The following is a 528799-nucleotide window of genomic DNA, read 5'->3' as shown; positions in this document are numbered from 1 at the left end:
CTAGCTTAGAGTCTGGCTGATGGGCCCTACTTCCTCGAGAAACTCAGATCAGGACAAGTTGCTTCAAGGTGACCCGTGCTGTTCCCAACATCACAGCCTGTTCAAGCTTCTTCACTTGTATGTAAGCTGAAAGCCATGCTCCATACAGTCACGTTAGAGATGAAATCACAGAGACTAAATAAATCCCAGGAAAACCACTTGGTCATGTGACAGATGACAGGGTCCCTGTGGACTAACAGCAGGGGAGAAGGCAGGGTCACCCGATGAACTAGGAAGTTCCCCAGGGAAACTCTGGCTGAAGGATCTGGCTGAAGCCAGGCCAGGGGACAATGGGGCCACCTGGGGCTGGGCAAGCACAGTCAGACCTCTAGGTCACTGCTTCTTGCTGAGCTATTGTGGTGGGCATTCATTGCTAACACTGAAGCTTGCACGGCTACACAAGGCCTAGGAGAGCTTGAGATAGATTTGAGTATGACCATCAGCCCCTCTTTCTAGACTCTGCCCCGGAGGTAGGATAACTGGGCTGTTGTTCCCTCAGATCTCAGAACAGGCTGGCACTTTAGAAGGCCTGGCCTGGATCTCGGAGTCTCTACGTGATATTCCCCATCAGACCTGTTGAGCAAATATGCTGACCTGGGTCACCTGACGCTCTGAGGTAGCAAGGTGATTGTCTTTTGGCCAGTCGCTACATCAGAACCACCACTCGGAAAGTCAGGTGGCTTCCTGTCACTATATCAGAACCGGCATCGGGAGAGGCAGGTGGCTTTGGCTAAAGGGTGGGAACTTAGGAGATGTCTTGTCTGATGGCCCAGTTTCTAGAAGCGGAGGTGACTTGACTCTGTAACCAAGACAGGACCTCAGAGCCCAGCCCTAGTCAGACCATCTCCTAACTAAAGGAAGGCCTCCTCACTAGACCCCAGGAAACAGGCATTTTGTTCATCCCATGCCAGTTGTTAGGATCTTCCTCCTCCTCCTTCCTCCTCTTCTTCCTCTTCTTCCTCCTGGTGCCTCTTCAGTCTCCCTGCTTTGGTCCCTTAGACTCTTCAACGATACTATAACCGAGCCCCCCAACCCACCTAATGACTCCAAACTCTTAAATCAATTAAAAATTCTTATCCTGTGGGAGAAAATATACACCTGAATTCTCATTACTCCCAGGTCAGCTGGGGATCTAGGAGGGGCTGGGGCCGTGGGCAGGCTGCCAACTGTCACTGCACCATAAAAGTAGTGGGTAGGATTTTTGCTTTTTACCTCGCCTGGGCAGCATGGGGATGCTCTAGGATCTTGGGACTCCACAGCTGTCCTCTGGACTTCCCAGACCCCAGCCGGCACCTCAGTATGTTTGGTTTTGCCTAAACCACCTTTGGACACCTTCCTCCTCTCTTCTTGTCAGGCACAGCCTGAGATATTCTTCGAGCAGAGCCAGGGCCACATTCCTCCAGCTGAAACCAACTCATGCCCTCTCTCTGCTTCAGGTACATGGCTCTTGCCGTAAAAGCTGTGTGTGCCTCTGTCCGGTCCCTGGTCCCTGTCTGAGTCTAAATGAAGTCTGTCTTTCTATCACCACACTTCCCAGGCTCCCACCCCACCCCAGCTCATTCACTGAGTCCTCCTGACGCCAGTTAGCCACCCTATGAGCCAACTACAGAACCCACATCAACAGGACTCCTCACATCGGGTGGCAGACTCACATGGTGGGCCCGCTGAATGCTGGGAGTCGAAGCTCCCCATGACCCCTTCCTCATAGCCAAGAGTTTTCTAGAATGCTGTCTCAGAATGCAGAAACATGTCACTCTGGCTACTGGTGTGTTTATAAAGGAGACTGGAGATTACAGACACACAGCCACAGATTACAGACAAACAGCCACAGGGACAAGGACACGGGGAGCCATCAGAAAGGCTCCAGAGGGCAGAGAGTTTCTGCCCTGTGCAGTTTGGGACACGCATCCCTCCCAGCACCAGTGTGTGCCCTCAGGCCTGGAGCCTCTGAACCCTCTGGGTTCATCGTGTGGGGACGGTTGACTCAGTTGTGGTCCCTAGTGTCTGTACTAACTCACCCTGGAGGCCAGGATGCCGCAGGGGTTCCAGCCCTCCACCAGTAACCACAGCCCCGTCCCAAAGTTACCTGGGCTGCTGAGCCCCCTCACTTGTATAGGCTCAGGCAAAGTCCAAGGGTCCTCATGGAAAACAAAACAGCCTCTTCCCATCTCTTCCATGAGGACACTCTGAAGGCCTTGAGAGGCTGTGCTGGGTAGCAGGAAGGCTTAAATGTACCAGTCCTGCCGGTAGACAGATCGAGCCCTCCCTCAAGACCCAAGCTCTGCCCAGGGCAGTCCTGGTAGAGTTTATTCCGAGCAGGTTGGAGGATACGCACACAGACAAATGGACACAGGCCCATGTGATACCAAGCAAAATAAGGACACAGAGCTTCCTCTGTGGTCAACTGGCTCAGCTCTACTCTGGTGCCCTCCAGTGGCTTTCTTCCAGACCAGCAGCTGACACAACAAACCTGGAGAACTCAGAGGTCTGGGAGGTCATTGCTGGGCCGCTCCATCTAGGAGAGTAGTGAGTAAGCCACAGCTGGGGGCACGGTGGTGTGAAGAGCAGGGAGGTGCAGGGGGCTTTAGAACAGATCCATCTTATTCCATGCGTAGGTATGTATGGCCGTGTGAGTTTATGCGCACCACACGTGTTCCGAAACCTTTGGAGGTCAGAGGCAGCTAATCCCCTGGAGCTGGAGTTACAGAGGGTTGGGAGCCACCATGTGGGTGCTGGGGTTTGAACCAGAGTTCTCTGCAAGAGTAATATGCACTCTTGACCTCTGAACCTTCTCTTCAGTCCTGGCCTAGGTGACTTTGGAGAGAGATTTCATGGCAAGATGTGCAAGTGACTGCTTTTCTTAAGGAGGTTCCCTAAGAGAGCCTGTTCTCTAGGGGAGTCGTCACAGCCCCAGCCCAGACTGCCATGTGGCAAAGAAAAGGGATTCTCCTCCCTGCATTGCGCTGCCCAGAGGGGGAAAGGTGTCCTGGGAGGGGACTGAGGTCATGGGGAAGGAGGCAGAGTAGGAAGCAGACCTGCAGATCACCTGGACAGGAGGGCTCCAAGGCTACTTGCTTCCATTTTTTTTCTTTTAAGGTTTGATTAAGGATTTTTTTAAAAAAAAATCAATTTGAACAGGTGGCTATACAAATCATAGATAGATCATAGCTCGATCATAGATCATAGATATGTCATATATAGATCACGAGCCCTGGGAGAGAACCTGCTATTACTGTTCTGCCAAATGGCAATAGTATTTTTTTTTAAAGACAGGCTTTCTATAGGCTGTCCTGGAACTCACTAAGAAGACCAGGTTGGACTTGAACTCACAGAGAACCCCTTACCTCTGCCTCCTGAGTTCTGGGATTAGAAGTGTGTACTTAGTTTTATACCCATAGATTAGTGCCTCTCTCAACCCTCCCGGAGGAGTTTCTTCTGCAGTAGATGGTGTTTAACACAGACACCCATGAATGCTCATGTGTAGAATAATGGCACCGTGGCAACTTACAGAAGAATTTACTTGGGGTTTACAGTTTCAGAGGGCAGGGCAGGCAGGCATGGACCTGGAGTGATGGCTGAGACACAAAGAAAAGGCAGAGAGAGAGAGAGAGAGAGAGAGAGAGAGAGAGAGAGAGAGAGAGAGAGCTAACTGAGAATAGCATGAGCTTTTGGAACCTCAAAGTCTGCTCCCAGGACCATACCTCCCCAGCAAGGCACATGCTCAGTCCTAAATGGGACATCTACATCACACCTCATCCAGGAAGAGAAAGCAGAGTGTGAGTCGTGGATGTGAGGTTCTGGATGACTCCAAGGGAACACGGCAGGGCGCTTGCAAACACAGACGAAGTCACAGCAGTTGCGGTGACATGCACAAGACCTAAGTAAGCCCAAGCCCAAGACACAATCCCAGCACGAAGAGGAGCTATCGGCATTTGATAACCGCTGGCACAGGGAGCCCGTTTTCTTTAACAATAGGTCTACCACAGTCCAGGACAGGCTCCACACTCAAGAGTATTGGAGAAACACAAAGTTGTGTGTGTAGAGAGAGATAGGAGAGCATCTGGGAGGGGATGGGCAGGGAATGAATGTGATCAAATATATGAAATTCCCAAATAATTAAACAAAAATATTTTATAAATTACATTTGAGTCAGTCAGTGGTGCCAAAAACCTTTAATCCCAGCACTCAGGAGGCAGAGGCAGGTGGAGCTCTGAGTTCAAGGTCAGCCTGGTCTACAGAGTGAGTTCCAGGACAGCCAGTGCTATGTAGAGAAATCTTGCCTCAAAAAACCAAACCAAACCAAACCAAAATCAAACAAAGAAGAAATTGCATTTGCTTTTATCGTGTGCATGCATGCATGCTTTCTTGCCCTTCATCATTTGGGGCCTGCGGAGGGGATTGAACTCAGGTCATCAGGCTAGGCTGCAAACCCCTTTACCCACTGAGCCATCTTTCAAGTCTTGTTTGTTTTCTTTTACCTTTTATTTGTTTTTATACTCTATCATTGTCCTAGTTAGAGTTTCTGTTGCTGTGATGAAGCACCACGACCAAAGAAAGGACTGATTTGGTTCATGCTTCCAAATTGTAGTCCATCACTGAGTATAGTCAGGGCAGAAGCTCAAACAGGGCAGGAACCTGGAGGCAGAAACTGCTACCGAAGCAATGGAGGGGAGCTGCTAACTGGCTTGCTCCCCGTGGCTTGCTTAAGTTGTTTTCTTGTAGAACTTGGAATTGTTGGGGGATGTTTGTTTACACTGCATGATGATGTGTTGTTGTAATTGGTTTAATAAAGAGCTGAAGCCAGCCAGTAGCTAGGCAGGAAAGACTAGGCAGGACTTTAGGGGGACGGGGGAGAAGAGGAATCTAGGAGCACAAGGGAGATACCAGCAAGACACAGAGAGAATCGGACATACAGAATGGAAGAAAGGTAAAAGGTCACATGGTTGTCGTGGTCCAGTGGCAGCCTGGACCCTAAATTATTTCTCTGGACCAACATAAACTATGTCTCTGAACCAGTGTGGAGGTGCAGGAATAAAGACACAACTGACATGGCTTTATGGGGAGGGAGATTCTCAGTGATCCCTCATGAAATCCTGAGTTCACATCCTGAAAAAAATTCCTCTCATTTATTCTCCAACCAGCTTTTATACCGAAATGTAAGCTGAGGGGTAAATTCATTAGCATTCTGTTTCCTAGGTAACCAGGTGAATGGCTTTTAGGCACGTCCACATCTACCTATGTCTCCTCTGTCACGTCTTCCTGGTCTGTATGCTAGCTCAGTCACGTAGGCTTGAATTAGCACCTCTTTTCAGGCATTCTCCAAATTACAAAGAAAGGAGCAAAACAATATTCTGACCTTTTGTGAGGATAGCGACAGCCTGTCTGGAAGCTACGTGATCCCTTCAGGTACTAACTGTGGCCTGAGAACCTGGCTGTCATACCATGTAGAAATACGGGCCTACACATGGTAGAATGTAGATTAATAGAAACAGGCTAATTTGAGTTATAAGATTTAGTTGGGAACAAGCCTAATCTAAAGGTCAGTCTTTCAGAATTAATAATAAGTCTCCACGTCATTACTGTGGATTTGGCGATCCATGGAAAGTCAGAGGAGAAAGCTTACTACTTTCTACCCAGAACTCTCTGCCCAGGTGTGGCCCCACCCACATCAACCAATCACTAAGAAAACACTCTACTGGCTTGCCTACAGCCTGATCTTTAGGAGGCACTGTCTTGAGATTCCCTCCAGCCAGAACAGCCACGGACACGTTCACTCATTCAATCATCTGTTTCCTGACTTACTTATTTGTTCAAACAAGCTCTAAAAATCACTGGTTGGTCTGGTAATGTCACTAAATGTCCTGGGTGGGCCTAAAAAACGTGTGATCCTCCTGCCTCAGCCATCGGAGTGCTGAGATGCCAGGCAAGCCCCAGCAGGCCTAGCTTGAACACAGGACAACAAGACCTTTCTCGGTGGCTGAATACCACGCCATTCTGCAGTTGTGCGATGTATTCAACCTTTCCTGTGAGCCGCTCTTCCTGCAGTGCAAGCTTGCCCAGAGCCTGTGAGCTGAGAGGGCTGTCTGCGGCACCCCAGGCCGTGCACCCGTGTGCAGCAGTGAGTCAGCAGGCTCAACTCTAACGTGACCATCTGGAATCCAAAGGGCTCGGCTTCCGGGGTCAAAGGAACACATTCCAACAATGTGCTTTAAGCATCTTAATTGGCTTTAGTTTGGAATTCTAGAACGAGAAATATTTCGTTGTATAAAGCAGATGGGGTATTCCCACGGGTTGAGTAAGGTGGGTTTGTAGGTAGAGAAGGATGAGGAAGGCAGTTGAGGGAGTTTCACTTCAAGTTACTGTTAATAGCTTGAACTAATTACTGTTAATAACCTGAACTTAAGACTGGCCCCTGAAGCCCCTGTGTTTAAGGCCTGCTCTCTAGTTGTCGGGTTATGAGCAGACTGCATCCTGAGGGTGTCAATCCAAGGACCATGAGGAGGCTAAGGGATCACGTGAAGGCGGACTGAAGCCTCTGAGTGCGTGAGCGAGATCAGCCTTCCTTCCCCTAAGCTGACTTGCTCAAGGCACTCTGTCACCGTGGCAAAGGGATGGAGGATATGGACACACCCACCAGAATGGCTGAAGTGTGGGCAGCAGGAAGTGCCGGTGAGGACCCGAGTGACGGGACTCACGTCCTGGGAGGGGGACAAAAATCAGATAATGCCGCCGGGGTGCTCAGTGAGCTCTGCACAGTTCTGTTTCTGTTGCTTTGACAAAAAGGATAGCTCGGAGGAGAAAGGGCTCATTTTAGCCCACAGTTCACATCACGTTTCATTCTGAGGACATCCGGCAGGAACACGCAGCTGGTCACCTCAGAGAGAAATGAGCGCATGCATGCTCGCTTGCTGACTTGCTCAATTTCTTCATCCCTATATACTGGTAAGGACCCCTTTACTTAGGGAATGGTGCTGCCCACAGTGGGCTGGGTCTTCCCACAATCATTAACTCACAGACATGCACACAAGTCAACCCAATGCAGGCAATCCATCACTGAGACTCTTTCCTTATGTTTCTAGGTTGTGTAAAGTTGGGTAACCTTTGCTTTCACAAGTGGGATACACATGTGCACATGCACACACACATGCACACACACATTCTTGCTGGTCATAAAAGAGTTAGGGGAGACATCCACTGTCCAGAACCCAAAGATGACACTCTCCCAGGATGCCCCTACAGCATCTAAGGATGACCCAGGGTCCCATGGGCCACACAGCACACAGTATCCCCCTCCTGCCTGGCCCTGATTCTGGCTGTCTTCTGTTCAGTGATTAGGCACCTGCTGATGCTTGAAGAGTCTACCCCTGGTCCATCCTTACAGCCTTTGTCCCTCTTCCCTGGCACGGGTTCAAGGGCTTCTGGAGGCACTGTTGGTCCCCATGCCTCTTCCTTCTTCCTGCCCGGGCCCTCCTCTGTCTCCCGCTATTGTTCTTTAGCCTGAGTCCCAGCCTGGCAGTCTCTTCCCACAGATGCCCCTGTTCTCAGTCAGGTCAGCACAGCTCACCAGCTTGATACCCATGGCTGCATTCCACGCTGTGGCGATCCCAGGCCAGGGCTCGGCTGTTTGCTTGTTATTGTCAACCTCCCGGACTGGCTCACAATCTCATCCCCCATCCCCCAGAACCCAGCACCCCCGCCCTCCAAACGCCGGAGGAAGCCTACTGCATGAATGAACCAGCATCATGAGAAGCACCTGTGACTTTAATGATTTCTGATTAGTGACAGTGACATAGGGAGCTGCTGCAGTGGGCATCAGAAATTCCGCAGGACCTCACAGAACCTGCTTGTACCTGCAATGGGAGCCCTGGGGGCTCAGCTCTGGAGCGAGGGCTGCCTGAAATCTAGTAAACATTTAAAGCTCATAGAGTGGAAACTGGGGAAGATCTGGTGGCGGGCTGCTGGAAGTGGCTACCAAGAAGAAGGAGGTTAAGGAGGGGACACATGGGTGTCTGAGTCCCCACTACGGAGATGGACCATCTAGTCCAACTCAGTGGTATTAGTCAGGTAGAAGGGGCGGATGACCACACGGAAGCTGCTGAAGGCCCCTGAGGTGCAGGGAAAGAGGGAGGAGATCTTGGAACTATTGGTGTCTAGGGCAGTGGGGATAGGGGCCTTGGAGCCTTCAAAGTTGGTGACATCCACCACACTGTACCCTCCACAAAGCATCAGCACCTTGTTTTCGTAGTCAATGCTAGAATCGGAGTAGCCAGACTTGGTGAGGCCCAGCACAGGGAGCTCGTCAGAGGTGCAAGAGAAGCCATAGTTCCAGCAGCTCTGGACAGTGGGGAGGTAGCTGGCTGACCAGGAGATCAGCCTGTCCCTGAAGAGAAAGCTGGGGTGCTGTGGGGTCTGGAAAGACTGGTAGGGGTTGTACCGACCTCTTGAGCCATAGCCGTATGAGTAGTACTGACCGTAGTCATACACTTGGACGCCCCGTGACCTTGAGGACTGGGCTGTCAGGAAGGCACTCCAGGTTGAGGAGGTATAAAGCCGGGGCTTGTAGATGTCCTCGGTGAGGTTGTGGCCTCTGTACCTGGTGAGTACTGAGAAAGGCACGGTGTGGAACTCCAGGGCCTGCAGGATCTTCCTCTGGAACAGCGCCTGGTGAGCCTGGTACAAGGACAGATTGAACTGCAGCTCAAACAGCTCCTGGGGCAGAATCATCGGGAAACGGACCTTCTCCACCAGGCGCTCGACTTCCGCGTGGGAGACGCCACTCTCTGTGCTCCACAGATCCACCGCCTTCAGCAAGTCCAGCTCGCTAGACACGGCCAGCTCACTGTTGGAGAGGAGAGCCTGGAGCAAGGCGGTGGGAACGGTCAGCCAGGCCTCAGCCTGCGTCAGAGGCTCAAAGTTCCAGGCCAGGAACTGGACGCACAGTTCTTCCAGCACAGAGTCCCGGGTGGCCTGGGCATAGGCATAGAGGTCCAGGGGCGTGTGGAAAGTGGGGTCCTGGGGGAGGAGGGTGGCGAAGAGCCGTCCGCAGTAGTCTCGAAGCTGTGTGGCCTCATAGGCTGAGGCTAGCTTGTGCAAGCACTTGACAGAGGACATAGTGACCTCGATTCTTCGGGTGTAAAAGTACCTGGGAGAGGGAGGTAAGTTAGGAGTCTGAAGCCTGCCCTGATGGACGGCAGGTGTGTTTGGCCTGCTCTCCCACACAGCTACCTGTTACAGCTTCCCTGCTGGCCTTACTCCAGGGTGCTCCCACTGGGGGGCTCTGTCCTCCGCAACCTCACACTGACAGCAACTTTAGGGTGTCAGGCCATGGGGTGGATGACTGTTGGCAAGAACACTCACAGCCACTTTCTTCCTCATCTGTGAACGCCCTCCCCTGAGGGGTTCCCACCTGCATCTCCTGCTCTCTCTGATGTCACCATGAGCCTTGGTCAGTAGAGGTCTGGGCATGGGTCCCTGCTGGGTTCCTGTGGGTACCTCTGTTCCCCCAAGCATCTGCTCCCTGTCAGGTGACAATGGCTCTTTGGTCACCTTTTTTTCTGCTTCCCCGGGACTCTGAGTCATGCAAGGGTCTGAGTCTACCATGCCCAGAGTGACATCCTCCCTTTTTGTGCACAAGTGTTGAAATAGATCTGAGAGTCCCTGCATTGACTTCATGGCACCCCAGAGGCTGGGAGGGCAATTTTTTCCTCCGGACTGACCCTTCACACACAGCCTGAGATAGACCCCTCACACACAGCCTGAGATAGACCCCCACACACAGCCTGAGATAGACCCCCCCAGCCTGAGATAGACCCTTCACGAAATCATCTCCTAAGAAGGACCTGGGACAGAGGATGCTGTCACCACTCTCCCCCTGCTGCTGAAGGAGGGAGGGCCAGGAACAAGGATTCACACCAGTTTCCAATTCTCATCCCACACCAGAGTGGGCCCTCGTGCTGCCGGCAGCTCTAAGTGCTATGGGAGGCTGAGATGGGCCCGGGTTCTTGTGTCTGTCTTCATGCCCCCCCCCCAATGCCTCCCCGATGCACACATGGCCCAGTCTTAGGTTCTGGAAATCAGAGTGGGTCTCCCAGCCCTGTCCATGCTTTACAAGAAAAAAAAAATAACATATTCAGAGAGGGAAAAGGCCCAATGCTAGCAGCAAGAAATTGCTTGAGGGACCGTAGAAGGAACCTAGGTAACTCCTGTGTCTCCAGTGACTGAGCCCAGGTGTGTGTGTGTGTGTGTGTGTGTGTGTGTGTGTGTGTGTGTGTGACTTCAGAGGGAAGCCGGGGGGGGGGGGGGGGGGAGAGGAAGAGAAGAAGAGAGGAAGAGAGAGAGAGAGAGAGAGAACAAGAGCCCAGACTCCAGGCCATAGCTGGGGTGGGGGTGGGGGCAGGAAGGCAGAGATGACATCTGCTTCACCTTCCACTGTGTCTTAGACACAGAATTCACCAGGAAGACACAGGATCCCTGCCAGGTTTGCATACTAGGCTGGGAGCCAACGGTTCTAATCTGGGTTTAATCGGCAGTATTGTTCTCATAAATGTCACGTTCTGTTATATAAAGGCTCGTGTCATAAGGACAAGAGAGAATCCTTTTTTAATAAATGCTCTGTTTTAAAGTCCTAGGTGGGGACCCTGTGTGATCTTGACAATCCAGCAGGGAGGTGTGCATAGAAGGGCTGTGACCGAGGCCGGGGACGGATGTGGACCCCACTAATTGTCTCTCCTCTCATCCTGAGAATCCTGCACCTGACCCGACAGGAGCCAGGGGTAGTCTGTGAGGGCTCCTCAGAGGAATGCACTTTTCCTCCTCCCTTCACAGACAGTTCTGAAGTCACGGCTTCCTGCCGTGGGAAGGGAAAAGTCTTACGCTGAAGCTGGCAAGATGGCTCAGCAGCCAGTCGATTGCTATCAAGTCTGATGACCTGAGCTGATCCCCAGAACCCACATGGTGGAGGGAGAGAAGCTACTCTGACCTCCACATATACCCTGTGGGGCCCACACAAACAAACACACAAGAACCTAGGTGTGTGTGCGTGTGTGTGTGTGTGTGTGTGTAGGTGTAGGGGTGTGGGTAGGTGTGAGTAGGTAAGTGTGTGTGTGTAGTTGTGTGTATGTGTGTATGCATAGGGCTATGTGTGTGTATGTGTTTGTACATGTGTGTGTAGGTGTTTGCATGCAGGTGTGTGTATGTGCATGTGCATAGGGGTATGTGTATGTATGTGTGCATGTGTATGTGTGTGACTTCTAACGCACCTAAGACGCATGCCAGAGAGAGGAGAGGGCTTACGTGTGCATCTTACTTGCACCGTGCCTTCCTAACGGCCCAGGTGGGAAGCCTTTCTAGCCTTGCTGTAGGAGATCCAAGCTGCCCAGTGCCCACCTGGACTCCATTTCCATGTGCCCTCCCAGGTGGCTCACAGACAAGCTCCAGGTCTGGTACTCCATGCTAGGTCATAACCTCAGAATATCGAAAAAGTTCTTACACAAGCACACGATGGTTTGGAGAGAGTATTTAGAGCTGCATGGTGAAAATGCACCTATCTGTGTGCACTGGATGTGAGTGAGAGCACATGTGTGCACACTAGTTCAGTGTGCATGGCTGTTTGCACAGAAGAGTGCATTGGTGATCTGAATAAGAATGGCCCCCATAGGCCATGCTTAGTCACCAGGGAGCTACACTGTCTGAAAGGATGAGAAGGGCTGTGAGGTGTGGCCTTGCTGGAGGAGCTGTGTTACTGGGGGTGGGCGGAGAGCTTGCAAAGCCCATGACAGGCCCAGTCTTTCTCCGCCTGTGGATCAGGATGCAAAGTTCTCGGCTATTCTTCCAGCAACGGCCTGCACGTGTCCATGCTCCACACCCACCGCCATGATGACAACGGACTAAAGCTCTGAAGCTGCAAGCAAGCCCTCGGTTAATGCTTTTAGCTGCAAGCAAGCCCTCGGTTACATGCTTCTATCTGAAGAGTCGCCTTGGTCATGGTGTCTCTTCACAGCAAAAGAACAGTAACTAAGACAAGCAGACAAACAGGCACATGGAAAAGCGAGGTTCGGATGCACTAGCATGTGTTTCTACAATGCGGGATGCATAAGTGTGTGTGTGAGTGTGTGTGAGTGTGTGTGTGTGTGCGCGCATGTGCAAAGGCAGTTGAGGATTCAGATGTGCAAGCGTTCAATGCTTCCATGCAAGTGCAGGGAGCATCTGGGTGTGACTGTGTTCACACAAATGCATTCAGATGTGTCTCCGTGCGACTGCAGATAGATGGGAAAGTTTGCTACTATTTGTTGCTGCCCCTTTTAATGGTTGATAGCTATGGCTATTCTAGCCAGCAACTGCAACTCCACCGCTACCAGCAGCTTAGCGGTTAGCCTGCAAGAGCCACAGCCGGAGGGAATTCTGTTCCCTCAGCACCAACTCCTTCAACTTATCTAAATCTCTGTCCCCCCTAAAGAACTAAAGAACTCAAGATCCAAGGGTTGGGGTAGACTCCTGCTTCCCAGAGAGGCGGAATAGCAAGCGGCTCACCTAGCCCATCTGCTTGCTTCTTGTACTTCCTGATCCTCCTTATAAACCCTTCTCCACCTGGTTCCTCCTATTAACTTCCTGTCAGCTAGCTACTGACGCAGCCTCCTGACCGCAGGCGTATTTTATTAACCAAACACATCTTTGCATCATTAAACAAATGTTCCGGAGCATAAACAAAAGCAACACACCTTAAAATGATATTCTACAACGGTTTGCCTGCGAGTACAGCCGCGTGCAGTGTGAAGAAGCATGCACACGGTTGCATGGCTGTGTGATGTGCAGGCACACGTGTATGGGTGTTGCACGAGCACGTGATCAGGGTTGCAGGGCCCATCTACTTACCTTGCTGCCCCACCCTAGCGACTAGGAGGAGCGTGCAGCCCAAGCGTGACCGGAGCTGAAGGCTTGGCTTACCTGAGGAAGTCTCTGACCACAGGCATGCACTCTGCATCCACTCTCATGATGACACTTCTGCCCACCGCCTGCTGCAGGGCCTGGGCCTCTGGGTTGGTGTTCAGGATCAGCTTGTGAACACAGAAGGTCAGATCTCTATGCCCCTGCCCTGTCACCTGGATGAACAGGTCGCAGTCCTGCTGACTGTCAAAGATCCGGCCCAGTGCATCTGGGAGATCTCCAGAGAGGTCCAGGATGTGGACATCACTGGTTTCTGGGCGAGACAGAGGGAGTTGCTGTGTGAGGGTTTGGGCTCTATAAACCATTTTCTCTGACTCAAAGCTGCATTTGACTTTGGGAGTCAGGTTCTTCATCTGTACCAGACATCCTGGTACCTGGCTTGGCTCAGAGGGCTTATGGGAAGATGCAGGATGAAATAGGCCGTGAGGAAGGGTGCAGCTGCCCTTTGAACCTCATGAAACAGGAGCAGGCCCTCCTGGCCTCTCTGGCCACGTGTGGCCCTGTGCTCTTATACCCCAGAGGCTGCTCCCTGTACCCCACTCAGGCATTGTGTTTGGTTTATGGCAAGCGCTCTGGAGTCTGAATGAGAACAGCTCTCATAGGCTCGTATATTTGAATGCTTAGTCACCATGAAGTGGCATTGTTTGAAAGGATGAGAAGGGCTGTGAGGTGTGGTCTTGCTGGAGGAGCTGTGTTACTGGGGGTGGACTTTGAGGTTTCAGAGCGAGAGGGATGGAGACACTGGCATTGACTCTGTGTCCTTCCTTTGTAGCTGCAGAGGCCACTTGCCTACACCCAGTGAACAGCCTGAGAAGTCAGGGTTCCTTGGTAATTCCACACTAGAACTTGGGCCTCCCCATTCCCAAGGAAACTAGTCCTTGAGGGGCTATGGCATGCCTCTGGGCACCCCCACTTTCCCCTGCCTCCCAAAGCCTAATCCAGAACCACATGGACCATCACTCGTTGCCTGAGAGGGTTGGCTTGATTTTTACATTTAGACTGGGTGGGCTGGCTCCTTGGTGTCTCCTCTCACTGTGGATCCTAGCGTTCACCTCCATCTTCCTGGCCACATTGGTCCCCTGCCAGAGGGGCCTCCTGCCCTCCCAGAAGCCTGCACAGCTTAGTCACACTCATGAGGCCCCTCCAGTCTGAGCCCTCCGCCCCCGATCAACTTGTCCCATGCTTGCTTGACCTTGTTGGAGTCAATACCCTCGTGCCCCAGTGCCCAAACTCAGGACAGAGGGAGAATCTCCAGGAACCCCATGGGCTGGCCCAGGAGGAAGCCACAGATGGCAGCCAGGAAGAAAAGCTCCCACTGAGCCTCAGACGCAGGAGGTGAAGAGCTGGGATGGGGTCAGAGTTCAGCAGGTAGGGCTTTGGGCACCTTTGCCCTTGACCACAGCCATTCAGAACTGCTACAACCTGTGCCCAGGCAATGCAACAGAGCACGTAATAACCCTAAGATCCTGTGCCTTAGAGAGCCAACACCCTCACACAGGTGTCATCCGTAAATGGGATACAGTCCCTGACCCATAACCCACTGCCCTGCTGCAGAAGCTTCCCTAACACAGGAAACACCGGAGGCTCTCCCAGAGGAAGTGAACTGGTCCGACATCCCAGCCACACCCAGGGTGCCACTCTCAACGTCTGCGTACACAGGGGGAGGGGCACGGGCATAACCGTTGCTTCATCCAGGTGCTGGATCGGCAAGGGCAGCTCACCGTTAGAGCAGACAACGCCTGCATCCTTCTCATGCCCGCAGCGGCTGTTCAGCCAACCCAGGGAGCTGCAGTTGGCCAGCGAGGGCTCTGTCCCTGTGCACTCCACCTCGTCCAGCATGACGGGTCCCCTTCCTGTGGGCACAAGAGGAAGTCAGGGGCCACACTGGAGGAGGAGCTGGACCCTTGGTGCTGCTCACTGGCACAGCAGGGATGTTTGAGGGGCATTACTAGCAACCTCAGCTTTCCGGGGAGGGGGTATAGCAGCCCACACCTGGCCCAAAGGCAGCTCTGCCCAGCGCCCGAGTGGCGTTCTCATAGCCCAGGGCCCGGCAGACGACGTTGGCATCTAGAATGTTCCAGAGGTTGTCGCACACTGTCCCCCATTGGCCTCTGTAGAAGATCTCCACGCGGCCCTCGTTGGCTGAGGCCCCGTTAACCAGACGCATGTCCCCATCTTCTGTACCTGTTGGGAAAGTGGGGGTCACCTGGGAGCAGGGTTGGCCTGTTTTGGTGCCCACCCCCATGACCTCGATGCTCTGGGCTGTGAAAGTCACCCCAACTGGGGTGCAGTGGGGTTCTCTTGAGCCACTTCAGAGCCCCCTGTCCGTGTGTGAAAGCTATCCACTGAGGAGCAGAGAACGCTCTCTGAGGACCCCATGGAGGCCACGGCCTTTCGGTTTCTCAGCTTTGGGCCTTTTGTGCTAAGAGAGCACCTTGGTTCTCCAGCCTGCAGAGTAGATGGAGGTGGTGGTCGCTGGAAGGTCTGGGAGAGGAAGAGGCCTCTTGCTGGCTCTCTGGAATGCTGGCCTGAGGGGACAGGTGGCCCCTGGGCCCCTAGACACAGGCAGAGAGCAGATGCCCCTCGTCTCTGCAGTGTTGGTCTAAAGCAGACAACCTGAGCCAGAGCCAGTCTGCAACCAGGCAAGGCAGTCAAGGGGCCCCCATCTCTGCCAGTGCTCAGAGGGTCAGCAAGTAGCTGGGTCTTGAATTTGGGGCTCATTCATGCCAAAGAGGGCATTCAGCTGAGGGTGCAGGATGACCACCCTCCGGGGGCTCTCTGAATTCTAACCTATGTCCCAAGGCCACCCACTCCAGGACAGCACAGGCTCGGCACCTCCTCCTCGGCCCACAGTTAAGATGGGAAGGTTCCTGGCATTTTCTCCATCACCTGAGTGACACCTGGGCCCAGGGGAACCCCAGACACACACCACCACTATTTGGGATTGACTGGGGATCCACATGGAGAGACTTCTGAGACATGGCGCCTCACAGGATGACACCTGAGTTTTCTGTGAGGAGGTGACCCACTGAGCAAGGTGTAGTAGCCTTGAAGAGTTCTGTTTTGGGCATTTGCCAGCGGGCATGACTCACCTTGAGTCCCTGGAACCAGCAACCACACGGAGAGGAGCCATAGGAGAGCCATGGCCTGGTCTAGAAGCCCAACCCTGCAGCAGAAGGGACAGCACAATGAGTCTGGCGACAGTTCTCCACTGCAGGCTGATGTGGGATCCCCTCTGTGTGCTGTGAATATCATTGGTTAATAAAGGAACTGCTGTGGGCCTAAAGCAGAGCTATAGGGGAACAGAGCTGGGGGGGGACTAAACTGAATGCTGGGAGAGAGGAGGCAGAGTCAGAGAGAAGCCTTGTAGCCCCGCGGTAGACAAACGCTGGAACTTTACCCAGTAAGCCACTGCCACGTGGCAATACACAGATTAATGGAGATGGGTTAAATTAAGAGAGTTAGCCAATAAGAAGCTAGAGCTAAGGGGCAAGCAGTGATTTAATTAATACAGTTTCTGTGTGGTTATTTCAGGTCTGAGCAGCCAGGAACCAACAAGTAGCCTGCTTCAACAGCAGACCAGCAGTTCCATGGTCTCGTCAGCCCTGCTGGTGGAGGACAGGGCAGTTTTGTGGGTGTTCCCTCTTCTGCAGGGCTCAGATGGTCATGTGATGGCTCTCATGCAGGCTTCTCATGTGCTCTGGGGAACAATCTTCAGGTCAATAAGAAGGTGGAACAGGTGGGTGAGGGCTCCGGGCAATGAGGGCCCAGGAAAAGCAAGGGCTGTGCCTTGGGGATAGACAGGGTTTAAGCCCGCTAACAGTTGGCCTTAAGAGACAGAGACCATGCAGAAGGGTCTGGGCCTCCATGGTGTGAAGTGAGAGGTGGGTGGGAGGTTTGAAGTAAGGATGAATGGGAGGTGTGAAGTGGGGGTGGGTAAAATGTGTGAAATGGGGATGGGAGGGAGGTGTGAGGTGGGGATGAGTGTGAGGTGTGAGGCGGGAGATGGGGACGAATGGGAGGAGGGAGGTAGGGATGAGTGTGAGGTGGGAGGTGGGGGTGGGGAGGGTGTGTGAAACGGGAATGGGTGAGAAGTATGAAGTGGGGATGGGTGTGAAGTGAGGATGAGTGGGAGGGAGGAGGTGGGGATAAGTGGAAGGTGTGAAGTGGGGATGAGTAGAAGGTGTGAAGTGGGGATGAGTGGGAGGTGTGAAGTGGGGATGAGTGGGAGGTGTGAAGTGGGGATGAGTGGGAGGTGGGGATGAGTGGGAGGTGGGGATGAGTGGGAGGTGTGAAGTGGGGATGAGCAGGAGGTGGGGAAGTGTCAACTCCCAATAAGCTGCCAGCTCTAAGAAGGGGGGCAGAGGACTCAATATTAGGCTATGGCCTAACCTCTTGCCTATCTGTGCTCTATCCAGGCACTGTCCCTCAGCCCCTGCAAGGACAGGGATGACCCACAGAGCAGGCAACACCCACTCTACTCCCAGGCTTGGTTCTGGCTAGTGGGTGGTACTGTTGGGAGCACCATCTACTGGGCAAGAGCTGGTAACCTCAAGTAGTTTCTTTGTTACTTAGGCCAGAGGCCCAGGGACAGGCAAGAGAGATATCCCAGGACCAGTAGAAACGCCAGGATTGCCCCTCACCCCCACCCTAGTGCCCCTCCCACCACCCCACCCAACCCTGTCTCAGACACTTCTGCACTAGACCAGCATGAAGGACCTCTGGATCCCAGCCCACTTACAGCTGTCCTGGCAGGGGTGAAGATGTTCTCAAGAGACTTGTGCCCCGCCCACTTTGGCTATCAAATTACTGAAACAAGGTCCCCCAAAGGAGCTGGAATTTCCTGAGGCATCTCATGCTGAGAGAAGGCTGAAGTGCCATGACAGCTTCACAGGAGGGGGGGGGGGCACTTGTCTCCAGGATAGAGATTTACAGCTCATGCAACGACAAGGCCAGCCCAGTTATACACACCTGTAGCCCCCCATTTAAATCTAAACCTCATGTCAATACCTCAAGGGGCTCGAGGGAGAGGCCGATCTGTTCATCTTCTCAGCGTAGCCCCATGAGATAAAGCTCCTTTTATGGTTTTCACTATATTGTGTCTTTTACTGGACCACGGTAGATGGGTGGCTGAGCCTGGTTATCAGGGGAGCTGTCTGGGCATAGGCTCTGACCATTGATTGCATCCTGTAACATATCACTGGGTGGGAAACTTGGCCCTTGCTGCTGTGCACCCTCCCTGCCCCACTCAGCAGGTTCTGGCCGGCGTTCTGAAGCCAGCCATACAATAAACAAGACTCCAGAGCAGAAAGCCAGTTCACAGCCCAAGTGAACACGCTGAAGTGAGAGTCAACAGACTCCAGATCGCACAGCTAGTGAGCCCCAGGTCGGGGTCTGCCCAGGGGTGCCCTGGGTTCGGGGAAACCTGAGTCCCACGGCAGACTACGTCGGGGGCCCATTCTCTCCATTTACCATAAGCTGTGGCCACTAGGTTTGTGCGTGCTGAGTCAGGAACTCGATGCCTCGGGAACACTGCGGGTATGTGGATGAGGCTGTCCTCTGCCTGACTCCTTCATGTGGGAAGTTGGGACAAGTCTGCCTATGCTGGCTCATTCAGTAGCTCTGTGCAAGTAGGCACAGCCCTAGGTGAGAGTCCACAGACCCAGGAGAGGGCCCAGGGCTCAATTCCAAGCCACTTCTCCCTTCAGTTGATGCTTTTTCAGCAAACATCCCGCCCAACTGTCTAGCAGCCCTGCAGGTGGAGGTGGACCACAATGGCCAGCCAGGGATCATGCTGCGTGGACTGGGGACTCACCTGGAAGCGAGAGACAGTAGCTACCTGTCTGTAGGGGCAGCTGCTGAAGGTAGTCTGGAGCCTCCCTGCTGGCTGCAATCAGAAGATTGCTGTAGACTGTTCGCCGGAGAGAGGCACCACCATGCGGTTTTCTCAGCCTCGTCTCAGGAAATGCTTTATAAACCTAGTCTGCTTTCGATTTCCAGAAAACACATGACAGAGGCCGCTCCTGGGGTTGGCTGCAGACAAGGCTAGCAGCCCTCTGCTTGTTCACTGCTCTGCGGGGGGGGGGGGGGGGGAGGGGGATGGCAGGCACCCAAGTGCCCTGTGGCTGAGCAGATAAAAAAAAAAAAAAAAAAAAAAAAAAAAAAAAAAAACAGTAATGCTCAGGCGCCTAGGCTACACTGTGTTTGAACAGCCAGATGCACCTCCAGGCAGGTACCCGGGGAAGGGGTGGGGGTAGGGACAGGATGGAGGTGCTGGGAAGGTGAGGCATGTGGGCCTGGAAGCAGAGGCTCAGGGGAACAGACTGTGTCTATCTATGAGCATGGACGTGGGCTACACAATCCTTGCCTGGACCTGGGGAGGCGGGCTGTGCTCAGGCACAAAGCTACTGTGCTGATATGTGGTATGTGGACCAGAGTGCGTCACGCCTGAGGGTCAGGTATAGAGACAAAAAGCCAAAGGTAGAAAGCAAGGCTGGGATCTTGAGGTGGACTAGTGGTTAAGAGTATGGCCTGCCCTTACATGGGACCTGAATTCAATTCCCAGCACCTGTGTTGGTTGGCTTAGAACAGCCCATACCTCAACTCCAGGGAGATCTGACACTTCTGGTCTCTGTGGGCACCCACACGCAAGTGTGTGTATGCATGTACACACACAATTCACACAATTTTAAAAATTAAATTTTAAAAGGCTCCTATAATACCTAGTTTAAAGGGGGAAAACCAGGGCTAATCAGGCATGGCGGCACCCACTTTTAATGGGGGGGGGCAGAGTTTGCATAGCGAGTGGGTAAGGGCACTTGCAGCCAGACTGGTGATATGAGTTTGATCCCTGGAACTCACTGCAGGGGAAAACTGACTCCTGTGAGTCGTCTTAGGATCTCTGTATGTGTACCATGGCATGTATGTCCTCACATGTGGGCACAGATGGTAAATAAGTGTAAAAAGTTAAATAAAAATTAGAGAGGACTGGGGAGATGGCTCAGTGGCTAAGAACACTTGTTGCTCTTGCAAAGGATCTAGATTCAGTTCACAGCACCCATACGGTGGCTCACGACCACCCATAACTCCAGTTCTAAAGGATATAATGCCCTCTCCTGACCTCCATGGAGCACCAGGCACACATGTGGGGCACATATATACACGCGGACAGAAATAACTGTATGCATAAAATACATTAAAATAAAAAATTAAAAAGGCTAACTTCCCCAGACTTAGGATAATGCTATGCAGTGGGGGCCTAATTCCTAACCGCTCCTGTGCCTCACCCTTGCCTCTAGAGTTATGACCCCGAGATACTGAGCCGTCCTGGTGAACTCTACCCTAAGGATCCGTCACTGACGGCCCAGGAGGCAAGACCAGGTGACTGCTAGCTGGTATACAATCACCCCCTCCTTTTCGGCTGTATGACTCTTCTACAATTCGCTTGCTGTTTCTGTCCTCAGCGTCCACTCTTTTCTAAGGTTCACTGATTTCATGTGTGTGCGCACTGTGTCTGTATTTAGCACACCACATGCGTGGTGTGCGTATGGGAGCCACCAGAGGGCATCAGATGCCCTGGAACTGGAGCTACAGATGATTGAGCTGTGGGTGCTGGGAATGGAACTGGGGTTCCGTAAGGACGCAACAGCTGAGCGTTTTCTCCAGTGCCATCCCCAAGTGTTATTCTTTACTAAAGGGTTTACACCAGTTCTAAATCCTTTCATCCCTGTGCCCTGGGCTCTGTGACCCAGGCATGCCAACAGGGAGACCCCGAGACCTGGGAGCATCAAGCCCAGACAGGAAGTGTCGAGCAGACATGCTGAGTTCCCAAACATGCCTGACAGTACTGTAGTCTCCCGAGGCCCCGTGCGGCTGGGTATAGAACACCAACGGGGGCTGGCCAGATTACCTGTGACAGACACCAATGTCGACATCAATCTGTGGGAGAGAGGCACTGTTTTGGAAACCCCAGGAAATCCTGGAAAGCACTTTGGATTTATCTCAAAGCTTTGAGCCCCAGAGTCCAGAGGTCGGAACTCAATGACTGGCTGAGATGCTGTTTCCAGGATATGGGGTAGCAGTCCTGAGAGCTATAGGCAGAGACAGACCTGACCCTACAGAGATGGCCAAGCTGGATGAACTGGGGGCTAACTTGTGGCTTCTGTCACCTCGGATGAGACTGTGAAAAGGATGTGGGTGCTGGCCTGCCTGATGCCTCCATCCCTGGTCAGCCCCATCAGCCAGCGGGGGCCCAGAGCCCTATGCTTCCCATGGAGGGAAGGATGCTAGGTCACAGGGGCAGGGCGATCACAAGATGTGTGGTCTGCAGCAGGTCCAGCTGCTCTGTGGCCACTCCAAAGTCAAAGGATGGGTGTCGCATGGGCCCAGACATTGCAACACAGGGGGATTTCCAAGAGGCCAGGCCCCAGGAACTTGAGCTCCCTCCAGCCACTCCAGTAAAAGCAGGGAAGAACAAGCTGAGGGGCCAAGTGGCCCTGCTTCCAGTTCAGCTGCCCAGTGTTGGGAGCTATTGGGGGCTGTGGAGCCCTGGACCCTGAATTCCCTGTGAGCAGCTTGTTTTTCCTGTGTTCGCAGCTGCTCTGAGCAGCACAGAGAGAGCGGGGGCGTGGCCAGAGCCCTATGTAAGCTTCCTCTGAGCACAATAAACTTGGCATTCTTGTATCAAGGATGACCCATGTTCTTCTATCTGTGCCTGTGTTTTTAAGTCTCCAGCTTAGTTCCCGGCTGCGTGCCGACCTGTAGCAGCTACAGGCGTAGTACCATATAGCACGTAGTACAGACACTGAGTTTTACGTTGAGTTGGTCCCCACCCCCAACTGTGCTCATCTTTAACAGGGACCTGGAGGTTACAATGGCCTCTTAGGGATAATGCCCTGAAGAGATTGGGGCACAGTGAATTCTAGCAGATCCCAAGTCCCCTCCCAATACTGTGTGCACAGTAAGAGACAGCCTCAGTGCCAAGACAGCTGTCAATCACTGAGACCCTGGCAGAAGAGAAGCCTCCAAGAGAAATGTCCAATTCCCGGAAGACATGGGGCCTCCTGGCTTCTTGTTTCTTTTGCTTTGCATTTGTGGCCTCCCACACCCAGACTTGGAAGCCAGGCCCCACTTCTCCATTCTCTGGCTACAGAATAAACCCGTGATTTTCTTTGCTTTTTAACACTAAATGGAAAACGGTCTCTTAAAGTAACAGGGTAAAGTATGGCCAAACAGTCTTTGTTTAAGGGAGTCTCTCGTGAAAAGGGGTGGTACACTGGTAACTTCCTCACTTCTTTGGGGTGCTCTTGGCCTCAGCCTGGGGACTCGTGTGCATCCTCGGAGGGACATGTCTCCACAAGTTCCGGTGTCATCTGTCACAAACTCTCAGGCCAGGTGCCCTCACTCAAATGACCGGCATGTGAAAATCATTTGTGCGCACGCTGGTCCCTGCAGCCCAGGGCAGTGGTTCCAGGATGACCTGCCTTCTGCATAGAAGCTGGACCACAGGGAGGACAGAGACAGACACCCACATCCCTCCCTCTGCCAACCAGAAAACTGAGGTAGTGGATTACAAGAGACTGGAACTTTCCCAGGGGCCTCACCTGAGGAAGGAAAAGCTGAGGCCTGGTGCCAGGCAGAGGAGACCTTTGTCTCCTGGAAGGAGTCCACATGGTCTGACTTGTCTGACAGATGACCTGGCCGGACAGCCCAGGAGCCAGGGCCAGAAACAATGATGGGTCAGTGATGGGCAGGACCACACCATGAGCGGGCGTAACTCTTGCCTCTATTTAAACCTAACTGTATGCTAGGAACCCGAAGATGGACTTGGGAGAGCCACTGTACCTCCCTCCCTCCCTCTCTCTCTCTCTCTCTCTCTCTCTCTCTCTCTCTCTCTGTGTGTGTGTGTGTGTGTGTGTGTGTGTGTATGGGAGCACAGGTGCCACAGGGAGGCATAGGAACATTAGAGAACAGGTTTTGGCAATTAGTTCCAAGTCAATCTGTCAGGTTCATACGGCAGGCACTGTCCACGCTGAGTGGCTTTATTGGCCCACACCGGGTCTTTTCCTTGTCCCTCTGCCCAGGGTGACCACACTGCGCAAACCCTTCTCTGCGATTCTCTGTGGAGGTTGGGACACTAAGCTTGGCTTGTGACCGCTGTGGTCCAGTCTCCAGCACTTCAGGATCTGTCCTGACTCCAGTAACAGGCAGAGTGGGGAGATGTTGGGAGCTATGGATCCCTGGACCCTGAATTCACTGTGAGTGGCTTGTTTTTCTTATACTTGCAGCTGCTCTGAGCAAAACAACTTGTTTTCCTCTCCTCTGAGCAGCACGCAGCTGCTCTGAGCACGGGACCATGATGGCAGGCTGGTGGGTCTGCATTTGAAAGATCCGGAGAGCTGGGGCGTGGCCAGAGCCCTATATAAGCTTCCCCTGAGCACAATAAACTTGGCATTCTTGTATCAAGAGTGACCCATGTCTCCAGTCTCTGTCTCTCTGTGTATGTGATTTTTTAAGTCTCTCAGTCAGGTTCCCTGGCTTGCATACTATAGAATGGTCAGGAGCTACAGGCGTAGTACCGTATAGCACACAGTACGGACGCCAGGGTTTAACAGGGAGAGGTGGGGTGGGACAGAGCCTGAAGTGCTGGAGACAGCCTTACACACTGCTCTTGCCATGAGATCCAAGCCTGGAGCCGTGAAAAGCTTATCAAGACCCCAAAGCTTGCAACCTCACCTGTTTAGACACATCAGGACAGAGCCCTTGGCAACAGCCAACACAGACAAGAGGAGCACAGTCCCCTGACACTTTATTGTTTACAAAACAAATGGAGGGAGAGAAGGACACAATCACTATGCTTCTGTCAGGGAAAGGAAGGTATGAAGGCTGTGCTGTGTTGCCTCAAGGCCACACTGACTCCATTTTCTCCCTTTCAGTTTAGAAGCACACTCTAACACAGTTGACGCACATCGAAGAGGTATGGCTTAGCTCTCAGCAACACACAGACAGAACACAAAGATGTCACCGTCACCAGTCAACAAGATGCCATGTGGGTAGTGAGAGCCCCAGTGGCAGTGGTCCGCCTGCTTCCCAGTGGAAGGGGCTTATGAGGGCTATCAGAGCCCTGTGCCCACGGCGGCAATACCTGTGTCCTATCCTAAGGGCGTTGCAGGATGACTCAGGTGGCTGCTACCTACAGAGTGACCTCTGACCCTGACTCTGCAGCCTTTGCTCTTGAGCATGAATAGGAAGTGGCAGAAAACAGGAGAAGGCTGCTAAATGCTCACTGGGAGCCATCAAAAAATGCAGGGGACAACAGGGACAGGTCTCTAGAGCCCTCCCTCAACCATGGTTGGGAAGGGAAGACATGGCAGCTTCTGAAGTTGCTAGAAGGCAGAGGCCAAGGATCCAGAGACCCTGTCTGTAAAAGATAATTTCACCATTGCGGCTGTGGCGATGATTCTGTTACTACAGGGAGTAGATGTGGGAACTCCACCTTCGCTGTGTGATAAGATTTGGTGACTGTTCTGTAGAAAAGGAAATTATCTTAATAAAAATAAGTTAATAATTCAAAGGCCTGCACAGCCCCAGATGCTCCTGAGGGCCATGGGAAGCAGTAATCCTGCGCTAGAATGGTTTCGGCAGTGTGGGCAGGTGTGTCCCAAGGGGTGGGGCCCTCGCCCTGCCGTGTAAACATTTACTTTCCAAGGGTCTGCAGAGTGTGGACCGCCAGGGTCACACAGGAGGAAGAGGGGTGCCATGGAGTGCCTATCTGGCAGCCCCACCCTCAGACTGCCTTATGTTCCCAGGGTGAGGCCGAGACTCAGCACACCTGCTGCCTCAGATACTTACTGGCCAGAGAAAGGCAAGAGACCTAGGCAAGAGGTGGAGGAAAGGAGAGGCGTGGCTGGATTTTGAAGGCCAGTGCTCAAATGGTACCTGCAGCAGTGATCAATCCCTACCACAAGGTGGCAGTGCAGAGTGACGCACGGGTAGGCAGAGCCCCTTCCTTTCCGTACAGGACTCCTGCCTGCCCTTGCTCCCAGCTTCAGAACATCTCCTGAAGCTGTGTCACATGGCCTGGGACTCAGTTTCCTATTCTGGAAACCTCTATTCAGGCATACAGCTCAGTTAAAAAAGAAAACAACAAACAAGTCAAAGTGTGTTCCTCTGGTTTTTATGAAATTGAGTCCTGGCAGTGCCTCAGGCGATCTGCCCATGCCTTGCCGGGCATGGGAACTTACTCATCTAGATGAACTCTATCCCTTCATACTTGACGCTGCCAATCTTAGTCTCTGGGAGCAGGAAGCGGCCATCTAGCGTGAAGGCCATGATGTAGGTGGCAATCCTGCCGCTGTCCTCTTCTGACTTGAGAGCTACGATGATCTGGTCATCAGTGTTAGGGATGAACTTGAAAGACGAGAAGCCGTGCGTGGGGACCAGCTCCCCCACACGCCTCACGGAGATGTCCTTGAAGTCTGGAGCTGCACTCAGCAGGAGGTTGCTGCCCTTGCGTTCATCAGCCCTCTCGCTGTAGCGTTCGTGGCTGGCCCGGCGTGGCAGGAAGAACCAGCGCTGCAGCGTGTCACTCCAGCAGGCGGATTCGTGGATGAGGTAGCCTGGGGTCACAGCACAGACCCAATCACCACACATCACACAGGTCTTGCCATCCCAGAGGTGACATTTGATGGTCTCACTCCACCCTTTGCTATAATCCCCAGCCCTTTGGAGGACAGCCTACAGCTGATCTGGGTTATCTAGGGCAGCCATGCGCACACACAGCATGGCCAGAGCCTAACGCTGAGTGGGCAGGGCTTCATGTCCCCACTAGCTGCCCTCAGGTCCCCATAGGGGCTGCAGCCTTCACCAGTTCTTTCTTTTTTTCCCTTGGTGCTGATCACAGGGCACACAGGAGGTCAGAGAGTCAAAGGGGAAACCCAGCAAGCAGAGCAGCAGCCGTGAAGCTGAGGGGAAGCACCCATGGAAGAGTTCTCTGGGTCTTGGCTCCCTGCTGCACTTTGCCCCACACCTGATTCAGCCTCCTTCAGACAAAGGTCACACTCAGAGCCCAGGGGAAAGCACCTCAGGCCCTACCCATCTCCTCCTCTGTTTATGAGGGCCGTGACCCCCAAATGAAGAATGCTTTATGTGGATGAGGGGACTTTAGTGGGCAGGGGGCAGAGGCCATCTGTTGAACTAGAGAGGAGCAGAAACAGAAATGGCTTCTGTCTCAGAATCCACCCCCACGAGGAGTGACCTTTGGATACAGCGAATGACTGTCACCAACACATCTGAGCGAGCTGTGAAGTCTTTATACTTGGGATCTCTTAGGGAGAAGCCTTACCTGGCGGCTGGATCCCAGCGGCGGCTCTCAGAGCATTGTAGCTGGACACCCAGTTCTCATGGTCCACGCTGCCCCTGTGGCCTACCACCTTCACCCACTCGGGGTTCTCGTTCATCACCTCCCCTGTGGTGGTGGTCCATTCCTTGCCCAGGCCACCCACATACAGGTGCTCATCCTTCACAGCAAGCCACTCAGCTTTGAATCCTGGGGCAACAAGAGGGGCAAGCCTGAGACCCTGGTCCCCAATTCGCATGCCCAGCCTGGCTCTTGCCTGTGCTACTGTCAACTGCATTCAGAGTGGTGCCAAGCCTCTTGGATGTCACAAGTTACCACCCTTGAGGTTCACTGCAGGCTGGGATAAGAGGCCCAGAAGGGAGCCTGGCAGAGCCAGAGTGGGTAGAGTCCACATCCTCTTCTTTATTACCCCTTTTCTTCCAAGGAGCCTGTCTCCTGGGCGACAACTCAAGAACTGCATTAGACCATTCCCAGACCTCCTGTGCTCCAGCAATCGAGCTTCCAAGTGCTCTGTGGAGCCAGTTACCTGCCACTGAGGACCACAACTGACAGCTCAGCACAGGGCCACCCACTGCCAGCCTTCACCTGCCATCATTGTGTGGGTCTGTTCTTCCCACAGCCGGGGAAGGAAGAAGGACAGGGTCTTTAGGACCTTTAGGTCTTTAGGCAGCAACCCTCACCATCCTCGCCTTCACTTCAGAGCATTTATTCCAGAGCTGCTTTCCCTTTCAATCAAGCAGGTGGTGAAGCCTGCGCTGTGCCAGTGCTCTCCTTCCTGACGTTCCCACAGGCTAGCTCTCTAACTCCCGCATGCTCGCTAGCCCTGGGAGGCCAGCGCTGCACCTGCCTCCCCACTGTAGAAGGACGGAGGCCCCTGACACCTCCAGAGTGACTCTGGAGGGACTGGCATGATTCCTGTAGCCCTAGTAACCTCATGAGTCTTCTGAGCTGCCTCCATGAGAAGGTGCACCATTTGCCAGACTTTGGACCCTTCTGGATGAACAACCATAGAACAGCCCCCAACACCCCATTATCCAGCACTCTTCCCACTCAGGGGAAACCACCCCACACCCCGAAGGTTACAGGCAGGAAATGGGTGAGCAACACCATCACTGTGCCCAGGTGGAGATGGCCTCTCCCGAGAGCCCAGCCTTGGACAAACACTAGTGATTTCCTCACCCAGGCCAGGCCTGGCAGGCAGTGAGAGGGCCAATGAAGGCAGCCCTCCTTCCACCCAAGGAGTCTGCTGTCCCCTACCCTGTGGGGCAGCAACTCCTCTCTGCTACACATGGGGCTAACATCAGAGTCTATCCCCAGGTGTCACTGCTGCTCCATACAGAGACCCCTGGACTGGGCTCACAGCAGCCTGGGTAGCAGCACTGACCTGTGGCCCCAATAAATTGATCAGAGCCTGAGATCACGGTGAACCACTGAGTATCGAGTTCGAAGGTGAGCACCTGCCGAGAGTAATACTGTCTATGACACACGGTGTCTTAGGAGCACACGGATCCTCTGAAGACACGATGAGGACCAGAAGGAATAGGGGGGGCAATGGGCATAGCCTTGGCTCTACTTACCCTTCTCCACGGTTCCGTCACCATCAGAAAGGATCACCCAGGGCACTGCTTTGGTGCCTTCGATCTGGTAGATGACCCCTGTACGGTCGTCCACGGTGTACAGTTTCCCATTGAAGACAATCAGGTCAGAGAGCTCCATGCCCCGCCCCTTTTCTGCCAGGTGGGACTCTAGGACTCCATGGTCTTTATCCCACTCCACAGTCACCTGGTCCCCACTGTCTGACAGGGTCAGGTGGCCTTTCTTAAGGTAACTAAACCAAGTGTTCGCCTCCTGGGCTCTGGACCCTGTGTCCAAGTCAGCAATGACTGCGATCCGGTAGCGAGTCCCACCTGGAGTCCTCTGTGGTGGGGAGAGGGGGTAGGTGTCATTGTAGTGAGACACATGATCCGGGCTGAACCTCCGGTTGTGGGCGGGGGATCTGCCCGGTACTGGGGCCTGATGATGGGAGTACAGCAGCCAGAGGAGGGCAGCACCCACAAAGGAAGTCAGGATCACCCTCCAGCGGGGGCGGAAGCGAGGGTCTGTGGCCTTGGTCATGGATGCCAGCACAGGAAGGCCCCCTACAGTGATCCGGAGGGAGTGCATAGGTTCATTCCATTCCCGGTGGTCAAAGGGCTGGATGGGCATCAGACTGCGTGCTAGGTGGGACCTAGACCAGGGAGAGGAGAGCAGCCAGTGAGCTCCGGAGGACACTTCTCCAGTCCTGAGTCAGCCTCATTCAACAGAGACAGCACTTCATGGCCGTAGTGTACTGGCCAAACCCTGACCCCAGCACGGAGGTCAGCTGTTCTTATTCAACAGGATGGCAAGTGTTTCCAAAGTAATAAAGCAGAGGGGACGGGAGGTGAGGACTTGTGCCCGCAGGCTGGCAGACGCTCTAACAGACATGCAGATATGAACCTGACTTGTATTTTAAAATCTTCTCCAACCACCCTGCTCCCCAGGCTAGTGCCCTGGCAGGGCCTCCCTCGTATCAGACTGGGGTCACAGAGCCTTTACTTCCTGTTCAACACAAAGGAGACGTGAGGCAGTGCAAATGCTCTGCTGCTGTTTTTGGTTCTGCCTCTCGGCACTGCCTACCGTACGACTTGGGGCATGCTTTTGGCTCCAGGACCAAGCTGGACTCTATACTATGGCACAGCTCCAGGCCCAGAGTACTGGAGGAAGCTGGGAATTCTACCTCGTCGCATCTGCCTGCCCTGCCTGCTCCTAGCAGACCACAACAGTTCAGTGCCACAAAGCCTCCACGCCAGTGCTGACTGTGGTGGAGAGGTGTCTCCTGCCCAGAAGGTGTGGCCGCCATTGCTCTTAGTCCTTCAGTCCTTCATCTGCCGTTTGTGGGTGCCACTGTACTCCAATCACAAGATTCTCCTGTCCGGGGGTTGCAGAGATGCTCTCCCCATGCTGTAGGCTGCTCAGCAAGGGCAGGAGAAGGCTTTCTGGCCTTTGGGGCTGCTGGACCATGGGTCACCAGTGTCCCAACCCCACGCTGGCAGTGCCTCCTCGGGACTCAGGCTCTTCTCACACACTCTCTACTGCCATGGCTTCAGTGGCTAGACCCAGCCTATCAGTGTTATATCCTTATCCCGGATGTGGTACTGAGCTCTGCCAAGTGACAAATACTGCTACATTCCAATCCCCACTTGCACCTTAGACACTATTTCAAAATGTAAGCCTGAGTTCCCCCGACTCAAGCCAATTAACCCACAAACACGACCACCAAGCCAAAATTCCCATAAAGCCCACAGAAAAGGTGCAGCTTTTATGTAGATGTCATGCTTCAAACTGCCACAGTGACAAGAAGTGGCCTCAGCACCTTCCTCTGCCTTCCCTGATGGCTCCCCAATGGTGGCGGTTCTCCATTCAAAGCCTGACTCACGAGTCATCCCGCCATGCCAACAGTCTCCCTGGCCCTCTGCAGCCGCTCTCCTCCTCAGAGCCCTCTGCCGCCCAGCAGCCAATCCTACTTGCTATGCAACCTCTGAGGGCACCCTCTTGGTCCCAACCACTAAGCACGAGGGTCCCCATTCCCAGGGCAAACCTCACCACCCCCTTGTCCAGGACACCTGTTCTGTTCTGCATAGCTGATTCACTCACACCCCCAGGGTTCCTGGGAGGCTCCCCACATCTGCTCTCTTTCTGTTGAGAACTCCATAGGGTCAGGGCTTCCTGCTCCATCCCTGGCACCCAGCTCAGAGCTTGCAGCCAAGAGAAAATTGGCACACATCTTCCGAAGGGGTCAAAGATCAACACCATGGTGAGGTTCCCTCCAGTCGTTCTGAAAGTGCACTGTTCCAGATCAAGGCCCTGATAAACAAGCCACTCAGCTGCCCAGCGTGAGCCACAGGCCCAACAGATATGACTGCGATACAGAGTGCTACACACTATGAACCGTCATCATCCTTAGTCTCTGCAACCCTCAAACTTGCCTGTGTTCAAAACACTCTGCATTCCTGTGAGTCACCACACCTTCACTGTTCTGCTCAAGTCACCAGCCCACCTGCTCCAAGAGGCCCCTGTAGCAGCTGAGACAGGACACAGCCCATAGCCTCACAACTCTGTTCAGGGAAAGGGACCCTTTGGGCTACTCCAGTGGGCTGACATGGGTTCCTTGGACCCTACTTTGGTAAGCAGACATCCTGTCCACCTGGCTGGCTCATGTGTGCTCCTGGACTGTCCTCTTGGGACATGAACAGAGAGAGAAATGCAAGTCCATGTTGGAGCAGGTCTCCCCGGCCGCTCCAGTGCCCTGCTCAGCATCTCAAGAGCACCATACTCAATGTGCTCTCCTCCATTGTGCTGCCCTGGGCCCGGGTCTGCACTCCTGAGCTACACTGTCCCTCCTGCAGCCAGAGAGACTTCTCTGCTGGCACTGGGGCTGGCAGGTGCCACATTCTTCATTCTAGGGGTCTTTATAGCCTAGACACCTCCCCTAACTGCAGGCCTCTTGGCAGAACTCAGGCCACGCAGGAGCCCCGGAAGTACCTAACAGCCATGCTGTCGCTGTGTGGCTCTCTCTGGCCGTGAGTTCCTGCCCAGAAGTCACCTCTCCCGCGGGAGGCTGCTACTAACACTATCCCCTACTCAGGAGCCTTCCTCGCCAGCTCAGACTTTGAGGGAGCAATTAAGGACCTCAATGAGAAGGCTATCCAGGAGGACAAAAATGTAGTCATAGGTGTTTCTTTTCTCTTTGTAGAGACAGGGTCTGGCCTTGAACTCAAGACAATTCTTTTGCCTCAGCCTCCTATGGGATGAGCTTTCGTGCGTGCGTGTATAAAAGGCAGGGAGGAATGGGTAGAGAGAAGGTCCCATTACCACAGAGGCAGAGGCTGGGGTGCTGATATGGCCCCAAACCCAGAAAGGCACGAGAAGCTGGAGGACAAAGAATGAGTCCCCCCAGAACCTTAGGAAAGAGCTCTAAGACACCCTCATTTCTGCCCTGTGGCAATGACAATGACACCGAAAATTCTGGGTCACTGGCTCTCCAGACTCGCATGTGAGCATGCGGGTCACCTCAGACTACTGTATACGTCATTCTCTATAGGACACTAGGAACACAGACCCCTCCGGACAGTGGCCCAAGGACCACCTGCACCCCAGCCAACCCCATACCTCAAGGGAAGGGACTGTCCGAGAGCGAGAGGCAGGAAACCAATGGGGCTTAGCCACCTTTGATTAAAGGGGCGGGGCTGCTCTCCACAAATCAGGCTTCTAGAAACAGCTCCTGCCTTCCAGAAGCCTCTGTGAATATCCCCATCAGATGGTCTTCCCCTGGTCTTCCTTTCCTTCTCTAGGAAGACAGTTTCAAGTCAGTTCCCTTTTCACCAGTGTCCTTGGACCCCGGCTGCTTAGTGCTCAAGACTGACTGTGTCTTGGGGCTGTAGAAGCTGACAAGGCCACAAGACAGGAGCCAGTAGATGCAAGGGACCAGATGGACACAGTCCCAGGAAAGGACAGGTTTGGGGTTGTCTCCTGCTGCCCCCCACAGGAACCCTGAGGTCATTATGGAGTCTGCATAGTCGTGACAAGAAAGTTTGTCCATCTGACCTGAGCGCTATAAAGTCACAGTTCCTTCAGGACAGTCAGGGGCACTGGACTGTGGCCTGCAGACGGGGTCTCCCCAGGCTCTGAGCCAGAGCCAACCCTACTCCAGCAGACATGACCAGAAAGAGCCATCAGAAGTGCCTAGCATCCAAAGGTCCCCTTCTTCCCCACCCCTCTTAAGCAGTGGGTGTTGAAGAGCTAACTTCAACATAAAACACAAGGCCATACCTCGCATCCCCATTAGACACATGTACCTGTCTGTCCACTCCAAAGGACGTTTCTAGATGACCAAAGGAAAAGACACAGCCACAGAGGGCACCTACCTCCATGGGCAACCTTGGGTCTGTACAGCACTCTGCGGACTATGGCCAAGGTGGCCTGTTCCTCCCTCTTGCTTCCTTCACAAGAGGCCAGTGTGTGTAAGAGGTGGCAGCTCAAACAGGTTTAAGGCGGCTGCCAGAGCTGACTCCTCCCCTCCAGGATCAAGGAAGGACTGTTCTTAGTGTGATTTTCTTGCCTCTCTCCTCACTCCTGCAGAAAGGGATTCCTACTCCTTCCACACCAGAGAGGGGACAGGCCTCATGTGCCTATTCAATCTGAGGCTCACTTCTTTACCACACGGTACCACACAAAGCCTCTAACCAGCAGACTGCTGGGGAAGGAGGCAGCAGACACCCAGGGCTTCCCAGCAGTCTCTCTGATGGTGGGTCCCTAGGAAACACACCTGTGTACAGCCACCGCTTAGACACTTGGACGTGGAGGCTGGTTCCATGTTTTGGGCTTTGTCAAGCTCAGCATTGTACCTAAGAATTCCATTCCCAATTTAGGGCAGGTAGACAGTCCAGGGAAGCAAGAAGAAAGGAAATGTGTTTTCCAGGGAAAATGGAGGCCACCCAGCTCCTTCTCAAAAGCCATGTGTGGGATCTCTGACATCTTCACCCCACCCCACAGCATCAGTGGGAATTCTCTCCTGAGTCAACTTCTGTGCTACTGGTGTAGGACTTTTTCCAGCCTGTTTTTAGGGCAGCTCCGCAGGAGGAGTGTTGGTTTCCTGGGCTGTAACTAGTTACTGGGGGCATAGTAGCAGAAACATTGCACACCATCACTTTCCAGCCCTGCAGCAGTCTGGATTGGCCTCACCGGGCTTCACCCAAAGGCTGGTTCCTTTCCCAGACTTCAGGGGAAGATCCACTTCTTGGTCTCTGCCAGCACCCAAAGGCTGACCTCACTCCAGCCTGTGGCTCCTTCCTCCCCATTTAGGGCCAGCAATACTGACACCCACCAGTGGCTTTTTGCAGCCTTTCCCTCTTGCTCTCCTGCCTCCCTTACAGTCTGAGGGGCCCTGAGGTCACATTTGCCCTTGAGAAAACCTCCCGGGTTCAGGTGAAGCACTTTTGGCCTTGATTCCCTTTTATACTCAAGGTAGCATTCCCAGGCTAGGGGGTGGGGCAACATGGCTGACTTGAGGCTCGCTACAGTCCACACCAGGCCTTTCCTAGGGTGCGGGGAGAAGCTTCAGGACCCTCCCTGGTTTGCATCTGCGGCGTCACAACACTGTCCCAACCGCTTCATCTGTATCTCCAGTGCCCTGGAAGGAATTCTAACAGAGCTGCCTTCTGGGTCAAAGTGACACCCAAACACTGGATGCCAGGGTGCCTGAAACCAGGGCTATGACAGTCCCAAACTGACTGAGCCCAGCACTCGATTCCAGAATGCACATTTGCACACTGGGGCACAAACTGCACTGTTCTGGAGCTTCTCTCGGTGCCGGCTCCGGGGACTGGATCCGCTGATGGGTCATGCTCACCTGTTCCTCACTGCGCACAGCTGCTCACTCTCGATGCGCTGGCACTGACCTGAGCTTCTACCTCATTTCCTGTCCCTGCCCATACCGGACACTCAATGGCTGTGCCCACTGGAAAAAAACAGGGATTCAAGAGAAATGTCCACCAAGAGGAACCCGAACGCTGCTCCATGTAGACTTATTAATAAGCATCTGTGCCGGGTTATTATTTCTTTCCTAGCCAACTATCTTGTGATGGTAAAAAGGAAAATAAGTTATGTGAAATCAGTATATAGGGCTTTAATTCCTTCGATGCTGGCATTTAAGACAAGCTTTCCAGGAATTCTCCACGTGCACTGGCTTCCACTCTGCAGAGAAAGGAAGGCGTGTAGACAACAGCCCCGCATCCTCCAAGAGCACATGCTAACGCGCTGGACCACATACCTGCACAGCCACCTTGAGGACAGCCACACTGCTGTGAAGGACGGTCCAAGACTCAGATGACAGGGTCACACGTGTCTGTGGGAGCTTCACAGGCACACATGCCACATTCAGGCAGAGGGTGGGAAGGGGACACCCGCCTCCTGCACACTCTAGACCTTTCTTCCCGCACCCTCTGCTCCGCGTGCACAGCCGATAAAGTGTGCTGTTGGGCAGCTGGGTGAAAATGCTCTCAAGTACTCCGTAGAGCGGCTACAGGCTGTGAAAGCAAGGTCACAACTGTAAAGGCTAGGAGACTTAGTTTGCTCTCTATGACACAAATCCCTTGTCGTATCTGGAAAGAACTAGGCTGGCTCCTCCAATGTACCTTCCACCAGGCCTCGGGACATACAGAAGACAGCGGTCAGCAGCAAGGGCCTGTGGACTCACAGGTCCCAGCAGGACTGCCACGCTGAAATCTGGAGAGCAGCTAAAAACGGTCTGTGGCCCAGTCCAGAAAGATGGTCCTCAGTCAAGCTCTACAGAGGGGCAGGGAGGAGGAGCTAACACAGCTCTGCACAGTATGCGCCCTTGTTAAGTCTTAGTGGCTTTGCCAGTTCTGGCCAGCCAGATACCACCGACACCATGAGACCAGGTTTCCAGGTCTCTTCTTCCTCGTATATATAGTCCTCAGACGGGAATGGGAAATGAAGCTGATTACTGAGGTCCTCCTGAGCGACTGCAGGAAGGATGCTTGCAGGTGGAGGAGTGTCATGGGTGCCTGGGGCAGGAAGGACGGTCAGGACACCAAGCAACAAGGATGGACCAGGGGTTGCCAGTCTTGGAGGCTGGGAGAACCCAGCTGAAAATGGGGTTGTACGTGCAGGCGAGGACTAGCGGGTGTGTGCAGAAGGGGCAGGGAGGGTGGAAAGCTGAGGAGTAAGAGGAGACAGCGCGTAGTGCTGCCCAGGGGAAGGTGCAATCTTCATTGAAAACGAAAGCCAGGACGGGGGCAGTTACAGGTGGGGACGGGGTGGGCGGATACGTGGCTCTGTTACAGTTGCGAGCGAGTGTCAGACTGGGGAGGCCCAGACCGGGCAGGGCGGGAAGAAGGGGCTGTCGCTAGGGGCTTGAAGCGTGCTGGTCCGGAGAGGAAGAGGTCTCCCACTCCTCCTCGGGAGCACAACACTACACACTCATCAGAGGGGAGCTCTCCCGTCTGTGGCACCGGTCCCAGGCTAGCTGCGGAGGGAACCTGAGGTGCCCGGGAGCAGGCTGGACGGGTGCGGGCGGCGACAGGCTCCAGAACCGGGCGGGGGAGGGCACCCGGCAGCAGGCGCGCCGTCACTCACCCACTGAGAACCTGGCTCCGGGGACCTCGGGCTGCCGCCTACCTGCGTAGGGCTGGACGGGGCGGACGGCCACTTCCGCCCCGCCGCGCGCTCCCGGCAGCCTCTGCTCTGCGCCTGCGCCCCACTCCGGCCGCGCGCTCCCGGCAGCCTCTGCTCTGCACCCGCGTCCCATTTCGCTCCGCGCGGCCTAGAGCCACGTCTTCCCGACAGCCTTTGCTCTGTGTGTGTTTCCCCCGCCCCAAGAGTTCCGCTCTGCGCCTGCGCACTGAGTGTGGGGCTGCTGTGAGTTGTAGTTTTTCGCTTGGACTTGGGCCCAACGTTGAAGTGGACATCGCAGCTGGAGGTGGCTGTCATTCCCCAGCTCCAAGGTTCTTTGCCTGGTTCTCCCCATCTTCGTCTCAGGAAGTTGCGAAGTTCAGACCCGCTCCGCCGCCCTAGTTCTCTTTCAAGCCGGCTACAATGTAGTGTCTAGTTTCCACAGCCAGCACCAGCCAGGACCAGATTCCTGCACTGGATGGGGATGGCAGTGTGTCCTCATACCCGACTGCAGTCCACCTTAGCAACGGTGGCACCCGATTCCTCCTTTCCCGGTCTCCTGTCTAGCCCTGAGTTCTTGTGCTGTGTGAACAGGCGTCCCATACCCGTGCAGTCCCAGACAGTGGTAGCAACGCAGGACTCTTGGAAAAGGCCCTCATCAGCCAGGGAGCATCAGCCTCATCTCCGGGTCTCCCGAAAGCCTTCTGGAAAGTAACCGGTGCACAAGGGGGTCGAATTCAAAATATGCAAACCGCACACAGTGGAAAAAACAAAAACAAAAACGAAAAACCCCAGCCCTTTCTTCCACTCTTCCTGTTCAGAAGCCGTGATTACTGCTAGATTCTTGTGATCCCTGTGAAAGATGTCCTACAGGACGCACGCTAACGGCAGAACATAGACTAAATTACACAAAAAATTGGAAATGTGCTGGGTCCCCTCCTCTGCTTGAGGTGGGAGACAGAACTTTCTTGAACCTACTGTTCCCTGTCAGACCAAACCGAGCTCCAAGCATATGTGGTTCTTCCTATAATTATTCTGAACTATGCACTCTTTATTTGTTAAAACTTGTCCACTTAGGGAATAGCAGATTGTTCTCAGTATTTTTAAAGCACCGTGGGTATTCCTTCCCATCCCACGCTCCTCTCCTTACACCCTCAAAGGTCGACACAGCCCAGAAGATTGTGTTCATCATTCTCTTCTGCATTCTTACCACATAGCTGTGTGGCTTTAAAGAATACATTGCTTAATTCTGCCTGTTTTAACTTTTATAAAATAAAACTTTGAGGTAGATGTCAGTTCCAGTGTTCTTCAGGCAGTTTAATTTTGCCAATTTGGTGGCACCAAATGTCCTCTCCTTGCCATATTGCAGAGTTATGTGCACAAGTGTGTGTGTGTGTGTGTGTGTGTGTGTGTGCATGCACACACATCATACATAAACACATTAATATTTGATTTGTTTTTATTAAGACAGGGGTCTTCCTGTGTAGCTCATGCTGGTTGCAAATCTGCAATAATCCTTCTTCCTCAGCCTCCTAAGTGAGATCACAGATGTGTTCCACCAGGTCTGGTACTACACACATACACACACACACACACACACACACACACACGGACACACAGACACACACAATGTCTTTGTGTGGGTTTGTGCTCACAGGTGCACACATGTGTGCATTCCCCTAGAGGCCAGAAGACAACCTTGGTGTAGCACCCAGTCACCACAAGCTCAATAGAAGCCTGAGTCTCAGTAGTTTACTCTGATTCCAAGAAAGACTACAAACTGAGACTACCCAGGCACCACCCAGGCACCACCCAGGCACCACCCAGGAACAGACCGTCCAAAGGAAATTCCTTCATTCCAACCATTGTAGATAGGATCACCTGCCGGCACATATCCATTGCTTTTCACCAGACACCCCTAGACAAATGTCAGTCAATCAGGGGTCCTGAACTTTAGAAATTCCTCATCCCACCTTTGCTACTACAAAACCCAACCCCCACAGAGCTTGGGGCTCTCTGACCCCTCCAGTACGTTGAACACATGGAGAGACCGAGCTTGCAAACTGTGTAAGAAGAAAGGCTCTTTGCTTTTACATACAGGACTCGGTCTCCAAGTTTTTGGGGGACTCCGTGATCTGGGCATAACACTAAGCTGTTGTTCCTCAGGTATCACCCCTCTTGTTTCCAAATGGCCTGTGAACTGATGGAGAAGGTGATCCAGGGAGCCCCAGGCTTCACATGCTTCTGCCTCCCTTGCACTGGGATTGCAAGCATGCATCACTATTGCTAAGCACGCATCACTACACCCATCTCTTTCATAACATGAGTTCTGGGAGTCAAATTCACATCTCTGTGCTTACAAGGCTAGCATTTTGCCGACTGGTTTATCCTCTCGGCCTTGTCATATCTTTGAACTACAATAACATCTCTTTAAGAAGAAATCCATCCTTCCCTATTGCTATTGCATAATACTAACCTGATCAGAATGATGTCTCCATGGACACATAGTTCTCTTCAGAGGCTACTAGGTTGCTCTGGTAGACCTTTTTTTTTTTTTTTAAGTTTGCTTCAACAGTTCTTATCATCATCTCTTTGTAAGCCTTCATAAGCTGTTTGACACAATCTTTAGGGATGTTGAATAGATTGCTTTGAACCTGTAGAATTAGGAGACTACAGAGGTTTTTATGATATACAGTCTTCTACCCAATATTATAAGGAAGTTATTTTATTCCACCCTAAAATATCCTTTTGGTGTATCTGTAATCTCATATTTCAACAACCCTTTGGGGGTAGCCTTGTGTTATCAGAGCACAGCTATAAAATGGATCTAGGTTAAATTCGCAGAGGAAAAATGACTGGCACAAAGGATGTCTTCCCGCAGGAGTGAGCACGTGTCCCCCAGAGCAGTTGGCACACAGAACAACCTTCCTCAGGGTCAGCAGCGGCTCCATGCTTGAGCACAAACAGGTGTGGTTTGATTTTCATTCTTCTTTGCATCATGGGAGACTTCATCATGGCCTCCATAGGATCAGAAAAGGCATGCGGACTTTCCTCACCCCACCCAGGGCTAGCCTGCACTCCTGTAGCTTGGCAAAGTCATTGAATCTTGGTTTAAGACACGAGAACCTTCAGAGATGAAGATCTAAAACCCAGGGAATCCAGGAAAGATTGTCTTTTTTTTTTTTTTTAACATGTAGCCCAGGCTGTCCTCAAGCTGACTGTATATATACGAGGGTGACTCTGAATGTCTGATACCCCAGCCTCTACCTCCTAAGTCTCTGGGATTACAGGCGTGCACCAACACACCTGGTCTGGGCATGGGTGTGGTGCTGGGCATGGAACCCTGGGCTTTGGGCATGTTCAGCGAGTTCCCTGCCAGTTGAGCTCCAGCTCCAGCCTGGGAATGTTATTTTAGCGTTTGGATCTGATGGAGAAGGAACTTCGTATCTAAAGTGACTGGACCAAAGGGATCTATCTGATCTAATGGGGCGAGGCGTAGCGGGAGGACCTGGCCTGAATGTGCGTTCAGTGTCTCCTCGGCCTCTCACTGTAGCAATACTTCCTGTGAGGTGTGAAACAAGACTCCTTCTGGATGAAGTCATGTGACTTATCACCAAACAAGATACCTTTAAAAAAAAAAACATATAAGCTTTCTCTCTCTCTCTTTCTCTCTTTTAAAAAGATGTATTTATTTTGTTTTGTGTCTAATTGTTTTACCGATATGCACATGCACCATGTGCTTGCCTGGTGCTCTTGGGGGCTGGAAGAGGGCGTTGGATCACATGGAACTGAGTTACAGATGGTTGTGATCTGTATGCGGGACTCAAACCACAATCTCCTGCAAGATTAGCAAGTGCTCTTAACCCCTGAGTCGTCTCTCCAGTCCTAGAGAAAAACTTTTTTAAAAAGTATTCTTTATGTAGCCAGGTAGTGATGGTGTAGGCTTTTAATTCCAGCACTCAGGAGGCAGAGGCAGGCGAATCTCTGTGAGTTCCGGGCAAGCCTGGTCTACAAGAGCTAGTTCCAGGACAGCCTCCAAAGCTACAGAGAAACCCCCATCTTGAAAAAAAAATATTGTGTAACAATTTCATACATGTGTACAATGTATCTTGCTCAAACCCACTTCAGTTCCCTCCCATACTTAGTGCTGTTTGCAGGGCAGCTGATCTTGTTAGCTCCATCCTGTGGGAAACCATAACTGTGGTGAGCTCATAGGGCAACAGCTGTGGCATGTCCAGAAGACAGTATTTCACAGCAATCCTCCCTCCTTCACACACTCCTCCCTCCCCCTTCACACACTCCTCCCTCTCCCTTCACACACTCCTCCCTCCCCTTCACACACTCCTCCCCCTTCACACACTCCTCCCTCCCCTTCACACACTCCTCCCTCCCCCTTCACACACTCCTCCCTCCTCCTTCACACACTCCTCCCTCTCCCTTCACACACTCCTCCCTCCTTCACACACTCCTCCCTCTCCCTTCACACACTCCTCCCTCCCCTTCACACACTCCTCCCTCCCACCTTTACACACTCCTCCCTCCCCCTTCACACACTCCTCCCTCCTCCTTCACACACTCCTCCCTCCCCTTCACACTCCTCCCTCCCCCTTCACACACTCCTCCCTCCTCCTTCATACACTCCTCCCTCCTCCTCACACACTCCTCCCTCCTCCTTCTCACACTCCTCCCTCCTCCTTCACACACTCCTCCCCTCCTTCACACTTCTCCTTCCTCCTTCACACACTCTTCCCTCCTTCACACACTCCTCCCTTCTCTCGCCCTCTTGCTGGTAAGCGTCCACACAGGGGTGGGGAAGCTCATGCGCTGTTTCTCAAGTGAGTTCATGGCTGGATTTCTGTGAGGAAAGAGGAGTAGAGACAGGACAGCTGAAGACGGTGGAGAGAGGTGTTGCTTCCCAGGGCTTGCCTGCCTGACCTCACCCGTGTCTTGGGTGTCCTGTTCTGACTACCGCTCTCCACATTCTGAACAGCTTGGACCTGGACTGGGTGTAGTAAGGAAATGAAGAAAGGACAGACACGACACGAGACACACGTACAGAAAAGCTGACCTCACCTGGGCTGTGCACTCTCTGAAGGGGAATCAGCTTCTGCAACAGCCCCAGGCTGGCATGTGCAGCCCAGGGGCAGGAGTTAGCTGGTCTCCTAGGAGGGGTCTGCTAGCAGTCCAGGCTTCAAACACCCGGTAGGAGGATGCAACCGTTGCTAGTTTCTGTGCACGCTGGTCAATTGCTTGTGCTTTGACCCCAAGGAAGTCGCTGCACTCCCTCTGAGTTACACTCCTGGGCCGGAGGCGTTAGGGTTCTAGACGTGGTCATGCCCATGTGAGCAAGGCATGTCCGTTCCCTCAGGCCGTCACTCACTCAGGGCTTTTCCTGCACCTGCACACCTCCTTCCAGAGAGTGCTTTGGTCCCTGTGGCTCCGCATAAAAGGCGACTCATCCTTCTCTCCCAGTCTTTAATTCTCTCACGGCTCCTTTTAGTTAAGTGCTTGGATTGTGTCTTCCACCAGGGGGCGCTCTCACTTTATTTATCTGGTAAACTATTGCCTCAGGTTCACACTTTGCCTCTGCGTTAATTGAAAACGTGTATTACCAAAACAGAGGAAGCTTGTAAGAGAGGGAGAAACTGAGGCATGGAGAGGTTAAACGTCTGAACGAAAGTCGAGAAGCACGTGAATGGCCCCAGGAGGAGTGTGCTGACCTTGGAGAGGGACAACCCTTATATTTGATTTCTTCCAGCTGTGAGTCCTGTACAAGCCACGTGTCCGGCCTGTCCATGCAGCTGCTAATCTTGAGTTCCACCTGCCCAAGCCTCCCAGAATACAGTCGGCGCTAGGCGGGAGCCACGAGCTCGGGCCAGTGTCCAGGAGTGGGCCCGGGTGCCAGGTTTCCTTTCCCATCTCAGCAACTTCTGCGGATCTCTGAGAGGCTCCCCCACCCGCCTCTTGGCAGTGGGACACCACCAATGGGAGCCTGCCTGTCGCACTACCCTTTGGAATGGAATTCGAAAGTCTGCAAAACCAGCCTTTGCCTGTGGGATAGCCGGGCAGACAGGCCCAGAATAGCTGGGTTGGCAGGATGTTAGGGCCCCAGTGGGAGACGCCATGGAGCTGCTAATGACATGCTGTGCTTATATCGGGAACCCAGTGCTGCCTCTACTGTAACCCAGGCCTCACAGCCCTTTCCAGCAACCAGAAAACAGCGACAGGGATGGCATGGCCAGGGAGGAGAAAAGAATAGTCAAACAGCCAACCGGGCTGGGGAATGCTGGCGAATGGCTCAAAGCATGGGGTGGGGGGAGGACCACAGCACCTGCTGGACAAGCATGGGGACTGAGTTTTTAAAGGAAATCAGGTGGAAAGTGACCAACATCCCCCTCCAGCCTCTGCCCATCTGGATACACACACACACACACACACACACACACACACACACACACACACACACACACAGAGGTACACACACTCATAGACACAAACCAAAAAAACACCAGATGTACCACATATACACTCGCATATATATGTCACTTGTGTATACACACACACACACACACACACACACATATATACTTAGCACTACAATATGTCAGGGCTCAGAGTGTGCCCTCCACGGTGGGCTGCAGGAGACCCTCCAGTGACCCTCAAGTCCTTCTCACAAGAGCTGCCCTGATCTAAGAAAGATAGCCACTTGAGAATATGGAGGAAGCCTTTGAAGGTTTATCCCAGACACCCTTGGGTAGGTGCAGCCCCCATGGAATTCAGGGCAGAAGCAGCATACAGCTCATTTGGGAACTTGACAGGGAGATCCTGGAGGAGTGCTTGGTCTGATGTCTGTCCCATCTACTCAGGGCTGATGACCTCTGACCCAGGAGCTGCTGACCACAGCCCTGCTGCTGACTTGGGCTTCATTTATTAGGTTGTTAGTGTGGTTCACCATGACCCTTGCCTTAACTCTGGAGGGACGGCTTTGGCTATGTGGAAAACATTCAGGTTCTGGTTGCTTGGAGTGTTTGTGGCAGGGATGGAGGGAGACCAGGAAATCTGCAAAGCGTTCCCTGTCTTGCCAAACTTCCTGTCTTTCTTACAGCTTCAAAGCAGAAATGAAGTTGATGACAAGGGGCTTTAGGAGCCTAGCAAGCTGTCCAGCTCAGTGACACATTTTGTTTCTTCTAGTACAGTGGCGTGCGTTGGCCCTTGGGCCTGGCCTTGTGAGTCCCCTTTGTCTGTTGGCCTATTGGGTTGGGTTGCCAGTTGTGACAGCCTTCAGACACAACTCCATCTCTGTTCCCATCCCTTGGAATTCCCCTGAGCCTTCTGGCTTTTAGGCCTCATGGGAAGCCACAGGTTCCCTTTGTGGTGTTTGGTACAATGCTCCTCCTCTCCCAGCTTCCACCTCAAAGAAAATGAATAAGCCGCTTCTAGATGTTTTGGAAGACGTGGGGCTCAACCTAAGAGTCTGGAAGGCGAGAGGTTATGCAATACTAGTAGCTCTCCTGGGTATTCTAGCACTTTCCATCCACGTCACCAACCTTTCTGTTAAACGTGTGAGATCCTTCAGGTGTAGGGATGCTTATCCAAACGTCCCCAAATACAGCAGGCATAGTGGTGCACATATGTAATTCCAGCAACTGGGAGGCTGAGGCAGAGGGATGGCTATTAGTTGGAAGCCATCCTGGTTTACTGAGTGAGGTTCTGTCACCAAAAGAAAACCAGAAAGAAGAAGGGGGACTTAGCTGCTAAGTGCTTCTTTGCAAGCATCAAGACCCAAGTTCCAGTCCAGAATCCATGTTAGAAAAACAAAACCAAACAAACAAACAAAACAAACAAACAAACAAACAAAAAACATGTGGCAAAGGGTTTATAATCCCGGTGCTGGGGAGGCGGAGACAGGCAGAGTTAGGACTTGCTGGTCATTCAGGTTTGCCTACTTGATGGGTTCCAAAAATAGTGAGACTGCAGACCAAGATTCAAGGTCTTCCTGTGACCTCCACACCCATGCTCACACACATGAACACTCACGTGCACACACACAAACTTAGAGAGAAAGAGTAAATACATTAGTTACATGTCAGCGTAGACTACATAGCAAAACAAACACACAGAAGAACAAAACACGGGACAGCTGAGCTGGCTCAGTGGGAATACAGGCACTTGCTACCAAGCCTGATGACTTGAATATGGTCCCTGGGACCCACATGGTGTAAAGAGGGAAATAATTCCTGCAAGAAGACACTCTGACCTCCACGTGTACACTGTGGTATGTATATGCATGCACATACACACACACACACACACACACACACACACTCACAAGTAATTCTGCTTGTTTGTTTACTTATTTATTGAGATGGTGTCTCACGATGTATCTCTGGCTGACATGAAACCAGAAAAAGATCTGAAACCATGGTCTCCCCTGAGTTTGACCGAAACTTAGTAATGCCTGTCTTCTGGTGTGTTTCTAGAACTTTCTACTGTTTTTGGCTATCTCAGAAGTTCATTAGAGTGTTGCCATCTTGGATGTGTGCGGTGAGGGCAACTCCTCTGCCTCCACATCTTCCCCTCCCGAGCCACATGCCCCGCTTTAGGAGCCCTGCTGTGACCTTCCTTGAATTGAGCCTTCTGGGTAGGACCTTGCGAGCTGCATTGGGACACCCAACCTCACAAGACACTCAAGGCTCTCTGTTGTCCCTGCAGCAGCCTAGCAAGGGTTAAGTGCTCTTTCTGCTTCTGCTGACTGCTCACCCTGCAGCTCTATGGCAAAGGATGTAGGGAACAGAGTGACAGAGGACAGTGATGTTCTGGGTGGGAGAGCTTCACACCACTCCCAGGAATGAGAGTCTTATTCCTGTGCTTTCCCTCAGCTAAGATACATGCAGAGCAACAGGAACCATCTTGCTAGGTCAGGGCAGGTCACATCTCTGATGGGAACACATCTACTTATTCTCAACGAGCCAGCGCCCTTAAGTGCCCCTCCCCCACCCCCGTGGGTACCAGAGGAGCTCAGCGACATCTCTCCTTCTCATGGGGTTGGCATTTGGGTTTGGAATTTCTGGAGAAGCCTGTGGGAATTCACAGGCTGCTCCCTACCATTAGAATCCGCCCTCTTGTCCTTCCATCCGTCCCTGCCCATTCTGGGATCTGCCCTCTACTGATCTATATCCTGCCTTGGGGTGAGATGATGGGGGGGTGCGGTACTGGGTTCGCACTCTCCTCCCTCCCGCCTTGGATTCTGTCGGCCCTGCTTCATGCTGGCACAGCAAAGAATAGGAAAGTGTAGTCTGTTTATTTTGCCTGGGATATCCCAAACTAGCATCTCTAATTTTACATCTTCTGTTCATAGAGAGGAGGGAGGAAGGGAGGGATGGGGGAAGGAGAGAGAGCGCGCGATGTCATCAGGGCAGTTTCTCCATCCAGACCCTCTCTCTTATGGGTTGTGATAAGACTGCAGAGCAAGTCTTCTGACTCAGGGTTTGGGCAGGGAAAAAAGGGAAAATAGGAGGGACTTCTCTGAAGAAGCCTGGGGCAGGATCCCCACGGGAGGAGACTCACGAGGGCATGTGTGTAAGATTAAGAAATGTCCAGAGCAGAGCTGCCTAGCAGAGGCTGAGCAAGCAACTGGCCCAGAACTCAGTCTGGGGCTTCACTGGAGGATCTGAACCTTCTGAAGGCTGCTCGCTCACTTTTGCCTCCCAGAGTTCTCTAGATCCTGCACTTAACGATGGAGCCATCCCCTCTCAATTCATACTTGCATGAACACAAAACCTGCCATTCTTTTACAAAGGGGACTATGGATGTTCTCAGACCTACCCATTGGTCCCCAGATCGCAAGTAGACATCCTGCTGGGAAGTTTGCCGCAGACAGGCCACTGTTTGACTCAGGCTTGCCCACATGCTTAAGTCAGCTCCCTAACCACCAGTTAACTTAAGGCTCTTAGCTTTCCTGCAGTTCTCTATCCTGAGTAGAGCACCCTTGTCCTGGGCTCCCAGCCACCTCCACATCTGGAAAGACCTCTGGATAAACAGCAGTGTCCATCTCCAACCCCTCCAAGCCTGCGCTAGCTCCCAGGGTGTCCAGAAGGAGGGAGCGCCAGCCAGCCAGCCGGGCACACACACAGTTAATCCTCTACGGCTGCTGGCTGCTGTTTGGATAAAAAGCGCTAGGAGCGTTCTAGGCTCCTCGGCAGCTCACATCTGGCCGGGGTTTGCTCTTTGTATTTCTCCCGCTTTCTTCCTCTCTTCCTTTGCTTTTGAGAGAAACCACGTTTCCGCTTCTGGCCAAAGAGACCTTGGAAGCTGCTGAGGAGATAAAGGTGTTGGGACTGCTGTGACTTGCACCGCCCTCTCTTCCTCACCCTTAAGCCCCCCCCTCGACTTTTTTCTCCCTCGGGCTCTCTCTCTCTCTCTCTCTCTCTCTCTCTCTCTCTCCTTTGACGTGTCTGCGCTTCCCCTCTGACCTGGCCTAGAAAAGACTCAGCCCCTGAGAGATGCTCTAAAAGTCAGCGCCCCAGAGCCCTGAGAGGCGGGAGGATTCGGTTGGCACAGCCGGCTCAGCTGGACGGAGGTAGGTGGCTTGGCCATCTGACAGACCAGGAAGGACTCGGTGCCTCTGAGCGCCTCTGAGCTCCGTCTTCGTGGCTTCATCCGGGCGCCAGAGCAGGGCTGAACAGACACCTTCCCTGCGGTGAGGTGTGAGGTGGTGCTTATGGCAAAGGGGCGGACAGAGCAGAAGTTTGGGGGGGACAACATTGTGCTGTTCTTGCTAACTCCCCCTGCACAGATTGACTCTTCCGAGGCAGCCGCTGGGACTCCCTGGAGCGTGCGGGAGGCGGGCTCCTTGGCGATAGGATGCTGACAGGACCAACTGCACCTTCTCTCATTGTTGTGTGGGGTGTCTCTCTTTTTTTCTCCGGGTGGTTTTTAGAGGGCGTGGAAGGAGAAAGTGTATTTCTGTTGCACCTGGAGTCACTCTGTCCCTGCCGTATCACCTGGGCTATCTGAGGTCCAGGTCTAGCCCATCTGTCAGTGGTCAGCTGGAGCCCCGACACTGACAGGAAGTGTGGACTTTGGCCCCCTCTTCTAACAAGCTTGCTGTTCCTGGATGGCATCCAGCCTGGGCAGGAAAAAACAAATATCCCTTCTCCTCAAACCTTCCTGCGAAGTAAAGCTATGGTGCTGACAGTGGCCAGAGCGAGGGCTACAGTCTCTAAGATGCCCCGGGACCTTTGCACAGCCCTTGCCTACCTACTGCTCAGATGCCTGGGCATCCCTACAGGTGTAAATGGCATCCTTGCTGGTTAACCTGAGCCCTACCCTGTCTATCTCTGGGCCCACCCCGGCTGCTCTCTGCCCTGGAGAGCTGGACTTCTTTAGGGAACCTCCTCCCTTCCTATTTTTGTTACTTTCTGGCCTGGCCTTGTCTAGCAGAATTTGGGGGCACCTCTCTGATTTCTATCTGTCCTGGTTGCCCTGTTCTTTGGAACAGAGACCACGGACATGCTTCTCCAGCTTTGGATTTGGGATGTATCTCAGTAGCGTGGTGTAGTGCTGTGTATGTATCTCAGTAGCGTGGTGTAGTGCCGTGGAAGGCTCGGGTTGCATCTCTGGTAATGGAAACAATAACAACCAAATACCAAATTTGATTTTCACTGAGCATGTTGGCTCAAGACCGTGAGGCGGGAACACTGCCGTGAGTCTGAGGCCGTCCTGAGCCAGATAACCAGCTGACGAGTTCTCCGCCAGCCCAGGCTATAGTGTGAGGTCTTACCTCAAAGTAAAAAAAGAAAAACAACAGAGAAAGAAAACTGAGAAACGTCACTGGGTCCCCCCTGGGAGTGAGTGACGCCGGGCTCTGTTTCTCATAGTGTGACCCCCGTAGTGTGGCAGAAGATGTACAGTCTCTACCAGGCCTGCACCGGTGCTCACTAGCGAGAAGGGAAACCTGCAGAGGGAAGCAGAGGGCTGAGAACAAGGGACCCACCGCTCCTGTGTGTGCCTGGCAGCCCTCTCCGAGGCCCTGCAGCCAACGCAGGAAGCATCCTAGCTAAATGGTGTCTTCACTCCCCAAGACTCAACTTGATATTCTCTGCCCAGGCAGGAGATGCTGAGCCTCCTAAAAATGCGCACATATATAATACCCCCTCCATCTCTCATCCTCTGTTCTGCTGTCCATGGAGAGCAGGCTAGCCCAGCAGGCCTGGGGTAGGCCCCTCCAGCAAGTCTGTCCTGGAGCATGAAGGGGTTCACTGCTCGTCGGGGCTGTAACCTCTGTATTCAGAACAACCAGCATAGCATTACTTTTTCCTGAACACACTCCTTTCTGTTGTTCTTCCTGGTGCCTGCCTCCCCCGCCCCCCCCCGTAATTAGCATGACTCATAAACCAAATATTCTGGCATTGAACGGCACCCATCAAAACAAAGATGAAAAGAATTTCGTAGAAACTACAGGTCCTGCCTCAGGGCACCCTTGCCCATTTGTTTCTTATCCCCAGGGGTCAGGTCCTTTTGCGGCCATAGTTCCTAGGTCTGGGAGTGGCTGAGGCTCTCGGGTTAAGGAGAGGGTGAAGTGACAGTGTGAGGCTGGAAGGGCAGGCAAATGTCCCCTGCAGGCTGCTGCTTCTGACAGGCCACCACCCTCCCTGGAGGGAAAGACTGGGAACAGCCTGGGCTCTGGCCTTGAAGGACCCAGAGTCTGGAGTATGGTGAGAGGGGTGGTAGGCTCCAGAGAACTGCTGTTTTCTCTGGTTCTCGTCCTTGGAAATCCGCCTTCCACTACTGCCAAGTGGCCCTCGGTGGCTGTTTGGACAGGACTCTGTCACCTCCCTGACTCATTCATGAGGTGCAAGAGACATTCTGGCTTCTCCAGAGAGCAGTTTCCTGAAAGCCGGAGAACTCCACACGTGTCTGCTCTGGCTCTGCCTCTCAGGGCCCTGCCCTAGGTCCTTGCCCTGGCAGGACCTCTGTTGGGAGGCTGCAATCCTGGAGGCCTTCAGAAATGGATCCTCTTTCCCTCCTCCCCAAGCAGGAAGGGACATGCCGAGTCCCTGCGGGCCTGTTTGGCTTGGGGAGGAACAGGCCTGTGTGTAGGGTGAGGCCTCAGAGCCTGGAAGGGTGCTGTGTCTCAGAGCCCTGGTAAGACATAGTGGGTTATGCTGGTGCTGGTAGCTCTTCATGTGCCAGCCGGTACCCATCGCAAGTCACCCTTCCTGACCTCACTGGGTGCAAGTAGGGGTTTTGGTATCCCATCACCATGGTTCACTGGGCATTCACAGCTTGCTTCTAAGGCCTTTGCAGACTTAGAGTCCTCTCCTTGGGCATCTTCCCAAATATACTCCTGGGACCTCATGCACTGGCTAGGTTCTCTGTCCTACCATCTTCCTGGCCCCTGTAGGAATTTCCCTTGAAATGAGACAGTTGAGCAGGAGGCAGAGAAGCAGGCAGGGAGCTGAAGCCCAGGCAGCAAGGATGGGAGCAGAGCCAGGCAAAGAGGACAATGCAAAGAAGCCAAGTTCCTGGTGCCCAGGACTGGGTCAGACATACTCCTGGCTGCTGTGGCCACATGTGGCGGGGGAGCCTCACACCCTGGGGGCTGCAGCTCCTCCGCACCCCGGGGCATCTGGTTTCCAGCTGCCTGCTGCCCTGAGTACCAGGGAAGGAGAAGACCTCCCTGGGGGAGCTGCCAGCCATGGGTGGGCTTAGGGAAGACGCAGGCTAGAAGCTAGGCTGGGTCTGCAGCTCTCTCCCTTACATCTCTGGGGTTGGCTCTTCATAGATAGGGTTGTTGCTGAAGTTGTCAGGGTCAGAACCTGGGCCCCTGGAAGCCGTAACAAGCTAGGTTCAGCCTCTGTCCTCAAAAGGCCAATTAAGGAAACAAATAGTAAAAATGACAGTCTTATTCATTAGGAAGAACAAATCAAGGGATCCAGTGACCTCTAAGTTTGTTTTTGGGGGTCCTGATGTGAGGTTTAGATTTAAATAGAGGGCAAGAGGTGTGCAGAGCCAAGCTGCCCTGGTCAGAGCTCGACAACCCAGGTGTGGCCCTGCTCACCACTGTCCCCGTATTGTCTTGGCCCCGTAAGATGGTCTGGTAAATCCTCAGATGGTCTGAAACCTCTTTCTAGGGGACAAGATCCCCTTCTGGTTGGCACCAGGATTTCAGCCTTTCCTTCTCCGAGCAACTGGGGAAGCCCCAATATTTTGGGGTCCACTGTCTCACAAGTAGTCAAAGGAAGGGGCACGAGTATCTCTTTAGAATGCCTTCACTTTTGCCGGGATGCTGAGCTGGATTCTGATTGCTCTAGTGTGAGATGGGAAGAAGGTTTGGGGTGCCATGGGGGCTCCTGAGTCTTGTGGCATACAGAACCCCACCCTCCCTGGGCCTGGAGCCCCAGGAAGACCCATCTATGAGAAGGAGATGTGTGGTCTATAATTCCTACATGGTACTTGACCAGCCGCAGCTGCTGGGGAGGTGGAGCCTGTGGAGAGGGGACGAGGCTAGAGCCCTGGGGTCTGGGGGGGGGCTGACTAGGTTAGAGCCCAAGCCACCCCTACCCCTGTGGTCCCATCATTCAGTCTTCATGCCTCCACCTAGCGGATCCTCTGGTGCTGTCCATTCCTAACTGACTCCTGACACCCCAAGGGAAGGGAAGAGAGCATCGGTCCCTCCCTCAGTATCATGATTCTTCACACAGTTTCTTCTGGCTGACCACTGGGATGTGGCCTCAGGGTCCTCCTCATCCAGAGTGCACATTTACTTTTGTTGGTGTTGACAGAATCTCTCAGTGTTTGTGGGGCTGGAATTCAGTATGTACCCTCATGCCGGCCTTAAACACCGCACAATCCTCCTGGCCTTAGTCATGCCTGACGACTCAGGTTGGCTCCTCTGCGGGGCATTGACAGGCAGAGAAACCCCATATCCCTGCCCACAGGCCTCTCCTTCTGAGCTAACTAATGTACTGTTCTCTCTCCACTCTGTTAAAAGCAAGATCCCAAAAAACGAATGAGATTCCTCCCCTTTGAATGGGTGAGGGGGCCATTCTTGGTCACTTGTGTCCACAGGAGTTGAACTCTAACGTCAGGTGTCTGGTGTCAGCCTGCTGGCACCACAGAGATTTCTGACCATCGAACCAAAGACGCTAGTGATGGGTCCTGGTGCCTGTACTATGCCTGGTATGTTGCAGGTGTAAGAAAATGATGGGCATTTCTGTCACCCAAGAGTGGCTGCTGCTGTTCCAGCTGTCTCTAAGCAAGCTAATCAGGTGGGCACCCCAAACCCAAGTCCAGTGTATGGGAACAGCCGTTGCCCAAGGAAAGGTCAGCATCTTCTTGCTCCTGATGTTTCTAACGTCAGCCCACTGCCCGGCATGTTGCTGGCATTCATAAACACTCACTAAAGGAATAAAAGGATGTGAAGCCCAGCCCTGGGCTCTTGTGGAGCCCAGCAGCTCCACGTGAGCCATCCATGCATCACAGCCCCCGCCCCCATGCACTTTTCTATGCAGAGTCAGCTTCCCTGGAATAAACAAAACACTCTCTTGGTCCCCAGGGTGGGGCTTATTTTGTCGTTTTCTAAGTGGAAAATAATGTGTACTTACTGTGAAGAAAATGATGGGATTGTTATGGGGGGAAAGGAAAACCTAGAGAAGCCCGGATAAGAAAGTGTCAGCAGTGCTGTTTCGAGTCCCCATGGTGGCTGTGGGGAGCTGGGTGGGTGGGCTTCAGGGTTGCTAGGTGCATGAGTTTGGGGACACCATACTGTTAACCTGCATTTTCCTGGCTCATGGTTCTAGAAACATCTGTGTCAATAGATGTTACACTGATTACCGCTGGGGTTGGATTTGCCGTCCCCTCCTCTCCTGTCCTCCCCTGTCTCTCCTTCCTCCTCCTTTAGACAGAATCAGGGGTTTCTGGTTAATACAACCCCCATTTTTCCCTGTGGTTGAGTTTACCTCTAACCAACAGCCTTGGTCTGGGTTTCCCACCTAACTGGTTACTGTCATCTAAAGGCTATGTCTTCCTGGTGGCTTTGGGGGTTTGTAACCTTGGCTAAGGAGGTGCAGAGTTGGGGTGTCTTAGAAGCAGGCAGCTTTTTGAGTGCAGAGAAGGGAGACATTTGGGAAAGGCTAGCTCCGGGCTACAGCTAGCTTAAGAACTCAGGTCACACTTAATAGTGTGTGGCCCTCTCTCTCTCTCTCTCTCTCTCTCTCTCTCTCTCTCTCTCTCGGACCTTGCCTCATCTGAACACTTGAAGATGGTGGTTTTGAACTTGGGACTGACCGCAGAAAAAAATCACACAAAGTGGATGTGGAGGGATGGCTCAGTGCTTAAAGTGGTTGCTGGTTTTGTGGAGGATCCAAGTCATAATCACCTGTCACTCTAACCCCAGGGGTCCAGTGCCCTCTTCAGGCTTCCCTGAGCATCCCTACACACGCAGTAAACACACACACACACACACACACACACACACACTAAAAATAAATACTTTTAAAATGACACCAGATGCCATGGGGTGTAGGAACGAAACATTCGCATCTTCCAAGAGTTCCTAATTCCTGGGGACTCAATCAGGACACCAGTGATCACAGGGCAGCTCTGTACTAGATGCTGAGGAAGGGTCAGCAATAGCAGAGCAGTCCAGGAAGGCTGCTGAGGGAGGCCAGTTCTGAAGACATGGCTGGGGAGGGGGGGTAGCGGCTGGGGAGGGGGGTAGCGGCTGGGGAGGGGGTAGTGGGGCATCCATCTAAAGACCTCATAGGTAGATGAGTGATGGGGGAGGAAGAGGTCAATGTTGATGCTCAGGATTTACACATTTCCTTTCTTGTCACTGGACACCCTTGAGGTCAAGAACGATGCTCCAATTTGCATCTTAAAGCTGCCTCTGGGAGACAGGGAGACCCTGGATCATCTGGGGAAGACTTGGTGTAGGCAGGACACCAGGGGCAGAGACCTTTGGGAGCTTGGCGATGGCTTAGGTATGGAAGGTGCATGAAAAGTGTGGGTCTTAGCAGCTCCCACGCTTTCAGGCCCAGGGAACAGTGCCATCTCTCACCCAGCTGCTAGCCCAAGCAGGGGGAAGCCAGGTTTGTGGGAACAGGGAGACAGTGTGAGCTAATTGGAGTTAATCCCATGGTAGGGCAGACTAGGGCCACCAAGCAGACATTTGGGAACACAGATACAGAGCCTCACTGGTCAAAAGCATAGTCAGGAGAAGTCCAACCAGCCGGGCTGCCCAGTCTAGTGGCCACTAGTCTGGTGGGAAGCTTGAATGCATCTGCCACGGGACCTGGAGCTTTATGGTGTTTAGTCTCAACTAATTAAAACAGCCCTGTGGGCTGGTGTGTTGGAAATCACAGATGTGGGAGGCTCGGCACTACTGGGAGAGGGTGGGTTGGGCTGGTGTCCGTTAAAGGCATGACAGGCAGGAAGGATTTGGAGCAAGAGGAGCTAAGAGCTAAGGAAGCAGCCTTGGAAAGCAATTGTCTTGTGGGGAGACCAAGAAGGGAGATCTGTGGGTGCTCAGCACCAGGGAGGCTGAGGCAGGGTGGTGGTGAGCTCAAGGCCAGCCTGGGCCAATAAGTTCAAGGCTTCTTTTCTCTCTTTCTTTCTTTCTTTCTTTCTTTCTTTCTTTCTTTCTTTCTTTCTTTCTTTCTTTTTCTCTCATTCCTTCCTTCCTTCTCCTTCCTTCCTTCTCCTTCCTTCCTTCCTTCCTTCCTTCCTTCCTTCCTTCCTTCCTTCCCTAAGGAAAGATAAATTCAATAGACAGGGTAGGTCAGAACCTGGTGCGAATGAAGGGGGTGCCCAAACTGGAGGTGTTTTAAAGATTTTTAAAATTTTTAAAGGTTTATTATTTATTCTGCCTGCATGTGTGCCTGTGCACCACACTAGAAAAGGGCGCCAGATCTCATTACAGATGGTTGTGAGCCACCATGTAGCTGCTGGGAACTGAACTCAGGACCTCTGGATGAACACTCAGTGCTCTTAACCTCTGAGCCATATCTCCAGCCCTTCTTTTTTGTCCGTATGTATGTGCGTGTACATGTTTCTGTGTGAGTGCATTCTACACATGTGTGGGTGCCCCTGGAGGCCAGAAGACAGGTCCTGTGGAACAGAAGTTACAGGGGTTTTGCTGGGAGCAGGGGGTCCTCTTAATCTCTCCAGGCCCAGCTGGTAGATATTTCAAAGCATTTACATTGGGCATGGTCTCTTAGGCCTGTAATCCCAGCACTCAGGAGGCTGAGACGGAGGCTTGCCATGAGAATAGAATCTACATGGTAAGTGGGTCACAGAGCAGAAGCCCTTTCTCATGATCGTAACAACAACAAAATATGTAACTTAAGCACTCAGGCACTGCAGAGAACTTGGTACCACAAGGTGGCGAGTGTGCGGTGAGCAGTCTGGGCTGGAATCGGTAGTAGCAAGATTGACAGATGCTGGCCAGGTGGCCCCGGCACAAGTCTTTAATCCCAGAACTTGGGAGGCAGAGGCAGGTGGATCTCTGTGAGTTCGAGGCCAGCCTGGTTTACAGAGCGAGTTCCAGGATAACCAGGGCTACACAGAGAAACCCTGTGCTTACCCAGGAGTCACTAGGTAGCGGGCAGCCTTCCCTGTAGGAGAGCATCCTCGGGCGGTTCCTGTGAAGTGCTGGGGGATGTCCAGGCTTGGGATACCCAGACAAAGGCCAGTCTGTGCTGCTTGCAGAGGGCTGGGCATGCTAGAGCCAGGGCACAGAATCCCCAGGTTCTTTTTTCCCTGGGTCTTGGGAGTGGTCAGCCCCCAGGGCAGCATCATTGCTGGTGTCAAAGAAATGGGCCGTGGGCCAGGCCACCTGCAGAGTGGGGCCCTGGCACAAGCTCCTGGGGCCTCTTTTCTCAGACGGTTCTCAAAGAAGGGTGAGCTCCCAGCAGGAGGGGGCCCAGCTGGGAGGTGACCTAAGGACAGCTGTGCTCCTCAAGGAGACCTTTGTTTTCTTGAGGAAGCATGGAGCCCTGCAGGCTGGGCTGGTCAGGTGTCACTAGGGCTGGAGGCCCGACAGCCACATGGCAGGGCCTGGGCAGGCTGCTCCAGGTGAGTCTTCTTGGACAGGGTGTAGAGGAGGGAACTGCTTTGGGACAGAGAAATCCTGATCTTTTCTTTCTCGGTTTTGCCCCAGACAAGACCTCACTCGCATCCAGGGACAGAGTTCTGAGCTCAGAAGCTGGCTGTCCTGGAGGATTTCCCCTTCTCCCTCCCTGGGCTTGGGCTTTGGAGGAAACCCCCAAACCTTAAAAAAGTAAGCCCCCCTTCTCCAAGACAAGAACAGAAAAAGATGCAAAAGGGAAGGACAGAGATTCCGGGAGGAGATACACCCTGAAACACGGGAGGCCATCTGCCATCAGGAGTCCAGGCTCCTTAGCTGTCTCCATTAAGCAGCTGGGGGAAGAGGCAGGACCTTCGGCCAGCCAACGTGGGCTGCTGAGCCCAAGCAGCAAAATCACATATTGAAGGGGTTTCTACAACAAAGCACGTTCAGGGCTCACCACGGACTGGAGGCACTCTACCACGCTCTAGCTCTTCCCTTCTTCCCATTTGGGTATTTGAGGGATAAATGATCTCATGATAAAGGAGATGCCCAAGCACTGATGTCATGTTAGGAAACCTGAATGCCACCTCAGTGGCATTTCTCTTCCTTGGCTGAATGCGGTCCTCACATGGGCGCTTTATACCCGTCGTGGTTGAAGTCAGTTCTACCCAGGGCCAAGGCAGAGATGGGAAGGCCCTGTGTCTGAGAAGATGTTGTATGCAGGAGAAAAGGGGCTGTGGTGGAGGGGTGGCAGTGCCCTGCTCATACAAGGAGCAGCTTGAAGCCATTAGGGGCGCGTGGGAGGGGGGATCCAGTCCTATCTTTGCCAGGCTTCCTGGGAAGTGAGTGTGAAATGCTAGGGTGCTGTCCAGACCCCGGCAGAGCTGGACAGAGATGCTTGCCTGGGAGGCAGCCAGGGCCCCTGAAAATCATCTGGTAGGGTCAGTGACAGGAAGGACACACGACCTTCGAGGCTGTGAAGGAAGGCTGGTGGTGGATTAGATGTGCCGGATACAAGGGAGGAAGAAGTCTAAATGATTCCCAGATTTCAGTTCATAGCTCCTGCCTCCTCCCCCGCTGGCCTCATTTTAATCTAGAACAGAGTCCCCCTTGGACCTGACAGCCATGCCCAATATGTTCTTCACTGCGCTTTCCAATATGGCAGCAATACCGCCATGCACGCAATTGCCCAGAGCTTGGGACGTGACTGGCCTGCTTAGGGAGCAGAACTTTGAATTTCATTTTATTATTATTCTATGGATAGGATCCAGTACCTTGTCCATGTTAGTCAAGCGTCCCACAACTGACCTAAGCCCCCAACCCCTTCGAGATAGTCTCATTAAGTAGCCCAGACTAGTTTCAGACTTGAGATCTTCGGGCAGGTGCGACAGTCCAGTTGGCAAAGTGTTTGCATTAAAAGCACACAAACAAGAGTTTGATGCTCAGAATCTGTGTAAAAAAAAATGCCAGTGCGGTGGCCTGCAGGAGTAATCCGGTGATGGGGAGGCAGAGACCGTCCTGAGCTCTTTCTGCCTCTTCCTGGTGCATCCTGGGATGACAGGTATGTACCCCATGCTTAGTGTTTAACTGGAGTTTTATTTTAATTGATTTTGATACCACAATGGCCGTTGTTCTGAGAGCAAGGTTCTAGAATGTTTCCTGCTCATCCCTTGTCATCCAGTCTTGAGCGTTTGTTTGTTTCTCTCCCTGGACTGTTAGACAGTTGAGATCGGGAATACACTTAATTTATGGCTGAATCACCTCCTCCGCCCTTGCCCCAACTCTTGCACAATGACATGCCGTAAGCCATGCCTGTGTTAAATTGCCAGCTGAGAGGGCGGCTCTGACTCCTTCCCAGGCTCCTGGCCTTGGAGGAGATTACAGGCTTCTCGCCTCTCTGAACTGCGCCGACTGCTTACCCGATGAGGATTAAGGAAGAAAACAGTGTTTACAAAATGCTTTTGTCAATGGGACTGAGCTGAGGTGTGTGTGTGTGTATGTGTGTATGTGGAGGATACTAGGGCCAAACTCACACAGGCAGCTTCACACTCCAGGAGGCCACCATCCACACACACAGGCACGGAGGGGCCAGAAACAATAGGACATGAGGAAACCGAGCTTGTAGATGAACACTGGTTTCTGTAAAGGACCTACCACATGAGGTCTGGGAAGGAATAAAACTTCCCAGCAAGGATTTTTTTCCCATGCCCTCACATGCCCCTCCCCCCCCGCCCTCCTGGAAGTAGCTGTACTTCTTCTGCAAAGGGAGATTCCCCTTGCTGGGGTGAAGGTTGGGTGGACTGAGGAAGGGTGCTGGGCTCTGCTCTGCAGATTCTGTGGGACTTGGAGGGAGAAATCAGATAACGGGGTTTCCTGAGGAACTCAAGGACGGGAGAGGCTGCGAAAGACCTGGAGGGTCATGCTGGGGTTTCCTTGAGGGACTCTTACTTCAACACAACCTAGAGACAGGCTGTATGAGTCTCGGTTGGGGGCATCACGCCCATGGTCAGGGTGTCCTGGCCTTCTGTGAGCCTACCTCTCAGTGTGGAGCGCATCCTGTAATGGCCTCACTGCAGGGAAGCATCACCCTTTGTGGGAAGATGGCTCTGTGCTGCCAACGGAGACTGGATCTGTGGGCAAATTTGGTTAGGTGCTGGGCAATATTGTTTTTGCTCAAAAGTGAATAAAATGATCCTAATCTGACCAGGCCGACTTTGCTGTAGGATTTGGCTAAATGATTGTTAAGAGGGTGTTGAGGAGGAGAATGTTTCAGCCTTGGGTTGATTTGAACTTGCAAAGGAGGTTCAGTGTGCGTGCGTGCACGTATGTATGTGTGTGCATGCGCACACGTGTGTGTATGTGTGTACATGTGTGCATGCGTGTACATGCGTGTGTGTGTGTGTGTGTGTGTGCGTGCATGTTGGGGGACCACTCTGCCCACCTCACTACCATCAGTAGGAGCCTCTGAATACCATGAGGGCTGTTACCTGACACTCCCTCCACCCATGTCTCATTTCTAACCCAGCTCTGCGCACCTCTTTTCTGACAAATATGTTTAAAATTCCCTTTCTTGACTGAAAGGAGACACACCAGCATTGCATGGGGCCACAGCACTGGTTCCTGGGTGGGAGTAATTTTGCCCTGAGGGGACAGACAGAGGGCAGTGTCTGGAGTACTTGGTTGTTACAACCTGACAAGGGTGCTAACAGCATGTTGGGGTAGATGCTGGGATCCCACAAAGCACCCTTAAATATACAGGACAGGGTCCAATATAAGGGGGACTGTCCAGCTTCAAATGTCAGCAAGAACCCTTGGGTTAGGACAGCCAAAGGTAGCTTTATGTCTGCTTCCATTCATATTCATATGTCTCCAAACATACATGGATTTTGTTACATATATATGTATATATATGTATGTGTTTATATATGTGATTTTGTTACACACACACACACACACACACATATATATATATATTTAGATTTATAGAAAATCAAATTTAAACGTAGTGTGGTGGTACATAACTACACTGCCAGCACTTAGGAACCCAAGACAGGAGAATTGAGAACTTGAAGCCAACCCCGGCTACACAGTGAGGAAAAAAAGAAAGAAAGAAAAAACCAACAAAAACCCAAACAGACCCAAGCTTAAAGAAAGAAAAACTTCCTCTTGCCAGATGCAAGCTTGACACTTCCAGGGGCGGGGAACATAATTAGGAAGATACCAGGGGGAAACAGGAAATACAGAAATAGAGAAATAAACAGATCAAGAGAACTTAGCTCGATAAATATTTGTTGAGTACTAGCGGAGTCCAGGATGCTGCAGGACACTTGGCTGGGCCAGGGACATCCATGTGTGACAGAGAGTCGCAGGGCCAAGCAAAAGTCTCCATGGCTGGAGACAGCCTATCTAGAAAACTACGGAACAGGGAGGTTTTCCCAGGTCAGGGCTGGGGAGGCATGAACAAGAGGCAGCATTTAGTATGAAGTGGGCCTTCCCTTCACAGGGCCAGCTGGGCTGGTGTCACCTGAATTTAGCTTGTCTGTGCTCCAGGGTAGCCAGGCGCCTAGGGGTAGGCCCTAGGCCAGCAGTTCTGTCCCTCTGTCTTCTTCCTGTGTGTCCTGGATGTGTGCACACAGGTGCTGTGAATGTCCAGGTATGTGGAGGAACAGGTCTCTGTGTGTGTGTGTGAACATGTATGGAGGCTAAAGGACACACTCAGCTGTTCTTCCTCAGATACTATTTCCACCCCCCCTTTCTTGAAGACAGGGTTTCTTTGTGTGACCCTGGCTGTCCTAAAACTCACTCTGTAGACCAGGCTGGCCTCAAACTCACAGAGATCCACCTGCCTCTGCCTCCTGAGTGCTGGGATTAAAGACGTGCGCGCCTTTTGAGACAGGGTCTCCCGTTGGCTTGGGACTCATCAAGTAGGTGAGGCTGGCCGGCCGGTGAGCTCTAGGCATCTGCCTGTCGCTGACTTGATGATCTGGGGCTGTAAGTACCGGCTACGATACTTTTATTTTGTATGTGGATTCTAGGGATGGGACTCAGTTCCTTGCGTTGCGGACCGAAAGATTATCCCAGCCCCCTCTCCTCATTATGCACGGCACACTAATGAATGAATATCGTCTCCTGGAAAGACTAGCCACGGGATCCCACGAGGCCTGGGTGGGATAGAAGTGACTGATGAGGACATGTTCTCAGATCTACCCTTACCTCATGGGCCCGAAGAATTAATTGCAAGGATGCAAGACTCTCGCCCGGGTGCCTGGTGACACTGCCGGGCCCCTTCACTGCTTATCAGTCCAAGCAGGACAAAGGTGCTCCAGGCAAAGGTGCCAGGGTTGCTGAGAGGTGCCAGAGCTGGCAGGGTTGACTAGAAGGTGGCATGCAAAGTGCTATCTGTTGACACACCCTTGCCAGTACCAGGATATTCTGAAAACACAGAGACCCTGAGGCCTTGCCCTGATCAGCTCAACCAGAAGCTGCAGTTTAAAAGGAGTCCTAGATTTGAGAAACCAAGGGCTGGACCACATTCTGTGGTGTCCCCAGGCCATGCCCTGAGATGACAGGAAGATGGAATAAAGAATTTAAACATCTACTCAGTGCACACACCCCCTCACTTCCTTTAGCCAGTGGTGGGATTGAGGAACGGCTTGACCGATGGTCCTCCCCAAGCCTTTGCTTGGCAGGTGGGGGGACTGTAAGACAGGAGAGAGTTGGCTGGGTGATGGTCTCTGTATCACTTGCAAATGAACACTCGCCCTGCGCCCCCTGCTGGCAAAAAACAGCGCCAGCCAGTTTTTGCCCAAAAACCCCTCTGGGGAGGGACTAACAGTGGCCCTGGACTAACTTGGGATTGTTCTGCTTATTGTCAGGGGCTGCAGGTGATGAGTCACCTTCCTGAGAGACTGGTGCAGGTGAAACTGTGCTTAGAGAGTCTGCAGTTCCTGTGGAGCAGTGTGTGTGTGTGTGTGTGTGTGTGTGTGTGTGTGTGTGTGTGTGTATGCGTGTGCATGTGTATGCGCTCCGTGCACAGGCAAACAGTTCTCACTGTCGGTTGTTTCTCTGTAGAGTTCCTTCCTAACCGACACCCTCTCCTTGTATTTTAGCAGAAAGATGGGCTCCTATGGACGGGGATTCACGCTGGGATGCTGCTTGCTGCTGGCCGTTGCCTGGGGCCCAGCCCTGAGTCTTGTGCCCCGTGGTCAGCAGGAACAGCTGGAGTGGGAAGAGAAAGAGGAGCTGCCACCTCCTCTGGACCATGAGAAGAGGTGAGGGGCTGTGACACCACGCTAGCAGAGGTTCTTGAGCTGACCAGGTCAAGCGTGTGAGGTTTGGGGGCACCAGGGCTGGTTGCCTAGAGCTGCCAAGGGGCAAAGCGGAAGCTGAGCCTTGGTCTTTAGGGAGGTTGGTCCTGGAGGTCAGAGAGGCAGTGAAAGAGTTAGCCAATAAGAAGCTGGAGCTAATGGGCCAAGTAGTGATTTAATTAATACAGTTTCTGTGTAATTATTTTGGGGCTGAGCAGCCGAGAACCAACAAGTGGCTTTCTCCAACAGTTTCTCCTTCTGGTGACTTGGGCATCTTGTCTGACTCTGAGGATGGTGGTACGGCTTCACTCTAACCCCAGGGTAGCCAAGTCTGCACGAACTTTACACCTCTATAATGAAAAGGCACCTGATCCGCCCTTCCAGTTGCCTTTGCCTTCTAGCTCAGTCTCCGGGGAAAATGTAGCAGGGCTCTGGGTACACGGGCAAGCAGGAGGCAGGGACAAGTGACCTCAACGACTTATTCCCTTATAAGGTGGCAATATCATCTAGGGGTCTTAATCAGGATTGTTTTCTCTGCTAGTTAAAGACTTAAAACAACAGACAAAGCCCAGGAAAAATCTCAAGCACAACAGGTGGCGGCAGAGAAATCTCAGACCCCGCAGACAGCAGCAGCAGCAGTTGAAGGATGGCATTTACTGGGGGCGAGGAGACACACACAGGAAGCAGGCACACACACACAGAGGTGCAAAACACCTTTGTTTTGCAGAGGGAGATCTCGGAAAGCCGAAACATCCTGTCTCTTCTCCGGGGCTGGGGTTTAAAAGTCTCTCGGGAGTTTTCCTCCTCAGTTCAGGGTTGGTCAGTTTGAAGAAAGGATGGTTGATTGGCCCACTGCTGTTGTGACCACGTCCTGAGCTGGCCTTGAACCTGTTGATCCAGTCCGTCAGCAGGGGACCTGCTGGTGGGGGACCAAAGCCTACAATGATTTTTCTGAAGCTGTCAGGCTTTGGTCTCAGGTCAAGAGGATGAGGAAGAAGCCAGCCATGGAAATTCTCCACCTTTAGTACTTAGCCATGGCCTCTCTCCCTGTCTGCTACCCACCAGAGATTCTCTCTGCCTCCCAGGTCAGAATGTGCTGGTGAGGGTGAACCAGGCAGGCCAGGTGTCAGCTTTCTCCCAAAGGTTATAAAGGACGTCAGGGCATCACTTGCCTTCATGTCTGTGACCCTCAGTGATATACAGACCCAAGGCTACGGGAGATACTTTGTAGGGACATCAAATATGATATTCTAGAGGTCTGTGTTGTGATACAGCCAGAGTTGGGACCTTAGCGGCCGGTGAGAGAATACGCCATGCAGACAGAGCTTGAGTGTGGAGTTTGTTGAGCTACAGGGGATGGGAAGAGACAAGAGAATGGGAGAGGGGGGGGGGCAAAGACCTGCCTGCCTCTTCAGAAGAGAGAACTTGAATAGGCAGAGCTTCTCTTCTTAAAGGGACAGGCTACTGTCTGCCATGCACACAAGCGTGATTCAGGGCACCCTGTCAGGTTCCCAGGGGGCAGGGCCAAGCTGTGCCTGGATACTAACAGTCTGCACAAGGCTCCATGCTGGTTTTGGATTTCTTCATTACCCTGAACATTGGGTCAATTTAATATTCAAGGTTCCAGGCAGGTTTTGGGGCCGAGAAACCCCATTCCTTTGTTTCTTCTTCCTCTCGCTTGTTTTCATTCAGCCAACACTGATTAATTAGCAGCAGTCAGCTGTCAATCACACCATCTCCTAAGTCCTGGAGACGCACTTGGAGGGCAGAGTCTGGCTTCTAGAAACCCCAAGGCCACAGGGAGACAGACAAACACGCCACAATCCAGGCTCTGGAGCAGAGCTGCACCCGCAGAGCTGGTACCAGAGCCCTCCTGTGTGCGGGAAGAAAAGGCAGAGGGGGTGGGTAGTGCAGGAGGGGAGGGTGGTTTGGGGTGGTGGGAGCTGGAGTCTGGGAAGGGAGGATGTGAAGTGTGAAGCTGAGGTGGCTGAGCGGAGTGTGTGCCAGGGAGACTCTCACCCAGGCTCCTCCTGGAGGGACCAGGGAGTCTGCAGAAGAGGTTTGTTTCAGAGAGTGTTCTAGAAGGAACACTAGAAGCATCAGAGAGTGCCTTACTACTGGGAAGACAATTCCAGGACTGCTGTCCAGTCCACATGGTGCCTTAGACATGATCAGGGCCTGGGGATGTCTGGGGGTGCCTGGGGTAGAAGTTGACTCCCCAGGACGTGCTGGGTTTGAATGGAAGTTCGGGGATGCAGAAAGCTCCATTATGGGCCACTAGAATATGTTAGAAAAAGCATTTGGAAACAGCAGGTGTCACAGGCAAAGCGTCATTATGAGGTCTACTTTAATTCTGGACATGTGATGTCGTCTGTGGGGCCTGCTGAACTGGGTGGAATGGAGGCTTCCCGCAAGAGTTCTGAAGCTTAGAAGAGATGTGTGGGTGAATCTTTCTCCAGGAACTGGGTTTTCATGTGTCTGAACTCAGGATGTGTCTGGATGCATGCCTCAGAAGGTCCGGGGAGGAAGCGTGTATCAGGGTAGGAGAGGGAGGGGTCAGCTGACTTAGACACCTCTCAGGTGCAATGTCTCACATGGCCATGAGATGGCAGCATACAGCCATTGCTCTCCACCGGCCGCTGTTGCCCAGGGGCACCAGAAGATGAAGTGAAATTGTTTACAAATGAAGTTGCTGGTAGGTTGTGCTCTAGCTTCACAGCCCATCACAGCCCAGCTCGTGACCATGGAAAGACCTGGTCCTGCAGGCAAGATCTCTCCACCGAAGCCCTGAGGTCATTGTCCTTTGCTTTGTCTTTGCTTTGGATATATTGCTACGATAATGGTGTGTGTATGTGCGTGTGCGTGTGTGCATGTATGTGCGTGTGCATGTATGTGCGTGTGCATGTATGTGCGTGTGCATGTGTTTTGTGTGTGTGTTTGTGCATGTGTGCATGTGTGCGCATGCGCATGTGTGTGTGTGTGTGTCTGCACATGTGTGTGTGCATGTGTGTGTGCTATCTGCAGTTAGGATCTCAGGATTCTCTCCCATGCCTATGCTAATTAGAGCATTGTATATCCAGGGGAAGGTGAGCCAAAGGGAGCCAAGCCCTGGTCCACAGCAACAGAAGAGAGCTCCTAACTCAAAGAGTTTATCATTTTGTGGGGTTTGTTCCCTCAGGGAAGAAGAAACACATGAGAAGCATACCCCCAGCCAGGGCAAAGACCTCCCCACGTCCAGGTGCTACCGATGCTGTGACCCCGGCATGCCTGTCTACCAGACAATCCCACCACCCCAAATCAACATCACCATCCTGAAAGGTGAGAAGGCAGCAGAGATGACTGGGGACACTTCTTGGGGGGCTGCTTTATATCCACGGAGAGAGAGGTCCTGCTGAGTGGGGCTGGGCAGGACCAGGGGTCTCAGATAGAGTGGAGGTGGGCTGTCATCTAGAGGGCTGTCGTCTGACCGTTTTCAATGAGCAGAAGAGGACCTCAGAGGATGACTCAGAGATGACTCAGTGGGTAAGAGCACTTTTTGAGAAAGCAAGAAGACCTGAGTTCAAATCCCTAGCACTCACCTAAAAGCCAGGCATAGCTACATGTGCCTGTAACCAGCATGGGCAGGGGCAGAGCTAGACAGAGTCAGGCAGATTCTAGAATCCAGGCTTTCTGAAGCAGTGGGATTTAACGAGGAACCTGATATCAAAAACTAAAGTGGACTGGGGTAAGGTGGACGGCTCAGTGGTTAAGAGCACTGATCGCTTTTTCAGAGGACCCAGGTTCAATTCCCAGCGCCCTCATGGCAGCTTACAACTGCCTGCAACTCCAGTTCCAGGGAATCCAACGTCCGTGGAGAAACACCAATGCACATCAAATAAAAAATAAAAATTAATTAAGGGGAAAAAAGGTGAGATGGAAAGAGAACAGAGAACACCCAACATCTTCTGAACTCTCCATGTCCTATAGGGTGTGTACATATACACATACATGTCACACGTGTACACAACACCACACATGCACATACATAAGGAGGGGCCGGGGGATTCCGCCTCCACGCTGAGTGCATGGGGCTTGCCGACCTCGAAGCTCTTTGTTCTGACACAGTGCCCAAGTCCGTGCTCTGTGACGCTGTGCGCTCCCTCTAGATAACGTCACACAACCCCAGGGGACGCTTGCAGCCTGGACCCTGCTCTGACTTCGGACATCTGCAGTCCATTTCCTCAGAGTGAGCCTGGGCCTGGCAGCAGAGCCTGTTGCTGGTGGACAAACCCATATGTTCCTTTATCTTTGCCAGGACTTTACAGAAAGAAAATGAAAAGGCTTGCCTCCTGGATGAAAATAGAGCAACCCTGACAGTGGAAACGTTAGCTCTAATGATAGGAGAACCAAAATGTAGCCTCCTGCTGAGGGGCATCAGGCAGGATACCCAGGTCAGGGCTGGGATGTGGAGTCAGATGACTGACCTCTTTTGGGGCTTCATCTCTTCTTGTTCTCCCTTAGGTGAGAAAGGTGACCGAGGGGATCGAGGCCTCCAGGGGAAATATGGTAAAACAGGCTCTACGGGTGCCAGGGGCCATATTGGCCCCAAAGGGCAGAAGGGGTCCATGGGGGCTCCTGGAGACCGCTGCAAGAGCCATTACGCAGCCTTCTCCGTGGGCCGGAAGAAGCCCCTGCACAGTAACGACTACTTCCAGCCCGTGGTCTTTGACACGCAGTTTGTGAACCTCTATGAACACTTCAATATGTTCACGGGCAAGTTCTACTGCTACGTGCCAGGCATCTACTTCTTCAGCCTTAACGTGCACACTTGGAACCAGAAGGAGACATACCTGCACATCATGAAGAACGAGGAGGAGGTGGTGATCCTGTATGCGCAGGTGAGCGACCGGAGCATCATGCAAAGCCAGAGCCTGATGCTGGATCTGCGGGAGCAGGATGAGGTGTGGGTGCGGCTCTTCAAGGGTGAGCGTGAGAACGCCATCTTCAGCGATGAGTTCGACACCTACATCACCTTCAGTGGCTACCTGGTCAAGCCGGCCTTCGAGCCCTAGCCGCCACCCTCTGCCACGGGACTGTCCCAGACTGATGACCTCCTCGCCTGTCACCCCTGCCCATCCCTGCATTCCGTGGACACTGGAGTCCTGCCCCAGGCTGACCCCATCGCTTCTCCTCTCAGTCCTGGCCTCTTTGGCCTCGGTTTTCTCAGTTTTGTTTTTTTTGACAAGATGCCCATGGCCGCTGGGAAGCCCAAAGGGCCGTGTGATCCCAGGTCTGGCTGCTGCTCTCCGTAGAGAGCTGCCGGCAGATGAAATCATTGGGCGGGGTGCCTGTGAGGACGTTGGGGGACCTCCAGCTCCTTCTGTGTACAAAGCCTTAGACGACCCTGTGGTGTGCTGCCTTGTGGCCACAGGGTGTTCCAGAGCACAGCCCCTGTGTGTTCCCATCCCTGGACGTAATTAAGCAAATGCCACGGGTTTCAAAGCAACAAAGTAAAACAGAGAAGAGACAGGAAAACGGTGTTAGTTTTGGCCTTTCAGCCAGCTGGCAGAGAGAGAGAGAGAGAGAGAGAGAGAGAGAGAGAGAGAGAGAGAGGGAGGGAGGATCTAAAGGATGGATCCATGGATGACAATGGAGGAGCCCAGATTGTGGGTTTGGAAACCATAGCTGACTTCACTCTATTAGACCATGTGTGAGCTTTCTTGGGGACAGCAGGTCTGACCTCCAAACTCTGTGGACTTGCTGCAGCCTTGCCCAGGGGCCTGTCAGTCTTTCTGAGCCACAATAGTGAAAGGGTGAGGGGAAGCAACAAATGTCAGCTCCCAAGAGGGGCAGCAGACCCACCATGCTTGACTCCGGGCTGGGTCAGTATCCGGCTCGCTACAACTCACAGGCTCCTGGCCAGCGGCTGGGGACCTCAGGGATTCTTGTACCTGCAAATTTCTCTATAAGAAAGAAAGCTCCTAGCCTACCCCAGCACCTCTCGGCTTTCCTCCACTTCCCTGGGCTGCTCTGGATCCTCAGAGGGTTCGCCCCCTGCCTATTGTGGGACCAGTTCCCTGTTTCTTCTTTTGGATGGATAGCCATGGAAGGCATCAGGCCTTTGATTTGGGGTCCATCAAGTTGCCCCTCATCAGCCTGTGCCCCGTCTTGCTGGTTCGATGTCCTGTCTGGGTGCTTGATACGTTAGCCTGCAGAAGCTGATTAGTCTGATGGGACACTTAGCCTGGCACAGCTCTAGCCAACCTATGGCAACGTGGTGCTGGAGCTGGGGAGAGCCAATTAAAGCAGGAGAGTACATCCTACCTATGTCTGGGTCACTTCTGACGTGGTAGGAGAGAAAACATGAAATTCATATCCTGCCACCAGACTCAGGGAGAGCTTCAGGGCTGATTCTCAGATCTCAGAGAAACCGTGTCCTTTGCCCATCTCGGCCCGTGTTGATGACCAGGGCCTGGGTACTGGCTGTATTGTGCCAATCAAGCCTTGTTTGCTGCTGTCTGCTGGCCCTGGGCGTCTGACTGTTGGGGCTCAGTGTCTGCAGAGACCACCCCTGAAGGGGCTTCTGCAAGCTGGTTCCCCTGGGTGTGCCTGCAGTGGAGGCTTTGCCCTGCTCTGTCCAGAAAACATTAAACTTGCCGTGGCGACCTACAGCAAGCTGGCCTCCTTGTCTGCTCACTGGATAGAGTCTTCCTCCTTCCCTCATCCCATCTAGCAGTCACCTTCTGCCTTTTAAAGGCCAATTGCGTCCTTGGCTTTGTCCTCAGGGCCCAAATCGCCAGTTCCTACCAGGGAGATGTGGATTCCCTGAGTATGGTTCAGTAGAACTGAACACTGGAGCTGTTTGGTCTGTGGACAGGGTCTGGAGACTCATGGGTAGTGACGGGACATAGTTTATTCTTCTGTGTTGGGGTGTGGGGCCCTGGGGCTAGCAGAGCGGGTAGCCCCGGGCCTGCACTGTTGCCCGGACATCTGTATGACTGTCCTGGGGCTGTGGCACAAAACTCTAGAAACCAACCAGGTGCCTTCAAACAGACAAACCTCTGGAGGTCAGAGTTCAAAATCCAGGTGCAAGCGAGTGAGTGAGTGAGCGACGTAGTGCTCCTAGCAAGGGTGGGGGAGGGCACTTCCGGCCACCTGTGTCTGCAGGCTTTCCTCGCCTGGAGGGAGGGACCATATCAGTCTTCCTGCCCTGACTCCCAGTGACCTGCTTCCCACAGCTTGTCTGCCTTTCAGGAACACTTAGGGCTGCATTTAGGGTCTCCCCTAAATCCAGGACTCACTGAAGATTTAACTTAAACACACCTGCTAAAGGGATTTGTGAATGGACACACTGAGAGGTCAGGGTGTGTGTGTGTGTGTCTTTTGGGGATCACAGTGAAGCTTGTGATGGCCCATGGGTTTGGACACTGTTAACAGCCCCTCTCTGGCCCCGCAGTGGAGGGTAGGCACTTCTCTATGCTGGCCAACGAGGTTGGCAGGCAGCCCTCCTTTCCACCTTCCAGCAGCTGGCTTGGAAGCTAGGATCAGCAGCTTGGCAAACAGCTGGTCTTCTGACTTTGCCTGGTGCCCGGAGCCCATGTGGCCACGCTGGTGCTGGGAGCCCATGTGGCCGTACCCAGTCTTGGGATGGGGCCAAAACGGAGCAGGTGGACAAGAGCCCTGATCAAAAGCGAGATCCCTTCTCCACAGTGTGGAGGCTGCTGGACAGAGACAGGCCCTGCAGGTGCCTGGAAGTGGGGGCTGGTGCTTTTCCCAAAGAGGCGTGGAAGGAACGTGTTGGCCCCATTCAAGGGCTACTGGCTGCCTGCTCCCCCGTCCTGTGGCCTGGGTACACATGATCCACAGTTGTCCTGGCCACCTTGGGGAAGAAGGCAGCATTTGCTCTGGGGCCCATTTGATGCTTCTCCCTATTCTCCTCCCCCCTTCTTTTTTCCTTTTCTAAGAAGGGTCTCATGTGGGCCAGGCTGATCTTGAACTCACTATGTATGAATAAGCCTGACGTTGAATTCCTCATCCTCCTGACTCCACTTCCTGAATGCCAGGATTACAGGTATGCCCCAACACTCCTGACCTTTCAAAGTGTTAGCATATGTTAATTATATATATTAAAGTTTCCTTATGACAATTGCATACATGTGTTGTGTATTTCATCATATCCAGTCCCCAGAGTCCTCTCCTGCTCCCCTTTACTTGAACTAATTCCATCTTCTTCCTATCTAGTCTTCCTACTCTGTGCATGTATATGTGCATATATGTGTGCATGTATGTGTATATATGTGTGTCTCTGTGTGTGCATGTATGTGTGTATATCTGTGCACGTATATGTGTGTATTTATGTGTGTATATGCATGTATGTGTGTATATATGTGCGTGTGCATGTGTATATGTGTGTATATGTATATATGTGTGAATGTGTTTGTGCATTTATGTGTGTATATGTGTGCATGTATGTGTGTATATGTGTGTATGTGTGTATATGTGTGTATGTGTGTATATGTGTGTGTATGTGTGTATGTATGTGTGTGTGTGTGCACGCACACGTATATGTGTGTGTGTGTATGTCTCCAAATGAGTCTCAGTAGGGTTGTTTACAGGAGCATAGACATCCTACCAGTGAAGAACATATCCTAGGTGTAAATCCTCAGAGAGGGGTGTGACCAGGAGACCACTTCCCAGTCCCATGACTGAGTCATGTGCAAGAAATCACAACTGTTGTCTCCAAGAGTGCAACAGCCACACCGTGCCCAGAAGTCAATGTTTCTGCTTTTGCCATTTATTTATTTATAGACTATATTTTATAGTGTAACCCAGGCTGGTCTCAAGCCTCAAATTCGGGGCAGTCAGTCCTCTGACTTCAGCCTCCAAGTGCCAAGATTGCAGGCATGTGCCCTGGTGCCCTGATGCCCTTCTTAAGACTGATTTTTATCTGTATGAGTGTTTTGTCTATTTGCATATATACCCACCACATGTGTGAGTATCTTCAAAGGCCAGGAGAGGGCGTCAGAGGCCCTGGAACTGGAGTTACAGATGGTTGTGAGCTGTGGGCTCTGAGAACTGAACCTAGGTCCTCTGCAAGAGGGCAAAAATCTTATAAAGTTGATCCAGCATCTCTGGGGCTGGGCAGGGAGAATGAGAACAACAGCTAATGTGTGCTGTCCTGGAACTTACTTTATAGACCAGACTGGCCTCGAACGCACAGAGATCCACCCTCCTCTGCCTCCCGAGTGTTGGGATTAAAGGCTTGCCACCACCCGGTCTGCGTTGGTTTTGTTTATTGGTTGGTTAGTTTGTTGTTTGATGAAAACATTCTAAGATTGCCCATCATGGTTATACAACACTATGACTAATAGGGACCTTTGAATGGCAGCCGCACTTTGCATTGCTGAGTTGTATAACAGAATGGTCACATACCCATGAGCGTATAGACACATTCATATTCACACATGCACCCACATACTCATACACATTAACGTACTGCCATACATACCATACACACACTTTCACACACACGATCGGGTTCTCTGCGCCTCTCCTTCTGAGTTATGATCCTCAGCATCCACCCATCATGACTTGGCAGAGGTGGAGGCAGAGTCAGCAGCCAGTAAGGTAGGACAGGAGAATAAGAGCTAGGACCCCCCCCCCCCCCGAGAACACTGCCGATCAAACAGTTTTCAACATCTAGTGTGTGAGATCACTCACGCTTGAGAGGCTGACGCAGGGGCCAGGGGAACATTCCAGAGGGACAAGTAATGGAGACCGGGCCTTTCTCTCTCAAATCCCTGCCTTGCTGGGCAGGGATCAGAAAGGCGGGATCACCTCAAGGGCCCTAACGTCCAGCCCCTCCCAGCACAGGATGGAGTCCGGCCCATTCCTCCTGGAACAGATGGCCTGTGCAGACAAAGAGGCCACACTTCAGAGAATCCTACACATGGGACTCGAAACCTGTGTGTTGTAGGGAGTCTGGAATGTTTCCTGCCTTGCCAGAGAAAATGCCCTTCTGACTGCTCCACGGAGCTGTGCTAAGTTAACGTCCACGCGGCTGGAAGGCCTGCTTGCTAAGGACAGGCGCACGAATGCATGCAGGCTCACCAGGCAGGGGAGGACACAGAGCTGTCACAACATTTAAGATAATACACTTGCTGCAGCCGGAGAGATCGAGGAAGACAAGACTGGGGATTGTAGCAGAGAATGGAACGATGACCTGGAACCATACGGAAAACACTAGAAGTGGAAAACTAAACGAATGAAACCAAGAACTCTATGGACGAATTTAATCACACACAGAATACAATAAATACACAAAGGTGAAGAAAAAGCCAGCAAACAAGGAGGTGAGCCAGAAGAAAATGCCCAGGAGCTAGTTTGGAAAGGGTGAAGGCGGAGGAGAGGGCAGGAGACCTCAGGAAAACCAAGCCGGATGAACAAGGACCGGGTGTCAGCAGGAAAAAGTGTCGTCAACTTAGAGACAGAGTCAGGACCACAAAGCAGGTATTAACAGAAGTATGTCTTGTGTGGCAGCAAGACAGGTGGACACTAGCTCTGTGAAGCCAGAGGTGGGACCTCGCATCCTGCCTGGTTGATTTTGACCGTCAGCTTGATTGAATGAAAATATTCTCAGGAGATGACCAAGGCACCCTTGGGTGTGTTTGGGGGGACTGTCGCTCATCAGGGCTCTGGCAATCAGTGCAATTCGTTGGTGGGTTCATAATTCAGACGGACTGCTGGCAGGTGTCGGATGGAAGTGGGTCACAGGACTTGTGTCCTTTGAGTTTTATCTTGTCATGGCTCCTCTCTGTTGCTGCTTATCTGTATGTATCTTATCCTCAGGATGGGGACGGTCCTTCTTTGAACCCAGGAACCCAGATAAATCTTCCTTCATTCACGTCTTCCAGCCAGGCTGTCACGGCAACTGTCCAACACGGGTGTTAAGCTAGACAGAGGTGAGGTGTGACCAGAATACACTGGCCTTCCTTGAAACTGTTAACCTGTTCAGCGACAGCCAAACGACAGACTGGGCACCACCGGCTGGCACACTAACTACCCTCAGCTGCTGTCTCAGGATTTAGTGTGTCCTGCAGGGTAGAGGTGGCTCCAGGGTACCCGGATAACAAAGCAGCAGTCCTGACGGAGCCAGCTGGAGTCGTGCCAAGCTGTGCAGATACTGTGGTCCGGGCTAAACTAAATGGGTCACAAAGCAACACCAAGAGTCATAGAATCTGGGAGAGGGACGTGCATGCATGCATGCACGTGTGCGTGTGTTGGGTTGGGGTTTGATGGCGGTGGAAGTTGGATAAGAGAGGGTGAATGGAGAGAGTAACCAGAATGCTTTTTACCATCTATGAAATTGTCAAATAACAATTAAAAAAAAAAAGCGGAAAGCAACTTAAAAAGATCCTTGGACTGGAGAGATGGCTCAGAGGTTAAGAGCATTGACTGCTCTTTCAGAGGTCCTGAGTTCAATTCCCAGCAACCACATGGTGGCTCACAGTCATCTATAATGAGATCTGGTGTCCTCTTCTGGCATGCAAACATACATGGAAGGAATGTTGTATACATAATAAATAAATCTAAAAAAAAAATCCTCTGCTCCCCACAAGCACGAGCACCCACGCACAAGTGTGCCTGAGCGCGCGCACACACACACACACACACACACACACACACGCACGCGCACACACACACACTTGTGGGAGCCCAGACAAGAATGGGAGGGGGAGGGAGGGAAGAAAAGAGAGAGAGGAAGAGAGGACCTTGGCAAATATGCAGAACTTGCAAGTATTCTGGAGTGGGCATGGTGACGGAGGAAGGACCAGCTGGAAATGCAGGAGCCAGTGAGTGGGGGCATGCCAGAGCAGTTATGCTTGCTGCTGATTCTAAGTGAATAGCACTTGCCAATAATAATAATAATAATAACAACAACCTTGGAAAACAGCTTGGAAGTTCCTCAAAATGTCAAGTATAGAGTTGCTGTGATTCAGAAATGCCACTGGTAAGCACATGCTGAAGAGAAACAAAAACAGGCTCCCACGTCATGCATCCGGGCTCAGGGCGACAGCACACTGGAGTCAAACAGAAGCCGCACACTCACACGCCGGCCGGCGAGGTAACCATGCAAGAGGCCAATTGCTTAGCGGTAGAGGGGGTGAGCTGCTACCGTGTGTCACAGCAAGCGGTGGGCCTCAAATAGGCTGAGCGGATGAACCATGGAGGAGGGTCACAACAGGGCACCGCTTCACATGTGGGGAGTGTCCAGAAGAGGGAGTGCACGGAGGAAGACCATGGCTTACCCGGACTGTGTATGTTGGAGAACATTCAGAGAATGGTCACTGACGGGACTTTCGTCTGGAGTGATTAACTATTCTAAAATTGAATCGTGGCCTAGTTGCACACTCTGTCAATATACTAAATGCCACAGAATTGAGTACATTTTTGGTTTATTTGAGACAGTCTCACGTAAGATAAACTGACCTTGAACTTGCAGTGTAGATGTGGCTGACCTTGAATTACTGATCCTCCTCTTTCTGCCTCTCAGGGGCTGGTATTTCAGGTGTGTGCCACCATGCCCAGCTGGACTGTGCATCTTAAATGGACATATTATGGACATTCTATGTCTTGATGATGTCAAAATGAGGCCTTGGGGCTGGATAGACAGATGAGTCTGTAACGTGCCCTCTGAGCAAGCATGAGGACCCAAGTTCAGTCCCCAGAATCCACATACAGAAGCCGGGCGCCATGGTATGTCTCTGTGATCCCAGTGCCAGGGGGCCAACAGGAGGCGCCCTGGGACTTGCTGGTCAGCTGTGAAACCTCCTTATAAGGACGACAGCAGAGAGAGACAAGCAGGCCATAGGAGATACAGAGAGAATCAGCAGGTGAACAAACACCCGACAAGGTGGTCTAAGAAACAAGAGGGAAGATGTGGCTTACTGAAGCCAGCGGTGGGAGAGGTTGTCACCTCCCAGTGTGAGGCAGTGCAGCTGAGTGGAGGTGGCTCAGGGGATGAGCATGCTTGCTGACTGTGAATGACCATGAGAGGCCTGAGCTATGTATACAGCTGGGTGGCGCCAGGTATTTCTGCAACCCCAGCCTGGGAGGTAGAGTAGGTGAGACAGAGGATCCATGGGGGATCAGCAAGATGGCTCACTGGGTACAGACATCTGCAGCCAAGCCCAGCAGAATGAGTGCAGTCCCTGGGGTCTGAGGGAAGGAGAGACCTGACTCGTGCAGACTGCCTTCTGACCTCTGCATGCGCTGTGACACTCACTTCCAAACATCACGCCTTCTGACCTTTGCATGCACTGTGACACTCACTTCCAAACATCACAGACACTGTGTGTCTGCCTGTCTGTCTGCCTGTCTATCTATCTATCTATCTATCTATCTATCTATCTATCTATCTATCTATCTATTTTTAAAGAAAGGAAGCCGTCTCTGGGGCTCACTGGTCATCAGCCTGGTTGAGCGACAGAGAACTTCAGTTTCCATGAGAGACCTGTCAGAGTAATGCAGAAGCTCCATAAAAGAGGATTCCCACTGTCCTTCCCTCCCTCTAGATGACAGATGCTTTTGCAGACTTGAATGTTTTACACACACACACACACACACGCACACACACACACACACACTTATTTTTTTTTTCTTTTTAAAGGATATTAGGACTGGCAAGATGGCTCAGAGCTTGCTGAGGCCAAGCCTGACCATTTGAGTTAGATTCCAGAAGCCAGGAGAATCGACTCCTGTAGGTTGTCCTCTGACGTCCACCTGAGCACCGTCCCCCCACAAACATATGTATACTCCATACACATTCACCCACCACACACTCATACATGAAAAGGGAAATCATAAAGACGCAGGATAGAACGGTCATGCAGAGGAAGGTACTGTTCAGTGTGTGGGGTTTGGGTCACACAGAGGGCAAGGGTGGTGAGGGCTGCCACCGTCCGGATGTGTGTCGTGCAGAGGTCGGCCTCCACAGCCATCTGGGGTTCAGACCTAAGCTATTTGCAGCCCAGTCACACCCCGTCACCTCTGGCCTAGTTGAGACTTCCCTTCCTGAGTGGTTGATTGTGATGAGGTCTGTTCTTTCGTATCTTCCTCAATGTGAGCTCTGTAGCTGCTGACCACTGGAAACCTCAGGGCGGCATCGGGGGCATCACCAAGTTCTCTGGCTATGTGTTTGCTCTGAGCCTGCACCTCACGGCTCCAGGGAAGGCGTGAGGACACCATAGGGACCTAGTGACAGAAGTCTGCCAGCTCTTTCCTCCTTTCCCATCTAATCGCTCCCTTCCACCCTAACTTTGTCTCCGCCTACACTGTCATCCTGTTTCCTCTTGCTCCCTTCCTTCCCTTCTCCCCCCCCCCCGCCCCTGCCCCCACCCTCTCTCATCTACTAGTGGAGTGGCAGCATCAGTGGTCTCTGTCCAGACTTGTCTGCATCTTTCTCTCAGGGACCCAAAAGTGACGCATGGGCATGTTAGTTCATGCTTATTGTATGGTCTCTGGATCTCACCTGACCACACAGCTGAGTCACTGTCTACCCGGTCAGGGCTGCCTGCAAGAGCAGCCATCTTGGTGGGAATGAATCAGATACGGAATTTAACATTCCGTAATCTATAAAACAACAATTATTTTATTGAACGTGCAGATTTTGTGGGTTTGGAGCATGGAAGGGACACAGAGATGGAGAGAATCATGGACTCATAAAATAATGAAACAGGAAAATCATTTCAAAAAATATAATAGCTGGGCAGTGGTGTCACACGCCTTTAATCCCAGCACTCAGGAGGCAGAGACAGGCAGATCTCAGTGAGTTCCAGGCCAGCCTGTCTAAAAAGCGAGTTCCAGGACAGCCAAGATTGTTACACAGAGAAACCCTGTCTCGGAAAAACAATCAAAAAAAAAAAGTAAAAAAAAAAGCAGAGTCTATCAATATGGAATATAAATGAATAACAGCATTTCTTTATGCCAGTGAGCTTGTGAAACAGATAGACACCCCTGAGAAATCCACAACTCCTGAGATTAGTGTAGCACAGAAACAGCTGGATAGTTTTAGAAATATCTGGTATAAGCTATAATTTAAAAGCTTCTAGTAAAGAAACTCCTCAGCACAGACTATGATTTGAAAACATATTTATCTTGGGTGTGTGTGTTTTGCCTGAAATATGTGCACCATGTGCATGCAGTACCTTGTGGAGGCCAGAAGAGGGTGCCAGAACCCCTGGAACCAGAGCGACGGTAGCTGTGAGCAGCCACGTGGGTGTTAGGAACTGAACCTAGCTCTCGTCAAGAGCAGCAAGCGCTTTTAACCACCAAGCCACCTCTCTGGACCCAGTTGTTATATGAATTAATTAAGTTACAGAACCATGATGATAATCTTGAACAAACTATTCCAGAAAAGCGAAAAGGAGATCTTTCCCATTTTAATGAAGTGTTCCTAAGATAGCCTGATTCTAAAGCTCAATGAGAAAATTTGAAGAAAGGAGAACTGCTGGGCAATCTCTGAGTGGAAGCAGAACACTCCTGAGCAGCACAGTCTCACAGAGGAAAAGCACACATCTTGAGGAAACTGGGTTTATTCCATGAAGGCAGGCTCCTGGAAAGACACACACCTCCTAACAACACTGACTAGAACTTCAGCGACTGCATTAGTGTTGGGATGTTGCAGGCCCGGGGCCTAATGGCTATTTATCTTACCTGCATTCCTTGCCTCTCTCTGCATCTGTCCTAACTGCCTGTGACTGACAGCTACAGATGGCTCCACCACTGAGTTCCATCTTAGCCACACCCTTACATTTAAGGTTGGTTTGGAGGGTGGACACAGATCACTAAGGCAAGAAAAGTCAATGATGAGGCCAGGATTGGAGAGGGAAAGATGAAGTTGCCATTTATAGGTTGCTACCAACAGGGAGACATGCAATTGATAGGTGAAGTATCAGAACTGGTAAGTAATGAATGCCAGGAATGAAAGTCACTGGGCCAGGGTTGGTGGAGTTGGAGTCTTCCTTCTGCACCAGCAGCTTCCAAATAAATACACAGAGGCTTAATACTAATTATAAATGCTCATCCAATAGCTCAGGCTTGCTTCTAGCTAACTCTTACATTTAAATTAATCCATATTTCTTCTCTACGCTTTGCCATGTGGCTTGGTACCTTTTCTCAGTATGGCATGTTCATCTCATTTCTCTTTGTGTCTACTGGCAACTTCTTGAGACTCCTCAGATTCTGCCTTTCTTCCCAGCATTCTCTCTGCCCAGAAAATCCTGTCTAACCATCAGTCAGTCAGCTTGTTATTAATCAATGAGAGTAATATGTACTCACAGTGAACAAAAGAATTATTCCACAGCATTTCCACCTTTTTGTCTAATTAAAAAGGAAGGTTTTAATTTTAAGATAGTAAAATTGTGGTTGACTGCCCAGCAGTCAAATGTAGAATATTCCTTTACATTGTGTGAATATACGTTACTGTGATTGGTTTGATAAAGAAGCTGGCTGGCCAATAGTTGAACAGGATAAGGTTAGGTGGGAGAACCAAACTGAGAATGATGGGAGAAAGAAGGGGGGGTCATTAAGAGCACTGGCTGCTCTTCCAGAGGTCCTGTGTTCAATTCCTAGCAACTACATGATGGCTCTGGCTCATAACCATCTAGAATGAAATCTGATGCCCTCTTCTGCTGCAAGCGGCCATGCAGGCAGAACACCGAATATATAATAAATAAATGTAAAAAGAGAGAGAGAGAGACTTGAATCAAATGAATCGCCAAAATTCACATAGTGCCGGGCTGGAGAGATGGCTCAGAGGTTAAGAGCATTGCCTGCTCTTCCAAAGGTCCTGAGTTCAATTCCCAGCAACCATATGGTGGTTCACAACCATCTGTAATGGGGTCTGGTGCCCTCTTCTGGCCTGCAGGCATACACAGACAGAATATTGTATACATAATAAATAAATAAATAAATATTTTTTAAAAATTCACATAGTGCAAGGAGAGAACTGAGTTCTGCAAGTTGTTCTTTGATCTACACACATGCACACCTTGGCATGCGTAATTGAATACATGTGTGTGCATGCACACATACACAAACACACACACACACAAACAAATAAATGTAGTAATAAACCTCAGGAGCTCATGAGAGGGGTTGAATCCTCTGAAACAGTCAATGAAATTCAGAAGAGATATGGGATCTCTTAGAGTTAAAGATGGCTGTGAGCCACCGTGTAGATGCTGGGAACAGAACCAGTGTCCTCTGGAAGAGTAGTTAGTGCTCCTACCTGCTGAGCCATCTCTTCAGCCCCACCGGTCAATACCTCTGTGACAGGTCATCTAGGAACTAAGAGTAGGACTTTTAACACAGTGTTTAGAATTTCCTGAGCGCCTGTGGCTAGTGGGGTCAGGGCTGGTGGCCTGCAATGCTAGCTATGAAGATTCTGAGATAGGAGGGTTTGCTCCCAGTTCACGGCCAGCTTGTGCTACAATTTGAGTTCCAGGTCGGTCCGGGCTACAGAGGATCTCTGTCTCTAAATAACAAAACAAACAAAATAAATCAAAAGCATAAGAACTCAACAAGAAAACAAACCAAACCAAACTAAGCCATTCTCTTCAACGTTCACCTCGAAACCAGAGCCATTTACTACGCAGGTCAGGCAAGCAAACTTCCCACTTTTGAAATAAGAGGAAGAAAACAAGAAAACAGATCCAAAGAAAATGGTAGGCGAGACCATAAAGGCAGAAATTAGAGAAACAGAAAACAAACAAAAGGAGGAGGATATGCCAACAAAAAGAATCAGGAAAGAAAGGGGAAAAAAAAGAGAGAGAGAGACAGACACGGACTCAGGTCTGTGCGCAGAGAGTGCACACAGGGACTAGGGTGCTTTTTTTTTTTCTTTTAAATCAAAGGATTCAACAGTATGAGCAAGAGTAATTTAAAACCCTGCATTGAAAACCTTGATGAAATGGACATTTGTCAAAGAAAACATGTAGTTTAAAAAAAAAAAGGCTCAGCAAGAAAGAGTGAGATCCAAAGTCCTTAACCAAAGGGAAAATGGACCCACCTCCCCAGGGGGCGTCTGAGGAGGTGGAGCTTGGAGGGGGGGAGGATGACAAACTCACCCTCCAGGGGCATCTGAAGGGATGGAGCCTGCCAGGGATGACCAGCCCACTTTCTCAGGGGCATTTGAAGGGGCAGAGCCTGGCAGGGGTGACCCTGAGGTAGGGACAGCTATACTGAGCAGGAGACAACCTGGCCACACGTGTCTGTCCACGTGAAATTATCAAACCCTGCTCGTGAGCCACTTGAAGGGCTAGGTGAGCTGTACATACATGTGCTCCCTTCACGTATGCAGGAGGAAAATCCACGTTGTGCAGCAGGCGCCTCCCACCAGAGGGGAGAGAACTTCCTGGAATTGCCACGGAGGAGCTGCTGTGTCCAGGCACCTGGGCAATTCTAAAGATTATGCCATGTGACATCAAACCAACAATTGTACCTGGTGTCCACCTATCAGGGAAGCGGGAAGCAAGTCCAGTACCAATGTCTAAAAGATTGTGGGGGAATTGAATTTATACCGATCCTAAGCTGAGGGGGCAATCCGTGGCCGAGCCCCTTTGGATGACACTTCAGTAGTGACTATTAAAACAAAAATGTGGGCTGGGTGTAATGATGCATATTCTTGATGCCTGCACGCAGTGGCAGAGGCAGACAGAGCTCTGTGAGCTTGACTGTAGTCTGGTTGACCAAGAAAGTTCTGGGACAGCTAGATCTATGTGAGACACTGTCTCAAAGGATAAATAAATAAATATGAAAAAATTAAACCACAACAAAATGAAAACGTGGGGCTAGGAAGATGGCTCAGTGGGAAAAAACGTTTGCTGAGTGTCCTGGTTTCATTCCTGCTGCTAGGACAAACCACCCTGACAAAAAGCTACTTGAGGAGAAAGGGCCTACAGGTCCAGGCTACTATCCGTTGTGTGGGGAAGTTGAGGCAGGGTCTTGTCACATTGTGAAAAGCAGAGAAGAAGAAACTCACACGGTCACTGTGATGAGTGTGCTCATTTCCATTCCTCTACTCTACACAGTTCAGGACCCGCTGCCTGGAGGATGGGGCTGCCCACAGTGGGCTGGGTCTTCCCCTGCCAATTAACTTAGGTCCCTCCCCTGCAGACAAGCCCACCCACGGACCCAGTGTAGACAATCCCTCAATAACACTGTCTTCCCAGGTGACACTACATTGTATCTAGTGGCAATTGAAGCAGATCATTGCCCCACACAAGCTTGACAGCCTTAGGTTGGATCCCTAGAGCCCACTTAAAAGCCAGGTGCTGGGTCACCTGTCGACAATTCCAGGACTCCGACAGTGAGGATGGGAGGTGGAGACAGAATAGACTGGAAGCTTGTGGGTCAGCTAGCTAAGAGCACACAGGGCAGCGGCGGACAACAACACTATCTCAACAAGGAGGCAGGAAAGAACTGGGGCCAAAAAACTGTTCTCTGCATCTCTACAGTGTGCTATGGCATGTACGTGTGTGTGTGTGTGTGTGCGCGTGCGCGTGTGTGTGTGTGCACGTACGTGTGTGTGTGTTTGTGTGTGTTTTCAAACATCTGAAAGCATACATGTTCTATCATCAGCAACTCTTCTATGTTTTCACCATAGAAGGAAAAGCATGTGTGCCCAGGAAGCTGTTTATGATGGTCTTCACCTTAACATTTTAAAAGTGACAAAACCAGGTGGTGGTAGCCCACACCTTCAATCCCAGCACTTGAGAGGCTGAGGCAGGTGGATCTCTGAGAGTTCCAGAACAGACCAGGTCTACATAGAGAGATCCTGTCTCAAAAAACAAAAAACAAAATCATCAGAGAAAAGGGACAAATTAGAGCTGCATAAATCAATGGACTCCATTTAGCTTTATCTTATTTGATGTGTGCGATTGTTTTGCCTGTAAGTAAGTGCACTGTGTGCATGCCTGGTGCCCCTGGAGGACAGAAGTGGAGTTACAGATGGTTGTGGGCCATTATGTAGGTGTTGGAAAACGAACCCAAGACCTCTACAAAAGCAGCAAATGCTCTTAAGCGCTGAGCCATCTCTCCAGTTCCCACAAAGCTCAATTTAAAAAAAATGTACTGCTGATTAAAAAAAAAAACCCTCAAAACATTGGATAATTTTACAACATGGCACCATTTTTATAAAACACAGTATCATAAAGTACATACACATGTTTTAAATATGTATGATTGTCTGGAAGTGTATTGTAAAATGTCTGCAGGATGCAGGCTAGTCTGGTGATATGGAGTGTCAAGGGATCTCTCGAGAAGAGGGGTGAGTGAGACCCAACCGGGTGGGGGTGGGAACTTTGATCTTGTTGCAGGCACACCAGGATATAGGAGCAGAGTCCAACAAAATGGATCCGCCAAGGTGACACGGCCCTTTTGTGACGCTGGGGATAATCCCAAGATCATGCTCCTGGGTTGACTTTCCTTTGGAATCACGGACGAACGTCCTCTATTCTATGCCATGGATGAGAGCTCTGTTGGACGCTGGCAGACAGCGGCCTGTAAGGTGGAGACTAGGTGACTGATGTGTGTGGGACAAGCCAATGCAAACGCCAGGAGGCGGGTGCATTTTCTGGGAGGGTTAAGACAGAGGGACTTCCTTGTTCCATTGGCATGGCAGACTGTCGTCAGAAGTGTGGAACTCTGCCTCTTTGCGACATCGCTGTTTCTTTAAAGCTGCGGGGTGATGACGTGGCTCTATTCTGCCATGGGCAGGCCTGCCAGGATGCTCATCTCACCACTGTGTGATCACAATAGAATAAGGGGCTGGGGATGCAAAGACAGACATCCCAGGTGGTGTCCTTTCACGGTGGAAGCCGGAGCAGGTGGCTTCCGTGAAGGCATGTTGGCTGGAGTGTGCCAGGAGCCATCAACCCCTGACTGGGCAAGCTGCTGAGCAGGTGCCTAGACACAGCCTCCAGTGGGCAGGACGCTGGGCCAGGCTGCAGGAGCCCGAGGTCAGAGCCTGGGGAAACTGCAGGCAGAAGCAGCAGCTGGAAAGGTTTGGCTTGTGCCTCAGCTGCTCTGGCGGCAGACCCCTGAATGGAGGGACAATGGGATCTATTGCGGAAGGGATACAATGAGAAAGAACAAGATAATAACATTTTACAAAACAAAAACACCCCCACAGCCCGGTTCAAACCAGGGAAAACGCAGCCTTGCAAGGCAGGCTGACAATCCAGTTTCTCACGTCTCCATATAGAAGCCCCTTTCTAATCGGCCGAGTGGCTTTCTGATCTTAGGACGGTGCACACATGGCCTTCTCACTTTCCACTCTCGTTTGCCGGTCCACAAGCTTCAGGATCTTTATGATCAAGTAGGCTTTGTGCTAAATCCTGCAGCCTCGATGTGGGGACAGAGCAGGTAGGTCTGTGGGCTGTGTTGTGGGGCTTGGCTGAACAGCAGCAGAGGCAGTTTTGAAAGAAGGGTGCGTATGAGAGGGGTGAGTGTGTGTATGTGAGGGGGGAATGAAGAGAGAGGGGGAGCGGGTGAATGTGTGTGCATGAGGGGGGAGTGGTGTGTGGGTGTGCACACACATGCGTGGTGTGGAGGCTAGAAGTTGATATTAGATGTCTTCTATCTTGCTGCACTTTCTTTTGTCTTTTCATCCAGCATCCAAAGCTGTTTAAAATAACAGTAGTAAGATCTAGGGTTGGTTTGCGGCCATGACCAGCCCTTTGGTCTCTAGCACACTGGAGCTTAGAGTGGACACAGGACTTGGTGTGGCTGTGTGAGGTTCCTGGGGCCTTGCCAAATATCCTTACCCCTCCCAGCCCTTCTGAGGACCAGACAGGAGCATGGTGGCACAGCCCTTCTGAGGACCAGACAGGAGCATGGTGGCACAGCCCTTCTGAGGACCAGACAGGGGCATGGTGGCACAGCCCTTCTGAGGACCAGACAGGAGCATGGTGCCACAGCCCTTCTGAGGACCAGACAGGAGCATGGTGCCACAGCCCTTGGGGGACTCTTGGGCCAGCTGGAAGGTGAGGATCTTATCCTTAGCCTCGAGGGCAGGGCTTTAGGCCCAGCTGCCTATCACAGAGCATATCCCCTCAGCGTGGGCACTTCCAGAAATTGCATGTTATCTGTGACCATCCCCACAACCACTGCTGTTTCCTTCTCTTGGTCAGGATGCGTCATCTTTTGGATCATCCAGGACAGGGACAAAGGTAGCGCAGCTCACGAACTGGCTGGTTAGTGCAACTCATAAATTACGTTTTCAGCATAGCCTGATTGAAAGTAGGTCTAGATGTCCTGGCTCTTGGGCTCCTGTGCTAAACCTTTTGGTTTTTACTGTGGTGAATTTCACCACTGATGATGGCGCCTCTGTTGTAGGAGGAGTGGGGCTCCTTGTTCCGTCCAGCCTTGCTAGCGTACACCCGAAATAACCACACGGAAATTGTATTAATTGAATTACAGCCTGGCCATTAGCTCTAGCCTCTTATTGGCTAACTCTCACATCTTGATTCATCCCATTTCTAACAATCTGTTTGTCACCACGATGTCATGGCTTACCGGGAAAGATTCAGCATGTCTAACCTGGAGGCTGGCTCCATGGCGGCTATCTCTGCCTTCTTTCTTCCAGCATTCTGTTCTGTCTACTCTGCCCACCTAAGGGCTGCCTGATCAAATGGCCAAGGCAGTTTTCTTTATTCAACCAATGAAAGCAGCACATAGAAAGAAAGACCTCCTATACCACGCCTCCTGCTTGGCCTGGTCCAGAAAGTATAGGTATTTTAATGTGTGCCACATGTGTGCAGATGCCCCTGGAGACCGGAAGAGGGCGTTGAATCCCCTGGGGCTAGAATGAAAGGCAATTTTGGGCTGTCCTAACATGGGTGCTGGGAAACAAACTCAGGTCCTCTAAAGGAAGAACAAACACTCTTAAACTGCTGAGTCATCCCTCCAGCCCCTCCACTTCTATTCTGAGACAAGGTTTCCACTGAACGTGGCTGTCTAGACCAGTTGGCTAGTAAGCCCCAGGAATCCTCCTGCCTTTGCCTCCTGCACTGTGATTACAGTGACACCCACCCTTCACATGGGTGCTGGGGACCCAAACTCAGACTTTTCTGCTTTCCCAGCAAGCATTTTACCCACCGAACCCTCCTCAGTCCCCGGAACGTATGCCCAACTTAGAATATTTTCAATTGTCTGTGTGTTGATAGGGATGAGTCAGGGAACAGCGGCTACAGTCAGCCCCTGACATGAGCAATAGCCCCACCTCAATGCGGAGGGCAGGGGGCGTGAGAGAGTTTATTTCTGGAGTCTAATATGAGTGATCACGGACTGAGAACAAATTCAGGTCACCCCAAATTCCCTGTCTCAGTAGCAGTTTCATGGAGTTTTTGTAGTCACAGAACAAAGAAAGTCATAGTGCAAGAGACTTTTCAAACATATTGTTGGAAACATCAGGTGGCTGGTTACAGAACAGCAGGGGCCTCTGCTGTGGCTCAGGTGCTATTCCAGGGGCAGAGATAGCCCAGGTAATTTGTGATTAGACCCTGGACCTGCAACATTGTAACTTTCAATAATCAAGGAAGTCTTTCTTTCTTTCTTTCTTTCTTTCTTTCTTTCTTTCTTTCTTTCTTTCTTTCTTCCTTCCTTCCTTCCTTCCTTCCTTTCTTTCTCTTCCTTCCTTCCTTCCTTCCTTCCTTCCTTCCTTTCTTTCTTTCTTTCTTTCTTTCTTTCTTTCTTTCTTTCTCTCTTTTTCTCCCTCCCTCCCTCCCTTTATTTTTTTATTTTATTTTATTTTATCAAGACAGTGTTTCTTTGTGTAGCTTTGGAGCCTGTCCTGGAACTCCCTCTTAGACCAGGCTGTCCTCAAACTCACAGAGACCCGTCCGCCTCTGCCTCTGCCTCCCAAGTACTGGGATTAAAGGTGTGAGCCACCAACGCCTGGTCAACCAAGGAAGTTTCAATCAGCAGGTCAGCTTATAAAACACAATTTCTCCCAAGAACTGTTGCTCACACATCACCTTTGAGTCAGCTATTATCGTAGGCACAGAGGATGCGCTGGCTTTCAGAAAACAGGTCTCCTGGGAGACCCTGCATGCTGTGGTCCAGGTTGATACTGTACCTATCCTATCAAAGATCCAGGCTGCTTCTGTCTCACTGTTCTGTACCCTCTCATAGACCCTGGTGGCTGCCAGTTCCAACCATCAGATCCTGCTGTTGGCAGATACTCACCCTGCAGCCAGCAAGAAGCAGGGGAAGAGAAGTGGAGGACCCAACCAGAGCAGCAGACCCCTGGCCTCCCACACCAGCCCTCATTCTCACTCCTCTTTCCTCTTGCTTCTGATCTCTGGAGCGTTATGGGGGGGGAACTGAGAGGGAGGGGACAAGAAAGAGCTAGGCCATGTTATGGAATACTGTCCTCTGACTGTGACATGACCATTGTCATCTAAGTCCAAGCAGCTGATCCCCCTCACTCATATGATCTTCACAGGACCGGCCTATTATCGTGCCCTTGTTGGTGGGGGTGGGGGCTGTCATTAGACCCTAACCTCAGAGTCCAACCACGTCTATTCTCCCACTTGTAACTCTATTCCAGATGCACAGGTCGCAGGAGGGGCTGGAGTAGAGGTGGGAAGTTGGTTGAGTGTGTGTGGGGGACCAGTCTCATCTATTCAGCTTTCAAGACAGCTGTTTTTCTTCCTCAAGGCTTCATGTTTGATGACTGTGTTTGGGGTTGGAGACAGTGGCCCAGGTTTGGGTGAGCTGCTACCTTCTTTGTCTCAGTCCCACACAGAGCTCTGCTCCCCACCCGGGGTCCGTGGGAAGAGGTGTCCTGCCAACTCTGTCTCGTAGATCACTATAATCCTGCTCCCCGGTGCCTCTTCCCTGTCTGACTGGCTAGCCAGCAATAGAGCCGGGGCCCATATCCAACCACCTTAGTCACTGTCCCTACCCTTGGCGTTTATGGGTGCTTGGGGCCTCATAAAGCTCAAAGGTTGCAAACAGTAGTAAAGAGGCCCAGTTAGCTTGGCTTGGGCAAGCTGCAGAGGGATGTTGGGCTTCATCTCCTGGCGCCTCTCACCGCTCAGAACATGAAACATCAAATTCACTGTGAACCTCCCCTCTGACAGATGCCGCTTCCTGGGTCCTGCGTACATGACTGGGTATATTTCTGCAGAACACAGGCTTGGGAGTGGGGAAATGTGTTCAGGAGAGAACTCTCCCTGCTCATCAATATATGAAATCCATTCCAGCTATTTCCAAGTCGTACAGGATGGATAGATGCAAACAGTCCCTCCAGGAGAGCCTCCCTGTCCTCCATACCCCATGCCCCTCCACCTGCCTTTTCCATCCTGATCTCACATTGTAGCTGAGACCTTCTAAGACCCACCTTTAGCTCACCTCTCTTTTGTTGATTAACAAGAAAAGACAGTCGTCAGCCCTTGTCGATACACGAATGGGGACCACAGTTTTTTTCTTTTATGCTGTTCTGAATATTACTTTTCAGTGAGGAAAGCAGAATTCAAACCTCATCAATGAAGCTAGAGTTGGCTCAGTAGGCTTGCCTGTGAGCTTTGCAAGCCCGAGGACCAGAATTTGAACGCCCAGGTCCTGGGTTAAAAGCCAGCATTGTGCTGCCTTAGTGACATGTCAGTTGTCTGTTCTTCTCCGTGGTCTGTGATGCTGCTAGCTCACACGGTTGGCTAGGTTTTTCAGTACCAGACATGATTCCCCTTTTGGTGAACAGACCTCAAGTCTAGTTGTGTCTCCTAGAAATGGCAGAGAAGCTACATCCACGAGGCTGCATCAACACAACAATTTATTGCTTAAATAAGACCTGAACAATGACGGCACCCATAGACTAATATGGTCCCAATCTTAGACAAGTAACTACAGGCAGCTACAGAATGCTGAGAATGGGGAAAATAGTCTTCCCCAGGAAAAATCCCTCCCTGGTTAGTTATTCAATACCAAATGGCCAGTACTGAAAACATACACACAAGTAACATTTGGAGGGACTGAACAGGCTGTGTTTATATAGTTAGGAATATATACATGCATATGGAACAACAATTAAAGAAATAAAAATCATGAATTTGAGAGAGATCAAGCGAGGGTGGGAGGGAGGAAAGGAAGGGGAAAATAATGTAATTATATTTTAATTAAAAAAAAAAAGAGTTGAGTATGGTTCATATGCCTGTAAACCCAGCATTTGGAAATGCTAGTTGGAGACTGCGGATCCAGGTACGCTCCAGGGCCCACTTCCCTGGACTGTGTGGCCAAGTTCCAGGGCTCATCGCTAGCGTCTACTGACTGGGTGGTGCTTCATCTGTCCGGGCTGCACCTCAGTTTACTGAGAAGAGAGCTTTGCGGGGAACTCTAGATCACACAGATACGAGTTTTGGGGCTCTCCAAAAACCGTGGGCTCAGAAGCCTTTCTTCCAGACTCCGCCCACAAAGGCCCGCCCCTCCGGTTATTTAACTCTGGTTCCACGCACCCGGTTTGCAGAGCGCGGTCTTATCCTGGCCGGAAGGAGCCACCCACAGCGTTTCTCACTCTCCATTGGCTGAGAGCGGCGGCGGGGGCAGGCCCAGGCCTACGATTGGCTGTTGGAACAAGGTTGTCCCGAGGCCCCGGCGGCCGGCGGGCGCTAAACGCCATGGAAGTCCCGTCTGTGCTGACCCGGGGGGCTGTGCAGCGGAGGGGCCCCAAGTCCCCGGAGAAGCAGGAGCAGGACCAGCCGGGACGGAGACCGGGGAGGCGAAGGCCGGGGCGGAGGTGCGCACGGCTGGGCTGAGCTCCGGGTCTGGGCCCGGGGTGGCCATGCTGCTTGTCCCTGTGTCCCTGCACAGTGCGACACTGTCACTTCTCGCGGTGGGCTCCCTCCATCCCTGCGTCCCTCTGTCCTTCCATCTATGGCCGCCTACGGGCCACCCGAGCAAGCTAGCAACGTCCCTGGGCCATGACAGACCCTGTCCCAGCCCACCGGGTGCCGTCCCGGTAGCCTGGCGCCATGACTACCGTACCTTTCTTTGGCCCTGTAAATCAGGCATTGCCATACATGGATGGCTTTCTGTTAGGCTGATATTTGAACTGAGACTTTCGGGAAGAGGAGGACCGCGGTTAGTGGCTATCCACGTGGGAGGATCACAATGAGCAAAGGCACAAAGTCAGGAGTGGACAGACAGACATGTCCCTTAGGTCTGGGGATTTGTTCCTTTGGGGTTAGTAACATCCTGGTAAGTGGGATACTGGGAAGGGTATCAGCGCAGACTTGACCTGTCTCGTTCTGTTTTTAGACCCACAGTTGTGAGACAGCTGGGCCATTCAGACGATAGTGTGGTTGCTGGGTAGAAGGTCTCCCAATCCGGTCCTTTCCTTCTTTCTGGAGGAATTCTAAGGTGACAAAGATGAACAGGGGTAGGCAGGATTGCTCTGAGTTCCTTTGGGTGCAGCTGAAGGGTAAAGAAATCAGCCAGGGAAGGGCATCTGGAAGAGAAGAGTCTGGAAATGAGATTTGAAAGGGGATGATTTACATGGCCCGATGACACAGGCCTGTGTTATCCGACTACTTGAGAGGGTGAGGTAGGAGGCTCACAAGTTTGAGGCCAACCTGGTTTAGCCAGGCTGTGTCTTCAAATAAGAAAAGAAGGTCTTGAGATGGAATTATGGTAGAGCACTTGCCGAGGATGTGGGAAGTCCTGAGTTTGAGTCCTGGCACCACAGGAAAAAGAGGGTATCTCCATTTTATCTCCAGACACCTGCTGCTGTCTGGCCGTCTCTGTAGTTCCAAGGGCTCCTCAGTTTAATTGCAGAGGTCCTGGGTCAGTGATTGGTGACTGATCCTGTGGAGGGAACTTAAGTCACTGCTGAGGCTTGGGCCCTGGGAGGTTTAGATGCCTGGGGGGGGTCCCTAAAAGGTTACTATGTATCTTCTCACTATTAAGATGATACTTTTAAAAACATAATAACAAACAAATGAACGCTTCCTCAGACATCGCTTCTTCATGAAGCCAAGGTACTCTTCCTTGTCATTATCTCCATTGGTGGACAGCGGGAGCGCTGTGAGTGGTCCATGCCCCTGGGTGTGGACAGAAGACAAAGCCTGCTTCTGGCCTCTCAAGGCCTTCAATTTTGCAAGTACTTGAAGACCCTATGTATTCCTTGGCCGCAGAAGGCCTGTGGCCCTAAGAAGTACCTACCTTGGGGTTCTCAGTGTGTGATTTGCCTGTTGGGTAGGGAAGGTGTTTACTCAGGTGTGGACTGCTATTGGCGCCTGTCCAAGCAGAAGCAGGCCCTGGTAGCTAATAAATAAGATGAGCCCTAGCTGCCCAGTCTCTGGTTCCATGCATGCCTCTGGTGTAGGTTTTATAAACCATGTCCCGAGATAGCTAACCATTTGCTTCTAACTGTTAGTTACCCTTTAGGGGGGCTGAGAATACAGCTCAGGTGATAGCTCACTTAATGTGCTTAAAACTTAGTTCAGTCACCAACACAACATAATGGAGCACCCCTGAGGCCCCAATGCTTGAGAGGTGGAAGGAGAAAGAGTAGAAATTCTGTGTTGCCCTTGACTATGCAGTCAGTTCCAGACTGGCCTGGATGACACAAGACTTTGTATCAAAAACAAAAACAAGTTAATCTTTTAAAAACCCACCCTTTGCCTAGGATCAAAGAGGACCAAGAAGAGGAAGCGATTTTTAGAGATGTGGTCAGTTTCAACCCGGACCCTTTACCAGGTGAGGTGACCAAGGCCCCCACTGTGGTCATTGCACCTTCCCTCCCCCTGGTCTGGTAAAAGCATCCGCATGAATTCCCTGATTGCCACCATTCCTTACTGTCTCCCTCTGTGGACCAGCTAGATATTATGACAAGGACACCACCAGACCTACCAGCTTCTACCTCTCATCCCTGGAGGACCTCCTGGCCTGGACCCCCATCATGGAGGATGGCTTCAACGTCGCCCTGGAGCCCCTAGAGCGTCGTCAGCCCCCACTGAGCAGCCCCAGGCCCCGGACCCTGCTGTGCCACGACATGATGGGCGGGTACCTGGAGGACAGGTGAGGTTCCTGACATAGCACTGGTCTCATTGCTGGCCGTCCTAGCATGGGAAGATGGCGGCAGCTGGAGTTGGGAAAGGAGGTTCTAGACGGGCCCTCTGCACCTCAGGGAGAGAAACTCAGTCCTATAGGTTAACTTCACATGGCAGAAGCAAGTTGGAGTTGGGTGAGTGTGTGTCTGTCTTAGCTACATAGATGGTTAGCTCCTCAGGCTGCCCCTGAAGAGGATCACCACCCGTGTCTCCAGGCCTCCGGGCCCATCAGCCATGTCCTCATTTGGTGTGTGTGTCCGTAGCCCTTCCCCTAAGCTCTGTCCTCATTCAGATCTCTTGCCTCTGGCTTCCTGGGCTTCCTCTCTCTCAGCTATGCACAGGTTAACTAGAGTGATACTTTAAACGTCTAGAGGACAGTCTTAGACAGAGTGATAGGAAGCTGAGTCAGAGCCAACGGCCCACTCTGGGGCCTGGCCGGCCTGCAGACACAGGGAGACGCAGGCACTGCTGACCCTGCGCCTGGGACGGAAGCCAGAGACAGGGCCTGTGCCCAGCCTTTCTGCTTCCTTCTCTTTCATCTGCTCACAGAGGCCAAAGTGCTGTCTGTGCAGATCCAGCGGCCCGTGCCAGCTCCCTGCCCAGTGAGTGAGCCCTCCCCAGACACACGAGGATGTTTGAGATTGGGTCTTACTCTGTAGTTTAGTCTGGTAGAGAACTCACTACGCTGCCCAGCCGGCTTCCACCTCCAGTCCCTCTGCCTCAGGTGCCTCCATGCCTAGCCCCCTCCTCAGGATTCTTTGTGGGTCTGTGTGTGTATGTGGAGGCCGGGGTACAACCTCGGCTATTTTTCCTCAGACACTGTCCACCTTCTTTTTGAGATACACTTCCTCAGTGGCCTGGAACTCATTAAGTAGACAAGGCTGGCCCATCTGTCACTCTCCTCCTTCCCATCCCTGAGAGTACATGCACACTCTACCCTACCTGAATTTTTAATTTTTTTTTTTTTTTTTACTAAGTCGGTTCTGGGGATGGAACTCCCTGCAAGGCAGGCCCTTTGCTGGCTGCCACCCCAGCTCCTGCTCCTGGCTGCTCTCGACAGAAGAGCCTCAGGTAGTTCCTGCTCTCGCTCCTCCCACACAGGGTCTCACCCAGCAGGCTTTCAGAACTGGGGTGTGACACCTCACCCAAGGCTGCTCTCTCCCACCCACCATCAGTGTCCTGATTCTGTCTCCTGGGACCTGACTCTGTCCCATGTCTTCCAGGTTCATTCAGGGCTCGAAGGCGCAGAACCCCTACTCCTTCTACCACTGGCAGTACATCGACATCTTTGTGTACTTCAGCCATCACACGGTCACCATCCCCCCTGTGTGCTGGACCAATGCTGCCCACCGGCACGGGGTCTGCGTGCTGGGTAAGAGCCAAGCGGCTGGTGTGCCTGTTGGGTGATCCTGTGACATAGCTGTGCCCGTGGGTCAGGACGGGTGTCTGGACATTTTCCCAGGGAGGACCAGATGGCATCTATTTTTAGCTATGGCCCATCGGTCATTGTGGTGGTGAGCAGAGGGGCCATACTGTGTTCCAGAAAAGCCCTGCTTACATACATGAGTAGTGGTTGCATCTGGCCCGAGGCCACAGTTTGCCATCCACTGGTTCAGACCAGTGCCTCTCCAGCTTCATCCTGCATCCCCTGTGACCACATCTCAGAGGACCACTGGTAGAATGTCTACATCCTCCTATAGTCCTGATGTCTAGCAAGCACACTTGGGCAAGCCCCAGGTCAGAGGAGAGCCGTCCCTGCAGCCGTTTCTATCTCTTGTCTCACAGGGACCTTTATCACAGAGTGGAAGGAGGGTGGCAAGCTCTGTGAATCCTTCCTGGCTGGGGATGAGCGCTCCTACCAGGCGGTGGCCGATCAGCTGGTCCAGATCGCTCAGTTTTTTCGTTTCGATGGTTGGCTCATCAATATCGAGAACTCCCTGAGTGTAAGTGCTGCAGCCGTATCTGGCGCTGCAGCCGTGTTCTGGCGCCTGCCCCTCCACCCGTTGCTTTGCAGACCCTTCTTGCTTGCTTCCCCTGTCTTGATTCCTTGCTCTACCCTCACCCCTTTGCATGACCCCTCTTGCTCCGCACCCAGGCCCTAGCCCCTGGTAGCAAGACCCACTTCTCGTGTCCCAGCTGGGGCCACCAGTGCCATCTCTGGCTGCTAGTCCTGAGCTCCGTTGGCTTTGCTCTGCTTGCCTCCCTCCTCAGTGTGGTCACACGCTTTCTCTCCATCCCTGCTTTGGGCTTGTGTGGCTTTTCTGTGGTCCTGGCCCCTTCCCTTGCTTTTTATCTTTTCCTGAGTTCCAGGCTATTTTCTTTCCTGTCCTTCCTATCCTGTGGCTGTAGGACAAGGGGCATTTCTGACAGGGCTGGCTCTTATGGCCTCCCTTCTCCACCATACTGCGTTATTTCTCACGACAGACATGCCCAGCCTTGCCAGAGTCTGATCTCCCTTCCCCCCTTGCAGCCGGCTGCTGTGGGGAACACACCCCCATTTCTCCGGTACCTGACTACGCAGCTCCATCAGCTGGTTCCTGGAGGTCTGGTGCTCTGGTATGACAGCGTGGTACAGAGCGGGCAGCTCAAGTGGCAGGATGAACTCAATGAACAGAACAGGTGAGCGCCAGGGGCGGCCGTGCAGGAAGAGGAGCTGGACAGGTTACAGGGCATCCTGTGTGGGCAGCTTTGGGTCAGAGGGAGCAGGTGTGATCAGTACCCACGGGGCTGGACGCGGCAGAGTCTGGTCTTGGGCAGCCCCAGTCTGTGGGTTCTGTGTGGCCCTGAGCATCAGGGAGGCTGACAGCTGATGAGTGTCCCGTCCAGCTGTGCATGGCCTCAGCTGGTCCTTGCCACCTCCCAGGGTTTTCTTTGACTCCTGCGATGGCTTCTTCACCAACTATAATTGGCGGGAGGACCACCTGCAGAGGATGGTGGCGCAGGCGGGGAATCGCCTGGCTGACGTGTATGTGGGTGTGGATGTGTTTGCTCGGAGCAATGTGGTCGGAGGCCGTTTCGATACTGACAAGGTAGGTGGTGGCCTTTTCACCGCACAGGGCTACTGGTCTGCACACCCTTGGTGGCCTCTTCTTTGGGGACCTTCTGTTCTTATTAGTACCACAGAGGAAAGAAAGAGCAACTGTTCCCTGAGAAGGGTTTCTCTGTCTAGCTATGGCTATCCTGGAACTTGCTCTGTAGACCAGGCTGGCCTCGAACTCACAGAGATCTGCCTGCTTCTGCCTCCCGAATGCTAGGATTAAAGGCGTGCGCCACCACTGCCCGACTCCGTTTGCTTCCACTCTTGAATCATCCCCCAGACGCCGATTTCCCTCCCCTCCTGGGCTACGTGCTTTGGAGCGCGTTGAGTGACTTCTCACGTCACTTAGACAGAGGGAATGTGTAGGAGTTGTAGTGACAGAGGTGAAGCATCCGTGTTTGGGAACAGTGAGATTTTTCTGGCCAAGTCAGCTCAGCAGGGAGGAGAGGTGACCCAGTTCCTGTCTGTAGGTCCAGAGGGAAGCTCTAGATGAATCATTTGACCCAGGGCCCTGGTTTTACTTCCGTTGTGATCAAATGCTCTGATTAAATGCAACAGGTTACAGTTCCAGGCTCCAGCCCATCAGTGTAGGGAAGTCTGGGCGGCTGACACAGCACCGTCCAGATCAGAGGGAAATGAAGTCAATGCTGGCTTATTCTCAGCTGGCTCTCTTCTCCCCCACCTCTCATTATTTTTGGGACAGGGTCTTTCTGTGTAGCCCTGGCTGTCCTGGAACTTGCTGTGTAGAACACACTTTCCTTGCCTTCCCCGTCTCTGCCTCCTGGGATTAAAGGTCACCCCGCCCAGCTTTCTCCTCTTTTATATTGTTCAGGACTTCCTTTCCTAGGGAATGGCACTGCCTCCAATGGGCTAGGTCTTCCTACATCGATCAACAAGATGGCACTCTCTCAGACACGCCCACAGACTAACCCAGATTCCCAAGTTATTCTAGTTGTGCAAGGTGACAGTTAATACAAAGGAGCACACAGTCGCCCAGCCCAGTGACTCTACCTGCTGTGATTCTCAGGGGAGAAGAGGGAGGGGGAGGTGGAGAGTCCCAGTGAGTTCACTGCTCTGCCCTCCACGACAGCACCATGACTGAGTCTGCCATGTTTTCAGTTGTTTCTTCTTTAGCTGGCTTGTGGGACAACAGGGATGAAGCCCAAGACCCTCTGCTTGGAGTTGTGAGAGAGAGCTTTCCCTAGCTGGCCCTAAGAGATCCTTCCCTGGGAGCTGGCCTCCAATCCTGCCTGGACTCTGGTCCCAGTGTGCGACATCTCCCTCGTTTCTGTCTCCCCAGTCACTGGAGCTGATCCGTAAGCACGGCTTCTCGGCGGCGCTCTTTGCTCCTGGCTGGGTGTATGAGTGTCTGGAGAAGAGTGAATTCCTTCAGAACCAGGACAAGTGAGTCCCCAAGGGCTTTGCCTGGACCGGCAGGAGAGGGGGCATTTCTGCTGCTGTGGGTACCTGGCATGGCTCAGGTCTAACTGTATAATAATCCTCTCCAATGGGGTGGGACTGGAGGGCAAGAACAACATGGATGCCCTGGCAGCCCCGACAGGATGCTAGAGACCACCTGGGCAGGAGGGAACGGAGGATGAGAACCACTTCCTGCCCATGTCATCTGGCCTGTCCCTAGCAGGGTGCCGCAGACTCCCCAGCTCCACAGGGCTGCAGGGAGGTGGAGCACCCCCTCACCCCAACTCCCTGTGTCCCTGTCAGATTCTGGAGACTGCTGGAGCGCTTCCTGCCCACACACAGTATCTGCTCCCTGCCCTTTGTCACCTCTTTCTGTCTGGGGCTAGGACCTCGAAGAGTATGCTACGGCAAGGTGCGGTCGGGTGCTGAGGACAGGGTGGGAAAGTGGGCTTCTCTGTGTCTGGCTCTGGCTGGGATGGGCAGGAGAGAGCCAACGGGTGTGAGCCGGAGTGTTATGTATGGCCTTTCTGTCCCTACCTCCATGTTCTCTTTGCCTCTGCAGAGGAGGCTCCTGCCCCTGTTCCATTTCTCACTCACTCTGTCGACCAGGTTGACCTTGAACTCACAGAGATCTGCCCGTCTCTGCCTCCCAAGTGCTGGGATTAAAGGCATGCGCCACGACCGCCCAATCTTTTTGTCACTTTTCCTCTTTCTTCAGGAGCAGGCAGTGGGGTCCTGGTACCATCCTAGTGCCCAGGAGACCCAGCCCCTCTTTGGCGAACATAAACTGGCTGGAGACAGTGGGGGCTGGGTGAAGACACACTGCTGCCTGGCTGACGCCTGGCACGGGGGCAGCTCTCTGTTGCTCCGGGGCCTGATCCCGCCTGAGCTTGACAACGTAGCCGTGAGGTGGGTGAGTGATGGCTGAGGTGTGTGGGTCTCCGCCTTCTGTCCTCTGGGTCTGCGGCTAAATTAGGCAGAGGGTCTGCCAGAGCCAAGTAAGGAGCAGTCAGACCTCAGATCTTTTGTACAGTGTTCAAACGCATTTCACAACGCCTCTGCAGCCTGCTTCAGTGTTGCATGACTGTGTTGTTTGGGTACAGTGTCATGCAGGAGTTTGAAACAGCCCACCGAGTGGCACTTCCCAGCACGTGGCTGCCTTAGATGGTGCATGGGAGGAAATTAGAACCAGGGCCTTGCAGTCTGCAGCAGAGTCTGGCTATAGGAAAGGCCAGGCCCTAGCCACGGTAGGGAGGGAGGGGCAGGTGGAGGGTCTGCGGCCTCTCTTCCACCTCTCATGAGCTTTCTCTCCTCCAGGTTGTTCTCCTTGCAGGTTCCACTGCCACCCAAACTCTTCCTGTCAATGGTGTACAAGTTTGAAGGCTCAACTGATGTTCAGGTGGCTTTGGAGCTTACAACAGGGGATGCCAGCAGCTGCCATGTGGGTGGCATATCGGTGCTGAATGGTGAGAGGCTGGGTGACTTCCTGGGAAGGAGATGGCGAGGGCCCTGGCTTGGGGTGGAACTGGTGTGGGTGGGGCTGCTGTGGGCGGGGATGGGTGGTTACCACCTAGGGTGGAATCTGTGGTTTGTGGTCACAGAGATGTTAGACAGGGGTCTCCTAACCCCTCTCTACTGCCCTCCCCAGGGGTCTCCTAGACCCCCTTCCCTCCACTGCCCTACCAGGGGTCTCCTAGACCTCCCTTCCCCGCACTGTCCTGCCAAGTAGACATTCTGCCCCTCTTGGGTTTTCCTGTGGGATTCTCCTTTCTGAAGCCCATGTCTTCTAGCAGATTCTGGCTCAAGGCACAGTCCCCGACCCCTCCGGGTGCCCCCCACCAAGCTGGCCAGGTGGGGTGGCCGTTGTGGCCAGCAGCTCAGTGGGGGCTGGATTCAATGGTGAGTCCCTTTCCTGTCAGGTCCCCTTAAGGCAATGGGCACACGTGGAGGAATGTAAGGAGCAGGAGTCCCCCACTGAGAACACTGGAACAAGAGGGAAGGAGAGACCTTGGTTTGACCCTCGAGTTTTTGCAGCAGTGAGACAGACCAGAACATTCCTTGCAGGAACCTGCTGTAGTCTGGGGCCCCATGACCTGGGGTACCCCTGGGATGCTCCCTGCTTCCTGCTGTGGCTGAGGCCCTCCCCATAGCTGGCTTGTGAGTGGCTTGTGTATTTTTTCAGCTGCTATGAGGTGAGCCTGCATGGATGCCTGCTTCAGGACCTCTTGGTGAGCTTCTCACGGCCACCTGGCAGCAGGGAGGAGAAGGGCTTCATTTGTCGCCTTGGAGAGATCCAGGTGTGTATGTGGGAACTGTGGGGAGAAGGAAGGGGTATATGGGGGCATGTCTGGGTCCCGGGTGAGGAAGGGGTGGATGGAGGCTGAGGAGTGCCTCCCTGGGCATTTAGCCAGCCAAACCTCTCTCCTATCAGGTGGTTGATGCCAAAAGCCTGCTGGCCCCTCTGCCTCGGGTGCAGAAGGTCACCATCTCCCAGCTCCGCTGGCTCCCGCTGATCTCTGGATCCGAGGGCCGACCTGCCCAGCTCCTTCTCAGCTGCACTCTCCAGTGGTCCTTCCACCTGCTCCAAGCCAGGTGCTTCCAGATTCACTGCCGGGAACAGACAGGAAGCAGCTCTGCAACAGACGGGACTGAGAAGCTAACGTTCCTGGGCCTGGCTTTTGCCAACCAGTACCGTGTGGTGGACTTGGTAGTGGGGGCTGCTAGATTTGGGCAGGATGGTCGTGTGGAGTTCCTGGTGGAGCCTGTCCCCAGGGAGGGCTTCCAGGTGCCTCAGGCTGAGTGGGGCAGGGCGGCCCTAATCTACTCAGCCCCTCAGTGAGCCCATCCCAGAGCATGGTACCCTTCTTGCCTCAAGACTCGAGGTTTCCTCTTGGTCAACCACCCAGGGCTGAGTGGACCACTGAGTATAGCTGGGTCCCCAGGTCTCTAGGCTCTGGCTGTGCTCCCAGGGAGCTCTGCCCTGTGGGTGCTCCAGGTGAGTTACCTAGCACCCACATCCTTCTGTGTAATGCCCTCCATGGGATATAGGACTCAGGGGAGAAGGAGAGCGCTTGAAGTTTCTTTCAGAAGGTTCAGTAAAGACTACCACTCACAGTCTGAAAAGATGCTTCTGTTGGTAATGGTGGCCATTTATCCCCGCAGCTTTGACAATCAGAGACAAACCTCACTGGTGGCAGTAAGGACCCTGAGAGGCCAGGATTTGTGATGCTCCCTGAAGACTGAGGCAACACCCCTCAGGGTTGGAGTGGGAGTCGGGTACTCACAGGGTAGCTGGGATGGTGCCCCCTAGGACTAGGAGCTCCATCTGGTAGGCATTGGCACCCCCCCCACCTGTACAAGGTGGGCCAGTCACACATCAGACTACCCGTGTGGATGGCGGCTTTGGCAGCTAAATGTCCCCTGCCTGTGCACAGGCTGTCTGCCATGGTGAAGGTGCAGAGGCATTAGGTACCACTAGGCTTCTTCCCCTGCGTCTCCTAGAGATTGGTGAGCCTTACCTCCCTCCAGGTGCGGCTACATCTTTAGCTGTACAGAGCCCTGTTGACATTGGGCTGCATGGAAACCACCCATGGTGTATCCGGGTCTTGTGCTTCATGCTCAGGCCACGATCTCTCTCATCCCTTCTTGGTTCATACATGGGACCCTCTTTGACACAGCTCTGGGGTCTGACCTGTGGATGCCAGAGCAGTCTGTCGCCATCCCCCAGAGGTGAAGGGGCTGGATGGGTGGGGCTTCCTCAGAGTCCTGCCTGAGTACCAGGCAAGGACAAGGGTGGCTCCTGCCTGTACGAGTTGATGCTTCTGCCCATCTTCCCTGATTCTGTGGGCACTCTGTCTCTCATGAGTGACACCTATAAGGGTGAGGACCTAGAACCATTTCTGCCCTGTTTCTCCTGTGATTCTATCAGCTCTCATAGGGACAGAGGCAGGACAGGGCCTCTGGTAAAGTCCAGGCTACTCCTGTACCCTGGCATGTGGCCACCAGCCTTGCAAGGTGGGAGAGGAGCACCCAGGACTGAGATGGCCGTGCTTTCTCTGGTCTGTTGCGGGAATCTGCCCCCAGAGCCCTGGCTTCCCTAGTCCCAGTCTGGAGTGGAAAGTCCATGGGCGACAGGCAGGGCAGGTGGTGGGTTCCGGGGCAGTGCAGCATTCCCGAATACCCTGCTTCCCTTATGGTACCGAGGTCACTTTTTAAAAGTGCTGGTTCCTTCAAATATTTTATGCAGAGAAGGAGGGAAAATTTATAGTGGCAATTATTTTCTTACAGTCTGGTGAGCAAGCAATTAGAAGTAAGGGGGCTTAGCAGAGCGTGGCGTGAGGCAAAGCCGCGCAACCCCTCTTCCCAGGAGCACGGTCCCCAGTCCCGGCAACACTGACTCCTGCGCAGGAAAATTAATCTGCCGGCATTTAAGCCCGGGCCCCTCTGGTGGATAAAATCACTTGGAAATAAATTATCCAATGTGAAAAACGAGAAGGCAAGTCTTGGTGTGATCCGGCTCTCGACCCCAGCCCTGAAGTTCTTGGTTTGGATTCTGCGTCTCTCGTGGCAGATCTCAGCCCCTGCCTTAACTGCCCCCCACTACTGTTCTTCTGCCACCTCTTTCGGGCTCAAGGCTGGGCCGCACATTCACCTTGGAATGAATGAAGGGCCACCGTTGAGGGCGTCCACACCATAATGGCTTCACTCCCTATCCTGGCTCTGTAACCTTACATTCAGTCAACACCACGGCTGGGGAATACCTACCATGCCCCTGCTTCCTTAGGGGCAACTGGTAGAAGCCTTTGGGGCTGCTCTGCTCCACGAGTCTGTCTTGGGGCAGGCGCAGAGGCCAGCCTGAAGAAGGGGGCTGGAACTTCTCAGGTATTTGCCCAGAGGGTCCCCAGCCTCCCCACTATCACCTGCTTATCCTAGGGCTGGGCCCCAAACCCCAGACCTTGAGTGCTTCCCCCAGCCCCCTGTGCAGGGAACTGCTAAATCAGAAAAAGCCATCCTGGTTTGAAGAAAGAAATCTTTATTAATCTTAATAGTAATACTGTTACTTTGAATGATCACACCGTGGAAGCATACAGAATGGTAAGAAAGGAAGCCTGGGGCTCGGCTGCAGTCCTGGGAGAGGGGCTGGGATGAGGGTTCCGAGCTGCTGTGGGAAAAGGGTCCGAAACAGCAGAAGGCGAGGGGCTCTGTACAGAGGACAGAGCCGGAGGCAGGCGCAGGGCTATGTACAACAGGAATAGAAAAGGAGGGTCCCGTTTCCATAGCTTCGGTGGCTGATGCTGGATAGAAAGTGAGGTGATTTATTTTGAGGTGTCATGAGACAGTGGTGCCGCGTCGGGAGCCATGGTTTCTGTTATTTTTATTTTTATTTTTTGCTGTTAATCCTACTCCACCTATCCCGGCCTTGCCAGGGGCTTCTTTGCTACCTGTCCCTTGTGCCATCCACTGGGCCTGCTGCTTTCCTATGACACCACTATTCCTGCCCAGGGAGTGAAGGGGCTGCAGCCCCGTTGGCCTTCCCTGCGGCGGGGCCAGCCCAGACCGTCCCCGTTCTTTGCCTTCCCCATGGGTCCTGCTCTGACCGTGGCCCTCCAGACCCTAGCACCTTGACTCCCGGCCTCGAGGTGCAGCCCAGGGCTGGCCCATCCGCCATCGCCTGCTCCCTAGCAGAACTGAGCCCACAGGAGGGAGCAGGAAGGAGGCTGGGTCCTTCTTCAGGAAGGCTGTGCTCCAGGGCCCACCTGTCCACGCTTAACAGCAGGAGGACTGGGTCCCTGCTGGCTGGGCCTCCTTCGTTCTCTGTAGCTGGAAGCTTTCTCACATAGGGGAGCGGGAGCATGGGGTGCTCCAGAGTCCTGGAGCCATGTCAGCCCTTTGCATTGGGAGTTGGACCCCAGGGCGGCTGGTTGGACAGCTGACGCACTGGCAGCACATTCAGTGAGGCCAGGCTGGAGACCTGGGATGAGTGACAAGCCGCCATTGGCCCCTAACTGCCTCCAGCCCCTCCAGGGCTCAGCAGGCAATAGCCCAAGTCAGCTGGCTGCTCCTTCTCAGGGGCCTGCTCCACCCTAGGAACCCCCTGCCTGGGGAGCAGGGTGGGAAAGGAAGACTGGGTAAGATACCGGAGCCCCCCGCCCCACACCCACGGGCCACATTTCCCCTCCAGGTCTTCCCCAGCGCCTGGCCGCATCCCTACTGCACCGCCAGCCAGGCAAGGCCACTCTCCGGCGCCCCCTGGGGGACGAGCTCCCTCGGTGCGGGCGTACGCCAGACGTGGACTTGGACTTGGACTTGGACTTGGTTGGATGCCTCTTGGTTTGGTTGGAATTTTTTGTTGTTGTTGTTGCTGCTTGGATCTTAACATCTTTTTTTGTTTTGTTTTTTGTTTTGTGATTTTTTTTGTTTTTTTGTTTTTGCCCTTCATGGTCCGAGAAGGAGACGGTGGAAGGTTTCACTACAACAGAAACAGAAAGGGAAGGGCTTGCAGTTTCTGAGGGGTAGCTGCAGCACATGGGGCCACTGTACCTGTGGGCTTGGGTCTGACCTGAAGCCACAGTGCCCCTAAACCTTTCCCCCACAGCTGGAGCCCCACCACAGGCTAGACATAAAGCAGACCATCTTGTAGGGATGAGCGGACCAGGTAGGATATGGTAGAGATCATGGAAGGAGAGGGAGCAGGGCTCTGTCTACAATGGGGCTAACAACTTTGGTTGCCTTGTGGTGCTAAACCCCCAGAGTGGAGGGACCAGCACCGGCTAGTTCTCCAGAGCTCTCGGCCTGACCTCAGGTGCCAACCTGCATACTCTCTGGGACTCTAGACAGTGGAGTTAGGTGGGTCCTCACTGGCCACAGAGGCACAGACATGCTAACGGAGGCCTGAGGAAGGAAGCGGACACATGTCCCTGGCCTGCTGACTGGAGCCCTTTCCTCTCCTGGGATGAACCTCGACAATAGGTATGTCGAGTCTCGTGATGGTTGTGAGGGGGCTCTGTAGGTCGAGGACAAACACCCGGCGCCATCAGCTTCAGGTGCCTGAGGAGGCAGTGAGGCTCAGGGAGGGTCTCCAGGGCCACCAATGCAGTGTGACCCTGGAGCAGGGACATTTCTGTAAGGAATCCCAGAGCTGGGGTGACCACAGCCGCACACACACAGAACAGTGTGCTTATGACTACCTGGACAGGAGGATAATTAGTAAACTTTAATAGAAACATTAACTTCAGCTGAGAGGAAGTCCAGAGGGGCAGCTACTCCTGACATTCCCGGTGAAAGGTGGATGGAGGCCCCTCCCACCGGGAAACTCACTGACGAGGCCTCTATCAGTCACCAAGCATGGGGGTGGCCAGGCCTGCAGGGGTTGACCGAGGTGACTCTGAGGGAGGTTTGGTGGCACTTCTGGAGCTCCGAGGGCCCGCGTTGCCCTGCGGCACAGGCATGGCCCTGGTAGGGCGACCTGCCATCCCCCCGGCCTGGCTCCCGCTGTACGCATACTGTACCTGAAGTGGCTTGTACAACACCAACAACGTCAAGATAGGAAACCAAGGTTCAGACATACAGGAAAACCAGGGTCAGAGACACACACACCGGCATGGGTGGGGTGGGGAGACCAGCTGGCTGGAGGTAAAAATCTATGGACTTTAGAGTCGCAGAGGGGTCAGCGGCGCGTGTTGCTGACCGGGAGGGGCGCACTGTCCTCCTGGTGGCTGTGTCTGGTGTTGGGAATGGAGGGTTTGGTTTGGAATAAGCAGTGGCATGAATGCTGTGAGGGGGGTCTCTTGCTAGTAGGGGGTGAAGCGGCTGTACCCTCCTCGGCAGAGGCTAGCCTGCAACATCAAAGATGAAAAACAGCCAATCAGTACCATCTTTCGGTATCGGGAGGAAAAAAATCAAAAAGAAAAAAAAATTAAGGAAAACCGAAAAAGAAAAAGAAAGAAATAGCTAACCCTACTTTCTTTCCCCCGATAGTATTTCCTTGGGAAGAATGGGTTTCCGGTTACCATGGCAATGGGGGGTGGGCTGGTTCCTGGATGGTGGTCTTGGGGCTGGGAGGGCTGATTCCCCCCCTTGCAGACTTCTATACTACACTGTCTTTGGGCTCACTTCTTGGGGCTTCAGCTGGGCCCACTGTGCACTCTGGTGGAGATACCGAGATACCTCCTCGTGCCTACGGGGCTAGTGAGGACGCTCCGACAGGCCTCCGGAGTCACTGAAGCCTGAGCGGCCCACCTGCGGGGCCCAGTTCCTGACCTGCTTCTGGGTCTCCTAGGGCCTGCTAACCTCGGCTCTGTGTCTTGCCAGAGAGGTTTCTGTGGAATTTAGTTCTCACCGCCCCCCCCCCCAAAGTTTGGCAGGAAATGGGAAGAAAGTAGCAAACGCAGGAGGAAAAAGCCAGAAAAAATAAGCCATAACCAAAAGGGGCCCGTGAGTCCGCCACAGCTCTCAGCCAGCTGCCTTGAGGCAGCCAGGGCCTTCAGGTTGCCGTCCTGGGTCTGGGTCTCTTCCTGTATGGCTGCGGCACCCTCTTAGCTAGAGCCCCACAGCCCTGCTCAGGATGTCTGGGGCTTGTTAAAAATCAATGAAGACAAAAATCCCCAAGGGAATAATCAAAACCAAGGGAGGTAGAAAAAAAATTCATATTGCCCCTTAGCTTTCTCTCTCTTTACTGCCCCCCAAATGTTTTCATCTTTGATGCTGGATGCCAAGCTAGAAACATACATCAACATCCCTGGGGTGGGGGTTCTAAGGCTCAGGAAGCAGGTGTGCACTGGACACAGACTGGGGTACAGAGGGTCTGGGCGCACACACACACAGACACACATACACATGCACACAGACACACCAGCCCACCCACTCTCCCACCCTGCTAGAGTTCTCTCCACCCTGAACACCATGGATGAGGCTGCTGGAGACCGTATCCCTGGAGCCCCGGGGCAGTCTGGGAAGAGAGTGTGGTGCGAAAGGGTTGCTGTCCTTTAGTTCCTCTGCCAAGTGAAAATGGGAAGGCGGCGGGGAGGTTAACTTCAGACACTTCCCAGGGAAGAATCGGTTACATCTGCCCAAACTGCCAGGCCCCTAGAGCCACTTCTGGGAGGAAAGGCCATGGTACTGGAAATGGAGGGATCTTGGCAGGACTGTGGTCACCGGGCTCGGGAACACTAAGATGCTACCCAGAGGTCAGGTCATCGTGGAGGGTTGGACCTGCCTCTGGGGCAAGTTCCTCCCTCTCAATAGTTTTCCTGAACTCTCCAGAACTAGGCATTGGCTGCAGGTCTCAGCCTCGTCCTGCAGCCTGGTCCCACCCATCCCAGTACAGGATGGATCTCTTCGTCACTAAGGGCAGTTGTTCTTACCATGGTTCCGATGCTGTAGGTTGCTGTGGGGCCGATGGTGTGATGGTAGGGATCGGTGGCTGCATAGACTCTGCCATAACTAGGGAAGAGCAGGGACAGGGAGGGTGCCGGAGAGGGACAGCTGAAGCGGGCGGCAGCTGGCCAGGCTTCCCCCGAGGCCCCTCCCTCCCCCATGAGACCCTCTCAGCTGCCCGTCCTTGCTTTCTGTTTGGAGGAAAGTTTCTGGAACTTAGCAGTATACCCCCTTCGTTAGGTGGCCAATGTGTTCTGCTTGGTGACACAGGGAGGGGATGGTGTCGTTCGTGTGAGTCTGCCTCAAGCAAGAACTAGGGCACAGAGTTTGAGAGAAGAGAGAGATGGGGGATGGGGACCAGGGACATCACGGCCCAAAAGGTGGCACTCTGTCCCAGATGACCTTCTGCTCACCTAGTTTGTGAGGTGACAAATTCTTAGGAGACAAGGCTGGGTCACCCTGCATGCTTCGCACATTTGGTAAGGCAGGGCAATAGACTGTAAGGAGAGCAAGGATTGGAGGGCCCTGCCCGTTATGGTGGGAGGGGATGGTGGTGGGCAGTAGGCAGCCTCCAGGCCACAGGGGGCATATGGACAAGCGTGCCAGCTTTCTATAGGCAGATCCACTCTATGACCCAGACAGGAGCTCTGAAGCTACCGGGGCCAAGAGTCCGAGGGAAAACGCATTAGACTCAATGAGAACCTTGCCCTGAGCAATCACAGGTGGGCAGAGGGAGGGCTGGCTGCTCCCAGACACAAACTGGACCAGGGCTGTTTCCAGAGGTCCCCAGTCGGCCTCCTTGTAGAGGTCTTGAGAGCTGTGAGACCCCTAGGTTGAGATCTGGGTGTTATGTCTGCTCCATGAGACAGAATGAGGTAACCAGTCAGGGATTCCCTGGCTCAAGGATCTCTGAGCTCAGTCTGGATCCTTCCAGCCCTGCATTCACCAGACACAGGCACGGACAGGTCCTGAGTGATGGATGGGGCTTCCTGTCTGTCTGCACCCATCCTCCTAAGAGCCCCCCAGCACCCGTGCGGCCCGCTGCTCCCAGTCTTACCTGTCGCTGTAGGCTGCGGCAGTGGCGGCTGCGGGCTGAGCATATCTGTAAGCTGCATAGCCTCCCTGCAGGGGAGGGAGGGAGGAGAGATGGCAGGTGGACTCAGTGGGGCTCACTCAGGTTGAGGCAGAGCCAGAGAAACTGAGGTAGGCACAGAGCCAGCAGAGCCAGGCCCTCAGGAGGGACTGCAGACCTTCTCAGGCCTCCTGTGCCTGATTTACCATTCCCACCTTGGTCTGGTGTGGCTTAGGTGGTCCTGGCCTAAGCCAGGTGGTCTGTGGACTGATGGAGGGCTGAGGACTACGCTGTTCAAGATGAAGCAGGGTTGCCTGCTCCTTTGTTCGTCCTTCCTTCCTTCCTTCCTTCCTTCCTTCCTTCCTTCCTCCCTCCCTCCCTCCCTCCCTCCCTCCCTCCCCCCTCCTTCCCTCCATCCCCCCCTCCATCCCTCCCTCCAACTTCCTCCCTGTCTTCCTTATCTGTTCTCACACTCATTTGTAATTTCAGAGCACACTATTTTGCACCAATTGTATCTCTGGCTGCAAGCTGGTCCTGGCACACAGTAAGAGCCCACAGACCCACCAACACTCCAGCCTGAACGCTGACAGTTACAGGAAGCCCACTGGTGACTCTGGACACAGTCCTGGACACCAGGAAGAATGAAGGGGGCCTTGAAGGGATGGGCTCAGATACACCTTAGACAAGTGGGTAGTTAATTATGGGTAGCTGCTCAGGGGCAAGGCACAGCCAGGTTTATTGTGGGGAATGCTCACTGAGGGTCTCAGCCACAGAACGTGATGAGCACAGTCTTAGAGGGAAAGCGAGGCACAGGACCTTACCCTGAGAGAATGGACACTCAGGGTCTACCTCTGGTATCTTTCAGGACCTCCACACCAGGAAAGGGTGTGGCTGCCGCCCTTAGCCTGGTTAGGAACGGGAAAGGGCCACTCAGTGCCCTTCATATAACCCCCTGCCACATGAGGCAGGGTGCCTTAGGTTTATATTGCTACTGGGACAGCCATTAGACATGGCCGTGGTCTCTGTGCACTGAGGCTCAAGCACTGAGTCTAAGTGAGGCCATGAGGGCAGACGGACTTCTCACGGGCACACACGGAACGTTGGGCTTGCACCCTTCCCTCCCCAGGGCTACACTTACATAAATCTCAGCACCATAAAATCCATCCTGATACACGACCCTGGAAGCAAACGGACAAGAGAGTGGTGGGAACGCTGGAGAGGCGGGGTAGGCCGGCTCCGGTGTCTGCTGAGGAGGGAGGGGGCACGGTGCCAGCCCCGCCCATGGGACTGGCATTTTAACAAGCGTTTGCTCCAGTGCCCTGTTTGGTATAACAATAGAGTAACACCCTTGCTGGTCAGCTCCTTTCTCCCAAAACCCAGGGGCCCATCAGCCCTCTCCTGCTATCCTCCCCTCTCTCCCCCTTCAGCAGTGGAGGGCAGGACCCCATGGAAGGGTCCAGAGAGGGCTCTCAGAAGGCCCTTGCTGGACCCAAGGGCTGACACATGCTCTTATTTAGCATTCAGATGACACGTGGTGTTAAATGATCCTCCAGAGGCCAGGGAGCCCTGGAGATGTCCCTTGTGGTGGGGATGCTGATGGTGCAGGCAGTTCCAGTGCTGGGCTCTGGGGTCCCCACCATTTTGTCCAGCCCCACGGTTCTGGAAGGGCAGCTGAGCCCCCTTAGCTGCTCAGGGCTACCTCCCACGCCCCCTGGCTTCCCTTCAGCTCCCCCCTTTCAGGTACTCACGCTCCATAAGTCGGAATGGGGGGCGGAGGTGGTGCAGCTCGAAATGTATTATACACAGCGCGGCCCCGGCCCCGCAGGTGTGCGCCCCGGTAGGCGACGGCGGTGCCCGTGGTGGGGTAGGGGAAACTGGTCACTGCGGGGAAGGAATAGGAGAGAGGAGGACAGTGAGCAGAGGCCAAGCTTGCAGCCCCACTTGCCCGGCCTCAGCCCATCCCACTTGTCCCCCGTCCCCACCTTTACCTGCATAGAATTCAGGCCCATAGACTGCCCCTACTACAGGGTTTAGCTTCCAGCCTAGAACAGAAAGAACATAGTCACTGACTTCCCAAACCTACTGCCACCTCTCCTTATGCCTGGGACCTCCAAAGGCCATAAACAGCCAAGCCTACGGGAATTAATTAACATTGGGCCTCTGTGAGGGGCAGGACCCTGTCCAGGAATGGGCAGAGGACGTGGATCATCAACCCGGTCCCTCTCCCCACACCACAGCCACCTGCTACTGGAAGAATAGCAGGCACCCCCACTTTAGCCCATCACCTGGGTTCTTGGGGTTCCCCTACAGTGTGACCCCCCCAGCTTGCTCCTGGGCATGCTTGCCCCGGGGCATCAGAAGTTTGAGGTACAAGGGAAGGGGAGACACAATTTGAAAATATCTGTATCTGATTCACTGTTGGGGCTCTTTCTTCCCATGCTGCCTGGAAGTCTCCCAGCTGCTCTGAGGTTCCTGGGGCTCCCTTCCCTGAGTGACGGGCCCCCCACCCTCTGTCCTCTTGTCTCAGGTCCTTCTGTAGAGTTACTGGGAAAGACGGGGAGGAAGGCCATTAGATCCAAGAGAATAGTGACAGGGTCAGCAAAATGGCTCAGTGGGTAAAGGTGCTTGCCGCTAAACCTGGTGACCAGAGTTCAAGTCCCTGGACCTACATGATGGAAGGAGAGAACCAAGTCTTGAAAGTTGTTATCTGATTTCTGTAGGTGCTACAACATGCTGTGTACACACACACACACACACACACACACACACTAAAATGTTAAAAAAAATAATAATGATGGTTCATAGGTCCTGTGTACTTGGAGTGTGCCAAAAACACTGTTGTTAGCTCCTGAGGTTCTCATCATACACGGGGCAGGTGTCACAAGCTCCCCATTTTACACTCAGACACAGATTGGTAATGTGTGTGTGTTTGTGTGTGTGTGTGTGTGTGTGTGTAAGAGCAGGTTTCAAACCCATACTATCAAGCCAGATGGGTTTTCTGGCTTCTCCCTGGGACTACAGCTGGACTCTGTACCCCACCTCTCCCTTCTTCCAGGTGAACAGTCCTCTTTTCCCACTGGGACTCAGGAGCAAAGCCCTGTTTCCCTGCGGTCCCCAGAGGCAGGGCCCGGCTGGATTCCAGTGCGCTATGGGTCAGATGGTAGGTGAAGAAGAATTAGCTCATCTCCTCGTCTACTCAGGTCCTGGTAAGGAGGCACAGAGAGGACCTGAGCTACTGGTCAGATGGCGGTGATGGACCATAGCAGACCACACATGAAAGTTCCTAATCCTGATTCTCACAGCCCCACAGGAGCGCAGAGGGACAAGTGGCACCTGAGTGGAGCGTGCAGGCACGCAATCCGCCTGAGAGACTAAGTGTATCCCACCTTGTGTCTAGACAGTCCAGGATTCTGGAATCTTCCAAACAGCTAAGGTTAACAGGGAAGAAACCTGGGGAAATGTACCCCCAAGATTTCATCTTCCAGGATGGATCGTAATGAAGCAGAACCCTGGAGCCGCTCTGGGTCCTACCCTCCTCAGGCATCCTTCCCGGCTTCTCTGGGTCCATCCTGGAAGAGGGGAGTCAGGGGCTGTATCCTGTCTCAGGGACCCCAGGCACCCTGAGCTGAGAACGTCTACCTGCCTGCTGGCTCTGAACCCCACAGGTTCACAGAAAGCCTGAGGAGCCACCCGGACAACTGTCCGTGTCCACTGTAAGTAGGGCACCTGGTACCACATGGTGGGCTTGTTTCCTGCGGCAGGGACCTCAACACTCCCAATGATGAACTTCAGAGTGCTCCGCGTTAAAGCTCTCATGAGCCAATGCCCCTCCGGGCTATGCTGCAGAGATCCCAGGGCTGTCTCTCTGAAGCCCTGGAATGCTAGCCTGGCATGCGGAGGCACCGAAGCGCAGCTCTCCGACAGCAAGAAGAGCAGGGTTTTCTGCCTCTCTTACTTCCTGACACCAGCCAGCATCAGTACCCCGAGGAGCTAGCAAGGAACAGAGCCGGCTGGGGTTGGATTTATTCTGCATAACACACTCCTCAACTCTCCTGCTCTACCCAGACCGTGTTGGGACTCAAGGGTCTTGAGCAAAGAGTGGGAAGGGGCTCAACCGTGGCACAGCTGCTGTGGACCGCCCAAGCCCTGTGGAGCCACAGAAGCCAGCAGGTCCCTTCCCTGCCAGGGCTTGTGTGCAGTGGCTGCAGACAGAGCAGCTGCTCAGTGTGGGTGGCTGCTGATTTTGGAGACAGACTTTCTAGTGCATGTCATGACTCTGCTCTTATAGACCAGTCCAGGGTCCAGAGAGTCATTAGAGGTGCCCGTGGCTCACACAGTGGCAGGTGTTCATGATGGCTGGACCATTGCACCCATTTACCCCAAACTGCAGAATCAGGAGATTATGACCGAGGCCCTGTGTAGGATCAAGCTCATGTTCTTGAGCCATTAAAATAGCCAAATATTAAAGAAAGCTTTATCAATTTAATTGATGAAGATACGGTGGGATGCTATAGGGTCAGTGTCTGAGTTGCAACTTCAGGATAAGCTCCCCACCACCACCAAGGAGGGCTCTTTCCCCATGATGACCACTGCTTAAACCACAGCACCCACAAACCCCACAGCTTGTTCGCTTGAAAAAAGCCCACCATTTTACCAGCTGTGCTAAGCACCAGCCAGCACAAATTGGCCAGGCTTCACGAGGGACTCAGGCCAATCCAGGACACCTTCAAGTTCTCAGAATCTTGAGAACCAAATCCTTGCAAAAGCGGGAAGAAGTCTTGGATACCCAGTCGTAAGCTGGAACTGGCCAGAGTCCCTGTCTGTGCTGGTTAGGGCTTTTTTCCCCCTCCCCAGTTTGACACAAGCTGGAGTCATCTGGGAAGAGGGAGCCTTAATTAGAAAATAACCCCATCACATTAGCCTGTAGGCAAGCCGGTGGGGCATTTTCTTGAGTAATGATTGACAGAAAGGCCCAGCACACCATGAGAAGTGCCACCCCAGGCAGGTGTATGAGAAAGCCGGGGTGAGCAAGCCAAAAAGCAGTGTTCCTCCATGGTCACTGCCTCAGTTCCTGCCTCCAGGTTCTTTCAGCAATGGCAAATAAATTCTTCCTGAAGCTGCTTTCGGTCCTGGTGTTCATCCTAACTAGGACACCTTCTCACCCAAGCTCTGACCCCTGAACGCTGTCTGACCACATGCCCAGGCAGGCTTTCTGCACCAGTGGCCCCCCAGCTCTGCATACAGTCCATCGCTGAAGACACGGGCAGATGAGGTGTGATCCATCCTACCTCCGTGCAGAGGCCGGTCACACTGCATTGTCTGAGTGAGGACCCCAACTCCAGCTACAGATACTGCTCCCCAGCAGGCCTCCAGAGCTAGAAAAGGCCCTCAGGGCCGAGCTCTCGCTGGCAAGCTCCTAAAAGTCTCAGCGGAGCCAGCTGCCAGCACAGGCAGACTCGAGGAAAGGGTGCACACACACAAGTTAGCAGGTGTGTGTACACACAACCATATCGTTCACTTCCAGTGCAGCTGGGAGCTGGAGTGGACGCTGAAGTCCAAGGGACAGGCTGCTTTCATGGTCAGCCTCTCACTCAACACTGACACTAATCCCAGCCCTGTGTGTTCCTTAGAGACGCCATGGCCACTCCCCAGCTCTAGGTAGTGGATGTTGGGTCTCATGTGGCCCAAGCAGGCCTTGAACTTCTGATCCTTCTGCCTCTACTTTGCAAGTGCTGGGATTACAGATGTGTAGCACCCTCACTGGTTCATGTGTTGCAGAGGGATGCAGCTCAGGGCTCTGTGCACGCCACACAAATACTCTGCAATGGGGACACATCTCCAGTCCCCCACATTCCCGTTTCTCAGATGAAAAGATTGGGGTCCAGCGATGTCTAGAAACTTGACTAAAGTCCCTGATCCCTTCTTCCCTGCCCTGTGAATGAGGACAGTGCGCTAGACGCCGGAGCCTTCTGGACTCGACTCTAGCCTTCCAGGAGGTTACCACAGTTTGTCTGCCCTCACTGCCTTTCTATACGGCCTCTGGGAGTTGTGGACACTGGACAGTGTGGACACTCAGCAGCTCGGACTGGAGACACCAGCTACGTGGGTGGGGAGGGTGACGACCACTCCTCTCTGACAGGACAGAAGCCGGAAAGCTGGGACACCAGGTGGGGGCCTTTGGCTGCCTCAGTTTCCCCAGGCTTCTGCTCCGGTCCTTGAAGCATGCTGGGTTCTCACCGTTGGCATATGGGTTCCCAGGCTTCTTATTGGTCATGACCCGGGCTGTGGCATTATTAACCTGTCCGGAGATAGAGAGAGTGAGTGAGTGTGTCAGCTTTGCTGCAGGCCCTCAGCCACCCTGGTTTTACCCTTGGGGTGCAGCCTCTGGGGAGGAAGGCCACTGAGGTGCCTACGCTGCTATCTAGCTGGGTCCAGGACCCTTGACCCACAATGGTGGTCCATGAAGCAGTTCCAGTGAACAGAGCCCAACACTGCCGGTAGTGGGGGCCCTTGGAGATGGTCCTAGGCCTACTAGTGGCCCAGGCTCCATGCTGTTCTCTTCCAGGTCATTGCCAAAGCCCTCAAAGGTGTGTGTGCAGGATGGCTACTCCTACCACCATGGGCAAGCAACTCTTTTCCTGGGATCAGGGTCTTTGACCTCTCTCTGCAGCACGGAACTTTTTGATGGGGGGGTAAGGTGGGTCAGGGAAGCATTAGAAAGACAGAACCCAGGGGTCGGGTCTTGTTTTCCAGACATGTAAGGCCTAAGCCAGATTGTCTGGGGGAGGGGCCATGACACAGAAGACAAAGGTGGCTCAAATGGAAGTAAGGGAGGCAGAAATAATTCAGGCAGCGCCCGAGGAAGAGGTCTGGGTCACACGCATCCTCTGTGCTTCTGTGCATGAGCCCAGAGGCCTGGGCAGAGGTCTCAGAGGCACTGGGCACTGGGCTGGGTCAGGTGTGTCAGGATTCCTTCAGCGTCTACAGTTCTAGGCCCCTCTTTAATCATTGTCCCTTCTGCTTCAGGCCTGCTGGGGGAGCCCAGCTCTGGACCCCGAAGCCACACTGAAGAGCCAACAAGGAGGAAAGGGGCAGAAATGGGGTGTCTGTTCACTGCTAGCCTTTGGCCAGCTGCTGCCACTTCTGCTTCTACTCAACGAGGGTGGCAGCTGAGGCTGCCTGATGGGAGGACCCTCTTTGTCAGGGACAGGCAGGGCTGCTCACAGCCCTTGAGATCCCTTGGCCTCATGTTTTTGCCCCTGTATGTGGATGGGGATAGGGCTCTTCCAGGAGGAAAATCAAAAGGAAGTCAGGAGGTGGAGACCTCAGAGGGGGCCTCAAGCCTCCAGTGGCCAGAGTGACGGGTGCTAGGCTCAGCCAGAAAGCTGATGATTGGGAGGTCAGGCTCAGGGCAGCTCCTCTCCCAGTCAGAGGCCCCTGTTGGGCTCTTTGTAGGATGGGCAGCAGCCACCAGGCTGGTGGGGGGCCCAGGGGTGGGGCATGCTGCCCGGGACCTCCCTGCCCTGCCCTGCTGCCCCCGCACACTTATCTGAGCACCTCAATTTTCCGTCCCTCTACGATCGTCCCATTCAGCTTCTCCCGGGCTCGGTCAGCATCTGAGCTAGTTTCAAAAGTTACAAACCCAAAACCCTGTGAGCAGAGGAGGGACAGACAGGAGAAGACAGGATGAGAAAAGGGAAGGAGAGGAGGGGGGAAGGGGAGAGGGAGGGAGAGAGAGGGGGCAAGTCAGGTGAGTGAAGGAGAGCCCCCAGTGTCGGAAGTCTGTCTGGTGCCAGCGCTAGGAGATCGCCCCAGGCAAGGGCAGGGCCTGAGCCCAGCCTGAGCCCACCCTGTCTGACATCTCCCAGGACAGGCCAAAGAGATGCTAACCTGGCCAGGGGCCATGCCTGTCACTGTAACCCCACCTTGGGGTGAGGGGCTGAGACTGGGCTCCATGGGGAACAGCACCCCCACTTTAGCTCTGGGAGCCCAGGGTTTGTGTCCAGGGTCTTCCCGGAGAGAGGAGCAGAGCTTTTCCTTGCTGGGTGCCCTCCCAATCTACAGACTCTTCAGCCTCTCCCACAAGCCTCCAGGGTTGTGAGTGGTTGGGTGGGCTTGGGGACCCAGGCCCAGGGCTGGGGGTCAGTGGGGCTCTGGGGTGCAAGCAGGAGGTCCTGGCAGCCCGAAAGAGGAGAAGCAGCCTGGCAGCAACAACAGACAGCTGGGGGCGGGGGCAGAAGAGCAGGGAGTACAAGCACCCGTGTGGCTCAGGGGTCCTCGGGCGGGCGAGCGAGCGAGCGAGCAAGCGGGCGCGAAGCTCTCCAGGAAGGAAACGCACATTTCACACGTTAGCCTGGCGGGACCTACAGCCGGCGCGCTGTAATGGTGGCGGCCTCTGTGCGGCACCCACCTTGGAGCCCCGCTCGTTAAAAATGATCTCCACGTCTAAAATTTTCCCGAATTGCTGCAGAGACAGAGAGAGGAGGGGTGGAAGACAGGAGAAAGGGGTTATGACAGCAGCAGCCTTAACCATTCCACTTCCAAGATGCTCTGGGAAAGAGGACCCCAGAGACGACCTCCCATTCTTCCTCTGGAGCGCGCGAGTCCCAGAACCAGGGTCCCCTTGGGCCGTGGCCACAGCAGGGATGGAATGCCCAAGGTATTAGTGCCATCCTTAATCCGCTGAGAGGCCTTTGGCTGAATGGGCTTGTGGAGGAGGGGAGGGTCGTGTGTTAGGGCCAGAAAATGGCAGTGGAGTTGATCGATCAGGACCCTTGGTTGGGATAAGGAAGCTTCAAGCCCCACCGAGGTGGGGAAGAGGGTGGGAGCTGGCAAGGCGAAGATGTTAGATGTTAGGGAGAGAACTGGGTGTGGGGGGCTCAGATCCTTATACCGGTGACTCCTGGGACTCAGTACTGTTTCCCCTCTCCTCTCCCCGCTGTGGAAAAGGCTTGTGTGTTAGAACCCAGGCCTCCTGCTGGTACAGAATTGCCCTGCCATTCAGGATAGTTGCTCTGGCTCCGGCTGGTTCCTTCCAGCCCCTCAGCAAGCCTGGAGTCTAGACCGGCAGCCTTATCTCCCTCAGTGGTATACGAGACCACGAACTCAAGACCCACATCTCCACACAACACCAGCGAGGGTCAGCAACTGACAGGCACTTCTCTCATCTACCACATTCCTTACACGGGGCAAGAGGGCCTGGGGGCCGGGGGACAAGGTAGCTATAGGGCCCTGTCTGCAGGTTCTGAATGGAGGGGAACCCTTTACCTCATTCTCTGAGTCCAGAAACGTGACACTTGGTTTCTACTTGTCTGTTAGCTTCCCTGTGAGTAGGTGCAGGGTGAGGGCCCCGGTCAGTGATTGTTTATAGTGATAGCTGATTAATGTCAGAGTCCCCCCAAAACCCCGAATCAAGAGGCCTCGGTAACATCATCATCCGATGCTTCTGAATCATGCCTGCCACACGGATCCCGCGAGACCCACCTCAAGATTGGGAGTGCAAATCTAGGGTCACACTAGGGCTGCTCAGAGGTACCCTGCACTGCCCTGCATATCCCAGGCTGAGCAGGGGTTGAGGCTCAGGGCCCGAGTTGCTAGTTGTGTGGTAGAAAGGGAGCAAGTGCTGGACAGAGAGAGGGGAGTTGAGGCAAGGGTGGAGACACAGAGAAGGAACAGAGGCACGCTACATGGTCCTTGGCAGCCAGGGCAGGCCCAGGAGTTCAGGAAACTGTCTCATTCCCCAGCCTTCTGCTTCATGGCGGCCACACCACCCAGAGACACCAGCACTTGGCTTGGAGTCCAGATCCAAGGCAAGCCTCCGGGGCAGCCTGGTATGGGGTTGCAAGGGTACTGCCCTCTCTGGAGCCCAGCAGGGCACAATCTACGACCACACCCAGAGGACCTGGGAAGGACACTGCTGCCTGCTTGGCTCCAATCAATGGTATTTGTGAGCTGCCCCTCCCTTGGGGAGTCAGGACACAGCCTGGAAGAGGGGAACCATGTAAGCCCCGGGACACACAGGAGAGGCTGCGGCTGTATAAGGCCAGGGGGCCAGGCTCTACCTCCAGGCTTCTTCTGGGAAGCAGAATCTGCCTTTAGGCAGGCTGCTGGGGCCCAGGGGACTCTATGGTCCCCGGAAACAGGTGACATGGGAGTGAGAACCAGGCGATCAATCGTATGATGCTTCAGAGACAGCCCTCACCAAACGCCTACCCTAAGCTTGTGTACCCCCCTTCCCCGCCCAGGGGAGAGCTGGTTGGACTCGGATGAGAGGAATTCAAGGACTCTATATCTCCTTGCACAGACTCTATGCAGTGATGGGGTGGGGACAGAGAAGCAGGGGTGCGCACACTCACCCCGAACATTTGCCGCAGGTCGGGGTCCCTGAACCGGAAGGGGATGTTGGAGACATGTAGTCGTTTGGGCTGCTGCTTCTCCGTGGGGTCAGAAGGGTGGAGTTGCTGGCTGTCCGTCTGGGCTGCCTCATCCGCCTGCTGCGGAGAGAAGGTGAGGTTGTAAGGTGACCCTGGAGACTGTGTGGGCCCACCCATCCGTCTCTCTCTCCATCCCAACCTTTCCCACCCCTGGGCCAGTCATCCTCAAGAGAACTCCAACAGACGTTCAGATGGCAACCCGAGGCCCGGCCTTTACTGTCCTTGGGAGCCTGTGAGACCACATCTCTCCTGCCAGAGCAGGCTCGGGATTCTTGACCAGGTCTTCTGTGAGCTCCCTTAGCACGGCCCTCTCTACTGAGTTCAACCCTCAGTGGCCTCTTAGCCCCACACTTCGGTTGCTCTCAAAGAAGTTCTGGGAGTGGGGACCCTTCTGGTGTCGGAATCGGATTGGTTTTAGGAGCAGCTTCCAGGGTACAGATATCTGCCAGGCGCTCTATGCCATGCCCTGACTCCCAAGGCATGACTCCTTCTGACCCAGCCATGCCGCTTCACTCACCCCCCTCCCCCCAACCCGGGGCTGCTCGAGTTGTTAGGGTCAGTCGCGCATAGTCTGTCCTCATTTAGACTAAACACTGCCTGGCAGGAAACTTGAAAGGGCTCAGGTTTCAAGCCCACCACGCTATGGCTCATGCAGGAGGACTGGGAGCCCAGGGGCAGCATGCCTGAGGCCGAGCCTGTGCAGACATCTTCAGTGAGGCTGGCCTTCAGCCTGATGCACCCTCAGCTTCCTCTGCATCAGTGAAGACAGACTGGCCAGCGCTTCCTCAGCACTGGTTGGAGAGTGGGTGTCTGGACAAAGACGGTGGAGCGCATCTCCTGGATGCCTGAGGGCTGATGTCACAGTCAGGTCACACACTCATCAGTCTACCTAGTTAGTCAGTCCACCCATCCTCCAAGTCTTAGTGTGCAGGACAGGAGCTCTGAGGTCGCACACACAGGGGGTGGGCGCCCCAGTTCCCATCCTGGGCTTCTTTTTTGCTGTTGCCCAGTGGGCCTAAGCTCAGCTATGTGGCAACACTAGGCTAAGAACACACCTTCTGATGGCCTTCTTCCAATCCTGTGCCCTCTGGCCCCTATGGTTTTGAGGGATGACCTCCCAGATATATCCATTGAACTCTGAGTATTTCTGGGGCATAGGTGAAGATACTGAATGGTACAGAGGTAAGTGTTGGTCGCTGTGGTTCCCATTGTGGCTTAAGGAGCAGAGGCAGCCGCTGGGCGGTTGATGGGAGAGACACAGCGTTCCTTTCCCACGGCTTCCAGGAAGTGCTGGTGTTCTCAGGCTGTTTCAGGGTAGACTCGACTCTAGGAATGCTGATGGTATGGGTCTCCTGGAAGCAAGATAGTCAGGAACACTGTGCCCAAGGCAACTGTGCCTGCGTCTGTGCCGTAGCTGAAAAAGTTGGAGCCCAAATGGGCAGGGTCCTCTAGACATGCCATATCTCAGTGGCAAGGGGTGGGCCTGTGGGCTCCAGTGTGAGCGGCTCCCTGGCCTTCCCGTCCGCTTTATGAGGAGGCAGACCATTCCCTCATGGTCCCGTGTCCAGTCAAGAGGCTCTCAGTAGGCTCTAGGCAGCCAGTGACGGCTCCCAGAGGCCAGGTACCAGCTGGGGTGGCACTGAGAGGCTGTGGGGCTGCAAAGTTCACATCCAGATGTCCTGCAGATGCACCTCTGCCTTGAAACACTGGGCGGTCAGGACACGGCACAGCTATGGGCATGCGAGTCCCCCTTCCCTCTCTCCTTCTCATGTGGACAGCCCCATGTATAGCTCAGCAAACCAGTCGCCTGCGTCTGAACTATTAATGTGTAAACGTGTGTCTTCTGAGCCCCATATTGGAGCTGTAGGCATGGTACCCACCCCCCAGTACCTCTGAGAGGCACCGGGTGGCAAGCAGAGAGGCTATTGTTTGGGGCTTGCTAACTACCCAGAAGCCCGATGAAGGGAGCTGGGTTTGGGCAGGAAGACACAGGTAATGGGAACAGCCACAGTGGGCAGGAGGGTGCATGTTTGGTCTGTTAGGCACCAGGTCTACCTCTGTGGGGCAACACAGGGCAGTAGGCTGTCCCTCCAGGAGCTGATGGGCTCTCCAGGGCTACGCTGCAATATTTTGAGGTATGAAATCCACACTCTGTTCATGGCAGGTGTGGCTTCCCTTTTCCCCGTGGAAGCCACGAAGCAGGCAGCTGCAGGTGTCCCTACTAATTAAGTCATCATCTTGGGTTGGAGGATTCCAGCCTTGTTAGGGTGTCTGCAATGCTGGCTTCTGAACAGCAGAGGGCAGCAATGAACGCTGCCAGGTGGCCACTATAGCTCAGGAATCCCTGCCTAAGCAAGCTGGCCAGAGAGGGGGAACCACAAAACTGCACTACTGAAGCTGGGGTGTCTGGGCTTCTTTGTTTTTCCCATCCTATTCAGCAGTGTACAGAGGCAAGTACATGGGCTTGGAGCCTATAAAATTGTTAGGTGCGTTGAGAAATCCGTTATTGTGATTGCAAGGGGCAAGGCCTTCCTACCATTTACCACAGTGGTGAGGGTAGCCTGGCTGACCCTTCCTTCTGAGTAATGAGTCTGCCTGCCCTCCTTCCCTTCCCTCCCAGCCTTTGCTTGCAGTCTTCAGATGCAGAGAAGAAACAGTCACCGCAGGCCCCCGACCTCTCCCAGGATGCTGGTGGCTTTGCTTTCGTGACTTTCCCCTGGTGTATCGTGGTCCGGGCATCACAGATCCTCTGCTTTCTCTTCTCTACCCATTCAAGGCTGGGTGCCAGTTCCCGGGGCTAAGGCAAAATCGGGAAGGCTGACTCCCATTGCTTGGGTCTGCCAGCCTCTGCTCAGAGCAGTGAGAATTCGCCTGAGAAGTATGAGCGGAGGGGACCTAGGAGGGCCTTGGGCAGCCGAAGGACCTGGCTACCCCATTACTGGCCCGGAGCCAAGCTTGCTGACGGGGCATAAACTAAACTAGCTGTTGGAATTCCACTCCGTAGCCTCCCTCCGTCCCTCCTGCTCCCTCAGAGGATCCGAATGATGACCCAGCCACTGCAGTGGACAGTCAACCAGTGGACAGTCAACGGGCTTGGGAGGAGGGGTTCTCTGCATGTGGCCCGGAGGTGTCTTTCCTCTCTGAGTGTTCTTCACAACTCCAGACTCTGTGCTTGGGCTTGGATGTTGTGTGACACGCCACGCCTCTGCTGGCCGGCTGCACATCTGCATGCGGCATCCGCAGCTGACTGACCGCAGTGACTGGTCCCCCGTTAGGCTGCTGAGCTGTCCCACTGGCAGCCTGGTTCAGGGGCTCGCACCTCTCAACCTTCCTTCTTTCCTCCTCATCCCAAGTGCCTACTTTGCTCTGCCATTGGGCAGCCAAGGAGCCAGGGACCCAAGGCTTCACCTCCTGATGGAAGAAGTCTCATTATGCTCCCACATCCCCCACCTACTGCCGTCCCTGTTCCAGTATTTTCCAGGTGTCCACCAGTCTTTCCAAGAGCTTCCGTTGAGTGTAAGGACTGGGTGTGAGCCCTATCAGCTCTGGCACTCACGTGACCTCGAGTGAATGAATGAGGGCTTGAGGAGGGGTTTCCTCTTCCTGTGAGCTGAACCTTTTGTATGCTGTAGAGCTCACAGAACACTTGGTGTTGCCTTCAGCAGGTGGCTCTGGATGGTAAGAGATGTGGGACTCTGATCCGCGTATAGGAGCTTCGGGCTCTCTAGCCTTCTTGCTGGGATCACTGGTGGAGATGACCCTTTCGGAAGGGATCTCCAGATGATGGGACCACAGCAGAGGTCTCCTGTGTGGCAAGGAGTAGCTGTCTCAGGAATGAGCGTGGATAAATGTCACTGAGGTTAAAGAGAAAACTGCTGAAATGGACCTAAGGATTTCTGAGGACCCTGGTGGTCAAGGCTGTTGGGAGCCACAGACAGTTGATGGGCTGGGTCCTTCAGGGTCAGCTATCCCTTCACTACTCAGGGTCTTTGGGCATCTTGTCTGGGCAGTAGGTTGTCAGGAAGAGTCCTGAGCTGGTAGGAACAGGAGTCCCCAATTCTGAGCTGGGAATGCTCCTAAGACTGCTGGGTATATGATGTTCAGGTCACACAGCTGTACCAGCGGCTGGACCACCTGCTCCCTCCTGGTTCACCTCTGGCTTGGGACAGGATCAGTCTTTTAGATCTGACTTAGTGGTCACTATCAGTGAGGCGAGAATGTGAACAACTCCTCATCAGCAGGAGGAAATCTCTTGGGGCAGGGAGAGGAGCCCCTGTGGTGTGTGTGTGTCTATGAGGTACATAGGATGATGGTGTATGCACATCCTGAGAGCGGGGGTGGGTGGGGGAGGCACCAGGGCGCTTGGTGGTCATGTCCTGGGAACTCAAGGGAGGTCCTGAGCTGGGTGGGAGAAGCTTCTAGACTCAAGCTCTGAGGGGCAACTTGTCTGCCATCCTGAGAACCCTCGGCCCCAGTCTCAGGCTGCTGAGGGAAAGGCTGGAGTGGGTGGACAGAGTTCCCCGAATGTCCACGTGATAGGTTGGTGATACCGGACCTAGCCAGCAGACGCTGGCTTTCGCACTGAAGAGGCAGCTCCTTTGAGGGAGGGGCTGAGCAGCTTCTGGATTCTTAGAGCACACCTGTCCTCCATTGAACTCCCTCGCAAGGTGGGTAGGTGCTCTTTGGTCAGAAAGCAAGGCCTCCAGGCACCTGCGGCTCTTTTTGGAGGGGAGGTCTCCCTTAGTGTCCTCAATGTCCTCTTGCGAGTCTAGTACCTTCTACCTTCCCAGGTCAGATCGACAGATCTGCCCTCATGGTGAAACAGGCATATTTAGAAGATCTGATATCTTGACTCTGAGGCAGAGATCAGGACGGTCCAGGCGGCATGTTCCATGGGGCTCTGATATTCTCCGGTACAGGCATGTCCCTTGAGTGCTAAGCCTCAAAAATCAGCTTGCTCCCGATGCTCCCTGGCAGCCAGTCCTTGCCCCAGCTCCCAGCGTCCTGACATCTCTGCCTTTGACTAGAGGAACCCAAAGGACAGGGCTGGTCACACCCTCTCTGCACCACAGAACTGCCTCGAAGCCTGGCACTCAGCCTGTGTTATGCAGGGCAGAGAAGTTGACTCAGATCCTGGTAGTTGTGTCTGTCTGGTAGCAGTAAGGTGTCCAGAGGCCCCAGTGCTGGTTTCTGCTGTTGCATTATAAAGTTATCTGTGCCCTCCTTATGGCATCTGCGACACTGAAAGTCCACGGCTCACGGGAGACCCCACCCCCATTTGTTTATAAGTGGTTTGTCAGAGGGGATTGTCTGCTAAAGTCTAGCAGAGAAGGCCTGAACCACATGGCTGTGACTTATCTATGGTGAACCGCTTTAACTTTGGGGGGGGGGGTCACCTGTCTAATCTGAGCATGGAGCGGGTATATGTGGGCTTGGCGACTTGGAGCCAGACCTCCAATTCTGTAATCCAGGGGTTTGGCTTTTTCAGCCTGTGGCCCACAGCTGGAAGAATCTGGTGGCTGGGGGAGGGGGGATCAGATGCAGTGGAGTGGAGCTTCTGCCGGATTCAGAGCAGACTCAGGCAGGCAGTGCTGGCGTAGGAAGAAGACCATCGGCTGGGCATGGAATAGGGTCAGGTGTAGGCCAGCTACAGTGGGCAGACTCTCTGCAGAGGGTTGGGGGTGGCGGGAGCGATGGTGGAGGAGGCCCCTGCCCATGCACAGGGGGCAGTGTTTGGGTCTGTACCACATCTGTGGAGGCAGGCTGGATGTGGGGGTAAGGTTAAGGGAGCACAGCTGGAGGACCCCTGGGGAGACGCCAGGGTGGTGCCACTCTGCCTGGGGAGAGCAGAGCGAGCTGGCCTCCTGCCCAGGCCCTGCCAGCCAGCAGTCAGCTGCTGGGATGGAGCCAGCAGGGATGGGTGGATGAACCCAAAGCCCCAGAACAAGGAGGGGAAGGCCCACAGGGGACGCAACGGGAAGAGCCAGAGAGGCCTGAGCAGTTGTAGCAGCAGCCAGGGCCTGGAGGGGGCTCCAGGACAGAGCCTTGGAGGGGGCGGTGGGACACAGCCCACCCAGGCGGCTCTATTTTCCCACTCCTTTCTCCATGAGGAAATCTGAGAAGTGCCGCGCTCAGCACTTTCGCCTCCGAGCTGCATTACAACCACGTAATTGAAGCTATCTGATTGGAGGGCAGCCAAGCAGGTAGATTACAAGTGATTAGAAAAGACAGGGGGGCCTGCAACCGGAGACAGCTCCACAGCCGCCCACCGTTCACTGCCCACCCTGACTTTCTCCCGAGACCCTAGGCAGCCCAAGCCTCTGGCTCTAACTTCCCCTTAACAGGACATCTGTAGCCTCCACTACCCTTCCCACCTCCCAAATGAGGTGAGAGTTTGCCTGAAGCCCGAGACAGCTTCGGGTGAGTGAGGTCACTACTACCCCATTCTATGGCCCCTTGGTGGCACTTGCTCACTGCAGGGAACCCTGGTGTTGGATATGAAGTACCTGAAGTCTGGGACTGGAAGCAGGCTCTCTGGCGTGAAGATCTCTGGGGCAGATGCCCAACAATGAAGTCTGGCCTTCCTTATGTACCTAGAGGCCCTTTCTAGAAAGTTCTGCCCAGCCAGCATGTCCTGGGACACTCTGCCCCACAGTCCTGGGCTGACCACTGTGGGAAGGGTCTCTTACCGGCACTGTCTGGGTTCCAGCAATGGGCTGTGTACTGGCCTCGGTGCCCGGCTGCTCAGGGTGTGTCTGTGCTGGTGTGTAGAGGGTCATGCCGTGCTCTGGGGGGACTGGGGTCTGGCCGGAGTAGTCCTGTGTGGGGTGTGGTGGAGGCGGGGCGTATTCAGCTGGGATTCCATTCTGAGGCGGAGGGGGGTACTGGGCAGGGGGGTAGGGCTGGGCCATCGCTTCAGGCGGAGCCGTGGCGTCCTGATTGCCCTGTAGGTAGAGAAGAGCAAAGCCGTGGTTAGGACCTTTGGAAGCCAGTAATCCGAGTGGGGGTGTTGCCTTTCAATTCAGGCTCTGAGATTTCCACCCTGCTACTTCCCATGCCGTCTCCCAGGTCCTCAGGATGGGGCTCCCCTAGCAGAGCTGCAGGAGGTGCCAGGATAGAGGTACCGGCAGAAGCCACTCCTGGCTTATACTTGTTGCATGTGACCACGCAACTTCAGAATTCTGTTCTGCCACCTAGATTTCAAAACCAATCATCTTCTATCAAGACCACTGCAGACTCACGTGTCGCTACAGGAGCCAACAAGGATTGATCTTCACGCCCTCCACCTGGCGTCCCCTAATAACAGTGGCCAATGAAAACCAGCATTCCCTGCATACGGGTATCCAGGCATTCAAGTAGCAACCCGCTCTCTTGCTACCAAGCCTCTTCCCCCTTGGGGCTCCACGCCGTGGTTTCCCACTAGAAGGGGGTGGCTGCATAGTTCGCCTTGATTGAACAGGAGAAGTTACATTGCGACAGGGTGACCGCGATAGTCAGGTCTCCGAGATCTTGTCAAGATTCTTTCCTGCCCCCTTAAAAGTCTGTAGCCCAGAGAAGTGATGAGCACCCCCTCAATGCTGATCCCCAACCCCCAGCAGGGCCTCTGCAGTGACTCTCAAAGCTGGTGCCTGGGTCCCCAGTGTCAGCATCACCAGGGAGCCTGGTGGCTGAGGATGCAGGTCTGGGCTCCACCCCATGTCTCTTAGGCACTGGTGAGGAAAAGTCATCATAGGCAGACAAGCAGCTCAGCGAGGGGCCCTTCCTTCAGCCGAGGCTTCTGTCCTGCAGAGCCAGGTGCAAGAGAGGCCGGAGAGGGAGGAGACTGGCTCACTGCTGCAAGACATAGTCCCTGCATCATCCTCTCTGGGCAGGCAATGTCTCCCATAGGAGCAGACCCGCAAGGGGACATCAGCAAGAATTCATGTCTCTGATAAGCTGAGAAAGGGGGACAGACAGGGGCGTCTCCTTCCACATATGCCCACCCAACATGGACTTCCCGATGGCCCAAAGTACAAGATACTTCATTTAGTGAGAACCTACTTAAGTGTGGGCACGAGGTGGCAGGGGGGGTCTCTTTCCCATTTTCTTTTGTGTCTGCCCAACCCCTTTGCCAGCTGCATGACTGGCCTCTCATTTTGGCTGTGTCCACCTCAGACTTGGGGTAGCAGGCAAGTGTCAGCCTGCAGGACTCTCTTCAGTACCCTCCGTTCCCCACAGCTGATCCCATGTGTTTTAATGCCCCATGCTCACTGACGAGAGCCTCTCCCATCAGAGTATACACTCGGCCTTGGCCTTGTCCATATACATCTCCAGGCTTCCGTTTACTCTCCCAGTAGCTGCTTTCTTTGCATCTTGGGGTGCGCCCGGCCCAAGCCTGGCCTGGGTTACCCTGGGAAGCAAGAACAGGCCTGCTTCACCAGGTTTGCTGAAGGCCACAGCTGTCTAGAGGCTGGATTCATTGCCATGGTGCTCAAGGGTCCTGGCCGCCATAAGGGCACAGCAAGTGTGAAGGGTCTGCCTGGCCTGGCACCAACCCTGTCTGTCTGGTCACTAACCATGAGTGTTAGCCTTGCCCTGCTCCCTAAAGCACCCAGAGCCAGCCACCCTGGACCAGATTCACTGAGTCGATAGTTTCCGGTACCCAAGTTCTCTTTCTTCCCCCCTTCTCTACTCTGTCCTCCCCCCCCCTCAGCGAAGCTTCTTGGTCTCTTCCTTGTCTATGCAGAAGATCAAAACTGGGACAGTGTGTAAGCTCTGAAGAGAGGGGTATGCCTCGCATTGCCTCTCCCCTCATTTTCCTTCTCACACCTAGGCACAGCAAACCCTCTTGCCCGAGATTCCCAACTCCCTGCTCCATAGAGCTAGGTCTAGAAGTTATGATTCCCACTGTTACCAGACATGCTGGCGTTCAAAATGGGTAAAATGGTTTGTGGTCGGGGGTGTTGGAGGGCTGGGCAGAGATGGGAATGCCATGCAGGGGTGGAGAGCATCTAGCACCCGGGATGGCCAACGGGGGATGGCAGGATAGGATAGGAGGCCTACGGGTGTGGAAGGTGAGGGGGAGGAAGGGAGGGGCCTGTCAGCGGCCTGGCAGACGCCAGGGAAATCAATTCCCCTGTAAATATTTGATGAGAACCTTCACTAACTGATATGGCTTCACCACTCCTCCTGGGTGGCTTTCACTTCAGTTGCCTGGGGTGGTGCCCTGGCATCGTCTTAAAGCCCTTGAGTGATGAGTCTGTAGCCGGGTCTGAGGGTCACTTGGGACCACAGCCATCCTCAGCACGAGGAGGGAGAAATATACAACAGGGAGATATCACCCAGTTACACCCATTTATTCTGCATCCCCTGGTCCAGGGTACCACAGGGACCACCTGCAGATGGTGAGACTTTATGCTCAGAGGTGACCTGAGACACCTGGTGGCTTAGGAGTTCAAGCAGTCATCACTGTATGGAGTGATATTTTGTTTGTAATCTAACAAATAAAACTCGCCTGAAGATCAGAGTGCAGAGCTAAGCCACTAGGTAGCCACAGAGGCCAGGCAGTGGTGGCGCACACCTTTAATCCCAGCACTCGGGAGACAGAGGCAGATGATCTCTGTGAGTTCAAGGCCACCCTGGGCTACACAAGATTGAATCTGTCTAAAAGAGAAACAGAACTCACACAAAGGTGATCCCAGCATTTGGGGTCACATGGCTTTAATCCCAGCACTAGGGAGGTGGAGACAGGAGCCATATCGCTGGGTAGAGAGAGGAATACAAGGCGGGAGGAGACAAGAGCTCAGATGCAGTCTGAGGATTCGTAGAGACAGCAATGGTCTGAGGATTTGTAGAGACAGGACAGCTCCCTTGGTCTGAGCACTGGGAGAGGTAAGAATTCTCTAGTGGCTGCTCTGCTCCTCTGATCTCTTGGCTTTCACCCCCTAATATCTGACTCCGGGTTTTTATTATTAGAATTTGTGCTACATTCGAGCCATATCTCCTAGGATCTGAACTCTGTCATTGCTTTCTCCTCAAGGGTCCTCCTGGGACAGAGGGCAGTTCTCCATGGAGGGCAGTGGCCTGTCGTCTCTACCTCCATTTGCTCAGCTGTGAAGTGTGGAAGCAAGTGTCTACGAAGTATGTGGATTAGACGAGGTCATGTGCAAACATCCACGGTCTTACCAGAATCTCAGCGCCTCACACGGCTTACAATTTGGTTTCCTTGCGATGCCACATTGAACCTGCTGCTCCAAAAGTCTTTCCATTCTGGGACACACATCCCTCTCCCTTGGCTTGAGAGCTCAGCATTCAGGATTCAGGTCACAGTGGCGGCTCTATTACAATCCACAGTCCCTCAGCAACTCTAACTCTGCCTTCATGAACTCAGAATCCAACCACTTAGACCAAGTCAGAGCTTCCACTCTGCCCTGCCCCTCCAGACTTCTGGCTTCTGTTCCAGTCCCTACAGTCTGTTCCCTGTGGAGTGAAACCCTAAGTCCTCACAGCACACCGAATTCCTGCTCATGTGGTTTGTTTTGTGCAGACACAAATGTCCCTGCTGCTCCATGCCTATCTAGCTCCTGGCTCAGGTCACTCCCCCTGGCTCTTCCTCCTGTGGGGATGTTCTTCCATCAGATCCTTGGGGTATTCTTGTTCTCCATGATGCGTTCTCAGGGAGGCTTTGTAAATCAGGGTTCCCGGATCAGCACTCACCATCCCTTGACCCATATTCTCCTCAGTCTGGGAGCCTGAATCCAGAAGTTTATCATCTCAGGCCACTGGCTATCTCCTACCCTGCAGGAGAGGACACGGACTCAGGGGAACAGGTGCTGTGTCTGCCTTGCTTTACTGACTCTCTAGGGTCAGAGTTCCATGTGTCATTCGGGGAAATGGTGACAAAGAGGTGCCCAAGAGGAAAGAACAGATTTAGGTGTATGAAAAGGGATGTCTGTGTAGACACAGTCGCTCATTGGCTTAGCTCTGTGAAACGCTCAGAGTTCTCACCCAGAAGGTGGCCTCAGGGGTCACCTGCCTCTAACAGGCTCTAGTTTAGGACCATGAAGCTTGCCCAGCACCTTTGGGTCTCAGGTTTTTGGGAGGCTTCATTAGAAGCCCCACTCACACTCTGGAGCACCAGCCCAGGATATTTCTCTGTCTCTCCAGGACAGCTGTTGTTTTTCCCGAGGATTTAAGGGCATGTTGAGGGACAGAGTTGGTGAGGCACAGAGTGGGGAGGTGTCAGAGATCTGTCACCCACGTGGCTTCTGAAGACTAGGTGGGAGGCTGGGAGCAGCCTATGGAGGGAAGTCGGAGCTGGATGGACCCAACTCATTCCAGCAAGCCAGGAGCATCTCAAATGGCTCCAGGTGAGTAAGCACCTCGCTGGCTGGAAATCGGCCACGTCACAGGACTCCCCAGGGCTGGGGCCATCCCAGGAGAGAGGGGGTCCCAGGTCAGGCATTCATCAGCACGTCTGGAACGGCTCCCTCAGTTCACATCATAGGCGCACCCCAGTGCTGACCTGGGGCTTGATGTTGGGGCAGATAAATGGTACCAACTATGGTGTCCACAACATCTGGACTCGATGCTGCAATTTTCAGTTTTAAAAATTTATTATTGTGTGTGTGTGTGCATGAAGTGTATGGGGACATGCATGTCACAGCATGTGTGTGGAGGGCACCAGTTCTCTCTTCCCACCTTTATGTGGATTCCAGGATGGCACTCAGGTCCTCAGGCTTTGGTGACGAGGGCCTTTACTCTCTGAGCCTTGTCCACCCCCAATGTTTTGAAATGGTGTGATTTCAGCAGTATTTATGGGAATCCTTGAAGCCCCTATTACAGGGTCTGTGATTTTGAGGGGGTCTCTGGTCCATGGACCAGACAGCTAGACGGTGGGGGTCTCCAGGGAGCCTGGATCCATCCCTGAAGGACTCAGGGTGATATACAGACGCTGGGACTGGCGTGGGTGTGGGAAGAAGGCAGAGGGTTGCGGCTACAAGGCACTGCTCCTTGTATCTGCCTCGTTAGATGCTGCCCATCATTTCAGCCTTAAGCTCTGAGAGCTGGGACACCTTGTCCTCTGGCTTCCAGGCGGCTGGGGTGGGGAGGCAGTCAGTCTGGGTGGGACGCTTTCTCCCCTGGCTTCCATGAGTCTCCCTCCTTCACGGCTCCTTCCTCTTGCTGTCCCTGGTGGTCATGCTACTTGTCCCCTATACTCAACAGGAGTGGGTGGGCTACCTGCACCTCTTGGGTCCGGGTGACACAATGGAATGAAAGGGTTCCCTTCGCTCTGGGATGGGAAGGCCTTGTGGCTCCTGCCAAACCCAGCAGAGTGACCTGAGCACTGGCATTTGGATGCCTACGCCTTTGAATCTGGACCCCAGGCACTGGCCCATTACCTCCATAGCTGGATGGGGCTGGATGTGGCCTTAATCTTTTTTGGTCCCTAGCTATGGAATGAGACAATGATTGTCCCCCATAAGGCCCCTTCTTCTGCAGGGTTTGTGGCTAAGGAGGCCTGTGATCTCTGTTTGCGTCACTGGCCCGGCTTCCCCAGTCTGTGTCCTGTAGTCTGCACGTAGGGTGCCAGGCAAGGGAAGGTGTGCAGGGTGTGTACTGATGGGGAAGACAGAAAGTTGGAGGCCTGACAGCAGCTGGAGCCGCTCCCTGGACAGCTGGCCACTTGCCCTCTGCAGTCTTGCTGGCTCTGTCTGCTCTCAGGCCCTCCAGGACAATTAAGATAATTGCTCTCGGACTCCTCACCCCTGGAGAGAGGGTGCTGCCTGCCCAAGGTCCACTGGCCATGCTGTTGGGTGGGGGAAATGGGCACTGGGCCATTTCTTCCCACTCCTGGGCAAAGCCCGCTCTAGGCAATAGTGAGGAAGGCAGAACCGGGGAGCCTCAGCCTCATCACCACAATGCTACGAGGGTCACCGTCCTGTGTCACCCACGTCCCCTGAGATGGACCCTCATTGCATTTCTCTATCTGCATAAGCACGGACCCTCATGGTCACCTACTACTCATTTAATCCTCACGGTGGCTTGAAGGAACGGATGCTGGGGCCAGAGGCTATGTGGTCAGGGAGCGAGAGAGCCCCCATTCCCAGTTTCCCCACCCCGCCACATTGGCTCTGGGAATGGGGTCATGCATATCTGGACGGGCGATGGGAAGAGGGGCCTGGGGCTGAGTTCTGGGTCCCACAGGAGGAACTAACACAGGGCAGTCAGCTTTCCAAACCCCAGAAAGAGGCTGGGGCAGAGAGACCCGCCCAGGGCAGGGGCCGCCACTGCACGATGACAGGAGTCAAAGGGCAGAAGTAGAGGTACCTGCTCTGAACTTCCCCGGCCTACCCAAACCTTTGAGGGATTCAGGTTCTGTGAGGCAGACTGGCTGCCCTTGGGGCTACCCTCCAGCCAGCAGGTGGTGGGGGTCTAGTCCCCAGCTCCTGTGACACATTGGGGTGTTATGATGGTCACTTGTCACCGTCAGCGCGGCTGGTTTGGAATGACCTAGGGCACACACTCCTGAGCGTGTCTAAGGGTGTTTCCAGGGATATTTCACTGAGGGAGGAAGACCCATGCTGAGTGTGGGCAACACCGTACCGTAGGCTGGCGTCCTGAACTGAATACAAAGGAGAAAGCAGGCTGAGCACCCATGTTCTCCACTTTCTGATGATGGGTGCAGTGTCACCAACTGCCTGACGCTCCTGCTGCCATGCCTTCTTGTGATGAACTATGCCCCCAAACTGTCTCCAGAATAAACCTTTCCGCCCTAAGGCTGATTTCTTTTGCCAGGTATTTTGTCATAAGAACAGGAAAATTAACCAACACTAGCGATCTCCCCAGCATGGAAGCAAGGATGATCCTGTCTCCAGTCCCACCTAAAGGAGGCATTCATGTGGAGCTGGACCCATCTTTCTGGACACCAGGCATGCCCACACCATTGCCTCTGGCTGTCGTTGATCAAATGAAATACTCCTTCAGTTTCCAGGCCTTCAGATAGAAGGTGACAACAAGAGACCCAGCCCAGCCTGTCACTACCAGTGAGAAGTTTCCTTTTGCCATGCCATTCATAGAGATGGCATCTTCTCCGTAGAAACTTCTGCCAGACATCTGGGTCAACGCAGAGGTTATGAATTCGCCCCCTGTAGGCTGCTTCTCATATGAGCAGAATCATCTAGCACAGCATCACCCAGTTTAGCTCTTCCTTGCACAGACCCAGGAGTTGAATACCGCCCCCTACCTGCCAGGTGTAGAATTGCAGGTAAATGGAATCTGATACAGGTTGAGAGTTGCATCTCTTCTTAATGCCCACCTGTAGAAGGGGAAGCTCAGAGGTACAGTCAATGTGTGCTCAGTGGTCCTGATTAAGAGCAGATGTGGCCCTCTGGGGGTGGCTAGAGGTAATGTGACAAGGGACAAGAAGAAAACAGATGCCTAGAGAGGCCAGGGAGTAGAACGAGGTGGTCAATCGGGGGCCAGAAAATCTCAGGGGTGATATTCCTATTTTCTTTTCTTTTTCAAAAGTGCACCTTACAGGACAATATAATTTTAAGGACAAAGAAAAGGTTATCTAAGAGGAATGGACATGTTGATGTCCAGGGAAGACACCTGGCAGCCACTGAGCATCATCCCCAGTGAGCCCATGTCAGAGATCTGCCTGTGTTCCTGCTGCCACACTGCTGGGTTGCCATGGCTCTGGAGAAGGCATCCTATTGTGATCAAAGTGCTCCAGGCAGTTTCTGCAAGATGGGTCTGAATACACCCATGGAGGGTAGAGTGAGCCTGCTGCCAGGGCCTTGTGTCCCCAGATCCCAGGATCTTTGAGAGAAAAAGGGGGCTGAGTTCATCTGCCTACGTTTCCTCGTGAGGGTTGTGGGACTGGTCTCCTCCTGGGTCTGGACCACTCAGCCAGCGAGTGGTGCTGTGGCACTGCTCACCAAATGTGTTCCACGCTTGGTGCCAGGTCCCTGGGGCCTGACGGACAGGAGTAAGCTGAGCTTTGTCCTCAGGCGACAGCCAGCCAGGCGTATGCTTGACAGACATGAAGTAACTGGAGCTGTACCATCCCATCTGGGCTGACCAATCACCTATCTTTTGGGGCAGAAGGTGGAGGTGGTGGCGGCTCCCCTTAACACCAGGACTTCCTGTGTGGCCCCATGACAGCTGGATGCTCCTGCATCAGCACCAAGCATCCCTTTGGTGATTCATACAAAGGTTTCCCATGGAACAGACGAAGTGGTGCTGTTTTCCTATGGGTGTGGAAATGAACCTCAAGAGAATGCTGGAAGAACGGAAGAGGGGCCTACGGTGGGTGCCAGGGGCCCTGTGGACCCAGGCCTCAGCCTGCTCTCTCTCCCGGGTTCTTGCCTTCTGCCTCAGTTGCTTCCTTAGCTCTGAAGCGGGCTACCTCCACAGTTCACTGTCTGTGATGGTTGGTTTCCATCAACTTGACCCTAACTAGAGTCACCTGAGAAGAGGGAATCTCAACAGAGGGATTGTCTCCATCAGACCAATAAAAAAAATGGAGTACAGACCTAAACAGAGGACTCTTCAACAGAGGAATCTAAAATGGCCGAAAGACACCTAAGGAAATGTTCAACATCCTTGGTCAACAGAGAAATGCAAATCAAAACAACTCTGAGATTCCATCTTACACCTGTAAGAATGGCCAAGATCAAAAACACTGATGACAACTTTTGCTGGAGAGGATGTGGCGTAAAAGGAAACACTTCTGCATTGCTGGTGGGAATGCAAGCTGGTACAACCCCTTTGGATGTCAGTGTGGCAATTTCTCAGAAAATTAGGAAGCAACCTTCCTCAAGACCCAGTAATACCACTTTTGGGTATATATCCAAAGGATGTTCAATCGTACCACAAAGACGTGTTCAACTATATTCATAGCAGCTTTGTTTGTCATAGCCAGAACCTGGAAACAACCTAAATGCCCTTCGATTGGAGAATGGATAAGGAAAATGTGGTACGTTTACACAATGGAGTACTACACAGCAGAAAAAAATGACATCTTGAATTTTGCAGGCAAATGGATGGAGCTAAAAACATCATTTTGAGTGAGGTAGCCCAGACCCAGAAAGACAGTTATCACATGTACTCACTCATAAGTGATTTTTAAACATAAAGCAAAGAAAACCAGCCTACAAACCACAATCCCAGAGAACCTAGACAACAATGAGGACCCTAAGAGAGACATACATAGATCTAATCTACATGGGTAATAGAAAAAAACAAGATCTCCTGAGTAAATTGGGAGCAAGGGAACCTTGGGAGAGGGTTGAAGGGGAGGGGAGAGGCAGGGAGGGGAGCAGAGGAAAATGTAGAGCTCAACAAAAATCAATAAAATAAAATAAAATAAAGGATGGAGCTCTGGACCCGGAGACCCAGAGCTCAAGGTCTGGTGCCTCCACCCACTCAGACACATAGCAGGGGCGCAGGAAGGTGACAGCCGGCTGTGGTGGCAGCCACTGGTGGTGTGAGAACTCAGGGGGCCTCAGCACTGAGTCAGGCTATAGCCACATGATCCTTTGGTCACAGAATAGTCCCTTGAACTGGCATTTTCCATATTAGTGAAGAAACTCAGAGTAGTCAGGTGACACAGCCAACCCATGGTCAACCTAGGATTTTAAACAGGCCTGCTTGATTCTGCCACCTGGCTCTACTTGGTAGGTCTGAACCACTGACCACTGTTCAGACGAGAAGAAGGGGTGTACCCTCAGCTTCTGCGTCCTCAGGGTTTCTGTGGTGTGGATGTCCTGACCCAGAATCCCTAGGGTTGTACCAGGAAGGCAGTGTTGTCCTGGGGAATATTTAATATGAGCTCGGGGGACATAGCTGTGCCGTAGTGTCTGCCATTCCCCTGGTGTGAATGCTTTGGTATGACTACTTCATGCTGCCAGTCTGAAGTCACTCCAGATGTAGCTGGGGACAGAAGCCCAAGAGGAGCTCGTGCTGGGACCCCAGCACCCTAGGAGGTAAGGAGGGCCAACCTTGGGCTTTGGTGCGTCTCTTTGCTCAGCAGGAGTGCCAAGAAGCTGAGGATTGAGGGGTAACATGATAGGAGGCCTGGGTGCAGGCGTGCGAAGGGCAGGGAAGGCTCCAAGGCTGGGGCAGGGGTCTTCCCAAGGCACTTGCCCTGCCTCCATCTCCAGCCTACCCTGTCTCAACAGCCCACCTAGGGTCACTAGTTAGGGGTGCTGAACTCACTGCCACACCACATATTACTCCATCAAGGGCCCACGAGGCCTTCTTGTTCATGTCTCATCTTCTCCACGAAGACTTCAGAGTCCACACTGACCTGATTCCCAGAGTACCTCTTTCTCCCTGGAGCCTAGAGGGACTTCGGGGCTGACCTAGGCAGGGTCTCAAGCAGTGGCCAGGCACCCAAGCCTAGGGTCACTCAGCAGATTAACTTGCCACTTGCTGTCAGCAAGGAGAATTGGGAGTCCCTACTGCCTTCGCTCTGTTAGACCCTAATTCTGACTCTTGTCCTCTCTTTCTGCTTCACAACTTGTGGTTTTGTAGGAGGCCTCAGGGCTCTCACAGTGTTGTGGAGGCCACTGGGTGGACGATGGGCTAAGTTCTTCCCTGGGTGGACGATGGCTGAGTTCCCCACTGCGTGGGCCATGGGCTGAGTTCCTCCCTGGGTGGGCGATGGGCTGAGTTCCTCCCTGGGTGGACGATGGTTCTTCTACAAACCCAAGGCTGCGTGTGGAGCCTGCTCCGCAGGTCCCAGGATGTCCGGCTTCCCACAGGGCCTGCTCACACTTGTCTCCTGACACAGCCCCCTGCAGCATGCTGAGCACCCTGCCTCAGCCTATGGCATGGGTTGGGTGGCCCCTCTAGCTCTGGTCCACCTTGCTGCGGTGGGACCTGTTGTGCACAATTATGCCTTGGCTAGTTTCCTTATCTGCATTGTGACACAGACGTGAGGTCCTATCGGGGTAGGATGTATCCGAATGAGCGGAGCACTGCCACCTGATTCATGGTCCTGTGTGCACAGTGTGTCCCATGTGCATGCTCCATGGGCCTAGGTGTACTGCATGGTGTGTGGGCTCCACGTGGCTATGAGTCCCATGGGCTGTGTGTGTGCACCGCATGTTCTGTGGCGAGGTGTTCTGCAGACTTACTATGTTCCACAGGCTCAGGGTGTACTGGTTTTGGGTGTACCTCATTTTCTCTGGGATGAATGTGTCCTGTGTGCTCCCTGGGCTAAGTATATACTGCCTGTCTCATGGGCTGCATGTACCCTGCATGTTCCATGGGCACTGTGTACTCTCAGGCACAGAACTCAGGAGGCCTGCACTCTGGGAAATGCCCTGTTTCCATTGTCACCGGCTGCATTTCCACTCACATGTATGACCGCAGGCACTGGGGACGCGTGTAACCTGAGACTCATCTTTAGCAGGGACCTCGGGGCCTCCCCACCGTGCCACCGGCACCTACTGGCCTTCACAGTCACCATTCACTGGGCTATAAATCCAGAGTGCTCCTGACCAGCCTGGCATCTCTCAGCCTCGTCCCAGCAACCACAGTCCGGCTTCCTCTCTTCTACCGTATCTCGGTCTAATTGTTTCTCTTCATAATCTCCCGGATTTTAGTCTGTGATTTAAGGCTGCTTTCAGAGAGGGTTGGTGTGCCTCATCAGGTGCCAAGGGAGTTCCAGGAACAAGACACAGGAGGAACTCCTGGATCTGTCAGAGCCCTCTGCCCATCTACTGACAGATGCCCAGGGTGGAGGCTAGCCCCAGGAGAATCCTACCCCAGTACCAACAGCCTCTCAGCCCAGCCCCTTTCTGCTTAGGGCTGGCAGAGACCTCGGCTGAAAAGTCCCAGGCCAAGGGAAGGATTTTCGCACAATTAGGCGGTAATTCCTTCCAAGCCCACGGCATACCAATCACATGGAACGAAGCACCATAAATCTCACCCCCCTCCCAGCCTCACTGTCTTGCCTGGGGAAATGAGCCAGGAGCCAGAGCCATCTCGCTGATGACTCTGGGAAGGCAGCGGCTAGGGCACGTAAAGACAGGCTTTACCCTTGACTGCCAACCAAGTCGATGGGGAGGGGCTGTGCCCCTCCTCTAGGGCCCTGGAGAGCGTGAGGATGCTGGGCTGGGTTGAGCATTGAGCCTGTGTGGGATCTCAGTGAGGCAGATGGTGGGTGAATGAGTGTCATGCTTGGAGTCAGCAAGGGAACCCAGCACACTGGGCCAGTCCCTACCCTGCAAGGTAGATTCCCATACCTCTTTCCTGCGAGTCTCAGCATCACTATAGTTCTCTCTGTGCGCATGCCTAAGGTACTGCTGTAAGGACTGGGTGCCACACACCGGGCAGCTTCTCCCTGGGCACAGGAGAGGCCACGGTCAGCAGGTAATGGTGTCTGTGGTTGGTCTGATGGACAAAACTACAAGCAATGCCAGGGTGGTGGACACAGAATTGAGAGTGGGGGTCAGGTCTAAGGCCTCTCTTCCTGTCCCCCAAGACAACACTGGGAGCCGGTGGCTGCCCGGTCATCTCCAGGAGGTACCAGATTTCATCACAGCCCACAGACTTGCCCTCTGGTAGTTAAAAAATTCTCAAGAGGGGTGGCAGAGGAAGTACAAGGCATACAAGGAAGGTTATAGCGTTGGTCACAGAGCGCTTCTGACTCCAAGAGGTAAGGGAGGTCCTGGAGAGGAGACCCCTTTTCCAGACAAGGGCCCTCTTCACCATGGTGTGCCAGGGTGCCGGTCCCACAGAGGCTCTGTGCCCTGGACCCACCAATTCTCCAACACTGCTCAAGATGGGGCTTTGCCCCATTCAAAAAGAGGTTCAGTGCTGGGGGGCGGTTCCCACACCTGGCCTGATTCACACGGCCACATGGTGAAGTGGCCATAGCTAGTGCCAGGGACTCAAAGGCTGTGCCATACCCACAGGGAGGGTGGCTGACCTACACACGGGTTAGGGCATGACAGAAGCCAAGGGAAGCCTAGTCCCTGCACACGCCCAGAGCGGAGGAGGGTCAAGGTTCGGAGATGCCTGTGGATTGTCACGGCCTGGGGCTGGTGAAGGGAGCCAGAGGAATGAGCAGACATGTTGAAGGTGGAAAGATGAAAAATCAGCAAGGAGTATCCTCGAGGAGACCCCAGCCTGGGCCAGCAGTTCCCTGTACGCGTCGCGGCAGTACCCACAGTTTATCCTGTCCCCCAGCTGCAGCTCACTCAACCAAGAATGGTTTGCTGAAGCCCACCCCACAGCAGCAAAGAGTGCCTTCCCTTCCAGTCTCATGTTCACCCTGTTCACAGAGAAGAGCACTGCCCCAGGGTCCTGTCCTAGACACCCTGCACAGGGAGTCTCTGCTGAAACCCCAGGACTCCTCCGATCCCCCTCAACATTCCAGAGGCCGCCCAGCACCTCCTCCAGAAAGTTCTCTAAGCTCTCCCCACCCCGCCCTGTCCCCTCCACTCTGCTTGTTTCCCTCAGAAGGTGCAGACAAGCGAGATCGCTGGCAGACTGACCAGGGAAGGCCAAGTTTAACTCAGGTTGCAGGTGACAAGAGACAATGCCCCCTTCCTGGACAGGCAAATTAGAGGACAGAGTGGGGAAGTGGGGGGGCACAGAGAACCACCCAGTCCCTGGATGATGTTCTCCCAAGGTCCCCTGGCAGCGTGCGCTACACCCCCGGTCGAGCTCTCTTCCGAGCACAGAGGCAGCTTACAGTTGCTGCCTGCACATCCATTAGGGAATATTAGCATTATTAATTACCCATGGTCTTCATTTAGCAAATGGAACAGGATATTAAGCATGGAGCCCAGGACGTGACGTGGGCCAGTGGGGGTGGAGGCAGTGTGTGTGTGTGTGTGTGTGTGTGTGTGTGTGTGTGTGTGTGTATGGGGTAACGGCAGGAGGCTGGGCAAGCAGGACCTACCTAGAAAGTAGCCCACAGTCCGTACAGAAACCCCAGGTCCCTCCCACAACGCCCCTGGACTCCAGCATCTCCCTGCTAGCGACAGTGAGCCCTGCCTGGAAGGACACCGAAACAACAATTTGCGAAATGTAATTAGGAAGAGAAATTTCCTAGCAACGAAAATTATGTAACGCATCCCACAGCCAAACACCCACCCGCTGCATTTTGGTTTGAGAAGTTAGGGTCTATCTGATAATGTCCCTGGTGGGCTCTTTTTTTCCTGGGATGTGCAGGAGTTGGGGATTGGGGTAGTGTCTCTGGGAGGGGGAGAGGGTACTTATGCACTTAGATATGTCTATGCCTTTTAACCATGCAACCGGGACACGGCCGGGATAGAGAAAGTTCTCCCTTATGCAACCAGTTCAGATCCTGCTCCCTAAAATATAGCCTGAAGATCAGTGACTGCCCCTTGACAAGGGCTCCCAGAAATGCGGATGTGCTGAGCCTAACCTACCTACTTGGACTGACCCATACTGCAGACCCGCTGCTGGGCTCACAAGCCACACGTGCCCGAAGTAGGGACAGGACTCAGGGTCCCTGACCCAGCTGAGGTCACCCTGGTGCTGAGATGACAGCTGTGTGGCAGGGAGGAACTTCCATGAGGGGCTGAAGTGAGCAAGGGAGGCTCTGGCCTCAGCCTGAGGGAGCACTTCTGCACAGACCAGAGTGGCCATTTGCAGAGCAGGGGATGGCCTCCACCGAGGCTCAGAGAAATGCAGGGCCTGTTTTGGAGTCCACTGGGAAGTTCCAGGCACCCCCACAATCAGGCAGAGCTTGTGGGTGCCTGACAGGAAGTTGAGTCTGACTAATCCTGTGGACAATGAGGGTTTGGATGGGAAAATGAGTCACAGGTGAGTGGCCTTGGCCAGCTCTTGGATCCCTGGAGCAGAACTGACTCCTCCCCCCAGTCTGTACCACACACAGCTCACGGTCAGCTTACATCCGGGGAGACTGAGGTAGCATGTGGTCACAGCAATGTTCAGCTTGGGGCAGGGTGAGCTAAGGGTGGGGGTGTGGCCTGGAGAGAAGAAGCCAGGGCATTCTAGGTGCTCCCCAGCCGCAGCTGCCTGTCTTGAGTGGGGATGTCCTTTTTTGAGCTGGCTCCCGAGGCCCAGGGTTCACTTTTGGAGTCAGGGGACCTAGTGGGCTTGAGCCCCTAGGGAGAGGTGGAGATTCCAGTAGGTGTCTGGGCAAAGGCTTTCTCTAGGTACTCTCCAAGGCAGTAAGGACTGGAGGGAACGCCAGGGTCATAGCCCCTTCCCAACTCCTTGTTATGTGCCCTGCAGGGCTCATTCCTGCCAATTTCCTTAGCATTTGGGAAGTTACCCTCCCACACCTACCTCTGCCCTTCCTCTCTTGTACCCAGCAGCCCTGCTCCCCTCCCATGACCGTGGCAGAAGCCCAGGATATATGGTTGAAGATGCTGGGGCTGGAGGCGTTCAGGATTGGAGCTCTTTGCCCCCCACCTCAAGGCAGGTGGTGTCATAACCCGTTCAGAGCTGCTAGCTTTGGGACAGGGACAGGCTTCTGTTCCTAACATCAAACCCAGTCCCTCTGCAGTTTGGGCCCCATTGCCCCTGCTATGAATGGCCAACAGCCAAGGTGGAGGCTGCGCCTGCCTCCTGCAAACCCAGGCGGGTTACAATAAGCAGCCTGCTCCCTGGGATCTGCCTGCTGCGGGTTTCTGTTGCCCCACAACCAAGACTGAGTCTGAGCTCACCTTGCTCTCCTCCGCGTGGGTCTGGCGGTCCCTGCAGCGTATGGACAGTTAGAACCGCCACCCTCCGCTAGCTCCATGTGGACTTCTGCTGCTGAGAGCCGTCTAGGGACAGTCGGAGTCTCACAGGGGTCAGCCCGTCCCAGGCTGAGACCTGACCGGAACCTCGATGGTGGGATGAGATTGGAAACCAGTCATGACGACTTGGGTTGGCATGGGCAGTGGCTGGTACAGGAGGGGCCAAAGGACAGGGTCTGGTGAAGTCAGGGAGAGGCTGAGAAGGCACAGTCCCCACTAGGTGGGGTGGGACCACCTGAGCTGAGGACATGGTGCTATTTTACGAGTTGAACATCCCAGGTCCTCAGGACCCGCCTATCTTATATAAGTCCTGCTCACAGGGGCAGTCTCGCCAGGTAAAGGGGAATGAGCAGGTACCAGAAAAGCATTGGGACCCTGTCATGCCTCCCATGGAAAAAGCTTTAATCCACAGATGCTGCAAGGGTACCATGCCATGTCTGCAACCTCAAAGAGTCCCCAGGCAGGCAGGCAGGCGGGGCAGAGACCCTGGGGGGCTGGGACCAGCTATATCTGCTCTCCTCCAGAGTAGCTCTGTCCCTGTGAACAGGGCCAGTGATTCCCAGGAGGCAGGAGACAGCTGCCATAGGGAAGGCCTGTGCCGTCACCGTCTAGAGCCAAGTGGATGAGCCTCTACACTGACACAGTCCGAGTCTGCAAAGTCGCTTTGCGTCCGTGTGTTGAGGGCTTGAATGCCAGCTCATGGAGCTAAGGTGGTGGAAGGTGGGGCCTAGTGACAGGAAGTTAGGGCACTGGGGGCAAGGCGCAGGGGCGGCAGGGGGCTTTTCCCCTCTCTCTTTTCTCCCCAGATGCTACAGGGTGAACAGCTTTACCAGACACACGCTTCCCACCATGCTGTCTGCCTCATTCTAGGCTCCAAAACTACCTCAGAAGCCATGAGCCGAAACAAATTTATCCACTGAAGCCGTTTGTCTCGGGCATTGCTGTCACGGTGACAGAAGGCGGACCAACACACAAGCTGACAAACAAGATCCTTCCCCGGAGACTCGGGTGGGCCCGTCAGCCGTGCACTTCCCTGGTGTGACAGGGGCCCAGCGCCCGATTCTGTTTACCAGTGGTGCTTGGGCTCTGCCCAGAACCCCAGTGAGGGCCCAAGAGGCTCCGTGTTAGACACACATGTGGGCTCACACTGAACATTCCCTGAAGTCGGTAGGTGGAGGGTGGGGCAACCCCCTCAGAACTGCTGACCCCAGTAGTCCTCATGTTACCCTTCACACACACACGTATACACACATGCATGCACATGTGCATGTCCGTACACACATGCACACGCACAATCGCATCATTTGGACGCATGCACGCCTCCTTGTCTGAACACACTTCAGTGCTCCCGAACACAAGGCCCCTTGTGTCACACACACCCCTTTCCACCAAGTGTACCTGCCCTTTACCTGCCCACTACCCCAGCAACTTCTAGGTCACAGGAGGCCCCGGCACCTCCTTCCTTCACAGACAGGTGCCTGGGCCCCTAGCGCAAGAGGCACAGAGGAAGGCAACGGTTCTTTTCCCGTAGGCTCCTGGCTCATGAAGAGGCGAGTGTGAATCTAATCTGCAGCTGATTAAATGTCCCTCATTAATGAGTTTCTTTAATTAATGAAGTTTTGGGGCCTGCTCCATTTGCTTTATCCCAGCCACACTGCCTCCTCAGCACAAAGCGGGGCCATTTCCTCCCGGGTAATTGAGGGAGCGGCGGCCGTTCCTGCCGACGCTGCACTTTGCTGACTGCGCCTGTCAACTCGGGGCTGACAACTCCATTTTTAAACATTTTCTCTCCAGAAGCCATGCACACATGCATGCTGGTGCACACCGACAGGGCACATCCTAGACACCCTCCCACATGTCCTGCCTCAGTCACATGCCAGGCACACGCATGCTCGTGCCCAAGGGAAGGTCTGTTTAGCTGTGGCATGAGAGGCCCGTGCTGAAAGCCTCTTCTCACAGTGAGCAGGCTCGGCACGCACAGGCACAGGCCCCTCTGCAGTAACAACAAGTGTTAGCAAGATGTTTACACACTGTGGTAATGGGTCACACAGGCTGTATGCGTCTACACACATGTATACTGACTCCTGAGCACTGGTGTCTGTGCTCAGTACGCAATGTGTACTCTCTTACTTTTCAGCCTCATTCTTGAACTCCTGTACATCCCCATATTCTTACCCCAACTTGTATGCCCCATTGAAGCCACACATGTATACACATGTATACAGTGTGTGTGCCCACCCCTGGGGCCCTACAGACATGCATATACCAGCTCACACCTACTCCCGCCCCCCACACAATAAACATCAACAGTCTTATATAGGTGCACTCCAACCAGAATCCACACTCAGGTCCATATTCAGTTCCCGGGGCAGTTCGGGTGCTCACAGTCTGCGATGTCCCTGACCCAGATATTCAGTGCTGTCTCAAGCCAGGGAACCACAAGTTACTGACATTAGCAGGCAACATCATCCCAGTGGGAACAAAGCCTGCTGTAAAACTCCAACACTTAGGGGATTGAGACCCAAATGGCCCTGCTTGGTGGCTCTTTAGCCCCAGTGGAGTGCCACTCTGTTGTGACTAGGCGCCCATTCTGAGCTCCAGGGTCTGGCAGGATGATAGAGTCTCTTTGGCTAGTGACAAGGAGCTCTGAATTGAAAGTGTGCATCTCCTGGTGACCAGGTGGGCATTAGCAGTCACAGTTGTAAGGCCAGGGAGGAGGGCAAGCTGCTGCCCAGCTCTCTTGCAAGCAGGCACACGGCAAGACTGGGCTACGAACCAGATAGGCTAACTCTTTAGGACAGGAATGGGCTCATTAGAAACAAACAGGGCTGAAACAGGAGCCAACCCGAAGTCAACAGTGAGAAGACAAAGCAGTCACTGGGCCTCTCTGCAGCAGTGACGTGACAGGGGCAACCAGCTTGCGGCCATGTAAATCTCACTGACTTCAACCATGCAAGACAGGTCTCAGTGTCCCCACAGGCCACTGGGGACACTGAGACCCAAAACAGCCAGGTCTCAAAGTCCTCCCCCTCAACCAAGCGGCAGGGTGGCTTTGTGCTCAGCTTGGTTTGCTTCCCAGGCCCCACCCCTCAGTCCATACCAGCTTCCGACGGACCCTAATAGTAAGCAGTCTTACCCGAGGATCCCGGTAGCTGCCCAGCTCTGAGTGTCGATATACCCTCTTACAAGAATCTCCCTACCTAGCACACCCCAGATTGCTCCCTGCTCCTGAGAGGAACACGTGGCTGCTGCCCTCACTTCACAGACAAGGAAACCCAGTCCGTGAGGGTCATGGGACTCAGCCACGGCCATGCCTCTCACACAGGGCAGTCAGCAGCTCATCTCTGTGTCTATGGCCATTCCCTTCCTCTATTCCTCCCAAGGGGGCCCAGGGTCAGCAGAAGACAAGATTGAGCTTTGGTGAACCCAGCGAAGACACATGGTGTTCCCTCAGGGAACACTCAAAATACATCACCTAAAGGGGCCAGTCACCCAGCTACGTCTCCAGATGCTGCCTGGGGGCCAGACACAGAGAGAGCTGAGTGCCTAGTGCATAAGGTGAGCACCTACGCCACGCAGGCCCTTTCATCACTAGCTGCAGAGTACACAGTAGTTCAGGCGACACTGTAGTCTTTGCTTTTGCAGACAGGGAAACCGAGGCTCAAAGATATGGACAGTACTAAGTTTTCACAGCCCGCAGGATGCATGGCAAACTTCATCATACAGCCCTTTCCCTCTAGGCCAGCACTTCTTAAAAGCTTGTGATACAGAACTCCAGGTTTCTGGGAAATTCTAGAAAAGTATCCATGGCCTGGCTGGGAAGATGGTTCAGAAGGCAGCAACACAGGAACCTGGGCTTTGATCCCCAAACCCACATAAGAACTGGACACAACAGTACCTGCCTGTAACTGCATCCGCGAAGAGCAGGGTACACAGGAGGATGCTGGTGTCTCGTTACCTCACCTCTCTAGCCAAAAAGGGAGCTTCAGATTTAGTAAGGGGCTTGTGGAGAGTGACAGAGTAGCGGCAGAGAGCACATCTGCATGCAGATGCACGCATGCATGCAACGCAGCACACACATGTACACGGTCACATTCACACACACACACACAGAGTCACAGGTTCATGCACATGCCTGTGCATGCATACACACACACACACACACACACACACACACACACACACACACACGTTCACAGCCAAAGTTCTTTTGGAATTGCACTGCGCTGTCCCTGTAAATGTCCTAAGACACCGCCTGTAAAGAGGTGTTTGACACTGCAGATCCACTGTCATCGTGATGCTCTCATTTCATTACCCAGCATTGCTTTCCTTTTTGCCAAAGGCACAGCAGACACCACCTTGAGGCAAGGGAGCTGGATGCCATGCGTGTCCCTTAAAGGGCACCTGGCTGTGGCTGACAAATGGTCCCTATCCGATTATGCTGAAGGCCCTTGGTGGGTGACAAAAAGACCCAGGCCCTGCCTGACAGTGATTCCTACCAAGAATTGAGGGCCGCAGGACACAGCTAAGGTTGGAGGCACCAAGGAACTCTGGATTGTGTGGCCAACTTCTGGGGACATTCTGGCCAAATGCAATGGCCATTTTCTGAAGACCAAAGTGGACAAAGCTTCATACTAGAGAGGGGCCCAGGGCCATGAGGGGTACACCGTGTCTCTCAGCAGCCATGGATGCAGGCAGGTGATGAGGGACACACTGTGTCTCTCGGCAGCCACGGAAGCAGGCAGGTGATGAGGGTCACATTGTGTCTCTCGGCAGCCACGGATGCAGGCAAGTGATGAGGGTCACACTGTGTCTCTCGGCAGCCACGGAAGCAGGCAGGTGATGAGGGTCACACTGTGTCTCTCGGCAGCCACGGAAGCAGGCAGGTGATGAGGGTCACACTGTGTCTCTCGGCAGCCACGGAAGCAGGCAGGTGATGAGGGACACACTGTGTCTCTCAGTTGCCATGGATGCAGGCAAAAGTGAGGTCATGACTCCGGGTTGGTGGTGATGGAGGTGCACCTGAGTGTCCCAAAGTGGGGCGTACTAGGGATAATGGGGCAAGACTCGGTCTTACTAGAATATGGCAAGAGAATGGGCCATTTTATTCCGTTAGTAACTAGGCCTGGAAGCTGAAGGGAAGGGAACTCGACTGGCAACCAGACGGGGAGCTTCATCAATTCTGGGAGTTACCTGGAGAAGAAAGAGGGCCACAGAAGGGTCAGAGGCAGACAACCTGCCTGGGGGGTCTCTCCTAGGTAACTAACTCAGAGACTAACTACAGTACAAGGGCCTGATTTCTCGTTTCATTGGCTTGGCGAAGGTGAGCAGGGTGCTTGAGATCAAGTAGCAGATCGTCCGGTGAGAGGCAGGTGTCTGGGACAGGGATGGTCATGCAGGTGTCCAGAAGTCACAGCCAGAGTCAGGCGGGTCTGAGTCCTTAGTGCTGGAGATTCCTTGACCAGACACTTTCCTCTGAGACAATTTCTGAACAGGTCAAGCAGGCATTATACCAACCCCCAACACACACACACACACACACACACACACACGCACACACAGAGAGCAGTATGCAGACTGGATGTGTTGCTGTTGACGACCAGATGGCAGGTACCTAGAAAGGGCGTTTTGATAACTGTTCTGTATCTGGACACTCCGGGGAGCTCCAAGATCTCGACGGCGAAGAAGGACTGGAGAGTTTGAGGGAGAGCTGAGGCTGTGGACCACCTACGGGCTTTCCAGTGCCTTTGAGTTTGTAGGTTAAGGAAGGAAATCTGAGTTGATCTCACCCTACGATGCTTTTTGAAATACAGTCTAGATCAAGGGAAATTAAACACTGCCATTTTTAGCCAGGGCCATGCTAAAAACACACCTTTCGCCGTAAATAAAAACACGATTCGCTGCCTTGACACTTTCATTTAACCCCCTCCCCCTGTGTGCCTCACTTGTAATTACACCCCTCCCTGCCTCAGCCAGCTTCAGGACCCTCACTATATCATCCAGCCCCAGGCGGGCAGTTGGCCCAGGAGTGCACAGGGGCCAGTTATATGGGGAGGGCAGCTCTGTCCAGAGGGGCGGATGGGACTTGAATGTGGCTCATTATGATTGAGATCAAACTGAAAAAAAAATCAATTTTTAATTGAATGTATTCTTTGAACAGGTCCCGATGCCCATCGCTGCACACTAATGGAAGTTTCTACTCTGAGCTGCCTTGCCTTGCATGACCAACCCCTCCCCCTCCTGCTGACCCCAGCAGAACTGGCTCAACCAGTAGAGCGCCACCTCCTGGGCTGTAATGAAACTGCAAGCAATGGTGCCGCTGGAGACCAGCCTTGGTGTGTGTGTTGGGGGGAAGGGCTGGCCAGTGGACGGCTTGGGGATCTCTCCACTCTGCAAGCCCAGTTCCACACCTCTGCACACGTTCCCTCCTGTGTCCCACACTGTCCGGATCTTGGACAGAACATTAATGAGGAGTGCCTCAGGCAGTGTGGGGACACTGGAGGACGAAGAGCTGGCATGACCTTTCTGCTCCGCCCACGCGAGGTCAATCATGCTCACTTCCCAGGGCTGGATCCACAAAGGAAGAACAAGATCCTTGATCCCTGACTCTTATTTTTATGGTAAGTGGACTTGAACCCAGGAACGCCCGTGTAGGCAAACACTCTACCACGAAGACCAACCCCTTGTCTTCTAATGCAAACAGCTGTCAAGAGAAGTGTAGCACCCCATCAGAACGTGGATACACCTGCACTGGAGACAGTTTTACCATTTGGGGACGAGCAGCCCCACCATGGTCCTTGCCACCTGCGTTTGCTGCCTGCACAAAGAGCCCCATCCTGAGTCAGTCATGATCCAGCCTGTTGGGTAACAGTTTGCTGGCCTGGGGGAGGCTGCACAGGTTGAACTTTGGTCTTTAGTCTCATGAGGGTCTTTGTTTCCTTCAGACATGTACCCTGGATTCTTTGAGCTCTACCCACTCTGCTTCCAGCTCCTGGGTGGGCTTACCTGTAGACCTACAGACGCAATGTCAACTTCAGGGGACATCAGAGATGGGGTTCCTTCCTACTAGGGCTACCTTTGCTATGGCCACACATGAGCCACTTGATTCTGAACTGATGTGACACCATGCAGAGAGCCTCCTCGGAGGTGTGGACTTAGGGCCTGTCCTGGCCCCACCCAAGTCTGCCAGGACATTACTCTGCACCTGAGAGCCAGGCAGACTCCTGTGGAAAGGCGGGTGGCACTCATAGATTCCGCTGGCAAAAGGCACTCGCTCACCAAATGCCAGTTCTCATTTTCAGTCTCTGAGGACCCCAACATGATTGCCTTGCTCGTGCTGGGACACCCTGTGAAGGGTGAGCTCCTCCCTAGCACCCCGATCCTATTAACTGCATGACATCTGCGTAGACTCCTATCTTCCACTTGAAGATGGTCCACGAGGGGACGCCCGGGAGATCAGTAGGTGCCCCACGCCATCTCTGCCCATGGCATCCCTGCAGGGGTGAGTGATTTAAGGGCAGGTTAGGCACTGGCCACAGGAGGCCCAGGGCTCTCCCTGGAGGCAGCCCTTATGTATAAGTGAGGGATAGGCTGTGGCAGCCGGTAGCCTGGCCTCTTCCATCTTTAGTCTGGCTCTCTCAGTCACTCAGAGATCAATCGGCAGAGGGACCTGCTGTCAGTGCAGTCCAGGGACACCTGAAGACTAGACGGACCTGTCCCAACCATCTCATTAAAAATGGTAGATACTGCAGGGAAGCTGTGGAGGGTGAGAGTGAGTGTGGTACCCATTGCAAGGTCCAGCAAGCCCCCAAATATCTTTCCCTTGGGAAGTAGAAGGCAAAGCCTCAGTCCCAAGGGCTGACTCAGAAGACAAGCCACTGTACTCCATCACCAGGCCCCGAGTCTAAGGAGACGTGCCTACCTGAGCTTGCAGACATACAGTTGGCTCCCGTCTGAGCTAGGTGATAAGACTCCCCAACGATGCTCTGGAGAGGAGGTGTTCTAGGGAGGGACCATCACTGAGCAACAGCTGGGCCTCATTGCCACATGTCCTGAGTCACAGAATCTGCTGATGCCAAGAACAGGGCTCAAGGAGGCCTAAGGCTGAATCTGTTGGGCAGATTCTGTCCTGGAGTCATTGAGCTCCCATGGGGCCGTGGTAGAGAAGCCTGTGTGACTCACACCCATGTGTCCACACCTCCCTTGAGGGCTCATGGGAGTTCTGATTTAGTGGTATGGGGCCAGCTAACCATCTGCCCTTCACACAGGTTTCCAGGGACCTCATACTTATTCATCTACGGAGGGTCTCAAATGTGGCCATATATTGAAATCACCTCTGAAGATTAAAACAATGTTGATTGTCACTCCAGAAGGTCTGCTGTCATTGGTGAGAGAGGGTTGTGTGGAAGAACTTCAGAACACCCCCTCCCATTTTTTTTTTTATACAGGGTCTCACTATGTAGCCCTGGCTGTCCTAGAACTCACGGTTTAGACCATGCTGGCCTCAAATCCACAGAGATCCGCCCGCCTCTGCCTCCTGAGTGCTGGGATTAAGGGTGTGTGCCACCACACCAGCAGACCAGGAACTCTTAGAAGCTGCTTAAAAGCAGAGGCAGGGGGCTCCTGGTGAGGAAAGTCTGCCGCTGCTAGCCCTAGCCTGATTCCTGTTTCACACTGGTCCTGGATGCCACAGGACAGGGGAGGGTCTGCTAGACTCAGGGCAGTCTGTTGGTGCCCTCACCAGTCGCTTGGGCCAGTTCTGGCTACCAGATGCCTGTTTAGGTCCCCATAGCTAAGACCAGTCATCTCAGGTCAGCTGACACTTTGCTCGGTGAACAAATGGACGGCCTGCAGCAGTACCAGCATGGGCTCCTGCAGGAAGATGGGTAGCATGCCAGCTCCCTGAGACAGACACCAGGGGTAGCCTGTGTTTAAATCTCCAAACGCCCTCTGGGGGAAACTGCCTGCTGCGAGCCTGAGAACTCATTTCCTTAGTCCCTAGCCATCCGGTTTATGCTGGGTTGGTCCCCTGCCAACCGCAGGCAAGGTGAGCTCAGTGAAGGCCAGCCCCCCTTTCAGAGAGGGTAAGTGGTTGGAAGCTTGATATCCAGGCTGGGATAGATTTGGATCCTCTTGCTATGGTTAATGGCATGGGCCTAGACCTTGTATGGTACCCTGCTTCCACGAAAAGCCATTTGGTTCTGAGGGCAGCTGACATCCCTTACACTCAGTGACAGGGCAGCTGAGGGGCTGATTTGTGTGAGTCGTGGGCCACACAGTGATGGGTGCCTCAGCACAAGGACAAGGCTACATGCTGCAGTGACCCTCAAGTCTTGGTCTCACTTGAGGAGGTCAGTAGCCTCCATAGCAGACCCAAAGCCCATCCACAGCAGGCCTGTCCCTGTGCCTGCAAGCTGGGATCCTGCCATTCATAGAGGTCTTGATGGGAAGACGGTGGCCCTCAGCTTCAGGCTCGACTCACAGGAAGGGAGTGGGTGGGCAAATGCCACAGCAGAGTGGGGAGAACCTGCCGCCTGGCAGGGGGCATGGTGCCCCTTCTGGCTTTGGTAAAACAGTCAGCCAGGGCCTTCCTGCCGGCTCCCAGGCATTGCAAATCTGCATCCTTCACTCCTGATGTTTAACACGAGACAGGCCTCTGGCTGTGCTAGGCTCAAGTATAGCTGAGGTTCAGGGCCCACTGCACAGCACTGGGACACTGTGATACTGATGCTGGCACCGTGCAACCGCAAAGATGCTCATTTCATTTACTGTCTTCTTCATTCATCTCAGAAGCAAGATGGCCTAAGCCAGTGGCCCCAGATGGCCTGCCTTGTTCCATGGGTTGAGGAGAAATGAGGACATATTGGCTCTGGGCTGCAGGGTGGTATATGGTCTTCCAGGAAGGAAGCAAATTACGTCTGTCTCCCTCTGCAGGGTCTTGGGTGAATTCATGACTCACAGCAGACCGAAGCATCCCATTTACAGAAGGAGAAACTGAGGCTCACAGAAGACAGACAACTGTCACCCTCAAAGCCTGCAAGTGGTTAGTCATCCCTTCACCTGGCATTCTGACCTTTTGGGGACTCTTCTAGGTTGTAGACCAGGGGGCCTGGGTAGGTCTCTGTCATCATGGAGGCATACGGAAGAGTGTCCCTAAAGAGGTGGAGCCCCACTTTTTATGTGAAAACATCATGGGGCCCCAGTCCAGGACAGAGCAAGCCCAGGGCACCATCCGTCTGCACTGAGCATGTCACCCTCACACATGTGTGTCTGTGTCCCACACCCCAACCCCACTGGCTGCGACAAGACGGCAGCTCGTCCCCGACTCTGACAAGCGCCTTCGATCCAGCCTCTCTCTCAATGCTAATGGCTGTCAACATGAAACAGAGGCTGTGAAGGGGAAGAAAATTACTCCCTGAAAAGGAATTGACTGATCCCCATCATTTCTCAAGGAATCACTGACCTGTGAATATTTCATTACCCAAAATGCCGCACCATCCATACAAAGCAGCGCCGCTGCAGTACAGCCCCGCGAGCACCGTCTGAGGTCGGGGTGGAGCGCGGACACGGTGGGAGAGCAGGTGCAGGGCAGGTGTGGCCTGGACGGCTGGGGCTCTTGGGTGACCCAGACATGACAATGATCAGCAAGCCCGACCAAAGCACAGGGAGCCAGTCTGGTTTGTGTTCCACTGGCTCTCACGCCTCCAGGCTGTACCCAGACTCACTTGCTCATCCATGGGCGCCCTGGAGAGACAGGTGCCTAGCAGGTGTTAACATGCATTAGGTGTAGGTGAGATTCCAGGGTCTTGAGACGCTGCTGGTTAATACTCCCTGCCATGGCATGCTTTGGAGTGCCAGCCATGTCCTGAGCTACCAATGATTCTTGCCAAGCCCCAGCTACCTACAACTTCAGGCTCTGAGACTCAGCTCTTCTTGTTTGCAGGCGGGTCCACATCTAGATGATCTAGGAACTCATGCTGTGTCCTGCCGCTGTGGCAGAGGTGACAGGCAAGCGAGGGTGCGTGTGAACTCCACTGACCCCACAGCCAAGAACAGGGCTCAGATCCTGCATCTGCCCTGGCATCCCTACAGTCCCCAAGAACCCACAGGCCAACGGCTCTCTCTGACTTCAACCTTCTGATCCTAAACCAAGGCTGATAATGGAGCCTCTCCATATGTGACTGAGTATGACAAAATGAGACCCAACTTTATGGCCATCTTGGGGAGGGGTTCATTACACCTTCTGACCTGGTCAGAAGGCTCTGTCCCCAGTTCAGACTTCGGGGATTGCAGAGGCAGGCGACAGCCTTCTTCACCAGGCTCCTGCAGCCTCCAGGGATCCAAAAAGGCCTGAGTCCCGAGGATGGAAAGGCTGAGACCAGCCTTCTAGGCTCAGTGGGTTCCTGAGAGCAGCAGGGGAAAGTCTGGGGCTTTCCATAGCAACTTCAAAGGGCTGGGAAAGAAATCCATTCAGAAACCCCTAACAACAAAACCTTGCCCTGTGGGGTTTCAATTGGGTGGACTCCAAACTCTGATTCTGGGACTGTCACCAAACAATGACAGGGCACCCTGAAGCTCAAGATGGCGGGGACCTCCCAGGAAGCCACACCAGCCAGCTGCTGGGGAAAATGTGTGGGCTGCCTTATTGCCGGGTTACATTGGAGATGGTGTTTCCAAATTAGCCAGCTCCCTGGAAGGTGCCGGGCATTCATCTGGGGATTAGTAGAGCATGGGAGGCAGTGTCTCATGACCCTTCTCTGGCACGATGCAGCTGCAGGGATCTGGGAAGCATGCGCCTGCAGGATGGCAGGAGAGGAAGCCCCCCCCAACTCCGCCCTCCGCCCCAGCGTGACAGCTCCTAGTGGTTTTCCTTGTCCTGAGGAACTTAGTTTGCAGCAGGAGAGACTTGGGCTAGCCACATGGAAGTGCCTTGGGCAGTGAGGCTTGACGCTGGGAAGCATGGCTTGGGGCATCTGTGGAAAATTCCTCCCTTAGGTCATCTTCAGAGCTGACAGCCTGAGTAGCCGTGGCTCCGGAAGACTAGAGGTGACCTGTGTAGTCGTCCGATCTTCCTCAAGCCTTCTCCCCCATCAAACCCTGATCTCTGACTCTGGAGCAGGACAAAGGGGTTCTATAGCCCCTAGAGATCGGGGCAGGGTGGTAGCCACACCTCAGTTGTGGTGCACTATCAGGGGGACAGGGACAGAGGTGGGCGTAGCTTCTTCTCTGCGGACTGGGGAAAAGGATGGTAGACTCTCTCTGTGCCTACCTAGGGCACAGGTTAAGTGCTAGGGTAGGTGGGGTAGATTTAGTTGGAGGAATCTGGAGGAGGCTCTTGGAACAGGAGTCCTTGGCAGAGGGACAGCCAGGTTGGAACTTCTGGTCACAAGAGGCAGATGTCTGATAGTGGTGGCTGGTGTCTGAGGTGGGTCTGTCAGGGTGGGGCATCCTGTATCAAGGGGAAGAGGAGATGGTTGTGTTCCCGAGGTACCAGTCTCTGGGCGAGGCCTGGGGCAGGTTGTGAGGAAGCTTGGGAGGGAGATTCAAGAGAAGGAGGCTGAGGGCTGAGTTCCCCCAGGCCATGGTGGTCAGATAGAGGGTTCGAGTGGGTGAGTGGGAGAAGGGAGAAGCTGGCGTGGCCCAGGTGGTTGAAACAGAACGGCTCCACTCTGTGGCCCGGGCTCCCAGGGCAGCCAAGCCCCAGATGATGTGTGTCTGCATTCCTTCTCCTGGCTGGCTTCTCCAGCCCAAATGACTCTCTTCCAATACTCCCACAGCATCCTGATAGCTGCGTTCCCATCTCTCAGGACCAGAGGTAGTCAAGTGACTGCCCCTTTTGGACGGCCAGGCCAGCTCTGAAGACCAGGAAGAGCAATAAGAGGAATGGCAACGATTCAGTAATTTCTGGAGGCGCGAGGTGGCCAGACTCATCTTTCCCCCATGCCCATCTCCCTGGCAATCCACACCTGTCCTGCACTCTCAATCAATCTCTAAGAGTGGAGGTAGGCAGGGCCCGGCACCTCTGAGAAAGAGGAGGGCACCAGAAAGGGTGGCACCAGTGGTCTCGGAGGGTACCCGTAAGAATGAATCATATCTAGCAGAATTTTGATACCTCTGCCTATGAGGCAGGGAAACCAGGACTTGCTCATATCTTATAGCCCCAGGCAGTCAGTCCTAGCTGCCACCCCAGGGCGGGGAGGGTCATCAGTCCTAGCTGCCACCCCAGGACAGGCTGGGCAGTCTGAGCTGCCACCCCAGGGCAGGCTGGGCAGTCAGTCCTAGCTGCCACCCCATGGCAGGCTGGGCAGTCAGTCCTAGCTGCCACCCCAGGGCAGGCAGGGCAGTCTGAGCTGCCACCCCAGGGTAGCCTGGGCAGTCAGTCCTAGCTGCTACCCCAGGGCAGGCTGGGCAGTCAGTCCTAGCTGCCACCCCAGGGTGGGTAGGGCAGTCAGTCCTAGCTGCCACCCCAGGGCAGGCAGGGCAGTCAGTCCTAGCTGCCACCCCAGGGCGGGCTGGGCAGTCAGTCCTAGCTGCCACCCCAGGGCGGGCTGGGCAGTCAGTCCTAGCTGCCACCCCAGGGCGGGCAGGGCAGTCAGTCCTAGCTGCCATCCCAGGGAGGGGTCAGCAAAGCTCTGGGGAAGAAGCTGGGCCAAGACACACAGGCAGTGGGCTGGGAGGGGCCCTGGAAAGGGAGATGAAAAGGAGGGGGTTCGGTGGGTTCTCATAGCCTTCCCCTCCGTTTCACAGAAAGACAGAGGGGGGGGGAGTCAGGTGACACAGCACTGGGGTCCAGAGGACCCTGACCCAAATTCACACCAGCCAGCCTAGACACCCTAATGGGCAAGAAGTCCAGAGTAGAAGGGTCGGGGGTGGGGGTGGGGAGAACTCCGGAGGCCACCATCTCTGCAGAGCTGGCAGCCATGTCCAGCTTGCTACAGTGTGACACCGAGAGGAACCACTGATTCGGCTCAGCAAACATGGCGCCGCCTTCCAGATAAATCACCGTGCCGCACCAGGCAGCTACCGAGGAGACGCGGGACCGTGAGAGCCGCAGAAGCAGGCTGGCTGGCAACGGTAGCGGGGAGTAGCTCTTCTAGGGAGGCCATGGCCAAGGGCCCCGTCCAGCCGGGTGCAGGATCAACTGAGGGAGAGTGTGCACATCTTGTGAGCACCTCTACTCTGCCACGTCATTGCCCCAAGGGCCCGGTATCTTCTGCACTTTGCACAGTGGGACAGAGAGCTGGGAGAGGCTGAGGGATTAGAGAGGCGAATGGAGAGGAGGAAAGAGAAGGACGGTCAGGCTATGAGAGAGACCGGAGGCAGATGCTGCAGAGGGCATGGCAGAAGCATGACCGGAGCAAGACGGCAAGGGATGGAGATGGGAAGTAGTGGAGCCCGTACTCGCCCTCCAGAGGCTCTGACTGCTTCCATACCAGGGCAGGTTGGCCCTACCTCTGGGTCCCCTCTTCCTCTCCTCACTATAAGTGGGCTGGCTCGACTGCAGTGCTTCCCCGGAGCCGGGTCAGGGAAGGCCTGCAGGTGTCCGGCTTCTTTCTACACACTGGCTTTCCTTCTGCAGAGCAGGGAGCAGCTTCTCCCACTGCCGCCATCTTGCCTTGCCTTTTACAAGGTTAGCTTTGGTCTTGCCTGACTCTGTCTCACAGGTCTTCCATTATGCGGACCTTTAGATCTGAATCCTGGATTGAGGGGGGACATAGGGGAAGTAGAGCCAGAGAGATAAGCCTTAAAGTTGGGGGTTGGGGTTTTCAGAACCATGGCTAAGGCTAAAGCACACAGGTCCTTGAGAACTGATTTTGCTTAAGAGTCCAGAGACGCCAAGAGTTGCTCCAGGATACCCAGCAGCCAGAATGTTTGGTTCCCACAATTTCTACCCAGTGTTGGTGCTTCCCCACCCAAACGCTTGTCCTTCCATACCCAAACGCTTGTCCTGCCTTCTTCCCTGCCGACTGTCTGTCCGGGGGATTGAACTCACAGCCTTGTACTTGCAAGCACTGTACTGCTGAATTGTAGCTCCACACCCGCTCCTCCCTGTCACTTTTAATTTTTTGTTCTGAGTCAGGCCCATCCTGGCCTTGAATTTGTGATCCTTCTGCCTCAGCCTCGCTAGGAGCTAAGATGACAGACTTGGCGCTCTGGCTCCTTGCTTTCTCCTTCCTTTCAGTCCTGATCGCCTACACGGACGGCACACACATGTACACACACACACACGGGCAGTACACACACAGAAGTGACTAGAAAAGAAAACGAAGCCAGTGCGACCCCACAGCCCGACTTCAGCACCGGGCCTCCACCTTTGCACCTAGGATCAGACATTTTTACCTGGCTGGGGTGGAAGAGAGGGGTCATCAGTTGGTGCTGCCTGCGCCCCTCGAGCTGCACCCTCGCCCAGGCCTGATCTCAGGCTGCTTGTCTGCACACAACACAGCCGCTTCCTGTTTCAGTGATAAAAGCTGACCTCGGCTGTCTTGGGAAGACCAGTTTGGCCAAGGCTCCTTAGCAGCCAGGTAGACGGGCAGTACAGCTAGACGGGATCTCCTCTCCCTAACCTGCCTCACTATTTTTCCTCACTTTGAAGACAAGTCACCATCGTGCCCGCAGACTGCAGAACTGACCTGGCCTCAGTTCCATCTGCCCCCCCCCCAAAAACCCTCTGGATATGCTCTTCCCTCTGTCTACTGTGCTGGTCCCCTGGCCTTGCCAAGAGCTCCCCGGAGAGACCAGCTGGTAAGAATGCCTGCTGCGCAAGTGTGAGCACCTGGAAACCACATGAAAGGCGACACAGGGCAGTAATACCAGTGCTGGGTGGGCGTGGGGGCAGGCAGAGGCAGCAAGATTGCCAGGGTGTGCTGGCTGTTCGCTTAGTTGTAGGTCTAGTGAGAGACTCACCTGAGGGAATAAGGTGGAGAGTGACAGGGACTGATACAGAGGTGCACACACCCGTAGGCATCTACCCTTGCACCGTGTGCATGCACCCCAACATGCAACATGCATCTGTGTGCAGCCACCATACACATACACACCCCACATGCATACACACATGCATCTGTGTGCATACAACACACACATACATACATGCACACAAACACACACACCCATGTATACACAAAACACACACAGGCACCTGTATGCACAACACATACACATGCACACACAATACACACACAACTGTACATACACCCCCATATGTACATACAACATGTACCTGTGTGCCTACAACACATACACACACACAAACACATGTACCTGGGTGGATAAACTTTCCACAAACCCATGTGCATACATCACACACACGCATTTGTATGCATACAACATACACATGAGCACACATACACACACCTGTATACATACACACATGTGCACACAACACCCCCACACACGTGCACTGTCACCTCAGAGCTGTTCTCCAACACCCCTGCCTGAAGCTAGCATTATCTTTAGCCCCTGTATCTTTATCACCGAGGTTAGCCGGCAAACATTTCCTTAGTTAGTTCATCCCCACGTCCCAGGAGGTGACAGACATGAGGGCGGGGACCATGTTTCTCTCCTTCCCTGCCACATCACGGTGCCTGGGATGTAGCAGATATTCAATAAATGGGAGGGTAGTGAGACAGGTGGACAGGGAAAACCAAAGACCTGTATTGAAGGGCTCAAGACTCGGCTGAGGAGGTCTGGCCTAGGGCGCAGTGAGAGAGGATGCTGGCTTATTGCCGCGCTCTGACTGAGCATGTGGGTGTCCAGCCAGGATTGACCCTGGGCCTCCCTCAGAGTGAGCTCGCCCTGCCTGTCCCCACATGGTTAGGAGACTGCAGCGGCACTGGCAGGCTACACCAGGGTCCTCAGTGCTCGCCGTCACTGGCACAGGTCTACCCACCTGTCCTTGCTGCTACAGCCTCCTGGACAGTGGTCAGAGGGTTTCTACAAGGAAGGATCTCTCAGAGGGCTCAAGGGTAGTGCCAGATCTTCTCCTGAGCAAGCATAAGCTCTATGTTGGTGCACACACAGGCACATATGTGCAGATGGGCCACTGTCCCTACATCTTTCCCAGGTCTCCTATTTACTCCCACTGTCCTCCTGACCCCAGGATTCCTCCACTCCTGGAGGTCCTGATGCAGGAAACCTGGCCTTAGAGTCTAGGGGAGGATGCTGATACTGGGTCAGGCATCTGAAGGGCTTGCAAGGCAGGTGACTATGGGTATCTCTGCTTGGACACCCTCTACACAGCAGCGGCTCCTGCTTGGGACTTATGGGAAGCAGCTAATTAGGACTGGTGGTCCCTACCTTTCCTGTTCTCTGCCTTAGAAAGACAATTGTCTGATCACCCAAGCTACCAAGTGGGGTTGCTGTTGCTAGGGAGAAGCCCAGAGCCCACCACAACCTGCCCCCAACCTCAAAGGGCTCTTTAAGTTCTCAACACGTGTTTCCTTCCCCCCTCCTTGGACAGCCTTAGCCAGCAAAAGGGCTAGGCACTGCTGGCTGTCGGGCAGGAAGCCAGTGGGCAGGGAGGGCCAGGGAAGCAGTCTCCACTCCATCAGACGGATACCTCGGAGCGAAGCCAGCATGAAATATTCATGCAGTAAATGGTGCAATTTTGTCTGCATTCAGCCAACTCCACGTATATTTCAGAATATTATGGAATGATAATGTCATACCACAGAAGCAGAGAGACCAGGAGGGCCGGAGCTCAGGGCAGGGGACACTCAGGGTGAAGATGAGGCAGGTGGAAAGAAGGTTCATGATCCTTAGGAACAAGAACAGGGGATGACCAACAGCAGCAAGCTTCAGGTGACTCATAAGTGGCACGTGGGCCATAGGAGTCCTGAAGGCTCCAGAGCTGGGCAGCTTCCCACTCCTCTGTTCCTGGACACAGGCTCTCTGGATGCCCCACATACCCATGGTAGAGGGGACAGGGCTGTTTCTGCCTCCTGCCTGACTGCCTCTCTTCATGGCCAGCCACAGTGCTCGGGTTTCGGGCCAAGGTTTTGGTGTCGATTCAGCAGCTGCAGGCACAGAGCAGCCCATCTCCTCGGGGATTTCCAGGAGGGGCTGTCTAGAGGCCCCTGGACTTCCTGGGCTTGTATCATTCAGACAGTGAGTCCCCCATTCAGGACTCAGAGTTCCTTAGCCTCTGTCCTGATGTCTGAGAATATGTGGAAGAAGGGGAAGGTTCATAGGAGGGAGAACATTAGGCTGCTTTGCTGGACTCTGGGGTATGTCTCAGGTGTCTGGGGCACAGTCATCTGAGGTATAAAGAGGTTATGGGCGAAATGAATTTTATCTTAGCCATTGACACTAGGTTTCAGCCCAGTTTGGGGACGCCACTGAAATTACCCTAACCATCAATCACTTCATTTGCCAAGATGATGATCCCACCTTTTCCACAGTGACCTCCATAGATCCCGCCTGGGTCTCCCCATCTCCAGAAGCACTGTCCCTAGAAGTCTGCCAGCACCACAAGCCTCCAAGAGCAGGAGAGCTTTCCCCTAAGCTGCTGGGCTGGTGACCAGGTTCCCATGGCAACCCAGGGTCCTTCACACTACTGTTGGGCAGCCTTAAGCACCATGGTCAGCTCCACCAGCAGCGGCCATCTCAGCTGAGGCCAGATGTATTCGGGTAAATAAAGTTTTATGGAAATGGAGCTGAGTGCACATCCTCATGTATGGTCTAGACGGTATCCTGCAGCAGCAGCCTCGCCGAGCTGGTGGGTCAGAGAGCGGATGGCCTTGAAGCTATAATTTGCACTGTGGAGTCAGTGGGAACTGGCTTGCCACCCCAGAGCTCACACCAGGGGCTCATGGGGGCTTGCTGAGATTCTTGTGGCTTCGGCGGATGGAATGGGCCTTCTGTGGAGTCCCGAGAACACAGGACACTTTGAGGGAGCAGGGAATCCATGCCTGGCTGGCTGCATCTGTTCCACTGTGGTCACTGGGTGAGACTGAATTTCGCCTCTGGCATACCACAGTGCCACACTGTCTCGTTTGCAGTCTCTCTGGCAAGGGTAGAGGTCTCTTCCTCTTCTGCCCATGTGGGTCAGGGAGGGGAAAGCAGAGGCTGGAGGGCAGGTGCATCTTGAAGGGTCCCCAAAAGCCTTGGGCAAATGTCTGACCTCTCCAGCTTCACACCCATCCTGGCTTTCTGTTCTTGCTCTATCTCTCTCAGCTTGGTCTGTCTGTCCCCATACTTTGTTCCTTCCTGGCCTTCGAGCCCAGCATCATCAGCACCTGGGCACTGTCCAGTCTGCAGCTGTCCCCTGCGGCACAAACGCCAAGCGGCTCCTGGCTGATGGCCTTCCTGCTTACGCTTGCCCAACTGATGTCCATCTCCTTGGCTGCCAACCCTACGTCCCTAGGCGGAGAGGCCACCAGTGCTTACTGCTCTCCACTCCCCCTTTCCACAAACACTAACTGTAATGGTCCTCTCAGGAGGCCAAGTAGGATGTCCCAGGGCTCTGTGGCTAGAGGATTCAGAATCTGACCCAGACAATGAGACTTGGCAGCACATAGGAGCTTGGCATAGAAGGACTGGAATGAGGCTGTATGGGGCCAGGACTCCTAAGCACCTTTGAGTTGGGCCCTTTGAGCCTGAGCTGGCCCACCTTCCAGCACAAGGAGACCACTACCCAGGGAGCAGAAACCATGAATGTGGACCCTCCTAGGTTTATAGTGAGTTCACTACTGTCCCTAAAAGCCAGAGGCACATGGGCGTGGCATGCTTGGCACAACGCACAGTGTATGATGACATGAAGCACACAGGTTTGATATTTAGTCTATGAAAAGTGGAGAGGCCGGAGCTAGGGGTGGTTTCGTCCAGATGGGTTGAAAGTGGGGAGAGCCATGTTGGTTCAGCTGCGCCCCACAAAGCTGCAAGCTGAGGACCCAACCCCGAACCTCAGGATGAGTGCATTTGGAGACACGTTTTTTTCATAGGTTACCAGGTTAAACTGAGGTTGCTCTGGGGACCCTCATCCAGTCTGTCTGTCCCATGAGAAGATGAAAGGAAGAGGCTGGGGAGACATCTGAGTAGGCAACAGCGCCTGCTCTGCAGGCTGATGACCTGAGTTTGAATCCTTAGAACCTGTATAAGAAGTTTAGCACTCTTGTGCATGCTTGTGACCCCAGCAGGGAGTCAGACAGATCCCAAGAACTTGCTATCCGGCTAGACTGGCTGAAATGGTGAACTTCCAGTCCAGGGAGACACCCTGTGCCAAGATGATGAGGCAAAGAGTGACAGGGAGGACACCCAAAGCCTTCCTCTAGTTTCCACACGCATGTGCACTGTGTGTGCACCTGTATACACATGTGTTGACCGTGCATCGCATTACAGAACAAAGCAGGAGAAGGACACCAACATGCACGGACAACCTTCCAGGGCACAGGGAGAAGCCTCGGGAGGTATGCTGCCTGTATCATTATTTGTCTTCCTGCCCCCAAGGACACAGGGCTGTGGTCTAAAGCTCCAGCCCATAGCTGTCCAGGACAGCAACATACTCCTCTGTTTCCTGACCTAGGCAGACCTGCATCCTGCACCTCCATACCCTCTGCTGTGAAGTAGGGCTGTCCCTGAGTCCACTTTCAATCTGCAGTGAGGACCAACGAAGTGGACAGCATGGAGAGTGTGGGCATGCTGGTCCTCCTCTCCTCTCCTCACCTTTCCTTACACTGCAGAAGCCTGCAGACTCTGCCCTAACCCACGTGTACACAGGCACACCCAGCCGGAGCCCCCAGTAAAGAGTACAGGGAGATGAGAGAAGAGCCTGGTATGGGTGTCTGAGTGAGGTCGGCAGAGGCTGGCAGCCAAGCTCAGGGCCACTATTTTCTGGCAGGAAAAATAGCTATTAATGAATAAAAAGCCCTTAGGCTGGGCAGGGGGAGATACTTCTACGGCAGAAGGTACTGTTCGTGGAATCACTTAGGAATTGCTGGGGACCTGGGCAGCCAGTGCAAGCCCCGTTGGACCCCTGGGCTGGGCAGTGGGGCGTCTGAAGCAAACACTCTGTGTAAACAGTTCTGACAATGGAAAGGTCTCTCTCCATCTTCCTGCATACAGAAGCTGTGTGGGGCTTCCGGGCCTGCTGAGTTTACACGGGACCTTTGTAGAGAGATAACACCCCAGGGCGAAGGCACTTAGGGAGAGTGTGGGCCTGAGTTCATAGAAGCAAGGAGTAGCCCAGTAGGAGGCTGGCTGGGATACAGGCAAGAGAGGTAAGGCCTTGGCCAGCAGCAGCCAGGGGTCCTGGGTCCCACACGCTGATGCCGACCAATGGGAGAGCCAGCGCTTCCCAGAGAGTAGGGGCAATCTCCACACCTCATGGGTGAGCGTGCTTCAGGCAAATGGAACCCATGCTGAGCTGGCTCAGGCATAGGCCCTGGGCCTTCACTTCTCCAACATTTAGGCTGACAGCAATTCCATCCCACAAGTTCAGCTTCCAAAGTCTTATACATCCGCTAGCTCCCTGTTACCCCGGGATGCTGGAAGTCTGGCCTACCCCAGGGCACTGAACATTGGCATCTGGCCAGGAGACTGTGGGCAACTATGTGCCAGGCTGATTTATGACCAGAGGATAAGAGAGATTCTAGGGGATGGGAGAAGGAAGGAGGGGCAGTGAAGGGTACACAGTTAAGGCTTTGTGTGTGTGTGTGTGTGTGTGTGTGTGTGTGTGTGTGTGTGTGTGTGTATACACGCATGAGAGCTAAGCTACTCACCATACACTCATGGCCGAGCTAGAGGCCACTTGGAGTTCAAGGCACAGCAAGGTGACACACTGAGGTCATGTGGGAGCCACAGGGTGTCTCTGTTGGAGGTGCAGTCTGGGTGGGATTTAGGGGATTAGGAAGCAGATGGCTTTGATTGACAGTCTGACAGGATACATACAGCACAGGACTGGGTGTGCTGAGCCAGGGGGCCTGGACTTCTGCTGATCAAGGGGCAGAAAGAGGCAGGTAGGATGAAGCAGGATCAGGCAGGCCTTCCTCCTGACTGCCCACAAAGACTGGAAAGGACAGATATGGTGGTCAGGAACGACAGAGGAGAGATGGGGACAGGCCGCACAGGGGTTGGCCATCGTCACAGACCCCCAACCCTATCCATGGGCTCATAACTCTGTCTCATGACATTTCCACATGATCCCAAGAGACTGCTCATGTGTTCATGGGACCATTGAGACATCACGTGCAATAAGGAAACAGGTGAAGAAGTGGATAGGACGGGACCCTTGCTGCCCCCAAACACTTGAAGCTTGGATGGGGTTGTACACCACACACACACACACACACACACACACACACACACACACGGAGACAGGGGGCTGTGCCCAGACCACCAGGCACCATTACAGGGCACACACATGTTCACGCATGTATCTTCTATCGGATTGGTCATTTACACTCACGACTACACGCACATAGCCTCCACACCCCCTCACACCGAAAGAGGAGCTGCTATTACATCTAAGGGCATGGCAGAGAATGTGTGTGCACTGCTGCGTGCATTCTGGGGAGCCCCACCAGCAAGGCTGAGAAAACGGAGAAGATAAAACCGAAAAGACTTTTGCCTATTCATATTCCCTACCCCCTGACTGGGGCAGCGTCCCTAGAGGCCATTGTGCTTGAGTGATGACTGTCTTTGCTTAGACCCACAGCCAGGAAGCAGCTGTGGTTTTGGGGGAGGGCTCTCCCAACTGTCAGGTGTAAAGGGCAGGATATACAGAGAGTCTGCAGCTGTCCTGCCTGTTTTGTGTCCACCTCCACGCTGACTCTAAAGTCAGGCTAGTGACCCTGCTCTCATATGGTCCACCTGCCTCTTCTCTAGGAGACGCTTGGGTCAGAAACTCTCTGGAAGAAAGTAGGTTCCAGAGCAGGTGGAGGTCACCCCTCGCCACCCTTTTTACCGTATCACACTAAGCCAGTAAGCTGTCTGTCTTGCTGGAATCTACAGGTTAGAGGCGCGAGTCCCTCTGCGGTGGGACAGAGAACACAGTCTAGCTATAATAAGGTCACCCTGCTGGGTGTTCAGGGCCAAGGAATGAGGAGGACAGTGGCCAGAAAAAGTCAGATCAGAGAGGCAAGAAACCCAGATGTTCCGAGAGCCCACAGGACAGGGTGAGTGAGATGCAGGACACAGGGGAATGCCTACACTTTGCTGGGAATACCCTACCCTGTTCATGGAGCCTTGAGCAAGGCCGGAAGAGACCTCATGGCTTCAGTATGACACACGGTCCCTCAGGACCCCCAGGGAACTGCACCAGCACTTGAAGTGACTTCGCACAGTGTCCCACAATGCAGTACACCCGGGGGTGCCTGGAGGCCCCTTTCCTGCAGCTGACCATGGCCAGCCCTCTCTAAGCCACACCGACACTCTGAGGAGATCCAGGGCTGCCTGCAACACCAAGCCCTGCAGGGATGGAAGGAGTCTGTGGGTCCACAGAAGGATCCTCCTGGAAGTGGGTAAGAAGAAGCCTTAGCACCCTGTAGATCAGAACGATATGAGCCACTGGGAGCCTCAGTATGCCCTCCTCTCCTGCTGCACCGCTGTGACCCAGGAACCATGCAGGGAGCAGATCTGGGGCTAAAGTTCCCTGTGACCTCTGCTCCCACCAAAGGGGCTGCACAGCCCCAGAGTACCTTGCCGAGCCAGGCATAATGGGGCATTAGAAGGGAATTGAATTTCCCCTTAATTACAATGGCCCACAGATATTGTTTAATTTGTAATCTGGAGCTAATGGGGTTTTCTTCTCCTGCAATCACAGGGCTGCCTGTGCACGCATGATCCCTTACACACAGCCGGGCACCCCACCCTGCATGGCGCTGACCTCCACGTGGCTGTCCCTGCTGGGGAAGTGCTGGGTTCTAGCCCCGCCTCTGGCCAAGCCCACCTCACAGAGACTCTCACGTGTCACATGCGCACACATGCATGAACCGGCCTAATAGGCAGGCAGGAGCATAATTTTTCCTCTAATTACATATTCAGCACTTCTGAGAAAATGAGATTTTAGTAATTCAATTGGACTGAGAAGCGGGGCTATAATAAAATGAAATTTGTAACAATCGTGCAGTTAAATTAGTTAAATGGAGAGGAAGGAGCTGTAGAAAATTGACCCCGCGATCTCCTAAGGACTAATCAGACATTTGAACCGAGTTGTGCTAACAAAGCCCTCGGGTGTTGCAGGGTGGTGGGGGTGGGAGGGTGAGTAGGGCTGGGGGCGGGGCTGGGGCCTGCAGGCAGCAGGTGGAGGAGGAGGGGACAGGCTGGCAGCGGCCTGGAAGGAAAGCAGAACCCAGGCCAGTTGGGAAAAGGCAGGTGGCTGGGTGGAAAAAGCCAACCGCCTACTTTCCTTTCCAATGGAGTCATTCTCCACAGCATCCCTGGGGTGCCACCTTGAAAGGGACATCACCTTGAGAGTTCCCTGACACTGCCAGAGTTGCAGGGTTTCCCAAACAGAGGCTTCGATGGGAGGAGAGCAAGGCAGGTCCTTCCTGGCCTGCCCAGCGGCAGTGTGGCCCCTTTCCCATTTTACCTGGAAGAGCTTAGTTTGGATAGAGCACTGCTAAACTTGGACTCCCACTGGGAGACCCTGCCCTGCCCTTTACTAGGACAGCGGTTTTGGGGTTTTTGCGCTGAAGGAGTGGGAGACCAAGGAGGCTGGATGACTCTGGCCTTAGTGTCAGGGTAGAGGGGTTGGGGGAGGTCAAGATAGAAGATTGTTAATGCTCTGAGGAAGCTTTCTAGGCCAAAAGGGCCCCAGGGTGGGGAATGGAGCTGCTGGGCCCCTTGCCAACCTCTCTAACCCCTAGTCAGATCATTTGCCTTGCAGAAATGCCACCATTTTGAGTTTGAATTCCAGAGTGTGGCTTTGAACAGACAGAAAAGAAAGTCATCAAGGCCAAGCTACTCAATGCCCACGCAGGGCTGGGATCCACACTGCCTAGGTTCCCTGGTCAGGTCCCCGTGTGCCAGCTCCCTGCCCAGCACAGAGTATCTGCCTCTTTCACGATGGCCAGATGCACAACAGAACCCTTGCTAAGCCCTTATCTGCCCGGTGCTCTGGGCATCTCTGGCCAGATGGTGTCCAGACTAGCCTGCTGGAATCTACCCCTGCTGGGCCTTCCCTGGCCCATCTGCTGAGCCATGCAAAGAAAGGGCTGGCTTCAAGGCGAACAAACAGGGGCCCCCTGTCCTGAGGCCTAAGCATAAGGTACATTCTAGAAAGTCAGCAGAAGCAACTTCCTGCTCCCCTCAGCTGGTAGGGCAGCCTCCACTCGGCAGTTCCAACTGAGACAGCGGGGAAATCAATACGGAAGCTGCAGGTGTTGGCATCAGGACTCGTTCTGTGTCAAGGCTTGGAAAGAGTGGGACAGGGGCTTGAGACCGGGATGGAGAAGTGGGCAGAACAGGCCAGGGTGATTCTGGAAGTTCTAAGAACTTCAAAGCAGGGAGTGAGAAGGGACTCGGCTGAACCTTGGGAGGCCTTCTATCTGGCGTTCAAGCACCCTTGGACAGCTGTTGAGGACCAAGATGGAGGCTGTTGGGCCGGCACATCCAGCCCTGCGAGGCTCTTCCATCAACAGCATCGATTTCCTCAGCCTTAGTGGGAGTGCCTGCAGAATGGAGGACCTCGAGTGACTGTGGGAAGAGCCAACTTGGTCAATAAAACAGAACTACAGGCCCTTTGTGGGAGGCCGGACATAGGTGCAAGGGGTGTGTGTGGTGTGGTGTGTGTGTGTGTGTAACACGGGGCATTACGGGGGAGGGCGTAGGACCTTAGTTAATCCTTGGCAGGACCTCCTCTGGGCCTTATCAATAAGATCTCTTTTGGTTTTCTAGTTAGTGTTCTTGGATGATTAGCAGGAGGGCCTCAGAGGTCTAGCGTCAGAGGCCACGGGGAACAGAGACTGGGGAGGCGAAACCAGGAGGTTCACCCAGAACTTCTCTTATCCCGCTTCGTGCTGCATCAGAATCACCCAGGGGACTCGGCATCACGAACATCTCTCTACCCTTAGTGCCAGGAACAAAACGAACCTCAGAACGAATGGAGACAGGACCACACCCTCACTCTGGAGCCAAGAGGAGAGGAGTGCCCAGAGCTAGCCAGCAGAGGTGGAGCAGATGAGAGGGGAGGCCAGAGCGGAGGGGACCAGGCCGCTCTCTCCCACCAGCTGCCACCACCCGGGCTGATGCGAGCCATTCAAACATTTATCCCCAGTTCAGTTTCCGAAGGGGAGCAGAGCGAGAGCGCTGGAAAGAGAGGGAAAGAGGAGGAAAACTCCGAGTTTCTCATTTGAAAGTTAATTAGTCTAATTAGGTCTAATTAAGAGCCCCCACACAAAGCAACTCAGGAACGAACCGCCTGTTTTCGGTCTCCTTCGGTTCTTGTTATTTAGGAACTTCAGGAAAGGATGAGAAGGAGCCAGAGAAGGGGGTGGGCGGTGGGATGGCCTTCCTCATGGGGGAGGTGGCGGGGCCCCACTGAAGCAGGCTCCAGAGTCCTCCAAGCCCCTTTACCAGGATGCATGAGGAAGCCCTTCCATACCCATTTTTAAACGGCTCCCATTTTCTGCCTTCCTACCCTACTGCCCCCTAGAGGGCTTCTGGCTTCCAGAGTGGGGTCATGGCTCCTTGGGCACAGGGCCACAGACTGTTGGAAGCTGCTGAACCCTGTTCAAGGGACAGGAGGTTCGTGGACAGGGTCCTGTTCTCCAGGTCCTGAAGGCTTCCAGAGTTAGGTGAGGGCAGGTCACTGGGGGCTAAGTTCCACTCTGGAGTTCCAGTACCTATCTGGAACACCTTCAGGGAAGCTGTCTGCATCGGGGGCAACTTCTACAGGACATAATGTTGGTGTGTGCGTGTATGCGTGCATGAGTGCATGTGTCCAGGTTCATGACTGCTGGAGGCCCAGTGGCCCCATGTGTTCCTTCTGCTTTCCTTCGGGCGGAACCAGAGGAATGGGCTCTGTGAGGGTAGCTCGGTTATCAGCTAGCCTGCCATGTTAGATTGGGCTGAGGTCAGGGGAGGCCCTCACAAGGCAGACATCCCAAGGGTTGCTGCCCCAGGAGAGGCAGGCTCTTACCTACAGCAGGGCTGGTATGGGGAGGGTCAGGTCTGCAGAGGACCACCACGGGTTAGACTCCCTGCCGGACATTCTCTCACAGGGGAGGATTGCAGACAGGGCAAATGAGGCTCATGAACACGGAGTGAAATTAACTCAGGGGTGCCAGATGCATAAACTGAAAATTTGCCCTCTCCTGGGCTTCGAGTTCTTACAGGGCAGGGGCACAGCAAACTTTGGCCCAGAGCAGGACACAGAAGACAGCTCCAAGCAGATGTTGGAGAAGGGTCTCTCTTCCGAGTTCTTGGAGTTCCTGTCCCAGCCAGGCCTCTCCTGGGAGTACCCAGCTAGGCCCACAGAGGGGTCAACACTCAGGAAAGAAGGTCAGGGCATGTGCCAGGGGAGCCTGTCTCAGCTGCCGGCGCAGTCGGGAGTTCTGAGTCAGGCAGCAGAGCAACATAGGAATGGCTGGAGGGCCGGCTTCTAAACCAAGATCAAAAGAATTAAGTAGGCTTAGCTCTGAGCCTGGGATGAAGGGCGGCCACCCACAGGGAGTCAGCTGGGGAAGGGAGTAATGAAGGAGTCAGGGGTCCCCAGGGAGGGCAGAGGCTTGGCCCAAGGCTAAGCACCTCAGCACAGATTTCTGGAGAAGCATGCCACACCCATGTGTACAAGGGGCAGGAAGCCGGGGCTCATCCCTCACTGCCTGCCTGCTCAAGGGGAGCCTGGGCTACCTCCCCCTCCCCCAGGAAAGCTGGTAAATACATGTTACACTGGACTTGAGAGAACCAAGCTGAGGGTATAATCTGGAAACTTTTGGAGGTGGAAAATGTTCTAAAAACAGGTTTGCAGGGTCAGAGGTTTGACTTGACTAACTTCTTAAGTTGGTAATTGTACACTGTCCAGTGGGTAAATTTTATGACTTGGGAATTACATCTCAACATAGCTGCTAACATAAAGGGGGAGAGGCCGAGCCCAGGTCCTCCTCAAGCTTAGAGATGTCCTTGGGAACCGGCCATATGAGAATGGGTAGTGGCAGAGGGTTGATTTGAGTGGGGTGGGCATTGGGAAGAACATGGTACAAAATCGTAGAGAGGTGGCTTTTCTGTCGCCCCCTTTCTTGGGGGTCTGCATCTAGCTCTGAGGTCTTGCTCTCTGGTCCCTCAGGTCTGCGGGCCACAGCACTCTGTGCGACCAGCTCATGCGGAGAACAGAGTGTGAGCCCGACCTACAGACAAGGAACGAAGACATCCTCATCTTTACCACTTCCCCACGCGGCTCATAGCCAATCAGGGTCTGCTAGAGAGCGAGGGGGGCCTATAGCTTCACTAACTCCTCTTTCTGTTTCTAAGCCTAACCCTCCCTCTTCGTTAGCTCTGGAGTCCCTTTGGGGATTCAGGGTCCATCCTGGAAACCTAGATAGCTGAGGGACCATAAGAAGCTGCTCAGGGCAGTCACAGTCTCCTGAAAGGACACCCAGCCCTCACCAAAAGCTCCAAGGCCTTCACAGGGGCAGACGTAAGAGATGGGACGCCCTTGCCAAGCTGAAGCTCTTCCTTCTCCTTTACCTGCAAGAGGAGGGGACCTGTCTGGTTCCCGTGGGGACAAATGGGGAGGGCAGCCCCCTGTGTGCATGGGGGTGGGCTGGGGAAGAGATGTTGTCCAAGGTAGTGGGTATGTGGCCCAGGGCTTCCAGGGCATACTTCTACTCTCAAAGAAATCCTCTCCACCAACCTGGAAGCAGCAACGTTCCGTTGCCTCTGCCTGAGCGTCTGTTTAAATCGCTAATTGGCCAAATGGAAACAGTCGAGACGGCTTCCACATCCTGTGACCCGAATTTTGGGATTGATCGCTCTTCTTTTAACAACGACGAGGAGAGGCCAGGGTCTGTCCAGCTTGGCCTGTTCTGGCTTGGGGATGACAGCTTTGTCCTTTATCCCCATACTACCAACAAGAAGGCGGCCTTGTTCCCAGTGATCAGAAAGGTGCAGGGTGGAGAAATCCTGGGGAGCTAAGCAGGTATGGGGCCTGCAGGACCCTGGTGCTATGCCTTGATCTTCCTATCTGCCCGCCTGCCACAGTGAAGACACACACTAGGGTCCTGGTTACGGACAACAGCGGGCTCTGGTCACGTTATGTAGGGAGGCTCTGCCCTGTGGCCCTAGGGCAGGGACAAGAAAGGTAGCCAGGCAGACTCTAAGCCCACGGCCTCCTCAACCAGCTGGCTTCTGTAGAGTATTGCCCACTTGCCAGTTTTCCTCCCAGCTTGCTCTGTCCTCCTGTGAGGTTTACAAGTCCAGAGGCTCGGAGCCTAGTTTGGCTCTGCGGACAGAGTTGGCATACACCTCCGGGTGATAATCAGGGCAGCTCAAGGCTTGCCTTGGTACTCTCCTCCCAGACAGCCTTGCAACAATGATCCAGATGCAGCTACCACAGGCACACACACACGCGCACACACACACACACACACACACACACACACTCATCAGTCCACGGGGCCAGGACACCTTGCTAAAGGTGCACGACCTTGCACCTGGAGCATAGTTGTGTTCATGGGTCGGGGAGCAACAGGGCTCTGCCAGGGGGAAGAGGCAGCAGTCACTGGCCTGGGCTGCAGATGTGAGGGGTAAGTACCCTCTTCTGCTAGGACCCATGATACATGCTTGGTGGTGAGCCACAATCAGCTGCCAGCATGGCTTTACCTTTCACACACTCTAGGCCTAGCAGTGAGGAGCCCAGGTTGGGCACAGGTAGGCCCATCCTTCACGGGGCCGGGTTCTTTCCAGCCTCACTCAGCTATTGTGTGCAAGACAGGCCAGCAAATCTCTCCTCAAGGCTCATCTGAGGACCAAAGTGAAGACAGCACACCCAGGCCACCATGGGGCAAAGGAATGGGCAGGGGTTAAAGGGTTGGGACAATGGCTGCGGACAAGCACAGTGTTGAAGATGTTCAGGAATCAGATGGCTGCACAGCTGAATGCTACGGAATGGCATGCTTCATGTGGGTGCATTTTATAATATGTGAGTTATATCCCAATAAAAAAACCCACAGATATAAATTATCCAGAGGGGAAGACAGGAGAGTAGGGAGAGAAATAAGCTTGCTGTTTTCCCCACAGAGCACTTCATCCATTGAGCCCGGAGTCCTAGTGGGACTGTGTAAGAACCTGTCCCAGCCTTTTCCACCTCTGCCACGCAGGGGCTTCCCACATCCTTAGCCTGAAGTTGTGGCTCCAGGTGCATAGCCATCACACACATGTGCACCCACACACACCTCGCCCTACAGCTGCCAGGCACCCAAGTATGGCTGCATAGACTCTTGCTCAGCTCTGGGATTTCTGTCCTGCTTCCAGGGTTGTGTAAAAAGAACTCAGATTCTCCTGTGTATATGGAGGGGGTGCCCCACCAGGGGAACAAGAAAAGATATCTCTCTCTCTCTCTCTCTCTCTCTCTCTCTCTCTCTCTCTCTCTCTCTCTCTCTCTCTCTCCACACACAGCTGGAAGATAGGACCCGACTACACAGTCACTACTTCCCCTCAGCCATGCGCCGTCTGAGGCCCTGGGAAAACGGCAGAGAACAAAACTCTTTTGAAAGTCCTTCCCTTTCAACAGAGGGCCGGGCGAAGCAAGCGAATCAGTTACCTGTACCATGTTAGGTATCCATAAATGCAAAGATGAACAACAAAGCCTAAGCAAGGAGACGGAGCACGGCCTGGTGTGGGAAGGACAGGCACAGCAGGTCCTGCCTCCTGCTCTACCCCAGCCAGCCCTATGCCAGCATTCCTCCCCTGGTCTCCATGGCTCTTCCTGGGACTTCTCTGTACCCACAAGGCACATGGGAAGGTTGCCTGGCACCTGGTCCCAGCACCAACCAATGGACCTCCCAGCCAGGAGCCAGTGAGAGCAACCTGGAGTACCAGGATTGGATATGGGTTCCCTAAGAACCAGGGAGCCAAGGACCGACTTTCTTTGCCTAGCCTCCTTACACATGAGCTCCGGAGCATGCTGGGGTGGAGATCCAGGATGGTGGCCCAGGAGGGTCACACAGGTCCAAGACTGATATCTATAGAGAATAGTAGAGAGAGAGACTTGAAGCTTCTCCCAGAAGAACACACTCATGTAAATAGCTGGCCAGGTCCTTGCTCTGTCCCAGCCAAACAGGAAGTGGCTGAAGAAGAGGTCATGACCTGCGAGTGCCCCACTAGGGATGCCCAGCCCAGACTGGCACCATGTCGGAGCATCCACACACCAGGTACCAGCACCATCGTGATGGCACCGTCCATTCGACATTCTCCTCCACACAGGCCACCTGCTACACATTCCAAGCACATTCCGTCCTGTCCCTTCCTGCCCGGTGTCTCCTGAGCCAAGCCTTCTGACCTTGTCTTAAGCCTTTGTCCTGCTGATCCCTGGTTCAGCTTTCCAGGCCCTTTCCAATATAATTTCCCCCGCCTGAAGTTCCAACTCTGACATCCCTGCTCGAAGGCTCTCTGTGCCTCCCTACTGCCCAACTTTCTCAGTCTAGACTCCCGAAACCCCCTTGCCAGCAGCTATTCCTTCCTCACACCCCAGGGTGCCAAGCACTCCGGATCCACCCACTGAACTCAGTGCTTTTCCCATAGAGATTGCTTCCTTTATCTGGGACAATGCAGCCACAGACGCTGGGCCCCTCCATCAGCCTGGCACAGCATATCCTCAGACATCTCCTTGGATTGTTGGTAAACCTCACTCTGCTGGTCTGAGCCATCCTTGGTGGTGGCCACCAGGCTCACGTGGCTGCTGAGCACTGGGCAGCATGGTGGTTGATGAGATCTGAGACGCGCGGAGTGAAGAAGTGGATCTGAGAGTCTGAGCGCGGACGGACACTAGACACCTCAACCGTGTTTACATTGACTCTGCTGTAGCAACAGGACCCGGCTGAACAAAATATAGCATTAGAATGTCCCTCATTGGTCTCTCTCTCTGCTTTGTGGATGTGGCTATTAGGAAACCCATCATCACTGCTGGCCAAGTCATGGTCGACAGACTCTTTTTTATTCTTTTCCTTCCTTTCTTCCTTCTTCCTTCCTTCCTTCCTTCCTTCCTTCCTTCCTTCCTTCCTTCCTTCCTTTTTTTCATTTTACTCTGTAGACAGAGACTGGTCTCAGACTCACAGTGATCCTCCTGCCTCAGCTTCTCAAGTGCTGAGACTACAGGTGTGAGGCATTATGCCCAGTGGGGATTTTTTTTTTCTATGAAGGGTTTGGCTCCTCATGATCTTTGCTGTGGTTCTGGGGCAGCTCCAGGAGGCTCTGCAGACAGCGCGTGAGTCAACACAGGGTATTTCCCGGCTATGACCTTAGGTGGGGATGGAGTTGACCCTTGAACCTCATGTTAGACCTTGAAGTGTATTAACTAGCAAATTGTATTTTTTAGAAGGAGTGGGATGAGAGGCCAACCAGAGCAGCCAACCTTTTGTTTACCAAATACAGACATTAGGGAAATGCACACCAACTATCTGCCACTTAATTAAATGGGTATTGCCCCACAAACCGTCATGCAATGCCTTTTGGGGAAAAAAAGACTTTCCTTATGTCCTTCTTTTCCCACAGGGGAAAGTGGAAACACAGCCACAGGCTGTCGCAGGGAGCTGTCAACAAAATTAGCCTAGACCCGTCTAAGATCACCAGCCACAGAGGGAATCTCAGAGCACCTAGGTTCTTCAGTGTTATGGCTCACCAGGTCCCGACTGGACGGTGACTCCATCGCAGGTCTGGGGACCTTAAAGATCTTCTTGGTCTGCAGACTGCATGCTATTGAGGCTCGAAGATTTTCACTAGATTTGCCTGGTGGGTTAACCATGAGATCCATGTAATGACTGCAAACTCAAAACAGAGCCTGTTCAGCTGGAAATGGTCTCTGTGTGAAACTGACACCAGGGTCCAAAGACTCGCTACAAACACAGGAGTGGAAGCCGCCTGGTGAGGTTCGCAAAGCTGGGGCAGGCGGGGTTACATAAAACATGTCACTGGGAGTCATTTCACCTGAGCGCGAGGTATTCTGAACTTCCCTATTGCTTTACACTATTTTTCTGTGGGCCAGCCTCTGCTGGGTCCCTCACCCTTCACAGGCAACCAGATCACAGACTGTCATTGCAAGCTGTCTACACTAGGTGCGGCTAGGTGGGAGGGCCTATTTTCTTTGGCATACCACACTTGTTCCCGTGCATTGTGTGAGTGTGCAAATGCCATGGTATGTGTGCGGAGGTCAGAAGGCAACCATCAGGTGTTGGTCTTTTCCTTTTTACTATCTTTGAGTGTGTCTCTTCTCCTCTGTGTTAGCCGGGTAGCCTGTCCCAGGAGCTTCCATCCAGTCTCCCGTATCTCCTTAGGGACACACTGAGATTATGGCTATTCATGTTACTGCCACCAGCTTTTATGAGGGTTCTGGGGATCTGAACTCAAGTTGTCTGGCTTTGCATGCACGGCAAACACTTTTTGCCCACGGAGCCATCTTCCCAGCCCTGACACTGGGACCTCCATTACCTCCCCCCAGACTTCCAGCTGGCCTTCCTAGTCACGTTCCACACGCTGTGGCTAGGCAGAAACAAGACAGCACAGCTGGGGAGGAGCTAGGCTCTCTGCTGAGCTGATGGACCCAGGAGGACAGCACTGTCCCACGCCTTCTATTTAGGGACAAGTCGGGGAGGCCTGGGACACTCAAGGAAAAGGGCGTGTTTGCCTTTCCTGTTCTGTAATATGGGCCTTCTCCACTACGCCTCATCTTCCTACTGGAGATGAGATGAGCCTCCGACCATGCCCTTTCTAGGTGACCGTTTCTGAGGGCCACCCTTGAAGGCCCTCCCAACACTGGGCACAGAGCTTTGTGCACACCACGTGCTAATGCACAGGGTCCCCACTAAGATGAAGGAAGCCACACAATGGCACCTCGGTCGCCTTCAACTCCAGAGTGTCACTGGCAGCAACCATCTACGCCTCACATCTGTGTTTCTGTTGCTTATTTCCTTTTGGGTCCCTTAGGATGGCAGCTGAGAAGTCCCACAAGCTCATCTGCACCAGAGGATGAAGGAAACACAGAAGAGCTCATCTACACGCATAATACACAACCATATACTCGTATGGACACACGCACACACACACACCCTTGTTAGCACAGGACTTGGCTTAAGGCACAGGCAATATTTGAGTACACGAACGTGTATATTGGAACAAGACTCAATTGTCCACCTGCTGCAATGAGGCTGTGTATCCAAGCAAGATGCTCCCCCACCACTTCTGGCCCCTGAAGACTCCGGGCCTCAGCTCTGAGCTTCCCGAACTCACAGAGCCAACCTGTAGCACCAAGCTCCCCCATCCCACCACCCAGCAATTTCACCAACCTTCAGCTCTTCCCCAGCCTTCCTCCTATTCCTGGCAAGCCTGTCTCTCTCTGGTCACTCAGTTACCATCCTAGCAGCATGAGAGCTTGTGTAGGCAGGGGTGGTCACTGGCCTGGGTTTAACTCGGATTTGTTGAGTGGACAGACATTCGTCTCAATGCATGGGGGCAGAGGTTATGTCACTTGACGTGGAGCATCCTTGCTTTTTAGAGAGGAAACAAAGGCCTGCCACCCTGTTAATAGTGTTCAGGGAAGATACTGTGGGGCTTGGCACTTCCTAGGAACCCACTGTGGTGCCAGTCCTGGGGAGGATATGACTCTGTAGGTCCTCCTTCTGGGGCACTCCGGTCGCAGACAAGTAGTGAAGCAGCCCTCTTTCCTTCTCAGGGCGTTCCAGAGATCAGCAGACAAAACACCGAGCCCACCCCCTCCTGCTCATCTGCCTGTCTCTCCATTGCTACCTTGCACAGTGTGTTGGGACCAGGCTCACCATAACTCAGAAGCCAGGCTTGCCAAAGCCACACCAGGTGACATCCTGATAAAACGGCACGTCTGGACTGTGAGGGAGGCTTGGGCTGAGGGCAAGTGTGGGCGAGGGTGGCAGACAGTAGATCTAAGCTTCACAGCTCTGCAGAGGAGAGGACGTACAAATTCTACCTCGGAGGCTAGAGCAGACGCCTCGGCTGGTTCCTTCTCTCTGCTTCTTCACTGGGGTGGGCTTTGACCCGTTTTTCACAGTCAAGGTGGAGCAGGTACATGCACGTGGCCCTGGGGACAAGTTTCTGGTGTTGCACTGTGTCTGTGACTCCGGGAAGGGCAGCTGGGCACCTTTCATTCCCAACTCTAGACCTGGAGCCGACTGAAGAACCGATATGGATATAACTCAACGTGTGGCCGTGCCAACAACATAACTCGGTGTACGAACATGGGCCATGGCAATGGCGTTCCTTGCCGCTTCTCTGCCTTCTCCTTCGTCTATTCCCCGAGCAAGGGACTGCAGGGCTGTGGGGGCACAAACGCTCACCTAGGGCCCAGGCAATGCTCTTTCTTCCTCTCAGTGACTATGGGGCTCAGTTCTGCTGCACCTGCTGGGTCTCTCACAGCCTGCAGTTAGACTGGGCCCAGTAGTTATCACAGACCCCCGGGTCTGGAGCTTAGACGAGCAGCTCAGTCTCCGGTTCAAGATTCATCGTCACCCGTATTTCCTTCCAGAACTGCCCCTGCACCTCTGGAGGAGCCCCAGATGCCAAAGAGCATGACCCAGCCGCACAGATGACAGACAAAAAAATCAGATCTGTTCCCATCAGGTTTGATCCAGCCTTCTCCCCACAGAACCCGTAACAACCTGGTAGATGGGTGGGCCAGAGGCAGGGGAGCTGGAGACAGCAGGGTGATGGTGGGGTGGGGAGGAAATCTTCTAGGAGCAGAAGAGAGTGCAGAGGAGAAGCAGAGATAAACTGAACATGGAAGAGGGAGAAGGAAGACATAGAGGGTGGTGGAGGGGGCAGAGAGGCTCGGAAACAAGGAAAGCGGGGTGGGAGCATACTGGTCAGAGCTTCAAAAGAGACGCACAAGACCAGAGCAAAGAGAAAGAAGAGGCAGGGCATGTATCCCCTAGAGAGAGTATCCCAGCCCTGCTCATGGGACCAGCTGCTGGGATCACATGGGCCGTCAGGATCCCACATTGCCAGGAACTAGAGTCTCCTCACCCGAGGGGCCGACTGCCTCAGGCCCTGGTGCCGCCTAGCCTGCCCCCAAGCTGGGTGCCGAGGGTTGCAGGCACTTCCTTAGAACTGGACAGAGGCCACAACCAGCCTCCAGTTCCTGCCACATCCCCTACCCTCTCCCCAGGAACCTGATAGTCTGCTTGGAGCCACCTTCAGCTTGCTGTCCCTAAGGTCAGAAGAGAGGGACAGAAGGGCACTCAGACTGGACTGGAATCTCATCCTTTGCCTCCTCCAGGGATGGTGGCCAGCCCTCTCCGAGTCTCAACACCGTGGGGCAGACAGACTGCTTCCCTGACTCACTGCTAGTGCAGAGGCTGGGGAGGCCAGCACTGGGACAAACCTTTCGATCAACAACCTGATCCTTAGCCATCCCAGCTGTAACAACGGACTCAGAAAAGGCTATGGAACCTGTCTAAAGCAGGCAGCCAGTCTCCACCTCTCCACAGGCCTGTGACTGCCAGGGTGGGCCCCATCTGTGAGGGGCATGGTATAGGAAATGATGTAGGAGATGCCCCACTGCGTGAGAACCTGTCCTTCACTCTGGGCACACACCTAGTGGGCACACGGCGGTCCATGCCGGCTTGGATCTACAGTTTGAACTCTAAGCATTGAGCTGTTCTCAGTGTCTCCTTGGCTATCAACCCCTCCCACCCCCCCCCCCACCCCCACCAGCTGTGGCAGGTCATATTTATCCTAGTTCAGCCAGACAGAGCCCCCTGCTTCACACTCAGAGAAGCCCACTCGCTCCACAAAATGAGGAGTCACACTCAAGATCTTAAAATCCTAAGGCAGACTACTTCCATCGATCTTCCCAAGCTTTAAGCATCCATCTTTGGGTATGCAGTTGGGGCAGATCCAGCTTAGGGACCCACAGGAGGTTCAAGAAAGAGTTCAGGCCCCCAGAAGCTCTGGCTGAGGTGATGTCTATTTTATGCACAGCTGAGAACGCAGCTGGGAAGAGGGGGGCATCTTCCTGAATTCTGGTGTTCGTTAGAATGTGAGACAGACTCAGTCGTGGCTCCGGAGTCTGGGTGCACAGTGGCTTTACAGTGTGGTGTGTGATTTACCTGCTCCTTGCCTCAGTTTCCCCCAACCGCTAAACGTTTCCATAATGCATGCATAAGGTTAGCCTCCAGCGGGTTGTAGAACAAACATGAACCTAAAAGGCATGAAAACGGAGGAGGGGCCCGCAGACCTGATGCAGTCACTGCAATTCCCAGAGGCACCAGGGTGAAGCAGTGCCGTGGTTTTGAATGAACATGTCAAGGCCAGGCAGCTAAGACACAGTGCTTTGTCCCTGTGGATCTCCGGGTTTGAGGACACAGAGTCTGGTTAACTTCTTTCAGTCGGTATCTTTAGGTTAGTTTTTGTACGGTGTTATCTTTAATTTGGTTTAATGTCTTTGGCTTATCTTTATCTGGTTTAGTCTTTAGTCTGGTTAATATCTTTAGGATAATTTGGGGGCTGTGGCTCCATCCACACACCAGATGTGAATTAGCAATGTCCTCTTGAAGACATGGCAGACATGTGTCTGCCCCGTGCCTTCTTTCTAATCATCAGCTGTGGGGTCCTCACCAGTGACCCACGCATGCCATGTCGCTATGAGCACGTGTGTGTCTAGTGGGGTTTTCAGAGTCACACAAAGTCTGTGGGTGACACGCGAACAGCTGGGGAACAGAGACTAAACCCCAGGAATGCGCAGAAGGTGTAAGATGCAGCGTTATGTTTGCTACAGTAATTAATCCTTATTAAAAATGCCTGTGATTAGCAGTGGTCTTACCTCAGAGCAAAGTGAGAAGGGTTTTAAGAACGCAGCTGCTTAATGAATCTCAGAACAGGCCCCAGCATCCTCAAGTCCCTCTGTGCCCCTTTGGGCTCTGCTCCTGGGGGAAACGCGTTGTTATCAGCAACTGCAGGAAGCTGACTGCAGACCCCAGGCTGGAAGGAAGTTTCCGGGGCTGGCAGCACTTGCCATGGCAATGGAAGCTCTCCGGGGATTTACCTTGAGTAAGTACATGCGTGCAGTTATATCAACGGAACTCGGGTCACACGGGCAGCTTCAGGGTAGCTGGATCCTCACCTCTCCATGGATCTCCAGGCACCCCCTAACCCTTTTCCTGCTCATCCCCAACCCTTCTGCTCTTTTCCCCTACCTGACAAATGCCATCTTTCTCCCCATGAACAATTTACCGTCTTGGTAATTGAGTGACTTGATAAGATTCCCTTTTATAGGACACTTTAGTTTAATAAAAAGGCCATGACTGACAAGATCCCATTTTGTGAGTTGGGGTTTTTTCGCACCTCATCTCTGAAAGATGCTTCTGCTAAAGGCCATAGGAAACCCTGTGGGAGTCCAGCTGATGTTCTGGAGTTTTTTCATGAGACCCCCTTGCCCTCAAAGGTCACCATGATCAGCTCCATTGCCTGCTGAGGACCCAGAACCAGAGACTCAGGGTTTCTAAGAGGGAACAGACCCCCCAGGGGGACCATATGAGGCAGCTCCGCAGTGTACCCAGGATCTCACAGTGAGAGGGCCCTGCGATAATCCCTTATGGGGCTCCTGGGGCAGACTGGGAAAGACAAGGGTGGAAGCTAGGGATCACTTCCCAACCAGAGCCCAACCCAGACGGACTAGTGTCGGGTGAGCCCAAGTCGTTTTGGTTGGGATTCTAAAACGTGTCATCACCACTGCAGGGAGGAGGGACTGACAAGCGAAAACAGAACCTTGTGACGGATTGCAGAACCATGCGCCTCTGAGGGGGCATGGCCTCACCATTCACCCCCCCGCCTAGACCTGGGGTCTAGCAGCTCGCAGAAGGTAAGGGTTAATGGCACTGTGAAGTAATGGGATTCCACCGGTTGGGGTTTTATTTCTTAAATTTCCGAGTTGAAAGACTCTAGGTTTCGAAAGCTGGCCTGTTTAAAAGCTGCATCTTAATGCGCCTCCAACTACGTCTCTTGTCTTGCTTGATTTCACGTCTTCTGCTTCTGATGTTAAATGTGCTGTTTAGACTGAACACACTGCCGGCATATGGCACCAGCGTTTGCGTGCAGCAGCCCCGCAGCCCCCACAAGGGGCTGGAGGAGGGGCCTGCTCTCACCTCTAGAAGGCCAGCCAGGTGCCACCCAAGGTCCCTTCTCACACAAGCCTTCCTTCAGGAGACGTAAGAGGCCGTCTCACTCTAAAGGTGGCCTGGGACAAGCTGGGTGCCAAGCTGAATGTCACTATTTGTTTTGTAATGGCCTGAACCACCAGAACTGTGTGTGCTCCCATAAAACGGTGCACCCACAACCACCAGGAACGATCTAGACCCCATGTTGACGCACCAGGCTGTCTGCCCCTGCAGAAGAGCTGCAGATGGGCAAAAGAAACAGGGGTGCTGCCGAGCCTGGTGCAGTGGGCATGCGGTGGCTGTCCCAAGAGGGGTTCTGCTCAGATGACAGCATCTGTGGTGAGGAGAGCTCCTCTGAAGTCCTCTTGCCCTTTCGCCGCACCCCTGGAAAGCTGCAAATGGCCAGTCAGGGCGCATTACCAAGCTCTAAAGGACTCAGGGTATCTGCTGGTGGGTTCACCCCCCCCCCAAAAAAAGCATAGGTCTGACCCATCAAGACAATGCTGAAGCTCTGAGCCATATTTCATCTTACTCAGCTCTGTCCTGAGGTGGGGGAACTATGTGCCTGGGGAAGACCCAGGCTCAGAGAGGTGAGGCCATTTGCCCAAGACAGCATAAACAGGAAGTCATGGACTGCCCTCCAGGACCTGTACTCCAAACCCTTCGCTTGCCCTCTGGTCCCAGCATCTTGCTGCCAGGGGGTGCCCAAGTTATCACTGCCCATGACAGCTGGGTGTGAGGGGGAGGGGGCCACCCGTGAACTTCCAAGTGGTCGCATCTGACAGAAATGCAAGTTGCCATAGAGACCCTATTACAGAGTCTCCAAGTGACCCCAGTGTTCATGGGAACTCAGAAGGGGTTGGGGAGCTGCCCTTTGAGGACCACCTTTGAGGCCCATCATGCTGGGAATGACAAATGACAGATGAAAATGTGGGGGGCTGGCCGGTGGGTCTGAGGTTCCCAGTGCCTCTTATATCACATCCTGGAAGCCTCCCATGTCACAGGTGGTCCTAGGAAGGTGAGACTAAGGGCCTAGGGCTCTGGCAATATGCCACCTTCTGTCCCTAATCATTGTGCAGCCCCGTCTCTCCCTCTGCAGTGGCCAAAATGTTTGGTAGTCCATAGTGCGCAGACAAGGGACCCTAGTAGAGCGGTGGCCCAAGGGCCCAGCAGCCCAGGGTTTATTGCCCTGGGCCAGGTTCTTGAGGCCCATCTTGGCCATGTCCATGTTTCCTCCTACACCACTGCCCACGGTCCCCTGAAGAGTCTGTGGAGGGCATGACAGAGAAGCGCTTCCCCTCCCCCAATGGCTCGCCTCAGTCTCCATGAAATCTCCAGTGGAGGCCACCTCTCCATTTCCAGTCAGTTGTGCACCCTAACCTAATACTGACTCTGAGCCCCTGAAAGCTTCTTGTGTGGACACCCTGTCCCTCTGTCTCTCTATCATATTACCCCATTTTTGAAGGAGGTCTTATGGGAACCCTCTAACTGGACTGAGTTAAGGAGCAGAGACAGAAAGCCAGCCGGAAGTTCTTTGTACCTCCATGTTTCTCCCCCAAAGCTACCCACCTATGTGGGTATACCAGAGGGCCAAGGTGTGACTCTACAAGAGAGTAACCCCCAGAGCGTGGGGAGAATGGGCAGCCCAAAGGTGTGCGCAGACTGGGTGGGTGATGCCAGGGTACTGCAGCCTTAGGACAGCTGTGGACAAGCTGGCGCCCCGAGCCATAATCTGGAGGGTCTGGGGGAGCCCAGGGAATCCCCTCTCCATCCCTAGTGCAGGCCTGGGTCCCCGCACTGATTCCGCATTGGGTGGGATCGCAGGACCCCGCCCCCTGCGCCTCAGGCCAGCTGGAGGGCGGAAGCTGAGGCTCTGTGCGCACCTCCCTAGGGGGCATCCTGGGGATGTAGGGGCTCCTAACCGCTTGGTTTGCTGTCCCCCAACGCCTGCCAGCCTGAGGTTCCTGCGCAGCCCAGCAGACTGCAAAAGTCCAGCACAAGCCCCTCTTGAGCCAAGCTTCGGGGCCTAGCTTCTCTGTCCCACTAGGCAGGTGGCCCGCCTCCCCAGAGGCCCGGCGCACGGTACGCGCTGCAGCACAGCCGGGCTCCCCAGCCGCCACCTCCCCGCGGCCCCTGGGCTTGCGCGTCGCGGGCGAGGAAGAAGCCTGGCTACCGGTTCCCGAGTCCCCCGTGTCTCGGCGCAAAGTTCCCCAAAGTAACTGGGTGTCCAGAACCCCTTCGTCCTTCCCTTGGGCTTCCCTCGAGACTCCGCCCGCCGCCCCCTCCCGCGCCTTTGAAAAAGTTGAGAGCGACGCCCCAAACTCCAGTCGGCCCCCCGACCAGGCACCGCGCGCTCCCCAGACACCCCCATGCTCCTCTGCCACTCAGGGGCGCAGTTCCCCCAACCCCAGTCCGGGCGCCATGACGTGAGGAGAGCCGCGGGGCCACCAGCGGCGGCGCGGAGGCGGCCAAGTGCGGGGCGTGGGCGGCGGCGCGGGGCGCACGTGCGCGGGGCCGGGGGGCGCTCGGGCCGGGGGCGCTTACCTGTTGGAGGTAGAGGAAAGCGGGCGGGCAGGGCACGGAGTGCGGGAGCATGCTGCCGGAGTTGGACAGCAGGAGGCAGCCCGAGTTCGCCATGGAGCACAGCATGGGGCGGCAGGGGGGCGCCCGGCGGCCGAGGCGGCTCTGCGCTCGCTGCGTCCCTCGGTGTGTGCGCGCGCCCTGCCTCCCGGGCGCCCTCCCGGTCTCTCCTCCTCCGGGCCTCCCCTCCCCCGCGTGGCGCTTGTTAAGAGGGAGGCATGGAAAGGGGAGCGGCGCGCCTCTGCCGGGGGCTGCCCCTGTCCGGGCGGGGAGGCTGGAGAGAGCGCGCGCCAGACGATGGAAAGAGGATGGATGCGATGTGCGAGAGGATGGATGTGGGCAGAGGGAAGCCAGTCACTTTGGAGCCACCGGAGCCCTGTCTGCAAAGAGTGGTGCGTGTGCGTGTGTGAGTGTGCGCGTGTGCGCGCGTGTGTAGCGGTGGGAGGGGGAGTCCCTGGCGTACTCCAACATCAAACGGAGCCCCGCGCGCTTGCTCGGGGGAAGAGAACCCGGCCGACGGCACCACTGCCCGTCCCGCACTTAACCCCTCGCCCGCCGGCCTGCGCCGGGCCGCCAGTTCTAGCCCCCTCCCGAGGGCCCTGCGCTCCCCTCCTCCGCCCGCGCGCAGCCTCTGCTCCCGGCGGCGATAGGGTCTGGGACCTCCGTTGGCCCCTGCTGGTCTAGGCTGCGGCGGGAGGAGAGTCCCTGCGGCCCACCGACCGGAAGACGCTCGTTCTGCCAGCGTTCAGAGAAGCGCCTCTCCTGAGGGAGGCCGGCTCCGCGGCGGGGAAGTCGGTGATGTAATGAGGGCATCTACGCAGAGGCTTCCGTGCTGGGAAGGCTTTTCCAGCTGCTCAGTGCCTAGAAGCCCAGCCAGAGCCCCCAGAGTCTCTCTTGCCCCTCTGTTGGTTTCCAGGCCCCACCAGACACCTCAGCAGCCTACTGCGGGCTTAAGATCCTGTAGATACTTAGTATGGGGGTGGGCAACAAGGAACAGTGGCCGTTGGGTACCCTCCCGGCGCCATGGTCAACCGTGCTGAATTTGGTGTTCACACTCCAAGTCTTAGAGTACACAGCACCCACCTTCTGGCCTCAGGCGGTGCTAGGCAGAGGCCTTGATTCGCCCCTCACACCACCACTGCAGCCTGCCTGCATGCGACTGCAGCTTCCCCGCCACACACATCAGGGCCTGGCCCCTCACGCTCGGTTTTACCAAGACAAGCCACAGGTGAACTTGGCTGGGGGTGAGCTGCCCTCCACCTGCCACTGTGAGAGGTAGCCCCAGGGGGCACACTCCCAGCCTCACACCCTGCTTACATATACTACCTCCATTAGAACGGGCACACCCAGGGACGCCTGTGCCCAGGGACACCGTACTGCTGTGAAACTCCCTTACCCTACCCGAGCTCTGCACTTGGAAGATAGCAGGCCTGGTAGATTAAAAAGTGGGGTCCTCCTATGTACCGGGTGGGCTCAGTGAAGTTCTTTGTTGTCTCTGGGCTTTAGTTTCCACTCCCAAACTAAGGTTGCTTGGTTGTCCCCCTGCTGTGTTGCCTGTGGAGTGAGGAATGTCAGAAGATGCCTGGCCTCCCTCCAGGCACCCCCTGGGAAGTAACACTGTGAGGGGGCAGGTAAGTACACACAACTTGGATGACCTCTTATCAGGTATCCTCCTCCCACACTCACACCTGAGTAGCCTGACATTGACCTTCCTCCGAGGAGGAAGCACATGCGGTAGGTGGCTCATTCTCTTCTCCCTTTTTCTTGCTCTTCTCTGAGATGTTGCTGGGGTGGCACAGGCAGCCTGTGGGTTATGGGCTGTCGGAGGCCACCCTTGCCCTTCCAGAGGGATAGGCTATGATTTTTTTTTCTCTCCCAGTTTTGGACGGAAGTAGTGTACTCCAGCCCTGAGGCCTGGCACATCATCTGGGGCGTGATGCTTCGAGCGGTCCCTGTAAGCTGAGACCTGGGAGGCTGACCTGCCTGTTCAGTGCCCACAGTGGGTTTAGCTATATCAATGCACTTTCCCTGCACACTTCCTGCCCCCTCCCACATTCTGCCGTTTTCCTAGTCTGTGACACCCGTCTGTCCTCTCAGAGTGGCTTTCAGTCATCACTGTCTGGTTGCCTTTTCCGTAGAAGGATCTTGGGCAGCCCGGCTGTTCACCCTGAGCTCAATACTCCAGACAGACCATCGCACAGGCACTGTCTGGGGTTCGGAGCTGTGGAGAAGAAGTTCTCTCACCTGGAGCGAGCTCACCGTCTAGTGGGGAAACCAAGTCTGCAGCCTAAAATGCTGAGAGCATGAGGTCAGGAGAGCCTGTCTAGACATATACCTCCACCAGTGCATCACCTGAAGGCTCCCTGGGACAAGCAAAAAAGAATTAAAAGGAAATATCCAGAAGAAGAGTTGGAAGAGTGTGCCTGGCTGATTTCTTGGGACAAGGGCTGTATGTCTACCGCTTGTCATACTGTGCTTCCGGTGTGTGTCATGTCCCTTCCAAAGACAAGCCCCCATTCTAAGGGTGGTTATTGCTGTGTCTCTTGTACCTGCCCATGCAGATCCCCTCCCGCCTACATCCAATACCCTACGGTGAGCCTCTGTAGCAGCCTGAGCTGTGCTACATTCTCCATGCCCCCAAGATTCCTGACCATTCTCCCGCAATCCAGGGGCCTTGCAGACGAGGGCGTTTGGCCCTGAGTAGTGGAGTGGGGAAGGCCAATCCATCAGCCACTTGCTAGGCTAGGCTGCCCCCACGTTTTCTTGGGTTGAAGGGAGGCTGTGAGCTAGGAAGAGCTGTCAATCGAGTGAGAATATTCACTACTTAAAAAAAGATCCAGGAGAAAAAAAAAACCACATCCCATTCGCCCTGAATCTGAGAAAGGCCTTGTTAGGGAGGCTCGAACTGAGCTGTAATTATTTCTACGCTCCTGGGCACCGCTATAAATATCAGGCAAGGGAGGCACCTCAAAAGGTTTGGGTGGCTTGGCTCTGAGCTTGCCTGGTTCCCTCCTGCCCCCATCCCGTACTACCTTCCCAAGCAGGGCCTTGCTGGCTGCGTGTGCTGCTGTGTATACCCCATGCCTGTCCCACCATCTCTGGACCCGTATTCCTTCACTGGACACTGTATCTCCTGGTGTCTAATTTTGTGGAGCACCTTTGTCATTGTCTGTGGCATTTTGTCTCTTAAGATGGTCTGGGTTTTTTTTTTTTTTTTTTTTTTTTTTTTGCGAAAGGTAGGCCAGTGGGCTCTGTGGCTAAATGATAGAGAACCAAGTGCCTGTTGTCTGCCCAATTCTGGGGAATTTCTAAGAGTTCCTATAGTACCTTCAGGGGTGGGGAGAGAAAGTCCTGCACCCCTGAGGGACAAGCAATGAGGTCCCAGCTCCTCACTGTCATGCTTTCTCTCTTCCCTTCTGAATGCCAGTCTGACCATCTCCTTATTCAAAGAGAACAGTGTGGAGCTTGGCAGAAGTGTCCCAGAGCAAGGGGTGAGCTCACAGTCTGTGGTTGCAGCTGGGTTCCACCACATCAAGCCAAGCCATCATCTAGAAGTGGAGTGAGCTTCCCATGTGCTCTGCAGAGCCAGGCCTTCCTGCCCCAGCTCTGGAATTCCTGGCACAGGCTTGGACATGAGCAGTGGAGATCGAGGCAGAGTGACCAGATCCATCATCCCCAGTGGGGTGGGCCAGCACGGCATGGCTCAGAGCCTGATTGTGCAATGAGATGTGGAGTTACCCAAGAAACTTTAGATATGTGACTCCCACCTGAGTCTTGTATCACTGGGACACATTCCCAGGGCAAATTAGCATCCCCATTTGGCACTGAAGGAAAAGAGTTAAGAGTCAGGGGAAAGCGTTGGGTTCAGGGCTGTTCCTGGTGTCTTGAAACAGACATCTCAGGGGTGTGTCAGGTAGAGAAGTTTTTGGGCTCTTTTGAAAACAAAAATGTCTCTGGTTCCTGAAGGTGGCAGCCTCATAGTGTGGGAGTCAGGAAGTGTATGTGTTTTTATCCTGATAGGTGGACTTCCCGTTCTAGAAGGACATGGGAGCCTCTGCACAGGCACCGGGAGCAAATGACCTGAGCTGTCCAGCTCAGCCCTGGCTGACGAGGCCACACCGAAGGTGTCCGGCAGAGGGCCCACTCACACCAGTTGGAAGTTCTTTCCCCAGCAGGCCTGTGAGGAGGGGCTTCTGGGGGGCCCCTCCCCACTCCTGGGCCTCTCTGCCTCTCTCTGTCAAGGAGTCCAGAACAGGCAGAGGGGAAAAGCTCAGATTGGTGCAGTCTGCTGTGGTCAGCACCCACCGTTCAGCTCAGCTGGGGGTCCCCCACCTAGTGACACCATCCCCCTGCCTCATCAGAGACTGCAGCAAAAGTAAAAACCCGCGTGCAAAGGGAGTTTATTTATCTGTTTAATTAAGAGGCGTTTGCCAGCCACATTCGGCTCCATCCGTCTCACTTACAATCCGTCCCAGCAAAATTAAACATAATAAATACTGGGAGACTGAAAGCAAAGGGCACACTCAAGATAGATGGGAAAAGCCAGAAGTTGCACAGGGTAGCAGTTATGGGGACATCTTTCTTTCGCAAGTGTCCCTCCCCTCGGGACCCAGGAGCTAGAGGGCTGTTCCCAGAGAAAGGGCTGCCGGTGCCTTTGCCTTTCCCACTCAGTCCGGTTGCCAAGCTTGCTTTATTGTAAGCAAGCCCCCAGGCCTGTCCCTTCCCGGCTCCTGTGGGAGAGGAGTGAGCTCAGCACACAGCCAGAAGACTGTGCAGGTGGTGGCCCTGTGGCGGGGGCAGCAACTCGGGGCTAGGTGGGCAATAGGTCTCGGCTGCAGTTGCTCTGGCCACTCCTTGGGGCTTTCTGCTGCAACTGGGCCCTGCATGCTTGAAGAGGCCGTTGGCAGAACCTGAGCAGAAGTTTGGAAAGAAAAAAAAAACCCCAAACGTTTGGTTTTTCTGTGCTAGCTGTGATCAAGCATTCAGAAATTGGTTCCAGAATCTCACAGGAGCTGGAAGAGGAAGCTGGCATTTGGACACATTTTTTTACTTCCATTTTGGACCAGAAGGATAAGGTGTGCTGTTTGCTAAAACTCCCCAGGAGAAGAGACGAATGCCGGTCGCTACTGATGGCAATGCCTGGCATTTGCTCTGCCCTTTCTTGACTTTTCAAAGTGCCTTACCACAAGCTATCTCCCCAACATTGCTGCAAGTTGTAACAAGGCCCATTCTCTACATGATGACACTCTTAGAATCTTAGAGGTGTCACAAATTCCACCCAACCAGTAGGAGGCAGAGTCCAGACTGGAGAACCAGATTCCAGGCTCTGGGAATTCACAGGAGCTTTTGGCTTCCCTTTGACTGTGCTGTTTGGCATGTGCCCTTCTGCAAACATCCTCATCATTAGCCCTTGGCTCTCTCTCCTAACAGGATCAACCCTCAACCAAATCTGTTAATGGAACAGTCATTTGCAATAGCTCAGGCACCTACTAATCGTGCTGCGGCTCGGGCTGTGCGGCAATTATCTCCGATGTATGCTTTCTCATTAGGCGGGAGGTCGCAGGAACCCAGTGGGCTGTTGAACCCTGTGATGAAGCTATTGAGAGAAGCTGCTATTGGACTAGGATGCCTTTTTACACCCAGAGCTTCTGGCCCATCAGCCAGGCATCCGTACCCCACCCTGAGCCTTACCCGTCACCCTGGACTCCGCCTTGCACACCACCTTAGTGTTTTGATGTCAAGACCACAAATGACCCCAAGTGGGGGGAGGTTCTGTGAACCATGGAAAGCTATCCGTCTGCTTGGGCATGAAGACTCCAACTCAGGGGACGAAATGCTCCATGATGGCCACATTCCTGGTGCAACTGGAGCAGAGGGAAACCTGTGCTCATATTACTACAGAGACTTCTGAAGGCTACAGATGTCCGGGACATCCGTGTGAGTTGTAGGACCAGGAAAAGCCTGTGAGACTCACTGCCCCCGGAGCTCAGCCTGGGTGACTCAAGTTGTCCTTGTCAACCCCACTGCAGCAGGGATGCTCCATAAAGAGCATCTGCCTCTTCTCTAGGCTTCATCATTCCCCTCGCCCAGCCTGGAATTGAAGGGGGGGAGTTACCCAGAGGCACAGGGAGACAGGGCTGCGAGGGAATTTGGGGCCTCCATCACTCAGTCCCTTGCCTTCTGGCCAGAAGGCACTGAAGCCTTTGGGACAGGTGCTGCCTCCTGTTTGTTTGCTCGAAGCATTCTATGGAAGGAGCCCCCGAAGCCCCTGGGGAGCCCATCCAGGTTTTCATCACCATGACTGTCAAGCAAGTAAGGCTTGTATCTTAATTTTATTCAGATGGCGAAGGCCTCAAAAATGTAATAAGGGGGTGGGGACTGGAAGCTGCTGCCACCTCCTCTAACTCCCAGGAGAGGCCCGGGTCACCCACCAGGACTTATAGAGCAAGGCTCTACGTGGAAGGAAGAGGCTGAGTGAATGGAACACTAGCAGCACCAGACAGTGGGTAGACTGCCTATGGGGGTGGGTACCAGGCACAGGGCTGTAGTTTGGGCAGCTCCGATTCAGGGACTGATGTGAACCACCAACCACTGGAGCCTCATCAGGGAAGCAAAGCGCTTATGGGGAAGTCATGAACTTGCAGGAAGGGGTCAGCACCTTCTCCTTCACCAGCAGCTCTGGCGCAGCGCTGGAGAGGGGCAGCCGGGCTCCTGACCCCACAAAGCCATTGTGAGAGGTCAATGGTCTTTCTACCCTGCCATAATTTTTTTTAAAAAATATTACTCCACAGAGAAACTAGTGAGTCTTTTCTTCATTGTTCAGGGAGGAGGGGCCAAAAATGAGAGACTCAACCATCATCTCAGGGGGTGTGTGCCAAGAATCGTGGAAGCTAGATCCCTCCACTGAACAGATAAGAATGAAGCAGACGAGCCTTCTGCCTGTAGACCTAGAGCCAGCACTCATCCAGCTTAGGAGCCACTCGGTGGCTTCCGGAGGCAGAATGCAGGGGGGCTGGCACCATGTTCTTCCCCTGCCATTTGTGCTCCTTGAAGCCAGAGCGGCAGCTCATTAAAAGCTCATTAGGAGCCCACGGCACACAAAGGTCCAGGGAGGCAGCAGTGTCCTGCCAGAGTGCGTGGCCCTGGAGAGGCTGGTGCACTCTGTCAGGCAGGCCAAGCCAAGCTGCAGACAGGAGTTGAGTGATGGAGCAGTGACAGGCCAGGTAGGGGCAGAAGTCCCAGGACTCAGCGGTAGGGACAGTCTCTGCTGTCAGATAGCAAAGAAACAGGCAGAGGCTAACCCACAGAGTTTTCCTACACATTCAAGGTAACAGGGTCCAATATAAGCTCCATTCTTAGGCCTTGAGAAGAAAGGACAATGGATGTCGGGACTAGGGTAGTGATTGGCAGGACTCAGCCAGCACCAGCCTGTGTGCCAGCGACGACACACCACGGAAGTTCTTAGGATAGCCACCCCCTGTGAGCACAAGGAGGAGGAAAGGGAGCCTCTTAGAGGCCTAATGCTTGCCAGGGAACAGGGCAAGTGGCATGTTCTTGATGGGACTGAGGGACAGAGCTTGCAGGTACAAGGCTATGTCCTACTGCGATTCTTCAGGTTCACTCTCCATTCTGGGGAGAAGCCCCCTCACCACCCTTGATCTGTATTGGCACCGGGGTCCAGCACTGGTTTGGCACTAACACAATTCACAGTGCCAAGGCATGGGATTTCTGAGAATTCACTGGCAAGGAGGTTTAGGGGAAGCTGGAGTCGGCCTCAACTGCAAGCCCTGGACCGCTCTCCATGGCTCCCGTCCTTTCTTCCCATCGAGAGTTGCCGCATTAGGTTTGGGGAGCCCTCTGTTCATTTTCTTACTTCCCTGGGATGCTGTGACTTTTGATTTCTGCTTGATTAATATACAGCCAACAGACACTGTATTTAAGGAGGTTCTAATTCTCTCAGGTCACCAAACTTGGGAGCAGCAAAGCCGTGAGGAGCCAGCCCCGCAATAGATCAAACACTGGGACCTTCAAATCACTCCTTGGCCCAATTTTTCATCCCTGCTGCCGTCTGATAACCCTTTCAGCCAGAAGCCAATCTCCCCGCTTTTCTGGGGGTGGGCGCAGGAACTGGATGTGCATGTCTGTGGCTGAAACCCTCTTGGCAGCCACACGGCAAGCTGGAAGGACACAGTATTCCAGCCCTGCAAGAGTGAACCTTTCATCCCCAAAGACAGACAGACAGATCCTGGTGCCTGCACCCTAGACTTCCTGGGCCAGACCAGGAATGTGAAAATGAATCTCTCTGGTTGGCAGATGGGCAGTGGCTGGTCCTGATGATTGCCACAGCTTACCAAAACATCTTCCCAGCTACACCAGGACCCTGTACCCCCCTGGGACTCTGTACCTGGTGCCCACTCCTTCTTCTCCTGTGACCCACTCTGAGACCTCCCTGACTAGAAACAGGATCCTCTCCGGTGGGACTGCTTCTCTGTCAATCTTTGGTACCACAATTCCCATTATTTTTCCTTTTCCACTTGCCTTCTGGCGTCTCAGAAAGGCAAATAAATGATATAAATGCCCTGCCTAGCACTTGGAGGCTCACGTACATGGTAGGGAGCAGAAGTAAGGATGCCTGTGTGAACACTGTTTCCTCTGAAGCATCTTTTATAGACCCAGTACATGTTGCCGTTTGGGGAGAGAGCACAGAGCCGCACAATGTGGGAAGATTACACTCAGTTTGTAAATTACATCCCAGCTGGGGGCAGGGAAGGCGCCTGTTAGCCAAGAACCCAGGGCACAAAGTGCAAAATCCCTGCCCTCAGCTCCCCACAGAAATGTCCGCATGGAAGCTGAAGGAGGCCTGGCTGCTCCTTCCCAGGTCCCATCCTGACTCCTGTTGTATTTATTTTCTTTCTCTCAAGCCCTGCTGGACTACCTCCCTCGATCTACTTAAAATATCATCTATAGATTTTCAAATTATTGCTACACTTTCCAAGAGAAGGCCACAGTGGTTAAAAATTAGCAGCAAATTTATAGGAATTCCATATGGCAATTACAGAATTATAATGAAGTGGCTGCCACTTGGCCGAGTGTGGGTAATTGGAAATCCACGCTGGGAGACTAGAATCTTTACGGTATTGGGATTGTATTTTTGAGAGTAAATGCTGTGGAGAGGGTCAATGGACCCTTGAGCTGGCCAAGTTCTTCTTTAGAGAAAACCGTGGTCAGTCCATTGTCCACTTGAAAACAATTGGGGGGCATCATTTCCCTGGCACACAGAATGGCAGTTGGAAGCATGGGGGCTGTTTGGGGCTAAAGGGATCTCAGGGTTTCCCAAGCTTGTTTTGGAGAAGGCAGGAGGAAGAAGGACCATTAACTGTAGAAAAAGCAAGGTGTGAAGCATATGGCATCAAACCAAAAGCTTCAAAGAGTGAAGACCATGTTTTTTCTACCTAAGGGACAACAGAGTCCCCGAACCAGGTGGGGGAAAACCCAGAGATTTTCATCATGAAGAAGTCACATGGTACCCTCTGCTATTCTCATGAGGACAGATGTGGGCTTTGGGTGCATCTCTGTGCCTCCTCAGGACCACAGTGGCTTAGATGCTGTACAAAGAGCTGAAGAAATGGCTCAGTGGTTAAGACCACTGGCTGCTCTTCCAGTGACCTGGGTTTGGCTTTTAGAATCTACACAATGGCTCCCAACTGCCTGTAATTCCAGTTCCAGGGGATCTGATGGCCTCTTCTGATGTCTTGGGCACTGGGCATGCATGTAGTATACATATAGATGTGTGCATCCACACAAACACGTAAGATAGAAAAAGTAATCTTTTAAAAAGAGAAGTCTCATTTGGAGAAAGAAAGGATTTTCCTGGAAGTCGGGGACAAACTGCAGACTTCAGAGCTCCCTAGACCCAGTGCAGTCTGACACGGGAGACGCCGGTTACTGTGAAAACAGCTCTCAGGGAGGAGTTGGGAGATGTCTCTGCAGGTAATAGTGCTGGCTGCAAAAGTTTGAGGACCTGAGTTCAAATCTCCAAGGCCCACATATAAAAAGCTAGCTTTAGTGGTGTGCATGTCGATAACCTCAACAGTGGAGGGCAGAGATAGGAGGATCACTGGGGCTTGCTGAATGCCAGCCTCGCCACAGGGACAGCAAGAGACCCTGTCCCCAAGGAGTAGGGTGGAGAGTGTTAGATCAGGACACCCAATGTCCTCCTCTGGCATCCATGTGCACACACAGATATGTGCGCACACACACTCATGCGTGATTGCATCCCACACAGACATATACACACATATGCACACACAACAACCACCAAGGGCAATGACCCGTGTGTGGGAAACATAGGCTGGCATTTGAAGAAATGGCACAATAAAGACTGGAAACCAAGGAGAGCATCAGCTGCGCTGCACAGGACTGACGGGAATTCGGAAGCTCTGGATTGCAGGACGTGTGTGTTAGAGGCGGTCTCGCCACTTTCTAAAGAAATGCAGTTGCTGACAAGTTAAGATACACACGAGCTGTTTGTAACTGTGCCCCAACTGAGTGGCACAGGGCCTCTGTGTGGGCATAGTGCTCCCCACTCACCCTGTCCCCTTTGCTCATTGTCCTCACCATTGCCAATCTCAGCCTGGCCACTGGCTACTTCTCCAAGGACAAACAGCTAACAGAGGCTCTTCTCACGGTGGGACCGGTGATGGTAGAGTGTGCCCTGACTGTTTTGACCTCCAGTGTCCGGCTCAAGATTCATTCCATCTAGATCTATCTCCTTTGCTTGAGTCCTGTTTGCTCCTCTGAGTTCTGCCCTCTATGTCTTAGCGGGAGTGTGGTACAGGCAGGGAAAAGTGTGTTTTCAGTCCCCAGAGTGGTGCGGCTTTCCCCGCGCCTTATCTGTTTCTTCCCAGACTTCACCAGAACCCAGCATTTTGCAGACTGCTGTTCTTTGGGGCTGAGGTCATGGTGGATGTTCCTGCCTCTCAGCATCCCAGCAAACAGTGCCCATGTGGGTGCGTTCCTCCACACATGGCTCCCGGGGGTGCTTACTGAGTCTCCTGGAGTAGAGTGTGAGGCCCTGCAAGCTCCATTCTAATGCCACGGAGCATGAAATAATTGCCACAATAACAACGCTTTGGGCAAATGGGATCCCAGGCACCAAGAGCATCTACAGACTCATTCTATATCCAACAACCCTCTGGAGGCCAGTGGAGGAGGGTGTGCTTACGTGCATGTGCTCGCGCATGCGTGCGTGTGTGCGTGCATGTGTGTGTGTGCATACACAGGTGTGCACACTCATGTGATCTTACCATTTCCTAAATAAAGAATCTTAAATCCTGATCACCTAAGAGCATCCCACATTCGAAGTGGAACCCCAGGCTTGGTGTTGTTTGCTGACTAAAGAACAGAAGCAGAACTGAGCCGGGCCTGTCGTAAGCTTGGACTGAAGATCACACACCTCCCTATGGCCCCGCCTTCTACCATACACCCATCAGTTCTCCCAGCCCTTTAATCAGGCAGAAGGGCAGCCTCTTCAGCCTGGATTCACACCTCTCTATTTCTAGGACCAACGGAACTCTGGGCAGGGCTTCCATACCTTTTCCCCTTTGCTGCTGTAAGAACAGGACAGTACCACCCTACCTTCATACCAAGTCTCCATTGCATAGACAAAGGCTCTGGCATGCAGTGACGCTCAATTACTCATGTTAATTAATTCAACAAATACATATTGAGTGCCTCTTGGTGCCAGACTTTGTTCTGGGTCCCTCCTCTCTGCAGTGGGCAAATGACACAGTCAACGAAACCTCCTTTTCTTCCACCTGGCCAGACTGAATTCGCTCTGTTCATCTCCCAGGCCTTAGTACAGATACTACAGTTAACTCTCAATTATCTATGCAAATGGAGTGGAACATTCCACTGATAATTCAGAAAGAGCAGCGAGTCCACAAATAATTCCTATTTGAATTTGGAATGCATTATGCTTATTTTTGTGTTGGATTTACCTTTCTAATTACTGTTTGTTCTGGCTTTTGCTCAAACTGGTTTGCATTCTCTGAACCCAGGCTGCCAGGCTGGGAAGGTATACCCTAGAACTAATCAGGAAGAAACTGGTCCCAGACCCTATGTCCTACCCCACTCCAAGATGACATGGGCAGCAGTGGGCACCAGAGACTGTTATTGATAGCTGCTTTCACGGTTGCCTAAGGGTGTCATCAAGGTGGGTGGCTGGGTGGTGGCCAAAGCAGAGAAGGGACGTTGGCTTCTAGGGGAAAGGGTAGCACCGGGGATGGGATTTGCAGTCCTGCATTGGAGCTGTTTGCATTCTGTCTTCTTGTCTCTCTCCCTACGTCCTTCTGTCTTCCTATGGGGCTGTCGGGCCGTCACTCTCTACCCCTTCGCTCCTGGGTGACCTCCCAGGACCAAACCAGCAAAAAGGTATTTCTTTCCACAGATGTTATCGTCCATGAATCTGGAGGTTGGGACACTTGTCTCTCCTCCAGCGCAGTGAGCTTTCATGACCAGAGGCTTGTATCCAGAGAAGCCATTTCTCTTACAACCACCTAATTCTCCCTTGTAGAGCAGGGAGAGAAGAGAAGGATAAAATGCCACCCAGTCAGCTTTCCCTGCTTTTCCAGACAGGACATGAAATGGAGCAAAGCCCTGAGGTCCCTGCTCTCCCCCAGCCTCCCCTGTTCATGCAAGGATCTTCACAGACATGGCTGAGATTTCTCCTTAACACCAAGCAACCAGGACATCTCCTCATGACTTGGACATATGCGTATGAGAGTCTAAACACCTTTGGAGTGCCTTCTGGCTTGGTAGGTGTGGGGCTACCATGCTGGAAGTGACATGTGGTCATTCTCTATGTGGCACCTGGTTGTGTCTGGTACTGTGGAAGGCCCTCTGTCCTTATAGGAAGGAATGCTTTTGACTCATGTGCAGTTGGAAAATAATGCTAAGGGAGAGGTGTGCTTAGGAAGGCATTCAGAAAAGACCCTTCCACACATAGCTCCAGCGCTACCAGATCACGGGGGTACATTTACATGCACGACCGCAGTGTGGCTCATACAACCCTGCAAGACAGGCTGCTCACGGAGGCAAAAGAATTTTCCAGAACTCAATGACCAGGTCTCTGGTCACTCTGGTAGGGTTTTAGGAATTCTGACGCCACCCTGCCTTGGATGTTTCCAGTACTTATCGCCCACTTCCCCTTTCTTGTGAAGACATTGAGTGTGCAAGACTGGAATCCATTTACAACGAAGCAGTGAGATTTTGAACTGAGCTTGTTGTAAGGTGGGAAGGAAGAGTTCAGAAGTAAGCAGAGGAGATGCCACATGGAAAGGGTTCAACTGCAGTAACAGGGTGAGGAGTCGGGCACATACCGAGGGATCTGGCATCCCAATTGGCCTTCTTCTCTGAAGGCAGAGTCACAGTGGAAGGTGTCACCAGGAAAGGTAACTGGTGACCCAAACTGCAACTGAGTCTTGGTCACTCTGGAGACCCAGTCTTGCCTAGCTCTCGCTCACCCCAGCCTCCCCACAGCAGGTGGGGATGACTCAGGAGAGAAAGAATGACTGGGAACCCTTGGTCACTCTACACATCACCACACAACATGAGCCTTAGGTCAGAGCATGCTCTCCAGGGAGGGAAATTAGTTTAACTACGATTCAAGGAAGAGGGGAGGCCAGCCATCTGGATGGCCTGAACCCAAGAGTAGTAGCCTTAGAGAATCCAATGATCTCTGTGGTGGGAACAGATGACCTTCAACAGACTGGTTTGGTCCAAGTTCAGGAAGTAATTGCATGTGCTCATAAATAAGTCTCTAATGCTTTAATTAAACTGAAATAAAAGAGAAACTTCAATCCCTTGATCTCACGAGTCCCATGTCCAAGGACCCAGCCATCACGCGTGGCTGTGGCAAGTGAATTGGGGACGTAGGAAAACATTGCCACAGTCACAGAAGGTTCTAGTGCATAGTCCTACTTCTAAGCTTAGCATGTTTCTATGTTTCTACTGCAAGGAGGTACACAGCCTCCCCAGCTGCTGTCCAAGGCCCAGGGAAATGACAGATGGCCAAAGCAGAGGGCACAAGTCATAAACAAAGTGGCCTCAAGGTTTTGTCCAAGCTGTCAGGCTGCAGAGATGAAAAAGGAACAATAGAAGCCACTGGGAATGCTATGAGCTTGCAGGTCTACCCTCTACCACAGTGCCAATCCCAACAATCAGAGGGAGGGCCCCCTGGGAATTCCAAAGCCCCTGATCGATTGCCTAGCATAGTCCTCATCAGTCAGGCCATGCAACTGCCACATATAACCTAGAAGCAATAGAAGAAAAGACACAATATCCACAGACAGAGGCAAAGTAGGAGTCAGCCCAGAACAGAGATGAGGGCAGGGGTACAAAAGAGGGATGGCACTTGGCCAGAAGAATCTGGGTACTTTATACCGGCTGGCTTCTTGTAGACCAGGGCAGGGCTGTGGGGGTGGACTTGGCAGGCTAGGTCTCGAGGTTTCACAGACCACATCCAAGGGGAGTCACTGAAGCCAAGAGAGCTTTGCTGGGCTGGCAGAAGCCCATGTCTGAACGCAATCATAAAAACAAAAGGGAACATTGCACACTGGGCAAATCCTTGCTGGAAAAGGAGACAAAACCTGGTAGAGAAACTGACCTGTCGGGTAGGTCTGACATCTCGGACCCTTCCAGTCTGCAACTCACTGTACTGGGTCACATGGGGATACTGGGATGAGAGGAGGAATCCTAGCCTCCACCTCCTGGATCTTGGAGCTTTTTAGAGGTTGCTGGGGCTGGCCACACCACTTCACTCAGGATGGGTTCACTTCATCCTGACTCTTCACTGGTCCCAACCTACCCTACACCACTCTGATATCCCCATGTCCCCCTTCTCTCATTAGCTCTTATGTGTTCCTTTTAAGCATGACCCACACACAAAACCAAAAATGATGTTGAAGATTTGTTTATCCAATTAAATTGCAGACTGAGCCATGTGCAGGTCTAGGTATTGTCCACACCAACCCATGCTTTCCAGAGTATTTGGAACTGTCTGCCAAGTGGGACAAGATGAGCCATTCTTGGCTTCAAATGGGATACTGGTCACCTTTAACAGGGATTATGATGGAGCTGTGGCAGGTGAGGGAGGCAGAATGGGGGAAGGGGAAATAATACAGAGCGTCCTACCAAGAACACAAGCTATTTTCACTGGTTGCCGAACCCAGATGCTGTATGTGCACTGAACCCGCCCCATCCAGATGATCTCAATGCAGATGCCGTTGATAAACTGCCTACTTGAATGGCTGGCTATCGTCACTGTCCCTGGTGCTGAACCCACCACCAGAGAAGCGCTTTGTCCATGGTACTGAAAAGGCTCAAGACTCACTGATCCCTAGGACAGAACGCGAAGAGATGCTGGTGGCGCTGTTCCAGGCCCTTAACCCCTCCATTGTTGCTGTCCTTGGTTCTGAAAGCTCCCGCCCACGAGTCTCATGCTCAGACTCTGGGGTGCTCTTTGGAGCTCATGCCCAGACTCCAGGGTGCTCTTTGGGGCTCACACTCAGACTGTAGGGTACTCTTTGGGGCTCATGCCCAGATTCTAGGATGCTCTTTGGGGCTCATGCCCAGACTCTAGGGTGCTCTTTGAGGTTCATGCCCAGACTCTGGGGTGCTCTTTGGGGCTCATGCCCAGATTCTAGGGTGCTCTTTATTCTCTTCTTCTCAAGAAAGCATTTCTGATAATTTCTGTCTCCACCCCTCCCCCCTCTCCTCCTTCATTTGCCTCTGTCAAATCCTATGCCACCTTTTAATAACTCCTATAGACTCTCTTTGTCCCCTCTTTTGGAGGGTTCTGCCCACCTTCTACACTCCACCCTTCCCACATTTCTCTTTTCTTCCACACTCTCCTGACACCACTGGGGTTGTGGGGGAGACTGATGTGGAGCCTAGGGCAGACTCAGCAAACTTCACTCCAAGTTTCTTCCACCTCTCAGGCCCCTCTCTAAGTCTCCTCCCCTGCAGTAGACAACCCGAATGCTCCATTTCAAACTGACACCCCCACCTCCTCGCCTTCCTGCTTCATTCAGAGCTGTCACAGACCCTGGGTGATGACACATGTATCTAGAATATCAACAGCCAGTCAGTCCCAGGAGAACATTCTTGGTCTTCTGGCTGCTCCCAGAAGTAATGACAAGGCTTTCCTGGTGTGGGAGTGGAGCAGGGCAGGATCTAGATTGGGAAGGCTCTGGAGAAAGAAACTCACACACAGAAATAGGGGACTCCTAAGAACTACATAATCTACAGAAGCCTATTATCCCCTGGAAAGGGAGAGGTACCTGGGGGCAGGCAGACAGGGGGTACAGATCCAAGTCAACTTTGGCATTGTGTCCAATATCCCACTCTGGTTTTAGGATAATAGTATCTGTCTACAAAGGTCCATGGAGGTCACTGATGGTATGCTGACCTGAGTATGGCATTCATTATCAAAAGATATCCAGCAGCATGGTCCCTGTTACCACTGTTGCTCTAGCTATGGCTGCGGCTTCTCTCACACAAACTTCCTGGTAACCCACCCTGCCCCTCTTCCTTCTTCTTGGCCAACCATGACACCTTCACCCTCTAGGGGTTGTCATGACTACATTTGCCACCAGTAATGTACTCTTAGCTACTCACCCCCTTAAACCTACAAGGAAAATCCTGGAGTTGGGACATGCCCATGCTCAGGGGCTCCAGCTCCGGGAAGACATCAGTCACTCTGATAACCATAAGGAATATATAAGGAATATATATTATACATGTCCCTAGGGACCAGCGTCAGGAGGAGAGTCCAGCAGGAGAGCTTGGAGCTGGGGTAGGGAGGTAGAAGGCCAGAAGAAAATGACTGACATCAGGGGAGTCTCCACAACTCAGGTCTAATATTCCTCAATACATGGGGGCCAGTCCACATAGCTCCCAGGACCACACCCAGTGGTGAGGAGAGCTAAAGAAGTCAACTTGGGAGAGCATTAAAAGAAGACCAGAAACCCTGGTCTCCAGGAAATGGAACTTTGCTTCTCACAAACTTGCCTGAGACAACTCAACTTCAACCTGTAAGTCAGATACCCCCAGCATTTGACTACATGCCAACCTTGCCACTCTAGCCTTTGCTGAGTGTCTTAGTCAGGGTTTCTATTGCTGTGAAGAGATGCCATGAACTACAGCAACTCTCGTAGAGGGTAGAGGGAAATATTTCATTGGAGTTGACTTACAGTTCTGTGGTTTAGTCCATTATCATGGCGGCATGTAGGTAGACATGGTGCTGGAGAGGTAGCTGAGAGTTCTCTATCTTGCAAGGCAACAGGAAGTAATCTGAGACATTGGGTGTGACTTGAACATATGAGACTTCAAAGCCCATCCTCACAGTGACCCACTTCCTCCAACAAAGCTACACCTGCTCCAGCAAGGCCAAACCTCCTAATACTGTCACTACCTAAGGGTCTATTGGTGTGGGAGAATTATCTGTATTCTGTCAATCATGTATTTTAATAAAACGCTGATTGGCCAGGCAGGAAGTATAGGCAGGTCAACTAGACAGGAAGTAGAGGTGGGGCAATGAGAATAGGAGAAGGCTAGGGAGGAGGAAGTTCCCTCTGCCAGTTCTGCCCAGAACACCGGAGAGGAAAGATGTAAGCTGCCCCGCTAGAAAAGGTACTGAGCCTTGTGGCTAACGTAGATAAGGATAATGGGGTAACATAAGTTATAAGAGCTAATAAGTAGCCTGACCTAATGGGCCAATCAGCTTTATAACTTATAGAGATCTCTGTGTGATTGATTTTCTCTGGGACTTGCTGGCTGTGGGGTATCGGGTGGGGACAGATACCCCAACAAGCCGGCCATCATGTTACAGTCTATGGGGACCATCTTCATTTAGACCACCACATGGAGACATTTGGAGCACACAGCATGAAAGCCCGTCATCTGAACACACTGTCTATCACTTCCACCCTGGGGACTCAGGAAAGGCTCCTGGACTTGGGCCGGAGGTGGTCAGACTGTGTTAAGGACAAATTACTGTGACAAATATAGTTGTCACATTCCCCGGAAGGCAAGAGCATTGTTACTTTCTGGGACATTGGAAAGAGGGCAGGTGTGACACCAAGCATTTGTGACAATGGTTGAGAGCCACAATGATGACAAAGACCATGGAGTTGGCTGACTTTGGTTAATGGATTTAGAAATCTGGAGAAAAATGAAGACAGTCTCAGATCAATGGACCATCACTGGCAGCTCCAGCTCCGGCTGCATCCCCAAAGAAAACTACAAGGCATATATGATATATACCAGCAGGGACCAGGAACCTTGGAGCTGGGGTGGAGAGGCAGAAGATAAGGGCAGACAAGAGAAATGATTGACGTGGGGGAGTCTCCATGACTCAGGTCTGCATTACAAAGGAGCCAGACTGCTCCTGGGAGTGGACCTGGCAGTGAGGTGACCTAGAGATCCTGGAGATCTCATGAGAGTATTAAAGAGGTCAGGTGGCTTGGAGTGAAACAGGAAACGCTCACCTTTGACTCCAATTCTCAGGGGGGTCAGGGGATGTGTCTTCCCTAAGGCAGTAAGAAGAGCATGACTGAAGGTCCCAAGGTGTTAGGACAGCTCATCAGCAGATACTTTCTGCAGGCCGGGCCCTCACCGCCAGCCAGATCTCTTTGCTGTCAGCCTGAAAGTGCAGATCCCAGGACCCGACACTAGGTGGCTATATACAACTCAGGGATGGGTGGGAGCAAACGGCTCTGGAGGCAGCAGATCCTTGAGGTGTGGTCTGTGGCTACCAGAGTATGGTGCTGCTCGGGTGGGAGGAGTAGGTGGATGATGAGGGGCTGCCTGCCCTCTATAACCAAGGAGGTACCAAAAACTATCGTGGTGCAATTGACACTGACATCCCAGTGCAAAGCCAAGGGCCTGCTGACTTGGTCCCTAGTTAACCCAGTTCTCAGACCAGAGACACACGCTGAAGGGGACTGGGTAGAACTCCACAATGCCCCCATCTCTCTCTCCCTAGGATCTGAGTATGCCTTCCAGAGAACTGGGCCCAGGGAAAAAAGAGATACACACAGACTCTTTTTAGACGCTGGGCTATGTGACCTGAACTGAAAAGCATATTCTGGTAAAACTGACAGATCATCACAGCATTGGTGTAGTAGGAGCCAGTCATACAGAGACATATGACCTCTGTTCCGAGTCTGTCTTGGAGCGGTTCCAGCACACTCGCAGACCTATGCAAAGGTTTCTCCTTCGGCCTCTGCATATGCAATCTAAATGAACATACTCAACATCTGACATAACCCACATATGAGATCCTGCCTTGGAAGGGTGTAGGGCATGGCCATGAGACCAGCCCCAGTTCCTCTAAGTCAAGCTTTTGAGACCTCCTCATAAGTCCCTAATTAAGCAGATCATGAGACAGAACTGAAATATTCAAGGAAATGGCAAAAATCACACTGTCCATTAAATACTTAATAGAAGGAAGGATGGAAGGTTCTGTCACATTCCATCACAGTCCTGCTCAGTTTGCTTCTAGGGACGCTACAGCATCTAGCAGAGGACTGTGGGTGACTGTGAAATTTGCCAGGGAAGCCTCCATGCCCTGTCCACAGAGTTTTTCCTCGCAAGACAACGATGAAGTGACACAGCCCATCGCTGGGTACACGGCATCGGTGTGGCATGCGTGTTCCTTGCAATTCTTGACCATGAGGACTGGCCAAAGCAGCTTCTTTCCCTTAACCAAGAGAGACAGCCAGGCTGTTGGCAGTCCCTGCTCTGTATCACAGTAGAGTCCGTGGGGACTCCGGTGGTTGAGATACCCACAGAATACCGTGGTCATCTCTCAATGTGAGGAAATCCCACTTGTTGGATCAGATGGGAGGAAGAAAGAGGTGCCCTGTACACCCTTTAAAATAGGTGTGAGAGAACGAAGACCCGAGAAGATGCGCAGCTTGCCGTATCCAAAGTGCGAAAAGCCAGACACTTCCTGGAGCAGAGGTTCTCGGCTTCCCTAACACAACAACCCTTCAATACAGCTCACGCTGTGGTGACCCCAACCATAAAATGATTTCACTGCTACTCCATAATTGTAATTTTGTTGCTGTTATGAATCATAATGTAAATATCTGAATGCAGGGTATCTGATATGTGACCCTGTGGGGTCTAGACTACTGATGGAGAACCACTATCCTAGAGCATCTCCTTAACATTTAATTCAAGTTGTCACATACTGAAACCTGTGCCAAGGGTGGGACACAAAACTCAGGGACCTTTTCAGATGGTGGAGGCAACACATGTAAATTCTGGGGACGGAGTTCTGCCCTGAGATCCACAAAGGCCACCAGTTCTGTGTAGATCCTAAGGCAAGAGAAGGCTCTGAGGCAGGTCCCAGATGCTGTGGAAATTTCCCAGTGGTGTGGGAGAGAAAGATGTGGGGAATGTCTCAGGCTTGTCTCCACAAGACATAGCAGATTCCCGCGGGGGTTGAGGTGGGCTGCCCCTTGGGATGAGCTGAATGTGTCACATAGGTCCTCTCCTCGTCCCTTCCCCCTTATTCTCCCCTCCCCCCTCACTTCTCCTGCTCCTCTCCTCCTTCTGCTCCTCTCCTCCTCCTGCTCCTCCCCTCCGTCTCCCCCTCCCCCTGCCTGTATGTAGAAGTTGGCAGAGTCTGTCCTCTCTCACCCCTATGGTCACGTTAGCACAGGAGTAGACCTAGGCACGCCACAGACTCAGTAATGCATCCTCACTCAGTGAGCAGGACAAATACCAGCTCTTCCATCACGGATGTGTTCCTCAACCCTTCCCAGGACTCCTGATGGCCCTGGGTCCTCTGCCACTCACCAGCTCAGCCACACTTGACTTGGCTTTTACCTTTTCTATATCACTCTTTCCATCCATTCCCTAAACACCTCCTCCCTTCCAGCCCGTTCCTCTTCGGTGGGATTGAAATCCTAGACCAGGGCAGCCAAGACTTGAAACTCGGTTTCCTACTCCCGGGAGAAAAACAGGAGCCCCGCGGGCCTCCTTTCCTTGCCTGCCTCTCTAATCATATTTATTAAGCATCTTGAATGTTTCTTGGGTTAAAGGTACTTCTGCTTAATCGCATAATTAGCAGATACTTCTGAATTTAGAAAACAGGAAGGGCTGAGGATCGTCACCCAGGCTCCAACCATCTTGTTGGACTCAAGGGTCTGCAATTAACACGAACACAAGCTCCTTCCCCCATGACAGCGTGTCTGTACTCACTGAAGGCTCCCAGGCCTCAGGGGTTCTCTAGCCAGGGTCTGCTCAGTGGCCTGCGGCTGGCTTTAGGAGCTCAGGCAGCTGGCCTGGGTAGAGATCTTGTTCATCAGTCTAGAGCTGCTCCACCTCCACTCGGGTCTAGACCATGCACGGAACAAGTGTCCCTTTTCAAGTATGACTTGAGGACATCCCAGGCCATTCCCTGAGGCCAAGGTAGAGCTGAGTCCTCGGGCCGATGGGGTGTGAAGTTACCACACTGGACAGCACCTAAGACAGGACTCTCGGAAAGAGAGTTCTTCCCAGAATTCCACATCCCCAACTCCGTTCCAGTCACAGGTTCTGAGCCAGGCTGTGCCCTACTAGAGGGACATTTCTCAGGTCAGAGTTTCCCTGAAGGGAGCCATTGCCTTCACGGAGAACTTCCTTTGCCCACTGAGGAGCTCTGAGGAATGCTCCCCCTCCATCTGCAGCACCATGTCTGGGATCACCCATCCCTTTCCCTTTCTCCGTACCCTTCAGCAGCTCCTTCCACAGCACCCCGTCTTAGCTATGATGGATGTGCACTTACTTGGTTATACGGGGTGGGGGGAGGATGCTCATTCCTTGGGTATCAGCATCCTGACTGACTCTGTTTTAAGATACCCCAGGCTGTAAATCTGAGGCTGTGAGACCCTCAGCCTTTGTGGGCTGGGAGGAAGGTGATGGGCCGTCTCTGCAGGAATTGACATAGCATTTCCCTCCTTATTCTGCTCTTACCCTTCATTCCTCCCCACCACTCCAGGGACACCTTTGTTTGTAGTTGATGAAAAGTGCCCCAAGACCTCAGTCAGGATAACCTCGACCAGGCGGACATCACTAGGTGTTCGTTCTCCAGCTGCCTGCCCTACTCTGTGAGCCTCAAGACAGGACTCCAGCACAGAACAGAGACTCTGAGCCCTTCCTTTGTGTCAGACCAGGCCTCCCTCACCAAGGACCCCAAGGCCCTGACACCCTGGAAGCAGAGTAGATGAGAAAGGGGCAGTGCTTGTTGACTGTTTCTCTTCTCTCTCAGGATGACTCCCAGCTACCAGCTGCTGCTTCAGGTAATATATTTGAACACTCATTACACTGCTGGCCTCCTTGTAGGGATGTGGGTACCAATCAGGCAGACCTCAGTAGCTGTGGGTACAGGCACCTGCCTGGCTGGAGCATGTCCTTTCCTAGCAGAGTGGGCACCCTGGGGAGGTGATAATACCTAAGCCAGGATAATCCCAAGTAGTGTCCTCAAGGTTAGGGGCTCTTGGACCCCCCTCCCCCTGGGCACTGGTCCTTCCTGGAAGTTCTGCCCCCTCTCTCCAGCCCTTTATCCTGTCTTGGTTCCTGGCATGACTCACAAATCCATCTGTCAGGGGTCACGAGATGTCTCTAAGGCATAAGCTAGTCCCTCTGTGATCCAACACTGTCCAGTCTCTCCGACTGTGTTCGCACATTGCTTTGTACTATTTATACACGGATTTCCCTATCAGTCTGTAACCTCCTGAGACCTTCACTTCGGTTGTATACACAAGGGGAGGCCTGCTGAACTAAACTTAACCCTGCTGGAAGGTGCAAACTACCCCAGAATTCAATGTCACCTCACAGGCTGGTCTCTGATTTCCCAGCCCGAGGACTCACGGCCTTCCCTCCCTTCTCCTGTTTCCCTTCCTTCTACGCTCTTTTTCCCCTCCTCTTCCACTTACACACCCCTTCTGTGCAAGGACAGACCTCTTCTGTATTCTCAGAGCCGGGCACAAGCCCTTGTGTGCAGTATGTGCTCAGTAAGAACCAGCGAGACAGCAACACGTAGAGGGTGCACAGTTCACATCGGTACAAGACGACGTCCACCTGTCTGTGGGGGTGTCTTAGTGCAAAGCCTAGGACAGACAAAGAGTGTCTGCCTGACTTCAGGCCAGGGCACAAGGAAAGAGACTGAGCCAGGACCCCTCGCGGGGTAACTGAGTGAAGAGCAACGGGAAAAGTCTGCGATCCAGAGATGAACTGTTCTGTGCTCTGCCTCTCTCTCCTGCCTGAGGACTTTCTCTCTTCCTTCTCTTCCTTTCTCCCCTTCCTTGGTTCACGTGCTGCACCTCTGAGCTATACCCCAACCCTTATTTGGTCTTTTGACGCTGGGTCTCACGATATAGCTCAGACTGGTCTCAGATTCCTGAGCATTCCCTTGCAGCAACCTTCTGGGTGCTGGGAATGACAGGTGTGCACTGCCATGCCCAGTCAGACTATTCTTTTGCTAATTAAGAAAATAAAACATTTCTTTGACTTTTCCCAGCTAGACCCTTGGTCAGTGCATGCTCGTGACCCAATCTGCTTTCTCCTCTCTATCTGTAATTATAGAGACCTCCTAGTTGTAACCGGCTGTCCTACTTTCTCTTAATGATATTTCAGGTGCCTTCAGCAGCGTGGTCTCCCACCCTCAGGTCCAAGCTGCTGTGTAAGTAGCTTAACCATTACCTGGCCGCAGGGTGGGTGGCGGATTGCCAGTGCGGTTTCTTCTACTGCCTTAAATATCCTGGTACTTGAAACTCCCTTCTCTTTTTAAATTAGTTCCTCAACAAGCAGTCCCAGGAGTGGGCTTACGGCGTCAAAGGGCTGTAATAGCCCTACTTACATTCTGGAGGGTGTCCTTCCCAAAGGTGGGGCTGTATGGTACACAGGGGGTCTATCTGCCCGTATTTGTGTATCTTGTGCTCGGGTTGGTGGCAGGACATGGGCACAGCCTGGCACTCAACCACAGCTTCCAGCACTGTCAGAGAGCATCCCCATGGCTCATTCCTGACCGACACACCCAGGACTGTGGAGAGAAGGTGGGGAAACACACCTCCAGGCAGGCAGAGAACCCTAATATGAGCAGGGGTGGAATGGGGGTATGAGATCTGATAGGGTGGAGGGCTGTCACCTCTGTCATGGGGAAACAAGCCTGAATCATGACGCTCTTTCCAGCAACTGCAGCTTGCACTTCTGACCCTGCCGACGCCAGCCCTGCCACATCTCGCCGACTCACCCTCCAGAACCCGAGCAGGATATGACAAGCCGGAACTGCTGACCAGCAATGGTAGCAGGAAGGTAAACAAAACGTTCTTTAACCCCAGCTTCCTCCCATAAGAACTTTCGAGATCACAGCAAGCTGACCCTGACTATTTAGGGAACTAGCTGGGATTTCCTGGTCTTCAGCCCAGGGCATGGGGTATACTTGTCCTGCCTACAGCTGTCAGAGCCCCCTGTTACCACCGAGCCAACACCATCTCCTTTCTGGGTCAGGTAGGATGTGGCTGTAGGTGGCCTGACCCAAGATGCCCAGGCTGTGGCAAGCCTTGCTCCTCACTGTTGAGTTGAGGTGGAGGTGGTGGTGTGTTCAAAGCCCTGAGTACCCTGGGCAGCACTCCTGGAGGTATCCCACCGTATTCTGCAGTATCTTGCCATTTCTTTCAGCGCTAGCACGTCGCTGACGGCTTTTGGTACCTCTGCTGACCCCCCACTTCATTCCAGGTTTTCTGTAGGCAAGGAGACCCAAGGGGAACAGGAGTGGTCCCTAGTCTCAGGGAGTATCCCTCTAGGCCAAGGGAGTCTGGATGGCCCAAACCCTCAAGATAGAGTTGCCCAGGACCTCGGAAGACAACGTCCCCCACCTCTTGCTCCACCATCCCACTGCCTCTGAGGGTCTGACCAAGACCAAAGCAATCAGGCCTGCCTCTGCCCCACCACCATGGCAGGGACAAGTCAGCAGAGATAACAGAGTGAAGAGATGGGGTCTCACATACCCTTGGGGGTGCTGTTTCTGCCCACCCCTCCACCTGTGGAACGGCTGGCTTTTCCCCTCCCCTCTTTCACCTGGCTTGTTCTGTTCAAGTTAGATCCCCTTCCTGTGGGACTCAGAGTCACTTGTTTTGGGAGTCAAATATCACCTCCTGGCCCCCTGCTCTGTGATTTTCTGGTCCCATTTTGGTCCCATTCCCTTTTCCAAATAGCTCACTTCCCTCCCATTTGTCCTTAGCTTTGCCCAGAGATTGGTATTCAAGGCCATTTGGTTCTTTCATAAGAAAATCCCCATACTGCAGTCTTTCCCCGAGGAGGTCAGCCATCTTGCCACCATGGCTTTTGCTTGTCCCTTTGGCATCACCAGTGTTCCCAGATTCTATATTCTAAGTTGTTTCCCTCTTGGGCAGAGTGAGGCAAGTAGGAGGTTGGGGGCCATCTATGAAAGCTTCAAAGCACCATCTGGAACCAGGAGGCATCCCTTCCTCCAGTCCCCAGGAGTCCCTGCCACTGTCCTGGGACTTAGAAATGGTTTCACTTCGGCCAACGGCTGGACAGGTCATGTCTATAATGGTATTTCTCATTTTTCCTGAGACTAGGTTTGGATTGTTCAAACAATGGGCTCTTGTTCCTCATGCCTGATGCCTCATGGGAGCTGTCAGATCTCATCACTGTCAATATACTTTTAGGTTCCAGAGATGCCAACCTGCCCCCAAAACTGTTCCCCTGGTACTCCTGCTGGGGGCTGACTACCCAGAGGCTGCAGCCCCCACAGAGCTGACTAGGCTCTGTGCCTTCCGGGGCTCAGTCCTGCTCACTTGCCCACCGCCCCCCTCTTTAATCATGTGAGCACCAGTCTTGGTTTTCCAAGTCCTTCCAATACGCTGCTACCTGATGGACAGCGCCCACCTTTCCAGAGGCGACCAGGAGAAAAACAGAAACAGCGACACTTTGTTACCAGCATACGTGAACACTTTCGCTTAGTCAGAATCAACCTCAGTTGTGAAGATCGTGTAGGAGAGCCAGTCCTCTTGTGGGAGAGCCAGGTTCTTGCTTTGAATGGCAAGAAGGCTGGAGGAGATCAGGGCCACTCTCCTCTAAGGGAGGCCAACTGTGAGGGGTGGGACCAGAAGATGCTGCTGCCAGCTCTAACTGGTCAGCGGAGGCAGGATCACATGAGATAAGACAAAGAGGCAAGCGTCTGGAAGAAGTGGGATGGGGCAGTGGTAGTCACCAGGGAAGAGGGAGAGAGGGGCAATTTAGAATGGTGAGGTGGAATTTCCTGATGTCTGTGGGCCCAGGAGATCTGGAACTAGAGGGAGAGAAGGGGCCCCCAGTAGAGTGACCCCAGGAAATAGCTGCTAAACTTAGTTCATTATCAGGCTTTTAAAATGCAGACAGGATATTCACATTTAAACAACTTCCGTCACTCCAGGGCAAACTTTTAAAACATAATATTTATAGAGCACCTCATTCCGCTGCCCCGTTTGTTCTTTGTCTCTCCTGCAATCACTGCTAATTTGGTGGCGCTCTCCTCTGGCATCCCCACCCATGGCCAGCCACTCCTGAAACCAAGCTCCAGTCCGCAGCCACCAGAAGGGGCGGCAGGGCTAGGCTCCCTGTCCCCACTCCCTACCCCTGTTCACAGACAGAAGAGGAATATCTCTCTCTCGCACAAGGGTCCTTCTCTCCTATGCTAAGTCCTTTCAGTCCTGGGGTCCAGCTCTGAAGAAAGCAGGAAGGGAGCTGCCAGATCCTCAGGGCTCCCTGAAATCCAAGGCCTCGTCTGAGGCTGAGCAGTGTGGAGAGTGGAGGAGGACATTTATCTCCTCCAGGCTGCAGCCCCATCAACTGTCCAGCTACCCTGGGTTCACTCAGGACCATGCCAAGCAGGAGGCGGCTCTGGGAGGTATTCTGGTCACACAGCAGGCTCCATGACTGGCTAAGCACAGGCCACCATCAGTACCCCCTTTGTCCCTTCTCTCTCTGTTCTACAAGCTCTCACCAAGTCCATCTCCCTTTCTGGACAATGCTGGGAAGACCAAACTTCCTGCCCTCAAAGGTGTTCCCTTTCTAGGGGTGCCACATAGCAGTGGCATAGGAGGAGACCCCGGGGACTCAGAAGAACGTCAAAGGCGGGCACCAGACATGCTGGAGGTGAGATGGGAGGTGAGAATGTCCTGGACACAGGCTCTTGATGAGCCCTGCCCTGAGATGGTGTGTGGGTGCTGGAGCTGAAGGCATTGCCCTTTCCAGCCTCACCTTCCTATTGCCCGATGGGGAAGTCAAGCAAACCTGGACACTGGAGCTGACCAGCACAGTGCTCTGCTGCTGTCCCTAGGGAGCCACAGGAGAGCCAAGCAAGCAATGGGACGTTGGATTAAGCCACATGGACCTCATCCTAAAGTGATGGAGAAGGCTGGACCTGCACTTTGGTGCGAGTACAATCCCACAGCTGCCCGAGCAGGACAGAGCCGGCAGTGTGGCATCTCCCAGGAGTCTGCTGGTCACCGGAGGCGTCAACTTGGCCAGGAGGCAATGTGGCCACCTGGGTGTCTTAGGCATGTGGTCTACTTGAGGACAGGGTGTCCACGCCGGGGAACAAAGAGAGAATGCACAAGGGCCGCAGAGCAGGTGGGGGTGGGGCTAGCAGGCTGTGCGAAGCTGGAGAACCTGGGGGTGGAGGAGGTTTGGTGAACAGGAGGGAAGGAGAGAGTGGTGTTCTCAAGGAGACAGGGAGAAAGCAGAGGAAGAACAGTCCCGGGCTGAGACCAAAGGGAGAAGCGTGGAATCCCTGGTGGATGAGATCACGGGTCATCCGGCAGAATCCAGGTGAGCCAGGAAAGCAGAATGACTACCTCATCGCCAGTCCAGACCTGAGAGTGGATGCTCTCTCTCCCATTGCACGCACTGGTCAAGACACATGCAAAACATCCTGCATCTCACCCAGTCTTTGCGATGGCACCACTGCCATTTTACAGAGGAGAGAGCCAAGGCTCAGAGAGGTCTGGTGACTCTCTCAATGTCATACCGCAGCTGAGTGGCAGAGAAAGATCCTTGCTCAAGTCTGAGGTAGATGACGATGGTCTATTGTTCACACTCAGACAGCATTCTCTGATATCCTATCTCCCCTCCTTGGTGGCAGCCCTCCTGGGGGACACTCCGGGTCTCCGAAGATGGGGATGCTCCAAAGCATGCAAGAGTCTCTGATGGAAGGCCTTCCTCACAAGGCACTGGGAACTTCTGCACCCTCTCCTACTAGGGGAACTGCCACAGTCATGCTAAGGGACAGGAGTCAGCCCCCCTTCCCACACCCATGCCTAGCTCTGTGGAGCGGAGACCCTGGACCTTCACTCATCTTTGCACCCATAACAAACAGGGCAGGAATTTGCTACATTATCAACTTTACAGTGGGAACATCAATGCCCCTCCATTACCTCTATGGGGTAGGAAGACATGGTCGCCAGGTGACCGTGGTCACAGGGAAGCTGGGGGTGGTAGCGCTGGACAGGGCTGGGTGTTATATGGAATAGCATTTTATTGATACTTTGTCTGGGCCTCATCCTGATTCATCCCGTCCATCCATCTATCCATTCATCTGTCCATCTATCTATCTATCCACCCATTCTTTTCGGTGTTTGAGGTTCCTGGGACCCCATCCAAGCAGAGACACAATGTGGCATCAGAAAGAAGAGTGGGATGAGACCTTGTCAGGGGAGTGATGGTTGTAGTTAGGAGAACTTCCTGAAGGTAGGGGCACCTATACTAAAGGCCCTGTCCCCCCTGTCTGAGAGCTCCTCCTGAACAAAAGTGGGTGCAATTAGGGTAGAGTTAGGTAGGGAATGACTTAGGGCCTTACAATCTACTGGGTGGAGCAAGATCCCAGAGTTGAATCAGGTCCTCATTCACAGTTAGAATGGATCCAGGCAAGCAGAGCTGAGGCAGGGAGGGGAGAGGAGGGGGGCGAGAGGGCAGCAGTAGCGAGAAGAGCGCTCCAGCCTGTCGTCAGGACCGGACCAGAGCTGGGGAGCTGGACTCAGCAAGTCACAATGATTCCCCAAGAGCTGTGCTGTGTTTTCTGCGAACCATGGGATGAAAGAAAGGCTTGGACGACAGGGATATGAACCGAGTGGGAGAGGAACGCGGAGGTCAGGTGATTAACGGGCAGTAGGGGTCCCCGTGGGGTCTGATGTGGGATTGGCAGCACTGGAGGACCCGTCTTACACTGAGTTTGGGTGAGGCTGCTCAGGGAGGGAGGGAAGGAGGGAGGAAGGGACTGGGAGTTCTATTTCTTTGCAAGGCTCCTAGTGACAGCCTGAGGGCGGAGCCTTGGTAGGGCCAGTGTATCAGGAAGCCGAGAAGGGAGAGTTTTCCGGTCAGGATCCACCCCTGTCCTAAAATAGCCTGGACATTTCAGCGAGGGAATACTTTGAATGTTCCCCATTGCCTGGCTGAGGGTTGCAAGGACACAGGTCCCTGGCTGGGGGTGGAGGGTCCTGGGAGTAGCATCCAATTAAGCCAGACCAACCTATGAGGCTGTGTTTAGACAACACAGAGCCCTTCCCAGGCAGCCTGCGAGTGGACCCCAGCCTAAGGGAGACACCCTCTGTCCCCACCTCCAAAAGGGACCCAAGAGTCATGGGAGGGATAAGCCTACTGCCAAGACAAGCTCAGGGCAGGCAGAGGGAAAAGAACCCATCTTGTTTGAGGGCCTAATGGGTGTCTGGGAATGGCCTTGACAATCAGGAAGGGTCTAGGGGCCCCACAAGGGGCCTTATCAATAGAATCATTAAACTTGGTAAGGGTGGGATAGCTCCAAGGACTCAGGAACAACCTGGTGCTCATTCTGCCCCCAAGTGAAAAGAGGCCAGGGAGGTTTGGTGGAGGCCAGTCCCGGTGGCACCATCTGTGAGACTGGTCACAACCTCAGACTCCCGGGAGCCATTGCTAGGTCCCTCCTCCAGCTTCCATACCCTCCCTACTGACCTGCCTCCCCATAATCTTCTCCTTGGCAAAGAGGCACAGGGTCAGCCAGGAAAGGAGAGGGTGGATGTTGAGTGCGGGTTCTTCCCTTCTCCAGGGTTGACCTCCCAGGTTTCTGGGTTCAGAGAGCTGGGGTGCTGGTTCAGAACATTCTTTTGGATCAATTTTCCCTATTTCTGCCACTCATAGCTAGGAGCATGAAGGGGAGTGGAAATGGTTGGCTGAGGTGATGTGCTTGGCTTCATCTCAAGCTTGGGATGGGGGTTGCCAGAGGTTTTTGTTAAGGCCAGAAACGGTAGACACGGAGAAATGGGTAGGGTAGTGCAGCCTACATCTGTGGGGCACTTCCCAAAGACTGACCCAGTCAGAGATGTTGGATTCTGCAGCAGTTAGTACTTTCTGTCTGGGGACCCTCTGACCCTGTCACCACTGCCTGCACTGGGCTTGGGGGAGGGAGGAACAGCTATGGGAGGCTCAGCTGGGGAGGCGTGTAGGAGTACATACTCTGCTAGCTCTCTCTCTCTCTCTCTCTCTCTCTCTCTCTCTCTCTCTCTCTCCAACCCTAGTCCTACCCAGAGCAAAGAAAGCAACATGGCCATCCATGCCTGGTACATACCCAAAAATACACCATCATTTCGGAATCCTGGCTCCTGGGGAGGCAGGAAGAAGACCCAGTCAGGGGGAGGGTGGTGAGGCAGGTTAGCGGCAGGGGCTGCATCCCTCTCTGGTGTGTAGGTTTGCTGTCCCCTGCAGCTGTCTTAGGAAGTTCAGATCCTGGTTGGTCCTTCTGGTCCGTCTTCCCTCTCTGCAGCTCAGCCCCATTCTCCGTCCCCAGGCTATGCCGCTCCGAGCCAGCTCCGGGCTCACTATCAAGTCACTGAAGGTCCTGCCTGCCTTTGCCCATGCTGGTCACTCCTGCCACCTGGCCCTCTGCTCAGAGCTGAGCTACAGCATGGCCCAGGTTCAAGTCTGACACAAGCAGGCACCGGGGAAGGGGGTTCAGGGGCTCCCACACTAGTGGATCTTGAGGGCTCTGGAATGGGGAATGGCCAGGAGGAGAATTTATCTGAGTTTAGGAAGCGTGGAGTGAACGCTTGTGTTCTGGAAAGCTCTCTCTGGGCTGGCGGGTGGGGGTGTCTCCAAAGTCTGGGATAAGTGTCCCATCACCCTCTAGAAACTGCTTCCTGGAGGGGGCATCTGTCCGGGAGAGCAGCAGGTGCTTCTCTAAAGATCTGCTCTTGGCAGGCACACCTGAGACATCCAGGGACATGGCTATACATAGCTGCATGCTATACATACACATGCCTGCATACACACACTGTCCCTACAGGTGGATCTCTACACCCCTGTACACACACAGTCCCTGCGTATGACTCCATGTACATCTGCACACATACACAATCGTGCATGGGTCTCCATGCACATATGCACACACACACTCCCTGCATGTGTCTCCATGTACACTTGCGTATGCACAGCCCCTGCATGCACACATATGCCCAAAGGCACGGATTCTCTTCCTCATGCACTTAACTATATCCATGCCACCACATGCAGTTTCACACACATCTACATACTTACTCCACCCCATACTAATAGAATATACACTAGAGATAATCCCTAGGGAAATGTTCTTTCCACACCTGCCATGGCTAGCGCCTGTGGGGTCCCCCACCAGAGCCCTAACATGGGAGCCAGGTAATGCCATTTGCCACAGATTCAATCCGCAGCCTTCTAGAACAGTGGCATAAGAGTGGGGGAGGATGTGCAGCCTTGGTCAGAAGGCTGGCGGTTATGAATAAATTATGTCAGGGAGGGGAGGGCAGGAGGAAGCTCCCCCATTGGGGGGTTCTAGGGAGGACAGCTCAGGCCTGTCACGACCCCCCCCCCTGGACCACAGACACACTCCGAGCTTGGCTACTATGCCGCAGTACCCCTCCAGCACGGCAATAAAGCACACAGTGCTCTCAATAATTCAGCAGCCAGAGAGGAACGTGGGCAGGAGGATGCACCTCAGCACAGAGTGGGGTGGGGGACACAGCGTTGTCTGACTGCTGATTTAAAGTGGCGGGCAGAGTCTTCCTTTCTTACCAGCACCATGCGGCAGCCACCGAGGTGTGACCTGTTCTCGGGTGGGCAAGAACCACCCTGCTCCTCCCCTTCCCTCCCAGGACAATGGAAAGCCTGTGTAACTCCTACCTCCAGCTAAGGCCTCAGGATGAGTGAAATCTCCTCCCCTCCATAGTCTGACCTTTCCCTTCTAATACCAGCCAGGTCCCAGTGTTCCAGGGTGAGTCTCTGGCTGCTAAGTTCTGTCCTGCTCTGGGAAACCTTTATACCCCTAGTCATTTCTGTTGGCGTGCTGGGAGTAAGCCTTCACCTCATTTGTATTCTGGGCTGTGAGCTATCCCCCAGCCGTCATATCCATTCAAGAGTGAGCCCACCATCCTCTCTTATGTGGCTGAACACGCCTCATGCAGGTCATCCAAGGAAAGTATCACCTGTGTGTGCCCAGGTGATCCCATATGCAGCTTATCTGCACACCACTGGTTTACCCCAGAACTGTCAACCATGCCCCAGTGGGGTTGACGGTGTCTCGTGCCACTAATTTGGCTGAACTTTCCATAGTGAGCCCCAAATCTTCCTACGGTATGTTTTTGGACCCATGAACCAGATTTTACAACTATTCTTATCACGTTTTAGGAAATTTCATCTCTGCTCCTGTCTTGCCCATGAAATGTTTGCACAATCACTGACATGAATTGTGACCAGGATAGGGCCGAGCGCAGAGCCTTGCAGCGCACAGTGGAAGATGCCCCAGGCACCAGCCTGTTGCCACTCATGCCGCTCAGATCACACCCGGCCTCAGAGTCACACTGAGCCGCTAAAGGAATCCGCCAGCCAACCACCCCAGGGCTCTGCGGGATCAACTTGTGCTCCAGAAAGCCAGCATCTCTGACCTCGGGTCCCCCACCAGACATCACGGCTATTGGGCTTCCTTGACGCTGGGGGTGCTGTGTGTGCTTGGCCAGTCACCCATGCTGCTGGCTGCCCCTGTGCCCCGAATCTGCCAAGAGAAAGACAGGTGTGCTCATAAACTCACATAAACTCCCCCTTCCACCAACCTCTCCACCAGTTTTGCAGCGTGTACAGTTCCGTGTGCCACTCCAGACGGTGCCTGGAGCCCTCTAAGTCCAGCAAGGCTGAGAGAGGAGAGACCTTCTGTAGTGCTACCCAAATACCCCTGTGGGATGGGGAGGGTGGGGCCTAGGGCTCCCTGAGTCCTTTTCACAGACTGGGCAGTCCCTGGAGGAATCTGTTGAGCACAAGCCATGAGCTGGCCCTGTCCTGACTGGGAGCCAATGCCACCTGCCCTCTTGGGAGTCACCCTGTAAAGGGAGCGGATGTCAGCAAACTAGAGCATGGGAGGACAGAAGACAGGAAGGAGGTCTTTAGAGGAGGGGGGAAGTGATGGGGCATGGGAGGTCAGGGGAGGACTGAGAAGAGGAAGGGGAGGGAGGGAGAGGGGAGGGGAGGGGAGGGGAGGGGAAGGAGAGAGCTATAGGTCAGTGACAGGTTCTAGGAAGATAGGGAAAGGGGATGGAAGTAAAGGGCAGAGCTGAAGAGGACAGGGAAGGGGGGAGGAGACAGGGGAGGAGAGGACAGGGGAGGGAGGAGGGGATAGGGAAGGGAGTGAGGGGGCAGGGGAGGAGAAGACAGGGGAGGGGTGAGGGCACAGGGGAGGAGAGGACAGGGGAGGGGGGAGGGGTCAGGGAAGAGAGTGAGGGGGCAGGGGAGGAGAGGACAGGAATGGGGTGAGGGCACAGGAGAGGAAAAGACAGAGGAGGGATGAGGGCACAGGGGAGGAGAGGACAGGGGAGGGGGGAGGGCACAAGGGAGGGATGAGAGCACAGGGGAAGGGGTAAGAGTCTGGTCAGGCTCTCCAAGGGAAGAGAGAGAAGGGCTGCCCATGCAGCCCCCACTGCATGCCACAGACGCAGGTTCCAGCTCTGCAGGGTTACTTTGGCCTGCTGGGTTTGGTCTTGCTTTGGTTTCACCTCCCATCATTCGTCCCTCCCCCCCAGAGTGAGGATTTTCATTCCAGCACTGTGTGCAGAAGCACCGGTTTGCAGCTCAGCAGCCTTCACCCCGACTCTGACTCTCTGGGGAGACTTGTGACTTTGGCTTTTGTGCACCCCTGCAACCGTTAAAACTTTGGGAGTCTTGGAGACAAACAAAATTCATTTTGCATTTCAATGTGGACATGAGCCTTTGTAGAGCTGGGAGCAGTTTGATGGATCTGGAATGTTCCTCAAGGGCTGGTGTGGTGAAGGTTTGGTTAAAGCTCCTGGTGTCCTTGGGAGGTGGGCCCCTAGCTGTGTGGCTAGAGTGTGCCTTTGGGGAGGTTATATTTCAGCCCTTCCGTCTCCCTCCCTGGCCACTGCAGGGTGAAGCAGCAGTCTAGGGGTAGCAGCCCAAAGGGGAAAGCAGGTTACTCAGGCAGCCCCTGGCTGCGTCCTGCGATGTTCATATGAGAGAGAGGGGACTCAGGTGTGGGGCTGAGATTGGTTTGATCCCCACAAATGGTGACATCACCACCAGGGAGACCCTAAAACACACAACCGTGCTGATCAGTGTGAGTGGGTACTCTGTTGCCCCAGTCACTGGCTGGAGAATGGTGCCTGCTTTGCAGACCTTCCAGGAACCCAGACACTGAAGGCTGAATGAGCAGGCGGCATGGTGATGGGGTAGCCAGGCTGGCAGGGGCTCACAGCTTCCTGCCTTTCCCTCCATGGAGCAGGCGGGCAGCTGCGAGTGTGGTGTCCTGGTGTACTGCTCCTGCACCGTGACCCACCCACAGCTCCCGACCGTTATCAATTACTCTGCCCGAGCAGAGCACGCCCTGACAAGCTTAGACTCCAACTGTAATTAATACTCCAGGGAGAACACAGGCTGGAAATCCAGCCCTCTACACATCTGTACAGTCTTACCCTCCTGTTACCCTCCAATCCTGGTTCTCATGTTACAGCTCTGCTCCTCCCAGCTGGGGGCCTGCAGGAGGTGTGTGTGTGTGTGTGTGTGTGTGTGTGTGTGTGTGTGTGTGTGTGAGAGAGAGAGAGAGAGAGAGAGAGAGAGAGAGAGACAGAGACAGAGACAGAGACAGAGAGACACAGAGACAGAGAGAAAGAAGAAGGGACATTCTCCATGTTCTGTGGTACAGAATTATGGAACTGGGAGTTCATTTTCCAGCCCGAAACACCCAAAGTGTACCCCTGATATGGCAAGATGTGGATGAGGAGCTTGGGCCAGGCACAGTCACAGTTGGAGTTAACCCTTTGCCACCCATGTACTTGGAGAGCATTTGCTAGAACTGCTCCCCCCGCGCCCCCCCCACACCTAACAAAGATCTCATGACATCTGATACGATTCTAACTAGCAAAAGTCTTGTGTCCCATTCTCCACCTCCAAAGTGGACAGCTAACAGCCTGGAGAGTAGAGTTATATCTCCAAGGGGAAAGGGCCAGAATGGGCAGGAAAACTGACCCCTCCCCCCTCCCGAATCCTTCTGGTCCACCAGTTCCTTCTGTGTGGCAGGGTGCAGAAACCCAAGTCAAGAAGTCTACAATCACCATTGCTCAGGGACATGCTTGGCATGAAAAGAAGCACAGGCAGGGTGTCTCTGGGCTGACTCCAAGCCCCTTGTTGGCTGGCAATGCTGTGTCCAGAGAACGTTAAGAAGGAGACTTCACCCTTATCTGGCTCAGATGAGGCCAGTGTGAGGACCCTGTTGGGAAGGCTGGATGCTTGGCTTTCAGCACAGCCTACTCAGGGATGTTTGTGGCGGTCTGGGGTCGCTGACCCTAGCATCTCCAGTCTCTCTCTTTTCTCTTTCCTCTTTCATAGACAAGATTCTCCCAAGAAGACATTACATGACCTGCCCTTTGCGAAGTCCTTACAACTTCTGTGCCCTGATGTTGCAGTGTCCCGTTGCCATGCTCATTGCAAAGAAAACGTAGGTGTTGGCTTCCATGTTGGGACCCCAAGCTCCATGCTGGGACCTCAAGTTCCAAACCCCCAGGTGCTTCTGACAGCCACATGGACTGTCTTTTCAGACACCCTCACTCTTCCCACTCTAGGGGACATGGGGACCAGGACAGGCACATGTCTGTCAGCCCTGGGTCTGTGCATATGCATATGTTTACGTATGCACCCTCTCAAAGGCCATGCAATCACTTTATGGGTGTATCCAAGAGTCAGAAGAAAACCTGCCATTTCTAGGCAAGGTGAAGAGTCAAGGATGTGTGTAGCCTTCTGCATGAACCAATAATCAACCAAAGAATGGTCTTCAACTGTAAAAGGTGAGGTTGAAAGTCAGGAGACCAAGGAGGGGAGAGTCGGGATCCCCATTGTCCCAAGATAGTTTCGAGGCCACGGTGCAGGGTCCCTGGGTAGAGTCCAGCACCCGGGTTGAGCAAGCAGAGCTGTGAGCTAGGCATCGAGGTGCCCAAAGTTGTGGGACAGGACCCTGACAAGAACAGTGCTGGCCAGAGGGGGGACCCTACAGACAGGCTCCATCCAGTGCCCAACCACGGCTCCCCATGACTGAGGCGAGAATCACCTGAGAGCGCCCAGCCTTCATGTGGGGCTGGGAGATAAAGTACTTTATAGTCCCCGAGGCCCCAGTCGCAGGAATGATTAGACCAAGAATCAGCTCAGAACCTCTGACAATCTGGAAATAAAAACTGCCAGGGTCATGGGGCAAGTCGTCTCCTAGTAACTGAATTGCACTAGAGTGAGGCTCGGGGATATGTATGTACAGGAATACGCTGCCAGGGCTCAGGCGGCAGCCCTGAATTCTTTATATCCATCTCCCAATGGTGTAACTCTGACAACACCCAACATACAATAAAAAATTACCAGGCACAGGGATGGACGGATGGCTCAGCAGTTAAGAGCCCTGGGTGCTCTTCCAGAGGATCCAGGTTTGACTCCCAGCATCCACATGACAACTCGCAACCATCTGGAACTCTAGTTCTAGGGGATCTGAAGCCCTCTTCTGGATTCCATGTGTAGCAGGCAGATATGTGGTGCACAGACATACATGCAGGCAAATCCCCCCCCCACACAAAATAAGATATATTTTTAAAGTTACCAGGTGTGAAAAGAGGCAGAGAACAGCTCCAGAGATGAGGGGAGCCTGGGGCTGACACATTAGCTGACGAAGATCTTAAAACAGGTTTTGTACACTGTATTCTACATTCCTGAAAGTTAGTAGGGCGAAGAAGTTATTAAAAAAACAAAAATGAAAAACAAAAACCCACGGTTACTTCAACTTTAGCTCTACAAACTGTATATGAGAGGGAAAAAAATCCTGGATTGGACTAACGGCAGCGAGACACTGTGGAGAGGAGGAAGTGTGTCAGTGCAGAGCGAGACCGAAGGGAGAACGAGCTAAGAGAAACCTCTCTTTCAGCAGATGGAGACCATCACAGAAACCGAACTGGTCCCTACAGCGAGAACAGCTGGCTGTGGGCTGCCCGGCTCTAGCTGATCTGTCTACAATACAATCCTCGGGAACACCACTGAAGGGGTAGAAAGAGTGTAAGAGCCAGAGGACCAGGGTGCCTGCACCCAGACAGAGCCCTGGGATGGGAAAACTGCACCATGAAATCTCAACAACGTGGTCACCTAAACAAGACCTGCACAACAATACTGCTGGCTGGGAAGCCAACGTGGATGGAGGAGGTCTCGCAAGACCCCCGCCGCTAGAAAAAGAACTACACATAAATAGTGAATGCTAGAGGGAGAGAGAGAGAGAGAGAGAGAGGAAACCAGTCTTCCCCAGGGACAAGTTCCCTAATTGTTTACCAATTAGGTCGACCCTAAACACATGTACACACAAGCAACACTAAGTGGACTCAGCAGGTTGTATTTATGTGTGTGTGTGTGTGTGTGTGTGTGTGTGTGTGTGTGTGTAGCAATAACAATAGAAGAATAAGAGGCCGTGCATTTGAGAGGGAGTTGGGGTCATGGGAGGAAGTGGTGGGAGGAGAGACATGATGTAAATATGGTGCTTATATTTGAATTCCAAAAAAATACAGAAAAAAGGAACATTAAAAGTCGAGTGGAGCGTTACTGGGCAGGGGCAGTTTCAAGTTGCCCAGCACACATGCTTTTGTGGGTCTCTGAGAGGGACAGAGAATAGAAAGACTATTTGAGAGAAAATGGTGAAAATATTTGCAAATGTAACAAAAAATGTAAATCCAGGGCTGTTGAGATGGCTGAGATCAAGGGCTTGCTAGGCATGCCTGGCAACCCGAACTCAGTCCCCAGAACCAAGGAGGGAGAAGAGAACAGATGTCACCGGGCCCTCACCACCATCTCCACACACCCTAGCAACAACTAGAGTTAAGGAAATCCAAAGTCATAAACCCAAGAAGCTTCACAAACCAAAGCCCAGGAAACAGGGAGAAAAAGACTGAAGTAAGTCACGATTAAACCACTCTGAACTCCAGTGTGAGATGGGCAGCGAGATGGCTCAATGAGTAAAGGTGCTTGCTGCTAAACCTTACTACCTGAGTTCAATTCCCAGGACCTACATGGTGGAAGGCGTGAATCAGTTCCCACAGTTGACCTCTGACCTCCATATACAAGCTATGGTGCCTCCTCTACCCTGCAAAAACAAACGAACAAACAAATAGATGTCATTAAAATCGTTTAGGGTTGGAGAGCTGGCAAGGTGGCTAAAACCACTGGCTCTTCTTAGAGAGCGTAGGGCAGACTTCAGTTCTTAGCACCCACATTGATCACCATCCAGGAGATCCAACACCCTCTCCTGGCATCTGAAGACACTTGAATATACATGGCATATGCTCATACACATACACATACACATACACATATACATAAAATAGTATTTTTTAAAAGTAGTCAGAGAAAAGAAAAACACTGTATACTAAGGGCACAGTAAGATCGCAGTACACGGGTACTTCTGCCAACGGAAGGCCCAGTGGCAGCCTAGAGCCGCAGCCTTGAATGCTGTACTTAGCTACAAAAGAGAAAACAAAGGTGTTTCCACACACTCAACAAGACTTTCTCACAGCGAGTCCTAGAAGAGGAAGCGTGGATCCACACCAAGACCACCCAGAATATGAATATGCGGCTGTCTGTGTCCGAGCTACGCCTGGCTCAGACCACTTCCCGTTGCCCGGGAGATCAGGATGCCCCTCATTCTCCAGTCTCAGCACCGTGTCTGCCTGCACGCTGCCTTGCCCCACCATGATAAAAATGCACTGAACCTCTGAAACTGTGAGACGCCCAATTAAATGTTTTCCTTAATAAGAGTCGCTGTGGTCATGGTGTCTCTTCACAGCAATAGAAACCCTAACTAAGGCAACAAGGAAATAAAGAATAACTGTGAAAATAAAGACAATAAAATAATGATTTAAAATAAACACACACTAAGGTTTGAAAGTCAGCTTATGAAACTCATTGAGTTAATAAGCCAAGAATGAAACCTGTGTAGGCACAGGGGAGAATTTGACAAAATTCTACACTTGGTCTCCCAAAAAAGCTCAAGAAAATTGGGGCTGGAGAGATGGTTCATTGTTAAGAGCCCTGACTGTTCTTAGAGAGGACTAAGGTTTGATTCTCAGCACCCATATCATGACTGTTTGCAAATTCAGGGGGGTTCTGACATCCTCTTCTGGCCTTCATGGGGACCAGGCACACAGATGGCACACAGACCATACATGAAGGCAAAATACTCATATACATAAAATAGAAATAAATAAATCTTAAAATCAATTGGCTTAAACAGATGCTCAGTGGGTAAAGGGCACTTGCAAGCAAGTCTGGGGACCTGAGGTGAACCCCTGGGAGCCCCGTGATGAGGGAGATAAGTGACTCAGCAAGTAGCCCTCTGACCGCCATCCACACGTGTGTCATAGCATGGACATGCCCTCCACTAAACAAATAAATAAATGCAATAGTAACAAAACCCGTCAGCTAGGCTGTGCGAGGTAGGGAGTAGGGAATGGACGTTGAACACCACAACTAACGTAAGGAAAGCAAGGACACCAGCTCTTGCCCTCTATTCTGCTCTATGCTGGCTATAGTCGGTGAAACGAAGCCCCCAGAAGAAATTAGGGATCCCCAGGCCATGGAGGGCCATCAGCTCCACTCACAGACAATACCACTGTCCACACAGAAAGTCGGGCAGAACCCACGAAGCGGCTTCGGGAGCCAGCGGGCTAGTTCAGCAAGACTGCAGGACACAAGGTCAATACATGAAGTGAAGAAGAATGTGGTTTCTGTTCAGCAGCCACAGCCAGAACTGGAATGAAAAACGCCATGAAGGTAGCATCGAGATGCTAGCCACGGGAGTGGGCCTGCCGGACCGCACAGGAACACCAAGGACTGTCCACCACCGAGAGAGATGGAGGACCAGCTTTCCAAGTGTGGAGGCAGACCGTGCGCAGGACAGGGAACTTGTTCGTAATCCAGGGTGGGGTGAGCCTGCTTGAAATCCTAGTTGGTCTTTTTTTTTTACAAAATTCATGTACTAGCTGTCCAATTCACATGGCAGTGTGAGGTGTCTAGAACAGTCAATACAGATTTAAAACTTGTGGGATAGGCTCACACGAGGCTATTTTCATGCAAACATACAACATGCTTTGAGCATATACTACCCCATCGCACCCTGTTATTTTACCATATCCTATTTTTTTTTAATTTTCTTAATTTACAGTTTGGTACGGTGGCACATGCTTTAATATCAGCACTTGGGAGGCAGAAGTAGCCAAATCTCTGTGAGTTCCAAACCAGCTTAGTTTACATAGAGAGTTCCAGGACAACCAAGGCTGCATAGTGAGGCCTTACATCAAAAAGTCATTTTATGCTGGAAGATGGTGGCACACATCTTTAATCTCAGCGCTTGGGAGTCAGAGGCAGGAAGATCTCTATGAGTTCAAGGCCAGCCTGGTCTACAGAGTGAGTCCCCAGCTCTATCTGCTCTCCCTTTCAGTTGTCCAGCATCAGGTGTTCTGTGAGCGGAACCACAGGCTCAGACCCAACCACAGGCCCAGGAGCATCTCAGCAGGAAGGGCTGCCACCAGGCAGAGGGCTGCAAAGTCCTAGCTACTCATTTTGTTATAACAAATCTCCGTTCTTCGGACAGCACCCCTCCCCCACATCAAATAAAACTGGCTTAGGTGGAGTTGTGGGTGGCACTGTAGGTAGAACTGTGGGGGGCACTGTGGGTGAAATTGTGAGGGGCACTGTGGGTGGAATTGTGGGGGGCACTGTGGGTAGAGAGCAAACCAAGAAGAGAACCAAGTGACAGGCAGCCTCCAGCAGTGTTCAGCCTCAGGTTTTCGTAGCTTCCACCTCCAAGAGACCAGGCCAAGGAGAGGAGTTAGATCTGGGGCCCCAGCAAGCCCAGGCCAGTGGGATCTAAGACCCAGGGATGGGAGGACACTCGCTGAGTAACTGGGAGGGCACAAGAGTGCCAAGGGCGGGGAGAGAGTGAGGGGAGGAGCTAGGAAGGAATTGATGTTATTTCTTGGGCAGGTTGGAGTTGCCTAAGAACAGGATCCTTGGACCATTGTCCTGCCATTTTAGGCTTCTCTGCCCTTGAGCCTCCTACCTCGTAAAATTCAAACCCATCTGCCAGGGCATAAGAGAGGAGATGCCAATTTTCCCACCCTCTCCAATCTTCCCCTCCCACTAGCGAGTGGGAAAACCCCAGCAATTCCTGGCGCTCACCACAAGCAGCTCGTGAGATGTTCAACATGCTCATATCTGTCAAAAACCATTCACGAAGAAAAGAGAAAGTCTTTATACCTTTTATTCTGCCAATTTTCCCCGAGGCGCTCTGGGCTCTCTAAGAAAAGGGAAGGAGAAAGCAGAGAGAATCGCAATCAGCCTGGCCCTCGTGAATCTGGAGCCCAGTGCTGCTGGCTCCGGGGAGAGGGAGGCAGAAGCACCCTCTCAGGGAGGAGGAAGCTGCCCCAGTGAGGAGGGTTCCACTGCATTCCACGCTTGGCAGGAAGTCAAGGCATCACCTAACATGCAAAGATGGAGGGACATAGAACCCGGGGCTTCACCTGCACTTCCCAAACTTACGTCTCCAGTGATTTTGGGATGTTTCTGTTTATTCTGTTCTTTTTTTGCACCCCCCCCCCTCCAGCCCTAAGTCATCCCAAGTACATCCACAAATGCCCAGTGTGTGGATGTTTAAACAGGATGTGGAGTCTCAGTCGGCCTTCCACTGTGAGGCAACTTGTGTGAGTCACTGAAGAGGGTGGTCACTGTACGTTCATCTTATGCAAATTAATTCTAACACTTATTAAAGGAAAGGCAGCTTTCACGGCCACACCCACGATCCAGAAGCAGCTGTTGTGTGCTGTTTGAAATTAGGTACAAGTTCTGGTAGCCTCCATCCGCAGGAGTGAACTGAAGGCAGACCAGCCGGGACTGTGATCATTCACCCTGCCACACATGGACCTGTAGCCAGAGAATGCACAGAGGGAATTCAAGGGCTGAGGGTGCCACACCCTGTGCTGGTCCCTAATTCCAGCATCTCAGCAGGCCACATAGGAGCTTAGAAACAAAATGAGTGTGTGTGTGGGGGTGTTCATGTGTGTGTATATGTGCGTGTATGCATGTGTGTATGTATGAGTGTATGCATGGGTGTGTGCATTTGTTTATATATCTGCAAGAGCACACTGGGTTTCTCTGCAGTTAAATGTCTATTTTTTGTTTATTTTTGCGAAGTCTCTGAATTCTCTGTGCACACAGTTTTGGAACCCTTCCGGCTATTGTCCTGGATACACAACAGCCGTTGCCCTCTCAGTTACTTGGCAATTCACGGACAGAGTGCCCACAGTGCTACGCTGCTGTCTCCATGACCTGCTTCCAGAATGGTCCCATTGTCTCCCAAAACCCATTTGTGAGTGAGGTTTTTTGGTTTTAATTTTTAATTTATGTGTATTGGTGTTTTGTCTGCTTCTCTGCCATGCAACACATGTGTGCAAAGTCCTTGATAGCCAGAAGAGGGGTCAGATCTTCTGACCTGGAGTTTTAGGCTGTTGTAGGCAACTTGGTGTGGCTGCTGGGAACAGAACCCTGATCCGCTGCAGAAGAAGGAAGTGCTTGGGGCCGGAGGGATTGCTCTGCCCTTCCATTGGCCCCAGGCCAGTTTCCAGCGCCCACATGGTGGCTCACAAGCATCCACCACTCCAGTTCCAGGGCACTGGCACCCTCTTCCGACCTTCAGCGGTTCAAGGCACATGAGTGGTACACATATATCCACACAGGCAAAATGCTCATATACATAAAAGAAAAGAAATAAAAAACAAAAACATTAAAAAGCAGGCTGTATTCTTGACTGCCAAGTCAGCTCTCCAGTCCCAACAGGTGAATTCTTTCTTTTTAAACTTAGCAGAAACAAGATGAAGTGAAATGTTCCTGGGCTGGAAGGAAGTCGGACTGGGCATCTTTCGTGCGCTCTAGATAAACTACCATCATTATCTCTGTCCCCATTGCCACAAAGAGCAGATGGCTGGGCCTTTATTCTGCATGGGCATTGCCTCATCCAGCCCTCTCTGCAGCCACAGATGGAAGGCCATTCCCACTTCTCATATGAAAAAAAATGAGGTCTTAACTGACACCCCACCCCCAAGCCCTGCAGCCCATCTTTCGAAGGTGGGAAGAAGCAAGAATCAAAATGGGCTTGCCTGGCTCTCCACTGGAGTCTGTGGATCTCCATGGTAACATCTGCCTGTTTCATAAACAACCTACCTAAGAGCCACAGCAGGGAGGGCTGTGGGCCGATGGGGCAGCTGAACTAGGCACTGGGAAGGCCGTGGCTGAGGAGGTCCACCCAGCTAAGGCAGCAAAGGTTGCTTTTGGCTCGTGAAATGTTTTCGTATTTACACAACTCCGTGGGGCAGGTGTGTTGGAAAGCATTGGGAAGAGAGCCGTTTTGAAACAAGATGGATGGGATGAGGGGCTCACACCAATTGCTGCCTCTTTCGGCTTGGGGGCAAGTACCAGCGCTGACTGACCTCATAAGGGGACTTGTCCTCCTGACTCAGTACGATTTAGTTCCATTCCCATCAACTCTGAAGCACCAACCCGCACACCAGAGACCCAGGTCTGCAGCCACATCTTGAGAAAGGGAAGGGCCCCACTGCTCTGCTGGGGGTGGGTCTGAGGTCAGAACTGACAGTAAATCTGAGGGTGCAGGCCCCTCCTTCCCTGTACCCCTTTCCTTCTACCAGTGTTCCCCTATTCCTGAGTCTGATCCCTTGGAGCTCCTCTGGCCCTGGGATTCCCTGTCTCCAGCAGCACTGGCACAGAAGAGCGTGGCAAAGTGTCCCACCTTCCTGGTTCTGACTTCCCAGGTCTGAGTCACTCCTCACGACTCTGCCGGGCATGTCGCATGGCTCTTACTTAGTCAAAGTCAAATGTTTCAAAGCCAACTACCTGGCATGTGCATCTGGACTCAAGTAACAGAAGCCCAGACCATGTTGGGAGGTTTGGAGGCCAGGACTCCCCTCCATCTTTGAAAAGCCTCTGTATTTGGAGAGCAATGCGTCTAGTGGGGTAACAGGGAGGCTGGGGAGCTGAAGACTTCCACCAAACAGACCAGCTTGGGGTTATTCTCCTAGATCCTGAAGCCTGTTTATCTTCTGTCCTGTTACCAAGGATCCAGAGTCATGGCATCTTCCTTGTCTCCCTGGAGGCCATGCTACACAGGCAGGAAGTTGGTGCCATGTAGATCTAGCCTGGGAGCCACATGAGGACAGGTCACCCTGGAATGGGTGCATGGTTAGAATAAACGTGGGTTCCTCTCTTTATTAACCCTGTGCTCAGCATAGTCCATTTTCTATCAATTCATTCTGTCACCTCATCCCTCCTTCCCCCCTTCCTATTCTTGAGAAGCAAGAGACCCAAGGTTTAATCCCACGCCACCTTCCTGATGTTCCAGGGTGTGGAGAATGCCACTCTCAGTCACTCATGAGACTGGCATTTCTCGTCATTTTTGCGTCAGTGAATCTGGTCCAGGGGGTGGTCATCGGGATAGCCACTGATTCTCCAAGGGCAGCTGTGGGCACACTATCCACCAACTTCCAACAGAGCGAGTAAGCTAGTTTTCGAGTCTCCACACTCTGTCCATGGCCGGGGCATCTAGGTCATTCTGGGGGCTACAGACATCCAGCTCTCCTTGGGGGAGCCTGGCTGGAGGCTCCCAGGGGCGGGAGGCTCCCAGGGACGGGAGGCTCCCAGGGCTGGCTCTTCAATGAGTCCCTTGGTTTTTCATCTGCATCACCTGCTGGATTGAGAATGTCCCTCACACAGAGGTCATGCCTTAGAGGATCTGGTGTCTCCATAGCCTGGCTAGGAGGCTGCGGTAGAAGGGAGGGAGGAAGTGGATATTTGCTGAGGGAATAAGAAAGCCTGGAGTTTCCGATGAGCGGGTGCTTCCATCTGTCCCCTCTCCACTCCCATCCAGACTCCAGCTCTGTCCCCACAGGACCCTGCCCAGAAATTCCCCTAGATGCCTGCCCTTGTCTCTCTATGGAACCCAAAGGACAGAGCCTCCGGCCCTCCAAAGCCTTTCACCCGCCAAGCATTTTGGTCTTTGGAAATTAAGCTGGGACCTGCTTGCACCAGCGTCGGAATGAAAGAACAGGTCTCTATTAGCTAAACCCATTTTCGGCGCGATCACACGAAATGACCCGGCAGATAAAAATCCCTGCGAGTTGCAATGCAGAGGAGGCTCACTTACAGGCCTCTAGCTGTCAGCTCGGCAGCGCTGGCCCTCTCCTCCCTTCCCACCGTGTGCCCACTTGGTGAATGGAGGGTGCGCATGTGGAGGCCCATATGACTGGAATGCCTCCATTTTTCCCCAGTTAGGGCTTCCATGTGTGACTCTGAGGGGGTCACCATTTGACCTCCCAGTTCTTCCTCACCCTTTGCTCTCAGTCTCTACACCTCCTTAGAGCGGCAGCCTGGGCACGGCACTGGAGCAGATTTACGTGGTACCTTGTGAGTTACTGCAGTTGGCAAAGAGACCTTCCCATCGGGATGTGGGCCCAAGGAGCCCCTGCCTTAACTATCATGGGCTTGCTGGGGGGGGTGTCTGCTCAACAGGCCTCACCCTAATGATCCTGAGCTGTTTGAGGAGAACAAGCTGCCTGGAGGGCACAGGAGGCACTTACAAACCCTCTTTCTTGTGTAGCGCTTTGGATTTTATTAAACGATCCATTTCTGCTTGCTCCCCGAGGGGACCTGGAGGTGAAGGGTGCAGTTTTATAAATAAAAAATTAACCGGGGGGAGGTAGCTTAAATACAACTTCCGAGGGTGGTGATCGGGATGGGGGAGCCGCATCGACCTGGGGCAGTTTTCTAAGGAAAATTCACCTGTAGACAGCTAAGAGCTGGTGGGGAAGGGGAGGGGGAGGAGAGCCGAACGGAAGGGGAGGAATGAGAGGGTTGAAGAGAGAGAGGAGGAGGGGAGGGAGGTAGACAGGGAGTAGGGGGAAGCGATGGGAGGCCCCCATTTGTGGCCTGTGCCATTGCTAGGGGTTTTGGGGGGCTTTGAGGGTTCTGGACACCAGAGGCCACTGGGGCAGCTTTGAGGTGTGAACACACTGCTACATATAGGTCGATGAGGAGAGAGCCCCTTAGGGAAATCCTGGGCAGCAGGAAAAGAGTGGGGAGGCTCTGTGTTTAAGCAGCCCAGATTCCTCTCTCAGGAATCCTGGACAGGGTCCAACAATCCAGTGGCCTCCCCCGCCCAGTTCCACATCCAACTCCCTCCAGCTTCCTCCGGGTCCTCAGCTTTGGTCCTAGAGCCCTGAGGTCTGGAACACTGCTGTGGACCTTGTAATAACAGTACCCACACGGCACTGGCTGGACGCCATTCAACATGGCCAGGGACCGTGTCCATTTGGGGCTACACTACTCATGAAAGCATTATGGGTTGGGCACTAGGATCATTTCCAGTCTACAAATGACAGCTATGAGGCTCAGAGAGGTGAAGCTGCTCCTGTCCAGGTCCCACAAGCGGTGTGAGCTGGAACTTGACTTCCTCCTGTCTAGCAGGCTCACTCTAGGCTGTTGTCTCTGTCTCTGTGTGTGCCTGGCTAATGTGGAGCCTACAGCACCAGCTTGTGTGTGGAGAGCAGGCCTGCCTTCCCTCCGAACAGACTCTGCCCACACTCAGCCTGATCAATACTGGCTCCAGCTCCCACCTGAGGCTAACCTAGGGTGTGAGTGACCTCAGTCCCCAGCGCTAACCCACAGCCTCCTCTCTGTTTGCGACAGTCTGAGCTGTCCCAGCTGAGAGCGTCTGCAGACGCTAGCTCAGGCTCTGCGAAGTTTGTGTGCTTCCATGAGCAGCTGCTGCATAGGCTGGAGGAGCCGGATCCTGTCAACTGCTCCGGCTGCCTACGAGGTTCTGCTGGAGCAATGAGGCCAACTGGCACCTTGCTTCCCCTTCTCCATCCACTGAGCCGAGCACAGACCTGTGACTGAAGGGAGCTCACTGATCACAGTGGCAGGTGGGCAGTCTGCAGCTGAAGCGGGCCAGTTTCTAATCTAGACCATGGACGCCACCGTGGGTCGTATCTAAACTTCCCCACCAGGTTCCAGCATTGAGCCATGTCAAGTCACAGATGTCCCCTTGGTCTTCTGCTCATGGATGAGATGGATACCAGCCAGCTGTGCTGGGCAGGGAGCGTGTCCCTCACATGTTAGTGTTGGTCCAGAACCTCAGATTGTGACCTTGTTTGGAAATGTGGTCTTTGTAGGTGTAACTAGTTAAGATGTCATATGGACTCGGGGTGAGCTCCACTCTAATGGATTCACAAGGGATGACCCCGGCAGACTTGCACAGACAGGGAGGTGGAGGCAGAGCTTGGGCTGATGTGTCTGTGAACGGAGAGGAAGGGAGGCTGCAGAGTCTAGGAAGGCCCTTCCTTCTGGGTCTGGAACTGGGAAATAAAACACTTTTGCTATTTAGGCCACCCAGTTTCTGCCCATCTATCACGGACAGCCACCCACCACTCTTCCCCCTAGGCATCCCAACAATCCCTATAATGTGGAGCTCCCTAGGAGCTGTTTCCTGTGGAACAGGGGCTGCACATCACAGCAGACATACCCAGCCCCACCCAAGAGAACAGGGGCTGCACATCACAGAAGACGTACCCAGTCCCACCCAAGAGAACAGGGGCTGCACATCACAGCAGACATACCCAGTCCCACCCAAGAGACCCAGGAAAATTCCCTGGAGGAGTATGTCATGGATTTTTTTTTTATTATGGAAAAAATATGTAATGTTTAGAGTCTTGCCCATTTCGGGGCATTTGAAGCCTTGTATAATCACCATCACTACGTCTACAACGTCCTATCTTTTAACCTGCTCTCTATTAGGCTGCTCCCCTTCTCCTCCCCCGGCTCCCGGCAGCTCCTACCCTCTGTTATTTCTCTTTTTAATCCACACATTTATTCATTGTGCCTGTGCATGCACACACACTCACGCCCAAGCAATCGTGTGCCCTTTGCACACATACAAAGGATAACTTGTGGGACTCGGCTCTCCTCTCAGTGTGTGGGTCCTGGGATCAGACTCCATGAGCTCTAACCCTCTGAGCCATCACACTTGTCTCAACTTCCTGTCCTTGAGTTTGGGGACACTAGGACCCCACTTGTTATATCTTGAAGGTGACACACTCCCTCTGGGCTCAGATGTTTGAACACGTGGTCCAGCCTGCGGGAATTGTTTTGCGAGGTTAGGAAATGCCTGAGATATAGGGCCCAGACCCCATTCCTCCTTCATCCCCCCCCCTCGCTCGTGAGCATCGACCACCAGGGCAGGCCTTGAGAGCTAAGTCCCGGCCCTGCTTCTCATTCTGACTCTGTCTCTTCTCTGCTCACGTGTGAGGATCTGGGGTGCACACTCCTCTGCCATGCTGGTTTGTGTCCCTGATTGAAACCGTGAGCCAACATCCTTCCTCCCTGAGGTGGCTTCTGTCAGGTACTTTGAGTGAGAAAAATGACTGACTCTCTCCTGTGACTGGGATCATCTGGACTTCGTCCTTTTGCGTCTGGCTTCTGTCACTACCCATGATCTCCTCAGGGTGTGCCATGATGTCATCATCAGGTGTCAATCAGTGCTGCTTCCCTCCTCACAGCCAAACAATCTTTCCTTGTAATAACAATGCCCTATGTGTGTCCACTCTTCCCTCCAAGATCATCTGGGCTTTCAGTTACTCTTTGGGACAGTTTGTCTGATAACTGGCCACATTCCCCATTTTGCATTTGCAACTAGCACGTTCAGAAAAGAGGAATGGCTCAAAGTTGTTATCCAAAGCCCCCTCCAGTCTGATTTTAGAGTCCAGTATTTCCAGTGCTCTGATTTTGACTGCTGACAACTGGCTTCAGGAGGCTATAATGACAGAAGCCAAACCCAAGCAGAAAGACAGGCATATACACGGAAAGCCACGCACAGTGTCTTGTCTGGGCTCTGCAAACCATGTTCTCTCCCACACTCAGCCAAACCAGTTCAATGCTGGCCACATCTGGGCAGCTGTCCAGTCTCTACTTGGCACACACATCTTGGCTTCCATCCCCTTTGTTTCTTTAAAAACATGCCTCTCTTCAATGTGGAGGAGCAGCCAGGACAGGGTCCCCAGCTGCTGCTAGGATGCACCTCTATGTCACAGGCCTTTGAGTCCTAGTTGGCATCTCCTGGGAGATGCTTTTTGGGAAGTGAGGTCTATTGATCTCTTGGGATGGGCACCTTGGGATGGGCACCGCTTAGACACACCTGTGAGCACCTCCACTGGGGAAGATGAAAGTATGGGTGAATGAACATTCAGGACAGGGTTTGGGATATAGTTCAGTAGGAGAATGCTTGCTTAGCATGCCTGAGGTTCTAGGTTGAATCCCCAACACTACAAATAAAGAAATAAACAATCAATCAAGTCAGCCAGCCCCAGCGCCAGGAAGGCAGCACCTACAGCACACACCCCACCAGTGTGTGCAGGCTTCTTAGACGAACATGCTTGCTGTATTTTTGTTTTTTTGAGACAGGGTTTCTCTGTGTAGTCCTGGCTGTCCCAGAATTCACTCTGTAGCCCAGGCTAGCCTCAGACTCAGAGTGCTCTCTCCTCTGCCTCTGCCCCCAAGTGCTGGGATCGAAGGCGTGTACCACTACCACACAACAAGTTTTGTTTTTTTTGTTTTGTTTTGTTTTGCTTTTTAGATGAGCACGCGTTGGTATCAATAATTTAGATGTGGCCTTTCTCCTTTTGCGAGACAGGAGACAAATCTCATTTCCTACATAAATCCCCAAAGAAATCCACCTATTCACTCCTCTAAGAGGCCCCAAACTCTGTCTCAGTGGATGAGATCTATGCAATGTAAGCTGAAAACGGGTTCTGAGAAAACTGTGTGGAGGCTCTGGGGAATGGGTGAGGTTATGGGGGACAGCCCAGGATTGGGCGTGGGCCTCAACCTACCTTGTGTGGTCACTAAAGAATGGACATAGGGAACATATCTGAGTTGTTTAAATTTAAACAACTAGACCCCCACTTGTGAAAGTCAAGTAGAAACTTCTACTTGGAGCCTGCACCTCCTCCAGGCCCCGAGGAGGAGAGAGAAGAGGTACCATGGGGCTGGTAAGCCAGGTCCATCTCCCTTTAGGTGCCCCCCCTTAGTCCTGTAGTTCCTCCATCTGCAAGGCTTTTGAGTTATTGGTTTGTGTGAGGTTGGGGTGGAGGGCAGAGGTTTGAACTGGGAAGAGAACAGAGCGGTGCATGGGAGTCAGGAAGACCTGCTCCCGGCCACAGCAATACCCTTCCTTAGGCTCACCTTGACTGCGGTTCACCAGACAAGGCAGCCAGAATGGACCTTTCATAGCCCTGGGACTCAGGAAATGGGTGGGTGGGGATGATGTAAGCCAGAGACTTCTCCACGCTCTGTCCTGGCTGCTCATTGTGGTGAGCTGGGTGTGGGGAAGGGGTCAGTCTTCAGAGGCCACATTTGCACTATGATGCCCCCTCTTCCAAGGGTACCCAAGTGGATGCAACCCCACATTCATAAGACAGAGAACACCCCAGCCTTAGTGGGTTTCACTGGAAGCTGAGAACTTTGTGACAGAATTGGGTGGGCGCCAGCATATGCCCAGGCTTGCTCGGTCACTGTGGGGTACTTTGCAAATCTTATCCAATCCTGACGAGCCCTTCCAGGTGGTGCTTTGGTCTTCAGGCACCTGTGAGGGAGGCCGATCCCACGATGGCTCCTGGCCTTAAGCCCCCCGATCTCCTGGGTAATTTTATTAGCGGATTTTCTAGATGTTGTGACAGAGCGCAAAAGCATCTTAAGGAATTCCCAGTTTAGGTAGAGGCCATCGTCGTGGGGAGGTGAGCTTGGTTGAGGCAGCTGCTCACATGGCATCTGCCATCAGGGAGCAGAGAGATGAAGGCTGGAGTTCAGCTCACGTTCTATTCAGCCATATTTAGGGCGGCCTTTCCACCTCATTTAACCCCATCTAGGAATGCCCGCACAGGCGTGCCCTGAGGTTTGTCTTTTAGGCTAAATCCTGCCAAACTGACCGTCAATATTGGCCATCATGAAGACAGGCCGGAGGGAGCGCTGTTGTGACCTGCAAAGCAAGCTGGTGGTGTCCTTCCTCTGTGGTTTCCTTTCTGGTCTCAGAGCCCTGCAGACCCAGCAGGCAGCCCAAGGTCTCATGGCTACGCCCATCTTCTACAAGGAAGGCTTTATGGTTCCACAGCCTAGGGGAGGTCTTTGTCAGTGTGGACAGAGCTGCTCAAGCGAGGCTGCCCTCTTCAGATCAGCAGTACTTGCCTCTTCCTACCGCTGACACAGGACTCCAGATACGCTGCTCCCCGCTCCCCCGGAAAAAAAAAAAAAAAAAAAAAAAAAAAAACAAACAAGCAAAAAAAAAAAAAAAAAACCAAAAAAACACAAAACCTGCCAGACCCTGAAAATCCATCTCTAAAACTACAGAGGAACCTGGGACCAGAGCGGTTTCTGCTGCTGTTGGGCTGCCAGCAGCTACAGTGTGCTCAGATCTCCTAGCGATTGTTTGTGCTTGGGTTGCAGACTGAGGCATGAAGAGTTGCTGAGCCGCAAAGCTGGGACCTGCTGTTGACCACGCCCCCAGGTCAGTGCATCCTGGCTGCTGGGCTCCAGCCCTGCTGCTGCGGGCCCCTTTGATTTTCTGTTGCTTTGCCTGTGAGTCTGGCTGCCCCGAGAGGGCAGCCCGCCCCGAGCTAGCTCATTCAAAGACTCCTAACAGCTGGTCGGAGAGTGTGCTTGTTATGTGCGAACCCCAAGTCCAGGGCTTCAATACCCCAGAGCACTGCTCAATCCTTCCAGAGCCAGATACTGGATATCTTGAGGTAATCGCTGGAGCCTAAAGCCTATTGCAAATACTCAAGCCCTCCAGTCAGTCCTACTTGCCAGGGCTCCTCTGTTCTATCCCTAGAAACATAAGGTAGGCTCCTACCTGTGCCTCCCCTCTGCCTGCTCCTTACTCTTGCCTGGTACCTCCCTGTGTAGCGCCTGCTGTGCGATGCTTTCCGAACCCTTCCCACAGTCTGCGCATCTCAGCACACAGAGCAAAAACAAAACAAGAACAAAACCCACTCAACCCCCCTCCCAGGACTGAGGAGAAAACTCAGTCAGTAAAGCACTTATCTCTCAAGCAGGAGGCCTGAGTTTGACTCCCGGAACACACACAAAAATGCAGGGTGCAGCGGTCTGAGCTTGCAGTCTCTCACCAGAGAGGTCGAGACAGGAGGATTCCTGGGGCTTGTCAGTTGGCCAAGTTAGCCTAATCAGTGAGCTCCAGGCCAAAGCAGGTAGGTGACATTTTTGAGAAGGACACAAGAGGTTGTCCTCCAGCATCCACAAGCATGCACACATATGTGCACATGCGTTTACATCTGTGCTTACAAATGTGAACACGTGAACACGCACGCACACACACACACACACACACACACGCACACACAGAGAGCTTTTAAAAGCCTGGCTAGTCATATGTCATTGTGCCAACCCCCCGCATCCCCATCATACCAGCCAGTGTGTCTCTAAGGATCTTGGGTCCTGTAAGGCAAAGTCAGCTGTAAGGGAAAGCACTGAGTGCTTCCCTGGGGGTGGAGAACAAGTCAGCTCTTAGCTTAGCTTGGAGCCACTGGCTGGACCCAATTGCCACTGCAGAGCTACCTCAAAAAACCCAATTCCCTTTCAGGATTAACACGTCTGCGCTCATCAGTTTCGGGTCTTCTGCGAAGGGTGTCAGAAGTAAGAGGCAAACATGGATTTTTATCGAACCCACATCCTGGTGCCCGTCTGCCGGCGACTAACCCACACGGACAAGCAGCTAATTTGCAGACGATGTCTGGATTGACAGTTCCGTTTATTTAATAACAGGCAGCTGCTGTCTTCCTGACTTCTGCTCATATACAAAGTCTTCGCTGGGACGGAAAACATGATAAATTGTGGATGTGTTTACTCTTACAGTCCCGAGGCCCTGGGGCTAATGGTCAGAACTTCAGATAATAATAACAGAAACAGCCGTTCGGGTTGCTCCTTCGGAAGTCTCTAATGAGGACAGTTAAGTAAGCAGAAGCAGAGTGTGGGTGGCCGTGTCCCCGTGGGCAGATTCGCTTTGGTGGCTGCTCAGCACCGGATGGGTATTTGCTTCACTGGATAAATGTGGCCGGGTGGGTTTCATACACCCTGCCTCTCCGTTTGGAAAAATGATAGACTGAACACACCCCAGGAAAGCATTCCTTATGGGGTTCCCCAAGATGGGTTCTCCTGCATATCTAACACCAGCTCAGCCTTCTTAGCCAGCACCCCAGGCCCAACTCTTCACAGGCCATCAGCTTGGTGCCCAGGCTTCACCTCCCCAAACGCACTTTTCAAGAGCACCCACAGGTGTATATTCAGCCCAGTATTTTGGGGACCTCACGCCATGGTCACTGCAGATGGAAGTGTGGGGCCGAGGACCAGCACTGACTCCTCCTAAGATAGTCCATAACCCCAGCTTTAGCCAATGGTATCACTGCTGATGCAGCATCCCACATTGAGTTTCTAGGCAAGCTCACTTCACACCCCAGGCCCCAGGCCTCCAACACTGTGCCCAGGTTCTATCCATTCTCTCCTCTTAGCACCTTCTCTGCCTGTCAGAGCACTTCCCTTGCTAGAGTGGTACCCTGTCTCTGGGCATGCTCCCAGCTCAGAGGCCCTGCACATCCCTGACTGTCCCCAGCTCAGCAAGCATCATGGACCTATTCTCAATTCCATGCAAGCATCTGCTGATTCCCACTATGTGTGGCCATGTTTCAGATCTCTCTTCTTCTACCCCTTCTACCCAACACATTCTCAACAGCAGAATGAGATGGGGGTGCCTTTGTCTCCCTCTCTCAAAGGCTCGTAGGTGCAGTCCTTTCTTTCCTCACTGGTCCCCACACATCAGCCTTCCTGCAGCTGCTCTGGCGATCCTTCCCCAACCCTCCACAGCCTCTCCTCCAGTGGGCGTCTCTCCCTGAGACATCTTCAACGGCTGGCATCAGCCCCACCAAGATGTCCATGACATCTCATTTGGCAGTTCCCACTGGGATTCTGAGGACCAGGCTCGGCCCTCAGATAACTCCAGCTCAGGTGTGTTCACCTGGGCATCACAGTCCCAACCTGGCCAAAGTCACAGATCTGGATTGTCATCAAGAATATTGAGTTTCTCTGCGTGTCAGACCTCAGAGCCATCTTGGACCTGAGGAACAGATTGCCAGAGGGGGTTCTTAATCCTGCGCTCCATCGCCAACCACCCAATCCTGGTTCTAGCAGCTTCCCTGCAAGGTGCCTCTGAGGCCAGTCTGTGCCCTGGGCCATGATCTCAGCTCAGCGGTACCACTTTCCAGAGCGCCCCCATGAGGCCATCGCTGGCACACCACATCTGCCCTGTTTCAGCATGCTAGTATTATCTTTTTTTTTTTTTAATTTGTTCTGTATCTTTCTTCCCTTTTCAATGTCAGGATTCGGGAGCAGCAATCTGAACCTTTAGCTCCACTCTTGTCCATGGCAGTGCCCAGTACAGGATGGCAGAGCCACATACACCTGCTGGGTAGACTTCAGGGCTGTGCGGGGACACCTGTCTCAGCTACAGCAGGGCCTTTCCCTCCTCTTGCTGTTAGCAGGCCGATGGCATGGGCAGCACCAAGCTGCTTGCCAAGTGCCCTTCTTGTGATGGTGGGGGATTGGGGTAAGGCATGTTGACTGTCTTAGCACAGTCAACTCAAGTCATGCCAGAGGGGGCAAAGGGTACCAAGTGAACCCTGTGAAAGGGTACCAGCTTCCTAGAATCAGGTCAAGGCATGCTTGTCTTTCCACAGCCCTCCACACGGGGGGTTTCCTGGTCTGTACTCCCCAAAATGCCCATTCCCGGGGCCTCCAGAGTACAAGGCACTTGACCCAGGACTTTGGTGATTGCTATCTGCTCTGCCAGATCCCTTTGCCCTGCGCTAACCCCATATGGAACCATTTGGCTGCTTCTACTTTGAAGCCTTTGATGCTCCTAGCTCCTGGATACCCCTAGCTCCCACTTGGGAGAGTCTGTTCAACTCTGGTACCTAGCAGGAGAAGGCCTTCTCCTGTGGCAAGACTATCACTCCGCTACTCTGGCCCTCACAGATCGAAGGGACACTCCAAGTTTACCTGTAGGTGGAGGGGGTGACTGTGGCTGGGGTAGCTCCCCTGGGAAGTAAGTAAGGGCAGCCCATGCGTTCAGGAAAAGAATGTCCTTACCACCATGCCCTAAGCCTGGAAGCCGGGGTCATGTTAGTATCAGTGCCAAGATGATCAAATGGAGGCTGAATGAGGGTTGCTGGATATCTGACCTTATAGTAGGGTACCACATCTGGGTTGTACATTGGCCAGACACCACTGGCTATGAAGGGGAAGGAAGGGGTCCAAACCCAAAGGGCTTCTAGATGTGGGAATGCCAGGAAGCTGCTGTCCCTTAGGGTTTGTAGAAGGCTACAGCTCGGCCAACCCTTTAATTACAGTCCTGAGAGATCTGTGATTTCTCCATTGTTGTAGACTGTTGTAAGCCCACTGTGTGTGTGTAAGCCCACTGTGTGTGTAAGCCCACTGTGTGTGTAAGCCCACTGTGTGTGTAAGCCCACTGTGTTTGTTAAGGCAGCAATAGAAACCTAACACAGTGCTCTCAGGGGACCAGGAGACCACAGTCCCACCTCGTCTCCCCACTCCAAGTTCTCATGGTCTGGGTGATGGACGTTTGCACCACTATGGGCAGAGCTGGTCAACAGCAACCTCCCCCAGCCCTATTCTTCCCAACCAGTCCTTGGGCCCCTTGGGCATAGGGACTTGTCTCCTCCCTGATGAAGCAGCCATATGTTCTCTTCAGAGTCCTGAAGCTTTGCCAAGTCCCCTTTGGGAAACCTCGGCTTCTAGGACACCCTGCCCCTCTCTAGGGGGGCAAGGACAACCAAGTCTTGGCGTTTTCGGAATCGCCCTTTCACGGCCCCAGCAGAGCCAGCTGGCTAAAGATGACATGTCTCTTCCTTCCCAGCATGTACTGCATCTCACAGAGAAGCTGAGCTGAAGAAAACCCTTCTCCCCCCTCCCCCGCCCACCCACCCAGACACACGCTGAAAGGCTATGGATTAATTTAACTTCAAATTATAATCACTTACTAAGATTATCCAGAAAGCCTGTGTCCCCAACCTCCCCAGTGGGAAAAAAATTCTTCTTTTTATCTATTTATACCCAGTATATACATAAGCAGAAACGGAGATTTCTTTATGGACCATTAAAGATTTAATGTTTAATTTATAGCCACTTTCTCTGGCGGGGTGTCCAGGCACAATGTCAACATTTTTAATTAAATGAAGTCTTTTTTTTTAATCACAAAAGATATATATTTTAAAAGCCACATTTGGGCCAGTTAGCAGCATCCCCAAGCTTGCTGGGTGGAAAAGGTGCTGGGAAGCGAGGCGCCCCTAGATTTCCAGTCACAGGCCTCCCCAGATCCATACATCGGAGGTGATGGTACAGCCATGTGATCAGGGAGGACCTTTGGACAGCCAAGCCTATACCTGAGCCTGCCTAAGTGACAAGGGTCAGAGTTGGAGCTTCAGGGACCTGGGCCCCTGAATCTTCAACTGGTGACCAGGGCTGGCACTTAGGGCCACCTGCCTCCTTCTGAGCTGTCTCAGGTTCTCGTAGACTCATTTCCCGACAGTGTAGTCTGTGGGTCAGGCTGGTGGGTATGAAGTTGGCCACCACTATATGGGTTCTTTTTGCTGGGAGAGTAACAGTTAGACTGGGCCTCAGAGCAGTCCTGAGATTCCCAGGGTGACTCTCTGGTGTTACCACTGCTCATTTTTTTGGGACACAGTGGGCTTGCAAGGTAACATGGGGTAGTGATGACATGCTATACTCTAGCTCCAGGTAGCACCAGAGCATCAGGACAGGCTGGCCTTTCCTTAGGAGCTGGTGGAGAGGGCCTTGGCGACTTGCTGTGCCCAGGGCAATCTTTGTGATGATCCCCCCAGGCTGACCCTGTGACAACTGATCTCTGTCTGACCATGCCTTTCCTGCAAGTGTTGTCGGGGTTCTTGTCACTCCCAGACAGTCTAGTCCTGTCCCAGGACAAGAATTGGGCAGCCAGGTTGTAGTGTGAGCCCATGTGTTGGTGGGGCATAAAGACATACAGAGCCACTGTGAGAGAAGTCTCTCTAGGGGTAATGCTGCCACAAGGTCATCTCGGCGAGGTCTCACCATGCCCCGGGCCCTGAAAAAAAAGCAATCTTGGGATCTCCCCCACCCATCCTGTTAAAGCTCTTCAAAGCAGCTTCACAGGACACAGTCCCTGTGCCCCATTTTCATTCTGACTTTGTCCCCCTCATCTGTACCTAGAGCAGAGCAAGGCCATGTTCATTTGAACCCAGAGAAGAAATTAGAATCTGCCCAAAGCCAAGGCCAGCACAAGCCAGCAGCCTTTAATGGGGTACTTCATCTTTCAGGGTGATGGCACGGCCCTGGGAAGATGCTGACTCAGCAACATGTGGAAGGGGAGCAGTGGGTGGTCAGTAGTCAATGCCCTACGTGGCCTCCCTGGCTGGCATTTGAGACTCAGGGTCAGTACTCTTCCCCTGCCTCCCTCCACAAGCTGCAGTTCTTCCCAGAGATGCAGGAGCAGGTGGTGCCTGAAGTGAGACCGTTCACTGCCGAGGTAAGACCCTTCACACCCCTCATAACCCAAGGATAGGACCCCGGATGCTCCATCATCTGGAGATTAGAACTAACTCAGATCTCTCTACGGCAGCTTCTCTCTAGCGTCTTCCATCTCCTGTCATCTTGTAATCACCTGTTCGGATCCCTCTAGCTGCTTCCAATACCATGCGCTTCCACGGTACCCACGGATGGGACTGGTGGAGCGGCTGCCCATAGGGAAGCCTTGGCTTTATCCACCCATTCCCAACCCTCTGGAGTGCCTCCCCCACAACCTTCATTAGTTGTCGAGGTCAGGATACTTCTCCCCCTCACTCCCACCGCAGCTTGGAGCTTCCCCACAGGGAGGTAAGCACACAGTCTCTGGGGCTTTCGATTCCCATAAACCGGCCCTTCATTTCTCATGTGAAGCCACTTTAATTACGAAGCTAAATAACGAGAAGGAAATATTAAAATTAAAAAAAAATCCCTACACAAAGCAAGTTTGCTTGTGCTGGCCACTGCTCCGAGCGCCAAGGCAGAGTGGGGAAGGCACCATGCCACTCACTAAAAGCATGTGTCACTAAATCAATAATTCATTTACTTTAATGAGATAAGTACTTTGAAAACTAATTGCGAACCTGCTCCATTTACTCCAGCCCTTAATGTAAATCGCAGCCACTGCTGTGGGAAGGAGAGAGTTGAGACGGAAGACATCGACATGTTTCTCCGCTTCATCTGAGAAGTAGAAGGAGGTCCTTTACTGGGAGCAGGTATCTTGGGGAACCTGGAAAGCCCATCACCCATCTGCATGGGACAGGAAGCAGCATAGGGGCACCTTACACCCACACATCACAGCTGAGAGAGGGAGAATCAGGGGGAAGCAGAATAACGCTATGCAAGGACCATTGGTGCTGGGAAGTGACGGTCCTAAGGCCTTCAGAGACTGATGGCTCGGGTTGGGCCCCTGCTCAGTGATGCACCAAGAAACTTCTTCCCCCAGCCTTGAGGCTTGGGAGGAATACACGATTCTAGAACCAGGGCAGGAGATGAGTGACTTAGCTCGTACAGTCCCAAAGAGTCTATCTCAGTATTGCAGTAACTTCCCAGGCATATGAAATCAGGAGCAGGATGGTGCTCCAGGCATCAGCAACTGCATAGCCTCTCAGACCCAAGCCAGAAGAGTCCCTCAGTAGAGCCCTGAATTCTTCACTAACCCAGAGCTGTCAAAGCCAAGGTTGAAGAAGAGTCACCCACATACTCCTCTGTGGAGGGCCTCAACCACATTCTCCATTACTTTAAGAGGCAGAGGTAGTTGACCTCTGTGACTTCAGGGTGTGGCAGTACACACCTTTAATCCCAACACAGGGGAGGCAGAGGTAGATTAACCTCTGACTTCAAGGGAGCAGAGGCAGATTGACCTCTGTGACCTCAAGGTGTGGTAGTACACGTCTTTAATCCCTATGCCTGGGAGGCAGAGACAGATCTCTGTGAGTTCAAGGTGTTGTAGCACACGCCTTTAATAACTTTCCACTGCTGCTATCCCTGCCTACTCCCGAGGCGTCATCTGAGTTGATAGGCAGCGGACCAATCCAAGAGTGACACGTCCAAAGCGAGGACTGTTTCCTATATAAGGGATGGGTTCCCCTCATTCTGGGTCTCTGCTTTGTAAGCTTATGCTCTCTCTCTCAAGACGCATTAAAACTTTTCTGCAGAAGGATCCTAAGTGTGCTGCATCGTTCTTGCTGGCGAGACGGTAGCGCGGGACACTCCTCATGGTCCCCCACCTTGGTTTGGGAGGAGGGACATTTACATCTTTCTGGAATAGAACCAGAATCCTTTCTTTCTTGCTTCCAATGAGCCACAACATAGAGATGAACCCAAGGATTGCTTCTTACCCTTTTGGGAGATATGCAAAGTTTAGAGCCTTGTTCCCAAACATTTCTGGAAATTTAGAAGAAACCGCTCTTGCCACACAGTTAGATGCTGGCCTGGGCCTCCATCCTCACCACTGCATGGTGTAGGGAAACCAGCACAGTTCTTAGAGATGACCCAATAGGGAGAATGTTATTCTTATAGATCAAGCTGAAACCCCAGAGAACAGCCTGGGAGCCACAGTCGAGAGTCTGGGTGTCACCAGGCACTGACTAGCCCTGGGTCTCATACCCTGTTTCCTGCCTGGCTGAGACAAACGTAGAGGGTAAAACCCCACACACTCTGAAGCTACCAGGCTGGTTGCTAAGGAGTACAGTCAAGGATGCTGTTAAGATTCAGCAACCACCTGCCCTTCTTGCTGGGGTCTCCGTAAGCAAAACAAGTTGGATCCAGAGATACAAATGACATCTGGTTCAGATCCTGGACTAAAAGATGTGGAGTCCCAGGGCCCTGGAAAACGGGGTGAGGTTTTGAGTTGCTCCCAGTTTAAGATAGAGGTGTGGTGCCCAGACTCACTACATTGTCCAGGATCATCGCCTTCCATCCGGAGTCCGACCTATTCTTCACACATCTCCCTACCCTGGGGACTCTGCTTCAAGGGCTATTTTCCTCTGTGGGGAGGCAGCACAGCATGGACCTGACTCAAGTTCACCCTCCTGGACTTGCGTCTGTCCTGTGAGAGTGCCTGTCTACAGGGGCAACTGCCTGGAACAGTGGCCAGCGGGAAGGCGGTGACAGAGTCAGGGCATACAGAGGGGGACATCGGTCTCCCAGAAAGAGCCTCCTCCACTCTCCTGGGAAGCAGGCACAGTGTAAATCCACCTTCCCGGGAGCAGTGAGGTGAGTCAGGTAAGAAAAGTCTTGGTGCTGCTGGAGAGGCCAGGAGGATGTCCAGCTGGTGCCAGAGGCACTGAAATGTACCAAGGTTTGAGAGCACCTATGCACTCAATGCCAGGAGACACAGGAAGGCAGCCTGTCCGGGAGCCTGGGAGCCTGGCAGCCTGGCAGCCTGGCAGCCGGCTGCTCTGACTGCACAGATCAAGTCGGTTCCTGGGAGATGAGCAACCCTGAGCTTGGATGACCCTAGCGGACCAGCAATGAGGTAGACATCAGTGACCCAGCTTGGAAGGCTCCAAGCATGTCAGTCTGAGTGTCCTCAGGGTCCTTCTCAGGTTTGCCAGGCTGGGGTCAAGGTTCAACGGGGCTACTGGCCCAAACAGTCACCTTCTTTAGGAGGAAGGGGTGAACCTTCCCAGCTGGGCAGCCCTGGGGCCAATCTACCAGAGTTCTGAGCAAATGGCTGCCAGCTCCAAGGGGCTCATTATCAGGATGAAGGCTGCCATGCATAGAGGAGCCTGCTGGGAGTGGGAGGGAGTCACATGATCATCCAGGACTTCAGCTCGGACTGGACTGTTGCATCAGAGCACAGGTTTATACACATAGGTGGTACAGCTTCAGTATCCTCTGCCGTCTGAGAAACACTCAGCACGGGAGCAGCGCCGTCCTCAGGGAGGATGGGAGTCCACAGCTGGGTTACTGCTAGGAATTGAAGGCAAGTCTCTGCCACCTGAGCCCATGCCTGAGGCTGGCTGCATCTGGGGTCAGCTCCACACACAGCGGTCATTGTCATCTCAGGACGTTATGTTAGTTACTGTGCTTAGCACATTGCTGTGATCTTGACCATTCAAGCCTCGGGGAGATTCTAAACATTAGGGCTGAGCACCATTCCCATTTTACACACGAGAGAGCTGAGACTCAGAAGTGTCAACAGTGAGGACAAGGGGGGCATGGACCCCAGAGGGTGACCTTGGCACCAGACGAGGAGCTTCTCCCCTCCTGCTTGCTGTGGACAGTGAGAACTCTGAGGAGATCTCCCCAGACACAATTAAACACTGGTGTGGCTCCTAGAACTTACAGACCCCGCATTGCAAACGGGCTACCTGGATTTATCATCCAAGGAGGAAGTGCAGGGATGGGAACCTGCTTTGTTCAGCTCCAGTGCCTTTCATCCAACCCCACTTCTGCTATCCGGTCAATGGTGGGGTCCCTTCCCCTGCTTGGGCTCACTTGCCACTGTCTCCTCAAATGTTCCTGGCCAACTGTAACCCCCGCCACGTGGACACAGTGTAATCTATGGCCTCAGTACTCACACACTTGGGTGTTAGATGGAACCCAGATGGGACCCTGTGGTCTCCCTAGTGCCTCAGAGCTGAGATCCAGGTGAAGGAAGTGTGAGATCCCAGAAAGGCCAAGAAAAAGCTGCAAGTATCCTCAGTGACATTAACTAGAGGCAGAGACTCTTCCAGCCCACTTCACAGAAGTGAGCAGCTGCAGCCAGTTCTGGCCCTGACTCTTGGAGGATGGCTACCCACTAAAACTGGGGGAACGCTGCCCACTAAGACCAAAGCAAGAACTCTGGGGTCTGGTCATGTGACAATGGGACCAAGGACACAGCCAACCTGCCAGAGTAGAGTGGCCAGTGGAGGTTCATCTGTTTTGTCCACTGATGCGGACACGAGTGTGTCTCTGGAGTTTCGGGCAGGGCCTGGACACAAAGCAGATAACCTCAGTAAGTGTGCTGGAGGCAACAGTGACGAGGTAAATACCCACGGAGGGTCTCTCCTTCCCTCCCTCGTCACTCATTCCTCACCACCCACCCCTCTCTGTTTCATTCCCTTCCTTTCTTTTTTTTTTCTTCCTAAGACCCAGGATGTGTTTCTCTGGCAGAATGTAGTAAGTACCACTATGGGCAGGATGGTCCTGAAGGCACAGTTGCAGCTAGCCGGTGAGTGTGATTCCCAGGGGCCTCTTAACCATGTAGATACAGATACTGCAGGCTGGGCGTGGGGTGGTGGCCAAGTCTAAACCTCCTACATCCTCCCAGAGGTGTGAAGTCTCCGAACAGGACCCACAGTCCCCCGAGGAACCTGGATACAAACACTAGGTAGGCAGCTATTCCGGAGCTGCCTGCTCCCCTGCCGGCTGCCACCGGGACCTTGAGCAGCAGGATAGGAGCCTGCAACCCAGGATTGCTTATGGTCATCAGAGACGTCCTTACAGTTCTTAGAAAATCTGGAGGGATCCTGAATGGGAGGGGAGAAGCTCTGGGCCCCAGGCAGCCAGGCAGCTCTGAAGGAAGTGATTAGAAGAGAGAGAGATCAGAGCAACCACAGTGAGCACCCAGCTCTGTGCCTGTGATCCCAGCCCCTTCAGAGGCTCAAAGCACCACCATTATTTGCTCATGCCTCGGCTGCACTCTAAACCAAGCCACCACTGGAAGGCTCCTGGGGCAGGACATCTGTCTCATCTTTGAAGCATCATGATCACCTGGCCAAGTAGCAGCCAGGCTGAGTTCAAGTGTAGGCCCCTGTGTCTCCCCATGATCCCAAGACACTTAGGCTGGGTTCCCCTGGCTCTGCCTTTTCCTCTCATGACCTGCTTAGCTTGGGAAGGTTTATATGTCTAGAATGCAGGCTGCAGTGAGAGGGTCCCCCCAAGGTTTCTTTCTCATGATTTTGCCTGCCTCCTCTCTCCAAGCCCAGCACTTGGAGGGACGGCCTTTCTGGGGAGTCATGGAAGTATCCATTGGTATTCTGCGTGCCTCCTAAGGACAGGAGCACTTTGGATTGACGGTGTTTGTTTGGAACACTGGACAGGTGCACAGTTTCTGCTGATGTCAACACATTCTCTCCAGCTCAGGTTTCTACCAGCGGGGGCAGCGCTCAGCAGCCGGGCTGGCCGCTGTGAGCAGCTGCTGTAAGGGGCAGGAGGTGGAAGGCCACTAACCCGCCACAAACTGCCTCCTCTGCCCCATGAGACCCAGGACGTTGCTGACTGTTCTGGATACTGACCTGCGGAATGGAGCCAGTATCCAGCAGGGCATGGTGACTGCCGCACACAGATTGTCGAGCTGTGTCCCCAAACCATGCTCCTGGAACCTGTGTATGTGGCCTTTGGGAAAGAGGGGATTTTGCAGACATGATTAAATTAAGGTTCTTAAAAATAAGAAACTCTTGGGTCTAGGGTGAGCCCCAAGCCCAGGGTAGTCATTGTAGCCATTTCCTTCAAGAGAGAAGAGAGATTTGAGACACAGATAGAGAGAAGAAGGCAAGCAAAGACAGAAATGGGAATGACTAAAGAGGCCATAAGTTAAGGATCGTCTGAGCCCTGGCCCTGTGGACACCTTGGCTTCAGACTCTGAGCATCCAGAACTGTACCATAAGTTCTGCTGCTGTAAGCCACCAGACTCCTGACTATCTGGAAAGATCAGCTTCTCTGGGTGTCTTTTGTAGATCAGCGTATTGTGTGCCTCAGCAGGGATGGGCCTGGGGTACGGCCCGATGAGCGAGAGCTCCACCATGTTACCAAAGGGGGCTGAGGCCGATGACACACAGAGCCTCCTGTACTCTGCTTGATGTGCAATCCCTGGCCTGCGTGGCAGATTCCATCCAGGAGGAGGCAGTAGCGAGCAGAACACAGATTAGTGCCCAGCGTCTGTGGACCAGTGTTCACCATCGCCCTGGCAGCCTCCAGTCTCTGGGGAGGCAAATATATAGCCATTATGCAAACAGCACTGAGCCCGTGCCGAAGACCAGCCATGTGGCACCTGTTTTGAGCCAGCTTGTGGCTACCTTCCCTGCCAGATGTGGTGCTTAGTACTGGAACAGCATATAGACCTTCACAGGTGATGTCCCAAGTTCCCATTTCAAAGGGCAAAGAGACAAAAATAATAATAATAACGGCTCCTGTGTGCAGACCCTCTCACCGTCCCTTCGCCCGCAGGACAGCTCCAAGCAGAGCAGGCTATTAAGTTTTTAAACAAAGCAGCCGCTTCCTCCCTGCAGGTGGCTCTGGGCGTCCACAATTATCACCTGCCTTCGGGCAATTGGGCATGAAGGCCAGGACCCTGGCACCCGCCGTGCCAGGGTGTCCTGCTCCTGTCTTCTCTCCCTCATTGCATCTCTGAGAGGACCTGCTCCCAGGCTTTTGACAATGCAGGTGGATTATGTCCATGGGGCGGCTGGAAGGCTGTCACTTTATTAACTTTTTAGAGTACTCTGGTGGTTAGCGAGCCCGATTTCCTTCTAGACACCGGAGCGGTTTGACCTTATTACCTCCGGGCACAGGCCTGTAATTTCCAGGGTCTCCCGGGCTGATGTAGGCGATTTTCCCATTTCCGGAAAGAGCTTAGTCTCCTCGAGCTCTCGAGATCACTGCCATTTTATACTTTCTAATTCCATTACGCGAATCCGCTCCCGTCCTGGAGATTTACTGAACCGGGATTTCACAGGTAAGCTTATAAACTGTGTCCCAAGAGCTGGCGGCCAGGAAAGCTGGCCAAGGCAAGCAGGCCATGTCCACCTGAGCTCCAGGTGACTTTGTACGGATGACTGAGGACTGGCTTGGGATGGGGGCCTCTCATAGCTCACGTCAAGAAGGCTCATGGCTCAGCATCCAGATGGCTTCGGTAGCAAGAATTTAAACTCAGTGTCACCGAGCACTGCATAAATCTGTTCCCACCGTAAGCAGCATACGGAGCTAGCTCTCCATGAGGGCTGCTCGCCCAATATCATCACAGGAGAACCTGTTCACTCCGCTGTCCCATGCACACACCCCAGCACCCCGGATTAGGCTCCTCTGCTGTCTTCCTGCAGCATTGATTTTCGTTTCAACACTAGAGAGTTCTAGGTCAGGGCTGCCCTTGGCCCTAAGCAGAAATCACGATCAGCAAAGTTAACAGTTGCTTGTATGTCTGGGACTCCGCCCCAGTGGATGTAAATGGTTGGGACATGCCGGGGGTGCCTGCTCTAGAGGATGATCCCATTCAGGAGGAAGCATCCTCACCTTCCAGATGTGGCCAGCATCCCTTCTTTCTTTCTCTAGTTTCTGATTCACCTGCTATCATCCAACCTCCTCTCTGTCCCTCCCCATGTGGTCTCTGCCGGGAGTCAAGCTCTCTCAGGGATTTCTAGGGTGATTTTACCAGCCTTCCTCATGGTGACTGCTAACAGGTTGTGGTCCTGGCATTTGGGCTGGCTGCACTGGTTTACAGGGGCTGAGAGTGTGCTGGCTCCTGCATGGAGCTGTGAGGCTACTGGTGACCCCCGAGTACGGCAGAGTCCTTACAAGGCTGCCGAACCTCTAACCAGCTTCAGGATGGAACAGACCATGAGGAAGACCTATCTAGTAGGTAGCTATAGCTTAGGAACAGTCCAGCCCCTGGACTAGGAAGGGAGAGAGATCAATCTCAGGATTGATAATTCAGCCAACAATGCCCCTGCAATGCAGGCACAAGAGACCCTGGACAGAGGCTCGGTAGCACATCCTGCTTGGCTAGAACACAGATGTGGGCTGGTCCCCATGCCCCCTTCCCCTGGCAGGAGTCTTAGTGTGGAAAGCTGCAAGTGTTGCTGGACAGGTAACAGGCCCCTTCAGGAAGTGAGGGGAAAAGACGTCTCCACAGACTTTTTCATGCTTCTCTAGAGGTCTGCACATACCCACTCCCAAGGCCCCCAAGCTAAGGAGCACCTGTTTCCACCTTCAGTTATAGAATTCTACCTGCACACATCAGAAACACCCTTGGTATCACTGCAGATCCCGCCCCCCCCAACTTCTCTGGAAAATTTTAAATCCCCTCATTGCCTCTCCCATTTATCCATCTCCTTCTCTTTTCTAGAAAGTCTAATAAGGACATCTTCTTGCTTGCTGCCCACTAGATACTCACAGACTTGAGTTCCATCTGTCACAGGTGTACAGGTGCTCGTGGCTGGCAGGGGTTACAGGTCACACAGCCAGACCTTGGCTGACCCCCAAATTGCCTCTGCAGGGACCTCTGGGCCTTCTCTGCCCACTTCACCTCACCTCTCATAACTGAAAACTTCCCTTATTAAAAAGTTCCTTGTGAGAATGACTGACTGGTCTTGTGACGACTTCCCCGTCGCTCTGAGTGTGGGCTGTGAACCACGAAGGTCAAGAGCAATTCTGTCCTCCATGGCTGACTTCCAGGCAGGGCCAGCTGCCATCTCCCACCACAGGATGGGCGTTAGGCCTATCTGCTGTGCCCTCCATGAGGACTAGGCCTCACTGCCCCCATCTTCACGGGAGCTAAAATCAACCTTTATCTTTGTTGCGCAGCTGTCTGGCCATGGCCTTCTGTACCTTCCCACCCTTGAGCCAAGCGACATGCATGTCCCCGATGTCAGCAGCTAGGAGGGGAGCCAAGCCTCTGCCTGCTCTGCTTCTCTAGTCCTCCATGCCCGCATCCTTCTCCCAACAGCCCCCAGCAAGAGTCCCCGGATGCTGCCATTCTCTTCCCTGCCACGCCCTTCTCTTTTTAACAACCTTATCCTGTCCCTCCTTGCTCCCTCCATGCTCATGAGGGCAGCATTCACTTTCTGAATCATCTGCCCCCCCTCCTGTTTCACCCCTCCCTTCTCCAGTTTAGATGTTGCCCTGGGTTGAACAGAGTCCCTACCCATTAGTTATATGTTTTGGTGCTGTGCAAAAACACCCAGCATAAGAAAATGTCAAGAAGAAATGTTTGTTTCTGGTTACAGTTTTGGAGGATTCGGTCCACGGCGGTGGAGAGACTCCAGTGACGCCGCTCACATCATAGTGGGCAGGAAAGAGAGAAAGGATCACAGGAAGGGGCCAAGGCAAGATGGAGTCCCAGGACACAGTCCCAGGTATCTGTGTCTTTCCGCTCAGCCCCCCTTGGCTCTTTGCCACCCTTCAATCTGCCATCACGTTACAGCTCAGGTAAGTGATGAACCATGGGTTAGGTGAGATTTCTCAGAATCCACCTGCTGCCCCCGAGCCCATCAGATGGCAACTCAGATCCCCAACGAAGGAGACCATGGGGACCCTTCACATTTAAAAAACAAGGTTGATGTAGGTGTGTCTTTCTATGTGTTACTTTCATTGGTTAATAAAGAGACTGCTTGGCCTGATAGGTTAGAACATAGGTAGGCGGGGAAGACAGAACAGAATGCTGGGAGGAAGAAGGCAGTGAGGCAGACGCTATAGCTCTCCTCTCCAAGATGGATGGAGGTTAAGATCCTTGAGGTGCTACACAGATTATTAGAAATGGGTTGAATCAATATGAGAGAGTTAGCCAATAAGATGCTACAGATAATGGGCCAGTCAGTGTTTAAAAAGAATACAGTTTCCGTGTAATTATTTCGGGTAAGGCTAGCCGGACAAGCGGTGGGAAGCGGCCCGCCATTCCTTTAACACAAGGTTCTTTGCAAGGAGTTTAGGTGCAGCCATTCTGGGTTAGGATAGACGCTAAGTCCAAAGGTATCATTCTAAGAAGGGAGGTTCCTATGCAGAGATACCCATGTACATGCATGCACACACGTGCGCACACACACACACACCCCATATGAGTTGATGAAGGCTGAGATTAGAGTGATGTGGCCACAAGGAAGTGAGAAGCTCTCCTGGGACTCAGCCCTGGAAAGTGTTAGCCTGAGAGAGCAGACAGTGAGAGAAACACAGCAGGCCTGCGCCAGGACGTCAATCAAGGCATGTCTGAGAGATGTCCCCATCAAGGAGCAGACTGACAGCTTCACTCCTGTCCTGGCCTTGAAACGTGACCAAGAAGCTCAGACATGTGGACACACGTGGTTAGCGGTGAATGCAAGTGCACAAAACTACAGCAATCATGGCCTTGTTCATCACACGACCATGGCAACCTCCCCACACCAAGGGCTGCCCTCAGCCCATTCTGTAGAATGCCCAGTGTCCAGTGCCAGAATGTCGGGGCTGAGAGTCACCATTCCTCCTGGACTCCAGAGCCCAGACTAGCCAACTTTGCAGGGCCCCGAGCAAAATAAAAATATGCATTTTATCATTGACCCTTCCTGCTACCAAACTTCTCCGAAGGGACCATGGAGTCTCCTCCCTAAGGACAGAGAATGCCTGAGCCAGGATTCCGGAGTCTCCATTCTCTTGGATTTTCCTCCTACCATTCATCCCAGTAGGCATTCTGACCCTACAGTCAACTCTGGGCAAAACCGTGAAGCCCCTGGACCCTGCCTCCTTATTGAAGAACACGCTCCACACGAGGACTCAGAGCTGCTCAAGAACATGTGAGCTTCAGAAAGGAGGCCTGGGGATGTAGGATGCCCACCTACTGTGCACAAAGGATGCCTGCCTACTGTGCGCAGAGCCCTAGCTTCTCGCCCCAGCTGTATGTAACCCAAATGCGGTGGTACATACTGGTGACCTCAGCGCTAGGGTGGTGGAGGCAGGGGGATCAGAAGTTCAAGGTTACCTTCGGCCTCACAGCAGGTTTCATACCACCTTGAATTACATAAGACCCTGTTTCAACAAAACCCCACACACACACATACACACACAAACACATATCTCACTGTTAAAGACCCATTGGGTAGCTGGTCCCCAGGGCTCCGAGGACTCCCCAAAGGGTGGCCACAGAGAAAGACTGGCAGCAGCCTCTAGCCAGGGAGGGATGCCTGGGCCAGGAGCTGTGTCAGCCCTTTTCACGTAGCAGCTTCTCCAAACACTCCCAAGGCCTGGGTAGGCTCAATGATTTCCTATGAGAACACCGAAGCTCAGGGGTGATAGCACTTGCTGGAGTCACTAGGCCAGAGAGGAGTGGGGCTAGAGAGGGCTCAGGTTCTACAGTCAGTGCCAGTCTTGGTTGGAGAGGAATAGCCCAGGCACACACTCTGAGAATAAACCAGAAGTATTAGCCTAGACTGGCAATCAACCACCCCTCAAACCATCCCCACTGCTGGCAGTGGGGGGCTGTGGATGAGGGTAGTCCCAGAAAAGGTCCACATGCCCCATCTGAGGATGCCCACAGTCTGGTTATCCTGTCTCCGGTGACAGCTCATTTCTCAGGCAGGTTCAGTCCTAGGTTCCTCTGGTGATATACTATTGAAACCATCATTTACATTGTTATTATATCGTTATTATTCCATGATAGCAGATATAAATCACTCGGTAGTCTTGAGTTCTAGAACTTTCCATGGGTACCAGGGTCTGCAGATGCCCAAGCCCTCTATGTAAGTTGATATGAGTTTTGTAACTGTGAACACCTTCCTGTACACATTAAATCATTGCCTGATTACATATACTACTGGATGCCATGACAATACCACATAATGTTTAGATGCACTATCATGTTTTGAGAGTAGCGGCAAGGAAAAAGGAAAAAAAAACCTGTGGAAGATGAGGAGATGGCTCAGTGGGTGAGGAAGGACCCTAGTTCTAAATCACAGCATCCATGTGCAAAGAAGGGCATAAGAGCTGGAGAGATGGCTCAGCCGTAGAGTGTGCAGTGTTTCTGGGGAGGACCTGAGCTCAGTTCCCAGCTCACAAAAGCCTGTAACTCCAGTTCTAGGGGCTCTGATGCCCTCTTCTGGACCCTGTGGGCGCTGCAAGCACATATACCATTCCCATTCATATAGACACAATTAAATGTAAAAATAAAATCTTTTTAACAAGTCAGTATGGGGGGTGTGTGTGGAGAGATGGCTCAGTGGTTAAGAGCATTTGCCTGCTCTTCCAAAGGCCCTGAGTTCAATTCCCAGCAACCACATGGTGGTTCACAACCATCTGTAATGAGGTCTGGTGCCCTCTTCTGGCCTTCAGGCATACACACAAACAGAATATTGTATAATTGAATACATAATAAATAAATATATTTTTTTAAAAAGTTAGTATGGCTTGTGCATTCAGGTAGTCCCAGCATTTGGCAGTGTGTGTGTGTGTGTGTGTGTGTGTGTGTGTGTGTGTGTGAGAACAGGCAGATTCTGAGAGCTTTCTGGCCAGTCAACCTAACATAAAGGCAGGCTTTTCATTCACTGAGACATGACTCAAGGCAATAAGACAGACACGCTAGGGCAGTGTTCTCAACCTGTGGAATATCAGATATTCTGCACATCAGATATTTACATTACAATTCATACCAGCATCAACATTACAGTTATGAAGTAGCAATGAGACAATTTTACGGCTGGGGGTCACCACACCATGAGGAGCTGGGTTAAAGGTCACAGAACTAGGAAAGTTGAGAACACTGCACTAAACAAAGACACCTGATGTCTGACTCTAGCCTCCTCACGTACATACAAAGGCTTGCACACTTACACACTCACATGCACAACCCCCACAGGCCTGTAGATGCTCAGCCTGTATGCAGTTTCCTAACCCACAGTTTCTGCTTGGTTAGAAGCAAGGACACAGAGCACACGGCTATGGAGGACTGAATGCGTTTTCTCCTCACTGCAGGCTTGGACATATATTTCCCTCTGCTTAGTGTTGTGCCCAGCTGCTAGTTCGAAGGGCACATTGTCCTATCTCACCACCCCCATGGGCACTTGCCTCTGCCCTCTTCACAGGCAACAGACCTTGCCACCCTTGGGCTGATGGCATGGGTCACCTCCAGAAGGGGACACTGATTCCGGTGACTGTTTCACTCACTCATCTGGCTCTGTGGATGCTGGGGACTGCCAGTTGCCTAGGACTGCCCCTGGGCTAAGGGAAGATGCAGAGGGGGCTCTCGGCTGAAGAAAGTGGGGGTTCACATCCTGCCTCGCTCTCCCCGCTCCTGCTGTTTTCTTTGCCCATGCCCTTCTCTAGAGACATGTTCTCCTAGGCCAGCCTGGTCTACAGGGTGAGTTCTAGGATAGCCAGACTGCTAAACAGAGAAACACTGTCTTGAAATAGCAACAACAACAAAAATAGCATCCACTTGATTGAGTGGTCATAGCCATGATGATGGAATTGTGTGTGAGCCCGTGTATTCATGCCATGTAGATATGGGTGCACACATGGAGGCCAGATGACAATTTGGGTGCCGTTGTCAGGTCTTGAGACTTTGTTTTGTTTTTAGACAGGGTCTTTCATTGGCCAGGATCTTGCTGATTTAGCTAGGCTGGCCAGGCAGCAAGCCCTGGGGATCCTTCTGTCCCTAGCCTGACTCCAGCATAGCAATCATAGACATATGCCAGCACCACACCCAGATTTTTATAGGCTTTTGGGGATCAAAATTTTACCTTCAATCTCTAGGTACAAGTACTCCATTCTCCTCTCTAACCAGTGAAAATTACAGAGACTTGTTACTCAGTGAGCGCTCCACAAATGAGGATGTTGGGGCTCTCCTTCCCTCAGAGCATCATGGAGGGACTCCTCTGCAGCTGGATGTGTGGGGTGGTGCCCCTACATATTGTGGGTCTGATCTCTCTCCCACCTATCCCAGATACAGGCCTTTCCTGCTGCAGGCTCAGGGAGCTGCCACAGCGCTGAGCTGGCCAGTTGACATCTGGAAATGCCCATGTCAGGGGATTGGAAAGGGGATGGCGCAGCCAATTAACAAGCACCTCCCCAAGTCTCGCTTCTGGCCACTCGAGCCAGAGTCCAGGTCCCTCTCCTCTTCTCTGTCCTCTCACTTGAACGATCACAGCTGCCTCATCCTCCAGCAGAGTGGGGATGAGAAAGGGAGCCTCATGGAAGCGCACCTGGGGACCCACAGTGTGCATCTTTCTGCCCTTATCTCAAATGCACCCAGATACTCCCAGCGGTGTTCCCACCCCACTGCCTCTTTCTTTTTCCTCTTTTCCTTCCTCCCCGTTCTCTTTCCAGGTTTCTTCTCATCAGTGCGTCTGCTTCCATCTTTCTCTTTATCCGTCCCTCTAATCCTCTCCCCTGTCTCTGTCTCCCTCCATCCCTTCCTCCCTCCTCTTCCTTCCCTACCTCCCAACTTCTTCCTGGAGATTCATTCAGTTTGCTCCTTCCATCCTTGTGCCTTTGTACCAGCTGTCCCTCCACCTGGCAAACTGCCCTATGATCTCTCCAGGTCCTGCAGCTCCCAGCAGGTCCTTCCATCAGCTTTGAAACCTTTCCCACCCCGAACTACCTTCTACTGAGTCCTTGTGTGAGCATCAGGACGTCCCCTCTAGGGTCTTATTTGTTAACCAATTGTCTCTCTTGCCCAGACCATCAGTACCTTGAGTTCTGGGACTAAACGGAACGCATGTCTCTTCCTCATGGTGCTATGTTCCATCACCTGTAGAGAGCAGGAGCTCACTGAAGGTGACAGCTGTCCCCGTGGGTCCCCAGGTGTGCTCCTGTGAGGCTCAGCCATGTAGCAGGCAGTACCATGTATTCCCATCTCTGCCAGGTAACTATCTTAAGAAAGATGCGTGGATTCCACCCCTGTCAACACCAGGAAATATGGGGCACACATTTGTGTTTGGTCTGGAAGAGTCAGGCAGGAACTGATTGTCACCTGAGCTTGGATAAGCCAGCAGGAGTTGACGCCCTCTCCACTACAGAATGATCTCGTCACACGCCTCACGAAGCTGAGAAAGTGGAGATGCGGCAAGCACAATTGATGGCCCTTGGCGTGTTCAACCACAAGATGCACATCCCAGTGTGGAAGACCCTTGAATACACAACAGCCAGAGAAAGCCAGAAAAGGCCAGAGCATAGAGTAGATACACACAGAGGCCAGAGGGAGCCAGTGTTCACCAGTGTCAGCAGTGGGGTCGTAGGAGATGTAGCAATGGCTAAGGGCTTTTCTTGAAGATGTTTATAGGACACTAGACCTGTGAGTAGCGGCTTTGGGCTTGGGAGTTCACTGGAGACCACAGCCCAGGCGATAGGCAGCAACTGTCTTGTGGAAAATCCCTGTGTAAATATATGTCACTGTGATTGGCTGAATAAAGAAGCTGTCTGGCCAATAACTGGACAGGTAGAGGTTAGTCAGGACTTGTAGACAAAAGGACAGCATGGACAGAAGAGGAGGAGGAGTCTCAGAGATGTGAGGAAATAAAGAGGAAGCGGGAGATGAACTTGCCGTACTGAGAAAAGGTACTGAGTCACGTGACAGAACTTAGATAAGAAATATGGGTTAATTTCGAGTGTAAGAGTTAGCTAGTACCAAGCCTGAGCTATTGTCTGAGCATTTATAACTACTAATACTAAGTCTATGTGGTTATTTGGGAACTGGCTGGTGGGAAAGGAAAGTCCACCTACACTACACTGTCTTGAAATCTATTCCTGTTGCTTTTTTCTTTTTTTGCACCCTGCCAAAAGCAATTTAAGGGAGAGAGGACTTATTCTCGCTCACGGTACAGTCCATCCTGGTGGATAAGTCAAGTGGGCAGGAACATGAGGTAGTGAGATGGCTGATCACATGTTAGGTGAATGTGTGTTATGGAGCTGTTTCCTGTAAGGTTAAAAACTTCTGTTTGGAGGACATTTATCAAGACACAGGATCTTAAAAGCGGAAGTGGTGAAACTGTCTATCCCTCAGGGAAGTTCCTTAAGCTCAGGAAGAAAACAACTCATTAGCTTTAGGAAGTCCCTGAAACTAACCAGATTCACTAGGTTACTTTGCTCCCAAGCTCTTATAAGCAATAAAGACTGCTGAGGTGTCTGGTAGAAGCAGAGACCAGCCCAGCTGCCTAGAAGAGGCTCAGCCCAACTGAGCCACCTGGAGAGGACATTCCAAACTATTGAGCTGTCTGCAGGTTGTGCAGTGTGCTCCAGGATTTCCAGTTTTGTGAACTGTCACTTGTGCTAGGAGAGCTTTGGCAATGCAGCTTTAAGTCATTTCTGTTCCTGTAAATAACCCCTCACCAATATTCCTGTAAGTAACCCTGTAAAACTTGTTGATTTACCAAGTCGGATTTTGGTGGTCTGCATACTTTGGTCTATTGCCATTTCCCTATCTAAGTAGGCATTCCTTCACATCTCCCTGAGAATAATGTCACACAATAACATGGCAACCACTGTGCTGTGGAAGCCTGCAAGGCTGGTCACACTGTACCCATGGTCAGGAAGTGGAGGGATGTCACACAGTAACATAAAAACTACTAGCCTGTGGAAGCCTGCAAGACTGGACACATTGTATTTACTGTCAGGAAGTGGGGTGGGTGGGGGTGTCACACAGTACGGTGATAATCACTAGTCCTGTAGCCACACTGTATCCACGGTCAGGAAGTGGGGTGGGGTGTCACACAATAACGTGATAACCACTAGCCTGTGGAAGCCTGCAAGGCTGGCCACACTGTATCCACCGTCACTCAAGTGGGGAGAGGTGAATGCTTGCTGCTGCTCCACTACTTTGCCCCATTCACACGGTCCAGGACCCCAGTCAGGGAACGATGTCTTTCCATCTCAGTTAAAGCCACCAGGACAACCCCTCACAGACATGCCCAGGTGACTCTAGATTCTATTAAGTGGCGATTAGAGCCAAACACAATCACATACAAATGAAATCTTCATGAAGTTATTTTCAAATGTTTGAGATGCTAAATACCCCCGCTTGCCTGTGTGGTCTGTGTGCCTCAAGGCTGGCAGAGTCCACTAATGTAATGCCTCCTTCTTTCTTTCATAGATGAGAAGGCTGAGGCTGGGAAAGCTTCCTGACTAGACACGGGCTAACGAGGACAGAGTAGGTGCCTATCCAGATTCCTATGCCTGGAACCTGCAGGCCTGCCTACCCCACCTAGGCCAAGCTAAGAGGATACCAGCCTTGGTCTCCCATGGGCTTGAGATTTTAAAAGCCTCGTGGCTGGGTCTGGAGGAGGAGGGCATGGGCTGTTTTAATTCTCCTGAGTCTGTGTGGGCAGCAGGAGGACACACATAGCTTGAGTATCCCGTTTCACCAGGATCAGGTACAACCACACTGCCTGTCACTTTCTGCCCTACCTGAGGCAGCAATGCCCCTCCCTTGCCCATCACTGGGCCTGGGCTCTCTCCGCCCTCTACCAGAACAGCTTGCTTCTGCCCTGCCTGCCTGCTTGGCTCTGTCAGAACCTTTCTGAGAATTCTGGGGGTTGGGAGTGGGGGTTGCCCTGTATCTCCCACTGTAAATACAGATGTGTGTACTACAATTGAGTTTAATATTTAATATAATCGGGTTAATGCACATTCCAAACACCATAAATAATCATTAGCTGAGGGTTCTAATTGTGCTGGTGGGATCTGGCCTCATGACTAATTTAAAGATCAGAAGACGTTCCCATTCACGGCTCCCTGAAACATTGTAAATCAGCCCATGGCCCCATCTCAGCATCGCAGCTGCAGGTTCTGCAAACCAAGAGCCCCACCAACCCTGGGCCTTTACCATCAGCACGGCTAGCTGATGGAGCCAAGACTCACATGCCACGGGGGCTTGAAGACACCATGGGGTCAAGGGTCAAGGGCAGCCACTGAGGGTGGTGCACGAAGATGACTCTCTATGGGTAAGGGGTGTTGGCATCATATGAAGGTCACAAGTCACGTGCTGTTTTCTTGGTGTCCCCAGGGCTGTCCCACTGTGGACTGGATACTTAATAGGAGAGGAGGGCTCTTCAGCAGAGCTGTGGGAACACAGCCCTGAGGGACCTGAGTTTCTCAGGCAGGCAGTGGGGAGCAGTGCTCTCAATTTGAAGTTAGTGCACACAGCTTGCCAGGTGTTATGGGTGAGCAGGAATCCCACAAACCACAGCTTAGGCTGTGTCTGTACCTGGTACCCAAGCTCCCGTAGGGTAATAGAGTGCTATACAGAGAACCCCAGGCTCCCATGGGGTGAAGAGATGCCCATCTGGAATGGGGTCTTTTGTTAAAAACCTAGGAACTGGATTTGCTGTAGCCAGGAACTTCCTGTTCTCACCTTGGAACATCAAGACTCCACATTTTTGTTCCCAAGACCCAATGTGCTTCCCAAGATCTAATGTATTCTCAGGCCTTGACATGCTCCCCCAAATCTGACAAGATCCCTGGGTTCTGATGTGGTCCCCAAAACCTGACCCCTTCCTTCTAAGCCAATACATTTCTTCAAAACTGATGTGCACCCCGGCGCAGCATTAGGCCCTCTCAGGGGGACTGTGAAGCGTCTAAGGCTCAGGAAGTTGTGACTGTGGCTGCCCACCCCCAACTGGTACACCTGCGGTACAGAAGAGGGGGTGGGAAGACTGCAAGACCCAGAGGACCAGGACATCAGCTGCAAGACAGTGCCAGGGAAACTGTACCTGGAAACTCTCAACATTATGCTTGAGCAAGACTGGCATAGTGTCAACACCGGCAGACATGACATTGTGGACAGAGGGAACTCTACGTGGTTCCATCCCTAGGTGGAGAGCTACACGGGGCCAATGACTGTTGAGAGAGGGAGAATTAGTCTCCTCCAGGTTAGATTCCCATATAGGTTGGCTAATGCCAAGTGGCCATGGCTGGACACATATACAAATGAGCAAAGCCGAACGGACTCAGTAGGTTTTATATATGCATGCATGTGCGTATACCAGTGATAAAGGAGATATGAGTGCATTGCATATGTTCATATACATATGATTAAAGATGCAGTCATGAATTTGGGAAGGAGCCTTGTGAGTTGGAGGGGAGGAGTTACTGCTCATGTATGAAGTCCTCAGAAATAAGTCTTAAATTAAAAGATGAGGGCGGTGCAGAAAAGTTATAGACTCTATGTTCCCCGCTCCAGTCACAAGCAATAGCAGCTGCGGGGGTGGGGTTGGGGCTCTTCCAGGAAAGCTGACTGCAAAGCATGCAGGAATCTTAAGGCTGCGGCTTCCTGCATTGGTCTTTTGGGTGACTGTGCTGCCTTTGAGTCACCCATGCTCCTGTAAGTGACCCTAATAGACTCATCAATTCCCACAGCCAAGTGGGAGTAGTCATTTTTTTTAGGCGTGTCTCTAGTTTCTGTGTAGGGTGAATAGGAAAGTCACACAACATCCCAAAGACCTGCTTGTGGGCTGGGGAGATGGCTCAGTGGCTAAAGTACTTGCTGCCTATAAGGGCCTGGGCTCGGATCCTCAGAACCAATGTAGAAGTGGGGCGGGGGGGGCTGTAACCCCAGAACTCCTACAGCAAGACAGGAGGACCAGATGGGAGATTCTGGAGGCACAAGAGCCAGCTAGCCTGGTGCGGGCAATGGAAAGACAACAGGGATGCTACCTCAGCGAGGGGGAAGGGGAAGAATAACACCCAAGGTTTTTCTCAGACCTCTGCAGGTGTGCCATGAAACATGCAGGCCTGCACACACCACACACACACACACACACACCACACCACGCACATACCACACATACACCACACAATACCACACACACACCACACACACAACCACACACCACACCACACACACCACACACACATCACACACACATTTTAGGATAATAAAGAAATCAGGTTCGTAGTTAGTCACCTGTAACAATCAAATCTGTAGTCATGTTAGGTATGTTTTCAAAGTCAAACAGAGGTATATTTGAGATAGACAGGAAGTCTTCAAACACTTCAGAGATCTACAGAATGTGGCATTTAAGACGTTTCAATAATGTAAGACTTTTTATGACACTGAGACACATCTGCTCCTGGAAGCACCAATCTACTTCATCAAAGGATGATGGGCACTGAAGAACCTCCATATGGAGTTTGTTTTCTTTGTGGCAAAAGCTAGTTATTTGGTCAAGAACTGCCCTTGCCTTGACTGCTGACAGTGTGCTGTCCAAACTGGACAGGCAGGACAGAAGAGACTGCTGAAATTTCCCAAGACAGGGCAGGATAGTTCTTCAAAAACTCCTATCAGATATTTTAGGCCTGTAGGCTGAAGATGGGTGCCCCAATGTTACAGAGAGATTTTGGGGTGACTATCCAAGCAGCTAGATGTTTCTATCATTTCTTAGCTTGGAAGTTGCCTTCTCTGTACTTCCTCTTTATTCAAGTCATATTCTATCCTTCTTGGGTCTCTGATGGGGCTGAAGACTAGATAGTTACAGTTTTACAGTCTTTCTTGTTATCAAATTCAGAAAAGACACTTGTATAAAAGATAAAGTTTACAAGGTTAAGAAACATAAAAGCTTAGGTTGTTTATCTAAAAAGATGTTTTAAAGTATAAAAAGGTATTTCTTAGGATGGCAATACAAGTTATAATAAAAACGGTTTAAGTATAAAACTTTCAATTCATCAAGACAAGATAGATAATGGTATATTTTCTCCAAATATGCCAAATGTAGATGGACTGGATATTGTGAATGCAATCTTTACTTGATAATTGTTCTTATTGTATATAGTTCCATTTGTTACAGTTAATACCTTTCCTTTCTATTTAGAGAATACTTGATAATTGTTCTTATTGTTTATGGTTTTATTATCTTAGAGTTAAAACATTTCCTTTTTTTTTAGACAAAAGGGGGAAATGTAGTGGAATATTTCTTTACACTGTGTGAAGATATGTCACTGTGATTGGTTTAATAAAAAGCTAAAGAGTCAACAACTAGGCAGGATTTCCAGGCACAGAGGATACTGGGAATAAGAGGTGGGGAGACACCAGGGATGCAGAGCAAGCAGCATGGACATTGCAAAGTAAAGGTAACTATGCCGTGTAAAAGATTGTAGATTAAAAAATATGGGTTAATTTGAGTTTTAAGAGCTAGTTGGAAACAAGCCTAAGCTATCGGCCAAGCTTTCATAAGTAATAATAAGTCTCCAGGTCATGATTTTGGAGCAGGCTGGCAGGACAGAGAAAGACTCACTACACACAGAGAGAGACACACAGACACAGACATGCAGACACACAGAGACACACACAGACACACACACAGACACAGACACACACACACACTGCAGAAACAGGAAAGATAGGCTTCTGTCCCTATATTGCTCAGGAAAGCTGAGTCCCTGCTCTTGATATTCCAGTGTGGGGCCAAGGCACCTGATGCCAAACTGCTAGTCTTGTCCTATGTTCCGGGATGGCTCAGAAGTTCACCATGGGCCACCTATCCCTAGAAGGTAAATTTGAACCTAGAACTTCAGAGTCTTTCTTATGGCTGCTTCAGGCAGGTAACTCCACCCAGCCAGATTCTCTGGGTACGGGCTTGCCCAGGTAGGGGCACCAGAGAACCGATAGATACTATCCAGCTTGCGTGCTACTGGCCTTGGCTGTTTACTGATTCCATCTGGAGCTCTGCCCCCCCACCCCCTCAGCCCTCCGGGTTGGGTGTCAATGGCCTGGTGTGTGGACTCCAGCAGACCTTAGGACAGGGATGCTGACTCAGCCCTTTTGCTTCGCCCAGCCTGAAGGCTGTGGCCACTTGCCAGGATTGGCTCACCCTCTGCTCAGCTGGTGTGACCAGGGCAGACGATGACAGAACAGGAAGGGACCCAGTGGCCACTGGACCTCGGTGATAGATGAGAAAATATAATCTGGGAGAGAGGAGCAACCAGTCATACGTCCTGTGGGTATGTAGCCAGCACCTGCTCCCTCGCTGGGTCCTGGGGAAGCAGTGCTGACAGCCATCCCTGTCTGAGTACTTCCAGGGATGGCTGCATGTTCAGTCAGCAGGACCACCTATTTTTTGCTATGTGCCTGTCCTTGCTCCTTAATACACACGGCAAGCTCACAGGGAAGGCGGCTGAGGTTCACAGAGTGTGTGGTAGAACTGTGTCTGAAACCCCAGCTTGCTGCACTTGGCACCATGATAGGGGAATTGTGTAAAGCAGGGAGATGGGTTAAGGGTGGGACAGGGGGACACAGCCTGTGTCTTAGGAACCAGCAGGAGCAACAGATGGACTCAGGCAGGCAAGGCAGCTGCCCCTCCGTCTACAGACTGGCGTGTGAGGACATAATCCTAGCATGTAGTAGGCGCTCAGTAGTTACTGAGCCCCGTGGCATGTGGCTGCACATTCCATAACCTCACAGCCTTCCCGACTCACTGTGTCCTAAGACCTCTAAGCTGATGCTGCGGTCCACACAGGTGTCAAGAATTTCTTTGTCACCATAGTCATTGGGTAACAACTGGCCAAATGTAGGAGGTCGTCTACTATCCAATCCCAACAATCCATTTGCACCAGTTCTAGCCAGGTTTTCCCCACTACTCTCTCTTTTTAGTCAGTTCATATTCAGTAAATGCAGATTCACCACAGCCAATGCCTGGCACACTCTCTGCCGCCGGTGAGGTAAAAACGTCAGGCAGAGTACATTATCTGCCAGACTGAGTACGCGGGGTTGAACCTGGCCAGACATCAACCTTCTCCAGCAGGAGGACAGTCTCTCAGAAAAGAGAGGACAGGGCAGTCACTGTTGAGAAGTTAAGAAAATGCATCTGTGTCACACAGGGACTGCTTTAGAGAGGCTTTGCAACCCAGACATCAGTGACTCAGGATGCTGGCTCAAGAGTGCGTGTGTCTTTGTGTGTGTGTGTGTGTGTGTGTGTGTGTGTGTGTGTCTGCCTAGGGTGGCAGTGGACAGTCCAGAGGAATGAGCACCTGTAACCATGACAACCATCACCAGTCTGTATGGAAAGACAGAGACAACATCTACAGGTGTGCACACGCTCTAAGGAGCCCATCACTCCATATAAATGAAAACATGACCGTTCTGTTGGGGGTACCTGTGTGACTAGGTCAGATGACACCCAGGAGGAGGACACGGAGACTGCATGACCATGACACTTGTGTGAGGAGCACGACACCTTACTCTCAGGGGACATCTGGCTTGCTCCAGATGCCTCGCGAGTCATCCCTGTGTCCATCCCGGGGGGGATATCTTGCTCCTGCAGATTCCCTGAGCGGCAGAGTCTGTGGAGTGAGTGTGTCTTCCATGGCTACCTCAGGTGCGGCAGCCCTGGCTCAGGCAGGCGTTCGCTTAGAGGGCTGTCACATTTTGGTCATAGCTGTGTGAGAGCTTTCAGGAACATGGTGCAGGATGGGACCAGAGGCTGTGACGCCTATCTATTTCCTCTCCACAGAGCCGGCGGGGAAGACCAGAGTCCAGTTTATTTCCGTGTATTCTTGTGCTCCACAGGCCCCTGGCCCCCTCAGGGACTGCGCAGGAGGCTGAGTGGGAGGCCTGGGGGAAGGGTCTCCCACGTAGACTGCGGCACAGCTTTGTTCTTCCCAACATTTTACACAGAGCATTCTGGGCAGAACTTCCCATCATTCAGGACAGGAAGACCACCTGCTAATGAGCACACCCAGGAGAAGAAGTGCTGCCCTCTCTTAGACCACCCAAGTCACCACTGTGGGCAGGTGCCCATACCAGATTTTCTCAGACCTTCAGAGCCAGACAGACCTCATGCAGACCAGCCCTCATGCCCAGCCCTCATGCAGACCAGCACTGAGGTCGTGGGAGCTGCGAGTCCTCTTCAAGCCCAAACTTGTTTCTCTGTTCATAGCAAAACCTTGCAGGGAGGAGGGAAGGGCTCGGAGCCATGCCCCAGGAGCTACCAGGCACTGGGGAGCTCATGAGTGGTGGTCATCTTGGACTGGTCTCACTACCCTTGGGACACTTTGGAATGGTTAGTGTGCCCAGCTCAGCTTAAGAACTCATTTACTGATAAAAATTGGTGGATCCAGTTGGAATTTGTGCCCAACTATGTGGATGCTCACTGCCTTCCTCAAGGGCTTTTCACGCATCAAAAGGTGTTCAAATCAATACACAGCCTTGAGGCTGGTTGTGCTTTTAAGTAAATCTATGCACTTGGGCAAGCTTTCTGGGCGCCAGGCGGTACAGCGTTGGGTGCTCAGAGACCATAATGAAGGGGGCCGTCACCAGGGAGATAAACATGCTGCCAGGCTGCAAACAGATGTGTCAACACAGGCTCGGCCCATTAATTTGATCATCATTGAGCTGACCCACAGACTTTGCTGAGACAAATATATCTGGAGAGAAAATGCAGAGGGGAAGGGCCCCTGAGAGTTACAGCAGTCTGGTGGTTGCAGATGTGTCCGACAATGCTGACCATTGCAGGTGATTTCTGACCTCAGAAGCTCTAGAGGGGTGGAGAGAAGGGCCTGGGATTCAGGCAGGTGCAGTGACATGTTTAGGCTCCCATCTGTACCCGCCAAGAGGAAATCCAACCTTGTGGGCAGGGGGAGGCAGAGGAGAGGGCACCTCTCTGTGTTGGCTAGATGAAGTTCAAGGAAACTTCTGTGTCAAATGCTTCCCCCTCAGGGACCTGCCGATGCAGTTTCTTCTTAGGAAAGTGTTCTTTTTCTGCTCTCGGGAGCTTAATTTCATTCGGAATGAAAAATGCCGAGAGAGTGAATTGGACCTGCAGCCTGTACCCAGCCTGAACGGCTGGCTCGGTGAGCTGCGTTGATTTAGCTGAAAGCCGGGTGGGGACGTGGCTAGCTTCACCAAGGCGGAGGGAAGATACTCTGGGGTGGCCATGGAGAGCGGCTGCAGGACACAGTGGAGGCAAGGTGGGTTGCTGGCCTAAGGGGACCTGGAGAACAGGGCTGAACAGGTAAGGCCAGCATCCAAGAATATACAGAGCAGCTTGCTATCATTCTCAGAGCATCCCTAGAGACCTGGGTCCAACCTGGCATGGCGTCTCTCCCAAGCCTAGTGCGAGTGTCCAGGACTGGTTCAAAATGTAGCAGCAGCTGGTGGGCAGGCCAACATGGCCTCACAGTCCCCCAATTCTGCTGGGCATGAGCTCCCGCCTCTGAAGTGGTTCATGTCCCCAACCCATTAGGGGATTTTTCTGCACTTCAATTTGTGTGGCTATCAAGACCAACACAAAGCAAAGAAACAGTCTGCCCCCTGCGCCAAGAGCCAAAGTGGTTTTGTTTTTAACTGGGTAGATCTGATGAAATTTCATTTTCAGAAATAAAACAAGCCATAGTGAGGAGAAAACCTGCTAAGATCATTGGCCTTTTGTCCCACGTGACAGGTGCAGCCACTGTCGGTGGTGTGTGTCCTTCACAGCTCCCTGCTCCGTTTCCAGAGTGGAGAGAATATATAAACACTCCCTATGTTGAGATCTATCTGCCTCGCTGTTGGCTGGCATGTGGGTTTTGATGTTCAGAAAACTCAGGTGGGGTTTCTAGCAGGCACTAGTTACAAGTCTTTAGAGCCCTGGGCCCAGTGGATGTGGCAGGCGGTCCAGGACTATGCTTCTAAGCCTGCTGTCCTAAGACTCCCTCTCACCACCTGCCCATGCCCCAGCCGATGGGGCAGTGTGACTAGAAAGCAGCGGTTGCTGCAGGGATCTGGCTTCCTCTCATCTTGAGAGTTGTGTCCAACTGTTCGACTGGCCTGGCCACCCCCAAGTCCACATGATCTTCCTTGGTTCATGTAATGACATCATTTGCTTCTCAAACTCAACTGATTCTTTCTTGGGCCACATATTTGTGGCACTGATCAGAAGTGGACAATCTGTCAAACCCAGGGTTGCCATGGAGACTTGTTTGTAATATCTGTGTGCTGTTTGGGGTTTGGGAACTATTTTTGAAGAGAGAAAGAAAGCCCCGTGTTTATAGTATTTCATAACTTTCTTAAAATTATGCATTCTGAATTCATATTCTATGTCTTTATTTGGGAAATAGAAATAACAAAAAGGAAGCCATTAAAAATGGGTGTGGTGTGTCCAGTGATGGAATCAGGGCCCCTCGGAGGAGCTGAGGCTCTCAGTGGCCCCTGAGAGACAGCTGGAAGTAGGTGTGGAGATGGGGACTTGCCTCTCCTGTGATTGCTGTGCTCTTGGACTTTGGACTGGAGAGATGGCATGATTGGGTCCTTGATCCTCCTTCAGCCCTACCACCGAGAGGCAGGGAAGTCACCAGAAGTCCTGGAGCTTTGTGAAGCCCTACACACACACACACACACACACACACACACACACACACACACACACACAAATGTCTGATGCTGGACGTGAGGCACTACTTGCCATGCCTGGACTATTCATCTGTAGACCTACTTTGGAGTGACCTCCCTGCAGAGCTGGGGAGGAAGTTACCACCCTGCAGAACTAGGGGAGGGACCGACCTCCCTACAGAGATGGGGGAGGGTAGGGAAAGGGATGTTTAAGGAGCATCAGCTCTAAAGCTGGCCAAGAGCAGTCATGTCTTCCTCTGCCGCAGAGCCTAGCTCTTGTTCAGAGAAGTAGCCAGCACCGGTATGCAAAGTGAACGGATGCAGTGTCGTGAACAGGTCCCTAGAATCCCACTGCCCTGCCCTCTTTCCAGACCGGTCAGCAGTGAAACTGACACACTGGTGGGAAGCCCTATGCAGAGGGTGACAACAGCTCCGGACGCCGTCGTACATGTCCTCTAATTCCTATGACACTCTGTCTTCAGTTCTCACCATCCTCCATTAGCAGCATCTCCGCATATTCTGAAATACAATCTTTTCTGCCCTAAAGCCTCTCCATCAACTAGATAATTCTGTGTAAACAAATACTTCAATGCACCAGGGAAGCTGGGTTCTAAAAGCAGCCCTCTGGAAGTCTGTGCGATTTCTTGACGACCCATCAGTAACAACCAGTTGCACCCTGCATTTTGGGCACTGGGTTTTGTTTGAGTGGGCATGTCTGTCCTTCACAGAAAGCCAATAGGCATGAAAGCCGCTCGCAGCTGATCACTTCTCTGGAGCTGGGTGCCATAGGGAAGCAGCTCTCTCTTACCTCTATGAGCCTTAACATGACACAGGCGTTTGCTTCGATGGGCATTGTGGACTGGACTGGATCCTGTGTCCTAGTGGTTACCCAGAGTTAACAGGCGACTAGCAATTTCTTGCTTCTCAGCATTGAGGCTTAGATTCCCTGTGCCCTCTTACAGTCAGGCCCCCTACATCCATCCACTGTACTGTCCTAGCAGGACAGTAGAACTGAGGCTACCCTTCCACCCCTGTCACGCTGACACCTTAGCTCTACTCTCCTGCAGCAGGGGCTGCTGCCAAACACACGCCAGAGTCAATACCTGGCTTCCTGAAGGGACCACACCCTTGCACACTTGGTGTCAACTTCCCCCTGGGAGAATCCCGATTGCCGGCTCTTTCTCCCTTGGTATGAGAAAATAGAAGGGTAGGGTTGGAGGGATCAATCCGGGCTGTCGATGGAGTGGAAGAGGAAGATCCAGAACGGCTGACTGTGGCCTGAGAGGAACAGTAGCCAGCAGGGAGTGAGCAGCAGACATCCGGGTCCTCTTCAGACACTGGGCAGAGTCACCAACTGATTATACTAGCCCCACAACTGCCTCACCTTCTTCTAAGCAGTGTGAAAGGTGTGCGATGCTAGGAACAGCCACCAGGGGGCGCTTTCTTGACGCTAGGAGCCATAGGACCACTGGTGGCTCTGGGGTTAGAGGGGAAGTCACGCGGAAGAAATCTCCTGTTTGGTAGGCCAACAGCACCAGGGAAGAGCAGGCACACCCTCCATGGAGGCATGGTTGCCTCCCAGCCTCTCATTCCTACCTACACAAAGTTAGAGGGTCTCATGTCTTCATTTCTATTTTTGTGAGTTTCTTCTCCACCCCAAATTTGCCCACCACAGGACAAATGCCTATGAAGAGGAAAGGCAGTTGGGTCTCCATGGGTTCTTTTCTCTCTGGGTTTGCAGAGAGAAATGGGGGAGAGGAAGGGAGGAAGAGGGAGGAGAAGAGGAAGGAAAACCAGAAAGGATGCTGGAGATGCTTGGATTCCAACTTCCGGGCTCCGCAACAAGCCTAGTGAGCCCACAAGGGTGTGCAGAAGCCAGAACACAGGGCAGGCATGGTGGTGAGGTCTCCCAGGCCTCGCCTCTACCAGGAAGATCGGAAACTCTGAGGTAGGCAGTGAGAAATGGGGTTGGGGAGTGGGGCTAGTGGTCAACCTTGGCTCATGCTGACGGCTCAGCACTCACTGTTACCCAGAATAACTGGTTTTGGGGATGCACTCTCTGACCTGTTGACCTTTCTCAGAACTGTTACATTGCAATAATGGTGGCTCACCCATCAACCCCCACGGGACGTGGTCTGGGGCCAGGATTTAGCTTGCCCATTGAATCTGATCAGGTGAGGATGCTGATGTGCCCTAGGGCGGCATTTTTTTCTCGCTCCAAGAGGAACCAGGTAGTCACCAGGCCCCACCTGATCTGCCGCTGTGTCCTTGTTTCACCTTTGGGTCCCTCCTAATGTCACCATCACAGCAGACCCTCATGAGCTCTTGATTTAACCTTGAAGCCCATTCTCTCCCATCCTGCCCGACATCGGGCAGCTACTCTCCTGTTCACTGCCATCCCGTTTTGTACAGGCGCTCATGGAGCAGGGCTTGTGTCATTTTTAGACAGGTGCTCCCCGTTCACCAGGTGCCAGGGCCACCAGGAGAAGTGACACGTAAGGACATACTTGGGAAGGCAGCAGACCTGTCTATCTGTCTGTCTAAGGAAAGTCCTTCCTCTGCTCCAGCTGCCTTCTAGATCCTTCCATCTCCAGACTCATCGTCTTGCTGACATGACACCTAATCCTTTCCCATTCTCTCCCAGGCCCCAGGGGTTGTCTCAAATCCCTCCATTCTGGGCACTGCCATCCTGAGTTCCCAGCTCAGAGACTTGATGGGCAGCTTCAATCCCCACAGTCCCATCTCTTGCCTTTTACATGATGGCTGTTCCTTCCTTCCTGAAGTGTGGTACCTGGTTCCCTCTCCCCTAAAGCAGAAATGCCCTTGAGGGGTGCGTAGGATTTACCTCTTGCTCTGCACCTACCGGTGCTATTTTGGGACATGGAACCTATCTAGCAGAAGTCACTACAGAAGGCCCTTGGAGGTTTGCAGCTGCTGGCTCTGGCCTGTGCTCTCTGCTTTCTCCAGGAACTACACGAAGCAGTAGCTGCCCCCGTGCCTGTTGTGAACACCACCATGCCTTCCCCACCATGATGGGGTGGAGTCCCTACAAAATCATAAGCCAGGATACTTCCTCCACTAAGTAACTTCTGACAGTCTTTGTTCAGAACTGAGACGAGTAACACAGTCGAGGGTGTCATTGCTTCCTGCATGTGGGATTGAGGAGTAGAAGTAAGGAGGGTGAGCATCACAGGTGTTGGGGGGCTGGGGGACAGCACACGGGAGCACTGGGGGATAGCACACACAGGGGAGGGCTGGGGACAACACACAGGGGAGGGCTGGGGGACATCACATGGGGAGGGCTGGGGACATCACACAGGGGAGGGCTAGGGGATAGCCACACTCATCTTCCTAGGACTTTCCTACCTGAAAGATTACCACAAAATCTAGAACCAACTGCTGTCTGACATCATTCGCAACCCTCGCTTCTACAGGCAGAAAGGGCACCTGGCCTCCAGCGCACCCTGCCCAGCTCCTGCCTGCTCAGGAGTCTCACGAGTTGGTTGTGTTTGCATCCCTGGAGCGTTGTCCTGAGCCCCCTGGCCTCCCCTCAAGGCTATGGAACTGGGGTATGAGACTAGGGACACGTAGTGTATCCTAAACCAGACTTTGTTCCCCACCTGGAGGTCAGCGTGGAGAGCCAGGGCCACTTTTATGAGCAGCTGACCCTGGGACTGGTGGTTCTGTCAAACCTCAGCCTCAGTCAACAGTTGGCTCTGCACTTGGCCACCACGCGGAGGCCTTCAAGGAGCATTTGTGTGTCTTCTGTTCCATTCAGTTCCCCTGAATGCTCCATATCAGTACTGGGAGAGCCCCGGAGCCACCCCTTCCTAGGTGTGACGTCAGCCCCAGGGCAGCCTCCTGGTTTGCCCCCATCCCTCTCCAGAGTCCTCCTTAATGCTGCTTTGAGTGGTCAAAACCACCTCCAGCTCTTGGCCTCTGGTCCAGAACTTCCCTCAGAAAGTGCTGTATTTTATCTTTATGTGTCAAGATTTATATAAAAAGGGGGATAGTTCAACTCTCAGTGTAATGAGTTGGAAGAACAGCTCTCTGGAGGCTTCCTCGGCAATCACGGCATCAATAACATTGATTGCTAAAAATAACTAATGACCCCAGGCAAGGAACGGCCGCGGACCACTCCAGCCCTGCCTGTGACAGGGAGGCAGGTGCTGGACTCAATACACACCAGGCAGAGGGTGGATTCCCAGAGGAGCTCAGGCAGAAGGTGGAGCCAAGCCAAAGTATCCTCCACAGCGCTGATATAAGCAAAAGTGGCTCAGCGAGCCGTCGCAAACCAGTGTGTGGCCTGCAGCATGGCGGGTGGGGGTGAAAGGCCAGCAGGGAAGCCTTTTGAAGGCAGCACCTTGGGAGTGTCCCATGGGTGGTGACAGATGTGGGAAGGAGAATTCACCTTAGCCTTCAGAAGCCTTGGTCTCCCTCATCTGGGAAGTATGGGTTCTTGACTCACTGTGTATCTGGGGCCCTTGTGGGGAAGCAGGGTATGACCCATATGCAGTCCTGAGCCTCACAGCATGGGGATGGAGAGTTTAGCCAGCCACCCTTGCATCCCAGCGTGCATTCTCTGCAGTCAAGGCAAGCACTCCTCAGGCAACCAGTTAGCAAATGGACCTGGAGTCATACACAGAGGAGGCTGGCCAAGGACCTTCTGAGGTCAGGCCTGAGGGACATGAATATCATTTAGGATGAAGGCTTAGTAAAACTAGAGAAGCTATGGCTTTTGACAAGGCAGATGGACAGGCGTGGACCACAGGCATCTCACTGGGACTCCGACAGTTGCCTGTCTGCTCTGATGATGGTGGGTGGAGATGCAAAAAATTTCTTTCTCATGACCTTGGCACAGCCACTGCTCCCTGGGTGGTGGCGGCTGTCTTCTCCTGGTAACACAACTGTATAGCTAGGGTTCTTCTCTGGCCAGCGGAGCTGAAGAGCTGCAAGACAGCTCAGCTCACTTGCCTTCCTAGAAAGAGTCTCTCATAGTCTCTCTCAGTCCTTCCCATGCCTCCTCTGGAATTTCTGCAAAGGGGCAGCAGGCTGGGGAGGGGAGGACCTCGAAAGAGCATGTTCAGCTGGACAGTCGGGAGTCCAGGGGCGACAGCTGAGTCCATGAGTGCTAGACCTCAGTCTACTCCCAGAAGCCGTGTGAAACAGCTGTGTGATGGGGCAAACACATGTAAATTCTAGTGCTGGAGACACCAAGACAAAGGGGTTTCTGGGGTTCGCTAGCCAGCCAGTCTAGCCTACTTGGCTGTCTGACTCCAGGCTAGTGAGAGAGACCCTGCCTCAAAAAATAAAATACACCAGACAAAGTAAATAGAGCCTGGGCCTTCATAAGCATGTGTGCACACCTGCACATACCTGCACATTGGCATACATGCACACACAGGTACACACACTCAAGTCCAAGTGCATGGAGGAGAAACAGCATGCTTCCCAATTGACTGTACATGCCAGCTTCAAAGGCCAGACGGTGACACACAGTGGCTAAAGCCTGCCTTGTGAAGTCAGTTTTCTCTCTCCCATGTGCCCCAGGGATGCGGGAGGTCCACACTTATCAGCAGGGTGAAGCATGGGAGATCAGAAAACTTCTGTGGCGGTAAGCCAGCTGCCTGGGTGGATTTCTAATTAAATTGAGCAGGTATTATGTGGCGCTCAGCTTCTGGTGTGGGACTTTATGGAAGCACCTTGCACTGGCTGGCTCCTGGCTGGCCATGCTGTTCTACAGGCAAGCAGAATGGGGCTGATGACACTCTTGTAGCCCTGTGCCCTGTTTACTCCCTGAGCCACATCGTCTCTCCTACGCCGTCCTTCACAGGGTCCATAGAGTGGGAAGCCTTCCCTGGGGACACAGGACCAAACGAAGGCGATCTCTGAAGTCCCTCTTATTGTTCGTGGGGGCTGGAATCTGCACAGGAGAGTTATTGTGTTCACAGAACACAGTCCATGCAACTTTCTAGGCGGCTTCATGGACTTCTCTACGCTCGGGAGAAAGAAGGAGGACTCTGCCGGCTGGATATGAGAAACTGGGCCACCATGTGACTTGGCCAATTCCGACACAAAGTTGAACCTTGAATTGCACAATGCCTGGAGTGCAGATGTGCCCAGCCTCTACTACCTAATGGGATGCTGTAGCTAAGGCTGCTGGGCCAGCCCCTGGAGCTCCATCTTCAATTCCCCTGCTTCCTCTTCCTAAGGCTTTCACTGGTGTTCGATATGTGAGGGTTGCTCTAAGCTCCTGTGTGTCTTCCAATAACTATATATAGCCAGGGTAATTAATACCGGGCTTGCTGAGCTCCGGTGACTACGGGATGGGGAGTAGAGACTGCCACCCATCCCTAGCACGGCCCCAGCACACAGAAAGTGCTCCATACTCATGGCCTGAAAGCAGAAGCAACGGCGTTGGCTTGTAAGGCGCCAGCCGCCATGCCATGCCTCCCCACCCTGCACTGCCCCTGGAAGTGTCCAATGCTGCAGAGAACGCTGGCTGCTCCCTCCACATAATGAGAGAACAGCAGGATGCCAGGCGCTCAGAGAGATTCTCTGCTCCGTTCTGCCACTAGAGACCTCTGCCTGTCGTATTCTGATTCCACCAACTCAGAACCACATTTGGGGGGAAATCACCCGCTTCCTTTATGTCGGGAAAAGTAAGACACAAGCAGACTTCATTTGGGAGTGTGGCCTTCCTTTGGGGAGTTGGTATTGAATACCAGTCCTCCCTGGAGGCTGTGCCTCGGCTTTTCATACACCCTCTGCCCTCATGAAAAGATTCTTCCTTGGCAGGAACACTAAGGATGGGGGTATGGGAAGCATCTCTTCATTTAGAATGTCACACTGCCGATAGCCCATTCCTGTGTTATATTTCACAGTCTTCCAAAGCCACCTAAAATTACCTCTTCTGATCAGACATCTGATTTATCAGATGGTTTTATCATCTGAACTGATCTGGGGAAGAGACTGAGGATTCAGAAGATAAAATCAAGTTTATGGCATGGGGGCCAAGTTCCTTTTCTGGGGCTCACATCAACTCATTTTTTCTTTAAGTTAATTTATTACTTTGGGGGTGTTACAGACGAGGGCATTGCTACCCCATAGCAATAGAATGTTACAGGTCATTAAAGAACCAGAGGTGGAAACAGCCAGAAAGTTCTAGCTTGGGTCTCAGCCCAGTTCTGACTGCATGGGGAGACTTTGGCTGGCATGGGACCCACTGAGACTTGAGAGGCAAGGACAGAGGCTCACATGGCCATTTGTTTGACTTCCACATGAGGAGCACATGTACACTGCACACGATGGGCCCCTCCATCTGTCCCTCTGCGAGCATGTGGATGCTGTCTGCGGTCAGAAGAGCCAGGCTGATGTACCCTGCTTTCTACTCCTTTCCAGTGAATGACGGCATTTTCCTCAACTTACCTACACTTGAAACATTCAGAGGAACATGGGACCAGGGCCAGTTTATCAGGCTAAACTGGGTATTACCATCATCCAGTTGTGGCACCGCGTTGTTGCCAGGAGACACCTGGCTTCTGAGGGAAGCAGGGGCAGCATGGGAGGGACAAGGGTTCAGGACTCCAGAGCCACACATCCTCTGCCCATTCCTGTGGGCATACACCATCAGCATTTCACCTCCCAAATCAGTGAATGACTGTGAAGGCTCACGATGCTGCTGCTGGCTTCATTTAGTCTCAAACCTGACTGTTCCTCGTTCGAATTCTTTGCCGTCCTCTCAAGAACTTCCTTAATTAAGTCTGTCTGCCATGGAATGTGCTTAGATTTGGGGACCTTCCCCAGAGGCTGTGGCTTTATCTGGTGGCAGTAGCCAGAGCCCACGAACCATGCAATATGCAGCTGAATCCTGACACGCATGTCCTCGCTCAATCCACCACACTGAAAATGCATTTGGAGGCCATCCCGCCTGCCCACAGCAGATTTTCCAGATCCTGGCAATTGGAGCATGTTAAGGACCAGATATAGCTGTCAGGTCTGATTTCTTAAATCAAGATTTGTTTGGTGGGGCTGTCAGGAGGTAAATGGGAATGCATGGCCTGGAGGGGAGAGGGATGGAAGACACCAGGGCCCTGGTCTCTCTGTACATGCTGGGCAAGAGCCAGTTCCCACTGAGTCCAGCCCAGGGGAGGGAGGGCCTTTTGGGTAGGCGGCTGGGGAGGGGTAGCACCGGGCAGCAAACTGCACTCTGCAGGGTCTGTACGAGCAAAGTCAGGTGTTGACTCACTTAGAATGCGTTGCTGCAATTTCATTTCATTTCCCCCGAGTGTTCAGATGCTCCAGCCGCATCACATATAGTTCCTCTCCTACTGAGTCTCCACCTCCCGGGCATAGTCTATCCTACAGAGATACGGGGCGAGTTTCTGATCGGACACAGTCCTGGGAACACCTGGTACCTCTTTGTAGCGTGCTGCATTTCAGGCCAGTCCTAGTGCCCATGCATGGCAGGTGACATATTCCGTGACAGTTTTAAGGAGTGGGAGTAAGTGTTGGTGCAGTATAGAAGAGAGGCTGTTTGTAGATAATACATCATTAATGAGACCTTCTTCATAGATTGCCACGGAGTCCTTAGCTGTGCATCCTTCTACTTTCAATCACACTTGGCGGGGGAAGAGACGGGGGACCCTGAGCAGGGGCTGAAGAAGGGCAGAGGGCAGAAGCAGAATCAAGGGAAATTAGAGATTTTTGTTGCATTTAATATCAATTCACTCCACAGACTGCTGATACGACACATTTCACAGTGGGAAATGCATGGTGCTCTCAGGCCCACAGACTCAGAAAAGAAATCACAAACAAACTTTCTAGAAAAATAGCCTGCCATCAGCAACATTAAAATTTGAACAGCCGTACTGCCCCCACCCCCAGAGAGAGGGGGGGGGGTTTCTGACGTCAGTATTCTCATCTGGTCTGGGGACAGTATCATTATGTAATAGTCACACCGAGTGCCACATCACAACACATTTAGAGACTTTACGTGGTACGTACATGTAAAAGTGGCCTGCATGAGCATACCAGGAAAGTGCAGGGGTCCACTGACTTCACAGGAGTCGTCTTCAGTCTCCTGCACCCCTTTCCCACAAGCTCGGGCTAAACTCCCAGGAAAGAGTCCAATGGAAGATTCCAGCCCCAGACAGGACATGCTCATGCGCCCTTTCCCTCCCTCTCTCCTCCTTTCCTTCCTCCTCTCCTTCCTCCTCCTCCTTCTCTGCTCCCTCTGCCTCCCCTTCTCCCTCTTCTCTTTTCTTTTTATCCTCCCTCTCCTTCCTCCCCAACAGTTGTTTCTGTTTTCCTCCTGATCCTGTTCAGGGTCGTGTTCTGTTTGTGATGTCCTTAACATTCCCGTATCCAAAACCTTCCTCTGCAGCAGCCCAGAGTAGAGGGATGGAGTTCCAAACGGGGATGATCTCTGAGGGGAGGTCTCTCCTTGGTAACATGAGCCCCCAGAACCATCTCCATAGCATCACTGAGTCCCTTTCTCATCACCCCAGAAATCCCAGGACTCTAGAGCCAGGCTGGGAGCCGTCACAGAGTAGGGTAGCCACAGGGCAAGATGGAAATTATCCACTGTGGGATATGAAGCCAACTCTGAGTCCCTTTTCACTTACAATCAAACAACCAGTCACGCAGACCTGCCCACGGAACCTTGGGGACTGCCTAGAAGCCAAGCCACTGTAGGAACAAACGGGGTGACCCAGAGTCCCACATAACTCCAGCTGTTCTTTAGAGATTGGTTTGAACTTGGCAGTGGTGGTGCACATCTTTAATCCCCGTACTTGGGAGGCAGAAGCAGGTAGAACTCTGAGTTCAAGGCCAGCCTGGTCTACAGAGAAAGGTCCAAGACAGCCAGGAATACACAGAGAAACCCTGTCTTCAAAACAAAACAAAACAAAATTGGTCTGGACCAGAAAAGCCTGCTGTCTTCTATCCAAACGGGCAAAGCAGAAAGCCGCAGCCAGTCTCTGAACCAGGAAATGAAGCACGTGTCTGGGAAAGTGGGACAACGGCAGCACTTATTCTCGAGGCTCCCGGGGGCGGGGTGCCATCAGGTAGTTACACAGCACGCTAGGGTCTGGTGAGAGACTTCCCAGTGTACTGATGCACACACAGTGAAAAGCCAACACAAGTGGCCCATACTCCCACGGTGCAATTCCAAGAACAATGAAACTGACTCCAGAAGCCAGGGAAGGTCCCTGGGGGCCACTATCTCTGCCACCACCTTGGTTGGAAGCCATTGGACAACGCCCTTGAGGAAGGAGCCGCCTCCACACAAAGGGGACATGCTGTGGGCATTTGTAAGGAATGATTTGCCTCCGTGTATTCATTTGGGAGCTGGGTGGCAGGCCCCCAGAGCCAAAGAATAAGAAAACCAGCAACAGGGCAGAATACTGGGGACCAGCAGTAGGCAAAGATGCATTTGAGTCAAGCTCAACCTCAAATTGCAGATTCAGCAGGGAGACAGGTCAGGAGTGCACATGGCTAGTGTGTGCCCAGGCAGAGGAGCAGGAGGTGAGATTTGTCGGCCGTCCCCTGGGGTGGTGACTTGGGGTTTACATGTCTGTGGGTGGAACACTTCTTGCTGACAAGGGCCTTGCAGGTTAAGACCTAGAGCAGACAGAACTCAGTGACCAAATCCAGCATTTCCCTTGGCATGTGGAAGCTCTGCTGTCACCCGGGGTTGTCATGTCAACCCCTCCCCCACTCCCAGAACGAGGTGCATTCATGGAGCAGAGCCACGCTGCCCTCCCAGGTCCTGTTGAAGAAGCCATCTCAGGTCTAACCTAACAGAAGTCCAAGCTATCAGAAGTCACCACTCAGAGTCCAGGGTGCTCATTGTTGAGACTCTGTCCCCGGCTTCTCTCGAAGCCGTCACTTGGTGCGCTCAGCACTCAGGGTTAGCTATCCAGGCCATTGTTCCACGACACCGCCACACTCAAGTACCCGGAGGTGGAGGGAGTGCTGGGGGGCAGTGAGCGGTTTTCCTCAAAGTGGGAGCACACCTGCTAACCCAGCACCACTGTCATGTGGACTCAGGAGCAGGGACGGACAGAAGTAAGCATGTCGTCCCCACACCGGTGTCCCCATCTATAGGGCAGGCTTCTTGCCTGAGCTTCAGGCGGACTAGGTGCTCAGGGGTGAGGTAGAGGCAGACACTTGTAACCTGAGACCTTCATTTGGATGCAGATACCTTCATTTGGATCCAAACCCTAGGGTAACAGAGGAAGCTGAACTCAGGGACGCAGGACTGGGATGAGAGGGGAGCCTAGAAATCAAAAGCAGTACGTGGTGCAGGAACCGTTGTCCAGGGTAGACCTCAAGGAGGCCCGGCTCTGTGTGCACAGACGGACAGAGGTGTCACAGCCATGGGCCAGCCCTAACCCCAGGGCCTCAGAGAAGGACTGCCTTTGGAGAAGAAACTCTTTAAGTAGGTGACTGAGTTAAAATGAGGTCAGGTAGAGAAGGCCTGACCCACTGCCATGAGAAGCTATCAAAGCCTAGACACACACGGATGGCCAGTCACGTGAGCACACAGGGAGCCGGCAAGAAGGGAGACTGCTGCTCGCCCGCTCTCAATATCTACTCAGCAGCCACTTCAAGACTGCACACAGGTTTTTATTTATCCAGCCTCGGAGGGAGCCAGCCCTGCTGACACCTCCTCCATCCTGAGCTTCGAGCCTGCAAAACGGGGAAAATAAATGCCCTTCGCTTGAGCCACCCAGGCCGGAGCACTCCGTTAAGATATGGATAGAGTCCCCAGTTGGCTCGATATGGCTCTGGGGGGGGGGCTCTGAGAGTCCAGTGGAGCTGGAAAGAATAAGGAAGGAAAACACGCTCGGAGGAGAGAACATAAGTCACTCTGCTGATCCGCAGGCCCGGTTGCTAACAAATGTGTCTTTTCTTTCTTCATAGCAATGAGATAAACGCAGACATGCGGGAGGATGGAGAGTCCCTGTGTGCATGATAGACTGAAGACGTGGGCGGGGGGAGGGGGGGAGAGCGAGCAGAGCCAGCCCTGGAGGTAGAGGACAGTGTGTGTGAGTAGCTGGCTCTGCCTAAACTGATGGTCTCCGGGACACTGTTTCTAGGCTCTGGGGAAAAACACCAAGACTGAGAGCAACCAAGATCTCCATAAACAGGCTGATGCTTAGAGGGACCCCACAAGACTGTCGATCATGGACATCCACAGACTGGTTGACAGGGACCGGCTTGACCAAGAGGAGGGAAAACAGCCATGTACCCCCATGGAGAACACGTTTCAAGAACAGCTGTTTTCAGAGAGCCCAGATGGAAGAGAGAAACACGGCTTATATGCCTAGTGGCCATTCCCTTCACAGTCATGGGGTGGGGGATGGGGGTAGGGCTGGAGATGGGGGGGCTAGGAGGTGGGGGTCTGAGGGACTGGGGTGAGGGGGCTAGGGGTAGGGGTGAAGGGGCTGGGGGCTATATCCATCAGCAGGTGAAGACACAAAGCAGAGTGTCCAACCTATCGCCTATGGATTGATTGCGAGAGCACACATGTTTATTTTGTGTGCCAGTGCCATGTGATGTCATCTATAAAGTTTATACTAAATGCTGGGGGGATGTGCTGGCCTAGCTGTCATTTAGTTTCTTGGAAGACAGAGTTAGGAAAACCTCTGGAGCAATCTGGCTAGTTTAATTAGCCTTCTCGGTAAGCTCTGGGTTCAGGGAGAGACTCTGCCTAAAAGAGAGAAGTGTGATCAGGGAAGACTCCTGTTCACATACACATGTGCACTTGCACCCACATATACATGCTACTATATACATACGCTTAAAAATCTCAGTGCTTTCATTCACACAGACATACATACATACATACATACTACACAAATGTGCTAAAAGATGTCAATGTTTTAAGTAAACTAATAATGTTGTATTGGGCCACATTGATAGCTACCTTGTACCCTGAGCCGCATGTGACTGACAGGCTCCAAGTTGCCTCCACCATTCCAGTAGGGTACTATCTGCCATTAAAAGGAAAACACTCTGCTCTCACTAGCTGATTTCACTCTAGAAGATTATGGAGAAGCTGGACTCTCAGAGGCAAAATCATCAAGCCAGGTGATTGCCAAGGCTGGAAAAACAAAGGTTTCAGAGGTGGACAGAGGAGGGGGCACCATGACAGTATGAGAGTGTTGTGCTGAAGTCAAGAGTCCAGCTAGCTATGTGGAGTTGGCCACAGGCTAAAAATAAAAATCAAATAGCTCGTCTAGGCACTGTGTTCCCCAGGATAAGGCAACAGACAGCAGCCTTCCAGAACGGTGCCAGCATTCAGTGTTACAGATGAGTAACCAAGGCCAGGTGACTAGGGAAGCTGCTCTTCGGTCAGCGTGGAGTCAGGAGTTTGCCTTTGGTGGTCCCAGCATCCCCTCAGGGACTGGTTATGAAGGAAGGAGGAAATGCTGCCTGCCAGATCCTGAGCTTCCTGGGCTACGGAGGTCACCCTGACTTGCAAAGTGCACCGTAGGAGAGAGGAAAGGGCTGATGACAGTGAGGGCCACTTTTAAAACAAGGAGGCACTAAAGATCAATTTGTAATTCACCCGAACTCGGGGGCCCGGTGGTATAAATGTGTCAGATGCACTGACCTTCGTGGAATGGAAGGTTGGCATCTGTGCTGTATGAATTTCAATTCAGCAAATTATGCTTAAAAAACATATGCCCCCCACTGAATGTAAACACACCAGAAACCTGGCTGCTGGCGCCTGCAGGGAGTATGGTTACACAAGCCTGCACTGAGGCTTCACTCTGGGCAGCAGACTGGGTTTCTGGTCTTCCCTTTGTTTCTCCCCGCAGGGCTTTCGGCTGGCTGAGGGGTGGTAGATGCTCTCATTGGGAGTGATGATGTCACTCTCTATATGGTAACAGCTATGCACCAGCAGAACACAAAGCTTGCAGATGCTAAGCTTCCAGTGTGAGGTTGGATGTTCAGTCAATGATCTCTTCTGAGGGTTTTCTGTTTTTCTCATTAAATAATAAGTCACATGGGCTGGGGTCACTGACCAGCCCAGCGACCTCATCAACATCTATTTCCTTTTATCAGTGAGAAAGAAATGACTGTTCATTCCCTGGGAATGGTTGCTAGGAGCAGAATGTCTGATACACAGATGTGATTAAGAAAGAATTCAATTAACATCACCTTTCAGCTGACGATGGGAACATGTTGCTAAACACAGGATGTGAGTGCCGGTATGCGCATAGGCATGCCTGTGTTTGCATGTATTCAGTTGTATGTGACTGTGTCCATAGACCTATGTGTAAGCACATGTGTATCTGAGAGTATAAGCATGTGGGCAACTGTTGTGCATGTGTACCTATATGTGAACTGATGTTTGCATACGTATGCATGCCTGATCATATGTGTGCATGTTAGTGTATATGAACATATCCCACATCAGCATCAGCATGTGTACTGAGAAAAGACCTCCATGGAGGAAGGGGAAGGCTCTGGAGGTGGACAAATGGGAACGAGAGTAGAGAATTCATATATCTTTTGAGCACTAACTAATACCTTGGGGGAGGCTACTTTTCAAAAAATTTTAAATGTATCTGAAAACTGCTTCTAAAGTAAACTACCATCTCCTACTTCTTGTTTGGAAAAATGCTTCTTCTTGTCTTCTTAAATGTGGTATAGAATTTGGAGACAGGGTCAGTGCCTGAGGCCTGCCTGTGTACTTCAAAACAGGCCTGGAAGGATTGGCTACAAGATGGCACTTCCGTGCAACAAAGTAACAGAAGCGGTTATCAAGGAGCGGTAAAGCAAAGCAAAGACAGCACGCGTCGGGAAGCTGCTTTCTTGAGATGTCTCAAGAGCCAGGGAGGGGAGAAAATGTCTGGGCCACCACAGTGGCTGTGACAGCTTGCTTCATGCGTCTGCGTTTTCCAAGAAGCACCTTGGTTACTTTTCTTCTTGTGTTGCGATGAAGACATGTGAAGGGTTAACTTTGCTTTAAAGAGAGTAATCCTCAGAGTTAAAGAGATGGCTCAGTAGTTAAGAGCATGTCCTGCTCTTGCAGAAACCCGGGGTTTGGGTCCCATTAACCATGGAGCCTCATGACCACCTGTAACTCCTGCTCCGGGGAATCTGACACTTCTGGTCTCTGCAGGCACATGTATCCATGTGCATACTAACTACACACAGATTCATAGACACACACAGATGCACATGTACTTGTATTAATAAACATGTAATAATAAACACAAATATTTGTAGTGATATTTTGTTTATGATCTAACAAATAAAGCTTGTCTGAAGATCAGAGTGGGGAGCTAAACACACTAGTTAGCCACAGAGACCAGGTAGTAGAGGCACACACCCTTAATCCCAGCACTTGGGAGACAGAGGCAGATGGATCTCTGTGAGTTCAAGGCCACCCTGGGCTACACGAGAATCACTCTAAAAGAGAAACAGAACCAAGCAGTGGTAGCTCACACCTTTACTTCCAAAACTTGGGAGTCACACACCTTTAATCCCAGCACCATGGAGGTAGAGTCAGGAGTGATATGGCTGGGCAGAGAGAGGAACAGAAAGCAGGAGGAGACGGGAGCTCAGAATTCAGTCTGAAGTTCACAGAGATGGCATTCAGTCTGAGGACTGGTAGAGACAGGGTACCCCATGCAGTTTCAGTATTTCGTAGAGGTAAGAACTAGTGGCTGGCTGCTCTGCTTCTCTGGTTCATTCACTTTCACCCCCTGATACCTGACTCTGGATTTTTATTAATTGGAAAAATTAAAATTTGTGCTACAAATCTTAAGAATTAAAAATAGAGGCGTAGTCATGATGCCTCTAAACCTCACCCTCAGGAGGCTGAGGCAGGCATAAATAACAGAAAAATGATGATTAGAAAAAAAGATAGCAATCCTGTCAGCGGTCTCTGGATCTCTGGGCTCCAGGGAGGCTGGTTTAAGATCATCGGGAGAGAACGAGGGATACACACTGAAGGTCCCATCATTCTCAGCTACACTCTACAGTTCTTGGAGCTCCAGTAACACCCGATGACAACCAGAAAAGTCATCTACAGTGAAACCATGTTCTGGAACAAGAACACCGCTATTGATGTCTGTATGAGAATTCAACTCCTTCCCCTGCCCGCGGTTGGGGCATCTAGCATCTCTGGCACACTGTTCAGAGTCCTTGGTCTTAGGACTCTGAGGACAGATCAGCACAGCTCCGCTCTCAGACCCTGTCTGGGGGAAAGCAGTGGCTCCTCCAGGACAGGAAACATCACTCTAACTGCTTGTCATCAGTGAGTTATCACCCCCTTCCTAATGTTGGTCCTGGTGACTCAGATGTATGAGGCAGGAGCTGATGTAGGGCTCTTGTCAGTGTGTTGGGGAGGGGATAGTGAGACCTGGGGAAGCCAGTCATCCTGGCTATCATGAGGAGTGGCACCCAAGCATCAGTTTGAACCATTCTTTCTTTTCTTTTCTTTTCTTTTCTTTTCTTTTCTTTTCTTTTCTTTTCTTTTCTTCTCTTTCTTTCTCTTGCCATCCATACAGCTCCACAAAACAGAGACAGATAGAAAATGCTAAGAGTATTTGTAATGAAATGAGAAAAGTCAGTAATTCGGTGCTGCCCCGAGGGACTTGGATAGGATTTCAGGAAGCTGAACTCTGCTGCTGCTCTCTAAGGAATGGCTGGGGTCTCACACCTCCCAAGAGGTTTGATCCAGACAGCTATGGTAGGCTTGGTAACCAGACAGCATGATCCTTACAATAGGAAGAGGTAGTCAAAAGCCTCCCGTGAACTCTTTCTCCTCTCCCTGGTCCTGGCACCTTCCCACTTGGTCTGTGTGGGCTAGGTAAGACCCAGGGCAGACGGCAAAGCTCTGAGCTAAACAAACTCTTAAAAGGGCAGGGAGCCTCCAATGAGCCATTTTTCAGGCTTTAATTCTACCGAGAGGAACTTAAAAGGCCTCTCCATTAGCTCGGCTTGCATTCCCTCTGCCCAGGGCAAACAGCCTCCCTCCAAGGAGTCAAGAACAATCAGCAGAGAGCGCACAACCCAACTCACCATCCAGTGCCAATCGGCTGCAGAAACCAGGGTTCGTTCAGCCCTGCACAGTGGCTGTGTAGCCCAGCAACTGGAAGACATCTGGATTTGACCACTAAGAAAACACCCTCAGAGAACTCAGCCGGGGCCCCATCTGATCGGAGCAATAGCATCCACAGCCTGACTTCATTTCTGGGAGCAAAATCTAGAAAGGATCCGAGCAACACAGCGTCATGCTCTACAGAGCATTCCCTGACATGGGGCCTGCATGATAGGGGCTTTGTGCCCAGGGAACTCAGGTGTGAGCACTGCTCTGTCAATCACGAGCTGGGCAACCATGATCTTGCTGAGCGCAGGGAGAACATCTGGGCACAAGAGCATCAACAAGACAGAGACACAAGACTACATTCCCTTGGCCAGACCATGGGCATGAAGAGATAACACCTAGGTGGAGCACCCTCTGTTCTCCACATCGCACCTTCAGTAGGCACACATTCCCAGCTCTTGACACTGGGCCTGTCGTAAGAATGGATGCAATCAGGGCAGCCCTGTGCATGCCCGAGTTCAGAGAGTGTTTCCCTGGCCCGTGCTCAGCCCCTGGCCCTCTGTTCCCACCGCATTAGTGTTTCAATCCAAGTTACCCTGACTACAGGAGGAGGATAGGACCAGAGGAAGCCTTGCTAGGGACACCCAGGTCCTCTCAATGCATTTTCCTTCATGCCGATGGGGAGACATCAACACTGATGAACAACCAAGACGGAAAGAGTACATGAGAAAGATTTCCAAGGAAAGACGTCCCTCCTCATGGTACTGTCATTTGAGGAAGGCCCCACTGAGCCAGTCTCCCTCTAGCACCTCTCTGACGCTCAGCTCCATGGGAACCAGGCACACATTTGCCACCACGGTTCCCAACACCCACTAACCTAGGCCGGGGTATCTGGGGAGGAGGAGGAGGAGGAGTGGCCTGGTTTCCCACCAGCCACACTTCTGGGATAGCCTGGGAGAGTCTGGCCCTGATCTTCTGTAGGAGTTTTACTTTGTGTTTAGTAACCTGCTTTCTCTCCTGGCATTCAGAGCACCAAGGAAACCTCAGCCAGGGCTATTCATAGGCCAAGGGCATCCCTGGGGAGAAGAACGAATTCATAGCCACAGCACAGGTGCCAAGTGTAACCAAGGTTCCCAGTTGGCCCAAGCCACACTGGGGAGTAAGGGCTGGAGCTCCCGGGCTACACTGAGCCCATGTTCCCTCCCGCTGTCTAACCTGGTCACTTGGGCAAAGCTTTCTCCCTCCTTGGGACCCTGACCCTGCTAGAAGCAGAGCCTGTGGTCACACAGTGGGATGCCATCCTAGGTCAGACCTGGAGGGAACCGGGGAGGAGGAAGGGAGGAGAGTTTGGCACAGTGACACGGAATATAAATGACTCTTGTAAACAGAGTTTAATAAAACGGCAGTGAGGGAATTTATGAGCAACCCAAGGATAATTAAAATTATTTATCTACTTACCTCCCTTGCTGGCTGATCAGTCTATTAATTATCTATTATGTACATACTGATTTGCATTTTAGTGAGGGGAGGGGTAAGGGCAGGTGAACAACACAGGGGCGAGGGGGCGAGGGATTCACATGGTGGGAACAGTATGAACACTCCTTTGGGCAGAGCCTGGCTCCCCTCTATTGACCCCTGTTCTCATAGCACTTGACCCCCCTCCCCCTGCCCACGTGGGCCATCCTTGGCCACTGAGAACCAGCCACGGCAGAGTAGAAAGCACACACCTGTTTGCAGAATGGGCCACTCCTAGGACAGGTTCCCGCCGAAGAGGCCTGTGGGCCAGCTCCGGGGAAGGCTGGCCGGTTCCCCTTGGTCCTTCTGACTTCGCCCTGCATTTGAAAAGGAAAACAAGAGAATGAAATCATTTTCAATCTCCTCTTAAGTCTGGGAGACATCAGACGCATATCGTCCTGTGTTCTTGATTAGAAATATCACAGGATATAGTGCAGTGTCTTTTGAACACTGTGAAGAAGGAAATATTGCAGAGTGTGTGGCAGGGGGGGATAACCAGGTGCTCGCTGGCTAGTCATGGCTCTGAAAGGGGAAGGTGACAATGGCAAGGTGAGAAGATGTCGTGGATTAGAGGGAGGTTGTCGGTGGGGGACGAGGTGACAAAGGAGGACCACTGATGGATGGCCCCTCTGATCGGTCTCCCGCAAGGGGCCCGTTCTCCTTTCCAGCCAGCACAGCCCTTATGTGGCTGTGTCCTTAATGTCACCTCCACTGCCAGCCTCTCAATCACTGGGCTCAACCTCAGTGGCAATGTCCTACCCCAAGGGACTGCCAGGCTTATAATGATGCCTTGGAGCCCAGTTAGGCTACCCTTCCATCCAAACCTGCCAGAGTTCCTCCAAGCTAGCCACAGGCACCCCTTCTTTACCCTGAGCTGTCTCTCACAGCATACAACATGGTGCGTCTCACAGTGGCTCTCAGCCCGACGTGAGAGTGTGTTGCCAAGTCCAGGGAGCCCTAGGTCCTGCATCTCTGCTGGACCATGTCAGCAATGGGTAGATCCAGGGTCTTCTCTGGTCTGCACTTGCTAGGGTCCCCACCAAACCACGTGATAAATTCCCAACACCCAACTTGGGAACATTCAGAGAGGGGCCTGAGACATGATTAGCTGTGAGGACGGCCCATTCGTACGGGGTTCGGTCCCTTGTGAGCAGCTTCTCCTCTCCTGCATGTTGTGATAAGGTTGATATGAGGTTTGCCCGCATCTTGACCTTGGGTTTCCAGTCTCTCTTACTCTGAGAAGGGAATGTATGGCATGGCACGTGCCCATAGCCGCTCAGCAGGGCAGTCCGCATCCACCTTCCATAAAGCAGCTGCTTATGGGTTAGACACTTGCGATTGGGAAGGGATTCTGCACAGCAAGCAACCTCACCCAAATTAAGGACTCTTTCTTACTTCACCTGACCTGCACTGCCTCACTTGACTCACTCTACATCCTCCTCCTTCCTGACCTCTGCCCTCCTCTCTGAGAACTCTTCCAACAAGTCGACCTGACCTCAGGGCTAGATACTCTTCCCTGAGACCTCCAAATGTGGGGCAGTGTCCCCTCAGACAGGCCTCTCTGACTTTGCACCCTGAAGTTTTCCTCTGTCCTTTTCCGCCCTATCCTCTCGTGGTCACATGACCATGGCAGGTTAGCATCATCTGTGGAGTCACTGGCATGGACCCCGACAGCTTCCTGACAGCACACCAGGCGACCCCAGGTATGTAGCACCCAGACCAACACCCACATGTGGCAGCACTCAACACGTGGTGAACACATGTGTTCATTCATAAATAAACAGCACGACTGTCCTCGGGCTCCCGTCACAGCTCCCACCTGTGATCTCTCGTGTGTCACGCATGTTCCAGTTCACTTCTTTCAAAAAGCAAAAGTTGGGGGCTGAGGAGATGCCTTAGTGGATAAAGGGCTGGCCACACGAGCATGAGGCCATGAGTGTGGTTCCCCACCACCAACATAAAAAGCTGGGTGCTGTAGCACATGCCTGTAATCCCAGCACTGAGGAGACAGAGATAGGAAGAGACCCTGGGCTGACTGGCTAGTCAGTCTAGACCAATCTGGTGAGCCCAGGGGCCCCGTGAGAGACTGCCTCAAAAAGTCAGACTCAGGAAGATCATGAATGTAGACCTTTGGCCTCCACACGCGTTTGCACACATGTGCATATGCACACACACAAATGTATCATACACATACACAAAAGAGGGACGAGTTTCTAGATATCTTGGTGACGTTTTTAAGGCTTTCAAATTAAGTCCACATTCCCCAGGAGCTAGGCTCTTCACAGTCAGCCATGCCTCTTTCCTTCAGGACTCCCAGCTTCCCAACTTCTCCACACCTGGGTCCTTGCAAGCTTCCATAGCCTGGTGCTGGTTAGCCTGCATGGAACCCCGGCTGTGCTCCTGGAGTGGGATGCTACCATCTCAAGGCGTCTGCCAGCCATCCCCCATCTATACCCTAGGGATGGTTCCTGCATTCCTGTCCCTTCTGTATTTCCGGCATTCCCGTGGGAACAGCTCACCAGTGGCTGCCCTTTCCCACCTGTTGAGGTCCACACAACATAGGACTGGGGCGCTGAATGAGTTCTGACCTAAAAGCCCCTCCCCAACCTCCCACATTCCTTGTGGCTTCTGCCCAGGCCTGCAGCTCTGGCTGAGAGAATGTGCTCTGCTGTCCTAGGGAGAGTGATACTCCACCCTCATGCTGCCCCGGCTTCTACAACCTCACAAGAGCTAGCGGCCTGTATCTAAAACACACAAGCACGGTGGAGTTCTGTTGCAGGAGTTCACTGCCTGGCCCATCTGGCCAGATTACAGGGCTATGGAACTTTTGATGGTCAGCTTTTGTGTCTACCTGGAAAGGTCCCAGCCATGCATCCCAACATAATCTAGGTTTTCTTTGACTGATTTGACATCTACGATCTGTCCCCTCATGGGAGATGAGTCTCAGGGTGTGGGTGGGCCTGATTCAATCATCCTAAAATGAAGAGTGAGGTGGGCTTGACTTGAGGCTGGGCTGGCAACTCCCAACGTAGTCAGCCTGCCCTGTAGACGCTGGACAGGTCACTCTCTCCTGAGAGCCATGAGATCAGTCATGAATGTATCTGGCCATCTGGCCAGCCTGCTCCCATTGGTTCTGTTCACTGGGCCTGTGGAGCTCTCTTCTAGATTGGACTCCCGGGGAGGCTGTTTCTGTCAAGAGACTACAAGAGCCCCCCACATCCCTGAAGGAGTTGGGGGTACGCCTCAGCAGTGGAAAAGGACATGAAAAGGCCACCACAGGGAGAAGAACTTAGTCATAAGTCTGGAACCTGCTGGCAGTCTTGACTCTGTAAAGTTGGGCAAGGCTATAGTGAGGACGCCCAGCCTGAACGTCAGCCCCAACCCCAAGACCATGGCTTTTGCACCAGGCTCCCTAGCAGTGTCTCCCTAACCCTCTTCTGGCCCCAGCACTCTTCCCCACTTCCTGACTATCGCTTCTCAATTCTTACGATGCGCCAACAGCTGCAATGCAGGGATGCCACACTGAGCACTGTGTACTAAGGCCAACTGTGTTCAGAATCAATTCTCAGGGCTGTGGGTACCAAGGTGAGGTGGAGCCGCTGAGAATGAGGCATACCAGGGAAGATCCAAGAGCGAAAGAGGAGGGCTGGGGTGAAAAGGGGCTGGAAAGGTTTTCCAAAAAGAAATAAAAAAGAGACAGCCAAAAGAACAAACAGTGTGTGTAATTGTCTGTCCTGTCTCTTTAAGAGACAAGCCTGCCCCCTTACCTCCCCACCCTCCCACCCCAGTCCACCACTGAGGCAGGCAGGTCTTTCTTCTGCTTGCAGTCCTATCTTTTTCATCTCCTTCCCAAAGAGGCAGCTTCTGCCTCTCTCCCTTCCCCCCTCCCGTCTTTTCTCTCTGCTCTTCTCCTTTCTCCCCTTCTCTCTTTCCCTTTCCCCTCCATAACCCACTAAATAAATATCCAACTTCACTTTGCATGGTGTGTGCCTATCCATGTCTCTGTTTCTCATCCACCACGTGGCTCCCTCCTGGGACCCAGCTGCCTTCGTGGCCCGCCATGACCTCATGTCCACTGCCTACTGCAGCCACTTGGGGACCTGGGGCATTTTATTTTTACCATAACAGTGTGACCCCTCTTCATGGCAGGAGTATGAGTAGGTGGTACATGACTAGATCATGCAAGGAAGAGGAATAAGTCTCTCTGTGTGTCAGGCTCACAGAACAGTGTCTCAAGGTGGGCACAGATAGTACAACTAGCTCTCAGGTGACAGGTGTCTTCCGAGGCTGGGGACACTGGGATGGTAGAACAAAAGATCTCAGGCTGGGAAATCCTTGACCCCTATAGGAAGTAAACAAATCCCAGGGGTCTCTGAAACTTGTGTACTTGAGATTTTATTAGCTCAATAAACTGCCCAGGCTCCCTTGAGTCTTCTCTGGGTAGAGCTTAGGTGAAGACAGGGGAAAGTGGGGGGGGGGACTTCTCTGTGACCTCTGCAGCCTCCACAGTGTGATGTGGTAGCCATCACAATGGTCCTAGGGGGCAACCTCAGCAGAATGGTGGGAGGCTCACCCCCAAAACACACAATCTGCGCTTTGGTAGCAATCGAGAGTCCAGAATGGATGACCCCGCCACCCTGCTCTTGCTGGCGCTGGCCAGTTTGCTACAGCCGACTCCCCATGGTTCCTTCTCCCACTTCTGAAACCTGCTGGTCTGGCTCTTACATGGTCACACTGGCTGTCAGCGGTGGGGCAGCAGGGTGACAGAGGCTTCTGCTGACTGCAAGGGCTTGCTTACTGTAGTACCAGGCCAGGGGTATTCAGAAAGAGAACCTCCCAGGCACAGGCCTGGCCACAGAGCACTAAAGTTGAGTGTGCAGGGTTCCATGTAGCATGGCTTTCCTCGGTCATTCATCACTCGGTCACCCCACCCTGCAGGCCCCAGGTGGAGTTATCCCTAGGCTGTGATCAGAGCTGTCTTGTCTGGATGTAGGGGAATAGAGGGGGAGCCTCTACAGTTCCCAAAGGGTCTGGGGACAGCCTTGAGGAAGAGGGGGAGGGGCAGGGCAGGTGCGGTACTGTCTCTGCCTGCTGTATAAGGACTTGGATTGCGAACTACCGTGAACCACAGGAGGTCAGATCTGCAGTTCTGCTGTTCCAGAACCCTGACTCCTACCCACCGTGAGCTGCAAAGGGATTGGCGGTCTTAGGCTCCCAACAAAGCTACCTGGAGAGCAGGGCTTGCTCTCAAGTTTCCAAGCACACCAGAAGCCTTTGGCAATAAACCCTGCCCCTCCTCCCACAGCCACAGGCAAAGCCAGGTGTCCTGGTCCCTTGGGAGGCACTGACTCCAGGATCTCCATGGATATCAGAATCCAAAGATGCTCAAAAGTCTAAGACATAGTGGTGTAATATTTGCATAAAACCTATGCAAATACCCCATATATGCATATATGTCAATTTTCACTGCACTTTATTTATTATATGTGGATGTGACTATGGATGTGTGCGCCACGGCATGCCTGTGGAAGTCAGAGGGGAACTTGTGGGGGTCGGGTCTCTCCTTCCACAATGAGGGCTTGGGAAATGGACTCAAGTCATGGGGCTTGGTGATGCTTGGTGACAAACCCCTTAATCTTGCTCTCCCTCTCTCAAATACTTATCTACTTAAACTGTTTCATTCATTCATTTATTTATTTGGTGTGTGTGGAGGTACGCGTGTGTGTAGTATATGTGAATTCGCTTTCCAAAGCCTGCCCATGCAGAGATAGAGACAGAGATACTTCCATGCAGGAAGTATCCCCTTTAGTTTTTGATATGGGGTCTCTTACTGAACTTGGAGCTTTTCTGCCTTTGGCTAGATGGACAGAACAGTGAACCCGTGGGCTTCCGTTTGCCTCTTCTAGTCCTGGGTTTACAGGCATGTACCTCACATTCAGTTTTTTACATGGGTGCCAGAGATCTGAATTCAGGTCCTTATGCTCCATTGCCAGTGTTTTTCCGCTGAACCATCTCCCCAGCCCCGCAACAGGCTATGAACCCTTGCCAGGGTACTCAAGAAGCTGGTCCAGGGTCACACTTGCAATTGGCTGAGCTCTGCCTTGTTAGGGACCGGGGACGAGGAAGAAAGAAGTCTTGGCACACTCAGGGCAGGGGCAATGATTTTTCCTGATATTTCTATCTGTGGTTGGTTGAACTCACAGGGGTGGAGGCCACAGATAGTGAAGCCCAGCTCCTCTCCGTGGATTATTCCCGACAAACTGAGCTGAGGGCTCAGGTGGTCAGGCCATCTTGGAGGACAGTGAGAGGTCACAGCTGGTGCGGGAGAATTGTGTGTATTCTGTCAATCATATTTTAATAAAACGCTGATTGGCCAGGCAGGCAGTATAGGTGGGAAAGCCAGACAGGAAGTAGGGGTGGAGAAAAGAGACTGGGAGTATTCTGGAAGCAGAAGCTCTCTCTCAGCCACTCCTGCGCAGATCACTGAAGAGACAGCATGTAACCTGCCCAGCTGAAAAAGGTACTGAGCTGTGTGACTAACATAGATAAGGATAATGGGGTAATATATGTTATAAGAGCTAATAAGTAGCCAGAGCTAAGGGCCAATCAGTTTATAACCTAATGTAGACTCCGTGTGATTTTCCTTGGGACTTGCTGGCTTGTTGGGGTACTGAGTGGGACAGAAACCCCAACAAGCTGGCCCCTCATGTTACATATGGCGCCCAGACGTGGATAACTGAATCCTCAGAAAGCCTGAGAAAGCTTGGGAAAGAATAGAGTAAAGCATGTTTTGTTGGTAGCAGCAATTTCTTGGGTCTACTTTGCTTGCTAGAGGCAAGCAAGCACTCTCATCTTAGAGAGGCTTCCTGACTCAGCTTTAGCTGCAAAACCTTGCAGCTCTTTAAAGAGGTCCTGCCGTGAAGCACTTAAACCGTGTTGATGAAAAGCTGAATGCATGCTTTTCGGTTTTCAGCCGTAGCAGGAAAAAAGCTGCGCTGTTTTACAATGCCGGCTTTCTGGGCTGTCCTGACAGGGTAATCTCTGACTCTTTCAGGCAGGCAGTCCGACTGAGTGTGGTCTGTGAGCAGAATGCTGCAGCTTGCTTGCTGGCAAGGACCTTGAAATGCCATAGAGTTGTGGCAGTGAACACAGCTCTGGCTGGTACCTCAGCCTTGAGGCTGAAAAGCTAAGGAATGAGCTGGATCTAGCCGTCAAAGTCACAGCTCTCCATATTGCTTAGTAAATTAAAGGCTCATGTAGTCAGAAAAAGAGAGATACAGTAAAGAGAGATTCAAAGAGGAAAAAAAACCTCTAAATGGTTTACTATGTGTTAAAAATACATGCTGGCTAAAGGTGAAAGTTATTAAAAATAAGAAAGAAAGGGAGAAATAGGGTATGGTGGTACACACCTTTAATCCCAATGCCTGGGAGGCAGAGGCATATTGACCTCTGTGACTTCAAGGGGCAGAGGTAGATTGACCTCTGTGACCTCAAGGTGTGGTAGTACACGCCTTTAATCCCAATGCCTGGGAGGCAGAGACAGATCTCTGTGAGTTCAAGGTGTGGTAGCATACACCTTTAATCCCAGCACTGGGGAGGCAGAGACAGGAGGATCTCTGTGAGTTCAAAGACAGCCTGGTCTACAGTGTTATTCCAGGACAAAGATATACAAAGATCCTGTCTCAAAAAGTAAAAGTAAAAATAAAAGAAATAGAGGTTAAAATAAAGCCACATAAAGATGGAAAATGCACAGAGAATCTTCATACTGTATGCTATTATGCTCTCTTTAAATTGTTTGATTGCTGAGGAAGGAGCAACAACTGCTAAAAGACTTTTGTTTATAAATGCTGCTGAACTAACCCAAGATAGGAATTTTGAAAATACCTTGGCTTCAAAACTGAAGTCAAAAGGTATGTTACTTTGGAGAAGAGATTTTGCTTTTGTTTCCACAGAAAACGAGAGACTCTGGATTTATTCAGAGTTAAGAATAATCACCTTTGACCAAGGGAGGCCACCTGAAAAATCTCCGATAGGAACAGATGGCCCAGATGTCTGAGTTCTACATCCAGAACAGATTCAAGACTACTGCTTGAGATGATCGAGACTCACAGGATACTCCTGTCATGACTTGATTATAACTCTAAATTTTCTTTAGGTCCCCTTAAGACTATCAGTGCCCCCAACCAGCAGGAAGTATCCTGAAATACTACGCCCACATTCCCAACAAATGGATTATGGGTATTTTCCTTTGTTTAAAAAAAAAAGAGGGAAATGGTGCGGGAGAATTGTGTGTATTCTGTCAATCATATTTTAATAAAACGCTGATTGGCCAGGCAGGCAGTATAGGTGGGAAAGCCAGACAGGAAGTAGGGGTGGAGAAAAGAGACTGGGAGTATTCTGGAAGCAGAAGCTCTCTCTCAGCCACTCCTGCGCAGATCACTGAAGAGACAGCATGTAACCTGCCCAGCTGAAAAAGGTACTGAGCTGTGTGACTAACATAGATAAGGATAATGGGGTAATATATGTTATAAGAGCTAATAAGTAGCCAGAGCTAAGGGCCAATCAGTTTATAACCTAATGTAGACTCCGTGTGATTTTCCTTGGGACTTGCTGGCTTGTTGGGGTACTGGGCGGGACAGAAACCCCAACAAGCTGGCCCCTCATGTTACACACAGCCCCTAAGTGGCCTCAGCCATAACCACAGAGACTTGCATGGGGGCCACAAGTAGCAAGGTTAACAAGAAATCCCCAGAGAGAATGCATGTGCATGCATGCATGTGTTTTAAGGCAGGATCTCTTGTGTCCCAGGCTAGCTTTGAACTTATGCAGCCAACAATGATTCTGAACTTCTGATCTCCTGCCCCCACCTGCCATGTGCTGGTATCAGTAAGATGATGTTATGCATTATCTTAAATGTTTTCTTAGAACAGGCTGCTATCAGGAGTGTCAGGAAGCAGGCAGGGTGACCAAGAGTCCCCAGGAGCAAGTGAGACTACTGAGCCTCCCCTCAACAGATGAACTAGCATAAGCCAGGTCATAGCCCCACTCAGCAGGTTGCCCTCCTTGCTCCTGAATGCACACATGTGGGCATGACTGACAGCAGCCCAGTGCCAGTGAAGGCAGAGCAAGGCAGAGATGCGCACTGCCTGGTCCTCAGTGTTGGAGGGTGGGGCGGGATCTGGTGCATCTGAGACCAACCGCTCACTACCTGGTGCACAGGAAGCCAAGCACCTAGTGCCTCATGGTCGGCGCTCTCCGAAAGAGTTCCCCAATACAAGAGCTGAAAGACAGGCGTTAGAGGAGTGGCCCTGAAAAGGACATAGCCAGGTCATCTATCACTCATGTAGGGGAAGGCTTTTCTCTGTGTGCATGTGCATGTGTGTGTGTATGTGTGTGTTACACTTATGTGCGCATATGTGTGTGGCCCCCTGCATGCATGTGTGGCAGTCAGTGGTCAACAAGAGTGCCTTCCTCTGTGGGTCCTCACCTTATTGCTTGAGTCAGGGTCTCTCACTGGACCTGGAGCTTGCTGACATCAAGGATAACTGCACAGTGGTCCCCAGGAATTGTCCTGTCTCCACCTCCTAGTTCTAGGATTATAGGCACATGCCCCTGCCCCATGCCCGTTTGTTTGTTTTATAAATGGGTTCTGGTGGTTCTAACTCAGGGTCTCACGTGTGCACTGCAAGCCCGTTAGCCCCTGAGCCACTTTTTCAGACCTAGGAAGGCTTTTCTTTCTTTTTCTGTTTTTCCTTTTTTTTTTTTTTCAAGGATAAAAAGCAAACAGTTACCAAATGAACACTCAGAGCTGTTCTTGGTTGTGGGGGACTGTGAAGCTGGATGTGTTCGGAGGGCACTGGGGTTTATCTGGGACTCTTCATTTCTTTGTTACAACTCAGCAAACTGACCGTGGTGGCCCGTTCCTGTGACGTCAGTATTTGGGATGCGGAGAAAGAGTTGAAAGGTAAAGGCCAGTCTGGGCTGTGTAGGAAAACCCTTACGTAACATCTCCCACCCTGCCCCTGCAGGAAAGGCAGCAGGGCTGGACAGCACCACATTAACCACCATGGGGAGCTCATGGAAGAAGATACACATGACTGAGGCTTGTCTTAGTTATCCAATCCCCCCCCCCCCCTACACACACACACTTTTTCTGGCTGTGTAGCTATACCACAAGCCTTTGGGGGAAGGTGTCGGGCTTGCTTATCTGAATGAGATGACAATGGCCAGAAGTATGAGGTTTTGTGCACCCAGAAGCACAGGGGAGGCCGGGGGTGGGGGGTGGATTGCAGCTCTAATCCTAGCGCTCAGGAGGCAGAGATCTCCGTAAGCTTGAGGCCAGTCTGGTCTATATATCAAGTTCTAGGCTAACCAGGGCTACACAGTGAGATTCTGCCATATAAACAAACAGGAAAACAAGCAAACAAACACATAGATAGATAGATAGATGATAGATAGATAGATGATAGATAGATAGATAGATGATAGATAGATAGATATAAATAGATGGATAGATAGATATAAATAGATAGATAGATAGATAGATAGATAGATAGATAGACAGAGGGATCGTAGATAGACGAATGGACAGACGGATAGATAGATAGATGATAGATATAAATAGATGGATAGATAGATAGATAGATAGATAGATAGATAGATAGATAGATAGATAGATAGATAGATAGAGGGATGGTAGATAGATAGACGATGGACAGACAGACAGACAGACAGATAGACAGATAGATAGATGGAGCTTAGGGTCTGGCTGGTGATTTAGTGGTCAAGCAACTGGAGAACAAATTTGACAGCAAGATTCCATGCGAAATCAGGTGATTTTACCCAAGAAGACCTACCTCTACCTGTTCCAAATGATGATCTCTAGACTAAGACCATTCCTGCTCCCAGGAGTCCAGGCCTCCCTGCTGTCTTCCTGATAGGAGAACTGGGCCTCAGTCCTCTGGGTAACCCCACCCCTCGCGAAGGCCACTAGAGAGGGCTGGGTTCCTGGCCACTTTTCCTTGTCAAGCAGAGGTCCTCTGTTGTCAAGCAATACCAGTGCTCTTACAAAGTGACTCCTTCTCCACCACATGAAGATGGGTGGGGGGCAGAGGCATCATGGGGTCCTCTGCAGAGTGACCTGTCCCAGAAGGCTCCCTGGTGAAGACTCTCCCTGGATCTCCCATCTTTCCTGGTGGACTGTCCTCACACCAGTAAGTCTAGGACAACAGGCAACTGTTGGAAACTCGCTCAGTAGCGCCCCCTCCTGGTTGTGTCTCGAACCAGCTAGGTCTTTTACAGCTAGGCTTGGCATGAGCCACAGCCTGCGACATGCGTGGCTTTGATCTCACACAGCTGTACATTCAATGTTACAAACTCACAAAAAGCCTCGTGATCAAATTCCAGGTCATTACTCAAGGAAAGGGACCCCTCTGTGGTCGGCAGCGGCAGTTTCAAACCAATTAAAATCAGCCCCGCGTTCCTGCAGGCCGCCGCTGTGCCGCCACCCTGGAGGTCTCCCAGGGCCCATGCTTGCAATGAGCAAGGCGCAGGAAATGTTAATGGAGATGCTTAAATGGCACGCCGAGGGGATTCTGGTAAATAAGGCCACTCTACGAGACTGGGGGAGACGTCTCCCGAGCTTACCCTGGAGGGAACTTCAATAAACACGAGATTGGATTGGAAACAATTCACGCCGCAAGGGGTGGGTCTACCGGCAGAACAGGGAGGGGTCTTCGGAGGAGAAAAGCTATTTCATTTCCTATTAGTTCCTCTTTGCAAGTGTCTTTGCCCCCTGCTGCTGGCTCCTGAACCTGCCAGGGCTTGACAGCACCCACTGAGCAGACAGGGAGGACCAGGGTGTAATTTGCCAAGTAAAAATGGAAGGGGGTAGGATGGGGCTGAAGAGATAAGGGAGGGGGCACTCTAGGGATAGCAGCGGCTGGGAAAGAACTGTGGTGGATCCTGGGGGCAGAGCAAGGCAGAAGGAACTTCTCTGAGGAGGGGTTGTGTCTGGGAGCATTGACTAGACACGCCGTGGGGTACTGTTTAAGGAAGATCTAATGTTTGCTTGTTTTTAAAAGCTTTTATTGCGTTTATCAAGTTTGGGGAGGGGGCTTCCATATGCCATGCTGAGTGTGGAGGTCAGAGGACAACCTGCAGGAGGCAGTTTTCTCCTTCTACCATGTAGGCCACATTGAACTCAGAAATTAGGCTTGTCAGCAGACGCCTTAACTTTCTGGCCTTAACTATCTATCTATCTATCTATCTATCTATCTATCTATCTATCTATATACATGGCTTACCACTGTGGCCCAAGAGTCCTGCTTCAGCTTCCTAAGAGTTGGTACCACAGGTGTGTGTCACCACACCTGGCTTGGGGAAGATCAAACATCACTTGGGAGTCAAAAAGACAGTGTTCTAGAGACCACAGCCCAGAGAGCAAATAGAGCCAGGGAGGAATTACCAGAATGGACCCCGAGTCAATGCTGTAGCTACTACCTTGGTTTCCAACCTGGGATCATGGCCAGGGTGTGGGCAGCTCAGTGGTCTGCTCCGTGCAACCACGGGGCTTTCCAACATTAGAAAGAAAGGAGATTTTAGTTATGAGGTCAAACCACGGCTTGGGGAACCCGGACTTTCTAAAGCTGGGCCAGCAAGCAGGGCCACCACAGCCCTCTGTGCACCTGCACTTGATTTAGCTCTAAAAGTGAAATGATAGGCCTTGGTGCAACAATTCAGCAGTAAAACTATCAGATATCCAGCTAAATGTGAAATTTCAGATAAACAAAAATGACAGTTTTAAGTCATGTACCACACAGCCTTTGGCATACACTTACAGTGATATATAAATACACCTACACATATACACACACATATATATTTGTGTATATGCACACACACATGCACACACACAGACATGAGCTCACACACCTTAAATAAAAGAGCTAACACTTTCCCCAGGAACTAGCTGGGGACCCAGCTCTTCCCCCAGGCTCCCTGAGCCTTCCTCCCAGCACATCATTCCCAGAACCACCGGCTCATCACTCAGACAGGAAGCCTGGCTACAAATTGCCACTTGTTCAAGGCCACACAGTCAGCATGTGGCCTAGCTTAAACTGCAGAGCCAGGTCGTTCGAATTCCAAAGTCTGCACACTCTCCCAACCAAACCCAATGCATCAAATGTTGAAGCATTTTGCAAACAGGGTGGCGAGGAAGTCTCTGTTGATTCAGTGTTCTGAGCACTGCCCTTGGCTCAAGCCCTTTGAACCTCGGAGTAAAGATTCCACCACCTCTGGTGGAAACTCTGTCATCAGGGTTGCTCCATGGCTGCACCAAGTCCCGAGCAACGATGACATCATGGTACAGAGAGGTAGCCCTTGCGCCTCCTTGCGTTCTGAGCACCCTTAACCTTCAGCTCCTAGGGAACCAGTCAGTGTTTGCCACACGGTTAGAATGGTGCTCTTTGATGAGGCTAGGCAAGTCCCCTGATCCCTGGGGCCAGCTCCTTGGTAGTCAGGAGCTGATAACAGCCTGCAGCAGCCCCTGCTGCGACAGCCGGCCAGTCCACAAGCGCATCACCGTCAGCTCCCTCACCTTCCACCATTAGCTCTGTGAAGATTTTTCTAGGAATACAAGTTAAGCTTAGCACTTTGCCTTTTTCTAGAAATGTTTTTTTTTTTAATCCCTCTTTCTAAAACAATCGTCGCGGGGATTGGGACAAAGCCTCCAGCAGATCGTTAGCCAGCCCATCTCTAGAGTTGCCTGCCTGCTGCTGTAAGCTTATGCCTTCTTCACGCTCCGTCTCTGCACTGTCAGCTGGAGCCCTTTCGGCAGCTAAGCCCGATTCGTGCCCTGAGTGGAGTAAACACACTCCAAGCGCAATGATCCGGAGGCTCCAGGTGCTATTTGCTTAACCAGCGTCCAGGAAGGAGCCTGGGACATGGCAATAAGAAGCAGGGCCAGCATGGATCATCAAAACTCCAACACAGAGGAGGCTGCTAATCAACTGTTAAAATCCAGGACACAGAACTGCTGAGGGCGTGCGCCGGGAACCCGCTAAACAAAAACAGCAAACACTCCATTCTAGGTTTGTAATCAGGGCCTCCGCGCTCAGCCTCCTCTCTCCATGAGGGTTGAGAGATGGCGTGCACCCCAATGTGGAATGTTTTCGTTGTTTGCCTAATGAGCTTTCACTGGGAGGTTTCACACGAAGAGTCGTATTTTGGAACCTGGCCCTGGAAAAAGGGAAGGGGTGGGGTGGGAGCATGGGAAAGAAGCCACCCACTGGATTTCGGCTCTTCCAGGGAGAACGCAGATTTAATTACAGGCAGGTTGTTGATTTCCAGGTGACCTACTTCCCACATGGCTTCCCCTGCTTTTCTTCTCTAACACAAAGTTTTGACATATATAAGCCAGAAAGGAAGAAAAGTCACACAATGTCACCAAAGAAGAAAGGGGCTCGGGCTCTGCCATCCTTGGCAGGAGGAGGGAGGAGAAGAAGGCATGGATAAAGAGGCAGAGGGAGCAGGAGAGGAGGGTTACGGAAAGATGGTGGCTGAGTGGGACCCTGCTCAGTGAGGTCCTCTTTGTCAGCCTAAGAAGGAATGGCCCAAGACACCCACATGCAAGCACACACATATACATGTGTAGACATAAGACATACACACACACACACACACACACATATATAAACATACCCCACACATACACACATAAACACACATGCATATAAATGTATACATGCACATATGTTATACAGACATGCAAACACACTTACACACACACATGAACATGAACACCTCCACACCTATACCTAACAAATACACATATGCATGCACACACATATACACACACATACATACATACACATGTATGTACACACACATACATACACATGTATACTCATGTACACACACAACTCTTGGACCTACTGCTTCTGCTTAGCCTGACAACCCCCTCAAACCTGAGTGGTCTGGGACAGCTGGTAATGTCCTGTGTCCTTCCAGACCATTTGAGAGCTTGTGACCCCTGAGAGGCAATGGACTTCCCAGAACACTGTGGTAGACCAGTTCCTGATCACCAGTTATGGGGCAGTGTCCCTTTTGAAGAAACTGGGAACTTCTTGGGACAGGAAAGGCCTACCTCTCCCTGGGCACTCAAGGGCAGAGGTCAGGACTTAGTAGGATCCCTGCTCTCCCTGCTCTCAAGATGGACAGAAGGTGCCGAACCTATGCTTTCTCCCGGTCTCTGGCTTCCAATAGGAGGGTTGGTGTTATTTTTAACACTTCCCAGAAGCGCCCCATGTTCTCCTTCCTTTGGCAAACCTTTCCCAAGTTTGAACAATCTTACTGCCAGGAAAAGTCCTTCCTGGGATCTCTCCAAAGTCCTTCTTGCTGTATATAGTTCCCACTCCACATCTTGCCCATGGGCTGGGGATCAGCTGCTTGCCAACCTCTCCGTGGTGGTCAGGAGAGCCCTGGACCTATGGTCACGCAACCTGCAGCTGTGCCCTCTGCTGCCTGTTGTCCCTGCCTCTGAACCCATCCCTCAAAGCCTCAGGAACAGAAGCCTACTTCTCCCAGCAAAGCTGGCCTCGGGGATCCAGCTGAGGTCTCACAAGCGTAGCCTAAGTCACACCATGACTGAGAAATGGACAACGTCTTCCATCTTCCAGGCGGCTGCCACCTCCACACAAGAGACTCAAGTACATTCCGCGAGAAGGCAAGGTGGATACTGCGGTAACCGTGCCCCAGTTGTGGGGAGATCGTGCACAGACGCTCGAGGGACAGGAGACCCCGAGCTGGCACTGCTCACTGCCACCAAATACTGTCCGAGAATTGATGCATAGTCTGTGAGCCAGAAAAGCAGGCCAGCTTCAAACTGTATAGTTCTCCAAAGACACAACAGAGCCTGAAGGCATGGGTGCCTTGGTCTTTGAATGTTGGGCTTCCGTCTACAATGTCAGGGGGCCTTGGAGCCTCTGGTCTTGTGTCTTCTTCCTAAGAGACACCAGCTTCATACTCTCGGGAGGAGGCGGCAAGTGAATTTGAGGGCATTCCCATGATCAGAAAGTCTTAGGGAAGTGCTCCGGCTTAGAGACTCTCCCTGTACCTCTGTCAGATCCTGCCCAGCCCATGCCCACTCTGAGGTCACCAGGGATAGACAAGCACTTCAAAGCATGAACATCTATGGCCAGTTCCTCTCCAGAGTACAGACATGATGGTTCCCTTCAAAGCCATAGGCCATGCATGATCATCACTGCACCCAGTGTGCTGGGGCAGGGAGATCTGGGGGGGAAGATAAGATGGCAGAGGGAAGGGGGTACAGAGGGGACAGAGAGAGAAGGGGGCAGAGAGGGGACAGAGAGTGAGAGGGGACAGAATAGAGTGGTCACTGCTGCTTGTATGTACAGGTTACAGGGATCACCAGATAGGTGACCGCGAGTTTCTGGTGGCGGGGGGCTGCCTGTTCTCTGAGCTGCTGTCAATGGCTCCTGCACCTGTAGGATAATAAAATCAAACCTGACAAGTTGCAGAGAAAAAATGGCAGAGCAAGAAACGAGAAGGCATAAATAGAAGGGGCCAGGAAGGCTCTGCTGGGTTAGAAACAGTGAGGTGAGGAAGATGGAGTGGTAGAGGGTACCCCATGAACAACGGAGAACAAGAGCAGCTGTGCAGAGATGGGGGTGTGGCGCCGGGTGGGGAGGCTGTGGTCACATGGAGACCAGGCTGTTGGTGGTGGGAGGGCACTGAGTCACAGGCACTGAGTCAGACGGTGCAAGCCCGGAGCACAGAGCTGTTCCCAGTAAGCCCTCAGTGGAGGTCGGGTCCCGTCTTTCCCATGCAGGATGTAGTAGTCTGAAATCTCAGGAATACTTGGTGCCCGGTTGGAGGCTGTTTGGAGAAGGAGGAGGAGGCGCAGCCTTGCTGGAGGAGGTGTGTCGTTCAGAATGGGCTTTGAGAGTTCGAGATTCCCACCATTCCAAGTGTGTTGTCTGCCTCCTGCTTGCCCTGAGATGTGTGCTCCTGTTACCGGGGTCCGCTCCACTCTTCATGGACTCTAACCTCTTAGAGCTGCAGGCCCAACTTTTTTTCACTGTCTTTTCTAAGTTGTCTTGGTCATAGTGTTTTATCACAGCAATAGTAACTAAGTTACTTAGAAAGGAACTAAGACACAGGCTGAGGCAGGCTCAGGGCAGCGACTTAAGAGCTGAGAATCTAGCTGGAGAAGCTTGTGTCCCCTATGCATGCCATACTGTGTCCTACTGTGAGAAGGACCCCCAAGGCTCAAATGAGGAAGAGACAAGGCCTGATACTCATCCACAAAGACAGGAATTCTCAAGGCAGGGGCTGAGGAGTTTGTGGGACAATCTGAGGTCCATTGAATTTGCAAATTATCAAGGCTTGTCTCTAGGAGAGGCTGAATCATTGTAGGACTTCTGTGGCTTTGGGATGTGGCCTGTGTAAGTGGAGGCAGAGGATGCTCACCTGTTCCCCCTCAAGATCCTCTGTCTGGGAGCTGAGGTCACATAGCAGGGCAGCTCTCTATGCTGCATCCTCTCTTTGCCAAGAGGGACCGCCCCTTCCCTCTCTCCTGGAGAGGGTGGAAGGAGGAGGAGGAAGCCACTCATTAGTCTGCAGAAAGCCTCAAAAGAGAAGCCTTGAGGGGCTTTGGTCATTGCAGAGAGTACATCCCTTCCTCTAGGCTCTCAGAAGAGCCCACCGTGTACCCGTGCCACCATGCGGCAGCTGGCACATGCCAAGTGAGTGCAAGAATTCAGCTGGGCTGCATTCATGTGTATATTGTGTGCTCTGCTCTGGGGTGTCCCAGAAAGATGCTGAGGTGAATTTTATTTCCAAGGGTTAGTGACGGGCCACAGTGGGTCCTGGACCTGTCCCTGGCAGTGTCCCTTCTAGGAGGGAGGGCACAGAGCTGGCTTTTGGCATCCTCCAGGCAGCCTCTCTGGTGTGTGCACATGTAGCTAGTGCTGACAGGCTTTCTTGCAGATGGATCTGCAGGTGTCTGGCCTGTGACCCCTCAGCCCTACTGATCAGCAAACACCCTCTCTCATCAGCCTAGAGCTCTGCTGTTTGGGGAGAGAAGGAGTGGAAGGAGGGAGAGCCGCAACCTCTCCCTGCAGTGCAGCTACTGGCACCACCTGGAACCTGTAGGAGGCAGATGCTCGCCCAGCACCCTCAGGGCAGAGCTTGGGGTTCAGAGCATCGTCACCACCCAGCGACTGTCCTCTGCCATTTAGTTATAGCTCTCTCTCATCCAAGAGCTGCAGGGTGCTTGACAACTGAGCCTCTTGGGGAGCCCAATCCCAGACAGAGCCACCTCTGCTCCCATTCCAAGTGCCAGCTCTGATGAGGGGGGCAGTGGGACGAACAGAAAGTATCTGCATGTGAGCTCTCCTCTTCCTGTGCCCGGCTTCTCCGGGAAGATAGCAAGATAGGAAACTATGGGTGGGGAGTCAGCAGTTCTGGGGATGAAACAGTGGACGAGGACAGGTAAGGTGGTGTGGGGTCTACTTATCTCCAAACATCAATAACAGGGAATCTACGTTTCCTGCTGCAAATGGCCCCTTGACCTCCATCCTCCTGGGGATGGCAGGAGAAGGTGCTTAGAGGGGGCTTCCTGAAAAAGTCACCCTGGGACCACACCACCTGTTCTCCCTCGAAATAAGTATATAAAAAGCAATCCACGATCTAAGTACACCGGAGCATCTCCTCCCTCTCCTCAGTACCGCGTCCTCCTACGCTGCCTGCTGGCTTTGAGCTCCAACCTCTTGGATATTTATTGGTCGTCCCCTCTTAAATCATTCCCGACGGCTGATCTGCTCACACTCCATTACAGGGAGAGGCTGCGTGGAGTCGCAGTTCCGTTTAGCTTGCAGAAAAAGATCCTCAGAGGAAAAACCCGCCCGGGAGCTGTCCGGTGCTGAACTCCACATGATGGACGATTATGGACCATCTGCACTTTCAGAGGGGGATAGATTTATGAGCAAGAGAGACAGCTAGGAGAGTGTCCGTTGCCATAACTCACTGCCCTCTTCAGAGATATTCCAATCAGGCACCTTCCCTACAACCCAAAAGCCTATGTTGGGAACTAGCATGAGGGGAAATCAATTATGTATTTCTAGGCTGTTGTTTCTTTTTTCTCTCCAGAACCTACTGCCTCTGGTGCTGAGGGGGAGGCTGGAGCGGGAGCAGTTGGTGGAGGAACCCTTGGCCTGACAAAGCAGATTCCCATCAGCCTTTCCTACTGTCTCTGCCTGTACTGTGACTCTTGATTTCTTGCAACTGGTGTTGAGAAAAATAAGAGGTGCCAGGATGCTGCAGGGATCTAGTTGAGATTTACCGACAGCCTGGAGTAAGGCAAAGAATGCGGTGACATCTGGGGCTCTCTGGCCACCTGTTCACTTTGATTTTTATGTGTGCAGCAGTGGGGAGGCAGCAAATCTAGTCATGAGCTGAGCTGGTGCTCCGTATGCTGCTCCTATGATATGGACCAGAGAACGAAAGCCCATGGAGGTGCAGGCCTGCAGCCAGGCCTGTCTGCACCACTCAGCCTAACCGTTTCCCATCAACCCAGCTAACCACGCAGAGACAGCAGTACCTGCTCCCCATGGCAGCACCCACTCCCCCACAAGCTCTTTAGCAGCCTGTCAGCACCTCATGATGTGTGTGTGTGTGTGTGTGCATGTATGTGTTTGTGCATACATGTGTGTGCATGCGTATGTCTGCTTACATGTAGAGGCCAGAGGTAAACATCAGTGTCTTCCTCACATTGATGCTCTTCATATATATATATATATATATATATATATATATATATATATATATATGAGTCAGAGTCTCTAATTGAACCTGGAACTCACTGAATGGCTGGGCTAACAGCTCAGTGAGCTCCAGGGCCTGCATCCTTGCCACTCCCTCCTCCCAGCTCCATCTGACTCTTTATGTGGGAGCTGGAGATCCAAACTCGGGACTTCTACTTACTGACTCTCCTCTCGGGGGCCCTCCTGATACTGCTTCTGGGTCCCCACTCTCAGACATGGCCATGGTGTGCAAATGTGACATGGGGATCCCCAGGTCCTATCCCCCAGGGCCCTGGTCTCCTAGGAAAGATCCCCAGAGACAAACCCACACAAGTGAACAGATCCTCCCATTTCTACAGCATGTTGAGTGCTCCAGGTGTTCAGCACTGGCCAGTCTGGACAGAGCACACCGCAATGAGTGAAGGGCGTTTCTACCTCCACTTCAGAGGTAAGGGCACCAAGACCTACAGAGGTCAAACTGGGGTCAAACCCATGTCTCCTGGCTCTGCACCCAGGGCCCTCCTAGCCTCAATGTTGGCTTATCATGGGTTATTGTAAACATTGTCACCCCAGTTCATTCCTCCCTGGGGACTAATCTATGTTTTCTATGCTCCCAGATTCCACTTCCTCCAAGCCCAATGAACAGACAACCTGCCTAGCCAGAGCAGAGATGTGAGCATTTAAGTCAAAGAAAACAGAGACCATTCTCTGAAGAGCTTCTTGCCTCTAAACTCCTGCATGGAAAGGAATCCATCCAGTTCCTTGCAGGACTTTGAATTTTTCTAGCTCAAGTTCCAAGACTCCAGTACAAAATCTTGATAGGAAACGTGGCCCCCACTCTGGTCTCCCACATGGGCCCGGACGTTCTCCAAGATGTTCAAAACATCAGGTGGGGACATGGTAGCAGGGACAGGGATTGCTGCTGAGAGTTTTAGAGCCCCGTCCTCCTCTGAGTGGGACAAGGCTGCCACTGGAAACAACCTTTTCTGGTTCAGTTTGCTTACGTAGTCATCCATTGCTGTGGGCGTTCATTTGTAACTTGCCACACCCCTCCACCCTAGTCATTCATTTATTCCATTTCTGATCCTTCTACACATATACACACCGCACATTAAGGATGCACCTGATCTGGGTAGTGGGAAAGACTGACCCTAAGAGGCCCAGCCCAATGGAGCAAACAAAGGATTGGAACGTGGGAAGGGTGTCAGGAAGAAGGAGGTGGGCGTGCCCAGCTTTGTGGAGTACAGCGAGCTATTCCATGTGCTAGGTTCAGAGCAGAGAGAAAGCTCTGCAGGGCTCACTCAGGGTGTTCCGATGACTGTGTCTGCAGCCTCTGGCTGTGGAACGGGATATCACTTGCCAGTACCCAGCCACAGGGGCATCCCTGGGCTGACTACCCACTGTTCATCACTGCATGGAGAGGCTGTGTCTTCCTCTCATGAGCACTCCCGATAGATGGTAGTACCAGCCTCCAACCCAAAATAGCCTCCCAGCTAAACCCACATGGATTCGGAGCACTGTATGCCTGAAGAGCAGAATTTACAATCATGTTCCCTGTTAGTTCACTGGCATGGAACTGGCTGCTCATGGATGCATTGGAACAGCACACTCTGGGTAGCGGCAGTCCTAGAAGCCTTGGGGTCTCATATCGCCTGACCCAATGCGCACTAGTGAGATGTGGGTCTTGACAGGACCCTGGGGCTCCGAGCTTGGAGACACAGGCAAGCTGTTGGCAGCAAGCAAGGGGAGGGGAGGAGAGCAGCTTTGTACCCTGAGATGCTTGGCTTCAGCTTGATGAATGGCCGGTTCTTGCACTTTAAGAAATTAAATCCTCCATGGCTGCCTAGGGATTGAGACTGGGCAGCCGAGGGCTTTAGCTTAGGTCCTGGCAGCTGCCTCCCTCCGGGAGGGGCAAGTGAACAGAAAACTGCATCCACAGGCTGCTGGAGCAGGCAAGGACTGGGCGGGGACTGGGAAGGTGAGAAGGGACAGGAAGGAAAGGTGCTGTCCAGTAGGAAGCAGGTGGCCAGGACACCCATTTCCCATCCTAACCTCCCTGCCTGTCCCTTGGGACATGGGAGGGTCTCCCTAGAGCAGCAGAATCCTCAGACTGTGAGTTATGACCCACTGGGGGTAGAATAACCCTTCACAGGGGTCGCCTATCAGATAGCCTGCATATCAGATATCTATATTGTAATTCATAGCAGTAGAAAAATTACAGTTATGAAGTATCAAAGAAAATAACTGTATGGGCAGGGGTTCCCCACAACATGAGGACCCATATTAAAGGGCTGCAGCGTTAGGAAGGTTGAGAACCCCTGCTCTAGAGAACCGTGCATCTGCTCTGACCTTTCCAGGAGCTTCTCTGGCTCGGACATGAGAGAATTTCAGATCTCTATTAATTCCAGGCCAACCCTGCTCTCTGCAGGCAAATTCCCCTCCCACCTTCTTAGTATTATTACCTTCATTAGCGTGTGATCTAATGTGGAGCCGTTATGGCCTTCCCAGGGCTCCCCAGCATTGCCCTCTACCACGGCTGGGCTCAGACCACGGGGGAGGGGGGAGGAAGGTGTATGCAAGTGTCTCACCTGGGGCCACTTTTCCTGTGGTGACAATTTCTGCTGACAATGTTTTATGGCCACACCATCAACTCTAATCACCTAGAACTTCCTTCAGCTCTATTAGCTGAGTCAGCAGTTATTCCAAACCCCGCCCCTCCTGCTTCCTCTGGAGGGGCGCTGCGGACCAGCCTATGCGTCACACCCTCTCACCCACCACATCTTTCCTGGACAGGTGCTGGCCTCTCAGTGAACCTTGTGCGCCATGGAATGGGAATGAATGCAGACTCCCAGGCTTGGATTACCCAGGACTGGACTCCCCATAGCTCTCCCCTTCGCCCATGCAAGTTCCCCTCTTAGAAGGTACTCACAGGCTCCTGCAGGACTCCAGCTCCTTCTGAGATCCTTCCAGACCCTGCAGCCTGACCCCTCCTGCCTACCTCACCCGTGTTCACACCCTGAACCGGAGACAAACAACAACAACAACAATAACAACAACAACAACAACAACAAAGTCTACCTCAATCCACCAGGGTGAGTCTGTGTCTATCTGTCTGTCCTTTCTCCCTATACAGCTAAGTTGTCCCCCATACTGATAAGCGCTTGAACCCCAAAACTCTAGTATGTGTGAATGCACATGTGTGAATGTGACTGTGTGTGCATACATGTGTCTACATGTGCAGGTGTGAGCACGTGCTTGTGTGCACAGGTGTGGGCCTGTATACATATATGTTCCCATATACGCACGTGAATCTGTAAGAGGTCACCATGACACCCATCTGAGGCTGACCCCACTTTAAGACAGGAATAACCCTTCTCTTCTTGCAAGACCCTAATTCACAATAGAGGCTCACATCTGACCCTCATTTAAGTAAGAGAACTTTGGGCAAGGGCTTCCTCCTGGGATTTCCCTAGGAGCTCCCAGAAGTTCCTGGGCTCTGCCTAGTTTCCTCATGTAGACCCCAGCTGTAGAACCCCATGTAGAATCCACCTGCATGGGTTCCTTTACACATCGAATAATCTCCCATGGCTTCATAGGTTCTGTGAAGGTTCATGTGGTCTGGGAAGGAACAGGTTTCATGTATTTCCCCATTCACCATGAGTGAAATCTTGGTGCGGATAGAGGATCTGAGAGCTGTCCCGCTCCAACCTGCCATTCTCCCCATTCTCACTGCTTCCTGATTCTGGACGGCCAGTCTTCCATAGCCTGCCCACCAGGGCCAGCTCTCAATGGTCTGCCTACTGTGGCCAACCTTAAATGGCCTGCCCACCATGGCCAAACCTCAATGGACTCCTGAATGTGGCCTACCTTCAGTGGCCTGAGTACCATTGCCAACCTTAAATGATCTGCTCCGGAGGAAAGTGGCCATCATACAGGCTGCAGAGCCACGAGGTCGTGTGTGAGGCATGCCTGTGGGGTCCTCTAAGGCCTGCAGGCCCTGCAGCCACTATCTGTGCTGGCCTCCACGGTCGGCATGCGCTTTTGCTCCAAGCTTGCCGCCTGACAGTCTGGGTCCATTAGCCACTCTCTCCTGCTTTGATTCTTGCTGTCCTGTGGGTCTCTTCACTGCTGCCCTTTAACCTCGATTTTTGTTTTCCCATGGGTATGTGTCATTATCTGACCTTCACGTCTATATCCACAAACACCCGCTTCTGCCTCCACCTGGGGTTCCAAACAGCCTGTCCAACTAACCCCTGACCGTGGTGATGTGGATGGGATTTCTGTCTGACATTCCCAGGTGACTCAGCTCACCTCAGGGGAGAAGCAAGAGCTGTGTTTAGGTGTCTGTTAGTGTGCCAAGCCCTGAGCTCCTGGATATAAGGTCTGTCTGTCACCATGATACCCCTCCAGAGTTCAGACAGGAAGTCATTTCCAAGCACCTCTGCCCTCTGCCTCCCTGTTTATCCCACCCTCTCCCTTGTAGACATTGGTTCCCTTGGGGCCTGCCCTGTCTTCCCTTGTCTCAGACTCCTCTCCTGATCCACTCTACCTACCATACCCACAACAAGCCATTTCCTGTTTCCAAGGTCTCTAGTGTGTATCACCCTCAAGGAGAACTTGAATCCATCTGGCCATGAACTCACAGACCTCCTGGGATTCCTGGAGCTTCTCCTTCCTGGAGTTCCCCATGCCAAGGCCTGTTCAAAATCACATGATACATATCTGCACATCAGGTCCTGGGCCCCCAAAGAGAGCAGAAGCTCCCAGAGGACAGGCACCATGCCAAAGTCTTGTCCTTACCATGTCCTCCCAGGGGCTGGCTATAACTAATGTGGGTAACTACTCTTTGAGCTATGTTTTTGCCATGTCCTACCTATCATGGCCAGCCTTCAGTGGCCTTTTCACCATGGCCAACCTACTGTAGGCAATCTTAGATGGCCTGCTCACTACTGCCAACCTCAGATGGCCTGCCCATCATGGCCAAACCTCAATGGACTGCTTACTGTGACCTACCTTCAATGACTTGCCTACAGTGGCCCTACCTTCAGTGGCCTGCCTACAGTGGCCCTATCTTCAGTGGCCTGCCTACAGTGGCCCTACCTTCAGAGGCCTGCCTACAGTGGCCCTACCTTCAGTGGTCTGCTTACAGTGGCCTGCCTACAGTGGCCTACCTTCGGTGGCCTGCTTACAGTGGCCTGCCTACAGTGGCCTACCTTCAGTGGCCTGCTTACAGTGGCCCTACCGTCAGTGGCCTGTCAGCCACACATACATCTTGTCATCGCATGGGAAATCAGAGACCCCCCCCCCATCTCAGCTGAGGTCCCTGGCAGATGCTTCAGGGAACAGTGTGGGTTTCAACTTACTTGGACCAGCTTTTCTGACGCTCATGAAACCACAGGGTCGACTTTAAACTCATCAGAGAGCTCACTGCAAATGGATGACCAATCTCCTCTACCCTGTATTGCTGTCTTCCAGCTCCATCTCAAGCCCAGACAGGGTTCTGGGAGACTATCTGATGCCTCCACTCCTAGCCAGTTACCACCCACAGTCACCTGAAGGCCACCCTCCCAGTGGCTAGTCCTCACCCTCATCTACTGTCCTCCAGGCATAACTCTGACGCGGAGAGGAGGCTCTCCTGGCTCCGAGGCCTGGACAGCAGCTGGGGGTGGGGTCAAGGAGCCATGTGCTACTCTCTTCTTTTCTTTCTGCTGCTGAGCAAAGCAGAGAGCAAGCTGAGCACAGCTGGCAGGGAGGTGTTCCGTGATAAATCAATACACTGCCCAGGGTGGGAGACTGACGGGCTAGAGAGGGAGCCCTGAGGTACCGGCAAGATGGCAGATATGGAACCCACATGAGCTCCTGAGTCAATAAGGCAGAATGGGAAGGGGGTGGGGAGACACACGTGGTGGGAGTGGAAGGAGGGAGGGGAAGAAGAAGGGAGGGTGGAAGGGGGACTGGGCTGTGAACTTTCTCTAGAGAAGGCATGACCCTCGAAACCTGAATTAATACAAAGAGTACCCCATGGCCTCAGTACGGGCTGCACCCATCAAAGAGTTTGGGAGATGTTTTCTCCTACAGCATTTTCATCAAAGAACGGGAGGCTGCCCGCACTGGCTCTGCCGCTGCAGCCTCCCGGGCATCGTGCATGGTGATCGCTTCACTTTCTTTTGTTCCAGAGACACAGAACTGTTTAATTCTCATCCTTAAATCAATACCTGGTGTCATGTCATCTGAAGCCATTATCTTCACTCCAGAAAAGAGAGAGAGAGAGAGAGAGAGAGAGAGAGAGAGAGAGAGAGAGGCCAAGGATGGTCTAAAGAAGAGAGATGCTGCAGAAATCCTCACTTAGGAGGCTGCAAGCAAACCTCTCGCTCTGTTCAGAGCCCTCGACCCCAGCTGGCAGTGTGCCACCAGCTCAGTAGGTCCCTGCATCTACAAAAAGGCTTTGAGGTGAACTCGGTGAAGAGGGGGAAGGTCTCCAGGGAAGGATATGCCATAACTCCAGAGGGTTGATCTGACAGTAAACATTTTCCCTAAGCCATACAGCACAGCCCCATTGGTGAGCAGCTTCAAGGACCCCGGCCTTGGCCCACTCTCTGGAGCCTTTCTTGTCCCCAACCCCTGGTACTCTCTTTCTCTCCAGTACTTCATGATCAGCCTCTGCAACACTCCCCTGTCCCCTCCAGAGGCCAAAGCACCCTTTCCTACGAATCAGAGTCCATCTCTCACTGGCTGTCCCTGTCCTGATCACCAGAGGCTCCCCATGGACCCCCCAACCTGCTGCCCTTTCCTGTTGCTTCCTGCTTACAGAGATGGCTTTTCCCACCACATCTTCCTGTTTCCTCCAGTGCTCCTCTTCTGGGATTCCTTTACACACAACACGACTACTTCTGAAATTGTAGTCTAGGTAGCTCAGCCTTCTCTGTCCAGCTGCGGTTTCTACACTAGACTCCCCAGCAGGTGCACAGAGAATGGTCAGGTGGTCACATCGTGCCCAATGCTGCTCCTGCTCGACCGTACCCACCCATTATGGCACTACCAGACTCCTGGCATTAACACACCCATGAGTCCCTTTAGCTGGGTTTTGAGGCTCGCTGTATCTCCCCCTCACTTCCCTCTGCCTCTTGAAGTCCCCTGTGCTGTGTCTGCTGTGCCTGGAGTTCTGGATTATTGTCCTTACTGCTCAGCTCTGTGCCTGCTGTTCAAGAATCTTCCACCTCTTACCTTTGAGAGACCCTAAAAAGCTCTGCCCCCAGAGGCACAGTTGTGCACACATGTTGCGTTTTGCAACCATCCCATAAGGCTCCTGGACAGACAGGAGGTCATCTGTGAAGCCCAGGTCCTCAGGGCACAGGGTAGGAAATTCTGCTCTCCAGAGCACCCAGGCCACTCTTTGACCCCCTTCTCCTCCAAGCCTCTGTTCCTTCTATAAAGTGGGAGCAGGAAGAGGCCATCTCAAAGGTGTGTGTCGGCTTAGCGATGGGTGAGTCATCCCTGGCCTGGCACACAGCAAACACATCTCCTTCCCTACAGGTCCACTCCACATAGATGCACATAGTGGACTCTTTTGCCCAACACCAGGCCTTGAGCAGTCCATCTTGTCCATTGAGAATGCTCTCTGTGGTGGCCTTTGCTTGTCCTTCTAAACTCTCTGATGCCAGCTCCTCATCTACACAATGCTGGCCTACAAGGTTCTTGCCCCATCCCTCTCTGGACTTCTGGAATCATCGATATCACCACGTCTGCCCTACTTCGAGCCTCTCCCTGAGTGGGGAGGCTACTGGAGGACAGGACAGGTGGCCACAGCACCACAGCCCTGAAAGTCAGGGACTGCACACAGTGAGTGCTATCTGTGGGTGACCAAGGGCATGTCTAATAGGGAGCCATGGACACTGCATGTGAATTCTTTTGCAGTGATGCAGGGGATTGGTAAAAAATTATCTTTTGTGCTGATAAAAGCATGTTTTTTCAGACATGTGAACATATGTCTGTATATTATCAGGAATATGGGCATGCACCTGCATGCTTTGGAGTATGTATACTTTCAAATACGCATAAACATGTCTACATGTTTTGAATACGTGTGTGTTCAATTGTGTATTTTTGAGTGTGCATGCATATGCTCACATGTTTAAATTATGTATACACACGCTCATATGTTTCAGAGTATGTGTGCATATTTCCATGTGTTTTGGGGTATGCATAATCATGTGTGCATATGTTTGCATATGTGTGCATGTATCCACATGTTTTCAGGTGTGTCCATATGTCTTCAGGTGTGTGAATGTGTCTATTTGTCTTTGTATGTGTTTGGAAGTCATTTATTTCATGTGTGTACCTATGTCCGTGTGTTTTCAGGCGTGTCTATATATTCATATGTGTATCTATGTCCATGTGTTTTCAGGTGTGTCTGCATATTCATATGTGTATCTGTATCCATGTGTTTTCAGGTGTGTCCACATGCTTTTAGATCTGTGACCTGCTGCTCTTATCTAGTTCTCCAGTGACCCTGACCTCAGCCCACTCTTGTGTTACTGTTTCTGTTCTCACTCATCTCACAATGGAAGGACAGAGCTCCCGGGGCACCAAGACCTGATGGTGTGATCTCACAGTCAGGACTTCTGGGGCACTAAGACCTGATGATGTGATCTCACAGTCAGGACTCCTGGGCACCAAGACCTGATGGTGTAATCTCACAGATAGGACTCCGGGAGCACCAAGGCCTGATGGTGTGATCTCACAGATAGGACTCCGGGAGCACCAAGGCCTGATGGTGTGATCTCACAGTCAGTACTCCTGGGCACCAAGACCTGATGGTGTGATCTCACAGTCAGGACTCCCAGGGCACCAAGACCTGATGGTGTGATCTCACAGATAGAACTCCGGGAGCACCAAGACCTGATGGTGTGATCTCACAGTCAGGACTCCTGGGCACCAAGACCTGATGGTGTGATCTCACAGTCAGTACTCCTGGGCACCAAGACCTGGTGCGGGAGAATTATCTGTATTTTGTCAATCATGTATTTTAATAAATTGCTGATTGGCCAGGCAGGAAGTATAGGCAGGTCAACCAGACAGGAAGTAGAGGCGGGGCGATGAGAACAGGAGTATTCCAGGAAGGAGGAAGTCCCTCAGTCACTCCTGGGCAGACCACCGAAGAGGCAACATGTAAGCTGACAGCTGAAAAAGGTACCAAGCCACGTGGCTAACATAGATCAGAATAATGGGGTAACATAAGTTATAAGAGCTAATAAGTAGCCTGACCTAATGGGCCAATCAGTTTTATAACTTATAGAGATCTCTGTGTGGTTGATTTTCCTTGGGACTTGCCAGCTTGTTGGGGTACTGGGCGGGAACAGATACCCCAAAAAGCTAGCCCCACATGTTACATGTTACAAAGACCTGAGGGTGTGATCTCACAGTCAGGACTCTGGGAGCACCAAGACCTGATGGTGTGACCTCACAGAGAGGACTCCCTCCTGAGTTCCAGGCCCTGCAGACGCGGGAGTGCACTGTCCTCCAGGTGCTTCCACCCCTGCTGGAAGGTTCCATGCTGTGCCTCAGCCTTGCCTCCTGTGACCACCTTCCCTGTGCTCACAGGTCTGAGTCCCCTGCTCCTGAGATATCCTGTCTTCCTTCAGGTGGCAGGCCCCAAGAGCCACCCCTGAGCCCATAGCCTGTGGCTCATTTCTGCAACTGAGATGTTTCCATCCCCCACTGGGTTCCCATAATTCCCTCAGCTTCTCATCCTTATCCTGATCTTACAAATACAGGAACTGTCTGCTTCCCACAACCGTGACTCTCCCTGCCTGGTGTTCTGAGGACACCTCCACTCCATCAGTCTCTCCCATTGAGCCAGGATGCTTTGCCCACAATGCTTTGTAATAACTCCACTTTTCAGAACCCAGAATGGGACCACGGGATACGAGACCAAGCAGGGTGGAATCTCCACGTGACCCCAGGCCCTGTGTCTTTCCAGTGCCACCTAGGGCTCTCCCCCTTTGCACTCGGATAATCCTTTGCCCCCTAGCTCCCCCACCAGAGCCAGGACAAGGGGTGCCTTTGAAGGAGTAGACACACACAGTGAATAACAATGGGGACTCTCCTGAGCTCAGGGGCTTTTATTGGTGGCTGACAGCCTTCAGGAGTCAATTAAAAGGTGCAGTAAAAAAGTGAAGTGCTCGTATTTCAAGCAGCTCACACCTCAGGCCTGAGCTGCACCCTCCTGCGTCTCCCCAGACCTGCTCCGGGCTAGGACTTTTCCAAGGAAAACTGCTTACTTGACGGAGAAATGAGCAACAGCCGGCGTGGTCAAGTCCCCTGGAGCTTCCTGCACACGTGTGGCTCCAGCTCGTCCCCAGAACCCTGGTCGCTCTCCACATGGAGCCAACACGTTTTTGCGCTCTCAGGAGTTCACAACGGAGTGCAGATTTTGTGCACCTTTGTGTGTGTTCAAGGACACTGTGCCCAGAGAAGACAACCAAGATTATGTACAAAGCCTCCTTCCACAGTTACACACACACTCCTCACTCAGAGCCCGTCTTTCAGAGAGAAAAACCGAAAACCAAAACATCAACCCAGCCAGTATATGTCTCCCTCCCACTCTTGTTTCTGTCTGTTTCCGTTTACCCCACGGACACCTTCCAGTGACTGGAAGAGGTGATATGTGGTGAGGGTTTTTTTCTGATGTCCTAGTTACAGCCTACAGTGGTGGGACAAGGGACAGAGTCCGGCCGTGTGTGTGGCTGCTGTCCGTGGTTCTACAGTCCACAGAGGCTCTCTTACATAGAGAGACAACCAAGACACTTCTCTATTCCCAGAGTCGGGGAGGCTCCTCCACACAGAGGAGTTCCCCAGAGACTGTGCTGTGCCTCTCTCTGCCCAGTTACTCGCTGGAGACCCTGGCCTCCATGTGGCCACCTGAGAATTTAATCTATGGGAGACTCTCTCGCTCCCTCTGCCCTGGCTTTGCCCAGACTCTGCTCCCCTGGGGATGTGACCTCTATCACCTAGAGGAGAACTGAGGGGCACTCTACTATCCACCATTGTCTCAGAGTATCTGCATAAATCGGAGAGGAGAAAGACTTATTCTGAGCTGGGGAGAGGAGTTCCCCGAGGCTGTCACTCTTCTCCTCTGCCCTGAGGAGGAATATGGAGCCAGCAAGAGCTGGCTTCCCACTGTAGCTCTTGGGCTAGTCTAGCTTTTGGTGGTACCATTTGAATTGGCAGCAAAATTGCTGGTTAAGAGGAAACCAGGGTCCAGCCCCTGAGTTCGCCAACTCCGAGTTTCTGGAGAGGAATAATCTATTTTACACCAAGTTTGAAGAATCCGTTTGCATGAAAGCTTGCAAAGGTGCTGGCCTGGAGTCGCAGTTCTCAGTGAGCACCAACTGCAGCTGGAGCACAGAGGGCTCAGCACCAACCGATTGCTGGGGGAAGAGTTCATGCTTGACCCAAGCCCCTGTGGGAGTTCTGGGAGACCCCTTAAAGAACAGCCTCTGGGCAGTACCTGGAGCTGCGACTCTTAGGCCTGGGGTTGGGAGTGGGGGAATTGTTTTTGAAGAAGTTTCCAGGTGTCTCTTGTGGAGGCTCCACCCACTTCAGCAATCCCTTCCCGAGTTTCCCAGTGCTGAGGATGGACCCAAGGCTTCTTGCTTGCTAGGCGAGCGTTCCATCTCTGGTCTGTGCCCACACAGCCCTCTTGTGGGAGCCTAAATAAGTAACCCAAGCCCCTTCTCTTCCTTGACTCATGCCGACTGCATCTATAATAAGATTGGTTTGAACAAGCACGGGGGGGGGGGGCTCTCCCAGCAGCTGCTTCCTCTGGGTCCAGTGGGGTTGAAAAGAGGGAAACCTGTCACACCAGGACAGGCAGCCAGCAGGGAGCAGAGCCCTGCCGGCAGCCCTGGCTACTCCTGCTACTAAACTTGTTAGCATGCTGGAATATTCTAGGGAGCTGGGCAGCCAGTGTCTTCCATAAGCCCCTTTTTCTGGAGCCAATCTTACACTTGCTTCCTTCTAGGTGGGGGCTCACTGAAGGGCAGCCTGGACCTCCCCAGGGCCATGACCTTCAGCATCTGTGCGAAGCTGGAATGAGTAACCTCAGCTCCACTCCCTCCATTGGAAAAAAATGACTCCAATGCGTGCACCTTCATGTGTGGGGGAAATAGCAGGTGCAGGGCGACTGAAAGCAAACTCAGTTTTGATGCAGACATGGCTAGCTAGCTACTGTTTCCTGACACAGGCCTGGCACCCAATGTCCCTGAGATACAAGCTCTTGCAGTTTTTTGTGACAGCCTGACTTGATTTGATGAATGGAACGCCCCCCCCGCCCCCCAAAAGGAAAAAGATGAAAACATCTGTAAGGAACATCTGGATTCTGCTGTGAATCCCAACAGCCAATCCCTCAGAGTCAGCAGTCTACGAAGGGCTGGGCAAGGGGGATTCATAACCTAACCGACTGCAGAATTCAAACGGGAAGATGCCCCTGGCACCTCTGCCTCCTGCAACAGAGGCATTCAGAACGGTGAAGACTTAACTTCCCAGGAAGGCTGAGCAGCAGGGGACAGCTTCACCAGAGTAACTACACCTTCTGGACTTTGTCCAGTGGTTCCCGAAAAAGTCACTTAGAGAAAGTGGTCAATATAGCCAAGCATCTATGGGGGTGCGGCATACCCACAGAAACATAGCTACAGCTGCACAGACAGCAACATGTACACACCCATGCTGTTTGTGCAACCTGGACCCTCACACAGGGGTGTGGATGCATGTTCACAGTCATGCATGTCTGTGGAGGCATGATACACAGACACAAAGGCCTCACACATGCACACACACATACAGTCATAGGCTTACATGTGTGCAAACATTCTCACACGCACACACATACAGCCAGGGGCTCACATGTATATACATTCATGGAAACATTGGCGCAGAAATCCCTAGATCTGCAGCCTTCTTTCCATCAACTTTCTTTTCTCCTTCCTTGGCCTGTGAAACACTGAGTACTCTATACCATCACTGAGTGCTCCACACCATCACAGAGTGAGTGCTCCACACCATCACAGAGTGAGTGCTCCACACCATCACTGAGGGAGTGCTCCACACCATCACTGAGGGAGTGCTCCACACCATCACTGAGGGAGTGCTCCACACCATCACTGAGGGAGTGCTCCACACCATCACTGAGGGAGTGCTCCACACCATCATAGAGTGAGTACTCCATACCATCACTGAGTGCTCCACATCATCACAGAGTGAGTGCTCCACACCATCACTGGGTGCTCCACACTATCACCAAGTGAGTGCTCCACATCATCACAGAGTGAGTGCTCCACACCTTCACTCTATTAACAAACCATCCCACTTCTGTTTGTTCTGTGTATACTCAGTGATTGGGGGAGGGGTGCTAGGTATCAGTTTATAAGGAAAAGGTAGTGGGTTGTGCTGTAAGGAACTTAATTTGGGTGGTGCAACTTTCCAAAGGCTCAGCTGGCTATCTCATACCTCGGATTAGTTGTGTCCCCCATTAGACCCATCTCTATACCCAAGAAAGCCTAGAAACATCACTGCCATAGGTTTGTGCCAGGTGTAGAGCCCAGGGTGCCTCTCGCTCCATCCCCTCCTAGTTCTGGCTTCTTTGCACAGCCATTTTAGTAGCTTGTGGAGGCAAGGTCTGTCTGTGCTCACAATGACATCCCTAAGATTGTACCCCCAGGGCATAACCCCCAGGCTGCACCCCCAAGTCATAACTCCCTGAGACTGTACTCCCAGGGCATGACTCCAGACTGCATCCCCAGGTCATTACCCCAGATGGCACACCCAGGTCATAAGCCCCAGACTTCACCCCCAGGTCATGACCCCAGACAGCACTCCCAGGTCATAAACCCCAGACTGCACCCCCAGGTCATGACCTCAGATGGCACCACTGGGGCACAGGAAAACTGCTCCCTTCCGGATGCTCCCCGCACATGTAGCATCTCTACCTCCGACCCAGGTGACATCTTTTTCAATCATTTCATTTTATTAGTTTGTTATGTGCTCACAGTATCTTTCTCTCTCTCTCTCCAGCAGGAAAATTAAAAATAAAACATACAAGGAAAATAATAAATCAGGTGTCTTCCCAGCTTCAGGTCATCTACCAAATTATTGTTTTGGGGATCCCATGAAAAGGAGTCAGCGACCCCTCACATTGACTAATTTTGGCTAGTGTGTGGCGGATTGTATGTCTGGGCTGGGCAGGGATGGGAGGGTGAGCGGTGATGTGACGGATAAAGACGCTGAAGTCCGCAGGCCATTTGGCTGCTCCCCACACCTCTTCTCCCAGGTTGTCCTCCAGGAAGTGGGGCTAGGAGACTCTGAGGACGGACGCTTGCCCCTCCCCCTCCAGGAGAAAGGACTTGAGACCTCAGGGTAGGAGAACTATCCCGCCCAGCCTTCCTGGTGGGCAAGACCCCACCCCTCTCTGCGGCACCCACCAAGGCGGTCAGCCACCATCAAGGACTACCAGGAACATCCACTTCCCTAACCTCATTGTGCAGTCCGTGTTTAGGGCCCTTGCTTTATCAGTTTTTATTTTGTATAATATTCATCACACTGGTTTATTTATGGGGCCCTCGTCGGGAAGGTATTTTTCAGGCCTGGTGAATAAAACATTAGACTTTGCGTCTTGACAGGGTGAGTGTGGGGCTCCTGATGTCAGCCTGACAAACCACCTTTTTCTTTTTCCCAACGACTGCATTTTTAGAGAAATTTATTTGTATTTTGTTGGGCATTTATTGTTGTTTCCTCCCCCCTCTCCCTCCCTCCCTGTCTTCCTCCCTCCCCGTCTCCCTCCCTCCTTTGGCTGGAAGGTGATGGTCATAGTAGAATTGTTTCTGTCTGAATGTGGAGCTGCTGCTGGCTGAGAAGGGAGACAGAGCACTGGGGTCCTGGAACCCAGGAGAGGAGCTGAGAGCCCCAGAGTGAGCAACATGGATCTCGCTCTCAGGTCTGGGATCTGACAGGTGGGCACTCACTTGCCAGAGAGTAAGGCCCTCCCATCCCATGAGCAAATGAAGTTACCTGAACTGGAAGGCAAAGGTGCTGATGGCTCAGTGGGCAAAGGTGGTGGGGGCAGGTGTGCAGCCTCAGTAAGACGGTACAGTGGATAAATGAGAGAGAGAAAGAGAGAGAGAGAGAGAGAGAGAGAGAGAGAGAGAGAGAGAGAGAGAGAGCAAAGTAAAATAAAGAACACAGGTATTGGCTTCAAGCCAGCTCCACAGGATCAGAAAACCTACATTCACCGTCTGGAAGAGGAGAGCCAAGTGCCTCAGTTTACACAGACAACTTTGTCCCAGTCATCCTGGGCGTAGCTGAGTGTGGAGTCCTTTATGTGAACTTAAAAGTTTTATTACAGGGCTGGAGAGATGGCTCAGAGGTTAAGAGCACTGTCTGTTCTTCCAGAGGAACCTGGGTTCAATTCCCAGCACCCACATGGCAGCTCACAACTGTCTGTAACTCCAAGATCAGACAAACATGCAGACAAAACACCAATGCACATAAAATAAAAATAAATTTGTTTTTAAAAATTTTTATTATGTAAAAGGAAGAAATGGAGAGAGAGAAATGGACCAGAGAAAGGAGGAAGGGGAGGAAGGGAGGACAAAAGAGGGGACGGGAAGAGGGACATCATTCCTACCACAGGGTATATATACAATAGTCACTGGACGAGCGTGCTGAGTGAGACAGCAGCACCCCAATCCCATTGCAGCTAAGATGTGGAACCCACCAAGATGTCCTTCAACTAAAGAGTAGATAAACATCAACTAAGATAGCATGCTTGCACAACAGCGTACTAGTCAGCCATGGGAAAGAACTGGGTCCTATCATTTTCTGCAACATGGGTGGACAGAATTTGAGGCCATTATGTCTGCTGAGATAATTCAGTACCAGGATGATAAAACCGTGTGGTCTCACCCAAGCTCATCTCAAAGAAGCGAAGTTGAGAACAGGCTTGGGAAGGGTGTGGGAGAAAGGAAAAGATGGAGAGAGAGAGGGTGGTTAATGACGACAGCAGAGCCGGAGAGGGGAAGTAATGAATGTTTCCCACATAATGGTAACGAGGTGCCACACCAATTAGCTGTGCATTTCAAAATGGCCCAATAGAAGAATCTTGAACGTTTCCAACACAAAAAGATGCTAATGTCTCGGACATGCTGGCTTCCCAAATGATTGCTACACGCTATGGACAAGAGTCGAAATGTCACACTGTGCCCCCATGTCAACTAGAAGTAAAAATAAATAAATAAGTAGGCTAGAGAGAGGAAGAGAAGGGGAGGGGAGGGAGAGAGAAGGCATGGGGTGCTCACACTGACAAGTACTCAAACCTTGGGGCTGGGACATGGCTGTCGGGGTGAAAGAACTCGCCGTGCAAGCACAGGGGCCTGAGTCTGAATCCTCAGCACCCATATTTAAAATAAGAATCCCTATAACTCCAGCTTCTGGCTGAAGGAGGCAGAGACAGGATGATTGCTGGGGATTGCTGGGATTGCTGGCTGCCTGGCTAGCTGAGAACCTACAAGCTGCAGGTTCATTGAGAGACCTGTCTCAAGGGAATAAGGCAGAGATCAAGAGAGGCAAAAATGCAATGTCCTCCTCTGGCCTCCATACTTAAACTCACGGGCGTCTGCACTACATGTGTAGACATGTGAATGTAACACACATGCACTTAATCTTTTTATCTTTCTAGAAATTAAGGAATAAACTTTAAGAAACATTTTTCTTTTCAATAAGACTCCAGAGAGATAGCTCAGCAGTTAAGAGCACTGGCTGTTCCTGAGAGAAGCCAGGATGAGAGTTCCCAGTACCCTGCATGGAGGTTCCCGACTATTTGCAAGCCAGTTCTAGAAGATTCACTGCCCTCTTCCGACCTCTGAGAACACCAGGGATGCACACGATGTGGACATATAAATATACATACATAAAATATTTTAAAACGACTCTGTCCAGTGTGACCTGTGTGGTGACTCCCCATGCCTTATCCTTTGTCAAAGAGACTGAATGCAAAGCTCTGTGGGATTGCTTCCCGTGGGAGCACCCTCCCCACCCCATGGGGATCTTACCAGCAGCAGGAAAGCCCAGCACTCTCTCCAAAGTGAGAGGAAAATGTGTCACCTAGCTTTCTATGTATAATCATCATTTGTTCAAGAACTCCTGCCTCTATCCTTGGATTCTCCAGGAGACCCGGAGCCACTTGGGTTTGTCACACATCAGCAAGACTCCCCTGGGTCACTAGAGCAATAAAATAGTTCTTTACACGGAACTTGTCCTGAGCAGCAATCTCCTAACCCCTTCTTTTTGGAGTTCCTGCTTCTTCTGAGTACCACATCCAGGAGAAGGGCTCACCAGGCATCTGGCTGGCATTTGCTGGTGTGAAGATCACCCTCGCTTCATCCCTCCTGTGCCCAGTGCACAAGCAAAGCCAAGAGGTGCACCTTGGCTCCCTGTCATCATAGCACCCAGAGCCGGCATCCTCCACTCTGGTGACAACAGGCTTCCAGTCCTCCCTACCTCTAACACACTGCCACTGCCCAGCTGCTGTCTCCCCTGCAGTGCCGACCAATTCCCCACTTTGGCACTGTGGGCTAATGAAGTAAAGGAAGAAACAGGAACCAGCGGCCTATTGGCACTCTGCTTTCCGGTGGGCCATGAAGTGAACAACTGCCCACCACAGGTCCCACTGCCATGATGTTCTGTGCAAACATGTGAAGGCACGTGACCGTGGCCTGAAGAGCTCAGAAAACATCAGCCAAAAGAACTCTGTCCTTCCTTCAGATGTCCTGTGGGCATTTTTCCCAGAAGAGAGGAATCTAGCTGGTAGAGCAACAGACGTCACACAGGTCGGGTTTGGGCAGGGATCCGGTGACATGTAAACATGGTCACACTGTCATGTAGAGCAGGGATGCCAACCTGAACATCTAGTGTGCCACTTATCAAACACCCCTCCCACGATCCTGGTCACCACAGATCCCTGGGCTGTCTCTGCATCTCGGTCGTTCATATCGATGTGCTTCTGTCTTTAGAGCTGGTTGACAGATTCTCCTGAGTTTTTGGAGGCACCTCTCTGCTCCAGGGTGATGGGGGAAGGGCTCAGGAAGGGCTCAGAAGCATAGACAGCTAGGATGGTGCCTGGATGGTGCAGCTCATATTCCTGAGTCTGCCTTAGTCACATGGGTAGCCCCAAGACAGCTGCTATTCCCACTCTTCCCAGATGTGCAGCGGTCCCCCTCCCCACGATGGGGTTAATGTCTACATGTCACTGCTAATCATTAGTATAATTATTTTTAGCTCTGTGGACATGCCCCGTGTTTCTGCAAGGTATCCTTGATCCTCGGAAAGTAAAATTAAAGGATGTAATTATCTCATTTCAGAAAGAACTGGGCCTGGCTCATCATCACCTAATGGTCCTCTCCCCTCCCCTACAGCAGGATTATTAATGGGTGCTGTTGTTAATAGACCACCCCTTTAATAAGGGCTCTTCCTGTCCCACGTCACCCCTTGTGTCTCCAGATAGTAGGATCCTTTTGACTCAGGGATTCCACTGTCTCTGTCATCTGGAACATCTCCCATGATCCTCCTCTTCTTCTTCTTTCTTCTTCTTTTTTTAAGGGTAAATATACCAGTGATGGGCACAAGGTACCATGGGAAAGGTGATATGATGGCCAATCTTCTTAGTCAATTTGGTGGGATTTGGAATTACCATGGAAGCACACCAGCCTGTTTGTCTATGGGGGTGTTCCCTGAGAGGTTTGGCTGAGGAGAGAAGACCCATCACAAACATGGGCTGCATCCCACAGGCCAGTGTCCCGAAGAGAAGAAATGAAAAGTGAGCTGAGAGACATTTCAGGTAGAGAGTAAAAGAGGGCTGAGACATGCTCAGTTGGTAGTGCTTGTCTGGGATACACAAGGCCCTGGGAGCAGTTTCCAGTAAGGCAACAAAATGAACCCCAAATTACCCTGAATTCAGCAGTAGGATTATAACTGGAAAACCCAGTTTTCTTCCTGAAATGTTACAGAAGGTAAGATTATAATTAACAAACACACAGCGAGAGAACACGTTAGGAAGAGTAAAGACAGTTTCACAGCCCAGGCAAAAGCATTGGAGGGTCCTCCCTGCAGTCCCCACCCCGTCACTCCTGTCTGGGTGATGCCCCACTGCATCAGAAGGGAACCTTAGCTACTGGCCTGTTGTGTAAGAAGCTAGTGTCTAAAGTGTTCACTCAACATTTGTGGGGGAGACACGATGATGGAATCTGGGAAGGGGATGCCCACCCCATACCCGTGGTGCTTGCTCTCTGACCCAGTCACACACTGGTCCCAGGTACTCCACACCTGCTGCTTGCAAGTGTCCTGCACAGGTGATGTATCTGTTGCCTTACAAAATCCTTACAAAATGTATGCTCATATTTCCTAAAACTCAAAGACAAGCTGGCTCTCATGTTCTCCCAGTGTGTGTGTGTGTGTGTGTGTGTGTGTGTGTGTGAAGGTATGTGTATGTAGTAGGTGTGTATGTGTATGTATGTAGTAGGTGTGTATTACTATGTGTATATGTGTATGTGATATGTGTGTATATGTGTATAATGGTGTGTGTATGTGTGTGTGCACATGTGAAGGTGTATAGGCAACCCATGCTCACTGTTGTGAAAGGAGGACTGTGTGAAATTGCTCCAAATGTAGTAAAGCAAACATTAGGCAGGTGTTAAAGAAAAATTTGATCCTAGTGTTTAAATAACTAAAAGTATATTATTCTACAGGTGCAAAAGGACACGAGCTGAAAGGGGAAGGAACGAAAGAGGGCAGAGCCCATGGTGGTCGATCTTCAGTGCTAACCTGAAGGAATCCAGAATCCCCAGGAGTCACACGAATAGGTATGTGTCTGTATGAGAAATCTTAGATTGAAGACCCATCCTGAACGCAGGTAGCACCATCCCATGGGTGGGAGTCTCCAACAAGATGAGAATCAGAGTGCGGGCTGAGCACCAGCACTTCCGTCTCTCTGCTTCCTGAGTCAGACGCAATGTGCACAGCTCTAAAGGCTTTGGCGGCCATGATCCCCATCACGATGGGCTGTATTCTCGAACTGTGAGCCAAGGCAAACCTCCCCTTCTTTAGGTCACATTTGCCAAGCATTTAGTCACAACAGCAAAAAATACAACAACTTGCCAGCCATGGGGATGCACACCTTTAATCCCAGCACTTGGGAGGCAGAGGTAGCCTGGTCTACATAGTGAATTCCAGATCAGTCAATTCTACAGAGGGAGACCCCCATCTCAAAGGAGAGAAAGAGAAAAAAAATAATGAATAGAAAACGCTTGTTGTGTATTTTAAAACACATAAAGAGGAATACTTAACACAACAGGGTCTTAGGGTTTAATAACTGCTTTTTTAACTCTCAGATTTCCAGATCAATAAAAGTGTGATCAAGGAATTTTATTTTCAAATCGTTACGTTCCATTTCTCTATATATTTCTTTTCTTTGCAATGCCTATAGGCTATCTCTTAAGGAAGATAGAGTTTCAAGAGGATGGATGGTCAGGATTTGGGGAAGGGGTCTAAGATAGACAAGCTCACCCCTCCCAATGCCTCCCTAAACATTCGGCCAGTCCGCCTTTACCTTTTCCTCCCCTTCTCATAACCAGGGAATCCTTTTCCCCCCACACTCCTTCAGTCCTCCTGTTGCCTCTCTGTGCTCCAGCTCCAGGTACACTGTGTTCCCGCCACCCCTTTGTGTCCCTGTGTGCTACAGCTACACCATATTACTGCCATCCCTTTGACCATTCAGTTATACTTCGGGCTCTCTATTCTCATGTGACTCTACTGTACTATGCACCCTAAGCAAGGACAAGCTGGGGGCCAGGGGAAAAGATTGTCCTTGATTCTTGTCCTCACGTGTTCCCTGGGTCACCTTCCTCCAGCTCCAACACTATGTGCAGCTGGGTAGCTGCAGAATTTGGCAGCTCCCACAGGTGGCCTTGTTACTATTTTCTCAGTTGCTTCTCTTGTTGCAACAAAGTAACTTGTTGGTGGAGGCTACTAGTTCATTGCCCAACTGCCCTGACTCGAAATAATCACACAGAAATTATATTAATTGCGATTCTGTTTGGCTAATAACTTAAGTGTATTTCTGGCTAACTCTTATATATTAAACTAACCCATTTCTATTAGTCTGTGTATTGTCACATGGCTGTGGCTTACTGGCAAGGTTCCGGTCCATCTGTCTCTGCTACATGACTTCTCTCTGACTCTGCCTACTCTCTCTCTATATATATCTCTTCCAGTCTGGTTATATTTAAGCCATTGGCTGAAAGCAACTTTATTCATTAACCAATAAAAGCAACACATATACAGAAGAACTTCCCACACCATTTCCCCTTTTCTGTTTAAATAAAAGGGAAGGTTTTAACTTTCACATAGTAAAATTACAAATAACAAAATAGGTATCCAGCAATAATTACAGTTACAATATTTAAATCTACTCTATCTTTTATGATACCTAAGGAAAACTATAACTATCTATTCTTCAACTCCATCAAAGACCACAGAAGATATATTACCTAAGTAAACAGGAAGTGCATTGTAAGCAACTTCCAAAACTCTAGAATTGGCAGAGACATCTTGCTGCCTGGACAGTCACCCAAAGTTCCTTCTGTAACACTGGGGCATCCAATCTTCAGTCTCAGGCCCATAGTATCCATCAGACTTTTCCATGAAGCATGAAATTGTTCTGCCTTGTAATGGCAAAGTCCATCAGTTGTTTTCTTCTATGTCCAGAATGTCTGGTGGACTCTTTCATAAAACAGGAACCCCAAAGGACCATCTCACCTTTAGGCAAGTTCAGCAGTCATTTTTCTGTGGCTCCTGCAAGTCCAGGCAAAAGGAGTTTCTTGCTCATATGACTAACCAACTCCTTGAGGAGCCTCTTTGATGTCCAACATCCTCTGTAGTAGATTGGTGCTGCCAGAAGCAGATGTATCTTGCTGTCATTAAAAGTCTTAAGTTCTTAAAGCATTTTAAATGTTATATTCTGTTAGTCTTTGAGAGATTTGAAGAATAACTATCTGTCTGAAATATACAGAAGAAGTAAAGAAAATGAAGAACTTTGGGTGACTATTCAGGCAGTAAGATGTCTCTGTCAATTCTAGAGTTTTGTAAGTTGCTTACAGTGCACTTCCTGTTAACTTAGGTAATATTATATCATTATGGAGTCTTTGATGGAGTTGAAGATCATCTACCTAACTGAAATATATCTCTATATATCTAGAAAACCTAACTAACATGACTATAAGCTTGACTATTATAGATGACTCTCTTAACCTATGTTCCTTAATTATACATTACATTTTTAAATGAGCTGTACAAACACATTCCCTTAATCAAGAGCAGAAATATGCATATAACAAAATTGACCTTAAGTTTGTATCAATAGACCAAGATCCATACCAACGCAAAGTATTCATCTCTATAGCAGTCACTGATCAAGGTGGATGAAGGAAGAAAGGGTTTATTAAGGCTCACAGCTGGAGGGTACATTCCCTCCCTGTAAGATCAAGGTGGCAGACCCATGAGACAGTTGGTCATGCCTCATTCAGTCAGGAAACAGAGCAATGTGAACCGCAGCGTTCAGCTCCCTTCTCCCCTTGCATTCACTCTAGGACCTCAGCCCGTGGAATGGTGACACTCACATTTCAGGTGGCTCTTCTCAATTAACGTAATCTAGATAGTCTTTCAGAGGCACAGCTAGAGGCTTATCTCCTGGGTGACAATATTAACCATCTCAGGCCATTGCTGGGTGCCAATATTAACCACCTTAGGTGGGCTCTGTCCATCCACATATCTTTTGACCCCTTTTAACATCTTTGTTTCTGGGGTTGGGGTGAGGGAAGTGAGAGGCACATGGGTCAGGTGGATTTAAGCTTGTACAGTTTTACTTCACAGGGATCCCCGGAGGCTGGGGCAGGGGAGGAAAGTGACTTGGCTAAATGCCCAAGGCAACCCTGCTCACCTGGAGGCTGCCACCCTGAATTCGTAAATAAAAGTACAAGAAGTTGAGTTAAATTTTAATTTGTAATATAAACAATTCAGTTCTAGTATATTCTGTAGGGGGCATACTTAAACTAAAAACTACCGGTGGCTTGCTGGGTGGTGGTGGCACAGGCCACCTTTAATTCTAGCACTCCAGAGGCAGAGGCAGGTGGATCTCTCTGAGTTTGAGGTCAGTCTGGCCTATAAGAACTAGTTTCCAGGACAGGCTCCAAAGCTATAGAGAAACCCTGTCTCGAAAACCAAACCATAAAAACTCAAAAAGAAACCAACAACAGCAACGCCAAAACAAAACAAACAAACTACTGGTAGCTCATCTGAATGCCACGGTTATCAAGGTGTGTATATTTTATGAAGTAATATAGTCTCCTGGGGTCCCCCAAATTCCTAAGAACATGCTTGGTTTCAGGTCAAGAGCCAACCCTGAGGACAGAGATGGTGTGCATTGTGAGAATTTCTTCCCTGGAAATTTTATATATATATATAAACAATATCTACCCACATCTCCTAAGGTCCCAATGACAGACTGAAGTAGGATTCCACTGGAGTCCACTCTAGGGATGAAGCGTGTGTTATGCTTCTTTACTGAGCATGGGTGCCTCTTGCATTCACCTTCCCCAGCCGTGGGTCTGACCCTTCTTGAAATACTACAGCCATGTGCTGTTAGGGCAGAAATGTTACAAATAGCTGGGAGGGGTGGTTGGAAACTCAGATGAGGGTCCAGTGGTCCTCCCCACCCCTTCTTCTATGATAAATGTCAACACTGTGGTGGTTAAAATGAGAACGGCCACCATAGGCGCCCATGTTTGACTGTGCTTAGTCACCAGGGAGTGGAACTGTTTTGGAAGGATTAGTAGCGTTGACCTTAATGGAAGAGCTGTGTCCCTGTGGTGGGTTAGGATGTAAAGCTCTCAGCTGCTTCTATAGCATTATGCCTACCAGCACGCCGACATGCTCACTGCCGTGATGGTCTTTGTCTAACCCTCTCAATTTGTAAGTCGGCTCCCAATTAAATGCTTTCTTCTGTAAGAGTTTCCTTGGCCGTGGCATCTCTTCACAGCAATAGAACAGGGACTAAGGTAACAGTCAACAAGCCCAGCAGTCAGTGACTTCTACATCTGATGACAACGGTGGCTATTTTAAAACAGTGTGTGGCCACATTCTGCCTAGCTGGCTTCAGTTACAATTGCACAGTGTGGCCAACACTTGATAGAGAAGGCACACCACAATCCCCAGCCTGGATCAAGGCAGGTCAAAGACAGGATCCCCACTCCAGCAGCTGGCACCGGATCCCCCTTGCTTGTTTTTGTCACATGTTTCTGTGACTGTGCTCTACCTTCCCTGCCTGTCTGTCCTCATGGAACCTTAGCTAATACGACGTTTCAAGCACACAGCACAGATGGAGTGGGATACCACGCTGGGTAAGATGGGTGCAAGGACTCAGCAGGTCTCAAGCTCTGAGGACATTCGGCTCCATTCTGTAGGATGCTGTGTTTACAAAAAACTGCCCATTCCTCCTGTGAACTTTCAATCAAGGCAGACACAATGTGAATCGTTGCTATTTGTGTGCTCTTTAGAGCAGAGCAAACGGACTCAGTTCATGCCTGTTTGGGTTTTTCTGATCATGTTTGGTTCACTCTGTGGATGTGGGAATCTGAGTGCAGAAGGCCCACTGTATTTAGGGGTACCGGGGAGTCCAGGGGTGCGCTTATACATGCTTTCATTTTCTAGTACATGAGGTCATGTCAGCTGTAAGTACAGTCCGACAAAAGCCAAGCGAGGGTCGATAGGAGCTCAGAGGTTGAGAGTTCCTGCCAGCCTTGGACAGGATGGAACCGGATGTCAGCTAGTGCGCTGGTCCTACCTACCATCTGTATCCCAGACTCTGGATGGTACCGGCTGCACGCTCGCTCTCAACGTAGGATCTAGGCAGAGACGGCTCAGCTAGCAAAGCGCTTGCTGTGAAAGCTTGCGGACCTGATTTTGATCTGTATACACATTAGAAATATCCAGACATTGGCTGGCACTTGTCATTCAAGTACTGAAGAAGTGGGGACAGATAGACCCTTAGGCTTACTGGCTGTTTAGCCTAGCATAAAGAACAAGCTTCAGGTCTCGGTTAGAAACGTGATGGATGGATCCTGAGGAACAACACCCAAAGTTGAACTCAAGTCTCTACACACACAGACACACAGAGACATACACCCAGGCACACACAGGCACACACAGGCACACGCACAGGTGCACGCACACACACACACACACACACACACACACACACACACACCACACCAGCTTAAGGTCAGAATCTGCAAAGGTGTTTGTACTGGGCAGGGACAGGGACATTGTTCTTGAATCTATGGCCTCCTTGGGTGGAAATCCACACGGCCGGTTTCAGGAACAGCAAGATGGGATAAGCTCTCAAGTTGCCGGTGGAGGAGCTCCTGGCTTGGACTCAAAGCTCCTATTATAAAATCAAACCATTAAAACATAGCAAGGAGGAAGCCAGGAGATCTCCCTGCACCATCTGTTAATTTATAGGGCCACTGGTGTCAGCCATTTAGGAAGAGTTCAATTATATGCCAGCCCCACTCAGAGCTCAGCCTCGGAAGCGCAGAAATGTAATCACAAATTTTAATTGAGAAAAATGGCCCTGGATCAGATTCCTTGATTTTTTTTTTTTACGAGGAAGCAGATTAAATCATGCGGGGGAAGGGGGTGGCGATATGAGTTTTAAATTAGTTGTAATAAAGCGGAGGTGTGATTGTAAACCGATTTGTGCATTGAGTACCGGGAGTCGTTCCTGGGAACGCGCGTGTGTTCGACGGGTCCCATGGAACATGGCTCTCACTGTGCATGGACAAAAGTCAGCTTGCTTCCCTCAAACAGAAGAGAGCTCCTCAAGTCAGCAAAGTGCACATCTGGGCTAGGATGTGGCTCGGTTGGCAGAGCACGCTGCTGGCCTTCACGAAGCCCTAAGTTCAGTGCCCAGCATGACGTAATACCAGGGGTAGTGGGACACCCCATCATCCCTGTGTTTGGAAGGCAGAGGCAGGAAAATCAGACACTTAGTCATCCTTGGCTACACAGAGAATCTGAGGCCAGCCTGGGCTACATGAGACCCTGTCTCAAAAACAAGTGAACAAAGAGAACTCCATCAGAACCCAAAGGTACGGAAGAGGGTGCCGGACATCTTTCCCCCTGCCCCGCCCCCTGCCCCCTCTCACTGATAACTCTCCAGTCCATTGGTCCTCAGCTTGCGACAGCCCCACCTGCCCTCTGCCCCCTCAGGTAACGAACGCTGCCTGTTGGTCTACACAAACCCTCGTGTCAGGTGGGCTGGGTTCAGTTAAGCATTATGTTTATCCACACATTGAGCTCTGTGTCCCTGACAGAGACGCACTTCCCCACCATATTCCCTGTGCCCCAGATGTCTTTTTGTGCCTTCACTGAGAGTGGAGGCACCGGTGGTGCTGCCAGCACCTCCCTTGGGCACCATTTTCTCCCCTAAGCACAGGAGGCTCCGGGTATCACTGTGCAGAAGATTCCTGCCTGCTTGCCAGCCGCAGCTGGCACTGTCCGTGGCATCTTTGGGGGACTTGTCAGTGGTCCATGGTGGCTCCGTCTCCCCTCAGTCTTGCTGTGTTCTGGAAACGCTCTTCACGTCTCCCTTCATCCCTTGTCCTCTGAGTTCACAGCACGTGTGTCCTTAGGCACAGTAGCCTACACTTTGTCATTTGGAAAAGCACGGAAGCTGAGGTGTTGCTGGTTCCTGCATTTCATCTTGATTTAGTCATTTTTATATGGCTCGCAAGGCGTATGCAGATTTCCCTGTTTCTTTATTTGTTCATTAAAACTTCAATAAAAGCGTTATAAAAATGTCTTATTTTGGTAGTTAATTGCCATCTCCATTTTAATATGCAAGTGGTGTGCCGGCCCTCCCTGAGCTGCTCCGAAGCTCCCTGTAAATAATCCGGCAGCTTTGGATGGATGTTCCTGCCTCCTCTGTGTGTCCTCAGCCAACCAAGCAAAGCACAGCAGGGAATCGGCATCCCTGCCAGAGGATGGGCTCCATCTTCCTCTGTACTGAGGTCCTCAGCCCGAGGCGAGCACCCAGAGAGCTTTCTCTGGCTCTTGGATATTTTCCTATGGCCTAGACAATGAGTGTGCCTCCCCCCACACACACCCAACGCACACTCTATGTGGTCAGCATTGTCTGCTCAATATCAATTGAAGATGGGACAGGTAGGACTTGGCTGGGATCCCCGCTCATGGTTGGATTAGTTTGGTGCATGGCCGAGGGCAGTGACTCCAGGAGCCAAACAGGGCCCTAGACTCCCAGGCATGGGAAGTGATGGCAGCCAGGATGTCAGGTCTAGGGAGGGGCAGGTGTGGGCGGCACCTGTGCTGGCCCTGAAGCTGGGCTTGGAGAGGCTGCCAGCTGGCTCGGCTGCTGTACGCAGCAGGCTGTGGAGCCTTTTACGACCTGCATGTAGCGACGTCCAGAGGCCTCTTGGCAAGGCTTGAAATACCTGGCACATGAGCGCAGACCCACTTGGCCACCACATCACATGACTGAAACATTCCCAGCAGGTCACCTTCCAGGTTCCGAGCAGCGCAACTCCGTGGCTCCCTGAAGTAACCGGTGCTGGGGTATCACTGATGTCCTAAGAGGAACGTGGAACCTCCAACAGAGCTGTGAGCCAGGAAGTGAGTTCCAGACTGTGAGATGCAGTAAAACAAGGCGTTCACTGCCTTGTTCCCTGCTAGACTCCAATAGAGGGGACAAGAGGTGGGCATCAGGGTGCCGCTGAAGCCAGAGTACCTGCTCCAGGCACAGAGTCACGTGTGAACAAAATCCCAGAGTGCAGCTGTGACAGACAGGGTCTCCAGGACCAGGGGACGCCGAGGGAGATGGCTGGAAGAGGAGCATCTGCTTCATAGTGAGTAACACAGCAAAGGCCACTCAGTCTCCTTCTGGGAGGCTCTGGGGTGATGAGAGGCTCCTCTGCGGTGGACATACACAAAAGGAACCAGGCCCCTGGCTAACATTTCAGGTGTGTATGCAGGAGACCCAAGGTTTTCCCAGAAGGGCAAATGTGCTGTGACCAGAGAAACCCGAGATGGTAGCTACTGCAGTATCTAGGGGTGGGCTGGCGTTTGCCAGACTTTTCTAGAAGACCCTGCCTCTGTGTATAAAAAGGGAGGCATGCCACCATCTCATTTCACCTGGGCCTGGCCTAACCCCTCTCCAGATGCCGTTCCAAGGCACCTCTTCTCCACTCCGCCCCCAGCTCAGACTCCACACTGGGGTTCGTCTGCCTAGTTACCTTTCTGGGTTTTTCCTAGAAACGCAATGGGTACAACATACCCAACTGAGACTCAGTCTCGCATGCACTTCCTGTTCCTGCTCTCCTTCTCCTTGGAGGGGGAGGAGCGTTGCAAACAATATCCCTTCACATAGACACTCAGCTGAAGATCTGGGAGTCACTAATCTCTTTCCCTTGTTACTAGCAACTCAAACGCCAATAGGACCCCTAGGTCTCCACAGCACCTCTGTAACGGAAACCACAGGGTAAGTTAAATAAAACCAACAGGTTTGGGCATACTGCGTAGGTTTGGGGGCTGTGGAGGCTTGTCTGTACATTCTGTGAAGGGTCCTCACCAACCTCCCCCTTCCTTCTTTGGACACATGCACACACATATCATTTCTGGAGGAATTTTAGCCCCCGGGTCTTTTTTAAACCCCTTCCAAAGCAATCACATTAGCTTGTGCTACTTTCCAGAGCTCCTGCAGAAGTTCAAGGCCACCATCGCTCCCGGGAAGCAGGGAGAATGTTATCCGCTTGGAAGGTAAGTAACAGGACAAACTCTGCACACAGATCTACCGGGAGGGAATGAAATAGAGAGCTGCCTGGGCATCAAGAATCGCAAAACGAAACCGTTAAAGAATAAAACTCATTAAATGCTTGTGATAACACTTTATTTTAATGGTACATTTAATTCATACTTAATTCCAGTGGCGCTCTAGCGCGGCCCCGGTGCTCCCACACGCACGCCAGATAAATGGATTATAGCAAGCCAGGAGACAATGAGTGCCCGCCGCAGCCAGCTCGGCAGCAGGTGAAAAACGTCTTAGCGGAATATATTTCCCATGTATGAACCAGTGGCACATTTGACAACACCTTCTGCAGAAATAAAACTAAAAGAACAGATCTTCCCAACCCCTGACAATGTGGATTAAACATTTTTACCCCACGCTCGGTGCTTGCGGCTTGGAACTGATTGAGAACTCCTTGGACTGTCTGGATGTAGGGGGCAGGAGCAATGGGTTGCAACCTGCCAAGGCAAACACAGAGAACTAGAGAGCTCTGTAGCCTCACCTCCAGAAGCCCCGTCACCATGGAGACAGGCACCCCTCCTGGCTACCACCCTCTTGCACCAGAGAGATCCTCAGAATCACTGAGTGCCACAGTTCTGCACGGCGCAACTCTGATCAGGACCAACGTGAGGACTGCAGCACTCAGGGCACCCCCATCTCTCAGTAACACCCCCAGGTGCTTGGCTGTTCTGCTCGGTTTGAAAAGGAGCCAGGCTGAACGAGAGCCCCTCTGCCAAATCGGCGTTGTGGAAAGCACTGCCACACACGTCTAGAGGCCCATGAGGTAGCAATGATAGACCACTAACCACACCAGCTAGACAGCTGATGGATGGGCAACCCTGCAACCAGTCTGCTGCCCAAGTAGTGATCAGGTGCAGCAGTAGTTGCCCAGTGGTTATGTCGGCCAGCTCGGGCCCTGTGTCACAAGTGACTGCATCACGAAGTGTACTGCCCGGCCAATGCCTCCCTGTGGAGAGCAGATCTTGGCTCTTCTTCTCCTAAGATCCCCTCCCGTACCTTTGAAGTGTTTATTTGATTTTAAAGGACTGGGTGGGCTCTGGCGGCTAGCACCGGCTCTGAAAGGGAGCTATTCTTGTGTGCTATATAGTGCCAACGTCACATCTCAATCTTTCCAAGTCAGGGTCCCCAGAGCCTGAGAAATCAAAGAAAGCATCACGGAGAGAGTCCCACTCTCCAGCTTCAGCCGTCTGTGGGGGCAGAGCCAGGCCCCAGCACACAAAGCTTTATCGATGTCTCCCTCACAAGCAGTCAATGCTGGCCTGCCGCACCACGGCCCTGGCATCTGCTCGATTCGAGAAGGATGGATTCAGGGACCCAGCACGACAGGGTAAAAATGCAAGGATCCGACAGCAGTGGGCTTGGGTCACCACCCCGGGGACAGTTTCGCTCTCGTGGACAGCATGGCTACCCTCCCAGACCCCTTCACGGAGAGCACTCCACTCCAGCAGTGGGGACCGGTGTTGGTCAGCATTTCTAGCTGAGTCCTTCCCTGGCCATTATGATGGCAAAAGGCCACTCACTTATAACTCTTGGGTGGCCGAATCCCATGAGAGTTGAGAGGATATACAAAGGCTGAACCCTCCTGTCTTCTGTCTCCAGAGCGCCCCACAAGCCAGCTGAGATGTCACATTTTGCAAAGATACCCCCCCCCCCGCCTTTCTTCTTGATTCTGCTGCCTGACAGGCATGGGCCCAGGCCACTTTTTGTGAAGCATGTGGTCATGGCCCTTTCTCAGAGCAGCTTCCCGTAGGAACCGAATCCACACACAACTCCTTCCCCCTCCTCTCCGTCATTCCTCTCCTCTCCCTGTTCCTCTCCCCTGGCCTGAGTTTCACCTCCTGCTTGACCCTGTCCTTGTTCTTGTTGACCAAATCCATGCACTTGTCAGCCAGTGTCTAAGAAGTCCCCCTAGGGTGCTAGGGGGCGGGGACACAAAGATTCATGCCACACAGAAGGCAGCCCTTTGCCTGGCTCAGGGCTTAGGCCCTGTTTGCCCAGCATGCAAATGCAGGTCGTCCACCTACCTGCCCTGAGATCCGAGAGAAACTGGGGTTTCTCACCTTCTTGTTCCACAGAGTGGGGTAGGATCGATGCCTATGTGGTCAGGTGGGCCAAGACACTCTCTCCAGGGGTCTCAGCAGCACCCTAGACTCTCGTGGGCAGCACACAGTGCGGGATTGGCTCACCGGGGCGGGGGGCACTCAGCTGTCAGCCATCCCCGTGAAATCAGGCCCCTGTGAGCTGCAAATGCACATCCACTGCAGGTGGCTTCCTGCTGCCCACTGCTGGCACTAAGGGACCTGGCTTCCATACAGGGGGAGGAAAAATTACCCACAGTCTCTCTCACGCAGCACAGGTGCGGGGATGCCTGGGATTCCTGCAGGAGAGTCTCAGCTCAGAGACTGGTGCCCATGCAATCTGCTCTCATTTCCTGTGAACGAGACTGAGAAGGGGGAGCAAAACCCTCCTCTCCGAGCTATGCTTGCAGCAGACTCTGCCTGTCCGCTGAGGATCAGCATGTCTGCTTTCATTTTATTATTATTTTTAACTTTTTCCTTTATTTTTTAAATTTGTATTAATGAAAAATTTGTGTTAATGAATGTTTTGCACAGATGCGTGTGAATGCCTGGAGGTCAGAAGATGGTGTCCGATCTCCTGGACCTAGAGTTACAGATAATTGTGATGTGCCCTGTGGGTGCGAGGTACCAAGCTAGAGTTCTCTTCAAGAGTGCTCTTAACCATTGAGCTATTTCTAGCACTCATGGCTACTGTGGTAGAATGCATGTGCTTGTGGATAGCATCCCTTTCCCATGCCTGTCTTGGCCTCCAGAACTTTTGGCTCTTATGTAATCAAGCAAAGCCACAAAGACTGAACGGGCCCAACAAAGAGAAGGATTCTTTCCCTTGCCTGGAGCTTCACAAAACATAGCCTGCCATCCAGGCTGAGGACCAGGAAGCAAGCAAACTTGGAGACACACCGCTCTGCTCTGGGCTTCTCTGAGCGGCTTCTCTGTGCCTTTGAACTTAGGGTTTCCTAGTCAAGCCCATGTTTACAGAAAGGAAGAAGAGGGCCCCATGTTTGAGTTTATGCATATGTGATGTCCGATTCTTGTAATCTGGCTCCATCACCCATGCAGGATGGTTCAGGAGCCTGCCCACAGGTTGCTTCGCATAGTGGAATGAATGGCACCATATTCATATCTAAGATACTGCTGGAACTGGTCCAGCTCAGCTGCAAGCAGCAGCCCACCACGAGTCCTCACTGGCCAGCTCAGATGCTGGTTTCTCAGCAACCCTCAGCTGCTCACCAGGTTAGGCATGCTAACCTCTAAAACCATAGGACAATAATAAAACCTCAGGGTCAGGCGTGTTCTCATCTACTCACTGTCATGTTAAACTTCAGCTAATATTTTAAAGGAGCACGGGGCTCACAGAAGTTGGGATACAGCAGCATCCTGGCCACAGTAGCAATAGTGAGGTATGTCTTCTTGGTGGTCCATCTGCACACAGCCGTGTTCACATGCTTTCCAGGAATACTCTTCACACTTACACATGCTCACACTGAAGTGCATGCACAGCCCCCCTCATGAATGCAGAAGCCACATGTTTGGAATTATGACCCACAGGATGGAGGGAGATAATGAAAGAGATGAAGCTATTCTGAAGAGACACGTGTCCCTCAATCTGCCTTCTGGCTGGTTTTATGTCAACTTGACACAGGCTAGAGCCATCAAAGAGTTGGGAATCTCAACTGAGAAAATGCCTCCATAAGACTGGGCTATAGGCAAGCGTGTAGGGAATTTTCTTCACTAGTTATTGACGGGGGAGGGCCCAGCACTTTGTGGATGCCGTCGCCCCTGGACTGGTGGTCCTGGTATCTATAGAAAGCGGGCTGAGAAAGTCATGAAGAGTAAGTCAGTATGTAGCACCCTCTATGGTCTCTGCATCAGTTCCTGCCTCCAAGTTCCTGCCCTGCTTGCGTTCCTGTCCTAGGTTCCTTTCACTGATGCACTAATATGTGGAAGTGTAAGCCAATGAAACCCTTTCCTCCCAAACTGCTTTTGGTTACAGCGTTTGTTTCATCACGGCAATAGAAACCCTGACTAGTACGGTCTATCAGGCTATTGAAACAACAGACTCAAAGGAAGTGGAATACCTCAGGAATCTCATGCTGGCTGAAGCATGGTGCCAGTCAGACGGGGAGTTTGCTTCCCTCGAAGAGATTTTGTTCACACGGTGTTGGCAATTTATCAACCACCTTGCAGAGAATTGCAGAGAACACTGGAGCCCAGACAATGAGGGGCCTTTGTCTGACGGGATCCCACCTTGACTGGGACACTTCTTGCCTGTTGTTTAAACCCTGCCCTCATGGTAGGACCCTGATGGTGGTTGAGGGGTGGCTGGTTGTCTTCACCCCTCTTTTCTATGTGGCCACATTAAACACATTTCATTTTCTGCTTTTTACTACTAATTTGGCTGTTTTTAACTGCTTCTTGAGGATGGGTGGCTGAGCTTGGCTTCATGGGGTGCAGACTGTGACCTCAAGTTAAGTAACAATGGGCCTCAAGTTATTGTTGTGAGAAAAAAAATACCTGGAATATGTGACTTAAAGGAAGATTTGTCCTGGGTCATGGTTTAAGGGGATACAATCCATCATGGCTTGCCTCCCTGGCAAAGGCACTGTGCCAATTGGAAAGATCATGTATCCAATAGGCTTAGATGCTTGAATAGCTGGTCCCCATTTGGTGGCCCTGATTGGGTAAGTTCAGGAGGCATGGCTTTCCTGGAGGAAGTATGTCACTGGGGGTGGACTTTTTCAAAAGCCTCATCCTGTTCCCAGTGTGTTTTCTGTTCCCTGTTTGCAGTTCAAGGTCTGGGTTCTCAGCTGCTCCTCCAGGCACCACGTCTTGCCTCCACCATCATGGATGCTATAGTCTAAATAAGCTCTTTCTTCTATACGTTGCCTTGTTTATGGCATTCTAGCACAGTAATGGCCCAGGAAGTGATGCAGGCCCAGTGGTACTCATGGCTACTGTGGTAGCAGGAGTGTGCAGTTGGTCACCTAAATCTCACCAGTGTAGGAAGCAGAGACATTGGGAGGGGGGAGCAGGGCAGGGTTATGAACCATAGAATCCACTTCCTCCAGCTAGGCCCCATGTCTCAAAGGTTCCACAATCTCCCAAGACAGTGCCACTGGCTGGGGACCAAGTGTCAAAACAACGCATTACACTCATGCCATAAGAGGCTCCCCTGGGGACCATGTGGTGAGTGACACACACACACACACACACACACACACACACACACACACACACACTCGTACCGTAGTTTTGAGAGTGTGGCTCTCTCAGCATTGTCTCAGTTAATAGTGGGAAAATGGTACCGTCAAAACCCCCAAGTCAGCCTGTGAAAGGCAAGATCGACCAAAGGCACAATGGACCATGAGGATGCACCTAGCACGTAGCACATGCTCCCTGCTTGCAACACACCATTGCTATTATATTAGTAGAGTAATTAGTATAATTGTATATATATAATTAGTAATATTACTAATATGACTATATTATAACACCTCTTTAGCCAGTGTACCTCCCTGAGTCATAAAAGGTAGTCCCACCACCTCCCCAGGTCTGATGGTTTCACTTTAATGCCTGTCCCTATATACAGAGGCTCTTCCCTATACGCCAAGCCCTCTGTCACCTGAAGCTAGTGGGATGAACATCCCATTCAGCATAGCCTTCCTGAGGAAGCTCCTGGTCTCCAGGTTGAGCCCCCCCCTTTTTGGAGACTTGCTCCAACTTACAGGGTCCGAGTGGGAAGTAAGTGACCAATGATAACAGCTCACTGCCCCAGAGAAAGGAAGCACTTGGGAGGCATCGGCCACTCTCACATGGGCATCAAAAGAACAGAGCAGCCCTGAGCCACCATGAGTCCCCAAAAAACCACGAGTGTGGGAGGTGTGTGGTGGATACAGACTGGAGTCTGTTCCTTGGTTGAACGTGTCTGGAATCAATAACACAGGTGCTGGGTGGGGATGGTTGGGGTACCAACTTGCAGACCTGGAAGTCAACAAGAGAAGATGAAGGGGTCAACTGGGCCGGAAGTCCCACAGGTCAGAGCCCGGGCTTGGTGGTAGACTGCTGCTGCCAATATGGCTTTTATTGCTGCAATGAAACAATTCTAGTTCCAGAACTTTCCATCTCTGGCCATGTGGCCCCATCAGTCATGGCAACAGGGGTGTGTGGAAGAGTACAGTTCTCAACACGGAGGACAGAAAGAGAATGGAGTCATAACAGGAAGGGACCGGGGATGAGATGCAGCCCCTAAGGATATATATACCCTTAGTGACCTTCTCCCTGCCATCAGGCCTTACCGTCTCCGGTTCCACTGGCACTCGACAGGCCCTGAAATCTGAACTCAGCAATGGATCCAACCATGGATTAGGTCAGAAAGTCCCTGATCTAATGGGCTTTGGAAACATGTCTCACCTCACGGGTCCACCTAGGGACGCATTTTGATAGTCTCCTGGGTGCCCCTCAATCCAGTCAAGCTGACAGTCAAGATGGATCACTGTAGTGGGCAGCCGGCTTGGAATTTGTTGCACGTTTGAAAGAAAACATGGCTGTGGAGTGTGGCTCACCAGATAGTCAGAGACCCAGCTTCCATGGCGGCAGATCCCAGCCACAAGAAGAAAGGATTTTGAGCTCACTTCTATGTGGGCCTGAAACCCCAATGTTCCTCTCTCACCTCCACGGCCTCACAACCTGGACACACCTTCCCACAGAGACCGAGTCAACCCTTCTCATAGACTTGTTCCATTACAGAGAAAAAGACAGAAAGACAAGAGGCTGCCAAAGGCCCAGCACCCCACCCAACCCACCATAGTCCCCAGAATATCCATGTAGGTGGCCACCGGCCCCAAACTTCAGAGTGAAGGCCAGGAATGTCGCTTGCATTCCTTGGCACCATCTCTCCTGATGGCTTCTTTAGTGTTATCAATGGGCCAGGCCAGAGGCTCTGAGGGGCCAGAGTCTGAAGTCACCAAGCCCTTTAACAAGGCTCCACGTGAGTCTTCTATAACCTGCCCCCCTGAATCTGTCTGGGGCCACTTAGACAAGGAAGTTCCCTACAGGGAACACTCCTGGCCAAGATTCCTGAAGGGAGCAGGCCTCTCCTGCTGAGCACCAGGAGGGGACGGCCGCGAGTGGCCACCCCTCTTCCCCCGGGCACCTCTTTCCTACCTTGCCAACTTCCTGGGTCTCTCTACGGATTTGTGTTTAAGGTGCGGTGGGGTTGCACGGTTTGAGTTGGGGATGCAGAATGCTCTATGTTTGGCCAGAACAATGTCAAGCCCCAGTCCTCTAGAAAGGACCAGCTCTCCCTGCAGAAGCAGGGGTTTCTACTAGCTGAGAATTAAGAAAAGTCATTAAGCTAATTACTTGCTGCTGAGGACATAGGCCAGCAAACACAACATGATTTTCATTTGACTGAACTGGAGCAAGGAGAAGCATGCCAGCGACTGCACCCAGGCGCTCAAGGCGAGGGCTCACGCAGCATGCATGCACACGGTGGCACACACACCTTACAGGATCGATTGTCACTGTTGACTGTTTTTCCCTGTTTCAGCGTGTGCTTCCTGGAGAAACTTCCATACACAAACAGAGGTGTCTGAGATGTTTACAGTGAGCAAAAGGCAGAGGATCTTCACAGACCCAGCCTCCCATGGCTTACTTGAAATAGGATTTGATTTAAAGAAGCTTTGTTTACATACGCCATCCTTCTGCCCTCCCACTTCCTCAGCCCACTGAGCTGCCATCAGGTCCCCTAGGGCCCTGCCTGGTACTGCTCCGACCTGCCAGCTCCTTCAGTCCATCCTGGGCCAGCCTCAGTGATTCCACTCACATCTCTTCAGCTGAAGTCACCCTCTGTCCTCACCAGCTCCCAGTGCCCCCAGGGCCAAATAGGGCCAGCGCACCATCTCTCTGCCACTGAGGAGCACCTCATAAACCTGTAACAAGGTGTTTGCGCTGAGCACTAGGGTACAGTCCTCTCGGTCCTGGGCATTTGGTCGTCTCCCCAGAACATCCTAGAGACAGTGGAGGAAGATTGTTCCCCGACAGTTGGTCAACAAGCATTGATTAGGGATTGACCCCCTGCAGGGGATAGTGGGAGGTTGTAGCAGGGAGGTGGGGCAGGGATGATCGCTGTGGCCCTCCCTAAGAGCAGCTCTGGGCCCAAGCAGAGCCTGGCACCCGTATAGCCCAGGAGCTAGCACAGAGGAACTCTCGTGTTGGGGCACAGAGTGCCTTGGGGGGTGTGGAGACAAACTGGGTATTTTCAGAGGGTGAGGTGCCAGGCTGTGGGCAGGGGCGACCTTAATCCATTACTACTGTCCACACTGTACCCAGAATGTAGCACCAGGCAGTGGAAGCCTCCAGCGGTCATTCCTATTTGTGCAAGTAGACGTGGAGACGGGGTGGGGGTGGCAGAGGCTGAGGGAAGCTGCAAGAATTACTGCAGACCCACAGGTGAGCTTACTTCTCAGGACACCCCTCCTTAGACCAAAGGGACACCCCTCCATCCTGTCTCATGACAACCTCTACACGCAGGCCTGGCTCTGTCTCCCCGGCTGTGTGATCTCAATCAAGTTGCTCAACCTCTCTATGTAGCCTCTCTCAGCTATACAGCATGTGATCTGTTCTCTTCTAGTAAAGGTCTGCACTTCCAATACCCAGATCGGGGTCCGGGCCTACCTCAGCAACCATCACACCATCAGCTATGATAGCTGAATGTGGTATCTGGAAGACACACAGCAGGGTGACTCAGTCTCTGCTCTCTCCTCCAGGACGGAAGAGGGCTGCTCACCTTCCTAAGGCCCTTCTCTGTCCCTAATCCTGAGGCGCTCCTTTGGGGGCCAGCCCATCACAGCACTTTGCTTTTTGTCCGTAGCTGCACATGGACAACAGGATTCCTCTTTACTTTCCTAGTGTAAGAAACAAAACAAAACAAAAACAAACAACAACAACAAAATGGTCCAGCTTCAAAACGCCGTGAGCCAGCCTAGGTTCAGTTACAAGAGAACAGAAAACACGGGACTCCTGCTAGTGCCCACTCGTCTGCCCATCCACCTCCAAACTGCCAGCCACCCCCACCCAAACTAGGGGTTTAGAGGAGAAAATTACTAACAGCCAAGCTTGCCTGTAGACGTGACGAGGTCACGAGCCTGATAAACTCTAAACAGACAGGATGAGCACAGCAATGAACCCACGCACCGTCCTTGTTAAGAAACAGACAGACACAAGCATCAGGGCCAAGACAAGACCTGGATGACGTATAAGACTGAACCCTCCTGATTCTCAGGCAATGGGAAGGGAGGAAGGACCTACATTCAGGGTTATAAACACTGCTCCATCAGCGAGTCTGCCATTCTGGGCTGACGCCCGACTTTCACTACTAAGTCTCCAGTGTTTGTTATTAAATGTGGGGCCACCATGGCATTAGGGACTCAGTTGAGAGATGGAAGAGGTTCCCGGGGACCCTAGCAGCACCCACCATTTATAGACTTGGGGAAACTGGAGCCACAAAGTGGACAGCAGCAGACCCCAGGTAGCAGGGCACAACATCACACACAGCCGAGGTCGGCTTGTGTCGCCTTGAGTTTCTCTAGGGACTCAGTAAACTCACATCAAGGGAGCAGCACCCTGGACACTGCCTGCTCCAGTCTCCTTGAAGGTGGGGAGGAGGAGGTTCTGGGGGACGGAGAACTCTCCTATCTCTCCACCGTGGGCCACTGAGGACTGAGTGAGGCTGCCACAGGCTCCTTTAACATCTGGGCATTCAATGGTGGGGATTTTCAGAGCCCCTAAATCCTCTTACTTAGAGCCCTCCTCTGACCTCCAGCCTGGGTTCTTTGCTACACCGTCCTGGCAGATGTGTGAGGCACAGGCCTCCCAGCGAGGTTGCAGACTGAGGCCAGGGCCTCATGAGGTCTGTCAGGCTAAGGAGGCTGCAGGCAGAGTCGTTGACAGGAAGAATTTTCTCCTCTCAGTGTGTGTCCCATGTTAGGCTCTTTCTGGGGCTCCTCTCGGGGGCCTAAACCACCCAGCTGGCTTTATGGATGTGTGTGCAGAGATGTGAATATACACACACGTGTGTGTACACAGATATGCCCACTTTCACCCAGACAGACATGAACACACAGAGACACATGTAGACCAAAACAGAACACACACAGTCACACGCGCACACAGAACCACATATGCACACGTGTGCTCCCACACGCACACACGTGCTCAGCAAACATTCTCTGCTCTCTGAAACCTTCCATGCTCTGATGCCCACGCCACAGACGAGACCGTGAGTCCCCATAGAAGACGGACTTAGGAAGCAGGCCGAGCTCAGCCGTAGGTGGGCCGACTTTGCACACCCAAGCAGGATGCTTCAGACTAGATGGTGATCTGGGCGAAGGGACTGCCAGTGGTCAGGGCTGGTACGACTGAAGGGGTGTAGGTCTGTGTGGTTGCTCTCCTGTTTCCCTTCTCCTCTTCCCACTGAACCCCTCAGGGGAAGCGCACCCTTCCTTGGGGTGCACACACATATGAACCTCCCTGTACAGGCATCTCCACCAGAGGTCAGCAGTCAGAACAAGGACTCCTTCCTAAGGCCATTTGGTGCCTTAGGTCACCACCTTGCACCAGGACAGGGATTCAAAAGTGTGGCTGTCTCTGCCACTGAGATCTCCAGCCTTCCCACAGGAGGGCAGGGCATATCTCCCCCGGGACCAGAGTCCATGAGAATCATTTGTGAACAGAGGAGAGAGTGTGTGCACGTGTCTGTGTGCACGTGTGCATGCGTGTTTGCTTATGTATGTGCACATGGAAGCCAGGGGGCAATAGCAGGGTCTTCCTCTTTGCTTTCCACTTAATTTTTGACACAAGATTTCTCACTGATTAACCAGGCTGGCTGGCCAGTGAGTCTCTGGAAGTCCCCTGTCTCCACTTCTCAGAGCCAGGCTACATGACACCACAGTTGATTTCTATGAAGGCGTCAGGGATCTGAACTCAGGTCCTCATGCCTTGGTAGTACACACCATGTTCACTGAGTCATCTCTCAGGCCTCACTTTTTTTTAAAGAGTAGAATAAGCTCATAAACTTCCAGATGGAGGAAAATGCACCGATGGATAATATTCAATTGTCTTTATGCAAGTGTCTGGTGGCACCAAGGCTTCTAACAAGGCCCTGATGCACATGACCAGAGTGTAGGGGGCTCATTAGAGCCCCTTCCCGGACTCCAAGAGCCCCAGAGCCTAGGAAGCACCTCCTCCCCTGAAAGTGTCTTTTCTCCACATGTAGGACTGCAGGTTCTCTCATTCCCAGCACCAGTCCAAGGTACTGTGAAGGCAATGGAGGGGCCACCCCCTTCTGAGTGTGGGAGGAAGAGGGAAGCCCTAAGGGATCCCTGGGGGGTGTCACTCTGTTAAGTCCGGGGATTCCCCAGACCTGTCCCTGCCCACAACCTCTCTCCTCAGAGCAAGCAGGAGCATTAGGAAGCGTGTTGGGGGACTCTCAGGGGACTGTGCCGACTCCCTCTCAGGCAGGCGAGGTGGGGCTGGGGGTGCACAAGGAGCTGTGGGAAGCTGCTCTCCTCTGCACCCTCTGTCACGGGCCCCTTGGGTCCAGGCTGGGCAGTGAAGCTAAAGCAGATACTTGCACAACGACCCTGGCTTCGAGGGTGCGTATAACAGAAAACATTTACTAATTACTAATTACAGAACATCAATCTCTGCCTTGTGGGCCATAACCCCTGCCCTGCTGAAGTGTTGGTGGTAATCTGGAATGCTCCTCACCCTAGTACAGCAGGTCCGTGAGGAGTAGGAAGGGGACCGGCAAGCCTGCGATGGGTTTCGGGGCACAGGGGACCTTCTCCAGGCTGCTCCAGCCCTGCTGAGTTACCTGCAAGGGTCAGCTTATTTTTTAACCTGAGGACAGCATCTCAACTTAACTGATGTCACCTCTCCAGCACAACGTGACCCACACAAGAATGACCTGCCTACTTTTGGAACTGACGGACGTCTCCCATTAGGAGTCAGCGGTGCCTCTCCTGCCCCTCCTGCCCCTCTGCTTTGCCGTTCTCTTGAGTCTTCGTGTGGTCCCATCTTCACCCTTGCCATGGTGCCCAGTGTTTCCATAGCAAATCCGTGAACTCAGTAGCCATCCCCACTCTCACGGGGTGTGACTAGCCTCAGACCGGCTCTCCTCAGCCAGACTGGCTCCCTACTACTTCTTGCCCTCCGTCCTTCAGATTCTGAGAGTTCCTTCAGCTCCCACAGCTCAGATTAACACAACGTGTTCCCGCCCCAGACCTGATCCAAGGGTATTTCACAATCCTAAAGAGCCACCGCTGTCACAAAACCAGGTGCCCCAGATTTTCCCTCTGGGAAACACAAGTCTTTAAGCCCACGTGAATCCGCATCCTTCTCAGGATTCCTGGGAGTGACCTCCCGCTTCCTGGAAAGGGTCTCTGCCCTGCCTTTCCTCTGTCATTCGGCTTCTGTATTCAAATTCTGTCCAAGATGCTCTGCTTGCCCTCGCAACCCTGTGACAGCCCCTTCCTCTGCTGCCATGACCTCATAGGTCAACATTTCCATTGGCCCTCCAATCCCCACGCCATTCCCCTTCTCAGCCCCACCCCCACCTGACAGTCCTGAGCACCACGCCACGCCCCGGGCTTGGCAGCCCTTCTCCAGCGTGAGGGGTAGATCGTATAGCAGAAGGGTTTAATTGCATGTCAAAATTAAATCTCTTTTGATGAAGAACAATTCAACTACGGCTCTGCCTAATCAAATTAACAAAGTCTTTTTTGATTTTCAATTATCTTCTTCATAGGGACACTTTATCCGAGGCTCATGCGATGGCACCCAACAGGCCACGCATTCACAATGAGAACCTCCTCTGGATGCTGGATGCACGGACGAGGGCTCAAGCTGCCCGCCTTGGACCAGCCGAAGGTCTACATAGAGTCTCAGCCTCCCAAACCTGGAGGTGTCACTGCTCTGAGGAGGGGCAGCAAGGAGACCTGGGGGCTGCGAGAGGGGAATCTGTCCGTGGAGAGGTCAAGAGAACCGAGTGGGGCTGGGGGTCAGGAAGGGGTCGCAATACCTGAGTTAAACGTTGGGGAGCTGCAGACCCCGGTCCCCCATAGCTTTCCACAGAACCAAAATCCCTGCTCTGCTCGCGTGCTAGGACACCTCAGCATTCCCATCCCCGCCAAGTTCTAGCATCCGTATTGAACGTCCGCCTTTTACGTAGGTACCGTGGCTATCAGCAGGCACCTGTGCTTCGAGACCAGCAGCATCTAGGAGGAATACCATACAAGGGAGACATACAAGGCTGCATCCCCAGAAGCCACACTGGAAAGCCAAACAGAAGCTCAGCACTCAGGATGCTGAGGCAGAACGACCAAGAGTTCAAGCCTGGCCTACGGCGTGAGACCCTCTCAAAAATGACAGAGATGAGAACGAGGCAAATAAATGATTTCACTCAACACGATATGCACAATCGGTATAGACACTGAGTGAGGTCTCTGACAGGCTCTCTGTTGCGGGATATTTGATTGCCCTGTGAAACTTCGAAACTGTGTTAATAAATTAACCTTGGACTGAGGGGGCGGAGCCAGTGAGTGATTGACAGGAGTTAGCCACAGAGAGGAGGGAGGAGCCAGGAAGAAGTAGGGAGGGACTTAGAGATTTGTGATCCTTTTGCTTTGGGACCAGTGGAGAGACACATCTCTTGCTGGGTCTCCAGCCAAAAAGGAAGGTTGTTTCTCAGCTTCTCTGATCTAGCAGGCTTTCGCCTCCACCTCTGACTCCCAGGCTTAAGGAGTAAACAGAACTATAGAAACATTTGTTTGCAGCCGCCGAGCCAGTGCTGGTGGGACTGGAAATCCCAACAGGCCGCCCTCTGAGCTGCCAGGTGCTGACTTCGGGGCCATGGGACACGAATGACAGTTAAAATATCAGTAGATTCAGGTGTGGCCACTAAGTAGACAGAAAAACAACACCCTTCTCAGCAGAGTCTGGGAAGACAGTGTGGATTGCCTGTGCACAGGCCTCCTGCTGTGCGGGAGCCTCAGCCATCCCTGTGGGGCTTGTGGCTGCCACGGTGAGTGGAGCATTACAGGCTAAGAGTGTGCGCTGGAGGTAGAGAGGGCTGTCTGTGGCTCCCAGTTCCATCAGATGCCACAGGCTTGGGGTGCCTATGACGTGCGTAAACAGGGGGTGTTATGTGGATGTGGCCCAACACTAAATGATTGTCAGGGGGAGGTGTGGGGGACAGGACTGTCCCTAGAGAGTTGCTTCTCTTTGTGGGCTTCCAAACTCTTGGGTCTCCTGACAATCAGAAGTGTCTCCCAGGCGGGTCTCAATGACTTCCTGTCCAGATGTCTACTTCTCCTTTCCCAGACTTCTCAGCCTCCGGGAGGGGTGATTTGGGAAGCACCTGGGAGACAAAGAGACCCCAAGGAGGGCCCACGGGGGCCCCAAAGGAGGCAACAAACTCGGTTTTGCTGCCATCGCTAACCATACATAAAACATCTCTTCCTTTTTCTTTCCTTCCTTTTCGCAGTGCTGAGGTTGAACCCTGGGCACTGGGCATGAAGGGCAAGCACCCTACCTCTGAGCTTCATCCGCAGCTTAGCAGGTCCTTTCTTCTCTCTCTGTGTCCCGTCTGAACTCTGTCAAGCAGAATGTGAAGCAGTGGCCACTAACACATGCACTCAAAGAGACCCAGCATGGTTCCAGAAGGATTCCTCTCACATACAATTAAGGATCAACAAAGCCAGAGATCTATCTGGGGTTTTCAACACAGTTCTCTGGGTCATCTGTCCACACTTGGCTACATCTGGCCTCCCAGACTTGGTTCCTTTGAAGCTGGATGCTGCCAGAAGCTGGAGCCAATGCTAGACAAGAGCCCACAGATACCCACTGTCAACGTCCTGACAAACCTGGCCCCACTGCTTGAGGACTTGACAGAGTCCGTCACGCCCTGTGTCACGCCTGTGTGAGGCAAGCAGTGTCCTGTCTCTCTAAGAGGCGAAACTCGGCCCACTTCTTTCTCTTCTTCCTCTTCTCTCTTCTCTCTTCTCTCTTCTCTCTCTGTCTCTGTCTCTCTTCCCTCCCCCAGTCCCTTTATCTCAATAAACTCCCCACTTAAGCTCCGTCTGCATGGTGTATTTGTCTGTTCCTCACCTGCCCTGGGCTGTCACCTGCTGCCAAAGTCCCTCTTGTGCAGAATCATAACACGCACTGAAGATGGGAACTAGTCACCGGAACAATAAGCCTTGTCTTATGTCCTGGGGAGAGACACCTAGAGGACTTAGCCTGCCTGTGTGTATCAGCTAGAGTTCTGCTGCTGGGACAAAGCACCAAGACCAGGGCAGTTCACAAAAGGCAGGGTTTAACTGAGCCTAGAGCCTCAGAGGGCTAAAGTCTATGATGGGAAAGCAAAGGCATGGACGGCGGTGGGAACAGCCACAAACAGGGGACAGAAAGCACAATGGGAATGATTTGAGTCTATCAAAACCTGAAAGCCCACCCCCAGCGACACACCTCCTCCAACAAGGCCATACTTCCTAGTCCTTCCCAAACAGTTCCACCAACTGAGGACCAAATAGTCAAACGTGAGTGTAACATGAGGGGGCCGGCTTGTTGGGGTTTCCGTCCCACCCGGTACCCCACAACCGACATACCCCAAGGAAAATCACACACAAGACTCCATAAGATTATAAACTGATTGGCCCACTAGGGCAGACTACTTGTTAACTCTTGTTGCTTATATTAACCCATTATCATTATCTATGTTAGCCATATGGCTCAGTACCTTTCTCAGCTGGGCAGCTTACATCTTTCCTCTCCGGTGGTCTGGGCAGAACTGCAGAGGGAGCATCCTGCTTCCCAGAACACTCCCAGTCTCTTTGCTCCACCCCTACTTCCTGTCTGGCTTTCCCACCTATACTGCCTGCCTGGCCAATCAGCGTTTTATTAAAATATGATTGACACAATACAGACAATTCTCCAGCATCACATGAGATTCTCTGGAGGCCGTTCCCATTCACACTAACACACTGAGTCTCATTGCCTGATGATGTTGCTAAGAAACTTCATTTTTACACAACATTGGCAAGAGAATTGGTCTTTCCCAAGAGTCACACACACACAGGTCAGCTGCTCCACGGGTCTTCCTCTATCCCGCTTCCCACATGCCTGCAGCAGGAACCCGGGCTTGGCCAGCATGAGCGGACATTCCTGCTACAGCACCCTCACACTTCCTGGCAAACAACGGTGACAGCTGCTATCCTAGTGGTTTCTGACAGTGTCCCTACTTCCTGGGTCCCCCCAGACATCTGGAAACCCCATGTTGCTGGAACATTCCCTGGTGAACACTGAGCTGGGACCATCAGGAGCCCAGGAGAGAGTCATTCGCATGAAGGTGGCAGGGAAGGCCATGTTGGTGAAGAGAGGCTTCACCATCTGGGCTGTGGTGCATGTTTCTGAGTTGCTCAATTGTTTCTCATGTGCCCACAGGGTCCCACTTAGTGTAGATCCCAGGCTCCCCCATCTGCTTACTGTCGACTGTGTCTGCAGGTGTCTGACCGTGTTGGTGACACCGAGTCGTGGAGTCCCAAGTGGCCTATCTCCTTCCCCAACCATCTTCTCACCAAAGCCCTGGTTTCCCAGTTGAGAGAACCGATGTCCAGAGAGCCTAAGACAGCCACCCCGAAGGAAGGCAGAGGTACCACTCCCTGGCCCCTCAGCCACCGCAGCACACACACTGTCTGATCAAAGGTCGTGTCACCTTCTCCCGCTCCCAGCACCAACTCTCGGGCTTTCCTGACAAAGAATTAATTGCTGCTGACTCAGTTTCATTGGTGAGCGGGGTCAGTAGGTAAAGGCACCTGCCACCAAGCCCAGTGACCTGTATTTGATCCTCAGAGCGCACATGGTGGAAGAAGGGAACTGACTCCTGAAGGCTGTCCCTGACCACCACGTGTGTGTCACAGCATGTGCACCCACAAAAGGAACACATTTCCTTGGAGGGGGGCCCTCTGCAGGTGACTGGCTCCTTCCAAGTCCTGGAAGACATTCCTTGAGGGGCCTGGATCGACAACCTAGGGTTTATGGGGACTTTCCATGGGCATCCAACAGGAAAGCACAATTGTGTGGTTAGAATAAAAATCGTGAAGGTCATCAAGGGTGAGGGTCAGCCAGTCACCCATGGGTGCTATAGACCAGGGGTTCAGCCCTACCTGTGTCTCTCTCCTCAAGGGACACTCAGGCTGTTCCAGGCCTCTTTCTGAGTCCCAGAGGACAGAGACCAGCTTATGAGTCAACTGTGGATCTCCTAAGGTTTCACAGTTCACTGCTGTTCTAGGCCTGGCCCAGCCTTTCCTCTCAGAAGCCCAGTTCTCTCCCTTAAAAAAGGCTGAGTTCTTGTCTCTACCAACCCTGGAAGGTGACAGTACTGTTTGCCTACACCAGTGTTCAACAGTAACATGGCAGAGTCCGTGTTCTGACTCTGGAAACCAAGGACATCAGAGACAACAGGTGGGGAGGAGGAGGGGTGGCTGGGGGAAGGGTGGGCTGGAGGAAGAGTGTGCTGGAGGAGGGGTGGGTGGGGGAAGGGTGGGCTGGAGGAGGGGTGGCTGGGGGAAGGGTGGGTGGGGAAGGGTGGGCTGGAGGAAGGGTGGACTGGAGGGGGTGGACAGGCAGAAGAGTGGGTGGAATTAAAATTCCCATTTCACAAGCTTCTTTTTATTATTTCTTGAACTATTTTCTCCACTCCATTCACAGGCTGAGGCCTCTAGTCTGCCCAGGGTGAGGGAGGTAGGAAACAAGAGCTCAGAATTCCTTGTCTTCCAGGCCCCTCTTGAGATCTAGAAGATTCTATGCATACATAGACTCTGGTTACATCCATGTGAACACACAGCATTTGCACCGGACCATGTCAGGAATAAACTCTGTCCCTGTATAAACCTGAGCTGATCCGGCCTGCAAAAGCAACCCGTGTTAACTGTCAGACCCCTGCTCATTATGTTAACTGGCCATTGCCGGCATCCCATAGGCAGGAGTCGGAACACGGGGCAACAAGAACAACCCAGGTACATGCTGTGGGACCCCCAAACATGGATCTGCTGTCCATAGCCACCAGCCTTACCCACACCTACTCTGCCACTGACTCAGCTGGCCAGGGTCACTGTGTGTAGGCTTCAGGGAGGGGAAGGGCCCAGGCCTGGGCCTGGTTAGATCCAAGTGAGGGGTCACCAGTCTCCTCTTCCGTACGTGGGACATCTACCCATGTTCTATGCACTCAGAGTCAGGCACTGACCCAACCAGCCCAAGCTGACTTCTCTGCTAACAGAAAAAATGAAAATGTTGTCCCTAAAAACACTAACGGGGACCCAGGCCTGTTCCTTGTTAGCCTGTACCCCACTGATCCACATGAATACATGTGTAGGTGTGTGTAGCTCTATGTGTGTGCAAGGATGTGCTGTACCATGAGGCTGTGTATATACAATGTGTGTTTGTACACTCCACGTGTTTATGTTCTATACAGTTTGTACATGTATGTGCTTGGATGCACAGTGCAGCATATATATTGTAAGCACATACATTCTATTGCATCAGTACTCTATGCACGTTTGTACACATGTGTGCATATACATTCCTCCATGTGCATGTTCAACGCAGTGTGTACACATGTGTACATATATGCTCAATGTGTGATTTATGCAGTATTACACACATTTATACTTTTACACTCCATGTGTGTTCTATACACATGTGTGCATGTACACTTTACAGGATACAGTGTGTGGTGAGTATATGTCATACTCAAATACACATTGTGTGTGTGGGTATACACACTGTGTACATGGTACAATGTGTGCACACATGTTCATGCTGCATACACACCTGTTTATGAGTGTGTCTGCTTGTGTGTGTGTTAGCAGACATCCTGACCACAAAGGCCTTTCAGACAGAGGCTCCCATAGAGGCCATGACTAGGGACCCTGACATAGCCTGGACTTAGACGCCATTCTGACAGAATCCTTCCAGAATCCCCACAGTGTCCAGGCAGAGCCATGGCCAAGTTGGGCATGCCCTAGTGGCTCTTTGGAAAACAGTTGGCTCCCACTTCAGGGAGCCCGTGGTCCTGATTAACACCATACTGAACCGGTTTCAGCCAGATCCAGCTCTGCCTGCAGTCCTTCCTTAGCCACCAAAGCCAGACGCTTTTTAAAAGAGATTTATTTCAGATGCTCCTCCCTTCGGACCTGCAGGATTTGTGCTGATTGCAGGTGTCTCGCCCCTGCTGGCCCAGCAGAGAGGTCAGCGCCCTCATCCGCACTTACAGCTGTGTGGCCCTAGTGTGTCCACACTGAGACGGCCAGTGTCCTCAGACAAGCCTCAAGGCAAATACCCAGTAGCAGGCGACCAGCATTCATCTTTGGATGGTGTCTTCTGCCAGGTGCCCAGAGACTGCCCGGGCATGGCTTCCACAGAGGTTTCTGAAGGCCCCGCTCATAATTCCTCTCTCCTCTTATCTGTCTGCTGCTGTCATCTGACCCACCTTAATCTCCTTCTTCCAGGCCCCGGGGAGAGCCTTCTCCTCGCTCTTCCCAGCAGCCAGGCCCTCTAATCCTTTTAGTAGTGAACCTCACAGTCTTTTTTCTTGCTTCTTGCATTTCAAAGGAGCCCCGGCCTGGGCTGTGCTGCCCATGTGTGTCTGTGCATGGCCCCCATGTCCACACAGACCAGAGGAGACACAGCCCCCAGCATCCCCAGTCACCTCTCAAGCAGGCTGCCAGGAAGTTCTGACTTTGCAACTTTGCAAACAAGATGCTTCCCCAGGCAGGCGGTCTAGTGAACGGTTCCGCTCCAATCCAAGAGCGACCTCTCTCATGGCCAATCAGCCTTGGTCCTCCTCTGAGGACCTGTGGCCCTGAGGGAGAGGCTACTCTGCCTCCCTCTCCATTTCGTTCTCAGGGCCATAGTCACACCTCTGCCACCTCTGTCTGTCTGCACAGCACCTGCCCCTCCACAGGCTGACACCCCAACTCCTTCTGGCCTTCCTGAGAGAGGGGTACAGGGCTGGATTTCTAACCAAGCCTCAGGCTGGGGTTGAGGGAGGAGAGGAAGGATCAGGCTTCACAAAGATGGAGAACAACTCCCCCAACCCCACAGAGTAGGGTCAAGAGAGATGCAACAGAGTCAGAGCCACCACCCACGTGATTTCCACCTGCACTCAGGGCTTTCTGTGTCTTGCTGCCTGCATTCTGCCTGCCCCCTGACCCTGTGTGTCTCATCTCTTACCCACTGGCTCCACCAGCCACCAGTCACCAGCTGCCCCCTCCGAGTCAGGGATCTGCTTCCAGATTCAACTCAAGAATGGTATAGGTAGGGGCGGGAGAGATGGCTCAGAGGTTAAGAGCATTGCCCACTCTTCCAAAGGTCCTGAGTTCAATTCCCGGCAACCACATGGTGGCTCACAACCATCTGTAATGAGGTCGGGTGTCCTCTTCTGGTCTGCAGACAGAATACTGTATACATAATAAGTAAATAAAAATAAATATTTTTTTTAAAAAAAAGAATGGCATAGGTACCAACTCTCCTAGTCTAGAAGCTTCTCTGACCCTCACTTTGCATGGAGATCAAAAGGCTTCTGCCCACAGTGGAGAGAAGCAGTCACCCTAGCTCCTGCCGACAACGTATTCTTGTATTCTTTAGCCCGACCACACAGACACGGAAGGTGGCTGTGAACTCTGAGGCCCAGAGGACGATGTGAATGTGTGAAGTGTCTACTTGCCTCCTTTCTGTTCCAGGCCGGGTAATGACACGGTGACCCTCCCCTCCCCCAGCACCACTCAGCTCCTAGGGGGTCCAGTGAGAGTAGGCAGATCTGTAGCAATGGAGAAACTGGAGATGGGGAGACGGTGGTTTGGGGACCCTGGAGACGAGATGCCCACACTCACATAACCAAGGCTGGATTTTTTTCTAATATAACCCCTTGGTCCTGTAGGCTTCGGGCCCCCATTCTGCACTTGAGGCTTCCTTTGTCGGTTGTGTGAAGATACGGATCTACAGCCTATGGTCCTGGAGGGAGAAACCTACACCACGGGAATCGGTAGATAAACATGTCAGCGGATACACTCGGAGTGTTTCTCACCTTTGGAAGGGGCTGACATTAATACACATATGTCCTGATGCCCCTGCTTGACTCTGAGGCCTCTGTCCCCAGCGAGTTGCCATCCAAGCTGCTGGCCTCACACCCAGGGAGTCAATCTCACTGCTGTGCCAGAGACACACGGTTCACATCTCTCAGAGTTCCTTGGTAGGGCAATGCCAGGCTTGGGACCACTCTTGGGTGCCTTTCACCCACATCACACGAACTGGCTGGTTCAAGGATGGACGAGAAGAACTTCAAAGGGGGAAGAGGGGATGGGACAGGGGGCCAGCTTTGATCCCGAAGGGCTGGGAACTCATCTCTCCGTGTTTCCAGGACATAGCTGCTAGTAACGGAGGGGAAAGTGGTCTGTGACCGTTAGAGCCTGTGGTAGCTAGAGTTGAAGGCAGCAGGGTGGGCCTAGGGAGAGGAGGCACTCATCCAGAGGGTGATAGAGTCTATGGGCTTCGGGGTTCTGTGGCCAGAGGCCTCACCAGGCACATATCCCTCATCCCTGCAGCCTGTGGTCTATCCTTCAGTCCCTCAGCCTGTGGTCTATCCCTCAGCCCCTCAGCCCGTGGTCTATCCTTCAGTCCTGCAGCCTGTGGTCTATCCCTCAGTCCCACAGCCTGTGGTCTATCCCTCAGCCCCTCTGCCTGTGGTCTATCCCTCAGCCCCTTCACCTGTGATCTATCTCTCAGTCTCTCTACCTGTGGTCTGGTCCTTCAGGTAAACTCCAGCATCACATGGGGATTTTTTTTTAATTTAAAATTTTCTTTATTTATTATGATTTTTTGAGACAAGGTCTTACTATGTGTAGCCCTGGCTGGCCTGGAACATGCTTTGTAGACCAGCCTGACCTCAGACTCAGAGATCCACCTGTTTGTGCCTGCTGAATGCTGGGATTAAAGGTATGTACCCCACACCAGGCTCCATGTGAGATTCTTACAACACCCTCTTGCTTGGGCTGTGTGGTTGGATGTTCTTGCTGTTAATGCTATTCCATTGTCTGTAGCTATCTTCTCCCCCGCCCCACACACCTACTGGAGTGTCTCTGAGACTCCCCGGATCACTGACCTTCCGTGGTTCTACAGGACACACATCCCACTCACCCCAGCATTGGTCCTCTAACCTGCCAGGGGCTAACTCGGGGTGCGCCCAGACAGTGGGGAGCTCCTGGGGTATATGGAGTGTTAGACCTCTTCCCACTCAGATGCCAGGGGTGAGGTACTCCGTCTTCAGCTTGGGGGAGGGTGGAATCTTCGGATCTCAGAGGCTCCAACCAACTCCACGCCTCCCTCCTTCCCTCCCTCCCTGCCCTCCTCAGCAAGCTCTGGGCAGGTTCCTCCATAGCCTTTGCACCTGGTGGCCAGTGGGGAGTGGCCTGTGAATCATCCATCGGTTTCTGCCTTCTTTTTTTCAGACTGACCCTGGTTGGTTTTCCTGGAAGTCAATCTTCAAATCCCACCCCGCCTCAATCTCTCACACTGCCTCTCTCCTGACAACTACATTCCCCAGCACAGCCACTGGGTGGCGCCACAGCGAGCTCCCCCGGTTCCCGTACCTACTGACAAAGGTAACAAGGTGTCTGGAAGAAAAGCCTTGGAGGGGAAGAGATGACGCGATTCAGACTTAGCACACCTAGACTAGGGTTCCGGCTCCGTGAGAGGAAAATCTGGAAGGTGATCTAACTTCCTTGAGCCTCGGTTTCCTCTTATTAATAATGGTGTCATACATAGCCCCTTCGTATCGTGTTAAGCTTCAAGTTCACGACCAGACTGCCAAAAGACAGCCATGGTGCTGCTTTTAATCTGACTCAAATATGGGTGGGCTGATTTAGGAACCGAGGTCAAAACAGACACGGGAGGCTGTATACATGTCTGTATATCCGTGTGTGTGTGTGTGTGTGTGTGTGTGTGTGTGTGTGTGTGTGTGTGTTGGAGCGGGGGCACGTGGAGACACCAGGTCCCACGTGGCGATCATTATGCAAGTGTTTCAGGTGGCACATCGTGCTGTGCATCTCAGATTCGCCATCTGCAATAGGAGCGAGGCCTGACCAGCTCTAGTCCGTGAATTCTTGGATGCCCAGCTCGCTTGTGGTGGTTCGCAGAGGGTGTCTGCTGCCCCCTGGTGGAAGGAAATTCGCATAGCAATGCTCCGAACAAGACTGCTAGGGGGCAGGCTTCCTGCTTGCTCTCTCTGATTTCCATCTCTGCACTCCGACACAGCAACCCTTGTCAGGATGGAACGGGAGCCTGGGAGAGACAAACGGGCACATGGCAACTCCTGGCCCCGTCGTCTCTCCCACCCCTGTTGAAAGCAGCTGTTATCCAAACAGTTCACACTGGCAGTGGAGGCAGAGGTTTGTTGCCCCGACTCAGCATCCTAGCCTTGACCCTGAGCACCGCATTTAACCCTCAGAACGTCTCAGGACTCTGACCATTTGTAAGCTGACCCCTGCTCGAATTATTAAACCGAGTCCAGGACCCTGCCGCCGGCAGGTATGTGGACGCACGAATCAGCTGGTGTTTTGTGGTTAGTAGCCTTGCTAATCTTCCTGCCACTTCTGCTGGGACAAAGTAGGCTACCCTTCCCATCCATTTCAGGTCGGGCACTGTCATGTGACTCGCTTTGGCCAATGCCATGGCAGTGGGTGGGTTCTATTTCTGGCAGAAGTTTGTAGAACCAGCGTGTGGGGTAAACAGAGTTTCTTCTGTCAATCAACTGCCAGGCAGTTGCTTCATAAGTTTGGGTGCTGGAGTATGGTCACAGCGGGCCTGATCGAGTCCAGCAAGCCACAATGCCATGCGTCAGATATGAACTTATGAAACTTTGATTTGGGGTTGTTATTGAGCACCTCTGGGAACCTGCTGATGGATGCCCAGCTTCTCTGAGCAAAGCCCAATTCTTCCTCTCTTAACATATACGTGTTATATAATTTGAAACTTATCTCATGCGAGTTGGAAGTTCTTTCCTGAAACATTTAGAACCTTTAAGGAAATGGATTTGGGGTTCATAGTCACCTGGTGACAGCAATGGGTACGAGACGGGGGTCACTCTTCTTTCACTAATAATCCTCCCCACTCCTACTTCTGTCCAACTTGTATATTAGAAGGCAAGACCAGATGAGGCTTGTCAAGAAAGGAAGCTGAACCAGCTAGCACCTGCTGGGGTGCCCGCGGCTGACCGGTCCATGGCGCCACCTGGTGGTGCTAACTGGCACTGCTCGATGCCCTGGCCACGTGCTGGTGTCTGGCAGGGTCAGAGCAGAGATCACCACTCAGACTGACTCCTTAGCTGGGACCTGGACCCCAGAGGAGAGGACAGAAGGCATTGGGCGGAGAGTCAGCAAGGTTCCAGAGGTTAGCGTCACTCAGGACTGTGTGAGCAGCCCACACAAGCCAGTCTCGGCTCTCACTGTGACAGGAAGCCAGTGCCGAGGGTATCCTGGGACCAAGACTGATTCCATCATTGTGCGGTGGATCTCAAAGCACAAGAGGAAGTCACTGTTGGGAAATTAGGTCCACATTCCACTCCCACCACAGGTGGGCACCTCTTTGCTAGGCCGAGAAGGAAGGAAGCTGGGGCAGTCCTGTCTGTTTCTGTGTGCACTTCAGGCCTGTGAGGTAGCATACAGACCTCCCAGTGGGGCACTTAAATAAAGAAAAATACACTAAATATATGTTCACAGCACGGAGTGGCCCGACCCAAGAGGCCTGTTCAGAGTTTTGGACCACATTGCCGTAGTCATTCTCCAAGTCGCTTGGCACACAACAACCATGTGGCCTTTTACACTCTCCGCCAGCTACCCAAAGTGAGTCACACCCCCATTGCTGGGCTGTTCAGAGCACCAGGCTGCCACATGCTAAGGCAGTGAGCAGTTGAGGAAGAATAATTAAAAAAACAGAACACGGAGCCCAAAGCTTCATGCTGGTGATCAGATGAGAGCCTGGAAAGGAACGTGGAGATGGTATGGTCTATGCACGAGTTCGAGGGAGGAGTAAGATCTTCAGGAGTGCTACAGAGAGGAGACAGGGCTCCAGAGCTGAGGATAACTTTCTAGAACATCCTCAAGGATCAACAACCTATCCTAAGGAGCATCATGGCCACAGACTTGCACTGGGCCGACTGACGGGTCAGAGGTTCACAGCAGACTCATGTCTGAGCCTCTCACAGGCTCAGCTGAACCACAGCTTCGCAAAGACTGGAGGATGAAGTTGGCCTGTCTGATTTCTAACCTCAAGGGTTGTCACCAGATGTCATATGGTCCTTACTTCACAGGAGACAATTCCTGACCCTGTTCAGCGAGACAGGTCCAACATACCCGATGATGTCTGCCCACCTCGATGACACAGCAATCGCAAATTCCTTGGACAGCTCCAGAACCACATCGTGTGCCCATCCCTAGCTAATGATCGACAGGAACCAGCTCTGAGAAACCCTGGAGGTAAGCTGAGTCCTGAGTGAGCACTTTGCCTGAGTAAGCCCGGAACGGCCAGGCGTACCTTCCTGGACGGACATTACTTGGATTCTTATTCTTGGAGTGGCGGGAGTTGGTTATGCGTCTGCACATCTGGAAACCCTGTGCCTGTGCCAAGTGGGGGCAGCAGAGAGCTGTTGAGAACGGAGCTGGGGTGGGGGAGGGGAGGACAGGAGAAGGGAGGTATTCTGACTATTCTTTTTGTCAACTTGACACAGACTAGAGCCAACTGACAAGAGAAGAAAATCTCAACCAAGAAAATGCCCCACAGGCTGAGAAAATGCCTTCATCAGATTGGCATGTAGGGCATTTTCTACACTGATGCTTGACATGGGAGGGCCCAGCCCATTATGGGTGGGCTGCCCTTGGGCAGGCGGTCCTGGGGTGTCAGCCAGTAAGCAGCACACCCTGCTGATCTCTGCATCAGTTCCTGCCTTGAACTCCTGCCTGATCTTCCTTTATGATGGCCTGTAAGCCGCTGAAATAAGCCCCTCCCCCCCAGTTGCTTTGGGTCGTGGCCTTTGTCACAGTGATTACAAACAGGTAGGCCTGGAGGGAACAGTTGGAGAAGGAAGGGGAGGAAAGGGGATGCTGCCTCTCCTTTGCCCTGGCTCCCCTGGCACCAGTAGGGTGACAACATATGCAGAACCAAATGGCTAAAGGAGCCCAGATTCTGTAAGCGGAAGGTGTCCCCAAGTAGGTGCATTCTGCTTCCCCTAGGATGGGGTGTGGTGAGGGGTGTAGCTAGGGGACCTAGAGATCTGGTACACAGAGAGGATGAGACCTGAGAATACCTGGGGGTTCTGCCAGGAACGTGTTGAGGCTCTGGTTTGAGCAGATGTCTTGGTCCCCTGCCCTGGGGACCACACCTGAGGGACAGGACGCTTCATGTTGGAAGAAGCATCCCATGGCCACACCCTTCAGTGGCCACACCCCTTCAGTGGCCACACCCCTTCAGTGGCCACACCCCTTCAGTGCTTATAGGAGCTGTACTTTCTGGAAACCTGCGGTTCACTGGGTATCACCCAACCCGTCACGGCACATATGTGTTAACACGCGTGTAAGTGGCACTGTCCAGTAGTTTTGTGGAGGTGGAGATGGGTCCTGAGGATTGTGCTCCTGATCTGAGCTCAGTGTTCACCCCAGAGGCCAGGCATGTGGTAGAGGGCAAGTACCATTGTTTTCCCATGCCACAGAGGATGACTTAGAAGCACAGGATACAAGTACCTGTCCAGTGCCAAAGTAGAAGGCAGAGGAACTGGAAAATAAACACACAAAGACACTCAGGAGAACATGGACAAAACCCCTGATTTTCTGAAGGGAGGCTGGGGCATATGTTCAAGTTTGGAACTCAGGCCAAAACCCTCTGAGGAAGAGCTACACACAGCAGGCGGCCCCCATGTGCTCTTTTAGGATCATGGAAGTAAGTCAAGGGGGATCCTTTCTTAGGTGGAAGAGCGCCAACAGAAGGTCAGCACTTGGGTATTTTTTCTGTGCCTGGATGGTTCTGCCACACCCAACATTTTGGTACCCAGCCCTCACTCATTGGTTACTTGTGGGCTCCACCCAGTGGTGAGAAATGAGCACTACAACCTTCAAAGAGGCCAACTCCAGCCAGGAAAGGGTCAGCAAAAGAGCTAGTCACAAGCCACGGGCTCAATCATCAATCAATCAGTCAGGCAATCAATCAATCAGTCGGTCAAACAACCATTCAGTCAGCCAATAACACGACCTTGAAGAGGATCCTAAAATGCAAACACTTCATTCCACTTTCTGGTGTGTCCCATCATCCTGAGACAGTGTTTGGTTACACATGGGAGAGAAGCAAGAAAATGGGAGAAAAGATCTCAGTTCCATTGTTTTATTTAAAGGGGTGGATCACCCCAACAGACCCTACTTGTTCTAGGTCCCCATTCATCACAATCCCATGCTGAGCCTGCTCTAAGATAGGTCTGTAAGTCCCTCTGGGAACCCCACAACATTCTAGAGCATCCCCTCCCCACACCGCAACACCTGCCCCATGGCAGACAGCACTACATATGGACGGCCAGGCCCAGATGCTATGGCTTGACACAGCAGCCTCAGCCCACTGACCTTCCCACATTGCAATGGGGCACTCCAGAACACAAGGTAGATTGTGGGAGGGGGGTGCTGAATCTGAATGAGGGGCATTTGGAGAACACAGATCAAATGTAAAACCCCTCTGACGGGCTGCATTGCGCTAATGTAGAAACTATGGGCAGACCTTTCCTAGAAAGAGAATCTTCACAGATGTGTGGTCATTCCCTTATCCCGGGAGACACGACCCAGGATGCCCACCGGATGGGGTCACATCCAAGACCCCTGGTGGATGACTGAGATATGAGGTGGCACTGAGCCTTCTGCTCGTTCACTGGGTTTTTCCCACACGTATGTTCATCCCTGTGGGTTTCATCTACGAATTAAGTCCAGTGAGAGATAATAACCAACAATAAATAACGGTAATAAAATGGAGCCGTTCTGATGGTGCACCCTATAATAAGACTTATTGGAAAATTATAAACGGTTTGTTTCTGGAATTTTCCGCTTAATCATGTCAGAGTCACATTAACTGGACGTGTGGGAAGCAGAGGTTGTAAGGCGGGAACTGTTGCCGTGAAGCTAAAGCAAGGGTAGGGTTGGGATGTGGCGAGAGGGACAGAGAGAATGGAAGGAGGTTTGACCCAGGGACACATAGGACACATGGGAAGGAAGGCTGTGGGATGCCTGAGCCTTGTGCTGGAGCGATGTGTCTACGAGTCAAAGAACTCTGAAAGTTCTGGGAGTCACAGGTGTAGAAGCAGCCTGGTGATCCTCCCCTGGGCTGCAGCCAACCTTTTTCCCAGATTTCTGGTTCCAGGCTGTAAGAGATGTGGGGGAGAGCCACTGTATACCGGAGCTGTGGGGGAGAGCCACTGTATCTAGGAGCTGTGGGGGAGAGCCACTGTATCCCGGGCTGTGGGGGAGAGCCACTGTATCCTGGGCTGTGGGGGAGAGCCACTGTATCCCGGAGCTGTAGGGGAGAGCCACTGTATCCCGGAGCTCTGGGGGAGAGCCACTGTATCCCGGAGCTCTGGGGGAGAGCCACTGTATCCCGGAGCTCTGGGGGAGAGCCACTGTATCCCGGAGCTATGGGGGAGAGCCACTGTATCCCGGAGCTGTGGGGGAGAGCCACTGTATCCCAGAGCTGTGGAGGAAAGCCACTGTATCCCGGAGCTGTAGGGGAGAGCCACTGTATCCCGGAGCTCTGGGGGAGAGCCACTGTATCCCGGAGCTCTGGGGGAGAGCCACTGTATCCCGGAGCTCTGGGGGAGAGCCACTGTATCCCGGAGCTATGGGGGAGAGCCACTGTATACCGGAGCTGTGGGGGAGAGCCACTGTATGCCAGAGCTGAGGTCCCTGGTGGAGGCACCGTGGGATCCCACATCAGCTCCTTACAGGTCGCGCCTACTATGGTCTCCAGAAAGCACTTTGGGGAGCAGAAGCAGGTGACCTCTGTGCCTGCGCGCCGGGAACCAAAGTGAGATTTCAGGTCCTCGGAGCCCACTGCCCCCACCCACCCCCAGCCAAGAGAGGGAGGAGCTCCCCAGGGAGGGATGAAGGGATGAGGGACGTGGCAGTTGCTGGAACTGAGCTCACACCTTCTTTGCCAGTATGGAGGGATACAAATGACCTGCTACAAACGGAAAACACTGATTCATTACCCCTGATGTGTGATGATGGGGTAATTACTTTTCTAACCGAGGAGAGCCGCCTTTCGACAGCAGGTGGAAATGAATTCGCCACTGTTTTAAAGGCTGATTGGCCCAGGACAGGCGAAAAACTGGAAAACCTAATTAAATCGGGAGGCTCGTGAAATAAATGGAGCGGGGAGTTTGTTTGCTTGCTGCTGACGGGGATTAACGAGGGCTCAAGAAAGAAATGGGAGGGCTCCTGCGATGGGCGTGGCCCAGGGAGGTGGAGAAAGGAGGAGCCACCTGACGGAGGGCGGTCCCAACGAACACAAACTATGCGTGGAGGCGTGGGGGCTACTTAGTGGGCTTCAGGCTTCTTTAGGCTCCACTAAGTATCAGTTTGGCGTCTGTGAAGTGGGAGTCAGCACAATCAGTTGGCAGGTGCCGGCTCCCACAGGCTATGCGGTCTAGCCTTGGAACGCGTGGTTGAGTTAGCCACAGGATACCTTCTGGCGCTGCTCTGGTTGGTATGTGGTCTTTCTGAGCTTCAACTGTTCTTTCTGCAGCCTTTCTCCAACATGTCTGACCCTGTCCCATCCTCAGGAAGAGCAGTTCTCGCTGGACATGCACAGCAGAGAGAGGCTAAACGGGACCTTTGGACCTGGCTATGGCAAAGTCCTCTCGTGTGCTCTGCAGTCTAAAGGACTACCCCTTTACCCAGGATGTCCTCTTGTCTTTGTATCCAAGAGGAAGCTTATTGCTTGCTGGGAGAGATTGCAGCTGGTCCCTCTTTCTTTAGAACCTGATCCTATTCCTCCCTGGAGCCCGGCTTAGGCAGTTTATCTATCACCTCTCAGAGAGCCGAACCTCGGCCCGCTCTGCAGGCCCAGTTGCTGCTTGGACTGATGGCTGGCTCATAGCCTGCCAGACCATCCCAAGAGGCTCTCAGCGGGAAGGCTGCCTCCACCACCCGCACCTGCCCCTCCGTGTGGAGCTGTGCCTCCAGTGGGCTGCCATGGGTAATCAGACCTCCGTGCAAACTAGAGGGTGCCCCCAGTGAGGGGCCTATGCTGTGTTCCACCGCTTCTTCCCTGGTCCTGAAACTCAGCCTGGACTCCAGAAAGTCTGCTAGTGGAAGCTGTGGTTTTCCCCAACCCACAGAGAAGAGCACAAAGTAGCCGATTTGCACCACCCCTGCCTACCACACAGAGCATCCAGTCTTCCCGGAAGAGCCCACTGCATGCTTATTCTGTGACTGCTTTCTTAGTGGTGTTTTGTGGCAAACGTTTCCTATGGCACTGTGGATGCCACATCCCCAGGAGCTTCACTGGGCCACCCTTGCTCTGCTTGCTGTCCGTCTCCCCTCAGCACGTTTACACTGCGTTTATCACCTTTGATGCGTGTAAAGGTCAGCTACCCACTCAACGCTCTACACCAGCCTGCTGCTTAGTAGCCAGGACTCTACATTTATTGACAAACCCTTCATTTTCCTTCCAAGGGAGAAACTACATACCCAGACACATACAAAACTCCCTGCCCATACCCCCGTGCAGCCTGCACCCCACTGGATGCAGACCCTAGCCCCAGTCCAGAAGTCTCCTCGTTAGCTTCCCGGTCTATACATCAGACCCCCAGGGCAACTGTAGCTTCTGATCTCTCCACGGTTGATTAAGTTTCCTGTTCTGGAACCATCTAGAAGTGGAATCGTGTCCTCCCCACCTGGTTGTACGTGGAGGTTCAAGCCTCAACCCTCTCTCACACGTGTGCTCTTTGCCCCTTGGTCATTGCTGTGCACTTCTCCTTAGAAGACAATAATCCCATGACTTCCTTCCCCATGACCCTGCTGGACATTGGGTGGTTCCCCCTCTGGGCTCTGACTCGCCCAACCACACAAACATCTTTAGGTTTGGATCCATGTTAGAAACTATGTTCTTATGCCTTTGTGCCGTTCCTCTCAAGGACAGAACTGAGTGGAGAAAAGCAGGCTCCCACGCCTTCTCCGCAGCTGCCGCCTACGTCAGGAACGGAGACAGAATCAGCACAGGGTCTGAGCCCCCAGCTCCCGACTGCAGCTCTGACGGGGTGTCCCGATTCTGCCCAGGACAGCCAGCCCTCCGAAGTCTGCTACAGCTCCTGGACCTGTCCAGGACGCATCTACCTCCTGCTGGACCACGGAGATGCTGCCTCTTCTCATCCTGTTTTCATCCCCCCCCTCATGAAATCCCACCTTACATCCAGCCACTGGGAATGGGGACAAGCCAGGGCACAAAGACCATGAACAGTGGTGCCCAGGGCACCACCACACCTGCAAACTGTATTGCCTTCCCTTCCTATCTTTTTTAAAAAGTGTGACTTTCTCTCTCTCTCTCTCTCCATCCGTCCGTCCGTCCATCCATTCATCCATCCATCCATTCATCTATCTATTTATCTAATCTATCTACCTAATTTTTATGTTGAGAAAGAGAGAATGTGCATGTGTGCGTGTGTGTGTGTACACACGTGCACCACGGCATACATGTGGAGGTCAGAGGACCACCTGCCGGAATCAGTTTTATCCTTCCATCATGTCGGTTCCAGGAATTACACGTGGGTGGTCAAGACTTGGCAGCAGCTACCTTTTTATTCAGTTAGCTATCTTGCTATCTGCCACCTCTCCCCTGATGGCTACTGGACAAACTTCATGGACTGGTGCTTAGGTGATAAAATCCTACTTAACCAAGTTTAGAAGTCCTCTGTCTGCTTAAGGAGCTTGCCCTTGAGGGGAAAGGTTGATACCATGTAGCAGCCGTCATGACTGTATCCACGGCATAGAAGGATACAAAGAAACGTAAGATGCTGCATGCTCTATATTGGGTGTGAGGAGGGGATGTAGGTTCGTGTGAACTTCCAGGAAGGATGCTGAGGAGCCACTACCAAGGGGAAGTAGGGTACGGACTCACTTCCCTTGCCTGAGCCAGAGTGTATTTACGTTTTTTGTAAGAGCAGCAGCAAGCCACACAAAGACTGTGATTGAACAAACAATCCCTCCCCCCAATTGGACAGAGCCTGAGAGATTCGTCCCCATTGTTAAGCAAAGTCCTCACTGAAGGGTAGGGAGGGAAGATTGGGGCTTGTGCTGATGAACTCTGGGCGAGCCACTTGCTCCTCAAGTCAGTCTCACTTCCGCAGAAACAAGCAATCTGATTGGGGATCTAGAAAGGGACAACCCAGTCAAAACCCCACACTGGGTCCCCATTCACTATAAAGAAGAGGCTTGTTCAGCAGAGGGATCTCTCAGAACAGGGAATGCACACCCTGCGGGAATTCTTCAAAATTACAGAAAAGGGGGAAGGAAGCAAGGGATATGTACTCTCACAAGACAGGGACAGTGTTCATTCATTTATTTAGTAACATGAACCAGGCCTGGGCTAGAGTCAGTACCCAAAGACAAAGCCACACCTTTCCTCCCAGGCCCTTGGGGCTCAGGAGATGAGGTCCTGCCTAGGCTTGTCACCGTACGACACTGATGTTAGCCGGTTATGTGTCCCGTCCTGCCTCCACCCTTTGCCAGCTCGGAGTCCTCAGCAGAGTTGCTTCTGTCTGAGTCCCAGTCCCTCACATGAGAATTGAGGGTGCCACCTCCCAGGCCATACTAGGATTCATAGCAATGCCAGCTGAGATGGTGGCAGGCTACACCTGGTCCAGGTAAACACCCCATGACCTACAGTGAAGCTGTTACTACATAGTCTCTGAGCAGGAGGCATACCTTGACAGAGGACAGAGGGTGACCTCACTGCAAGATGGACATAGACTCCCATGTGGTTTTGAGCTACAGATAGGGAAGCTGGTCTGTGAAATGGGAGCAACAGGAAACTTAACACATAGAAGTTAAGAGACTTTTGGTCCAAGCAGGCAGCGAGTGGCCGAGGTTTTGCCAGGACCAGGAACATGGGCTCAGGTTAAGTCCCAGGGCCACCCAGGAAGCCGAAACCCCCCACGAATTTAAATATACCCAGATCAAGGGATCTGGATGTGGCCTCTAGGAGGCGCTAGATCACAGTAGTGTTGATAATGTTCTATCAGTAGGAGGTGTGTAGCCAATGAGATTCCCAGAGCTTGGTTGAATTAACACCAAATTTATCTACACAACAACAACAATTATAACAACAAATAACTCCAAATATGTTAGAACTATCATCATTTTCCTTGAGTTAGAGGCTTCTCCCAAACAAGTAATTCTGATATTAACATTTCATTATTTTTTATTTATTAAGGTGAAGTTCACATAACACAGAATTAGCCCTTTTCATGTTCCTAACTCCTACCAGCCATGTAGGAGGGCTCCAGTTTTTTTCTACCAAAACTTGATATTTTCATTTTTGGAAAAAACAAAAGCCTAGTGGTGTATAAATAAATTGACGACCAGGTACTTCTTCATAGGCATGACCTTCTGGGACCCATTGGTGGCATGCGGAGGGAAATTGGCTCCATTCCTATTGTCCATATGGAACATTCCAGGCAAGAAGTGCAATAGGCAACTAGGCCTTGATGTGCCTGAGAGCCCAGAGCAGGTGTGCTGCGCCTTGGAGTTGGCAGCGAGGTTCTCATATGTCGCTAAGGCGGGCAGGTGCCAGGAGCCCTGCCTTGTGACTTCGGACGGAGGCATGTGTCCTGGCATGGCAGCATACGGCCTGCTGCGGGGATGGTAGCAGACTCCTGAGAACCCCTTGCCCCGACACCTCTGGAATCTGGTGATGGAGCCGATGGCATCCTGGAAGGGCATGCCAGCCTGCTGGTATCCTGAGTGAGTTTTAATGCCACCAGACAGATGCCTGGTAACTTCTGGAACAGAAGCTCTCCTCTTTCCTTCTTACCTGCCCCCTCCCCTGGAAACTTCCACTCCTCTGCACGCCAACAGCTGTCCATTTCCAGTGTTTGGAGTGTCGGACAAGTGCCCTGAAGCATGAGGCCCTCAGAACCCGGCCGCCGGGGACAACCTCAATCCCCCACCCCCAGCCTTGTCCGCAGAACCACCTGCCACACTGACAGCCCCCCTCCCAGTTAGTTTCCAACTCTGTGCAGTGGTGCACAGCCTTGACTTCCTAGCGGTGAGACCTGAGCCAGCCACTTGGTGGTTCTTGATCTCCATCTCTGTTAAAGGAAAACAGGGTCCTCCTTGAGCAGGTGTCTGCACTGGACTCGTGTTCGGCATACAGGTCATGGGGGCTCACTGAAGGCCTCACACGCACCCTCGTCTCCTGTCTGTACTGCTCTGCACACTGCACTTGCTTCTGGACACATATATTTAAAAGCACACCACAGTGCATCAGGGGTTAAAATGCAAACAAAATGCCCCTCGACCTCTGGTGGTAAATTGAAAACAACCTAAGCCAGAAGTACATGTCATACCCCTCATTCATCCTGCACCCAAGCTTGGCACACACACTCTGGGGCGAGCATGCTGGTTTTTCCCTCTGTACCCATGGGTCATATGAGTGACCTCGCTGCCTGTGGCCAGCCTGGCCAGGGAAAGAGCAGTGTTCAGAACTAGAGGTAAGGCTTCCTGGGACCGTCCACACCAAAGCCACCAAACCCACTCTTGAGTCAGCAGTGGTTCTGGGGAACAGGGACTCATTCAGGACCAGCTCTCTCCAGTGCACCCCTCTGTATGGACTTCCCCACGGAACAGCACAGCCTGCCGCCCCCACCCAGGCATCTCCCACTTCTCCAGCCTTCCTCATGTCGGAGCGGGTATCCCTCCTCTGCTCCCCAGACTCAGACTCCCCTCTGTGGGCCATTCCCACTGCCAAGCCTCTGCCTATCTGTGGCTCCCACACCTCCATCTGTCCAGTGAGACAGCACACCTAGGGCAGCAGCCCCAGGGTCTCGCCTGTGGGTCCTAACACGCAGCATTCATCCATCCCCTCATTCATTCTGGCAGCCGATAGGCACAGCACCTTCCATGTGTGAACCGAGAGAAAGCCCCCACTTGGGGCTCACAGAGCTGGGCGAGCGCTTAGCATGGGGCCAGTGAAACGTGACATATAAAGATGCATGTGTGCTGTGTATATGTACGTGTGTGAATGTGTGATGTACACATGGGTGGCTATATATGCATGTAAATGTGCATGGTAGCATGTTTATATGAAAGTATGAGTATGTGGCATAGTACATGTGTGGTGTATATTTTTATGAATATTTGTAGTGTATATGCACAGACAATGCTTACACATATGTGAATATGTGAGCATGTATATGTTAAAGTGTATGTGAATGAAGGTATGTACTGCATGGACATATATGTGTACGAATGTGTGTAGTATGTTAAATGTGTGTTTTGTAAGAACAAATGTGTTGCATGTGAATGTTCATACATATTTCTCGTCCAGTCTTTCTACTTCATGCTCCTGGTAGAGATGTGAGCTCACAGCTTCCAGCTCCTCCTGCCATGCCCTCCAGTTGCTGCCATGATGTACTCTTACCCTCTGGAACCATAAACCCAAACAGTCCCTTATGAAGTTACCTTGGTCATGCTGCTCTATCACAGCAACAGAAGGGTAAAACAATGGAGGTGAACATGTATGTACACATATGTTAATATGTGTTTATGTTAAGGTATGTGCTCCATGGATATATATGTTGTTAATGTGAGTGGCATGATGCACATTTGTATGCATGGCCCAAATGCTTACATATATGGGAACATGTATGTAGACTTACATTGATGTGCATGTGTGTGAAGGTGTGTGTTGCCTGGGTATATGTGCATGCGAATGTGTGTGGTATGTGACATGTGTTGTATGTATTTGGAATGAATGTGTGTGGCTTGCATGCATAGGTTGGATGCAAACAAACATGTGAACATGTGTGTATAAGTATATAAATGTGTGTGAAGATGTATGCTGTACTGCTGTGTGGTTGTGGGTATGGATGTTTAATATACATATATGTGATATACATACATACATACATGTGCTGTGTAGATTTTGCCTGAGTTTGTGAGGGGGATGCTTGGTCAAATGTTTACAAACATGTGAACATGTATATATACATGAAACATAGTTTTATGATTACATGTGTATAAACATATGTGGAATATATCTATGTATACTTTGAGTATGCGTGATAATTGTGTATAGGTTGAATGCATGATAAATATATGAGCACTATTGTGAACATGTATGTGGATGTGTATGCTTACATGGATGCATGAGTGCATGAATGTGCAGATATAAATGCATGTAGTGCACAGACACATGCTGCATGCTTATGTATATGCATATATGTGTATTAATTTTTGTGGCACGTATACACATGTTGAATGTATGCATATACATGAGTCTGTGGTAGTTACATGTGTGTACATGCATGTAAAAGTATGTGTGTGATGTATATGCATATATGAACATGTGGTGTGTGTACACACAATGTGCACATGTGTTGGAGTCCACATGTACGAATGTGTTGATAGTGTGTTGTGGATGTGCATGTGATGCTTGTGTCTGCACACACGTTGAATGTGTGTATGTGATACATGTATGTACACATACTACATGTGTGATATGATCCCTGTGGCAATACAGGAGAAACCCTCACATCCTTCTGTGTCTGCTCCTTCCTCCTCTCCTGCAAACAAGGAGAGCAGGTGTTTCCTGAGGCTCTGCAGGTTTGAGAGGTGTGAAGGGATCCCGAGTCCGTCACTAGTACCATGTGAGAGACTGAACAGGAAGCCTAAGAGGCACGGGGCACCCTCCCCACTGAGGGGAACCATTCTGCTCTCTTTGGCAGTTCCTGTGCCCGTGAGGGAAGCTACATGAGGCTGTGATGGCTGCACGTCCCCACTCTCATCACAGGTCCCTGAAGGAAGGGAGTTAAGCTTCTGAGTGAATGGCGTGGGTGGCAGACAAAGTCACCCCCTTACTGGCCGCTGTAGCCAAAGGCTTTCAGGACTCTGTCTTGGTGTAGTGGAACTTGGGGAGGCATGGTCCTTTTGCCTGGGTGGTGGGCACGGGTGCTTTAGGAGCTGTGGGAGCTTGCTCGGTGCACCTGCCATCAGGTAGAGGCATCCGGGCAGCAGACTTTCTCCCAAGTGTGGCCAGTCTAGAGCCAAGGCCAGTGGGGACAGGCAGTGGGAGCAAGTAGTGGGGACAGGCAGTGGGGACAGGCAGTGGGGACACACAGTGGGGACAGGCAGTGGGGACAGGCAGTGGGGACAGGCAGTGGGGACAGCTAGTGGGAACAGGTAGCCAGTGATGGTTGAGCTGCAACTCCAGGGAGAGATACCTCGGTGTGTCCACACCTAGATGAGGTCAAAGGGCAGATGCTGGGAGGCAGCCAGCTGGGCAGTGCAGTCAGGTACCGAGGCCTCAGCCCAGGGAGCACGCATACCTACATGCCTAGTCTGCACCGCTCTTCTTGGACCTGGCTCGCCTGCAACCACACGCATTGGCTTCCCCAGGGCAGACTGCTGCCATCCATCTGCCCCTCGGCTGGTGGCCTGGGCTCTGTGCCAGGAGCCCCCACCTACCTGTTCCAGTAGGAGGTGGAGACGATGGGAACCTGACCAGCTGCCTGAGCAGGTGGTAAGGGTCTCTGTAGAATAGGTATAGTGGGCACGGAGGGCAGGGCAGTGCCCCCTGCAGGGCGGGGGTGGACAAGGGCAATAAGGTGGTCCAGGCTGCTGGAGGGAAGCTTCCCACGGGCCCACTCGGATTCGCAGTTTCTCCAGTTCCTGAAGCACCACACAAGGCTCTAGCCACATCCTGGGACGGGAAGGAGGCTCCCTAGATCCTAGGGCCTCTTGCCCACATCAGGGACTTGCAAGGTACATTTTCCAATAAAATTTAAATCAGCAATTGCCTTACTGGAGAATGAAGGAGGAAAAAAAAATCAGTGTAAACAAAATCTCTGTTGCCATGGAGACCATTAAAAATAGACTGCCTGCCCTCCCCCTTCTTTCTGGGTAATGTGCTGCCGAGTTCCTTCACAACACATTATTATTACTTTTTAATTATGAATAATTTCTCTCTTTCCTTGCGAAGATGGATTAACACACAGAACTTCCCAAAGGACGCCTCCTGGAATGGACCCACGCCAACATGTTCGCACAGGTGCATCCCGTGTTTACGCAGGGGGCGAAGGTCCAGATCCATCCACGCTCGTCCCACCTGCTGTCTCTCCTCTTCCTCTTGGCCCCATGCCTATGGGTCAGTCGGTCTGCTTCCTGCCTGTCTGTCTGCCAGCTGCTCCGATTCAGATCACGATTATGGGGCACGCAAGAGCAGGTCAGGAGAAAGCCTTCAGGAGGTATATGTGGAAGGACGCAAGCCCAGAGGAGAGTGTCCCACCCCGGGGAAGGAACCTAGTACTCGTAGGCTCCCACCAGCTGGGAAGAGCAGGGTCCCGTGACATGATGCACAGTCTTGGCGGCTCATGGTCGGCATCTGTGTTTTCAGCCCAGGCAGCTGCTAATTGCCCGTGGCTAGGAGCAACTGTTTAGCCACAGCCTGGCAGTGGGCTGAAAACAGTCAAGGGGGCCCTCACTCAGCTCCGCAAGGACAAGAATGACAGACACAGGAGAGGTCATCATGTCCCTAGCACTCTGTCCCCAGCGGTTCCCTACCCCTGATCTGCCAGCAGCCAGCATGCAGACCTGTTAGCGTGAAGAGGAGGAACAGTGACTCCCACTGCGCGTGGAGAATGGAAACCCACCCACCTCAGAATTCTGAGTCTTCAGGGTTCAAATGGCTGCTCAGAGGCACCCCACCATATCTACTGCCCCCAACACCGTCAGACATCAGAGTCCAGGTGGCCCTGAGCACCCAGAAAAGGCTTTGGAGCTGAAGGTGACCAGCTGATGCTCAGCAAACCAGGGTAGGATCTCTGTTGTTTTAAGCACAGATGTATTTCTAAAGAGCTACAGCCTGGCACACGGGCATGCTTGTCAGGGCCTAGGGACATTCTAGCCCCAGGCTGGAGTCTGAACATTCCAAGACCTCCTGGTAATTTTTTTTTGTTTGATATTCAGGCCATTTTTGAGTGGGGGGTAACTAGGTGACCTTGAGGCTTTACCCCACCTGCTGTTGACAGGCCCTGCAAGGCCTAGAGAGAGGCCTGGGACATCTTAGCTCACCATATTTCAGTACAGGTAGTGGTGGGGAAGAAGAGCCCCCAGTGTATCAACACAATAGTCCTGCAATGGAATGTGGTTCTATATGACATCAGCCTCAGGCCTTCACACACACACACACACACACACACGAGAGGGGTGGGGAGAAAAAAGAAGATGTTGCTGACCCTTACGATGGCATAGACATGTCTCGAAGAAGATGCATTGGGGGAAGCACTCGCAAAGGCCATCCCTGCAGGGTTTCTCCTACGAGGCTCCCCCCTCGCAGAAGCAGACAGGAGCTAGAGGGTGGTGGCTGGAGATGGAAGCCAGAGATCTGGGTGTTCTGGAACTGCAGGGTGACAGCTGGCACCTCAACACTAAGTGTGTGTGGTGCCTCGAACTTCACACTGAAAACGTAGCACTGAGTTGGATTGCCAGTGATATAAAAACAGCACATTTGTGTGTACACGCATCTGGAGGCCAGAGGGCAACCTCACAGGTCGTTTCTCACCTTGTTTGTTGAGACAGGGTCTCTTGCTGGGACCTGGGGCTTGCCCTACTGTCTGACCAGTAAGCCCCCAGGACCCATATGTCTCTGCCTCCCTGGTGCTAGGATTATAGACAGACACCAGCCATACTCAGTTTTTCACTTGGGCGCTCAAGAGCAAACACAAGACCCATGGTGTGTCTAAGCACTTTATAGGCTGAGCCATCTTCTCAGTCCCCAAAATGTATTTTACTGGGACAACGCTGACCTCATTCAGAGGGCATCAGCTGCCAGCTCCTGCCTCCGCCACTATGTACACACACGTACACACACCTGCAGGCCCATGCACACACACATACACATACCCGCAGGCATGCACACACACATTCACATACACACAGGCATGCACACATGCATACACATACCCGCAGGCATGCACACACACATAAACATACCCACAGGTATGCACACACACATACATACACCCACAGGCATGCACACACACACATAACACACCCACAGGCACACACACCCACAGGCAGGTACACACACACATAACCACAGGCACACACACATGCACACACCCAGAGGCACACTCATACACACACCTGCAAATGCACACATACACATACACACGCCCACAGGCATGCACACATACACATACACACATCCTTAGGCACACACACACACACACACACACACACACACACACACACACGTCTTTATGCTAAACACTGGCTAATTTCTTTCTGCACTACAGAAAGGTCTCCATCCCCGGGCCTCTCCCCCATCTGAGTCTCCTCCAGCAACTTCACAAAAAGGCACACAGCACCTGGCTGGCTGTCTCACAGAAGGTGCTCAGGTGGAGATTTGCTCATCCCTGCCATGTTGTCAGGAATCAGGTGACGAGCCACGTGTGAGTCAACCGGGGGTCTGCTTCCTTTGGCTGAGAGCAAGGAGGAAGGTAGCCCATAGAGCCATACTCACACCAGGGTGTGTAGGCTGTGGCCAGTCCAGAGCAACAGCCGGCCCTGGCTGCCAGGAGTAAGCCATAAGAAGAACTAAGCTGGCCAGGCAGAGGGAGGTGGATGGGGCTGGGCCAATGGCACATGGTGTCTCCCAAGTCTCTGGGGCAAACACTACTCAGTTCAAATCTGCAACCCAAAGAGGCATGGCTGCCCTAACATACACGAGGGGCGGGGGGGCTGTGCTTGGCAGGCAGGGGCAGCACAACTGGTTCCCTGGACGCAGGCAGCAGTGAATCTGGGACCTCGGCAGGGCTTTGAGGGGGCAGGTTGATGGGGATCTGCACCCTTCCTCCCTTGCTAACTTGGATCGGGTCATGACCCAGCCACAAATGCGTCTTTATTTAATTTACAGCAATTATACTCACATTCTGCTAGACAAATAGATTTTACAAGCTCTCGGTTAAATGTGGATAATTATGGCTGCTGGAGCCTTGGGACCGTATGTCCAAGTACCGGAGGAGAAATCGCAGCCCAAGTCCTCCTAACGCCGTAAATTAGCAGGGAACATCCCTGTGGCAGCTAAGCAATTACCCACGATTTCATTTTCTCTCAAGCCGCCTCCCTGCCTGTGTGCTGCCCTCTACGCATGTGCATGTGTGCGTGCATGTGCGTGCGTGGCATATGCTGCTGTCTGTGGCTCTGCCACTCAGAGTTGCTTGTTTTACCCCCCCCCCCCATTTTAAGTCTGCCCCTGGGTTGGAATGCAGCTCTGCCTATACCTGGAACCATCCTGGTGAGAACAGCTATGCATGCACCCCACAAAGTGCAGCATACCATTAGCTACCCTCCCCCACCGCCACTGCCCTGTGTCAACTCTCCTCCCACCAATGGCCACCTCAGAGAAGGTTCTGGAAAGCTGAGAACAGACCAAATCCTGAGAGCTGACAAAACCAGTACGTGTGCACATTTCGTGTGGCTGTAGATGAAACAGAAACTCCGGGAAGCAGCAACTGCTGGACAGATGACAACAATAGCCACCTCCATGCATGCATGTATGTGGGTATGAATGCTGCATGTGTGCCCAGGCAAGTAGAAATGTGTGCATGTGTGTGCATGTGTGTGCAGGTGCCTCTGTGAACTCCAGAGGCTCCCAGGGTCCTGAGGCTCACAGACGCATGAGGCAGAATAGTCTTGGAGTGACCTCATCACCTCTAGAGCTCAACATCCCCACCTCCATGTGGGAAGAAAAGACACCTTCCTCTGCAGAACTCTTGGCTCTCGAACGTGAGGGTCTGCACGTCACAGTGCCAAGCATTGCTGCTCTGTGGGAGCCCCGGCTGCCGGGCGTCCCATGTCCCCCCCCCCCAGAGGATTGGGGAAGATATGGGATGCATTGCAGGTGTGCCTCCTCTTAGGCAAATCCGATATTTAAAACTCAGTAACCAGTGAGTCACTTCCCCAAAGGTCCTCTCTGCATAGAAGCAGAAGGTTATCTGAGTCCATCTTAAAGACAGTTGTTAAAGACTGTGTCTACGAGTCTCTCAGAACATATGGGTGGCACCCAGTCAGCTAGGGACTCCCCATGAGAACACTTTCCCTCAAGGGAGACCCAGGAAGAAATGAGGGTGGGTCTCCCAGGACAGGTGCTGGCAGATGATGTCCTAACAGGATGTCAAGGGCCCTCGTAGGTTTTCTTCCTCCAGGATTATGCCCTGTCTCTGTGTAGCACTTCTGTCCCTTAGGGGCAGACTGCGGGAGAATGGTTCCAAAGATGTCTCTCTATGGTGGTCCCAGGCCAGCCCAGGGAGCAGAAGGGCATAGGGCTCTTCTTGCTCCCTAACTTCTGCTCTGCAGGCCAAGGTCATGCAGCTTTAGGAAGCAGGGGCTACACACTGTGGAATTTATCCTGCCTGAAGGGAGGGGCACAGGCCTTTTGCCCTTGTCTTATGCCAGGTAGACAGTCCTCTGGTCTTGATGGCCCTGGGGTCTTTGGCCAGCCAAGGAGAGAGAATGTGGTGGGGGAGGGGCTTTGAGTCCTAGGGACAAGGTAACGTGAAGCAGGGCTTAATCATGGCTGGAGACTGAGGTTAGGCATACGGTTCCCCAGATCATGGACCCTGTGGCTAGGGGCATCTCTAGCTGGCAGTCCATGACTGTTGTCACCATATCATGAAAATGAGATGCCAACTCCATGGGGAGGGGCCTAGGAGCCCCTCCCCCGCTCTCTCCACCACCTCTTGGGTCTTTCCCTTTGGTGACCTTAAATCTGTGCTGTCTTATCGTAATAACGGAAGCAGGGACAATTGACTTGTTGGGGTCTGTGTCCTTCTAAGCAACGGGAGGCCTAATGACAGCTGCAGAGCCCTCTAAACTGAAGGCTGCTGCCGGAAAGAGGGGTCTTTCTTGGATGGCTCCCTTTGACACTGAAGGAAGGCAGGGCGGGCCAAACATGCGAGGACCCCTATGATATCACCTCCCTGCCTCTCCGCTCTGAGGAAAACACGTAGTAAATGGGCCATGAGGCAGGGGGCACACAGGCATTTCTGGCGCAAGAAACAAGAGACTCAAAACTACTAGTTGTTGGGTAAGGGGACAGGGTGGGCGTGGCAGTCGGGAGACACAGGAATGTGGGTCTATCACCCCAGCGTGGTTTTATAAGCTACATTCTGACTCCTGAAGATCCAGTATGGCAGTGCGGACCCCTGCAAGGCCGAGACTGGACACTGGCAGTTCTGCCATCACAGACAAAGGGGTGGGCCCTGTGATCAGGAAGTCAATTCTGCAGGTGCCCCTACCTGTCTGTCCTTCCGTGGCCTGGCCTTCAGCACCAGCCCCATCTGCAAGTGTCCCTCCACTGTGGCCTCAGGACCTCTGGACAGAACCTCAGGTACACGTTCCTCAGCCCTTAGGCAGGGACAGGGTAAGCGGAAGGACAAGACGGAAGGTGTTTGTACAGGAGCCTGACTGCACAATCTTCTTTCCTTGGGGCTGTGTCTTGAGAGGGGCTCTCTGGCAGCTTCTGCCCATTTCCAGGCATCCTGTTCTCCATGGTAGTGTGTGTATGTGTGTGTGTGTGTGTGTGTGTGTGTGTGTGTGTGTGTGTGTGTCTGTGTCTGTGTGTGTCTATAGGTATGTATATCAGTGTGTGTATGTATGTCTGTGTGTGTGAGGCGTATTGTGCAGCCATGGGAGACCACACTGTCATCCAGGTTGAGCAGTGTTGGGTGGGACCTGCCGGGCCCTGAGGGCTTCATGAGATCAGAGGGGCCGCTACTGCCTCCCCTAGCACAGTGATGTAGTAAAATGGGAGGGGCAGAGACTGGAGGGAGCCATCGTATGCTGTAGTCTTCAGATCGTTCTGCAAGAGGAAGGAATTGGAGTCTAGGAGACATGGGGGAGAAGAAGGTAGACAGGGCGGAGAGGAGACCCTTGTGAGAGCAGCAGAGTCCTGGGGAGACAGAAGGAATGAAGGAAGCCACAGAAGCCAAGGGTCCTAGCAGCTTAGCATGTGTGCACGGTCACCAGCCCGGGCTGCCCCCTAGCTACACAGCAGTCACCGTCTGCTTATGACATCAACAGAACAGACCCCCTCAGTTCCAGCCAGGATCAAGAAGCCCAGTGCCCGCCCACGCTGGGTCCCTCCATCCTGATTCTGTAGTGCGTATCCTATCTACCCAGGCAGTTCTCCTGGCTGAGCCTGCAGAGGGTGACCCCACATTCACATCGCTGTCTCCTGCCCATGCCAGCTATATGGGGCTCTGTGCGGCACCTAGCCTGATTCCTGCCCCAGGCTTCCTGATTGGGCTGCAAGCTCTACATCTGTCCTATACCCTCATTCTGTGGCTGGTGAAGGGACTTCGGGGTACAGGAGAAGCAAGTCTGCACCAGCCCAGGCTGGTGAACACTGGACTCTCCACCTATTTCAGAACCATCTGTTGTCAAGGTCTGTGTGCACCCCCACCTGCCTGGGTGCTCAAGCTAGGAACACGGGATGCTGTGAAGCCCTGGCCCATTCTCTAGTGAGGTGCTTGGTGGGAGGGGCTCTACATAGGTGATTATGCTCAAGTGAGGTCTAACACAGGGCTCTCTTCTGATGAGTTAGTGCGCCTCTCTCTGGGTATTCACAGAAGCAAGGTCACGTGGGGACACAGCGGGAAGACAGCATCTGCCACCAGGAAGATGCCTTCTCCAGATACTCCAACACTCGACTTGAAATATTATTGTACCCCGTGCTGCTAACTCCCTTTTTTTCTACAACATGGATTCTGTGCACACACCTCCAGAACCAAAGCTCCAGCTGCCAAAAGACCATTCACCCATTCATTCTCCTGGCCAGGTTCAAAGGCACCCTGAATCTCACACATCTGAAGTCAACCCCCACCCCCGCCAGCTCCAGCCTTCCCACAGAAATAGCATCTTGCAATCTCTCTGTTTCTCAGGCAAAAGTACTTGGCGTGGTTCTCGATTTGAGTTCTCACCCACGTCCCATCACTAGGACAGCCTGTCAATCCTACCACGGTAAGGATCCAGAATCCCCCACTCCAACCCACAGACAGCACCCCCGCCCACACCACAGGGCTCTGTGTGTGTGTGTGTCTCTGCCTCCTGCTGTCCCCTCAACCCAGCAGCAGTCAGGTCCCTTTAAAATGGAAATCACAGCATCGCCTGGCACTCAGGATCAGGGTCATCCATACTCTCTCCTCTCTACTGCTACTGCCTAGTGTTTACCCACGAGCTGAGACCACCAGTTGAAACGCTTTCCCCCGGAACACACAGCACCCCCTAACCCAGCAATGCAAACTCACAGTGCCACGTAAGGGTTATTTATGAAGTGTCCCACACAAAGGCTCTTCCCATTCTGAGGCGACTGGGTCATGAGGAGACGCTATGAAATGCCAGGCAGGTACATAAGTTCATTGTGGAATGGCCTTTCGTGGATGAGGTCTGGCTGGAGGAAGTGGGCCGCTACGGTGTGTCTTATCCTGGGCCCTTCCTCCCCTGAGGCAAGCCACTCTGCCATGCCTAAGGCAAAGAGAAACAACCAGACCAAAGCAAGAAGCAGGTGGAGTCTTCAAAGACATGGAGAGCTAACGGGCACTCTGAGGAGGGAGCCCGCCTGTTCTCTCCACGAGCTGCTGTTTGGAGACTGAAGACATTTTCAACTTCATTTGCACCTGCTCAGCCAATAAGCCAAGAAAGAACCCAGTCTAGGTCAATCTTCTCCTCAGCCTCACTAACAGAATGCCTCTTGCTTCTCCAGAAGCTCAGGGGCTCCTACTGACCCCAGTCTGACATCTCTCCCACCTAAACCCTCTCTCTGCTCTGTCACACTGAGTCAAAGTGGCTCCCCTCAGCTCCTAGACCTTGGTACCTGCCCTGTCCTCCTGGCCGGTCCTCACATCACTGTGACTTTATCTAGGGAGTGCTACTCACACGAGCCGGGTTAGAAGCCCACCTCCCACCCTTTAAACACTCCACATTCTCATCACTAGCCATTGCATGACATGCTGGTCTCCCGTCTCTCCTCCAGAGCCCAGAATTCCTCACAGTTGGGTCTTGTTCCCCACTTTCCTGGGGGAAATATCAAGACAGAATCCTTTATTGTACATCCCTGTGATGAATGAATGAATGAATGAATGGATGGATGGATGGATGAATGAAGAATAAAAATGAACCATCCCAGGATGGAGATGGACACAGGAGAAGTCAGAGCCCATCCAAGCCCTGCACTGACTTCTGGAAGGGAGGAGGAGCCTCCCCTTCCCTAGAGAGATGAACAGAGGTGAACACGGTCAGTAGCCAGCGAGCCCGTGGCTCCCTCTGCCAAGGCTGGGACTCAAGGGGACAAAACAAGCATGGAGAGGCAGAGGCCACCTCCATGGCCCAACCAGCACAGCACAGGGTGCCCAGCTGCCACCAGTTGGCCATCACGCTCCTGCTGTGCCTCCTTAAACCAGTGTTTACCGTGTTTGACTATAAAGCTCCCAGCACAACCCACCAAAGGTTACCTTCAGGGTTCCAACAAGGATAACCTGCTGACATCCATCTTAGCACACCCGTGTACACTCATCTGTCTCATGCACACACATGTGCACATATGTATGCACACAAGCACACACACACAGACAAAGCGTCTTTGCTTGTCTCCAACTGTTCCTTTTGCACAGGCAGCTGGCAGGAGGGAGGCCCTGGCAGATGGTGTTCAGCCTGCGGTTCTGGCCGACAACTCACCCTGATGTGGCTGCCATGAAATCGCTGTGCCAGGCAAGGTCTCCAGCAGCCGGTTCCCCACCATCCCCTCCTTCTATTAGACCAGGTGTCCGGGTCACTTCTGCTCAGCCCTAAGCGAGGCCGTGCCGAGGGGCTGTTTTCACACACAGACATATGCCCACCTGCAGGGAGGGCCTCCATCCCCCCTCTCCTCTGAGCGCTTCCCTGCCTCTAGCATTCCCGCCATCACAGGTGTCTGTTGGTGCCTTGACACTCCTTCTTCCACCATAGAACTCAGGAGCCAAGTCCCCTCTGGGGCCCTGCCAACAGGGGAGGAGACAACGGCATCATCTGAAGTGTGGGCAGAGCCTGGCTCCCTCTCTACCCACAACTCCATAGATAGAATGAAGCCGCTGGGCATGAGCTAACATCACCACCACCATCCAGAAATCCCAGGTTGGTTTCAGCTCTCCCATTTGTCTTGGTCTGGTGATGCGGCACCACAGCCATGAGGCTCTTGAGTTGCCCACGGGCGTCTCTGCTTTCCCACTGTGGTTGTTTGAATGAGAATGCAATACCACTCCCTCCCCCACGCTCTTGTGTTTGAATGTTCGGTTCCCAGTTGGCGGACTGTTTAGAAAGGATTAAGATGTATGGCCTTGCCAGAAGAGATGTGGAGATGTGTCACTGGGGGTGAGCTCTGAGATCTCAAAGGCCCATTTCTGCCTTGCCTCTCTCTCTCTCTCTCTCTGTCTCTCTCTGTCTCTCTCTCTCTCTCTGTCTCCCTCCCCAACCTGTGGATCACATGTAAGCTCTCCACTACTGCGCCAGGGCCATGCCTCCCTGCTTGTTGTTATAATCCCTGCCATGATGGTCACAGACTCTGAAGCTGTTCGCAAGCCTTCAATTAAATGCTTTCATTTAGAGGGGGCCTTGGTCGTGGTGTCTCTCCACTGAAACAGCAAAGTAGTAAAGACGCGCACCATGGCTGACCCCTGTCTTAGAGAGGACCCTCCCATAGAAAGTCTCAGAGGGCCTTGGTCAACATACACACTTAGTCAACACAATCATAACACTTACCTAGCCCCACTCTGCCGAGACGCACAATGAAGACAGTGCCTGAGACACACAGTGTCCCCAACAGAGAGAGGCTTTGTCCATCCCCAGGCCAGTGGAGAAAACACGGCAGGCAACACCTCCCGTCCTTCCCAGTTCGCTCCTAAGACTAAGATGGCACTTGCTCTTGCTGACCGACCAGACCTCTCAGTCAGGGTTCCTCCTGCCCTCTGTCCCCTCCTGTCCCATCTACCTCTCAGCTACTCCCCCGCCTCACCATGGTTAATGCCAACGATACCTCTGCTAAAGCAATCTCAGGGTCTGCATGCCATCCCACACACAGGCTTGTGCACACATACGCTGTGTGACCACTGAGCACAAGCTTCCAGCATGCTCAGGTACAGGGATGCCACCAGTGGCTTGTCCACACACATCATGGGGACAGCCAGGACTTGACACGGCTCTGCTGGGTGGTGGTGCAGAGAGCCTGACATGTTTTCTTGTCCTGCGAGAAAGAGACAGGAATAACTGTCACAGAGAGTTCTGCAGACCCAGGTCTGGCCAGCCCATGCTCTGTCCCAGAACCTCCACCTTCCCTGGGAGGTGATCAGGTAATTCCAAGAAGGAAGGTGGGATAGGGCATGGGCCTGAAACACAACAAAAGGACCACTAGGAGGCTGCGGAGGCCTGGCTCCTTGCTGCATATGTCCACCTGGCTCTACCACCAAGCTCTTCCCAGTACTGCATTCACCCAACCCAGGGCCAGTGTGGCTTTAGGACATCTCAGAGAGAGCGGCTCTGTGTCAATCACAGTCAGGCACTGGGAGACCACTGTGCATACAAGACGGGGAAGGGATCTTTTGCAGGAAGCCTTCGGAAACATCTTTCAAGAGAAAAAAACAGAAATGGGGTGGAAAATGAAGATTAAATTATATCATGGCCAGAAACACATCAACACCAGGATACATGGACCATGTCTACACAGGAGTCTTCCTAGCTTGAAGTTGATTTAACTGTCCTTCTGGGGGCCTCTTTCCATCAGAAAGGTGATTTTCAAACCAAATATACTTTTGAAAATGCCTGTGCTCCTGTAGGGACGTATAAACTCAGAGACCCCACAGCAGGCTCGGCAAATATTATTTTTCATCTGCCGGCAGACTCTCTCATAAGATCATCGGGCAGGAGGTCAGACTCAACCAACAAGCCAACACATGCACTGGGCACTAAACTCAGACGACCATCTGCAGATACCAGCAGCCTGTCAACGCCCTTCTCCGGATGCGTGCCTGCTGGGCATGAAAGATTGGAAATGTGCTGATACGTGTGGCCAGAAAAACCACTTGATATTTCCCAGATCTCATCAGAGAATCTTTTGTCTGGCACTGATGGAAGCCAGTCCTCCAGCATGCCAGGCAGCCAGAGACCCAGTCTTTATGGCGAAGTGCGGGAAGCTAAGTTAGGTCAAGAGTGAGAACCCAGTGAGTGATTGCACATGTTGGCACGTGACTGGGGAAGAAGAGACCAGATGACCAACACCACAGAAGATCACGTTGACATCGGCCCCCAATCGTGACGGTGGTCATGGTCACTGCAAAGGTGAGACACGAGCAGTGTGAATAGAGACACTCCTACAGGAGAGACAGGGTGGGTCCCAAGAGCTTCTGGTCTCAACACGCTTGCCACCCATTAATCCACAGCCCTGCTACCTGTGACCCTCTTCATCGTTCAAGGGCACTGTCTGGTACCCGTAAGCGACTTCACACCGCTGTGCGGCCATTCCCACCGGCTGTCTTCAGAACTCTCCTGACCATTCCGAACTGAAACCCTGGGGCCACTGAACGATTCCATTCCCCTCTCCTTCCAGCACTTCACTCTGTCTCCACACTAGGGACCTAGTTTGAGGGGAACCACACAGTATTTGTGTTCTTGCAGTTGGCGCAAAGCATTCCAGGTTCATCCACGTTGTAGAATGTGTCAGGGTTTCTTCCCTTTCCAGGCTGAGTAATATTCCACTGTATGGGCATACCACATTGTGTTCATCCATTCAGCTGCCCCATGATACTTGGGTCAGTTCTGCCTTTTGGCTGTCGTGTACCCATTGCCATGAACGTGAACGTGCAGACATCTCGCTGAGAGCCTTCTCTCGCTTCTGCAGAGGCACCCAGCTGTGGATTGCTGGCGTAGCTCCCTGTCCTTTCCTTCCAGGAAAAAGACATCCACACAGAGTGGTATCCTAGGCCAGGCTGCAAGGTGCCAGGTCTTAGAGAAGTTAACAGGGTCATCAGATGTCTAGGGCCCTTCTCCGGATGCGTGCCTGCTGGGCATGAAAGATTGGAAATGTGCTGATACGTGTGGCCAGAAAAACCACTTGATATTTCCCAGATCTCATCAGAGAATCTTTTGTCTGGCACTGATGGAAGCCAGTCCTCCAGCATGCCAGGCAGCCAGAGACCCAGTCTTTATGGCGAAGTGCGGGAAGCTAAGTTAGGTCAAGAGTGAGAACCCAGTGAGTGATTGCACATGTTGTCAGATGTCTAGGGCGTTGGGAAGTCTATGAATGTCCACTTGCCTATTGGATGCTAGGCTCGTTTTTGTAAATGGTCATTAATGGCCTTTTATTCAAGCCCCATCTGATCCATTAAAAATTACCTTATTTGTTTGAAGTGGAAATGAAGGACAATTAATCAATTTGTTAACTATTCCCTCCTCCTTCCAGTGTACGCCGATATCAAAGGCCCTAGGAAGGGATGTGAGGGAAACAGACTCCTTTGCTGATGAGAAGCCAGGGAGATGCCCTACGGCAAAGTAGGGCAGCTGGGGCACAGCTTTTGAAAGAGGCTGCCTAATTGGAGCGAGCTTGGAATCTGCAGCCCCTCTTCCTAGACAGCTGGAAGTTGCAACCAAGTGCAAGCCTGGCCCTTAGACCTGCCTGAGTGTTCAATGATTAAAGTGCAAGAGCTGTCCACAAGACAAGTGTTCAAAACACCCAGCTTCGCTTCTCTCCTGCTTCCCACACCCTAGTGTTAACTCTCCAGCTCACTCTCCCCGTCAGCACAGTGTGAGCCAGCGCTCTTTCTCCTTTCCTGGCCTTTAGTCAGCCTGGGACCCCAGCCTGTCTGAGGGTGCAGCTCACTTTGAGGGTGGTTCTTCCTGTCTCTGTGAATCCTCTCTTGAAGACACACCCAGAGGGGTGCCACACCTATGCTTGCTTCTTTGCCTTTTTTTTTTTTTTTTTTTTTTTTGGTTTTTTGAGACAGGGTTTCTCTATGACTTTGGAGCCTGTTCTGGAACTAGTTCTTGTAGACCAGGCTGGCCTTGAACTCACAGAGATCCGCCTGCCTCTGCCTCCCGAGTGCTGGGATTAAAGGCATGCACCACCACCTCCCGGCTGCTTCTTTGCTTTTTTTGACACAGGGTTCCAGGTCTCAGAGACTTCTAGGCTGGCTTTGAACTCATTACGTAAGATAGGATAAACTTGAATTTCCCATCCTTCTCTCTCTACCTCCCAAGCACTGGGATGACAGATGAATCCTCTTTTATGTGGTGCTGAGGAACAAACCCAAGGCTCCTCACATGCTAAGCAAGCACTCCACCACAACTGAGCTGTGTCCCATCCCACCCTAGGTGTTTCTTCATTCAAGCAAGATGATGGAAGAGGCCACCCCAATTTGCCCATGTCACCAGGACTGATGTCTCTGCAGAAAACACCCTTGGACACTAGTTGGTTTTCTACCACGGCACACTGTCTGGAGCAATCAGCTTGTAAGGAGTAAGGCTAATCTGGGTTCCCTCCGTCCCCTTAGCCATCACTGCTTTAGACCTGTGGCAGCAGACTATGTCGCTGCAAGAGCCCCGTGGTGGCTAGGAAGCATGGAAAGATACAAAAGGGGGCTGGGGTTCCACACTCCCCTCAAGGCATGCCTCCCATAACCTAACTTTCTTTCACAAGGCTTCACCTCCTAAATGCCATGTTCCAACAGCAGGTACAGGTTTGGCAACACACTTTTTACGTTTCAGACCGAACACTCCAGCAGATGCTCAGCCCTGCAGGGACCAGGGTGTTTAGGAGCAACCAAGAATGCTATACGGTTGCTCTACTCCTACCTTCTAGGTCCTTCTTAGGTCAGAACCACTGGCCCAGTAGCCTGAGTTCTGGGTAATTGACCTGGAGATTTGGTATCCTTCCAAGCAAAGACACAAAATCTAAGTCCTCAGGAGTGGGCTTCCAAATGACCCCTTCATCATGTAGTTTTGAAGCTTCTCCCCCAGGAACACACAAGTCACCTCATCCCCAACAACAGCTAGGTGGGAGACTGAGACCAGCAGGTGTCAGTTAGGGAGGTGTGGCGGAGTCCCCTACTGCCAGCCCTGCCTGCCTCTGTGTGGCTGGGAGAAGAATGGTCCCAGGGGCTGCTATTCTTTCCTGGACTCAGATTAATCCCACAAAGGCAGGTTAAACCTGGGTCCGGAAAGGAGCTGCCCCCTGCCAGTCTCCCAGCTCAAAGCAGTGGTGACCGGCCAGATCAGCTGCCACCCTGCTGACTGACAGACAGAACTGCAGGCTGTAGCTGCTCTCGGGTCGGGAAGATGGCTCAGCAGGTAAAGGTATCGCCACCAAGCCTAACAACCTGAGTTCAGTGTGCAGAACCTACGTGATGTATGGAGTGAGTCGACCTCCTCTGACTGACATGCACACCATGACACGCCTGTCACCACCCCTGACCACACACACACAATAAAAATGTGTGGATAGAGAAAGACACGGTTGGTTTTGCTATTCACTTAGCTCAGTTAGAGTCCCATCCCAGGGAATAGTGAGTTAACAGACCCTGAACTGATGCTCCCGGGGAGATAGGAGGACACTGTGAGTCACTGGTCACATGATCCATCCATTCACCCATTCCTGGCCTGAACCTAAGGGTGTCCCTTCACAGACACCTTATTCAATGTAATTGCTGCTGAAACTTCATATACATATGACCAATACACACACTTTTTCCATGAGGCATCTTGTTCACAGCTTTTGCATGTTGAAACATGAGACAGCCCTTCCTCACAGGGGGTGGAGCATTTCAAACAGTGTATCACCCCTAAAAGGGGCATAAAAATGTAAAAAGTGAAGCAAAAAATCAACCTCACAAGGACACTTCTCTATGATACTGTGGGGACAGAAACAGGAAGAGGGCAGACTTCACCTAGGGACTTGTATGTCACATGACTTGAATTTTGTGCCGCTCCACCCACACCCATGAACGGCCAAAGAGATGATGCTGGCAAACTTTAGCCAACAAGGCAACTGAAAAAGATGGAATTCCTGAATGAGGAGGAAACGTGAGCCTGTGCAGCCACTGGCCGGTAGGGTTGTTTGTTACGCAGCAAGAGCTAACTGTTAAAAATTGCAAAACCCCTCCAGGCCCAGAGCCCCTTAGCTTCTGAGAGGGAATCATCTATAGTTGTGAAAACTCCAGAACAGGCTGAAATGAGCTGCGTGCCCCATGTCCTGCAATGACCAAGCATCCAGCGTTTAGGCCACGGTAGGAGAGAAGGCCCTAGAGTCCTCCCCAGACAGCTGGAGATATGACTCAGGTCTCATACACCAAGCAATGCTCTGCTGATGTCCGTGACCCCCCTCCCCCTCAGCAGTTCAGAACTTTCACCTCACCTCAGGGGCTGTACCGCAAAGGATCCCAGGTCTCCTGGCAGTTCACCTTTATAGCCCCAGGCCAGTGACTTCCCCTCTTATTGCCTCAGTTTACCTCTCTGTAAAAGGATAAGAATAATACCCTGTGCTTCATCAGAGGGTATGGGAGGCATGAATGGGTCAACAAAGGGAAAGGAGGGCTCTCAGCCAGGTCGGCACCAGACACTGGCCAGGGGCTCAGCTGGGCTCCCAGTCCGTGAGCCCAGGCGCTCTCTTTCCAGCTCCCCCACATGTGGTGTGCAAGCCCCACCTCACCTCACCCCCGTTTGTTTATTGGGTTCCGCACAGGAAATTCTTGATTACCAGCATGTGGCTTATCATGACAGCCTTTAAATCCTTGCGTCTTCTCTCTGCCACCTTGCACATCCCCAGCCGCCTCCTCCCACGTCCTGGCTCTGTGTACTCAGGGAATGCAAAAACAATTTTAACATTGTTCTAAGCCAAACATAATTAGGAAGGTAAACCACAGCAGTAGATAAGTGGCATAATGCACTCCACAGCCGAGGTGCATGCTCGCTGGGGGCAGCAGGGGGGTCCTGGGAGCTAAGCACACCACCGGGGAATCTGCTTCCCTGGATACCCATGTGTGCATCACTTCCTGCAGCCCGTTACCTGCAGGAAAGCTCTTGCTTTCAAGACATGGCGAGTGGGTGCTTCTGGAAGCACCAGCAACTGCTCCCCTCATAAGACTCTACAAACAAGCACAAAGAGTCACATGGGGCAAGGGCCGCCTGAGGGACACCCAGCCTCAGGGGACAGGCAGATACATCGGGGCTTCTCTGTGGCAGGTGATAGCACAGAGCGGGGAGCTAGGTTACGCTGAAGCAGGCATGTGCAAATGGATAGGTGTATACACTAGCAGAAGGTCACATGACAGGGCAGAGAGGGAGCCACGCAATGGCACACAGGCCTGGCGGCCGAGGCTAGTGCAGGAGTGCGGGCCTGTGGCAGGATCCAGGGACACAGGTGAAATAAAGAGCTGGGTGACAGTTGGCCAGCGATGAGCAAGACTCCTAAGAAGGGGTTGGGCCTGTGGGTCAGAGGGTAGCTGGGGCTGGGACAGGTGGGTTCTTGTTAAGGAGCATAGTCTGCACCTGCGGTACTCCGAGTTGTCCTAGGGAAAGGATGCTGGGAGCTAGACACACAGAGGGAGCCGACTGGCCAGTCCAAGGAATGAGATGCCCATGTGAAGCCGTGCACACAGATAGCTTCCTATCTGCAAGGGGCAGAGAGGCTGGGGGAGGCGGCTCTATGGATGAAGTGCTTGCATGAGGACAGGACTTTGGATCCCCAGCCTCCATGTAAAACCCCGTTGTAGTGGTGTGTGCCTATCACACTGGGGAAAGGGGGAAGATGGAGACAGGAAGCCCCCTGGAGCTCACTGGGCAGCCAGACTAACTTTCAGCGAAAGACCCTGTCTCTAGAGGGTGAAGTGTGAGTGAGGAAGACACCTGATGCCAACTTGTGGCCTCCGCACACTGGTGTATGGGCACAGGCGCGAGTGGGGAGGGGAGGGGAGGAGAGAGACAGACAGAGATAGACAGAGAGAAAGCAGAGGAAAGACAACCATGACGGCATGTGTTCCTGTGTGGCTTTCCAAGAAGCCAAAGCCAAGACCAGCCCGGCTGTCTCAAAGTTGAAGGTCCATTTTGAAAAGTGAAGAGTCTCCACCCACCCAGCCTGTCTCTACACACCTGATCCCTAGAGGAAAGGGAGAGAGAGCCCTACCCTCTCCCCACTTCTCCTCTAGAAGCGATTCTGTCAGGACCCAAGGGCCCAAGGGTGGAGCACACAGTGAGAATGACTATGTTTCTATTGTGGCTCCCATGTGTGTCTCCCCCAAGCCATCAGACACCCACCTCAATTCCTTGCAGGAGCTTGGGCCGTTTGGGGGCTCCTCTCCTCAGGAATGCCCTACGACCAGGCCTGCAGAGTCAGTCGGCCTCCTAAATTGGGGCACCCTGAGTCTTGAACCCCATAGGTGCTCCAGACGCCTCTTCCAGTCCAGGACAAGCTAGCCTTGACTGATAGTCACTCATTCCCACGGAGTCTCTCGGCTGCCCCTGTTTCTACAACACTTACGGAGCAGATCACAGAGCGATGACTCCCACGGTCAGGAAGGAGGGACAGCACCCTGGATACTGGCGTTGAAGATCATAGCCTGCTGTCCCACTGTCTAACGCTGGGGTTTCAGGCCAGGCCCCGGCTTCCTCTGAGACACTCAGAGGAAGGAAGCCATATTCCTGACTCCCAAATCCTGAACTCCCACCCCAGCAGGCACCAGGCTTTGGGAGGCCCTCACCTGCCAGCTTTGGCCTTTGGAAAGGCATTTGTTCTATGTCTGTCGTGGCAGACACTTGTGAGTGCATGTGTGCACGTACACATGCACACGCGTGTGCGCGCGCGCACACACACACACACACATATGCACATACCACATCACTGCAAGAGCTCTACATGAAACAAAGGACCCTCTTCCCTGCCAGAAGGCAGGGGCTACCAGGTTCCCCTGTACACTGGCCACAGCTTGGCCCCATGGTCCACAGACCTGTCTTTTGCTGACTTGTCTCCCCAGATGGCTCTTTCACAACAATAGGCGTAAATATTAAACAGCCCCTCTCTGCTGCTCACAGGAAAATCTAGAAGTTACCCCATCCCCCTCTACTTCAGGGTCTGTGTTGGGTTCTAGCTCAGGCCTGGGCTCACAAGCACTTGAACAGCCATTCTGGGGTAGCAGCACCTCCAGGTCTTCTCCCTCCAGACCCCACAGGACACGTGAGTGTGGAGGAAGGGGCTCCCCATCTGCAGCCTGGGGTCCCCACTTCCTGCCATCCTCTTGTTTACAGCATGCTGTCATGAGCGGGACCTCCAGAATGAAGGATCCCAGCTCCGGAATGGGGACCTTGGCCTCAGAACCCATCTGCAGTTTGGCAGTGAAAGGAAGCGCGCGCGTTCCAGGGGTGAAGACCCAGCCACCAGGGTCTGGCTCTGTTATGCGTGGGACAGGAAGCTGGGGGAATCTTTGCCTTCCTTCCTTCCTTCCTTCCTTCCTTCCTTCCTTCCTTCCTTCCTTCCTTCCTTCTTCCTTCCTTCCTTCCTCAGCCTCAGCTTCTTTACCAGCTCCCCAGTTCCCAAGGTTTTAATTTTACGGTTCACATTTTCTCCCAGCAGAATCCTGGGATGACAAGGTAGAAAGTCTGCCTTGATTAACTGTCCCTCTGGCGCTGAGGCAGGGACCAGCGTGATAAATAGCAGGAATAAAACCGAGAGAGGCGCGTGGCAGGCAATCGGCAGGACTGGCAGTAAATCCTGGCTCTGATGGGGCTGAGAGGAGCTGGTTATTTCATGAAGGGGGAGTGGGGATGGGGGTAGAGGCAGCTTGCAGGGCCGGGGCCCCAATCCTGTGTGGTGAATATTGTTTAAGTAAGACAGAGCAGAATCGCTCTATCGTGCCATTGATTTTTAATAAAAACAGGTAACACGCCACAAATCTCCCAGCTCCTTCATCTCGCCTCTCCTTCACCCACACGTCCGGTAACTTTACCCAAGAGTTCCATCCAATGGGCAACAGTCATGACTGCTGGGTCTGGCAGGTTTGGAGAGGCTTCCAGAAAGTGCAGGCTCTCTCCTTTCTGTGTATACACATACATACACATACATGCATACACGTAACACAGACACGTGTGCACATGAACACACACAGTTATAATGTGTATCCATTGAGATATTGGGGCTCACAGTGCATATGTGTGTGTGAGCATGATCACCTGTACACACACACACACGTCATGCATGTTCTGCATTCATGTGCATGCTCACATACATGTACGTGTACACACATACATGCCCCCCCCCAAGCCTGGCCAATGAGGAGGGACAAGACAGGCTCTGCTCTTGATTCTGACATGAATAAGCCAGAGCATCCCAGAGGTAACAAAAGGCACGCGGGTGAGGACAGAAAAACAGGTGAGGAAAAGGGAGGGCTGTGCCCACTCTAGATTCTGAGACAGTCTGAGACCCACACAGCCGAGATGGTGACTCAGGATGAGTGGGCTAAACAGTACCAATGACACCAGTCACCAGAGAGCCAGGCTATCTCAGGCAGGTGCCCATCAGTTCCCCCAGAATTACTGGACCAAGGTGACACTCTGCTAATTCCCGGCCACGGCAACCTGCTGTGTGCCTGTTATCACCAGCTAATAGCATCCATCTGAACCGAGGGAACCGTCATGTCCTGTGGACGTGCCCGGCGTCTCCATGGTGCTTGCTGTGTTTTTAGAAGCAGCGCTGCCTCCCTTCACAGGCTGACTGTCCCCACGAGGGCAGAGAAGGCTCCAGCACCACCTGCCTGCAGGGTTCCATCTGCTGTACCTGGGACTCTCCATCCCTGTGGGGGTCAGGCCTCCCTTCCCTGACCCCCCTGCTGTCTCCATCCATCCATCCACTCCCTCTGTGGTGGTTATTGTTGTCCCTTCTCCATCAGGCATAATCTTAACCAAGGAAGTCTGTGTCCAAATCTCATGGGGAACTTGAAACACATCCCTACCCCTACCTACCCTGATCATTGAGATAGCGGGATTCATGCTGATTCCAGGGGGACACTCAGACTTGTCTCTGCATCATTGCTCTGGTTCCCCAATACAAGAAGCCCATTCTTTTTTTTTAAGTATTTTTTCATTTATTTATTTTACATACCAACCTCCCTTCTCTCCTTCTATCCCCCTCTCCCATCTACCCACCTCCCCACCCACTCCTCCTCCATCTCCATCCAGAGAGGGGCAGGCCTCCCATGGGTGTCAACAAAGCATGGTACATCAAGTTGAGGCAGGACCAAGCTCCTCCCCCTGCATCAAGGCTGGGTGAGGTAATCAGCATGGGGGCAATAGGTTCCCAAAGGCCAGCTCCTGATCTGTTTATTCTTATGCACACTGCTCTCTACCCTCCAGCACTGTGTTGGCCCAAACAATCCACAGCTGTCCCCAGAACTACACTCAAATCACTGTCTGTTCACTGTCCCATGTACGCATGCCTCATGGGCTCCCCATCCTCGGAAGAGATCTGTGCATTCTCTTTAGATCCAGCAGTCCGTGCAGGAGCAGTTGAGGCCAGATTTGAGACATCATGACTGGGCCTTTGTTGATCTAGCCACGGACAGGTCTGAGCCCTGGGGACTCAGGGGGATAAATGCCAAGGGGATGAGGAACTAGAGGAGCTTGTGGGAAGAGAAGACAAGAGGATGGGCCCCAGAAAAGGGAGGCAGAAAGGGCTGGTGATGGAGCCAGGCATGGGAGCGGCCGAGTGTGCTGGGCTGCAAGTCTGGTCCAGTGTTCAGTCCCCAGGCAGAGGACCAGTAGCCTTGGGTGAATCACCTGCATCTCAGAGCTTTGAGTCCCCTGGTAGTTAAGAGTGATCATTCAAACTCCCTCCCGTGAACAGTCCTGTCCAGCTCAGGGATATTCTCCAAACTTTTAGAGTCCAATCAGGCTGAGAATGGCTGTACGCGCATCACCAAAAGACCCACCCATAACCTCTCCTTGCTGCTCACAAGAGATCTATGCTAACAGCCTAAGTCAACCACACCATGACGTCAAGAGTCAGCCAGAGCCCCGCACTGTCATCTCTGAGCTACACAGTTACAGCCCTCTGCACCTGTCCCTTGCCTCCCCAGCTCCCCATGGTGCTAGTGATGGTGAATCTTGATTGTCAATTTGATTGGATCCGGAACCAACTAAGAGACAAGTCTCAGACGTGCATCTGTAAGACAATTTCCAGGAAGGATTCACTGAGAGGGGAAACCATCCCCAGCGTGGGCAGCGCCACCTGGTGGCGGCCCAGATATGAAGGGCTCCAAGGGTAGCAGAGCTGCTTGCTTCTGTCTTTGCTTCTTGCTAGTAAGTGTACCTATCCTGCTGCTGCTGCTGCTGCTGGTGCTATCCTCGGGTGATGTCAGAAACCAGTCTCTTCAACATTTCAATGTGGACTGAAGACTAGCAGCTCTCCAGGAATCCTACAGAGCTTCTGCTGAAGCCAGACCTGGGGCTGCTGAGCCAAGCAGCTACCAGGTTAGGGGTTATAAGACCCCCTTTTAATTCACAGCACCAGCTCTGTGTCTCTAGAGGATTCTGACTAACACAGAGCCCAAGACAACACGCCACCCTCCACGTATCGTTCTGTCCCTTCTCAGCGCACCGTGGAGACCCTGCTTCCCTTGGGCCTGGATGTGGACGGTGGGTTACAAGCCTTTTCTAAGCCTAGCTGCACAGCGAGCCCTCCACACAGAGCCTCCGGATCACACACGCCATGCTTCCACCTCTCACTCCAGACGTGTTCTGCCCTCCTCTGCCTGCCACTGCCCCGGTTGCCTGGGATTTACTGGTGCAGGACAGCCCGTGTAGGAAGATTCATCCGTGTCTGGACTTGCTCTGACACAGGTCTCCACGGCTCACCCATTCTGCAGGGCATCCCAGAGCTTCACCCCTGCCTCAACCACACCGTATTCCTGTGTCTTGTGTACACAACCAGCTCAGCCTTTCCCGGTTGGTATAGGTTGCCTCTCCTCCGGGGCTGTTGCTATTGGTGACTATGATCTAGGCTTGATGTTTTTGTGTGGACATGTCTGCTGGTCTGACCATGGCAGGGAGAGCATTTTCCTGCCAGGCAGGCTCACTCTTCAGTGGACGCAAAATGTGTTTCTAAATGACAGTGGCCTCAGGGAGGGATGTACAGGGGCTTGCAGTGTCCAAGATTCCTGGAAGTAAAGGCCTGTTTATCTACTGGTACATCACCATATCCTGGGGGAGGGGGCTCCGTCTCCAGGCTGAGGGACTCATCCAGGACTGCCAGCCCGTCTACTAGCATGATGATCTCTAGAACCTCCAGATACCTCAGGGTCAGTCCCTCGACACCCTCTCTTCACAGTGCCCAGTGGGAGCCCACCGAAAGCACCCCTCTGCCAAGCTCTGTCTGAGGTTCAGCAAAGTCAGGGTGGGAGGTGTGGGTGTCAGGGTTAGAGGTCTCCATGGAGGAGCTTGCCAAGGCCCATCTGGCCTACGATCTGGGGTTCAGACTCTCAGGAGGCTGCCTGGCTGGGTGTGTTCTTAGTTTATTGCTGGGACCTTCCAATTTTTCTGGGTCTGCACAGTAATCCCCAAACTGCGTGACTTTGTGGAGAAGCGGCGGGGGGGGGGGGGGCAGCAAAGGCCAGAAACGCCCCGTCTGATGGGAGGGCCATAGCAGGCATGGTTCTTCTCTCTGGCACCACTTGGAGATGCTTGTTTGTTTGGCTGTCCCAGTAGGGACTTCTGAGGTGCCACTGTATACTGCCAAACGGCAAATGAACAGTCTTCCTGGATGACCTACCCCTGAGGGGAGCCGAAGGAAGAAACTCCTCTGAGGCCCCCCAGCCTGGACCACCGTGGCCATTGGAGCCTCGTTTTTCTTCTGCATTTTCCAGAAAGCCCCAGAGGCCCTTCTCCACAGGCCAAAACCAGTCCCTCACCTTCTGGCCACCCCTCAGGCTTGACCTCCCAGCACTATGTGTTTTACCGTTCTTTCGAATTGGCACAAAGTGGGCAATGACACATATTTCCATATTCCAGAAGGGTCTAGAGGGACAGAAGACACCCACAAACTAAAAGTCTTGGACTACAAATATATATATATGTATATACATACATATATATATAAACATATATATATACACACATATAGATACACACACACACACACACACACACATATATATATATGCAAGGCCTGGCTCTTGGCTATATTTAGGATAAGGGTCTCTGCAAGAATTATCTTTTTCCATTTTCATGTGTGTTCAAAGTGTGTACTTGATTTGTGTGCATGTCTGCATGTGTGTGGGGGCACACATGTGTGGAGGTGCACGCGGACACATGTACACGTCAAGCCTGGATGCTGGTGTGGAGAATTATCCTCTATTGTTCTTTTACCCTATTATTTGATGCAAAGTCTGTTAATCAAGTCCAGAGCTCATCCATCCCATTCAGTCAGTCCTCTTGCCAGCTCTGGGACAGCAAGCACTTTACACACTGAGCCCCCTTTGCAGGTGTTTGTGAGGCAAAGATCTCGAGATAAAATTGTCCTGGATTAGAGTAGGTTCCAAATTAACAATTAGCACCCTGGTAAGAAGTCGGAGGAGCGAGGATGGTGAGATGGCTCAGTGAGTGAAGGTGATTGTCACAGTGCCTAAGGACCTGAATAGTCTCTGGGTCACATCATAGGAAAAGCACCAACTCCAAACAGATGTTCTCTGACCTTCACATGTGTGCCATGGCATGCCTGTGTCTGCACACACACACACACACACACACACACACACACACACACAGAGAGAGAGAGAGAGAGAGAGAGAGAGAGAGAGAGAGAGAGAGAGGGAGGGAGGGAGAGAGGGAGTTCTAATTAAAAAAAAAAGACAAAGATTTAGAATACTCAAGCAAGCTGGGCAGTGGTGGCGCATGCCTTTAATCCCAGCAATTAGAAGGCAGAGGCAGGCGAATCTGTGAGTTTGAGGCCAGCCTGGTTTACAGAGTTAATTCCAGGATAGGCTCCAAAGATACAGAGAAACCATGTGTCAAACAAACAAACAAACATCCCCAAAAAATCAAAAACAAAAAAACACTCAAGTAGACCACGTGAGGACAGGGTAGGGAAAAGGGATAGGACCATTGGCCAAGAAGTATCTGAGCCAGAAAGCCAACAGTGGGCAGGACCTCTTCCAGAGCCTTCAGAGAGAGAGAGAGAGAGAGAGAGAGAGAGGTCTCTATGATATCTAACCTCTGACCTCTGGCTTCTGGAACTGTGAGACGGTTTGTCTGTGTGGTTTTAAGCTATGTTTTGTGGAGCTTCATCCCACAGCCTCTGGAGTCCCATACAATTGTCTGCAAAGGCCAGAGTCACAGGTCTCCATGAAGGGTGTTCCCTGGGTGTGGCCTCTGCCTGCTCTTATTATAGGCCAGAGAACAGCTCCTTTCTTGCCTGAAGTACCCTGTGGCTGAGGAGAATAGCCCCAAGACAGTCCTCTTGGAGCTCCAAGAGACAAAGAGGAAGTGGCTGGGATGCACTGGGTCAGGTGAGCACCCTGCCAGGATTCTACTAGCATACTCCATGGTCACTGTGGCCTGGCTTCAGCTAAAAGACTGGGCAGGAACCACTTGTCTAGACTTGAGAGGCAGAGGCAGGTAGACCTCTGAGTTTGAGGCCAGCCTGGACTACATAGAGAAATTTTACCTTGAAAAACCTAAATAAATAAATAAATTCGTTTTCATCATTAATTATGGCGGACTATTCCTCTGGTCTGCTTGAAACATGTACACAGGAACACACACACACACACACACACACACACACACACACACACACACACACTGAAAGTGAGCACCAACAGAAACTCCGCGTATGTCCCTTGACAGACATTGTTTACCAGAGAGGCATGGGGCGCTGCATGCCCTGCGCCAGGGTATGCATGTGCACAAATGTAACCTCAGCACTTCTGCACAAAGAAAGGCGAGTGTGCCTCGTGCAGAGCAGATGCAAGGGTTAAAGTCACATGAGCTGCACCACTGGGAATTGCTGGCCATGTCCCTCCTGGCCATCGTTCAGTCGGGTCAGCATATTCCCATTATCTAGGCAGCCTGCTCGCTAATTAATCACTCATTAGACTAATCACAGCTATCTCGCTTCCCGCTAGGGGGGAAGATGTTAGCATAGTGGAACGCAGGGCCCAAGAGCAGCTAATGGGTCTGCTCAGAGGCAGGAAGGATTGTTGCAGAATGTCCAGTGTTTCTCACACAAGAAGCATGCACCCACCCGTGCATGTGCACACGTGCAATGCCACAGCAAGCGTGGAAACCAACTGAATGGAACTGCTCAGACCCTAGGGTCTCAGAATTGCCTATGGGTGGTACTGGGACTTAGCCCCACCCTCTTCTGAGTGAAAGGCTGGTGGGGAAAGAAAAAGGCAGATCCGGCTTCCCTTCCAAAGGGTTCCCTCTCAGGCTGGGAATCCAGGCTCGACTCAGAACAGGAGCAACCTTGAACATAGGAAAATCAAAAGGGAAAGAGAGGAACCCTGCAGAGACCAGAGGGAGCTCTCCCTGCTAGTCCAAAGAGACCAAGTCCAAGATGTTGACGGGGTGTCCCCACTTAGAGAGATGCTGGGCTGGGGATGCCAAGAGGAATTATAGGAATTAAGGTTCATTCAAATTTATGGCTCTGAGGAAAACCAGCAACTCAGCATTAAAGAGCAGAATGAGGCATGGCGGGAGGGGGGAGCTGGCTTGGGAGGCAAAGGTTCCTGCCACCAAGCATGATGATCTTAGTTTGATGTCTAGGACCTGCATGGTGGAAGGAGAGAGTCAACACCTGCACATCGTCCCCTGACTTCTCCACATCTTCAAACATGCTCCCCCCGCCCACTCATACATACACATAACATCCATATACACCCCTACACACATGCACACACACACACACACACACACACACACACACACACACACACACTAAATATTTAGAAGATACAAAGAACAGAACAGCGTTGGCAGAGTGCCTGCCTACAATGTATAAAGCCCTGAGTCAAACACTCTGTAAGCAGAGGGCTGGCGTCCTAATTCACTAGGGGACTGAGGCAGGAGGATGGCCCCAAGTTCCAGGCTAGTCCAGGCTACTGCATGAGACCCTATCTCAAACAAAACAAAATGAATAAAACAAAATAGAAACACACAGAGGCGAAATAATTAAATTTGTTTGCTTGTCTGTTTGTGACAAGGTAGCCTGGGCTCACAGCATGACCCTTCTGTCTGTGGCTCCCCAGGGCTTACAGGGGTGCACCACAAGCTCCCTAGCATGCCGGCTAGTCATCTTTGTGTCGCTTTGAGCCTAAACCCAGGATAGCGGCATACATCTGATAATTCCAAAACTTGGTAAGTAGAACCCAAAGGATCAGGAGTTCAAGGTCGTCCTTGGCTACACAGTTAGTTTAAAGCCAGCCTGAGCCACACCAAAGCCTATTTCAACAAAACAGCTGAAGGCTGAGGGGAGGAGTCAGCGGAAGATAGGGCTAGTCGTGAAGCGCCATGAGCCAAGTTCATGTGCCTAGTACTTAGGTAAAAGTTCAGCACCGTCTGGGAAGTGGAGACAGGCGGATCCTGGGAACTCACTAGTTAGTTATACAGCCCAGACAAAACAGCCAGCTTCGTGTTTAGTGACAGACCCTGTCTCAAGGAAATAAGGTGGAGGGAGGGAGGGAGAAAGGGAGGGAGAGAGGGGCGCGAACATCTTCCTCTGTCTTCCACATGCGTACACACACACACACACACACACACTCACATGCAAACACATACACACACACTCACATAAAAACACACACAAGGGAGGCCTTGGAACAGAGCCATAGCAGATGGAAAACTCAAAGCCCCCCACTTTGGGAAACAACAGGGAACATGGTGTTTTTATACTGTAACAAAGTGCCCATGTCTGCAAAGACTGACCCTCAGAAGGCAGGGCAAACAGCCCTGGCTGAAGAGACAATCCTGAGAAGGAAAAGCCCTCTGTGAGAGGCGCGTGTCACAGATGTCGCTAAATCGGGCCAGCAGCCTTCAATTAGAAGCGGGTGGAACAGCAGCATCTCTCAGAACACCAGCTCCCCGTCACCGCCTCCTCGAAGGCCCCGTGGCTCACCCAAGGCTGCGGTTTCTCCACAGAAGTTTCAACTTGCCTGCCTCAATTCATTAGGGTTGTTTGCCATCAAAACACACAATTATTAGGACATAATGATGTTTAGGGATATCATTTGGAAGAAATTAAATCTAAACACCTGGGTAGTGAATGAGAAAGAAACGACATTAGGAAATTGGGTTTTACATGTTTTATGCTAATTTATTCGGCTCAGTCAAGTGTAGTCAACCCTGAACCCCAGGGACTGTCAGTATGGGTAACAATCACAGAGGATGACGGGCTGCAAAGAAGTTGTCACCTCCATCATGCTCTGAGCCTGGCAGACAAGCGCGTCAAATGTCGCTGAGGCATCATCCCGGGGACAGAAAAGAAAGCTGGGGAAGTGTGTTCAAACCCTCCCCGGAGACAAATCTTTTCACCTTGACGGCAATTCAATCCTTCAGCCTGAATCGTGGCACTCGGCACAACCTGAATCAAAACTGGCAAGGAGGAAAAACACCGTTTACCCGTCGGGGAGAGTCCATGAGTCGTCATGTCACCGTAAGTCACACTCAACCCAGGTATCTGGGAGCACCGCAGGGCCCCTAGGGTCGCATCTCAGCTGTCACTCATTGCCGGAGAGATCTGGACAGGCTGACTGATCTCCCAGACTTCCCATCGAATCCTCTGAAAAGTGGTGACGATAATGGTGCCCGCACCGACACAGAGCCCTGAGGACAGCGGCGGTACGTCAACGTGTGAAGTCTAAGCGTCATTCCTGTGTGAAGTATGAGCATTGTTCCCAGCAGGTAGAAGACGCTTGCACAGTTACCCCCTCCCATTGCCATCTGGCGTCAGGACCCTGTTCTTAAGACCCTGTGGGGGTGGGGTGAGCATCGGCTCTTCTGGGATCTTTTTGGATCCACAGAACAAAGAGGCTGCATACCAAGTCTCTAGAGGATGTGAGCACCGTTTTAGGGGAAAGCCCGGCTGACCATTAAATGGGGATGGAATTCTGATCAAAACAAAGGCAGTTGTGATTGTGCCCCGTCGCCCTTGCCAGGAGAGGTAGGACTGGAAGGGAGGAAGGAATTCAGGCTACATGAGTATGTGCCTCTGGAGCAGCGGGGTCCTGACACCCAGACAGTTGGGAGCCCAGAGACTCATGGGATAGGACCATGCTGTCAGCTACCTTGGCTAGAGAGGAAGGCCATGTGCCATGCTGGCTCAGCCTTCTTGGTACATCCACCTCTGAAAGAGCTGCAGCAGCCACTGGCCCCTCGGTCTCAGAGGAGACAGGTGGCTACTCAGAACCGGATGTGGGTTTAGCATTGCCCATACAGCGGCCATGGGCTCTGCCTTCTTGTGGGAGCCATCACCTCCCCTCCTGGTGTCTGGCACTGGGGAAACTGCCCATGAATGTGTCACATAAGCATATGAGGTCCTTTAAAAGGGTGTGGTGGTAGAGAGGGACTGGGGAGACAGCTCAGCAGTTAACAGCACTGACTGCTCTTGGAGAGGAGCTGGGTTTGATTCTCAGCACCCACATGGTGGCACACAGCTGCCTGTAACTCTGCTTCCAGGGGTTCTGATGCCCTTTTCTGACCTCTACAATCACCAGACAAGCGAGTGGCATACATACATTCACACGGGTCAAACACCCACACACATAACGATTTTAAGATGGAGAAAAGAGTCCCTGAGATCAGCCTGAGTACTATGAAAGAAATCAGGGCCACCTAGGGTGATGGAGGAATGCTTGGAGTCAGAGGGGGTGAGAGCTTCTGGCTGGAGAGCATGGGAGACACTCAGAGTCCCCGGCTTCTGCCTGAAGTACCCGCCTAGGTAATAGAGGTCAGTGGGGTGTGTGCAGCATGTTTCCTGGCCCCTAGAGGAGGGGTGGCTGCAGTCTAGGGCATATGCAGAAAGCTTAAGATCTTCAGATCAAGAGACCCACAGAGGGAAACAGCGTGGTCTTCTAGCTACCTCATGACCCTGTCACCTGCAAAAGTGACACGTGACAGCAGGTCATGCCGTGGCTTCCACGTCTCTGGACTCCAGGTTTCTTAATGTGCATAGGAAAGAAAACACGTCCATGTCATCCTGGGAAGTAGCTCCATCTCAGGGGCCATACCCAGCACGCTGGGCTGCTTGGCATCTATACTGCATGTACCTAGAAGTACCACTCCCTCATGTCCCAAACCAGAGTCGTGGCCTTTTCTCCACCTCCTCCTCTCTCCCTGGTCTTTCTACCTAGTCATTTACTGGGACTGGGAAGCAGGTGTTATGCCTGGGCTCTCACCTCCTGTGACTACCTGTCCACCAATCCAGATCTTTCTCCAGGGGATACCACCATTGGCTCCTACATAAACCCCATTCACACCAGCATTATTGAGGTTGGACCATTCCCTATAGCGGACTGGAGAGATGGCTCAGCGGTTAAGAGCACTGCCTGCTCTTCCAAAGGTCCTGAGTTCAATTCCCAGCAACCACATGGTGGCTCACAACCATCTGCAATGCGATCTACTGCCCTCTTGAGGAAGAGACCTGGTCAGTCATCCTCACCAACTTAGACCATGAAACCCAATATGGACAAGTTCAACAGAACCACCGTATATGGGCTGCCCATGCATGCGTTAGCATGGCCAGGGCATAAATTTCATTTTCATTCATTCCCTATGGAGGGGTCATCCAGCAATCTCCGACATTGCCATGAGGTGGGAACTAGCCCTCAGCTGAGCCCAGCACTGCTGACCCAGGCCACCCATGGCTTCCTCACTCTGTCTGCTGATATGGTTTCTTCTGAGCATTTACCGTGAGTTTCAGAGATTCCATTATTTTACGGATGCATGCCTCATGTAAGCATTGGTGCTAAACGTGTTTGTATCAGAAGAACCTTCCCTGTGTGCAAAATCAGAGCCTGCCACCCCCCTGCTGAACAACCAGAACATTCCCACAGTACCTTGAATTAAGCTCTCCAGTGTCCCCTTTACCCATCACAGTCCTGCTCTGCCCACACCTTGGCAGTCCTCCTTAGCCTCTCAGGTCCCACAGCAGGGCTCTGGGATTCAAGGTCCAAACAGAACTTGGCACTTCATTGGCACATAGCAGCCTCCACTGCCCAGCCATTCTGTATCAGTCCTTGTCTGTCTCCTCAGGGCCTTCCTAACAACTTACAGATAGTGTACTTTAGACACAGGTCTAAATGTAGTTATAGATGGTGCAGATCCAGGCCGTACACAGCCCTCCCTGTCATCCATGAGGGCTCGGCTCCCAAGATGGACAGCGACTCAAATCCCTTGTATAAAACGACTCAATATTTACCAAGAACTTCTCACAACCTACCATGTCCTTTCTTTGTGTGTGCTATGTGTGTGTGTGTGTGCGCATGCGTGCGTGTAAAATGTCTATATGTACATATGCACGAGAGTAGACCCACGCCAACACCATGCCACACAGGTAGAAGGCAGAGACAATCTCAGTTGTTGGGCCTCACCTTCCATCTTGTTTGTAAGCAGGGTCTCTTGTTTTCTGCCTGGCTAGCTGGCCCACACTCTCCCTTCTATGGGAGGGAGAGACAAGAAGAGGGACTTCTCTTGTCTCTCCCAGAGGTATGCTACCATGGCCAGTTTTATTTGGGTTTGGGGGAAATCTGAACTCAGATCCTATGCTTGTGGGGCAAGAGATTTACCTGCTGATTCATCTCCCCAGAGCTCATATCCTTTAAATCATTGCTAGGGCACATTAGCCCTGGTACCAGGTCGTCACTGCACGGAGAGCTGCTATATTATACCTGGGCAGGACACTTTCATGACAACATGACACAAGCCACCGTCGTCCAAGAGGAGGGAACCTCAATTAAGAAAATGCCTCCATAAACTCGGGCTGTAGGCAACCCAGTAGGACTTGTTGTTAATTAGGGATTGACGGAGGCGGGTCTAGCCCATTGTGGGCAGGTGGTCCTGGGTTCTATAAGAAAGCAGACTGAGCGAGGCACGAGGAGCAAGCCCGTAAGCAGCACCCTCCATGACCTCTGCATCAGCTCCTGCCTCCAGGTTCCTGTCCTGCTTGATTTCTTTGAGGATGAACAGTGATGTGGAAACATAAGCCTAATAAACCCTTTCCTCACCAACTTGCTTTTGAGTCCTGGTGTTTCCTCACAGCAAGGGAAACTCTGACGAAGACAGTATTCTTCAGGGAACAAGACCGATGTCTGTATAGCGTGTTGTCGTCAGTCTACTCCGTCTGTGATTGGCTGAATTTATAGACACGGGTCCCCTGGATACAGAGAGCTGGTTGTGCCAGTAGGCACACGTGTATATGGACACACACAGATGCTCAGTCTTGTGCAGCTACCCATGTCCCCAGATGATCTGCCTCTTATGGAAGTGGCCAGACTTACTTCCGGAGTTAGACCCCTGCCATGTTTCTGGAATGATCTGGAGTAGTTCTAGACTTACTTCCGGAGTTAGACCCCTGCCATGTTTCTGGAATGATCTGGAGTAGCTCTAGATTCTCTGGCGGCGAGGACATAACCAATGGCCACCACGTGAAATGAATATCTCTCACTATGTGAGCACTGTGTCTTTTTACTGGGTGTCTCCAGGCAGGGGTGGTTTTGATATGGCTCATGACGGCGGGGGGATGCCCTTTCTAATCTCTGCAAATGTCATTGACTTCCAGAGAACTGTGAAATCGCCCAGCTGAGACACATGGCTGCTAACTTGCTCAGCATCCTGTCCAACATTTCAGTGGCTCTTCCCCCTGAGGCTGCTGTTGGGCCTCTGCACACAGTGCCTGCCCTCTCACTCCTGAACAGTAGTGGTACCCCTACAGGGGCAGCTCCCAAACAAGAGGCATTACACAGGCACAGTGGAGCCCAAGCGTGGCATGGCCACCGCCTCTAGGCAGTGCCACCCAGCGTGTAGAGACAGTGGGAGCATAGTAGACAGAATGCCATTCTGAAAACTAGGGCCACCTAGGGAAATCCTTGTAGGGTGACACACCCAGAGCGTCTGGAAAGGGGGGTGCTGGCTATGGCTACCACGGGACCCTCCAGACACTTCAGATGCTATAGGGCACTGAAGTGGGGTCCCACTATGAGGTATTCAGGACACAGTAGGACTTGCGTTGCCCAGAGCAGCAGAAATGCCTGAAAGCCTATGTCTTTGTACTCATGGGATGACATCCAAACATTTCTGCAAAGCACCTCCCCAGTGCTGTGCCTCCTGGGTATACCAGAGCCTGAGAAAAGGGAGCACTGTCTCTTTAAGAAAGCCAGAGTGCACCAACACCATCGTCCCTCCCTGGCCTTTACCACCCAGCTCCAATACCCTGAATCCATTTTATTTATAAATAAGAGAATCTACCAGCTGTGTGGGAGGAACCAGAAAGCGGGAAGCCTTGAGCGGCGTAGGATACCGTCCTTCACTAACTCTCCAATGACAGACTTCATGCTTCCTGGGCAAGCGGGTCCTGGGTATCCCAGGGTGGCCAGATGGCACAGGCTCTGTGGGGTGGTGGCACAGGAAAGTGCCCTGCCCTGGATAGGAAAGGGATGCCAGGGAGCAGATGGTGCCTAACAGGAGGATACCAGGTAAAAACAGGCAATCAGAGAGCAGGTCCGTGCTCCCATGGAGGTCACATCTACTGGTCCCAGCACCAGGACTCACGGCTTTCCAGACTGCCTTTGACGCAGAAAACACACACACAAAGGGAAAGGATTAAGTCCCTCCACACAGTGTTGGGTATTGGGATACTTTGTTCTTCGAAAAGGGTCATCAAGATAATTCCAGTGGAGTTGATGGTTAAGAGTACATGAGGGTGAGGATGATGGGATTTCTGATTATATGAATTTTGTTTCTGTAGCCCATAAATATGATAGTGGAAGTAGGAATCACCCTCAAAAGACTTATCCTTTTTAATAGTCAGATGCCTATCAATTAACTGAACGGGATTATCGAAGGTGGTATATCCATGTAATGGAATATTACTCGGAGTTGAAGAAAGAGCTAGGCTGTTACACATGTTGTGATGTACTGCTAAAGGCTAGGTTTGATTCCATACGTGTGAAATGAGCGGAAGGGGCCAATTCATCCAGACAGAGAGTGGATTGAAGCTCACTTGAGGCTAGGAAGAGTAAAAAGTAGCTTTTAGGGGTAATAGGGTCTTTTAGGGTGAGAAAAATGTTCTGGAATGAGAAGTTGTAGCTAGGGGTTATAGTAATAAAACAATCACAGCATACAGAATGGTCTCCGACATCCAGAAACGATGGTTGGCCAGTGTAGGGACTACACCATGACTGATGGTTGCCGTGTAAAGTTTGGTCCCTTACCACCTCTCCTGCCAGCTGAGTCCAGAGCCTTCTCCATCCCCTGACTCACAACAACTCTCTAAAGGGCACCCGGTCCGAAGGCCACTTCACCGTTGCCATCAGCTCCGTAAACCAGGTTCCTTGGCTCTCCAGAGCCAAGCCCTGTGCCTGAAAGGAAAGTGGCTGGAATATCCGGGTCCCTATGAAAGGGAGGAAAGAAGACACAGGCCAAGTGCCTTGCATGATGTCATCCACTGTGGGCCCTGGCGGGACAACTTTGCTCCAGTGGATGGCCCCACATCCATGAGGATATGGGTGGGCGGCCTAAACTAGACTCGATGGTTTACAAAACAATGGAAATGGAGGCCTTGAAATTGGAAGGGGTGGGATGAGGGCAATTTGGGAGGAGTAGGGGAGTCGATGATAAAGAATATCATATGCCTATGTGAAATTCTCAAGGAATTAATAAAATACCGTGCTAAAGAAAAGACTACGGCCCAAGCCGTCAGTTCTTCCTGAGCCCAGATCAGAAGCGGGGAAAGGAGGGTGAAGAAGGGGCCCTCCCCTGGAGTCCCCTCTGTAGGATTGTACCACTGCCAACTGGATGCCGTCTATGTCTTCACTTCCACAATGTGACATGTTCCAACCCTACCTCCAGAGGTCCGGAACCTGGAAACGGCTACGACCTAAGGTGTCTGAGAATGTATGAGTTAATTGTGTTAGTTAATGTGGGAAGAGACACACTGCGAGCAGAGCCATACCCCGAGTTTGGCCTTCGAGACCGGAAAAGGAGGAATTTGAGCACCATCCCGCACACGCTAGTTCATCCCTCTCTGCTCTTGGCTACAGACGACGGCCAGCTGCCCCAAGTTCCTGCCTCGACCTCCCCACAGTGATGGACGGTGCCCTGGAACCGAGAGGCAAACAAACCCCTTCTTTTTCTATTCTGTCACAGTGATGATGGACTCTGAATCTGATGATGGGTTGGTACCTTTGTGAGAGGCAGGCCAGGCAGTACACATCTGGAAAGGAGGTGCATCTGGAGCCATGGCTTCAGTAAGCTGAAGCAGGGAGATGAAGCCAGTCTGGGCTTCATAGCAATGTCCTGTCTCAAAATCCGCTAATTGATTAACAGAGAGAGAGAGAGAGAGAGAGAGAGAGAGAGAGAGAGAGAGAGAGTCTTGGGGAGAGCTGCGGACCATCAGGTTGTGTGAGGACAGTGGAGACAGACTCAGGAAATAGGCAGCTGCGAGCCGAGGAACATGCGGCTGCAGTGGGCGGAAGGGCACCCTTCCTTCCAGCCTGCAGAGGATCCCTTCCTCACTCCGCTCTTCAGAACGGCAAGACAATGGAAGCCCGTTTGCAGCCACCTGTGTTGTAGTACTTCCGTGCCAACCCTGAGGTGTAATCCACATCCCGTCTCCCTGCTCCCTCTTACAGCCACTAGTGGGTCCTCAACTTCCAGGACAGCACACAGTGGGTGATCTATAAATAGCTGTCAGCTGGAATATGATGCCACAATGAAGCACAGGCTGCTGGGGAGGAGACTACATGGAGCCGCGTCCAAGATTCAAAGCTTGTGAGGACACAGGCAGTGGGACCAGCGAAGCTGAGAGGGAGAGCATTGGGACCCTAGGAGTCAGGAGTGGCGTCACCAGGGGTGTGGCTTCACTTGGAGACGTCCCTGGACATCACAGCCTGTGGATCAGGGCTGGGTACCGGCCTCTCCTAAGTAAAAGCCCTGACCACACAGATCAGTATCCTACAGTGTCCAGGCCAGCTACCGCAACAGTGGGACACCCCAGACGCAGACAGTGCTGGGGTGCAGAGGCTCTGCTATGGAGCAAAGTCTCTGCAGAAACAAGACATGAGGGCAGGTCAAAGCTACAACAGGAAAGTGAACCATGTCTATGTACATTTCTGTGTCCCCCCAGTCACCGGATGCCATGTTGACAGCTCCCAAAAATTCTCTCTGCTTCTCTAGGGACTGTAGACCTGCCCATTTCTAGATAGAGAGAGGACAGGGACAAAGCCTTCACACTGTGATGTCATTGCTCTCCCTACTGCCACGACCTCTCCTCCTCCTTCTCTTCTTCCTTCTCCTCCTCTTCCTCCACCTCCTCCTCCTTCTCCTCTTCCTCCTCCTCCTCCTCCTCCTTCTCCTCCAGCAGAAAGGGTCTCCTTGCAAATAAGCTCCTGGAACCCTGAGCCCCTAGCAAAGCATCCAATAAGGAACTTGACATCAGCTCTGGGGGACTTGGATCAGAGAAGCCAGACAGGAGGACACAGAAGCCAGAGACCCCCAGAGATAGAGGTGTATCAGAAAATCCTTCCCTTCCCCTTCCTGCCAAGGGGACCAGCCATGTCCTTTTCTCTGAGCTACTTTTAACACAGCGGAGCAGACACGCTGCCAGAGGGGAAATACGAGCGGTGGACTGGAGGAGAGGAGGTCCTATGTAGTGGAAGGTCCCTGTTCCTCATTCTGTCACAGAGACCACGGGTATGGGGAACAACGCCATGGCACCTTGGAAGTCTGTCATGGTGGTGCACGGCTGGGATCTGAGAGCTAGAGGGATGGAGGGCCCTGCCTCAAAACCAGAAACAACCAAAAACTAAGCACGGTAAGGCTGGGGGAGTGCTGTACCTCGGCCCACAGAGGAAGGGTGTCCCCGATAGAAAGATGGGACAGCTGTCCCCATGCCTGGAGGACGGTCGACAGGCTCCCCCGCAGACATCTGCCTGTGCGGGAGGGGGCTGCAGGCTGGCTGCTGCCCGCAGACAGTAATGGGAGGGGGGTTAACTCTTTTTATAGCAAGCAAACAAACAAACTGTTTTGTTCTAAGAAGCCAAAACCCAAGAAAAAGAAAGGAAAAAAACCACATGAGAATCTGCCTGTGCTGGCTGTCGGGAGATTAATAAGAACTACCCCGACTGCCCAGAGGCAAAGTGCCAGGCATGCTGTGGCCAGGCCTTACCCACCTCCCAAGACAGCTGGGAGCAAGGCTGGCCCTGCCCTCGGCCACCAGCCTGACTGGGCACGGCACTGCCTTGTGCATAAATGATCCCTTCCTCTTTGCAGAAGCCTGGTGAAGTCTGATGCCATGGTCCTGGACTAAGAGCAGGAGGCTCTGCCAGTGGGTGAGCAGGACCCAAGGCGTGGCCCCAGCTCTGAGCTCACGCCCACCTGCCATGGGCTTGAGGGTCTGGCCATCAGGAACTCTGGCTTTCTGGAGTTCGGAGGAGTGAAGGACCTAAAGCCCTGGCTTGCTCCTGATTTCCCTCTCAACATCCCCCAGTCCTGGGGTCTCAGGTCCCTCAACCTTGGCTTCTCAGGCAGTCTCCCTTGCCCTGTGTGGAGCTGGCATTTTGCATTCCGTTCAGGTCTCCCTTTGTTCACGGCACATAGAAACCCAGGCTGCTAGTCAGCCAAGAGCTCCATCCCATAATAAACAGCACGAACCATTTATAAGCCTGAAAAACATCTTTATTATTATTTTTTCTTCCCTCCAGAAACAATCTCACACAATCCTGTTAAGTACACACCACCAAGGAATGGTGGGCCTCGGGACGGAGCCCGCTTCCCCCCGGCCCTGCCCAGCCGAGCAGATGGCGGCGTGGGCGGTAGGTACCAGCCTCCTGGCAATCCGAACATCTGTTCCCGATAGAAAATGCTAATTGCCATCAATCAGGACAGCACCTACCCACATTTACATGCAAGCACACATGCAAAAAAAAAATCTAAATTTCTCCCAGCAATGCACAGCTTGCATGTTAACTAGCCAGAGTAGCCTGAGGGCTGCTGGACTGCTGAGCTGAAGGCTGCAACCGTGGCCTGCTGGCCTCATGGGCCCTGCCCTGAACTCCAACCTGGGCAACGGGGATGGAGTCACCCTATAGGTAGCCTGGTTCCAGGCCCTGTGAATTCTCATCTGCCTGGCCCAGGGGGACATAGGCTCTGAGCAATGTATTCACCTGTGCAGGGAGCCTCCCTGGCTTGGTTGTCCTTCTGAATAGCCGCCCTCCCCCATGCATGCTGTTTTCAAATCGGATCTGGTTTCTGCACCGCGAAGTGTTCTATAAGCCAGGATTCTGAGGCTCTATGCCATAATTCCCAGGACCAACCTGGTCTGAGTCTGTTTCCTCCCAGAGGCCTGCTATGCATGCACATCAGAATGTTCCAGAAACCTCATCTGTTCCCATGTTTTTGAGACACTAAGTAGTGGGGTCACAGTCCAGGTCCAGCCACCCTGGCCTGAGACTCTAGGGGTGCTCTCACGGCCATCTCCCATCCTCTGGTCCCCAGCCAGGGTTTGGCTTGTCTGTTGCGTTCATCCCTGGGCACCATTTGGTTGACGATTTTCCCTAGCCCCTGGTGATCTGGGCTTGTCTGGAGAGCCAGGGATGGTCTGTGGGGGGTGACTGTGAAATTGATCCTGCCCCCTCACAGGAAGTGGTGGAGGGGAGAGGGGATCAGAGCCTCTCCTTCCAGTCTCGGCTTCCCACAGGGCCTCATGCCTCGCAAACATGTGGACCAACTTCTCCATGGTGCCTGGGGGCGGGTCACCTCAGTTCTCAATAAACCCTCAGCCCAAAGATGTGGGTTGAACTTCAGAGATTGTTCTATTGTGTAACGAGGAGCCACGATCCTTCCCACCCTACTTCTCCGGAGGAAAGTGATTTTGTTAATTTTTTCTTGCAGGTGCCAGGCACTGTCGCCAGCCTTGGTTGCTATGGGACCCGGTGACTGGTTGCAGGGTAAACTCTTAGGATTGGGAAAATGTTTCTATGGGGAAGCATAGGTGAGTGGCATCACCAGGTGGGAAGAAGGGCCTCCTAGGTTCAGATCTGGCAGGTGACGTCATCGTGAAAGACAGGCACCCCAGTGATGCTGTCATGGGGTATTTCGATGGTAGCCTCACTGTTTGTGAACACAGCACACAGCTACCTGTGTGCACACATAGGAAACATCATGCACAGGATGGTGAATATCCGTGTAAGCTGTGCAGCCAGGCCTGCTGACCAGGAGAGGTGATGAGTTGCTTGTTACCAAGTAGGATGTCCTCCTCAGAGATACTTGGTGGAACTGGGGCTTGAGGACAGAAGGGAGGGGAGAGGGAGAAGGAAGGAGTGGAAAAATCCTCTCATCTTTGCCAGAGGCCTCTTTCTAATGGATGCTTCCTCTAAGAAGAACTGTTCTTGTGCCAACAAGGTGCACATGGATGTCAGGGCCATGAGGCCACATTATGCCCGTGGACGGCATCCAAGGTGTGCACTGTCTGTGGTCAGCATGCTTGCCCCAGCCTATACTCAGGCTGCCCACCAAGTGGCTCTGCTCCCAGTTCTTCCTGCCTGCAGAAGGCTGGTGGCTAACACCTGCCACCTTGTGGCTCTGCTCCCCAGGCCCTGTCCTAGTAGGCATTAACACTCAGTGATACGCGATCCACTTAATTCTTGCCAGGCTGCGGCAGCCAGGGCCTCTGTTTCCCATGTTCCACTTCAATGGTGATTATATTTCAGAAGTCGACGGTTCCCTCTGGCAAGGGCAGAGATTCTGAACAAGGTCTCTGGGAAGCTGTCTTCCTCCTTTACCTCTCCTTCCCTCCCCACCTCTTCTTTCATCTTCTTCCTCCTCCACCCATGTCTCAACTTCAGTTTCTTTGCAGATCCCCAGCACGGTCCTCTTCCCCACCCAGGTGTCTGATGTGGGAACTTGGAGACTGGTCCTTCTCCAGTGGCAGCATAGAATTACGAGGCTCCTCCCTGGCTTTCACTTCCCTCTCTATTGTCTCACCTTCACTGTCTCGTTGGCTGAGTCTGGAGTGCTAAAGAAGGCTCCAGTGAAGTGTGAGAGCCTCCAGCACAAGGAAGCATGATCTTGATCCTTTGCCCTTCTTCCCTCTCTGAGTCCCATAATCACTAAGACCAAGATATAGATAATCTTTACAAAAATGATAGAGATCAATGACTCCCAGGCAGGTAGATAGAAGGATAGAGAATAGATGGATGGATGTGTTTGCACTCACAGGTAAATGACAGATGGGTCTCTAAGATGCTAGAGAGACAGATAACAGATGCAGAGTAGATGATGGACAGAAAAATAGGTACATCGTCATGGAAAACAGACTCATTGCTAAATGGGCAGACAGAAAGATAACAAGTACATAGACAGATCGATGATATCGATACATAAATATAGAAGGATGTTAGGAATCTCTATATACATATAAAGATAGTAAGTGTATAAATGTATGGATATACAGACAGATAAAATATAATATATATATATATATTCATAGATAAATTGATAGGTCGGTAGATAGATTGGATGAGTGGATGGGTAGGTGGGTGGATGGATGGAGGGATGGATGGACAAATGATGAATGGATTGATGGAGGGAGGGATGATGGATGGATAATGAAGGGAGGAATGGATGATTGATGGATAGTCCATCTCATGATGGATGGATAGATGAGGGATGATGGATGGATAGATGAATGATGATGGATGGATGGATGGATGGATGGATGATGAATGGATGGTGGATGGATGGATGATGGGTGGATGATGGATGGATGATGGATGGATGATGGGTGGATAAGTGGGAGGGTGGGTGAGTGGATGGATGGATTAGTGACTGATGGACAGGTGGATAAGCTGAAGGGTAGGTATGCAGGTGTACGGATGAGTAGGTGAGGGGATGGATAGGAGGACGGACGGAATAATGACAGATGGAAATGGATGGCTGGAAGATGAGAGGATGGTAGACTGATGTATAGGAAAGTGAGCAGATCAGTAGATGCATGGTTGTGTGGGTAGATGGATAAATGATTGGAAGAGGCAGAGGCAAACAGATATAGATGAAGGTAGAGCCAGACATAACCACCTTTTCCCCATATCAGCTTTATAGTTCTCTTTGGAGGAAGTGGTCTGCAACCCTGGGGCCAAGATGGTGATAAGTGGGCCAAAGGTTCAAGCTCAGGTTAACCTTCACTGGGCACTAGGCATCTGACACTCATACGAGACTGGCCCTAGTGCAGGATTGTGCTCCTCTTGTTTCTGCAGCTTTGGAGACCCTAGCTGCCATTGAAGTGTTAAAGCCACTCTAGCCCTGGGGACAATCTCTGAAGGTGGAGGTGTTGAAGGCTAGTCCTTTTCCACCATGCCAAGGTACCTCATCCTGCCCAGGGGACTGGCCTGGACCACTGCACCCTGTCTGCTGGTCTCAGCCTCTCCTGGCCCAATGTCCTTTAATAGAGACCTGGCCTTGCTCTCAGAGCTCCTGGCAGGAAAAGGATTAGGGTTGGGGTGCCTTAGATTAGAATTAGGTTGATTCAGGGTTACATTAGTGTTACAATAAGGTTAGGGTTAAGGTCACATTTAGATGAGGACCGAGTTAGGATTGGGCTATGATTAGACTGATGGTTAGATTAACAGTAGCAGTTTATGGTTGGGGCTAGTTTATTGAATTGGTGTTAGGTTAGGTTAGGTTAGGGTTAGATTAGATTTAGGTTAGGGTTAGGGTTAGGATAGGATTAGGTTAGGGTTAGGCTAAGTTAGGATTAGGTTAGGTTAGGGTTGGGGTTAATTTACGGTTAGGGCTATGGGTAGGGCTAGGGTCTGGTTAGGTTCACATTAGAGTTAGAGTCTGGGTTAAGGTCCAAATTTGTTTAGGATTATTCATGGTTATGGTTAATCTATGGTTAGGTTACTTTTAGATGAAAGTTAGTTTACTTTTCAGATTAGGTTATGTTTCGGTTAGGTTTATAGTTTGGGTTAGTGTGTGCTTGGTTAGTGTTAGAGTAGGAATCGGGTTATGGTTGAGGAAGGGTTAGATTAAGATTTGGGTGGTTAAGGTTAGGGTTAGGATCTATGCTAGGTTACGGTTAAAGTTTATTTTAAAGGCTAGTTTGTGGTTAGTTGTAGTGTTAATTGTCAGGGTTTGTTAAGGCTATTGTTGCATTGAGTCTAGAGCTAGGTTAGGTCGGATTCCAGCCATAGTTAGGATAGAGTCTAGTATGGTTAGAGTTAGGGTTACTTGTGGTAGTAGATTCTGCTCACAGTTAGAGCCATATTAGAAGCAGAGTTTCCACAAGACAAAGTCTCTTTAGGACTAAGTTATGCTAGGGTTCAGAGTTATGTATAGATCTATGCTCTGGTTATGGTTAGAGCTAGGTTAGGATGAGGTTGAATAGGGTCTGGTTAGACTTCATATTAGTTATGTTAATCTAGGATTAGTTTAAGAGTTGTGTTTGGCTCCCAGCGCTTGTTCTCTCCCTCTCTCTCTCTCTCTCTGTGTGTGTCTCTCTGACACATCCTTGGCCTTTACCTGATTGCTCACTGCCCTCTCAACTACCCTGAAGGCCATATTGATCTTATTGGCTGTCCCAGGCCCCCATCTTGTCTTCTCTGTATACTGGCGGAGGCCCCCATCTTGTCTTCTCTGTACACTGACAGAGGTCTCCATCTTGTCTCAATTGAACCTTGTCTCTGAAACAGATTTGTTTCCGTGTCCAGTTATTTCTCCATGTGCCCCATTTCTCTGTCTCTGAACTAAGCATTCTGAGCCAGTGCCAATGTATTCCAGGACCCATCACTAAATCTGGGTGGAGTCTGTTTTGTGTCCTGGTGTGAGGAGGGCAGTCACAAAGACTGAGTGGGTCACCTTTCCTCCCTCCAGACTCTGCAGGCCCTGGCTTGTGCATGTTCTCATGCCTCCCTGCATGCTTTGCCTACTAACTGATCCCAGCATGGGGGTTCCTACACATCTATGTTCTACAGACCGTGGACTTCACAGAAAACCTGTACTTACCCCATCCTACACCGCACTGACACGTAGCCCACACTCAGAAAAAGCCCACTCAGGAGCTGACAGGCTCTGTGAAAAGGGAGGTGGGAAGTTCTGTGTTTTCATCTCCTCCTACTCTGAAGTATTCCTGATGTACCCGTGCACCTCAGTGGTCTCCATGCAGCACGCTTGCCTAGTTGGATATAGGGTGAGTGGTGACTCTGTCAGATACCACAGTTGGTGACTGAGGTGGGCTTAGAGCGCCTGTGTTCGCATGTCATTCTCTAGGCTATGGGACTTCTGTAAAATGTCACAGTATCATATACAGCCTCATGAAATGTCATGTGGAAACAGTATTTACATTCCTCTCCCAGGCAACTCTTCAGAACCTACTTTATATAGCAGCCCTCCTATGCAGCCCAACCAAGGGCTTCCTATTCCCTCCCCATTGTTGGCCCTCAAGGACATAGAGTTGGATGAGGAGGTAGATCATCCCACAGGCTAACTGTGTCTGTCTACAGCTTTTGTGGAGCATTTTGTGAGAGAATGCCTTAACATTACACCATCAAAGGCACACTGTGGGTCCCATGTAAGATGTGCATGTGTGTTTATGATAACAAATAAGACGGAGAGAAAATGTTATGCTTCTTTTGACTCCCTTCTGGAAGCAGACGCCCAGTTCCCCAGCGGTAGGGCATTAATATCCCCTCTTTGGAAGCCCTCAGGGGAAAAATGCACACCTCCATCATGGTACCACATGCCTCTCCATCATCCAAGGCAAGCCACTTAATCTCCTCTCTCCTGGGCAGCATGTATTCCGACTCTGAGAGGCAGAGATGTATAAAAAAAACCGTTAAACTCCAATAAGGGGGGAACCCAGCAGAACTGACTCCCTCACAGACAGACAAAAGATCTCAGTCTGGGTCAGCAAAAGTCCTAAGCATCGATGTGAACCAGTGAGAAGGATCTGTGAGCCCTAGCACCTCCCCTGTGATACAAGTTGGGAAGGAAGAGGTGCCTCTGGCAACAGGGTCTTCCAGGGGTAACTCAGCTCAAAAGAACTGGGGAGCAAAACCAGGATAGTGACAGATGGAGGCAGGAATATTGCCAGGAATTCGAGGCCATCCTGGGCTACAGAGCAAGAGCCTTTCTCACAGGGTAACAAGATCCAAAATAATGTACCCACAAAAGCACAATGGCACCCTTTTAAAGATGGTCTTCAGAAGGGCCATCATGGAGACCCACCACACACAGCTACATCGAGAGAAGCAGGAGAAGCCAGCACTGTGATAGACCAAAGGATGGAGGAGATGGGAGAGTCAAGACCAGGTATCTCTGTAAGCAGATCCCACTGAAAGACTACCCAGTGCCAGCTGTGGCACCTTTCTACTGCCGTGGGCAGCAGAGGGTGAAGAGATGAGAAAACTCGTCATCAATCCCAGTCAGCTAACCCCAAAGCATAGATGAACCTGCTGGAACCTACCCACAATGCCATGGTGGCCAGGCTGGGACTTACCCACAATGCCACGGTGGCTAGGCTAGGAAGTCACTTTATTTAAAATTTTCATTTTTAAGCCAGGTGTTATGATGCATGCCTACAGTCCCTGTACTTGGGGTTGAGCAGAAGGGGTTTTTGTTTGTTTGTTTGTTTGTTTGTTTTGAGCTATAACAAGCCTGGGCTATAGGGTAAGACCTTGCTTAAACTTAACCCCTCACGTTAAATATTGAAATAATAGAAGACTCATTGTTAGTTGTGAGAACACAGCAGAGAATTCTCATATGTCCTTCTGGAATGGACTAAATTGTGTTTAAAAAATTCATATGCTAAGTCATGTGTGGTGGCCCATGCCTTCACCACGCCTTTAGTTTGAGCATTGAGGAGCTAAAGGTAGGTGGATCTCTGAGAGCTCAAGGCCAGCCTGACCTACATAGAGGGTTTCAGACCAGCCAGAGCTGCACATTGAGATTCTCTCTCACTGTATATGTATATGTATGTGTATGTGTATGTGTATGTGTATATGTATATATGTGCACACACACATATGACCATCCCCATCATCACCACCACCATCCCTATCATCACCTCCACCATCACCTCTACCATCACCTCCACCATCACCATCACCTCCACCATCACCACCACCATCACCTCCACCATCACCTCCACCATCACCTCCACCATCACCACCACCATCACCACCATCACCACCACCATCACCTCCACCATCACCACCACCATCACCTCCACCATCACCTTCATCACCACCATCACCTCCACTATCACCACCATCTCCACCATCTCCACCATCACCACCATTACCTCCATCATCACCACCACCATCACCTCCACCACCATCTCCACCATCACCACCACCTATACATATACACTAAAGTCCTAGTACTCAATGTTTAGCCAGTTATATGTGGAGACAGGCTGCAGAGAGCTGGAGAGAATGAGGAGCATCACCATGTGGGTCCGGCTCCAATCTGAGTGAAATACTTAAGAAATGGGAAAAGATACATACAGGAAGAAGAATGTGAGATGATGAAGAGGATAGACTCCACAGCACAGAGAGAAGCTTTTGAAACCAACCCTGCCGACACCACCACCACCACCACCACCACCATCATCATCACCACCTCTACTACCACCACCTCCACCATCACCACCATCTTCACCATCACCACTATCATCATCATCATCATCACTTCTACCACCTCCACCATTGCCACCACCATCTCCACCATCACCATCACCTCCACCATCACCACCATCACCTCCACCATTACCACCATCACCTCCACCATCACCTCCACCATTGCTACCACCTCTGTCATCACCTCCACCATCACCACCATCACCATCACCACCTGCACCACCACCGCCATCATCATCATCCTACCTCTACCTCCACTACCTCCACCATTACCTTGAAGCTCCAGAACTAAACTTCTTTGCTTTATAACATCCAGCCTCCGGCATTTAGCTATAGAAACATAAAATGGCCTAGTGCACTGTGATCAGGTGCACTATTCAATATTGTGACCAGTAGCCATGGTTCATAGGTGGGCCCTGGTATGTGGACCTTGTTTTGAGCAGTGTTGACCTGAACCATCCAGCAGCCCGTTCTGAGTGAGTGTCAGTGCTGGAGAACTGAGGTGGGGTGTGGTTCTGAATAGTCCAGTGCTCACAGCTGGCCTGTGACTGTTCTCTCAGAGTTGTGACAGTTAACAGGGCGATGACACCCACACCCTTGGGATGACAAACATTCCAGGCAAGATGGACTGCACTCAACCAACAGGTCACACTGAAGAATCTCTGAGCCTTCTCCACTGTTTGGGGGGCTCTGGGTACAGAGGTGACCCTCATAGGATGTTAGGAGCATTTTCTTTGGTCTTTGTTGAACTTGGGTTCAGCTTTGATTGCTTTCAGGTCCTGCCAGGGTGGTGACATCCTGATCGACCCCCAGTGGTAATTGCAGGAGGCCACACCCTGCAAACTTTCTGCACTTCCAGCCATAACCCAGCAGCATTCAATGGTGTAAAGTCAAGGATGGGACGTCTGTCCCAGCAGAGGACAGGAGGACTGGCTTTTGTCTTCCCTTCTATGACACACATGTACAAGCACACAGGTGCACATGCGTGCGTGCACACACACATACAAACATAACTCAAGCTTGTGTTGCCCTCTCCTCTGTGTTCTCTTTCCTCATAGACGTGTGCAAGCCCTCTTCTTCTGAACACAGGTGTCTTTGAAAGTTCCAGTCCTGAAGCGTTGGTGGAACCTTGCAAACCATAACAAATAACATTCTCTCAACTGGTACAAGTCCCACCTGACCCGCACCCTGTGAGCGGAGTCAGAGCTGTCCCTCTAATGGTATTCAGTGTCCATGCAAAAGGACAGATTGGAGATTCTATGTACCCGGGCACAGGGTCCTAGCTGGGCTCCTGTCTGAGAGCTACACCAGCAAACCCCATGTCTGACTTCTAGATGACACAGACAGAGAGCATTATGGCTTCTGACGATGCGACACTTGGTCCTGGAACCGGATCTAGGAAGACCCCACACAAAACCCTTACTGGCCTCTCTGGCCAGGGCATGTCTTTTAAGTTGCAACTCCTGCCCATAATTTCAGTGGGACAGAGCTGTCCCTGTGAGCTGTTCTGTGTTGACACTAGGCTGACATACCTCCTCTCTCTGGACAGTGGCTCTCCCTGAAGATATGGCCCTTCTACCCAAGTAGGTCATCATCTCAAGAGAAAGTGAGACACAAAGGCACTGAGACCAGGGTCTCCAAGGACACCTGACTCTCCTGTGACCCCCGCAGAAACCTGGATGTGGTTCCGAGCTCCTCTGTCCTCTCTCCCAATGGCATCTGTTCCGTGTGCTAGAACCCTGATGGGCCCGCTGTGCCTTCCTCTGCTATTCTAGCTCTGAGCCCCGGAGCCTCTTCTTGGCTTCTCCCACCCCTGCCTCTGGCCTCCATGACTGCAAGGGCCTCCTGAAGCTCTAACTGCCCACAGTTACCTGCCCACATGGAGACCCAAGTTCACTGTCCCCACCCAGGGATCCCTTCCTCCCTCCCTTGCTCAGTACCCTTCTCCAGCTTCCTTCAAGTCACACTCTTGAATCCTTTTTGAGATCCCGCATGCCAGACTCTGCTGGCTTCTCTCTCCTTGCATGAGCACGTGCACTCCCTCGGAATCGTGTCAGGGACAGGCTTATTGTTAGAGTCAGGGTAAGGTCCAGCTACTGTATTCTTAATTGGCTCTCAGGATGGTTTTCCAGAGCTGGTGAGGACTAGAACTCGGATCCGTAGAAACTCCCAGAAAAGCCAGGCAAGTGTGACAGCCTCCTAGAAACCCAGCCCTCAGGAGGCAGCGATGGGGTCCCTGGGGTGAAATGGTTATCCTATATCCATGCAAACACACACATATGCATGCACACACACAGCAAAGAGGGGGATGGATTTCCGCGGTGGTATGATGGGATGTGAAGGTGTGTCCAGGTTCTCTCAGCAATCAATATGAGCTATCACTGCCTCCTCTCTGTCTGGCCAGGACCTAGGGGTCTTGGGGCTCTCAAGACTTCACTAATGATTGGAATGTGTCTCTCAAATTCTTAGGCGGAAACTTATTATCCAGTGTCTATATTGGAGATATCTGGGGTGGGGCCTTTGGGAAGGAAGTGGGGTTAGGTGAAGTCACGAGGATGGCCCCGGGATGGCATTAGTCACTTTGCAAGGAGAGACAGACAGACCCAAGAGCTGATTCTTGCTTGGTCTTTCCTACCAGGAGGCCATAAGAAGGCCTCGGTTTCTGGTACCATGTTCTTGGACCTCCCACTCTGGAAATGTACGAACTATTTATTTCCTTTATGAGTAGCCTAGTCTCAGGCATTCCGTTACAGCAAGGGGAGGACATCTCTTTTCACAGTTCATGCCAACCCGTCAGCAGTCCAAGCGGTGTCCAAAGGAACTCCAGTGTCAGACGGCCCACTCAAGGCTACAGTGCTGGGACGCCCGCCCCTTCCTTCCCTCAGCAGCCATAGACGACACTGGCTGTGGAATTAAGTTTCCGAACGTTTGTTCATATTTTAGTCCCTAATCCTTGTGATGGAACACACATAAAAACAGGAACTTCAGAGGTGCCATCCAGTTAGGAGGAAGCTGTACTAGAGTAGAGGCCAAAGGCAGTGACAGAGGTCCTTTTAAGATGAAAACAGGCCGGGCAGTGGTGGCGCACACCTTTAATCCCATCACTCGGGAGGCAGAGGCAGGTGGATTTCTGTGAGTCTGAGGCCAGCCTGGTCTACAAAGTTCCATGACAGTCAGGACTGTTTCACAGAGAAACCCTGTCTCAAAAACAAACACACACACACACACACACACACACACACACACACACACACACATGCACGCACACAAATACCCAGAGAATCAGAGCATGCATGACAGAGGGCGGGCGAGGTGGGGCATAGCCATGTCATGGCAAGGGCAAGGATGGAAAGGATGTAGCCACAGCTACCAGCACCGAGGCCACCACTATAGGAACTCAGAAGGGTTCTGGGCATTGCCCCTGCTACTCCTGCACTGGGGTTTCTGACCTCTAGGACGGAGCAATAATACAGAGTTCACATTTTAAACCACCCAGGCTGGGATTCTCTGCTGCAGCAGCCACAGGACAGACAGTAAGACACAGCCTGAACACAACCAGCCCATCTCCCTTTCGTGACATCCTCCCTGATCCCTGGGCTCAGGGACTAGACCTTCCCAGGAGGTTTGCTGTCACCCTGTCCCTCTCCTCAGAAGGCAGCCCAGGGACAGAGCCCTCCCACTCCCGGGTGGGCACAGCACCTGGAGCAGCCTAGTAGTTACTAATGCTAATTACCCTGGCGACTAATGTGCTCTAATTGGACAGCTTCACCAGGAGCTGAGACCCAGGAAACTCCCTGGCATCCTCTGTGACCCTTCCGGCCCCTTTCTAGCTCCACTGCAGAGCTCCAAGGCCATGGAGGAAAGCATATTGACCTGGTTTCCTACGTTTTAAAAAGGGTCACACCCACACCAGTGAGTAGCTTTGTCCTTGAACTAACAAATACAAGGCAAAGAAAAGGACAAAGGAGATGCTGAAGGCAGATGGGAGAAGATATTACAAATGCCACCAAGGCCTGTGACATCTGTCTAGGGACCAGGGACGGCGGCAGCTCTGGAGCTGACCCAACACCAGTCACTTAGGGGGCATCCCAAAGCCTAGAAGGTTCCAGCCGCAGGCTCTCCTGGAGAAGACGACGTCTGGTGCCTTCTCATCTCCTCTGACGCCCCTTGGACGTCACCTGACTGGGCTACAGAGGAAGGCAGAACAGTGAGGCTAAGCATGGAGCTGGGCTAGCGGGGCTGGGAAAGAAGTCAAGGGGAAACTTAAGGTGAAGAAAATCCTGCAAGAGAGGTGCCCAGGGAGGGAGGGAAGGGAAGAGGAAGAGGAGCAGAAAAGGAGAAGAGTGAAGGTGGAGGGGGATGGAGGAAGAAAGGGGGAGAGGGAAAGTCAGGAGGAGGCAGCAGGGGAGAAAGAGAAAGGTAGTGGTCCCTAGGGTGAGCGCCGTGTAGCCCCAGTGCTTGTTCTAGTGATAAAAACATTCCAAGGAGGAGTGAAGTGGGTGAGCTCCACACCACTGAAACTTCCTCTCCAAGCACATTTATCAACAGACGAGTAACCACGGGTGCCTTTCCCCTAATTAAACTATCAGGTACTAGAGGGAGCCCAGGTGAGTGCAGAAGGTCCCTCCCAGGAAGCCCCGTGTGGATCTGATGAGCACCACTGCCCTGCAAAGCAGCGGGGCAGGCTCTGGACAGACAGACAACAGGGAGGTCTATCTCTGGGTAAAGCCACGATTACCCTCCACCCCACACCCACAGACCACAGGGAGGTCTATCTCTGGGTAAAGCCATGATTACCCTCCTCCCCACACCAACAGACCTCGGTGCTGATGTGGTGGTAGTGGGGGGTGGTCACCCACACAGATTTAGGCAGGCTGCGTTCAGCTCAGCCCAAGGTGTCGGCATCCCCTGTGATGGATTCTCGTTTAACAGCTTTTAAAAACAAGCCGAGGAGAGCCAGGCATGATGGATGAATGCAGGGAACACGCTCATTCGGAGATGATTTATGGGATGTTGCCTGTTGTCCTCATAGGATGCAGCTCAAGGGTGGGGGCCTCGGAGATGGATGTCTTCCAACGCTGAGCACTTGTAGGGTGCCGGCGGCTCAACCGAGAACATGTATGCACTGCCCCAACCTTTGGGGCCCCCATTCTCCATTGCCTACTGTCCTTCGTGAGGAACCCGGAAGACAGATGGAAGACTCGATTTACCCCTTGGCTCCTGAACGTGAGCAACTTTCGCCTCTTAGAAACATCTGGAGAAAGAACAGCTGGCCACAAGCCTGGCTCCTCCAAGTGACACCAACAGTGTACAGATGTGTGGCTGGGAGGATCTCAGAGCACGGGGACAACGTAAAAGAAGAGGAGGACTGGCACGGAAGATGGCGCCACTGAAGCAATGCCCCCTGTGCCAGTGGGTGACAGATGCCTCCTTCCAGCGAGTCAGATGGACCGCTGCCCACAGCCTGGCCACCACAATACCCATTTTGCAGCATGTCCACTCATGCTCTTAATGGAACTGGCTGCATATTAAGATCTGAACTGACTACATATTAAAAGGGGAAAGCTTTTAAATAGGACCTAATGACAAGGTCCTTCTTACAGGGTACAAGAAATGCACAGGGCAGTGTCAAAGGCAGGAGGAAACCATGGCTTCTCCCGTCTTCCCTTGAGTAAGGACACTTTGACAGTGATGGAGATCACATTAGGTGGCCTGCGTGTCAAAGCCACTCCTGGAACTGTGACCCAGCTCTGTGCAGGCCGCAAGCTCCAGTAGGCCCTTCTGGCCCAGGTTCTTCATCTCTGACCTCAAACTACTCTCAGGAGAAGCTCTCCTCCGAGAAATCAGAGCAAGGGCTTCTCATGCCCTGGAGGTGTGTTCAGCATCACCGGGCATCGTTCTGTTGTTGGGGGGAGTGTGTGCAGGAATCTGCGGCCTGACATGCCTGGCCACTCACCCGTGTGCCTGACCTTCTCCTTCAGAGACCTGCCTCCCGCCCTCCCAGAGCTGATGAAAAGACAGACAGGCTATCAAGGTCACATACAGGGGACCGAGACATACATCTGTGCTGTCCTCACTCAGACGATGGGCCATGAGTCTACACTCCCCTTGCCTTCACCCCATGGAAAGGACAAGACTCTGAGACAGACAGCTGTACCTTAACGCATCATAGCCACCTTCTAAACACACGGGGGTCAGAACGTGAGTGCACTACACAAAGTAGTTCCATGTAAAGGCACTTGTACCCTGGACCTCCCAGGTCCATCCTGAGGACCAGCTAGGCTTTGTGCTTTTGGCTCTAATGGCCCCAAAGAGGTTCCTTGCTGGGGACACAGAAGATGAAGCTGGACCAGCTGTTCTTGCCCAGGAGTAGTGTCAGGAGCTCCAGCATCCAGCAACAGGACCCTAGGGCTTGCCTGAGGCCAGCTGCAAATCACAGCTCCTCTGAGGCTCTTGGGAGCCACAAGCCATGATCTCAGAGTGACAAGAGAGTGACGAGGGCCTCTCAGCATGGCTTGGGCTCGCAGGGTCATCTCAGTCAACATGGCACAAGAGTCAGCCCAAATTTGGCCTGACAACCACCTCTGGTCCAGTCCCCAGTCTGGACTGCTACTCAAGAACAGTAGCGGTCCCATAGCAGCCCTCGGCTGAGCCCAGCTTCAACTTTGACCTCCTCTGCGAAAGGCAACCTCATCAGACTTGAGTCACCGTGACATCTGTGACTCAGAGCCCTTTACTGGATGCTGCGGGTTTTAACAGAAGAGCATCACTCCACCCCCAAGGCCCCTGACCTCAGCCCAGGGCACTGGATCTCATGTCAACTTCATCCACTCCACACTCAGTCACACAGCCCTGCGTACCCATCTTCTAGATGCTTCAGCTCATCCCTACCTGGGGTCCCTGACACCACGTGCCCCTCCAAAAGGTTCTCGTTCCCTTGCTTTACCACACCACCCTATCCTGCATCCCCCATCGTTGGTAAGCTCAGCCTACTTCCTTTGTCCCCTGGGGCCTTTTCCTTCCCGGACATTACTTGCAATGCACAGCAGCTTGCTCTGCACCTCCCACCAGGTTGTGAACTCTGTGAGGTTTTTTTCTTCTGTATCTCCAGAGTCCAGAACAGGGCTGGGCTCATCAGAGTTGCTCATTTGTAGGCTTGCCTCAATGTACAATGGGCTGCACCCTGATAGACTATTACCCAGTGAGAAATGCAAGGACATCTTTGCCATGCCTGACCTCATAAGCATCCTCACATCCATGCAACCTGCTGTCACTCTTTCCCCTCGTGACAACACGGTTGATCAGAATTGCAACTGTCCCGTGTCAGCTTGGAGAAGATCAAAACTCAAAAGCCCGAGCACAGTGTCTACTGAGGGCTCATCCCTTTTATACACAGTGCAGAGGCGGTCACATGATCAAAGGGCAGGCTACATTGCTGCATGAGGAACACAGAGCAGTCTGTGGACCAGGGAGCCTGGTGGAAGAGGAGAACCCAGGGAAGGGGCCTTCAGTGAGCCATGAGGGGACAGACAGCTTGCCCCTGGAGAGCCCTCACAACACACATAATTCTTTCCTACAGATCTTTGCCATGGGCTCTGGGGAAAGCACCCACTGCCCTATATCTGGTTGCCACTATACCTGGGCACCACAAAGGCCGTCATTGGGGAGCAGAGAGATGGTGCGTTAGGCAAAGGCGCTTGCCACCAATCTCTGACCTGAGCTCCCTCCTCAGAACCCACATGGTGGGGTTGGCCTACAAGCTGTCCTCTGACCTTCACACAGCTTGAGGTGTTTCCTAGCTGGTGAACATGCAGATGGACCAGACGGACAGGGCTCCTTAACGTCTCAGGGAGAAGGCATGGCTACATGGTACCCAGGGTTCTTACAGCCCTTGCCCCTATGTGTGACTTATATAAAACTGAAATCACATATGTAGTATTTTCTTGGGGTCTACAAACAGGCCTCGGAGCCTATCAAAACTGAAGCGCTGTGGGGCTTTGGGGAAGCACAGGTGTCCCTGAGCCCTGTACCAGCGAGGAAAGTAAGTGAAGTTGTGGATTGTGTCTGAAGCCAGCAAGTGTAACACCTACCCCGATGGCTTATGTCAGAAGGGACCTGTTGCCCACCCTGGGGCAACTGCATCCCCTCACCAGCAAGGCAGAGGTTTGCAGCTGCTCACGGGGCTTCGGGATAACCTAGGCATTATGTTGGGGGGTCAGATCCCGACCTTGTCCACTGGGATATTTCATGATGACAACTGGAAACAGACCACACAGTCTGACGACTCTCCTTCCCCAAACCACACTGATGGTGGAGAACTGGGGAACGTTGACTCTTCCCGACTTAACCAACCCGCAGAAGCCTTGCAGACACAATGAACCGCAGAGTACGCACGGGACGCCCTGCCACCGCCCACAACACCTTCCGGAAGGTGAGTGAGCGTGTTAAAGTGTTTCTCACTGCACACTCAAACACCGAGGCAGGAACAGGTGAGTGGCATGGCCTTACCTGTTGAAGTGCTGTCCCCTTTGCTGTCTTGGGGCGGTGGGGACACCAAGGACCCGAAGAAGCTTCCTCAGGGTGGGGAGTACCCAGACAGAGTGGGGTCACAAGAGATGGTTAGGTTCTCCCAGGTAGCTTTTCAACCTGAAGGAAAAGAAAAAAATGAGAAACAAAAATAAACACCCTGTCTCGGACATACTCACTTCCCCTTAATATAAAATAAACGCTGGCATTAAACCAAAGAGAAAGGGGCAGCAGCCAAGAGCGTGTCACTAGGGATCAGAGTCCCCCTCACCCCTCCACTGAGGACTTAGTCTCTGACTGCCTCAGGGGAGGAGCTGACTCTCTCCAGGAGGACACATCATTAGCACCACAGTGCCGGGCACCATGCTCAGTCTTTCTGCCATCTGCCTGGGCTATTGCCCTCTCAGCATTCTGGTGCCTACTTCCTCTGATTCCCCAGTCCCCTTGCGGCTTGTCTCCCAACAAGTTGCTCCCCACCTTCTCCCCTCTCCCCTTCTAGAATCATTTCCAGGCTCCTCCATCTAACCGTCACATATAGACACCTCATGCCCCTCTTTTAGTGGGACTGGTCAGATGGCGCCCCCACTCTAGCCACACCCCTCCAGGACAGTCAGTTGGAAGGAACACCCAACACTGCTTCCGTGATCATGTGAAACTCAGCCTGTAGGAGCTCCAGGCTCCCAGGACTTGAGGCACTAAGCAAATGAGACCAGATGACAGATACACTGCAAAGGCCCCGCCTCTCGCGCGTGGCTACACGCGCAGTCACAGGTGGTAGCGTGGTAAATCTTCCGATGCCTATGGGACCCTTGAGATATGGAACCTCTCCTGCCACACTCCCTCATGTCTGCAGTCACAGCCTCCAGACTATCCCCCCCCGAGGCCCATGCCACACTGTGTGCCCACTGCCGTGTGGAGTGCGTCTCCCTTCATACATGCATAGCTTTCTCCCCACTGCAATCCCAGAGACTCAACACGTAGCATTTCCCCAGGAGAACCACCCAGAAGCAGACGCCTCGATAAAAATCTTCACATCCCACAGCCTCCCCGGTCATGCCCTGCCCACAAAAAGGCCCAGGCTGTTTTGGTTTCTTTGATCCAAGCTGAGCGGGAGATAATTTAGCAGCCTGTCCTCCACCGTGGAGGCACATTTTCTTCACTGCACAGTGTGAAGCACCATCCATCACCCACTGCACAGAATAGCACAGGACACAGGCTGCAGGCCTGAAGCCCCCGCCACACCCCACTGTACCCTGCGCAGACATGGATCCCCACCTATGGGATTGCTAGTCTTATACTCCACTCTGGCAATCCCCACCGCAATGCCAGAGGAGTGTGGCAAGGTGAGAAGGGGAGCCTGGGCAGGGCTGGCTGAGATAGAAGAGAAGGGTTGGGTACCTAGGGTCTCCAGGGCCCAGGATCAAGGCCACAGTCCTGCTGCTCCTACTTTTGGTAGTAACAGGGTCTCACCTGTGGGGGGGTAGAACTGAGTCTTCCTCGCCCTTATTATGTTCCATATGTGCTAAGTGTGCCTCCACTGTGTGCAGTATTAGGCCCCAAATCTGGGTCAGGCAAGTTCATAATCCAGCTGAGAAATACACAAGCATGATAATTGCTGACCCACAAAGGATGGTCTGCTAGCAGCTGCAGGGAGGGCAAGTGGGGAACTCTTCAGTTCCCATGGTGCCCCCTGTATTCACATGTGCATGTGTAAACACACATGCACACACACACACACACACACACACACACACACACATGTGAGTACAGGCTGTACCTTTGACTCCAGGAACCCAAAGTCACTGAAGTATGAAGAGTCACAGAAGAGTCATAGTTGGTCACTGTTGGCAAAGAAAATGACGCCCCCTCCACATTCTACATGGTGAGAGAAGACCACCATATCCCTAGACTTAAGCAAATTCCTGTGGAGAAAGGCCCTGACTCAAAGCCTACACAGATTTTCCCCAAAAAGAGCTTACACATGGCCTTGAGGACCCAAGGGCAGACTGGGATACCACTAATTCTTTATAAATTAAAAGTTCACCTGAGGAAGTGGCTTTATTTATAGGATTCAAGATGAAAAGAAGGAAGGACATGGAGGGGGAGATGGGGGTGGGGCGCCAGAGAGGGACTTTTTCACTCCGGAGGTGGAGGCGGGAGGACTAAGAATCCAAGGTCATCCTTGTCAGCACAGTTAGTACGAGGCCAGCCTGGGCTACATCACACACACACACACACACACACACACACACACACACACACACACTCTACAACACACAGACTAAGGGCCAACGGGAGGGTTTAAAATGACTCTCAAGCCCAGAACACGCAACTCACTGTGCCTCTAACCAGGAGGAAAACAAGATGCAGTGTGCCACACTTCAGTAGTAAAGATTACAGGGAATATACAATATTCTGAGAAAATGAGCCTCCTCCTCCTCCTCCTCCTCCCATTTTTAAACCGCTCTTGCAAAACCGGCTTCACCCTTCACTCCCCTCGCGCCTTATGAATCCTGTCTCCGGGTTTATTATTCTGGCATCTGGGAGTCTGACAGCCACCGTGGCTACACTTCTTTTTTTAATGCCAGCCTGTTTTAATAATACAGTGTACCTTTTGGTTTGGAGAAATGTGACATTATTCCAGGCACCCAGCGGCAATGGGAAGGGCCTTATGTAATTTATGTGTTCTCCGCGCTGTGTTTAACACTCCCAGAGCGGAGGCTGTAATTTGGGAAGCGATTCTCCCCAAGGTCAGGGGAACAGTTGCGGAGAGAAGGCTGGTGGCTGTCTGACCTGAGCTCAGCCTGTGAGCCCAGGAGCCCCTAGCTGTGAAGCTGGGTCCAGGAGCAGGAAGACTCTGCACCTCAACTCATAAATGCCCCCCCAAATACCCCAGCCCAGTTACAGCCAAATCACCAGGTTTCTCGGTTTAAGCGTTTTTGTTTTTTTGGGGTTTGTTGTTGTTGTTGTTGTTGTTTTAATGAAGTAGAGGTGCTGGGGGCACAGTCAGAGTGTTTGGGGGCATTTCTGTCTCCCATCACCAAACCAACCCAGATGTTCACCTTTTAAATTAATTTATCTTTTTATTTCATGTGGGGGATGGAGGGGACTGTGGGTATACACATGTGAAAAGGTGTGTGCTTATGTACGTGTGTGTGTGTGTGTGTGTGTGTGTGTGTATCAGAAATTGACGGCAGGTGTCTGCCTTATTCAGTCTCATTATTTTCTCAGGCAGGTTCTCTTGTTGAGCTTGAAGTTCACCACTTAGGAAAAACTGACTGGCCTGTGAGTCCTAGGGATCTGTGTCCCTGCCTCTTCAGGGCTGGGGTTACAGGCAATTACCACTACAGCTAACTTTCTATGTGGGTGCTGGGCATCTAAAAGCAGCTGCTCATGCCACTGCCAGCTGCACCATCCCACCAGTCCCCCAGGTCTCTATTTTGCAATGACCAGGTACCTGGTGTAGCAAACTGGGCATGCCTAAGGGATGCCGAGGAAACCTTGATCGACTGGCACCCATGTCCTGACCCTTCTAGAAAGCACCACTGCGAGTTTCTCCTATGTTGGGGATGAAGGAACGCCACGGGGACATGTCCCCAAGAAGCTTACAGTAGAGACACACAGCCAGCTACCCCAGTGGAGGTGGACAAGTCTTGAGAAGGTGGGATCTTCCTTTGTACCATGTCACACCTAGGGCCTGGCACACGGCAAGTGCTATATCAAGACATTTGAGCAACTGGAGGAATAAAATGTCAACGAGAGAGACAGGGAACCCACCCCACTCATGGGGGAGGGTGTTCTGGTTTCCCAGATTGAGCTGGTAACAGACCCTAGAGGGGGAAGGGGGAGAATAAGGAGAAGGAGGGGAGGAGGAGGAATAGGGGAGGATGAGAAGGGGGAGAGGGAAAAGGGGGAAGAGGAGGAGGAGGGGGGAGGAGGAGTGGGGAGGAGGAGGGGGAAGAGAATGGGGGCAGACTAGAGAAAGAGCCAGCAGGTGCTGACTGGAGACAGCCTCAGGGAAATGCCTTTCTGGGAATATAGAGACGGAACAACATCGGCACGGGACAGACCCGAGATGGGACTGTCCATGAGAAGCTGGGAATCAGATCATGATGCGCTCTGAATGCCGCACCAAGGACTTCATGAAGTCACTTGGAGAATTTTTAAGTGGGAAGTTATGCAGATTCGTGTCTTAGGAGTGCATTCTGGTGTCCAGGCGGACCCTGTAGATGTGCGAAAGCAAGACAGGAATCTCAATCGACCGCGTCAGACGATGAAATGAGACGTGCGGGCTTTATGAAGGGCAAGGTGGAAACCAGGGGATACAGCCAGAGGGGTTCAGAAGTCAGTGTCACACATGATCGCTACAACAGGCAATAGAAGCCGCTCCATAGCTTCTCAGTAGAAGCTGAGAAGTGCCCATTTGGGTACTCCTTTCCAAAGGAACAGGGTGCTCACAACATGAGGGAAAGTTACCTTGGGAAGGGCTCATTGTCCAGCAATTTTTTCCCCCAAAGACAACTTCCATCTTGGAGTTCTAAGCATGACCTAAGGGAGACAGAACTCACTCTACGGGGAAGCTCCTTACGCTCAGGAAGCAAAGACTTCAATAACTTCAGAAAGTCCCTGAAACCAACCAGATTCACAAGACCCCTTCCCATGCATATAGAAGCAGTAAGGCCTGCCTCTGCACCCAACACACTATACCAGCTAAGCCGCCTAGAAGCAGCAGAGCTCAGAGCTCAGCTGAGTTACCTGCCAAAGACTCAGACCACATAACCTGCCAGAAGGAGATGCTCCAGACTGCTGAGCTGCCCTGGGGCTGTGCAGAGGGGGCCAGTCTCCAGCTTTCCTGGGCTGTCTGTCACTCATGTTGGGGTGGGCTTTGGTGATGCAGCTATCTTCAAGCCAATTCCTGCAAGTCACCGCAGTCCAGCTCATTGGTTTACCAAGTTGGTCTTGGTGGTATCCATATTTTGGTCTGGCATTGGGTCCCTAGCTGGGGCAGGCAGACATTTGCTCAGGTCTCCCTAGGAGTGGTGCACCACCACAGGGCTTCAGTGGAACGGCTGTTATCTTTATTCCCTTTCCTGTGTTATAAATAGCATATACCCAGCACTAAGAGGGCTGAGGCAGGAGGAGAGTACACTCCAGGCCAATCTGGTTGCATGGAAATCCTGGGTTTTGGTTTAAAGGTTAGCATATTCCAAGGCTGTGACACCGTTACACTGGAGCAGCCTCTGAAGCAACCACAGAGGGAGCTGCCAGTGGTTGGGCACGAAGGCCTAAGACTTGCCTGTTTCAGAGACTGTAATAACCATCCTCCAGGACGGCTCCTGTGATCCCATTCCCTCACCACTTTTGTCTCCGCCTCCCAGCTGGGTCATCGGTGTGAATGAATGATACAATAGGTAATGCACATACAAGTTCAGGTCACCAAAGAGAGCATGGCACCTTGCTTGCTGTCACCATGTCACAGGGACCATCTGAAGCTCTGCTGAGAGACCACACGAGCAGGAAGAGGCTGGGAGTCCATTGCTGTAAACAGTATAGGAAGTAGCGTTTTAATCCCAGGCTGGCTGCAGCACCTACAGCCCAGCCCACTGGCAATCTGAAGCCTTTGAGATACCTTGAGCTCATTTTTTTGTTGTTGTTAAAGCATAAGCTAAGCTAAGCTGCTTTTGCAGGTTCCGGGAGCACAGAAACCGAAAGCCAGTAAATTGCGGTTGTCTGAAGCCACTGCATTAGCAGGTAATCTGTTGCAGACTGAGAGTTAACTAACAAGAATTTATAGAACGCATAAATGCTACCTGAAGCTGCAGAGGTGCTCATAGCAGACAACAAGAAGGTAGGGGGAGTGGAGATGGTAGAGGTGACGTGGGTTCACAGCTGGGTTTTTCCAGGAGTTGGTAGGAAAGTCTTGCACAGAGAAACGGGGGCCTCCAAGGAAGGAGAACAAAACAGAGAAATTCGGAATCTCAGGATAAGGGTGTTTCCAGAGGAAAAAGCAATGGCCAGACACCCTCTCACCCCAACTGTGACCACGCACCTCCTTGATTGGCTGCTGGCCCTTTCTTGTCTCTCTAGGGGGCTCCCCTGACAACCGGAGGCAAAGCTGTTCCTTGCTCACTGTTACTATGTTTCAGTGTGCTGCATCCCTCCACCAAGGTCTGCTAAGGCTGCAAACCCAGTGCCTGAAAAGTCTAGGTTCTCAGTGCTGTGGACTAGATAGATAGATAGATAGATAGATAGATAGATAGATAGATAGATAGATAGACAGACAGATAGATCGATCGATCAAAGGAGGGGTGGGTGGACAGTGAGTAGATCGATGGTGAGTAGTACATCAATAGTTGGGTGGATTGATCAATAGATGGGTGGGTGGATCAAATAATCATTCGTTCAGTAGATCAAAGGACGAATAGATAGATCAATGGCTCGATGTATAGATGGATGAATAGACAGATTGATGGATGAGTGGATCAATAGATCTTTGGATTGATGGAAAGATCCAAATCCTGAACTTCACCTAGTGGCCCAGGTCAATTGGTAGACAAGCCATTTCCATTTTGGACCATACTACATACACACACACACACACACACACACACACACACGGAGATACACACACACACACTGACACACAGACACACACAGATAAGACACGAACACTCAACACACTCCAACACACACACACACACACACACACACACATGCACACACATGCGCGTGCGCGCACACACACACACACATGCACACACATGCACGCGCACACACACACACACACACACACACACACACACACACACACACTGGTGCTCTTTGCTGTAAAGAGAAGCTCAACTGAGATAGTAGAAGATATAGGAAGAGAGAGAAAACCCTGAAGTCGATCCTGACAGGCTCTTGCACTGTGCTAAAACCAGGCAAGAGTCTGTAGGAAACCCAGGCAGCCCCCTACTGCCTTTAGGAATTCAGCACACACAGGCAGCCTGCACCAACTGCACCAGGCAGCAGTAACTAAGAGTGCACCAGTGTGGCCCCTCAGCAGTGCAGGGTCAGGTGGGGATGCAGGCAGCCAATGAACACGTAGGGAATCTATCCACAGAGTAAGGTCTGGGGGCCAGCCGGTCCTGCCTGCCTGTGGGGCTCCAGAACAATGCATACTTAAGAGCAGGACCCCTTCACCACACAGGTTAGATGACCTTCCTCTTCTGCAGTCACTGGCAGAGCATCTGGCCAGGTTGGTAAATACGGTCTCAGAACACACACACAGGTTTGGTAGACATGGGAGGAAGGGGCTAGGTAAAGTGAACAGCTTGTTGAATGAAATAACATCAGAAGTGTGAGGGAGGTCATATAGCGGGCCTCAGCGCCAGGCAGGAGATCACCTCCATATAGAGCCCCAGCCGGAAGGTCCAAAAGGCCCATGAAGGAACAAGCTTCACTCTGTCTATGGGAAGCCATCTTGGCCAGAAGCAGGATCAAAAACTAGCTATAGACACCTAGAGAGGATCATAGACACACCAGACAGATGTATACAGGGGCCTATTCAGGTCCCCGGCTGAGCAGGAAGTCAGTGGCTGGGGACGGGGGCAGGAGGAGAGGCTGGAAGTGGGGAGGTCCACTCCGTTTCCATGCGGTAACTTCCTGTGAGCATTGCTGTGCTAAGACTTAGAGGGTGCCTTATTCCCAAGGTTAATCCTCATGCTTGGCTCCCAGCACCACACTGGTTTCCTGTGCCTACCCAGGGGTCACAGCACCTTCCTGGTCTTCCATCAAGCTCTGCCCCCTCCTCTACAGCTTTAGGACTGGAGATAAGGGACCTAGTTGGTCTTATTCTTGGGAGCAGAAGTGGGGCACAGAACACAGGAGGGCGACAGTCACAGGCCAAGAGAGAGGGGCAGAGAGTCTGGGTACAGCAACAGGAGACGGAGGAAGATGGTGGGGGACCCTGGGGAGATGAGCGAGGGGCACCTGGTCCTTGTCAAGCTTGGGAGGAGGAGGATAAGAGCAACAAGGAGATGGGGAGAGGATGCAAGAGGGCATAGGAAGGGTGGGATTTGGAATGTAGAAAGGTAAGAGGGGGTGCAGGAGTAGGGGTACCCAGGAGTGAAGATGCAAGGAGGTCAGGAGGGTAGGGTGGGAGAGGAGATGGGCAATGAGGCATGGTGTGAGCATGGAAGAAGGGGTATCCTGCAAAATGTATGGAGTGCTGGGGTGGGAGGCATGGGGGCAGGGGGTATCCAACCTACAGAGCCCCCCAGAGAGAGGCAGGAGTGGGTATCCAACATGCAGAGGCAGGGTGGGTATCCGACCTACAGAGCCCCCAGGGAGAGGCAGGAGTGCTGGGGTTGGAGGTATGGGGCATGAGGGTATCCAACCTACCGAGGGAGAGGCAGATTATGGGGACCCCATAGTCAGGGAAAACAGAAGTGTGTTTCTTCTCATCTCTGGCTGTGGGCAGATTATAGCATCTAGGGACACTAAACAGGCTTCTCTGAGATATCATAAATGGAAGATATGGCCACTATCACAGATTCTGAATGTTTGAAGAAAAGACAACAACAAATAGAAATGGCAGTAGGTTCAAGGGTGTCACCGGGGCTGGCGACTAATGAGAAGGACCCCAGGGACTTAAAAGTGGAGTCATAAATGCCAGCGGACCAGCCACAAACTCTTCCAAGAGGGATCGACATGAAGGTCTTCCAAAGACCCCTCTTTTGGGCCTGGAGTTCCCCAGCTGCCCTGGAGCACCCTCCGCTGACTTCTGTCTGCGGCCTGACTGCATCCCCTGGAGGAATTTCTCAACTGAGAGCCCCACTGGCTTCTCTGCAAGGAGCCCTCTCTCCTCCAGCGTTAGGGAACTAGCTCAAGACAGGAGTGTGTTTTAAGAATCACTGCAAGAGACACAGTGACATTTGTAGTGCAGAAGTTCCAGAAGAATTCCCAGGCAGCCCTGCTCTGTTCTGCCCTGACAGAATACTAGTCCCTGGGAGGAAGCTGCCCAGGTCCCTGTGTAGACGCCTCACAGTCCCCCCAGCCCCTGTGGGAGTAGAAGGAACCAGGACTGCCACCAAGGGGGCCTATGAGACAGGAGAAGCCTGCAAAGAACATCTTGGGGCAGCATCTGTCATTCAACCCTCCCAGAGCATGAGCCTTCCCTTGACTTCTGGGCACAGGAGTGCTGCTACTGAGCCACACAAGCATTGTCTTCAGTGTCACCAGACTGTCAAGCAAGTGTTGAAGGCCTGCTATCTCCTGTACATTTGGGAGCTTTGAAGACAGCATCCTCCACGTGGAAAGACAAGGACGTCTTCCCAGGTGACTTGGGTATACCAGTGTGAGGGAGGCCCTGGGCCAGTGAACTTCCACAGCCCTGAGACTGTTAAGCCTTCTGATGGAGGAGTTGACCCTGGGACTTCATCAGTTCCTCCAGGGAAAGCACTCGTTACAGCTGTGTGCAGCGTGCCATGCTTGGGCTGAGAGGTGTGGCCCACTGGAAAGCTCCCACCAGGCCACCTTTAGCCTGTGTCTTTGCTCATCAGCTCCTGCATCCAGGGGAGAAGGAGGCGACATGGAGACCCAGGACAGCACACTTATCCCGCATCACCTTGCTGTGAGTCTAAGTCTGGCTTTGCCGCGTTAGCGCCAGCATCAAACACGAGGCTAAAGGTGAAGCACACATAGGGCTGGGATGTTCACAGGGTCTCCCTGATGTGTCCACAGGGTACCCCTGTACCCTTCTGCTTCTGGAGCACAACAACCTCCCCAGCAGTCACCAGGAAACACCTGGAGTCTGTCCAAGACTTTCCTGGGTGTGGGGAGCAGGATGCAGACCTGCAGAGAACTCTCTCTGACACAGTGATGAGGCCCTGTCTTCCATGGCTTTCATGGGATCACAAATGCTTGGCAGGAGGCTGGATCATCTGGGTTATAGAGCAGGCAGGAGCGGGCAGGTGAGTATTTGACCCTTGTCAGAGGGCTCTGTCTACTGCAGTCCTATCCATCAGATATGAAGCATAGGTCACAGACCAGCAGGGAAGGGACTTTGTTGTCATGGTTCAGATGAATTCTGAGCCTGTGTACTCTTCCACTCTGCCACCTGGGAGATTCTGCCCTGACATCTGCCTTCCTAGGAACTCATTTGCCTTTTGAGCTCCTCTGGGTGACAGTCTTAGAGTCCAGCATATGAATTTGGGGTCATGGAATTTTCCATGGTGGAAGGAAACTCTGAGGGTCAAAGCAGCTCGATGAAGCTGGGAGCACACATCAAAAGGCCAGCAGGGCCCAGGTCCTGGAGAGATGGCTCAGAGTGCACATTGCTCTGGCAGAGTTCAGCTCCCAGCACCCACACCAGCTGTCTCCATCACCCACAAAGGGATCTCTCTGATTCCTCTGACCTCTGACCTCTGAGCACCTGCACTCATGTGCACATAACCCCATATAGATACACACACACACACACACACACACACACACACACACACAATTAAAAATAAAACAAACCTTTACAAAAGATGAAGCTGAATTACCCGAGATATTGATCTCCCCGTTTGTATACCAACCCATCCACACGCCTATTCGTTTACTCACCTGTCCATCCGCTAACTACACATCTGCCCATCCATTCACTCACCTGTACACCTATATACCCATTCACTCTGTCTCCCTACCTACTTTCCACCCATCCTGTCACTTCCCTGTTTTTCTGTTCACCCATCTATTTACCTGCATATCCAGCCACCCATGCACCCACCCACCCATCCATCCGTTCATCTCTCCCTCTCTTTATTCATTCACGAATCTGTTCAACCATCTACCCATCCATCCACGTACATATCTACACATCCACCTGTCCGCTGTCCATCATCTGCACGCCTACCCTCCCAACTATATATTTACCCAGCCAGCCAGCCATTCACCGACCACTTATCTGTTTCACCCACACATCTATCCCTCCAACCACCTGTCTACCCAACCATCTATCCATCCATCTACTTCTCTAGTCACCCGCATGCCAGCTACTACACCTCCAGCTACTAACCCCATACACCTTTTTATCTATCTACCTATCCATTCATCCATGAATTGACCTCAGTAAGATGTCCCAGATGGGTGGGAGCTAGAGGCAAGTGCTACCAAGACCGAAAAACAAGGCGTCCATACTTCTTGTCTTGTGTTAGACAAACTGGAATCACAATCTTGGTCCCACTACCACTATCCCTGCTTACTTTCTCGTCTCTCAGTTTCAGATTGTTTGCCTCTAAGCTAGGGTCATAACTTCATCATTGGGTTACTAAGATATACAGAACACTCAGCTTAGTGAGTGGTCCCTGGTTAACACTCAGTATGCGTGGTGAGCAGCATCTCCATCGTCAAGGTCATCCCCGCCACCACCATCATCTCGCCATCGGAATTGGCCTGGCATCCACAGCACTGTGGGAATCCATGTTAGCAGAACTCTGATCCCTCCATCATTGTGCCCTCCGTGGTGCTGTTTTGCAAGATTTCCCCCCAAAGAGCCGAGTCTCTTTTTCTTTCCTGTGAGAATCTGGACTCAGTTGTGTGAAATCTTTGTCTAATGAGGTAGAAGAGATGCAGAGGCATCCCAACCCTGGACAGAGGTAGCCTTATGTGTCGTATGGGTTTCTGGTTGTTCATTGCCTTGTGTATAGAGGCCAATGACATAGCCATATCCTACCCAATGTACAACCACCCAACAGACCCATAGATCCACAGAGAGTTTGCCAAGGTCAGCTTACCCCAAGAGACTCACAGACCTGTGAGTACTGATCTTGTAGGGAATTCCTTTCTAGAATCCATAAAGAACTTAAAATATCAAACACCAAAACAAAACAAATTGCCCAATGAATGAATGAACAAACCTCTCAGAAGTACAAATGGCTAAGAAGTATATGAAAAAAAATGTCCGGTATCCTGAGCCATCCGGGAGATGCAGGACAAACGGCACTGAGGTTCTGTCCCGACTCAGTTAGATGGCTATCAACAGTGAAACAAATACAACACACTGGAGAGAGTATGGGGTGGGGGGACTCTTGGGTGCTGCTGCCGGGAACCTAAGCCAGCCTGCCAGAGGCTGCCTACGCAGCAGCTTGGAGGGTAATACATAAACAAACAACCTAAAAACAGAACCACCGTGAGACACACCTATGCTGCTCCTGGGTCTATGCCCCAGGACACTCAGCATTCCACAGAGTCACCTAAGTGCACTAAGACCAAGATGAGAAAACCACCTCAGTGCCCACAGCAGGTGAGTGGGCAAAGAAAACACACACATACACACAGTCGGATTTCATTCTGTTAAAAAAAAAAAAGAAGAAGAAGGAAGGGAGGGAGGGAGGGAGGGAAAGAGGGAGGGAGGGAGGGAGAGAGGGAAGCAAGGTTGGGAGGGAGGAGCAATTATTTTCTTTTCAGGAAAATAGCTGGAAGTGGAAACCAACACTTACACCAAATAAACCAGATTCAGAAAGACAAATTCCCAATGTTTACCTTCATACGCAGACTCTAGATATTAACGTGAATAAGATGAGAACTTGGAATGGGGGGCGGCTGTGGGGAGGAAGGGAACCAGCCGGAGGGGCCAGAGGAACTGGAATGTGTAACCCAATCAAAGTATGTGCTAACCATTCATGAAAACGCCGTAATGAAGCCTATTCATTGATACGCTGTAAAAAAAAAAAATTTAAACAAACTACGTCAGCTGTGTGTCCATATCTGACCTCCCATCTCCCTCGGCTTCCTGTAGCCCCTTCCCCGCCCCCAACATCAAAGGTGTCCCATAGCTCCAAGCTCTGCCCCCCCTTAGAAAGCCTGGAAAGGAAAGCATTCCGCCAGCAGATCCTGCCAGGCTCCACGCCCCTGCCTGCAGCCCTGAGCAGACACAGTAGGGAAGAAGAACCACCCCGGAGAGAAGCGCGGCCAGGCCTGGAGATGCCGGCTTGGGCGGTCGCTCGGACCCCTATACCAGCTCTCTACTCCGCCCACTCATTGACTTCTAATTCTAGGAACCCAGTTGTCAACAGCTCCGGGGAGGGGCTGTGGGGTGAGAGCGAGCTGAGCAGCTCCGTGTAGATTGCTGCTAAGAGGGGATTGGGCCTCTAAGGAGGGCGCTGCTGCAGTGCCCTGTAGGTCCATTAGGGATTCCGTGCAGCAGCTCGCAGTAAATCACTTCCCATTCAGTCCCACTGCTGAGGGGCTCGAAGGTCGATTTTCCATGGTTATGACAACAAAAACGAAAATTGGGTCAAACTTGAAAGGTATTATCTTCCTCCGAGCTGCTAAATGCACGAGAGTAATGAGGTTGGTTAAGCAATCCACCCCGGCATCGCCCCCACCCCAGCCCCCCGCCCCCCCGTACCACTCTGCTGACAGATGGGCCAGGTAAGTGGGTTGGCGCAGGCCGCCCTGCCACGCCTCCCACCTGCCCTGTTGAAGGGCTGCAGAGGCAGGTACCTTCCTCTAGACCAAGGCTCCCAGACACCAGTCCCTGGCAGGGCCAGTCTTGCTCTCAGTGGTACCTTTCAAGTCTCCTCCTTGTCACAAGCTAGATCCTGGAGGTGCTGAGGCATTATGGGTAACCTGCTGAGAGCCCCACCTGCTAAGGAGTCCTAGGCTTTCGCCTGTGGCAGGCCCTGTGCAAGCACCGGATTTGCCAAGTCCTGCTGCTTCCTGACCAAGTACCCGCCACTGTAGTGTGGGCACAAAGTCTGCCAACAGACTTCGAATCGGACCCAGGCTACACAGCGTTTACAAAGTGATCCATCCTAGTCCTTGGAGTTAATCTTAGGAACTATGTTGCATGCATCACTGCAGGAAGGGACGAGAGGAGAGTGAGGTACTCTCTCAGGGATGGTTCTGCTGTGTGTGTTGCGGGGGGGGATGTTAGACAGGGCCTCTGCACCCTCATTCTTGACTTCACTGTCAAGAATGACCTTGATCTCGTCCTCCTGTCTTCCTGTCCTGTGTGCTGGGATTGCAGGTATGTGTGACCATGGCTGGTGGTGCCTGTCCCCTGTGGACAGGACACATTCCGTATCAACCAACTGTGGGCAGGAAAGTGTGGGCATAGTCGGGGGTCATTGCCTGATTCACAGGTCGGCAGCCAAGAAGCAGCCAAGAAGAAGGCCCTGCGGGCCCTGAGATGAGCCTCTCCCTCCGTGTTCATTTTCCCAAGCTAGGCTTGATGTTAGATGGAATGAGCTGAGCTGAAAGGAAGGCCCCAGCAGCCCTGCTGGCATACTCCAGTACGCTCTGCACCGCGGCTGACCTCTGAACCCTCAGGACACTATGCTGAGTGACAGCGGTCAGTTACAAATGCCACATACGACCTTGGGAAACCTAGAGTAGTCTACGGTCAGGGACAGTAAAGCAGAATGGGACCTCGGGGAGCTGCAGGAGAGGATGCAGGAGAGGACCCAGTGCCTGTGCTGGATGGGAACAGTGTTCTGTTGGGGGAGATGAGAATGTCCCAGAGACCAGCAGTGGAGATGGCCACACAACCACCATCCCTTCAAACTATCAAGAAGGTGGTTTGATAGAACATGCATTTTACTACCTCCCTCCATTTTATATTATACAAAGGCAAAGCGCTGTGCTAACACCTGGCCTAGGAGCCCAGAAAGAAAGGGGCCTCTCCCGTGTGCTTCATGCCTCTGGGAGGCGGGACAGCAAGAGCTTTGTTTGTGAATGGGTGGAAATGTTTCTGTCCACCCCCCCCCACAGCTTGCTGTGCTTGGGGTCAGAGTGGGAAGGTGGGCTCCCCGTGCCCATCCATGTGATCCAGGCAGCTTTTGTGGACAGACACACCAACACCACCGTCTTCCCAACCTCCTTCAGCATTCACATTGATTCCTTTCATTCCTGTCTGCCGGCTCAGTCCGGTAAAGCAAGTCCAGCAGAGCAAGGCCTATGGTATCTCAAGCATCAATTTCTCAGAGAGCTGCAGATTGGGGTTCCCAGATCTGAAGGAGTGGGATGCTGGACTATTGTGAGCGTTCTTGACCTGGCCTGCAGGTGACCACCTTTGTGCTGTGTGCTCACAGAGGGAAGCAAGGAGGATGCCTCTTCTTATAGGTCCCCAACCCCATCCTAAGGGCCCACCTGCACGGCCTTATCTAACACAAATATCCTCCCAAGGGCCCATCTCCAAATATCATTTCACAGCAGACCCCTGGTCCCTGCAGATACTGAGCAAGCCAACAATCCTTGGGCTGGTGCCCAAGGCCAGGGAAAGCACCCTCTGAGCTGCTAGGCTCAGGTGGCGCTTGGGGACATGGGAGTGACTTTAAACTTTCTAGTGGCCTCACTGAAAACATTAAAAACTAACAAGGAACATCAATCCTTATGATCCTTCTATTGAACGCAATATATTCAAGATGTTTTTCTTCCAACATGCAATCAATATAAAGATTCTGAGATGAGATTTTATACCCTGCATCCTGTGCACAGTCTCTTGAAACCTGGAGTTCATTTAAAGGGCTCCATCCCTTAGCCCCAATTCGCCACATTCTCAACGCTCCCCAACACCTGCGGCCATGGTCACCATGTTGGATGGGCAGGCAAGAGGCTGCTTTGTATTTTGCAGTCCCCACGATGGAGCAGGCAACCAGCAGATGAAAAGAATGAGCAGGAGAGAGAGAAAGACAGTCCTCCATCTGGCTCCCTTTGTCAAGCATGGAACACCAAGCACCTCCACAGATCTAGGGGTACAAGGTGCTCAGCAGGCGCTCTTGGACCACAGATGAACATAACCCCCCCCCATCCATCCAGACTTGGAGTCCAACAGACCTTATACTGGGGACACCCCATCTGTGCAACAGTCAAGGAAAAAGAAGGTATGGGGAAGGAGATGCGGGCTCCTCACCTTGAGTGCCTGTGATTGGAGCAGAAGGGAAGGTCCCCAACTCCACATCTCTCCTGCAGCCATCCCAGATGTGACTGCCCAAACATGCAACTGCTTGGTCCCTGAAGACAGTATAATACTGACATGTCTCTCAAAATGCAGTCAGAGGAAAAGGAGAGGAGGGACTGTGTGTGGCGCACAACTTTAATCCCAGCACTCAGGAAGCAGAGGCAGACAGATCTCTGAGTTCAAGATCACCCTGGGCAACACTACATTGATCCAATCTCAAAGAGAAATAGAGCCAGGCTGTGGTGGCTCACACCTTTAATTCCAGCACTAGGAAGGTGGGGACAGGAAGTGATATGGCTGGACATAGAGAGAGGAATATAAGGTGGGAGGAGACGGGAGCTCAGGATTCAGTCTGAGGTTGCAGAGAGGCAGTATTCAGTCTGAGGACTTGTAGAGACAGGTACTCCATTTAGTCTGAGGATTTCGTAGAGGTGAGAACTAGTGGCTGGCTATGCTGCTTCTCTGATCTTTCAGCGTTCACCCCCTAATATCTAACTCTGGGTTTTTATTATTAAGACCAGCTAAAATATGCGCCCCAGGTACCAAACCCTGTACATGCTGCTTTACCTTGCCATATAGACCTATCCTAAGATTTCCGCATTAAATACACTCAGCACTTTGATCTAGGCATATGGCTCACTAGGTTGAGTGCTTGCTGTGTCAACAGAAGGACCTGCATTCGATCCCCACCTAAACAGCTAAGCACGATGCTGCACAACCGTAATCCCAACAGCGGGAAGCAGAGTCGGGTCCCAGGGGCTTGCCAGTCAGCACATCTAGCTGAAATGGCACCCAACAGCAGGCACCCATTCAGTGAGAGACCCTATTTCCAAATGCACAGTGAAGGGAGATTAAAGAAGATTAGGGCAGACCCCTGTCCTCTATATGTGTGCTACCTGCAGACATGCACATGCATGTGTGTGTGCATGCACACACACACAGAGAGAGATTAACAGTATAACTAATAGTGAAATAGAACCATTATAAACATATAATATGGAATCGCTGGTACTCACTTCTCTTGGGCTTCCAGGCAGCCACGCTATCCCACGACAGTCAATCTGATGGTTGATAGGGCTTCTAAGTAAACAATGAAAGGGTAACATATACAGTGTGGATACACTGGAAAGGGGGGGTGACTCACACCTCAGGTAGGATGGAGCAGGAGATTTGGCCATACTCCTGAGAGCCCTGTGAACTTAAAACTTAAGAATTTTAGTTTCTGGGATAGAGCACTACAGCCAAGAATGGACTCCAGGTACTGCTGCTATCTGTTAAGTGGTTGGTCTCTGGATGGTACCAAGCTCGATGCTTTATCCTCATTCAATCTATGCAAGAGAGGTCATTGCTCCATTTCCAGTTTGGGACAGGAAGGCTGAGAAGGGAATTGTCAAGGTCACATACTGGGATGTGGAGGGAGGAAGGATGCTTCTTGATCTTTGTCCCCTGCACACCACCCCTGTAAGTGCCAACTTACTTTGAATGTTCCCAGTCACAGGTGAAGAACAGACAAGGAAGTACAATAACCTGGGGAAGAGAAGAGAAGCCAGAGAAGGAACAAAGAAATAGAGATGCTTCGGGACCCTCTGACAGAAAGAGGAAAGACTTGAGCATCTCTGTATACCAGCAAAAGGGAAGGAAGCAGCAGAGGCAGGCGTGTGAGGACGGGACTGGGTACGCCAAGGTTAGGGCATTTCCTGCCTGGCTGGATTGAGCATCTTCAGAGAAGAAGAGAGCGTTCAAAGATTCTGGAACTGTCACTTGGCTCCCATGATCACTAAATCATGAGCCAGAGGAGATGTGGAGTGGCCATCTGCAAGGCATGCTGGGAAAGCAGGTGCTGCAGGGCAGGAAGCTGAGCACGGGACAGCTTTCCTTCTACCCTGTCCTTGGGTTTCTCACGTTGTCTAATTCCCCTCCAAGGATGGGCCACAGAGCAAGCCCAGCTCAGCTCCCCAAGATCATGGAGAGAAGAAGGGGTGGGGATAAGGTCACATAAGCTAAGCTGGCCCTGCCCCCTCCTCCATCCTGCGTGTTACGGGGTGATCAGTAATTGCAATCTCATGGAAGGGAGGGCAAAGCTGTGCTTCACTAAAGGGAAGGGGAACACTGGGGTTCAGTCCTTGCTCTATGAAAGCTGTCTCTGGGTGACACTGGGGGGAAGCAGGGAGCCGGGACCCTTCCCCATGCTGCAACCCGGAAGTCTAAAGGTCTAGAGACCCGTCCTCTACTGACAGCATCGCAAAGGATGTCTGCCTAGTGCTAGCCTATGACCGATGCCATCACTGCCTGGGAAGCTAAAGGATTCATCCAGAGCTCCCGAGTAGAAGCTGACATACTCAGGGCCACTGTAGGGGAGACAGAGAGACCCACAGAGGTGGCTGCCTCCCCTACAGACCAGAAGGGACATGAGTGAACACCCGCAGCCCCTGGGTGTCCACCTGTTATCTCTTCAGACGCTGGTCCTGGTCCCAGGCCCACTCACATCTTTCATTCTGCATGGATGACCCTAGGTGACCCCATTAGGACATGACCAGGGACACTAGTCCTGCCCTTCCCAGCTCCGTGTCATCCTCTCCACCTGCCATCTAGGGAATTCAGACCGGAAAACCCAGGCACACAGCAGCACAAACCCGAGTCAGATGCAGGGAAACCATTTTGCATGCCAGCCTTGTGGAACCACCAAGTATAACTTCAGGTGCTGGCACGACCTGGAATGTTAGGACTCCACACTTCAGCTTTCGGGGAGGGGTAGAAGAGGAGAGATAGTCCTACTGACTGCCTCCCAGCCATCCTGTCCACCTCAGCGGTCAATGTGGACCTGGGAAAAACAGAAGGCTTCCGTCCCCAGAGCCAGGAGGCATGCCCCTACTGCCATGCCTCCTAGGACTCTACCATCTGCACAGGAGACGCGAAATCAGTGTCCCGGAGTAACAGCTTTGAGGCAGCAACAGGACACCACTAGAGCTTCCCCGGGGCAAGTCATTCACTCCACTCCTCACTTCAGCTCACACCCTTCTGCACTGCTGGGAGCACAGGGCCTGGCACCAGGAGAAGCTCATTAGAACTTATAGCCCCGGGAGGACACGCCCCCAGGCGGGCGTGCACTCAGGAGGACATGTCCTAGGATACAGTCAGTGAAATCTCACCAGAGGTTCCAGAGACTCATCCAACAGAGAGAAAGTACCCCCTTTACCATTGAACACATAAGAAAAATCCAACTCAATGAAGACTACCCTTCCTGGCCTGGGAATCCCACAGGGTTTGCAAGGCCACTGAGCAGAGAAGCTCAGACCCTTGGAGGGCAGCTGCCCAGCTAGGGCAGGCTAGGCACCAGGATATATGGCAATGCCACCAGCTCCTTCATTGGAGGTTTGCCTACAAGGGGACACTTGGGCCTCACCTCAGATGCCTGTCTCCCTCTGCCCACCTTCCTCATCTGTCCTATTAGGGAGAGGACCGATGTCAGCCTTCTCAGTTCCCTTCCTTCTTTCTCCTCACTCCTTGCTCTCTCTCCCATAGGCCTCTAGGGCTCAGCTCAGGCCCCCTTGGAGCTGCCTGGAGTTGTAATGACTCTGGTTGGGGCAGAGCAAGCTGCCCTTCCCAGCCACTTCCTGCTGTTGTGGAACTGCGTGACATGGTGTGGTGGTTTGAATGCGAATAGTCCCACAGGCTCATAGGTTTGCATACTTGGTCCGCAGTTGGGGGAGTCATTTGGAAAGGGTTAGAAAGTATGGCACTGTTGGAGAGGAGGCATGTCACTGGGAGAGGGTTTTGAGGTTTCAAAGACTCACGCCAGCCATCCCCAGTGTAACACCCCCCCCCCCCCCGTGTCTCATTGTCTCATGGTTGTGAATCAAGATGTGAGCGCTCAGCCGGTTCCTTTGCTCTGCTGTCATGGACTCTAAACCCTCAGAAACCATGGCCTAATTAAGTGTTTTCTTTTATAAGTTGCCCTGGTCATGGTGTTTGATCACAGAAAAAAAAAAAAGTAGCTAAGACACATGGTCATTGCCATTTTAAGTCAGAACATCAAGTCCTCTATGTCGCCAGACCCTCACAAATCAAGCCTGTTAACATGACCTTGTAGGAGCTAGGTGGTCATTGGACCCTCACCCAAGAATCTAGCTGCTGACACTCCCTTCTGTACTGAGCTGCATATAATCCTGTCCCAGCTGTGTGTGGTCCTGGGAGGAGGTGAAAGGTTAACTGAAGTGGGGGGCTCTTCTATAGCAGTTTGACGGGAGGCACCTATGCTGTGGTGGGCTTTCTGGTGACACAGCTGTTTCGGGGTCACGCATGTGCCTGTTAGTAAGTCTTTCTCATGTGTCTGTAAATTCATCTGTCCACCAAGCCAGAGGAAACCATTTCTTTAGTCTGTCACTGGCACCGTATCCTGGGTGAATAAACATTTCTTCATGTCTCCCCAGGAGAAGTTCCGCAGAACCTGTTCTCAAGAGTCAGGCCCAACTCCCAGGGAGAACCACAGACTGTCCCCCTCAAACTCAACCTGCCTGCTGTGTGGCCAGACTCCCACATTTCCACAGCATAACCTGAGGCCAGGACACAAATGCAAACCTTCCTTAACAGCCTAGAATGACAGTCGCTAGTTCCAAATTAGCACCTTCCTCCTTGCCATGGGGTGAGGACAATTGAAGAGCTTTGGATCTCGCGCACCAGGCTCCTCACCATTGTCTCAGGTCACAGAACCATATGAAAGGCAGGGCTGGCACTGGCAGCTCTCGGGCTAAACTGAACAATTCAGCCCTGGAGCCCCACACCAAAGTCTGGGTACCCCACCACACCCTGACACTGCAGTAGGGGCTGGGAAACATCCTGCACAGCCAGGATGTGGCAGGGGACAGCCCAGGGTTTGGCACAGTGGCACATAGAGGACAGATCTCACCAATTGCATTTCAGCATTGGGTGCCTGTCTTAGAGGTATCATTGCTGTGATGAAACACCAACCATGACCAAACACCAGTCGGGGAGGAAAGGGTTAACTTCACTTATACTTCCACATTGTAGTCAGTCACTGAGGGAAGTCAGGGCGAGAGACCAGAACCTGCAGGCAGGAGCTGATGCGGAGGCCATGGAGGGGGTGCTGCTTACTGGCTTGCTCTCCATGGCTTGCTTGGCCTGCTTTCTTATAGAACCCAGGACCACCGGCCCTGGAGTAGCCCCACCCACAATGGACTGGACCCTCCCCATCAATCACCAGCCAAGAAAATGCCTTATGAGACTACCTACCACCGGACCTTACAGAGGCTTTTTCTGGATTAGAGGTTCCTTCATCTCCAATAACTTCAGCTTGTGTCAAGTTGACATAAAACCAGCCAACACAGTGACCCTTGCTGGGACCAAAAGAGGAGGCTCCCCTGCAGTCCCTCTCAAGTCCCCTTCCAGTCTCAGAACACAGCTGAGAAAATCCAGAGACCTCCTCAGGCTGAGCACGGCAACACCTTCCGTCTCACACACTGGGTTTTCATGGTGCACCTGTGCCAGAAGCCTCGGGAAGCCCCACTAGGCTTCCCCTCCACCACCCACACAGACATTACACTCTAAGTGACAGGCTCATTCCCAGATCCCCAATCCTGCAACCTTGGTGTTCAGGGACTGTGGCAAGAGGGGCACCATGCATGTGCAGCCCCATCCCCTCCCCGTCTGAGGCATCCATTAACATTCCCAGAATAAGTTGGGGCTGTAATTACAGCAAGTGATTAACAGGCCTGAGGTAGGTTGTCTCTGAGGGAACAGATTAACAGCCCAGCTTGGGGATGCCTGCGCTCACCTCAGAACCACCGGTGCATCTTAAACAGGGCCCTGTGCCCCCACTAGCTGGTGATTAATGGCAGGGATGTGGACAGAGGACGTTTCCCTGGCACCTGGCTCTGGACCGAGCGCTGCCCTTGCTGGTCAGGTACAGGAGAGGGGTAGAGAGGGCAGCCAAGAATTGAGATGTAAACCTAGAAGCTCCAATGGGATGCCTGTCTGCTTCCCCTTCCCAGGGCAGTATGGACTCCTGGGCTCCAACAGCTGCCCAGTGAGGGAAGCAGAGGAAGCCAAGGCCCCAGTAGCCAAGTGTACCCCAGGAGTGGGCATTCAGCCCCCGTTCCCCAAATGGTGTGTAATCTATGGTTAACCCCTGTGGCCTCCACACCCCCAGACAATGCTGAATATTGAGAGTCCTGGCAGGATTGGCATCGCCCAAGATGGGGTGCCAGCGTCAAGAAGAGCACTTGCCCAGCTGGCAGAGGGGGTGCAGGAGTCTCCAGCTGGGTGATGACCTGAGAATCGGGGAGGGAGAAAGGGAACCGAGGATCACTCGCAGGCAGGCTCCCATACACGCGTGCGCATATGTGTGAGTGGGTAGTGTGAGTGTGAGACAGTACTCGTTCATTTAGGTGTTGGTCCTCCCATTCGAGAGCCGACCATGTCAAAGGCTAAGAACACAAAAGCCACTTACAGGAACCATGGCCCTCCCCATGAGACACTCATTCTCACAGAAGATAAACATGAAGACATCGTCATAAATGCTCATGGGCCCCATGAGAGAGGATGCAGGGAAGTCACATTAAGGTGTGGGCTGGAGGCAGGGGCAGGGAGGGTTTGATGGAGGAGGGGACACTTGATAAATCCCGAAGCCAGGTGGTGACCCGTCAGGTCATGTATCAGATGCATGACACCATCCAATGTGGCCATGGCACACACATCACTGGATCCAGGTCATGCCCCAGCCCCACAGTGGGGATTTCAGCGGTACGCGCTGAGGGAACAGGGACTTACACTGCTCGGGTTCCAATCCCAGCCTATGCCCCTTCCCCACCGTGTGGCCCCTTGCAGGCTATTCTCCCTGAGCCTCTGAGTCCCTAGCAAGTAGGGCAGCAGTTAGGTCTCTGGGTAGCCACAGATTCCTGTGCTGAACTAGTGGGGTGTCCTGGGACCCCCCCAAGCAGCAGCGCTTGTCTGCACCCATAGCTCTTTTTCTCAGGTGTGTTTCGTCTGTGACGATCTGCACACTCGTGTTCTAGTGGACCCCAGAGAATGGCATTCCATGGCTGACTTTCCCTTACCATTTGGTGACCAGTCTTAGGATTTTAGAACTTCCAGTCCAAATGCCATGCCCCGTATGGGCATGTGACCAGCCCTGCTGGTCTTCATAGAGCACTAAGATTGGTTCGTGGTTAGGCCTGTGACCTCATCCAGAAAGTCAGTGGGGTTTTTTTTTTGTTTGTTTGTTTTATTTTTTTCCTTGTATCTTCATACCAGGGCTGGTCTTCTGCTCCTTTGGGTTTGCGTGTAGGGAGTCATGATCACATGTAGCAAGACCTGCAGAGACAAGCTGTCCTGCCTCCAACTTGAACTAGACCGAGGAATCCACGGGAGGTGGAGAGAATGAACCCCACACTCTGAGAGCATGAATTCCCACAGCCAGGGCTACACTCGGGTCTTTCCCTCTCAGACACCCTCTGGGGTGAACTAAGTCCTTAGGGTTGCGGACTCTCGCCTGCACACACTCAGCAGCCACTCCTGAGAGCCCACTGCTGCCCCATTGAGTCGTCTCACAGCCCAATAAGTAGATTCTAGAACCTTCCATTCCAGCCCACACACTCCAGGAACTGCAAGTGAGGAGGCCGCATTCAAACACCGCTGTCTCCCTTATGTCTTGGAGCCCATGCGAGTGGATCTTCCCAGTGGAGCTGGACAGCAGCAACGTGGCGTGTGTGGTCCTCTCCCTGTGGCGTGGCTCTTTCAGGACGTGGTGGGGAAGAACGGAGGACAAGAGACTTTGCAGAGAGACAGGACACTGGCCCCATTTCTGGTCACACCACCAATTCCTCTCTTCTCTACGTAGGGTGAGGGAGTCTGCAGCAGAGTCTCCAGGATCCGGAAGCAGGGGTGTGCTCCCACCCATACCTCTTCAACAGAGACAGACCTCAACAATGGAGCAGGTGTCTAAAGGCTAAAAGGCAGCTGCTGGGGCGGGAGAGGTTGGGTCATGGCTGCTCCTCCAGAGGACCTGGGTTCAATTCCCTGCACCCACATGGTGGCTCACAACCACTTGTAGGTCCAGCCCCAGGGGATCCAATGTCCTCTTCTGACCTCGGATAGCACCAGGCGCACATGTGGTATGCAAACATTCATATTGGCAAAATATCCATATAAATAAAAACAATTTTTTTAAAGAGTTACTGCTACTCAGGACAAAGAGAAGGACTTTCCGTCTGTGTCAGAAGCAATCTTTCCCTCACAACACCCCACACTGTGAGGCACGATCGTTTCCCTAGTGCCCTGCATAGCTGAGACCCTCAGGAATGTGAAGCCTACAGCCTGCGACCCATGACATGGTGTGCAGTCCAGCGCCCAGAGAGCCACAGGCATCCTCTGAGACCCCATGGAGCCTGCCTGGCATCCAGACACTTACTGTTCCGGGTCCCTGTCACCCCCTGTGCCAATCCCTCTTCCCCTGAGCCTTCCAGCAGAAGAGAGCTCCTGGCACACAGAGAACACGTGACCAGCGCCCACCATCAGCCCTGAACGTTTCATTCTTACCTTCCCAGTGCCTCTGCTTTGCGTTTCCCCATTCTAGAACATTCTCCCTACCAGACTCTGACCAAAAAAAAAAAACAAAAAAACAAAGCAATTTATTCTTCAGTTTCAACTCAGTGCCACCGTCACATTGCTACAAAGTCCTGGTTACCCCCAAAGACATGCTCACCCTTCTCTGCGCTCTCCCGAAACACCCACGCACCTCTATCAGAGTGCTGCAGACAGGTTTAGGAGCTCACGGCCACTGCAGAGACAGAAGCCATCCTTCCTCTCTGCACACAACCCAGCACGCTGCCTGGCACACCGAGGGCTTCAGTCCCTGCGGGATGGCATGGCTAGCCCTGTCACTGGTGAGGGGCGCACTTTATCTCCACCCTTCCAGAAAGCTGGTTTAATTAGGGCTCTCACCTCCAGGACCTAAGTCAAGGTCTCCTCCATCGAACCTGCCTGGAGCTGGAGGTTCTGTGTGCCCAGAGCCAGGAACATTTCCCCAGGACAGTAGATAAGGAAGGAGAGAGGGAGCGGGCACCAGGCAGTGTGGTGCGCCAGCTGCTGCCCTATCAGCCGGCATTCTCCGGGGATGACAGACATTCAACACCACAAATGAAGAAAAATGGAGTGTTTCCACTGCCTAGAATACTGCCGTTACCACGGGGCTTAAGATAAAAAGTGAGGAGGGGCAGGAACTGCCAGGAAGATGCCTGCAGACTGAGCTCGTGATGTGTCCGAGAACCAACCCTGCTCCTTGGGGGAACTTGCAGGTACTACTTGGCCACCCCAACCCACCTGCCCTGGAGTCCCTGGACTTTCTGCCCTGGACTCAGAGGCTGCTCTCTGGGAAGATCACAGAATCTCCTAGAGGACAGCATTGCTTTCCCGAACAGCCTGTTTCTAGACACTGGAAAGATCCAGAGTACTGCCAAACGTCAGAGGTCAGACGTCATTCACAGGGGCAGCAGGCAGCCATATTTGCATAGTGCTCCCAAGATCAAGACCCAGAAACTTGGGTGAGAAACTACAAGTTCTTCAGGAACTCAGACCTGGGGCTTCCCAGATTGTCCCCCAAAGACACACTGAAAGGACCCCAGGGCCATTGTGGGAGGGGACACCTTTGTGCTGTCTGGTGCCACAGGACACTATTCAGTCCTGAGAAGAGCCACATCCTTAACCAGCCACAGCATGCAGGGGTGGGAAAAACTTCTGTTGGAACGGAGAAGTTCAAACACATGCGTGTCTGATGCCACGGTTTCCAGAGCAGCTAGACTCAGAGAGACAGAGGGTGGCTCATAGGGAGCCCAGAGGGAGGAATGGGGAGGTTCTGTGGGATGGGACCAAGGTCTTGGTCTCAGTCAGGGACAGCAGTAAACACCAGAGAGGTACAGCGGTGATGGCTCCCTTGGTGGAGAGCTAAGCACCACAGAGTGCATGAGATGTAAATTTCGCATGTATTTTACAGAAGTGCTTTACCAGACAAACATGAGGACTTGTGTTCAGTCCCCAGTATGCCTGTAAAAAGCCAGTTGGCTCGTGCCTATAATGCCTGGAGCACCCTGGTCAACCTGTCCAGACTAGAAAACAAGCCACAGCAAGGGAGTCTGTCTCAAAACACAAGGTGGGTGGCTTCTGAGGAAAGACATCTGAGGTTGACCTCTGAGCTCTGCAGACACCTGCACACACATAAGTGGAGAGAGAGAGAGAGAGAGAGAGAGAGAGAGAGAGAGAGAGAGAGAGAGAAGAAGAAGAAGAAGAGGAGGAGGAGGAGGAGGAGGAGGAGGAGGAGGAGGAGGAGGAGGAAGAGGAGGAAGGTGAGGAGGAAGGTGGTAAGGACAGGTGAACAGGACTCAAGAGCAGAGAGGAGCCAAGGTCTGATTCACTAGCCAAGCACCCTAACCTTATCTGCCTCTTAGGGGGAGAAGCTGTCCACACACAGCTCTTAAGATTCAGCTGCAAGGTTCAGAAGCCCACGCAGCCACCGAGGCTTCCCCCTTAACTTCAGAGCAGGAGGGTCTGGAAACGTCACCAGCAACGTCCACTTCTGAAGCTACGTCCCTTCCACCCTCCTCCCCACAGGGGCATCAGGAGCACTCGCCTGCTCCTGACTACACGTGGCTCCTGGCAGCTCACACGGCTTCCTGAAAGCAGCTGGCCCCAGCTCTGACCCGGCATTGATCATCCGAGTGCAGGCAAAGCTGCCCAGAACCCAAGACTCCATAATTACATGGAGATAAGACTATCAGGTATAATTAAACAACACCCATGGCAGACCACTCACTGGCTGTCGCCAGCCCCCCCCCCCCCTCCACACACACCTCCTGTCCCTGAGACTGCAAAATAAATTATTCTGTGAAGTCTGCAGAGGTTGAGCTATGGAAACAATTAAACAGAAATTAAATCTAATTCATTTATACTCTGAGCACAAAGTAGATAATGTAGGTTTTCTCTCTTTCTCTCTCTCTTCTCTTCTCGCCCTGGTGTTAGAGGACTATTATGGAAGATTAATCATGAGGTAACGCAATGAAAGTGATCTATCATGCATTAAAGTCTGTGGCCAACTATACACCATCCATAAAAGCAGCTAGAAAACTCAGAGGTGATGCTGTGCTGGGAAAGCCAAGGCCAGAGAAAGGGGGCCCTGACCGGAGTCTGTATGGCACGAAAACTTCTATTCTCTGGATGTGTTCTAGCTGAAAGATACCCCAAAGGCTAGGTGACCTGGGGCCCCGGGACTTGCAGGAAACTGCTTGTCTCCTCCCATTTCAAAGCTGGACTGGGAGGAAGAGCTAATGGGCAGGTAGCCTGGATGAATAAGCTAGGCCTCTGTTTCCCCAGCTGTAAATTGGGTAGAGCCTGGCTTACTCGATTGTTCAAGAGGACCAGGTGAGCTCACAGACAAGAAGGTATTAAGGTGGTAAAGACCAGGAGCAGCAGGTGTCTGGCACACGGCTCAGTGAAGCTTGGTCCTGCTTTGTAGAGAGAATATCTGGAGGACTGTTTGCCCAGCTCAGAGAGGACACATCCTCTGCACGAAGGCAGTCGAAGGCTTCCTGGCGTACGCACCACAGCGAGCTGCGGCAGAAATATCCAGGAGACGACTGCCTGCCACAAGGGATGTGCTCTTTGAACACTGTGCTAGGGACTATCAAGAGAATCCCAGGGGTTAGTGGCCCCCCAAATGTCTGGAGACTCACAGCCATCCAAACAGACACTCTGCAGTTCAACCAAGGTGCCCGGGTGCCAGGAAGCTCAGCTCTCAGCTTGTCATAAAAATAGGGAGGAACAAAGGCCAGCTTCTGCCAAGCTCACAGGGTGGCAGATGGAACTTCCCAGGAGCCCACATCTCCCACTGCTCCCCCCAGGGCCCACGCACTGAGCATGGGCCTGCTGCCACCTCTCCAGTAGGTACTTGGAGATAAGGGAGGGCAAAGTCAAGCCAAGCCGTGAGCCAGCAATGGTCTAAGGTCCTCTGACCCCACAGTCCACAAGGCCCAGAGCCAGCCCAGCTTCCTCCACCGTGCTCAGGGGACTCAGGCCCAGGAGAGGTAGGGGAGGGCCGGGGCCAGCCACCATGCAGGGAGAAGCAGCCTGTCACATTGCTGGTCCACAGTTTACTCTTCTGTCTGCACTGGGAGGATCCCCAAGGTCGTGTGTGATATCAGTCAGCCTGGCTGTGTCCTAGGAGGCCACCTTGAGGCCTTGGAATGTCTTCCTCGTCCAAGTATCTGCATATCTGGTAGCTTGGGCCACCCTGGTTAATCTGTGCTTCTGTGTGGTTCATAGCCTAGTCCTCCAGCTGGAAGGCATAGAAACCAAGGTCAGCCTGGGTCACATGACCGGTACCCCGGATGCCAAGGTTCAGTAGGGTCTGTGTTGGAGCACTCGGGGACATCAGTGCTGTCCACAGGATGCCATGTTGGCCTTCTGTCCTCCCCATAGGTCTGAGACTATTTGTGGTCTTTTCCCAAGTCATCAGATTTGGGCATGGCAGGGATGACCACTAACCCCAATTGTCCATAAAGCAGCTTAGATGCCATCAACCCTAAATGTCATCTGTGTGGTCAAGGAAACTGGGGCAAAGAGTTACACAAGTACCCTGTGTCACACGGCACATGGGAGGCAGAGTGGGAGCTGTGTCCCTTCTCGGGGCAGCCTGGCACCTCTGCAGCCTCTTCCCAAAGGAAAGGAGCTCAAGGGGAAGCTTGTCGTCAGGTTGGGAAGGGGAACAGTTGGCAGCAGCAACCGAGCAAGTGAGGCAAGGGCAGGGGAGAGGCTGTGCCCAACATGGAGGCCAAGGGACACAGAGCGGTCGCCAAGAGCTTCTGTTTCCAGGGATGACAGGTAGGGTGGGAAGGAGAACCTTCCACTGAGGGAGAAGCCTGGAGCCTCAGCCAAGCAAGGGCATATGGCGGGTAACGGAGCAAGTGTCAGAGATGCGGGGTGCTAACTAAACCCAGAACCCACTCCCATGCCCAGATGCCTGTGTTAGTGCACCCTTCCCCCACCAGCACCCAGCCTGCCTCTCTCTACTCTGCCTCAGGCTAGGGAACTCGAGCCTGGGGTGATTAGCAGCCCTGTGCTTGAGCCCAAGGCCTCAGCTTGTGCAGTCAGAACCAAGCCTCAAAGAGGTCGCACCCACCACTCAGGCTGTGTAGAAGAAGAGGACCACACAAACATATGCTCTCACATATAAATACATGAATACACACACCTCCACAGGACACTTTCGCTTTGTGCTCACACACATGAGCACATGCTTACACACACCTATACATGAACACTTACATACATGCACATGCATACAATTTTACACATGGACACTTCCACACATGAACAGGTGCTTACACAAACCCACACATGGACACTTACATGCACACCTGCACAGGAACACTTATATACTTCACTAGCTTATTTTATGTCAATTTGATATCAGCTAGAGTCATCTCAGCGAAAAGAGCCTTAATTGAGAAAATGCCTCTAGAAGATCTGGCTGCAGGCAAGCCTGGAGGGCATTTTCTTAATTAGTGATTGGTATGGGAGGGCCCGGCCCCTTGTAGGTGGTACCACCACTGGGCTGGTGGTCCTGGGTTCTCTAAGAAACCAGGTTGGCCAGCCATGGAAGCAAGTTAGTAGGCCGCATTTCTCTATGGCCTCTGCATCAGCTCCTGCCTCCAGGTTCCTACTCAGTTTGAGTTCCTGCCCTGACTTCCTTCGGTGATGGGATGTGATGAGGAAGAGGTGTAAGCAAAATAGGCCCTTTCCTCCACAGACTGCTTTTGATCATGGTGTTTCATTTTAGCAATAATAACACACCTGCACATAAACACTTCCACACACACATGCTCACACACATGTATATGCCTACACCTGGACACTTACATACAAACACTTGCTCACAAATGTTTGCATCTATACATACACACACATACTTACGCTTACATGCACACATACTTATAGTTACATACACACATGCACACCTGCTATACTTACATATACATAATGCTTACACTTACATACACATACAAGCACATATGCTTATACTGTACACAGACACACACATGCCTATACTTATATATGCACATATGATTATACCTACACACAAACACACACATGCTTACACTTATATACACACATGCACATATGCTTACAGCTATACATGGACAATGCACATACATGCACACATACCTATACAACTTCACTTTAACATGCACACATACCATACACACTCATATACTTCTCCTTCCTCACCCACTCACATACACAAACACAAGCACATACATTCACATAACAAGACACTTCCACACATGTATCCACATCCACATGTAAGCACACTTATGTTCACACATGCATATGCACACACACAGCATCAGAAACAATTCCAAACACACTTATACATCCCCCCACACACATATATGTACGTACAGATGTGTGCGCACATAAAGCTGCTTGGGCCAACGGGTACAGACCCTAGAGTCTCCCCTTTGACATTCCGAGAACATGAGCCCTGGTCAGGGACACCCAGGGAGCATCGGTCCTGGGTGGAGCCCAGAACAACCCCAAAAGAGAGGGGACCAAGTCAGTTCTGCTCTCCCACCCAGGGGCCAGTCCAAGTGCCCAAGATAGACAGTGTGCCAGGGAGCAGCATCCAGCCACCTCCGCATGCAGATGGGGAAGGGAACTAGACCCAGTAAGGCTCAAGGAGGCCAGGGATGGGAGGAAGCAGGGGGCAGGAGAGGGGCAGGGATGGGAAGAGGCACCGAGAGGCCATGAGCCCTTCAAGGCAGGGATGTATCCTCTTTCTTGCCACCATCGTATGTATCGGTTCAGCCCGAGGCAGATCAGCTGCCCTCAGCATTATCTGGCTGAGTTGAGAGTTCCAGGCTCCAAATAGCCCCCTTTTGTACACTGGTTTGGTGTGAGTCTGTTCATATCAATGGTGTTTTGTTTGATACTATTTCAAGAGACACACCTAAGTAGCCATTTGATTTTCTGAGTGGCAATTCAGCGCAGAGACCCTGGTTTGAACTAAGTCCCAGCTCACAGGCAGTCAAGTGGTCCCGGTGGCTCTGCTGGCAGTCCGTGGGTGTGTATCCATGCACACGCAGAGGCAGACCTATCAGTGATGCTTCACATGTGTTGAAGCGAGACTGTAGGGTAGAGGACCAGGGCCCACGCTGTAATCCACTGAGAGCTGCAGAAGCTACTGCAGAGTTGGTGAGGAGTATTTCTGCATGGCGCTACAGGGATGCTATATTTCTGTCTTCCTCGTACTGCTTTGCTAATATAAATTAGTAAAATTTATTCAGTTCATAAAGTATGTTGGGTCATTAATAATCCTGTTTACTCTATTCTGTTATTGTGTGTCCTAAGAGACCCAGTATATAGTGGCATCGTCAACTTAGCATGGGGAGCAAAAGGGACAAGAAAAAGAAGCCGTTATTGGAACCAGCCCCTCCACAACCCCATCACAGATGGCAGACCCAGCCACACTGCAGACAATGGGCATCAGAGGGTCTGGGGGTGCCCTTGTCATGGAGGGCTAACCCTGACCACACTAGTAAGGATGCAATTAGGAAATCAGGGGTTGCCTTGTCCTGATAGCCAACCTTAGCTACAGTGGGGAGAACCGGGATTAGCATAGGCCACCAAGGAAAAAAAGACCCCAGCAGGCATTCAGATGGCTAGAAATCCTTCTGTAGTGGGGAAAGATGGTATTTTTCAGGCGCTAGGTGGCCCATATGTGTGGCCTCAATGTTCACACCCTTGAGGGAGGTGCATGCTCTCTGGGCCTTCTTTGCCTGCTTTTCTGAGTCAAGTTTCAAACCTGGGTCCCCACAGTGGTGTCTTACTGAGGGAATCCCCGCCAAGGGGTCAGAGTCTCTGCAGACTGGCTACCTGCAGTTGACTTAAGCCTTGGACTTTGTCTCCAGGCTTACTTGTCACTGTGGTGCCAGCAGAGGGACTAAGGGGTGGTGCCCAAAGCCCATCCGAACAAAGGGACGAGGGAACAGGTTACTAACGCTGCTTCCTGAGCCTGTGCCCCGCCACCTCCTAGCGCAGGAGAGGGTGGGCGTCTCAACCAGGCGTGCTCCCAGCTGTAAATCTCTCAGTAGAGACAGGGCCAAGTCATTAAGAAGGTGGGTCGGGGCACTTTGACAGGAAGAAAGACAGCTGTCCAAAGCACTTTGTGAGGGAGTAAGGGCTCTATCAGCTAGGACAGCAGCACCCAACAGAAGCGGCAGCCACTCTGCGCCTCTCCCACGAGGCACTGGCCAACTGCCACGTGCAGAAGAAAAGATAAGAAGTCTGAGGGCTGGAGCTCAGCTCAGGGGTACAGCATGGGCTTGGCACGTACAAGGTCCTGGCTTCCTACTGCACGCAAAAGAAAAGTAAGTGGTTCCTCCAGCAAGGACACTTCCAGATGTATACTCGAAACACCTGGAAATGGATCTCTGTCAGGTTTGACACCCAGCAGCGTCATGTCCAACAACCTAACAGTCAGGAATCTGGGCCCATCGGAGGCACAATCTGTGAGTGGAGAGACCATGATCTGTCCGGGTCTGTCCAAATGACGAGACATCATTTGACTTTTAAAAATGAGAGAAATCTGGAGCTGAAGAAATGGTCAGTCAGGGAAGAAAAGCCGAGCAAACCCAGCATAGTTCAACAGGGGGAGACAGAAGGCTAGTGACCATCGGACCTCCCAAGCCCACCAGCATGCCCCAAGCAGCCCTCACTTCAGGTTTCCAAAAGGCCCAGCATCCTAGCTGAGCTCAGCCATCACCCCCTTGCAGCCTAGGTGCCAGGCACAACATGGCTGCCAGGCCTACTCTGAGGGCATGAGAGGGTTCCCATCCTCATGAGAGTCTGAGGCTTGGGTTCGAGTCCTCCTTCCATGACCTCTTTGTTTCCCTTCCCAGCCTCAGTTTCTCCTTTAATAAAACTAAGAATTAGGGATAATGATCCTAAGACCTTTCTGTGCTCTGGGACCGAGGCTTGCAGAGACTTCTGAGTTAGCGAGACGGTCTAGTCTACACAGGAGTAACAAACAAATGTGTCTGACGGCAGGTCTGCAGGAAGCGGAGTCTGGGGTTTCCCGAAGGCACGCAGCGATCCTCAGCCCTTCCCCTGGAGCTGATCACAAAGGCTCCGCCTTGCACCTTCACAGAGGCAACTGGTTTTAAGAGCCTTTTAAGGAGGCCTCTTAATGGAGCCAGCCAAGCCCGCACCCCAGAAACCCGGCAGGCTTTTAAGGGAGAAAAATAAGACACACCCGGGGTTCCAGTTTTCACCCACCCTCATCAGATGGCTTCCCTAAGACCAGCAACAACAGCGACCATCCCCCTACCCCGTGAACACAGCTGTGAATACTGCTCCCCTCCCCCAACCCTATCCACAAAAAGACGGGAATTACAGGCATCTCCCAGATGAGCCCTAGAACCAGAACAAATGGGAAGCGGGGACAGGGACTGAACCCAAAGCAAACACCTCCACTTAAGTAGCAGGTAGTAAAGGGCCTCAGTTTACCACTCCAGGAAAGACTGGTAGACCACCATGACCTTACAGCGTCCTGGGCACCTAACATCTCCAGGTCAGCACCAAGTGCTTTATAAAATATCAACGTTTGGGGTTTTGTTTGTTTGTTTTGAGACAGGGACTCCTGTAGCCCAAGTTACCTCTGAAATCACTATGTAGCCAAGGATGACCTTGAACTTCTGATCCTCCAGCTTCTACCTCTTGACTGTTAGGATTGCAGGCGACACCACCATGCCTGGTTTATGTGGTGCAGGGGATGGAACTCAGGACTTCCGGCATGCTAGGCCAGCACCCTACCAACTGGACCACATTCCCAGGCCAGATGACCAAGACCCTTACACACGATTCACCAGCAGACCCAAGTGCCCCGCCACCAACACTAAAGAACACTTCCCAGCTCTCCGGGTTCCCCTAGAGTCAGGACTTTCCAATCTTGGCACTGTGGGCTGGATCACTGGGCGAGTGAAACGGGGTGGGGCCAGGATTGTCCTGTGTACTGCAGGGCACCAGGGAAAAAAAACACCCTGTTGGCGGCATTGTCATAAGTTGATGTGCATGAATCCACCAGATGGCAAGAACCCTGAGCTTGCCAAAGTCCGCCCAGCAGGAGGGATGTCCTCTCCACCCAGAGGTCCCTTCCTGTGTCACTACTCAACCTCCCCAAGTCCCACATTAGTTCTCTAAAAGTAGGCAACACCACCATACTTATCCCCAAGAAACCAACCCCCAGCCTTCCATGAGGGGAAGGGCCTGGTGACATCAACTGATTTCTGCATGCTGTATTATCTCACACACACCCCTTCCAGAAGTGCCCATGCCTCTTAAAGGTTCTCTGCAGCCACCCGTGTAGATGGAATCGTCATGTCCCTCAGGAGCCCAGTGTCTGAGGGAACATCCCTGCTTCCCCTTGGAAGGCACATCAGAAAAAGCATGCCAGTAGGCACCAGCTTTTGTGATGGGAATGGCTTTCCCCAGGCGTTGGTCTGATCTACGCATCACTTTCAGTTCACAAGAAATGGAGACTCACTTTTATTAGAAACCCTACAATCTCTTGACTTAGCCAGTCAAATGGTAGGGATGCCCCCCTCCCCAGGGTGGAAAGGGCTAACCAACAGTGTAGAAGGACCACCCTAGGAAAGTGCTTGGACCCACAGGACTGGATCCTCGAACACTGCACATCCCTTGCGATCTGTCCAAGTTCACCTCCATACACAGACGCCAAGCCTCAGGCTGCTTCCAAGTACTACCGTCCCGAGGTTTCCAGGGGTCCTGGTGTCCCTCGGCTGTGACCCGGGGCACAGAGGTGATACCTTCCACTTCTACTCTTGGTCCACTGAACAGACCTAATTAGGAATGCAGCCACACATAGGATCGATGGGACTTGAGAGCACTACCCAGCCTGGCGGCCACTTCCTGACAGCATTGAGTGGAGCACAGCTCTCAGTCAGGCAATCGGCCAGTGAGATTCACCAAAGCAGGACAGGAACACTGCCCAGAGGTGCCTGTCAGTGGCCGGCACCCACAGGCCTCATGGATGGAGCTAGCTTTGCTGAAAAGTTGAACCGTGGCTTTGAGCACCTAACGTCCTCCCAGGACTGCCATCCACATAGCATGTCACCTTTTCCCTGTGACATTAAATCCTACAGAGCTGGCACGGGGCTCTGTCTGCCTCGCTGGCAGTCACTAGCAAAGACGGACGGAAGGACGGTGGCCTAGATGGCCAAGGGGCCCCAGGCCTGTGCATACGCCTGGTAATATAATAGGAATCCCTGACTTCCAGAGAGGTTGGAGCCATGAATACTGGAATCAACAGATTGGGTGGGACGGGGGCACTGTTGCCCCAAAAACCAGTCCCAGTGGCCAGATGTGGACTCAACACCCGACTCAGTTGTGCTGCCCCAGCTGGTCACATGAAGGATTGGAGCCGAGACTACCCACATCCGGCTTCTTCTGCGCAGTGGCGGGCTGTGTAGACTAGAATTTGCCTTCTGCTTTATCCTGACAACCCGCATTGGGGTAGAGCCATGCTGTGGAGAGGGTTTGGGACAAAACAGTCTCTGACACAGATCGGTTCCTGCCCCGTCAGCACTGACGCCATGCTGTCTGAGAGGCTCAAGGCAGAGGATGCAGAAAGAGAGAAAAACTTGACCAGCAGCCACGCCCAGACTCCCAATCCACCTCTCCCCGTGGACCACACGTCTTTCACACCTTGCCTGCCCACATGGCACAAGACTTAGCTTCTCCCCGAGTCCCCCAGCTGCGCCTCAGGGTACAGAGAACTCGCCCTGCCTTCTTTCCCTTCTGTCAGTCATCCTCCTATAAGAGAGGGAAACGCGCTTGCTGCTGGCTCCCATAGAAGGCGCCTGGCTCTCCAAACCCTACACAGAAAGAGAACAGAAAGCCAGGCCTCTGCAGCTGTGCCAGGCACCTCTGTGTGCAGTCCACTCCCCCTGAACCCATCCGCCCCAGCCTGATCCCTCACGTCTGACTTAGCAGCCAAGGGTGGACCTCTGTTACCCAACCACAGGCTCAGGTGTATGTCTTTCTATCCCTCATCCCTCCGAGGAGCCTTCTGAGCCATGGAAACGGCACCTTATGCAGATCAAGGGCTCCTCCATCTGCTTCTGAGAGTTCCCGCTTCCCCTTAATAACCTGTTTTAGGGGATGCGGTACATGCAGCAGATGATACGACTTTATTTTTGCAAACCCAGTTGGTCCTGGAGCGCTGGCAGCCACAATAATAGAAGAATGCGCCTGTTGCCGCCTTGCCGAGTCTGCAGACTGCACTGCATTGAAACAACTGAGCAGGGGGGCCTCCCTGACTGACCGAGGGAGGTGGCCAGGGTCCTAGCAGACAGACATGCCAGGCCTGGTCATCTCCTCTCCTTAGTCCCTCCCTGCTTTTGCCTAGGCAGTTCTTGACATAGGTAGAAGTGTGTCCCCTAAAAGGCTTAGACCGAAGTCCTAACCACTGGTATCTCTGAGTGTGACATTATTTGGCAGTGGGGTCTTTGAAGCTGGAATGGAGCTGTGAATGTATTAGAGGGGATGCTCCTTAACCCAACACAGATGGCGTCCTTACTAGAAGAAGAAACAGAGTCTTGTTTGGGCCTGAAGGTGAGGCAGCCGAGGCAGAAATTGGGGATACGCAGTGATGGGCTGAGGACTGTGGGAGCCCTCTGGAAGCTGGGGAGAGGGAGGAAAGATCTGCTAGCCCCCTCCCCACTGGCCCGCCCCTCTGCAGCAGCCTCTCTCCATTCCAGACTCAGCAGTGCTGCAGAAGCAATGACTGCTGCAAGGCTAAGCAGCCATGCCCGGGCACCAGGCAGACAGACAGAGGCATTGGGTATCAGCCCTGCTGCTTCTTCCAGGATTCCTCAGTGCCCCAAGGATACATTGATCCTCAAAATGTCACTTTGGAGGCTGAAGAGAGGACTTATCTCTTAAGAGTGAGGGCTGCTTTCCAAGGACTAGGGTTTGATTCCCAGCACCCACATGGCTGCCCACAGTCTCAAGGATCTGAAGCCCTCTTCTGGCCTCCAGGCACTGTGCATGCATGGTGCAGAGACATACATGCAGGCAAAATACCAACACACATAAAACTAAAACAAAACCATTTTTAAGGCTCATTTCACCCAGAAAGGCATCTGGAGCATGGTGCTACCCATTCAATGCCCCAAGCCATCTATGGTTGTTTTAAAACTTTTTGGAAAGGCAGGTAGACGGCTAATTTTCCTTTGGATTTGACAAGAAGCTGCAGTGCCTGGCCGGTATGTTCACCTCCAGCCTCTGTCCCCCACAGTCATCAGTTGAACCCAGGTAGACTAGAGAGTCCAGGGCAAGGTCTGACATCCCCAGAAGGAATCACAAGCACAGAGGCAGGAGAATTCCCACTTTCAACCCCATCCTTACAAATGTTCATGGGGCCAGCTAGATGGCTCATAAGACAGGGGGGTACTGAGAACAAGCTTGTGTCAGACAGAGCAGGAGCCACATCTAAAACAAGTGGGAAGTTTCTCAACAGTGTGGTGCCCAAGGCAGTGGGTGGCCAGTCCCGAAACAAGGAGGGGCCATGGGTACACAGCTGCCTGCTGGAGAGAAAGAGGGCTTCTGCAAGATCAAGGTGGGCACCTGGTCCCGAACCAGGGAGAAGGCACAAGTCTAGGAAGGATATGGACTTTCTACAAAGCAGTGAAGGGATCCCCAAGGAGCAGACGCTGGTGTTTGAGGCACGCAAACCAGACTAAGGGCCTTAATACCAGGGGTGGTGCCTAGTCTTACTGCAACTTGGTATGCCATGCTTGGTTGAGTTTCACAGGAGGTCTGCCCTTTTCTGGAGAGAAATGGAGGGAAAGTGGATGGAGACAGCAGAGGGAAGGTCGGGGGCAGGGACTAGGAGGAGAGGAGGGTGAGGAAATTGCAGTCGGAATGTAAAAATGATAATAAAGGGTGCTAAGGACATGTCACATGAGAAGAAAGGAGGACAAGGAACAGAGGCGCTCCACACACAGCCCGTCACCCAGAGGGGCCCTGAAGGGTCTCACACAGAGGGGGTGGTTTGCAGCCAGGGCAGACGCCATTTGAAACCTCTCCCACAAGATCACACTTCAGCTCCACAGTCAGCCTCACTCTGGGTTCTGGAGGCCAGACTGGCTCTGAGGCAGTGGTCATGTCCCAGGGTGGGGAAAGCAGGCATCCTGCGTGCCTTTCTCTTAGGCACGGTCACTCACTGGTGTCAGGCAGCAGGATAATAGATGCAGCATTAGGAGACAGACATGCTCAACTCAGCATATACGCATGGCCTGTGAGCCTGGACCTCCTTGTCCCGGCTCCAGCATCCCTGAACTCCAGCCTTGAATTCTGGTCAAGAAGATCAACCATCCTCTCTGCCCCAGAAAACTGAGACAAGCCATGACTCTCTGTGTATCCTTGGGGAGAAAAGTGGTCACTCAGAAGGCCACTTTTGAGACACCATGTCCCCTGGCCCTCTCTCTGTCTCCTCTACTATCTGGGAATACAAGCACATAGGTACTCATCCATTCAACATGGTGGTTGGTTTTGTTCAGTCCTGCTGGGCACTAATATGACAAGGGGCAGTGGGAGCGAAGGGGCTCTTCTACCTCCCGGCCTAAGGTCCCTGGATAATTGGTTATGGGGTTCCATAGGCTCAAGACTTGCACCAGGACCTTTGAGACTATTGCTGGATCCCCAGTAACCCCTTCCTGGAAGAAACTGTAGAGAGGTGCCTGGTATTTCTGAGCTTCTGTACTGGAGGCCTCCAGCAAGGTGCCCCTTCCCCGTGAGCCCCTGGTGGGTGTCTCTGAATCTTGAGGAAGCAAGTAGCTTAGGAAGCAAGTGGGGCCTGCGGAAGCTCAGCTGCCATGCTCATAATCCCAGGCAGCTTCACTCTGAAGCCATCAGTTCAGGGCAGGCACCCTGTAAATTTAGAACGTGTGATGGCTGATACAGCCAGCATTTGTATGAGCTGGGAGAGAGAGAAAGAGAGAGAGAGAGAGAGAGAGAGAGAGAGAGAGAGATTAATCTGTGTACTATTACACCGTCGCCCCATAGCCTACTGAGGCACTCACAGGAGACAATGCATTTTCCCAAAGTAACAAGACGTCTGTGAGGAGTCTATGAGGCCAGGGACCAGCACCAGACTAGGACGCTTCCTACAAGGACCCCTCCCCTTCTCACATTTGCCTAAAAATAAAGTCCCTCCTGGCACAAAACTACTCCATCTTCCCAGAGCATAAGCTTCCTTGGAAGCTAGCAAAGAGATCAGCTCTGCCCCTCTCCAGCCCGATGCATTCCTCAAACTCTGTGTCTGCACAGTGTCTGCAAAGCCGATCCTGTCCTCGGGGCTCACCTCCAAGTCAGCACACAGAGAATGCCAGGTGAGGCCAAGCCAGCTCTCCGCTCAAGGAGCAAAATCCCCCCTCCCTAGGGTCCTTGGAGATGTGATGACTCAGCCCTGCTCTGTCCTGCCGTGTTGGGCTCAGATTCCCAGGAAGCCTTTAATACAAATAACCTGGGCAGAGACTGGGGCTTCCTGGAGTCCTCCATTTAATTGCTTTGAGGCAGAATGCACCAGAGCTCCTCTGGTTCTTCACAGGGACCTACATGGTACCCACAACATAAAGTGTGGATGAGGCAGCCTGGGATAGGTCCCAGCCTGTAATTGTATAGGAGGAGGTGAGAGCAGGAACCAAGCCCAGTGCTCCTGCAGGCTGTCTGTCCCGAGCAGGGCCCTGAGAGCAGAGGTGGCTGGCAGAAGAGCCACATTTGTAACTGGGACTATGCAGAGCCTTGAGTGGCCTGGAGCAAGGTCTGTGTTCTGCAAAGAAGTGGTCTGTGCATCCGTGCAGACAAGAGGAGGAAGAAGTCTACAGGAAGGGAAGCCAGGCTGTGGTCTGCAAGGGTAGCCATAGGGATGGAAAGGAGAGGGCAGGGGACTACAGCTGGGAGCAGGGGAGGAAGGTGACAGAGGTCCGTGATAGGGACCCAGACCTGTGTGTGTCTGAGCGGTGCTGGTGCCACGACAGAGCTTGCTGTGGAGACAGCAAGTGATGAGTCCTTGCTTCGGCCCCCTTTTGATAATACTGGGAAGGGGTGTGAGGCCGTGACCAGCACAGAGCTGCTACACAAAGGCTGTGAGTTCTTAAAATGTGGTAACTGGGGAGATGATTCAAAGGGTAAAATGTGTGTAACCCACGAGATGCTGAGTCCTATGCCTAGAACTCATGTCCAAGAAAAAAAAAGTTGGCACGTTCTTGCGATCCCAGCACTGGAGAGGTGAAGACGGGAAGACACCTGGGGCTCACTGGTCAGCCAACCTAACTGAATCAGTGAGCTCCAGGCCAGTCAGTGAAAGAGAGAGAGAGAGAGAGAGAGAGAGAGAGAGAGAGAGAGAGAGAGAGAGAGAGAACATAGGTGTGTATACATAGGTGTATGTGTGTGTGCATATGTGTGCTTGTATGTATGTAGGTGTGTGTGTGTATCGTGTGTGTGTGTACATAGGGGTGTGTGTGTGTGTGTTGGATCATGGTTGACTTCTGGTCCCCACACACACCTACACACACATAACACACAAAAGAACATGGCTCAGAGCATTCTAAGGAAGAATTAGCTCCTACTGACATGGCCTTGAGCAGTCAGGTGTTGGGTGTGTGCCAACACAGCAGGGCCTGCAGAGGCCTTTGTGGGTTTAGACGGGAGAGACATCGATCGTGGTTCTCACACAGAAGGTAGACAAAGCATATTCGGCCCCTGCCCTCCTTCCAGGCCCAGAGAGGACACCCCCGCGGGAAGTATGCATAGCCATAGTTCCAGAGATGGAGGTTCAGGAGGTTGCTAAGCACTTGCTGGTGGGCAGCTGGAGTTTGAAGGTGCCATGCCAGCTCCTCTCTGCCATGCAAGCTCCGTCTTGGGTTTCCTTTATAGGACAAGCCTAAGGCCGCACAGGCCAAGCTGCCCATCTCCCATAGCCAGAGGTGGATGTCTCACCCATCTGCTCTTCCTGGGGCAGCCGGCTCCAACCCGCTCCACCTATCACCTCCTCCTGGGGCAGCCCGCTCCAGCCCGCTCCACCTATCACCTCCTCCCAGCAGCCCGCTCCAGCCTGCTCCACCTATCACCTCCTCCTGGGGCAGCCTGCTCCAACCCGCTCCACCTATCACCTCCTCCTGGGGCAGCCCGCTCCAGCCCTCAAACCACCCTCAGGTGACACACCCAGACCACCCCAGCCACAGTGCACCACGCCACATCCCAGTTAAGCCACATCACTCCCACTGGCTGGCAGTTGGACAATGGAGAGGCACTGTGGTCCAGGACGGAGATGAGCATCCGTGAGCTGTGTCTTGTGAATGTCCTCACCTGTGCGGGAGGGGCCCCTGTGTTCCCAAGAAACTCTCTCTCCTTTCATTAGACAGGGCTGTCTTTAGAAAATTATCCTGCAACACTAGTCCAAACTGGTGTCTGTCCTGCCCAGCCCCAGGCACCCAGACCCAAGTAGAAGAAGGAACACATCCAGGTGGGCCCCCCAGAGCCCAGGAACCAACCAGGAGGGAGATTTGTGGCCCAAGAGGGGTGGTCTGGGCCATCTCTGGTCAGGGAGAGCAAGCAGCCTTTGGCAAAACCTGATTCTAATTTTACCCTTATTATAATAGTTATACATATTCACTGCAGAAGATTTAGAAACTACACATATGCAAAAAGAAGAAAATAAAAATATCTCATAATCCCACTAACCCGAAATAACTTGTGCTAGCGTTTTGCGCATATCCATGCTCCCAGACTTCCCCAGGCATAGGCTGTGTGTTTCTGGTGCCAAGTGTGAGCATACTGTACATCCCATATTCTGTAACTTCTCTCCATTTAACTCCGTGTCATTATCAAATCACTAACTGTTCTTCTACAATGTCACCTTGTAATGGCCGAATTAGCAGAGGACAGTTCGGGGTAATTTCACAACACAGAAAATTGTCTCTAGGCATTAAATATGAAAGTGGCCTTTTGGGAAGAAAAAAAACACTTCTCTATCTTGGGCCCAAACTCTGCGATGTCACAAAAACAAACAGACAAATATTATCTGACTTGAGAACACAGCTTCCTAAAGGGATATGTCTAGTCACCCTGGGGCATTGACTCCCACCTTGGGGATCATGTTGTCCAAGGTATTTCTGAGACTTTAAGACTGGGGGGGGGGGGTGAGTCTGAGCATAAGGCATCAGGCTAGTTCCCAGTGAGAGGCCATGAGTGACAGGCACAGAGGGGTCCCACAAATTCACATTGACTCTGCTGAGAACGAGATGTACCCCTCAAATGTGAAATAGGTGCTCAGGTGGGGTCTGCTGCCCGAGCCTCGAATCCTTGAGGCAGAGAACAGACGGGTTGCAGAGCACCAGAAGCTGGAAACCCAGGAAAGGGAAACCTGGACGGAGCCAAGAATGGGCAGTCATCAGCTGTGCCAGCCCCTGGCCCACTGGGACCTGGTGACAGTGTAGCTGAGAAGGACCACGGCTGTAGTGTCCCGGACGCTGGGAGTCTGTCACCTTCTAGCTTATTTGACTTTCTGTCCTGCTTTGGTGAAGGCCCCTGCAATGGATGTAGCAGAGAGTGGGGAGAATCTGCCTGCACAGATTCGGTCTATGAGGGCTCCTGAGGCTGGGCCAGGGCAAGAGGCCCAAGACCTTGAGGCACAGGGAGAACTCTGAGTCTCCTGGTTTTAGGTGACTGCCACAGGCATCTATGACAGCCAGTGATGTCCCTGGGCCCCACCATTGATGCTTCCTGCCCCAACTGATTGAGAACAAAACCCAAAGCTGCCACAGCAAACAAAAGTCATGTGATAGCAGTCCAGATGACCCTGGGGTCCACGGATTGAGCCTGTCTCTCAGCCATCAGAATCCAGGCTCTGTCCTACCCAGGCAGGTCATAGAGTGTAACATGAGGGCTGGCTTGTTGGGGTTTCTGTCCCTCCTGGTACCCCAACAGCTGGCAAGCAACAAAGAAAATCACATACGGGACTCCATAAGATTATAAACTGATTGGCCCATTAGGTCAGGCTTCTTGTTAACTCTTATAACATATATTACCCCATTATCCTTATCTATGTTAGCCACATGGGCTCAGTACCTTTCTCAGTGTGACAGCTTACATGTTGCCTCTTCGGTGGTCTGCGCAGGAGTGGTTAGGGAGGTTCTGCTTCCAGAATACTCCCAGTCTCTTTGCTCCACCCCTACTTCCTGTCTGGCTTTCCTGCCTATACTGTCTGCCTGGCCAATCAGCGTTTTATTAAAATATGATTGACAGAATACAGATAATTCTCCCACACCATTTCCCTCTTTTTTTTTTTTAAACAAAAGAAAATACCCATAGTCCATTTGTTGGGAATGTGGGCGTAGTATTTCAGGCTACTTCCTGCTGGTTGGGGGCGCTGATGATCTTATGGGGACCTAAAGAAAATTTAGAGTTATAATCAAGTCCTGACTGGAGTATCCTGTGAGTCTTGATCATCTCAGGCAGCAGTCTTGAATATGTTCTGGATGTAGAATTCAGACATCCAGGCCATCTGTTCCTGTTGAAGATTTTTCAGGTGGCCTCCCTTGGTCAAAGGTGATTATTCTTAACTCTGAATAAATCCAGAGTCTCTCATTTTCTGTGGAAACAAAAGCAAAATCTCTTCTCCAAAGTAACATACCTTTTGACTTCAGTTTTGAAGCCAAGGTATTTTCAAAATTCCTATCTTGGGTTTGTTCAGCAGCATTTATAAACAAAAGTCTTTTAGCAGTTGTTGTTCCTTCCTCAGCAATCAAACAATTTAAAGAGAGCATAATAGCATACAGTATGAAGATTCTCTGTGCATTTTCCATCTTTATGTGGCTTTATTTTAGCCTCTATTTCTTTTATTTTTACTTTTACTTTTTGAGACAGGATCTTTGTATATCTTTGTCCTGGAATAACACTGTAGACCAGGCTGTCTTTGAACTCACAGAGATCCTCCTGTCTCTGCCTCCCCAGTGCTGGGATTAAAGGTGTATGCTACCACACCTTGAACTCACAGAGATCTGTCTCTGCCTCCCAGGCATTGGGATTAAAGGCGTGTACTACCACACCTTGAGGTCACAGAGGTCAATCTACCTCTTCCCCTTGAAGTCACAGAGGTCAATATGCCTCTGCCTCCCAGGCATTGGGATTAAAGGTGTGTACCACCACACCCAACTACTCTCTTTCTTTCCTTTTAACTTTAAGAACTTTAACTTTTATCCTGCATATATTTTTAACATACTGTAAACCATTTAGAGGTTTTTTTCTCTTTGAATCTCTCTTTACTGTATATCTCTTTTTTTTTGACTACATAAGCCTTTAATTTACAAAGCAATACGGAAAGCCATGGCTTTGACGGCTAGATCTTTAGCTTTCCAGCCTCTGCAGAGGTACTGGCTGTAGCCATTTTTGTTGCCACAACTCTATGGTGTTTCAAGGTCCTTGCTAGCAAGTAAGCTGGAGCATTCTGCTCACAGACCACACTCAGTTGGACCGCCTGCCTGAAAGAGTCAGAGTTTGCCCTGGCAGGACGGCCCAGAAAGACGGCATTTTAAAACAGCGCAGCTTTTTTCCTGCTACGGCTGAAAACCGAAAAGCATGCATTCAGCTTTTCATCAACACCGTTTAAGTGCTTCGCAGCAGGACCTCTTAAAAGAGCTGCAAGGTTTTGCAGCTAAAGCTGAGTCAGGAAGCCTCTCTTAGATGAGAGCATTTGCTTGCCTCTAGCAAGCAAAGTAGACCTGAGAAATTGCTGCCACCAAGAAGCCATGCTTTACTCTATTCTTTTCCAAGCTTTCTCAGGCTTTCTGTGGATTCTGTTATCCACGTCTGGGCGCCATATGTAACATGAGGGCTGGCTTGTTGGGGTTTCTGTCCCTCCTGGTACCCCAACAGCTGGCAAGCAACAAAGAAAATCACATACGGGACTCCATAAGATTATAAACTGATTGGCCCATTAGGTCAGGCTTCTTGTTAACTCTTATAACATATATTACCCCATTATCCTTATCTATGTTAGCCACATGGGCTCAGTACCTTTCTCAGTGTGACAGCTTACATGTTGCCTCTTCGGTGGTCTGCGCAGGAGTGGTTAGGGAGGTTCTGCTTCCAGAATACTCCCAGTCTCTTTGCTCCACCCCTACTTCCTGTCTGGCTTTCCTGCCTATACTGTCTGCCTGGCCAATCAGCGTTTTATTAAAATATGATTGACAGAATACAGATAATTCTCCCACACCAATAGAGGACTTCAACAGACCCATGACCCCACCAGGGATGCTCTCAGGAGCCAGGAACTTTTACCCAAGCTGACTGACCCTCCCCACCCTACATTATAATATCAACTCCATCCCACTGTAATATTCTATTGTCTCCTTGACCACCGTCCATCATGGTTAAGATCTAGAAGAATAAGGGGTCATGTCTGCCCCCCCCACACACACATACACACACACACACACACACACACACACACACACACACACACATACACACAAAGCTCTGGGCAGTGTTACAAGAAGGCTGCTGTCTTTGGTCTTCTGTGAAACCAAACAAGCAATTCCTCTGCCACCTTCTAGCTTCTCTCTTAAATGTCTCTTCTGAGACTCTTCTGGATTCAGGTCTACCCTTATTCAGTATAACCTCACTGTAACTAAAAAGACCCCACACACACACCATGAGGAGGTCAGGACAGAGACTCACGGGGACGCAAAGTGGCCCATGATAACTGGTCCTTCCTGGAATGTCTGGGAAAGATGGAGTCCCCTTCTTTCCCCTCTTCTCCCAAGCAACGCTGGTCAGTAGTAAACCCTGGGACAGAACCAAACCCCAGACTCTGCTCATGTGTTTCTGCCCATTTCAGGAAGAAATGTATCCACTTTTCCTCCTCCTCAACTTCCCCTCTGTCCCTGGCTCCTCCCACATCGTGGGACTGCAGAGTATATTTAGGGGGAGTAGGAATAACCCAGTCCAGGACAGCTTGGGGACCACAACCCTCACAAGGCCTGGTTCCTTGCTCTAGACCTGAACATGCCACGGGCACTGTGAACTTGGAACCATAAAGATAGGCAAACCTGGAGACTGTTCCCAAAGGAACATTAGCACAGCCACAAAACACAGGTTCCTGGGTCACATGCTATTTCCTTAGGTCCAGAAACTTCAGGATAAGATCAGCAAGCAAAGGTGTGCCTATAGGATCTCTATGTCTGTGATTCTCACAGGGTCCCAAAAGTCGCTTCCATGAGTTCAGATCTAGGACCCAAGACCATCTTACGGCCTTGGTCACACTGACCTAAAAGCAACTCCTGTGTCAAATAAAGCATGGCTATTCTCCATATGTAAAGAGCACCCTGAAATCAATAGGACTCCATAGAAACAAATTATATGTATAACCACTTCAACAGAAATGCAAGGGGCCACAAAAAAAAGTAGACAACGCTGAACATTCCCAGAGCTGGGGATACATAAGTTAAAAGGTGAGATAATTTCTACAGCCTGCCTGAGAAAGATCCTACAAGAGTATAATACCTGATGTCAGTATGGCTATAGATAGAGGATATCCCACAGTGCAGAGACTTCTATAAATACTCTTGACTTTTTATAAAATAATCCAGGTGCCGTTTTAAATTAAAACTTAAGAAAGGCAGATCTCTTGCCCTGGGAACTCTACTTTGGGGATTTTCTCTGAGAAAGCTAAAAATGCCAGAGAATGCTTGATCCACAACACTGTATGTGTTGGTTGTAGAAGAGGCCACTTCTTGTCAATCCTAAAACAGAGGCCCCGCTTTTGGAAAGGTAGATTTGAGGAGGAAGGGAGAGCGAGATTCAGGGGCCAACAGTCCTATCCTAAGAGTTAACCAGATGAACATGTAATGACTAATTCCTGGGGTAGACTAAGGAGATAGCTGAGTTAGGAGAGAGTTCACTGTGCAAACATGAGTCACTGAGTTCAGATCCTCAGCACCACATAGAAGGGCTGGGCGTGGTGGTATGGTATACCTGTAATCCTAGTTTTGGGAAATAGACAGGAGGAGCCTTGGATTTGCTGCTAGCCAGTCAGGCTAGCTGGTTAGCAAGCTCCATGGTCTCTAGAGAGAGACCCTGGCTTCGGGGGCGGGACGACTGAACAGATGGCTCAGTGGTCAAGAGGTAGCCTTGCAGAAGACCTGAGTTTGCTTCCCAGCAACAGCAATTCAACTATCTGTAACTTCAGTTCTGGGGAATGTGATACCAACTTCTGGCCTCCTTGTGTGCCTACACATAGACACACACACACACACACACACACACACACACACACACACACTTAAAGAACTAGGGACAAAATTATCTTTCTCTTTCTATCTCTTCCTCGCCACAGCCCCTCCCCTCTCCCTCTCCACTGTGACCAAGTAGATGCAGCTGTTTCAGTAAATAGAGACTCTGATATCATTACACATGAACCTTAGAAAAATAACAAAGAGGAAGTTTAAGCGTGGGTTTTTATTGCTGTGAAGAGACACCGTGACCATGGCAAATCTTATAAGTAAAACAATTAATTTCATTGGGATGTCTTACAGTTTCAAAGGTTCAGCCCATTATCATTGTGGAGACCATGGTGGCATGCAGGCAGACATGGTGCTGGAGGAATAACTGAGAGTCCTACATCCTGCAGCAACAGGAAGTTGATTGTCATACTGAGGGAAGTTTGAGCAAATGAGACCACATAGCCAGCCTCCACAGTGACACACTTCCTCCAACAAGACCACACTTGCTTCAACAAGGCCGTACCTCCCATTAGTGCCACTTCTTCTGGAGGCCTTTTTCTCTCAAACCACCACATTCCACTCCCTGGCCTCCAAAGGCTTTTAATCATATTATAATGCACAAATGCATTCAGTTCAACTTCAAAAATCCCTATATCTGTAATAGTATCAAACTTGCTTCAAAGTCCAAAATCTTTTCTGAGATGCATGGCAATCCCTTAACTGTAACCCCCCTGTAAAAATCAAAATCAAAAAGCAGATTGTGGAATAGTCTTTTACACTGTGTGAATATATATCACTGTGATTGGATTAATAAAGAAGCCGACTGCCCGATAACTGGTCAGGTAGAGGTTAGGTGAGACAGGCAGATAAAAAGAGAGCATGAAAAGGAAGAGAGGGGGTCTTGGAATCACAAGGAAACACAGAGAGAATGTGATGAACTTGCCACACTAAGAAAAGTACCAAGCCATGTGGCAGAGTGTAGGTAAGAAATATGGGTTAATTTAAAATGTAAGAGTTAGCTAGTAATAAACCTGAGCTATTGGCCAAGCATTTGCAATTCATAATAAGTCTCAGTGTGGTTATTTGGGACCAGATGCTGGTACACAGAGAAAGTCTGCCTACAGAAGATCACATACTTCTAACATATAACGGCACAGGATATATATTATTGTTCCAAAATGTAGGGAAAGGAGCATAGTGAGGAAATATTGAACCAAAACAAGACTGAAAACCAGCTGAGTAAAACTCCAAACTATGCATTTCCATGTCTAATGCCAAAATGCTCTTCAGATCTCCAACTCTGTTCAGCTTTATTGACTGCAACACACTTCCTTTTCTTGAGCTGGTTCCACTCCCTGTTAGCAGCCTTTCTCGGCAAGTATCCCACAACTCTGGCATCTCCAACATCTTGGACTCTCCAAGGCAATCCAGGGTTCAACTTCACAGCTTCACACAATGGCCTCTCTAGGCCTCCATTCAGGGACACCCCAACACATGCCTGTCCTCAGCAGCTTTCCCTAAACTTGGGGGCAAATTCCATAGTCCATTTTCTCTATCCTTAACTCTAAAACCAGAACCATACGGCCAAAGCTGACAAGTTCTGCTGCTTACTGGGGCTGGAACATGGCCCCCTCATTCAATTCCATCTTCATCAGCTTTCTGTCTTTTACTGCCTAAACTTGGCTGTTTTGGAACCGCTCTGTAGACCAAGCTACCTCAAACTCAGAGATCTGTCTGCCTCTGCCTTCCCAGTGCTGAGGTTAAATGTGTGTGCCACCAAACCCTGCTTTAAGTTTTTCTTTAGTTTGTTTCTACAAGTTGGAAACTTACTTGGGTGGGATCTTGCCCTGAGGTCACTATTTCCTTTATTCCATTCCTTAATATGTCTGTCCTTAAACAGAGGATTTAGCTCCATTCTACTTCCTGCTGCTCTTTTTTCTCTTCAAAATTTACTTTTTGTTATGTATGCAGCTCAACTTGCTCCTTTTCATTATAAATCTTCATCATTGTTAACACTAATAACCACATAACAGAGTCAATACTACACTGTTTTGAGATTTCTTCTGCCAACAGAATTAAACCAAAACTCTTCATTTTAGCCTCAAACAAACTCTTTGGACAAGAGCAAAATGCAGCCACTTTCTTCACAAGAATATCACAAGAACAATCTCTAGGAAACATACTAAAATTTTTCTCCTCTGAAACTTTTTGACTGAGCCCCCTAACCATAGTTCAAATAACTCGTAGCATCACTGTCTTTCATGTTCCTACTAGTATGGCCCATTAAGCATTCCACTGCTTTCCAACCCAAACTAACAAAGTTCAAATTCCTCTAAACAAACACATAGTCAGGCCTATCATAGCAATACCCCACTCCTGGTACCAAATTCTGTCTTAGTTAGGTTTTTATTATTGTGAAGAGACACCATGACCACCACAGCAATTCTTACAAAGAAAACTTTTAATTGGGGTGGCTCACTTCTAGTTCAGAGGGTCAGTCCATTATCATCGTGGCAGGAGGCATGGCAACATACAGGCAGACATGGTGCTGGAGGAATAGCTGAGAGTCCTACATCTTGGAGGCAACAGGAAGTTGACTGGTTGTCACACTGAGGGAAGCTTGAGCAAAAGAGACTCCAAAGCCTGCCCCCAGAATCACACACTTCCTCCAACAAGGCCATAGATCCTACTAGTACCACTCCTTTTGGGGGCCGTTATTTGCAAACCACCACAGGTGGTATTTGTTGCTCTGTGCGTGTCCTGTGCAACCTTTGTCATTTACTGATATATATATACACACCTCTGCTCCTCTAGTCCAGGGAAGAGAGCCACATGGTCCCCACAGCTCTGGTTCTCACCTGTCTCCTCTTGTCCACTGTGCCTTGCGTTCTCCTGGTAAGAACACAGACACATCTGCTTGCCTGTCTCATCACCCACCTTAGAATGTCTAAGCGGATACTTCTGGATCCAGACTGTGCATTTCCACAGCACTAATGTCCAGCATAGTTCTGTTTTAAGTTTCTGGGCTCTCTGACACTGGGGAACCTGTCAAGGCAGTCAAGTCGGTGAGCCCTGAGGATGGATTGAGGAAAGCCCAGGGGCACATAGGAACAGAGCCAGCACCTCATTACTAAGGTATGTGGTGCCTGCCTATCCCCTTGGGGCTGGGTGGGGGTCCCTACTTCCTAGCACAGGCTGGCAACTTGCAGCCTTTCCCGGCTGTCTGTCGTATGTCCTGGCCTCTTCCCCCTCCTCACAGAGTGCTGCTATGGGCAGCTCCATCTAGCTCACTCCCACGTGCTTCATCTACAGTTACTGGGAATGGACATCAGCCAAGACAACGGGAACCTGGTGACCTCGGCCAAGATGAGACCGCTTCACCTCTCCAAGTCTTGGTAGGTCAGGTGATGTTTCTGGAGGGATTTCTAAGTATTTCTGTGAGCTTCATGTCTGAGATGTCCTCAGCCTTCCCATTATAATGTGAACCATTGGACTTCAATTTAGAACATCCATGCTGGCCTAGAGACGGCTCTCCTAGGTCTGAGGCCCTTGGGACTGACTCCACAGACACCAGAGCCTCCCTTGGAGTCGCCGCTTAACCTACATGCGTGTCGAGTTGGGAAGCTACCTGATGTTGGTATTTCAGCCCACACTGATCTTTGTCAATTATGCTCCAGTATTTGAGCCCTAACCAGCTTTAAATTGAATCAGGACAAAATCATCAGAATAAAAAGAGCCCAAGCCACAGCCTTTCAATTCCAGCACTAAAAAAAAAGTTATACATTTCATAATGGCCTTCTACCCCATAATGAACAGGAAAAATAAATTAGATTCCAAGCTAAGGGTATATTTATGCAATTTCATTATGTGCCCATGAGCAAGCCTGGTTTTCACCAAGATAAAAATGAATACTCAGAAACACTCACGCTAAATAAATGGAGTGATTTAACAGCTTAACAGGGAGCGTGGAAGAGGAACTGAAGGACAATGTCAAAAATGGAAAAATAAAAATAAGAGGCTCAATACACCGCCCTGCACCAGTGCAAACTGCCTTGGGCGATTAGAGCCAACTGCCTGAGGGCGTCAGTGAGGCCTGTCCCTTGAGGCATCTCATCTCTAGAGCTCAGGTGAACTAAAGCCAGGAGCAGCAGAGGGAATATGGGGTCCTCCTGATGCTGGCCCTGGCACTGGCTCTCAGCACTTTCAGTGGACCCAACCTACACACCACGCCCCTGTGGGCGGGTCCGAGCTTCCAGTCCCCGCCCCCGAAGGGCGGGTCTGATCCCTCACTCCCCACCCAACTGTAGGCGGACCCGAACTCCCAATCCCCGCCCCCAGAGGGCGGGTCAGATGCCACACTGAGTGGTTCATGGCCATAAAACCTGCCCCCTCATGGATGGGTCCAGACCACACACCCCACCCCCTGGAGGGCGTGTCCGAACATATACCGCCCCCTGTGGGCGGGTCCGAGCCCACACTCCTGCTCCCCAAGAGGGGCAGGTCCAAGGACACACACTCTGCCCCCCCCCAGTGGGCAGGTCCAAGGACACACTACACCCCTCAGTGGGTGGGTTCAAGGACGCATTTTGCCCCCTGAAGGGTGTGTCCGAACATATACTGCCCCCGTGGGCGGGTCAGAACCCTCAGTCCCCACCCTCCAGAGGGCGGGTCCAATCCCACACTCTGGGGTCCCCTAGCCAGGCTCCACACAGGAGCCATCTGGCTTTCACGATGTCACTCCTCAGGAAGAAGCTTTGAGAAGCCCTTCTCCATTCTATTCTGCTTCCATTTCAGGCTGCTGATGTTGGATGACATTAGCCAAGGTGGAAGTGGGGTGACCTTCCTCCCTGGGGTGACCAGGTCACGGGGTTTCCTCTGGTTTCCCCAACACCACAGCTTCCAGAGCCTTCGCTTCAATGTTTCTTTGCATAGAAACAAAACGCTGTTGCCTTCAAACTCGGGTGTCAGAAATCTTCTACAAGATTTCTTTTTGTTATTTTAAGTATGTATATTGCGCATGGGCTGGGGGACAGGTACGTATGTGCACGTGACTGCAGGTGCCATAGAGGCCAGAGGCATCAGAACCCCCTGGAGCTGCAGGTACAGCAGGCTCAAAGCTGCCCAATGTGGGTGCTGGGGACAGAACTCGGGTCCCCTGTAAGAGCAGCACCTGCTTTTAATCCCCGAGCCACCTCTCCAATCCCTTGACTCTTATTTTTATGTGCCGTTTACTGTGCTGTGCTCCAAGACATCTTTATGAGAGGCAGATCAGGTGCTACAAAGGTTAACAAAACAATAGACCATTGACAAAACTTGTGCTCCCCCCCACAAATGCCAGTTGTGTCTAACAGAGATGACAGAGATAGACAGCTTGGGGAACCTTTCCGTGGCTGACGGTTCACTTCCGGGGTACTAGTGCCAGAAGTATCAAAGGTTCAATGATGTAGGCAGGAGATACAAAATGGCCACCCGTGGTGACTCCTCACTTCCTGGATGAGGAAACTGAGGCTCAAGGGGGTCCACCTTCATGGCAGGGACCCAGGCTTAGCCCAATCTGCCCGGGAGAAATATTCTGACAGCAACATTTAATTTAATGTTTTAATAGCTATTTATAGTTTCCACTTTTTAGTTTATTTTTGGTCCAGAGTTTTTTAGGGGTACGGATTGTTGTTTTGTTTTGAGACAGTCTCACATAGTGAGATTTTATTTGTATTTAAATAAATAAGGCTTGCCTGAAGATCAGAGTGCAAAGCTAAGCCACTAGAGGCCAGGGAGTGGGCACACACCTTTAATCCCGGGACTCGGGGAGACAGAGGCAGATGGATCTCTGGGTTCAAGACCACCCTGGGCCACACAAGATCAATCCAGAAACAGATCCAGGCAGTGGTAGCTCACATCTTTAATCCCAGTGTTTGGGAGTCACACACCTTTAATCCTAGCACTAGGGAGGTGGAGAGAGGAGCCGTGTGGCTGAGCAGAAAGAGGAATATAAAGGGGAAGAGACAGGAACTCACTGGAGTGTGGAGAGGCTGGGGAGACACAGTGCAGTCTAGGCAGTCTGAGGGTCGCCCCTTCGGTCTGAGCATTGGTAAAAGGTCTCTGTGGTGTCTTACTGCTCTGCTTCTCTGATCTTCAGCTTTAACCCCTACATCTGTCTCTGGGTTTTTATTTTCCGTGCTACCGTCTTAAGTATCCAGTCTGGCCTTGCGCTCACCATGCAGCTGAGAATGATACTGAGCACCTGAACCCCTGACCCTCCTGCCTCAGCCTCCCTGCCCCATGCTAACATTACAGGCAAGCACCACCACGGCTGGCCCTAAACAGCCACCTTTTATAAAGTAAAAAGATCTTTTACAAAGTATGGGCGGCAAGGTGGTTCCGCAGGGAAAGTCCACCACATCAGACAACCTGAGTTCTGCCCTGGGAAACAGGCAGACAGAACCAACTCCTGAGATCTGTCCCCTGCTCTCCATGGGCACACAATGACATATGTGTCTACATAATGTATACATATGCAAACATGCAGACTAAATAAGGAATAATTTTTAAATTTACATACTTTTTTAAATTTAAGTAAAAATAAATGAAATGGGTGAATTTGATCCTAATGATAGACTTCACTCAACCCAATCTACCCAGACTGAAACTGAGGCAGCTGTTCGTGATCTAGCAGCTGAGCCACTCCTGAGGGTTTGTGATCTCATGCTGAGTGGTAACTCAGCTCAGGTCTCCCTTGTGGCTAGCGGCCGCGACCCTGATCTAGGCAGGCACAGACTCCTTCAGGCCACCCTGCTTCATACACAAGCCATGAGCCCCAGGAAGCCAGTACACAGTGGCTGGCTGGGAACCACACTGACCAAGATTGTGTTTTTCACCTTCAAGAGTAGAGACTCTCCAAAACCACCATGCAGCCATCTTTGGCTCACAACCTCCATGCTCTATTGAGTACTTTCTCTGAGAGGGTTCAGGAACATTCCAGAGGTTACAAGTGAGACCCAAGGGCCAATGCTGTTACCCCCAGAGAACAGAATGTTCTCTAGTGACAGAGAACCTCAGATCGGAGCAGGTGCTTGGGGGGTCCCACAGCTGGTGCTAGGTAGAAGCAAGAGCTCCCAGTTAGCTCTACCTCCCCTCCTTCTAAGCAAAGGAGATGAGCAGGCGGATGAATAAATGTCTTTCTCACGTCACCGAAGAGAAAGCTTGAGGATTGCACACCTCCAGGCCTGTGCCAGCACCATGGGTACCGAGCCTGTGAACTCATTAGCACAGATGCCACTAGAGCCAACGCACTGGCCAGGTCTTGGCTACTGCCCAGGAAGTATTCGGAACAACTGGTCGACCTGAAGAGGCAACATCAATGTGGGCCAAACAGGGCAAGGAAGGATGTGGAGTGAGCCAGGTAGGATAGATGAGGCATGCCTCGAGCCCCCTGAGGAAGAGGATGCCAGGCAAATGATGAGTAGCTGGAGGGCACCAAGAGATAGAGGGACTCAAGCAGCCCAGCCTGCAGGGGCACTGGCATTCCTCCTGCATGGTGGGATAGACATGGGACTCTAACCTTCACACACTTGGTGACTTGGATAGCTGCAGTGGCCCCCAAGCACAGTGGTGGTACCTGGACCCCAGCATGGGGACAGTCACTGCTTCGGTATCACCTGCTCAGGTCTCTCACTGACCCGGTGCACCAAGCCTCCAGATTCACACGATGGAAAAGTACCAGAAGCCGCCTTGCTTCGGGCACCATGAGGCTCTGACAGCTGGTGCCTCGGCCCCCTCACAGTGTGCTGGCTCGGTGGTCATGTGATCACAGTGCCTGCGGAGGGAGGCATCGAGGAAATGCCTCCCCAATTGGTTGCTGGAGAACTGGCTTGCACAATCAATTCAAGCTGGAGGGATGGGGAAGAGAAAACAGAGGGTACCCGGTCCTCTCGTGAGTCTCCCGGCATCTTGGATGCCATCTCCACCATGTGCCTGCCCAGCCAGTCCCAGAAACTGGGGTCCACCTGTGTTGCTGTACCTGCCACAGCCACCACCAGCAGGCTGCACCTGACCAGCGTCCTCTCAGCTGGACTGGGGGCCAAGGCTGCACCCTTGGACTCTGCAGCGGCTCCTCCTCCGCCCCTTACATAACCAGGCCTGTCCTCACCCCCACCTTCTAGACATGGGGGTGTAACATCTGCTTGTACTGTTCCTCCAGGAGAGGACCTTCCCCCACACACCCGCACCCCAAACTCAAACATTGCCACCTCCCCCAGAGCGGTGAGGGATTAAAAAAATACCGTAAAATAAAAACACGTTACACCCACCACCTCATTAAGGGGGGAAGGAAAGCTCCTACGAGTGAAATGCTTGCTTTCTTTCTTGTTCTAGAAAAACAATAACGAATCCTAGGGGGCAGGAACACAGGAGGACCAGCGCTGCCTGGACTCTTCATCTCTTGGGCTGAAAGCATCGTTGATATTTCTTATTGTTAAAAAGGAAGGAAAGAGAGAAGTCCACTGGATCGCTGTTCTGGGGCTCACAGGCGAAGAGAAGTCAGAGCTCAGCTGAGGAGGCCCTGCCAGGGCAGTTCTCCTCCCCCCTCCACCCCCCTTCCCCCAGCCTCCCTACCTCCAAAAGCCACTTAGAGGAAAGGAAAAGCCCCTCCTGGAATTGATCGGCCACTCATTAAGTTCCCTGACCCATCTCTCCGATTCCAGCCACTCCAGCCACGCTCAGCCTCCTGAAGACCCAGAAAGGTCTGTTGGTGGCCTCCCCCACTGGCAGACAGTTGCCACCTCGATTCTTCCCAGCCAGTCCCATGCTGCCTTTCTTTCTAAATACCTTTCAAAGGCCAGAGAAAAGCCTTTCATTCTCACCCCCCAGGGAATGTCTAATCCAGCTCCTTTATCCAACCCAGCTTCTGGGCCAGGGTGGTAGTCCCCTGTCCCCTGCTCCAGTTTCTCCAGATGCCCTGAGCCCCTACCTTACTATGACCCTCAGCAGGGCATTCTCTTCTCTCTCTCTCTCTCTCTCTCTCTCTCTCTCTCTCTCTCTCTCTCTCTCTCGTGTGTGTGTGTGTGTGTGTGTGTGTGTAAAAGCCATCCTGTCAAATCCATGGATACACCTTACTGGTATGCACAATGAATTGAAAGCAAATCCTTTTGGAAAAAACACATTCCTCAGAACTGTGACAAGTCCCACGGGTGGGAGTGGAAGGCAGAGGTTGTCATCCTGGATCTCCGCCTCCATGTGTCATCGCTGCACCTATGCAGGATGTCAGAGGCCAGCTAACCCCCAGGCTGCTTTCCCTCCAACACCGAGGGAAGCTGTTTCCAGCACAGAAGGACGTCTGCGGCCACAGAGTGTATGCCTCTCAGTGTTCAAGTCTCTCATCCTCTCTTCTCAGCTGTACTATTGGCTGTCCCTGTTCCTGCACACTGGTGAGCTGGGACACAAGTTTCCAAGCTGCCGAGGCACCTGTGTGGACACTGCTGCCACCTGCCCCTGACTATGATTTCGGGGAAACTCCAAGGAGCAAGACTCGTCTTGGCAGAGGTGACGAGCGGCATGCCCACCGCCTCCACCATGCCCAGGTGCAAAAACGGAGGGTGTCACGAGGCCCGCCCACCTGCTGGAGCTTCTAGCCACCCTTTTCCTGCTCTCAGATTCCACAGGGAGCATCAGGATCAAGCAGGTACTGTGCTTGGTCTTGGATGGAAAGTGGACATAGGACACAGGCCATCTTGACCAAGGATGGACAGAGAACCACTGGGGAAGGCCCACAAAGCACAGCCACAGACTAAAGAAGCACCATCCCTCTGCCCATGGCCAACACCCTCACTGCCTGATCACCTATTCTAACTCTGCTGCCCCTGGGAAAGACCAGGGAAGCACCTGGGCTGGGCCTCTTACCCCGGGATCCAAGTCCCCAGGTGTGCCTTCTTGTCCCTTCTCTCCTTGGAACCAGGATTAAATTCTCTCACCATGACGACAAACAAGCACCTGAGCCCAGATGTCTGTGAGCTCCACAGGGTGGGGAGAAGAGCCCTGCTTCCTCAGCTCAGCAGCTTCTCAAATCTGGTATCCACTGCATATAAGTCACCAGCAGAGGAAGTCCAAGGAGAGAATCAGAGGGGACAGAACAGGTAACGGCTCCACTGCTGGCCCTCTCCCCAGGACATGGTCAACGTATGGACGACCCCTGGCTCTGGCGGATTGTCCCATAGTCCCACTATTGCCATCTGCCATCCCCCTAGGTTAGGACCAGCGATGTTCTACTTTCTCTGCTCAGAGTCACTGGAAGTCACAGGGTGTTCCTGTGCCTCATTCCCCTGCTTTGCCCCACGTACAACAGAAGAGCCAAATGCTCAGGGCTTTGGCTCCCTTCAAGCAGGTCACACTGGGAGCTGTCGCAGTATCCATGAGGAAGGGAGGGCGTTGTGAGGCTCAAGGTACCCCTAGTTGTCCTCCCTGCAAGAGACCCAGCTCACAGAAGATTTGTTTCTAAGGCCTCTGAAACATGGGGTACTCAAAACTGAGGCCAGTAAACTCTAGGGACATGAGGGCTCCCTGTCACTGGTCGCTCCCTCCTTTGCCCACACAGCCCCAGAGTGGAAGGATCAACTTGCATCTGTGACACCTGGGACTTGGAGGCCCAAGGTGGCATCTTGCCCAGAAAGGGGAGTGGCCACAATGCCCTCTTATTCTCAAACACCTGTGATGAGGCTCTGTTACCACCGCTCAAAGCCTGCCCATGTTCCTTCAAAAGGAGACCCAGGGATATTGTTCCAGGTCAAGAAGGCTCCACACTCATGGAAAAAACACATTCATGGAGCACATAGACTCAGGAGCTGGGAAGCCGGCTCAGTCAGTAAAGTATGCTGCAGCATGAGGACCCAAGTTCAGATCTCCAGTGCATCTCTGTAACCGCGGAGCTGGGAGCGTGGATTAGAGGTGCGCACCACAGCATCTAGCCCACGTGTCTTATTTAAATGCCGATGTTCAAGTCCACAGATCTATAGGAGCATGCAGGCTCTTGAGGGTGCAGCTGACAATGCCTGCTGTCTGGGAGGAGACGCTGGGAGCCACAGATTTCCTGTTACAGAAAAGACAAGGCTATGCAGATAACAGAGTAGAAGACTCTGAGAGTGTGGCGTGCAGAACACACACTCTAGACACACAGACTTGATGGTTTGAATCGGCTAATGCACTGAGCTCCTAAAATAGGCAAGAACATGATGGGGTGTGGGCAGCTTGAAGGTCATTTAGGAAACACATAAGCCAGGAAAAACAACCAACCAAATGAACAGCTCACATATTGCGTGGTGGCAAAGCCTTCCTGCTCCCCTATCACCTAGCACGTGACCCTCACCCTCCGGTGCACCCTCAGATGTGTATTTTGCCATCAGAATGACCACTACGTCTATGACATAATTTTCTCCATTGTTTGGTTTCCTGGCCAGGCTACCAACTCTGTGCAGGTTGGACTTTCTGTCTGGTTTGCTTTCTGGTTGCTTTATTTTCTCTCACTGCTGTGGCTTCGGGACCTGAACAAGTCCTGGTACTTAGAAAGCAGTCAAACATTTCTTGAACGAATGATTGTAATCTGTGCTCCATCAGGAGTTTCTGTAGACGGATAAAATGTCCTTCAGGAGCTCAGCGGGCTGCCTGTACCCAGTTCACACGGGTGTCCTGAAGTTCATTCCTAGGTGTTCCACTTAATTACTGTTGTTATATACATAGATAGATACACAGAAAACAGGTAGATGCATATAGGATATGTTACAGATTAATAGACACACACACACACACATATATATATATGATAGATCACAGAAGATATATAGATATAAAGATAGATTGTAGATGCCTAGATACATAGACAGACATAGTCATACATTCTGTTTATAGAAAGATGGATAAACAGATAGATAGATAGATAGATAGATAGATAGATAGATAGATAGATAGATAGATAGATGAAAGATAGATACATATACACATGATGGGGTACAGATAGATACACACACATACATACATAAATACATAATTTGATTTTTTGTTGGACTTTTAGTTTCTCATCAGTTCTCTGGAATTTTCCAACTTCATGGTTACCTCATGGACCAGACATGAGGTAACCATGCTCCTCTTCTCGCTTCTTCCCAGCCGCCCCGGTTACGGTTTCAGGGCCAGTGTGAAACAGTAGTGACAGCAGCCACCCTCACTTCAGACTTAATCTTTGCACATTAGACAGAGCACAGGGGCTGGAGAAATGACTCAGGGATTGAAAGTATTGGCTGCTCCTGCAGAGGACCCGGCTCAGTTCCCAGCACCCACATAATCGTCCCTAACTCCAGTTCCATCTGACCCCCTCTTCTGACCTCAGGGGTTGTCAGGTACTAACACGACACACATACATCCATGCAGGCAAAATATTCATACCAATGGTACATAAGCAGACCTCATGCCGAACATTCTTTATTCCTGGGATGAACTCCAAGTGGACACGATAGTGAAAGAAGTGGCTTTGATGAAAACTGTTATTTTAGCACATTGTTTGGATCCCATTTTACAATATTGTCTTTAAAATGTTGCATCAGTATTCATAACTGAGACCAGCCTGCCATTTTATTTTTGTACAATCCTCAAATTAAAAAAAAAGAGCAAACATTTCCTCTCTCCTCATGAAATTGCTATGGCCACCTTTCTTCTCATTCTGTGCAGTGGGGTGGTGTCTGTCTCCTGAGGGTCTGAGTCTGCCGTGGGGCTTGCTGACCCTCACTCTTTGTGAAAGAGGCCAGTCAGACCTGGTTGACAGTACCTGACCCTTTAGCTCGTATACTGTGCTTCCTCTCCGCTAGCGATACACTCAAATTGTCAACTCGATCAGATTAATAATTAATTATTATTATGTCCAATATTGCTCACACATGCCTTCAGATGTCTCCAGGAACACCTTGAATGTGAATGGAGCCATCCCATGGGCTGGCGTCCTAACTGAATAGAAAGGAGAAGGCAAGCTAAGACCAGCATTCGTCTGCCTCTGCTTCCTGACTGGCTGTGGATCCAGTGTGGATGCCACAAGGGACTGGACCCTTGACTGTGAGTGAGGAGAAACGCTTCCTCCCTTAGGTTGCGTCTGTCAGGAACTGTGTCCAGCTAGGACAAGAGTAAGTAACACAGTCAATTAGGTTTGCCAATGGCTCATCTGTTGACTTTCAGGGAGCAGCTTTTTAGGTACAGAGCCTCATGTTTCTCTCTGTGACATATTAACTTCAGCAATGGCTTCCATCTGTCTATTTGTTTTGTGTCTTTTTTTTCTAACTTCTTAAACCCTGAGATCAATTCATTTATCTTCATCCTCTTGCTTTCTGTCAGGTGCTAATTCTATGAGTTTTTCTGCCCACAGTCACCCTCAGCAAGTCCTCCCCCTTGGGGTTTCACGCCACTGAGAGCTTGGCCCTGAAGGCATGTGCTTGATGAGGGATCCAGGCACATGCCAAGTGCATCCTCAAACAGCCTATGAGCTAGACTGTGGTCCCCTCATTGACAATGAAGTCTCAGAGCAAACTTGAGAGAAGCCAAGAACCCCCCCCCCCAGGTCTGGGGGAGAAACAAGCAGCAACAGGAACGGTGCTGATGAGAGCGATGATGGTGGCTATGGTGGTGGAGGGTACAGTGATTGTTGGAGGTGATGATGCTGATGGCAGTGATGGCAGTGTTCATGGTAACGGTGGCAGTCACAACGATGCTGCTACCAACGAAGATACATTGGTGGTGGTTGCCATGGTAGTGGTAGTAGTGGTAATGATTATAATAAGGTGATGTGTGGTAAACACCGTAGTGACAGGCGATGTCGATGATGACTATGGTGATGGTGATGATGTTGATACTGACAGTGATCATGACAGAGATGATGTGGTGGTGATCGTGGTGGTGATAGAGGCTGTTTTGGTCGTGTTAATGGTGATGATGGTGGTGGTGATGGTGGAGGTGGTTTTGAGGGCTAAAGTTATAATGGTGGCAATGGGGAGGCAGGTGGTGATTATGACAGTGACAGGGGTGGTTTGGTAGGAGGTGGGGTGATGGTAGTGATGACGAAAGCCATGGGGAGGTCATTGTGATGGTGATAACATGGTGATTTTGGCAGAGGTGGTGACAGGAATCAGCAGCACCAGCACTGGCGGTGACGATAAGGACGCCATGCCAGAACATCAGCTAACGGGCTCTCACGAGAACCCAGCTCCTTCGCAGCAAAAACAAATGAACAGATGTCCACAAGCGGAAGGAACAGGAGCTATGCACCATCAAAAGCGGACAGGATGACCAACAGGCAGAAAGTCAAGAATGGATGGGAACAGCCGTCTGTCCCACATCTTACAGCTGCAGCCAGCTAGGACCAAGCATGACCAGCTGACTCCACTCCTCCCTGCATCTCCTCTAACACCATCTGAGCACCCACTCTGCACAGGGTGCTGGCTTGGGGAAGGGGTAGCCATTGACAGACCCGGAGTCCTGCCCCACACCGGAGGGGACAACCAGTGCTGAACAGAGGGTGTGGGAGGGAGAGGTTCTATGGAGATGAGAAGAGCAGCATTGGGAGTGGGTACTGGGTACCACTCCCATGGAGACTGGAGGATCTGGAGAGATCAAGCTAGAGATGCTGTGACATTAGCAGCTACTTAAAAGACTCAAGCTAATTCAACGCCTTTGTAATTAATGACAAAACAGGAGGTATAAAGAAAAGACTGGTACAATATTTACTGACAAAAAGCAAAGTAAGAAAATATTTGAAAAGAAGGCAGCACAGCGATCAATCAGTCCTTAGAGAGGAAGTGAACACCTCCCCAGGAAATGAAGGCCCCTCTGCAGGACAGTCACCCAGGGAAGATGGGAAGACGGAGACAGGAAGTGCCTTCTCGGCAGCTGCTGTCCAGTGGGGACTCTCAGAGATGCCACAGCAGAGACAATACAGACTAGTTACACCTGTCCCCAACATCCCTAATAGTCCCCATGGCAAATGATACCAGACAGACAGAAAGCACAGGGGCTGGTACTCAAACCCGAGCTGGTGCTTCACCACCCTCACCTGTGGGGGGGGGGGGGCGGAAACCAAGATGGAGCAATGCTCTGAACACAAAACAGACAGGAATCTTACTGCAACACACCTCCATCCCACAGCCTTGAGGGTGAAGGAACACTCTGGAAGGGTCAGCCTCTGAGGGCTCTGGTAGTCTAGGTAAAAAACAGTGGCCTGGATTAAGTCGGGGCTGCTGATCACGAGCCCATGCTGGAGCGGGTCCGCTAATTAGCACTTGGTGAAGTGTCTGAGATGCTCTGGAGAGATTTCCTTTGTGAAACTGGACTAGATTGCTGCCTCTGTGCCATCACAGGCTGAAGGGATAGCTGTCACGGTCAAGAGCATTGGATTGGGCATGAGGGGACATCCAGTCCCTCCCTGAGAGGCCTCAGTCTCCTTTAACACTCTAGCTAATGATCCAGAAGGTGATGAATTTGGGCAGAACCTGCCTAGGACAGAACTCCAACCAGCTGGCAGACGGGTACCACAGTCGTATGCTGGGACAAGAGAGGGACAGAAATGACCAGAAGGAAAAGAAACACTCTAAGTCCATTAAGATTCTGCATGAAGAAAAATTCAAGTGTTCAAATCTGATAGGAGCCAGGCTGAGACAGATACTTTCTAATCTAAGGTGACCCAAGAAGGCAGATTCAGGATTCACGGGTCCTTGGTATGGATGATCCGTGATGTCCCACAAGCAGAACAGTATGTTCTGCCTAGAAGGTGTGTCTGGTTGGCTGTTTGGGGGCAGGAAAAATGCCCCCGAGGAGGTGGGCGTTGCATAGCCCTTCACAGGCATCCACTTGGGTGTCCATGTCTATGCCGAGAAGCCCTAAAGACATCTGGGACAGCTGGGCTCATTGAAGGGTTTAGAGCAGGACTCATCCACTCATGTGCAGGGGAAACCATGTCCGTGTGCAACTTCAGTGAAACAGTGTCAACATGGAGCAAGATGCAGGGATGCACCGAAAGACAGACAGCACGGGAGTGAGGGCAGGATGGGAGAGTCTTCCTGGAGCCAAGCACTAGGGCCACAGAAGCTCCTGGCTGCCCTTGCCAGAGGTAGGACATTGTCTCCAGCTCCAAAGTGCAGTGTGAGGCCTCTCTGCGTAGATGGAGTGTTTGCTGCTCCAGACGAGGGGAAAGCATTGGCCCTAGACATTTGGAAATTTACTGGAATGGCCACAGCCATGCACAGCCCTAGGGACTAGGTCAGTTGCTTGTCAGCCACATTCTCAGCCCCCGTGGAACATCGCAGAGATGGCATGAGCCTTCTGGGAGAGGGCACACAGTGTGGGAGGCAAGGGACTGAGACCAGGGATGATTAACAAGGGAGCTGGCAGAGGGCAGCAGAGGACAGGCCTGGTTTGCAGAGGTCTAGAGGTGGAGCCTGCTTCAGGAATGGCACAGCTCACACAGTGGTCACTCACTAGGTATCACCTACAGAACACTTGGCCAGCATAGTCAGAGAAGACCTTGGAGCCTCTCACCTTCAGATCTGTAGACATGTAGCTCTTGAATGGACAGCAGTGTCCATCCAGGTGGCCCTTATCCCTCCTGGCCCAGCTCAGTTGTTCTTGCTAGAAGAAAGCACCTTGGGGTAGGGGAGGAATCCTGGGTTTTGTTTGTTGTTTGTTTGTTTAGGCTTTCTGTTGTTTGTTTTGCTTTTTCTTACTGCTCTCTCTGGAGCCTAAAATAATATTCATCATGGATTATATACTACTTGATTGCCTGCAGGATAGATAGATTTGTGGGTGGGTGGGTAGTGAAAGGCAGATGAGTGGACAGATTGATGGACGGACACATGGACAGATAGAAAGCTAACGAGGTGGGTAAATGGAAAGGTAGAGAGATGGATAGATTGTTGATGGTAAAGGGATGAAAGACTGTGGGTGTGTGGATGGAGAGAAAGAAGAATGGGTGGGTAGATGGGAAGATGAGTGGGTGGGTGAATGGATTGACGGGTAAGCGGGTAGATAGGTGGTTAGTGAGTGAACAGATGGATAAGTGGCAAATGGTGGAGGGCAGATGATGGGTGGCTGATTTTTCATGGATGAATAAATGAATGGATGGATGGATGGATGGATAAGTGTGTGGGTGGATGGATGGATGAATGGATAAAACAGATGGGTGGGTAAATGGATGGGTGGGTGGGTGGATAGATGGATGGATGGATGGATGGATGGATGGATGGATGGATGGATGGGTAGGTAGATGGATAAATGTGTGGATGGATGAATGGATGGACAGATGGGTGGGTGGATGGATGAATGGATGGGTGGGTGGATGGGTGGATTGATGGGTGGGTGGGTGGGTGGGTGGATGGATGGATGGATGGATGGGTGAGTGGATGGGTGGGTGGGTGGGTGGATGGCTAGACAGGTAGATGGATAGATGGACAGATGGACAGATAGGCAGAATAGCTCCTCAGTGGAGTGCCTGAGCAGGCAGATACCCTACTCCTTCCTGATGATGGTCCGAGAACTGTCTAGAACTGGTACTCTGGAAAAGGTGCTTCCATCAACTCTCTTTCCAAGGCACAGCAGGTGGATAATGAACGGCCAATACCCATTTGGCACGCAAGCTCATGCATGTTTCCCGCATCCTCATTGCCAGTTTCCCACATCTAAGACAGGCACCTGGTGCAATGCAGTCTCACTGGGGATGGGACACTTGGCAGGTATCATAATAATATGACCCTTCCATCCACAGCGGCATTGCCAGTTCAAGAGTGAGGGTTGCAGGTGTTGACTGGCATGGGTCTCACAGTGGGCACTCTTTGAGAATGACTCAGTTACCTCATCATCTCAGTGGCCTGGGGAGGTGGGAGCAAGGAACAACCCACTTCACAGGTGCAGAACTGAGGCTCATGTGTTGACCAAATTTTCTGTCCCACCTGGTCCCCCGGTCATTCAGTCCCAAAGAAACACACAGAGGTCTACATTAATTAGAAACTGGTTGGTCTGTTAGCTTGGGCTTCATATTAACTCTTTCTTACATCATACATGAAACCATTATTCTTGTCTGTGTGAGTCACATGGCTCCATACCTTATATCAGCAAGGTCCTCTCATCTCGCTTCCTCTGTGGCTGGGTGACAGCTGGAGACTGAATCTTTCCTTTTCCCAGAATCCTCCTGTTCTCGTTGCCCCGCCTATACTTCCTGCCTGGTTACTGACCAATCAGTGTTTTATTAAAATACAACGGACAGGGTAGAGACCATTGTCCCACAGCACTCATGGGATGAAATGATTTCCAAGACCATTCATTCATCATGAGATGAATAGGGCCAGTTCTCGGGTCCAGTTGACTCTTTCCAGGTGGCACACACTATCCCCCCAAGACCAAATACCCCTAAAGAAAGTGCCAACAATACCTTAAGCTGTGACAATAATTCAAAGCAGCCTCAGGGCTGCAGAAGTAGAGCCTGATAGGGGACACTAAGAAAAGAAGAAAGACAAGAAGCTGCCCTGTGCTCACACATATGGAACCCCTTTCTGTAGCAGACACTTCCAGGGGGCAGAGGTGAGCAGACAATATCAGCATGGAGTCAGGTGGCAGGCAGACAGGGAGAGTCCCCAAAGTCAGGAGTAGAGACTGACCTTAGACCCTCACCGAGGAGGGCACTGGGCATTCATCTGGTCTACCTTAATAATGTCGCTGTTGCAGCTGAAGGCTGGGCATGTCTGTGACAAGTGCCATAGGGTGCTCAGAGTCCAGAAGCAAATCCTTGAGCTGAGTCATGATACAGGCATCCTCCCAGCCAGCCAGCTCATCCCTGCCCCACCCAGGGAAAGGAGATTCACTCCTGTTAGACCCAGTCTCTTGACCACACCTGTGGTCAGGCCGTCTCCAGGCTCTGACCACACCTGAGCCCTGCGGGGCAGAAGGTGAGACCATCATGCCCCTGGACCTGTAGGGAGGAGTTGAGTCCCATGAGTCCTGGGCTAGGCATGCAACAGAATGGAAGATGTGGGGTCCAGCTAATCACTGCATTCCCAAATGCAAACCAGCAGCCATCAAGGGCCACCGTGGGACAATACACTAAGACTCTGTGACATACATTAGCAAAATCCTTAGTTAGATTAACCCCACCCACCAAACAGCGGGGATCCTGTCAAACAGACCAGCCTAGCGATTTGATGATTCTTTCCATCTTCACACTGTCTTCAAGTCATGGCGCTGAGGCCAAGACTCCCAAAGTAGGAGGCCCAAGCTGGCTGCACCCTCATCTTCCTCTGTCAATGTCCACAGAGGGGCCAGGCTTCTGGTTCTCCCTCCCCACAACCTCCCCCTGAGTACTTGACTCCATTCCTTTTTCTTCCTCTCCCCTTGAAATTCCAAGTGGGAGGCATGCTGGGCCAGGCTGGATGCTGCAGATTAGATTGCATCTGTCTGGATATAAATAATTTACTGCTGGATGGTCAGGGGGAATTTAATTAGCTCTTGTTCTCCTGTAGAATCAGCCCACCACTGCTAAAACGTTTCACTCCGAATTAGCCTGAAAGGGGCCAACAAGGCAAGGCTAATTTTATACACATGACGTCCCCCACAGCTTCTGAAAATACACATTCAGCAAGAGGCACCACAGGGCCATGACTGGCCGCCCCAGTGTCAGGGGCTCCAGGCAAAGCACAGGGAGGGCCTCAGGGTGCTCATCTCCTGGGGGTACCCCTCAAAGGAACAGGAAGCCAAATAAAGTGATTGATGGGTGAAGGGATTGGAGATGAGGGGGCAGAAGTGGGGGGATGAAGTGACAGGGCCAAATGAGGAATCCAGGTGAAGGGTACAGGACAGAGAGACAGGTAAGGACTGAAATTGGGGTTTGGATGAAAGCCTAGTATTGACCAGATGTGGGGCCAGGTTAGGATTCAGATGATCCCCTACCCAGCATCCAACGGGAGCCTGCTGAGCTACATCAGCTCTGGACCATGTGGCCCTCCTAGCTGCCAGTCCCCGACCTGGCTGGTGAAGTCACAGAGCAGATTGGGACCTGCTGCCTGCTCAAGGCCTCTGCTGGCCCCTGTGCAACAGCAGAGGGCAGTAGTGGTGTGGGCAGGCCTGGCTCATCCGGAGCTCCCCTGCAGGAACACTGGAAGTGAAGCATGTCTGAGAACAAGCCAACCGGATCAATAGCCCTTAGAAACCACCACAACAGAAAGACATTTAAAATGTGGGCAACGTAGTCAATGGGTCCTTGAAAAAAGATCAAAAACCTCCAAGGAATGTTCAATGAGAAGAAAGAGGGGGAACAGGTCGGGGACTGGGCTTTGAGCAGACTGGCCCTGGGAGACAGCCGCCCACGGAGCAGAAGAAGGAACAGCACACTTCTGGCTGCAAAGAAAGGGCCATGTGCCAGCACCCACTGCCCCGACCCTGTTTGTTTCTGTACCTCTCTGCTCTTGACCCACCACCGTACAAGCCCCTGTTGTCCCAGGCTCCCATTTTCCCAGCACCTCACTGCTGTGGAACCCCCATTCCCAACCCACTACTATCTAATCCCCAACCCCACCAGGGCTCCAGTCCCTGGCCACCCTAGTACCCACTGCCCCGGCCTCCCATTGACTTGCCCCCACTTCATCTGGAAACAGGGCAGCTGCTGCTCCCAGTACTCGGCTGACCTACAGGACATCTGTGTTTCAAAAAGGTGCTTGGCAGCTCCTCTACTGGCATTCCTTGCTGGGAATTTGGAGAAGTGGGTGTCTGTTGTTTAAATTGCAATGGGTTTGATTACTAGTGAGATTAGCATCCTTTCCATGCACAAGAGGAGGAGGCTGCGCCGTGTGCTACTCTTTCTTCTTCCCCTGTATTTTGGAGTCAAACCAGCCCATGGTTCCGTGGGCTCCTGTGTAGCATTCTCACGCCAGCAACCGTGTCTTTCAGTGTTGGGCTGTCCATCACAGAACTGCCACTTACATACTTCTTGGGCAGAGCAGAGGATAGAGTTGAAGCTGAGTTCTCGCAAGGTGCCTAGAATCATTCACACAGAGAAGGGAGGACCTGGAATCCTGGGTCTATGAACACCCCACACCATCGACGGAGCATAAACGATGACTCTGCACCATGTGCCTGCATCTGTCCCAGTCTCCCCACCACGGCACTCAGTCCCTAAGCAGAAAGGCAGCCAGGTCTACCCCAAAGGCAAGATCACACACTCCAGGGATAGGGGCCTGCGTTCAAGCTGGGCACACTGGCTACAGGATGTCACTCTGGTGTAAGAAATTGACGTCTGCCCTCTGTGAGGCAGCTTCAAGTGAGCTGGTGAAGGACCCAGGGTTCTCCCCTACTCTCAGCAAACCCAGCCCCAAGAGGGTGAGCCCAGGAGGAAAGTTACGTTAGTGCTAGTCTGGTGGGCACCAACTAAAGAAGCAATGACCGAGGAGGATAGCACTTCATGCCAGCCAGGGAAGTGCAGGTGCCGCCAGGCCTGATGGCCTTTCCATCCACCGAATCAGCAAAGACAGAGCCAGAAGAGACCAAGCCAGCAGTCACCAGCCTTAGGGTTTGGGCACATGTGGGTGGGGAAGCAGTCTCCTTCCCTAACTAAGACACCTGAGCAAGGAATCCAGGAGCCTGGGGTTGGTGCTCCTGATCCACAAAGGCCACCTCTAGGAACTGGCCCTCCAGTTACAGCAGGTCCAGAACAACCTTCATGAACCAGGAAGCTAAACATGGACCAGAAAAACCAACCACTGCCCACAACACACAAGACACAGACCACGGATTTTCTCAACATCAGTGGGATGGGCCAGTCTGCAGTTTTTGAAAACGGGGTTTTGGGTGGGCGCTTAATGTATAAGAATACTAGCAAACAATACTGAGCGGAGAGAAGATGGCATACCCGACGATATATAAAGATCGTCCTAATTTTGTTTTAAAATATGGATTCTTTTTTAAAGACGGGTAGGAAATGTACCAAAATGTTATCTCCTGGTGGGAAGATTAAGGTGACGGCTGATTTGGGCTCCCTCTTTATCCTCTACCATGCTTTCAGTTCTTTTCAGAAAAAGAAAATATTTACTATAATCATAAAAAAAATCTATAACTGGCAGAGAATAAATTTAGGAGATTTTTTTTGGCTGGAGAACTCATTTTTTGAAGTCTTTCTTGGCTACTCAAAGCCTTTGGAAAGTAGGGCACAAAGATCACAGGACCCTAGAGTAGGTCCCCTGGGGAGTCCTGTCTTGACTGCCCAGTGCATCCCCTGGTGCAGTCTGTGGCCATTCTGGCTTTGAGATGACTGAGCCACATGGCTAGCCCAAGCTCTGGTTTCTTAATCTCCTATGTCCCGTCCTTGATGCAGACTCGAAGAGCTTGGCTTCTTGGGATGCAGACAGGCACTTTCGAGTTATTCTTCCTAAGTCACGCCTTGCTTGATTTGGCCTCACATTTGTTCCGACTGCTGAGGTATATTCAGATCCCCTATCTGAACAGTCCCTGCTCCTCCAAGCTTTGCATCACCCCAAAACTCTGTCAACTGTGCTCCTATACAAGTAACGAGCAACGACAGCGATGAGGAAGAGGGAGGTGACAGAGCCCTGTGACCCACCTCTGGAGAGTCTCCTCGGTGTGTCACCTTGCCTGCTCACCAGCTTGTTCACAGTGGACGACAAACAGACTCCTGCTGGAAACGGCCCCTTGCTTAGTTCTCTCTGTATGCCTGGCATGGCTGCTCATGCACTAACAGAGTAAACAAACCCAAGGGTCTTTCTCAGTCTCCTCCCCCACCACCATGCTGGCAGTTCCAGCAGGACCCTCAGGGTGTGTGGGAAGTTGCATGGAGTCTGGCGCCCATTCATCCTTGTGAGCTAGGGGAAGACCTGTGTTCCCAGTGCTGACAGGTGGCTTTCTCTTGAGTGGAAGGAACCAGCCAGGGAGGGAGCAGATGGAAAGACCTCAGGGAATCAGGTACTTGAGCCAAGATGCTAGCTAGCCTGTGGCCACGCAGGTCACCAAGAACAGAGCCCACACACCTTGTTCTGATGGCCCAGGACTCATCACCTGCCTGGAGAACCCAAATCGTGGACTGAGTTGTTCCAGAGAAACTCACGGGAACTCGCAGTGGGGTTGGACCTGGTGGGACAGGCCCTGCCCCGTCTTAAAATCAGAAAGCCAGGCAGAGTCGGCTTGCTGCTTCTTAGACAGGTCATCCAGCCTACCTGCAGCTCTCCTACCTCCTGTCAGGTGATGTTACCTTGAACAATGCCCTAACTAGGGCTCCATCATCCCGCCAACTGCAGAGCTGACACCATCATGTCATTAGAGAAAGCCATCTCTGGGGGCTGAAGAGCTGGCTCAGAGGCTAAGAGCACACACTGCTCTTGCAGAGAACCTGAGTTCAGTTCCTAGACCCCACATCAGGCAACTCACTACTGCCCTCTTTTGGCCTCTGTGGACACCTGCACTCATGTGCAAAGATGCACATATACATAATTCAAAATAAAAGTATTTTTAAAAAAAGAAAGTCCTCTTCTCTCTCAACTTGACAGTGAATTTGAAAATCTATGTGAAAGTCACATCAAGATACCCCAACCATGACCTAAAACACCCTTTTCCAAGAGCTGCAGATAAAATCGACCATGGAAAGGCCCCATGAAGAGCTCAGGATATCCAAGACCCTGGCGACTCCTCACTATTATCAGACCCCAGCATGGCAGGCACACTTACAACATCTCTGCTTGAGAACGAAACATGATCGCCACCACCAGTGCTACCTCACGGGCCAGCACTTGCTGGTCACCAAGTCACTGGTGACTGGTCACATGACAGTCTCCAGGGCAGCCTTCAACCACTCCTGGCTTTCAGCAAAGTGAGCCTTCAGCCTCTTTTCCTTGCTGGGAGTCCTTGAGATTCGTGACCACGGTAGCGGGGGGGGGGGGGGGGGGGGGTTGGTGTTTGTCTTGGCGCTCAGGCTGAATGTATCCCACTGTGTGAGGGCCACATCCTGCCTCCCCAGTAATCTCTTGTGGAGACCTGGCTATATTGATAGCTTAGCTCTAGATCAGAACAATCCCTCACAGACAGGAGACTTTGACCAACAAGAACCCCAGTCCTCACTCGTACTTCTGCTGTATATGTGCCCGTGCGGGTCATTCTTCAGCCCACTTGGGACCAGTCCACTGCACAAACATCACACCACACACAACATACCCTGGCAGCTGAGGTCAGCTTAGGAAGGACTTTGAATGGGTGGCGAGGCAGACAGATGAATGACGGGTAGACCATGGATGGGAGGGCGAGGAAGTGTGACTCTACCTGCTTTCCCTTGTGTGGCCGACTTGTGCGGCACGGTGTGTGTTGTGATGTTTTACTCATTTGGCTTTTTGGTCTTTTGGGAGGCCCACCACTCAGATCCCAAATAAATCACTCATGGAGGCTTAGTTATAGTTATGGATACCTGGTCTTAGCTTGGCTTGTTTCTTCTTAGCTTTTCTCAACTTAAATTATCCCAGCAACCTTTTGCCTCTGGGCTTGTTCTTCCTCTCACTTCTGTGTATCTGACTTTCACTCCTACTCCATGGCTGGCTGCGACTGCCCTCCTCTCCTTTTTTGCTTGCTCCTCCTCCTTGTTTCTCCTCCTATTTATCCTCTCTGCCTGCCAGCCCCGCCTATCCTTTCTCCTGTCTCGCTATTGGCCATTCAGCTCTTTATTGGCCCATCAAGTGCTTTAGACAGGCACAGTATCACAGCTTCACAAAGTTAAACAAATGCAACATAAACAAAAGAAACACACCTTAAAATAATTATTCCCAATGCCCGTGCCTTCAAAGCAGGCGAGCCTTCGCTAGCCTCACCGTGGCCAGTGATTACTCCACCCACACCAACAGTTGCCACTGGCCCCTAAGCCCTCCTATACCTTGGAACCCCTTCCAGCGTGTCCATAGGAACACCTACAGGTCCCAGTCCTGAAGCATTTGGCCCCATGCACCAAGACAGGCCTGTGATCAGCTTCGCCCTCACCCTTTCTGGAACAGAGCACCAAAGGAACCTGAGGTCTCTCCCCGAGCCCCAGATTCTTGGGAGAAGCCAGCATTCATTATGGTCTCTAAATAGGTGTCCTGAAGCCAGGAAGAAGCAACATCAGGCCCTGACCTCAGTACCAAGACTCAGCTTTATACCTGATCCCAAGGCCAAGTTCCAACCTTGCTCCAGAAGAACTGGGCCGGGACAGGTTACGAGCCAAATGCTCCACCTGCCTGTCCCTAAGGTTGCCGGCCACTCTTTATTCTTGTGTCACCATCTTTATATCTCTGGGGCTACAAAAGTGGCTAAAAGGGAAGTGGGATTTAGTTCGGCTCATGGTTTCAGGAGGATTTTCATGCACACAAGCAGAGGTGATTGTTTGCTCTTCTCACCCTGGGCAGGAAGGTTCGACTCTAGCTGCAACATGCACGACATGTCAGCTAGGCCCTGTGTTTCAAAAACCGCACTGTGACACCAGCCGGAGACCAAGCATTCACACATGTGAGCCTGTGGGCGACATTTCGCATCCCGACCCTATCTGTGTTGATCTGGGTCTTCCCCCCTGCCCAGGAGCCTTCACAGATACTACCAAAGGCTGTGATCGTGTCTTCTCCAGCTCCCTTGCTCGCTCCCCTCCCTCCGCCTCCGCTGTCTCAGAAACCAAGATTGAAAATTGAAGTGTATCCGAATAATTTTATCAGATCACATTAAGCCCGGAGCCTTACATGTGTGATGTAGAGCTTTAATTAAGTTCTCAGGCAGGCCCCGATCGGTATCTCACCGATTCTCACTGGGTCATGTCAAACAAGAGTCGGGCATGGGGGGCAGCAAACGTGTCCAGGGATGACGTATGTGGGAACTTAAACGTGGCATCCAGTCTCCCTTCCTACTCCTCAGAACAGAGTCCATCCTAAGAAGTCCTTGACGTAGGCCCTTCTTCACTCGCTATCTAGGCCCCTGGCCTCGGCCTGCAAGCCCGGCTAGCCCAGGAGGAAGGAGTACACTGGAGTCAACAGAGTGGGAGCTACTTCCCTGGCCCTCCATGAGAGGAGCAGGCCTGAATATCGGGAAGAGGCAGCCTCTGCTCAAGCACACAGGCATCCGGCAGGCTGATGCCACTACCCAGTAACACGCAGCCCCTTTTATGAACTGTACACAGAGACTCCATAGACAGAAGCCATGCACCACCCTCCAGCCAGGCCCCTAGAGAGAGCTTGTCATGGAGACAGTTTGGCACACAGCATTTCTACCAGAGACCGTCACAAGCCTCATACACCCATTGTATCTTAACCCTCGCTCAAGGGCAAACTCCATGCCCCAGCTAGGTGCAACTGAGGCACACAGGGCCCCACAGCTGTCCTGGGTCTCACAGGCGGCAGGGTCAGAGAAATGAGTGTCTAAAAACACTAAATAAATAAATAAATAAATAAATAAATAAAGTGTCTAAATACAGGAGTTTGATGAGTTCTGGCACAGGACAACTATGACGTGGGAAGGGCTAGAGGAGATAGAGCATGGCGAGAAGCTGGGTGGGAAAGGCCGCGGGCCTGTGTCTTCTCTCACTGCCTCATCCCTAAGCCTAGGGCTCTTGCCCTAATGTTGAGGTTTGCAGACGGTCCCTGACTGTGGACCTTGGGTCAAGCCCGATGTTTTACCTTATTGAATCCTCTTGGCAAGCCTGGCAATTGCCAAGCACGATCGTCTCACATCTAAGGAAACTGGGGAACCAAGAAACTGTTTGATTATCCCAACCACACCAAACACTGGGGGCGATACCACTGAGACTCCAGCCCACCCAGGCAGCCTGAATTCAGGAACCCTCACAACATGCCCATGCTTCAGACCCTGACCAGAGCGCTTTCCCCTCCAGCGTGACCACAAAGTTACTCTTCAGGGTCGACACCTGTGTGGCTAGCTTTACGTCAGCTTGACACAGGCCACAGGACAACTGAGAGCAGGGAATCCCAATTGGGAAAATGCCCCCAGAAGATCAGGCTGTAAGTAGAAAAACCAGTAGGACGTTTTCTTAATTAGTGATTGATGGGGGAGGGCACAGCCCTCTGCATCAACTCCTGCCTCTGGGTTCCTACCCTGTTTAAGTTCCTGCCCTGACTTTCCTCAGTGATGGGCTATGATATAGAAGTATAAGCCAAATAAACCCTTTCCTTCCCAATTTGCTTTTGGCCATGGTGTTTCATCACAGCCATTACAGCCCTGACACACACACACACACAAGAGAGAGAGAGAGAGAGAGAGAGAGAGAGAGAGAGAGAGAGAGAGTCAGTCCTCAAAGGCACTTCCCCTGAAGTGGCCTTGCTATCTGGGTGCTCTTTGGGACTGGATCCCAGGTTGCTGTCCCAGACTCTTCTTGTGATATAATCACATCCCCTACAAAATTTCCAAAGCATCTTCAGTAGCCAGAAATCAGAGTTTATCGGCATTGTGGGTTTTATTCCCAACCCATGCCTGGGTCATCTCCTTGTTGCTTCTGTGCCTTGGTCTGTGGACTTCTGGAGAAGCATGGGCCCACCAGGCCACTAATGTCAGCTCTCCTTCCTGGGGCTTTGGAAGATACTCTGAAAGATTCCCAAGAGGCCCGTGACATCAGTGACAAGGAGAGACAAAGGCCACAGAAAAGAAGGCCTTCCAAGTTGTGCTCAGCAAAGGTGGTGCCCAGTCCACGCACCTGCAGTCCTCTTTGGTCCATGTTTGTGGTGGGGATGCAAGGACTTTGGGTGCCATAAAGTGGCTATCGGGCCAACCATGGGAGCTAAAGTTCCATCTCTCTCTCTGTACTGCTGAGAAGAGAGGTTCTTTAAGAGACCCTCCCCAGTGGGAAGCACAGGCACCTGCGTCTCTAACGGGCCTCTCCATCCACAGCTGTGGCCACTTGATGTGCATGGCCATGCCAAGAGCCACATCTGGGCTTCCGTGTAGTGACTCAGGCCTGAGCCTTGGGTTTGCACACCTCTCTGTTAAGCTGAGTAGTTCTTTCCGTCCTCCCTTCCCCCTCCAAAATGGCCCTTTCCCCCTCTCCCTTGCCTCTCTCCCAGCTCTGCCGCCCTCTGAGTTGTTTGTTTGTTTGTTTGTTGGTGTTTGCTTTTGGTAGATTTGCTGGGCCCAAGCACTGGGAAATTCCACTCAGTGAGAAGCCAGTGTCCCTTTCTCCTCTCTGCCTCAATGGGCCAACTAAATCTCAGAGGTAGGGAGCAGGGCAGGGAAGAGAAGGGGTATAGGAAGAAAAGGGTGTAGCTCCCCACGGATGCTGCTTTATCAGAAAGTATAAATCAAACAAGAAAGTGGTGCAGGAAAGGGTTAAAAGGAGAAGTGGGGAGGGAAGGAGTCTGCAGCAAGTCACTCTGCAGATACAGGAGTGACACAGAGGGTCCCTGTCTCCCGGGCTGGTCTGCTGAACCCTCAGACTGTTTTATAGCCCAAACGCAGACATCTCACTGAAGGACCCAGGACCTCATTTCATATCTCTGTATGGATGCTGTTTTCTGGAGGACTGAACAATTGATTAGCACATTGGTCCCCAGCCTAGTGTCTGCTGGAATCCCCTGCAGCCTCACAAAATCCCCGCTGCCTGGAGCCACCACACTGGGCTAGAGCCCAGGAGCTGACGATGTCCACCTGGCACGGAGAGCTTCTAGCTCCTTTAATCCTCTCCCACCAACCTGGGACATGACACATCCTGGCATCGACCTCTCCGTCATTGATGGGGGGCTCCTGAGAGTCCCAAACCTGGACGCTGGGGGCTTGATAAGGTTGGAAGGCATTATCCAAGCCTGTCGAAGCTAAGCACGGTGGTTAATATTGATTGTCGACTTAACAGGATCTCAGATCACCTAGGAGACAAATCTGTATTCACTGAGAAGGGAAGAGGCACCCCGAACATGGGTGGCACCATCCCTTGAGCTGGGGTAGCACTCTGAATAAAAAACAGATAGCAAGCTGAACACCAGCATCCGTCTCTCTCTCCCTACTGACTGTTGGATGCAAGGTGACGAGTGGCCTCTAACTCCTGTAGCCGTGACTGCCCCACGACAACACACTGTGCTCTCAAACCCTGAGCCAGAATAAGCCCACGTGTCCTGAAGCTACTTTTGTCCAGCGCTCTGTCACAGCGGCAACTCAATGTACCAAGCCACAGAACAGTACCACTGCATCCCAGCCAACAGGTTCTCCCTCCATCTTCCAACGGCCACATGTGAACGTCTAAGAAGCAGGCTTCCTGACTGGACTCTAAGTAGGATGGAAAAAAGAGAGCAAACCACACAGTGAGAACTGTGGGCCTGGCAGGGTGGAGATTGGTCACTATTGTCCAGGGCACCTGGACAGGGTGCACTGGGCACCTGTAGACAGGGTCAACGCTGCACTAGGTACCGCAAGTGGACTCCAGTATCACCCCCAAGGAAGCTGTGCTTCCCAGAGGAAAGAGGCAAGGAACAAGTTCTTTATGGCCACCCACAGACTCACTGGCCAGGGAAAGGCTTGCAAGGAGCCGCAATCACAAGGTCCTTGACATTGGTCGTATATGTGAAAACATAGCACCGAAACAGAAGACTCAAACTCAAAAGCCAGCGACACATTACCTAGGGTGGAAGAATGCTGGGTTTACATCAGTCCCTTTCCTGAGCCTTAAGCAGACTTAAAGGTGATAATGTGTGTTGACAGCTAAGGCCCCACATACATCTCATAGTTTATCAGTTCTGCCTTGAGCACAGCTAGCTCCCAATCCCAGAACATACAGGCAACCCACGTCCTTCTCGTTAGACCTGGAGAGAAGGGAGGAGCTGAGGCAAGACCAGCCTCTGTGAGGACTGGGGTGGCATCTGTCTGCAGTTCTGACCTATGCCAGGCTGCATCCCTTGGCACAAGGATGGCTCAGGGGTCCCTGTCCACCTGGCATGGGCAGGAGTGCCGACAAGCTCCCAAAATAACCACCCGGTACCCTGCTGTCCCTCCACCTGGCCCCAGAGCATCCTTACTTCCTTAGACTACAGGCTGGCTGGCTTTCCAGATGGGCAGGAGGCAGAGCTGAGCCAGCCTGGGATAGGTGCAACTAAACTTGTTCAACAGAAGAGGCAATGACCATCAAGGTTTTGGTGTTCTCTGGAGGAACCACAGACTCTCAGACCTTGGTGCTCATAAGAGCTCAAATCCTAAAATGACTCATGGTCAAGTGGATAATCTGAGTCCAGTACTGAGGAAAACTGTAAATAAGGCAAGCTCCCCCAACCCCAGGGGCCCTTGGATAGTGACTGCAAACTCTGGCTTCTGGGAGCAAGCTGCTGAGGGGGGAGTGCATCCACATGCAGACTGGTCCCTTCTTCTGGAGACAGGTGCACAAGTGAGAGCCAAGACACGTAGCCATCTTGGGGGCTCTTGCAGCTTCAAAGAGATGCCTCCCCACTGAGGCACCTGCTACACACCCTCATGGAGCTCCATGGCGGGCTATGGCATGGCATGGTGTGGCATGATGTGGCATGGTGTGGTGTGGCATGGCATAGTGTGGTATGGTGTGGTGTGGTGTGGCGTGTCATGGTGTGGTGTGGTGTGGCATGGTGTGATGTGGTGTGGCATGGCATGGTATGGCATGGACTGGTGTGGTGTGGCATGGCATGGTGTGGCATGACATGGCGTGGTTGCCGTGGAATGGGAATGGCGTGGAGTGGTGTGGAGTAGTGTGGTGTGGCATGAAGTGGTGTGGTGTGGCATTGAGTACAGTGGTGTGGTGTGGTATGGGGTGGCGTGGAGTGGTGTGGCGTGGTGATAGAAGAAAAATCAAAATAAAAACTTTCCCCAGGAAGACAGGGGCACAGAGGGAACACCTCTACAGGAAAGCCTGTGGTGTGTGAATCATTCCAGAACTCTGTATTCCTCTGAATTCTTGGGTCCTTTGGGCCAAGCACACAGGACTCGTTACATGGACTTTAGCCTCTACAATCATTTTCCCTCAGAACTTCAGCGGGCTGGAGTCATGCTGCACTCCAGACCCAGATGTCTGTGTCTCAAGCTGGGCGCGAGTCCTCACAGCCCTTTAGACTCCTCTCATTTCTTCCTGCTGATCAGCCTGTCCTCCACACCAGTATCCTGGCCGTGGATGCGTGGGTTAGGATGATTCTGTCTGTGTGGCCTTGGGTTCTGCCGAAAGTTGGGCAGAGGAGTTCAAGGCAGCCAGGATCACCAACCCTCAGTCAAGAAGGGAGAAGCAAGCAGGCAGTCCTGGGTCAGACCCCCATGAAACTGACCACTGGGGGAGACACAACTGAGGTTGGCTCAGTTCTCTTTACACTACATAGCTCTAACCCCCCTAGACAAGCCCCAGAGCCAGCCTCGAACCTCAGTCACCCCAGGCTATACCATCAGGACTGATCAACACATTACAAACATTGCCCTTCCCCCAGTATCTATTGATCCACACCTCTTGTAAACACCCCATGCTATTTCGCAGGTTTTCCACAAAGAGGTTGGGCCTATTTTCTCGCTACTAAAATCAGGGCCGCTTCCAAAGTCCTATCTTTGACACACATGGTTTCCTTCTGCTTTGTGTCTAGGGACCCAGCTACTGAGCCATGAACAAGCCTGTGTTAGTCCGCAAGAGAAAAAGCTGCATAAAACCAGTACTTGCTGTCCAGGCCAGCCAGCCTCTCTGCCCACCCACCAACTGACCACAGGTCCATGAGGAAGCCCAGCGGAGGTCCATAGAACACTGCCCAGGTCTGCAGAAGTACCTGGCAGATCTGAAGACTCACAAACAAAATGAGCTGTTATCACAAGCTAGAGTTTTGGGCTTGCTTGTTATACAGCAGGTACTAACTGGTATACCCTCTCCCACCAAGCCCGGAGACCCGAAACATCATCTTGCTCATAATACTAGCAAAATCCCATGGGGATATGTGATGAACTTCATTCTCTAGGGTGTACGATTGAGTGGCTTGGTGAGGTCTTCGGTTTAATTTTTTTTCTTTTAACATATTTTCAATCAGAAAGAGCAGATGCAGTTCAGAGACCTCCCGCTGAGTTCTCAGAAGCATCCATCCCTGGCTTTCTCCAGAGAGGCTCGGCTCGTCTGTCGGAGGCCGTGTCCTCATGTAGCTTTTCAGATGCAAAAAACCGGAACGTTTTTCCTTCCACGGCACCCGGGAAGCCAGAGTGTGGGAGAGGCACGACGTGGCGGTGGCTGCCACGGCTGTGCCTTTCGCGGCTCAGGCTTTGCATCTGTGCAAGGCTGGTGGTTCTTATCTGAATTCTAAGCACAAATAAATGGGACTTATTTAAAAATAACTGGGAAAATTCCATGCTGGAGGGGAGAGAGAGAAAAAAAAAAAACTTCACGGCAGCAGATGCAGACACAGAACAAGATCGGTCCAGACAAGCACAGGAGTGGTCCACCCCAAAACTCCCAAGGTGGGAGGAAGGCAGAGGCTCAGAACTCTCAGCCCTTAGACCATCCACTCTCCAGGCCAGGAACAAGATAGGAGCCCAGCTGGTAAGCGACTGGCACTGTGGCCTGGCCCCATTGAGCTATTCACGGCCTTGTGTTCTGGTGAGGCACCCAGGGCCAGGGTGTCCTTCTGATGAGGCACCCAGGGCCAGCGTGTCCTGATGAGGCACCCAGGGCCAGCGCAGCATCTGTGCTTCACAGAAAACTCCAGGAAATCACAGGAAAGTAAGAATATGCTCTAATCCATGGCAGCCTAATCCTGGCTGTGACCTAGCATCCAGAGCTCTCTTCAGGAGCAAGAGGGGGACAGAGGGTACTCCTGCTTCCTCAAGCGGAGTCCAGACCCTCTGTTGTAACAACCAAGTCAGTCCTGCTCTGGAGAGAGTAGGGTCTCATTGTCCACAACTGCAGAGGTGACCTAGCAACGCTCGCTGGTCTAGGACTGTGGAAGTCATCCCATCAAGCAAGGTACCCACTCTGGAGCAGAGGCTTACTCAAAGCTTCCCCTACAAACACTGACAGCTGAAGGAGTCACGGGACCCTGTCCAGATCCACATGCAAGTCAGGGAGATGCTGTGAGAACACAGCAAAGAACCCTGGGAAAGGTGCAGCAAATTCACCCATGAGAATGGGAACATTTGAGTTGGGTCTTGAACCATGTATGGGAGTTCCTAGTTTGGAGATGGGTCTTGGACTATGGACCACCCAAATCCAGCTCTTGATCTAACGGTAATATTCACAAGCAAATGATTTTGAACCTTACCATAGGCAACATTCTGTCTCCAGGCTACAGACCTCCTGAGGGCACCCTTGGCCTCAAATCCTTCTTAGACAAGTCGGAACCCAAATTTGTCCTTGCCTCAGTCAGAAAAAAATAATACTAAAATACCCTTATGTGCGGTTTTACTTCCCAAGGTTTGAGTCATTCCAGGCCAATGACGGCTCAACAGTACTAAATGGAAAATTCCAGAAATAAGCAACTACTAGGTATTCAATGGTGGGCCGCCTGGATGCTGTGAAGAGATGGCATTTTATTCCACCCAGTCTCAGACTCCTTCTTGTGTTCAGAGTCCCTGTACTGCATGCCTGCATGCTCTTCCCACATGGTACGCCACAGTCACCGAGACTGTGAGATCCACTGTGTTGGCATGGCAATGTCTGTGCTCACAGACACCTGCCTTTACTTCCTGAAGACCTCAAAGCAGGCAAGGGAGATGGCTCAGCCAGTAACCTGCTTGTCACACAAACATGAGGACCTGAGTTTGATCCTAATCACCTATGCAGAAAGCTCAGCCTGGTGGCACACACTTGTAATCCCAGGCCAGGAGGCAGAAACATAAGGATCCCTCGGACGTGTGGCCAGTCAGTTCATCTCCCTGAATTCAGTGGGAGACCTGCCTCAAAAACAGATGGGTGCTTTCTGAGGAGAGACACCTGAGGCTGCAGGCCCCCAATCACAATGTATAAACACATACATACACATATACACACAGGCACACACATGCGCATGTACACAATCACATACACACACCCCAAAGCACAAGAATAGAAATGCCAGCAATTGGATTGTGGTGATTGTCATAATTTTGCTATTGTATTGTTCTCTGGCTGAACCTCACTGATGAGTCAGGCTGAAAGCCAGGTTTGGTAGTACACACCCATAACTCCACCTGTAACCCCACCTGTAACCCTACCTGTAACCACACCTATAAACCCACCTATAAGCCCAGCATTTAGGGGGTGGGGACAAGAGGATTAGCATTTAACTCTAGCTTTGGTTACCTAGAAAGTTTAATGCCAGTCTGGGCTACATGAGCTCCTGTATCAAAAACTCAAAATAATTAAATAAATCAGACTGCATGTAGGTTACCACAAAAAAAATATTCAAATAAAATAAAAAATACAGGGGATATATTGTATCCAGGGCTCTCTGAGACACCACAAAGACCTTAGACCCTACCCCTATCCCATAACTGAGACCAACCCCACCCCTACCCCATGACTAAGAGTGACCTTACCCCACCCCATAACTTAGAGTGACCCCACCCCTACCCCATGGCTGAGAGTGACCTCACCCCTACCCCATGGTTGAAAGTGACCTCACCCCACCCCATAATTTAGAGTGACCTCACCCCTACCCCATGGCTGAGAGTGACCTCACCCCTACCCCGTGGCTAAGAGTGACTTCACCCCTACTCTGTGGCTGAGAGTGACCTCACCCCTACCCCGTGGCTAAGAGTGACCTCACCCCTACCCCATGGCTGAGAGTGACCTCACCCCTACCCCGTTGCTGAGAGTGGACTGTCTGCTGTGGCTGTCAGTTTCTTGACATGCTCCTTCCCTGGCATTAGGACCCACCAGACAGTGCTGTTCCACTCACCCTTGGCACTCCCCCATCACTGTGGTTGGCATCCCAAGAATAGAGCATGGCCTGTGGAACCTCATGCTAAGCCTCATCTGCTGGCCACTTGTCCTGAGCGCCAATCCGCAGCCACCAGCTCAGCATCACACCCAGAGCAGCTCCTGAGTGCTGGAGGCCATCGTCTAGGTCCAGACTCATCCCCAGGGCTCACTCCCTCTGCAGACTCAGAGAAGCTGCTCCTCTGGGACTGGCCACAGCCCTTGAACAGGCTTTGGCTGATGGCCGTCTCCCTTCCCCTCTCTGTGTCTCTTGTCCCCGTGCCCCCCTTTGATAAGGACACAACCCACCAACAGCCTCCTTGACCTTAGTCCCCTCTATAGCGTTTCTGCCTCCAAATAAGATCCCATTCAGAGGTGCTGGGGTGAGGGCTTCAGCACATCTTTTGGGTAACACTTCATGCCATCACCACCCTCTTCTAGCTCAGTGTTCCCAGGCCCCCATGTCCCATGGTGCTGACTTTCCATGCTCTTTTCGGGAAACCGTGAAAAGGAGTTGCGATCCGATCCCCCCACTTCCCTACACTGTGTCTCCTCCTCCCACCGCCTCTCCATTCCACCCAAGCCTCTGTCCATCCAGGTCAGAGTGGGAGAGGGCCAGGGAGAACAGGGGAGAGGAAATAAGAGGAGGAGAAGGAAGAAGGGAGTGGGATGGGAGAGAAAAGGAGGAGGGATCACAGGGATGATGGGGACAGGACACACAGTTCCTGGAAGACTGAGGGGCCATAGCCATGGGAAGGGTAGGTTTGGAAGTGCTTTCTGGTCCCTTCAATTCATCTTGCCTAAGCCCCTTCCCTGAAGTCACACCTACTCCTAGTCTTCAGGACAGATGCCCACGGAAGAGGGACCCAGAACAGGCACTCCCAGGCTCGTCAGTTGGAATGTGGGGCAAATATTTAAAAGCAGTATAGGGTGAGAGGGGAGCTGACATACCCTTGGGGGAGCCACAGGGGGAGCTGACATACTCTTGAGGGGGTCGCAGGAGCCTGGGATCATGAGAACTGCTTCTTGCTCAGGGGGCAAATGAATATCTGTGCCAAACTTGCTCTCCACACACACATAAATAAGCTTCCAAAATCAGTCACTGCCAAGTTTAGGACTGCCCTCCTAACTCCTCTGCTGGAAAAGCGCACAGCCATACCTGACAGCCAGCTATGGTCCAGAGCTGGTCACCTCACGGGACCTCCCTGCTAGGTTGGCACAGGAGACCATTGCTCCAAGAGAGAAGGCTGGAGGTCAAGGATCCTGGTGAAGGTCACCCCTGAGGAGTCACACCGCAGGTACAGAGCTGCCCACCTGTCTCAGCAGATGCTCTGTGCCAGTCCTTGGAGTCCACTGATGCTTTCTAACCAGAAGGGACATAAACCACCAGGAATATTGGCACAGCCTTGGGAGAAAAGTCTCTCTGTACATCAGCTCTATCAGAGAGGAAAATGTCAGGGACAGTGGGGTACCCATCCCCCAAATCTCAAGGCCATCTTTCAAAAGCTTCTGGGAGCTCAAGACTGTGACTGGTTGCTGGACCTGGCTAGGCTACTACCCTTCAACAGCACAGACCGTCAGTGACGAGCTTGCCTGTGCCCTTCCCCTCTCCATCATGGGGACATATCCTTTCTGATACCTGGGATGGCATCCTTCAGAGTCTGCCATGTTGCTGGGGACTGTAGGACCAGGGATCTGTCCTCTGTCTTTCCTGTTCCAGAAGCAAGTCACCCAGGAAAGGTCCCTTGTGACGGAAGAGCTGGGGGACAGTCATAGACACTGTGGGATGGACATCCAATGGCACAAACCCCCAGAAGCTCAGGGACCAAGACATTGGAATGAGCCCACCTGCTCGGGGGCTTCCTCTGGCTTAGCCCTGAGCACCACAACCCAGCTGTCATTGCAGAACTCTTGAGAACAGAAACGCACCAGCAGGACAACCCTGCACTGGGCGCAAGAGCTGTCTGTGGCCGCTGCCGTCTAGTCTATGAAGAACTCACCCTACGTGGAGAAGACCAGACAACCTGCCCACGCCTTCTTTTCCATTTCCTTGCTAAGGAATACCCAGAGAGAAGCATGCACAGTTATGGAGCATCCGGAATGCTCTAACAATTAGGACCCTTAGATGGGATCAAACGACCGCCCTGTCTGCCCTCACTTCCTCCTTCCTCACCTCTTCCTGACTCTCACTGATTTTTGCCCGCCCTACTTTATTACACTCCTGGCCCCATGCCCCCCACCTCGCCCTGAGAGTGTCACCCACAACTTGATTTCCAGCGTCAACCACCTGCCGAGAAATGGGACATCCAGAGATGTGGTCGAATGACAGACCCTAGTCCTTGGGAGCAGCTCCCAGGTGCAACCCGCTTGGACGCCTGCCAAGGCTCTCAGGCATTTATTTTCTCGTTTGTTTGTTTGTTTTTCAAGACAGGCTTCCCTGTGTAGCTTTGGAGCCTGTCCTGGAACTCGCTCTGTGTACCAGGCTGGCCTTGAACTCACAGAAATCCGCCTGCCTCTGCCTCCCGATGCTGAAATTAAAGGTGTGTGCCAGCATCCACCGTGGCTCTCACAGAGGTGTGTGGACAGTGTTCAGGAGGAGGGCACAGGTTCTGAGTCGGGACCTTGGCAGCCCCCACATGGCCTGGGCCAGCTCCTGCTGCCTTGCTTCTGTGTTAACCACACTACCGTGGCCGGCACTGCTCCAACCTAAGCCTAGGACGACCCCTGCCTGCCCTGCTCCTGAAGCTTTGCTTTGGGCTCCCCCTTGGCTCTTTTGTTCACACTAAGTCTCCATTGTTTCTGAACACGGCTTCACGTGTGCGTGTTCGCACATGCGTGTCAAGTTTTATTCCACTCCTTAAATGAGGTCTTGGCTGAGAATCTACGATTCCCTGGTGGCCTCAATCTTGCAAAGATTGCGTTTTTAACGCTGTTAGGCCTTAATTCTAACAGGCCTCCTCTCCATTACCGAACCGGGTCACTTTGCCCTGACATGGCCAGAAAATCTCCCATCCAGAGAAGAGACAAGGGCTAGGAGCGAAGGCGCGGGAGCTGGGGAAGCCGGGCTCGGAATCCTCCCTTAATTTGATGAAATTCTAGAATGATCTAATTTCTGGGAGCGAGTGTGGCCTGATTGCTGCAGCTAACTTCATGATGTGATTGTCTCCGGCAAACACTCGCTTTCTTTTTGGTGTCTGGATTTCCGAGTGGCTGAATGGGGAAGCGGGCACACAGTCTCTCCCGCCACACCTGGCTCGAGTTCAGGTCCCGGACGTGGACAGAAGGTCATCTGTCCTGGCCCAGTGCCTGTCCCACCATGGCAGGTCCGGTCTTGAGGGCCAGGAGAGGAAATTGAGAGAAGACAACAGCAGTGAGTTCCAGAAGGGACACCGGCTCCCTGTATAAGTCTAGGACTCAGAGCACCTCAGAGCCCATCAACCCTTCTTAGTCAGCGGTTTTGAGGTTTAGGGGGACAGAGAGGGAGCATGTGATGGAGGAAAAGGACCCTATCTCTGTTCACATTCCCAAGACCAAAGTCCCCCACAACCCCACAACATGAAACATTTAGCATATGCCAGAGAGATCAATGCTTGTTGCTGGGAATAGAAGAGATCACGGAGCCTAAGCACCGAGACTGTGTCAGAACCTGTTGGGGAGATGACGTAGCTGGAAAACACTAAAGCAAGAGGTCCAGAGTTTAAGCCTCATATCCATGTAAAAAACCAGGCATGACAGCGTGTACCTGTAATCCCAGGGCTGGGGAGGTAGAGACAGGAGAGTCGCTGGCACTCGACAGCCAGTCAGTCTAGTCTGATCAGTGAGTCCAGGGCCAATGAGAGATGCTGTATCAGAGGACGTAGATGGTGTTCATGAGAATGACATCAGAGGCCACCCTCTGACCTCCACATGCATGAGCACACATATACACAAACATGCACAAACACCCATGCGCGCACACAGACACACAGACACACACACACACACACACACACACACACACACACAAAACTTTAAAGACTAAAGGAAGACACCTAGAAACAAAACCTTCATTCCAGAATGTTCTGAATAAAGCTATGGAGAGGACATGATGGATGTGGGCAGCAGAGATGAGCAAAGGCTTGGAGAAGCAGCCCTAGCACTCAGGAAGCAGCTGGGTTCTGGAGAAGACAGAGAGGGAACAGCCTGTGGGGCCTGGGGCCAGCACTCGCTGGGTACTCCTTGCTCTGGGTGCTAACCAGTCCTCTACCGCAGGCAGCCTAACAAGTGGGTGTGTTGAGGCACAGGCTTTCTAAGCCTCAGTACCGCTGCTCAACGCTGAGCTCGGAGTCTTGCTCCTGGCTCAGCCTGTGAGCCTTTCCAGGAAGGAAGTGTGACAAGAGTCAGTGTCTTAAATATAAAAATGCAAACGGGTGTGGCATCCAGTGTTGGGAATATGTTATTTTAAGCTGGGTTGCTTTTGTTTATGTTGCATTTGTTTAACTCAGCAAAGCTGTGTTACTTTGCCTGTCTAGAACACCTGATGGTCTACTAAAGAGCTGAACGGCCAATAGCAAGGCAGGAGAAAGGATAGGCAGGGCTGGCAGGCAGAGAGAATATAGAGAAGGAGTAAACTGGGGGAAGGGGCTCGGAGTAGTAGCCCGAGAAGGAGGAGGACATCAGGGGCGGCCATCCAGGTCACAGCCATCCATGAGGAAGAGGAAGACTTGAAGAAGCGAGAGAACGGGAAAAACATAGAGGCCAAAGGGGAGACGGGAATGAGATAAGGAAAGCGGGCAAGACACGGCCAAGCTAAGGCTTGTTTATAAATAAGAATAAGACTCCGCGTGTGATTCATCTGGGAACTGGGTGGCGGGCGCCCCAAAAGAGTCCAAAGAGCATAACACTGTATTACTACAATCCAGAGTCAGGGCTTGAGACCCCAAAGGTCATGCTTCAAGCTTTCTACCAAGGAAAGAGTGTCCAGTCTCATTCTGATACCCAGAGGCCAGAGGGCAGGCAGCAGCAGCCCTACCCAGGAGACACAAGGAAGGCGTCATTGCTGCCATCCTCAGTCCACCCTGAAAGTCCTCAGAACCACAGTGGCACCCTAGGGTGCCCACGTGCCATTTCTTCTAACTGACGCTCCGTGGGATTCACACACCGCCAGAGGGTTTTTGCTCTGTCCTTGAAGAGGACCCCAGTCTGCCTAACACCAACACATGCCCTGGCCAAGGCTGAGTCACCGGAGCCCTGACAAGGGATGCCCCTCGAGACCTGCTGCAACGATACTGCCCACCCCCTCCGGAAGATCAACCCCTGCTGCTGCCTGGAGCAACCGCACGGAAGGCAGTGACACCCATCCCATCCTCCCAAAGACGGTAAAGACAGACCAGTGAATGCAGCAACCAGGAGGCAAATTCAACTAGACCATAAGGATCAAACACCAAGACACACGGATTCCCAGAGCAAACCCCACTCTGCAGGCCTGGGATCCTTTCCCTGACCTAAGCTCCAAATACCCCCAGCCCAGAACATGCTCACTTGGCAATCATATTTGTGAAGCATCTACCGTGTGCAGGGCACTGAAGAACCCAAATACAAGATGAAAAATAGGGTCCCACACATTAAGACATGGTCTGAAATGTTAAAGCATGGATGCCCTTTCCTACCCATCCGCAGAAACTGCACACAGTCCACTGTACAGGCAAGGCCATGTTCTGAACACCACACTGTGATGGACATCAGCGGGAGGGAGCATTGTGGGAGACAGCGTGCCAACCAGACAATGAAGGAATGGGCTGGTCCCTCACTGCACGTCGACTAAGCCTCCCAGAAACCTTCACAGAGGGAAAGCAAGGTTGCAGACCCTGTCCTGTGGGCAGTAGCATCTTGAATGTTGCAAAAGCAGTCATGGAGACCAGCCTGGTAATGGAGAAATCCACAGCACATGCGTTAGCTAAATATAAATAGTATTGATCTGTCTGCCATCTTGAATTAGCCATTCTACTCCTATACTCCATCAATAGTCACGAGTCGATTTCTTGATGAAGGGATTGCTGCAGTCAGTCCCAGGGGCGGGCACCTGGAAGAATCTCCGGATAGCTTCCAGAATATTCTCAGCTTCATCTTGAGCAATCTAGAACCCTCTAGAGCCATCAGGAATCTTCCAGAAGAACCCAGAACCCCCCTCAACACTATTCTCTCCCCTCTCTCTCCTTCATCTGCTCCCTGCTCTAAACCCAGCAAAGGAAGCTCACAGACAAACAGAACTGAGAGCCCCTCCTCTTTGTAAGTGTCCTGCTGATTGGCAGTTCCTCCTGACTCCCAGATGATTTATTCAACCACTCCCAAGTTTATGGCCGACAAGACAGAAGCTTCTAGGGCTGGCTGCACCTGCAGGGCACCACCTTGTCACTGCTGACACTGTGGGGAGACTCGAGGCCCACTTCCTCTGCAGATCAGAAATCCAAGGAGATGTCCTGTAGACCAACAGGTGCCATGTCCCAATGGTCGCTTCTTCTCCAGACCCCATGCTTCTAATCGGAAGCCTGTGGTGGGTACACTGTAGTACCAGGCTGGGATCTGGGGCTCCTGGATTCTCCTCCTACACCAGCTGGTCCCTCGAGCCACTAGATACGTGAAGACCAGAGACTAGACATCCCACAGGGCCACAGAGAGCCAGGCAGGACAGAGTTCAAGGCCACAAATGCCCCTGCCCAGCCCTCAGAATCCCTCTAATACTGCCTGGAGACTTCCAGGGGCTCTGGGGACAGCAAGCCTCCACTGTGGTTCCTGCCTGCTGCTTGCTAACAAGCTAAAGAAACAGGTGCACAAACACCCACCCAATCTGTCACCTTCCATTTTCCCTCACCAGTGCCGAATTCAGATCCCAGAAAAGAGTGCTGAGGACAGCTGCCCGTAAGGAAGGCCCTGTGTGTCCTTCTCACAGACGCCCTCCATGGCTGCTGCCCTGAGAGCAGCCGCAGCTCACATATGGCCTCCTTGTACCTAGGACCACGCACAATTCAAACCTTGTTGCCTTTGTCACTTATTTAGCCTAATAAGCAGTTCACAGGATGCTCCAGGAGAGACACACAAGTTAGCTTGGGCCTCCGTCTCCCACCTGCCAGCCACGGTGCGTATGCAACCCAACTGTTTCCTCGAGAAGGTACTGCCTGGTGTCGTGGGTGTGTACATTTGCCAAAACGGCAACACAAGAGTGTGTGTTCACTGCCCGCCTTGCTGCTGACGTTTCCCTGATGAGGAAAAGCAAGCTTGGCCCAAGTAGAAACAAGAGCCTGCCGACCCAGTGGTACCCAAAGAGCTCAGGTATGAATCAGGAGTAAGTGAGGGCTGGTCATGGAGCAGAGAGAGAGCTACCGTCTTCCCTAGACGTAGGGAAGGCTTTTGGTGCCTGACCCAGCTCAAGGGACAGAAACAAGAGCCGTAACCCAAAACTCCCTGCGGTCCCCAGGCTGTTGTGTGGCCTCCGAGCTTAGCACCAGCCTGTGAGGAGGGATGGGATGTCCTGGCGATGAGTGTGACAGGAGTGCTGTGCACAGGAGACCCAGGTAAGGCCCTCCCATCTGTCACCCACGTCCCTCCCCACGGAGTGTTTCTGCTGGTTCTGGTCCATGTGCTCACCCTGCTGCGTGTCCCACACAAGCTGGGGAGAAAGTCGGCCTTGCCCTTTGGTCAATAGGAAGCATTCTCCTCCACCCCCTGAAACTTCTGGGCTGTAGGGCCCCCGGTGCAGAAATGGCCAGTCACTCATCCCTACAGGTGGGAGGGGCAGCCAGACCCCACGGCACAGCATACAGTGAGTACTGCCTGTAGATGGCCTCGTCTCCGTGATGCTGATCACATGGCTATTATGTGTGGTATATGTGATATAGGTATATGTTATCATATGTATATGCAGGTAGTACCCGGCAGGTGCAGCCAGCCCTATAAGCTTCCTTCTTGTCGGACATAAACTTGGGAGTGGTTGAATAAATCATCCTGGGGTCAGGGTGAATTGCCATCTGTAGGAATAGCATACGTATCTGCAACCCAACTGAGAAACATATATATAGATAAAATCACAAAATAATGCTGCCCTGGGAGACCCACTGAGCCTCAGCAGATAACATACCAAGGTCTCATGCAGGAAGAGGTCAACTCAAAGGGGTCCTGGTTGGCCTCCTACTCTGCCTAAACCTCTCTCTTTCTCCTTCCCTTCACCACCCACCTTCCCACTGAAGCGCCTGGTCAGGGAGCACGGGATCAGCCCAGCTGTGTAGCGGGCCGGTTGGAAGGAGCCAACAGGTGCAGGATGCCTTAGGCACTGCTGCCCAGGCATGTACAACCAGGCACAAGCGGGCTCTAGGGAAGAGAGCCAACAGAGACAGCCGCACGCAGGCACGTCTCCGCCTTGTTAAGGACCTTAACTTAGTTCTCCTGGCTATAATTATTTTAGCGTGGGAGACCAGTTCTGTCTCCAGAGTCTCAGAAGCACGATACCAAAATCTCACACTCTGTGGTCCTGGAAAATCCCCATTCTCTAGTTTCTTCCCTCCTTGCAAGAGCTCCACAGGAGCCGGTGAAGGAGGCCTGGATGAAGGTCTTAATTCCTACCCGATGGCTTCCCTTAGAACAAGAGCGACCCAGGCTCTGCAGAGGCCTTGGAAGTAACCATGGCAACTCAGGGGAGTTTAAAACAATGTTTAGGGTTACTCCAAGCCTGGGTGGCTTAGGTGCTAGCCTTCTTTAAGACAGCAGAGTCCAGAGCAACACTTCCGGGAGTCCTGTGGGGGCAGTGTCCGAGGAACTGCCTCTAGACTCCTGCTGCCTTCAGCAGGGTCTCACCTTGGCCCCAGAATCTCAGTCCCTGGCCCTATGCATCACCAGCGCACAGATGTGCACACACACACACACACACACACACACACCCTGAAATTAAAAACAAACCACCAACAACAACAAACCATGTATATACTGCTGGGTGAGAATAAGGCACTTTCGGGAGAGTGAAGAAGCCTTGGGTTCAATACTGAGCAACACATCAGTTAGGTCTGGGGGCACGTGCTTGTAACACTAGGGTGCAGAAGGTAGAATTAGGAGGACCAGAAATTCAAGGTCATCCTCCTCTGGCGAAGAGCCTGGTATATCAAACTGTAAATATAATTCAAGGGACCACTAGAAGGGTCCAGGTGAGCTTAGTGGAGATAAACGTGGGTCATTGTCCCAGGATCGCCCTTCTTTGAGTAGGGAGCAACAGTCAAGATCTACAAGGGAAGCCTCCTGCCTGAGCACAGCCACACTTCACAAGCACACATGCATGCAAGCATGCGCATGCCACCAGTCACCAGGAGGGACTGCTGCAGCAGGCAGGGCTGAAGTATGACCTCCGTGGTGGCTGCAGTGTCGATGGCACAATGGCAGGGCCTGGCCCAGCCCTGCCTGCATTCTGCACGCTGAGTTTATTGCACGCTGACTCTGGGGGAGAGAAGAGCGTGTGTCATGGCTGCTTCGGTGGCCAAGGCTGGGACTGTGAAAAGGGGAAGAATTTTTTTTTTAAAGGAAGAAAAATCCTAAATGGCCTTTCAGCCTTTCGGCGCACATAATTGTAGTATCCGAGTTAATGAAAGGCCTGGCCTGCTGGCTGGCTGAATAACCGCTAATGCCACAGCTCGGGCCTCACGGGGAGCAGCTCCATCTCCGTGTGGAAATCAGACCACAGTGGGGTGGCGGGAGGGGCGGAGAAGGAGGAGGGGAAACCTGCGAAATAAAGAGCGCTTCCAGGAACGACAAGTCTCCCACGCGGGATCATATTGGCAATTAGCCGGTGGGAGGCCTGCGGAGTGCTGGCATCTCCTCACCACAAAGACAAAGTTTCCTTGAGGAACCTGCCAGCATCTTCAAGGTACTGAAATAACACGCAGAACAAATGAAGAAGAATGACTGTGAAGTTTGGCTGCCGCTTTAAAGTCCGGCGCCTGGCAGCCTCACGGAGGCGCGTGAGGGTCAGACTTGCAGAGAGGTCACGAGAGTCCAAGAAGTGAGCGTGCACGTATACTCATGACATGATATACGTGCATGTGAGGGCAGGGACACGCAAGCGTTCATAAGCATGCATGTGTGCAATGCACCCAACACACAGGATGCGTGTCCTCACATCTGCACACACATGCATGTGTGTGCCATCCGTGAACACATACCCTGGAGTGTGGCTTTCACATTGGCCAGATGCAGAGGATAAACGCACTGTAAAGGGGATACTGGAAATTTCCCCCCCTAAGTCCTCCAAGGTGAACAGCATTAGTAAGAAGGCACAGGGGCTCCAGGTCCCAACTCGGGGAGGCTCAGAGCACATCGACCTCCCACACAGTCTCTTCTGGAATCTTCCATGACGAAGGATCCTGCTTAAAGGCCCCGGGAAGCAGCCTGGCATGGCTGTCCAAGTGGAGGTGACTGATTTATCCCAGCCATCCTGCCTCCTAACAACCCGCTCTCCTCCAGGCCTGCACAGCTTTAATTGTCCATCAGGCAGGGCAGGGAGGGACCGTAAATCTTTCGTCCTGGCTGCCTGACCTCCAACAGCTGCCCCCTCGCCAGATCTCACCTGGAGAGCTGGCTTGGAAGGACAGAGAGGAGAATGAGAACCAGGCACCGGAGGAGAAAGTGATTGGTGGGGGCGGTCACAGACACGAAGGGGACCTAGGGCTGCGTTCAGCTGCTGTGACCTGAAGGTGGGCGCTGCAGAGCAATGCTGGAGTCAGGACCTCTGCTCTGAGGCTGCTGGCTAGGTATGGCCAGTGTAGTACCCTTCGAATTCTCCAGGAAGGATCACCCAACCCTGAGGTTAACTGTATCCCAGCGTTCCCTTGGCTAACTGTAAAACTGAACCGCTCAGAAGGGAAAAACTGGCCAAAGAGGTTTTCCTGGTTTTCCTGGAGTCCTCATGGTGTCATGAGACCTGACAGTGACCCAAGGGCTTCTCGGGTATGCCTGGAGATCTGTGCATCCGGAAGCCCGCCGTCCCCTGTCCCCTGTCCCCACCAACAGCCCAGACATCTTCTGTAATTCCGATATACATTAACGCATCTCAAAGTGGCGAGCAGTTTGGAGATTAGGAAGGCTCCTGGCTCGCCTTTGCTTTCTAACACTCGTTTTGTTCGTGGAGAGTCATCCTTGGGGCCTGCATGAAGTTTTCCAAGGCAGGCCTGTGTATCTTCTCCCTAGGATTTGAGGGAATCGTACCAAGGAAGAGGAGAAATTAGTGCCCTGGAAGACGAACGGGCTGATGACTTCTGAGGGAGGATGGGTCTGTGGGGGATCGGCGCCTTCGGCCTACGAAATGTGACCCACAGTTTAGTCCTGTCTGTTCTGAGGGGACTTAGGGCTGCGTTCGACTGCTGTGATCCTAAGGGCTGGCACCCCCGCGACACCAGCTGCTGCTGAAGCATGGATGAGGTAGGAAAGACAAAGCCAACATCTACAATACAATCAACACACAGACACCACTAGACAGACATTCTAATTTAAGGCAAGCTAGTCTAGAGTGCCTGCCAGGGTATGGTGCACAGTCAAAGCGTGTAAATTCTTTTAGTTTGTTGTTTGTTGGTTTTTTCGAGACAGGGTTTCTCTGTGTTACCACCCTAGCTGTCCTGGAACTCACTCTGTAGACCAGGCTGGCCTCAAACACCCAGAGATCTGTCTGCCTCTGCCTCCCACATGCTGGGATTAAAGAACCCAGATAAGAACCAGATGTTGTTCTTTATTTAAAAAAAAATTAGTTGTGTATCTGTGTACTTACATGAGTATACATAATTCAAAGGACAATTTCGGGTGTCCTCCTCTGTAATGCTGTCCACCCCCTCTGAAACAGGGTCTCTCACTGGACTGGAGTTCACCAGTCGGGCTAGAATGGCTGGCCAGTGAGCCCCCAGGGTCCTCCTGTCTCCACCTCTCCATTGTTGGGATTACAACCACCTGCCACCATGCCAGCCGCTTACATGCTTTCTGGGGTTTGAACTCGGGTCCTCGCGCTTGCAAGGCAAGTGCCTTACCAGCTGAGCCACCACTCCAGTCCCTATTTGTCTTTCTAAGTGTCCTAGGATGAGACATGGTGAGAAAGAAAGACATGCATGCTGGCAGACAGCTCTCTGATGTTCCTCTCAGACTCTATAGGCCAGGGAAAGAACAGTACCCCCCATAACAAACACGTCATCACCCTCCAACTCCTGTCCCTGTCTTCTGGGCACCACTGAAGGCACGCAGCTGTCTCGGTATCAAGCGAGCTGCCTTGTGGGCTGTCAAGGAGTGTTGATTACAATATTACGCCACTGACAACCATAATTCTCACCTTAAGTTCCTCCGGCACCTCTCTTTTCTGCTAAGATTCCAAAGCACTTGACTAATGTACCTTCGGATAGCACCGCCTCGAGGCCCCATTACAGGCCTTTAGAGAGAACGCAGGGAGGAAGCTTGAGATCCCATGCCCACCCGCAGTGCGCTAGCAGCCTGTGCAGGCAGCCCCCGTGGGCCTGGTTCCCCCTCGCCTGCCCCTGCATCAGTCCCCCCCCCCCCCAGCTGAGCTTAATGGCATCTCCTCTGCGAGGGAGCGTCGATATCTCAGGGAGGCGGGGCTGGCTCTCTGTTTATATCTAATGGATCTCTCAGAGCTACGCTTTGCTTTTTCATGTGCTGAGTCCTGAGACCCCAAAAACATCTCCATGCTGTGGGTGGGGTGAGGAGGATTCTCTCAGCTCGGGAGGGAATGCCCTAGCGGCTGTTTGCAGGCACAGAGGTGTCCAAGATGGTGGGGATGGTGATCATGACAGTCCTCCTCCGAGCTGGCTGTGACAGGCACCCCGTCCACATAAAAAGACAAAGCGCCCACTGTCCTACCAGCGCCAGGTGTGGTTTCCCTGATTCCCAACAAGAGGAGAGGCAGGAGACACGCCCAGCAGGCACTGATCCCCAGGGCACTGTGACCCCGAATGCAGTCATCTTTGGACTGGACCTCAGTCTCCCATACAGCCACAGCTCAGTGCTCCTGAGCATTAGCTGTCAGGTTCTGACCTGGACACCCCCCCACCCAGGTCAGCATAGCAAGGAAGGGTCATCTGACATCCCTGCATCACTGTGATGCTAAACCATGTCCTGTCACCTGTGAGGGCACCTGTAAAGGCGCCTGTGTGGGCACCTGTGAGGTCACCTGTGAGATCACCTGTGAGGTCACCTGTGTGGGCACCTGTGGGCACCTGTGTGGGCACCTGTAATGGCACCTGTGTGGGCACCTGTGAGATCACCTGTGAGATCATCTGTGAGGTCACCTGTGTGGGCACCTGTGAGGTCACCTGTGTGGGCACCTGTGTGGGCACCTGTGAGGTCACCTGTGTGGGCACCTGTGAGGTCACCTGTGTGGGCACCAGTGAGGTCACCTGTGTGGGCACCTGTGAGGGCACCTAGAGCTCCTAGAAAACAGGATCATCTCGAAGCCAGGAAGCAGTTCTGAAGCTCCCTCATCCCTGACCCTCATGGACCCCGGCCCATGTTTGCTCCTCTTCATCCTCCCCACAAACAGGTGCCACTTACACAGAGGTCTACACCAGGCAGCCCCCAGCCTCAGTGGAGCACCTGCAGCTGCAGTGATTGCCCTGGGTGATGCAGCCGGCAAGCCTGTGTTCCCTACCATAACAGGCTGCAGCCGACCAGTCAGGGCCAGAAGCCAGCTCAGGCCCCACCGTCCTTGCAGACACCACAACATGGCTGTGTGGGCCATCTCCCACAGCTCTGAGGTCTTGTAAATAGCTCGCGCCCACCTTCACTTCTCCCAGAACTGTGTTCTTTTTCATTGTCCATCCGACTGTCCCAGGTGACAGACAGGTGTTTTTATTATTCTTTTTCCATTTTCATGAGTGAGTGTGTGTGTGTGTGTGTGTGTGTGTGTGGTGCTTCTGTGTATGGGTGCATGCTTGCATGTGGAGGGGCACACGTGTGGGCATGGGTACAAGTCATGTGTAGGCTGAGGTTGATGTCAGGAGCCATCCTTGATCTAGATCATCCTTCCACCTCATTCACTGAGTCAGGGCCTCTCAATCAAACCCAGAGCTCACCAATATGGCTAGTCTCGACAGTCAGCTTGTGCTGAGGATCAGCTGCCTCTGCCTTTCAAGGCTGGAATTACAGCAGGCAACCATACCCACCCGGAATTCCACTTGGGTTCTGAGGATCTGAACCCACGTCCTCACACTGGCCCACCAAGCACTTTCACCACTGAACATCTCCTCGGCCCACCCGAGACTTCAGGAAGCTAGCAGTGACGGCACGTGAGTTGGGACACTAGTGAGGTCATCAAGAGCCCGCGTGCGCGCACACACATGGAGAAGAAAGCACCAAACTCGGTTTCCTCCCTCGCCTTAGATCTCAAGGTGCTGATAAAGCGGGGGTTGCACAGTGGATGCTGACCTCCTGTGAACCTTTAGGAGGTCACCCTGAGCAGCTGGAGGTGAGGTTCTATGGAAGAGGACTTGCCTGGCATATGTAAGGCCCTGGCTCTAACCCCAGCACGACAAAGTGTAAGAGGATGTTTTTAAATCCTCTTGATGTTTCTCTGATGAAGACAAGGTCCTTCTCACAGCTACAAGTACCAACAGTAAAGAGGGATGGGAGGCAGGAGTCACCAGCAGGCCCTTCAATTTAGACTCTGGGGTGTTACCTGGCACTCAGTTCCTAAGAAGAATGTTTCATAAAAATACAGACCTTTTTCCCCTTTAGCACAGTGAACTCATCTGAACTCAGAATTTTGAACTGTTAGAACTGAGTGAGAAATGATTTATTTTTATGTTTTATTTTAATTTATACATATATGTGGGCATCAGAGGTGCCTGATGTCCCTGGAGCTGGAGGTACAGGCAGTGGTGGGCTGTCTGATGTGGGTGCTGGGAATTGAACTCAGGTCATCTATAAAAAGCAGTACACATGGCTGAGTCACCTCTCTAGCCCAAAAAATCACGGCTGAGTGTAAATCTTGTTTCAAACCAAATTCATCTCTTTAAAATTATTTTATTATTTTATACGTGTGTATGTTTGCCAGCACATGATTGTGCACTCTAAGTATACAGTGCCCTCAGAGGCCAGAAGAGGGCACTGGATCCCCTGGAACTGGAGTTACAGGGACTATGAGCCACCATGTAGGTGTTGGGAATTGAACTCTGGTCCTGTAGAAGATTAGCCAATTTTTTTTTTTTTTTAACCACTGAGCCATTACTTCAGCCCCCTGATCCCATCTTTTTTTTTTTTAAAAAAAATAAAAAACACATGTAAAGCTCATGTCTTTGGGCTTCAGATTTACAGAGAGCCTCATTTGAGAGCAGCCAGCATGTCTGCCCTCATTGTCCTTGCCTGAGAGAAAATACTTCTGCCACACAAGGCCAAGCACTTCAACCACTGCTTTCTTGGAACCCTAAGACACTCCCTAAGACAGTGGGGACCACTGCCATTTCTGCTGTCTTCACCTTTCCATCTCAGCTGGTGGCAAAGACAAGGAGGCCTCGGTGAGCAGAGCCCAACCTTGGTGTTGACCTGTTCACAGACAGAGATCTGAATGGATCTTATGTCTGTGCACCATTGTCCTGGCTGCCCAGCAGCTAAGACCCTAACGTGAGGGTACATGTTAGGCTTTGTTTGTTTAAGTGAAGCTAAGTTTTAAGGCAGGACCAGGGGCCTTGGAGAAGAAAAGGCACCTAGGGTCCACCTCTGGCACAGGAGGTCACTTCATAATCTCAACTCCCAGTCCCCCGCTCACCAAGGACTACTACAGTGAATGGAAGTGGCACCTGTCTGGACATAGGCAGTCTCTTTACCTGCAAACAGGGTTGATTTCTAAGAGCTATGTGCTGGTTTCAATGAGATGTTCCAACAGTCTTGGATATCTAATTACTCGTCCCCGGTTGGTGACATGTGTGCCCTTCTTTGAGGAAATATGTCATTGAGGGTGGATTTTGAAAATCTAATGACCCCTCTCTGCTTCCTCTTTGCAGGCCAGGTGGCTCGTCCTCAGCTTCTTGCCCCTGCCTCTGTGCCTTTGCTCCACCATCACGGACCCTTAACCCTCCAGCATCATTAACTCCAAGTAAACTCGTCTTTCTATAAGTTGCCTTTGCCATGGTGTTTTATCGCAGCAATAGGAGATTAACTATTTAATAGAGGTTCCAGCCAACAGTCCTCGTGACCTATCCCTGCTGTGGGCTTCCAGGCACAGTCAGCAGCATATGAAGGGGCAGCACCCCTACCCAGGCAGCAGACCAGCAGCCAGTGGAGACCGCTTGCGGAGGCACTAGTAGGGAGGACAGCAGCCCTCCACCATGCTTCTGGCCCCCGAGACGGGTGAAAGGCCTCTGTCTGCACAGCAAGCAAGGCCGCAAGCGACTATGCCCTCCTCGAGACATGCATAATCTCCTTCTAGTAGCAATGTGTTCTGGCCTTAACTAAGGGGGTCTCGAGAAAGAACCGTGATGGAGACTCCTCTGCTCTCAGGCTGGGCAGGATACTAAAGATCTCCCAGGGGTTGGTGTAGTAAGGGGAGCAGAGGTCTCTCTCAGTCAGAGGAGGTGGGAGCCGGCCATGTACCATGCGGAGTAGAGAGGGAGTGGAGTGTGGAAGCAAAGGAAGGTGTTTTTCTTCTATTTTTACTTCCAAAGAGGTTTCCATAGTCTACAGGTCCTTTCCTCAGGACTGTGTGTTGGGGAGGTGGGGGGAACAGCCCATCTCATCCTTGTTTTCTGCCTCTCTCTCTCTCTCTCTCTCTCTCTCTCTCTCTCTTTCTCTCTCCTGCCTCTGTGCCATGGCCTCCTTGCCAAGCAATCAAGAGAGATGGCAGATGGAGGCAGGAGGGTATGGAGAGCTTGCCCCTCAGCCCGGGAACCAGCAGCAGCCAGATGACATGCAGCCAGGGAAGCCAAGAGGCACAAGAGCCTTGGCCTGCAGAGACCAGGCCCCTCCCACAGAGCTCTTCTTTGCTTTGGAAAAACACAGATATGGAGACTTTATATCTACAGACACTGTGGACCTGAATCCCACAGGAAGGCACACTTGGAGATGATGGCATCATTAAGACCAGCCGTCAACTTGACATAAACCTAGAGCCGCCTGGAAAGGGGGATCCTCAGTTGAAGAGCTGCCCGGATCATGCATGTCTGTAGGAAATTTTCTTAATTGCTACTTGATCCAGGAGTCCCCAGCCCACTGCTGGGGATGCCAGTCCTGAGCAGGTAGTTCTAGGCTATATAAGAAAAGCAGAGGAGCAAGCCAGAGGAAGCATTCCTCCACGGTCTCTGCTCGAGTTCCTGGATGACTTCTCTCAGTGATGGACTATAGTCTGTAAGAAGCAATAAACCTCTTCTTCAAGTCTCATTTGGTCAGAGTTTCATCACAGCAATGGAGAAGCAGGCTAGAACAGATCCCAAAAGCAAAAGAAAAGCCTGTCTTTTCCCAAGCCATGCGACCTCCTCTGGCAGGCCATCCCTCCCAAAGGACTCTTCACCATGGGTCCTGAGCTGGAGACAGCCAGTTCAGCTTCTCCCTCTAGATTCCAACCTCTGTGCAAGCGCAGTGTGTGTGTGTGTGTGTGTGTGTGTGTGTGTGTGTGTGTGTGTGCCCCAGGCTGCCAGAGGAAACAACCTCACATGTAGTAGCAGATCTTAATACTCTTCATTATCTCAAGTCACCTTCTGAGGCATGTTTTGGTGTCAAGTGAGTGTTGGGGAAGCTGTGATAACACGGTAATTTACTAAAAGCATGGCACGGAAGAGCGTGATTATCAGGTACGTCAGAACGGGTCCCTGGGCGTTCCTGCCAGAATGCTACTACTCCAGCAGTGGCTCCTGGCATGGAGCAGGCCCTATGTACACCTAGGAATTGCTTGCATCCCGCCACTGGCAGCTACCCTGACTCTCACGGGCAACGGCGGGAAATCCCAAAAGCATCCACCCAGCCCAGCAAGCACCAGGGGTTGGAGGAAGGAGAGTGAAGCAGAATATAAAAATCAAAAAAGAGGCCCTGCCGCCTCCGACAGCAGCGGACTTCAGAGAGGCAGCAGAAAACAAGATGTTTAGGCTGCCTGAATGTTTCATGAACCTGTGAAAATATCGGGCTGCTTCAGAGAATAAGGGGTGGTAGGCAGCTAATCAAAAAGATGTTGGTGCAAATGGGAGGTGTCTGCGAAGCTGGGGCCCACGCAGGCAGGAAGACCGGCAGCAGACGAGGACGCGGGGGGAAAGGCGGGCTCCCCGGCAGAAACGGCTCCATGCAAGAGGGGGATCTCAGGAGATGGTCTCCTCCCCCACTTCACTTGTTTAAAAATAAAAAATTCCTCTCCGTGCGTCAGCTGCGTGCCAGGCTCCATTTGTCTTTATAACAGAGTACCAAGCAGGAGTGAAGGAGATAAATAAACACAGAGAGACAACCGACCAAACCTCACTGGCTCACCGCTGGACTGGGGGAGGTGAGCCTCGTGCCGCAGTCACGGAGAAATAACATTTCAATCTTGAGCCATGCCCACCGACAGATTCGCCTCCCCTTACTGCCCCGGTTATCCCCCTCTCCAGTCGTCCGTGTTCCCCCCATAGTCTCCCCCTATACACACACACACACACACACACACACACACACACCTGTGTTTGACAGATGCTCTTCTGGACCAAGCCTTCCTGTTCAATCCCACAGTCTCTCCAGATTCAAAATATGTTCTGCACTGTGCGGAGGGAAGGGCAAATCAACCAGACCCTTACCCTGAGGAACAGGGCCTAAGCTTCTACCCAGCAAGAGAACAGGATACCAGCTCATCCCCAGACATCATTGAGTCCTTCCATCTCTCGAGTGGCTACACACTGGGGAACAGTTCCCAGGAGGCCTCCTTGCTGTAATTACCTCTGCGATGGCCTGGATTGCCCTGACCCTGGTGACACAGGGTCTCCTCCTCTACCCTCCAAGCAGTGTGAGGACCAGCATGCCCCGGGTCTCTGTCGTCCTAGGACACAGGCAGAAGTGGCAGGAGAGCGGAACAGGGGCAGCTAGGCCCTGGACCTGTCCTTGGTGCTGCCGCCCTCTGCGCGGCTGCGTGCAGGTCCGCCTTCGCTCCTGAGCCTGGGCCCTGTGGAAAGGCAGTAAATTCACCCAGACCAGCTGCAGCTCTGCCTGAGGTCGTAGAGCTTTTGCAGGGAAGACAAATAATTAACATTGCTAGAGGCCCGATCTATAGGGACTTTCCTAGACTTCGGCATCATCCTATGTCTTAGGCGACCTGACTGGGGGGGAGGGGGACACCTAGGTATCTCTCAGACCCAGGCCTCAAGGAGGACAGCACAGCGTAATTGTCCAGGTTCTCTTTCATTGGCAGGAATGAAAAGGCGAGCAGAGCCGTGAGAAACCTTGATTCTGTACCAGAAATCCTCAATGGCTCTCTGCAAACATCCTGCACGACCTGGCCAACCCTCCTCCCCTGGCACTCAGTTGCCTCCCTGGGAGCGTCTAATGGGGCCTGACGCGCCCCCTGCAGCTCTGCCTCGGCTCTCTAGTCTCTTGTGGGCTCCCCATCTACCCCCTCTCGGTCATCCGCGTGGGGACAGCCCAGCATTTTCAGAAGCTCCAAGTCCAGCCGGGAAAGGAGGGGTTAAACGCTGCTTCCCCGAGTGTGCAGTGCGCTCAGCTCCCACGCAGGGAGGCCTCTGGTCCCCCCGGAGGGCGGAGGCGGCTGTTCGGTCCTCCCTCCGGGCCCAGGGGAGCTCCCTGCCCGCGGGAGACCGAGGGTCTGGCCCTGAGAAGGCACCCCCTGCCCCATGCGCCCACCCCGCAGGGGCCTTGGCCGCCTGGCAGTCACCAGCGCCCCGCTTCCACCAGCAGGCACCTTCTCTACAACTTTCTCCTTCCCAGTAGTCGCTCACCTGGAGGGTCTGGTTTTAATTAGTGTAATATCCCCGTTACCAGCTCGGTCTGATTAAGACATCCGCCCCGATCCGCGATGCGCACTTAATGAGCACGTTCTGCCGTAATGTTTGTACTTTTTCCCCCCATTTTATTTTGCAGACCAGTAAAACCAAAGCTGGTTTCTGCTGAACGATCTCATTACCTGAGACCCTACTCCATTAGCCCCATACCTGCCCGGACGCTCTGGGCCCCAGCCTCCCCGGTGCGCCCCGAGGTGTCCCCAGACTAGTCAGCGTTTGTGACAGAAAATTAACGACCCTGCACGCACCAGAAGGCACTTCACCTCCAGGAGGAAGGGACTTGCCCAGAAGGAAGGATCCCTTAGTTCCGAGCCTTAGCTTCCACTGTGGGTGTCTCTCTCGCGCATCAAGAGACTATGGGCGCCACGGGCGTCCTTTTTAAAAGTGACCATTAAATAATTAGGTGCCTCTGAGAAGCAGAATCCAAAAGGGGGAGTTGGGAGGTGACTCTACCATCCAGGACTCTCCTCACCTCGATGCGCCCCCCAACACACACACACACACACACACACACACACACACACACACACACACCAGCTGACGACGTCAGTGGGCTTCAGTAACAGCCAACCCTCAACCTCATGTGAGACCCAGGATCCTGGGTCGGCTCCAGCTATCTAATGGGGTCTCAATGCTCCTCTGGTGGCCGTGCCTTGCTCCAGGTACAGACTGGGTGAGGGACCAAATGGGCCAGGACACTGAGGGAATGCGTGCCAATGAATAAGAGCAAAGCTTCCCCACAGAGCCCCCAAATGAGCGCCAGCCTGAAGTCAACCTTTGACGCCACTCTCCCGAGGAGAGCCCCAGGCGAACCCCACCGCCTTCTGTGGCCACTCAGAAAGTTTGGGCCAGGGGTGTGCAGGCCACCTTAGCAAGGCTTCCCTAGCCAGGCTGTCCCAGCCCTGTAACTGCGTTGAAGCAAGCAGCAGCCTCAGATTCATGCTCACGCTGCCGCTGGGAAGACTCAGCCCCGAGCGCCCCCAGCTCGCGGGCTGGAGGGCCCTGCGCACCATCCGCTCACGCTGCTCGGTTCCACGCACGCCGGGGCGCTGCGGGCCCTGGTACCACCAAGGGAATCAAGGAGACCTTAGCCCTCCCACAACTCCTTAGTGTCTTAGTCCTTCGGTCGGTTCTCCTCCCGCTGGACCCCAGCAGCCCTTCCTGGTCTGGGAGTGGCAAGAGTCTCACGCCGCAGCGCAGCAGGGTCGCCAGCCCCGCTTCCAGCCGCGCGGGTTGGGGCCGCCTCCCAGATGCGCCCCGCGGACCGGGATCTCCGCGCGCCACGGCTTCCCCTAGTCTGGGAGTTCCCAGAGCCGGGCATTGTGCCGCCGCCGCCGCCGCCGCCGCCACGGCCACGCAGCGCGCGGGACTCCCCGGTGTCTCCATGGAGCCTGACCCCGGGCCTTCCCATTCACAAAATCTTCCCTCTGGTTTCCCGGCTGAGCCCGGAGCCGCGACCTCAGCCCCCGCAGAACTCGGGAACCCCGACCTCGCACGCGAACCCCTGACCCCCAAGGGCGCCACCCTTTCCCCATGCGACCTCAGGTCTGTCCCCTGTCTCGCTTCACAGCCCCGCGTCCTCGCCGGCCCCGCCTCCCACTGCGGGGTCCCGTGCGCCCCTCCCTGGGCCGTACCCACAGCCCCAGCCGCCTCCTCGAGATAGTCGTGACCGAGGTGGAAGCCCAGGGTCTGGCTACTCACGGGTTCAGCGCTCCCCGCGGCAGGTGACGGGGCCCCGGCGGCCATGCCCCAGCTGCATCCCCGCTGCCCCGGCAAGCCGGCGGCAAGGGACGCGAGAGGCCGGCTTGGAACGGTGGTGGCGGCGGCGGCGTCTCCGGCGTCCACAAGAGCTGCTGGGGCTGGTGCCCGGCTGCTGTCCGAGGAGGTTTCCGCTGGCTCTAGAGGAACGGCTCCGGCTTCGTGTCCCCGCTTCGCTTGCCTCACCGAGTCTCTCTCTCTCTCTCTCTCTCTCTCTCTCTCTCTCTCTCTCTCTCTCTCTCTCTCTCTCTCTCTCCACCCCCCCCCCCTCGTTCCTCTGGCTGGCTCGGCTGGAGCGAGAAGGCAGCAGGAGCACGCGGCGGCGGTGGCGGTGGTGGTGGCGGCACAGGGAGAGCGCGCAGCTCTGCGAGGGAGGGAGGGGGCTCCAGCGGTAGCACGGCTCGGAGGGCAGCGGAGCAGGGAGGGCCAAGAGATAACGGAATGTGGCCACAAGAGCCCTGGAGTCCCAGCTCCAGACTCACAGAACAGGGATTCGTAGGGTGATACGACTTGCAGGGTACCCTAGAGCCCAGTGGCAGCTGGGTTCTTTCGAGCGCCGCCCCCTCCCCTCCCCAGGGTCCCACCTCCCCTCCCTTCTTCCCTTCCACTGAGCGACCTCAGTGTGAGTCAGCCCTAGCGACTCTTAGCAGGACCCCTGCACCCACATCCCGTTGGGACCGGTTTCTCTTGCTCTACCCAGGGGTCCCTAGAAAGACTTGGTCGCTGAGCGGCAGGAATGAATGTCCCCTCCCCCACACCTCTTCAGCCAGTCTGCTATGCCCGCGCCTCCTAACTGGCCGCTAGGGAAGACCCTTAACAGGCCTGGAGTTCCATGCCTTGCCTTCCTGAGAATCACAGCAAAGTGAGCTTGGAGGCCTACCCCGGAACAGGACACTGAGAGGGTGGTATGCTTGTTCCCGCTGACAATCCGAGCCCTTAAATATTCCCATGACCTGAAATCAGAAGAGTGTAAATTATAGTTCCCAGCCTTCCCCAACCCAGAGAAAAGGAGACTAGCATAGGGTCTGAGGTCTGGCACCTCTAATCCTGGAAAGGGAGAGGGGCTGAGCAGAGAGCAGCCCCTCTAGGGCCGCAAGATGTGGCCTAGGTATAACAGTGGGGTCCCTGGCACTCAACTCCAAAGGTCAGCAAAGGGTCTAGACGATTCCCAAAGGTTTGGACTAGACCTGGCTTCTATGCTAATCTAAAAGACCAAAATAAAAGGCAAGCACCATGCATGCAATGCCTGGATGGGGTGGGGGTGGGGGCTGCACTCTCAAGGGACATTGCCAGTCTGAAAACAAACAGATCAAACACCGTGTTCCAGATTGCTGATGTTGTTTCTAGAACAAC

At 52.3% G+C, this 528799-nt stretch overlaps 5 protein-coding genes across 19 annotated transcripts; 2 read left to right on the top strand and 3 right to left on the bottom strand.

Moving 5' to 3' along the window:
- Positions 1 to 7782: 7782 nt before the first annotated feature.
- Positions 7783 to 18966, bottom strand: Lgals3bp (galectin 3 binding protein). 2 transcript variants are annotated; one of them, XM_087909702.1, is made up of 6 exons: positions 18797 to 18966; positions 16074 to 16147; positions 14974 to 15165; positions 14703 to 14834; positions 12982 to 13234; positions 7783 to 9181 (listed from the first exon to the last, which is right to left on the bottom strand). In XM_087909702.1, the coding sequence occupies exons 2-6, from the start codon at positions 16123 to 16125 to the stop codon at positions 8077 to 8079; spliced, it is 1734 nt and encodes a 577-aa protein (XP_087765828.1). In that variant the 5' UTR covers positions 16126 to 16147; positions 18797 to 18966; the 3' UTR covers positions 7783 to 8076. The 2 variants fall into 2 exon arrangements, with proteins under 2 accessions (XP_087765828.1, XP_085552250.1); XM_085696124.2 differs by lacking the exon at positions 18797 to 18966 and having other exon boundaries at positions 16074 to 16172.
- A 4805-nt stretch (positions 18967 to 23771) lies between these two features.
- Positions 23772 to 35710, bottom strand: Cant1 (calcium activated nucleotidase 1). Of its 5 annotated transcripts, XM_048451843.3 has the most exons (6): positions 35516 to 35645; positions 34188 to 34443; positions 33768 to 33875; positions 27916 to 28565; positions 26324 to 26527; positions 23772 to 25598 (listed from the first exon to the last, which is right to left on the bottom strand). In XM_048451843.3, the coding sequence occupies exons 4-6, from the start codon at positions 28541 to 28543 to the stop codon at positions 25228 to 25230; spliced, it is 1203 nt and encodes a 400-aa protein (XP_048307800.1). In that variant the 5' UTR covers positions 28544 to 28565; positions 33768 to 33875; positions 34188 to 34443; positions 35516 to 35645; the 3' UTR covers positions 23772 to 25227. The 5 variants fall into 5 exon arrangements, with proteins under 5 accessions (XP_048307800.1, XP_048307798.1, XP_048307796.1 ...); XM_048451841.3 differs by lacking the exon at positions 33768 to 33875 and having other exon boundaries at positions 35558 to 35710; XM_048451839.3 differs by lacking the exon at positions 33768 to 33875.
- A 9930-nt stretch (positions 35711 to 45640) lies between these two features.
- Positions 45641 to 68560, top strand: C1qtnf1 (C1q and TNF related 1). Of its 3 annotated transcripts, none has more exons than XM_048451836.3 (4): positions 45641 to 46130; positions 60233 to 60394; positions 63609 to 63748; positions 64931 to 68560. In XM_048451836.3, the coding sequence occupies exons 2-4, from the start codon at positions 60240 to 60242 to the stop codon at positions 65479 to 65481; spliced, it is 846 nt and encodes a 281-aa protein (XP_048307793.1). In that variant the 5' UTR covers positions 45641 to 46130; positions 60233 to 60239; the 3' UTR covers positions 65482 to 68560. The 3 variants fall into 3 exon arrangements, with proteins under 3 accessions (XP_048307793.1, XP_048307795.1, XP_048307794.1); XM_048451838.3 differs by having other exon boundaries at positions 46111 to 46250; XM_048451837.3 differs by lacking the exon at positions 45641 to 46130 and adding an exon at positions 46235 to 46255.
- Positions 68561 to 86891: 18331 nt separating this feature from the next.
- Positions 86892 to 97099, top strand: Engase (endo-beta-N-acetylglucosaminidase). Of its 3 annotated transcripts, none has more exons than XM_048451833.3 (14): positions 86892 to 87206; positions 89097 to 89167; positions 89287 to 89488; positions 90744 to 90892; positions 91306 to 91463; positions 91991 to 92139; positions 92384 to 92549; positions 93858 to 93961; positions 94280 to 94388; positions 94695 to 94885; positions 95294 to 95442; positions 95767 to 95875; positions 96159 to 96273; positions 96408 to 97099. In XM_048451833.3, the coding sequence occupies exons 1-14, from the start codon at positions 87088 to 87090 to the stop codon at positions 96813 to 96815; spliced, it is 2199 nt and encodes a 732-aa protein (XP_048307790.3). In that variant the 5' UTR covers positions 86892 to 87087; the 3' UTR covers positions 96816 to 97099. The 3 variants fall into 3 exon arrangements, with proteins under 3 accessions (XP_048307790.3, XP_048307791.3, XP_048307792.3); XM_048451834.3 differs by having other exon boundaries at positions 86894 to 87206; positions 95770 to 95875; XM_048451835.3 differs by having other exon boundaries at positions 87137 to 87206; positions 89291 to 89488.
- Positions 97100 to 98991: 1892 nt separating this feature from the next.
- Positions 98992 to 527707, bottom strand: Rbfox3 (RNA binding fox-1 homolog 3). 6 transcript variants are annotated; one of them, XM_048451828.3, is made up of 14 exons: positions 527390 to 527707; positions 423527 to 423664; positions 283090 to 283194; positions 121546 to 121800; positions 114779 to 114916; positions 112834 to 112887; positions 111981 to 112073; positions 110661 to 110721; positions 106412 to 106465; positions 106172 to 106304; positions 105562 to 105742; positions 104409 to 104473; positions 103339 to 103417; positions 101169 to 101811 (listed from the first exon to the last, which is right to left on the bottom strand). In XM_048451828.3, exons 4-14 carry the CDS (start codon positions 121765 to 121767, stop codon positions 101767 to 101769), a joined length of 1125 nt encoding a protein of 374 aa, XP_048307785.1. In that variant the 5' UTR covers positions 121768 to 121800; positions 283090 to 283194; positions 423527 to 423664; positions 527390 to 527707; the 3' UTR covers positions 101169 to 101766. The 6 variants fall into 6 exon arrangements, with proteins under 6 accessions (XP_085552253.1, XP_048307785.1, XP_085552256.1 ...); XM_085696130.2 differs by lacking the exon at positions 527390 to 527707 and adding an exon at positions 525626 to 525688; XM_087909701.1 differs by lacking the exon at positions 527390 to 527707 and adding an exon at positions 524613 to 524753.
- Between the last annotated feature and the right edge of the window lie 1092 nt (positions 527708 to 528799).

The sequence above is a fragment of the Myodes glareolus genome, chromosome 9 (genome assembly GCF_982192425.1).
Source record: "Myodes glareolus chromosome 9, mMyoGla1.1, whole genome shotgun sequence".
NCBI classification, from domain to species: domain Eukaryota; kingdom Metazoa; phylum Chordata; class Mammalia; order Rodentia; family Cricetidae; genus Myodes; species Myodes glareolus.
Note: the sequence above shows the minus strand (reverse complement) of the source record. Positions and strands in the feature narration are given on the sequence as shown.

Excerpts from the sequence above, each read along its gene's own strand:
- Lgals3bp (XM_087909702.1), bottom strand. The coding sequence starts at position 16,125 with ATGGCTCTCCTATGGCTCCTCTCCGTGTGGTTGCTGGTTCCAGGGACT. Across the intron at positions 14,835-14,973 it reads CAGAGCTGCCTTTGGGCCAG|GAAGGGGACCCGTCATGCTG; the intron begins GTGTGGGCTGCT and ends TTGTGCCCACAG. Across the intron at positions 9,182-12,981 it reads GTGGTCAGAGACTTCCTCAG|GTACTTTTACACCCGAAGAA; the intron begins GTAAGCCAAGCC and ends TCCCTCTCCCAG.
- Cant1 (XM_048451841.3), bottom strand. The coding sequence starts at position 28,543 with ATGCCCATCCAGCCCTTTGACCACCGGGAATGGAATGAACCTATGCAC. Across the intron at positions 26,528-27,915 it reads TGACGGAACCGTGGAGAAGG|GATTCAAAGCTGAGTGGCTT; the intron begins GTAAGTAGAGCC and ends TTGTTGCCCCAG. Across the intron at positions 25,599-26,323 it reads CGCTGGGATCCAGCCGCCAG|GCTACCTCATCCACGAATCC; the intron begins GTAAGGCTTCTC and ends CTGTGACCCCAG.
- C1qtnf1 (XM_048451836.3), top strand. The coding sequence starts at position 60,240 with ATGGGCTCCTATGGACGGGGATTCACGCTGGGATGCTGCTTGCTGCTG. Across the intron at positions 60,395-63,608 it reads CCTCTGGACCATGAGAAGAG|GGAAGAAGAAACACATGAGA; the intron begins GTGAGGGGCTGT and ends TTGTTCCCTCAG. Across the intron at positions 63,749-64,930 it reads CAACATCACCATCCTGAAAG|GTGAGAAAGGTGACCGAGGG; the intron begins GTGAGAAGGCAG and ends GTTCTCCCTTAG.
- Engase (XM_048451833.3), top strand. The coding sequence starts at position 87,088 with ATGGAAGTCCCGTCTGTGCTGACCCGGGGGGCTGTGCAGCGGAGGGGC. Across the intron at positions 91,464-91,990 it reads ATATCGAGAACTCCCTGAGT|CCGGCTGCTGTGGGGAACAC; the intron begins GTAAGTGCTGCA and ends CCCCCCTTGCAG. Across the intron at positions 95,876-96,158 it reads AGTGGGGGCTGGATTCAATG|CTGCTATGAGGTGAGCCTGC; the intron begins GTGAGTCCCTTT and ends GTATTTTTTCAG.
- Rbfox3 (XM_085696129.2), bottom strand. The coding sequence starts at position 179,516 with ATGCTGTGCTCCATGGCGAACTCGGGCTGCCTCCTGCTGTCCAACTCC. Across the intron at positions 104,474-105,561 it reads TTTATGGTGCTGAGATTTAT|GGAGGCTATGCAGCTTACAG; the intron begins GTAAGTGTAGCC and ends CCTCCCCTGCAG. Across the intron at positions 101,812-103,338 it reads CCTACAGCATCGGAACCATG|GCTAGCCTCTGCCGAGGAGG; the intron begins GTAAGAACAACT and ends TTGATGTTGCAG.